General features: G+C 50.1%; 12 protein-coding genes and 16 non-coding genes across 46 annotated transcripts; 17 read left to right on the top strand and 11 right to left on the bottom strand.

Annotated features, from left to right (window-relative positions):
• Window positions 1–9,522: 9,522 nt before the first annotated feature.
• ADARB1 (adenosine deaminase RNA specific B1) lies at window positions 9,523–99,962 on the top strand. Its single transcript, XM_063340446.1, has 11 exons — window positions 9,523–9,678; window positions 33,881–33,921; window positions 48,802–48,876; window positions 56,023–56,954; window positions 69,593–69,707; window positions 71,791–71,959; window positions 72,469–72,617; window positions 73,205–73,373; window positions 83,119–83,300; window positions 92,770–92,948; window positions 93,684–99,962. The coding sequence occupies exons 3-11, from the start codon at window positions 48,849–48,851 to the stop codon at window positions 93,858–93,860; spliced, it is 2,100 nt and encodes a 699-aa protein (XP_063196516.1). The 5' UTR covers window positions 9,523–9,678; window positions 33,881–33,921; window positions 48,802–48,848; the 3' UTR covers window positions 93,861–99,962.
• A 6,455-nt stretch (window positions 99,963–106,417) lies between these two features.
• Window positions 106,418–121,918, bottom strand: POFUT2 (protein O-fucosyltransferase 2). Of its 2 annotated transcripts, XM_063342547.1 has the most exons (9): window positions 121,719–121,918; window positions 119,619–119,869; window positions 118,443–118,587; window positions 117,992–118,102; window positions 113,011–113,077; window positions 109,916–110,041; window positions 109,174–109,354; window positions 108,233–108,356; window positions 106,418–107,899 (listed from the first exon to the last, which is right to left on the bottom strand). In XM_063342547.1, exons 1-9 carry the CDS (start codon window positions 121,916–121,918, stop codon window positions 107,746–107,748), a joined length of 1,359 nt encoding a protein of 452 aa, XP_063198617.1. In that variant the 3' UTR covers window positions 106,418–107,745. The 2 variants fall into 2 exon arrangements, with proteins under 2 accessions (XP_063198617.1, XP_063198616.1); XM_063342546.1 differs by lacking the exon at window positions 117,992–118,102.
• A 9-nt stretch (window positions 121,919–121,927) lies between these two features.
• Window positions 121,928–123,226, bottom strand: YBEY (ybeY metalloendoribonuclease). Its single transcript, XM_063342548.1, has 3 exons — window positions 122,832–123,226; window positions 122,324–122,392; window positions 121,928–122,064 (listed from the first exon to the last, which is right to left on the bottom strand). Exons 1-3 carry the CDS (start codon window positions 123,168–123,170, stop codon window positions 121,978–121,980), a joined length of 495 nt encoding a protein of 164 aa, XP_063198618.1. The 5' UTR covers window positions 123,171–123,226; the 3' UTR covers window positions 121,928–121,977.
• A 25-nt stretch (window positions 123,227–123,251) lies between these two features.
• On the top strand, window positions 123,252–149,543 carry MCM3AP (minichromosome maintenance complex component 3 associated protein). The gene is made up of 28 exons (XM_063342544.1): window positions 123,252–124,097; window positions 124,184–124,407; window positions 125,078–125,156; window positions 127,179–127,326; window positions 127,793–127,989; window positions 128,931–129,070; window positions 129,590–129,787; window positions 130,012–130,280; window positions 130,947–131,109; window positions 131,865–132,025; window positions 133,234–133,478; window positions 134,168–134,358; window positions 135,331–135,431; window positions 136,375–136,506; window positions 137,125–137,238; window positions 137,752–137,904; window positions 139,006–139,203; window positions 139,519–139,587; window positions 140,277–140,411; window positions 140,786–140,939; window positions 141,383–141,641; window positions 142,002–142,099; window positions 143,812–144,202; window positions 144,349–144,606; window positions 145,315–145,444; window positions 146,460–146,666; window positions 147,298–147,448; window positions 147,936–149,543. Exons 1-28 carry the CDS (start codon window positions 123,305–123,307, stop codon window positions 148,092–148,094), a joined length of 5,517 nt encoding a protein of 1,838 aa, XP_063198614.1. The 5' UTR covers window positions 123,252–123,304; the 3' UTR covers window positions 148,095–149,543.
• Window positions 149,544–149,761: 218 nt separating this feature from the next.
• TRNAS-GCU (transfer RNA serine (anticodon GCU)) lies at window positions 149,762–149,843 on the bottom strand. The gene has a single exon. It is a non-coding gene; the product is annotated as a tRNA-Ser (tRNA).
• A 406-nt stretch (window positions 149,844–150,249) lies between these two features.
• TRNAM-CAU (transfer RNA methionine (anticodon CAU)) lies at window positions 150,250–150,322 on the bottom strand. Its single transcript has one exon. It is a non-coding gene; the product is annotated as a tRNA-Met (tRNA).
• A 203-nt stretch (window positions 150,323–150,525) lies between these two features.
• On the top strand, window positions 150,526–150,607 carry TRNAS-GCU (transfer RNA serine (anticodon GCU)). The gene has a single exon. It is a non-coding gene; the product is annotated as a tRNA-Ser (tRNA).
• Window positions 150,608–153,580: 2,973 nt separating this feature from the next.
• TRNAS-CGA (transfer RNA serine (anticodon CGA)) lies at window positions 153,581–153,662 on the top strand. The gene has a single exon. It is a non-coding gene; the product is annotated as a tRNA-Ser (tRNA).
• Window positions 153,663–155,801: 2,139 nt separating this feature from the next.
• Window positions 155,802–155,873, top strand: TRNAA-UGC (transfer RNA alanine (anticodon UGC)). The gene has a single exon. It is a non-coding gene; the product is annotated as a tRNA-Ala (tRNA).
• Window positions 155,874–156,171: 298 nt separating this feature from the next.
• On the top strand, window positions 156,172–156,253 carry TRNAS-UGA (transfer RNA serine (anticodon UGA)). Its single transcript has one exon. It is a non-coding gene; the product is annotated as a tRNA-Ser (tRNA).
• Window positions 156,254–156,725: 472 nt separating this feature from the next.
• TRNAA-CGC (transfer RNA alanine (anticodon CGC)) lies at window positions 156,726–156,797 on the bottom strand. Its single transcript has one exon. It is a non-coding gene; the product is annotated as a tRNA-Ala (tRNA).
• Window positions 156,798–157,967: 1,170 nt separating this feature from the next.
• Window positions 157,968–158,039, bottom strand: TRNAP-AGG (transfer RNA proline (anticodon AGG)). The gene has a single exon. It is a non-coding gene; the product is annotated as a tRNA-Pro (tRNA).
• A 1,527-nt stretch (window positions 158,040–159,566) lies between these two features.
• On the bottom strand, window positions 159,567–159,638 carry TRNAP-AGG (transfer RNA proline (anticodon AGG)). Its single transcript has one exon. It is a non-coding gene; the product is annotated as a tRNA-Pro (tRNA).
• An 8,652-nt stretch (window positions 159,639–168,290) lies between these two features.
• Window positions 168,291–168,587, top strand: LOC134518580 (beta-keratin-related protein-like). The gene has a single exon (XM_063341533.1). It carries the CDS (start codon window positions 168,291–168,293, stop codon window positions 168,585–168,587), a length of 297 nt encoding a protein of 98 aa, XP_063197603.1.
• A 5,531-nt stretch (window positions 168,588–174,118) lies between these two features.
• Window positions 174,119–174,190, top strand: TRNAP-CGG (transfer RNA proline (anticodon CGG)). The gene has a single exon. It is a non-coding gene; the product is annotated as a tRNA-Pro (tRNA).
• Window positions 174,191–174,864: 674 nt separating this feature from the next.
• Window positions 174,865–174,936, top strand: TRNAA-UGC (transfer RNA alanine (anticodon UGC)). Its single transcript has one exon. It is a non-coding gene; the product is annotated as a tRNA-Ala (tRNA).
• Window positions 174,937–175,820: 884 nt separating this feature from the next.
• TRNAP-AGG (transfer RNA proline (anticodon AGG)) lies at window positions 175,821–175,892 on the top strand. The gene has a single exon. It is a non-coding gene; the product is annotated as a tRNA-Pro (tRNA).
• A 2,351-nt stretch (window positions 175,893–178,243) lies between these two features.
• TRNAP-AGG (transfer RNA proline (anticodon AGG)) lies at window positions 178,244–178,315 on the top strand. Its single transcript has one exon. It is a non-coding gene; the product is annotated as a tRNA-Pro (tRNA).
• A 1,534-nt stretch (window positions 178,316–179,849) lies between these two features.
• Window positions 179,850–179,921, top strand: TRNAP-AGG (transfer RNA proline (anticodon AGG)). Its single transcript has one exon. It is a non-coding gene; the product is annotated as a tRNA-Pro (tRNA).
• A 1,046-nt stretch (window positions 179,922–180,967) lies between these two features.
• On the top strand, window positions 180,968–181,039 carry TRNAA-UGC (transfer RNA alanine (anticodon UGC)). The gene has a single exon. It is a non-coding gene; the product is annotated as a tRNA-Ala (tRNA).
• A 615-nt stretch (window positions 181,040–181,654) lies between these two features.
• On the top strand, window positions 181,655–181,736 carry TRNAS-CGA (transfer RNA serine (anticodon CGA)). The gene has a single exon. It is a non-coding gene; the product is annotated as a tRNA-Ser (tRNA).
• Window positions 181,737–182,087: 351 nt separating this feature from the next.
• On the top strand, window positions 182,088–188,337 carry FTCD (formimidoyltransferase cyclodeaminase). Of its 2 annotated transcripts, XM_063340887.1 has the most exons (14): window positions 182,088–182,261; window positions 183,030–183,213; window positions 183,556–183,684; window positions 183,882–183,970; window positions 184,223–184,402; window positions 184,491–184,628; window positions 184,946–185,077; window positions 185,741–185,802; window positions 186,559–186,688; window positions 186,827–186,988; window positions 187,247–187,290; window positions 187,370–187,508; window positions 187,902–187,997; window positions 188,194–188,337. In XM_063340887.1, exons 1-14 carry the CDS (start codon window positions 182,208–182,210, stop codon window positions 188,278–188,280), a joined length of 1,626 nt encoding a protein of 541 aa, XP_063196957.1. In that variant the 5' UTR covers window positions 182,088–182,207; the 3' UTR covers window positions 188,281–188,337. The 2 variants fall into 2 exon arrangements, with proteins under 2 accessions (XP_063196957.1, XP_063196958.1); XM_063340888.1 differs by lacking the exons at window positions 187,902–187,997; window positions 188,194–188,337 and adding an exon at window positions 187,657–187,884.
• A 483-nt stretch (window positions 188,338–188,820) lies between these two features.
• Window positions 188,821–193,394, top strand: LOC134518293 (proline-rich protein 13-like). 2 transcript variants are annotated; one of them, XM_063340889.1, is made up of 4 exons: window positions 188,821–189,442; window positions 189,920–189,955; window positions 190,205–190,551; window positions 191,715–193,394. In XM_063340889.1, exons 1-4 carry the CDS (start codon window positions 189,235–189,237, stop codon window positions 191,760–191,762), a joined length of 639 nt encoding a protein of 212 aa, XP_063196959.1. In that variant the 5' UTR covers window positions 188,821–189,234; the 3' UTR covers window positions 191,763–193,394. The 2 variants fall into 2 exon arrangements, with proteins under 2 accessions (XP_063196959.1, XP_063196960.1); XM_063340890.1 differs by lacking the exon at window positions 189,920–189,955.
• Window positions 193,395–193,409: 15 nt separating this feature from the next.
• Window positions 193,410–222,557, bottom strand: COL6A2 (collagen type VI alpha 2 chain). Of its 2 annotated transcripts, none has more exons than XM_063340884.1 (28): window positions 222,355–222,557; window positions 217,619–217,753; window positions 216,096–216,694; window positions 215,488–215,508; window positions 214,704–214,769; window positions 214,075–214,128; window positions 213,919–213,963; window positions 213,720–213,746; window positions 213,422–213,448; window positions 213,277–213,321; window positions 211,957–212,010; window positions 211,498–211,560; window positions 211,170–211,232; window positions 210,165–210,254; window positions 209,237–209,299; window positions 208,777–208,839; window positions 208,572–208,634; window positions 207,965–208,027; window positions 207,505–207,555; window positions 207,092–207,127; window positions 206,660–206,722; window positions 206,352–206,414; window positions 206,031–206,066; window positions 205,731–205,776; window positions 205,040–205,192; window positions 204,329–204,781; window positions 203,961–203,999; window positions 193,410–194,982 (listed from the first exon to the last, which is right to left on the bottom strand). In XM_063340884.1, the coding sequence occupies exons 2-28, from the start codon at window positions 217,722–217,724 to the stop codon at window positions 194,375–194,377; spliced, it is 3,060 nt and encodes a 1,019-aa protein (XP_063196954.1). In that variant the 5' UTR covers window positions 217,725–217,753; window positions 222,355–222,557; the 3' UTR covers window positions 193,410–194,374. The 2 variants fall into 2 exon arrangements, with proteins under 2 accessions (XP_063196954.1, XP_063196956.1); XM_063340886.1 differs by lacking the exon at window positions 193,410–194,982 and adding an exon at window positions 195,021–201,011.
• Window positions 222,558–245,699: 23,142 nt separating this feature from the next.
• COL6A1 (collagen type VI alpha 1 chain) lies at window positions 245,700–271,026 on the bottom strand. The gene is made up of 35 exons (XM_063341819.1): window positions 270,764–271,026; window positions 269,825–269,954; window positions 267,762–267,962; window positions 267,280–267,439; window positions 266,961–267,083; window positions 266,849–266,869; window positions 266,613–266,633; window positions 266,468–266,512; window positions 266,138–266,191; window positions 265,309–265,353; window positions 265,179–265,205; window positions 264,853–264,879; window positions 264,708–264,752; window positions 264,409–264,462; window positions 263,568–263,630; window positions 263,070–263,132; window positions 262,843–262,896; window positions 262,719–262,754; window positions 262,481–262,543; window positions 260,294–260,356; window positions 256,343–256,405; window positions 255,796–255,858; window positions 255,275–255,325; window positions 255,155–255,190; window positions 254,618–254,680; window positions 254,066–254,131; window positions 253,314–253,349; window positions 252,939–252,975; window positions 252,047–252,055; window positions 251,084–251,217; window positions 249,900–250,009; window positions 249,409–249,592; window positions 249,012–249,186; window positions 248,548–248,577; window positions 245,700–247,781 (listed from the first exon to the last, which is right to left on the bottom strand). The coding sequence occupies exons 1-35, from the start codon at window positions 270,870–270,872 to the stop codon at window positions 247,171–247,173; spliced, it is 3,072 nt and encodes a 1,023-aa protein (XP_063197889.1). The 5' UTR covers window positions 270,873–271,026; the 3' UTR covers window positions 245,700–247,170.
• Window positions 271,027–279,602: 8,576 nt separating this feature from the next.
• On the bottom strand, window positions 279,603–338,434 carry PCBP3 (poly(rC) binding protein 3). 14 transcript variants are annotated; one of them, XM_063341211.1, is made up of 15 exons: window positions 338,416–338,434; window positions 329,840–329,948; window positions 310,968–311,117; window positions 310,638–310,661; window positions 309,646–309,678; window positions 308,869–308,985; window positions 308,319–308,450; window positions 307,718–307,846; window positions 304,803–304,946; window positions 301,746–301,787; window positions 297,506–297,584; window positions 296,688–296,747; window positions 292,997–293,049; window positions 289,824–289,993; window positions 279,603–279,801 (listed from the first exon to the last, which is right to left on the bottom strand). In XM_063341211.1, exons 3-15 carry the CDS (start codon window positions 311,034–311,036, stop codon window positions 279,756–279,758), a joined length of 1,098 nt encoding a protein of 365 aa, XP_063197281.1. In that variant the 5' UTR covers window positions 311,037–311,117; window positions 329,840–329,948; window positions 338,416–338,434; the 3' UTR covers window positions 279,603–279,755. The 14 variants fall into 14 exon arrangements, with proteins under 14 accessions (XP_063197281.1, XP_063197283.1, XP_063197288.1 ...); XM_063341213.1 differs by having other exon boundaries at window positions 297,506–297,581; XM_063341218.1 differs by having other exon boundaries at window positions 304,872–304,946.
• A 6,915-nt stretch (window positions 338,435–345,349) lies between these two features.
• SLC19A1 (solute carrier family 19 member 1) lies at window positions 345,350–351,241 on the top strand. Its single transcript, XM_063341159.1, has 6 exons — window positions 345,350–345,474; window positions 348,055–348,365; window positions 349,083–349,830; window positions 350,036–350,228; window positions 350,312–350,453; window positions 350,551–351,241. Exons 2-6 carry the CDS (start codon window positions 348,189–348,191, stop codon window positions 350,737–350,739), a joined length of 1,449 nt encoding a protein of 482 aa, XP_063197229.1. The 5' UTR covers window positions 345,350–345,474; window positions 348,055–348,188; the 3' UTR covers window positions 350,740–351,241.
• A 144-nt stretch (window positions 351,242–351,385) lies between these two features.
• On the bottom strand, window positions 351,386–392,751 carry COL18A1 (collagen type XVIII alpha 1 chain). 2 transcript variants are annotated; one of them, XM_063341158.1, is made up of 43 exons: window positions 392,699–392,751; window positions 392,129–392,196; window positions 364,861–365,405; window positions 361,872–361,955; window positions 361,720–361,779; window positions 361,399–361,537; window positions 361,176–361,279; window positions 361,066–361,092; window positions 360,799–360,969; window positions 360,670–360,696; window positions 360,526–360,588; window positions 360,333–360,419; window positions 360,124–360,177; window positions 359,908–360,048; window positions 359,696–359,758; window positions 359,476–359,520; window positions 358,210–358,350; window positions 358,053–358,124; window positions 357,911–357,937; window positions 357,734–357,778; window positions 357,526–357,588; window positions 357,076–357,111; window positions 356,915–357,004; window positions 356,716–356,745; window positions 356,579–356,605; window positions 356,322–356,384; window positions 356,095–356,169; window positions 355,966–356,001; window positions 355,790–355,843; window positions 355,445–355,519; window positions 355,163–355,234; window positions 354,918–354,960; window positions 354,718–354,780; window positions 354,585–354,628; window positions 354,355–354,477; window positions 354,116–354,260; window positions 353,933–354,006; window positions 353,725–353,853; window positions 353,493–353,528; window positions 353,026–353,298; window positions 352,746–352,943; window positions 352,437–352,552; window positions 351,386–352,340 (listed from the first exon to the last, which is right to left on the bottom strand). In XM_063341158.1, the coding sequence occupies exons 1-43, from the start codon at window positions 392,707–392,709 to the stop codon at window positions 352,127–352,129; spliced, it is 4,053 nt and encodes a 1,350-aa protein (XP_063197228.1). In that variant the 5' UTR covers window positions 392,710–392,751; the 3' UTR covers window positions 351,386–352,126. The 2 variants fall into 2 exon arrangements, with proteins under 2 accessions (XP_063197228.1, XP_063197227.1); XM_063341157.1 differs by lacking the exon at window positions 392,699–392,751 and adding an exon at window positions 369,189–370,459.
• Between the last annotated feature and the right edge of the window lie 12,188 nt (window positions 392,752–404,939).

The following is a 404,939-nucleotide window of genomic DNA, read 5'->3' as shown; positions in this document are numbered from 1 at the left end:
TCTGGTAGGGGGACTCTGGCTGTGTGAGTAGCTTGCACTTAGATCCCTAAAACTGCCAGTCATCCTTTGGGACGTCTTGTGCCAACTGCTGTCTGGGAGCAGAGGCACTGCCATGGGCTCCTTGAGATGACTTCCAGGTTCTCCTTTCCACCACCTGGCATCAGTCCCTGGGTCATGCCCTGGTCTGGTGCATGTCCAGCCCTCAGCTGTGCTCCTCATGCAGGACTTCGTGTGTCAGTGGCAGATGGTGAAGAGCAGTGGGAATGTCAGGAGTGTTGGGTCTCTGCTGCAGGATGATTGTTCTTCTCTGCTCCCTGGCCAGGGCATGCCTGGGGCTGGCTACCTTCCTGTGCGTGTCTTCACCGCAGCCACTGGTCAGTCTGTCCCCAGGAGCACATCAAGCCTTGAACCTCTGTAGAGTCAGCTGGCAGTGTGTCTCTAGGTTTGCTATCTGGGGATGAGGATGTGTCTCCCAGCTCACAAAGAAGATCTGAACTCCTCACCTCACTAACCTTGTGTATCGTCAGGATAGGCTGTGAGCAGGAGCAGCTGCATCAAGAGCTCTGTGACGCAGCCCAGCTCCTGGTCTCCTTCTTGTGACCTGGACCGCCCGTCCGGCTCCGCCATGTACGGGTCGGCTTCCCAGGGAGCATGGTGGCTCATGGAAACAAGAAAGACAGATTTTTCCTTTGAATAGAAAGTAGCACTGAACTTCCTTCCTCCATCCTTGCCCCTGCGTTCTCTGCCCAGAGAAGCTTGCCAGGGAGGTGGCTGTGGTGCTCAGTTTGTGGACCAGGCAACAGGCTCCCTCCATCAACAGTCCCATTGCAGGGAGCATGGCTGGCCTAGTGCTCAGGGAGCTCCAAAAGGGTTCAAGCTACGGTGACTCTTGCTCCTTCTAACCCAGAAGAGACAGGGGCAGAACTGAACATGGCTGTCAGAGCAGAGACCCAGCACTTGCAACCTTCTGCCACTCCTCCCTCTTGCACACTCCAGCAAGTGCAGCGAGCCCTTTTCCTGTGTGGGGTTATTTCTTCACCCAGATGCCCTCTTCCCTGGATGATCCTTGCATTTCCCCCACTTTGTGAAGCTGCTTGCACACTTGTACCTGTTCTTTTCCCCATTATCTACAGCATGGCTACATTTGAAACTAACTCAAGATGGTTTCCTGCAGATGTAGCAGAAGCAGCTGCAGGGAACATGAGGAAATACAACCACATGCAAATTTGAGCCAGTTGATGGTTTTGGAAGCTGATAAGATTGGCAACTCCTCCTTTCATCTGTATGTTGCACTAGGGAGCGATGAAGTGAATCACCTGATTAAGCTTTTGACGCTGAGCACAAAGCCATGTGTCCCTGCCCTGAAGCACGGATTTCACCATAGCCTTTTTGCGGCAGCCTTTGTTGCTTTCACTGTCCTCGGTGGCCTACCTGCCATGATGCGTCATTTCCTTGTTGTGTCCCGGCCTTTTCCAGGTCGCTCAGGGAGGTGCAGGATGGGTCAGACCTTAGGGGCTCCACCCGTGCCCTCCCTTGAGAGATGCAGTCCTGCTCCTGCCCCTCACTTCCTGACCTCTAACCAGTTACTGATCTCAGGAGGTCTCTACCTCCCGTAGCAGCTCAGTTGCTTTAACAGCTTTTGGGCATTCTTTAAGTACTTAAGAGCATTGCCACATGCCATTTGGAAATCCATGTAAAGCCTGGTTAATTGGATCACCCTTATCTCCATACGTAGTTTTCTTGCGAGGGAAAATCATGCCCTGCAATGCTAACTCTTCCGCAATGTGATGTAATTATCTGGGCGCCTGCTGATTCTGCTCTGAACTGTGGCTTACTTCAGTGTGAGGCGTTAAACTTGGCTTTGTGTTTTCATTTTGATGAGCTATTTAATCCTGTTCGGCCATTTTCTCTGCAAAAGGCAGCGTTGTCTCCCAGGAGCTGTGGAAGCAGCACCGAGTCCAGGTGGCACCTGGGGACCTGGCCTGGCACATCGGCAGCTGGGCCACAGGGCAGAGGCGGGTGCCTGACATGCAAATCCCAGCTTCTCCGGTTTCTTGAAGCTGCTGTTGTCTTGAAGCTGCTGCTTCCCTGCCTTGCACCCTGTGCTGAAGAGAGGTCACGTGAACAGTGCCGGGCAGGCCACCAATTCTGCCGTGTATTGGTCGTCAGAGGTGGGCTTCTCACTCAAAGTGCGTGAAAAAGCATTGCCTCCCTCCACACACAGAAAAAAAAAAAAAAAGTGTTGAAATAGGTTACAGTTCCTAAGCACAAATTTATGTAACAAAGTTAGACTTGTGGCAAAAAACCTAAATATTTGAGGGTGATAAGATAGGATGCGAGAAAAATGCATTATACGCAAAAGGAAGTGTTTCCAAAACCATGCAAATATAAATAGCTGCCTTCAGTTCCCCGAGGCTGCTGCGTTCCTGGCGCCTAAGCAGCCGGAGTTGCAGCGTGCAGCTTTGTGGTTTCTCCTCACCCAGTCCAGATGCCTCCCTGGGTGCGGGAGCTCCGGCCATACAAACTGGGACCAGCATCAAGAGCAACGTCGCTGATGGAGCTCTACTGGCTGAACAAGGGTGAGGATTTTTGTGGTGGCTTTTTTCCTTAACCAAGTCAATTGTTGCCTTATGAAGAAGCTGTTAAATAGCGCAAACAAAACACAGAGCCTTGCCAGAAGCGTCCTTAAGATTTAGACCTTTGCATCTGAATGCTCTGGGATTTTCCAGATCACTTGGTTTCGAGTAGGACACATAAAAATATAATCTAAGGGTTTCTCTCTGCTTTAAAGATCGGTCTTTCGTGCCAGATGGGGTGTGTTGGTGACCTTGTTTGAACTTGCTGTGATTTGTACATGAACTGCTCCCATTACCATACGGGTCTGTATCTACTTGGTGTGGGTCATTATCCCTGCGCAGGCAGGGACCTGCGGTTGTCCCCCACGGTACCGAAGCGATGGCTGCGCTGCCCTGGAGTGATGAGGGTGGGTGGCTGCAGCGGTGGGACCCAGACCCCATGCTCGGCATTCACAATGTGAAGGATTTCTGTGGTTTAATCTGGTGCAGGTTCTCTTTGTGACTGGGTGAGCCGTGGCCCATGAGGCAGGGAGCAAGATGTCAGCATGGCTGGTGGGAACCACAGCCATGTGGTGGGGTTTCTGGTGGTGTTGAGGCTGCCGTAACAGGTTTGCTGCCCGGCGTGGTGATCTAGCAGGTCTGCTCAACGAGCGCATGGCATGCAGTTTGCCATGGAGGATGTCAGCACAAAACATGGCGTGCTACACCTCATTCACTTGATGCTCCTGGAACAGCTGCCTTGGTTTCAGCGGCACACTTAGGACAGGAAGCCGAGACAAAGAAATATCCCAAACAGGAAGCTGCTGGGAAGGGAACAAATGTCAGGCCTGGGTAGGTGAAGGCAGAGGATGCCAGGATATCCTCCCAGGGGAAGGAGGTGGGGGAAGGTGTAACTGCCCTGGCGCACTCATCCCTTTGTTGCACGCTCAGCCGTCCCGGGAGGACGGACAGACAGATGGCAGAAGGGGCCATGAGGACAGACTGTTCTCACAGCTGAAAACTTGATTTTTATTTAAACGCGTACTTTACCAGGCACCGTTTGAGGTATTGAGGGGTAGACAGCAACATGTGTGAGGGGGGAGGCAAGAAGGAGAGATGCTTCCTTGGGGGATGCTGCTGCTCCCAGCCATCTGCTCTCCACAGGCTCTGCCGACTTGGCAGCGAGGAGGGGGCTGCTCAGGCCCCCACACCAGGACAGGGCCAGAGGGCGAACTGGTGCCTCCGGCAGCTTGTGAGGGCTGCAGGCCCGACCGCTCTTTGATGGGTTTATGAGTGCATCAGTGGTGCCACGGCCTGGAGACGTGCCTGGTGGCTCCTTGCTGGAAGCAGCGTTCGTGCGCCAGGCCAAGGGTATGTGACTGTGTTTACAGCTATTTTGGATACGTTTAATCTAAGTGTGTTTACAGCTGCCTTGGATACATTTAATCACTGCTCACCGATGCAAAGGTTAATCTAAACACCTTCCATTTCACTCGGTAAAACAACTGCCGCCTGTCTCATGAACCCATTTGCTGGTGGCTTGGGAGCAGGAAGGTATTATTATAGGAAGAACACGTAACTCATACAAAGCTGTTGGTGTTCCACCACCTGCCTTTCGGTCCTCTGTGTAACAGTAGAGCTTGTGCTCCTTTTGGGGGTCCCCTGCCTGCAATGCCTGACGTTGGTTGTGGGCTCCAAGTGAACACTCGGGGTACTCTGCGTTGCTTAGTGTGCCGTGCAGGCTTCTTCAGCCAAGTGGAGGATGCAGCAGGGACCTGGGTGAGCCCCAGATGCTGTTGCTGATGGTGGTCAGCCTAAGGTAAGTTGCAAACCAGTTCAAGCAATACTTTTTCACACATTTTTCCAACCTCCGTCAGTCCATGTGTTGGAATTTTTGAGCCAGAGATGTTTTCTTGTACCTAATAACCCTTGCTGGATCTTGCTTCCAATTTTTCCTCCCCCTAATTCACAACATTAACCTTGCTTTTTTTATTTTGTTGACCTCTCCTTGGTACAGCTACACAACAGGTCAGCTCAGTCTGTGAGCCAGTGCCAAGGCCTCGCGGCTGAACAGTAATGGCCAGCCCAGCAAAGACCTTTCCCCTTATCCCACTGCACCCTGGCATCCTTAGACCTGCTGGTGGTTAACCCTGGTGACTGCCTGTAGACATCCAAGCAACCGCTGTCAGCTGATCTCCCTCACCTGCATGTACAGGCTTCCAGGAGCTGTGTCCCCAATGTCTCTCGGCTTCCCATGTGTTGTGTTTATCCATGCATCCGCTGTTTCTGCTCTTTAGGGTGGTTTGTGCAGATCTGCCTGGTGCAGGCATTGGGCTTAGACCAGGACTTCCCTAGATCTTCATGATTTAAAAACTGACCTTGTGTTGGTCACTGCTGACACTGCCCCCAAGGGAGTCCTGCACTTTAGCTTCTGATCCTGCCTGCCCACTGTGACCCACAGGGGACACTTTGCCACAGATCACACCACACAGCCGCATGCCCACAGCTGCTCAGCGCGGGGATGTGAGGTCAGGCAGAGGGGAGAGGGAGCTAGAGCCTTCCTCCCTTCCTCCACGCTGGCGCCAGGAAGGGTCACTGCTGTTGGGGCGAGGAGACAGGAGCGTTGCTGCTGGTGTGAAGTTGTGCTGGCCCAACGTCACTCTTCCTCCAACCCCAAAGGATGGAGATCCCCATCCCTGGGACCTGCCCCCAACCTGGTGCAGGAGGCCCTCAGTCTTGGGCCATCCTGCTGCCAGCTCTTCCCTTGGACAACAGCAGGCAGGGCACCCTGCTTGGGCTGGCGGCCAGCACCCAATTTGGGTGCTCATGGGCATGTGCCAGTCTGGCATCACCACCGGGCCTGCAGACGCAGCGCAGAGCATCGTGTAGGCAACAGGCATGTGTCTTGCTGTCATTCAAGGGTCTGTACAAGCAGGTTTCTGCAAGCGGTGCTGCCAAACTGTGTTGGATCATGCGCTGGCCTCAGAAATTCATGTTACAGACCATCTACAAAGCACCTGTATCATGTACTGGCATCAGCACACGCATAAAATCAATAACTTATAAACAGAAGGAATACAGGCACACGCATGTTACGAAGTAGGAGCTGGGTCTTGGCCAATTATACAACAAACAATTTGATATCTCAACTGCCTGGAAACATGCCCAAGTGAGCTTGGGCAGTGGGGCGAGTGTGCTGAATAACTGAGGCAGTGATGATTTTTAATAGCGAGTTAAATGACATGCTCTATAGTGATCTCTGCTCAGAAATATGCAATTAATGCCTGCGAGCCCAGTGTGGGGCGAGGGTCAGCACCGTGGTGGTGTGGTAGCATGGCAGGCTCTGCACAAGCAGACAGACAGGTAAATAGGTGAGTGCTTTGCAGGGTGCCCGGGGCCCCAGGCAGGAGGGGTGGGACGTGGTGGGGTTGCAGGGAGCTGGCCTACATGCCTGGGGTGCTCCACTGGGGAGCTGCACACCGCAGTGTTTCCCCCAGCCCTGTCTCCTTCCTAAGAAGTATTGCTGTCAGCGAGCAGCTAAATTGTGGAAGAGGCAACTGTGCGTCCCAAGTGTCCTCTGGCAGGCAGCCACTGCCCCAGTGAGGAATATCCCCCCTCCTTCTTTTTGCAGCATCACTTTGGAAGCAGGTGTTCCCCCGGCTTGGCTGCTGCGCCACCGAGGATCATATGCTAACAGCAAGGGGAAACTACCAAGCTTGGATCTGCTGCTAGGGCTTTCTGGGGGTGCAATATCTGTTGGGCTGGTGGCACGGGATGGAGGAGATGACAAGTCCGCCAGTGTATCCACCATGTCCCTTAGGTGAGGACAAGGACTCTAAAAGCAGGTCTGGATGAGCCAGCACACCGTGTGCAAGATGTGGCTCCAGTGTGGTGGGTGTGGGATGGTAACTGCATTGGAAGAATGATACACCACGATGGCAGGACCAGCACGCAGGGCTGCATTCAGCACCTGCCCCGAAAGCTGTTGGGATGATGAAACACGGGTCCTTCACTTTGGACTCTGCTCACTCGGTCAGAGCTTGTGGGCAAGTCGCCTGCAGAAGATGCCAGTGCAGGATGTGGAGGGCACATGCACATACAGACAGAGTCATTAAAAAGCAGCAGGAGGTTTCAGCTGGTGGTCAGACATGGCAGCTAGGCAAGATTTCAAGACAAAATTCCCTGAAATCACAGGCAACACTTCTGGGAAGAGCTGGTAATTTCTGAAATCTGTGGCTCTGGTAAGCCCACAGTCATTTCAGCTCTTGAAATCCCACGTCCTGCAGGGACCTCCAATGCTGCACAAGCCTCACTGCTGACACTGGTCTGCAAATTAACCATGGCTGGGGAACGCTGTGGGTGCATCAGCCCATGCAGAAGCCTTATGCCAGGCACTGCCCTGCTCCCACTGGTGCTAAGTGAGCCCCAAGACTTGTCCTGGGCTGTGGGGACCCCAAGGAGTGAGACCAGCTTGCAAATCAAGCTGCCCCGGGGTGGAAAACCATTTCAGACCGTGGAACCTGTAAAGCTGCTTTTAGCTTGTGGCATTTAAAAAAGCTATGCTCAGTTTTACAAGCAACAGGCTAATATTTCCATTTTCCCAGGTCTTTGATGAAAAAGCCATTGTTAAAAAGCCATTCATTATTAAAGTAAGTTTACAGAAAACAAAACAAGCAAAAAAACCCCCAAGATTTGATGAAAATCAGGAAGAAAAAGAGCAAATGATTTGGAAGGCAAGGTCCCACATCGCTTCACAGCACTGTGGTTTCAGCATTGGCTGTTGCAGTTCTGGCTATTCCTATCCTCTGTGCAAAGGTCAGTGTTCCTGGGTTCTGCTTGTGTCTTGGTGTCAACAGCAGCTGGGCCTTTGAGCTCCATCCATGGTCAGACTTTGTGTTGGGTGGGGAAACCCGGCTCCGCTTCAGCGGGGAGGCAGGCTGAGGGAAGTGCTCCGGCTCCCCTCAGTACCTCTGGTACTCTCTGTATCTCTGCTCTGCTGTCCCCCCTTTACGTATGGTGGATGACTGCTTTATCACTTGGCTCTGGAAACTGTGCTCCAGGCAAAAAGGCTGCAGTATATAATGTTGAATGTGGCTTCTTAGATGGAAAAATATTACCCAAAGGCAAATTAAATAAGATGATGTCTTAATTAATAGCTTTTTGCGTTCATTCGGTAACCTCAAAGGGACGGAAAGCTGGGAAAGTAAGATTTCTGCTCCACCAGTTGATGTCTCTGGTCAGCTATAGCCAGGAATGAGATTCTGGGACATGATGAAGTGCTCTGAAGGAGCAGAGGAGAGGAGCGATACTGGGCTGCAAGCCTGAGACGCCACGAAAGCCAGGAAGAGCGAGGCCAGCACTGTGTACTGCCATGTCCTGTAGCATCCCACAGGCTGAGCTTGTTTTGAGACCTACAGATGTCAAGAGCAAAACACAAGTCATCATTGCTCAGAAACCTACTCCCCAAAGTGACCGTGTGTTCACTCTAAGCCGCACAGGCAGACTGTGTGAGAGGCAGGTTTTAGACTAATTATTTAAACCTTTACAGATCCCCTGTTCTGCGAGAGGTTGAAGCCGTAATTTACATAATGAGCCATGAGATACACACGGTAGAAGCACTGATAAACTTTGCTGCTGGTGTTTGAGTGGAGATCACTCACTGTTTGCTGGAAAACACTGTTTGGCCTTCTCATCTTGGGCTGGTGGGAGGCACTCAGACACGGCTATCACATCCGAGATGATTTTGGAAATGCAGAGGCTCAGTCCTTGGGCCCTGTTGGCTCCAAGGCCAGTTGCAAGTTCTCGGGGTTAAGCACAGAGGACATGAGGACTTGTTCTTTTTTTTTTTCCTCCTCTTTTGAACCAACATTGACATTTCTGAGCCTCTTGATGAAAAGTGACTTTGTTGAAAAACAAAATGAAGGTGTTTGGGTCCAAAAGGCAAACGAAGTCAAAGGGAGAGAAGCTCCTCGGCATCTTACATGGTCCTGGCAGTGATGAACATCTTGGTGGGTCTCCAAGTGGCATCTGGCATCCTCAACCACAGGTGCTGCTGCGAGCTGGGCATCTCGTGCGTGTTACATAGGGTCCCTTTCGGACTGTTTTAACACCAGAAAGTCCTTTTCCACGTGCTAAAGGCACTTTAATGACTTAAGCCATATTTCGTTTTCTGCTTTCCTTAAAGTATTTGTTGTAGGCATCTCACTCGCAGCTGTCCCCATGCACTTGGTGGAAGTCCGTTTCATCCCTGTAGGCTGCCCAGGCCATGAAGGGAACGCTGAGTGGCCCCGGCCCGGCCGAGGAGCCGTCCCCAGCGTCGACCCCTGTGGAGGCTGGTCCCGGCACCCATCACGCTGCACGGAACGCAGAGCACGCGCAGCCAGCCAGGTCCCCCCGCTGTCACCCGCCTGCTGAGGCCTGGCACAGGGCTTGGTTGGGGAGCCGCGGGCCTAGCTTAGCCCAGCTGGCCTGGCCCGCAGCCGCCCGCCGCCTGGGGAACGGCGGGGCGTGGGTAGCGCCAGTGAAGGCGGCGGCGCGCTCGGTGTCCGGCAGAGCCACACAAGGCGAAAGCGCGCACGACCCTGCCCCGGGCGCAGGCTCCGGTGCAGGCCCCGGCCCACCCCCCCTGCCCCTTGCGCCGGCCCCGCCCCCAGCCCGGCGCGGGCCCCGCCCCTCGCTCCCGCCCCGCCCCTGCCCACTCCGCGCCGCAGCACCCCCCGCCCCTCGCGCCGCCGCCTGCCCCGCCCCGCCGCGCTCGCCCAATCAGCGCCGTCTCCCCAGGCAGACGGACCTGCCTCGCTCCCGTTGTAGTCCCCGGGGCGCGCGCGCGGGCGCGCGCCGGCTCCCCGCTCGCGCCCCCGCCCCGCCTGGGGCTCGCCAATGGGAATGACGGCCCCGCCCCCCGGCCCCGCCCCGCGCGCGGGGCTCGCGCCGCTGGCGGGCCAGGCGCGGCCTGCACGTCGGCGGGGGCGCGCGCGGCCGGTCTTCCCGGTCGCGCGCAGGCGCGCACGGGAGCCGGTGTCGGCGGCGGCGGCGGCGCAGCGGGGGCCGCCGCTCGGCTCGACTGGGGCTGCGGATGGCGGAGCGGCGGCGGGGCCCGGACAGCGGCACGGCGCCGGGAGAGGTGAGGTTTGGGTGCGGCGGCGGCGGCGGCGGCAGCGCCAGCGCCCCGCGGGACCTGTCCAGGTCCTGACGCGGCGGCAGGTGCCGGCAGCAGCGGGCCCGGCTGCCCCCTGCCCCGCACCTGTTGAGCGCGGTGGGGCGGGTCGTGGCAGGGCTGCCGGCCGCCGGCGTGGCGGGGTGCATGCGGAGCGGGGCCCGGCCGTCCCCGGCGGCGGGGCGGGGGCGGGCTCCCGGGCGGCTTTACCCGGCCAGGGGCCGCGGCGGCGAAGCCATTTTGAGGGGGTGGCGTCGCGGCGGGAAGTTTGTTCCCGGTCGCCTGCCCTGGGGGAGCCACCCGGCGGGGGTGGCCGCCGAGCCCCGTTTCTTTTCCTGCCTCCCGGGGACGCAGCAGCCGCAGGGACCGGGGTGCCTGCTCTGCTCGGCGCTCCACCGCCCGGGAGCCCGTTGCTGGAGGGGAAGGTGAGCTCGGCGGTCCCGGTGGCCTGATTGCCCTTCTCCTGGCTGCCGCCCGGCCACCCGGGGCCGACGTGCTACCTCCGGGGGAGCCGGGGCTGGCCGCCTCCCCCCGGCACCCGCTCCCCGCCCTCTGCAGCGGGGAAGGCGGGCGCGTCCTTGCGAGAGGAGCTCGGGCGTGAAATGCGGTGTCTCTTTCCTGGCTGGTTAAAATGCCTTAGAAGCCCTTTTTTGCAGCGTGCCATCTGTTGCTTTGGCCCCTGGTGGGTTTGGGTTTTGTAGTTCCTCCTGGGTCTTGTTGGATTTATGCTGTGCTGGAACAAAACTGTGGTTGCAATGTCTGTTATTGTGCAAAAAAGTCTGGTTTGCTTAAAACATGTTCATGCATGTTTATAGATATTAGGGTCCATTGGGTTCCCCGGAAGGATGCCTGGCTGGCCTGTAGCCGAGGGGCGGCTGCTGGCCTGGTCCAGCCCTGCTTTCTGCCCGTGTATCTCTCGAAACTCAGGCTGAGGGAGCGTTGGTGGCACTTGGCTGGAGAGGAGGCTGCAAAGCAGTTGGGACTCCGGGCTCAGGCTGGTGAAACCACAACAAAGATCGATGAGTGAGTGATGTAGCCAACAACAGCCAGGCTGGTCCTTAGAAACATGCTTGGCCTGGGCTTTTATTTAGTTCTTTGGGCAGATACATCTGCGTTCAGGAGCCTAATCTTGTCCCACCCACCCCCACCCCCCCCGCAGTAGGGGTTCTTTCTGCAGCGTGTTCTTTCTGCAGTAGGTTCTTTCAGGCAGCAGCAAACTGCAGTTGATGTTTCTATGTTGCGCCGTATTGGGTTTGAGTCCTGGGGCTCTGAACGTGGTGGTGCTGCTGCTCAAGGGCGTTTGCCACTGTTTGTAGCACGTTTATTCCTCAGGGAATCTTTTTTGGTGATAAATTAAAACTTCCTGTTTTTTGTAGCATAAACAAGATCGTGGTCTCTCCTTTTTTTTTTTTTTTTTTTTTTTGGCGTGCAGGAGCGGTGATGAGTTCACCCCGTCTGTTGTACTCGTATGGACATGCTGCTTGCTCTGTGAGTTATCTGTCACCGCTGTTTGAGCGTCGCGCGAGTGAAGTCGTAGCATCGTTCTCTGAGCTGTTATGCTGGAGAGTGGCAGCAGGCCAACCTGCAGAGCGCAGAAGATGTTTAGAATAATTAGTGATGGAATACCCTTTTAAAAAAATTGTTTGGGTTTATCTAGCACTCAATTGTAGTGATATCTACCTCTAAAAATAGGCGGGCCTCCTGTGTAATGAGTCTCCTAGTATAAACAGTCATGTCTTGAATGACCGTTGTTACTTTTAGGATGTCTAAGATAGATGTTTTTGGGGGTTTTGCCAAATCTTCTGTCTGTTTGACTTTTTCTCTGCAGCGAATAATGTGGTTCTTGGCCTTTACGGCATGTAGCCGTGCCATGACCAGAGGAAAAGCTTGGTAACCCTTGACGCTCAGGACTGGCACAGCAGGACGGAAAGCTTTCCGCCACTCTTCTGGCAACCCAAGGTCGAGCAGTCCTGTCTCTTCCACAAAATTCTTTCCCTGAATGCTGCCACATTTGCGGAAATGCGTAGAGCAGTTAGCTTTGGCAGGTGACTGTGCATCACTTTTGCTTTGAGGCACTGTCCTCAGTTAATTAAGCGTAGTGCTCCATCGGCTAGAGTTTCTCTGTGCTGGTAAATCCACGGTTTTCATGTGAAGAGGACAGAGCAGCTCAGGCGTGATCAAGGTTGCGCTCCTTGTGCCAGTGCGCTAACCTCAGCTTCGTAAGGCTGGCCTCCTGGGATGCCTTCTCCAAGTTTGCCGAGGCATAGCTGCATAAACGTGCAATTCTTGCTTTCAGTAATCAAGAAAAAGGAGCGTGTGAGGAATTTTCTTGCGTTTTGCCATACAGTTTATCAGAGCGTAACAAGATGAGCTGTGGCCCTAACTCCTCATGCACACATGCTTTATAAAGTTTCTTTTCAGCAGCCAGAATGCTGGCTGAGGCTTCTCCGGTGTGGCTTGTGTGCAAAAGCACTGGCTCCTCATCTCACAGGAGAGCAGCCCAGCTTTTTCAGCAGGGGGAGAGTCTGCTTTATGAAGACTTGTTTTCTAAGAAGGTGCTGTAGGTGACATTGTGCATAGTGAGTGTTTGAAGTGGGATGTGTCTCATAGTTCTGCTCATGCTGCGCTCACAGACCTCAGGCCATTTTTATATTTGCCTCCAGCTTACTCAGGTTTAACTGATGAAAGTTTAGTGCCCTTTCATGGTCTGTATGTCATTCAGGAATGGAAATGCGGTACTGTAGGCCTTCAGCGGCAGGCCTCTTTCTTGCTATGAGCTTGTAAGACTTCTAGAGTACTTTTATCTTGTTTATTATACCATATGTGACTTTTCTCACTTTTAAAAGCCAACCGTGTTTTGACTTGGGTGACTAAAACCTTCTAAAAGGCTGTGCTTTTTAGCTCAAACAGAGCATCATTGCTGTTTGGGACTGCAGCGAGGTCAGGCTCTGCTGCCCTCCACCAAACTCATCACTGCGCTCAACGTTCTGATGCCTTCGGTTGTTTGCAGTCATCTAGTCAGAGATCTTGCGTGGGAATGAAGGGTTCCCGTTAAGCAGGGTGATGGCAAACACTCATGTTGGAGAGCCATGGGACAGACCAGAAATATAACATGCTTTCTAAGCAACTTGGCATCAATGTTTTTGGGATGTCATAGAATCACAGAATGGTTTGGGTTTAAAGGAACCTTAAAGATCATTTGGTTCCAACCCCCTGCCATGGGCAGGGACACCTCCCACTAGACCGGGTTACTCAAAGTCTCATCCAGCCTGGCCTTGAACACTTCCAAGGATGGGGCATCCACAGCTTCTCTGGGCAACCTGTTCCGGTGTCTCACCACCCTCACAGTAAAGAATTTCTTCCTAATATCTAATCTAAATCTCCCCTCTTTCAGTTTAAAACCATTACCCCTCACTACACTCCCTGTAGTCATCTGTGATGATGGTTGTCTGTGACTTGAGGAACTTTTGGGGATGGCAGTGGTGGGTGTTGAACCAGCTGCAGGGGCTGCACCACGTTAGTGCTTCTCTGTGTGAGGACAGTCTTAGGCAAGGCTGAAATGGGCTGTCTCCAAGTGCTAGCCGTGAGTGTGGCCTCTTGCATTTGAAGTCAGTTCAGTGGGTGCAGGACCCTGACACGTTAGGTGCGGATCTTTGTTTGAACATCGAAGGACATGGCCTGATGAAGAGAGACACATAGCACTTGCTGTTTCTGCAACTTCTGAAACCAGTAAGTGCCCGGCACCTTTGAAACTCAGGCCATCCAGCTGCCGTACTATGGATTTCAGTTTAAGTTTAAGTACCAAAGATTAAAACTGTGGTTTTGGTCTCTATTTAACAGTAGAAGCTGTTATTTATGTACTTTGGTTTTAAAGGAAATACCTTTATAGGATAAATGTTGCATGACTGAAAAAAAAAAAAAAAAAAAAAGCTTGGCGAATTGATTATGTAAGCAAATGAAATGACATTTTAAAGCAAGTTACTTTCCTGTTTGCATACAATGTGGCTGGTTTTTTTCTCTTTCCTGCCATTTAACAACAGAGTGCATTTTTTCAATCCTTTTAGTGAATGTTGTTTATATGGTAGGTATGAGAAATATTTGTTTTCATAATTTGAATCCTTGAAGAGGCCGCCAGCAGGCTCTGGGAGCTGTCAGGAGCCAGCTGTGAGTATCGGGGTCTGTAGCTGACCAAAGCAGCGGCATATTTGTGCATTTAAAAAATAATTATAAAAAAAAAAAAAAAAGAAGAAACCCATGTAACTGATATTAATCTGGGAGCTGAGCTTGTCTCGGAGTGATGCTCTGGAGAGCCATTCTCTTAAGGACATCTGGTTGCAAGGGGAATTTGGATCATTTTTACATTCTCTGCCTCTGGGTCAGCTGTGGTGTTTGTCCATCCCTGCACAAAGGGAATTCATTGCATCCACAAAAGCTGCATGGAGGCACCTTGAGCCTCCTTTGCTGGCGGTGAGCGCGGGGCTGAGTCAGTGCTGGCTGCCGAGGGCTGTGACTCAGTGCTGTCCCCTTGGATGCATGTCCAGCCAGCTGCCAACAGAGCCAGGGAGTAACCTGATTACAGAAGTGTCCTCTGTGAGTCTCTGCTGGTTAGAGGGATCTGGGAATGTTCTGCCTGCTTTGGTAATTATGTGTGTGTTGGTGGAAGCTGGTCATTACCGAGCTTTTATATGTGATACCGAGCATCTGTGGAAGTTCCAGGGAGCTCAGAGGCCAGAAGCTTCTTTCCTTTGTACTTGACAGCATGGTGTTATGGTTTTACGTCTTTGTGGGTTGTGTTGGTGTGTTAATTTTATTTAATTTTATTTCATTTCTAATTTTTATTTATTTATGTGCTTGAAGAGGAATGGTGCTTTGTTTTCCCTGAGGAGAGATTTCTTCCCCGATGCTGTAGGGTTAGGTTCCTTTGTGTTTCTGTCTCTTAAACTGAGGATGCTCTTCATGCTTTTAAAAGAGGATTGCCCTGTGAACAAACATTTTTATTGGGAACTCCTGCTACCCTTATATGTTTCTGAGCTTGATTTCCCATTGCATAAGCGTCACACTGTCAGTGTCCCTGAATGAAATTGGTCAACATAATGAAAAGTTCATCACATTTGACAAGAGGGTAGAGATGTCAAAGGTAAGTGCCAAGAAGTTGTGTGAGGACAAGAATCTGCATGGAGGAAATTCTCAGATTGGTGCTCTGCTGGAAGAAAAGCTGTTGGCTGAGTGCAAATAGATTATTAGACATCAGAGGATCTTTGAGGTAGGAAGACAAACAGGAAATTGAGTTTCATAAGTATTTCCAGTAGATGCTGAGTATCTTTATTTTCCTTTGGGAAAGTGGTGAGGAGTGATCTGATGAGCAATCTTGCATTGTCCTAAGTGATAAAACAAAAGATTTTGGGCACTGTCCTTCACCCTGCCCCTTGGGGCTGAAGGGGAAGGGAGATGAGTGAAGATTTTAAATTTCACTGTAAAGGCTTTTGCAGTTTTCCGTGAAAATGTCCTTTTATAGGTGTCATGTAACCACTTGGGTCATGATTTTTCTGCACAGAGTGCTTTTGGCAGAGATGCAAAGGGAAGGTCTGCTTGGGGGATTGAAGAGTATCGCCTTTTTCCTGTTTGCACCAGTACAAATTTAATATATTTATACTGATGTTCTTTTCCATTTTGGTTTCTGAGGCTTTTCCTTTGTGAGGCATAAGCAGGAAATATTTTTATTTATTTATTAGTTTAAAGAGATTCTAACAGAATGGAGCTCTTGGACCCATATCTTGTGTCTTGCAGGTAAGATGTTGAGTATCCGGAGTCCTGTCATTTAGAGAAAACATGGGAGAAATTTACCATATTTTGAATTTAAAGGAAAGTAGGAATCTTCCTCATTTGGTGATGAGTCTGGCGCTGCATGGAAGGGAGTACTCTCTGATTATCTTGTTCTCTGTTGCTTTCGTTACTATAATACTTTAAGTTACATAAACATTTTGTGATGGGCCTTTGGTAATATTAGGCTTGAGGACTATACTGATGGCAATTTATCATTGTTCCAAACTCCACATGTGCTAGCACTCTTAATTTCCCAATGGTTCTCCCTCCTCCTTTCTGCTACTAGTTCTGTCATATCAGCTCTGGGAAGAGATGAACTGTTTAAAATTTGATCAAAAAGAGAACAAGCAAGTATGGAAAACATTAGTTTCTTTCATTTGTGAGATGTAGCATGTGAAAATGAAGTTTTTACGTAGGGATTGTGAGGTAGCCTCAACGAGAAGTATTTTTTTCCCATTTAATCTTAACTTAAACAGTTACTTAAACAGTTTTGAGATTTGCAGAGATAATTAGTACCTGCCTCTTCCATTCTGAAGGGCTTCTGGTTGAAGCATTCAGTGTGTCTAAAATGAGGTTGATTTTTATTTAGGTTGATTTACTCAGCTCCTCATCTTTATTAGCAAATGAATCTTTAAGTTTAAACTATCACTGCATTTTTCCTTGCTTAATTATACTCTAATATTTGGGCACAGCTTGCTGGGAAACTATTAGAGGGGAAAAAGTATCTTTGACTTCTTTCTTTAGATGCAGATTTTTTAAAACTTTGTTGACAAAATGAGTTTTTATTTTTTACCTCTAATATTGAGCACAGGTATTGAGTACTTAATAATAATAAAAGACTTTGTATGACTCCCAGTAAGATCATAGTAGGATCTTTAATTCAAAAGCCCTATATTTTTATTAATAAATTTTGCACATGCATGCAGATTAGCTGGAAAATAAATGTGGGCAACCCCAGCAGAAGATTCCGGCTACGGATAATATAAACAAGGTACGGACCATAAATCAGGAAGTTTGTGCAGCAGAAATTACCATGGATCTGGGAGAGTATTGAAGTAAACTATCTCAACAGACTTGCTGCGTTCTTGCAGCAGCTGCCAAGGGAAAAGTATAGCCCTCAGGATGATGGAGCCTTGGTGGTGCGGTCCATCATGGATGCTATTAGGAGGATAGTAAGGGAAAACTGATCAAAACCAGACTAAGATAACACATTTCAAGGCTTCTTTTGTCCTTAGACTTACCATGCTTTTCATATCTAAAGACAGAAGATCAGTACTGGTATATTTAAGTCTCCGAAAAATTAGAAGAATGAAGATAAGCCAATGGCTTAACTGTGCTTTGTTTGAGAGAAGCTTGTAATAAAGCTAGCTCCATGGGGGAACCAGGTTTATATCCTTCCTCCGCTGCCCAAGTTTTAAAGCTTGCTCTTGACACACACACGTAGCTCACATTGGGAGGTGGTAATTTCTGTTTTGTCAGGTGCTTATGCACTTTTTAATCCTGCTAGCCTTTGGGCAAGCTTACACCCTGGAAAGAACTTTGTAGCAGGCATCTTTTGTGTGTTTCCCACACTACAGAAATTAGCAAGGGGTTTTATGTAGGGAGAGATCTCCTTCGTGATAGCTGCTTAACATCTGCTTAACCTGTATGAGAAATAGCATTGTTTTCTCACTTAAATTTTGGTAGTTTTGGTAGCCAAAACTTTTAATTGTGTTGAATATCCCCTTTTGGACACTGACTCCATGTTGCCTGTGGAGTCTGCACAAAGTCTGGGTGCTGTTTCGAAGGTGTGGAGACACAGGCAACTGTGAGTTACAGTCATATTCCATGCTAAAACTGGAGTAATTTTCTCCAGCTAGGCTAAAACGTGTTCCCATTTTTTTTCTCCTTATGCTTTTCGGAACAGCCATGTGGCATTACACTTCCATTTTCTCAGCAGTGTTGGCTTTGATGTCTTCTCTGGAGCTGGAGCCCCTGTCTTGGTTAGAAGCACTCTTACAGCCAGCGAAGTCATCATTCGTGTGCTGAGAGCAGATGGGCTTTCCTGGGATTTAATGTGTATTATACAGACATTCTTGTAGTTGTATTTTTACAGATGCTTTTTATCTCCTGCCACTTACCAGGACCAAGCGGTATTCTGCAGTTTGATGTAGTGTGATACTGTGTTTTGATAACAAAGTGAAGCTGGAAATCAATGTTTAACTCAGACCAGTGATCCTGGAAGTTGTGTGTTGGGTGTGTATGCTGGCATTTTAATTTGCATTGGGAAAGTGCTTTTGACAGTCTCCTGCTTGTCTGCACCTCTGTGCTTCAGCTCGCACGGAAGACCGAGGTGGAAGTGCATGCCCAGGCTCCCTTCGGAGGATGGTGAGCGTAGAGGTGAGCTCTAGGGGTATGTCTGCCTCCTGTAAGTTTGTGATTGGATTGTGCCTCAATTGTTAATGACTGTTCAGCCTTTGATTAATCAGAAGCTAAATTCGGACCCTTTGCTGAGTTAGCAGCTCTTGAGAACATGAAACAGAAAAAGTACAGCTGACTCGAGCAAAACCATGGAGGTATGGTTGGGAATGCGTGTGCCTGTGCTTTTGACAAAGTACAGGCAAAGGGGTAAAGTCTCTAGACCAAAGAGCTTTCAAGAAAGTGCAAAAAATAATCCTCTCTTAACTTCACAACCTGTCTTACGTGCTCCGACTGTGGGGGCTTGAGCCTGGTAGCCTCTCCTCTATTTCATGAGGACTTCAGGTCTTTCCATTGTAGTAAAGTCTGTGAAGACTGATTTTTTTTTTTTTTTTTTTTTCTCTCCCCCCCCCCAATGTCTCTAAACCTCTGCAAAAATCTGGGAAGTTACATTAAACCCAGCTCTGCTGTTTTCCATGATAATGAGTTGGAAATACTTCCCGTTTGTGCAAAGGGAGCATTAGTCTGAAAGCTTTTGGGTAGTTTATCTCCACTGATGCTTTTATATCAAGGTTGATTTCCATGGACCTCAGCACTGATGAATGCAGATAATGAGGGATAGCGAGTACTACTGTAGCCATGTCTGTCTTTTTCTGGTGCAGCCTAGTTTCTCTTCTCTTATCCCCTGAAAGCTATTCTTAGTAAGTGGTTGCTTTTTTTTTGAATTGAGTGAGTGAATAATCAGTATTTCATTCACTGTCCTTACATATGCTTAAATATAGTATTAACGTAATCTTCTTATATGCTTTTCTTCCTGCTGCTCCTGAGTTCATAAAGGAACCAGGTTCACTATTAATAAAGATCTATGAATGAAGTTGCCTGGAAGTAAAATAGTTCTTTCAGGCTTTAGCTCGTATTTATTGCCAAGATGATAATTTATTTATATTTTTGGGAGATAACATCATTCTTCATGCATATAACTTCTTGTACTGTGCCGTCCCCATTTATTGTCTCTGGTGCTGTCTAGAGTAATTTTTCTTTGTACAAATTCCGTAGATAGTCTGTGAAACTTTCCCCCCCCACACCCCCCGGCTTTGAAAGTAAAATGACTATCTTGTGGCAAACTTTCTATTTTCCATTTTAGGAGGGCTGATCGACCTGAAAAGACCAAGGTGGTGACTGGCATCTGTCTGTCTCTCGTGCGGGAGCTTGGCGGGCCTCCCCTCGCGTCTGCAGCCGCGCCGAGTGGCGGCGGGGTCCGGGGGCGCGGCGGGAGGGTTGTCCCGCAGCTCCGCGGGCGCTGCCGCGGCCGGGACGGGGTGGGCGGCTTCGGGTCCCTCCTCGGGAGCTCTCCGTGGTGCCGAGCGGGGCCGCCCCGTCCCTCCGCCGAAGGGCGGGCGGGCTGTGGTAGGGAACCCTGTCGCCTGCTTCACTCCGCCCTGCTGATTTCGGTGTATTCCAGTGTTGGATCTGTCGCATCTGGGAGCAGATCTGGTGCTTTGCTCTGGACGTAGGGTGCTCACCCCGGTTTGCCAAAGGTATAAAGTTTGGGTGGTCGCTGTATTCAGCAGATCTGCTCCTTGCCCTGTTGAGAGCTTCAGCACGCTTGCAATATAAACTTTGAACGCTGAGCCAGGGTGGCGTTTCCTAGAGACTGAGTGCATGTTCTTCTTAAAGAAATATAGCTAGTGTTCCTGTAACTTGATAAGTTTTTGTCAGCCCCCACTTCTTCCATCACTGCATTTCAGGTCATGATGGCTACTTTTTTTGTAGTCCAGATAATACTCAGCAGCATTAGACAATATTCCCAACTCTGCTGTTCCATTTCCCTTGGCCTCCTCACGCCTTTTTTTCTTGGGCAAAACTGCCTGCTTTTCATGTTGGGTTCAGTCTGGTTTAATGGCCATCAGGTCAGATCTCGGTTGAAAGTGACCAGGATACTTCTGAGGCTGGTTTTGCCAGCCCTGTTATGCTATGAACGTATGCAGCTTCTCTCAGCACCAGTGTCCTTGCTGGCTCTTTCAGCATAAGCATACTTTGGTTTCAGAGTTGTCCTTTGTTCTGCTTTCAATCTGTTCTTTCCTCAGTAACTCATTCAAGAGATTTACTTTAAAAGAAAGTTGGCTTTCCAGTCTTAAGCAAACTTCCCTGATAGCTTTGAGGACATTTGATAAATAGCTGCTCTTGATTGCTTTAAGTGAATGTGGAAGAGACTAGAAATACAACATTTGATTTTTGCAATAAAAGCTCTGTTGAGGAATATATTCTCTTGCCAGAGTATTGCCTGATCTATAGGTTAGCTTGGATGAAACAGGCTGCTTCAAATCCTAAAGAAAAAAAAGCCAATATTTTGAAGGTCATAGCTTTTATAGTGCAGTGGTAGGAAGTAGGGAAAGGAATTGTTCTCCTTGTATCTTTCAGTGTAACATAGATCCTCAACATTAGCTAGACTTTTGGCTTTGGTATTCATGCTGCTCCCTGGCTTGCGTACCTTCCTTGCCTTCTTCTAGTGGTTTCTTGCCAAGGTTCAGTACATTGCTGTAGTCCAAATGGGACATAAAGTGTAAAACAAGCATATTAAGCAGGACAGTATAGTACCTTTGCCTGGGAAGAGGTAAGAAGCACTACCACTGTCCTTTTAGCTGCAGCCCTACTCTGATTGGGAGACCCAGTAGAACAACTAGACAGCAGACTGTCCTGAAAAAATGTGAGTGAATCATTTAAAATGGAATACTGCATTCCCACTGTAAAGTATTTGCTGCTCTTGCTGTTGAGCTGTTACCATCATCTTGTGTAAGTCTTAACTATACCCATAACCAGCTCTTTGCTTGCAGAGTATTGGAGCAGGTTGATGATGATTGTTCTGAGACCTGTGTAGGTCCCTCTGTTATGGAGGTATGGCGGTTGTCCTGTGAAACATGGGAACAGTACTCACCCCCACCCCCACCCCCCCGGCCCCAATGTGCAGAAGTCTGTGAAAGTGAGTATAAATGTATATTTTTACATCCACTGGTATGTAAAATGCATACAAACTCCCCTTGCTCCAGCAGTTTGCTGGACTTCAGGTGTACATTGTCCTGGCAGCATTGGTAATGAATACTACTTTAATGTGTGTGTGGTGGGATAGTTTTGAATAAGTGGCTTTTGGATCTGCTTTAGAAGGCTGCTCGCGTTCTTACTGGAAGTTTTCACCTCTCAGAGGTTACAGTGTTGGTTTCTTGCTCGATGCATGTTTAGGTTATCCTTCAGAGAACAGCTAACTCCCTATATTTCTGAATCAATAGCTGCTTCTTTACTACATAGAAAATGTGTGCAGTATATGCATATATATGAAATACATGCATATTTTTTTATGTTCAGTACTTTGTCCAGAATAACAATTTCAGTCTAAAAATAATTTAGGTACAGTAGAAGGTCACTAAAGTAGGTGCATAATCTAAATTCTGCTCAATAACGTGGTTTCTTCACATATGAACTGATATACTCTTTGCTTCGGTGGCTGAGATCGCTTAGGTAGTCTTGATTGCATTACATGGCTCTTTCACTACAACTTCACTACAGAGTGAACCTGAAGCAAATTTTATGTGTTGAGTTATTTGCTCCCCTGTATCAGTGTGCCAGGGGAATTGGGAATTTCCACCCTGTTGCAGGAGCAGATGCAGCATAGTCTGTGCAGAAGCGGAGCTCATCCCTCTGTTAATCTCTTACTCTTTTTAAATTCATGGGGACCTATGATGGGTTAATCTTTAGACCTTATGTGTGTATTGGTACATGTGTGGGAAGTGACAGAGATGGAGGAGGGATGTGGCAGTGGTACAGGTATGTACGTGCCCCGTGAGGTGGGGAGGATGGCAGTAGCGTCTTGTACCGCAGCAGGCAGCTTGGATGGCGCCTCAGTGCTGTGGTTTTGGCTGGAGTGGAAATGCAACCCAGTGGGAGGGTAAAAGAGACAACGGCTGTCTGGTTTGCAGCAAAATCATGGGGAAGTGCTCCTTGTGCTCCAGGTGAAGGCTGGCTTCCCTCAGCTTTTCCATCCTTCCTTCCGTGGGTGGCTGTAGACGGGTCTTGGGGCTGGCCCTGGTTTGGTGCCGCTCAGCTGCTGCCCTCCCGCGGCACGTATGGGATGTTGGCAGTTCTCCTCCTCCTCCTGGGGCCACCTGGAAATGTTTTCTAAAAGGCTGTAGAAAAATGAAGGCTCTCCTGGCTAATCCGGTGTAGTCCTTGCTCCGCTGTCATCTGCGGCATGTATCAATTCAGCCTGAAAAGCATCAATTATTTCTTGCCTTCACAGAAAAAGCCTCCTTTGGTTCTGTACAGCACCCCCTTCCAGGACAGATAATTGCTTCCCTTTTTTCTTCTCACCCCTCTATTTGGCACAGTCATACTCTGATTTGTTCTTTTAGACTGAACAGCTCTTGGGAGACTTCCCTTGAATTCCCTGTGCCACATATCACCCTGTAGTCCTTCCTTATTTGCCTTCTGCTTTGAAATGATATCAGTTTGCAAGAGATGGCAAAGACGGGCAGGGTCCTGTGTGAATTTTGCTATGCCTCCTGCAATGACAAATTCCTTAAATAATTACCTTGTATTGGTAAATTTTCCCCAACAAAATGTCCCCTCTGGCAGGACTCTCCTCTCTCTTTTTAAGACCTCTCATTCTGGAAGTTGCCATCATCTCTGCAGAACTAGTTAATTATTATGGTGTTCTATCAAATACTGTATTGATTTATTTTTATTGATCTGAGTGGTATTAACTCCAACTCTGTCACTTCCCCATCTGACTGATGATGGTGACTATTATGAAAGATGTGCAGTTTCTTGATAGCAAAAGCCATTTGAAGATCTAGGTGAGGGCAGCACGCCTGCTTCTAACCCATGCTTCACTCATGCACTCGAGATTTTTAGTAAATGATAATGCACAGTTTGACCGCTGGGCTCCTTGGGGTTTGTGGTCCTCTCTGAAGCTTCTGCTGTTGCTCAGCTTCTTGGCCAGTCTTACTCAACATTTAGTTCAACTAATAAATAGAGGGATTAAGTCCCATTCAAAGTGTTGGTTTTTTTTTTCCCTTCTAAAAATAATTTTTGCATCTTCTACCATAAATTTTCTCCAGCGTTCCCAGCTATCACAGTTATAAGGCTGCATTGCTTATGAATCAGTCAAACACTTTTGTGGGTTCAAAATTAAGTCCCATCACAGCAAAGGACAGTAGCCAGCAGTATAGACTTTACAATACCTAGGGAATACAGATATTGACAGCAGCATAGGTGAAAATAAGCACGGAAGTAGTGAAGTTGAGGAGCTGATGCGGGAACAACAAAAAAACCCAAGATGTTGTAATTACTCTAAATTATATTAAAACTAGTATCTGAAGCTCAATATGTGTAACAGAAATACCATTTCTCTCACCCATTATCAAGACTTAGCTTTGATTAACTCATGGGGGTAAAATACCATGTGTCTTATTTTTTTGTCCCTTTTTTCAAGACTGAAATTTCTTCACCCCTCTTTTCTAACATGACTGCTAATAGCTGTTAGTACCATAGTACAGTTTTGTGAGCATCCACCATTTAAGTAACACTAACTCCCTGCTTTTAAGGAAAACTAATGAATTCGAAAAGAACTCTTGTCTATAAATGCACAAAGGGTGGAGAAACCACCTCCCCAAAAAAATAAGTGGAAGGGGGCAGCTTTTGGCATAAGAACCAAGATATTAGCTATCGAGGAACTAATGGAAAATGGCATTTGCTGTGACCTGGGGTAGTTAAGTCAGAGAAGTGGTATTTTCTTTGCTAATCGAGGGGAGAGACAACTCCGAAGTTCCCATGATGTCATAAGAGACAGGTACTTTGGAGAGGCAAATCACGCAGCCTTTGTTGAGAAATACTTATCTTCATGCCTTGCCATTTCATTGTTTTGATTTTTGGGATCATCTGGATCCTGAATTCAGGGTGTTTTGCTGAACACTGTAGACAGAAAATGTGCTAGCCATGAATCGTAACTTCAACTTCAGCATGTGTTTAGCTCTGTATTCAATCTTAAACGCTGTATTTCATGTTTCCCTTTGTTTTTGTTGGATTGGCTTGGATATTGGTAGTTTGAAATACAAGCCAGCCTTCGTTCCACTGGGAAGGGAAAAGCACAGCCTGATGTTTAAGGGCACTATGTCGCCACATCTGCCAACACCCGCTGGGTGCCAGCCCGGCTGTGGCTGCGCTGAGAGCTGCAGCATCTGGAGGCGTGGTGAAGCTGCTGGTGCGTAGTTATAGCAGGCGTTGCAGCCGAGTAAAGCTGAGCTGGTTGGGATGCTCCTGGAAAAAACCACAAGCAGTATGGGAATCCTCATGCTCTAGGAAACCATGCAGCACCAGACATCAGCTCAACAACCCACAAACAGGGCAAGGTGAGGTTTTGGGGTGTAAGTTGGGAGAAGCATTTTGTATTTCATATGCACCAGTGAAGTGAATTTTTTCAGCTCACTACATTCTGAACATCTGTATTTCTATTCAAGATTACAGTCCTTTAACCAAATTTTTCATCCCTATTATATAATTTTTTTTTAAATGGAACCTTTCAAACACACAAAAGTGAAGAAAAAATTTGCTTTGTGTCTAGAACTTTCATCACTGACTGATTACTTCTCCCCCTCTTAAAAATATGTGTAGTTTCAGATTTGTCTTGCTACAAGGTTCTTTGGGACCACTTTGTATAATTTAGTTAGTAGATAAAGTAGGCATAAGTATTTCTGCTCTCATTAGGCTCACTGCCTTTGGTTATCAGAACAACTTTTAAGACTCAGCAAAAGAGTATGTTATCTGAGAATGTATTTGTCAAACTCTATCTGAACTCAAAAAGATTTCTGAAGATGAGCGTGTGAGTTACCTACTGACAACTCAGCCTGTGGGGGTAATACATCAAAATTGTCTTCTGTTGTTTTGAGTCTCCATCTTGATACACTCGCAAGTTTTGGTCCAGTTGCCCTCAGCTGTGGTTTCTGCTTGAGAATCACAACATACAAGGCTTTTCAAACCTTTTTCTGTATGCAAGTAATGCAATCCAAGGGTCTGTTCCGGACATGCCATCCTGACCTGTGCCTGGGTCATGCCAGCATCCTCCCTCTCTCTTACTCTCCTCCTGCCCTACCCTTACCCTACCTGGTGTTTCCCGTGCTTCCCTTGCTGGTCTTGTCAAACTCGAGAATATATCACAATTTCTTGAGTAAGAAGGTGGTAAGTACCATTTCTGCACAACGTGGCTGTAAAATGTCTAATGTTCTGTGATGGCAAACACTCTGCCCACACACCAGAGTGGTGACGGAAGTCAGATTTTGCACCATAAGTGTGGTTGGTGGGTGGTTTTTTTTTTTTTTAACATACAGATATTTAATATTGAATAACACAAGAAGCTACTCTGGAAGGGACAGTTTGAGTCAGTCTTGTGGTAGTGAGATCCCGGATAGCCAGCTGCAACTGCCAGGTCCTGAGGAGCGCTTCCAGAAACTCAAGAAGACTGACTGAATTGAGCCCTCTCAAAAGTTAGCCTTAAATTCTTCACATATACTCATATTTGTAGTGGGGGGAAAAGCAAAAATGTGATTTTTAGAACTGAAAGCTAATGCTTTCATATTCTTAAAAGTCCAGCAGCTGGTTCTTCCAGAAATATTGCAGTGATGAGATGCATACACAAAAATCCTGGAAACCTCCACCACGGAAACGCAGACCGTCGGCAAGACTTGAGTTACAAACACGGGGTGCTTTGAGTTTGGCTTGCTGAGACTGCTGCTGTGCGCTCTCCCTGCATGCTGTGATGGCCTGAAAGCAGGCCTCTGCGTGGAAGAAAACCCAATTTCAGGTACAGGCACTGTTGGGTTTTGGGTTTTTTTTTTTTTTGTCTCCCTGCTGTGTTGAGGCAATTTGCATGATCCCCCTTTCCTTGCCTTGTGCGGCAGGGCAGGGGCCACTGAGTGCGCGCAGGTAGGTCAGACTCCTTGCTCATGGTCCAGCTCCAAGGCTCGGCTGTGCAAACAGCTGCATCCAGACAGGAATGGTGGGGGAGAGCAGTGTTCACCGGTACGTGAGTGATCCTGTGTGCAAGGGAAGGGCAAAAGTTACAGCTCTGTGCAGCCATTGGCAACTCTTCCTCTTCCCAGCTCCCTTGGAGCCGAGCCCCTCTCCTGTCCCTGCATCGCTTTCCTGCAGTCCCCAGCTCTGCCCAGAGCACAACATGGGTGTATAAACATAAACAGGGAAGCAGAGAGAAAACAGCTGACCTGGAAACGTGACTTCCAGCTTATCACACCCCAGTCCTTTGTTCAGGAAAACAGTGTGATTTGGGTTTCTTCCACAGTCTTTTAATTTCCCTGCGTATGGAGTTCCCGTAATGTGCAAGTTAAAGCCAAAGGATTAAAGAGCTCTGAAATCCTTAACATCTATTTGATAAATAAATAAATAAAAACATGCACCAGCAGTGACAAAAACCTGTCTGCTTGAGAAGGGCAGCTGCTGTGACAGCAGAGTACTCACTTCTGCTGTTGGGTGCCCTGGCTTTTGGTACGTGCGTGCAATCCACGATTTTTGTTTCCTCAGTTTAGTTTGTACTTCCTGGCTTTTTGTGCACAGTGGATACAGTTTCATGCTGTTTCTCCTGGTGGGGGAAGCTGTTGGTGAGCTGCAGGCTGATGGAGAATGCTTAGCATCATGATTCATATCAAAGGCTAAGCCTGAAATGTGCACTAACAATATCTGTGTTAAGCCCTGGTATACACTTTTTACTGAAGTGCAGTACCCTTTTTCTGCTGTTTTATCTTTATATAGGCTCTATAAACTGCAATCAAATTGCCTTCTAATCTGCTTAGTGATAAAATTAATGAAATTCTTTGGCTGGGCTGCAGAAGATAGTTTTTCCTGCAGTCATTTGTATGCGTAGGTGTGCCCGTGCCCCTTGAATCTTGTCAACAGGAGGGGTTTTTAATCTCTCTCGTGTCACTTGTTCTCTGTCAGGTGCAGATAGGTAACCCTAGTCTCACTCAGTGCCCTGCTTTTAAATCCAGCAATAAATAGTACTGGTTCTTCAGGCTGCAGAAGTGGTTTGGGAGCTTCCAGCGAGATGTGTCTTGTTAGCAGGCGCTGCTTCGTGTGGGCACACTTCACCCTGCCTTTGCTAATCGCTGGTCTGCCTCCCAGCTTCGTCAGCAGCCGCTTCTTACACCGAGTGGCTGAAAGCAGCTGATGGCAGCGGTTTGCTTTTCTGCCTGGCAGTGGCTGAGCCATGCTGTCCCGTGTTTAAAAGGAGAAGCCTGTGAATAAGATGTGTTGGTTTGGCAGTCCTGAAGCAGTAAACTTTAAGGTCTGTGGAGAGTGACTTCCCATGGTAAAGGCTAGAGAATATATTCATAAGTCCTTAATGCAGGATGTAATCTCATGGTTTTGAACACTGTTAAACGGATGATAAGTATTTTGCATCTTTTTGGTAAACGTTGATTTCAGAGGCACTTTTCTGAAGTCTAATGTTAAGGTACAAAATGCTCATGTGGATTTTATCTTTGCCCTAGGGAGGAAGTAAGAACGAAAATAGTCAGCCTGCCTTGTTCTGAAGCCTTAAAAATATCACTGTTCAAATTTGCACTCTTCTAGTATGTGCTGAACATATGTAAAACAAGTATGCAGGACATTTTACGGGTATTTTGTCCGGGATGTGTTAACCAGAGACTCCCGGTTCCTCACCATAGCAGAGATGACAGCTTTCTTGGTCAGTGCAGGAACGTCGGCATCTTAGTGGAGCATCTTCCAGTGCCGGAATTGGTTGGTGTGGCTGGGACGGGTGAGTTGTCCTGTCCCCATCGGTCCTCTAGCCTAAATTCTCATCCACAGTCTGTCTGTAGTCCAGACTTATCTTTTTCTTGTAGCTGTTGTCTAAAAAGTACTAATATGGTGCAGAGAAATTACTTTCAATTGGTTTCTTAAATTCCTTTGTATTTCAAAAGTTGCTGCTTAGTCTTGAGATTGCACTATTGTACTATTTCAGTTTGACTAATGTTTAAAACAGATAAATGAGTAATGTAACAGTTTAAACATTAGCTATAGTGAAATCACGAAAAAGAAGATTAAAGCCTAGATTACCCTGAAAACATTTATTGTTATTTTGCTCAAGTGAATAATTTCTTTGGCTTCAGTCACATTCTCTTCTAAGGTGACTGGTGTTATACATGGGATGTCGTCATCCTGTAGAAAGGAAGAGCGGCATTAAAATCTTTGATTTTGAAATAATGCTGTTTCAGTATTGAAATTTTATATTGAGGTTTTAGGCTGTCATAAATAACCAGTATGTCAACACATTGTTAATATGCTTTTCCAAATATAGGGGATCACAAAATTAAAAATCAGAAATTAAAAGTTCCTTCCTGATATTATGTGAATATGTGAAAACATTTTTCATGAGAGAATGTTTGAAAAAATAATTTACACCTGTATTTGTTCCTGATGAACACATTTGAATCTTTGAGTGTATAGATGTAATCTTATTTGATACCTCCAGCAAAAGCAGTAATCGCTTGGATATTACTTCATGGAGTAGCACTTTTTTTTTTCCCTGTGGATACTAACCTAATTCCTGTTGCTTAGCAGCTGCTGAATTTTCATAGTTTTTGAAGTGTAAGTGAACTTGGTTTCAGTGTCTTAGAAACAGATACTTTCTATACATAAATTCAAAAAAAGTTTGTTTTATGCCAGGTGAAGAAGGCACATTTGACAGCTTTGTATTGTGTATAAACTGCACTTACTGCTTTTTCCAATTGCAGCATATATGTCCTTTCTGCCTCAAACTATTTTTTTCATTATGATAATCAGTTGCTAGTCTTTCCTAATTTATTTTGGAATTTTAAATGAGCAATTCAAAGGGCTTATAGGGTTCATGGTTTGGATTTGGGCTATTATTAATTCAGTCTGATAAGGCATATATCATCATAGATGTCAAGTTGTTTCTTCATATTTAGATGGAAAAACTATTTCCAGAGGAGAACTCCGTTCTGTAGTTGAACTGAGTTTATAGTTTATGGCAGTGACTTGTCCCCTTTGTGTATGAAAAGATGTGTCATGTCTTCTATTGCAGGCTAATGCTATATTTTTCTGGGGTCAGGACGAAAATCTTCCATAAAGGCGTCTCTTCCCTGTGTTCCCTGTGAGAATAGAAGAGGAAGAGTGAGACCAATGCCCTGATAGCCTGGAGGTACCCTTCTCTTTGAAAACTGGTGGTGGCATTTTGAAGTGGGAAAGATTCCTAGTTAAAGGCGAAGAATCATAGAATCATTTAGATTGGAAAAGACCTTTAAGATAATTGAGTCCAACTGTAAACCTAACATGACTGAGTCTACCACTTGAAGATGGTATAGAAAAATACCTGGAAGGACAAATTCTAGAAATTAAATACAACCAACTGAAAATCACAATCAGCTGCATTTACTTTGCAGCCAGAGTGTGTTGGCACTCGTGTCCCAGCAGAGGACTAGGCAGATAGTTCAGGCTGGAGTAAAGGTTTCTTCCAGCTGCTTGCCTTAATCTGGCGTTGAGAGGCTGAAGCAAGTCCATTTTAATTAATAAAAAACTTGGCTCCTCTGGTGCCTAGGGAGGGTGTAAATCACTTAGCAAAAACCATGTCTGTATCTGCATGAAAAATACACCATCTTTTGAGTTTGTTATTTGACCTCTCTGTGAAATGTCTTGACTCAATCTGCATCAGGACGTGAACTGTGCAAAAATGAACTGTGCAAAAATGAACTGAGCAATGCAACTGGCTTTCTACCTCTAAGCAATGCTATTTCCTGACCCAGCATTAAAATTGGAAGGGCAGAGGATGCTGGATTTAATATGCCTGTGGTTTTTGTCATGTGGATGTGTGCAGCTGAGATGCCTCAGCAGCTTACTTGTGTTTTTCAACACCAGAAAAGTAAAATAAATAGGAAAGTTAATATGTAAAGATTGGAGGTGTTATTTTTTTGTCCTGTCCACATGGCTGGTGATGAGCGCCTCCGGGTAGTTGCCTTGCCAACTTTGGGTGGTTCTTGCAGGTTTCTGTCTTGAGGTGGTACCTCCTGTCCCTTGTGGGTGGGTGTTTTGGAGGTCTCTAATTGGCCATCCTTTTTTACCCCCCACAGTCTTACAGAACTGAATCTATGCTTCTAGCATCTTGCAAATTTAAAATACGTTGGAAAATCACTGTAAGTTACCGTAAGGGAACATGGAAGCATTTGCGTGTGTGCCCAACGTGAGGGTGCCTGATCCCCTTGAATGGGGGTCCCTGGCTGGTGTCACGCCTGGGACCTGGGGCTTTGGCTCCCCGTGGAGGAGCCCATGTCGGGGCATTGCATCGTCTGACCCCTTAACATGGGTCTCTGCCTGGCAGTGTGCCTTTTCTCCTCCGGGCTGGAGGAGATGGGCATGGGATGGGCTGATGGAGCAGGGTGTTGTTTGGCCAAGGTGACCAAAGTGGCAGTGATAGCTATAGAGTTGGAGTCGCAGGACCCCACCACTTGCTCAGCCAAGGCGGCCTTCATTGCCTTCAAGGAAGATTTTCATTGTTTAAGGAGAGCCCTGCAATCTTTCTCCTTTCTCAAAGATTTTTGGATTGTTTGTTGACCAATGAAGACCTCAAAATTTTAGCTGGATGCACTTCTCAGTGCCTTTTTCCTAAGGAAGCTTTCAAAGGGCCAGCAGATTACCTCTGAGAAACTAAAGATGCTGCTTTGTACATGTGAGATGAGTCTATGTAATGAAGTTAGTTATCAGATCTCTGATTCGATTCTTATTGCTTTGAAACGTTTTCAGTTGAGCTTTAAAAAGTTAGTGTTTTCAGAAAGTCCTAAATGTCCAGCATGACATGTTCTTCAAATGGGTTTCAGGTATCTTTTGCTGCCCTGCCATGTTGGGGGTGTTTCTGAACTCTTACTGGTAAATAAACTCACTATTCATTTTTAGAAATTAAGCTGTTCAGAAGTCACTTTATTTCCATTTGTTTTGATTTTTTAATTGTTATTCTAGCCATGTGGTGAAAAAGAACTCTTCTCAGGCTTGCTTTTGAACTCTTTTATTTTACTCCTGTTTGTGGCAGGAGGATAAACCTGTATTAAAATGATAATTGTAGTTTCATGAGGGAAGCAAATGCCAACAAGGCAACGTGCATATCTCCTTTGGGGGCTGTTTCCTGACATTTGTAAGGGACTAAGAATTGGTTTACTGATTGCTGGGAAGTAACGATGTGGAGATGCTGTGGGGAGGTGCTGAGCTCCTAGAGGAGCCCCTTCTGGCAAGCAAAGTGTTTGGTCTCTGCAAAAGGTGGTGAGGACGCATGTTGGGACTTGAGCAATCCCTGAATTATCCATCTGCCACCAGGCAAAGCCACGTAGAACATGCTGGAAATGAGGGGTTTGTTCCTGGTTTTTGTAACATTGTGGTATTTCCCTTTCTTTCCCATTTAGCATCTTTACTCATTTAAGGTGTTACAAGTCTCATTTTTATCTCTGCCAGTTTTTACTGCCCATGGTCCTTCAGCAGTGAAGCTGGCTTCACCAGCCCATGCTTGCCGGTGGAGTGGGTTAGTGCTGGACCGTGCGTTCTGGGCTGGAGGCTGGCTCACAGGGGTCTCTTCTTCTGCTGACGTTGGTGTGGGAGCCACAAAACCTGAAGGCAGAGCGATCCTCTGCTGAGCAAATGTCCTCAGAGCCCCGAGCAGGTGTCTCCATACATCTGCCTGCTGCGAAGATCCAGTGCAAACAGCGTGGCGTGCCCACTTTGTATGAGATTAAAATATAATTGGATTTTTAAAACAAAAAAAAATTTAAAAGGCATTTTTCCCTGGTGTTGAGCAGGTGAGTGTAATGTCTTTGGAGTGGGCAAAGGCACTCCGGTGCCAGTGTGGCCATACTCTGCAGAAGCAGCACCCAGCCCTGTCTGGGCTCTGCCAGCTGCCACCCGCCTCCCTCAATCCAGATTTGGACTGCTGTGGTTTGCCAGCTAGAAAACTAAAAGTTAGAAAATAAATGTTTTGATTTTTCACTGTAGATGTATTTTTAAGTAGTACTGTAAAACTGTTTCATATGCGTCGTGCCTATGGGCTGGTTGTTACCCTGTAAAACTTTCTGCAGCTGTCAACATATAATGATTTTTTGCACTTAGTGGTGAAGCTTATTTTAAGTCCCAAGTCTCATGAATTGTGTTTCTTTAGCTTGAAACTCAGCGAATTACCAACTGGCGTAATATTGCATATAAGGAATACAATCTGTAAAACAACTCAAGGTTATACTAATATAAAAACTTAGTTAGAAATTACTAGCAGTGTGTTGTTTTAGGATTAATTATAACTTTAAAGCAATGCTCATGTAGAATGAGAATTAGCAAAAACTCATTTTTAAGAAAAAATAACTTTTTTTGTGGTGGATGTTGCCAGAAATACTGGAATTTCACATCACACATAGTTGATAGCTCATATTCCAAGGGTTTGTAAGAGTTTTTTGTTGTGGATGTGGGGCTACTAGGTTGCGCAAATATTGAAGAAAATGGTAAATCATCATGCTGTAAGTACTATCTCCCCATTTGGTGGTCTTGAGTATAGTCCATTGCAGCACGGGAAGCTGACTTCAGTTGACATTGCGTTGAGCTTTCTAGGCATTTTTATGACTTCACGCTAAGACCAGTATAACATTGGCATATTTTTCTGGATTATTGGAAAATACCACCATGAAGTGTTGGGAAATGTCTCTGAAAAAACCCAAGATTTAATTAATGCAATCTTCCAGTATATGGATGTTAAATATTGTGTCAGATACCTTCTTGTCTAACTTGACCCAAACAGTTTAAGATATGATTTATGCATCCATCAGTTTGTATTGTCCATAGCTGTGCTGTGCGTGCTGTATAACTAAAAATTTAGTGAAAGTTTTTGTAGGGTGCCAGCACCCTCTTGTGGGCAGTGTAACAGCAGAGAATTTTTTTCATTTCAATGTGCAAATATCAAAATCCTTTAGAGGTACAGGTGGTGTCCCCATTCTGATCAACTGCTGGACTTTTTGCAGAACGTAGCCACTTGACTGAAATACTCTGTTGCTTTGGAAATAGGTTCTGTGATTTGCTGAACCATTTTAGAATCGCGTATGCTCACATTGATTAAGTCCCATAAATATTTTTTTATAACTAGGAGGTTATCTGCAAAAATAAAACCATCTGTTCCTGGTTGAACAGACATGCAGTTTATATGTATTTCTGGAAAGAAAAGAAAATTTCTTGCAGCATCAGTCCTTCCCTCTATCCTGTATCCTTCTTACCTTACATCTGCCACTTCTTTCCTACCCCGCTGCTGGTAGTTGAGGGGTTTTCCAGTTTTGCAGGCACTTCAGGAGAAAGCAAGATGATGCCAGTATTATCAGGAAACCGGTGTTTGAAAAGGGGATTTGTAGTGTGAGATGTTGATTATATGGATTAAAATCAACAAATAAAAATAAGACCTACATTAAAAAAAATAATCTAACAAGACAACCATTTCAGATTTGCTTGCAGGATGAATTGGCTGCAATAACATGGAAGTTGATTTTAGTTTTAAGCCATTATTGGCCAGATTTTTTGCTGACTCTTTCTGGTTGAAGGTGCGGAGATTGCAGATTAGGTTCTGCTAAATGATTGCTTGTACTGCTGGGATGTTTCTCTTGGCCTCAAGTACTAAACAGCTTCAGTCTTGACTTTTTTTTATTATTTTTTTTTTCCCCAACCAGGAACGTCCAGAATTGTTTCTCCCCCTCCCTTTGCTGGAGTTACAAGGGAATTGGCTCTGTGACTGCGTATATGCAGTATGTACTATTTATTCTTACAGAATCAGAAATTTGTCCCTTTCAAGGTCAGGAATTGCCATTTGTAATAGACCTATATTTGTAAAAGAAAAAAATACTAACTGTGTTTCCTCTTTTTGCAGGTTGCAGAATCTTCATGTGTCTGTGACTGATAGTTAAAAAGGTAAGCAGACTACATTGGCAAATACATAGTGAGATTCTTTGTCTTCTGATTGATGTGTTCAGATCATAACTTGGAGGAGAGAATTCATCTTAATACATTTAAAGAGTTATTTAAAACTTTCTTATTTTATATATAACTTTTATTTATGTTTGTACACTAACCCCCTTCAAAGATATTAGATCAGTGCAGTTTGAAAATAGAGAAGATGTTGTTAAGAAATATCTAACTGTATCAGGTCGATGTACAATTTACAAAAAATTACCCTTCTGACTGCAAATTTTATCAAATCCATATTAATAAAATAAATATGCAAAGCTGGCACGTAGGAATTGAGTTTGCTGAGTGTTTGAGCCAAGCTTTATGACTGATTGTGGTGGGAAAGGAAGAAATATGTCCAATTTATAAGTCTGTCTCCTAACACTAAACATCACTCCACCTTGCGTGACTTTTTTTTTTCTTTTTATAAAGTACCTTCAAGATCTTTGAGACTCCTTTAACCTCCTTTAAAACTATTTCAGATTTTTCTTACAGTTAGCTATTATTTTCCTTAGCACCACTGTGTAGCTGCATCTGTTATTTTTTTAAATGATGCTGAAAGTACTGGTGTCACTTATTGGGAGATCAAGGCTGCTCAGTTTTCTCCTCTGAATCGTTACTACTTTTTCCTTGGAAGCATATCTTAAATACATTTCTGACAGTCATGAGTATTTGATGAGGCCTTCAGAAATAACGTATGTTAAAAATTAAATGCTCTGTCCTCAAAGTAAGCCAGTAATAAGGATAGGTAGTGGTACCTAAAACAGAACTTTGTAATAAATATAGGTTATAAAATAGTTTACTGTAGAATATATCTGCAAATATTTTAAGTTATTTCTAATTTGGAGATGGGCTTTAGATTTCCTTGGTCAAGGGAGCAAGTGATGTAAAATCATTTATTTCTGTAGTGTAACAGTAGATGGTGCTGTTGGAGGGGATTTACTCACCTGAGGAGTTGAACTGCAAGCTGAGGCACATGGTACCAGAGCTCTTGGGGTTCTTGGTGTGCACCCAGCAGCTTTGTGCTTTGAGATTTGCTGTGCCGAGCAAATGCTCAGGCTGTAATTAGCCTATACAGATTCTAGTGGTTGCTGCTAATTTACATTCATTCTTGCTGCAGTACACGAGACTTGAAGGAAAACTTCTTGTTGGCCTGTAGTGCCATCCTTGTGCTTCAGAAGTATGTGAATTGCACGTTGGGAAAAAAATAATCCCTAAGAGTGATTACAAAATCACTGTGCGACTGTTTCTTCAAAGAGTGTATAAAGTAAGCAGATAATAGTGGCCAAATCTGTAAGTAAATGAGATTCATATGGGTGTTCTTGGTGCGTAGAGATTTTCATGCAATGTATTAATGCATTAAAAACAAAAAAAAGAAAAAAGTAATAGTGAGAATCTTTTGTGTTCCGTGATCAAACTCTTTTTGTCCTCTTTCTCCTTTGCCCAGCAGCTTTCCAACTTAGCTGATTTGGACTGAGTCTGGTGGGTACCTAAAGATATGGTAGATTATTCTTATGAGTTTTGTGAAGAGTGCCAGGTAGCTAAAAGTGCTCCGTCTGGCAGAAGAGCTGCAGCTTAGCCTTGAGCCTCCTGGTACTAGGCAACCTAGATGGGAAGGGACTGTAGATCCAGCTTCTGTAGGGTCTCCAGGTGGAACTCACAAATACTTAGCCACAAAACCATGTCTATCACAAGCCATAAATCCACAGAAACTTTGACTTTATTCCAGTGATCTAGGTGATAGAGGAGAGAACTGAGATGCTACCAAACGTTTCCATCAGTCTCTGGGGTTTTGGTGGAGGACACCCTAGTTGTTTAGTGTTTCTGCGTTCCTAATTCAGTGATGTGCGTGAGATGGAAGCGTTCAAGATACGTAGGTATGTAACCTAATTCTCCCTGGGAATTGCTTTTTCTTTGGAGAGGAGGAGTCCAGTTTCTCCTTGATGCCTTTGCAGGCTTTGAATCTGTGAAACAGATGATGTTACAGGATTTACTGCTTCCAAGGTATACATTAAAACTGAATGCTGCGTTTTGGTTCTGGTGTGTCACCTCTGCCTCCTTACATTCAGCTTTTAACCTGCTTTGTTCTAATCATGCAGACTTTGCAACATATTTTTGGATATTGAATATCGAATCTCATGCATATTACATATTGCATATTTTTTATTTCCTAAAACTGTTGTTAATGTGCCAACTGCAAACGAATGCAGTGGGTCACTAAGTTTCTCTCCCAAGTGCATTGTTTATATTCCTTTGTCAGCAGTCAGCTTTTAGAGACTTTATTTCTCTATTGAAAGCTGTCATTCTTCAAACTAAAATTATCTCAGGTCTTCCCGATTCTCATACCCGAGAGGCACTTTGCTTTGGGCAGCAGTGGTCAGTAGAGTAGGAGCTGCTTTGGAGAGGAGAGCTACAGGGATGAGCTGGAGGAGTCTTTTTTTCAGTCTTTACACCAAGTCCTGTGAACTAAATCTCTGGCAGGTTAGGGCAAATAAGTTAATTGTTGAAGGCAAAATCACTTTTGGACTTTCAATACCTAATGCAGCAACTCTTCTCTGAAAGAGAAGGAGAAATACATGTTGTTATGTACATCTTTCTCCCCTGTGGTGAGAACAAGGTGGTGAAAGTTTCAACAGCTGGAAGAATTACGGTAAAGAGCTCAGTGCTTTCACAGGCTGCTATTTTGCTTTTTACAAAGTATGCTATTTGCTCAAAGGAACAAAATGGATTTTCATTCCCCTAAGGAGTGTTTTTTTTCCTTTCTCTTTCTGTGTATCAATGGTGCTTTTCCTTCAAGGACGTGTAGATTCAGGTACCTCACCCTCCTTGTCCTTCCCCATCACACACAGCTTAATGTGGATTAAATGTCAGACTTGGCCTGAAACTGTTAATTAGTGAGGCACAGAACCGCTAACTTCAGTCTTAAATTAGGTCTGGTCAGACGGGAAAGTGGTCTGCCCACACACAGCTAGTGCCTGTGCTGACACGAACTGTGGGCTTCACTGGGGTTTCCTTGGTCACAGAATGGCAGGGGTTGGAAGGGACCTCTGGAGATCATCTAGTCCAACCCCCTGCCAGAGCAGGGTCACCCAGAGCAGGTTGCACAGGAACGTGTCCAGGTGGGTTTTGAATATCTCCAGAGATGGAGACACCACCACCTCTCTGGGCAGCCTGTTCCAGTACTCTGCCACCCTCAGAGTAAAGAAGTTTCTCCTCATGTTGAGATGGAACTTCCTATGCTCAAGTTTGTGCCCATTACCTGTTGTCCTGTCACTGGGCACCACTGAAAAGAGCCTGGCCCCATCCTCCTGACACCCACCCTTTAAGTATTTATAAGCGTTGATAAGATCCCCCCTCAGTCGTCTTTTTTCCAGACTACAAAGACCCAAATCCTTCAGCCTTTCTTCGTAAGAGAGATGTTCCAGTCCCCTAATCATCTTCGTAGCCCTCCATCTGCCTTAATCTTGCCATGACTGTGTAGACCCATCAGGATGTAGCATTGCAGGCCCTAATGCTAGACTATCGTCACTTTTAAATGAGGCTATTTCTTGTTTCCATGAAGGGAGAAACGTTGCTATGTTAATCCAGAGCATGCCTCTGGTCTGTGAGCCCAAGTGGGCAGTGTTTAGTAAAGAAAGGAGAGATGCTAGAAGCATAAGAAAATGCCTGACATTCTGTATGCTGCAAAGGAATATCGTATCTTGTCGCCCCAGGGAAGACTGGTTTGGGGACTTAGTCTTAGATGGTGATGGGGCTCATTTCCTCCTGGGCTCCTTGATGGTAGCGAACACGTGGTAGCGTGACTATGGCATTGGTAGCTTGTTCCATCATGGCAAGTTCTTCTTTTTAAATTGTGTAAACTGAGCATGAATGGTCCTGTTGATATTTCTTTATCTTCAGTGAAGCAGTGTCCATTAACATAGATGCTGAAGTAGAACTTCAACTCCTCTGAAGTAAGCAGGGAATTTGCAGCCCTTAGCACTTAGGTGTCCTGCAGAAATCATTTCAGTCAACAAGTTAACTCAGTCTCAGAAGTTTTCCCTCACAGACTGGAGATGGAAAACCATCACAGACCTAGGATCTGGAGAACAAGTGCCAGCAGAGGGAGCAGGAGGTGGAGAGGTAGTGCTCCTTGTTTGCAGGTCAACCCAGTCCCAGTGGAGAGCTTGAGTGTGTTGCTTTTAGTTAGTGAAGTGCTGCTGATTTAAAATGCCAGATCCAATCGTGTGCTGTCTTCCAAAGAGCCAAGGCCTAATATACTGAGAGCAGGTGGAGGCGACTTGTCAGAGAAGTCTCCTCACGCTGGTAACACACTGAAGAAACCTGGGGAGCTTGCACCTGCAAACGTTCCCTGACGGATGATATTTTTTGCCCTGAAAGTTCTAATTTGCAGGCAGGATTAAAGGACAGCAGCAACCCCCAGTCTGTGCTGCTGATCCACAGGATCCACAGGACAAATGTGTTCAGTTGGTTGCTCAAAGTGGGGAAACAGAATAATATCACGTTATCCCATAATGTCACATGTTGCTTTTTTGTTTATAAAAAAGGTGGAAAATGCTACAGTTAATATTGACACTGTGAAGTCTCCTGGTAAGACCCGGCATTCAAACCCTCATATGGGAAATATACAACTAAAACATTGCTCTTTGAGTTTTGCATATTTGTGTATTCCCGCTGGTCACAAATATATTTTGTGCATTTCTAGGCAATGTATGAAACACATAAATAAGAACATGAGAAACTATTACAAAGGATGCTGAAGGCATCTTGGATTTATGCATTAGGATGTATAGACATTTCCTTGCTATGTCTGTCATTGTTTCTGAGATATGCGTAAGGCTGAAGCCACACCAAAGAGTTGCCCTCCTTTTTTTAATAACAAAACAAAAACAAATTTGCCTTTCCACACTCAGTAGTGAGGATGACTTTGATATCGTCTTTTTAAGAAAACTCCCTTGCCTCTCTCACCTACTGAAGGGTTTATTGTCACAAGTGCCTCTTGTGGCAGGTACGGATGAGCTGCAGTGTTTGTTCCTCTTTGCTCACCAGACTGTGCATTGGTGCCTCCTGCGGTTCAAGGAACTGGCCTCCGCTGGGCGAAGGCAGCGCAAGGAAACACAGGGGTGACCCCCTTTTCAGGAATACATTGCTGCGTCTTTGGAGGGGACTAGGGTTGCAGCAGGCTGGCGAGCCGGGCTGGCCGTGGTGGACTGTAGGTGTGCGCATGGCGTCTCTTCTAGCCACAGCTCTTGGCATGGGGACCAGCTTCAGCGTGGTCTGGCGGCGCTGTAAACGGAGGCAGAAGAAATGATCAGAGCAGAAAGGTAGTGTTTTAAGTGCTGTACAGCTGAAATAAAGTACTGGGGGGGGACTTAAATGTAGAATTTTTCAGGTGAGGTTTGAACCTTTGTTGCTAAGTGCAGCTTCAGTGTTTTCTGCTTGGATTTATAGAGTAAAAGAAATATTTTGAATAAAATCCTTCAACATCTCCCACCATTTTATTTCACTTAGCTTTCGAAACTTGGAAGAGTACTTCTTAACAAGTATGAAACTTCTCTAAAGCTTGTAGCTTTCTGACTTCTACTTCCTTCTAATAATAGTTTTGTTTCATCTATCAGGTTATTTTTTTTGCGTATATGCCATTCTCTGTTAACATAAAACATTGGGTAGCTGCGAAATTGTCCTTTCAAGGTATATCTAGTTTTTTTCCCCAAGATGAGGATAAACTAGCTGTTAAAATGATCCTTCACAACTTGTTTTGTGTGCAGTATACACAGCATATTCAAACAAAAGAAATGCAAATTATATCTCTCTTTGTACTCATGTAGTGTGTACACTACACTATAGCTAAGATTTAGTTAAAAATCTTTCAAGTGGTCTTGTGGGGAAATAAAAGCAAATAGTGTTGTGTTGGCTAGTACATTTTGAAGTACTTCTGGTGTTCTATCTTTCAAATACTGTATGGGAAATAGAGACTCAAAACAAGGAGAGAGTTAAAAGTGTAAATATACTGTACTTTTCTGTGACTCCACTTAAATTAGACATTTGGATGTCATTTTCCTGTTTGACATGGCTGGCATGTAATGTATTTAGGAAAGGAAAGCTTTTAGCAGTACTTGTAGTCTAAATATTGCAGGGTGTGCTGCTGCGCAGAATCACTTGCCTTCAGAGAATGTATTTAGCTAACAGCTGGACTTTGGTTTGTTGCTCCATGTTAAAAGCAAAAATCCCCTCCACTACTACACCAGCACAGTACAGCTGAGACCTGAGTTTATTTTAGCAGTATACCCGAGAAAAAACAGTTCATGTAGCCAAGGAGCAGGCTTTCTCCACAGCCCTATTGCACATATAAAATGCTGTATATGTACTGACCCAAATCAGTTAACTAATATTTATGTCAATTATTCTTTATTGTTATTTTTGAAAGCTCTGTAAACCTCTGAGCAGACATTAGGCTTTCTCCTTTATTCTTACCTTTTTTTTCCAGAATTAAAGGTTTTCCAGTGGTCTCAGAGTATTGCTTCAGTTGTGTCACTTACCCCAGAGCAGGTTTTAGGAACAAAATTTGAGAGTTTACTCACACCTGCTGTCTGACACGAATATATGCCTTCAGTGGAGTCCTTTTAGAAGCTGTCCTTGCCTTGCTCGGATTACACCGACAGTTACCAAACCTTGATGCTGAAGCAATGATGTGGAGACTTTGTGCCTGTAGAACCTGAAAGGTTCTGGACATCTGTTGCTAAATGGATTATTTACAGGTAGTGAATGAGTTTATTATTGCAGTTTTGCTACATTATGAAAGCTGCTTGAATAAAAGTTTGGAGGTCAAAGAAGTCAAAAACGCTGTTCATTCTTCAAAATGAAATGATAACTGAATTATTAATGATTTCAGAAGTAATCAAGCATGCTTTGGCAAGAGAGAAAGCTCTTTTCTGTAGTGAGCAGCCTGAGTTCAGAGTCCTTTTTCTGAAAAAATCTACCCCCGATTTCTGAAAGCATACATGGGCCCTATTTTGTATGGAAGGGCTTCTATCTTTTTTTTAGTTTCCTAATCCTGTACCTCCAGAAGCCAGGGGAAAAATAAAAAAGTAAAAATCCATACACTACAGTGGGACCAAGTTTGGAAGATTAGTCTCCTAATTAATAAGTGTACAAGAAGTGCTGAGAAGTTCATTCCCTCTGCCACAGCTAAATACTGTCTACTACATGTTATACATACTGCTCGAATGTTATTTGCTAGGAAAAGTAGGTGTTATTTGGACTTCAATAATAAGTACATCTAATTCATTCTCTTCAAAGTATTTTTGACTTTAAGGGGGTGGTTGTTAGAAGTTAGAAGTAATGGAAATCAGTGATGTGTTACCTCTATAAGATGCACGCTCTGTTCTTGCTGTAACGATGTGCTTGGGGAGTTGTAATGAAAAATACACAGCTTCCCAGCATAACCTCCCACCTCTGGTGCTCTAAAAGAGACTTCAAGTGCACTTCTTGCTTTAGACATCAAAGTAAAATCTTAGCCTTGGTAAGACAGTTTTAGTGTAGGGCCAAGTAGGGTCTGTCTAGATCAGTCGCAGTTGTTTGCCAAGTGAGGGATGCTTCTGGAGTACATGATCCAAGAATCTGTATCTGTTAGTATACTAAAATATTATCTATATGTTAGTAGTTCTTTTTCTGGCTCTTCCCTGCCTGGGAAGATGGTGCGCGCACAGCTTTGCATGCAGTAGGACTATGCGTTGTTGAGTTGAAATGTAGTGATAGGGTCATGTAGGTGGCACAATCCAACCCAATATGCTGTCCTGAACCCTTTTCACACCATGCAGAGGGAGTTTTGGTGCCTGTAGCATGATATTTGGGGAATCAAAAGCATGAGAAAGCACAGGGCAGAGACACAACTGGCGTTCCTGTTTACTTATGCATTTAGCAGACAGAGCTTGCTTTTCCTCTCCTTTGGGCTGGAGGAACAGGATGTTCAGCTGTGGGCGTGTGGTGCTGAGCCCAGACCTATAATCCGGCTCCTCAGGAGGGCTTATCCCTGGTATGTCAGCATGAGGCAGCTATACAGCGTTTCTCACTTCTGGCTTGGCTCAGGTAGCTCACTGATCACTTCTGTAATAATTCAAAAGTGAATTGTACAAAAGTCTTTTGTCCTTGAGTGCACCGTGGTGCTGCAGGAGTGACTGATGTGCTAAATAAGGTGACAATTATTTACAAGTTGTGTTGATTACAGTCAGCTAATTTCCTCTTGTTACCCTGGAGTTGTGCTGATGCTATAGAATGCAAACGTGGCAGTACAGAAAAATATGTCATTAGCAGCTGTAGTACTTCAGTAAAAACATCGGTTATTTATTGGTTTTTTTTTCCTGGAAGGGGAAAAAAGTCTCTTTAATACCATGCTTCCAAAATAGTCACCAAGGCTAAAACTAATGGAAAAATTAAGCCAGATCTGAGCCTACCTAGCAAAGCACCAAGACTTGTGTTTAGAATCCACAGGCATATAAAGGCTTATTTTAATAAATACTTAAGCTTTAAGTAACATCTGAGAAACAGCACAGACCAAGGCGCATGCTTGGCTTGTTTTCCTACCCTCTCTCCAAGTTTGGGCAGCAGCAAATATGGGTTTTGAAAAGCGGGCTAGGCAGTGGTGACAGTCTGTCTGGGCTGTGAGGAATGAACAGTGCTGGGCATCACAGTTCTGAGGGTGATAAATCAAAAGGAGAGCTAACTTCCTCCTATTTTTTTTCTAATTCAGGCTTGGACCTGATAATTGCATCAGCTCTCACTCCCCCAAAATCTCTCTGGCCTGACACAGTAATAATTGCACTTGATTCTGGTCACAGATAAGAAATTCCCAGTCACCTGCTCAAGCTTTAGATCTCTATTCAATTAGGTGTATGTGGTGGGGGTATGGACTTCTTAAAGTTGATATTGAAGCTATGTGTGGTCTTTAGGAATAGCCTGACTGCCTAAAGCCTTGAAAGTGTTTTATTGTCCTGGGAGTATTTTATTTTACTGTTTCATACACATTGAAATAAATAATTCTGAAAAGAACCTTTACTCAAAAGGAAAATTAATTTTTCAACAACCTTCCAGGTCCTTTCTCTAATAATTAACTAATTTATTTTCAAGGAAAATTTGTCCTGAACTGATACTCACAAGCTTGGAAAACGTAACATTTTTCGGAACTTCTTGAAGCACCTCAGCTTCTTTCAAACATATTTCAAATGCTTGCTTTTTAAACAATAAATATGCAATGGTTTCAATTAATAGTTAAAAAAAATTATCTATCCCTTTGTTTTTGTTGTCTTTGCTGATCAGTTCAAGGGAAAGTGTATTAAGTCTTCACAGTTGCTTCAGTTGTATGTTTTAAAACCCTAAATGTGGTTAGTAGGCACATGTAGTTTACATGGCGTACTGTATACACATGTACAATATACAGTACTGGCAGGGGCAATTTGAAAACAAGCGAGTATCCCTTTGCCGAATTCAGCACAGCATCCAACATGCCAGTAACACTTTGGAGATGTTGGAGTCTGGTTCTGATTCCAAAATACCTCATTGGTCCATGCCTGGTTGTCATGAAATATGCATCATGATAAATTGAAGTACCGGTGCTTTCATGATAATGCATTAACATTGTTTGGTTTTTATAGCCCACAAAAAAATGTCTTCTTTCATAGACGCAATTTTTATACTTTTCCGGCATAACTGGATTTTTAAATATGTGTTGACTGTGGTACGTGAGCTGTCTTTCTACACAGAACAAGTGTTGCTGCTTCTGTTGCTGTAGAGAAATGCTTCCTCTTAACTGCTATACGTAACTGTGCATAATACTGTCTATAATATACATAACAGATAACCTGGTTGATGGTAATATTAGTATGCCAAGAGTTACAGCCTTTTTGATAGTACAGAGTTATTAGGATTAGAATCAGGCTTTCCCTATGGTAATAGGAAAGCAAATTTAGGCAACTTTTATAGAGCAAATAAAGTAACTCGTTTAGCAAAAGTTCTGCTTGAATTTCTAATCTCTTTAATGGCAAGAGCCTTATGTGATTTGCATGACCCTCTTCCCTCTCTCTGTCCATCTGCTTTAGTGAGGACAGTGACCAAGTGTGAGAGAGATGCCCAAGCTGGTGCTGCTGCAGCAGAAGCGTGGCACATTTTGGTCTTGAAAACTGATGAGTCAGGCATTTCCAGGTCTTACAGGGACCTGGATCAGACAGGGGTGAGATCCTGCCTGCCTGAGGGTGGCCTGCCTTGAGCTGTTGTGTTGCAGGGAGTCTGACGGGTGGCAGAGGTCTCTTGAATGTGTTGTGCTCGTGTTGAAAGTACGCTCTAGGACAACATCTCAGATTTTTCTGAAGCGGTGTTTTCTTTCCAAAGTTGCTTCCCAGCTGGGACTGGGGAAATGTCAACAGCTTGGTGTCTGTGGCTCTTCATTTGTGTAGCACTCCAACAAAAAGCAAAGTAAGGTGCCTGGGCATCCTGTCCTCCTTTCCTCCTGCTGCACCCTTGGTCATGCACGTCCTATGTGAAAGTAGTTGTCTCCAAGCTCTAGGCATTTCTTTTGACTTTTGCTGGAAAATAACTGTTTTCCCTTCCCGGTTCTTTCACTCATCCCTTCTTCGTCAGTAAGTATTTCTGTTATTCGTAAGTTATTGCTGGCACTTCCGTGCTTGGCATTGATGCAAGCGTCTCTGCCCCAGCCCCCATTGATCATGGGTCTAGGGAAAGGCGGTGCTGCAAGAAAAGCAATAAAACACATACTTACCAACATTAAACAACACACACATTTGCACATTCTTGTTTAGCATAACACACTAGCATAGCAGCACGATCATCTGTAGTGAAACGACTGGTAATTGTCTCTGTATGAAGCAGTAGAGGCAGCTCTGCTGCCCTGTTCAGCACAGTGGGGCATATTTTGGAGTATGGATGAAATCCAGAGGCTGTTGAAGCCAGAAAGAAAGGGAACTCTGACCAGCTCCCACTTGTATGTTTGAAAGGCTTTTATGCCTCCTAAACTCTATCTAAATGAAGAGTGATTGAGGTGATTTCTTTGTTTTACTCAAGTTCGTAAAACATGCCGTCAACTTTATGGCAACTTCAGCTACTGGTTTGGTTTTTCCCCCGTTATTGCACTGCGACAGATGCTGTCACAAGACGGGGACTTTGCTAGCCAGCCTGCAGCGATTGTGGCTGCTATAGCCTGAGCTGGGATAAAACATGATGGGAAGCTCTGCATCCCCCTCAGGTCATCATGAGTATTTTAGCTCAGATGAGGAATAGCCCACCTAAAGTATGTCAGTGGTCCACTGACGCTAAAGGGATTTGCGTTGAGGTTGGAGCTGGTTTGTCCTGTGTCAGATGAGGCACGAGTATCTTAGGGGGTGAAGCCTCTCAGCTTTAGTGGTGTGGGAGGAAACATAAATGGTAGGTTAATTGGTGTTGCAAGGTCAGCAATGTGACATGGGCTCACAGACCTGCTCCTGGGTAGCAGTTTCTAGGACCATTGCTCATTGCAATCGAGTGAGAGCTTTGGGTAGGATTTGGGAAGGTGATGTTACAGCTTTCTGGGCGCTTACAGGGAGGTTATTTCTGGTGTGATTGTGCTCACGCTAAAGCTTGGTGGGACAGTCACAGCTGACATCTGTGTGGCATGAAGTTCAAATTGGTCTCACAGCTGTATGAGAGTGACGATGGAGCTGGGCTGGGCATGAAGCGCTGCACAAGTTTTCTGCAAAGTGAAAGGGGTGGAGGAAGAAGAGGATAAGCGCATGTGTGTGTACCCAGGCTGGAAGCAATGGTCTAAGAAGCTCTTTGAGTATGCACACATTACCTGGAAAACAGGATTTGTTATGGACCAGCAGAGAGGTTGTAGTACACAAGGTTAATGATGACAGGGGTTTAGGAGAGAGACTGCCACTCTGAAACTCACAGTTTACCTAAAGCTATGATGCATTTAAGATGAGTTTACAGAGTGATTTTGCGCATATTCTTTGGATTTAAAAAAAAGAAAAAAAGTTGGGGAAATTCTGTAATTTGTTTTAGGTGCTCCTGGGAGTCTCAGGAGAAGTAGTATGTGTGAGTCAAGTGTTTTAGCTTTGTGACCTTGAAATTCCACAATGCTGGTGACAAAATTAGTGGGGAGTTTTACTGCTTGTCTCTCTTGTCAGATTTTTATGACCTGCTTGAGTTTATGCTGTCTGTCTAGTCAGGAATCCGAACAGCTTCATTGTGCTCAGAAGTGTGTTTTTGTGTTCTTGCATCTTTTGTCACTGCCTCTTCTCCCAGTTTGTGCACGATCTTCTTAGTTACTTAAATCGGTGTCTTCTTGAGACGGGGTTGGGGACTGAAAAGGAATCATCTTGCCTCAGCAAAGACACTTGTTCAGGTCACAAACTGGGATGATCATAAATGTTTTATGGTGGTGGTAGGGAACTCAGGGTATGTACAGGCGTGTGGGCTGTGTTCTTGAAAGTGTGGAACGGTCACAAACATGGTGATCTATTTCTTTGTCATTCAACTGTTAGAGACATAGCATTAATTAGTGTAAGGATTGCTAAAGATACCTTTTACATTTTCAGTAAGGGCTGCTTAGCTCCTGCTGTCAAAAGTAAGCTGTAAAGACTACAAATAGTGTGCTGAGGATCTGTTTAGTTGAGGATAAACAGATTTAATTGTTTTAAATTACTGAATAACAATATTTAGCATGGATGTTAAAGTTGCAAACTTACGCTTCTGTATGTATATTTTAACATCATTCTTCATTTCTCAGTATCTGGTATTTCTGGACTACAAGTTTCTTGATGTTTCTGATATACACATTTACATTTTAATCACCTATGTGCCAGTGGTTGCAATTTTACAAAGACCTGTTTTTGAAGTGACGGTTTCACTGTGCAAGTCATGCAGTTATCCTGTCCCGAAGTCATCACCTGGCAGATCAGCAATGAAGTCTCAGTGTGTTGATGAATAGCTCCGTGGCTCAGCCAGCCGTTTGGACTACGGGGCGGTTAGTGCTGCTTTTGTAGCTGTGGTGCTGGAGGAGGACCGCATGGAGGAGGAGCGGTATAACTCCCTGTGGGTTACACCGCTGTCGAGCAGTTAGCTGCATCATTTGTTTCTTTATATCATATCCCTACAGATCTTTCATTCTTGGATGGAATTTTTTGTGGGTTTGTTCTTTTTTTCATACGTTAGCAAAGATAAAACCCAATTGACTTTAAAAAGAACAAAATGAAACAATGATGTAGTTCATTATGTTTGGTGTTTAGACCTGGACTCTGGTTTTTCACCACGCTTTGCATGAAGTGTCTACTACAATAATAAATAGGGGCAGAATGGCTAGTTTCTTATTGCAAAACTTGGTTATTACATATTATGCACTCGGATTAGTATAGTACGCAATCTGTGCATTAAGAAGAACATCAATGCAAAGTTCTACCTTCTGTTTTAATGTAGAGTGGCATTACAGCTAGATTTTCCCACAAGCAGTGGGAAGAGGGATGGAACGAATTCGTTGTTACGAACCAGGCCTGTGGCTATCTTTGTTGTTGGTTGTTGATTTTATTGTCAACCTTATCAAGTGATTGTGTTGGTTTAGATTATCACAGGATGATTTTGTATTTGTACTGGACTTTATTCTCTTCAGGTATTTTCCAAACATCTAATTGTGGTGAGGAATCAGCAGAAAATTAATTATATTAAAAAAATAAAATTGCAATACAGAACGTAGAAAGCACAACGCTTAGTTGTAATGCTTCAGAAAAGCTAAGAGGCAGATGTATAAAGTTCAACAGATTGGCGAGTACAACACAAATTTCCATGGTTTGATCCACTCCAGTGTAAGAATGTGAAGCCTGTTATTAATGCTCCGTTACTTTTTTCTCACTGTAATAATGGATATCTTGTTAAAAGTATAAGTCCCTGTGTGGTTTTGGGGTTCAGTGCTCTCTGTTGGAGCACTCGTGACATTATAAGATTGGAGCAATTACCCAGAAAGCAACAGATATTATGTTGTATTTCATTAGTCAGGAAAAACCAAACTGGAATAATTACAAAAACCAAAACTAAACCACAAAACCCATCACCCTTAAATTCGTGGTTTTGATTTGAGTAATCGTTGCCTTCTTTTAAACCAAATGCTGGGTAGGTTACATATTTTGCGTGTCAGATGCTGATATTCACCTTTAGATCGGTCTCTCTTGATGTAATGAAAGTCCCTGTGGTTAATAAAATCTATTTCCCCTCAGCCAGATAACCTACGTAATAGCGTCTGGATGTTTCAGTTAATAAGAAAATCCACATGTAGGAAGAGGGGCTTACATTAGCCACTCTGTTCTTCGCCTGATACAGGGCTACATCTTTCAGTTGTTGATGATCATCTCAGTTTTACAAGGCATTTTAGTCAAGTTTTAACTAAACCAAACAGAAATTCATCAGGTTAGTGCTGGGTAAAAAACTGCATCTTCTGTGTTTTGACTGCTTAAGTTGTCTGTGTGGTAACCTGCAGAGTAGACTTGATGTTATTTTTGAGTTTAAAAAACAAAACAAAAAAAGGCAGTGAGATAAAGTAGTTTACATGCTCCTTCAGATGAAAAATATTGTAGTTCATCATACAAAACCCCAAATTCTTGCAAACTTTGTCGAATTTGCAATTCTTCATAGTGCACCTCAGGTACAGAAATAGGCACTTTGGGGGAAATACTATGTGAAAAATGTCCAACTGTGGACAACCCAAAGCAAAACCGATGTCCAGGCTGCTGCTTTTAAAGGAGATTTAATGCTTTGTCTTGTATGTTGGTACCTTAAAGCTTAAATATCCTACTCTCTGTTTTCCAGACAGAAGCAGTCTTTGCCAGCCAAGAAACCAGCAAAAATATTTCACAATGGATGTAGACGATGAAGAAAACATGAGTAAGATGTACTTATTTACACAATAATAAACTATGTAATTATTTCTGAAGGTGACTTTTTCTCATGAGATCAGGGACGACTGTGAAGAAACTTCGGAAGCGTAAATTAAAATTATTTCTTTGTAGGTTTTAAAATAAGGTATAGAAGAGTGAATCGGAACTTTTGCATTAAGTGTTTTAAATACACATAGTTACATGCTAGTCTAGTTATACTTTGTGTCTCATATTTTTTTCCAACAACTGACTAATTAAACAAAATATTTTCCTGTTTTGAACCAGCAATGAAGAAGAGAGGGACAATATTGGTAGTGCCAGTGCTGAGGGTTAGAGACCAGTCAGAAGGGAGGGGTGAGACAAAGGAGATGGAGTTAAGTGTATAAAATAAATGAGAGAAAGCAGAAGTGGAAGAAGGAAAAGTGAAAGGAGGAGCTAGAAGATCTCTTGCAGGTCTTGCATGGCTGATTATTCTCATTAGATGCTGATTGTTCCAACCCTGAGCTACTGAATTACTAAAGTGCATTTAAACACAAAAATAATCCAAAACAGTAATCATCTTGATGCACACACTGGCGAATTGCTGCGAGGTTTCTAACTCTATGGTGTAATTAAGATCTGATAACCTGTGGAGAAAAGTGTTCTCATTAAAACATTATAAAAATATTTTTACTGTTATTGGTCTTTCAACTGTCTTTTTTTTTTGTGAGTGAGAGAAATGTTGCTACTATGCTGATGTGCTATGCCTGACTGTAAATAATTGTATATGCTATAATAACAAATGTGCTTATTTTTCCCCTGAGTGATAATGGCTAAACGGTGCATCTCTGACAGAGCCCATCGGTGTAGCAGGCTTTAGAGCAGAAGAGTTGTAGTTCAGTCTGAAAGAGTTACAGAACATTTTTATTGGGAGATAAAGAAGATAGATCATTGGGTTAAACAAAAAAAAACCCAACAAACCCAAAACAACCTAACAAGCAAACAAACAAACAAAACTCAAAAAAACAACCCCCAAAATATTAACTGGACTATTACCAAATATTAACTGGACTAGAATGTATCTTTTTTTTCTTTGACAGAAACAGTGAAATCAACTGGAATATGCTTGCTAACACTTTCTTTTCCTTGGTATAAAAGAAGTTACTTCACATGGGTGCTTTAGCTATTTCTGAGGGTGATATCCCTGAGGAAGACTTCAAAAAGTCTGTAATTGGATAATTCACATAAGATGATTTTTTGGGTAAAACATCTCCTTATCTCAATAAGGAGTATATCTGAGCACGAATAAAAGGTGCCTTCCTGAGCTGGAGAAAATATCATCTTTCTACAGGGGCATTCTGTAGGTGTCCTTAAGCAAAACATTCAATTTTTCTCCACTTTTGGGATTTTTTTGTGTGTGTGTTAGTGTATCAATATGGGAAACCATTCACTGGACTTTTTGTCTTGTCAGAAGACTGGCTCCTTGGGACTGTTACAGATTTGGGGCATGCATTTGTATAACCGTAGTTGTCTCCCGGAAGTATGTCTTCAGATGTCATCTCTATCATGTTTATGAAAGGAAGCTGCAGATAACATGTCTACTTGGATGAGCCCAGTTAATAGAAGGTGCAAGAAGACCTTCCTGCGTCTGTATGCCCACGCAAACATCATGAATTTAAAACATTAAATCATCGCATTGGGGGGAGAGAAATTAAAGTTCAAATTCTTAAGTTCTTCCTCTTTGTTCATGCAAAGATTTTTTTGAAACTTCTTTATCTTTCTGTATTTTTATATCTCTTAAGATTGCAAGTGCAATATCAGAAGTTGCCTATTAATTTTTTAATTATCTTATGTAACTCCTTTTTTGAGAATTACCTTACAGGAAAGGAAGGAGGGCATATGCAATATTTGTAGATTGCAGTTGTATAACTAGAATTGCTCTGCAGAAGCCAGAATTAAAATTGTATTGGTTTGGCTGAAATGTAAGACAGTAAATGAGAGCAGCAGTATAAGAGGTAGCTAGAAACATCTTTCAGTTCAGCTAAGAGTCATCTAACTGTAATTAAGTGTGCTCCAGATCAGACAGAGAAGGGAGAGTGTTGTCTGTCAGCAAGCAGGTAATGGAAGTTCCCCAACTGATAAAGCATCTTAGTTGCAGACACTTTTTAATTACAGGGAATAAAACCAAAAATAAACTCACTCAGACAGAAGATTTCTTTCTTTACTAGCACGAGAATTTCCTATGCTTCTTTCCTTCTTTGAGTGCTCTTGGGTTTGTAAGCCTCTCAAAAAAGATTTCAAGGGCAGGACTTCTTCCGCTGAAGTTGTTGACATGTGATACTGCCAGCTATGATTTTTACCAGGGCAGCTTCTACAGATGTCAGTGAAATCACAGAATGATAGGGGTTGGAAGGGACCTCTGGAGATCATCCAGTCCAACCCCCTGCCGGAGCAGGGTCACCCAGAGCAGGTGGCACAGGAACGCGTCCAGGGGGGTTTGGAATGTCTCCAGAGACGGAGACTCCACCACCTCTCTGGGCAGCCTGTGCCAGTGCTCTGCCACCCTCAGAGTAAAGAAGTTCCTCCTCATGTTTAGGTGGGCACCACTGTCACTGGGCACCACTGAAAAGAGCCTGGCCCCATCCTCCTGACACCCACCCTTTAAGTATTTATAAGTGTTGATAAGATCCCCGCTCAGTTGTCTTTTTTCCAGATGAAAAAGACCCAGATCCTTCAGCCTTTCATCATAAGAGAGGTGTTCCAGTCCCCTAATCATCTTGGTAGCCCTTTGCTGTCCCCCATCCTCCCCAGGTGCAGCACACTACACTTGCCCTGGTTGAATTTCATAAGGTTTCTCTCCACCCAACTCTCCAGCCTGTCCAGGTCTCTCTGTATGGTGGCACAGCCTTCTGGTGTGTCAGCCACCCCTCCCAGCTTTGTGTCACCAGCAAACTTGCTGAGGGTGCACTCTGTCCCTTCATCCATGTCATTGATGAGTACATTGAGCAGGACTGGGATTTCTAGTGAAAGCTGCCAGCTATTTTTAGTGACTAGAAAATAAAGAAGTCTTCTGAAAAATGTCTTATTCTTAAATCACGGGTAGTATTAATGTTTAAGAAAACAGGATCCCATTATCAAGTGTTTGTATCTGTATTAATGCTACTTTAAAGTGTTGAATGCACAGCAGCTGTGATGGACCTCACAGGGCTCTCTAAAGCATTCTTCCCTTGAAAGCTTATTCAAAGACTGGAAAATGCATAGACCTGAAAGTGTATTTAAAATTTAGGATTAAGCTGGTTTTAAATGTCTTGATTTTGGGGTATGTTAGGAGATCGACCAAGACACTGTAACCTTTCTGAGGCAAGACATATGACATTAACATATAGAAGTTTAGTAAACTGAATAAAGGACAATGAAGAGCATCCATTCATTACTGAATGTAGAGATTTATTTTTTTATAATTCAGATGGTAAATTTTTTCTCCTGCCAGCTTTCTCCTATGCGTTGTACTTTCTAATAGCGTTTTAACACTCTCAGTGCTCATTTTCCTGCCTTATTGTAGCTGTGATGCTGGCAGCACAAGGCTTAATACTGGTTTCCAAACCAGACCAATAGACTTTGAAATTGTCTAAGCTGTGTTTTCGAACATGCATGGAGTGGTGGTTGACGCCTGCCATGACCTCAGTGTAAGATCAACAAAGTTTTTCTCCGTTTGAGTACTGATGCTCCCAGCTTGAGCTATGATGGGATCCTGAATCAGCCAGAGCTTTTGTGGGGGGTGTTTGTGTGTGAAGATGCCATCCCTCATTCTCTTTGGAATGAGAAGCTCCCCAAAGTCTTAGAGTCTCTAAAACAACATATTACCAGAATGAAAAAGACTGCAGAGTAGAGCAAGAAACACGAGTACACAATGCATCCAGCTGTAGGTCCGCTGCTGTGAGAAGAAGGGGATGACCTCAGGACAAGGGACAGTTAGAGCTCTGTGGTGTAGAGGAGGGATGATGAGGTTGAAATACTAGAGATATCTGTAAAATCATAGCACAGGGTGTTTAATATTGGAATCATCAAATTGGAAAAAAAAAAAGCAAATAAAAAACAATAGGTGCCTTAAGTGTGACCAGCAGACGGGGGTTCAAAGCAAGCAATGGGAGATGTTTTCATGCAATGTGTAATGAAACTGTGAAATGTATTGATTGGGACATCGTGGATACCAAGGGCTTATGGGGTCTTGAAAAGCAGTTAGAAAAATTCCTGGGGGGTGGAAAAAAACATTGGTGGCTCCCTGCCAGATTCCCTGGGACAGCCCAGAGCTACAGCTCCCTCCAGGCTGAGAGGTTGCTTTGGGGAAGTGCTGCTGTGTCCTTGCTCTGGCTTTATACCCCCTCTAGGGGTCTGCTGGTGGTCCTGTCATAGGTGGGGAGCTGGGCAAGGTGAGGAAGAGGTAGTAAGGCCATTCTTAACTTCTCTAACGAGGCGAGATACCTGGAAAAGGGACAGCTGTTTCTGAACAGCGGGGAGAGGCTGGGCTGGAGGAGTTACTCCATGTCTGAATATGACAAAGTTAAATGGGATGGCTTCTCTGACTTTAACAGGTGGTGATAACTAATCTTACTTTTTGACTAACCTATCAGCTCTTCTCCAGCTCTAAGATAATTAGGGGACCTCACCACTGTTGGGCAGGACAGGCTAAAGAAAAGGATCAAAAGCACATCTTCACCCTCAGCCTGAGAAGCAGTTGCTCTTTCTTGCAGGCCAGTAACTCTGTGGGTTGAAACTGGTTTTGCATGGAAAGTCTTTTTCTTTCCATCACATGCAAGGCTTAGATTTGGATCACCTCCACAATGTAGAAGCTTGCCTACTTTCATGATCTCCAAGTTTGACTCAGGCGGTAGCTCCCTGCTTGCTTTCTCTCCTTACACCCTGCAGGGTCTCCAAAGCTAATAAGCCTAGTAGCTCTCAGGCAAGGAATAGTTTTCTTCCATTCCTTCTTATCGAGACAAGGTAAGCATGCAATTTCTTTCCTGCTTCCTACAAGTAGCACCTCTCGGTCAGGGCATCATTTCCCTTGCATGTGTAATGGGATGGATTAAGGAGTTTCTCCAGCTGCCATACTTACATGTACGTAAGTATATGTAAAAGAACACACTTATGTTCTTTTTTTGTATTCAGCTGGAGTCTATTCAACTTGTGTTTTCCTTCTGTGGTTTCCACAGGCACTGGTAGTAGTCTTCACATAAAAAGAAGGGTAAAGCCAGAGGCCGTTAATTAGCGTCAACTAAATGATTTCTGTTTAGCCTGAAAGTCATATTGATTGATAACAAATTCGTGGTACAACTAGTAAGAGCAATGTTCCAGAAATGGTGTTTTAGATGAGATGTAATTTTTGGCGATTACCCTTTCAGGTAAGAAACTTACTGTAAGGAAAGTTTTAAAAATTAACTCTATTGTTCTTAGATTCCTTCATTCTGTGTGTGTGTGTGTATATATATATATATAAAAAGAATATATATACATGAACACTGTTCATTGAGAGTTGTGGCCCTATAGCACACATTCTGCAGGCAATATAATTTGTGGCTGAATGTTGTAAGAGATACTTCATTAAATTTAGCAGATTTCTAGCAATGAAATGCTTCAGAAGTGATTCGTTCTTGACTCAATTTAATTGGATGGAATTTAGGATTCGGTACTGTACAATTCTTTGATGTGCTACTGTGATTTAATAAAATGTGTTCCTACTTTGGTTCTTTCTTTTGATCTTTTTTTTTTCTTCTTTTTTTCTCTTTGAGCACCGAAAGGAGTAACCTATCGAGCTTTTGCTGGAGGATGTTATAAATGAAAATTTAGTAACCATTCCATCAGCTTTGTAAAGTGGCGAAGTGATGTGTGCATGGTAGGGGATTCTTAGGGGAGACTTAAAATGTGGTTGAAATTTGTCACTGTGAAAGAGAGCTTCCATCTTTGTTTGCTCTCATTCCAATTAATATTTATCACCTAGTATCTGTGTAGATGTAATATAGGTATTTTGAAGTTTTGGAACAGAAGTGTTAGAAATACTTGACCTACTAAATTTACCTTTTCATTCACAAATGCCAATATAAAGCACAAATAATTAATTTTCTTATTTTCTTTATCAGGACAAAACCGAGGTCTTTACAGTTATAGCAAATACAGTTATTTAAATATACGTCTGACATATCATTACCCCAACTTTCTACTTTAGGAAATAAATAATTAAATTAATATTACAATGCTTTTTTTTTCCCCATTACAATGTCATCATTGTGATTGTGCAGCTTTTGTCACACTTGTTTTTTTCAGACTTAAGAGAGGATCTTTATCATGATTTTTGGGTTTGTAACTCTGTGACAGCAGTTTTCTTACTTTGCAAGCAATTACAAAATAGCTTGTAAATGAGAAATACAAGGTTTCTTAATAGAAGGCTGTATGGAAATATATAAAGTAGTCTTGTGGTCATGGTGGCACAGTGGGCAGCTGTAGTTCCTGAGTGATTTGGGGTGAAATGAAAGTCTAGAAAAAGCGCAAAAAATACTTGCATTTGGACAATACTGAATAGCTAAAGAGAAACAAAAGCATTCAAACACTCATCAGTCAAGGTGGCTACCAAAGAACTGCCTAATTTTTCAGGGCTTGGGTTTTATTTATTTATTAAAAATAGTGAGAAAAATAATGTAACATAAATAAGAATAAAATAGCGTTAAATATCCATCTTCTAGTACTGGTCTTAAGCATCCATTTTTATTTTACTAATGGTAGTGTGGTAGTTCTTTGTTTTATAAGTGTATGCTACTATAACTTATATTTCTGGTTTAAAGCATTTTTCAGGCCTAACATAACTTAGGAGTAAAAGTTTTGTTCCAGCATGATTTCAATGAAAAAAAAACCAACAAAAAAACCCCCAAACCTGTAGTGTTTTATTGCTATATGATTGTATCAAATGCCTAGTTTGAAAATCATTCTTGGATATGTTACTTCTTCAATTATTGAGAGGTTGTATTGCATTATTATTATCTCTGATCCTATTGCAAAACTTTTAAGCTGTGAGCACACATCACTTAACCAGTTACAAAGAGAGATAAAGGAATCTATAAATTTTGCATTTACAAGATCCTGCAACGAAGGCATTGTAAGTTACTCTTTCTGGGCACCACAGGTTCGAGCAGCACCGATGTTAAAGAAAACCGCAATGTGGACAACGTTCCCCCCAAGGACAGCGGTGGGCAAGGTGCCGGGGAGGGGACACAGCTCTCCAATGGTGGTGGCAGCAGCAGCAGAAAGCGTCCTTTGGAGGAGGGCAACAATGGCCACTCCAAATTTCGCCCAAAGAAGAGGAAGAAAACACCCGGCCCTGTTCTGCCAAAGAATGCCCTGATGCAACTTAATGAGATTAAACCTGGATTACAGTACAAACTCCTGTCCCAGACGGGGCCGGTCCATGCCCCCATGTTCGTGATGGCAGTCGAAGTCAATGGGCAGGTATTTGAGGGGTCTGGCCCGACAAAAAAGAAAGCCAAGCTTCATGCCGCTGAGAAGGCTCTACGATCTTTCGTCCAGTTTCCCAATGCCTCGGAAGCCCACCTGGCAATGGGGAGGACTCTGTCAGTCAACACGGACTTCACCTCTGACCAAGCGGACTTCCCTGACACCCTTTTCAATGGTTTTGAAACGCCGGTCCCTTCCGATGCTTCTTTTTACCTGGGGTCCAATGGGGACGGGTCCTTTAGCTCTAGCGGGGACTACAGTTTGCCATCATCTGCTGTAGCTAGCAGCCTTTCCCAGTCACCTCTCCCTGCACCATCGCCCTATCCCTCCGCCAGCGGGAAGAACCCCGTCATGATCCTCAATGAGCTACGGCCAGGGCTGAAGTACGAGTTTCTCTCGGAGAGCGGGGAGAGCCACGCCAAAAACTTTGTCATGGCCGTGGCAGTGGACGGTCAGACTTTTGAAGGCTCAGGAAGGAATAAAAAGCTGGCAAAAGCTCGGGCTGCTCAGTCAGCCCTGGCATCCTTGTTTAACATGCAGTTGGACCAGACCCCATCTCGACAGCCCATTCCCAGTGAGGGGCTCCAGTTACACTTGCCACAGGTGAGAAGCCCTTTGGGTTTTGTTGATGTCTTTGGGTAATGACCAAGAGTATCCAAGTCATGCGTATTAAGTTAGCTCAGACAGCATTTCTGCTGTTTCTTCTGCTTTTGTAGATGTGTGTATGCATGTAAATATATACATATGTGTGTATGTATATATGTATTAGGTGATTTATCCACTTACGGTTTCTGACAATTGCACGAACTCTTTGTATTCTGTTGGACAGAGGGAGGCTTTGTTGCTGATGCTTTCAGCCTTGATCATGTCATGTAAGAGAGCACCAAGCCCAGTGCAGTGCCAGCTTGGATTATGGTTTGTGCTGAGGAAAGGTTGAACTGCATCTTGCTCATCTTAGGCAGCAAGACTTAGATGGAGTTCAAGTCAGAATTACTGCTTTAAATAATATTATTACTTGATACAACAGTTTTTAGCAGAGAAGAAAATCGTTCTCTTTTGCAAACTGAAATTATTGGCAATAACAGAGCTGAATAATGTAAGTCAAGGACAGATTAAATGAGGCTGAGGCAGTTGCCATGAATTTCCAGGGTCTAAATAAAGAACACATTCGCAGTGCACCTATCCAAGACCTGTCTGTCCAAATCGCTGTCATCTAAAGCATTGTGCTCTGATCAAATTAGTTAAGAAGTATATGTAAGTTACTTAGGCAAGTAAATCTGGATGAGGAATAGTTTGAATCAAATAATTAATGAACTAGGGAAAGTATCAAACATACCAGACATAGACCAGAAATTTAAAGTATCTAGAATGGAGTAATTTTAAAGTTTTTTAGTGAAGAAAAATTCTCCCTTATTTGCTTGCTTGTATTTCGCACCAGTCAAACTACGGTAATGATTGTTCAACTAGCCTCTTTCTACTATGTCTCTTGGGTCTTTTTAATGATATTACATGCCTATCTATATTTAAATACTGACTTGTGATGTTTTTGCAACTTTCTATTTGTTTATTATGAGAATTTCAAGGCTTTGACCTTTTCTATCTCAAAAATATTGGTTTAGATTTCATTAAAATTATAAGATACTGGTCTGATTGGTTAATGTGGGGTTTAAGAGTATAAGTAGATGTTGTGACTGTTTTAAGTATTTTTTCTCAAAAATGCATGGACAATATGCATCTCTTAGAAATTCCTATATGCTTTCTTTTTTAATGTCGCACAATTATTGCATTATTGATGACTGTTTCCTTCATTTTCAAATCTAGGCTCATGCTATTTCAGGTAGTCATCACTTCTTCAGTAGATTCAGTAATTGCAGACTGCATTCTCTACTGTGCTTTTAAAAGTAGACTTGGCCCCCGACACCAAAAAAATTTCACTGCCAGTAATTTATGTGCTATTAGTTCTTGAATCAGCAAAATGGTGAAAATTCGAACTGGAATAGGGAAGTGGGAGAGAGCATGTGGTGAGACATGAAAGAGGTGTCATTCTAAGAGGATAAAGTTGTTTCTCCGTCCAGCAGCCCAGTGTATAACAGCTTACACGGTCTCTTTTCTTCACAAGACTTTGATGGACTGCTGGGCAGCGTTGTATTTTTCTGAGCTCCTTGCCTTTGTCAGGTTTTCACCCAGGTAGCTATCGCAGAGCTGCTGGGATGATCAGGGCATTCAAGCCCAGGGTACGGTGTTAAAAAAAAAACAACAAAAAAGCAACCCACGCAAACGCTATTTTTAATTTTTTGCAGTGCTCCTGCACTGACCTTGATACCCATATTGTGTACAACAAAGCATGGCCCCGGGCTAGCTTGCGTTTCACCTGTCTTGTAGGTGTGCACTGAAAAAGGCTGACGCGGTGTGGAGGAGGGTCCGGTGAGCTTTAGGAGTAATGCCGAATACACTGGGTGGGAGGGGGGAGGTTGCTGTTACTGCCTCATGTAGGCCTGATTCAAAGTCGGTTATTTATTCAGAGGCTTTTGATCAGCTTGTCATCAGGACATCGTGGTCCTTTTGCACTTCGCCGTGTTGTATTACTCTGCTTTTAATTATAATTAGCTGACAAGTTCGTGGAATTTTATCAGGTCTGTTACATAGAAGTGATTTTAGTCTGGTATCTATTAATGATTAATAAGGGATTTAAGCATTTGTGATGTTTTCAGGTCCTGCTTTATCATCATCTTTTTTTTTTTTAACTCTGTGAGTTGTTTTATGTTTTACAGAGTGTTTACTCAGGATGTGTAAAGATGTTAAATTTGGAGATAACCTTGAAGGGGGTAAAGTCACAAACGTTGGAGAGTACAGGAATGATGTAAATGGAGATAGGATTTGTTATAAATCATAGACCAAATAAAATGCTGATTGGACTGGAAAAAAACGGAAGCTAGAAACATGCAATGGCAGGAAAAATCCAAATACCAAGTGCTCAGTGGAAATAATAAAAGTACAGTGCGGTTGTGCTGATGAAGATGTTGGAATTGACTGCCTGAGTGGCAGGTTCAAAGCCTGTCAGTAGCTGCTGTGTTAAATTGTGGTGAGTGGTGAGGAAAAGCGATATAGCGGAAAGAATCGAGAAGAGATGATCCCTGCTCTGGAGGTGGTGGTGAATATCGTCTGAAATGCATATCCATGATCCCACACCTCCTGGTAGCTGCAGGTGCTCCGTAGGAATTTAAATGCAGAAATACAAGCGTAAGCTATCAAATGGTACAGAAGGGCAGTTGACATCAGAAATCAGCTTCTAAAATGGATGTAGGTATAATTTTATGGTCTGTAGAGTGGGTTATCGAGGTGTGATCCGGGGGTTTAATACATTTAAAACCAGTCTCTGTGAAGCAAGCTTACCTGCTTGCTTACAGCTGGACCTTTTGTGAGGGACAAATCCCTTTGCTGGGAAAGGGAGTTAAAGCCAGTAAGTCACTCGACATGTGCCTCAGAGTGGGTGAAAATGCCCTGCTGAAAAAATCAGCGCTCATGCATTTATTATCTTGGCAGCAAGTGTGTTAAAATAGAAGAGGTTGTCAGTCTTGCGTTATAGGGAGTTCCCTCTCCAAAACAAAGAAAATATTTTTATGGTTAGCTACACTTTGTAAATTGATAGCCACCCTCACTTTACTTCCCACCCCTCGACGCAAGGGGGTGACCTGTAGTCTGCAATAAGTCACAGATGTACCAAAGGCTCTAAAATGTGTGTCCTTCAAGTTTTATTCTTTTTCGTGGAAGAAAGCTGCATTTTTCAGCATACTTAGATTAATATAATTAAAAACCTTAAGTGCATGGCTTGTCATAGGTCTGCAGATTTGGTAGGTGATGAGAACTGGAGAAGACAGCGAAATGTGAACAGTCTTTTAAATGACTTCTAAAAACAAAGGTGTTACGCGTTTATAGATGAAGCGTGGAAGTCGACATGACCAGGTTTTTAAAAAACTGTTAGTGCAAAGCCCAAATCTGATTTCTGGCAAAAAGAGTATTGTTGGGCACTTGACCACAGCAAGAGTCATGCTGGGCCAGGCAAAAGCTCCTTCTCGCACATCATCCTGCCCTCAGTGCCACGTCCCTGCCAGCAGCCCCAGCACTGGGAAGCGAGGGGTTTGCAAGGGGTGCGGGTGCTGGCTGAGGCCATCTCCACCGATGGCATGAGTCCGGCCACTGAGCAACACCTTGTGCATCTCAGGACATGAGACAAGGACGTCCTTGGACATCTCAGGAGCAGCAGATGCTCTATTTGGACTTCCCTATTTCTTCTCTTTACCACCCAGAGAGAAGTCTCCCAGAGATAGCTTGTTTTCTCTCCTTTTTTTCTTTCCCCTTAGATGCTCCCTGTTTCCCAAGGAAGGCCATGAGGAGTCTCGCGTCTCTGTCAAAGGTGGGATGGTGCTGTCTCTAAAAGCAGTACTCAGGCCAGTACCAAAAGCCTGAAAAAAACTGAGAAAAGGGCATATTGGTAGCAGTACTTCCCTAGTAAGTGCTTCTAACCTTCAGCAGTCTGTGTCTCAAGGGTTTTCTCAGACAGAAATGGTCTCTTTCTATCTGAAAGTCCTTGATGGATTATTGTTTCCCCCATGAAATTCAACCCTTTGCTAAACTTCCGTAACCTTTTAGCTTCCACCGCACCTTGTAGCAATAAGTTCCACTGTTTAAGTATGTATTGTGGGAAGAAGAGTCTCATCTTGTTTTGAACGTGCGGCATGCATCCTGGTGTGCCCTAAGGCACTTGGTGGCTTTCAGTAAAGTTTGCTGGTCCAGGCTGCCGGCATTACTGTTGGAAACTGTTTCTGTCAGACGGTAGGAACCTGCTGGTGGAGGTATCCTCTTTAGGTCACTGATGGCCTCTGTTAGGAAAACCTCCCTATGAGCTTTATAATGATTTTTCCCAGATTTCCTCAAGCTGTTTACTTAAAGAGACAGCTAATTAGTCAGGATACAAAGAGGTGGAAATCACAGTATTGGAATTGTAAATATTGACACTTAAAAGTAGTTAGATTAGTGAAAGCTGGACTATTGTGACAGAAAGCAGCTTGCACTAGACAAATAAGCAGTGTAGCTGCAGATAAAATTAATTTTAAAAAATCCACTAGAGAGAATACTTTTAATCGTTCACCTAATTGTGTTGCAAATTCAATTTAGCCTGTGGACAGGCGTTGAAACAAAACATAAAGCAGAAGGAATGGTGAACTTGGTGAAGCAGGCTTTAAACTGAAGGACTTGGGGGGTGGGGTCCAGGGTGGCAATGCTCACGCCAATTTAGCTGACTGGAATAAGCCAGGCCAACCAGAGCCGTGACAAATGTTCCTTAGCTGACTCCCAAGATGAGATCCAGAAGGCCAGCCAGCTCAATGGTGTGAATGGCTCTGGTGGGTCCTCTTGCTCCCCTCCAGGGAAACCCACATGCTCAGCTGCCTCTCTGAAATGCCTGTGCACCAACACACACAGCACAGGGAATGAACAGGAAGAACTAGACATCTGTGGGCGGCCATGGGGCCATGATCTCATTGCAATTACGGAGACATGGTGGGATAGCTCACATGACTGGAATGCAGTCATGGGTAGCTATGTACTTTTTAGGAAAGACAGGCCAGCGAGGCATGGTGGTGGAGTTCCGCTCTGTGTGAGAGAACAACTGGAATGTAGTCAGCTCTGCCTAGAGGTGGATGAAGAGGGTGTTGAGAACTTATGGGTAAGAATTAAGGGGCAAACTAATATAGGAGACGCTGTTGTGGGTGTTTACTGCAGACCACTGGAGCAGGAAGAGGAAGTCAATGAGGCCTTCTACAGATAGCTGGAAATAGCCTCATGATCACAGGTCCTGGTTTTCATGGGGGACTTCAACTACCCTGACATTTGCTGGAAAGGCAACATGGCCAGGCATGTACAGTCCTGAAGATTTCTGCAGAGCATTGACGATAACTTCTTGACACAGGTGGTGGAGGAACCAACGAGGAGAGGTGCTCTGATGGAGCTTGTGCTGACAAACAAAGAAGGACTGGTTGGGGATGTGAAGGTCTGGGGTAGCCTTGACTGCAGTGCCCATGCGATGGTGGAGTTCAGGATCCTGCCTGGAAGAAGCAGGGCAAAAAATAGAATTACAACCCTGAACTTCAGGAGAGCTGACGTTGGCCTCTTCAAAGACATACTTTGAGGAATCCTATGGGCTAAGGCTCTAGAAGGAAGGAGGGTGCAAGAGAGCTGGTTAATATTTAAGCACCACTTCCTCCAAGCTCAAGATAAGTGCATCCCTAGGACCAAGAAATCAGGCAAAGCAGGCAGGAAACCTGCATGGATGAGCAGGGAGCTTCTGGAAAAACTCAGATGGAAGAACAAAGTTTACAGAATCTGGAAAAAGGGACTGGCCACTTGGGAGAAGTATAGGAGCGCTGTCAGAATATGCAGGAATGCAATGAGGAACGCTAAGGCCCGCTTGGAATTAAACCTGGCAAGGGATGTCAAGGACAATAAGAAGGGCTTCTTCGGGTGCATCAGGAGTAAAAGGAAGACCAGGGAAAATGTGGGCCTGCTGCTGAATGAGATAAGTGCCCTGGTGACGGAGAATGCAGAGAAGGCAGAGTTACTGAATGCCTTCTTTGCTTTAGTCTTTACTGGTAAGGCTGGCCCTCAGGAACCCCAGACCCTGGAGGTAGGAGAATGGAGCCTGGAGTAAGGAATACTCTCCCTTGATTGAGGAGGATTGGGTTAGGGATCATTTAGGCAAACTTGACTCCCAGAAATCCATGGAGCCTGATGGGACCCACGAGTGCTGGGGGAGCTAGCAGATGTTATTGTGAAGCTGCTCTCCATCATCTTCGAAAGGTCATGGAGAACAGGAAAGGTGCCTGAGGACTGGAGGAATGGTAATGTCACACCAGTCTTCAAAAAGGGCAAGAAAGAGGACCCAGTAAACTGCAGGCCCGTCAGCCTTACCTCCTTCCCTGGAAATGTGTTGGAACAGCTCATCCTGGATGTCATCTCTAAGCATGTAGAAGAAAAGAAGGTCATCAGGAGTGGCCCGCATGGGTTCACCAAGGGGGAATCATGGTTGCCCAATCTGATAGCCTTCTACAATGGAATGACTGGCTGGGTAGATGAGGGGGGAGCAGTGGATGTTGCCTACCTTGACTTCAGCAAGGCTTTTGACACTGTCTCCTGTAACATCCTCATGGGTAAGCTTAGGAAGTGTGGGTTAGGTGAGTGGACAGTGAGGTGAATTGAGAACTGGCTGAATGGCAGAGCTCAGAGGCCAGTTGGAGGCCTGTAACTAGTGGTGTTCCCCAGGGGCTGGTATTGGTCTGGTCTTGTTCAATATATTCAATGACCTGGATGAGGGGATAGAGTGCACCCTCAGCAAGTTTGCTGATGATACAAAGCTGGGAGGAGTGGGTGACACACCAGAAGGCTGTGCCGCCATACAGAGAGACCTGGACAGGCTAGAGAGTTGGGTGGAGGGGAACCTAATGAAATTCAACCAGGGCAAGTGTAGTGTGCTGCACCTGGGGAGGAATAACCCCCTGCACCAGGACAGGTTGGGGGCTGACCTGCTGGAGAGCAGCTCTGTAGAGAGAGACCTGGGAGTCCTGATGGACAGCAAGTTGACCATGAGCCAGCAATGTGTTCTTGTGGCCAAGAAGGCCAATGGTCTCCTGGGCTGCATCAAGAAGAGCATGGCCAGCAGGTCGAGGGAGGTCATCCTCCCCCTCTGCTCTGCCCTGGTGAGGCCGCATCTGCAGTACTGTGTCCAGTTCTGGGCTCCCCAGTTCAAGAAGGACAGGGAACTACTGGAGAGCATCCAGCGAACGGCTACAAAGATGATCAAGGGACTGGAGCATCTCTCTTATGAGGAAAGGCTGAGGACCTGGGTCTGTTCAGCCTGGAGAAGACTGAGAGGGGATCTTATCAGTGCTTATAAATAGCTAAAGGGCGCGTGTCTGGAGGATGGGGCCAGGCGCTTTTCAATGGTGCCCAGTGACAGGACAAGGGGCAACAGACACAAGCTAGTACACAGAAAATTCCGTCTCAACGTGAGGAAAAACTTATTTCCTTTGAGGGTAACAGAGCACTGGAACAGGTTGCCCAGAGAGGTTGTGGAGTCTCTGTCCCTGGAGATATTCAAAACCCACCTGGATGAGTTCCTGTCCAGCCTGCTCTAGGTGAACCTGCTCTGGCAGGGGGGTTGGACTAAATGATCTCTGAAGGTCCCTTCCAACCCGTGCAATTCTGTGATTCTGTGAATGGAGTGAGAATCAGTACTGCAATGGCTACTTTCACTTGAAGTGCTGTGTTAATCCCGGTTCAACCTAAGGCAGGAGAAAACTATAAAAGAAGTATTCAAATATAGGAAAGATACAAAATAATGATGAAAATGATCATAGATCTGGGAAAGCTGCTTCTGCAGAGGTGCTAAAGAGCTTTAGGCAGTTTATTGCAGTAGACTGCTTAGTGTACATAGGAGAATGAGAATGTAACGGTTTCAAACCTAGCAAAAAGATAATATTGGATGTGTTTGTGGGAATTAATGAATACCATGTTGGAATAATTGCTATGGAATTGGCAGAAATGTAAAAGATACATTTGCATAAGCAGGGAGTGAATCTACTGCCAGGTAGCAGTTCCTTTAAATAAATACAGGAAACTTTGGAGCGCTAGAAAATAATTACCCTGTTTTATTAGCACAGATATGTTTGTACCTCCTCTGAACCGTATGTGCTGGTCACTGTCAGAGGAGAGATAATAGACCTTGATTTTTTTGGGCACTGCCGCTGCTCATCAGCTTGTGAAAGTTCACGCAAGCCCTGTGAAGGTAAGAAGAAATAAAGTTGAGGGAGAATATTTGTGCTTGAGAAGGATCACTGGAGATCCAAGGAGAGCACAAAAGATTGGGAGGTGTTGGGTCAGGTCCCCAGTGAGAGATGGGTGTTGTCAGCTCATGCAGTGCCCCTGCTCCTGCTGCCTTTGGTTCTACCATGCAGGTCCTCATCAGCATTCATCTGGGGTCGTCTCTATGGCTTGCCAAGGTCCTCCTTCAGATCCAGATAGACCTGAACCTCATCAGCTTCAGAATATTTTAAAACATGGATGGTCAGGGGAGTTCCGCTACAACATTGCTGCAAGAACTATATTAACCAAAATCAGTCTGTATGTGTAGGAAAGAAGGGAATTCACTGTCACTTCAACAGAGAAAGGAACAACGCACCCAAAATAGCTTTGAGCTCACATGCCTTAACGAGCAAGCTGTCAGCTATTTTAGGTCTTTCCTTTTTTGAATTACCCACCTTTGAATAATGATTTAATGCAGGAGCGGCGGTAGAGAAACTGTGTGTCAGATGCTAGGGCATTCACTGGGAAAGTGAGACACAAGTTCAGTTTCTGTTCCAATTAATATTTATTTATGTGAAAGGGAGTAGTGTCAGGAAAGATCCCTACCCAGGCCAGTCAGTGGCCTGGGTTTGATGTGGACACGGCTTCAAGTCCTTGGTTTTGAGGTGGGGACAGCAAGGACATAATTTTAGGCCATTAAGTCTTGTTCCCGGCACTGCAGTGGTTTGCCTTATTCCCATCTCTTCCATATTCTTAGTGACTATGTTAATGTAATAGACCACCTGGGAGAAAAGGGTGATTCTTCTAATTTATTGGGTGAGTATTCTTATAAAAGATGAAAACCGTAGTAACTGAATCTGTAGACATCTAATAGTGTTTATTCCTCACCACCCACCTGTTGTAATGCAACTTGGATATCAAATAGAATAAAACAATCTTAAATATAATTGCCTGTTTCCTGGCAGTTATTTTTCCCCCCTCCCCTACAGTTCCTCCTGTATTGTTCACATCTCTAGCAGTTGTTTTGCCTCACTTGAGTTCTGCATCGTCCTTCGTATCAGCCCTCTCCAGTGTCTGGCTTCATGTTCATTCAAGCGTTTTTAGGTTTCCTTACCAGCAGCCTAGCTCCATGCTGTTTGAGGGGCAGCCCCATCCCATCCTTCTGTGCCAGCTTACACCTTCCCAGAGGGACTCACTATGTTCTAGCTTGAGGGTAGTGAGACCCTGGAACAGGTTGCCCAGGGAAGCTGTGGATGCCCCATCCCTGGAGGTGTTCAAGGCCAGGCTGAATGGGGCTTTGAGTAACCTGGTCTAGTGGGAGGTGTCCCTGCCCATGGCAGGGGGGTTGGAAGTAGATGATCTTTAAGGTCCCTTCCAACCCAAACCATTCTGTGTTTCTGTGATTGTATACCAACACCACAGTTTCCTCTGCTTAGTTTATTATGTGAAAAGAATAATATTTTTTGAAAAAGCTAATGTATCCACACTGTATACAAGCATCATACCAATTACTGTTCAAGTAGCCTTTTTGTCAGCAATATTGGCAAGTAAGTTGACCATGGGTTTCTTCCCAGAAACGCCTGGCAGTTTCAGTTCCCACCTCTTGATGAGAACTTCCTCAAGCCAGCCCTGGTTCATACAGGGAATGGACGATTGCGTGCCTCTGTAGATCAGTGTCCATTTGGCTAGACAGGTTGAGGATCTGTAGTTTGGTGTTACAGGAAGAAGGGTTCCTCTGTGTTCACCTTTGGCAACTGATCAGTTTTGCTTCGGCATTTTGGAATCACCATTTCTGGTATGTATTGAACTTTGGTTTTTTGTGTAGCTCAGCGTAGGAGAAGTGTCCTCCAGTTACCAGTGATCACGCTCACTTTTCTTCAGCACTGGTTCAGCACAGTTTTACATTGCCTGGTAGCTTGTCAGCTGCCAGCCATGTTCTCCTGTCCAGCATGTCATAATGTAAGGTAGAGCAGAAAAATATGTGTATTACAGAAACGAGAGTATAAAACTTGCCGCTAGAAAGCAGGATCCATAATCATGCAGTGAGCCTGTGGATAAAACACTGGAATAGAGACTCTATTTCTTGTCCCTGCAGTGATCTGCCGACATGGCTACAGGGAGGTTAGTTATTTAAGCCTTTGGTTTATTAATTTCCCATTTCTAAACCCAAGGTGATAATAAAACTGTTGCTCATTATTTTTCCTTTGTGTATTTACCTTAAAGCTCAGCTTTCTGCATTAGATGAGTACTAGCACAATTACATGCAGAGTGTGTGCTTTGTGGTCATGGTGCTGTCGGATCACAAATTGTAACACAATTTTGGGTCCAGCAGCAAAAATACCTTAGTTGAAAATCAGTGCCTGACCAGACATGTTTGTAGCCTCTGACCAAAATGGCGTTCCTGAAAAATTTCTCAATCTGTTGATAAAATTTTCTGAGTTGCAGTCCATGCAAATGCATCAAGAAAATTTGTATTTGCAACGTTGAGAGTCTTCTGACTCTACATGTTGTGTAATTGCAAAATATTGACCAATGCTTGGTGCAGATGTGACCTCAGTCACCACTGACTGCTGGTTGCACTCTCCAGTCAGGTTCTAGAAAAAGCTGTTGAGCTCTAAAATCATGACACATGAGCTTTAATTATTGCTTCCTTGGCTGCTAACGCTTTTCCAGAAGGAAGTTAACATTAAGAGCTCCTCCACGTTATTTCTAGGCTGTCGGTTCTCATGAGCATTGTTAAGAAAATGGCGGTGAATCAGGCTGGCAGTCTTCAAACCCGCTTTTCTTTTTTCCTTTCTTTTCTTTTGACCCTGGCAGTTTTTTTTAGAACTGACTGTGTTCAACAGTTTGAACGGTTTTAAGTGGGTGCCCCCAAGCTCTGTATACTGCTGCCCATCAACCATGTTGATTTGCCTCGGGCCCTCTGAAGTCGTGAGAATGGTGACCTTCTTCCATTAGTGAGAGCCCCAAGACAGTTTGTAAGCAGAAGACTCAGCCACAAGCATCCTTTTGGGCTTGATGTAGTTGCTTACCATATTGGATGCTCTTGGGTATCTAAGACAACTGCATGGCACTGTGTCCTTCTGGTGTGTCAACCAGTGGGCCAGGTGATTGCTCCAGAACATCTCAGGTACTGCTGGGTGCCAGTACCCAGACAACTGGATCAAACTCTTTATGCCTGGTGCTTCGAGACAGGGACCTGAGCTCCCTCCTGGGATTGTCCACTCCTCCTCTCTGGCTGCTGGTCCCGGTGCTGGTGGAAGGTGAGTGGGGGCAGGCTGCCCTGTCTCTCCTGCCAGCCTGGGGATCACTCTAACATGTAGATGGCTCTGACATGCCATCTAACATGTAGCTTGTCTTTCTCGGCCACTCCTTTGGGAACTGGTTGCTCTGCTAGCAATGCTGTTGCATGGATTGCCCTGGTTTTCAGTTTCTTTTCAGGTGAAAATTCAAGAACTCGATCCTGACTCATCTCCTCTATCTGTTACAGTTCCAGCTCCCTTAAAAACAGCAGGTGACATTAGCTGCAGTGTTGAGCTGAACCATCGTTCAACAAGAGCAGGACTGGTATACTGAAGCTTTAAAATTAGAATTTAGCCCCCCTTACAGTATGGCTGATGTTGCTTGCTAACCTTGCTGGCAAGATAGGAGGTTGTGACTGTTATTGTTCAAGTTTTCCTGAAGGTGAAAGAGATAAACCTTTCCTAATTTTGAAATAGTTTAATTTAGGTTATACATTGACATTTTCTATTCCTAAATTTGTATATGTCTTGTAAAAATAAGAAATATAAAGTGTTTAACCAGTGTTTAAAACGGATGTGTTCTTATCTGTGTAATAGCTAGATAATGAATTTGATTGTTATAAAAGGTTTACATGTTGATTTGAGGAGCCTAGTTTTTGCACTTCAATCTTATTGTCAGGTCCAATAGTGAGCATACTGAAATGATGTGTTTTGAGGTTTGAGCATGAAAGCATAAACTTATCTGTCTATCCAGTTGTTCTCCTAAGCCTCAAATGTTCATAACGATCATGAGCATTAGGTATTTTGATGCTTGGCTTAGGGCTATCTAACCCTGTTTTAATAGATGTGGAGCACACAGAGCTCTGCTTCCACTTATAAAGAGCTGTGAGTGTTCAACGTGCCTGAAAACCAGACCTAGCTGTCTCCTTGACATACTGCTGATGCCTCAGTGTCCACTCATTTAATTTATTGTATCAAATCATTTAAAAGTGCAAATCTTTGTAATGTAATGCTGCTGTAATTTTTAAATTACTTGCTTTGGCAGGAGGGTTGGACTAGATGATCTCCAGAGGTCCCTTCCAACCCCTATCATTCTGTGATTCTGTTTAATTTTCTAATGGGCATTTCTCTGTGATCCTACAGGTTTTAGCTGATGCTGTTGCACGCTTGGTTGTAGATAAATTCAGTGATTTGACAGAAAATTTCACATCTCCACATGCGCGTAGAAAAGTCCTTGCTGGAATTGTCATGACAACAGGTAAAGGAAAAAAAAAAGTATTATTTTAACTGCTTGAATACGAGTCCTCTGTTTTCATTCTGGGAAACTATTTTTTTTCAGTCAACCAGTATTGAAATATATTTATACTATTTAATCTTCAAAGAAGTGCACTAAATATAGCAATTAAATCTTGGCTAAAGATAATTATAGAAAAATGACCTGCAAATACCTCTGTTTCCACAGAGTTCCTGTCTTCTGCCTGATTGAAACATCTGTGATAACTCATGGTCTACAAAATACATGTACCTTTTAAAATAATTATGCAATTTTTTGGAAGTAAATCTAAAATAAATTTCACCACATTGGTCACACAGATGGTATTCTTGGCTTTTGGCATATTATATAAGAAATTCTGCTTGCTTTCCAAGTTTTTAAGGTTTTGCACTTTGCTAACTTATTCTTACTGTACTTTATTCTTAGTGCTTTGTCATTTTAGTAAAAGAGTAGCTTTGTTTTGGCAGCTGACACGGGTATGCATGTAGTTACGGATGGTTATGGAGTTACGTGGTTATGCATGGTTATGGATATCCCTTGGTCACTGTGGCTCAGCAGTCCCAGCTGTGTCCCCTCCCAGTCTCTTGCCCACCCCCAGCACGCCGACCTTTGGGAGGTTTGGAGAGAAAGCCTTGACGCTCCTCAAGCACTGCTCAGTGACAGCCAAAACATTGGTGTGGTACCAACACCGTTCTAGCCCCAAATGCAAAGCACTGTGAAGAACATCCTGTAGTTTTATTTAATATATTTTGTGTTTTGAACAAGTTTTAATTGTAATTACAGTCCTGTGTGCACAATTCCCAGAAGGGCTACATGACCGAAGAATTAAGACTTAATTAACGTGGGAATACATTGTGATTAACCGAAAAAATAGCTTTACACAGAATTAGAAACCGTCTTTACATGGATACGTGTGTGGGGAAGCCCTGGAGTCAGATGACCCCATTGTGCAGCCTTGTGTTGCAGCTCGTTGCTTCTCCTCCAGCCCCATGGGCAGGAGGGGGCAGCTAGCTGCAGGTTCATTTTTTTTTTTAAAGGGCATATATTTCATCAGGAGTGAGAGCTCAAAGAGCCCACGTCACAATTACCGTTTTAATTACTCAGTTACCAATTCCCTCGCTACACCCCTTATATCAGCACTGCCATCAAGCATCCAGGTGGTTATGGGAGGATCCTCCGCTCTAGGTGCTTAGGGTGTGGCGAAAGGGGTTTTTCCTGCTTCGTCATACTGCAGTAACTATTCTGTGGGAGGGAGACAGCAGAAGGCATTTGGCAGGGCTTGGCCTCTTTCTGCCTCTGCCTCTTGGCCTCAAGAGCTTCAGCGGAATTAGCGTGGCTTGTTGGGGCTCTTTTCTTCTGAGTGTTTTGCTAGAGGGATGCGACATTTTGACCTGTCTTTCTGAATTCTTCACGCCGCCGCTGACCTTTTTTTTTGTGTGCGATAAAGGCATTTCTCTGTGTAGAAAATACACGAAATATTTCTTTAATTCTATTATATGGAACCATTTAATACCAAGAACTACACTTCTAGAAGCACTATACTGCGGATAAGCTTTACAGTGGTTTAAGCATTTCAACTACTTCATTCCCTAGTCTTACCTTTCCTGTTGTTCCCTTAATACCCTTCCGTAACGTGTTGCTGTTTTAATAAATCAGTGCCTTTCAGATTTCTAAAGTTGCTGTGACAATCTGCATAGGCGGCCAGAGGGTACATGCTGGAAGCTGGCTGGCTGCCTGGGGCTCAGGACAAAAACACTGTATTTGCAGCTCAGGCTTTAATAGCTCTTCCTGAAGCAGCAATTTTTCTCTGCAGGTTTTCAATTTCTAACTCATCTGAACTCCACCATGAAGAACTCACAAGAACCATAGGCCATACTGGTACGGGAAGGGTATGGCTGAGTGAATCTTTTGCTTTAAAGAAAATATCAGAAGAAAAAAGATATATTTTTTTTTCAAAAGAAGCAAGCACAAAAAAACCAGGAGCATTGTTTGGGTTCTGCAGGAAAGATCACTTGCTAGGTTTTTTGTGATTTTGATTTCATCTTCCTCCTGAAATTTTGTTTTGCAGGTACAGATGTGAAAGATGCACTAGTAATAAGTGTTTCTACAGGAACAAAATGCATCAATGGTGAATACATGAGTGATCGTGGTCTTGCATTGAATGATTGTCATGCGGAAATTGTATCTCGTCGGTGCCTGCTTAAATTTCTATATACACAACTTGAGCTTTATCTAAGGTAAGCTGGAGGAAAAAGGAAAATGAGCTGATCACAGGGAGCTGAAAAGGTGTCTGTGTAAAACAGCTGTCTTAATTATTTCAATGTGAAACACTTGTCCTGTTGCATTAGGATGTTTAATTGAAAACCCAGGCCCTTTGCCTTAAAGTTTGACTTTAACAAAACCTGTATTCAGTTAGGTGCCAATCATGAGAGGGGAGGACAGAAAAAAGTAGTTGTGAATCATTTTGTAAACTGTAAATATGTAAATCAAAATAATCTCAAGTGTGCTAAAGGGTGGTGATGTTTCATTTGCTCGTAAGTGCCTGAAAGTTCTTGACATGTGGGGATGTCAAGGGCTTTCTACTTTTTGTCTCGATGGTCTTTTGTTATTTTGAATAACTGTTAGATTTATACTATAAAATTTCCAGACATCCTGTGTTTGTTTTTAATGCCTATTAAGACTGCCCATCTTATGGTAATTTATGTGTTAATGTCAGTTTTGACTCTAGCTTTATTCTCTGTTTCAGCAATAAAGAAGATCAACAAAAATCCATTTTTATCAAATCGGAGCGAGGCGGGTTTAAGCTGAAGGAGAATGTGCAGTTTCATCTCTATATCAGCACATCTCCTTGTGGCGATGCTAGGATTTTCTCACCACACGAAGCAGCACAAGAGGGTATGACAGCAGCCCTACTCAAGCAAGGCAGTTTAAAGTATTCTTTGAGCACGTACAAGGCACAGTTAAAATTTAGGTGTCTTCTTTCCCTTTAGTGTAGATGTCTGTTAGACAAAGATCTCTCCAAAAAAAAAACCTGAGCTGTATGGTAGAAGTTAAGTATAGACTGCTGCACCATGTGGTCTTGAAGAGGCTGAATGCTAGCCAAGATAAGCCAGTGAGTCTGCAAGTATTTGTGCAGAACTAACGTTATTTCCATCTTTTAACTGTGGTTGTCTGCCTGCCCCTTTCTTGATCTGTCCATTAACTTTATTCTAACGCTGTAACGCACAGAACAGAATTGAAGAGCTATCTGCTGCGTATTACTCATTCATGGAAAGCTTGGTTTAATTGCAAGTGTGTTTTAGAAGACAGTAATTGTGAGAAACACCTGATGCTGTAGCTAATTTGCAAGGAGCAATAGAAATTTTTATGCAAGCCAGCCGTTATGCAGACAAATAGCTTTAATCAACTCTTCTTGTTAATGCTATCTGTAAAACACCTTGAGGCTATTTCTCAGCTGATGGTAAGTGATTTTTGTCATTTAGATCAAGGGGACAGGCATCCAAACCGCAAAGCGAGAGGACAGCTACGGACAAAAATAGAATCTGGGGAAGGGACCATCCCTGTGCGCTCTACTACCACTATCCAGACGTGGGATGGTGTATTGCAAGGAGAAAGGCTGCTTACCATGTCCTGCAGTGACAAGATAGCAAGGTGAGATATCGAATGGTTGGTTTCTCTGCTATTGCTTTTTATTGCATGAAAGGAGGGTTGCATGATACCCGTAGTGAACATGCAGGTTATTGATTGGCTTTTTTCATTGCTTAGATGTAGTGTGGGGGTGGCTGTAATTCCAGTGATAAACCTCCGATTCTTCCCCTGCGATTGGTGTCAGGCCGTCTGCTGGCTTCAGAGGCAAGGTGAAATCATCTGTCATTCCAGCCACTTTAAGTCATGACAGCTTTGTTTTGTCTTTATATCACTGGGAAATAGCAGAGGAATGCTTTTTTATTTTTTTTTTCCTAAAGTAGCATAGCAATAACAAGACAGTGCAATAAATATATTGCGTTAGTTACATTTGGATAACTTGCTCTGATGATATACATCCTTGCCCCGTTACTGGAAGTGTTCAAAGTCAGGTTGGATGGGGCTTTGAACAACGTCGTCCTAGTGAAAGGTGTCCCTGACTATGGCAGGGAGGTTGGACTAGGTAATCTTTAAAGGTCCCTTCCAACCCAAACCAGTCTGTGATTCTGTGATATCAAAGATACATACAAGTTCCATGGAGAGATTTAGATACGTATTATTTTATACAGGGAAAAAGCATTCCAGTTAAAAAAATCTTAATTGATGGGCACTTTTATTTTTTAACTTTAAAATTATTTTTATTTTAGTTTAAAAATTTTTACCGCAGTTAAGTATTTTGTTTCCAGTACTAGTGCTTTTATTTATATTTGATCCAATTCGTTCTTTCCTGTACTTTTTGACAAAGGTTAAAAGATTTATTTTTTTTTGTTCAAAGTTGTAAACGGACAAATGATTACCCCCCCAAAAAAATAGCAGCACTATTCTTTAACAAGTGTCAGAAGTATGGGAGTGTTGCAACATAATTTTTTGAAAAGACTGTGTGTTTGCAACGTCTGTGTTCTTGCAAAATAGACGAGAAATGCCAAGGTTTTCAGATTACGATATTTTAATTATTTTTTAATTAAAATAGCTCTGCTGTTTCATCAAGTCATAATTAGTCTGATGAAAAATTTATAAAGTGTATTAAGTTGGAACTATTCTTGTGAACTGTGTATGCCAAATCAAACATACAGGAGGAAGGTTATGTATTGTTCGTCCGGTCTTGTCTCAAGTAGTCAGCATCTCTATTGAAGGAAGACGTTTTACTTTCCTTTAAATCCCCTTAATGTAAATGGATAGGACCTTTCAGAAGCTAGGACAGTGGGATGCTGAAAGGTAATTATACAAAATTGACATTTCCACTTCTTTTATAATATTTTCAATAACATTCACCAAATAAATTTCCCAGCTTCATGCCAGGGACTTCTCCCAACCACCCAACATGGTAATCGTGTAACGTTCATTTGACTTCTTCTATCACGTCATCATTGCTGTTAGTGCAAATAAAAAAAAATGAAGACAGTTGTTGAGCTAGAACACATTTGACTATTTTGTTGATTTTGTGTGATGCAGAACAGAATCCATCTCTCGCTTGCGTAGCTAGCTGTCACCTCTCCTTGGGGCTAATGGGAATAATTTTGTTTGTGCCAGTGAAGGAAGCAAATAGAACCCTTTGACACAGAACAAAGACTGTATGACGGGTAAGGAGGCCCAAATTTTCATATTCTTTTTTTTTCTTTTCTTTTTTTTTTTTTTACATTTCCCTGACACTTATGACCGTGTTTTGTCCATTTACATTTGAAAGAATGCATTGCTCTGTAGTGTCCAGCAGTCAGTCCTCCAGTATGCCTAAGCCCTGTGAATTTCCACTGAGCTTTCCCAAAGGTTCACAGTCCCAGCCTGGAAAAGACGTGCTTAAATTCAGGGCGCAGGATTGCACAGGCAGGAAAACTCCTGGTATCTGAACAGGCTCATCTGTGTGGATTATATGTATAATCCAAGGTGTTATTTCCAGCCTCTCAGTGCTTTGTTGCAGTGTGCTGTCGAGCACCCTCCTGAGCCTGGTAGGAACATCCAAGAAAAATTGTGAGGAATGTGGAAAGGCCATGAGTGTGATACCATTTGGGTCAGAAGCATTAGACCAGGATTATTATTACCCTCTGTCTTAGTCCCTGGTGGCACCGCAGTATGGTGTTAGGGTGGTTCCTGTGAGCAGAGTAACTGTTTTGGGACATTAATATACGTGCATTTTTTTTAACTGTATCCTTACCTTGTTCCATGATACTTTATTATTTTTGTCATTCTCCCTTTGATATATTTTTCTGCACACATTAGTTTTAAATTTTTTGGCCTCAAATAATTACTTAACTTCTCACGAAAACATTCCAGTTGTGGGTAATGTCTTGCTGAGAAGAGGAAATTTTTTTTCATCCTGTTTCATTGCTAGGAAGGCTACAGGAATTGAGAAGTGCTTTAACATTAGGTTGAATTCTCAAAGGGGAAGTCATTGGTGCTCTTCTACTCTAAAGAAGGGAAAAATTATTTCTGATAATCTTTTGTGTGAGAGAACATCATGTCCCATGCACTGGCCTCATTTTGTCTTATTCAGAGTGGGAAATCCAAATGGATGTTTGTAACTCAGTCTTTCTCATTATTTCCCCAATGTCTTCGTCGTCTTGACCCTACCAACTAGTTTTCTGGGACTGGTGAAGTTGCATAAACACTTCTTAAAATCCTAGGCATGCTCACTGAAGGTCGCATGTTCTGCAGCTATGTCCATGCCCATCCATCTGTCTTTGAGTTTGAGAGTTATTTTTAAGTGGCAAACTCCATGGTGGAGCCAGGAGCCAGGTGATGAGAGTAAAGCCCCACTGGATGGGTGTCCACAGCAAGCAGATCATGACCTGCCCAGTGCTCGTCTATAAAACCTCAGGTGAGCACACTGCACAGAGAGTATCCTCTGTAAACAGTCACACGATTCGTGTGCGCAGATCTACAAAGGCCATTATTGGGGTATAGTCTGTAAAGGTGGTGAGATGTAGTGATTTGAAAGAGCATTTCTCTGGAAGCTTGGGCACAAGATTACTTCATAGACAAGGTAGGGAACATGGCAAAATCTTGGTGACAAGGAAAATCTGGTCTTTTGGAGCTAAGCTAAACTGTGAACTGTAGAACAAAGTGGGGATACAAGGCATCTCAAGCTATACCCCAGGGAGACATCTCAGCAGCGTTTCTGCATTGAAGTAGTTTTTGGTTCACAACTAAAATTTTTCAGATGGCTGAATTTTTCATGCTTAACAAAATATACTCAACGGAAAGCAGGGTTTTTGTATAAGAAAAAGACTTCATCAAAAAAAGGTGGTCTGCAGGTACAACTTTGGTGGAAATTTCTCAAAAAATAGTAAACCTCATCAAATAAGAGAACTGTATGTAATTATGCATTATTTCTTCCTCATAGCAAACAGTGAATATATGAGTATGTGAAATAAATCAGGAGTTTAGAGAGGAATCAGCGTAAAAGGGAAGAGCTGCGGATATCATGTATCTGGACTTCTGCAAGGCCTTTGACATGGTCCCCCACAACATCCTTCTCTCTAACTTGGAGAGATACGGATTTGATGGGTGGACTGTTCGGTGGATAAAGAAGTGGCTGGAATGTTGCATCCAGAGGGTAGTGGTCAATGGCTCGATGTCCAGATGGAGAGGGGTGACAAGTGGTGTCCCTCAGGGATCCGTACTGGGACCGGTGCTGTTCAGTATCTTCATCAATGACACCGACAGTGGGATCAAGTGCACCCTCAGCAAGTTTGCCAACAACACTAAGCTGAGTGGTGCGGTCGATGTGCCTGAGGGACAGGATGCCATCCAGAGGGACCTGGACAAGCTGGAGAGGTGGACCCGAGCAAACCTTATGAAGTTCAACAAGGCCAAGTGCAAGGTCCTACACTTGGGTTGGGACAATCCTCGTTATCAATACAGGCTGGGGATGATGTGATAGAGAGCAGCCCTGCGGAAAAGGACTTGGCAAGGGTATGTAGCAATAGGACAAGGGGCACTGGTTTTAAACTAGAGCAGGGTAGGTTTAGATTAGATGTTAGGAAGAAGTTCTTTACAGTGAGGGTGGTGAGACACTGGCACAGGTTGCCCAGAGAGGTGGTGAAGGCCCCATCCCTGGAGACGTTCAAGGCCAGGCTTGATGAGGCTCTGAGCAACCTGATGTAGTTGAAGATGTCCCTGCCTTACTGCAGGGGGCTTGGACTAGATGGCCTTTAAAGGTCCCTTCCAACCGAACAGATTCTATGATTCTGTGAATAATATGAGGTTACTAAAAGGATACATGTTATATGTCAGTCTGACCAGATGTAATTTGTTGCTTCTCACAGTTTGCTCCATCTTGCATCATTTTGCTCAGCAACGTGGCCCCACTGAAATCAATAAGATTCTCTGCAGGAAAAAGCATCCAGTGCCTACTTACTTTCTAAAAGCAAGCTAGCTTTCAGCGGTGTGCTTTCAGTAGTGTATTCTCTGATGGAGAAAGTGTTTTAGGAGACTCCCAGCACCCATGCCCAGGTGCTGCATCCCTCCTGCACACTGCATCTCCCTGCCTCTCGGCAGTGGTCCTGCAGTTGTTTGTGATGCTATGCTGTAAACCACAGTCGAGAAACTGCCATTTCAAAAGACAAGGCCAGGGTTTTGTCTTTAAAAACTTGACTCGTTTCACTGATGTGACTTTATGGAGAACTGTACAAGCAATAAACTTAGCAGGCTGAGGAGGATCAAGGTGGCGATAGGCAGAGTCCTCTTCAGTCAGGCTTGGCGCTGGGGGGATGATAGGGTGCAACTTCACGCTTCATAGCAACAGCAGATTTACAGCAGCCTTTGACTGTCATCCTCCTTATGGTTTTTTAACTGTTTGGAGCTGCTTAGCGGCCAGATAAAATTAGAATTTCTTTTTCCTCGTCCCAGAAAAGCAGCAGTAGCTCACACGTGTAGTGATGGGAGCACTGAACCTCCGAATCCAGGTGCTAGTAAGGGCCATTGCAGTGTATCGGCTGGCTGGCTGTGGAAAAAAGAGCTGTAGTTTTGATTTGCAGCTTTTGTTTCCCTTCCCGTGCTTAAATACTTTTGTAACTATTGCTAGAAAACCTTTAGAAATTTTGTTGCCTTATCAAACATAGTAGGGCTTACATATCAGCTCAATGAGCCGGTGGTAGAGAGTGAACTGAAGTGCTTGGTGACTCTGAATGGTCATCTGTCTCGCAAACAGGAGCTCCGAAGCAAAGCACCAGTTCGGGATGAGTAAATACGCCTTTGTTAGAACTTTCTGGCTTTATGTCGGGTTGCCTTTCCTTGCTCTGTGTATCGCTTGCAGAACTGCAGAGTTGAAGCTGAACAGAGTATTGCAGGCTACTGAACGCGTGGCTGGCATTTGGCTGCAGGTTTACCCATCCGCAGCAGTGCCCCAGTTTCCCTGGCATTAGACGGCCAATTTGTTGATGGAGAGCTGTTCAGCCCAACAGCCGTGGTCTTACTCAGCAGCTGATTAAATCTCCATTAACTGTAATGAGATCTAGACCCCCAGCTCAAATCAAGGCACTTGTATGTAAGTGCTGGCAGTCTGGACCTAAATCCTGTGGCTCATGCTTTATATCAATATAAAAGCTTGTATTTTAAATGTCATTTTTATTTTGAAGTTTTATAAAGGTTGTGAAAGAAAATTCTTGTAGTAACTTAAAACTAGAACACTCAGAATATATAAAATACTGTCACAAGAGGCATTGGTTTTACGCTCAGCTAAGGCAAGTCTCTCAGATTTTTCCAGTGAGAAATTTTACGTTGGGGGGTGTCTCCCTGCCTGCTGAGGTGTTCTTCCCCTTCGGCAAAACTCTCATCTACGCACTGTACTTTAGGCATTTCAGCATCGCCATTGGCGTGCTGCAGCACTCCTATGTTCTGCTTATGCTGATTCTTTAGTGCTTTTCTCTGTTCAAACTGTTCTAGCAATAGCTGCAACTCGGTTGCAATGTGCTTTAGAGCTTTTCTCTGTTGCCATTTTCCTGTTTTAATGGTGAGAAAAGATACTGCATGAGTCCAGTCTGCTCTGTGATCTGCCCAGTAAGACTGGACCCAAGATCAGGTAGTTTTACATGGGAGCACTGCATTTTTGCCCATGGCCGGTGCAGGTGAGATTTAAACTGCTGAATTAGTGCTTGGGACAGTTATCTTCTGTTGTCACTTTCTTGAGCCATCAAATGCTCTTAAACGAGGACTGAGCTGCAGGCAGGGTCTATGTCTGCTCTACTGCAGTGTGGAAAGGTTCATTTCTGTGTTATAAAGTACATCTGAGCCTTGGAAGGTTTGAGTTTGTAAGCTAGATTTACGTCACTTCAGTTACTTAACCCTTTTCTGATACTATTTTTAATGTGAAGAAAAAATCCTTTGCTTAATTGTTTCACTGGAAAGGCAACACTGACTTTAATGAAGTTTTCTGTAATAACTTTTTCTCTTTCTGCTCTGCACCTCACAATTTATAGTGAAATACAGAATGCGGCCCATTAACTTCAAAAGAAGTTGTGGTTTCAGTAAGCTTTAGTACTAGATTGACAGCATTTGTTGGCATGCATACTGACTATTTGAGCTCATAAACTGGAAAGACGAGGCAGTTTTACCATTTCAGGAGGCAATGCCTGTGGCCTTTTGAAAACTGTTGTATGGTATTGGTGTAGCTTCTTCTCAGTTTATATCTGTAATGGTTGTTTTTAGTGTACATGCTAATGGAAGTGAGAACTTAACTGTTTGACAGGAAGAAGCACAGAATAAAAAAGGAACAAGAAGAAAGTCACTGTGCAGTCCTTCCTTTTGAATCTGTTACAATCTGCAGAACTTCATTTGGGTTTCGTGTTTATCTCCGTGCTACTACCAGTTTCTGATATATCTTTCTATAGACAAGTATATGAATTGGAATTTAAAGCTAGTTTTATAAACCTAACCACTTTCCAACCCTGACTAATCAATAGTAAGAGCTTGAGGCTTTGGTTGTATGAATGGTTTCTGCAAACCTTGTCCTTGCAGCAAGCCAGCTGCTCCGAATCCAGTGCTCGTGAGCATATACCGCAGCGGTAGACATGACGCAGCACACCCCAGCAAAACAGCAGGCGTGTGAGCAGTCACAGAGTAGCTCTTGTAATACTAGTTCGTACAGCTCACCTTGCAGAAGCTTGTTCAGGTATCCGTGCTCCTCTTATTTTAATCAAAAGAAGTTGAGCAAGACAAACTTCAGCTTTTGTTTTCTGTGCCAGAGAGGGTCGCCAAATGTGGGAGGAAGCAGCAAAATATAAGCTCTGAAAATACTGCAGGCTGAAGGAGAGAAAAAGGTTTGGAAAAGGTCTTATTTAGGGAGCTAGGGCTTGCCAGAGGAATGCTTTGGCCTTTTTCTAAAATGTCCATCCGTCACTCAAGTACTATTCATGAAATGTAAAATGTGATGTGCCTCACTGAAGGGAGCTCAGACTGTGTGTCTGCATGTTTCAGATACAATTGTAAGACCCCAGTTCACAATGCTTAGTCTGGAATTCTTTCCAGATGTTTCTTCCATAATATTATCGGCATCTGTAGCAGTCCATATGCTTCTCTATGCTTAATGTAGGCAATACTGCAAATAATAAGAAAATACTCTTGTGATTAATTCAGTACTTGAAATATCCTCTGCTTACGAAATTCTAGTCATGGTAAGGTCCTTAGAAAGGCGTCTAGGCCCTGGGAAACAATAATTTCCACTTTATATCTTTATCTGTCATTGGGGTACAAAATACACCTTTATTCAATGTAAAATATGCCTTATTTTTTATTAGCACAGTATTTTTACTCATTCATCAGGGCCAGCTTTTTTAATGACAGGTGAGTAAGCTAATGCACATCGCCTCCATTTTCATCCTCAGTAAAAATATGCAAAGAAATTGTTTCCTTGGATTGCAATTTTTGTTTTACCCTTTTAAAAACATTTTGGAAGTCTTGTAGCCAGCACATGTAGTTCAGTTTTTGCAGTAGTGAAGGAGTTGTGCTATATAGTTTCTAGCCTGAACTGACGATGATGTGTAGCCATGCCATCCCAGCACAAGCTGCAAGAAACACTGTTAGCAACATCAGAGTTCCCTGTTTTCCTAGGGGAACCTTGCCACTCAGTTTAGAATGGTGTTACGGTTTGAGAAACCACAACAATTTCTTGTTGTTTAGACAATTATTCTATCACCTGATGACCCCTCCCCGTTTGGTAAGGGGAATCAGGGAAAAAACCAAGGAAACCCGAGGGTTTAAATAGAAACAGATTTAATACAATAGGACTACATAATTAACATTAATAACACCAAAGAACCAACATTGATCCCAATACCAATATAAAACATACAAGGCTGGTACTCAGCCAATTCTATCAGCAGGGAGCTGTGCATTCCCAGCAGGGGACAGCAAACGTGGGACACTGCGGCTTTGGGAAGAAGGGAAGGACTCAGGACTCCGGCACCAGGGCAAGAAGTTCTCACGATCGCAGTCATCAAGAAAAAAGAGGGCTTCTCAGCAAACTTTCTAATTTATATTGAATGTGATGTTCATGGTATGAAATAATCCTGTTGGCCAGATTGGGTCAAGTGCCCGGGTCTTGCTCCTTCTCATCCCTGCACCTGGCGAACTGGAAAGCACTGAGACCTTGAAAACCAAATACCATAGCTAGCTATAAAGTGAATATTTTCACAAATTTAGACACTAGAGTCTTCTAAAAGTGCCGTTTTCCCAAGCATTAGAAGGGAAATTAGTCCTGTGTCACTCAAACCAGGACAGATGGGCCTTTCAATGAGGACAACCATTCTATATGAGCGCGAGAGCTTCCATTTGCTCATCTGTTCAAGCACCAAAAGAAACTTTCCTGCTGCTTGTGTCTTGGTGTTGAGTTGTACTCAAGTACGCTACTTTAATAGTGCTAAGCTGTTTGCAAGGACAGTAAAAATACTCTGCAGGGGATTTTGACATTTTAAAATGTAATTTGTATGACTGTTGCATACAGATTAAGAGTCAAAGCTTGATCAAATGAACACAGCTACAAAAAAACCTTCAGTATTTTGCTCCAATGCATGCTATATCCCTGACACTGGACCTGATCCAGCGTAGGTCGTGGTGGTGCAGATGGATTTATGGTTGGAGTCAATGAATCAGCTAAAGTCAGCAAAGAGTATACTCTGTCTTTGCATATTTTCAGTTTTCAGATTCATTTTTTTCCCTGCCCATGAATATTGCAAGCAACTGCTTAGGTCCTTTCTGGCAGCAGGATGTGGACAGTTTGGCCAGGGTGTCAAGGACAAGATTTTCTTTATGGTGCTGATGTGCTGAGGTCTTGCAGACACAATCCTTCTTGCATTCTTGCCAGGTGTCTTTTGGAGGCGTCAGCTACTGTTTCTGACTGAGGATCTCAGAGTTTGTCTTTCTCCAGTTGAATGATCCTGTCCATCTCTGGAATTAGAGAATTAGAGATGTTGGAAAATGCATCACTAGACATGTTAGCGGGGAAGTAAAGTTACGGAGTCCGCTCCTGAAGTGGATACTGACAGTAGACCTGTCAGATAGGTCATCTTACTCAGGATTTCGTTGAGCGTCCCATAAGCTGATCTATGAAATTCTGGCAGGTGTCACAGCTACGCTACCATGGTCATGTGCTAGTCAAGAGGAAGGGTTGAAAGTCTGGTCCGTTGTGATTGACTGCTATTATATCTGGCAGATGTTACTTGTTCCATTAAAAAGAAAGTGTTTTTTTTGTTTTTTTGTTTTGTTTTTCCCTCCCTCTTAGGTGGAACGTATTGGGTATTCAAGGAGCCTTACTTAGCCTCTTTGTGGAGCCAATTTACTTCTCTAGCATCATCTTGGGGAGTTTATATCATGGGGATCATCTATCCAGAGCCGTATACCAGAGGATAGCAGAGATAGAAGATCTACCACCTCTTTATACACTCAACAGACCTTTACTTAGTGGCAAGTATCTAATGGAGAAGGCCGTGCCGGTAACTAAGTCTGTTCTAGCAGCAATGTGATTTTGCAGTTCTCAGAACTTTGCAAATTATGTACTGTGAGTAAACTGCTTTCTGGTTACAACAGAGAAGTTATGGTCTAAACCTAATATAGATACTCAGTCAGGAATACCATAGCAAGGACCCTTCGTGAGTTAAAAGATGGAAAGAACTGGGGTATGAACCTTTCAATGCAGTTTCACATAATTGCCCTAGCAATATGTGAGGCAAGTTGAAGGCCCCAGCATAGTGAAACCTCTTCCCAGCCATGAAACAGTGTGTTAGCTCTCACTGTCACTTCTCTTGCCATTGCAGATGTTTGTTGAACGGCCACGTCATTAATCAGTATGCCAAGATAGACACATTTGGTTCACAATTTCTAGATCACTAACCAACTAAAAATGGATGGAGAGAACATCTCAGCTGCCACTGGTTGTATTTTCTTCTTGTCATCAATCTCTGTTGGATGCAGCATTGGCTTTAATTAGCATGGCACCCAACTTGTTTGCATGACCCGATAATCATAATATTTTAATTTCCACTTTGTAGGTTAATGCACAAATGCTGCATTCAGAGCCTGGTGGCACATTCTTTGGGAATATTTTTAATAGAGAATTAAATATATCCGACAGACCGCAATATGGCAAGCCCCAGCTGGTGTAGTCAGCAGTTGTCTTTTGCAGTTGCTGTTTAACATTTAAGTACTGTTCTTTGGCTTTGCGCTGATCCTAGCTTCTAGTGGGGCTAAGAGGAATGGCAGTATTTGAATTAACAGGTCATAACTTCTAATTGAGCCGTGACTTTCAAAGGAAGGTTCTGAACTGTCTTAAATTATAAAACTGCTAGTTACAGTAATGCTACGAAAGCTTTAAAACTGAAATCTCTTATCCTCCCTCTCATTGTGTGCATTGCTTTGTTCTGTAGAGCTTGGCTTTTCGCATGTGTCTGTTTATTTTCCAGGAAAAAAAAAAAGCTCAGTGTTTTAAAGCATGTTAAAAGCTTGACATGAATTTTAAAAATAGGTTTAGGGAGGGTGTGGGGAAAAGAGCCTATTTAGCAACCAGTGTTTAAGATAAGAAAGGTAGTTAATAAGGATTCCCTGAACTAGGACATATTAAAATGTTAACTAACATATTTTTCCTTACATTAACAAATAAGTAGCAGTTACAACACTCACAGTACCAAATACTAAACTGTTGTATGGGCACAGTAGCTGACTGTTTGTACCTGATTTGGGGGAATTTTTATCAATTCTTCAAAACAGCAGGTTTGGGGTGGGGTGGGAGGAGTTTTTGTTATCCTTTTCACACCGTATAACAGTACCGGGTCTTCTTAAAAGTCATCTTTCTGCAATACTGATATCACCTATTTGCCATGAAATAGCACCATCTATTTAAACAGTTCAGCTGGGTCTTACTGAGCAGTAGAGAGATTTCAGAAATGTTCTCAGCTCTTGAGTTTTCATGAAAATACATATCTCGGAAATATACGGGAAACGTGTTTGGGAGGTTGGGCAGAGAATTTTGTTGATTGATTTTCTTCTACTTGTTCAGTCTTGAAAGCTAATCTTCTGACCTATGCTGTTGGATTCAGCTGGGGCATTCATGTAGCTACCCATCTGCTCTTTGATTCACACATTTTACGGTGTGTTCTTACCTGGAATAAGCACTGCAGAAACACCTGTCCCCAGTCTTATGTTCCTCCTGGTACCACACACAAAACTGCGTGACGGTGACTACCGGAGGGATGAACTAAAAGAGAAATAGCTGTCTTTCCCCACTGTCTTACCTGTTTAGCTGAGAAAGTGCTGTAAAAACTGGGGGTTTTCCTCTCATAAAAAAGTTTTATCTCTGCAGGGACAATTGCATAAAGTCAAAGTCAGACTGAGTTATTGTTATCTACTGATAAAAATTCTTTTCCATCATCTTTTTTTCTCATATATTTTCTACTTATACCTCCTTTTGCCAACAAGTTAAATGTGAACGTGCATATCAGAGTAGCTAGTTTTTAAGATAGGGCATGCAGGAAACCCATATGTTGGTAGAAAACTCCCTCCCCGTGATGACTTGTGGAAGCCTTGGTTGCAGGACCCAGCCTTTCAGGATGCCTTTAGCACCGCAGCACTGAGGGCACATGAGCGCTCTCTGAGAACTGGCCAGCTGACGTGAAGAGAGGACAGGTTTGAATCTCGTGACTTTCTAGAATAATCTGAAAAGGGATCGATTTCTCGATCAAATAGAATGAGGATGATTGTATAACTCAGCCAATAACAAAGTGCCAGTTTGCAAGGTAATCTGCACAGACTGGTTTTGGAGCCATTGTGGGAGGCGGGCACAAAGGTGTTACCCGCTGGGGTGGAAGTAGAGTGGCAGAGCTCAGCAAATCAGAGAATCAGCCCTTGAAAATCCTTGGGGGCAGAAGTCATTAAATATAAGAGAGCCTGTTACATATAAACGACACGCTCTTCATCACTGGAGGCAACTAGTGTGAACCAAATTTCATCACAAGCTCTTCTTCACTGGAGGCAACTAGTGCAAAGGAAATTTCATCAGGCATCTAGTCCTTAGGGTTCCCGTTGCTGGTAGGTGTGCTCAGATGCCCTGGCCCCGAGGACCTGGGCTAATGGTATCCACTGGATCTATGACCACAAAGCAGACAGCAGGCTCTCCTGTCCATGACGGCTGCTCAACCATCTCCAGACCCTGCAGTAGTGTATGTTTTTGTGGACAATGCCTTTTTTCTTAGCTGTGATTATAATATTAAACAGACAAGTTTTCCCTGTTTTGATGTCCAGTCAGTTGATAGCTTCTTATGATTTAGTTTCTCTAGATCTTCCCATCTTTTACCAGAGTATTGTCAGAAATTACATTGTTTGTGGTTTTGACCTGTTCCTTGTGGTGCTGTTGAGAGGTATTTCTTATTTCAGTTCTTGGATGAAACATCCTGGAGCAGTGTCACATCTGCTGATTATCTTGTCACCAGCGTAAGAACTATCTTAGGTTAAGACCAAGATCTTAAGGTAGGATCCATCTAGCCCAGTACTCTTTCCTACAGGTAGTTAGGCAGTGAAAAGTAGAAGGAAGCAGTAATTGCATGGAGACCCTTCCACGTTAAGGATCATCCCTTCCATTTTACAATCATGTTTTTGAGCTAGTGAGCACCTGATACTCAAGATAAGGCAGCAGTACTGATTTATGTGGTGGCATCATGATATTCTGTTCAGTTCCATGATCCTTCAATAAAAATTCCAAACATTCACTTTGCTTCCTTTGATTGCTGTTGATCATTGACATGACCTTTTGGTAGAACTGAATATTAGAAACTGAAGTCTCATTCCTGATGCTAATATCCAGCTCCAAGTCCAGAACTCCTTATGCAAAATTGCTTTGTTTTTTCCTCATATGTATTATCTAATATTTATCTGTGAGGAATTTCATCTGCCTTTTTATTGCCCAGTTACCCAATGCTGTGAGCTTTTTTTCTGCTACTTTGAAATTGCATCTCTTATTTACCTTCTTAAATAATTTAGTATCATCAACAATCTTATTCACCTCATTTTTTTCACTACAAACACGCTTTCCAGGTCTGCACAGAGCTTGGGGCTCTCCAGCTGTGTTGGCTCTTTCCAACAGACCATCTTCATCAAGGTTTCCTTAAGTCTGTTTTTAAGGTAGACATTGAGCATACAGGCCTTCTACTCCATGGGCTCTCAAAGCATTAGTTTCACACTGGCCATCTCCGGTCTTCAGTTATTAAGGCAGTTTTTTGTCGAGTCATTCCCAATATTGCTGTATTTACACCTATGCCCAGTAATGCAGTATTGTAGCTAGAATTATGGAATCATCCAAGTTCGAAGGGACCTTTAAGATCTTCAGTTCCAACCATTAACGTAACACTGCCAAAAACAGCCCTAAACCATGTCCCTAAGCACCACATATAAACATCTTTTAAATACCTCCCAGGATGGTGATTCAACAACTTCCCTGGGCAGCCTGGTCCAATGCGTGACAACCCTTTCAGTGAAGAAATTTTTCCTAATATCCAATATCCTAATAACCACCCCTAGCACAACTTGAGACTGTTTCCTCTTATCTTATCACTTGTTACTTGGGAGAAGAGACTGACCCCCACCTCGCTACACCCTCCTTTCAGGTAGTTAGAAAGAGCGATGTCGTCTCCCCTCAGCCTCAGTGCTCCAGACCCTTCACCAGCTTCGTGGCCCTTCTCTGCCCTTGCTCCAGCATCTCAATGTCTTTCTTGTAGTGAGGGGCCCAAAACTGAACACAGTACTCAAGATGGGGCCTCACCAGTGACTACAGGGGGACAATCACTTCCATAGTCCTGCTCACCATACTGTTCCTGACACAGGCCAGGATGCTATTGGCCTTCTTGACCACCTGGGCACACTGCTGACTCATATTCAGCCTGCAGCCTTCCTGGTGCAGATGTCATGTTTATTGACTGGTAAATAAACATGGCACACCCTGGCATACCTCTGAACATCTTAAAAATTGGAGTCGCATTGGCCACCTTTCATCCTGAAGAACTTGCGTGGTTTCTGATGAGAGGTTAGGTGCTATGACTGGTGTTCCTGCTGCCTCGTCTTTAGTTTCCTCAAATGTGGTTGAATATTGTCTGGGTCCCATAGCTGGTGTTTGCTTACTTCATACACATATCCTAAACTATTTTACTGGCACTTCGATTTGAGATGGCTCCTCTGGCGTGTTGCCTGTGAAGAGGGGCTCTAGGCTGGGAACCCACATACTCTTTTTGCAAAACGTTAGTTTGTTTTTTGTACATAAGACGACTTCAACCACGATGGCAAGAGAGGCTATTTTAAATGTTCGTGCCTCAGCACTCCTCTGACTGCTGTCTACATTTGCATTTATTTTTTTAACAAAAATAAATCCTTCATCAGAATCTTTGGTGATTTTTTTGGCTGTTTCCTTGGTACCTTTTATCCTTCTATTCACATTGGTGTTTTTCAGCTCCCTTTTTAATGAAGCTTTTTTTGAGCTCTGTTCTTGAAGAACTTTCAAGCTTTATTATTTATATAAGCACTGGCACAAAGAGCTGTGACCTTTGCTTTTGTTTATTATAGCCCATTATAATAATTTTCAACAGTAAGTTCTGAGCCGTGTTCTCTAAATAGCTTAGTTATATCAGTTTTCAAAGGAGAATAACGTATTTTACTTTCTCTCCTAGCTTTCTCTCCCATTACTAGTTTCAGCTTATTGTGCTGTGTTCATGTCTAGATTTTGAGGGGGAAGATATGATCCATCTGAAGTGTTATCAGATGCTTTGCTTTTGAGATGACCTTTATTCCCTGTCTGGGCTACCCATGATCCACCTTCAGGGACTCCTTTTCCATCTCTCCAGGGTTCACGTAGATAATTAAGCAGCTGAATATATGGTGTTGTTATTTAAGTCTATTTGAAATTCTGAGTCTAGGGGTTTTTATTTGTTTAATTCATCAAAATAACCTAAGAAATGTGACTGTATGATTGCCATGGAAATGCGGTGCGTACTGGATCTTCAGTTTGCTCATCTTTATTTGATTTGCTTGTGTGGGTGCTTGTCATGTCACAGGTGTTTGGGCAGGAGCAGGCTCAAGGAGCAAATGGTGTTTTGCAGTACTCGATGAACTATATCTGATCACTGTACTTGTTCAGTAGTGTATGGAACAAAAGCAAAGGTAATAGTATAGACATTGTTAAATTAAAGAAAAAACGTGACTGACCCTTTTGTCATGTGGTGGCAATTTCTTAGCCCTCTTGCCTCAGTAGTTTTGGTAAAACCAATTTTTGATTAAGAGGTTTGTCTGCATTGGTCTGTTTCACATAAGCTTCGCAAAAGCAGCCTGAATTTATACGCTTTTGGAGACTCAGTTGAGATTCGTTTTGTGTGCACCCAAAATTTACAATTTACTAGTTTAGGTGCAAGCCTTACGTTGTGTGACTTACGGAGCAGCAGTATTTGCTCTGCAATGTTTGGTCTTCAGTGACACGCAGGACATGCACAGGCATTGTGCATGATCAGCTCCAGTTTTCAGAAGGTGTGATGCATATGTTCATTGCCAACTGCTCCGAAGGACGGGCAGAAGTTGCGATGAGGACTTCTCAACTCTCGTCGTAAAGCCCCCTTCCTGGTGGGTCTTCCTCAAGTATTGCTTACAGGATATCCTTGACGGTACCTGCTCAGCAGGGACCTCTGTCCACCCTCCCAAGTTGGTCAGTGTGTGGATCCCACACCCCTGCTCACCCATTTACAGACCGGTGGGTGTAGTTTGGTGGCATCCTGCGGATGGTGTAGGTACCTCTATTGTATTTCATCTCCTGAATGCACCTTTCCTAAATCTCCTGAAAGAGCTCTTCAGGAAACTTTTATTCTAAGTCTCAATTTTTTCCGATTATTTCAAGAAAATGGAAAATGGTAGGGTTATTTTTATTATTTACTTATTCACTTAATTACTGGTTATCAGCCATGGTGACCAGGCTGACATAAACCAAGCGTAAAAATACAACAGCTTCAGAAAGTTCAATATGATTGATATTTCAAAATGTTTGTTTATTTATTAAATGAGGAATTGATTATAGTAAGCAAACTGAATTTTGCTGTGTCATTCAGACCTCACACGTCTCACGCTCTTAGTGCTGGGCCCAGAGGTGCCATGAGACTTGGGCCAAGCGAGCCAGTCCTGCGCTCGGGCACCTGAGGTTGCCTTAGCTTTGTTTATTAGATTGTGTTTCAAGCACAGCAAGAAATGCATCTTGCTGCAATGCTTTTGTTCAATTTATACAAATTCATTAGATTTTATAAAGCGTGGGACCTAGCTTGACCTCAGAGTAGATTTGAAATAGGCTCTGAGAGTTACGTTAAAGTAAAAATGGGATCTTTACTTATTAGAAAGAAGAAAATCCCCTGTTCGTTTGTTCTCTCCTGGTGAGACAACTGAGACATCTTAAAGGTAGAGTTTTGCCACCCCTGTAATGTCTGCAGGATTAAAAGCGATGTGCTCCTTAACTTTTCCATGGCACGCACAACCCAGACCCGTGGCCCCGGCTGCTGCTCACGAGCACCCAGCACTGTCTTGCTGCACGTGCAGAGGAGGAGTTGCACATGGGTGGCAGCAGTTGCCATGATCTGCAAGCATGGTACTGCAGTCGTTATATACAGTGCATCTCTGCAGCGTTGGGGAATAAATCCTGCCCTAGGCAGCCCTGGCAGACAGCTGGTCTTGCTTCACACTTGGGTTAGACTTTTGGTGGCTTTGCTTCTACATCAGTAGAGATGAAGCCTTATTTCAGAGGTGTCACACAATTGAACATCTGAGCAAAATGGTCCACATCCTCTCTTGAGCCACGCAGTTTGCCGTTTCTGGGCACTGTAAGTAGCAATGGGCATGTGAAGTGGGGAGGCAGCTGCAGCCCAGACGAATTTATGCTGAAAGACTGCCAGTTTTGGCTTTCTGTGGAGGATGAGGAGGAGCGGGCTGACTTTGTCTAGCTCGGATGCCCACAGCATCAGTGCCGCTGCCTGTGCTAGTCACGCTGCGCCTGGTGTAGTCTGTAAGAAAGAGGAAATAGATTGGTAGCTTTTAATGAAACACGCTCGACAGCTACTGAAATGTAGGGAAGGCATCCTGCCATCTCATACCACTGCTCTGACCTAACTCCATTTTTATGAGGGAAAGTGCAAAAGCACACTGTAGGCACTTCTAAATGAGCACAACCTCTCTGAATAAGGCTGCAGTCCAAAATTGTTAGCTGAATTCTAACTGTGTGCTGAAAGATGACCACAGTTCATAGTTTCACACCTGTTTTGAAATGATATAAGCAACACGCACCTCAATTTTTACAACAGCGGAGTGAAAGGGAATTCATTGGAGAGTTACAACTGGCAAAACCTCGCAGTATCTGCTCTTTCCTACACTCGGCTTGTCCTGCTACTGAGTGGGCTCTGAGAGCAGCAGATTCTTGTGGAGGAGGAGAGCAACTTTTTTTTCCATTTCATAATTATTTGCAGGTTACTAATTAGTTCATTGGTTTGTCCTGTAAGCAAGACCAGGTCTTTCTGAGGTGGATGTGGTAAGGCGCTCATGTTACTGTCCCCACCGACCCTGGCCACAGACCCCTCTGTGATCCCCTCTGCTGGGGAGGCTGGTTTCCCGCAGCCCCAGTATGCACACTTGCCCTGCTAGGAAGGACAGAAGGAGAGAACACTTTAGCCAGGATGAACATGAGGTGTTGTGGTGCTGCCTTGAGCCACTCAGTGCTTGGCGTGATTCCCCCCCAGCCTGGGCCACGCAGCAACCTAACATAAGTCAGGCATGAATTGCGAAGGGCAATGGACCAGAACATTATGGCAACCCCTTAGTGCAGCTGGCTCCCACATCCCCTGTCGCTTGGAAATGGAAATGATAATCGATCACCCCCTGATGGTACGTGTATCTTGGCCCAAAGGGCATGATACCGGAACGTCAAGATCTAGCGAGTTCTGGGCCTGCGCAACTGGTGGAAAGTACCGGATGGAAAAATACCTGATGAAAGTCAGTTATCTCAGACCCTATAAATAACAACTCTACTGAGACCCTTCGAACTCTCCTGGATCGCAGCAGGCCGTGATGCCCCTCAGGCTTAAAGGGCCAGGGTGAGCCAACCTTCTCAAGGCTCCGTTATCACCCACTGAGTAATGCTGATGCATCGTGAGTATTTACTTTAAACTCAAGAAGGGGGAAATTTTAACTATAGGTTAGTCTTTCTCTTCTACCTCTCTACCTATCTATGCGTCTGAATATACGCATTAGCATTCACGAGTGTGGGTGTATGTATAGTTTACTGGACCCTAATGTTTCTCTGTGTGTGTAGTCGAAAAAGGCACCCGTCAGCTCACTGGAGTCGCCCGCTGCAAAGGGACTTTGGTCCTAGCAGTTGAAGACTCGGGTGGTGCGTGTGCGGCTCCTTCAATGGTGTGTGTTTGTATGTTTTGTGTTTACAAATACGTACACACATATGTTTTGATTTAGGATGCTCTCTAGTAAGTTAGTGTGAATCTTGTCATTCTCAAATCTGTAAATAAGTCGCTGTTTTAGTTATAACGTATTACACCAAATCACCTTGTTAATCCCTAAATTGGTTAATGATTAAGTCCTGCTAAAATTCCACCTTTTGATCTATCTCCAACCATTAGTAAGTCTTAAATTGTTGCTAAATCATAACCGTGTGAAATATTTTAATCTGCATCAGATGCGCATGGCGACGTCTCTGTGACTTGCTGAAAAATCTGCAGGAGAATGTCCTCAGAATAAAAAATGCACTTGTAAGACTGCTTAGCAATGTGATTTCAGTAGCTCTACCGTATCGCTTACTCTCCAGTAAAAACAAAAATCAAGAGTTAGTATTTACTGTTGTCATCAAACATTGCTTTCCTTTCAGGTATCAGCAATGCAGAAGCCCGTCAACCAGGGAAAGCACCAAACTTCAGCGTGAACTGGACAGTAGGAGACACTGGTCTTGAAGTTATTAATGCTACAACTGGCAAAGATGAAATGGGTCGTGCATCTCGCCTTTGTAAGCATGCTTTTTACAGCCGCTGGATGCGTATTCATGCAAAGGTATATCTTCCAGAGTGCTAGCTTTTCCACTTCTTAATTCTCAATGAAATATCTGTGTGTGCTGCTTTCTTTATTCAGAAGCCCCTTTCTGAGCCTGTTTTAAGCTGAGCCTGACGTTAGCTACTGCTCCATGTAGTAACGGAAAAGCTACGCGTTTGTTTAGCTTATTCTTTAATTTGATGATGACTGATCCAAAATGCATGCCAGGATCTAAGAATCCTTGGTTTATAGCTAATTAAACAAAGGGTGCTATCTTTTTTGAGCTTGCCTTCTCATTTTAATTTATTTGGAAGGATAATTTGGAAGGATAAATTCCAGTTTCACTGCAATTGAACCTACTGAGGTTTCACTCTGTCCTCTCAGAAAGAAAAGCTGCAAGAAAGTTTGTCAGTGTCTAGATTTGTCCCACTGAGGGAAGCTGATGATCCAGACGAAGCAAAAGGCAGGCTGGGGGGGGTGAGACTAGTCCCGGGAGCGCCTCTGCCGGGATGGGGCCTGGCGCTGCCGAAGGGCTGGCTTTGCAAGGGGAACCATGGCAGTTGGGAGTGGTGAGGCTGGGCACACGGCTGCGGTGGCTAGAAGGAGCAGTACTGTGTGCTCATCTGCCTTTGCCTGAACATTTGGTTCAGTAGTTAATTACCTTGTTTTAAGAATCGTTGTTTTGATAACTCAGTCACTTTCAAACTGTTCGGCTTAATAGTTTCTTGTCTCTCTTCTCATCTTTAATCCACACAGCTTTCTTCCAGCTTGCGCTCAAAGATCCTCAAGCCTAACCTGTACCACGAAACCAAGCAAGGAGCCACTGAGTATCAAACTGCCAAAGAGTGTTTGTTTAAAGCATTCCTGAAGGCAGGACTTGGAGCCTGGGTGGAGAAGCCAATAGAACAGGATCAGTTTTCTCTCACCGTCTAATTCACAGAATACACATCACTTTGGAAAGGGGGTTGTTCTGGAAATTCCTGGTGTCCAGCATTGCTTTCTGGCATCTCCACGGCTGTCAAAGCATCTTTTTACTGTTTGGAGTTGGGTTTTTTCCTCTATTTTTTTGAAACGTCACAGTCACTGTTTCTGTTCTGTCTAAGTATTGAACCTCAATGATGATCTGACTCATAATTGTATATTTTGTTATGGGAAAGTAATTTCTGGTGTATTTCTAGAAATACTTTTACTGTAGAAAACTTGCAGTAAGGCTATCCTTACAGTATACGACGACTCATTTTTTCTGGGTTAAAATAATTCCTTTTTTTATTTCAATGTCATCAAGTGCATGAAGAAATTCAAGTTTCTCTAGGTTTTACACCACACTTTTAGGAAGTAGCTTAATATTTTTAAAAGAAAATAGGTGACAAAGCTGATTCTACTCCTCTGTTAACTTGTTTTTGAACTGCAGATATTTCTAGCATACAGACCACAGAGCCAGAATGGAGTCTGGACAGCTAGTTTTTCCCCACTTCCTTGCTCTTTAAAACCAGCTGCTGAAAAATTCCTGTCTTTGATGTATGTATTTATTAGTCTGTGACCCAGTTTTTAACATGCAGCTTTTTATTCTGTTTTTAAAAATACATTTACCTCCCATTTACACACATTGTGAAGTCTTTGGTTTTTTTACCATTGTAAACTGGAAACGGCAAAATAATTATTTGTAAGTTAAGAAATTTAGTCTATAACATGCAGGAACCTGTTTAGAAGTAGGTGATTTGTATATCCCAAGAACTCATCACACTACAATTGTAACCGTAACAGTAATATGACAACTGCAAAAAAAAAAATTGCTCGTTTTAAGGGCACTAAGCCTGAATTGCTAAAAACAGTCACTTGTTGGGTGTTAGTTGCTCTCCTCTCGAGGAAATGAAAAGCTCTTGTACAGACAAAAAGTTGTAAAACTTCTTCCCTTGGAGTTATATCTGCTCTCACCCAAGTTGTTTTGTGTCTGAGATTTCATTGCCTTTTTGGTTTTACATGTCCGATGGTCTTCATGCAGCTAATTCGGTAAGTTGCTCTCAAACATGCTTTCATGTGCTTTGACGATTATTTAGAAAGGTGGTTTTCCTAAAGGTGTAGATACTTCTGCTTTATGTAAAAATGTAAGATAGAAGGGAAGTATTGTGAGATCAGTTTGATTAACTGGTGTATAGAAGGCACTTTTAAAAACACTTTTTAGTACCTAACGTTTAGGAGCAGATGAGACAACGTCCAGTATCACTTCTCTGCTCACATGGCATGTGTCCAAACACATCCCTCGGCTCTTGTCCATCCAGTATCACTTGTGCTTTCCAAAGAGCATCTCAGAGATCCTCTGTGTTCCCTTTGCAAATGATGAAGGTGATGTTTTGTGACATGGGAGTTTTCCTGACAAATACAAATTGGTGCACCACCGTTCCAGCTGTTGGTTCCTGTCCCTCTGCTCCACTGCCCCTCACCTGTGCCATACAGAACATCAGGTCAGCAGGCTGGTCCATGCTTTGAAGTCAAGTCAAGGGTTACTTTTAGCCCCGCATTGAGTCAGAGATCTAGTTTACAGTTGTGCCAGTGCATCTGTGGAGGCAGTGGAGTGGAGCATGAAGTCCCTTCAGCCAGCTTCACGGCTGAAGCTGTAACTGGAGTTACCATACCTCAGCACCAGGATCTTTGGCGGGGGTTAGCAAACATCGGGGGTGTCGGAAACTTTGGTGTAAAACCACTTCTGGCCAATGGTGAATACCAAGGAGAGGTGCTGCTTCATTATTGCTCAAGTAGGAACCTGTTTTCAACTTCAAAAAATGATCAAGCCTGAAAATCACTTGTGCATTAGTTGAAACGTCTGGGTTAGTGTCTTGGAAGTAGTGCATTGAGGTGCAAACAATGCATTTTTGGCAGTATTTTGCATAATAGCGAGTACTGCTGTGAGAAGCTGAGGCCTAGTGATCCCCTCGGAAAAGACTGTGATGCTTCCAGAGGTTACTGCCTTTTCAAGACGCCAGAGGAACAAACATTGCAAGCTGCAATAGAGAGGCTGTGTTAATTCAGCTTTGGTGACTTACACCATCCTGTCCGCTTCTCATTAAAACCGAGAGTGCTCCTGTGACCTTTACCGGCCCAACATGGCTTTTGTGGTCGTCATCTGACTGAGGCTTAGACTGACCTATTCTAAAACTAAAAGGAATTTAATTGTATGTGTTCAGATCTGTCTTTGAGATCAACCGTGTCTTGTTCACCTTGCAGAAGTTCTGCCGTGGCTGTAGTTGAGTACGTGTGTACCTTTCTGCAGGATCAAGGGAAAGCTGGTCGCACCGTGTGCGTTTTCTTGAGGTCATTACTGCTATTAGATGAAATACACATTTTTAAGGGGCTCAGTCTACTGATAAATGAAGTCTGTTGAGAATTTACAGCAAGTTATTTTTACACATCTTTCTGAAGTGCTCATTCAAAAGTTGGTGTCTCTCTGGATTTTTTTGACAACTAGGAAAGTGTTAGCTCAAACTATTTTTTTTATGGTCACAAATACGAGCAATATATTTAATTATTATTATAGACATAGTTTTTTAAGCTGTTCAAATGAACGATTAAAATTAAACTGTAAAGGAAATATGTTCGATGCCAAAACCTTTTGATGAAGGAATGGTGTCAGGTTATTTATGAGGAATACGTTTTGTTGTTTCTAATACTGGGATTTTAAAAAGTAAGGAGTTTTCCAGGGTTTTATACAATCCATATCTGTCCTCTGGGAGTCAATAAAATACTGCTTGGCTTCCTTCACTGGCTTGTTCCTTTTAGTGCAGTTAATACACGGAAAGAAGTTGGGAGGCAGAGTTGTGGTTGCTGATGCTCCCATATTCCTCACAATCCACTGTCACCGAGCAAGAATGGATAGTGACGTATGTAATTTTGAGCGATTGCAAAAGATAAGACAGCTCAGCTTCCAGGAGCTGCGGAATGTTGTGGCTGACCTTTCAGCTGGGAGCCGCGCGTCTCCCGGCAGGTTGGGGGGCTGACAGACCTGTCCGAAAAGTGTGGGCTGGGCGGATGGGAGCTGGCCTGCGCGGGGACTTGCAATGCTGCTCTGGGAACTGCTTTCGTTCTTTTAATTATTTTTTTTCCCGTATTTCTGATTGAATATGAGTGTTTGTCTCAGGATCTTCAAAGGACTTAAAATAAAGAGTAACAACTTTAATGCTGATGAATACTTGAAATCTAATTTAAGGTGTTTTTCTCCAGATGAGAGTCTGACTTGAATAAAGTTTGTAGGTTAGTAACGTAGATCATTTTAAATACAGATGTTTGAAATACGTATGTTCTGCAGGATCGTTTTAAGAAAATTTGGGCCTAAAGGTTAACACTTGAAATACCGGTTATGGCTGTACTCAGGAACTGGTAATAACTATAGATTATTTCTTACTGTTTGTGTGTGAAGTGTACTGTGTGTAGGAATTTGTTAGCAACTGTTCTCCCCCGATGTCATGGATGTCCACGTAGCTCTCACACTTGCAGCCCCTGCTTCCCTTCTCTACCTGGTGATGGTAATCGTGAGGCTGCGTACTTAGCAGTGTACAGCAGCGGGGCTTCTGTACGGTTGGCGATTTTGATCTCATCTTAGAGAAATCTTTCCACGACTGGCTACTGCATAGGAAACTCAGGAGTAGATTTTTGTGTGCTACTACTCTGTACCTCCTCTAAATCTAAAATAACTGGCAGCTGAAAGTCTAAGGATCTCAGAGCCAGTGGTGCGTTTCATCAGTCCAGTTCTGTGATGTCCAAGAGTGCCGTCGACACAAGGGGAAAAAACACATTTCATCCTGCTCTCTCAGTGAAAACATGCATGAAATAAAGCTGTTGGTTCAGAGTGCTCGGTAGCATGACGCAGAGCGTGTGTCTCATGGAAGAGTAATGCTGCCTTTTGAAACCAAGCTCTGTTTTAAAAAAAAAAAAAACAAAACCAAAAAATGACCAGGAATTGAGAATCTATTTTAAGAATTGCTTGGTCGTGGTCACCACATAATTGACATTTCTTTTGAAAAATATCAATGGTTTTCTAAATAGCTAAAACTGTTATTGCCATTCCTTAAATTAAGCTTTAATGCTTGTAAGAGTCACGCTTGCAGAGAAGCTGGGCTTTGAATTCTTTGCATTTTTATCATCATAAACTGTCCACTGTGAAAATTATCCCAAAGTTTACTGAAAAGGAAGAAGAGCTGCAATTCAGGTATACAGTCAGAACAAAAATATCTACTGTTATTTAAAACCTAAAACCCCACAGAAATAAAATGTATAAAATATAATTACCCTGTCTCAGACTCGCCATGTGGTTTTTGTTATATTTTTTTTTCTAATACGAAGTGATTTCAGTTGAGTTTAAAAGATTACATCTTCACTTGGCGTGCTCCTATTTGGAGAGGAGTTGGCATTTATCCCAGGGTTACCTAGAGCTGACAGAGGCACAGGTTTTGCCAGGGACATGAGGTGGATTTTGGAACGGACACCAGAGTCGGTGCTATGGGACCGGGAGGGGGCTGGTGCAGGGGGAGGTCCCCGCTGCACCCCCGTGCGGTGGCCTGGGTTTGGTCCCTGTCCTGCTGGTGGCTCAGCGGAGGCCACCGCTGGCTCAGTCTGATGTGCCACGGCTGTGCTACAGCGTCTGACTGAAGCAGCAGGAGGGAGACAGAAATTGAAATTGCTGCTTTCGCTAGTTCCTAAGGCAGAAATGATGGCATGGGAAGGGATTTCTGCTCCCTCCTGCTCTCCCCTGGAGAGGCCCTGGGGAAGGAGATGGAGAGCATGGGCCAAATTGTCTACCTGGCAGCAGGAGCTTCCCAACCACCACCTATCCTAGACGTGTCTCAGCACAAGAGGGCCCCAGCTGTGTGTAAATCTGAGGCTTTTAGGGTGCATGGGCCTTGCTGCCGTTCCTTTATGGAAACAACTGGTCCAGAGCATTTGCAACAATTTTGGATTGACCTCCAAAGAAGAAGGTTGGTGGGTCTCTGAAGCAGGCAGGTTGGATGTTTACAGCCACAGCATGTGTGGTGTTTCATTCCTAGGCAGATGTTTCTCCCCAAAACACACCCAGGTGGATAAAGCTAAGGTCCAGTTTTCCCTAAGTACATCTGCTAGCATCAAGCGCCCTAAGCTATCACAGTGCTGCTGGTAAAACTTCTTTCATTGTTTCTCTTGAGCCGGTTGTGGTAGGAACAATGCAAAGTGATGGGGGGGGGGCTGCAAAAAAATGAGCTGTGACTGAAATCCTGACCGTCAGAGCTGGTGAGGAGCAGATAGAACCTGACTTTCTCCTTGGATCATGTCAACATATGGCGTTTTTCAGAACCTTTGAAGCCAAAGGTCTGTCCTGTTGCCTGCTAAAAAAACGGGCTGTTAATTGTGCCAACATCATTTGCATGTGCAGGAATGAGTTTTATGGGTAGCTGTGTTTTGTTTTCTTCAGTCATTCCAGAAAAGAGGAATTAAGAGCTGTATTTTCTGTCAGTACTGAGGGCAGCCGGCCTCAGCAGGTATAATAATTTAAAGAATTTATGCTCTTTGGTGGGAAAGATCCACAGTCAAGGCCACTGCAGTGTTTTTTATGTTTTTAATATCTTCATCGTTATCATACCAATATCTTTTTTTGTTGTAGTTCGGCTGAGGTGTCTTTTAACAAATTTAAGATCAAATGTGCGTGTGAATATATATTTATACATATATATATATTGCTGTATATTATTTGCATTAAGCAGTTATTCTTCCCCAGTCTTTCTGTGTGATAGTATGAATACACTAGCTTTTACCTACCTGGTGTAAGGATATTAAAGAACGCTCTCAGATACTGTCCTCAGCACTTATTTTCTCCATTCATAATCACAACTTTGAAGACGAAACCTCGCTTTACCTCTGGTTTGTCGCTTTCCTTACAGCACACTTGTTCCTGTCCTGCTGAAGCACAACCCATTGGTCAGTTATTCTAAGTAATGACTGTTTTGCATACTACCTTGCTTTGTTTAATTAATGTTTGTACAGAGATTTGAAAATATAAAGAGCTATATCATTGCTAAGTTTCATCATTGTTTTTGTATATTGATACCACTAGTGGCACCAAAAAAAAAATACCTGAAATGTCACAAAATACTGTGCAGGCCCTTAAAATTTCGGTTTTGATTTTGATTCGATTTTGCTAGCCCTGAAGGGCTAGCAAGGAAACCAGCTGAGGGTATATTTCTGAAGGTGCCAACTTGATCTCTGAGATCACAGTTTTTGCAAAGAGAAAGGGAGGGAGGGATCACACGCTTAGGAATGCACGCGCTGCCGCACAGAGGACGTGGGAGTGCCCAGGGCGTGTGGATTCCTGTAGCTGGAAATAGGGAACTCTGGAGGTGGGAGCTGCCCTCCTCGCCTGTGGGACGCCAGCCCGCTGCCTGGGGGCGGTGGCGTGGGTGATGCGCGGTGGTGCTGCTGGCCGGAGCGTGGGAGAGGGGAGGGCGAGAAAATATGTGACGGGTCTGCAGCTCCAGTGTTAGACACACGGCCTGCGACTGGGTGCGGGGAGGGCTGTATGACTGCTGCTGCTTTTGGAAAATGGTGTTTTGCAGTCATTTCCTCAAGTGGATGCGTCCCTAACTTCTAGGGATGGCGGTCGCCAGGTTTTTCATCAGACTGTGCATACTCCATTGGGTTTGGATCCTGCAGGTGGTCACAGCTTCGAGCCCAGCTGCTGGCTGAGCCCATGGAGTGCCAGCACTGCCACCACCTGGGGTGGGACAGCAAAAGCCCAACTGCCTGGTGCTCACCCTTAGTCAGCACCTGTCCTGGCAAAGCAGGAGAGCACAGTTCTAAATGCTGCTTTTGCATTCTGCTCAAGGGACATCTCTGCAGCAGCATCCAGAAACTGCCAGCAGAGCCCTAGGACATTTCCTTAGCTAACGTGCCCCAGTAGAGGAGTGGAAGATCCTGGCATCCACTCAGTTGACCAGACACATAAATGTCCTCCTAGATCTGTGGCTGCAGTGATGGCTGAGGCAGGACAGGGACATCCTAACTCCTCTGCATGCAGCTTGGCCTCCAGAAGCAGATGCAGAGCTCATGAGCCACTGAGATGTTCCTCTCAAGGCAGGCTTGAGAGGTGGGCCCATGCAAACCTCATGAAGTACAACCAGGCCAAGTGCAAGGTCCTACACCTGGGCTGCGGCAATCCCAGGCACAAATACAGGCTAGGTGGAGAATGGATTGACAGCAACCCTGAGGAGAAGGGCTTGGGGGTGTTGGTTGATGAAAAGCTCAACATGAGCCAGCAATGTGCACTTGCAGCCCAGAAAGCCAACCACATCCTGGGCTGCATCAAAAGAAGCCTGGCCAGCAGGTGGAGGGAGGTGATTCTGCCCCTCTGCTCCGCTCTCATGAGACCCCACCTGGAGTACTGCATCCAGCTCTGGAGCCCCCAATATAAGAAGGATATGGACCTGTTGGAGAGGGTCCAGAGGAGGGCCCTGAAGATGATCAGAGGGCTGGAGCACCTCTCCTATGAAGACAGACTGAGAGAACTGAGGTTGTTCAGCCTGGAGAAGAGAAGGCTCTGGGGAGACCTTATAACAGCTTTCCAGTGCTTAAAGTAGGGCTACAAGAAAGCTGGAGAAGGACTTTGTACAAGGGCATGTAGTGATAGGATGAGAAGTAATGGCTTCAAACTGGAAAAGCGTAGATTTAGATTAGATATCAGGAAGAAGTTTTTCACTGTGAGGGTGGTGAGGCACTGGAACAGGTTGCCCAGAGAAGCTGTGGCTGCCCCATCCCTGGAAGTGTTCAATGCCAGGTGGGATGGGGCTTTGAGCACTCTGTACTAAAGGGAGGTGTCCCTGCCCATGGCAGGTAGTTGGAACTGGGTGATCTTTAAGGTCCCTTCCAACCTAAACCATCCTATGGTTCTCCCTGCATACCTCTCCATGCACTAACCAGCACAAGCTTTGACACCAGAGCCAACTGCCATCTGGGCACTGTTCATCTGACCCTGCATGGAGGAAATTCATTCTTAAAAGGAGACAGGTCCATGTCAGTTCATCTCTACAATCAGTTTGTTGTGGAACTGATATGGATGGTGGCCTTCAGGCTATTTGTTCTCACCTGGCTTGTCAGCTCAGCTCCTGGCTGGGAAAAGGAACAAAATGGGAGATCCCTGCATTGCTGATGCATCATTTTTGGAAAGACCCCTTGTAAGCTCCGTGATCTTCCTTATGAACAACAGGGAAAGCAAAGACCAGGCACATGAAAAGAAAACGCAATCAGCATGAAAATGGTTTCTGAGATGATGGCTTGATGGGTACTGTTGCCAACCGCGTACTATCATCCCCAGCACAACCACAAATTGGATTATGTTGGATTAGTGGGAACTGCTTGGAGGGGGAAACAATGGGGCTGGCAGAGGCACAGCACAACCCATCCACTCTGCTCCTAGCAGTTTGCTCCAAGGCACGGCTTGTTTCTGTTTCACCAAGAAAGGCCATAGCTTTGTGGATGAAGGACATGAATTTTGAGCACCTTTGCCTATTTTCGTGAGCACAAGTGAGCTAGCTGTCTCCAGCATCTGAGCTGCTGTGTAACAAGAGGGCCACATCCCTGCAGCGGATGAGGCCAGTGAGCAGAGAGTGATTCCTCCTGCTAGCATCTGCTTCTGTCCCCTCCACCCTTCCTGCTCAGCCAGCTGCACCATGTCAAGAGGCGCCAGACCCAAGAGCAGCTCCTGGCTAAGACATGTGCCCTGTAGCCTGGCGACACTGGGTGACATTGTCACCTGCTGGGACCACCTTGGCTCAGGGACCTATTGCACCAGACTCAGCAGTAAGTACTTAGAGGAGGGCAGCAGTCTTCTCTGGAGGTGTCTCCTTGTGCAACGAAAGCACAATGGTGGTGGCTGGAGGCAGGAGGCGGAGAAGCCATTCCCTCTGAAGGTGAAGCTAAGTTTACTTGGCTTCCTTGACTTGGAAGTTGCTGCCTTGTGGCAAATCCCTTCGTGAGGCACATATGGGAAGGTTATGGGACAGATGAGTCAGTAGCTTTTTAACTCCATCCCAGCCAAACCCAGTACAATCTCCACCTCTTATTCCATACTATTTGCATCATGCTCATATCCTACAGTATTCAATGCATTTTCATCAACCACCACTGCCCACTTCCCCATCCTTTGTCATATACACAGTTATCATTTCCTTAGCCATAGAAGGCCATACCTTAGCCCATGACTTGAGCTTCATCTGTTGCAATGGCCATTCAGAAGAGTGTATTGTGTTGCATTGTTGGGTGCTGAAACCGGCTCAGGTTGGATCACTGCTGCTTTTGCCTTGTTCCTTACGAGGTTCAGCCTCTATTGGTTCAGGTGACTCCTGCTGTAGTACGTTTAACATATAGCAATGGCATCATATGACTGTGGCATCATACAACTCAAATAGTAATCAGCACATTCTTGCTCTGGAGACAGGTCAAAGGTGAAGAGGGTACATCCATGGGCAAACTCCTCCCTGTCAGCCAACAGGCTGCATGATCTTTCATACAGCTGCTGATCATCTGAAGGAGCTGGGTGTATTCTCTCACATGGCAGCCATTCTCAAAATCAGGCTGTAGTGATTTTGCTTGTTTCTTCACCACCCACTTACAAGGCCACAAATTTATATAATAATGTTTGAAGTTCATAGAATTGTAGGATATCCTGAGTTGGAAGGGACACACAAAGCTCATCAAGTCCAACTCCTGACTCCACAGAGGGCAACCTGAAAGTTAAACCAGATATCTAAGAGTATCGTTCAAACATTTCTTGAACACCAACAGGCCATGACCACTTCCCTGGGGAGTGTGTTCCAGTGCTCGACCATCCTCTCAGTGAAGAATTTTTCCCTAATATCCAGTCTGAACTTCCCCCAATGCACCTTTAAGCCATTCCCTTGTGTCCTATCACTGGACACTGGAGAAAAGAGAACAGCACTCTCATTCAATTTCGTTCCCCACTATACAAAAAAGATGTGGACAGGCTGGAGAAGGTCCAGAGAAGGGCCACAGAGATGACCAAAGGCCTGGGAAGCCTGCCATGTAAGGAAAGGCTGAGAGAATTGGGTATGTTCAGACATGAAAATAGAAGGCTTAGGAGAGACCTTAACATCATGTTCCAGTATTCAAAGGGTCCCACAAAGAAGATGGAGACTCCCTTTTTACAAGGAGTCACATGGAAAAGATGAAGGGTAATGGGTACAAGTTACTCCTGGGGAGGAGGAAAGACGCTGGTCAGGGAGCTGCATTTCCCGCCCCGGCTGGGGAGGGCTTTGCTCCCTGCACAGATGAGGGGTGGCGTGGGCAGAGCAGAGAGATATCTCGGGGGCCCAGGGTCTTTCCTCCTCCCCGCCAGTCCCTGCTGACACCCTGTTGACCTCACTCACCCTCGCAGATGACCTGGAGCTTCCCCTGCTGTCCCCTCATGTGTTGCCCAGCAAGACCTACGTTGGAAAAGACCTTTAAGATCATCAAGTCCAACCATTAACCTAAGCGCTGCCAAGTCCACCACTAAACCATGTCCCTAAGCACCACATATACACATCATTTAAATAACTTCAGGGATGGTGACTCAATCACTTCCCTGGGCAGCCTGGTCCAATGCTTGACAACCCATTCAGTGAAGAATTTTTCCGAATACCCAGTCTAAACCGCCGCTGGCATAACTTGAGACTGTTTCCTCTTATCCTATTTTATCCTATTGCTTGTTACTTGGGAGAAGAGACCGACCCCCACCTCTCTACACCCTCCTGTCAGGTAGTTGTAGAGAGCGAGAAGGTCTCCCCTCAGCCTCCTTTTCTCCAGGCTAAATAATCCCAGTTCCCTCAGCTGCTCCTTATAAGACTTGTGCTCCAGACCCCCCACCAGCTTCGTTGCCCTTTTTTGGACCTACTCCAGCACCTCAATGTCTTTCTCGTAGGGAGGGGCCCAAAACTGGGCACAGTACTCGAGGTGTGGCCTCACCAGTGCCAAGTACAGGGGGACGATCACTTCCCTGGTCCTGCTCGCCACACTATTTCTGGAGATCTGGCTCTGGAGCTGATCACAGACTGGTCTACTCTCTTTACGTTGTGACAGAAAGGCTATGCTGGCAGCCAGGGAGCTCAATGGCCAAGAAAGGACATACCGAATAAAAAAAACCAAGACAGCAGGCTCCTATGATGGCTGTGCAAAGGGCACCATCACAGCTGTGCTTTGGGTTTTGCTCCCTCTTTAAAACTTCCTCTGCAGAAAGGATTTAGAGCAGGCACAAAACATGTGACACTTGTCCTAGGTGGTGGAAAGAAAACCCATCAAAATACTCTCTGTGGGTATTCTTGCATCTCAGAGAACTTTTGCTCTTCTTATTTCCACATTGATGAATGTCTCTTCTTCCACTGTAAGCTGAGACAGACAGAACTGATCCTGCAAGTCCATCTACTCTAGAAATAGAATGTAATAACATTACTGCCAAGGATACAAGTCTTCTAAGCTTTCCTGTGCCATAGGATAATGAGGTCTACACTGTTCAATTCCTTGTTCTACAACCCAGAAAGCAGCAGTGGTAGCATACCAGCAAATACAGAATTACAGGCCAATACATGTTTTGGCAGAGATTGCTAGATGAAAAGCACTGTGGTCATGTACACGTGCATCATTGTGCATGTATTTTCATACATACGTATGGTTGTAAATATATATCACTGTAAACAGAAGGGAGAATCATGTCTCAAGATCTTATGGACTTAAGAAACAAGAAGGAAATCCCACTCTTTCATCCACTGCCGTTTCCTTTCCAGCTTTTTATTGTGGTGACAAGAATTCAAGAGGGAGGGGATGTTGTTGGAAACCCTTGACCATGGCAGCTGTCACCCTGCTCTCATTTCTCTAATCCACGTTTTCTATTTGAGCCAGAAAGGTGGAAGTTACTTCTCTGCCTACTTGCGTGTGGGCTTGTTCTCTGCTGCCTTTGACTCTTTCAGTGAGGCTGAAACAGCACAGCCAAAAGACGCACTGCTCCTCTCCAGGCCTTGTCCCAGGGAGAAGCTCCCCTGTGGCAGGTTGTGCCTGTAGCTTCCTGCCTTCCCTGTGACCCCTTTTATGTAGGTGTCCTGGTTTGAGGCGGTGAAAGACAACAGTTAGATCTCTCACCTTCTCCAGGCTGAAAAAGCCCAGCTCTCTCCTCCTGTCCTCATATGCCATGTACTCCAGCTGCCAATGGTTCTATCAGCCTTCCTCTGGACTCTCTCCTGTTTGTCTACGTCCCTCTTGCAGTGGGAGGTACCAAGATTTACCAGATGCCTTCTCCCTGTGCCAAGACAGGTAATGCTGGCTACACTTGCTAATGCAAGGTCCTCATGGGAGAGACAATAAAAAACATCTTACCAGGGCATGCAGGTTTCATTCAAGTTTTTCCTACACTGAAGTCCAATGCTAGGGAGCCAGGAGAGAGCAAAATGCATGGTCAGAAAGAAGAAGCACGCACACGTCACATAAAATGCTACAAAGCTTTGTATTTTTCTTAATGAGGTATACATTACATGTAAAATACCACCATCGCTTTAGGAGAACATTTGACTTGGTGGGAAAAGGCAATGCTTTGAAACGCTGGGCTCCCCACTTTATCGCCAGAGAGGCTCAGTTGCTGCACGGAGATATAGTAAACAGCTGGTAAGAACAGGACAGCCTTACTACCGTCCGAGAAGTCTTCACAGCTTCCACTGCAGTTGCACAGGAGGTAACAACCTCATTGTCTGGGAGCATCTGTGAAATGGCCACTGCAGAGTGCAGGAGAGTTATATATACTCCTACTCAAGCCAAGAGGAAAGATCAAGTGAAGGGTCTGCTAACAGCAAGGTAACCTGGTAAAAATGACTTTAAGGAAAAATGTCTGCTTCACCTTTTTAAATCTGTCTCCTAGTCCACTTTTGAAAAAGGCTTCTGCTGCTTAACAGACATGTAGGCTTGCAGGGCAAAAGACCCACCTGAAGCACAGAATGCTTCCCAGCACCCAATGCTACACAGCAGGAAACTGCAAGAGCTAGAATTGGTATTCATACAAAACCCTTCTCAAAGAGGAGCTGCACTTTCCCTCTGGCTGGTGGTGTAGCACAGGGCTCTTCCCCCGTACCACCAGCCAGCCGTCTCCATCAGAACACGACCTCACCTGCAAGGTTCCCGACTGCTAGGCTTATACACATCATCCCGCGGCCCAATGACCTTTGCTGTCTGTGATTTTCCACAGTTTGCTCCCTTGCATAAACTGAAAGCAGAAACGCAGGAAATTAATTTGCTGAATTACTGCGACAATCCATTTAACTGACATGGAAACTTGAAAGGCCTTTTAGCGTACTCCTTAGCAAAGCATCAGCAACGCTGAATTGAGTGACTGGGTGATCCCAAAAGGGTCCAACTGAACAGGCCTTTGGGAGGACAATGGGAAAAAAAAAGTTTCCTTTGTGTAGGTAAAATATAAGAAGAAACATAACCTTTCTCTTACCACCCTACAAGCCCCATCTTTGTGCCTCTCTCAGCACAGACCCACTGAGACTGCTCTTAGAAACAGCTGGTGTTGCAGTGCCTGGTACTGTCCTTGAATCCTAGCTATGCTGAGAACTGGATCCCAGGCTGAATTCATTTTTCTCGCTCCCATCGATGCCTGACTAAGAAGATGAATATTGCTTGTACTTCAAAATCCAAACGTCAAGTAAACACTGAGAAGAGGGTAGAGGACTGAGTTGTAGTTTGGTCAAAGGGAGGTATTTCCCCGTGGGTTTTCCTTATTCTTTTGAGCTCATTGGTATTGAAGTCCAGATTTCTCTGTATTTTAGTATACAATTTTCCAGTGAGTTGGCTGATCACAGTTTTTCTCTTTTTCACCACAAAATCTGTTGTAAGTTGTTTTTGGATCAAATCCCAAGATCTCCCTTTCCTCATGGATCCGGAAGGAAAATGTTGAAACTGAGGTGCCTATAAAATACCTGTGAAAAAAATCAGAACAGATTTGTGAAGGGGGTCAGTTTTTAAAATGCAAGTAATTAATTTCAGTCCAATGAACTTTAATGTTCATTTAAATGATATGATAATGAAATTACCATATATATATACACACAATATAATATACTATTATATATGCAATATATATATTATACATGTATACATATACACAATATACTATTATACATGTACTATATGTATCAATTATATAATAACATGGCATATACGGTTTGTAAACAACTATATCTGGGTCAAAAACAATATTCAGTTTTGTGACAGTAAGATTTGGCTCCTCAAAGAAAAGTCAAATTCTCTACCTTGCATGTGCACAGATCCACTGGTCAATCACAGCCAAGCCCCCATCTTTGTAGAGTTCCAGCTCCTCCCAAGAAGGTTCAAACCTCAACATCTCAGGCAGTAGTTTCTTGAGCAATTCGATCTCTGAAAAAGGGAAAGATGCAAATTTATGCTTACATTATAAAGGGCAACTCGCTGCTGTCATAAAATGTAAGTGTTTAAGGAAACCCTGCATGAACAGTTACAACACGTTTGCCAAATGTTAAGAGTACTGTAGGCAGGGAGGGAGCCAGTGCCGAGGGGAGCAATTCTCAGGGGGCAGGGAAGCCTGCAAGAAGTAGAACGGACGCTAACACTAGCCTCGCTGTCTAATCCTACAGCGTAGGTGTACCAAGAGGCCTTTCTTGACAGCAAACTTAGATTAGTTATTGCAGATGCCATGCCCCACAGTGTTATTCTAACATCACGCGTTGAAACAGATCTCTAGATATTAGTGGGAGGGAAGTGCAGTCCTGGGATAAGGCCTGGGGGAAGCGGGGGAACACCACCCTTGGGGGTTTCTAAGCCTTGGCCACTCACAGACAGGTCCACCCCAGTCTGCTGTTAGGGGCAGCCAAAGGGAAGGCTGGGTGGGAGACTTCAGAGACCCTTCCCACCAGCATGTCTGAGACTCTCTGAAATGCTAAGAAAGAAGGTGCGATGGAAGAAAAAGGAGGAGGAACTGGCAAATTCAGTTACCAATTTGCTATTGTAAAGACCATCAAACCTCCTATGGGAAATACCAAATGAATGGTTTGATAACGACTATTCAAGCTGGAAGCAAACAGCTGCCCAATCCTGTTCAATTCACCATTCAATGACGGAGGCATGTGAACTTCCAGTCATTTATAAAAACAAAGTGGTAATTAACTGCACTCATTGTCAAACGTTATCAATACTAAACTGACTATAATCTGCCTACCCTCCTCGACAGCATCAGTGGCTACAAAAACTTTTTCAAGTTTATGCATCTCCAAGAGGCTGCGGATTTTCTTTACTGCTCCTTGTAGGGAAGGCACGTCTTCTCTGTGACCCCAAATGAAGTCTCTCCTTCTGAGATGAACCCCAAGGTACGGACCACCTAGAGCTGTGCCCATCTTAACCTAAGAGAGAAAGATCAATAAACTTTAAAACTTGAGGGCACCACTATTCATTCACATTGGAAAGGCCTGAATGCACAACCTCTGGATAAGGCACTGAATTACTCTAGCTGCAGAAAGTAATTTTAAGGTATGCATTGGAAGTATTTTGGGACACTTATTGCAGTGTTTTGACCTTGGGTGGCCTGCATCATACGAGTGCAAAATCTTTGTAAGCAAAAATTGCTCTCCTTGACCAAATCCACAACTGGTAGTTTGCAGCTGAACTTCATACCCACAGATGATGCTGAATACAAGAAGACAGACAAGTTTCCTTTAGCGAAACGAGGGTAATAAAAATCTGGCACCCAGAACCAGTCAGCGACATCTCAACAGACTCTGTTAACTCATGTGACACAGGGAGAAGAAGGTACAGTAGGAACACGCACGTCCACCTTGATGTGAGCAGGGAGAGCTAGATTCACATGTATCTTCCAATATTCCCTGCAGTGTACATCCAGGAGTTCACAAATAAAAAAAAATATTATTACATTTGTTATGGGAAACAGACTGTTAAGATTTTACCTTCATCTGTGTCCAGTCCTCCTTGTAATGAGTCCTGTCTGCCTCATCTGTGGATTGAAGATACTTGTTTCTAAACTCATCTCCTACTACACGGAGGTGTTTAGCAAACACCATGCTCCGACGGGTCTGTTGGAATGAGAGCAGATGCCAAGTCAGAAAAAGGGAAAGCTAAAAATGACTAAATGGAGACAGTTTCACATACACACAGCTTTCAGGATGACACATGCATGCAGCAATACAAGCAACAATTTCTAACCTTTCACCTGAGCCTTAACTGTTTAATCCTGATCATAACCATATTTATAACCAGCATACTCGTCTGACCCTGCAATACATGGGTGTATGGAGTAGACTGTAGTTTTTTACACAACGGAACACATAATACACCGAATTAAACACTCTAGCAATATACCTCACCTTTGGAAACAAAAGCTGGGCAAAAAGCTTAGCTTGCAAAACACCTGTAAGAATAAATCCTGCTTAAAAAAAATCATGCATCTAGCCACAAACACTCCTAGAATCTGCCAGCCTTTTTTCATCTTTCTCCGTGTGCCAAACTCACTGTGGCTGAACTGGTTCCTTCTCCATATCATTCAATAAGACACAGAATAATTTAATCTTCTGTAAGATCCATCATGCTGGTATCTGGAAATCCATACCCCTCTAAATATTTAATGGCAGTACAAAGCCTGCTCTTCTAGCATCTTTAAAGAGATCACCACTGGCTTTCTAATCCTATCCCAAATCCTCCAGCAAAACATTTTTATCAAGGGAAGAGGTACACACTGTCTGCTGCAGAATGCTCACACTGCAGTTGAGAGACAGACATTTTCCCTCCTCTTTGTATTATGTCAACACAATGCAATCCTGTTGAATCACGTCATTGGGTACCTTACACAAGATATGATGAACATGGTATGCCCAAGAGGCAGCAAGCATGTAAGCAACCCATGGCATTGCAGTGTGCTGAGGAGGCCAATAAACATCTTTCAATGCTATGCTTTGCTTGTGTCAAACACCTCTAACCTTCATCCAGACAGACTGCACGACTACCATGACATGTTTGGCACCCACGCAGTATGATGTGCCAAGTTCTTCCTGGGCTCAAAGCACTCCTCTGACAGCAGCTGTTCTGGATGAACAGTTATTTTGCAACAGCATATGTAAAAGAGAAAACAAGTGAATGTGTGAACCTCCACTGATATACTTTCTAAAGTGAATACTCTCTGTATCTGGTTATCTTCTTACTTAATGTATGTTAAATCTGCACATGCAATATTGTCACCCTTTCCAGCTACCTCCCAGTTTTGCTGCATCTCCCTTTTTGTCTACAAAGAAACCACAGAGAAGAGAGAGACACTTCTCAGAGGTGCATGGAAAAAGACAGGAAGCCATGGGCCCAAGCTTCAGCAAGGCAACTCCTGCTTGGCTATCAGGCAAAACCTCTTGCCCACAAGAGTGGCACAGCCATGGGACAAGCCCCAGAGAAGCGGTGGATCTCCATCTCTGGGGACTTTCCACCTTCAGCTGAACACAGCCCCAGACCACCAGATCAAGTTCTGGAGTGCAAACCTCTAGGCAGGGTAGGGCTGAGACACCTAAATCTAAATTTTTATGTGATTTAAGTTTGGGACGAAAACAAACAAACAAAATCAGTGTTGGTTATGGTCCCTTTTGTGCATATGAATCAAATTAATGGTACAGATCCTCTAGTTCTTTTTGATCGTCCCCCAAAAGTGGTGAAACTAAATGCAAAACTGCTGGCTTTTCTAGAGTTGTCCTTAGAGAACTTTCTGCTTCCATATACATGGTAAAACACCCATGTTGTCTACATGCTATACTGATGCTTTTCAAAGGATTCAACAGTTGCTTCTAAACCATTTTGGGAGGTCTTTCCCGCACCACGGTCATTCAACCATTAAGAATCCCAAAAGAACACCTTTCAGCTTGCAGTGGTAGAGAAGCCTAGACAAAAATGGTGACAACAGTGAGAGCAATAGGGGTCAATATTAAATTCAAATATTTTTGTACACCAAAGATGTAGGTTGGTTGCAAAGGGAAGCTGGCTTGTTACAATTTAAAAACTTCTTTGAGACAAGAGGGCATCTGCTAGCAAGATTTATAAAGAACTCCAGATGTTATCCAGAGAGTTATTAAGAAAAAAACAACAACCAAAAATCATGCAGGTAGTTAAAATTGAAATAAAAGAAAGACTAATAGTTTCCAGAAGGTTTAGTTTGAAGTAACTTTGAGACAAGTTTAAATTATTAAGATAACGTTTAAAGTGCCACTGTTAAGATACGCGTGTCCTGAATCCGTATAGATTTCATGTCTGCTTTTACAGGACTACAAGTCAGACTCCGAAATGATACACGGGTTGCATTTCTCTGTGTGAAAAGTCACTCTCAATGAAAAGTTCGCGGTTAGCAAAATACCATTTGGTCTGTTTCTAAAAAATATGCCATATACTAAGTGAATAGCCAGATGCTTATATCTCAAAAGACTGAGGTCTATGTAACTTGTTTCATAATATCATGATAGTCGCTTTCTCTTAGCAATTTTAATTACATCAAGCACTCCATATCGTGTTCTGTTTTCCTGTGGCTGAGTCCTTAACTTTGTCTTAAAACTGTTCCTCTAGGAATTATTTTACCATAGACCCTTGGCACGGGGTCTCCCAAAGTGTTACCTTGAGACCAATGGGAATTTTGCCATCAAAGCCAATGGGGAGACAGAAAGGACAATACTGAGCACTTTCGGGAATTCTTTTGAAAAGTCTAATCTTGAGGCTGACTAGACAAGAAACTGCACAAAGGCAGTTCCCTTCTGATTGCAGATGTGTTGCACAGGGGAGGTCCTGCTAAATGCCACGCTCTGCAGCACTGAGTCTTTGGGGAAAAGACCCCAGGACAAATTCCTGCATTACATTAATCCACAGCAGCCTGAAGACCATTTTTAGCAAGCACTGGTGAAACATAAGACACAAGTTACTTTCAAGAAAAAAAACACGAGGCAAAACTGAAGCACATATCGGTTATTGAATTTTTATCAGAACCAAGCAGAAAGTCTAGAGAAGCTAACTGGAAAATACTCACATTCCAATAATCTTTCCCTCCGTAGTGGTCATGAAGTAGGTTTTCAGCTCTGTCTAACATCACTGACCTATTAAAAATTGCAAAACTGAGTGTAGTTCCCTTAGGAATAGAATTTACATTATGACGTTTCTTTATACAGTTGCTAGGATAAAGCACAGACCGTGATCTGTTTGTAAAGAGAGCACGGGGCATGAGGGATAGGCTACCAATCTGTTCTGTGCAAAGCAAACTGTGACCCATGGCCAGCTGGGGAAAGAAGGGGACCATGCCACTGTGTGTTCCTGCTTTGTTCCTTAATAAATGGTACTCTTAATTCTGACAGTTAAACACAAACAAGCATTAACAATCCCTTACATAGTTCTCACAGTAGTTGCTGATGGAGAAATAAGGTTCCTAACAGGAAGAGCGATCCAAAGGGCAGAAGCGACCTATGAGATGATGCTCAGCCCCGAAGCATGTGAGAGCCTCTTGGAAGAAGCAGGAGCCACGATCACAAAAGCAAAACCAGAGGAGGTGTTTTCCATGTGTGGAATAAAATGTCCTACAGTAAAACAACAGATCAAAGAACACACAGACACTACACAAATGTGTGCTAGCAACTAAGCACAAATTTTAAAATGCAATTTTTTCAGTAACATGAAAACAGTCTGTGCTTTTCATAAATACACACAAGTCAGGACTGTATGCTGGAAACACGACTGCACTATCCGAGTTCGAAGCTAGGGGAAATATGGGAGATCAGTAAGGCCACTGGAGACTTCGACTATCCCTATGAGGGCTGGGCACATGTCATAGCAGGATGCGACTCAGCAACTGCAGCTTGAGACACTGTCAAGGACAGTTCCATGAATGAACAGGACAGGGAGTAGCTCCTGACACTGTCTTGAGCAGCAGCAAGACACGGACCAAAAATCTCACAGTGGAAGCGCTACTCTGGGACAGTGGCCATAAATGTACTCATCTTCAACATCCTCCTGCATCAACAATGGCCAAAGGGAAGTTACTGCAGTTGCATTCAGTTTCAAAAAGCAGACTATGTAAAAATGCTGAAGTAGCGTCCAAGTGAAGAAAACAGAAAGGCTCATAAACTCCATAAAGTTAAACAGAAAAAGACAATAAAGAAGGTCAAAAAAGAATCTGAGCAACAAGGAATAAAGGCCTTCAATCTAATGACAAATCTTCCTTCCAGTACAAAGTAAAAGGAAATTAAAGGGTTAACAAACACTTAAGAAACAGTAATGTCATGACTGCATCAGCTAATACACTTTTTTGTACCTGTGCGCTAGGTGGAGGAGCTGAGAAGATTCACATGCCAGAAGTACTTTTTACAGGGGAACTCATCACAGGACATGTCTCAAACCAAAGTGTTCATAGGAAGTGTCCAGTGATGGAACAGCTAGACAAAGGGAACCAACAAATGGCTGGTATTCACCCAACAGTTGCCAAGGAACTCAAGGATGAAGCAGCTGCGCCACTAGTTCTGGTATGCAACTTCTCACTTAAAACTGCAACACAGCAAATGTGATGTCCATTTTCTAAAAACACACTTGGGAAGTCTGGGATGTAATACAGTGTTAAACCTAACGTCAGTACTGATAACTTAATAGCAACTATTATAAAATACGGAATTAATGGATACCTAAAGTAAATTGGAGAAGTATCAACAAGGAGCTCTGAACAATCGGAGTAGTCTGAAGACATAAGCATACATGCAAATAGGGAAAAATCTCATTGACATTGTCAGAATTTCCTGACAGCCTCTGTTAAAGGCTTTTAAGAAAACTTAACAGCAATGGCACAGAAAGGAAGGTTCTTGCATGGATCAAAAAAAAGTTTAAAGACAGGGATAAATGTCCAGCTCTCATTGTAGAGGGAGGTCACAAGTGGAAGGTATCTGCTTTTCACTATATTCCTAAACAACCTATAAAAGAGCGTGAACGTCAGGGTCACAGATTACCAATCATTTTAAATTGCTCAGAGCAGCAAAGTCAAAGGCCAGTTGTAAAGAATTAGAGAAGTCTGGTCAGCCAATAAAGTGGCAGATGAAATCTAATGCAGGAGTGCATATAGTAAAAAAAAAATAAAATACTGACTTCACCTGATAACTAACGGGCTTGATGCTCAGGAATGAGGACAGTTGGATGAAAACACCAAGGCAACACTCATCAGAGGACAAAAAAGGAACCTGTATGTTAGGAATTAACCAGAAACAAAAGAGAGCACTAAACAGAGCGTGTCATTTTACCACTATGAAATGGGTTTACCCATGCTCAGTGTGCAGGATCCAGCTGAATTGTAAAGCTTCAGAAAATGTCAGCGAGGATGACCAAAGGCATGGAATGGCTTTCACACAAAGAACAGAGAAAGCTGATAATATACTCCTCCAGCGTAAGACCATGCTTTATTACTTTGCTGAGTGAGTTGCCAACAGTATTACTGGCACAGAAGTATGGTTTTCAAAAGGAAAGCTGAGTTGATAAAATAGATAAATTATTTTCCTTCTTATTCTCTCACCTGCTGGAACAGTGGGAGAATTTTTGAACCAAAATTGTTGTCATTTTTACTTCTATTTGTAAAAAGTGTCTTTTAAATCTTTTTATTTGGGTGGTAAAAAAAAAAAAAGAGTAAATCCCTCTGCGCATTCAGAAGCCCAGCCTAATTTTTTTCCAAGAATCATCAAAACACCATTGTTACATTCCTCAAGTCTCCTTTAAAATAATTGATTAGACAATAAGCATAAAAAGTACATTAATTATAACGCAAGAAAAATTTTACCTCAGTCTCCGACTTGACGTTTTTCCTCCACAAAAGCTGCTAAACTGCTATCAAACAATTTGATACTGCTTGTAATAAATTTCTAAACCTAAGCTGTGTAGATATAAATTGACAAATTTAACTGCATTTATATTAAAGCAATTTTCTGCCCATCAGAGAGATGAGAAAATTAATATGTAAAACATTAACTTATAGTCAGAAACACTGCACACTGCAACTGCAATAAGGATTTTTTTGATGTTATCACTTATATTTTCCTGCTTTCTCAAAAGGAAAACGCTTACCAAAAATTATAATCACTGCATTTAAAGGAGGCTCATTAAAAGAATATATACCTTGAGGAAAATCATCCATGAATTATGGGGGTAGTCGTGTTTACAAACCCTTAATCTTTCTTTTTATTTTAATTTGTTTCACTAGCCTGCAAGCAGCTCAGTGCATTTCCAGTGCAGCAGTCAGCCAACACCAGTACACTGTGTAGTATTAATGCTTTGTCCTGACCCTTTCTGTTGACCGAAATAAAGCTGACTTGGAGAAATTAAAAATATTATTTTAGAAGCCTCATCGTTCATCCTTTCTGCATAAAAAGCAGGTTTGTTCCTTCTCTTTGCCAACCCTCCCTCACCTTTCATCCCTTCACATACTCTTCACACTACAGAGCAGACAACTCAGGGTGGAATATGTGAGAGAAATGTAAAATCGTGCACGATGTGGACGTGAATATGGAAGAGCTGTTTGTTCGTTGTCTCTTCCACTACATGAACTAGGAGACATTAGATGAAACTTGCAGGTAGGAGTTACAAGAGGAGGTGGATTTTCAAAGGATGCACGGTTAAGGTGCAAAACCTTCAGGTCTCGTCCCAAGATTTTGTGGATGCCAACAGTGTGGATGGGGGTTCAAAGGGAAGCTTGCACAGATCCATGGACTCATCGAAGGATATAAAAGACAGGAAGATCACTTTTGGTTCAGAAGGTCTCTACAACCACAAATCTGAAGGGTGTGACAGGACCAAAGGGGGACTTTACACACACTTGCCTAGTTCTTGTACATTTCCCCAGACACATGATTTCAGCCACTCTTGGATTTCACACACCAAACTAGACAGACTGTAACATGAACCACTGGAGCTGCCCTTACATTGTTGTTATGTTGATACTTCTTCCTACTTGTGCCTGACTGAGAAACGTGGTTTTGTGGACAAGGTACCTTCTCTGCATGTTAGGAATACTTGGGCACCACTCCTAATTTTTTCCTTGACCTTCCTCATTGTGAGACCTTTGACAGCACTAAACACAGAGACCTCTACGACTTATTTTATCCAGTTTTCTGCTGACACTGGCAAAGATTATGGTTCAACTCCTAAAAATAGAACAAAGTTCCTATTAAAAAAAACAGGACTTTGCTGCCTCCGCTCCCAGCGGGAGGTACTACAGATCCCCACTGCTCTGCTTGGGGGAACCTTCATCTCATTTCCAATTAAATCATCTTGATGTAAAGTTTTTGGATGTTTTTACTCTCCTGGAAAAAACACACTTCAGCTTACATGGTTTGTGTTTCTTCTATGGATTTATTCCCCTATTCATAGCCAGTAATTATTTCCTCTTCCTGTTCTCCCCTGTACCCCAGTAGATTTTGTTTTGCTGCCCTGTCTTCAGTTGTTACAGGATCACAGCTGACCAGAAATACTTTGCTACTGGGATAACATAAGTGTGCTCTATCTCTCATATAAGAGCTTTCTTTTCCTCTGATCACCCTTGTGGCATCTCAGAGCAGAAAGACAAAACAAGCTGCTTGCTTTCTCTAAACCCAGCTCACACTATTGAGGATGGATGTCACGGGAGACCAGGCACCGCACCTTGTGATCCGACACCGATTCCACTCTGTTCGTTCCCTCTTGAGCCAGCATCAAAAGGTAAAGGAAGGAAACGGTAAACACAAGGACATTTAGCTACCCAAGAGAGACTATGAAGGAGCTGAAGGCTATTTTGTCTTAGGTTTTAGCACTGCAGCATTTAACCTAACTTACAGTTAGGTGTTTCTTACAGTCTAAATTCCCTTTGTAATGATTTTAATGGATTACAGTAACTCAGTGATGAAGCACCACAGTAGTGGAACATAGCCTGCAGGTTCCCCTTGCTCTTCCCACCTGGCAATGGGTTTGTGGGCATGCAATACAACGATATATAGTAATACAAGACAACTCACTGTGCTGAAGTGTTCTTTAAAAGGATAGGAGCCAGAATAGAGGCAGATCCTTGGACAGACAAACAAGAGACATTTAGGCCCCGTGTTTCCTCATAACCCCAGAACCATCCCCTGAAAGGGAACACAAAATATTGGTTCACAGGCTTGTATTTTAAATTAACGTCACATATAATGAAACAAATAAACAGTACATCCTAGAAAGATGATATATAATGTAAATAAATCAGCCAACTCCTTTATACTGTATGTGTGTGGAACAACAACCTTCTAAAACTAGATCTTCTAGTACCAATATAACATTTCGATGGCGTTTTAAAAACAAAGTGAACCCCAAGCACCCAGAGATTCACAGACTACACTATAATAACTGCACAAGTCTGTTCTGTTAGAGTAGGGAAATGTCTCATTGAATGCAGCTAAAAAGAAGACTGAAAGGACTGCTAGACATTACCTGTAGTAGTCATGTTTGTCTTTGGAATACATAAGCTGATCAATGCATGGCCTTTCATCTATTTTTTCTTCCCATGTTCCTTCTTTCCATCCTTCTGCATAGCCTTGTAGGACATAAATCTGTTCAATAAAGGGCCCACCTGACTCTGAGCAGAGGGCAAAGCAAAGCATTTGTAAGCATGAAAAACCACATGATGAAGGTTGAAAATCTGCTAGAAATGCTAATGTTCTCTCTTTTCCCTGTTTTCCTCATAAAAAAGGAAAGGAAGTTCTGCGTGACTCGGAAAAGCTAAAAGGGTTAGGAAACGTGACAACCTGCTACTCCCGCCCAGCTATGTGTGATTTAATGTGCCGAACACAACTGAACCACCATAGAAATGTAAATTTAAAAGCTGGGTAAAACACACTGTGAAGCAGAGGTTTTCAATGCTGCTATGGGAAGAGTGCCTCCAAGAAAATGTTAAGTACAAGCCCTTCTTCCCCTAAATTTTAGGGTTTCCAAATGCTTTTTCCTGAAAGGTAGGGGACAACAATCCCTTCAGAGCTCTTTGCAGAGCTGTGACACTTGGTGGCCTTTATTGCCTTTGCTGAAAGTCTGTGACAGTGCTGCAGATTTTGGTATTTGGTGGTTAGCTCAACATGGCATTAAATCCTAAAGGAAACAACTTCACAGTTTCCACATTCTTAGGAAAAGCCTTTCTCTTATATACCATTGTGTACACAAAACGCAGGGGGTAAGTGTTTTGAGTATGTGCAGCATCGATGCTGAAAAAGAAAGTTCACCAAAGAACCCGCTGTACAGCTTTTCCCGTCCAACCTCCAGAAAAAAGGTGGCTTGTCTGTATTTCAATTGAGAGCTGCAGGCTGCCTCTTTCTCCTTACAGGGTTGGGCAAAATTATGAGAAAGTATCTTTTGGTTTTAACCAGAACTATTAACTGTCTTTCTCTGGGGTCCCCAGGAAGTCGAGGGACCAACAGTGCTACATCAAACAAGGTGGCAAATAACTGGGTTATCTCATCCTAGTGGTTTGTTACTCAGCACAATTCTTTCCCATCCCTCCTCCTGCCACCTTTTTTTATTTCACGTATAAGGATAAAAGCACATATATAGATACACCTGTGAAGAAACCACTTCAAATGCTTAGTCAATTGTATATTGTATGATTCCATACTCTACCTGCAAGGAACTGCTCATATTCAATGACAGGGATGTTCCTGTTGAGGCTTGGAATATCGAAGAACTCGGACCAAGGGATCCGGACCTGAAGGATGTCAGGGCTTTGCCAGTGATAAAGACGTCCCCAGGGAGGCAGAACTAACACCCAGTTTTCACTTTTCAGCAATGTCTTTAGAAGGGAAGCAATGCGAATGTAGACATCTCTGCGAAGGTTGAACCCTTCAGGAGGATTTACATCATACAAAAGGTATCTGGGGAGAACAAAGCAATATAATTACTTTGGGCAGTTTAAAACTTTTACACTTTTTTTCTTTTTTTTACCCCACAATCATGTGGCACAACTCTATTGGGATGGAAACTGTTCGTCTTTCACGAGTCTGCGGTACTCAAAAGATGGAAGGGGATGAAGTAGGGGAAGGCAGAGCAATGCATGCTGCAGGGGCTGGGGGAGCCACCGGGGTCTCCTCCTGGGACATCATCAAGGTGGCCTATAGAATTGTAGAATGGATAGAGTTGGAAGGGCCCTTAAAGATCATCTAGTTACAAACCCCCCGCCATGGGCAGGGACACCTCCCACTAGTACAGGTTGCTCAAAGCCCCATTCAGCCTGGCCTTGAACACCTCCAGGGATGGGGCAGCCACAGCTTCCCTGGGCAACCTGTTCCAGTGCCTCGCCACCTTCACAGTAAAGGATTTCTTCACAATATCTAACCTAAATCTAACCTCTTCTAGTTTAAAACCATTACCCCTCATCCTATCACTATACATAAGAATCCTTATAAAGAGTCCTTCCCCGTTTTTCCTGTGAGCCCCCTTTAAGTACTGGAAGGCCACTACAAGGTCTCCTTGCAGCCTTCTCTTCTCCAGGCTGAACAATCTCAATTCTCTCAGCCTGTCTTCATAGGAGAGGTGCTCCAGCCCTCTGATCATCTTCAGGGCCCTCCTCTGGACCCTCTCCAACAGGTCCATATCCTTCTTATATTGGGGGCTCCAGAGCTGGATGCAGTACTCCAGGTGGGGTCTCATGAGAGCGGAGCAGAGGGGCAGAATCACCTCCCTCGACCTGCTGGCCAGGCTTCTTTTGATGCAGCCCAGGATGTGGTTGGCTTTCTGGGCTGCAAGTGCGCATTGCTGGCTCATGTTGAGCTTTTCATCAACCAACACCCCCAAGTCCTTCTCCTCAGGGTTGCTGTCAATCCATTCTCCGCCTATTTGTGCCTGGGATTGCTGCAGCCCAGGTGTAGGACCTTGCACTTGGCCTGGTTGTACTTCATGAGGTTTGCATGGGCCCAGTTCTCAAGCCTATCAAGGTCCCTTTGGATGGCATCCCTTCCCTCCAGTGTGTTGGCCACACCACACAGCTTGGTATCATCAACAAACTTGATGAGGGTGTACTCAGTCCCACTGTTCATGTTGCCAAGGAAGATATTAAACAGCACTGGTCCCAGTACTGACCCGAGGAACACCACTCGACACTGATCACCACTTAGACATCGAGCCATTGACCCCAACTCTTTAAGTATGGACATACCACAAGCCTTTCCTGGTGGGGCAGGATGTGGGGGGCCAAGGAGTGAAACCTTCGGATGTCGTGCACTTCCTGAGGGTAATGTGGTGTGTGGTGAGAATAACGAAACCACCAGCACATCACTCAGGCTAAGTCCTGTGAGCCAAATATGAAGGTGGGAGGACACGTTCAAGAGGGACGGGGAAAATGGGTGCACATCACCTGCCGCAGGGCAGATGAGTGGGGGTCCCCCATGCCACAGGCACAGCAGAAAAGCCCACAGGCAGCTGCAGTGTCGGCATCTTCAAGAAATGACCCAAACACCAGCAGGTGAAGAAGGACCTTTACGCGCCCACCAGCCAATGGCTCAGAGACGCGGCAGGTTGCTGGTGCGGGGGACCCACCGTTTCCCCTCAGGACACCACACAGGAGGCTGCGATGAGGGGAGGGTCCCAGGGGCAGCAGGGTCTGACGATGGCAGGCAGGACTGGCCTGGGGCAAGTGGGCCCATGCTGGGGTAGGGGGGGGAGTGGGGCTGCTGCCCAGGCATGGCCCTGCTGGGCCAATGGTGGCTAGGAGACACCACCCCTCACCTGGTGTGTGGCGCGGCAGCAACGGCAGGCAGCGAGGAGGTGGTGTGGCCAGCACGGAGGGCAGCAGGTGGTGGCTGGGCAGCAGCAAACGGTGGGAGGGTGAGCACAGCCAGGCCCAGCAGCAGCGGTATCAGGCGGCAGCCGGAGCCTTTCGGCACCATCCCCACACTGCACCACGTCCAGGGCGGCCCTGGCAGCATCCCAGCCCCTCGGTGCACGGTCGTGAAGTGGTGGCCACAGGGTCCCCGGCGCAGCTCCCTCAGAAGAGACCCGCTGTCAGGGGCCGGAGGCTGGCACCTGTGAGCCGGTTCAGGTACTCCAGGATCTCCACCTCCTTCTGGTACATCTGCGGGAGGAGGGCACAGGAGAGAAGTCACAGTCAGTGCCGCTAGCACTGTGCTCCATGGCTGGTCTAGCGGGGTCTCAGCACCTGCCGATACCGGCATCAACACCAGCCATAGCCCTGCTGAGCCATCCACCCGGCTGGCCGTACCCGCGGGCTCCCTGCCACAGGGGTGCGAGACAGGGAGATGCTTTCCACCCAGGTACAACCTGACACAGGCTGGACACTGCACACCTTCCCCAGCTTCAGGTCACTGCCGTACCTGTTGCCATTCGTGTTTTGTGTTGTGCTGGTAGCCAAGCAAATGGCACAACCCGTGGGCTGCTGTCACCTGTATGAAGAGGCAAGAGCAAAGGACATATATTACAAACTTAACCCAAACATCAGCAGCTCGCCTTCGCAGACAGCCCTGGCACCAGTGCCACAGTCCGCCTGACACGAACCTGGGGACAGGGGTGACCAGGGCTAACACCCTACCAGATCATTTGCCATTATGCTAGAACCCGTGGGGAAAAGCCAGTTACTCTGTATGCGAAACGACAAAGTTCAGGTAGTGTCCGAACTCACCAGTTAAATAAGTTTTAAAATGCAGATTTAACCTTTCAGGGTAAGTTGTGAGATCATCGCCTCCTTGTTCAGCCCGGCAGGGCTAGGAAAGTGGCAGCCATTACCCTGTCCTTGCGGGATACCCTACGGCTGTCCTTCCCTGCACCCTAGGCCCAGGGGGACAGCTGACCGCAGAGGGCCGGGCAGCCCGCGGCGGGACTCACCGCCAGGACGCTGTCGAAGTCCTCCCCGGTGGCGCGGCACTGCTGATGGATGTACTCCACCCCCAGGAAGATGTCCCCCAAGTTGTACTCGTCGCGGCAGCGCGGCCGCGGCAGCTCCCCCGCCGCCACCTGGTGGAAGGGGAAGGAGAGGACGTCGGTGGGCTCCGAGCGCTGCCGGTAAGCGCCGTTCAGACGCCGCATCAGCCCATTGCCAGCGCAGACCAGTCCCACGTCGAACCGAGAGGCGCCCAGGGCGGCCCGTAGGACGCACACGGCGCGGCGGAGCGGGGCCCGACGCACCGGCACGGCCCGCTGGGCGTTCCGTAGCGCCACGCTCATGATAATAATGATGGCGCCGGGACCCCGCCCCGACTCCCCGCCTCGCCTGCGCGGCCCCGCCTCGCCTTCCAGGTCCGCCCCGCCGGCGGGACCGGGCTCCCGCCCCCGCCGGCCGAGGAAAGGCGGCGGCCGCCATGAACAGTGGGGGACCTTTCCGCGGCCCGTCTGCCTTCCCGCCGCCGTTGCGCTTCGGGCAGGCCGCCGTGTTTGGACAGGGTGGTGCCGCCGCCGGCCTTCCCTTCACTCCCGGACCCGCCGCCGCCGCCTTCGGGCCGCTCTACGGCCTAGGCCAGGCGCCGGGCTTCGCGGCGGCGGCCAGCAGCGGGGCCCCGGCGGGCAACGCGGGGTTTAGCTTCAAGCCGCCCACCAACCTGGGCAGCTTCCCGGGGTCAGGTGAGGTGCCGGGCGGCGGCGGGGCCTTCGCGGCGCCCGAGTTCCGCTTCAAGGCGCCCGAGAGCGCCGCCGCCTTCAAACCGCTGGCGAGCGGCGACGCGGAGAAGGGCCCGGCCGCCTCCGTCGCCTTCACCTTCTCGCCGCCCTTCGGCTTCGGGCCCGAGGCGGGCCCGGAGGCGGCGGGGCCGTTCTTCTCGCGTCCCACCGCCGCCCTGGGCCGGCCGGAGGAGAAGGGCCCACGACCGCTGTTCGAGGAGCCGGGAGAGCCGACGCCCAAGGGCCTGAAGCGGAAGGAGGAGCGGGAGCGCTCGCCGCGGCGGGCGGCAGCGGGCGGGCGGACGGCGGTGGCCCCGCCGGAGAAGCGGGCGGTGCTGCTGAGCCGCCCCCGCGGCGGCGCCCTGTTCGGCCGCACGCTGCAGGAGGTGCTGCGCAGCCAGGGCCGCGGGCACCGCGACCGCGGAGACGCCGCCGAGGCCGAGCGGGGACCCGCCGAGGAGCCGCCGCCGGCCGAGCCCCGGGAGCCCCCCCGGGAAGGTAGGCTGGGGCGGGGAAGCCCCGTGGCACCGCGCCAGCTGCGTGTCACCCTGCTTTCTGAGGTGGCTACCTCTCTGTCTTTACAGATGCCACCCCCGTGACACCCGCCCGCCGGGCTCAGGGCAGTGAGAGCACGGAGGGGCTGGGGGGCCTGTCGCCCGGTGAGCTGACGGCCATCCAGTGCAAGAACGTTCCTGATTACCTCAATGACAGGACGGTGCTGGAGAAGCACTTCGGCCAGTTTGTAAAAGTTCGACGGATCATGACCAGGCGCAATAAAAAAATGGCTATTCTCCACTTTTTTGATCACGTGAGTGTCAGAAGCAGTTAGCATTTGTGCAGGCTTAAACCTGAGTGCTTGGGATAGGGCCGGCTCTAGTGAGAACCATATCCCTGTTTGGTAACACGCTGTAGTTTTCTTCTGGGGGAGAACTTTTTATTGTGAGCATGTATTACAGAGAGTGACAGAAGTATACTGAGCTGCACCTAAAATGTAGCTGCCGGAGCACTGCCTGGCATTACCTGATAGTATCCAGCCCAAACACCAAATGGATCTTCCCTGTTTGTTGTCTCATGTCACCAAAGCCTGAACTACATATGCTGCTGCATTCTTACTTAAGCGTGGCAGTACCAAAGGCACGGTGAGCTTTGCCATCTTTGTAGGGTGACCAGCTTGCTGGAAATACTGCCGTTATGTCAGTGCTGAGGTGTGTTGAGGAGCCACTTTGGAGACTGCACGTTCTGTTTCTGCTTTGTGCTTAAAAACACACCTTTGGTCTCTAAGCTGGCTGTAGCAAAAAGCAGCGATTTTTTATGGAAACCTGCCCAGTCCTGCTGGTTCCATGTGGGTCTTAAGTGAGAGCTTAAAATGCAGTAACCAGAATTTTATGGAAATTGGTAAATGTTTCTCTGGCAAAAACTGCACTGTGTGTTTTGGTGATGCTAACAGGTTTTCATACTCTGCTTTTGTTTTCTTTCAGGCCTCTGCAGCTCTTGCCAGAAAAAAAGCGAAATTGTTGCACAAGGACATAGTAACGTTTTGGCAAAAGAAGAAAACAAGTAAGTCTCTGTTTCCAGATGTGACTACTGCATGATACATAAATGGCTTGGCATCTGCTCTCTTCTTGTTTTCTGATATACTGAGATGGATAGAAAGGTGATCTCCACAGCAGGAATGTTACAGTTCCAGAAGTATGATGGTTTTCTTTGACTTTTGATAATCAGACTGTGCTCTTTGCACAGAGATTGTGGGAGCATTGAAGTTTATTCTTTACAGAAGCACAAAAATAGTTCTGTGTTCTATGTGACATCCTGGCTAACTCTGTCTGACAAAGCCTAATAGAGAATATGCAGAGGAGGGGGAAAAGAACAGGATGAAGCGTGTAATCGCTTCTAGAATAATTTCTCAGACTTAACAGCCTGTAACTTGGGAGCCCTGGAAGCCAGAAGGGGTGTCTTAGCCCTTGGAGAATTTTTCTCTTGTGAAGTTAGCGAATTGCTCTTGTAAGCTGTGTAAACTTCCACCGTCCACAGTACTGTCCTCTGGTATTGAGGAAGTTTTAAGTAAGCGACTGCAAATCACAGTTGGAAATTGCACTATTTCTTTCTTAAATTTCTGTTGTCTAAAACTTTTTGCTTCATCTGAGCCAAAATGCTGTTTCAGCTGTATGAAAGCGCTGAAGACATTGGAAATGCCAGTGTAGTTTTACAAGAGACTTTAGAAACCATTCATGCAGCTACAGTGATGTTAATTTTGTGCTCCTATGTAGAGTTAGGATGTTCTTTGGGGATGTAAGAAAACCCAGTTTCAAATGTCTCACTGCCTGCTTCAGAGCATGGGCTGAGATGTGGGCTTCCAGCTTTCAGGAAAGTGTCCTGAGAAGTTAAGGAGTACCCTGGAGTGAGTGTCTGTGTTGCTGTTCTGTGTATCTGTACTTCCCTTTCTTTAGCTTTATGAACGTTACTTGTGTATCTCTCAGATCCTAGCCTGGGGATACACTTCAGCTGTCAGCAAATGAATGGTTCGTCACAGCTTTGACCAACCACAAATTTGCCTTCCAGAAAATGAACAGTTCCAGAGTTGTCTTCCTGAGAATTGACATCTTGAAGCAGCAACTATAGGGGTGCCTGTTCACCTTTGCCATTTTATTGTGGTGGCAGCTCTATAGAAACGTGAATAGTAGTACTCTAAAATAACTAATCTGAGAGAATTTAAGAAATCCTCCACCATCCTTGGAGGATGGTGCCAGACTCTTTTCAATGGTTCCCAGTGACAGGACGAGGGGCAATGGGCACAAGTTGGAACATAGGAAGTTCCGTTCAAATACACGCAAAACTTCTTTACAGTGAGGGTGACAGAGCACTGGAACAGGCTGCCCAGGGAGGTTGTGGAGTCCCCTTCTCTGGAGATTTTCAAGACCCTCCTGGATGCAGTCCTGAGTAATGTGCTCTAGGCAATCCTGCTCTAGCAGGGGAGTTGGACTAGATGATCTCTAGAGGTCCCTTCCAACTCTGAAGATTCTGTGATTCTGTGAAATCCAACTGGTTGAAAACTTATTCCTGGGAGAAGAAATTCTCCCTTCCTGCAAGATGTGGATGAGAAGGCATGCCAACCTTAGTCTAAGCTTGGGTGTGTGAAATAAGTAATTGAAATGCTTCATCAGGAGCACTGGAAATTGTGGTTTACATAGATGAAGTGGATTTCATTTCCCGTAGAGAGGTATGACTTGTGGATTATATCCCAAACCTGAGAGAACTTAAATTTGGATGATGATCAGACTTCATTTACTAACTATCTGCTGACCAGTTATAGTTTTTGCGAAGTGGTATTTTATTGAAAAATACTTATTCTTTATAGAACAGTGAAGCTGACTAGCAATTGGTAGACTTAATTCGGTACAGCTTCTAGTGCAAGTTGTCCTGGAAGTTCTGCATTCATGTACAAAACTGTGACTCTTAGTTTTATTTCCTAATAGTATATTTTTTAAAAAGAACTGCTTGCCACCACCCCCATGGAGAAAAAAGAGTTGTTGCTTAACCTATTTGGCAAGTACCTGGCTTCATATTTATATGCAACTTCAGGTCCAGCAAAAAGAGAATTTTCATCCAAAGAGAAGAAAGCAGGTGAAGACGAAGGAAGGCAAAGCAGTGAAGAGCAAAACTATCAGCATTCCCCTCTTCGAAAACCTTTAATAAGATCCTCTGCCAGCAGTGTCATGCCTGGTAAAAGGTACGTCTGCTCCTCTGGGAATCCATCTGGCAGGAAACAGGGTGCATGGGGAAAAAAGCGTGTGCCAAATAGTCAGCGTGTGCCAAATAGTCACATTCTTATCGGGGAGTGTGCTTCCCTCGTCTGTTCTGGTTTGTCTGAATTACAAGCTCATGGATCTCACACTTTGTCAGAAAGATACTTCTAACTGCTTATTAAGACCTTTTGCTTTGGTCTGTGTATTTCTTTTGAATATTTTGTTCATAACAACATGAGTAACAACACCTGCAATAGTGAGGCATTAACTCCCAGTGATAGATTTAGCTCATAACACCCTTAGCATGTCGATACTTACTTTGTTTATTTGATAAGTTGCCTTGCGAACAAAATATTCTAAACAGAGACATTGACGACCTAAAGGGCAGTGAACTGATTAAGGCTGGGGTATGCATTAGTTTATCATTGATAAAAAATCTTCTATTTTCAGTTCTCCAGCAAAGAAGCCTGGTCTCCGAAAGACACTGCAGTTTGAAGCAGATCTGTTTGATTCTAGTTCTGAAGGGCAGAGCTCGGAGGCCTTGGGAGCTTCATTGTCGTCTCTTGGTAATCTGGTAGGATTAGTGGCCGAGACATCTGAAGAAAGATACCGTCTTTTGGACCAAAGGGACAAAATCATGAGACAAGGTTATTACACGAATTAACAAGCGTAACATCTGCTTCTCTGCTGGAAAGAAATAAGTGTTTGGTGTCTGTTGCAAAGCTGTTGTGATATTATGAAAGTGCCTTTAAAGAGAGAGTTTAACATCAACCAGTCTGTAAAATACTCTTCTATTGTACATATATACATTAATTTCTTGCAGAACATGCAAGAATCTGTTTTACTTACTACACATGCATATTTCGTGTGGAAAGTGAATAGCAGACTGTCATCTTCTGTGAAGGAGGCCATGTAGGGAGATTTGCATCCCTGCAGGCTCTTTGAAGAAAGCTACCCAAAGCATAGTGTTTCACTAAATTCAAAATGCTACACAGCTGGTAATTATTTCAAGAAATGGCCCTTTGTTTCACAGTGCTGGGTTGTAAAGCTTTCCATCCTGTTCTTGGCATTTCAGAGCTCACCCTACTTTTAATTTAAGATCTTAAGTTTACTGTCAGCAAACAGATTTCTCATCCACTTGATGTGGAATTCTGAAGTTGCCAGTGCTTAGTTAGGACACAAAACATTGGGTGTCTTCTAGAGTTTTCAATCTTTTCAGCAAAACTCTGAATATCCAGGTAGGACGGTAGGAGAAACTTCCCCAAAGCAGTGGTGCAACCCTGGGACAGGTCCCAGAATGGGGGAACCCCATTCTTGTGCATTTCTGACCACGCCAAGGTGTGGCTACAGCTTTGCTCTGAGTAGATATATGATGGGAACCTCTGGGGACCTTTTTCCACCAGCTTTTTTGTGAACTGTTGCCCTAGCAATGTACTTCTTGACATCCATCCATTGACCAACATACAGACTCCAGCTGAGGCATTTGGCATGTTTAGGGCTGTGTTGGCACATCAGGGTAATAGCTTGTCATGAAAACAAACCCAAAAGATCCTTAGTGTTTGTTCAATTTTACTTATTTTTTTTTTAGCTCGAATAAAAAGGACTGATCTTGGCAAAGCAAAAACTGTTGTTGGCACTTGCCCAGACATGTGTCCTGAAAAGGAGCGCTACATGAGGGAGACAAGAAACCAGCTCAGTATCTTTGAATTGCTTCTAGGATCTGACAAGGTATGTGCCCTTTGTATGCAGGGGTTTATTATATTATATATATGCAGGGACATGTTTGCTTGCTGCTTATATATAAAGCTGTCAGTGTTGTTTAGTTGATTACAGGGTTAATTCTGCTGGAAAAGTTCTGGAGGCCATTTCATTAATGTCTTTCACTTCCCTGTTGTAAAACAAGAAGGCTAGATAATTGCTTTTTCACTCTAAGTCATGTCTTTTATTTAGCTACAGACAGGCTTTTAGAACTATAGTTCTAAAACTGTAGGGCAGCAGTGTATATATTGTCTTGAATGTTACGAGTTTGAGGCTTAAGTCAACACTTAGGATCCTATCATAAAAGAAAATACAATACACTTGCTATTGTAGCGGAATGGATGTGGGTTGTTAGTGTGAACAGTGGAGAAACTCCTTTAATAGTCTGCCACTTGCTAAAGTAAAGGCATGGATGGGATGAAATCCTCTCTACTCCTGAAAAGTTGAACGTACTCCTTAGACTTTGATTCTTTTCTGTACATCTTGCAGGTAGATCATGCAGCAGCGATCAAGGAATATAGCAGGTCTTCAGCAGATCAGGAGGAACCTTTGCCCCATGAATTGAGACCCTCTGAGGTGTTGAGCATGACCATGGACTATTTAGTGACAAACATTATGGATCAAGGAGAAGGAAACTACCGAGAATGGTATGACTTTGTTTGGAACAGAACTCGTGGAATAAGAAAGGTAAGCGCTAACAGAGGAAATGTTTGATGATAGAAAGGAAAAGATCACATAATGCCGTAAAAAGTGAAGCAAAAAGCAGTACTAATTCAAATGTTTTGAATTGCAAAGTGACTCAAAGCACAGTTGAAATGAGTTTTCCAAAGGTAGTGCCAGATGACTATGCTCTTCAACTGTAGTTAAAAAATACATGCAATGCTTTTTTTTTTTTTTATCATTCTGGTTAGGATATAACCCAGCAACATCTCTGCAACCCGCTGATGGTGTCTCTGATTGAGAAGTGCACTCGCTTTCACATCCATTGTGCTCACCACCTGTGTGAAGAGCCCATGTCCTCCTTTGATGCCAAAATCAACAATGAGAACATGACTAAATGCCTGCAAAGCTTGAAGGAGATGTATCAGGACTTGGCTAACAAGGGGATTTACTGCAAGAGTGAAGCAGAGTTCAGAGGTTATAATGTCTTGCTGAATCTCAACAAGGGTGATATTCTCAGGTGGGAACAACAGATATCACTTGTTTTTTCTCTTTACCTGTGGGAAGAACTGAGATTAGGATTTAAGTCCGGACAAATTGTAACGCCAGCGAAGAGCTTAGTTGCAAACTTTTTTGTCAGTGTACTGTAGTAATGTTTTATTTGAATTTTTCAATAGGTCATTTTAAAAAGTGTATTTTTTAAGAAAAGAAAAAAAAAAAGCTTTGTTTTATCTCCTCGGGTAACTCTGCAGGTAGTAAAAAAAACCAAACAAACTAACCAAACAAAAAGGAAATCACATCTTCACTGTTCTCAATCAAGGAAAATTTTTACTCTTCACAGAGCGGTGACCAAGCTTCACTGCTCTGTCTGCAGTAGGACCAAGCGAAAACCATTTTATAGACAGAGTCATACTTAGCTTTTCTGGTCAATCTCTTAACTGCCTTCTTCCCATAGGTGTTGGAGTGATGTACCTAAATAATAACATGCTGATTATGCAAGCATCATCAGAAGGTTAATTATCAGTAAATAATGCCACTAATTTAATTAATAGCTGTTTGGTTTGGATAGGAGTTGCATGTCTTGCTTAAAGCTCCTAATTTTAATTCTGTTTTGTTACAGATTGGTATTGAATTGTGATTGTTAATATTGAAGCAAAAGGGTCATCTCTGTCGTTTGTCTCCACAGAGAAGTACAGCAGTTTCATCCAGAGGTTAGAAACTCTCCTGAAGTTAGATTTGCAGTTCAAGCTTTTGCTGCATTAAACAGCAACAACTTTGTGAGGTTTTTCAAGTTAGTGCAAGCAGCTTCATATCTGAATGCCTGTCTCTTACATTGTTATTTCAACCAGGTAAGGAAAAAGCAGATGGGTATTTTTTAAAGTGTTAATCAGTAAAACAGTCTGGGACTTCTGGGAGGAAGTCTTCTTAGCAGAAAACTTGGTAGATATTTAGCCTTAAAAATAATCTTATTCTTGCTTTTTCAGAAGCATTTAAAATCTATGAAGAATTTTCTGCTGTGTTATAAAAGGCAAATACTAAAATGCTCTTCTCAGCTTCTTTTTCCCATAACTGTGTACAAATACATATTATTTCCCCTGAAAATGATTGGGAAGCCGAGGAGGAGGCATGAAACTTTTGCAAAGGAAATATCAACCTGTACCTTCAGAAGCGCTTGCAAGCTTTTTCTTCTGCATAAGAGCTGCAAAGGGATATGCTCAAAATGAGCAGCATCGAAGAGTAGCAGAAATTGGAAGCAAGTGCATACAATTTAAAAATTAAGTTAAATCTGAATAGTTGTTTGTGGATATTTGACAACAAAGTACTGATTTCTTTTAAATGCGGTTTTCACGTGGTGGTGAGGCACTGGAACAGGTTGCCCAGGGAAGCTGTGGATGCCCCATCCCTGGAAGTGTTCAAGGCCAGGCTGGATGGGGCTTTGAGCAACCTGTACTAAAGGGAGGTGTCCCTGCCCATGGCTGGTGGGTTGGAACTAACTAGAAGATCTTTAAGGTCCCTTCCAACCTAAACCATTCTATGATTCAAGTTTATAGTACATTTTGGTGTCTTTAACTTCGTACTTGGTTTTTGTTTTATTTCACCCCAGATTCGTAAAGATGCTCTCAAATCTCTCAATATCGCCTACACTGTGAGCACCCAAAGATGTACAGTGTTTCCCTTGGATCACCTGGTCCGCATGCTACTGTTCAAAGATTGTGAGGAAGCAACCGATTTTATCAGTTACTATGGCCTGAGTGTATCTGATGGGTAAGTGTGAGGAAAAGGGTGTCTGTGCCTTAAGATGCCTGGTGGGGTTAGACCAATGTTAGGCGAAGTGTTAATGTGGATCAGCTGCTCTTGCAGTGTGCAACGAGAAAAAGAACAGGTAAAGGCTAGGGGCTGGGCTCTGTAAGCGGAGCACTAAGGTAGCACATTTTAATAATACGTTCTATTTTTATTGGTGTTATTATGATAAGTTAATTTTGCATCTTTCCCTAAAGAAATGGGGCTTATATCCCTGTAACTGCCGTGACTTCCCACAGTAGCTTTTTTTGGACTTGTACGTCTTTTCTTTTTTTTTAACTTGGTTTGATAAAGTACAAGGGATTTCAAGGTACAGTGTTCTTTCAGCCTTCTGTAAGGTGGTGAAAACAAGAGAAACATTTTCCCTCAAAGGAGAGACTGCGTATTTAGCTTGGTCTCCATTGGACTCCATGGACTTCCTCTGTAGAAAGAGATGTTGTGGATAACCCGAGGGGGGGGGGGAAATTCTTTTAGGTTCTTATCTTGCAGTTGAATTGTAGTAAATTGCAGCTCTGCAGGGAATGAGGATACAGTTCTGCTTCTCAGGAAACTGGCATTATGGTGATGCACGTAGGGCGGGATGAAGTTGAACAATGCAAACCAGTTTTTAAAGGATGCTGAAGGGCAGCGGTTTGCACACAAGTGTCTGCCATGGAAATACGTACATTCTAAGCTGTGCTTATACACACTTACAATCTCAAGGGACTGGAGAAGGCAAAAAACTTGAGCATGACAGTTAGTGCTCCATTTCTTATTAACATTATGTTTTGCAGTAATAAATTAGCCAGGCTACAGGTGCCAAGATTGGAAGAAGACTGCAGCTTTTAAAATTACTTCTGTAGATAGCCCTGCCATCTGTCATGTGGGATGTAGTCCAGGTAAAATGTGCATGGATAATATACCCAGTGGATAAAGGTTAAAAGGAGAAAGAGACAGAATAGTCCACGAGGGTGCCCAGAAATGTTAACGCAGCTTGTACTCTGTCTTGGGAGGATAACTGTGGGTACAGCACTCCGTGCCTTCCCTGCTCTGATTCCAGCCAAAGATCAGGATCCAGGCTACAGGCTGAGTGCCCAGTGCCTGTCTCGTTTTGCCCTGCTAAGCTGTCCAGCTGAAAACCTATAGGTTACTGGAGCTTTGAGGACGTACTCCTGTGTTTTATTTTTCCCCAGTGCTTATGTGGAGCTCAATCGCTCAGCTTTCTTGGAGCCAGATGGATTACCTAAACCACGTAAATCGATCTTTGTCAGCCAGAAGCTAACCGTCTCAGTTGGGGAAGTTGTAAATGGTGGGCCGTTGCCCGCAGTGCCTCAGCATATGCCTGTGTCCAGCTTCAATGGACAGAACAAGTATACTGGTGGAAGCACCTCTGTGGATCAAGCTAGTAATAGCCAAAAATCGAGCATGGAAACAACAGGTAAGAGCAAACAAACATTTTAGATACTGCTCAGGAACATACTGCTGGGTCAGCTCCGTGTGTAGCTTTATTTTACAAAGCAGAAACTTTTCTTAGCTCATAGGGGTTGAAGTTGCATGGATTTGGAAAGCATGTTTTGATTTAAATGTACTCATGTATCTGTAAAAGCTAAGAAACAACCCGATTAATACACTTCCCAATATTATGCATTAAAGGAAATGAGCATAATTTTGCCAACATAGGTCAAATAACTAGATGTTTGGCTACATCAGACAGCCAGCTTCCATCTTCAGTTTGCAGATTTTGTATTGCAACTGTTTTTTCCCCACAGTGGAAAAGTAAGCTGAACATAGGCTTTTTTTGTCCTTGTTGAAAGTACAGATATTTTGCATTTATTCAAGAGGGATGTGTAGGTGCTAGGTGTACTTGACTTAAAACAGTTGTTTTATTGGAAATGGTGTTGGAGGCAATGTGCAATGAAATTTTTGAAATTTTGTATAAAATACTCATAAATTAGTTTCTATGATATAATTATACTTTTTAAGCTTTAAGGCGGCAAGCTTCTGTTGTGGACTTGTTCTATGACCTGATAAGATTTGTCAGATAAACAGCTTTTGAAGATAAGAATGGTTTTGCATCTCTTTGTGACTGATGTGATTTCCTTAATTTTTCTCTTCCCCTCTCCCAAGAAGGAAGAGTGGAAAGCAAAGGTGTAGATTTAGATGCCGCAGGAGTAAGAGTCCAGCCCTCAGCTCATCTTCTGCCCTCACTGGTACCTCGTCAGCTTGTGTCGGTGCTGCCTCCTGCACAGGCAGCCTCCCAACCTGCTGGACAACCCGAGCCTCTCTCTTCAAAGCCTCAGCCTGTCTACACAGATACAGTAAGGAAATTTAACCCATCATGAAGTGTTTGGGAAAGATTGTGAAACCTAATAAAGGTAACTGAGTTCTTAGGTTGTTTCAGTTTTCCAGAATCCACATGTGTTATGTGGCGTCAAAAAGAGACACTCCCTGCTTCATAGCTTTGGATGCTTTGAGAAGTTGTTTCCTTGGACCGTTCTGAAAAGAGAAAGTCTTAAGTGATTTCAGATGCAAGCCTGAAATGTCAGTGCTTGCTCTGACTCCTTCATGGGATAAACAGTCCTGTCTATTTAGCATTTATTTGAGAAACATCTAAGGAGACAGTCAGAAAGTGATAGTAGAACGTTAGTATGTTTGACTTAGTCGGTAAACTTTGCTTTAGTGAATAGTATTGAACTGTTTCTTGATGACACGTATTTCAAATGAGACATGACAAAATTTCTTCTTGTGGGTATATGACTATTAATGTTGGGTCTTGAATGGGTACCCTGTATATCTGCACTGTTCCCCTTCTTCTCCCTCCCACACAAGTTTAGACATGTACGAATGCTGAACCCATCTGGGAGTGTCTCATTGCTTTGTAAAGTACCGCTGCCATGTTTTACCTAAATGTGGCTATATATCAGTGAAGATTAGACCTGGTCATTTGATATTAAATGAGTTAGAATGAGAGAAACTCTAAACTAAGAAAATAGGAATCCCTCTCAATATCCACTTTTCTGAGCTATTATTTCTTAACTTGACTTGCCAATATTTAATACAGGAAGCTACTTCTGTTTCTGGGCTGTTATTAATCTTTTAGGTAGTCTAAAATTTCCAGACTGTTGTGTTTGACTAAGTTAGCTTAGTTTGTAAGTAGAAATACAGATGATGTTGCCAATTACAGTCAGTTAAACAAGGCTGAAAAGCCTTACTCCCAATTCACATGTGTGCCCAGGCCATCTTGAGCAGGACTGCATCTTGCTTCAGCTTCTTCCTCTGTTGCGTTGTAGGACATCGCCGAAGTGGTGGACAGGCTTGTGCACGACGTCCTTAAAGGAGAGTGCAGCGAAGTCGGCAGAGCAGGAGTGGCTTATGTGACTGCTGCCATCTGGTAAAGAGCATTTATTGCTGGGTACTCCTGGAGTCTGTCGTCAAAGCTGCAATTTGCCGTAGCAGCACCATGTGTGAAGATCATAAAACTAAGCAAGGCAAGGTCTGTAGTGGAGATAGTCTTACTGAGGCAGTTGAGGGAAAAGCAGACCTTTCTTCAGGTGTCTCACCTCTTTGTTGCATACCAGCTATCCTAATGGAAGGCTAACCTCTGTAAACCTTGCCTTGCATGACACTCACACCTCTGCCATGAGAAATGTGTGTTGTGGAAGGGGGACAAGAGGAGTAAGTCCAGATTTGGCTGCTTCTCTGCTTCAAATAACACTTCCTCTCCAAGGCAGTTGGTAGAGTCGTAGATGTGGGTTTGTGACCAAAGCAGTGTTATTAATGCACCAATGTTTTGGTTATTGCTGAACAGCATGGGGTCAAGGTCTTCCTTGTTTCCCAGTCTGCATCCCTGTGAGTATGCTGGGGGTGTACCAGTGGCTGGGAAGGGACACAGCCAGGACAGCTGACCCAGACTGACCAAAGTTCCATACCACGTGATGTCATGGTCAGCAATAAAACTGGGTTAGAGGAAGAAGGTAGGGTTTTCTGGCTTCCAGGGTGGCCATTGATTGGAGACTGCCTGGGCATTGATCTGCTTGTGGGAGGTGGTGTCTGACTGCCTTTGCTTTCCTTGGTAGAGGTGTGGTTTTGTGTTTTTTTTTTCTTTCACCAGTGTCTTTATCTCTAGCCACGAGTCTTCTTGCCTTTGTTCTTCCTATTTTCTCCACTGTCCTCATGTGGGGAGGGGAGTGAACCAGTAGCAGTGGGGGGTGCTTGGCTGGTGGCTGGAGTCAGCCCACCACAATGGAGCAAAGGTGTGCTTGAGAAAAGTACAGACATAGGGCTTTGAATGAAAACTTTCTGCCTTTGAAAAGAGAATTGCTATTTCTGCACAGCACCTCAGAGGCCACCGTGGAGGAAGTCGTGACTGAAGTGATAGGGGAGATCCTCCAACAAGTGGCTGGAAGCGTACTTAGTGCGGAAACGGAGCGTGTCAAAGAGGAAAGGCGCAGAGTAGAGGAAGAGAGGTGAGTCACTGCTTTTGCTCAGGGGCAGGGTGGGCTGTATACACCCTTAGGCAACGTAACAACAGCTGGTACCAACCTGAGTCCTTGCACATCTGCTCGGACCCTGTGTCTTCCTGTCACGCTGACACCATTCAGTTTGTCTCACCTTGAGCTGTCCCGGGATCATGCAGACAGGCTGTTGCTTCCGTGTTCTCAGGTGGTCTGCTAGTTATATTGTAGTGACCTCACAGAGCCACTACAAAAATGAGGCAGGGGGTGTGGAATTTGGAACTTATATTCGCCCAGAGTTTCTAGAGAGGGAGATACATCCCAGTCCCACTTTATGTGGGAACTTTACCTTCTGAGTGAGCTGCTTGTCTGTAGTTTACTGGGGTAAGAATAAAATAACCTCATTGTTATCTGTATTTTTGAAGGAAACCAGGCTCTATGCAAAGCTCTTTATCTTTAGAGAGAGAAACCAGCTAGTGGAAACTTAATTTTAAGCAAATTAACTCTCTGACACTGTGTGTAGGGCTTGTGTAACTAAGTGGCAAGTTTGCCATTGTAAATATTTTCACTTGTGTAAATCTTGCCACTGTTATCTTGCCACTTGTGTAAATCTCTTCTCTGTCCTTCCAGGCAAAAGCAAGAAAGAGAACAGTTAATAAAGCAGTTGAGCCAGTTGGTGGGTATGGAGTTAATGGAAGAAGTAATAAAGGAGAGCGTTCAAGAAGCTTCAACCAACGAGTTAAAGTACGTACAATGTACTGCATGCTGCACTTTGCTGTAAGATGCTTTCCTAAGGGTAAGAATTTGTTAGGGAGTGGTGGATTCTTGCTTGGCCTTCTCCAAGTTCGTCTTCAATAAGCTACTTTAAAGCGAGGGTAAGTGTACTTGATTGTACAGCCGGCTGCCAGTTTGCAGTCGCACTGTGCCAGGCAGCAGCAGTCCTCCAGGGTGGAGGGAAAAGAGGCTTTGTCTAGCACAGGGCTGCTCTGTGGGCTTATTTTTGTTCTGACTCCCTTACCGATCAGCTGTGGGCTTTCTTGTAGACCCTTCTTTGGAAGCCTGTGATCAGGGTAAAACTTGAATGACTTCTGATTGATTACAGGCCTTATTTAGAAGAGTCATAGAGTAGAAGTGTGGAAAATGCCTCCCCTTTGCTAAATGTGATGGTCTTCCCTGTTTGCGCCTCAGCTAATTGTATTGGCATTTGCTGCAGTCTCCACCTCACTAGACATCTCGGTTTGTTTCATTTTGAACTAGATGTGCCTTAGAAAGAGACCGGCAAGCCCGTATTGTCCGGTGTTCAGAAGTTGTCTGTGGTCATGTCATGGACCTCTTTCTAGAGGATGAGATTTTCCAGATTGCTAAGGAAACCCTTCAGGAGCTCCAGTGTTTCTGCAAGTACTTGCAACGGTGAGTTGCCACCCTGTGACACAAGTGCTTTTCTTGGGAGCATTGGCACGGAGTGGTTAATAGAGTTTGAAGTACAGCTGTCTAATTGTGTTCTTCTTGCTGTTGTCGTGTCTCCAGTCTGAGGGTAGACTTACAGTCATCAGCCTCTAATAAGTTACTCAGCTATATGTGGGAGGGGAGCACACCTCATTAGAGTTCACGAAATGACCTTGGTAGGAGATTTCAGCTTCATTCTATCTAGAAACTTGTAGTAATTTCTCCCTTTATTCTTTCTGCTGGATGCTTGTTTTTCTGGATGGGTGCTAAATGTTCAGTGGCTGTTGCGGTGCTCCAAGTCAGAGATTCATTTCTCCCTGTGCTGCGCTGCCACAGTGCGGTCAGGCTGAGGGGCATTTCAGGTGGTGTTTCTCACTACTGAAGAGAACGTAGCAGTCCACTCTCTTTACTGTGGAGCACCTTCCCTTTCAGATTTCTCTCTGTCCTAAAACCGAGTTCATGTGTGTCTTCAGGGCATGCGTAAATCGCCTTCAGTGGGCCTTCTTACCGCAATAGATGTTGCAAAAGTATTTTCAGCAAGTGATCGAGATATCAGAGAAGATAATGGATCATTGTAAAATCCTGTATGTGCTAGGAATAAACATGCTGAAAACTGTGAAGGAAAACTATGCTTGAACTTTTGCCTGGGCAGCATAGCTAGGACAGCTGAAGAAAGGATGAGATGGAAGAGCAGCAATCCCGTTACCCTCCTGTGGTCTCTCTGGCCACTGCGAGCAAGTGCAGCTTGCTAAGCACAAAGTTGCTCCCTTTTGTCTGCATTGGTCTTTTGAATGGGGCAGAAGGCTGCCTCTTGGACACTGCATGCGTACAGCTGGCAGGTCTCATCCTGTGCATCCTCTGAGCTCTGACTTTGCAGCTGTGTGCAGAAAAACAGCCTGAGCCCGCTGCAGCACCCACGTGTACCATCTCACACTCGCCCTGGGCAGACTGTGACTTATGGGGTGTTTGAGAGCCCAATCCAGTCTGAAGAGCAAAGATGAGAAAACCTATTTGGTCTGCAGAAGAGTTTATTAATGTGACCTATTTATCTATTCTCTTCCAAAGGTGGAGGGAGGCAGTGGCAGCTCGAACAAAGTTGAAACGTCAAATGAGGGCATTTCCAGCTGCTCCCAGTTGTGCAGATCCAAAAAATAAACTGAAAGCACTGTCCCCTAGTGCTGAGTGGCCTATAGCCATGGAGAATTTGTGCAAGAGAATTGTAAACCTGGGGAATGGAGGAAAGCTGGGGATCTCTTGCACGAGGTAAGGATGCTTACGGTGGCAGCAGTTGGCAATCTGTTTGATTTTTGGAAGGTAAGTTACAAAATAGCCCTCTTTGAACCTTCATTGTGAACATCAATGGTTTTGCAAAACTGCTTGTTCTCAATTACTGCCAAAAAGACCCTCTCTACGCAAATGCCATGACAAAGACTGCAAACCTAAAGAAACCCTTTTTCTATTAATGGCAACTTTCAAAAGTGCCTGCAGTACTTCTCAGGTCTTAGTAAGTGTTTTTTAAATTTGGTTAAAGTACCTGTTCTATAGCAAAATTTACAACCAAGACTCTTTTGTTTCCAGATTGAATTGGCTGAGAAACAAGACTATGCATGAAATTAAAGTTCAACACTTCTACCAGCAATTGTTAAGGTACATTAACGTTTAATCGTTTTCTTTCTAAGAAAACTGTAACAGAAATGCCAGGTCTCAAAAATGTCAGTAAGGAATGGCAAATCATACTCTAGTGTCCACTTGCAGCCTTGCTGCTCAGAGTATTTTCCAGATAAGGGAAACCACAAGATAAATTCATGAAAGCGTTAGGCCATCTGATCCTATTGCTGTAGGTGTAACTTTAAGGATCTGGTGGATATTACGGGGTTTTTTTTTGTATCTGGATGGGGTGGTGCCTGGCATGGGATAGAGGGGGAGAGGAGTAAATGAGCTGTTAACAGCCAGGTTTGTGGCACAAAGGGATTGATCTAGATGTGTAAAGTGCAGTAAGAGGTCTACCTTCTCATGGCTTGACCTGCACTCTGGTGGCCTGTATGTTTATTGGAGGAGCATATTGAAGCAGAGTAGAAGTGAAGCAATGCGCATAAGGTCCCACAATCCTCGAAGTAAGGCGCATGTAACAGATTTAGCAGCTGCAGTTCTTGAAGGTATCTGGTCTGTGATGAAATAGATGGGCAACATATCTAAAGAATTAGCTCTAATTTTGGGCTGTTTGAACGGGACGGTAGCTACTTACAGAGTTGTAATTAGTTCAAAGGAAGAAAAGCATTCCCCAGGTGGGAACGAGCACTAGGGGGCGTCTTTTCACCAGTCTTTGTCTCTTTAAGTGATTTAGCTTGGACTCCTCTGGATCTTGTCTCATTAATCACTGAACATATTCCAGTTCAACAAGAACTGGTTTTTTGGAAGGTGCTATTGGTTTTGCCAAATGATGATGAATATGCAGAGGATGATCCCATCACGTAAGTAAAAGAGTTGATTGCTGGGTCCCTTTCTCAAATAGGGCAGTCAAATAAAGAAGACTAGTAGTATACAGTCCTTGATGTATTTTTTTTTTTCCCCTGTACCATGTCAACCTTTCAGTTTGTTTTCACTTGACATTTTTCACTGAATTCCTTTTTCTCATACTGAAAACAGAAAACCTTGAGATATGTAGCAGAGTGGATAATTTCAGGACATTTAATAGCTATTTAACAAAATCCAAGTAATATGTAGGTTGGGGTTATGATAGATTGTGGTGTCTTAGAGAGATTGGTGCTAGAACCCTAAAATCCCATTTTTAAAAAAAAAAAAAACAAACCCCAAACACAGGAGCCTACTCTTTTGTGTTTGCTAGGGTACTGATGGATTGGTTGAAAGCCAAATTTATGGGAGACAAAAGCTGGAAGAAAAACACTTCACATACAGAAGGCAGAATTCAAACACTGACGTTATTTAATTCTCCTGGCACGCAAGGGAGCAGAAGCATCAAAGTCAGTGTGTGTGTAAAGGTAGGTGAGAACAATTTCATGATACCTAACAAACCATGAAAGTAGGGTGTGCTCTTTTCCAGTGGATGTTGTGTGGAAGCTTTTCACACTGTGTCCTGTCAGATGGAGGGAGATGACTGGGAGGGATGGGGTGGTTGAAAAGGTCTGAAAAAAGATGGATTTTTTTTTTTCTTTGTTTCCAGTCAGTTGAGTAAATACCTGCCTATATATAGTGCAATATTTAGAATCTTAGTAATCTCTGAAGTGCAATTTTGTGCTCATCTGTATCTATTGGACACATCCATGTTTGTCTGTCTGACAGCTTGTTGTCCTAAGATTTGTAGAGCTCCTCGTAACAAATGTCAAAGCTGAAAGCTAATGATCGTAAACTGCAGATTTCAGTATGAAAATAGATTTGTTTAGCTTTAGCTGTATTACTGTTGTCATCTTTGTTACTTGTATAGGTGGCACATGGTGCACTCTCTGACTCTGAGCTTGATACAGCTGAGATGCAAAAAGACTTGCTTGGAACCAGTGGTCTCATTCTTCTCCTGCCTCCTCGAGTTAGGAGTGAAGATGTTGCAGAAGATGATGTTTATTGGCTTTCAGCTTTGCTGCAGTTGAAACAGTTGCTTCAGGCCAAACCTTTCCACCCGATAGTTCCCCTGGTGGTTCTAGTCCCCAGTCAGGAAGAAGAGACCACAGAGAAAGAAGTAGAAGAGGGTATGTAATTATTTCTGTGCCTTGAAAAAACAATGTGAATGTTTAGGGTGGTCCCAAGTAGAACTGTTGTAGCTAGTCAGTCTCTCAAATCTATTGTCTAATAGAGGGAGAGACTGAAGTAAAATACTTCTCAAAGACTTCCTAGAAATCCTGAGGCCTTAAGAACTGATCAATATGGAAAGGGATGAACTTTCTTTGGGCTTCCAGTTTTCTTTTGCACACTGTATTTGATCCTGAGAGTCTGTGGGCAAGGTTGGAGGAGGGAAGCGATGCTGTGAATGTATGCAGAGAGTGTGGTCAGAGTAGGAGATACGCATTCGTTGTTCCTCTGTGTATATCGCAGGTTTTCTTATTTTTAAGGTTTGATGCTGCAGGACTTGATTTCAGCACAGCTTATTTCAGACTACACCATTGTTGAGCTCCCAGGTTCTATCAATGACTTACAAGGCACCAGAAGGGTAAGAACACCAACTCACATGAAGAGATACTTCACTGATTTATCATTAACCTCTCAATTACTAATGTCTTATAAGGAATGATTATGTTCTCAGTAGTTTAAATGGCAACCGAGTCTTGTGTAATGAGATATTTTTTTCAATTGCAGTCTCTGTAACGTAGTTTTTGTTCCAAAAATCTCTTTGACGTTTTTTCACACACATGAATTTGCTGGAGTCGGGTGCTCGCTTGTTAATAGCGATTCCACCATCAGCCAGAACTATCCTGAAATGAAATATTTTTGCTACTTTTTCGTTATTTGTGACTGTTCTGTTTTATCTGGCTAGAGATCAGTGGTGTTTGCTACATAAAAGATAGTTTCATCTGTGTGATACTGCAAACTAAATACCAAAATAAGTGGATTACGTAAATCCATTCTTGTCTGTCCTGCCTGCATGGGACTAGCAGGGATATAGTGGGTAAGCCTTTATACCCTTAAGCTCCCAGTCCTAAAATGCAAAGGACCTTTTGTAGGACTCTTGTGGGATCACCCAGTATTATTCCGTCGTGATGGACGGGTCTGAGGGATGCCTCTATCCTCTCACATATGCAAAGCAGGACTGTACAAATCTGTCCTTGACAGCCTCTTGCGGTTTAATCCCAGCCAGCAACTGGGACCATGCAGCTGTTCGCTCGCTTCCTGCCCCACCCAGTAGGATTGGAGAAGATGGTTGAGATAAAGATAGTTTAATAGAACAGTAATGGAAGAGAAAAATAATAATAATAATGGTAAAAGAATATACAAAAGGAGTCATGCCACCTGATGATCAGTTGACCTGCCTGTCTCGAGCAGCAATCTTGAATTCTCGCCCCCTGGCCAGCCCCCATTTATATACCGAGCACGACATCTATGGGAAGCTGAAAAAGTCCTTGACTTAATATAAGCATTACTTAGCAACAACTAAACTAATATGTGGTATCAATATTATTCTCATACTAAATCCAAAACACAGCAGGTACTAGGAAGACAATTCACTCTGTCCCAGCTGAAACAGGTACACCAGCTTCTCCCCTTGTCCTTCAGTTTGCTGTGTGCTTGGCAATAGTGGCCTGGAGGTGACTCAAAAACCCATGGTGGAAAATGATACTAAGAAGTCTAAAATAACTTTTTGCGTGTGAGTCACAGCAGGGTGGTTTGGAGAGGTGGGTGAGTGTAATGTCCAAGAGCAGCTAAGTTGACTTAGACCAAAAGCAGCTTCAGCCCTGTATTCCCTTCTCAGGGTGTCTGAAGAAGGTGCCTAAGAAGGAAGGTGAGAACAAGACAAGCCCAGAGCGATGCTCCCCCGCAAACCCTCATAGCTTGCTCCTCTCTGCAGTTCAAGGACTGCCAGGATCAGACGTGGCTTCTGTGGATATAGTCACCCTGGTCTAATTTCTGTGAATCTTTCCAATTTCTCCTGTTAAGTTTTTGGCATCCCCAGTGTCCTGCAGCAGGGAATTCCACTGTGTGACTGTATCTGGTGTGAACAGCCTCTTTCTGTCTGTTCCTGAGCCTGCTGCATGTGAATTCAGTTTGTGGCCACCTGGTTGGAGAATTACTGTTGCAAATATCAGGAGGATGATAGTTGATTTGTTTGTATTTTGCTGCATAGTATCTTGAATAGTGTCACATCAAACTTAGGGTTGCAGGATTGAATCCTTTGTGTCCTAACCACCCATGTTTTTTGTGTTGTAGATCTCTGCGGCTGTGGCCTGGCTGGTTTCCCAGTGCCCTGACTCCCTTGAGCTCTGTAGTCAGACCCTTCGGGAGTACATCGAGGATGGCATTGATGGTGAATTTGGTAAGCGCTTCTACCATGACTGGAAGGAGAGGCGTTTAGCTGGCCTGCCATCTCAGGAGCCTGGGGTCATCATAGAGCTATACAACAGCACTCTGCAGTTTCTTTCGGATGTGGCATCTTCAGAGCACCTTTGTGACTTGTCTTGGCCTGTTACTGAGTTTTCAGAGCCTGGGGGTAACAAGCTCTTGCCCCACCTGCAGTGGAATATGCCTGGTCACCTGGCCTGGCTGAAGAAAGCTGTGCTGTCCTTCCAGATCCCATACCTAGATCTGCCTCCATTAGGTGGTACGTACGTCACACTGCAGTATCCAGTTGGCAGCTTCTTATTCTGTCAGATGTGCCTGTGCTGTGTTGAACTATCAGCCTGTAAGGTGGGTGGTTCAGCTCCGTCACAAATTCTTGTAATTTACTTTGTTGGCTTTTTTCCATAGCTCCTTGGCATCCTGTTTGCCGCATGATTTTTCAGTATGTGTCTCAGATTGCTAGTTCTTCCCATACTCAACCACTGATCCAGTCTCAAGTGAAGAATCTGCTGAGCAAAACTTACCAGAAGTGGAAAAACAGGACATCTGCGAACTCTGACGAAGATGGACCTTCTGTTGAGGAGATCCCTTGGGATGATATCTTGGCGGTCTGCATCGATCATAAACTGAGAGACTGGAAACCACCCAAACTGCCTATTGCTCCAGGTATTGTGTGTCCTTCTGCAACATGGATGATACCTCTTGCAGAACTGCGTTTAATAACTTGACAGTGATGCCTTTATGCGTGGCAGCAAGTGATGTGGAGTAGGGAGGGAACTATGGTCTTGCTGTACTGACTGCACATCTGTCTTCTCTTTGGAGTGTGTATTTAGTGTTGATTATGACTTGACTTGAGCTTGTGATGAAAAAATTTTGTCTCTGTGTGGTCAGTCTTTCAGCCTTGCTCTCCCAGTAGGAGAGGGTTTACATTCAACTGAACGCCAAGAATTGGTCGCTCAGGTCAGCTGAGATGGCAGGCTGCCACTGTTAATGAGCACTTCCATGGATTAATGAAGTTTGTCTCGGATTCTGTTTGCTTTCAATTTCAAGTGTGTGGGGCTTTTTTGGTGCCCTGTTTGGCTTAACTCTAGGGAGTCTCTTTTAATGAAATGACTACTTAACCCACTGACTTGGATGCACTAAAATTATTAAAATGAAGATAAAGCAGCATTTTCTAGTCTTTCCCAGTACTCTGGTATCTGTTGAACAGTAGACCAGTTCAAGACGACACCTTTTTCCATGCAGATTACAGCTTAAAGCTCCTTGAAAGTGAATGTGCCATTTTTTTTCAGATTGGCTTTTCAATACTGAGCTTTTCTTTTAAAGGGGAAAGTCTGTTCTAATATTAAAAGTTGGGTTTGGGTTTATTCACAGAAGCAGTAAGTGAAGATGGTCAGATTCGTGTGTACTTCTTCAAGGAGCATTTAAAGAACTTCACTCTCCCTTTTTCATGGGAACAAGCCAGACTACGCACGCAGGAGGAGATCCGGCAAGGGCACGAGAGGTGAGGCAGCCGCTTGTGGGAGGAGCATTCATCTGTCCATTGTGCCATCAGAGTTGCTTGGTGAACTCCACAGAGGCTGCTCGGGGCCTCTATGATGAACATACAGTGCTGTCATGATGCTGAAAACCAGCATAGGGCATCCTCCCAGAACATGCTTGTGTACATCTCCTTGAAATGATGTACAAGGTGTGCTGAAACCACGTAGTAAGTAGATTTTATTTCTGCAGGGTTACTCAACTCTCAAAGAAGTGGATTGCTTGGGGGGTGCTTAGACCATTATATATGGAGAAATTAACTTCTGCCAAAGAAAATACTGCTGAGGCTTTGGAATTAGACTTGTACTCTAGGTATAAAAAGCATGGTGGAAAAACAGGGTGAGGCTGGGGAAGAGCATAGGGATAAATCGTGAGCGTGCCCCTTATTTAATAGTGCCCCCTTCCTTACATTCACCTTCAGTTGCAGTCTGCACCTGACGGATTAATTGTATGTTAGATGGTTTGTAGATTTACTCTTTGGTAATTATATGTTAATTTTGCAGCATTTTGAGTTCAAAAGGATGCTTTGTCCCCAGCTTATGGGGAGACATCAGGGAAGTCCCACGGCTGAAAGAAAATACTACAGGTTGAGGGGGGAGGGTGGCTTAGAGCTGTGTGGCATTAAGGTATTTGAGATCTCAAGAGTCTAGCTCACTTCCCTAGCCTTGTTCAGAGTGAAGCCAGTCTCTCTTCCCGCTTGGAAGCTTAGCTGCTGCTCTGCTGTGTAGCAGGAGATGTTGGGTAGATACCTTTCTTTGGGGTGAATCCCAGCCCCCTGTCAGATTAGTTCCTGTCAAATCTCACACACAGGTGGTGGTATGTTGGACCCTGGCACAAGGGAATTATGTCTCTAAATGATAAATTCTTACTCCCTGCTATTTCCAATCTTCAAGCAGTAGGGAAAAATCAACACACTCATACCAATTTCTGTGCTTTTGTTTGTTGTTTTTTTTTGTGTTGTTTTTTCCCTCCCCCCTCAGGTCAAGGGTTAAATCTCTCAACTCCTTTAAGAAACCCTATAGTGTCTCCATGATGCCAGGTCAATATAGTTCTGGCATGAGCATGCTGTCAGGTCAAGAAAAGAGCATTCCCAGTGCAGATGAATTCACAGACACAGCCTCAGCCGAGGAGCTTCTCTCGGAGCGTCTGTTGGCACAGTTGCAACTGGAGAAAATAGAAAGCAGGAGGTAAGTTCCCGGAGCAACATCCTTTCCTTGCAGCTCTGGCCCAGGGTCGTAAATGATTCTAACTTGTATGTAATGGGAAGCCGAAGTCCAACAGTGCTAGAAAACAGCCTAGACTATCTCCAGTTTAATCTAATTTAATCAAGCACATCAGAACATTCCAGTTCCCTGCTAGCTCCTACTTGCGTCACAGGAATAGTCCAGGACGGTAGAAATACTTGGAGCTTTGAGGAACAGTTGTAAACTGTCAGTGGTCCACCAAATCCACCAAAATTAAAGCAGTACAGTGTGTCCTGCAGTATCACAAATATCTATGAGTCCACTTGGGGATGTCAGTTTGGTGCCTGTAGCAATGCAGATCACAAAGATGAAGAACTAAGGGTTTTGAGGTTGGCCCAAGGGTTTCTTGTCTCTGCCGCTTTTCCCTTCAGTCTGTGTCTCTCTGTTCTGTAGCACAACCTTCTATGACGGATTTTCATCACAGCAATGGGATATGTCAGACCGTGTTGAAAATGACTGAACATCAATATCCTTCTTGCAGACACTTCTGAACCCAAAACTCTTGGTTAACCCACTGGTTACAAGAACAAAGCCAGGCTGTAGTCTGACTGGTGTTCTTGATCTGTCTGTCCAGGTTTGAAGAACAGTTGCATCAATGCCTAGCTGAGGACATTGAGCCCCTTGGTGATTTTGTAGGTCTTCCCCTCTACCTCCCTCAGTCTCTGGTTTCCACCCCATCTGTCACCTATCCGTTGATGAAGTCCCCTGTATCATCTGCTCAAGAGGTAAGAAAGGGTGGAACTGCGAATTAGCTGTATCTCTGAGGAGTGCAGGTGCCAAATATGCTGTAGTTGCAAAATCTTTAGTGGGAATTACCTTGGTGTGCAGTGTTGGGTAGACTTGGGAAATAATTGAAAAGCTATGCCTTGGAAATAACTTTTTTCCAGGAAGGGGAATGCTTTCTGCAGCTCTGGAATAAGAGTTCTTCACAGGCACTAATGCTTTCTGCTGCTGGCAGTCATAACGGTATCCCTCGTGGTGCTGCACTTTAACTTAGGGAATTGCTATTGTGGGTCAGCTTTCCCAAGTTAAAGGAAGGCAGGGGACAGAAATAGAAGAATGTGTTATTTTTGCCCTGCCTCCTCAGGGGTGGGGGTTGCTGACCTCCATGGTTGTTCTCAGCTCACTAGCTGTTCCCCCACTTTTGAGGAGTTCCTTGTTGGTACTGGGTAATGCTTCCTTCTCAGTCTCATCTCTTTTCCTTCTGCCCAGGCTGGGAGTCAAGAGGGATGCAAGCTTTTGATGGAGGAGGCAAGCCCTACACTGTCGGACAGACTGAAACACTTGCAACGGCTCCTCAGAGCAAACAAGGATGGTGAAGCTGCCTCTGAGCTCCACCTGTCTGCTCTGGTGGACATGGTGGATATCTGAGCAGAGCTGAGATACGTGTGCAGATGTAGAGACTTGGTAAAGAAATCCAGGTCGGAGTGATTGAACAGATAAGCTCTTGGGGCAAGTTCCAGAAAAAACAGGTGTCCTCTCAGGAGAACACAGAGCAGATCTGGGGCCTGGTCCCTTCTCGCATAGCTGCACAGTGATGGCAGTTTGTGGGTCAGCGTGTCCCTTTGCCTCACAGCTGAGTGTCGGCTGCGCTGGGACTCCCTCCTTTTCTGCTTCACAGGCACAGAGACGAGTCAAATGCTTTTCTTGGAAGGCCTTAAATTGACACTTAGTGGTGATTTTTCTTTCTGCCTGTTATCTATCATGGTGGGTAAACATAGCTCCTGCCAGGAGGAAACTGTAAGGTAGCAGGGGTGCCTGGGAATATCAGAGCAATTGCTCTCCATAGACACAGTTCCTGAGATGTCCCAGCCCTGTTCTTGCTTGCTTCATGCAGAAGGTACCTTGCAGCAGCACTGTGGTTTGATTTTCCTGTTTTGTTGCCCAGGAATGTCAATACTGTCATTTTCAAGTCAGTGCAACACTTGTCCGTATTTTGTATTTGATGATGCTCAATGCAAATTTGGAAGGATTTTTGTGCTGCTGGGCCCAGGTTTTACTGTATTGAATATTTACAGCATTAAAACCAGATGAGTTGCTTATTCTACAGATTAATTGTCATGCTGGAAAGCAGGACGCTTTCTTCAGTAAACAGCTATGAAGAAATTATTTTCCTTTTTTTGGAAGAGCAAATTACCTGCATTCTCCAGTATTTAAAAAGCTGTGGATTTGGAAGTGGAAGACCTTTGGTTTTGGTTTAATATTGATTCCCAGTAAATAGAATGAAGATGTACTTCATGTCTGCAGTACTCCTGTACAAGTACTCCTTTTTTTTTTTTTTTTTTTAAATTATAATGTCAGCAATTTTTTCTCACAGAAGAAACTTCTGCCTGGTGAAATACAAATTACTGCAGCTTTGGCAGTGAATTCTGATTATCTTGCCTGCCAGAGACCAGTTGTCTGACTTGCTTCTACTTTCAAATGAAATTCTCAGTAGTCCAAAACTGGCAGCTCCCTTCCAAAAAAGTAATTTTATAGTTGGGTTTGGTTTTTTTTTTAATAGTATTTGTATTATTTCTCTTAAACCTAGACTAGCAATGGTAGTTTATTATTAAGTTGAAATAAGAAGTTTAAACTGAAGAAATTATGCTTTGGGGTGATGTTCATACTTTTGTTGGGCTGTGGTGTGTTAACTTCCGTTGGTCACGTGCAAAGCGCAGCCTGCGCCATACCCTCAGACATGCTTTAACCCAGTGCTGCTGTTGATGTTCTCAGTTTACCTGGAATTCAGCTGTAAAAACCCAGAAGTGTCCTGGGACGTCGTTCACGCCATCTGATGTAAATGTGTTTTGTACCTAATAAATTTTTAGTGGCTTGGAATATGCTGTTGTTTCGTCGTTGCGCGAAAGTTCCCGGTACAGGGCAACTCGGTTGGCTAGTGTGAAATACTCAAGTTCGCCAGACTGCGGGGGCGTGGCAGTGCTGTAGAGGCTGGCCCCGCTTCCTGACACCCCCCCATGTCGTCCTGCCCCAGGACTTCACGGCTCCGCTGTGGCTCCGGGGCGCGGTGGGAGAACCCGGGGTGGCAGCAAAAGTCCCGACGAGGGTGGGATTCGAACCCACGCGTGCAGAGCACAATGGATTAGCAGTCCATCGCCTTCACCACTCGGCCACCTCGTCCTGCTCCGCAGCGCGCACGGCCCCGCCCCTTCGCGCCGCCAACCAGCCTCACCTTTGCCCGCGCCGCCGGTAGCTGACGTCGGGCGACTGAGAGTACGGCCCGGGCAAGGCCCGGCGCCGCGCTAGGTGCGAGGGTCCCAACCTCGAGCCTCGGAGAGGGCAGTGCTTTTTGCCGTCCCTCCTGGCTGGGAGTCGGGGGCGGGCCGCCATTTTGCTGCCTCGGACAGCCCCGCGGCTGCGTGAGGGGACTCTGGGGTGGCCCAGCCCCGTCCCCGCCGTAGCCCACGCCTCCAGGCCTGCTCCTCGCCGCCGCCGCGAGGCGGCCCTGCAAAAAGGCCTGCCTCCTGTCCACTTCGCTGCCTCGCACTGGAGGGCTCCCCGCGCCAGGCGGGGCGGCAAAAAGCGCTGCCCTCTCTGAGGCTCGAACTCAGGACCTTCAGATTATGAGACTGACGCGCTGCCTACTGCGCTAAGAGGGCAACCACGAGCTACTAACCTGCCGAGCCTCCAGCCAAAGATCCCGGTGAGGGCCGCGGGCCCGTCCCTCAGTGCGGCAGGCAGCCCCATGGCGCGCCGGGCGGGCCGTGACGTGCCCAGCGGGGCAGCGGGGGCCCGCCGTCAGGCTGGCAGCGGGGCCCCGCGCCGGCTAGCGAGGGGCGGGGCCGGAGGCGGCGCGGGGCAGGACGAGGTGGCCGAGTGGTGAAGGCGATGGACTGCTAATCCATTGTGCTCTGCACGCGTGGGTTCGAATCCCACCCTCGTCGGGACTTTTGCCGCCGCGAGGGTGGAGCTGGGGACCGCCCGGGCTGGCGTGTCCTGCGGGCGAGGCTGGCTCAAGCTCCTGCCTGGCACAGGGTGACTGCGGGCTTGACTCCCAGCGGGGCCTGAGCCCCGGGGGGGGGAATCTAGCAGCAAGTGCCTGGTCCACTGCATCCTCCCAAAGGGAAGAGGTCACCGGTGTCCCCACTGTAGCGTTTGACTTTGGCAAGAGGAAATGGAGAAGCCCAGAGGGAAGAAATTGAAGAAGCCATCTAAACGGGCAGCCAGGACCTGGCATGGAGGTGGCTGGAAGTCTCTTATTGGAGACTCATGGAAAAAAAAAAAACCACTCAGAAATCCTTACAAGGGCTATTACTGCAGAAAACAGCTGTTAAGCAGTTAAGATAACCCTCTGAAAGAGGAGGGTGCAACCGGAAAGCTAAGTGGGACACGTGAATGGATCCCACATAATCCACATAATGGACACCTTGGGGAGTGAGGGCAGAGAAGATGGAAGGGATTTCCATCAGAGGTGTTGGTGAACGTGCCTATTCATCTAACTGCAAAAAAAAAGAAAGAGAGCAAAAGGCAGAGTGCAAATCCCATCTTGCACACAGTAGGAGCCCAGAGGGGGAGAGGAAAGTGCCCCATGCCGCCCCGAGCTCTGGTTGGCACTGGGATGCCCAGTGGCTCTGGACGACCTGCCTGGAGAGGGACCCGGCAGAGGCATTAGCCCTCTCCTGCAGCTAATCCTGGCCATGTGACGAGCCCTGGCACTCTGGGAGGGTAACTGAGATGCTGCCAGGTCCCTCCTGCCAGCCCTGCTAAGTGTGAGAGCCCAATGGGCTGGCTGCAGGCATTGCAGCCGTGCCAGGGGGACAGGTCCTGCTGCTGCTCGTGGGGTTTGGAGGTGCTGCAGAGCAGGGGCAGGAGCAGGACCTGGGTGGGAGGGAAGCCTTGGTCATCACTGTATCCAGCGGGGGACCCTGGGGAGCCTGGGCCTGGCTGGAGATGTGCCCCAAGGGCTCCTACGCCAGCAGCGTCAGATTCAAGGTGCAGCCTCTGCACCACTGCCCACAGCTGGTCCAGGGACCCCTCTCCCATGGGGAGATAACCCCCCACTTCTGTTCCCTTGCAGGTAGAGCCGCCCTAGGGGGTGATGGAGGATGATGTGGCATTCAATGGGATTCAGCTGCACTGCGCCCATGTGTGGGACCCCAGTGGTGGCCACACAGCTGAGTCCCCAGAGTGGTAGGAGAGCCCCCAGCCTACCTGTCCCCTCCTCATGGCTGGAGAACCTCCTTCACAGCTCTCCCAGCTCTGAAGGGCTTGCATTCTCCTTCTCCCATATTCCCCAGCCTCAGCACTGACCTCCTTCTCTCTCCTGTATCTAGGTGAGGCTGCTGTTTGGAAGCCTGCTGGTGTCCCCACTGAGGATGCCTGGTGGGCTTCGCGCTGCAGGTCAGGTAACCCAGCGTGGGCTCCTGAGCAATGAAGTGGCCACCACTAGCACCCTTCACCTGCTCCGATGGGCATATCCTGGAGGGGTCGCAGTCCACCTGGGGCCAGCGGGGCAGCTGGAGCCCCCAGTGCCCCAAGGCAGTGTGCGGCATCCAGACATGGCAGGATCCTGCATGGGGGCTGAAGAGGGATGACACAACCCTGAATGATCTATGTCTCTTCTGCTGCCCATAACGAGCTCTGGAAACCCACTGCAGGACACCCGATTCCATGACCCAGCTTCACAGAAGCCTGTGCCCAGGGTCCCCTCTCCCAGGACCCTATGTCCACTGAGGTACCACCTTAGCCCTGGTACGCTCAGGGGGCACCTTCCCCTTGTCTCCATGGGCTCCATCATTGCACAAGTGCAAGTTCCCCAACACCTATTCTGCTTCCCAGAGACGCTCCCAAGTCCTTTCTGCCCCCACCCAGACTTCCAGATATTCCCCAGCATCTCTAGGACTGTCCCTGTCCTACCCTGAAATGAGTTCTCAGTAAAAGCATGCACCCAGACTGCGCCAGGGAATTTCTGTCATTGGGAGGGGACAAACCAGGGCAGAGAAGTGGGGAGCCATGGCCAGCCCTACCAGGACACAGGGATGCACAACCCATTGAAGGGGATGACTGAGAATTTATATCTGCATTGTCCTCAAAGGGCAAAAGGATGGGAGGCTGTGGGTACACAGGAAAATCTGTGTACCCACATCCTGAAAATCCTGATGGGGCAGATGGGTGCATGAGGGACTACTGGAGACCCCTACTTGAGGCACAGATGCCCAGCTTGGGGCAGGGAGGAAGGCACCTCTAGGAGTTGAACCCAGGATCTCCTGTTTACTAGGCAGGCACTTTAGCCAGCTGAGCCATGGAGCCCACCTGCCCTCAGCTGTGAGGAGCTGTGGGCTGCCCCACAGCCACAGGGGGTACTATGGCCACAGCCCCTGCCCATCTGCTGCCGCCCCACCACCAGGGTCACCCTGCAGAACCAATGGGCCTGGGCACAGGGTTGGGACCCTGGGGACAGGGAACATTCCTGTGTGTCATGCTAAGCTCAAAGCCCCAGTGACTGCGGGGTGTCCCTGGGAAATAAAAGTCAACGGCTGGGTCCGAAATGAGCTCTGTGCTGCCTGGGTGGTAGTGGCCAGTGGTGGGTGCCCAAAAGGAGGGCTAGTCCAGGAGCCGAACCCGAGACCTCTCACACCCTTAGTGAGAATCACGCCCCTGGATCAATGAGCCCCTGTGTGCAACTGCCTTGTCACCCCCAGAACGTGCTGGCCACCAGGGTGCTGGGGGGCCCAGGTGCCACTTTTCAGGGATGGGCCCTGCCGTCAGGCCCTGGGGAGTACAGCAGGGCTGAGCGTGTGTGCAGGGATGCACTAGCCACCCTGGAGACTTTCCCACTTCCCAAGAAGACAGGGGGCACCCAGGGAATGATGGTCTGGGCACAGGCCAGGTGTACCTGCTGGGTATCAAGGGTGGGGGCTGTGATGGCCGAGGGGTGAAGGCGTTGGATTCGAAATCCAATAGGGTTTCCCTGCGCAGGTTCGAATCCTGCTCACAGCGAGAGATTGTTTTACCCACTGCTGTGTGAGCTAGGGGCCTGGGCCTGGGGCAGCGGGGGACAGGGGCAGGAGAAGACTGGAGTCCGCAGCAGCCCCAGCTGTCCACCTCGCTACCGCGCCAGCAAGCCTGCTCCCAGGCAGAGTGAAGTAATGAAGGGCAAGAGCTGTGGACCACTTACCCCGGGGCCAGGTGAAATCCTCCCTTGTGAGGTGGGACCACCCAGGGTGGTGGGTGGGGCTGGGGACCCACAGCAAAGCCATGGGGTATCAGTTGTGTGTTTATCTGCAGTTGCTTTTACCAGTGTGCTGTGGGCCAGGTGGGACCCGCACCAAACACAGGGCTGAGAGGCCAAGGGGAAAAGCTGGGGAGCCCTGTGCAGGCTTGGGGTATGGTCCCACCTTCAGGTGTGGGAGGACCTGGGTCCAACTCCCAGAGGAGTCCTCCCTTTGGGCAAAGCCTGCCCTGCTTTTGCGTGGGGAGTACACAGTTCATCTGGGGTCAGCTGTTGTCTTTCATCCCCTTGTTCCCTCTGACAGTCACTTCAGGGTTTGGCTGGGCAGGGCGAGTAGGGCAGCTCCCTCTCTAGGGTGCCCTGGCATGGAGTGTGGGCACCCACTATGTCCACCATGCACCACTGCTGTCCCCCCAGTCCTGGGACAGCCATGCCCATAGGCAGCCCCAGGGCCTTTCTGTGGGGCCTGGGGGCCAACCTGCCAGCCCTGCAGCAAGCAGCGAGGGGGCTTTGGGGAGGCAAAAGTACATGGAGATGCTGGGGGTTGAACCTAGGGCCTCTTATACACAAAGCATGCACTCTCCCACAGAGCTACATCCCCTCTGTGGGCAATGGTGTGCCCAGGGGTCTCCACTGACCCCCATGGACCAGCTGTCCCCATGGCCACTGGGGCCAGGGCAATTATGTGCTGTGGCCACCTCTAAACGCTGGCCCCACATCCTGGGGGGGGTCTTCCCTGCTCCAGGCTGTGCCAGGGTCAAAAGGCAGTATCAGCCACCCTCACCAACCCCAAAGATTGTGTGGGAGAAATGGTGGGAGTGGACTGTGGTGCACCCCACTTGTTGGTCCAGTGGTACCTGGTGCAGAAGGGTCGGTGCCATGCCCTGGCTGGGCACATCCCTGTGAGCAGGATGGACCCCCAAGATCCATCAGTGCATGACCCAAGGTTCTGTTTTTGGGGTCAGGGTCCTTGGGGCAGAGTAGGATGGGCAGTGGGACAGGGGTGGGGCAGGAAGGGGACTTGCTGTCTTGTTAAGAGTGTAAGTCTGATATGTGGCTGAGGGAAGTCCTCCCATTGAGTCAGGAGGTTCAGAAAGGACCCCCTTGCTTTCTAAACTCCTTCTCAGAGGGGAGTCTAGGTGTGGCTATGTCCAGTCTTACTCCCAGACTTGGTCAATGGTTTATGTCTAAAGGACGTAAGTACATTAGCCACTTAGTCAGAGTCAACATTTGCCTGTTTCAGAGCCCTGTCAAGGACTTTCACTGAGACAGTTTTGGAAGTTGGAAAGTTGGAAAGATAAATGATTTATTAAGGCAGCAGATATAACAAATTTGGAATTGCCGTTGATAAATACACTTACTGCAGAAATCAAGCTTGAGTTAATAGTTCAGTGCTTTTGTTAATGATATTTTGGTGGGTAACATCTGGTGTAGTCAGAGGCACAAGTCTTCCCAAAGAGGTGTCCCTGCTTGGGGAAGGGAGAGGTCTAGGCCCATTCCAGTAGTTGGAACTCTCACCTTCAAACTGGAGGATTCTAAATGCCAGATTTATACTTTTAGCGAGGTGGGACTAAGTCATTTATTGCGTGCCAACTAACTCTTAACAAGACTTGTGTTCGGTACAGAGGCACGGTTGCTCTCCCACTGTTTTTGAAATAACATCGGGCTGTGATGCCTCTGCCTCACACCAGGTGTCACTCAGCTGATCTGAGCCATCTGTCCTGGTGGTCTTGGCAAGATAAGGAGGGTATGCAGCTCTCGCTCGGTCCCTGGTGCTTATCGGTGCTTACCAGTGCAAGATAAGCATGTAGCTTAACTTTTCTCAAGTCAGATTCACAACGGCTCCATATTGACACAGACAAACCTGGTAGCTCACCACACTTGGCCAAGCATCATCCTCACAGCCAGGGGATGTAGCTCAGCGGGAGAGCGCTTGCTTTGCATGTAAGAGGCCCTGGGTTCAACCCCCAGCATCTCCATGTTCTTTTTTCCCCCCAAACCCATTGTTTTCCAGGGCTTCATTGGAGCGTGCTTCCCTTTGGTGCCTGCCCTGTGGCTAGGCTCTCTGCTCTGCTGCACCTGGATTTTTTCCCAGCCATGGGTGAATACCCCAGGATGTCCCCTTTTTGCAACCCTTGCATGTGTGGATACTGGGGCTGCCAGGAGGAGCTGGGGCTGTGCAGGTGGTCCTGCACCAGGCTGGGAAGTATTTTTTTCCCCAGAGACAGAGCCCAGAGCAAAGGTGGGGTGCCCCCACCCAAGGGTGGAAAATGTGGGGCTGTGATGGCCGAGGGGTGAAGGCGTTGGACTTGAAATCCAATAGGGGTTCCCTGCGCAGGTTCGAATCCTGCTCACAGCGACTGATTTTATCCATAGCAGGGATGAGGTGGGGGCCAGGGTAGTCTCTCCCTACGGGAACCCATAGCTGGAGAGCAGTGTTCCAGCCAGGCCCTTCTCCTGTGGTGGCCCGGTGGGGCCATACCCTTGGTTCAATTCCTGGCACAGCTGGGATTTTGGGCACAGATGGGGTGGCACTGCCTGGGACAGGCAGCATAAACAGCTCAGCCATAGTCTCCTCTGCGGGGAAGGTTCCACCCCTCCAGGGAGCGAGATGGGGCTAAAACATGGCTCAGCCATGGGCACAGCTGTCTCTCAGGGATGACCAAGCAACGCGCTGCTGCCACCTCTTCCCTGGTGGGCGGCTCTGCCTGAGGACCACAGTGCAGGCTTGCAGGCACACACAGTCTTTTGAGAAGATGCCTTCCAGAGGCAGAAGTAGAGTTTATCACTACTGTCCCTTGGAAGGGGTGGGCTTAAGGAGGCAAAAAGCTTGGAGATGCTGGGGATTGAACCCAGGACCTCTTACATGCGAAGCAAGCGCTCTTCCACTGAGCTACATCCCCCACCTGCTAAAAACACTCCAAGGGGGTCCTCTTGACTGTCCTATCACTCTTGACTCTATGGCTTTTGGAGCTAGAGCACTTACAGCCTATGGCCGTGTCCAGGTGCCAGCCCTGCAGCCAGGGCAGAGCAAGGGGCACCTGTGAAGATCCATTAGGGATAAAAAGAGCTTTCTAAGGTCCCATCCCAGCCCATCCAGTTCTCTAAGTACTGTAGGCCAAGAAGGGGGTACCTGCCCCTTGCAGTGTTCTTCCTCATTGGTCTAGGGATATGATTCTCGCCTCAGGTGAGAGAGGCACCGGGTTCAACTCCTGTACAAGTTCTCCGTTTGGACACCAGCCTTGCTCAGCTGGTGGCATCAGCCCAGTGGGACCAGGGCCAGGGTGGCAGGAGGACACCAGTGCCTGGTGCAGTGGGGACGGACAAAGTGTTTAGCATGGGCACGTCCCCACAGCCAGGATCTCTATCCTGCAACAATGGGGATAGTGGCGTGCAGCCACTGGTGGCCTGGTTTTGGGACAGAGCAGGGTGAGCAGTGGGCCACTGGGGCAGTGGCGGGAGGTGAGGGGAGATGGCCAGGCCCCCACCCTTCCCCATGCATAGGGGATGTAGCTCGGTGGGAGAGCACTTCCTTTGTGTATAAGAGGCCCTGGGTTAAGCCCACAGCTTTTGCCTCCCCAGACCCCCTCCCTGACAGCTGTGGGGCTGGCAGAGCAGAGCTCCCCAGACCTCACAGAAAAGCTCTGGGACTGCCTGCGGGCACACCTGGCGTGAGGATCCTACCTGGCACCTGTGGGCAGCAAGGAAACGCCCACAGCCCTTTACCTTCCCTCTCTGTGAGGTGTGAGGGTACCTTCTGCCCATTCCCAAGGGGCTCTGGGATGAACGTTGATGTTTGCAGGAGTTGCCGTCCTCACCTCGTCCCTGCAGGGGCTGTGCCTAGCAGTGCACAAACTTGAACACAGGAAGTTCCATCTAAACACAAGGAGGAACTTTGAGGCTATAAGGGCACTGGCACAGGCTGCCCAGAGAGGCGGTGGAGTCTCTGGGATCTACGTAGGGCATATGGGCACGTTTTCCCTTCCCGAGGGGGCTGAGGGTCTTTCTTGGGGTGAACGCCAGTGGAGGGGGGAGCAGCTGGGCAGGGGGAGGGCGGTGGGTGCCCAAAAGGAGGGCTCGTCCGGGAGTTGAACCCGGGACCTCTCGCACCCTAAGCGAGAATCATACCCCTAGACCAACGAGCCATGGTGCACCCTTTGCACCTGACCCACCTGCTGTCCCAGAGAGACCCACAGCCCCGCACACTGCACGGGCCAACCTCATGCACAGTACAGGTGGTGGCTACCCCACACTGCTGCCCTCTGGCCATCACCTACCCCAGGTCTCCTGGGGACGTGCCACAGGGTCATCAACGGCTGTCGCTCACCAACTCAGCAACATGCTACACGCCCCCACACACCGCTCACATCAACGCCTGCTTCCTCACCTCTCCTGGCTCTGCAAAACCTGGAAAACTACAGGGGACACTCTCACCCTCCTGCCCTGCGGCCATCACAAGCCCTGCCTGAGGCATTGCTGGGGGTCACTCAGACGGGGAGCAGAGCACGGTCCCTCGTGCAGGAGCCAGGCACAAGCTGCAGGGATGCAATTCCCCTGACTCCCACCTCAGCTCCCTTGCCTGGGCACCCACCAGGCCACCAGGGAAAATCTCTCCCTGTGAGCAAATCTGCACACGTTATGCCTATTGGATTTCAAGGCCAACACCTTCACTCCTCGGACACCACAGCCCCAGCCCTTGACAACTGGGAGGGACACCTGCCCCCCGCCCAGGGCACCCCCTGCTCCCCTCTGGGCACCCTGCTCTCCAGGGAAGCGGGAAAGTCTCCAGGGTGGCCGGTGCCTCCCTGCACACACCCTCAGCCCTACTGTGCTCCTCAGGGCTTGGCAGCAGGGACCATCCCTGAAAAGGGGCTCCTGGGGCCCCCCAGCGCCCCAGTGCCTGGCACAGGCTGGCAGTGCCCAGGCACCTGCGCATCACGGCCTAGGGGTCCCGGGCTCTACCCCTGGACAAGCCCTGCTGTGGGCCACTCACCGCTGGGCACAGCCCCTGCAGGGATGGGGCACACTGTCCAGCCACAACTCGGCCGCCTGTCCCCTCTGCTGGCAGTGGCCAAAAGCAAGGCTTGTCCAGAAGTCCTGGGCTGCGTCAAGAAGAGTGTGGCCAGCAGGTCAAGGGAGGTCATCCTCCCCCTCTGCTCTGCCCTGGTGAGACCACATCTGCAGTACTGGGTCCAGTTCTGGGCTCCCCAGTTCAAGAGGGACAGGGAACTGCTGGAGAGGGAACAGCAAAGGGCTACCAAGATGATTAGGGGACTGGAACCCCTCTCTTATGAAGAAAGGCTGAGGGATTTGGGTCTTTTTAGTCTGGAAAGAAGACGACTGAGGGGGGATCTTAGCAACACTTATAAATACTTCAAGGGTGGGTGTCAGGAGGATGGGGCCAGGCTCTTTTCAGTGGTGCCCAGCGAGAGGACAAGAGGTAACAGGCACAAACTTGAACATAGGAAGTTCCATCTAAACGCGAGGAGGAACTTCGAGGCTGTAAGGGCACTGGCACAGGCTGCCCAGAGAGGTGGTGGAGTCTCTGGGATCTACGTAGGGCATATGGGCACGTTTTCCCTTCCGAAGGGGGCTCAGGGTCTTTCTTGGGGTGAACGCCAGTGGAGGGGGGAGCAGCTGGGCAGGGGGAGGGCGGTGGGTGCCCAAAAGGAGGGCTCGTCCGGGAGTTGAACCCGGGACCTCTCGCACCCTAAGCGAGAATCATACCCCTAGACCAACGAGCCATGGTGCACCCTTTGCACCTGACCCACCTGCTGTCCCAGAGAGACCCACAGCCCCGCACACTGCACGGGCCAACCTCATGCGCTCTGCATGCAGGGGCTGCCCCACGATGATGCCCTCTCCCTCCCCTCTGCTCTCCACCCGTCACCTCCCTCACCCCACACACGCAGAAGGAAAACGGACATCTGGGGGACTCCACTCACCATCCTCAGAAAATTACACTGCCCCACCTACCTCAGCCATACAAACTCCGGAAAATATCACCCTCACGCCTGGGACCCTCCTACCTTCTCCACCCCTCCCTCACCTTCTCCTTCCTACACCCTTGTCCTGAAAACTGACAAAGTCTCCACCCTTCACAGGGCATCGCCCAGACCCACTCTGCTCCACACGGCCTGATGGCAGGGCCCGTCCACAAAAAGCGGCACCCGGCCTTCCGGGACTGTACTGCTCCCCCCAACAGTACCTGCCACAGCCTGCACTTTGGCGTCTCTGGGCCCAGGGGTATGGCTGGCGCTTAGGCTACGCAAGGTCCCGCGCTCTACTCCTGGACAAGACCTGCTTTGGGCCACTCACCGCTGGGCACGGCCCCTGCAGGGATGGGGCACACTATCCAGACACAACTCGGCCGCCTGTCCCCTCTGCTGGGACGGTCCCGCTGCTGCCGGGAGCGAGGTGCTGCCCCATGGGGCAAAGAGACACGGCTCAGCCATGGTCAGGCTCGGCCCCTCCTGGGTGGGGAAGGGGCAGCAGGGCACAGCAGAGCAGGACGGTGCTGCCACCTTGTCCCTGGTGGGCAGCTCTGCCTGTGGGCTGAGTGCAGAAAAACATGTTGCGAGTCTGCCCACAGCTGTCCTCCCAGTCCCAGTCCCCTTGCCGGCCTGCCGCCACCTAAGGGACACCCGGTGTCTGCAAACTCCTGAAGCCCAATGTCAGCAGCTCTGCAGGGCTGGGGAAGGAAACAGCAACTGGGATTTTCTGGAGAAATGAGAAAGCCAGGTAGAAGGGCGACATTGGTTCTGGGGGATGCCCCATGGAAGGCAGAAATGATGCTGCAAAGCACTGGCCATTTTAACCACTGCAATGGCCAGGGACGTGGTTTTGAGGATGAAAACCACCGGAGACAGTGGGAATTGGAGATGCGGGGTACTAACACCCTGAATTCACCTCCAGCTTCTGGCTCCATGAACCAGGGATGGCAAGAGGGACCTCCTTGCTCCTAGAGTGTGCCAAGAGCTGTGTGGGCACCAGAGACTGGGGATGTAATCAATTGCAGCATACCAGCACATTGGTCTAGGGGTATGATTCTCCCTCTGGATGTGAGAGGTCCTGGGTTCAACTCTTGGACAAGCCATCCTTTTGGGGGCAGCCACCTTCCCCAGCGGCACAAGGGACCATGGCGTAACCAGGGCACAGCAAGGGCGGAGGTATGCAGAACAGTGGGTTCGATCCCATGTCCTAACCGGCATGTCCCTGTGGGCAGGATGGACCCCTAAGAGCCATCAGCGAGATGCTGCTGGGTGTTTGGGCAGGGAAGCAGATGGAGGAAGGGGTGGGAAAGGGCAGTTGGAAGCAGCACTGGGCATGGTATAGCAGAGTGGGTACTGCGAGCAGCGTGTGCCCTGAGGGTCTGTTTCTGGGGTCAGGGTGCTGCACGTAGAGCAGGGTGACCACTGTGCAGAGAGGCAGCAGTGGGGTGTGAGGGGAGTTGGCCAGGCCCATAGTCTTGCCCATGCTTAGTGGGAGAGCGCTTGCTTTGCATGTAGGAGGCCCTGGGTTCAACCCCCAGCATCTTTATGTCCTTTTGCATCCCCAAATAAAACAGAGCAGGGCAGTGGGTGTCTAAAAGGAAGGCTTGTCCAGGAGTTGAACCTGGGACCTCACACACCCCTAAGCAAAAAATCATAGCCCTAGACCAACAAGCCAGGATGTGGGACTGTGCCCCAGGAGAGCTCCTGTCCCCCACAGCCCCATAGGGTCCCTGCCCCAGCCCTGCCTGTGTGCCAGCACAAGTACAAGGGAGAGCAAGGAGTTCCCTGTGCCCAGGAGCTGCTGATACCAGGGGTTGGGGACCTCCTCCCCAGTGGAGGTCCACCTTTGGCAGCTGGCATGGCTGGAGGGTGCTACGGAGCTGTGTTTGATCCTTGGCGTTTTAGCCTCCCTGCTGGGTGGCAATGACTGAGCAGGGGTTGGTCCCCTACCCAGTTCCCCTTCCCAGCGCTGGGGTTGAGCCAGGCCAGGAGGAGATAAATGGAGTGGGGTGAGCACTGGATGTCACCGGCACTTGCTGCACCAGGGCGTTGCTCCTGGCCACTCTGTCCCTCAGTGTGTATCATGCACCTCTCAAAAAACTGAAGACTTTGGGGGTGCCTGAGCCCTCAGAAGCTGCACTGAGATTGTTTGGGTTGGTCTTGTGCACTCATGGGTGAGCCGGGCAGGCAGGTGATGTCACGGGGACCCTCAGGGTGCTGGTGTTAGCAGTCAGACAGAGAGCCGAGACAGATGCAGTCACCTCGGGGCAGTGCGGGGACGGAGGGCAGCTGGCAGGGCTCTGCCGGGGAAAGGGGAAGGGGGCAGCATGTGCCTGCAGGGGCTGGGGCCTCAAAACCCAGCTGGTGCTGGTAGGGAAGGTGTTGGGCTCTCTGTGCCAGGGGCCTGGGTCGGTCAACTATGAGGGTGCTCCCAGTGGCAGATAGAGAAGTATTTGGGGGCTGGAGTACGCCAGACCTGGGGCAGCGGTGTGGGGCATGGGAGGAGAGGGTAGGCAGAGGGTCAGATGTGTTGGGGGGCACCCCACAGCTGAGGGCAGGGGGGCACCATGGCTCAGCTGGTTAAAGTGTCTGTCTAATAAACAGTTGAAAGAGTGGTGCCTGGGCCTGCAGGCTGTTTTTCCTCCCTGCCTCAAGCAGGGGGCTCTGCTGGCAGTTTCTGCCCTGTTGGAGCCTCCCCAACCCCTCAGTCCCACCAGCCCCACTTGGTCGAAGGATTTTCCTTCTGACCCCTTTCCCTGGGCAGCTCACACTGGAGACGTGACCCAAACTATCTCCAGACCCCAAGGGATTTGGGAAATAAAGAGGTATGCTGGCTAGACCCCCACCATCTTCCACATTAATTTGCACAACTGCTGCTGAATCCAGCAGGAAAACCCTCTGGACATATGTTGAGGGAGGGTGGATGGGTGATGGTGACGTGATGGAGACGTGCAACAAAGCCTGGGAGACACAGAATTTTATGTCAAAAACAAATGCCACCTTGCCCTTTGCCATCCTCTGAATACAGGGACTGAAGGGAGCATGGAGAGGGGCAAATGAATCGCAAACACCTGCTTGCTGCCCTGCACCAGGCTGATGGGTAGCTGGCTGCCATGGCCAGGCAGATGGGCTGCCAAGGCTCTGCCTGCCCAGCCTGGCTCCCCAGAGGACACCTGAAAGGACCAGTCACAGCTCTGCAGCCTTTGGTCAAAAAGGGGAAAAACATTCCCCAAAACAATGGGAACTGAGGGGGCTGAGGGGGGAAGGTGATAGACTTCTAATATGTTGTGGTCTGCATGTGTGGGTTCAGATCCCACCATTGTTGCGACTCTGGGTTTTCCCCAAGCAGTGTGAGCCTTTCAGCCCCCAGTATGGCCAGCTTCCTTTTGCCTCTCTCTGTTTTGATTGTGCATGTTAAATACACGTCTGCCTCTGGATCGCTGTTCCCACCTGACAAACCTGCTCCCTGTTGCTCAGGGACCTGTGTTGCCCTTCTGCGCAATGTGCTGGGCTCCATGCTCCTGTGCAGGAGCAGGGTACTGTGCCCCATTCCCTGAGCCCTCCTGCCAGCCAACTGTGTGCTCTCCAGGAGGCAAAGCACCAAACCATGGGCACGGAAGGTCAGCAATGTGCTGGCCAGGCAGCAATGTGGGCACACCCTGAGCCTGGGCACTGCTTTTTTCCCCTTCTGCTCTGTCAACCAGTTTATTCCTTTCTGCATCTCATACACAAGCCCTGGGCATCCCTGTCACGCCAGTGGAAGCCAAAAGCCAACCTGGACAAAGCTGTGCCTTGCTGAGACATCGCCATGTCCTAGAGGTGCTTTCTCGAGGATGGCATAGCTGCTGTGTATTGGAAGTTCCCTCCTGTGTCTGCAGCAGTGCTTGCAGTGGAGGTTCCCATGGCAGGGGGGTTGGAACAAGGTGATCTTTAATTGTCCCTTCCAACGCAAACCATTCTCCAATTCTATGATTCCTGGGGAGAGGAGAGGGTGAACTACTGCAAGATGAAGAGGAAAGAGGCAAAAAGACCCGCCTGCTGGGAGGTTTTTGATTGCTGAAATCGTGATCTTGCAGAGAGGGAAGCCTTGCATTTCTCAGAGCATGTCTGTGCTTTGATGCAGCTGGGGAAACACGTTGTGCCAGCCTTGCAGGTGTCTTCCCTGCTCCTGCTCCTTTGTTCCGTGGATGAGGATGTGGCCAAGCAATGCTGTGGCTTGGAGGCAAGGCAAGGACGCTCAGGCTTAGCTGCCCACGCTGAAAGCCCTGCACTGGCTTTTTGACCTTCCCTGGGGCCGCATTTCCTTCCTGCACCTTGGGGAGATGCCCCTGGGAACAAGCTGGGAGCTGCTTCCCTCTCCTGAGCCAGAAATGGTGATCGGGCTGCAGGGAAACACCAGCCCTGTCCCTTCCTGCTGCCATGGGGCACTGTGGTGCTTGGCCAGCTCTGCTGCCCTGGGAAAGGGGGATATCTGCGCCTGAACAGCCAGGCACCCTGCAAGAAGGATGCAGGGGATTTCTTGTGGAAAAGGCATGGGTTTTGGTGTACAGGGGTTAGAGCCCTGGAGGAACACCAGCTTGCAGATGGAGACTGTGTCCATGCCAGCACATGCCTGCCTCTGCCCTGGTGTGTGGTGACAAGGCCTCCTGGGGGGGATGTGCCAGCCTTGGTGACGCCATGGAGCATCAGCCCACCCAGGGACCTGACAATTATAGGGGACATGTGGCGGCATGAAACTGGATCATCTGCAGCCCCAGGGCGGCACATGGCAGCCGGAGCCTGGCTCTCCCCAGCGGCACTGGCCGGGCTCTGCTCCCAGGGCTGCACACAGTGGCCCTGAAGCACCCCCGAGTCTGCCCCGGCAAGCGCACAGGCAGCCAAGGATGCTCTGCGGCTGCAGTGGAGGGGCAGCTGCCCGGGTGGGTCTGTCTGCCTCAGGATGCTGCCTCCTGGCACTGGGGTGTCCCGCTTGCCCATCAGCTGCCTGGGAGTGGTCCCTGCATGTCATACTGCTGGCAGGTCAGGTGTGGGCCTGGGGCGAGCCCTGGGTGAGAGCGCTGGATGCAGGTGTTCCTTGGAGATGGGATGCAGTGGGTCTGTTGCTGCTGCAAAATGTGCCTTTGCCTTTGGCTTTCAGAAGAAATTTTGGGGCCAGGGCAAGCTTCCACCCTCCAACTGGTCTCAGAGGCATCTGGCCCCTGGGTTGTTGGAAATAAAAATGCAGAACAGTGCAACTGGAGTTGCAAAGTGCTGCTGGGGCTGGTGATGCAAAGGGAAACACAGTAAGTGTTGGTCCAGGGCCATGTTTCTCCTTGTGCCCTTATCTGCAGGAAGAACCAAAGCTTAGATGGCCCCACGTCTTGGATCCAGGATGTGCAGAAGTTAAAAAAATGGGTCTCACATGTTTGTTTTGGTGAGATTTCCTCGGATTTGTTGTTCCTTCAGAGAAAGCCATGTCTTAAGTAGAAAGTGCTCATTCCCCAAAATGAATATAGGTTGGAAAATCCAGTCTTTGTCTTTCTCCCAAATACCTGCATTTGCAGGAAGAGCTCTTTCCCATATGGTTTTTCTTTGTTTCAATCTCATTTATTACACAAATCTGATTATTTTAAATTCCTGACACATGCCTTTTGTTTCTCTTGTCCCCTTCTCCAGGCAAAGGACTTGTTTCAGTACACAGATCCACTCACATTCAGTGACATGCTGTCTCTAATTGCTCCTGTGCATCCATGGATATTATTCTGGGATGCAATGCTTCAATGTGAGCAGAACCTCAAGCACTTAAACTGGGTAGCAAAACTGAAACACACAGTGAGGCTGCAAATCAGAAGATCCTCGCCTGTGTCTGTAAACCTGGAAGAGAGTCCCTCAGGAAGGGCTGTTTTCCCCAGGATCACGTGAGAGCACAGAGGCACAAAAAAAAGATAGAAGATGATTGGTGAAGGGGAAGAAACCCTGACTGACAGAAGAAGAGTTTCTTAGGCTGTGGGTCCAAGGTGCACCTGTGGCATCATTTTGTTCTCCAAGAGCGGTGCAAGAAACAGAAAGGTAAAGCTTAAAACAAAGCCTCATCTTTTCCTGCTCACCAAATTGCCACTTAGGAGGTTGTGATGAACCCACAGCCTCCTACCTTACTCCAGCAGGCTGGAAGGTTGCTTCTGGCTGAAGCATGTGTCCTCTGCTGCACCTTGGAAAAGCTGATTTCCTCTTTCTCCTTCCAGAATTATGTTAAAAATAGCTGGGCTTGATCCCAGCCCTTCTGAAAGGCTTTTTTTCTCTTGCAGGCAGGGCAGGAAGGAGTCACTAGGGACAGTTCAGCGCTATCAACAGTGCCTCTACAAGGCCAAGTCACCCTAGGAACTAAAATAACCCCAGAAATCCTACAAAGCATATCTTTAACAGTAATGCTGACAACCCACAGCCCCACACATGCATAGTACATGTGCCCTGGTACTACCACGGTTTATTCCAGGGCAGAAGATATTTGTGCCTTCATCTGGGCTCTGCTGGCATGAAATGAGAAGTCTTCTTCAAATTTTCTTTGCCCCTAGAGCCTGATGGCTCATTCCCCTGCTTGGGACCATGTCAGCAACTCCGTCTCCCCAATGTGCAGGTGATTCATGTTTAAGTGCAGGTCGGTAGTTTTGCGACTCCCTGGCTGTTTAGCAGCTAACAGGCTTTCAGCAGAGCAATCTGGTGTCATGCCGCAGCCTGTAATTAAAAATGTCTTGACGATGTCACTCCATCACAAGGAAGAACAGCTGTGAACTTCTGTCTCACTGCTGTTAGCATATCCAAAGAGCAGGATGGAAAGGCTTTTGGACTCGGAAGTCAGCTCACTGTGCAAAATTAGTAAGTTTTAGTGTGTGTCACCTTCAAGGAGTGGACTCCAGAGCCCATGGTTACTTTGCTTTTAAAATTTGATGTGCCGTCCAAGCAGAATTCATACCCCAGACATGAGGAATAAAATCAAAAAAAGGCAAAATCCTCTAAGCGGATCCAAAAGCATAATGATTTGGTCATGCTGGGCTAGCTCAAGTCCCTGCGTCTGCGTCTTTAGCACCTGGGCAGATGGGGCAGCAGAAATGTCCCTCTGGCATTTTTCTCCCAGCTGTGCATGGTCCCCCAGCGCCCTCACCCCTGCAGCCCCCCTTGGTTTTCCCGCCATCAATGAGACCGCCGTCACAGGGTTTACCTTCAGATGTGTGTTTCTCATGTTCAGCCTAAACCCCTGAGCTCACCTCAGGTGCACTGGGGAGCTGAATCGGTTGTGCTTGGAGGAAGGTGGGGAGTGATGTGCCTGCCCTAAATTCTGCTGAAACACTCTCCTGCCTCATGGCGTAAGACCTAAAATGTACTATGGCCTTAGGAAGCATGGTAATTAATGCCTGTAGCCTGAATCATTTCAATCTTACTCAATATTAAATGGAAGCAAAACATGACAGATGAAAGAGGGAACTGTTTAATCAGCCGGGGGAGCTTTCCAGGAGAAAACTGCTGGTTGTTGGGGATTTTCAGGTGGAAGGTATGCACCTGCTCCCCCAGGGGCCGGAGCACCCTATAAAATCCTGACGGGCCACCTGGCCCCACCACCTGCTCTTAGCCACTGCTGCTGCCTCCACTGCCTGGGTAAGTTGAGACAGGCTCTGTCTCCGTCTCCCCATTGAGCTTTCACCAGTGCCTTGTGCCTGGTCCTACACAAGAGTACAAGGTTAGTTACCTGACTCCCTCCTGCATGTGGAGGATGTTGGGGAAGGGTTTATTTCTGCCGCAAAATGAGGAGTCGAGGTTCAAAGTGCGAGGGGTTGCGGGATGCAGGGCTTGCAAGGTCCATAACTGCATAGCTGGGTGCATCCTGCACAGTTTTACTTGCCGAAGAAAAAGAAAAGAATAGCATGTTCACGGGTTGCAGGGAACGATGTGTTCCTGTTTGCAGAAGGGCAGCTGAGGTCCGTTGTATTTTGGGATGGGATAGCTCAGCTTACATTAAGTCTAGCTTGCTCATGTTGTATTGATTTTAGTGGGTTTTGCTGCAACTAGTTGTGTCTCGGTGAGTGTTTCGCTTGCTGAAGGCTTGCCATTAGCTCGAGGGCAGGCAGCATTCAGAAGTGGGTCTGCTCTTGGTGTTTTCAGTATTTCATGCCTCCAGCTTTCCCAGACATGCAGCTCAAACCAAACTTTCTCCTGAGTGGCTTATGGGGTGAGGGAAGGGGGAAGCCAATTCCTGCCCATTTGGAAAGCCTTCCTTCAGGGTTTCTAAACCACCCAAACTCACCCTCTAGCTATCTCTCCCACGCCTCTTATTATGGAAGCTGCTAAATGAGAGCTCAGCAGGAATGGACCAGGCTCTGCCTTGCATTTACAACCTGGCTCTGGCTTTCAGGTGTACGTCCTCGTGGAGCGATGTCCTGCTACGACCTGTGTCTGCCCTCCTCCTGCAGTCCCCGGCCACTGGCCACCAGCTGCAACCAGCCCTGCTTCCGCCGCTGCGGGGACTCCACTGCCGTCATCCAGCCCCCCACCGTTGTGGTCACCCTGCCTGGGCCCATCCTCAGCTCCTACCCGCAAAACACGACGGTGGGGTCCACAGCGTCGGCGGCGGTCGGGAGCTACCTCCGGTGCTGTGGGGTCCCTGTGGCCTCCAGTGGTTCCCGGGGGCTGGGGAAGGTGGGACTGCTGTGCTTGGGTAGCAGGCTGTAGGGGTGGCCCCAGTGGTCACCTCCTCCAGCTGATGCCAGCAGAGCATCTGCGTTGGGAAGGAAAAACAAAGCGCAGGACCAAGACTGGGGAAGAGGACTAAGGAAATGCCCATGGGTTTCCCAGCTGTGGGGGGTACCTGCAGCTCTCCCAGGAGTAAGGGAACCATGCGAGCTTGTCATTCAAGACCATGCCTCTGTATACCTTTTCCTTGCTAAGCCTTACTTTATATTTCCACATAGGTGTCACACCGTGTGGTTCTACACAGCATTTGCTACTGGCTGGGTGAAAATGCTTATAGTGGGTTGTAGACAGAAGATGATAGTTGTGGCAGAGGAAAACCTTGTAGGGATCAGCTTGTCCTGGAGTGGGGTTTATCCATTTCTTTACTGAGCGCTGGAAATGCACTTCTCATACTCTGAACTGGTTTATTCTCCTTCTCCTCATTAAAGTTATGCTACATCATAGCCTGAGTCTTCTGGTGTTCCTTGTGCCTCTGGTCTGGAGGCAACTTGGTTTTTTGTCTGAAATGGGAGTTTCTCCTGTTCAGCTCCTTGCTGAGCTGAAGTGTGTGTTTTGCTGTGACCAGCCCAAAGGCAACTTTCTCAGCCTGCAAACATCTCCTTCTGCCCCATAGCAAGCACCTGCTTAGGGAGAACTTTCCACAGGAGGAGATTTGTTGCCTGTTTCCTTGAGGAGATGGGAACATGAAGGTTTGACATTTCAAAATGGCATTTACCCTGTGTTTTTCAGCAATTTTGGGGGTGAACTAAGGAGGATATGTGTGGGGTCAGGGAAGAAAGTCGGAAGTAGGCTTCTTGGGAGATGGTCCTTTGGATGGTCATCCTACACCCAACTCACCCAATGTTTTATGGGTGACGATGAAGAGTAAAAAATTCCTAAGATATACCAGGGCAAAACCAGACCTCAAGCATTAGGCTGTTCATTCTTGCTTTTTATAACAGCATGTGGAAAAAGAGGCCTTATACAAATAAGTGGGTGGTGATTCAAACTCAGATAGCCCAGATGACAGTGAAGTGTCTGCATCTAGCTGTATCTCTTAATGAAGCAGCAGAAATGTTTTGCTCTGTGCTGCTGCATGCATGTGCACAGGCGCCACTGCAACATTTGCTTCAAGTGAGCCCTGTGAATAACACGACCTGAATATACCTGTGTCCTGGTGCTAGTATGAGAGCTCAGGGGATGGCGTCCCACCCCAATACGACTGCACCTTTTCCAGCAGCCTATGCCCATAGTACCATCCCCAGCCCCGTCAGAGACAGAGGGGTGCCTGCAATGTGAAACACAGTGCAGCATTACCCAGCCTTCCTCTAGACACACAGACATTCAGGTGCCCAAATTTGCTGAGACCTGTAACCGAGTGCTGATTGATCAGAGGTGTCATGGGGAGAGGCATCCTAACGTTTGTAAGAGATGCCAAGCATGATGGCCACTCAGAGCTGTGGTAATGCCGTCAGGAATGATACATAAACAGAATAATAAAGATAGGAAGAAGAAACTATAATTTCCCTATGCGCTGCAGACAGAGGTGAGAGCAACAGCTGGTCTGGCACCCAGCAGGGAACGTAGCTCTGCTGCTGAGTGGAAACACCTGCAGGTCCCATGCCTGTGAGCTGGTCGGTTAGAGGAGGACAAAGATAACCCCATCCCTGGCCCCAGCCACATCACAATGAGCTCCATACTGAGCTTTTCCCAAAGACTGAGCCCAAGATTTTAGTTGAACGCATCAGCACATAGGAGAATAATTGTTTTACAGGGAGGCCGTGCAGGTGTCTCTGGGAAAAGATGCCAGGCATTGAATAAAGCATCTTTTTAAGGTTACATATATCGTCAAGCAGAACCTTTTCAGCTGATGGAAGGAGGAATAACAGCGCAACTAAGTCCTCCATGGATATTGTTTAAATCTTCTTTCATACCTTAAGCATTTTGGTAGCATGGCAATTTGCATAATACTTATTAGTGTTTATAATGAGGGATTATGCTGAGCTTGAAAGCATGTTGGTCTTCAAAAGTCTTTAACCAAGCTCAACTGGTTTTATTGCTCAGGAGATCTTCACAGAGGCACTCCTAATTTGGAGAAAATTTATGTGGCAATTGCCAGCAGTCAGAAAACTGGGAGAAGAGACATGTGGTTTCACATCCCTCATCCAAGGACTGCTCAGATATTTTTATCCCAGCCCCAGAAATTGTCTGCAGTGATGGGATGCAAAATTCTCCTGAACGCTGCAATGAGGAAATGCACTGGGTCTCCAGCAAAAGCTTTGTTAGAAAGCTGGAGGCATATGGGACTTGCGCAACTGTCTTCCACCAGTCTGCCACATAGGACAGTCCAAGATGGAGCAGGGGGACAGAATAATGACATTCTTATGTGGCTTTTAACTGAATGACTCCACCGGTGAGATTGTACAGGTATTTTTTCTGAAAAGCTGGTGTCTCAAAGGAGACTAAAATCCACACAGATCCTTGATTTGACTTGAAAATTGTGACACCTTAGTGTAGACAGAATCGGGGAAGTGAGGCCTGTGGTGCCCTGCAGGGATCCCTGTCCCAGGGGACCTGGCACGCTGTCTCCCACAGGCACTGTGACTCCCAGCTGGGAGCCGTGCTGTCTTGGCTCCCAGCTCAAGAGCTGCCCTGAATTCATGCTGCCACATATTCCCCCCAGCCAGCGCTTGCCCAGGGCAGGACCCCACAGACCTGCTGATCAGGCCCTAAAAGACAGGTTTCTGTAAAGACAGTGCAGCCAAAGGCCCTAGTGAGAAACAGGGAACTACACACCAAGACTGAGATGAAAAATAATGATTGTGGGTGGAAGAATACACGTGGAGGGAAAGAGCTGGGTCCTGGGTTTTGGTCCCAGCATTGCCTACTTACGGCTTTCAACAGCAGCAGCAGCAGAAGCACTTCTAATAAAATCCTGGAGCTTAGCCCAAAGGTAACCCATTGGCCATGCCTGCATCTATTGAGTTTCATGTCTTCTCCTCACCTCCTGTCTTCCCTCATCTGCTCACGTTCTTGGAGGAAGCCTTCTCCCTGCTGTCACTCAGCATCCTCCTCTGGCAGCTTCCTGGACACCCCTATTTCCCTTCATTTTCTTTCTTTGGTGAACCCAGCTGCACCAGCAAAAATTACAGTGCATTAATTACAGTGGGATATACCAGCTCAACAGGGAGCAGCTGAAACACACTGGGTAAGGTGATTGTGTTAGCTCCCCATTGCAGGGTCGCATCCATGGGAGTATTGATCTCCTCTTTGGCATGCGTGTAACTATGGGGACACCCCGGCCTGCACCACCACATGTGGCAAATGGGCTTTCTCAGGTTTCTTTGCATTTATGTACTTGAGGAAGCCAACAGAAGCACGCAGTTGGCACCTCTGATGGTGTGTATCTTATCACACCAGGGATGGATGAGGTGGGGAGGAGGGTGCAGTCATGGTTTGAGTTGGAACAAGTGGAGAAGCGTAGAGAGTTGCCATGGAAAATGGAAGACTGGTGTGAATAGCAAGTGGGTGTGACTGTCAGGAGCGGATGCCCTGGGCAGCATGGGGCTGGTGATTGGGGTGGAGGGGACTGGTAGTGGCTGGATGATTGCTGGGTTAGCAAGAAACCAGCACATTGATCTGTGCTCTCTCTGCACATCCAGATGAGAAGACAAAAATCCTGGTGAATCACAGCAGTGGGATAGGATGAAGAGAGAGATCCACCACCAGAGCCTTTGCTGGGTTGCAAAAGGCATATCTCACCCCAGAACTTGCGTGCCAAGTTGAGGGCAATGCCAGGAGGGCAAGCTGGCCTCAACAGGCAGCATCCCATGTCTTCCTCACCAGAGCAAGGACTCCTGTCCAGAGCGCTTGGCAACACACATACTGGAGACAGCCAGGTGGAGAGACAGAGGCCCCGGAGCTGGAGCCTGCAGGCATGGCAGACTGAGATGGCACTTGTTTGCCAATAAAAATCTCCTTCCTCACCCACCAAATCCTTACAACGCGATTTCCCATGAAAGCGGAGTGGGCACTTGTGATTAGGCTTTAGGAAGGAGAGAGAAAGTGGTTGCACAGCTGAGATAAGAGGAAAGAGAAGGCACCACCAAGAGAACATCCCACCCCAGGCACCCATGGACTGACTGCAGGGCAGGGACTCACCATGTTTTCTCGGTGTGCCCGCCCTGCCACATAAAGGGCACTGCTCCAGCCTGGGGAGCCAGACAGGTGATGGCTCCAGCAAGGGCTACGGTTCTCCCCCAGGGCTGAAAATCCTATAAAGCAGGAAAATAACAAGCCACCCGTGCATGTGAGTCACCGAGGAAGAAGCATGCAAATCAAAAAGCACCGGCATCCTGGTCTAGCCCTCCTGGTACTACCCGTGGGAGTGGGGTTCACAAGGCTTGCACCCTGGTGAGCCTGCAGCCCTGTTGGCTCCACCAGCACCATGCCTCAACCTGAGCCCAAATCATCACCAGACACTGCTCCGGGCTGTCCTGTACCTCTTTCTCCTCTGAGCTTCTCCCCATGGGGAAGACAGTTCTGGGGGAGAGACAGGAATGAGCACAATGAAAGCGGAGCCCAAATCCCAATGATTTACAAGGTGAAAATGGGAGTGAAATACTTGGGGATTTGAGTTTCAAACTCAAGAATTGTTGAATTAAATATTCCAGGGCTGTTAATTCTTGTTTACTGAGAGTTAGGTGTCTGCACATTTCCCAAAGAGGAGAAAGATGATCTGATTATTGCTGCATAAGGTGGCTGTTAGCACTGGATGTGTGGGGATGAAGGAGCGGGGCAGCTGTGGGGGGGTTATGTGACCTGGAAATAACAGGGGTGCGGCACTCCCCCTGCCTGCTCCTCCCCACACCTCCGTGATTTGCAGGGCAGGGGAGAGGAGCAAGGCTTGCCTGCACTGCCTGTGGCTGATCCTTCCTCCTGATTCCCCCCTGGTCAGCTCATGGGGTTTGGATGTGCCCCAGGGAGCGAAGCCTTGCTCTGACACAGCCTGCAATGTGGTATAATTAGCATCAGAGGCTTAATCCGAGTGGGCTGTCTGAAGATCAGCGCTTGCCCCTGTTACCCCTACAGTTGTCCTGCATGGATCCCCGCCAGCGGGAGCTCTGGCAGCAGCTCAGCTTCCCACCTTGGCACAGCTACAGGTAGCCCTGCCCTTGGGACTGCATCCTTGGTCTGCCCCAGAGCCATCCTCCCAGTCCTGTCCCCCATGGCACCTGTGGGAGCCCCAGCACCAGCACCTGCACCCTGCTGACCCCCAAGGTTGGCAGCTCCTGGGGGCTGGGAAAAGGGAATGGCTGGGTGCATTTCCCAGTAACCTGGCACTCGCAGCTCCTGTCCCTTGTCCCAAAGCCACACTGGCACCTGTGGGGCAGCGGAGAGGGAGATCATGTGAAATGGGTCTCTGAGGGGCAGTGATGGGAGATGGGAGCACCTCAAAGCCACCATCCTGTGCCCAGTACAATGGGTGGCTGAGGAACAGGAGCTGAGGGCAAGACACACAGCCTTGTCATGGCTCGTTGGTCTAGGGGTATGATTCTCGCTTCGGGTGCGAGAGGTCCCGGGTTCAACTCCCGGACGAGCCCTCCTTTTGGGCACCCAGCTTCCATGGCAGCAGCACGTGTGACCAGGGCAGCAGTACCCAGCATAGCTGGGGCAGTGCCATGTCCTGGCTTAGCTTGTCCCCGTGGGCAGGATGGACCCCCAATAACAGACTGAGTTCCAAGTGGTGCATGGGGATATAGCTTACCAGGAGAGGGGTTGCTTTGCGTGTAAGAGGTCCTGGATTCAACTCACAGCATCTCCAACTTTTGCCTACCCAGATGCCTTCTTGATGTCTGCAGGACTGGCAGAGCCCCCCAGAAGCTTGGGCAGCCTGTGGGCACAGCTGGCTTGGGGATGCTTCCCGGCACCACAACCCCAAAATGTGGGGGGCAGAGGGGCTGGGGGTGCAAAAGGGGTGCAAGCACTGTGGCTCGTTGGTTTAGGGGTATGATCCTAGCTTTGGGTGTGAGAGGCCTCTCCTTCAACTCCCAGACAAGCCCTCCTTTTGGCATAATGCCTCCTTTGGGGGACTGCATTCCTGCTGCTCTTCAGACCCAGTGGAAGAGGGTAAGCCCTGGCATCCCCCAGCTGCCTGCAAATGGCACAATGTAGCGTGACCATAGGGTTTCTCTTTCAGATAACACTGGTTTTAAGTGTCTTGGACACTGTCACTGTGGTGTCAAAGACAATAGACTCTACCTGGACTATTTTCTAGGGGGATGTAGCTCAGCGGGAGAGCGCTTGCTTTGCATGTAAGAGGCCCTGGGTTCAACCCCCAGCATCTCCAGTTTTTTCCTTGCTCCCTGAAAATACCCCCTTTCTTGCTGCATGGGACATCCCCAAAGCTAACCTCCCTCTAGCACAGGGGTCAGGCAGGGCTGATCACTGTGGATGTGGTGTTAGCAGAGCTACGCTACCCTGACAGCCCCTTCCCCACCCAGGAGGGGCCGAGCCCTGGCCATGGCTGAGCCGTGTCTCTTTGCCCCATGGGGCAGCACCTCGCTCCCGGCAGCAGCGGGACCGTCCCAGCAGAGGGGACAGGCGGCCGAGTTGTGTCTGGATAGTGTGCCCCATCCCTGCAGGGGCCGTGCCCAGCGGTGAGTGGCCCAAAGCAGGTCTTGTCCAGGAGTAGAGCGCGGGACCTTGCGTAGCCTAAGCGCCAGCCATACCCCTGGGCCCAGAGACGCCAAAGTGCAGGCTGTGGCAGGTACTGTTGGGGGGAGCAGTACAGTCCCGGAAGGCCGGGTGCCGCTTTTTGTGGACGGGCCCTGGCATCAGGCCGTGTGGAGCAGAGTGGGTCCGGGCGATGCCCTGTGAAGGGTGGAGACTTTGTCAGTTTTCAGGACAAGGGTGTAGGAAGGAGAAGGTGAGGGAGGGGTGGAGAAGGTAGGAGGGTCCCAGGCGTGAGGGTGATATTTTCCGGAGTTTGTATGGCTGAGGTAGGTGGGGCAGTGTAATTTTCTGAGGATGGTGAGTGGAGTCCCCCAGCCGTCCGTTTTCCTTCTGCGTGTGTGAGGTGAGGGGGGTGACGGGTGGAGAGCAGAGGGGAGGGAGAGGGCATCATCGTGGGGCAGCCCCTGCGTGCACAGCGCATGAGGTTGGCCCGTGCAGTGTGCGGGGCTGTGGGGCTGTCTGGGACAGCAGGTGGGTCAGGTGCAAAGGGTGCACCATGGCTCGTTGGTCTAGGGGTATGATTCTTGCTTAGGGTGCGAGAGGTCCCGGGTTCAACTCCCGGACGAGCCCTCCTTTTGGGCACCCACCGCCCTCCCCCTGCCCAGCTGCTCCCCCCTCCACTGGCGTTCACCCCAAGAAAGACCCTGAGCCCCCTCGGGAAGGGAAAACGTGCCCATATGCCCTACGTAGATCCCAGAGACTCCACCGCCTCTCTGGGCAGCCTGTGCCAGTGCTCTTATAGCCTCAAAGTTCCTCCTCGTGTTTAGATGGAACTTCCTATGTTTAAGTTTGTGCCTGTTACCTCTTGTCCTCTCGCTGGGCACCACTGAAAAAAGACTGGCCCCGTCCTCCTGACACCCACCCTTGAAGTATTTATAAGTGTTGCTAAGATGGGTTATAAGTGTTGCTAAGTTGGGTTAGATGAATGGACAGTGGGGTGGATAAAAAACTGGTTGAAAGATAGAGCTCAGAGGGTTGTGATTAGGGGCACAGAGTCTAGTTGGAGACCAGTGACGAGTGGTGTTCCCCAGGGGTCAGTACTGGGTCCAGTCGTGTTCAACATATTCATCAATGACCTGGATGAGGGGATAGAGTGCACCCTCAGCAAGTTTGCTGATGACACCAAGCTGGGTGGGGTGGCTGACACACCAGAAGGCTGTGCCGCCATACAGAGAGACCTGGACAGGTTGGAGATCTGGGCAGAGAGAAACCTTATGAAGTTCAACAAGGGCAAGTGTAGGGTGCTGCACCTGGGGAGGAACAACCCCATGCACCAGTACAGGTTGGGTGCTGACCTGCTGGAGAGCAGCTCTGTGGAAAGAGACCTGGGAGTCCTGGTGGACAACAGGATGACCATGAGCCAGCAATGTGCCCTTGTGGCCAAGAAGGCCAATGGCATCCTGGGGTGCATCAAGAGGAGCGTGGCCAGCAGGTCAAGGGAGGTCATCCTCCCCCTCTACTCTGCCTTGGTGAGGCCGCACCTGGAGTACTGTGTCCAGTTCTGGGCTCCCCGGTTCAAGAGGGACAGGGAACTGCTGGAAAGGGTGCAGCGGAGGGCTACGAGGATGATTAGGGGACTGGAACACCTCTCTTATGAGGAAAGGCTGAGGGATTTGGGTCTCTTCAGTCTGGAAAAAAGACGTCTGAGGGGTGACCTTATCAACGCTTATAAATACTTAAAGGGTGGGTGTCAGGACGATGGGGCGAGGCTCTTTTCAGTGGTGCCCGGGGACAGGACAAGAGGCAATGGGCACAAACTGGAACATAGGAAATTCCACCTAAACATGAGGAGGAACTTCTTTACCCTGAGGGTGGCAGAGCACTGGAACAGGCTGCCCAGAGAGGTGGTGGAGTCTCCATCTCTGGAGACATTCAAAACCCACCTGGACGTGTTCCTGTGTAACCTGCTCTAGGTGACCCTGCTCTGGCAGGGGGGTTGGACTAGATGATCTCCAGAGGTCCCTTCCAACCCTATGATTCTATGATTCTATGATTCTATGATCCCCCCTCAGTCATCTTTTTTCCAGACTAAGAAGACCCAAATCCCTCAGCCTGTCTTCATAAGAGAGGTGTTCCAGTCCCCTAATCATCTTGGTGGCCCTTTGCTGTTCCCTCTCCAGCAGTTCCCTGTCCTTCTTGAATTGGGGAGCCCAGAACTGGACCCAGTACTGCAGATGTGGCCTCACCAGGGCAGAGCAGAGGGGGAGGATGACCTCCCTCGACCTCTTCTTGACGCAGCCCAGGACTTCTGGACAAGCCTTGCTTTTGGCCACTGCCAGCAGAGGGGACAGGCGGCCGAGTTGTGTCTGGATAGTGTGCCCCATCCCTGCAGGGGCCGTGCCCAGCAGTGAGTGGCCCAAAGCAGGTCTTGTCCAGGAGTAGAGCGCGGGACCTTGCGTAGCCTAAGCGCCAGCCATACCCCTGGGCCCAGAAACGCCAAAGTGCAGGCTGTGGCAGGTACTGTTGGGGGGAGCAGTACAGTCCCGGAAGGCCGGGTGCCGCTTTTTGTGGACGGGCCCTGCCATCAGGCCGTGTGGAGCAGAGTGGGTCTGGGCGATGCCCTGTGAAGGGTGGAGACTTTGTCAGTTTTCAGGACAAGGGTGTAGGAAGGAGAAGGTGAGGGAGGGGTGGAGAAGGTAGGAGGGTCCCAGGCGTGAGGGTGATATTTTCCAGAGTTTGTATGGCTGAGGTAGGTGGGGCAGTGTAATTTTCTGAGGATGGTGAGTGGAGTCCCCCAGATGTCCGTTTTCCTTCTGCGTGTGTGGGGTGAGGGAGGTGACGGGTGGAGAGCAGAGGGGAGGGAGAGGGCATCATCGTGGGGCAGCCCCTGCATGCACAGCGCATGAGGTTGGCCCGTGCAGTGTGCGGGGCTGTGGGTCTCTCTGGGACAGCAGGTGGGTCAGGTGCAAAGGGTGCACCATGGCTCGTTGGTCTAGGGGTATGATTCTCGCTTAGGGTGCGAGAGGTCCCGGGTTCAACTCCCGGACGAGCCCTCCTTTTGGGCACCCACCGCCCTCCTCCTGCCCAGCTGCTCCCCCCTCCACTGGCATTCACCCCAAGAAAGACCCTGAGCCCCCTCGGGAAGGGAAAACGTGCCCATATGCCCTACGTAGATCCCAGAGACTCCACCACCTCTCTGGGCAGCCTGTGCCAGTGCTCTTATAGCCTCGAAGTTCCTCCTCGTGTTTAGATGGAACTTCCTATGTTCAAGTTTGTGCCTGTTACCTCTTGTCCTCTCGCTGGGCACCACTGAAAAGAGCCTGGCCCCATCCTCCTGACACCCACCCTTGAAGTACTTATAAGTGTTGCTAAGATCCCCCCTCAGTCATCTTTTTTCCAGACTAAGAAGACCCAAATCCCTCAGCCTGTCTTCATAAGAGAGATGTTCCAGTCCCCTAATCATCTTGGTAGCCCTTTGCTGTTCCCTCTCCAGCAGTTCCCTGTCCTTCTTGAACTGGGGAGCCCAGAACTGGACCCAGTACTGCAGATGTGGTCTCACCAAGGCAGAGCAGAGGGGGAGGATGACCTCCCTTGACCTGTTGGCCACACTCTTCTTGACGCAGCCCAGGACTTCTGGAGAAGCCTTGCTTTTGGCCACTGCCAGCAGAGGGGACAGGCGGCCGAGTTGTGGCTGGATAGTGTGCCCCATCCCTGCAGGGGCTGTGCCCAGCGGTGAGTGGCCCACAGCAGGTCTTGTCCAGGAGTAGAGCCCGGGACCCCTAGGCCGTGATGCGCAGGTGCCTGGGCACTGCCAGCCTGTGCCAGGCACTGGGGCGCTGGGGGGCCCCAGGAGCCCCTTTTCAGGGATGGTCCCTGCTGCCAAGCCCTGAGGAGCACAGTAGGGCTGAGGGTGTGTGCAGGGAGGCACCGGCCACCCTGGAGACTTTCCCGCTTCCCTGGAGAGCAGGGTGCCCAGAGGGGAGCAGGGGGTGCCCTGGGCGGGGGGCAGATGTCCCTCCCAGTTGTCAAGGGCTGGGGCTGTGGTGGCCGAGGAGTGAAGGTGTTGGCCCTGAAATCCAATAGGCATAACGTGTGCAGATTTGCTCGTAGCGAGAGATTTTCCCTGGTGGCCTGGTGGGTGCCCAGGCAAGGGAGCTGAGGTGGGAGTCAGGGGAATTGCATCCCTGCAGCTTGTGCCTGGCTCCTGCACGAGGGACCGTGCTCTGCTCCCCGTCTGAGTGACCCCCAGCAATGCCTCAGGCAGGGCTTGTGGCTTGTGATGGCCGCAGGGCAGGAGGGTGAGAGTGTCCCCTGTAGTTTTCCAGGTTTTGCAGAGCCAGGAGAGGTGAGGAAGCAGGCATTGATGTGAGCGGTGTGTGGGGGCGTGTAGCATGTTGCTGAGTTGGTGAGCGACAGCCGTTGATGACCCTGCGGCACGTCCCCAGGAGACCTGGGGTAGGTGATGGCCAGAGGGCAGCAGTGTGGGGTAGCCACCACCTGTACTGTGCATGAGGTTGGCCCGTGCAGTGTGCGGGGCTGTGGGTCTCTCTGGGACAGCAGGTGGGTCAGGTGCAAAGGGTGCACCATGGCTCGTTGGTCTAGGGGTATGATTCTCGCTTAGGGTGCGAGAGGTCCCGGGTTCAACTCCCGGACGAGCCCTCCTTTTGGGCACCCACCGCCCTCCCCCTGCCCAGCTGCTCCCCCCTCCACTGGCATTCACCCCAAGAAAGACCCTGAGCCCCCTCGGGAAGGGAAAACGTGCCCATATGCCCTATGTAGATCCCAGAGACTCCACCACCTCTCTGGGCAGCCTGTGCCAGTGCTCTTATAGCCTCAAAGTTCCTCCTCGCGTTTAGATGGAACTTCCTATGTTCAAGTTTGTGCCTGTTACCTCTTGTCCTCTCGCTGGGCACCACTGAAAAGAGCCTGGCCCCATCCTCCTGACACCCACCCTTGAAGTATTTATAAGTGTTGCTAAGATCCCCCCTCAGTCATCTTTTTTCCAGACTAAAAAGACCCAAGACCCCTAGACCAATGAGCCAGGACCAATGGCAGGACATATCCCTGAAGAGCAGCTCCTGGAGCCCCAAGGTCCCTTGGACAGCAGCTCCCAGCGCCCCAGTGCCTGGCACAGGCTGGGGGTGCCCAGGCAGCTGCGCATCATGGCTCGTTGACCTAGGGGTATGACTGTCGCTTAGGCTACGCAAGGTCCCGCGCTCTACTCCTGCACAAGCCCTGCTTTTGGCCACTCCCAGCAGAGGGGAAAACCCCTGCAGGGACAGGGTGACAGTATGCAGCACAGGGGGGACAGACAGCCTCAACAGCTCGGCCGTGTCCCCTCTGCTGGGACGGTCCCGCTGCTGCCGGGAGCGAGGTGCTGCCCCATGGGGCAAAGAGACACTGCTCAGCCATGGCCAGGGCTCGGCCCCTCCTGGTTGTCGAAGGGGCAGCAGGGCACAGCAGAGCAGGACGGTGCTGCCACCTTGTCCCTGGTGGGCAGCTCTGCCTGTGGGCTGAGTGCAGAAAAACATGTTGCGAGTCTGCCCACAGCTGTCCTCCCAGTCCCAGTCCCCTTGCCGGCCTGCCGCCACCTAAGGGACACCCGGTGTCTGCAAACCCCTGAAGCCCAATGTCAGCAGCTCTGCAGGGCTGGGGAAGGAAACAGCAACTGGATAAAGCCAGGTTTTTCAGGAAGGTTGTTTCAGGGGGATGTAGCTCAGTGGGAGAGCGCTTGCTTTGCATGTAAGAGGCCCTGGGTTCAACCCCCAGCATCTCCAGCTTTTGCCTCCTTAGACCCTCTCGCTGACAGCTGTGGGGCTGGCAGAGCCCACAAAACCCCTTAGAAAAGCTCTGGGACTACTTGTGGGCATGGCTGTCCTGGGGATGCTGCCTAGCACCTGCAATGCACAGGGCCCTTTCCCTCTCCTGCCCAGGTGCTGCAGGGCATGGAGGCACCTTGTGTCCCTTCCCCACGGGGTTCAGGGTCTCTAATATGGTGAATTTGAGCAGAGGGGTGGGAGGAGGGTGGTGGGTATCCAAAAGGAGGGCTCATCCGGTAGTTGGACGCTGGATCTCTTGCACCCAAATCGAGACTCATACCCCTAGACCAACAACCCGGGGTGCCCAGCTCTCTGGGTACCCCCATCATGTGGTGGCCACTGGAGTTTCTGGGGGGGCAGTCCTGTCCAAAGACCCCAGGGCCCCAGGTGCTGCTTTTTGAGGATGGGCCCTTCTGGCAGCCCCCGGGGAGCACAGCACGGCTGAGCGTGTGTGCAGGGATGCACTGGCCACCTCTGAGACTTTCCCACTTTCCAGGAAAGCAGGGTGCCAGGATGAAACATGGGGTGCCCTGTGTGGGCGGCAGCTGTGCCCCCTGGGTACACAGGGGTGGGGCTGTGATGGCCGAGGGGTGAAGGCGTTGGACTCGAAATCCAATAGGGTTTCCCTGCGCAGGTTCGAATCCTGCTCACAGCGAGAGATTTTACCTGCTGCCCCGGAGCCCACGCTGGGGCCCTTGCCAGCAGCTTCCCCCCAGCATGGCGAAGTGCTGGTGGGCCTGTTATTGTGCCCTGAGCAGGACCAGGCTGTCCCATCTAGTAGCCATGGCATGGTGCTGGGCACAACAGATGCTTTTCTTCATTGGCGCCACCTTCTCCTAGCAATTAATTGGCACCTGTGGGTAATTAGTGTTATAGGCTGATCCTGGTGAGCTCGCAGTGTCCTTGTGCCGACGTGGAAGGGTCAGTAGCACATTGTTTATTCAAGACCTGTTCTGTCTCCTGGATGCAGATCGATGCAGTTAATGAGAAACCCCGCATGGGGAAGAGGCAGTGGGTTGGGTGCTGGGAGGCTTTTTCTCCGCAGTGGGACAGGAAAGGGCAGGAAAACCCACAGAGCACAAGGAGCCGAGCGCCGGGCCGTGGCGTGCACGCAGACCCTGGGACCATGGCCAAGCTGGTGGAATGTGTCCCCAACTTCTCGGAGGGGAATAACAAGGAGGTGAGGGAAAGCGAGGAGGGGCTGACGGGTGGGCAATGCTGGGGTGCAGACGGCTGGGCTGCCCCGGCGGAGAGGCCATGCAGGCAGCACCTGCTGCCAGACTCTGCCCTGCCTTCTTTGAAGTGCTGCGCAGCTTTCCCTGCCTGACTAATGCCAAAAATGCCCAAAGGCAGCCCCAGCTCCCTTGGTGAGAAGTGGGGCCTCAGAATCCCTCCTCCCCAGTGCCTGCAGGTTGCTGTAGCACCAGGGCTTGGGGCAGTCATACCCCCTTAGAGAAATATCGCTTGCAGTTGTTGTGCCAAAACACACTGTCCAGGTTAATGGGCATCAGCCCTAGACAGGATTTTGGCCCTGCTGGGGGAGTTCAGCAAACTTAAAATTGCAATAAAACCAGTGCTTCCCCCAGGGAACAGGCTTTATAGAGACAAATCTGTTTTGAATCTGGCAGGGGACAATATCCTCAGGAATAGCAATTTGTGATGGTGCTCTCTGACGTGCAGCAGCAGCCAGGCAGCTCTCCAACACCATGGCGGGTTTGGGGCTTGCTGGGAGTCAGGAGTGTCCCAGACTTCCTGGGTAGGAGTGGGATGCTCATGCCTCTGGATCCTGCATTCTTTGCTGCACAGGGCTGCATCCCCACTGATCCCCGACCCCAGTGCCGGTGGGAAGCGGGAGAGCTGAGAAAAGGCATCCCCCACCTTGCGAAGCCAGGGCTGTGATGGGGGTCTTGCTGGCTCAGCTGCCTTGCCACCTTCCACTGTCCGGCAGGTGATTGATGCGCTGGGGCAAGCCATCTCCCGGACACCCGGCTGTGTGCTGCTGGACGTGGATGCCGGCGCCTCCACCAACCGCACCGTCTACACCTTTGTGGGGTCTCCTGAGGCCGTTGTCGAAGGGGCGCTGAGTGCGGCCCGCACAGCTGGGCAGCTCATTGACATGAGCCGGCACACGGGTGAGCTCGGGGTGGTGCAGCAGCCAACCTGGTGCAGAGCACCCCTTGGCTGTGGTGCATGGTTGGCTCCAGGTGCACCTTGAACGGCTGGAGCTAAAATCAGCTGCTGACAGCCAAGCACCTACAGCAAGCAGCGCTGCTGGGACAGATGGTGGTGGGACCATGCAAAGCTCTTGCTCATCCTCCCAATCCAGAGAGGCTGGAGTAGACATTACTGCCACAAAAACATCTTTTCTCCCAGTGGCAGTGCTCAGTTTGCAAAAGAGGCTGGGAAAGGGCTGTCCTCCCTCTTCGTCTGCTTGCTCGTCCCAGCTCCCATCTTCATATCTGTCCCATCCCCAGGTGAACACCCTCGCATGGGGGCCCTGGATGTCTGCCCTTTTGTACCGGTGATGAACGTCAGCATGGAGGAGTGTGTCACCTGCGCCCAGGTCTTCGGGCAGCGCTTGGCAGCAGAGCTGGGGGTGCCTGGTGAGTGAGAGCCAGGAACCTCTGCCCATTCCATCCCACCCCACGTGCTTCCAGCTGCGGAGAAACTGCACACTTTTTGCAAAAGATTAACCAAGGAGAAAATGAGGTTTGCTCCCAAATGGGCAAAACCAGACCCCACTAGGATAAGTACCGCCAGCCCCTGGCTGGCAGCGCTCACCCTTGGCTCTGTCTTGCAGTTTACCTGTATGGAGAGGCGGCACGGCAGGAGAGCAGGAAAGCCTTGCCCACCATCCGTGCTGGGGAGTATGAGGGGCTGCCCGAGAAGGTGAGTCTGGCAGCACACGGCTGGGCAGCACGGACCGGGCAGAGATAAGCCGCATCTCCCCGGCTTTGGGGAGGGTGCTGGGGGCTGGCATAGTCCCTTCATACTAAGAGAAGCTGATGAAACACTTTGGGTGCTGCTGAATATGGAGGTGGCCGTGGCAGATGCCAGCTGGGGAGGGAAATGCTGTCCCTGGGAGGGTGGTTCATGCTGCTCGGCAGTGCCAGCCCATGTGCTCTCCTCCCTCCTCCCCAGCTTGCAAAACCAGAGTGGGCTCCTGATTTTGGGCCCCCAACTTTTGTCCCCCGGTGGGGGGCCACAGTGACAGGTGCCCGGACGTTCCTTATCGCGTACAACATCAACCTGCTGTGCACTAAGGAGCTGGCTCACCGCATCGCCCTCAACATCCGCGAGCAGGGTCGCGGCACCGACCAGGTAGTCCCATGACAGTGGCACATTGGGAGCAGACCTGCTTGCCCCCATGCCTCCTGGGCCATGCCTTGACTGCAGAAGTTCTTGACAGCCTGGGCGCTTGAAGAGGGTGCAGGGCATCGGCTGGTATTTGGAGGAAGAGAATATAGCCCAGGTTTCGACTAACCTGCTGGACTTTGAGACCACGCCGCTCTATGCTGTCTACGAGGAGGTCTGCCAAGATGCGAAGGTGGGTGGCACGGGACAGCACATCATGCTTGTTTCAGTGGGGGCTTCACAGAGAATGTCTCCCTCCAAGTTTTTCTCCCCATCCCCAGGGCAGGGTCTGCTTGATCTCATGCTCAGTTCAGCTAAGCTAGGCAGAGCAATGAATAGCACAAAACTCCCAAAAGCTCAGCAACTTGCTGCTAGCTCCCAGCTCCTCCACTGAAGTATTTTCCATGAGCTTCCCAGGTCCTGGGAAGGGATGAGGACAACAAGGCTTGGGTGGTAGCAGCAGCAGAGCAGATGGCTCTGGGGACAGCATATTTCTGATGTCCTTCGCAGGCACTGAATCTCCCTGTGGTGGGGTCCCAGCTGGTGGGGCTTGTCCCCAAGAAGGCCATGCTGGACACGGCCGAGTTTTACATGAAGAAGGAAAAACTCTTCATCCTGGAAGAGGAACAGAAGATCAGGCTGGTAATGTGGTTCCTCCTAGTACCAAGACAAAGGTGGGATCATGAGAGAGACACCCTCCCACTCCCCCAGCCTCCCAAAGCGGCACTGGGCAGACATTTGGGACCACAACAGCCCCCAGGCATGACACTTGTGTCCAAGGATGGTGCCTGGAAAGCTGTGAGGGCACAGTGAATGGGACAAGTTGTTTTATTGTCGTGAGGACGCTGAGATGCTCAAGGAGCAGAGAGCCCATTCTGTGAGGACAGAGTGTGGGCAGAAGCTGCCCAGCTTGCCTGCATGGAGGCCAGGAGTGGAAGGAGACCTCCCCAGAGCTCAAGGACAGTGTGTGGCATTATGGGGAACTGCTCCAGGACCAGTGTAAACTGGCAATGAGGAGACAAGCTCTGTTTTTCAGCTGCAGGAGGGAGGGACTTTTCCACCCTATGGGGAACGTGCTAGATAAGGGCAAGCTAATTATTTATCGGTGGAGTTTCCAGTCATTTGCAGGCAGCTGCACACCGCCCCCAAGTCTGGGATGGGACGGGCTGGTGACGCTGGCTGTCCTCTGCCTGGGTGGTGGCCTGAGCAACGCTGTCCTAGGGCTGGATCACCCACGGTTAATTAACAGCAAGGAATGAGGATGCAACAGGACTTATTGTGACATGGGTGTGCTGCTCCTTGCAGGTGGTCAGCCGGCTGGGCCTGGACTCCCTGTCTCCGTTTCACCCCCAGGAGCGCATCATCGAGTAGGGACCCCCATCCTGCTTCTCATCATGGTGCCCAACCCTGCCTGGATGGGGGGATCCTGCTGCCTGCCTCTTGCATTCAGCTTGTTTGGGGAGTGGTACCAACTCCTCTTCGCACCCAGCGGACACCTCTGCCGGGTGTTGTGCAGGCATGGGGTGGTCCCTGCTCCCAAATGCTGATGGTTGTGAATGTGGGGTGACTCAGGCAGGCAGTGGGAGCAGGATCCATGGCCAAACTTGAGCATATACACATTAAATCCTCCACCCTATCCCCAGCCCAAACTTCAATGCCTCTGGCTCACATGCTGCCTTCCAAGGAGAGACACCATGGTGCAGCGCCTGGTGTAAAATGCATGTCTGTGGGGGTAGAGGAAGGGAAATCCACCTGCGACAAGGTGAAATCAGGACTTGCGCTTCAAGTCCTTGTTGTCCCTGCCTGGGGACATGGCTGCAGGTGTGTTTCTGTCCCACCAAACGCTGTTTGCACAAGCCCACACTTTCTAATGCAGAGCAACCCCCCACACCACCAGGACATGCGCTCCCCAGCTGGCTGGCTGTCCCCATGGGGCTCTGTGTCCTCTCCCTGACTTTCCCACTCGTTTTTTTTGGCCTAGTCCCCTTCTCGGCCACCCGCAGAGCCAAGGGGTGGATGAAAACCTGTTGGAGAGGGCAGTGCCGGGTGAGAAGGGACCAGGTGGCGGTGGTGGGTGTCCCTGCACCTAGAGGGCTCTGACCCACAGGGCCTCTGTGCCACAGGTATCTGGTGCAGGCAGGAGAGGCGGACAGAGGGCTGGTGGCCAAGCCACTGGGCACCTTCGTGCGAGCAGTTGGTGGGAGGTCCGCGGCGCCAGGAGGAGGCTCTGTGTCTGCAGCCGCAGCCGCCTTGGTATGTGCCCCACACCAGGAGGGGGTCCCTGCCTGCCTGGAGGGTCCTCTGGGTGTGCCAAGCCTTTGAGGGGAGCCAACATGGCAGTAGCAGTGGGCGCTGTTTCCTGCTGGAGGACTTCCCCCTGTGCTTTTGCAGGGAGCGGCACTGGGCTGCATGGTGGGGCTGATGAGCTATGGGAAGCGGCAGTTTGAGGAGCTGGACCCCATCATGAGGAAGCTGATCCCCCCCTTCCACCAGGCCATGGACGAGCTGGTGGCGATGGTGGATGCCGACTCCCGTGCCTTCAGCAGCTACATGGTGAGGTGCCACCAGCGGCAGATGTCCCATGGGGAAGTGGGGCACTTTCCAGCTGGGAGGGGCCCGGCATCACGTTTCGCTAGTGTCCTTAGGAGCAGGGCAGTGAGCTTGGCCCAAGTGAGGGCCAGGGGAAGGGACATCATCGCCGATGGAGGTTTGCAAGAGCATGGGAGCTATCAAGTCTGCCCTGGCCCCTGATGCAAGACGTGCGAGGTCTTGGAGCAAACAGCAGCAAGATCTGCTTTTCTTTGCCTGCAGGAAGCTATGAAGCTGCCAAAAAACACCCCTGAAGAGCGGGAGAGGTGAGCTGGGATGGTGGGGACTTGCAGACCGGGGGAGTATGGCCACCCAGCGCTCAACCTGGGGCTGTCCCCCTCCCAGACGCATGGTTGCCATGCAACAGGGGCTGAAGACAGCCGTGAGGGTGCCCTGTGCCCTGGCAGAGAAGGTGAGTGGGCTCTGGCCTGCTCTGAAGGAGCTAGCACGTCACTGCAACCTGGCCTGCAAATCTGACATCCAGGTATGGCCCTGGGCTGGGGCTTTGGAGGCTGACGGGCTCACCACTTTTCCCTGCATGGTGTCCCATCCTGTCCTGACCTCTGGGTTGCACCTCTCCAGCTGTGCTTCCCAAACTGGCCAGTGGTTTCCACCCACTAACTTCTTTGCAGTTTGCAACCCTTGTAGGAGAGCTGATCTGCACCAGCCCTTGCCTGAGTTTTCCCACCTGTGTGGCAAGGCCATGAATGGTTCCCAATGCTGGAGCCACATCCTGAAAATACCGTGTTGGAAAGCGTTGTGTGCCACTGTGTCACAGAGGGTGGGAGTCCTGCAGCATAAGGGCCTGCCCTGCTGCAGGACTGTATGCGAGTGCTCTGGTTCAGCAGGAGAGATTCTCGCAAGCCCCTTTTCCTAGGTGGGAGCCAAAATGTTGGAAGCGGCTGTGTTCGGAGCTTACTTCAACGTCATGATCAACCTCAAAGACATAACGGATGAGAAGTTCAAGCTTGCGGTAAGCCTGGGCTGTGCATCTGCCTCAACCCTGGTCGGGGGGGTGAGGTGGGACAGAGATCGAGGTGAAGCCCCTGGGACCCCTCATGCCCAGGTACCCCCTCCCTTGGCCGCCAACAGAATGCATGGGGTGGGTGGTGGACAGCTCTTCTGTCTTGTCAAGCGGCAAATGATGCACCTTCTCCCTCCCCGTGCAGATGTCGCAGAAGGTCTCCGGGATGCTGGAGGAGGCGAAGCAAGGCTCTGCACTTGTGCTGTCACTGCTGGAGAAGCGAGCACCCTGAGAGGGTCTCAGGGATGGACTGGGGTCTCTGGAGTGGCAAATACAGCTGGGAAACATGCTCATCCCTCCTGGGCTCCTTTGCTATCTGCCTCGGGAGACCTGCTCCACTCAGGCAGATCCCAGAGTCATGTCCCCTCCTAGCCTTTCCCTGGCCAAGGGTGATTTTAGCTGTCTGGGGTTCAGACCCCAGTCTTCATCTCCCCATCCCCGGGGCAGAAGGAGGCAGCTGGGCTGACAGTGCCTGGGGCCACAAGGGGATGACAACAGGGATCCTACGGCACTGCCCGGGAGGAGATGCCTGCGCACGTGCACCTCCTGACCCCACAACCCCTGTGTGTTTCTGCGCCTGGAACCCCAACTGAGACAGTCCCCTGTCTGCAGGGTTGGTACAAGATCTGGTGCAGTCCCTTTCTGCAAGGTGTCTTTTTGATGGTACATCATGAGGCTGGCCTGTCGCATTGCTCGCTGGCCTGGGAAGAGTGCTGTCAAATGCAGGGCAGCATCAGGGGTGTTAGCGGGGAGATGGGGATGGGATGGGATGGGAGGGGCTCTGCCCCCTCCTCATAGACCCCCTGAGAGGAAGACCTGACCATTGGCACGTCCAGTCCTGCCTCCTGTCTCTGTTGACTGTGTCTGACAGCAGATATCACCTCCTCCACCCACACACCATGGCAGCACCCTGAACAGTGTCACATTAGCTGGACCCTGAGCTCCACTGTCCCACAGCGGTGCCTGCAGGCAGGTGACCCCCTCCCTGTCGTTCCTCCCCTCCACCCCGGGACACTGTGCCCGTGCTGGGAGCACTGAGCCAGGGTTCATGGTGGGGACGCCTGACTCACCTCATCACCTGACGCTGGGAGGTGAAACCACCACCCTCCAGCCGCTGTTTTTATCAGCCCCGTGGGACCTTTGTGCCAGCTAGGAGCGGTGGTGTGTTGACGTTTCCTGCGTGCCCATGGTGACGGTCATGGTGCAGGGAGTGGTGTGGTGTCAACCCCTGCCCACCACACCCCTCCTCGTTTGGGCAGAGCCCTGGTATTTAGCAGGTGCCTGCCACCCCAGGAGAGACGTGCTGAGGACAGCGATCAGGGGTGCTGCTGGCAGCAGTGCTTTCAGAGAGTGCTGCCAGCATCTCCTCTGCTGGGAGCTTTTTTGCAGGTCTGGTGAGTGAAAGCGTCTTCCCCAGGCAGCAGTGACTGGTGGGGTGCAGGGGAGCCGGGAAACACAGGGGCAGTGGGAGCATAGGCACGCACGGGTCAGGGGGCACTGTCCCCATGGCTGGCCCTGCACCAAGACATGGTGTCCCCACTCCTCGTGGTCCACAAGGACATGGGCTGGGAATCCAGCCTCAGCCCGAGTTGGGTTATTATTTCCATTAATAATGGAAACCACATTCCTGGGCTTTGGGTGTGCACAGAGCTGGGGACAGTCACTCTCGGGATTGGCACTGTCACTCAAAGAGATGGGGCATCTGTTGGGGTCTGCGGGGGACGGCGCTCCCTGGGAAGCGAGCATGGTCTCTGCCTGGGGCAGACATGTGGGGCAGAGGAGCTGGGTCCCGGCTGCTGGAAGGGCGATGACCTGCCCATGACAGGAGGTGTCGTGAGGGAGCACTGATGGTGCCTGTCCTTCCCTTGCAGCTTGGCTGCCGCGAAGAATGTGGAACCCAAATCCAGGTGAGGGGCCATGGGGCTGGGCAGGGGTGCTGGTACCACACAGCCATCGGGGCTCGGAGAGGAGCTCAGTGCAATTGCCACAGGCACCCTGGTGGATTACCTGCATACCAAAGGGGAGTGGGGCATCATTTGTGAGGAGAGGGGTAGACTGGGAGGGGTCCTTTGGGTGCAAGTGTACACCAGTTCCTTGCAATGCCTGTCTGGGGAGAACCTGCCTCTGCTTGCTAACAGCCACCCTCTTCTTCCTAGGCATGCCCGGAGGGGTTCCACCACCACAACTGCAAATTTGCCCACCTGCCCCTCCAGGATACCCTGGTCCGGGCACCCCAGCAGGTCCCTACCCTGGCTACCCTGCAGTGCCACCTGGTGCTCCTGGAACCTATCCCCCAGCACCCCCAGGCGGCTATCCCTGTGGCCCCCCTCCACCTGGCCCCTACCCACAGGGGCAGCACCCCCATGGGCACCCCCCACAGGGTCATCATGCCCATGGGCACCCCTATCCAGGACCACCGGGAATGCCAGGGTGCCCCCCTGGCCACCATCAGAAGCACCATAAGAAGCACAAGAAGAAGCACTCCAAGCACCATGGAGGGAAGGTAAGAGTAAGGGGGCAGTGGACCTTTTGGAATCTCTGCTGTGGTCCTTTGGACCCCCTCATGCATACCAGAGCGTCCAGCCTGGGCAGCTGGAGCTCCCCTCTTCCACCCTGCGGTGGCTGGAGCAGGCTGCAGACACCTCAGTGGCTTTTTTTAGACATGGAGACTCCTGTTTGGTTAATAAATAGGCAAGCATGAGTCATTTCAAGCAACTCTTTTGAAATGTGATCCATGAAATTCCTTGAAGCCATTTGAAACAGTGACACAGCTCAGGGTGGACCACACAGTGTATTAAATCCCAGGACTTTGTCCTGCTCACCAGAAAGCAAGTCGTGCCTCTGTAAGGGACATTTGCTCAGTGTCCTGCAGCAGACGAGCAGTTCAGTTCCCTCTTAAAAAACAAAACCAACCCCAAACAAACAAATAAAAAAGCAATTCTCTGTGCCAGAGTAGTTGCTGCAGAAAATGCTATTGCAGGGAGTAGGTCTGAGTGAGGGACTGCTAAACAAAACCCCAATTCCACCATTTAAATGCTCCCAGTAGAAGCATTTTCCAAACAAAGCAAACCATCAGCTCCTCTCAGTGTGTAACAGCTCTGAAAGTGATCTGTCTTGATGTTTGGCCTTGCTGGCAGAAGGCAGAACCCTTCTGGAGTTTGCTTAATTGGCCTGAACAACTTTGCAAAATAATAATAAAAAAACCAGCCCTCCCACAATATGTCCATAATTGTATTCTCTAAGCAGAAAAATAATGGCTCCAAACTGTAAGACGTAGGTTATAACAGCATTGCAATAAACATTGTGCTGATGTTATTAGTAGCCATTTTGTCTTCAAGTCCAGGTATCCTGGCTGGGGTTTGCTGTCTGAGGCCCTGGTGCTGTGCTGACTTCCACGCAGGCTCACCCTCCGCGTGGCCCCAGGGCCTTGACATTAACTAATGACCTTGCAATCCAGCCAGCGCGCAAACCTGAGGGCACCCTTTTTGCTAGCATGCAAAGACACCTGGGGAGAGGTGGGTCTGCAACCACCACTGCTGCAGGCTCAACCTGGACCCAGCTGGGCACCAGGAACTGGCACCCACCACAGGATCGCTAAGACCTATCAGAAATGGTGTGAAAGAAGGTTGTTTCCACGCTACCCTAAAGTTGTTTTCTCTCCTCCAGCACTCCGGCAGCTCAAGCAGCTCAAGCAGCAGTTCTGACTCTGACTGAAGAGGACATCTCCCACTTGCACGGTGGTGAAGAGAAGAAACATGAAGCTGAACGCCCCATGGGAACCACCTGCATGTTGCTCTGCTCCTTTCCTCTTTCTCTCAGAGTGGCGTTTTGCCTACTGAGTGATTTTCTTGTTTTTAGCTTGTAAATTCTTTGACCTGGAATTGCTTTGAGATGATGGGCAGCAGCTCCACCCTCTGTATTTCGGGAGAGTCCACTGCAAGTCACCCCTGGGGCTGCAGGTAGCAGCGCGGGTAGTATCATATGCTGGTTTGCAGTCTGCCGGTGTCCGAGTGTTTTTTCCTTTGCAATGATGTCAGCTGTGAACGTGGATCTCAAGGCCCATAGAAGTCCTTACATTTTGCATGACCTTTCCCAGCTGTAGCAGAATGGCTGGCCAAGGAATGCCGTAACTTTCCCCTTGCTGAGCTGTATGGGTTGCCATCTTCCACACCAGGGTAATAATTAATACGAAAAAGTAGTGAGCTCTCTTTCTGAAGCCTCTGAGCCATGGCCATGGGACTGTGGCATGCTCACTAAGAAAGGTTAAAAGCCTGGCAGTGCTTTCACCACAACAATTTTAACACAGGGCTGCTTTTGCTGCCCTTTTATTTTTGTTTTGCCCATTGTAATGGCTCAAGAGGATCCTTCCCAGCCCCATTATCAAGAAGGCTTGGCCACCAGCTAGCGTAACTGGCTGCTGGACCCAGTGGCATACACACAAGAAGCCTACTGTGGCAGAAGGAATCTCCAAATGAGGTGGGGCAGCCCATCTCAGCCAGATTCACTGCCAGTGCAGCCTTGTTCGTCCCTGTTGCACTGCTGGCTGGGGGTGCGTGCGTGCTGGGGCAGTGGTAGTTCACTCCTGCGGCTCCTCTCTGGATGCAGTCGTGTTTCATCCTGTGGCCCTCGAAGCTCCCTGACAGCTCTCCTTTCCAAACAAGGGAAAACATGGCAGTGACACTGCGTGGGCACAGCTGCCCACTGCCATGCCCTTCCCTGCACCCGTGCTGCTGGCTCCTCTGCACCCTGTCCCTGGAGTCCCCTACGGACAACCCAAGCTCTGTCCAGCACCTCCTCCACATCCCACTTCCACCGCCATGGATGTAACCTTACCCCTGTCCTTGGAAGGTTCCCCTGCCCCGCTATCCAGCCTTGAGACAAACAACTTTTGGATGGAAGAGGGGCTGAAGAAAGTGTGGGTAAAGGCTGACTCAGGTGCAATGCCACCTTCAGGGTGGGGAAGGGCACAGCCCTCCTCAAAGAGGTGCACCTGTGGACCTCTGCTCTCCTCACCCATGAACAGGTGAGGAAAACGAAGCAGGTGAGGAGTGAAGATAGGGTCTTTGTCGTGCTGAGACACCACAGTTTGATGGGCACTGGGGGGGTGTGGGGACAGAGGAACAGGTCTGCAAGGGGACTGCTGTAAGCAGCAGGAAGAACTGGAGGAACCCCACTAGCATCCTGTGGTCCTTCAGGTCCTCAGCGGTGCCCTGTGACCCCTGTGTTGCAGGGACCCCAGCCTTGTGCTCCAGCATTTGCAAGGAGAGGCAGAATGCAAAGTTATCTGGACTTAACAGCTTAGCACCAGGAAAATAAACTGCTCGTTACAAATAATAAAAAAAAGACACACTACAGAATAAAGACAGTGAAAAGAGTTTATTTCTTTATTTTTGCAGACAGCGCAATTCAAGTTCAAATCTGGACATTGCTCAGCAGATACTGGTGGGAAAAAGGCACCGTGGTTGCTTTGAGCAGGGGGGAGGCAGCTCTGGTGGCTGCCCAGTATTCTGTGAGATGCTTTGGGGCATGCTACCCCTCTCAGCCAGGATTTTGGGTGCAGTAATAAATGAACCGGTTCTGACAAAGGTCAGAATGGCAGAAGGAAGAAAGGGAGATATGGCTCACAGGAAAATGAAGATCTTAAAGATAATCTGTGAAATTTAGGATAGATAGAGACCCGAAGGAGACCCAAAAGGAGCATCTGCAGACAACTGTAGAAGGCAGCACCACCTCTCATCATCCCGTTGCTCCCAAGAAAGAAGAGCAAGCCACCAAGGGCCATGCAAAAGGAAAGCAAGTTGATGACCATTTCAAGCAGGATGTGATAAACTCACTTGGTTTTCAGGACAGAAGTACTGAGAGAACAAAAAAGGTGAGATAATCTGGAAAAAGGCTTGCTAAAGAATGCAGGATGTCACAACGGTAAAGCTCCTCACAGGATGCTGAAGGATATTGAGTTTTTGAAAATTAGAGATGATCATTTGTCCTACCACACTGGAAAGGTTTCTCACTTCTCTGACAAGCCCTCCTAGGATTACAATATGTATGCAAGGTTTAGTGTGTGTAAAGCTTTACAGAAGTATGTCATATGGCTCTGTATCCTGCTTTGATCTTCATTTTAATTAGCACCATAAGTGTAAGACACACAACTTTTCATCATGAGAATCAAAAAAGAGCTCTGGATTTTGGCTAGAAAGGAGGACCCAGAGGGCAGCTGTTCTGGGCCAGCTCAGAGTTGCTAGCAACCATATAGAGGGAAGAAAATGAAACAGATAATATCAGGGGTGTGTATACTGGTGAGAGGAGGACATGTGTGCTCCCTTCATTTAACATATCCACCTAATGAACCTGTCGAAAAAGCTGGGTTGGGAGAGGCTGTCATAGTCCTTCTCCCGGAAGATGGCTGCCCGGTCCCCGAGGCCAAGCTTCAGCAGGACGTCCATGTCTACGTCACTCCCAAGAGCCACTACTGTGGGCATGACATCTTGCTTCTTCATGGAGTTGATGGCCTCCTCAAGGTTCTTGCTTCCTGTGATGCCATCAGTGATGAAGACAAAGGAGAGCTCAGCATTGCGCCGGGCGAGTCGCTGCCCATTTCCCGGGCTGAGCACGATATTGTTGATGGCATGTATGATGGCTGACCCAATGTTGGAGGATGAGTCCAAGTACTTGATCTGCGCCAGGGCGTTGGAGATTTCCGTCAGGTTGTAGGTCAGTGGGAAGACCACATCCTGGTCTCTCTCACTGCCGTACTGCAGCAGCGCAATCCGGGCATTCATGTTGTCACTGTTGCTCCTGGCCAGCGTGAGCTGTCGGGCCACCTCCTCCACAAAGTGGTGGGCCCTGTGGAAATTCTGCTCTCCGATCCTTTCAGAGCCATCGAGCAAGAAGACGACATCAACAGGGCGCTGTGTGCACTGGGCCACTGCAAGCTCTGCAGGAGAAAGAAGACAACAAGGGTTGGAAGTGTAAGAAAGCCTACACGATAAGGTTGGAGCTTGCCCTGGGCAGTTTGGGCTGGAGTCACCTCCGTGCATCTTTGTCCAAAGAAGGACCAGCCCCACGCTGCTGCCAAAGCCTGCCTTTGCAGCTGGTAATGTAGGAGCTTTGCTTCTGATTCCCTCACCTCCTGGGCACTATGTCTTAAAGAATGTTAATTCTGAGGCCTATGACAGACCTCCACAAGCACCCATGAGATTAGACAGGTTTGTACATTTCAGACCCAGAATTACATTCACCTTTTTACAGCAATGTCCAGCTCTTATCTGTAACAGGAATATTCAGAGATCGATGTCAGTCAGTGTCTGCAAACCTCTCAGTTGCTTCTAGAGAGTGGTTTACTTTCAGAGTTACTCTTCACACATAGGTTTGTAGGACAAAAGCCATATTCATAGCTTTCACCCGGATTAGTTTAATCAGCAATCACTAATTCCTGAAGAGTTTATCAAGGTTAGGTCATATGGTTGGAAAACAAGACTATCCTTGCTGATGAACCTGTACTTAAAGCAGCTTTTGTAATATATAACAGACCAATATTCAAGTGAAACACAGTGGGACATTGTTCTTCAGTCAGTCAGAACAGCACTTGTCCACAAAGTGGGCATGTTGGCATATAAATATAGACAGTGAATGAATTCAGAAAAAAAAGGGAGAAGAAAATAGCAATCTTTGGAAACAGCTGTTAGTTAGGGACCATTATTTTGTTCCTTTGCAGTAGTTATACATATTGCCTTTGGTGTTCCTCTGCATGCAATGCTACTCCAAGAAACACTTACATTACAGTACTATTGAATTTTCTTCTTCTTTGAGTTTCTTTTTCTGCTGAAAGCACTAGCCAGGAATATGATTGCAACAGCAGTATTGACTTGTAATGTACGTGCCGTGGCTTGCCACCCCCTGAGTGGGCAGGGCAATGGCCACATCACTGTCAAGCAATTCTTTGGCTCTAAGACTGAATCTCAAAAGGGTGAAGTACTGGAGCCAATGTCATGTTGTGTAGCATGACTTGGCAAGGAATAGGAGATTCTGGAGTGGCCCAGCTTGAGCGACCATTTCTGGCAATGAGGGGTAACTTTTGGGATAGGAGTACCACAGTAGGTTGAATTTCCGTACTGTGAGCAAATCCAACTTGACAAAGTGCTCCCTCAGTGCCGAATGCTGTTACACCCGGATTCAACATGGCAGGGTGCTGATCCGGCGTAACTCCTTGTATGAGCTGAGCAACAAACAGATCACTGTTTAGTACATTAGTGCTGTGTGTATAGTCAACATTCGGCAAACAGTGAAGTTATATTTTAAGCAAAATAGACCCATGCACTCTTGAGACTACAGAGACAGTATCCAACAGCACAAGATAGCGTAGCAGGAGCTCTGATCGTTGAATTTGCAGACTATTTGGCATCACTTCCATCCATGATAAAACAGTCAAACCTGATATAGGAACTTCTGCTGGTACTTGTGGTTTAACCTAGCTCATTGGACATCGCAAAAGTCTGTGGTTGGTTCTGTATCATGTTCCCATACCTTGTAGATTAGCATTTCTCCTTAGCCCACACTGTAAAACATATCTACAACAATAGCATGCCTTGAACTTCTGGAGAGGGGACAGCAAAGGGCTATGAAGATGATTAGGGGACTGGAACATCTCTCTTATGAAGAAAGGCTGCGAGATTTGGGTCTCTTCAGTCTGGAAAAAAGATGACTGAGGGGGGATCTTATCAATGCTTATAAATACTGAAAGGGTGGGTGTCAGGAGGATGGGGCCAGGCTCTTTTCAGTGGTGTCCAGTGACAGGACAACAGGTAATGGGCACAAACTTGAACATAGGAAGTTCCACCTAAACATGAGGAGGAACTTCTTTTCTTTGTGGGTGGCAGAGCACTGGAACAAGATGCCCAGAGAGGTGGTGGAGTCTCCATCTCTGGAGACATTCAAACCCCACCTGGACACGTTCCTGTGCAACCTGCTCTAAGGTGACCCTGCTCTGGCAGGGCGTTGGACTAGATGATCTCCAGAGGTCCCTTCCAGCCCTGCCGTTCTGTGATTCTGTGAATGGTGCTTACTGTATATTATCTTACTATGAACAACAGGCTTCTGCAATGCCAGTTCTGACTGCAGTAGAAACCAATCTCCAAGCGATGCTTTTTTCCCCCATGAGCTTTTTGAATATCACATTTCAAAATTCAACTGTGAAACTCCACTCCTTTACAGCAATAAAGGTAAATACTCACCTCTGCCCAACCTTCCTTGAGAAATGTTGTCTAAAGGTACGCTGGTGCTGCAGTTCCTGGTATGCAGGTACTGCTGCCACAAGGATACTTTGCCTTGACAGTACCTGCACTCCCCGTCCTCACCTGCGCTGTGCAGTCATAGAGAGGAAAAGGAAGGCAGGCATGCCCCTTGCAACCACACAGTCTGAAATCTATGCAGGGTCTGCAAAAGCAGGTGGAAACAAGCGGGTGGGAGTGAGGGCTGCATATCGTGTTGGAGAAGTGTTACCAGTCTGTCTCCCCCAATGCTTGTCTACATGTAGTCATGTTGCTTGAAACAACAGGCAAGATCCACCCGCCTCCCGCATGACCTGAAGCAAACCTTAAGAGCTCCTAGTTAAGCAGACCGGGGCTGAGTAGCATCACTCCATGGAGCTTCAGTGAGAGCATAACACACGTCTGGCTCTCGAGGCAGCCTCAACTGCAGGAGCACTCCCCAGAGACACTCTGATTGCCGCTCAGCCCTCACAGCTGGAGAGTCTTGCCTTCAAAATGTGTGATAAGACGCCTTTACATATAAGTTATCCCATGAGAACATAACATATGCGAGGCAGCGCAGCAAAACCTTGGGTTTGTCCTGTTCAGTGTCACGCTTCAGTTGTGGCTTGTTCCTGTTTCTGGGAGGCTGAGGACCTGAGCGCCCTTTGCTGCATCAAGGAACAAGATTCTCATCCTTAACTGGGAGATAAGCTCTCAGAGGCACCACCACGAATCAGGCCAGCTGAAATCTTCACATCATGCTTTTATAATTGGAACACCAGTCCTTCTCGTTTAGCTTACAGCAAGGCACGAACGCCTGCAGCTCACTGTACTGCATACCATGCACTAGGACACAGCTGAGGACATCTAACAGAGATAGCACAAAAAGCAGAAATACCATCAATTTTCCTGCCATTAGCAACCCATACAGTTACGGGCATGTCAAAGTAACCCCACACATTCACATCATGTTCCGGCTTCTTCTAAAACCTGGGTAACTTGTGTTTCCCCTATTGTTTCACAGCATTGACAGTGGAGATCGGGACTGATCTCCCAGCACTTTCTGGGGGTACCCCTTTCACACCACACCCACACAGCCCCCCTCTCCATAGCTCTGAGGGTGTGGGACTGTCCCTTCACCACCCCCTGATCTGTGTCCTTCCTTTACCCAAGAGCTTTGCTGAAGGAGCTGCTGCAACGATGAAATCTATCTGGTTTTGTCAGAGGGATTACCCAGGATTATGTTAGCAAAACACCACTACACCCACTTACCTCTCTTTTACAAGGGCCAATGCAAATACTGCTCAGGCAAAGAGACATTTTCTCTCTCTTTTTTTTTTTTCCCATAATGAGCTGAAGGTTTTTGAGAGGTAAAAACTTTGTTTCCAATGTTGTAAGTCTTTGCCAGGAAATATTTCCGAAGGAAATGAAATAAACAGCCCCTGTGATGAGGTCTAACCCCCCTTTGCTGAAGTCTTGCTGAATTCTTGTCTTGTTCAGCAAGACGTCCCCGCCCTGAGATGTTCTCTTCAGATCAGTGTTTCTTTGGTGCTTTTCCTCTAGCATCATGGCTGGAGCGGCTTAACTACTCTGACTTCAGTCTTCTTACTTGCATCCCAGCAGGCTGATCACACACTACTTTTGGGGTAAAAACCAAAACAGAGTAGGGAGTTGGCTTTGCACAGACTACCTAGAATATGTAGATTGTGACAAGACGCTAGCATGTGGACTCAGACACAGGCAAATCCTCATCCTCTTGCCTTTCCCTGAAACTCTAAGTACACCATTTAAAGTCCTCTGAACAATTTTCCCTCCATTATACACCAACGGTGGAGTTCTCTGAGCCCCCTGTCCCTATAGACTGGGAACAAAAACTGCTGAAACCTTGGGAGAAAGACTATTTTTGTGCAGCTCGTCTGACCCGCTCATGTGCTGGGTGACACAAATACCTCTCCTGCATGCCCATCACCGGACGGCTTCTAGCCTAGACTGGCAAGCCCCAGATGTTGAAAACACTGCAAGAAGTTCCAAGTGGGCAAGTTCCTCATTCCAATTCCCGTGTCTGAGCTTCGCAACTGGCTCCACTTTGCACGCCTGGAAACATTATAGCCCAATCACATTTTTGAAGGTACATCTCCCTTCTGCCCATTAAATATGACATTTGCTCAGTATACTTTATTGCAATAATACCATGTCAGTTTGAGAGGCTGCAAAATTCACTTGCCGGCAGTAAACACTTCTACTCTTGTGTCTGCACATGAAATGCCGTTTTCTTTTCTTACAGCTTGAAAGGGTAGTAGTTATTCTGGAGGCAGGAATGACAATCACCTGCCTGACTTTTTGTGAAAATCAGGGTCAGCTGAGCTCATGGAAATATCACTCCTCATCTAAACGCACGTACCCATAGAGCAAGTGGTGGGTCTCTAGTCTTTCTGAACCAAACTAGCACTGGGTATGGATTGAATGGTTTATACTACAAGTTTAAATACTTGCTTTTGAATAGTCCACGTAATGTATCACAGAGGTTTTACTGTGCAGTCATGGATTTTTGCTTTAGACTGCCCGGTCCTATATAACGTCTGCCTCTTGGATATAAACAGGCATGTGTTGCTAATTAAGACAGAAGAAACACAAATGTAGAAGCAGAGAAAAAGACAGAGAAAGCTCATACAGATTCTGAGAGAAGCACTCCCCAGGTTTTGGTGCTCTCGATGGAAAGTCAGGGTTGACCCCTCTCCTGTACTGTTTGCTCTTTCCCCTCAATATTCCCAGCTGTCTATTTATTAGTTGTACAGAGACACGCACGGCGGTGAGAGGAGATGCCCCTTGCTTTGCCAGTCTTGCCACACAAATGGTTTGCAGAACCCGAAGAGACCCCTCACGGTAACCCAGCAAGAAGACACAGAAAATGCTTTAGAAGTGGTCAGCAAATACATACGTAGGAAGGCAGGGGAAAAGCACATCGTTAGGCTCTCTGCAAACGAGGGGTTCACTCTGGCCCTCAGCCACATGGGCGCTGGCAGTATCCAGGGTGGAGCCTGGTGCTCGTGCGTGGCTGAGGGCTGGGACACGCTAGCCTCCTGGAGCAGGGCGGGAGTACAGGAGGGCTGGAGGGGAGAAGTGTGGCTGGCTCAGAGACTGAGGCAGTGCAGTTCTTCTGCAGAAAAGCAGTGGGCAAAACAAGAGCATCTCTTGCCATTGCTGGAGAAAGTCGCCATGCTCATCAGCCAGCCAAGCCAGATAGGACTGCCCCTTGTGTCACAGCCCCGAATGAGCGCTACCAAGCTGCTTCACTGCCTGTGTTTCTCCTAAACTAAAAGCATCTACGAATGTACCTGTCCCCTCTGTCAAACAGGCACACAAGGAAAGATGATTACCACCTCCACTCAATCTCTGCCTCCACCATCTCTAATGACATGTCAGCAAAGCCCTAGCACGGTTTCTGGGTCCCCCACGATCTCACTGTGCACCATTTTGAAGGTGTCAATGAACAAGTCCATCCACTCCTGCCGCTCATTTCCAGTGGCAAACTTGGCTTTTTCGGCGGTAAAGGCCAAAGTGGCCACCAGCTGGGTGTACACGCTGGGGTCCTGGGTTTCCCGCGTGGAGTTTAGGAACTGGGCGATCGAATGTATGGTGCTGGGGAAATCTATGTTGACTCCCTCTTCCATGGGGCGGAAAATAAGTGGGTTTACGTTCCCAGGGTTCCTGTCATCTGCAAGTGAGCGTTAAAAGAATATTTTCAGGGCTTGCTAGCAATGGCTGCGTCTCTGAATGCTACCTGGCTTTCCTATGTGCACTGCACTAGAGAAGAACAGAGCTAACAAGGGACAGAAAAGTAAAGACCAAAAACTGATTTTAAATCTTACTGCCACTTTTATGTGTGAGGAACCATGGGATTCATGCCAAAACCAATCACACATCAACCGAGCGACTTCAGAAAATGACACGAAATCTTAACTGCCCTGTTCCTTCCCACTCATCCAGCATAGGCACAACGGAGAAAGAGCAGCACTCAGGAAGAGGGCCACAAGGTCCAGCTTCTTTCTTCGTGTGGGATTCAGCCATCACATAGCTTTGAACTGTGCTATGTGCAAACTGTACACATGGCGCTGTACAGCCAGAAAGACATCTAAGGGACATCATTATGTGAACTCCTTGCCTAGCACACAGCCCACTGCGCTTTGGCTACAGTTACTGCCCTGAGGTGTGCAATGCTCCTGTGCAGTGTCCAGGCTAGTCAGGACCTCAAGAGTCTCCACCTCCACCTGGCTGTGCTGAACTTAAATTCAAATAAGATCCCAAAGCTCAAAGCAAAGCCTTTCGAATGGGTTAGAAAGAGCATCACAGAGCACCATGCAGTTTCTATTGAAGCAAGCGGTCAGTTCAGATTGCTCAGCATTTAACACTCTAGCATCCTGTTAGTACCGCAGTAATTGATGGGCGGTTACAGGGAGACAAGGGTCTGCCCTGAAAACAGGAAAACCTGGATTTCCTTAGGCAAAGCCCTTCGGCAGCACACTTTCAGCTGCATACGTGAGACTGAAGAGCTGACATGCCTGGCTCTGCAAGGCAGCAGGGAGGAAGCCAGGGCGTATGTAATACCTGTCCCTCTCTGTGCTCTGTTGACAATACCCAGGCTGGAACAGGGGTACCTGGCATGAGCAATTGATTTGCTCCTTCAAGTGCCAGGACTGCACCTCTGACAGTCTTGGGGCCAAGAACAGGGCTGGCTCCCTGACCTGAACCTGTCTGGCCTGTCTACAACTGGACATGCAGTGCATGTGCACGAAGCTCACTCACAGACCCTGCGAAGGGTACCATCTTCATCCAAAGAGTTTGCATGTAAATTTGCACCAATTCTTGAGATGTTCTCAGAGAACCAAAAGAAGCTGAGCACTGAGCAGAGAAGATACAGGCTCTGTCACATGCCTTATGTCACATCCCATCCAACACATTCCCTTGCCATGAGCCAAGTGTGATCCTTGCAAACTGATGACAGCAATGTATCATGGACCATCCAGTGCGGCGGGTGGAAGGTGCTTTGCCCAAAGGGCCCTGAATCACTGGGTATCACTTAAAACTTGATCTAGCGGGCCTAGCACAGACCCTTGCCACACCAGGACAACTTTTGCCCCTACTGAAATAGGTGTACTAGCACTTTTGCAGGAGGCCCACGTCTACCCAGCCACGTCACTCCACCTCCCAGATCCTTTTGCGTGCAGGTAGTAGGTCTGCCCTTGACCTGGCCTGCCTACGGCATGGCTTGATGGATTCGTCCAAGAGGGAACCCCCTCAAATGCCTCCTCAAGCCTCTTCTGGTCCTCAGGACTGTCAGGTACCAGAGAACTGTTCTCACCTTGCATCAGGAACAGAAACACCCAAGTGCACAACCGGCAAAGGACCACCAGCTTCGCTTTGCATTGGAAGGCTTTGATGGCCCAAGCCTAGGAGAACATGAGTGCGCCACTGCTTGGGTCGGTCTCTCTCCTGCAGTGTTGCTCAGAAACAGGGAGGCTGCAAAGACCAAAATCTTTGAAGACACCTGAGCAGTAACCAGTGTGGCATGGGGAAGCCACCTCCTTGTGCATGGATCCGCAGGACAAAGCTCCTCAGAGGACACTGCAGAGGAGCCTATGTGGATAGCTCAGCATCACAGTTGGACATCGTGCTCTCTGCATGGCCAGGTGCAAATACTCAAAATACTAGCAAGAGATTTTAGACAGGAATAATTATAGCTTTTCTGTGTTCCAATTTCTGAGCATCCTGGGATCAGTTTTCTTTTGCTTTGTATGGAAATAAAGGGACTTTGAAAATTGAATTTCAGATTCTGTATAATACTGAGCTGAAGCTGGGAACTTTCACAAAAACACTTACGGCAAGAGTAAAGATAAAAATTGCAAGAACTGGCAAAACTGTGTCCCCTATAAGCTTTGTGTATATCAACAAAAAGTGTATCTATTGTATTAAAATAGGCACAGAGACTCAGACAGACAGGATCTCTATGAATTCAGGTTGCAGAACTGCCCCTTAACAAGCAAAATGTGATCAAGTAAAGCTACCTGCAGTGAGCAGCAGCCGTCTCCTTTATACCAGAGGATCCTTACAGACTTTTTCCTTTAACCCAACACCCTGAGTTAATTGTTAATTAAATACAGCCAGTGTTAGAGAAGCCAAAGCTTTGGGTCCACTACAGTGTCATTTTCCAAACGGTCCCTTATCACTCCCAAGGAGCATCCTGCCCATGGCCGCAGCTTGGGCTTTGCATTTCAAAGGTTACGCGGGTGGGAGAGTTTAGCAAGGGGGTTTTGATTTGATGTATAATAGAGACATGGAACAAGTGAGAAATTAATTGCCAAGTTTGGAGGTCAAAACCTGGTGTCTTCCAGGAACTGGGACGGAGAAATATCAGGGCTGAGCCATGCTGATTCACTAACACGGTGCACTCATACCTACCTGTGCAGAGTACTCAAAGAGACAGGAAAAGAGCAGGAGATGAAACCCGGGAGCCTCTCCTCATGTAAAGTAACACTATTTCCCGAACTCCTGCCATTCAAAGGGAATGAACAGGGTTGCACACCCTCTTCCCACTCCTGAGCCTTGTGCACTCTTCCCCAGACCTACCACTTTGTGCAGATGGCATAAAGCTATTTGTAATGTTTACCTGTCTGACAGGGCAGCTCAGGGCAGACGATCTGTGGATCTGGAAGGAAAAGAAACAAGGAAAACTGAGTCATGTGCTGACATCCCCCTTCATGGCTTGCACAGACAGGGTGGCAGGGCAAGGTCTCTTACAAGGGGAAAGGACTCCAAAGGTCTGCCCCAAAAGGCTGGCCCATATCTAAGGAAGAACTGCTTATCCAGGGCTACATAAAGCTATCACCATGAATGACCCAGCTTATGGACTGCTGGCAAACCTGCTGGGACACAGAGTCTCTGCAATCGTTGCAACGAACCATATATCCCCCCATTCCAAACCCTGGGGGTGAAAATGCCAGTTCCAGTAAGAACTGTGCAAGGACAGGTACAGACCTGGGCAGAGCACGTCCTCCATCTTGTCAATGAATTCCTCTGCCACCAGGTCTGAGAAGAGTCTCATCTTCTGGACTCGCTGGGGTTCATTGCAGGCGATGGAGACCAGAGTCTCGCTCTGTTCTGGCTGATCAAACATGTCTCCAATGCCAATGGTGTTGACGACCACATCTCTACCGCAAAGAGCCCCTAAATTCTTGTCATCATCCCGGGGGTCGTAGCGCCCATCTGTGATCACCACAGCAAACACTTGGGCTTTCTCTCGCCTGCTTTCCTTGATGAGCTTGTTGTAGGCAAACTGAAGGGCAGATGGTGTCCAGGTGCCTCCAGCAATCCACTCCAGGCGCTTCACTGCTTCCTTGAAGCTTGACAGTGAATCAATGCGCTCATCATCAAGCTTGATGGCTTCGAAGGTCCCCTCGTGACTGTACTGCACCACCCCAACACGGGCACCTGCCAATGAAGCATCACATTACTTGGCTTTGCATCCTCAGTGAAAAGTGGAGAAAGTCAGAAAACTTTCATATCAGCAAAGAGCTGCCCGATTGGCCTACAAAGCTGGGAAGGGAAGAGGGAAGAGCAGAAACTGCTGTGAAAATGCTGGGCAGTTGAACTGCAGCCCAGGGCAGCTACAGACAAACATGGAAGATGGAGGGATCCAAGACCCTTTTCTTTTCCCCGTGTCCCATTCTGTCCCCACAGAGTCCAGACCTGTCTGTGACTTGGGATCTTTGGCAATAGAGCCCAGCCGACTGACCACGTTGACAACAAAATTTTTCTCCAGTGTGAAGTTGGTGTAGCCAATACTCTCCGAGCTGTCTATGACAAACATGATATCCAGGGCACCGCAGCGCTTCTCACAGTCTGGGGAGAGGGACGGGAGGAGGAAAACACATAGGTCAATCATGGGGGGACAGAGACGGTCAGCCATCACACAAAGCATCTACAGGGTTTGTGGTGCTGTCTGCCGCTGTCAGCATAGGGAGGATTTTGCAAGCATCTTTCTGTCTATGTATATCAAAATAAATCTTTTTAATCTTGCTGTGTAATACTCTCTATCCTTTCATCTGGACCATGCAGCTCTATATTACAGCTCACTGCTCCTGCAGAGCTAAATTTTGGGAGGTAAGCGAGGCTGCCCCTGCAGTGCCACTGCACTCAGTGGTGGGCTGGGACTGGGGTGAGCAGAGAAGGGCTTCCCACGGTTTTTCCTCTGCAGGGCGCAGCACTGTGCAGAGTGGCAAAGAGCCCGCCGTGCCAGTAGCTCAGTGCAAAGGGCAGTTCACGGGGCAGAGCTCCCTCAAGGGAGCTCCTGAAGAAGGAGGCAGCCTCTAGAGACCCCCTTTCCCCATCCCTTGAGTAGTTGTTTCCCTGCCCTGGGGAGAGGTGATGGTCTGCTCACCACAGCATCCGCACGTCTCTCGCACATAGGTCATCACGTCACAGTCCTGCCAGGAAAAGGGTGCAGGGTGAATGCCTCCCTCCCCTTAAGCAGCATCTGTCCCCTTTAAGGGAAAGGCTTCCCTTTCCCTTCCCACCCAGCTGGCCCCTCTTTCCTTGGCTCCTGTGGGAAGCCACAGGCCACCTCTGCTGGGCAGCAGAAAGACCTGTGATGCCCTGTTTCATTCTCAGGCTGTGCACGGCAAAGCCACGGTTGCCTCAGGAGGAAGAGCACCGGGGGCTGCAGAGCAGAGCTACTTACAGTCAGGCCAGGATCTCCTGGTGGGCCAGGGGTCCCCTGTAAGAAGAGCACAGGGATTTCATGCAGTTTTGCCTTGAGTTCCCTTTTTGGGAACTAGATGTCAGAGACATTAAAAACATGGCTTTTTGCAGAAGTCTGCCACGGGAAGGGTAGGAAAGCCTTGCTAGGAGCCAGCAGACATGTCTGGCAGTTGGTGTCCCTTCTAGCAAGCCCTGCTGCAGGGAGACTCGCTGGGCTCCTCTGGGCTTTAGAGCATCAAGAAGTAGGGGGGAGAGGAGGGAGCTGCAGCATCTGCTCAGACATGATGGCATGGTACTGTACCTCGGGGCCTGCTTCACCAGTTGGACCACGGGGTCCGGGCTCACCTCCTGGGCCAGGATCACCCTAGGAAAGAAGCAAAGAATGGTCAAATATTTCCCCAGCAAGGCTAACAATGCAGCCACTGGTGTTCAGTGCTCCTCCTGACCTCCTTGTCAGACACAGCCCTGCTAAGCGTGGTCACCAGCCTGCCACAACTGAGTTGGGGACACAGGGCATGCAGGAGAGCAGGCAGTACTGTCCCCAGCACACCTGGCAGAGGTGTGGGAAGGGGACACCGACCCTGCAGGCAGTATAGGAAGTCTGCTTACCGGTTCCCCCTTCTCTCCTTTGGTTCCTTGCACTCCTTTTGGTCCAAGCTCACCTCTTCCTCCCTGCTCGAAGGAAGGAGAAACAGATCTGCCATGGAGCGCATCTGGATGTGCTCAGGCAGAGGCACTACTGCTATGAGCTCATCAAAAACACGTGCCTGCCTGGCCCAGGAGAGCACCCTCTAAACCAGAAGCTCAACGCAGAGCAAATAAACAGTGTTTACATAGGCATTAACTAAGAATAAAGAAGTTTTGCAAAGCACATTTCAGATGGTTTCAGAAGAAGATGGGCTTGGAAGATACACTGCAGGGAACAGCCAAGGTGGCTACTGGAAGAGCAGGCTGCTTGGCCATGTACCCAGAGGGTCAGGTGACAACCGCTCAGAATTTTAGTCTGTACAAAAAACAGGCGACTGAGACAAACACACTTACCTTGGGCCCCGGTTGCCCCTTCTCACCCTTGTCACCCTGTGAAGGGAGAGGAGGGAGAGGTCAGCAGCCGACCAGTACTGGTCCCCCACTGTGCACGCATACATCCAAAGTTTGCAGTGAGGGTCACAAAGCTGAACAGCACATACAGCTTCAAACTGATGGTTGGGGGGGCGGGTGCTGCCACCTCCCCATCACCGCTGTTGAGGCTGGGGTCCCCAGCACCTCTGCGACAAGGCTGATGGAGCTGCATCCAGGGTCAGTCCCAATGTTCAACCCCCTCACCCCCATTGCGGACCCTGACCATTTTGCTTCGTCCTTCCCTCTTCTCCCAGGTTGCTCAGCTCCAACAGTAACCTCCACTGAAACCGGCTTCCTCGAGGCACATACATCTGCTCTGGATGAGGCACACATACCTGCGGTCCTCTGGGTCCAGGGTAGCTAAAGCCAGGTCTGCCTCTATCACCCTTTGGTAGAAAAAAAAAAGACCCATCAGAAATCAAATGCGGCCTTTCTGACCTGCAATGCCACTGATAGTCAGAGCTGTTTTCAGCTTCTTTTGGGGTGAGACACCACCAGGAGCCATGACTTCTACAGTTGGCCCTGAAATGTTAGAAACAGCTGTGTGGAGTAAGGCTTTGCAGGGTCTTGGAGACCTCTCATGCCAGGGACACCCCTGAATCTGTGCAGGGTGAGGGATGTAATCAGAGCTGCCTTGGCCAGACCATCTCTGCCTCAAATGGAGGCTCAGGTTTGAGCCATTCTGTTTCTGAGGCACAGAAGTTTCTGCACTGGAAAATGCCTTTTTTAAAAATAATTAAGAAAAAGCACAGCAAAATACCCTTTCAAATGCAGAGTTGCATTCAAGTACTTTACCTTTGGTCCTGGTGGTCCAGCGTCACCTCTTGGGCCCAAGTCACCAGGGTCCCCACGTGATCCCTGTAGGATAGTGTTGGGAAGAGTGGAGGAAGCATGTGAGGATGTTCCCTGTGGCTCCCTGGCCGCACAGGGGACTGTGCTGGAGAAACCAGCTCTTGAGATGATGCTGTGACACCATCTCCCCTCCTGATGAGGTTACTGTGATCTTGACTGATTTAGCACTTGAGTTCCCACATCCTGTGGACCCACATGGATGTCACGGCACTACTGCCACAGTGGGGTGATGGACTAACAACGAACTCAGGACAAATGGGTGGCCAGAGAGCCCCATCTTTCCTTGCCCCATGACCCATTCACCAGCTCTGAAGTGGTCCCTTCCATGTTGTCATGGGAACACCTGGGACGGGGAGTGGTGGAGAAGCAAGGACTCCTGTGTCCCACAATTTCTCCTTGTCAGTGGCCTCTGGGCTAATTTTTGAGCCTCCCTGAGAAAATGGCAGGCAGGCTCCCCTCGGGAGGGACAGTGCAGACATCTTATGTCAGTAGGGCAAGCTCTCACTGCAGAGGGAGGACACGATCCCACAGATGCCTCAGGATGACTTACGGTCTTGCCTGGCTCTCCCACACCACCTGAAGGGCCTCGGGGTCCTGGCAGTCCTTGGTCTCCCTGTAAAGCAAAGCAAGATGCAAGAATTTGCAGAGGCAGGTACTGGCAGGTGTGCATGAGGAGGAAGCTAGGTGAGCTGCCCCAAACAGCAGCAGCGCTCTCCCTGCTTCCTGGTTGTCACCAACCCCTGCTCCGTGCTTACCCTTGCTCCTTTGCTTCCAACCTCACCAGGCAGGCCACGAGGACCCTCTGGACCAGGATCTCCCTGTGAAGAAGGTAAAGATATTCCCGGTTAGGGATGTCTCCAATGCTGTTTGTGTGCATGGCAGCGATCCTTGGAGCGAGGAGGCAAAATGCTGTTCTCAAATCTGGTGTTTCTTGGCTTGAAACACAGTGTCAGGGCAGTGTGCACTCTGCACATGCCTCTCAGCCTTGGGGTTTGCTGCCCTTCATCCCCGCTCTGGATCATGCCGTGGAAGGGGTGGCTGTACCTGCTGCCACCAGAACAGGCAGCAGGCACAGTGGGAGCAGCGTACACATGCAGAGCCCACTGGGATCTGCAATTCCCAGCTCTGGTGTGGGACACTTCATGGCTGAGATACTGCACATCGCACACACATCTTGGGCTCATTTGCAATGATCTGGGCAGTTGCTTTACTTACCCTTTCTCCTTTGGCCCCAGGAGTGCCTTTGCTGCCTTTCGTCCCTGGATCTCCACGTCGACCCTTGGCAGACACAGAAAGTCACATAAATGGGATTTGAAGATGGATGCTACCTGAACAGTGATGTGTGACTGCCTTGCCTTCTCACTCCTGGTCCAAGAGACATCTCCTTGTCCCCTTAGCAAGCATGTGCCTGGCAGCAGGGGAGCAGGGATGCCCATGTTGGCTCTGCTTGGGGGATCTTGCCTTTGGCTTTTCGGAAGTCACAGTTCTTTCAGGAGGGTGGTCACCACAGTGACAACAAACACTCATCGTTCATTCCCTCAGGGTTAAAGGCTGCTTTACTTCCAGCTCATCCCGTGTTTCTTTCCCCACCAGATCTCGCATAAGGACACGTGCCAGCTGGGATCTAGCTTCTTGGTGCTGGTGGAGCTGTGCTGCTGTATTCTGCCAGGGAACATCATCTACAAACCACTCCCCAAATTTTACATTGCCCCATCACATTAGCTTGGGTCTGTATGGCACCGTTGATGTCATGACATGGCTGTGATTTGAGGCTGCCCTCTTAAGAGAGCTATACTGTAACAACCACCAGATCTCATCTCTTTGAGCTTTTATGAGAAGACAGAAGTTTGGGGAACTTCCTAGAGTACAGCCAAAGGGTCCCTGGGCATCCACAGAGGCATTTGTTGTTATGTGGGAATATAGGATGCTTCTCTAAGGTGAGATGGTTAACATCAGGTTTAGGATTATGGAAATATTGCTCTTTGAAGATGAGGGACACAAGGAGATCAGCATCTGCACATCTTTTGGGAGGCAGAAGGCAGGGCAGGCAGGCTAAATGGGGCAGTTTCTCAGAGCTTATCAATGAAGTTGTATGAGGCTCCCATGGCATGCCCACTGTCCAGAGTGCTATTCAGACACTTACAGGCTCTCCTTTGGGTCCAGGAGATCCTGTTTCACCTTTTCTTCCCTTAATTCCAGCAGGCCCTTGAGCTCCAGGGTTGCCTGGAAGTCCCTTGTAGAAGAAAAAGAAATATAATTTGTCAGAAGGGAGGTAAAGGTGCACACACACATACCTCTTGTCCTGTGTCAAGCAGTCCACCATTGAGCAGATGTGTGTTAAGAGCACACAACTTACGCTTCCACACACCCACCATGCCTACACGTCAAAGCTACATGCACAGTCTCCAGCCTTGGAGCAGCGTGATGCTGTGTCACTTTTTCTCCATCAATCAGTGCAAAGGCTTGTCAGCTCTCCCTTACAGCATTTGTCCAGCCTTGCCTAAAGCCGGAGGGCTATTTCAGCCGCCTCCACTATGTCTGAAGTAACTGGCTACTAGCATAGCAAGCCCTTTGGCTATAAGGTCAAGTGCAGTGGGTAAAGCCTGCATTAGATTTCTGAGCTAAAGTTTACTCACATGAATAAAAATAGCCTGCAAACACTGGCACTGCCTCACACACTGAGGAATTCATGAGACTGTGCCAGGGGAAACCACAGCCAAACAGGGCCTTTCTACTCAGGAGAAGATGGGAAGAAAAGGAAAGATGCAGTGCAATAGATCAGCTAGAAAGGCAAATCCTCCTAAGTCTACATTGCCTGTTTTTCTCTTCTCTGGACAAACACTCGAGATCTATTCTCATTTTGCTCTGGGCACCTGCAGGGATGTTGCATAGTCCCCTCTCCTGTTGCCCACATGACATTTTCCACTGTACCAGTGGGGACACACATGGTGGGAGAGTTCACTCGACCACCCAGGGGCTTGTGCTTTCTCCATGCTGCTAATTTGCAGAATCACAAGGATGCCTTGGCAAGCAGTCATCTTCGTGCTGTGGCTACCCCACGACCAGCAGTTGGTATCACTCCGGCTCAATGCCACATGGAGCAGATCCTAGTGATTGCTGGAAACATCTACATACTGCATGGACTTACCGGGCTTCCTTTTTCTCCTGGAGGTCCTAGGGGTCCGCTACGACCAGGCCGGCCAGGATCTCCCTGAAACAGCCAGAGAGCAATGGTCATTGCCTGCATCATCAGCACATTGCTGTGCACCACTGATGTGCACCATGAAAAGCCCAAGGAGCAGGGCCAGCAAGGCTTTTCCCTTGGCTCCTGTGTCTGGTGATGGGATCCAGATCCCAGACAGCCAGAGCCTATGGGCTCCATGAGTAGTGAAGGATTTAAGAGCAAGTACAGGCAACGAAGTTTAGCTGTCCCCACTGGTGGCCTCTGCCCACACTCTGCTTGCTGTTCAGGGTACCTTTATGCCTTCATCTCCTCTTTCACCTTGGTCTCCTGCATCTCCTGGGTAGCCATCAGGGCCCTAGGGAGCGAAAGGACAAAGAACCATACATTTTAAAGTGGCAACATGATGCACTTTCCCTGCAGAACAAATCAACTGGCTTAGAAAGTTACTCCAGAGACTAAAATAGTTTTTGTTTGTTGCTAGCATTGATAAAAGAGCAGCTCCTCCTCTCTATGTGAAGGGGAGGGACACTGGGGGATCCCAGCTTACTTGCCCATGGAAAGGAGGCACAAAAAATTCAGGCCGTGCTCCCCATTCTGGGGATCCCAGGCCTGGTATCAGGTCATGCAATTGGTTGCAAAATAGGCCAGTAACCTCTCATTGGCCATATCTCTCTGCATGTGTAACTCATTCAGCGGCTAAAGTTGGGGCGATACATCTGATGTGCCTAGTCAAACAGTAAAGCATTCCTACCTTGTCACCGGGGTCTCCCTTGCAGCCTGGTGGTCCAATTCTCCCCAGCTTGCCCTAGAGAGGTAGCGTTCAAAAGAAGACAACAGAGAAGCTGTAGGTGTCTGAACGGAAAATACAGCTTTTCCTGCTAACAGTTACTAATTTTTAACATCATCTGCTGACTGTACCTGTGATCAGTTAAAGAATAAATAGCAAGTGTATTCCTTAAACAGGAGTGTGGTGTGCAGAGACAAATGCAGGAGGAGAAAGTAGTCGAAAAACCCCGAGTGGCAGCACGGATTGGTGAGAATTCAAGCATGCTCACCCCGCACATATGCCCTGGGTGATGGACACGTCCCTCAAGGCTGGATTTGGTGGTCACTTATGTCCACGGTCGTGCTGGTCCTCCATTGTGCACCTCGCATCAGAGCGGCTCAGGTTCACAGGAGCCACACTGCCTGATGGACGCCGTGAGAGCAGTGACTGCCTTACTCTGCACCCTGCTTTACCAGCAGTGCTTAGGCAACTCACACCAGCTAGAGAGCAGTGGTGATCGAAGGACTTCTGTGTCTTAGAGCTTCAGCAGGCATTTTAGGAGTGGGAAGAAGAACTGGCATTATCTCACAGATGTACTTGGCTGGGTATATGAGAAAGTGCAGGGCAAAACCTGGCCTAGTGGAAGGTGTCCCTGCCCATGGCAGAGGGTTTGGAACTAGATGATCTTTAAGGTCTCTTCCAAACCAAACCATTCTATGATTCTATGAAAACCGATGTGTGCTGGCCAGTGGACAAAGCCAGTTTGAAATCATCTCAGATTAGGCTATCCCGCTGAGGTACATCTGCAGAACCATAGAGGCGACAGAGGATTTCAGGGACTTTTTTTTTACAAGGTACTTGAACCTGGCTTTAGGGCTTTAATATTAAGAACAAGCAGTAGCTTAGAGATGAAATTTCAGATTCTGTGACAAACTGCCTTGAAACTCAAATTTCCACAAAACTTTCTGTGTACATGTCCTGTAGGGGTCACTAACACTCATGATGAGATATCTGCACCCAGATACTCAGGATGTATCACCTCCTGCAGCAGGAGCACAGCCCAGGTTCCACATATAGTTCCTGCAGAGAGCTTGCTGATGAAGGGATAGCACTTCTGTGACCTGAATTAAATCATCTCCAGCTAGCTCACCTATTTCTACAGGACATGCAGAATAATGTGCAAATAAGTTCACAGAAACCTCAGTCAGAGGGTATGGGAGAAACGAAACAACCTTTGGAGACAAGGGTGGGTAAAGAAATGAAACAGCAGCAGTGACATTACAGGGTGCTCCCATGTGGCGTTACCTTCTGTCCATCTGTGCCGTTCCTGCCTGCCAAACCAGCAGCACCCTGGGATCAATGGGAAAAAAAAGAGGGATCAGTGATCTGTTAACACACACTGAAGGACTGGTAGCTGGAACAACAGACGAGTTAGAATGTCCTTTCTTACCCTCCGTCCATCGGATCCAATCTCTCCCTGGGGGAAGAAAAGGACAGGAGTCAGCCAGTCTGCCTACATTGCCTCCCACTCATTTGCAATGTACAAACATCACCACTTCACACCAGGTAAGCAATGCCTGAAGGAGGAGACAGGCTTTGGAATGCCCCTGGAAATCGCTCCCCATGTCCGCTACATATTAATAGGGTTGCTATTCTCCCCATTACAGCTAAACTCTCCCTCTTTGCAACAGAATGGTGTCCCTCCCATCCCAGTGCCCAGACATGCCATTTGGTCTCTTCTTTCTCACCTTCTCTCCTTTCAGCCCTGGAACACCCTAGACAAAAAGAAAAGAAGAAAACCCCTGTGTTAGTGCCTGGGGATCAGCAGGAGCAGAAGCAGCAGAGCTCTGGGGGTCTTGTGTGGGAAACGGGCAGGTGAGAGCTCCCCCTGCTTTACCAAAAATCAATGAATGTAAACAGCTCAGTCACCGGCTATGGGATTCTTACCTTGGGACCAGGGTATCCGATCGGACCTTCAATACCTGGGTCTCCCTTAAGGGAAGAAGACACTGAGAGTTAGCTCGAGAGAAGCAGAGATGTGGTCCCAGCTAATGCAGGGACAGCACTTCTGGCTGTGGTGGTGGGGGACTTTCCACAACTCACCTGGCGTCCCTTCAGCCCAGGGGAGCCTGGCTCACCCATGTTTCCCTTTGCACCCTAAAGAAAGAAAAAACCCAGCATAAGTCCTGGCTTAGTGCTGACTGTGAGAAAATGGCAATTTCTAGGAGCATCAGGCTCACTTCAGCAGTTCCTACAGAGCTTGGGGCAGCACGCTGGTGAAGCAGGACCTGCTTTATTCTGGGGAAGCGAGGGAAAAGCTGTATGGGGAGGGAAGTACACAGAGCTGGGGGCAGGAGAGTGAGACACCCTGCACACGTGAGAGCTCTGCTATTGAGGATGGGAGAATTGGAGACAACTGCTGCCTCACTCCTTTCGTCATCGGGTGCTGCAGATGCCAGCTGTGGCTAGCACAGCTGATGCTCAGGTGCTTCTCTGCGCTGCTGTCAATGCATCAGCCTTGCACGGACAGAAGGAGACACTGGTGCTGGCTGTGTGATCCATTCACTGCAGCAGGGCAATCTCCCGGGGCCAAATCAGATGCTGGGGAGTTACTTCCCACCTGGGTGCTACGCCTGTGAAGGCTGCTGCAGTGGAGGTGAGATCTAGGGCATCCTGCAGAGTCTTTGGCAGGCACGGGCGTTATTGTCTTCCCACGGGTGAGGGCGACTTACCTTCTGTCCTCGGTATCCCTTGGGACCAGGTGGACCTGCAATCTCCAGACAGCTCATCTTGTAGCACTGAAATACAAATTAAACAGATGTAACTGCTGTGCTGCAGCGTGCCGGCTGCTTCACGTGCTGAGCCAGCACACACCTGAAGTTCAGCCCTGCGCCATAGCTCTCCACACACCTCTCGCTGTGACTGCAGTGCTGAAAACTACTATGGCTCCAGCTGGGTTAGAGTTGGGGCAGCAACAAGCATGCTGAAAAATGCTGCCCGTAAATTAAAAGCAGGAAGTTGCCATAAGCACTTTCTTTATGGCTTGGCTCTGGGCCCAAACTGAAAGAACAGGACCGCTAAGTGTCAGGCAAGGTGGTGTACGCCCGGTCTCCGGGCCCATCAGGGGATTCGCATGCCCTTTGGAGCACTGCTCTGCGCACTCCTCCCTGTGTATGCCAAACCCTGTCCGTGTGATACCAGCAGGGCAAGAGCTTCAGCTTGCAGAGCACCTACAAAACATGCCTCCAAAGTGATAAAATGAGTCTACTCAATAGATCTGAATACATTGCAGGGGAGGGGGAGGCAGAAAGCAAAGAGTCTAGTAAGCCTTTTTAAATACTGGGTAAAGGGATGGATTCCCAGGGTCTGTGCTGACCCACGGGTGGGCTGACACCTATCCCGTGCAGCTCGCTGCAAAATCTGGCCTGCTACTTTGGGGTACAAGCTGGTCTTCTCTAAATGAGGGAACTTAAGCCTGCGTTGTGTGGCAACAGCATAAAGATCCTGCTCACTCACCTCTCCGTAGGCTTCGTGTTTCTGCAAAGGAGAAAACAAGATGGACAGAATCAGTTAAGGTGGAGACCCCCAAAGGAAAAGCAGCATCACACCTCGGAGGTGTGTGTGACAGCAAGGGAGAGGAGGTGGTAAAGGTCCCATGGCTTTAAAGACGTTCTCAGTAGAGCCCTCAATCAAGAGTGCCTCACAGGTGGGTCTCAAAGACCATGCTGATGGTCAGCATGTCTCGGTGCTGCACACTCTTCCATGAGCCCCTGGATGGGAAGCAGGCTGGGGTATGGGTCTGGCCTTGAGCAAGAGCCAGGACTAGGGTGGTGGTCTGCCCAGACATGCAGATATGCCGGGCAACAGAGACGCAAACCAAGGAGTCCTGGTTAAGCACCACACCAGAGAAATCAGAGATGCTCAAGACTCCATTTGGCCCGTAAGTGCTGAAAGGACATAGAAAAGGAAAAGAAACAAACCATAGGCTTTTCCCTGCAAGAGGTGCTCTCTAGAGCCCTCCCAAAACCCAATGCGGGGCTGCTCAGAAAGCATCCCCCCCATCCATGTGCTGCTTCTCTTGTCCCCGCCCTTATACTCCCTGCACCTCAGCTGGCACTCCGTACCATAACTTGGATTATCCTCTCGATGGTGTTCACATCAATGTTCAGAGTGTCTTTCTGCGTGATGGCGTAGTTGTTGCGGTACAGCTCATGTGGCAGGTTGGCGATCTCCCGCAGTCCCTGCTCATAGACGTTCTTGCTGGGGGCCACTGCGAAGAGCTTGATCCCCATGTCTCGCGCCCTCTCAGCCTGCATCTTCATCCCCCCGCAGGGGCTGCCAGTGACGTGGCCATCAGTGATGACTACCGCAAAATTCACACCTGAGGCCATCTGGGTCTGGATCTGCTCTGTCATGTTGGAGATAGCGCAGTCCGTGAAGGTGCCCCGGCCAAGGTAGTTAATAGCAGACAGCCTGGGGAGGTATATGTCTTTGCTGCTCGTTAAAGGGCTGTAAATTTCCACCACATCCGAGTAATGAAGGCCACCAAATTGCCAAGTGATGTAGACCTGGTTCTGGTAGAGTTCATTCTCCAGTTTATTGATGAACTCAGGGATGAACTGCTTTATTTGATCCACGAGGCTCTGGATAGGCACAGTCTGCAGAGCAACACTCTCCGAGGTGTCAATGATGAAGTACACGTTGATGGGGCAGTTCCTCTTTTCTGCATGGAAAAAATTATTCAGACCATGTCGAGAGCACTTCATGCACCACTACACTCCCTCCACCGTCTCCCTGAAACCTGGACCAAGATGTGTATATAGACAGCACATAAAGGACAGCATATAGAGATGTGAAGAGAGCAAACCACAGCATGAGGTTCGAGATTCAGCTTCCTGCAAGGGTGTTACAGCTCTTACTAATCAGGACTTATTTCCTCCTGGGTTGGAGGAAATGAGGAAATTGAGGACTAAGAACCAGGTTTGAATAACTCTTGCTGTCCTGCACTAAATGAATGCCTGGCCTGACAGGCTGCTGGTTGCTCTCTGATTTATACACATTTTCAAAAAGATCATGCCCAAGTGTGATACTGGAAAAAGCACAAGTCCCATTAGCTCTCATTAACATCTGTGTTTTGAGTCAGAAGACTCTCCAGTGCTCAGGAATTCAAAATGCTAAGATCTGCTCACTGTTGAATCAATCTTGAAAGTCTTGCTATTTTTTGTAAAAGTCAGGCTGGACATGTAAATCACCTGCTCCACATTGCAACTGAAAAGCGCTGAAATTGGCAAATTCAAAATGGACTATTCTCTGACATCAGATACAGAGCTGAACGCTGGAGATTGATTGGCTGGTATTTATTACTGCATCAGCTGGGAGAAGGCACCACTGACAGAGCCTGGCTCTTCAGTCTCTACCTCTCTGCACTTCAATGCAAACCCAGAAACGGGAGTTTTGGTGGAGGACGGTGCTCCCTATAGATGGATTGCTACCCCAGGGCACTGCCCAGGAGTGCAAAGGGGCAGGAGAGGTGTAACGTGCCACTGTCAGTTCCGTGTGAGCAGGCTCTACAACTGAGCATGGCCATTGCTTTTGGTGAAATTGCTGCCTACAAAGGATAGAGACACACAAATTATCTGGTTAATACCTGTACAGGAGGTAGGAGTGACATCTCCAGGATCACCATCAAACTGAGCATGGAGAGGAACTAGAGCCACACAAAAGAGTGTGGAAAAAAAGGCTTCTCGGAACATCTCAGCAGTTCCTCTGGATATTTAGATGCCTGTGGAAAAACATAAGTTACATGTTAAGCACACTATACAACCTCCTAGCTCTGCTGAGAAGATACAAAGCCAGCCAATGCTCCTCGAAAACCCTGTGTGTGAAAAACACCTGTCCATCACCATAATGCATTACTGGGCCGCTAATGTAGATTTTTATATTGACTTGAAAGCTAAGCAATTAAAATATTTCCTTTGTTGGAGTATGGGCAAATTATTCAAAAGTGCTTTAGCTTCTTGGTCAGTCTGAAGGGAGGGATCAGGTCTGATTTCATGGTTTCTCTCCAGGTGTGTGTCTGTCCACTCCATGACCATGTTGACTCCATCAACGTAATTGACACCACCATGTAAGCATCCATGCTCATTTCTTCGTCTGCTTAGCCTTGTCACCAGTGAAGGTGTGCAGCAGGTCCTTTCCACCTCCAACTTGCCATGTTGCTGTGGTGATACCTGCGTATATCGAAAATGTACAAAAGCCTGCTGCTTTGTAGGCTGCACGACCCATGGAGTGAAGGGATGAATAAACAAGCACTTGAAGAAATGCACATCTTTAGCATTCAACCCATCACTAGGCCTCCAAGGTCCAGCTGCACCTGGGAGTATATTTTGTGTAGGGTTATAACTTAAGCAGCAGATAAGTTAGAGATTTAGTCTGAAAAGCTCTTAGGAATGTATATATAAGTGTTCAGAAGCCCAGGCTTTGAAAGGGTATTCATGGACAAATCCAAGTGACACTTATCAACAGCAAAGAATATGGAGGAAGGGGTGATGCTTGTCTTTATGTCTGGAGGACAATCGCACTAACCAGCATGGGCCCTTGAAAGCACACAGACCGAGTAGTAGCATAGACACTTTTCTGCTTGGTGGTCAACGCAACACAAAACAAAAAGGGGCGTATGTGACCTCTGTTAGGAAAAGAAGGCCTGAGTCCAGTCCAGAAAGAGAGCTTCTTCCTTAAATGGCTTTTCTGGGTAGCTCTTGGAAGAACCCAAGGCTTGAACGGACACTGAGAGTGTATTCAGTTGCAATGGCAGTGCAGGGGGAGGGGAAGTTAGTAACGCAGCTGAACTGCTGCCTTAGTTGCATGAGAAACTGCATCACATGAAGAATACAGGCAGCTCAGCTCCACCTGCGTCTCTCTAGAGACGTCTCTCCATGTGGTGACCAGCTATTCCCTGGTGGGACACATCCCATTCCAGTTTACACTGCAAGCTGCAGCGCATCACAGGGTTCTGCAAACTGGTTTATGATGGAAAGGCTGGTCCTATTGGTGCTGCCAATATCCTTACAACAGTGACAGCTGTTCTCCTTACTAAGGCTTGTGCATATACTAACAAGCCTGTGAGAGCCAGTGCTCAGGCCAGATTTTAGGTAGGGGAAGGAGAAACCCTCCTGCTGTTTGGAGATTTCCTGGGAGAAGGGGACAAGGTGTACAGAGATCCAAAAGCTTCAGGAACACCAACTTGAGGTGCTTCACAGACACGGCTCAGCAGAGCCCTCTGACATTGAGGGCCTCTCACGCGCCTCCAGCTCAGCACCCAAGTGTCCCTACCAAGTAGTTCATGGGTCCTTTCCCCCCTGCCCCAGCTCAGAGAGGCTGCACAGCTGTTTGCAGAGAGACATGATGGTCATGAAGTTCCTGCATAGATAAGTGTGGCTCAGCTTTCATTGCGCTGCAGAGAACAGGATCATAAGGATAAAATACTTACTTTAATGCTAAAGGGGCATTTTAGTTAAGATCAAGACTTCCTCCCTCTAATCTTATTATAGGCTTCCCTTGTCTTGCTTGCCCTCCACAGAGCCACAGGAGAACCTGCTCTCCTGTAGGACACAACAGCTTTGTGCCTTCAGTAGGGCCAGTCTTATGTGATGTCTGAGGAAGCTGGAGAGATCAGCTTTTGGAGAGGCTGAGAGCACTGGAGGCTCTGGCCAAGTGTCTGACTCACAGATCACAGCGTCCTGAGTTTAACCACCTCCCTCCTTCCGTTCTGCCATGTGTGCGTGTGTGCAGAAGAATGCTCTCCAGGCAGAGAGCGGTGAGGAGCAGTTAAATTGCACAGGCAACCAGGGCCAGGTCTGGCACAGGACTGCCCCTACCCGCAGCCATCGAGCCTTTGGGCTGGATCAATGAGGCACCATGGCCTTGGCCTCTACAGGGGCAGAGAGGCGAGGCAGAAAAGTGACAGCTGAAAACACCAGGCACACTCGACTTCTTTGTAGTTCTGTTGCAAACAATCTGCTTTACCACACTCTGTCACAGGCACTGTCTCCCTCGGACGGGGTCTCTGTGCTTCGAGCCACGTTAGCCTTCTGTCCATCCACTGTTAATGACTGGTATAGCAGATAGGGAGGAGACCCCTCTCCCCACCTAAGGGGTCTCCAAGGCTGGGGTGGGTGACAGTGCCTATTTTGTTATCCTCAGAGTACTATCAGCTGTTGTGATTCTCTCACAAATTTCGTAACATTTGATATTTTCCTTAAAGCTCCACTCCCGCTGTGAAACGCTCAAATGGAAATCTCAGATTTCACCAGCAAAAGGGTATATTTCAGACGAAGGCATTTTCTGAATGTTGAAGACAATTTTTGAACACTGACAGTCCAGAAAACTAATGGAAAGGGCAAATTGGGAGATAACACATTACATTTGAATACTTGGGTCTGCCCATCCTGTTCTTCCTTGGCCTTTCTTTCTCTGCAAGAGCAGAGCCATCATACTGTAGGAGCAGGGCCTTACCAAGGATTTCTCTTGAAATTTCCTTCTCTCTGTATTGTTGAGTGATGTATCTCTTTCCCCATGAGACGCACACAAAGCAAAAAACAACACGGCATCTTGAGCAGGGGTTTTGGGTCCTCTGAACAGATTTTGAGGGCACTGCTTTGCACCATCCTCCCTGCACTGAGGTCTATGCTCCTACGTAATGCCTTAGGTGCTCAGCAGAAAAATGTGTGGTCTTCTCTGCTGCTCCCACCCTCAGATCCCAAGTGACCTGACTGTTACCGACATAATTGCAAAAGTGTATGGAGTTATCTACACAGAGCCCTGCAAAAATGGTGGTCTTGCAGGAGGACCTGGGTTCTCTGTTTGTAAGTACCTCTTTCCACCCTGAGCAACTGAACAAAATGTAATATTATGGCAAACGAACACCTTGCAATGACTCTTTCAAATGTGCAAATTACAGTTGGCCTATTTGCGCTCTCACATATGATTGTCAGATAGATCAGATTTTAATGGACTAGAAGGGTCACGTCATGTGCCTGGGCAGGCAGAGCCACGGTCTGTCTTATCCCACACATTGATATTTCTGAAGTTCCTCCTGGTGCACTGTGTATTTCTCCTTCAATACTACAACACCTATTATAGCTGAGCAAATGGTTTCCAAATTCACAAATTCACAGGTGCTCTGCTCTCTAAGATAACTCTCCCTGCAAGGAGCTTATTTAAGGCCACAAAAAATGCATTACTCTCAAGAAAGGAGAATTATGCTCGCTATGCCATATGCAGAATAAAGTTTGAAACTGCACTCCTGCTCTGACATAGACCCACTCCCAACTTTTTTCATGGCCATGCCCAGTGGGCAGTGCCTGTGGTGCCATCCACTTCTGCAGGCAGCCTTTTACTCCACTCAAATATTTGCTAAATAAAATAAAATCAGGGAAAAAACCGTGACCCATTTGGAACAAAAGCTCTTATAAATGCACCTCCCCTTCCTTGTTTGCGTGCCCATCGTTTGCACATTGCATGCGTAGGGAATTGCAGTGTTTCTTGCAGTCACTACCCAAACACACCCTGTAGTTTGAGTCCCTGGGCACACCACTCAGGGGCAAGGTTTCCCCACAGCTGCAGGGAGCCCTCCAGCTCTCCTGGTCCAACTGTCCCTGAACTTCAGCCAGGGGAAGCCCATGCTGCACCCAGTGCTCTGGCCGCAGGATCGCGCCTGCCCCCTCCGGAGCTTCGGCACTGAAAGCCAGAACCCTCCATTTACAGCACTCATGCAGACCCCTGCCACCCAAAAGAATAGCTGACCCAAGGAGGCAAGTGCAAGATGCTCACAGGCATTTCCAAACCTGCTCTTACCCCTCAAAATAGAGGAGCTGATGAAACTCAGCATAACAAGGAAAGACGAATCACAGGTTAGTCTAATCCCTGTCTTCTGAAATTCCAAAAATCATAGAGGAATTGTGCAACAGAACAGTTGCTCTGCTGCACAGCAACAGCGGAGTACCATGCTGCTACTGCTGCCATCACTTCTGTGTAGCTGGTGAACTCAACTCAGTTGCCCCAGGGAAGAATTTAGTTCAACAAGTTCCTTTGGAGGGATTTTCTAGACCTCCGGCCCTGGTGGATGAGAGTGTGGCTCGCGCTACCCGCACCCGGGAAAAACTCTTGGGAAAACGCCCAAACTAGCCAAAAGCTGAAAGCAACGGAAAAATACCTAATCTTTTACAGCAGGTATTGTCTAAACACGATGTTCCTGAAATGAGCGGCAAGAGCTGTGCAGTTCGCAGGGGAACAGGCTGGGATTTCAGAGGCTGGCTCTTCTATTCCTAGCTGGAGAACCGTCAGGAAATAGCCGCTATACGAGGAGAGGAAAACTCTGCCTACCTGGAAAACGAGGTCATCAAAATTTCCTCCAAAAAGCCTCCGAAACGTCAGGAAAAGGACTTTGTGGAGTCACTGGTGTCAGGAAGGCTCCTGCATCCCCGGCTGGGAGTGTGAGCTCCCAGGCTCCGGGGTGTGCGGGGAGGAGCGGCCGGGAGCAGCAGGGGCGTCTCCAGCCCACTCCCTCTGCTCCCTCGCAGGATGGAACTGCCCTCCGTATTCCTCCTCCTCCTCCAAAATCAGGCAGAGCCTCATTTGTAGTAGCTGCGGACATCCACGGAGAGCCGCTGTGGGTCCACCGAGACCTCGGGCGGCGTCCTCCCACCCGCCCCTCTCCCAGGGCGGGTGCTGGGCTGCGGCGGGGTTGTCATCTTTGGAGCTGAAGGCATTTTTGTTTTAAACAAACTGGAAAAAGTCTAATTTTTCCATTATGAGAGGCTGCTTTTCGTAGTTGGCATTGCTGCCCTACATATTTATACCATCAAATAGTATTCCTCTTCCTTCCCCCCACCCCGTCCTCCTCCTCTTTCCATCCTAGTAACATGTCCTGAGTGGAACAAATAAAACAAGAACATTTCAAAAAAAGAGCAACTTGCACCTTAGCCTTTGCAAATATCCCAGTCTTGCTCAGAGTCATCCAAGTCTGAGTGTTACCTCTTTCTATTGATTCATTTCTTTGTTTCGGTTTTTGTGGTGTTGTGTTGCAGTGGGTTTGGGTTTTTTTGTTTTGTTTTGCTTTGTTTTTTAAAAATTTTTAATTTCACAGGCAACTTCTAGCTCTGCTAAATGAAAAATAGGGGCAAAAGTCCCAACAAAATATAGACAACAGCAATGACTTTCATTGCTGCTATCCCTTGAGCCATGACTTTCTGTCTCCAAACTTTTGCGTAAATGGACAGTGTGAAGGGAACAGAATCAGGGCACAGCTGCCAGACAAGGTAATCACAATGGGGAAACCCAATGCAATTTTAATTTCACTCTACTGACTCCCCAGTAGTTACAAAAGCAAAGGATTTGTCTCAAGAGTAATTAGAGTAAGCTGCTAACCCACCAGTCTTGACGTACAGGAACATATTGCTTAGGCTGTTTGTGTTTGCAAAAAACATCTGAACTGCCAGGTGAAAACAATAAACCCAAATCTGTGTAGCTGCTAGTGCTTAAAAAGGTACATTTCTGGAGTATCTTCTGTATCAGCAGCTTCACCAGGAGTACTCTGGTAGACTTGGCAGTGTTAGGTTTATAGTTGGACTCAATGATCTTAAAGTTCTTTTCCAACATAAACGATTTTACGATTCTATGATACACAAGCAGCACCTATAGGGACCTTAGCCATAAGCTAGAGTTCTACATGCCAGTTTCCCCATTCATCTCAAAGCTCTGTGACAGAAGCAGGATGAAGGTGCAGCTTCTGATGACAGTGATTTACTGAACAGTACGAGATGTCTAAGTAACGCATTCACCTTCCAGAAACCCAGCAAATACACCACATACCAGGCCATTTCTTTTGCCTACTTCACTGCTCTGTGCAAGGAAGGAAGAAGAAAACTACTTGATTTTGTGCTCTCCTCTATGACTCTGTATAGAGTTTCAAGTAAGAGAGTCAATCAGGCATGGATGGCTTATCATGGTTGTATCATTTACATCCCCTTGTAGACTTAAATGTGATTTATGGTGTGTTTAGTTGTTACTTTGTAAACTGTGTATCTGCTCCTTTTTTTTTTTTTTAACATCTGAGTTGTTGCCCCCAATAAAATGCAAGCTCCTAGTTTCAAATCACATACATACATCTGAAACAGCTTTGTGGGACTGCTGCGGTTCTCTGGAAAACAGCTACTGTAGTTTCTTTGTGTCTGCAATTGCATCCACCCTTCATGCGATTCCGAGATTACGCAGTGGCCTCCAAGGGTCTTGTTTTCTAAATATGTGAAAAGAACCAAAACTGAGGCCAAGATTGTTAAGTGCTTAGTGAAACTAATGAATTCTGGTCTTCAAATAATTGTAAGTATGCGGTTGATAATTGTAGCATTTTCAGTGACAACAAACAGAAGGATGGATTTTACGCTCTTTTGTATTTGCCATTTTCTGAAATTCTTGCTTCCTAACTCAATTCATACAAGGCATTTGTGTTCCTCCCCTGCAACAGGTAAATGCCTGCTCCTCTGAGGTTCAGGGTTGTAATTCTGCTGTTTGTCTTGCTGACTTCTCTCATCACCCTAAGTGCCACAGTCTGGTAGTCCCTGCAGACAAGGCTGCCTCCAGCCTTCTCATTTTCATCCAGTTCTTCCCCGTATTTAAGTAGAGGGTCCAAAAGAGCATCTCCCCTAGTTGGTTCATTCATCACCTCCATCATGAAATTGCCTTCAAACCATTCCAGAAGCCTTTTGTGGTGGTCATGCCCAGCCTCAATGCTCTCCTAGCAGATAGTGTGGTGGTTAAATCCACTCATGAGTAGCCAGACCTGTGGCTGTAAGGATTCCTCCAAGTGCCTAAAGAAAACTTCATCCACCTCCTGTTCTTCATCAGGTGGGCTGCAGCGGACACCTACTACAACACCACCTGTGCTGGTCCACACTTCCATCCTCACCATCCTATGTGTGGACACTGGGTGCAGGCATGGCTGGCTCTGAGACGTTCCCGTCAGGGCTTGCCTAGCCTCACCAGTACCCAGGAGAAGGCATCTGTTAAAGAAACAAAAGAAGAAAAACCATTTATTTTTCTCGATTAACCCAGGTGATGTACGTAAGTAACAGCCCCCCCTGTTTTGACATTCTTCAGTTGTGGTAAAATGAGACACAAAGGGGAATCTTTCTGAAGGAAAAAGCAAATGTTCATTTGATACCATATTTTAGCAATATTTCCTGTGATTTAGGCCATTAAGGCCAACTGCTCCAGGATGTTTAGAGATTCATGACAAATACTCAAGTGCAATCTGAGGCTTTGCATACTTTTTCCTATGTTAACTTTTAAGTCCCCTATGCTATTGCAGTTCTTATTTACTTACTTCCCTGCTTTTATATACAGCATTGGTGTGCTCATAAGTTGTTGTTTGCTAACACATAAGGAAGTACCCTTTGGAGTTTCTAGAATATTATTTTAAAGAGCTCCAAGGATTTCCCAACCTACAGCACTATTGAAGCCTTGCCAGATGCAGGCCCGTATCTGTGACCTTGTGTTTTTTTCCTAGAGCTCAAGATCCTTAGAGAATGATGATATCCCAGAGACACTACGTTGTTTAGATACAGTGGTGGGAAAAGGAGCGGTCAGAAATTGAGGTGGCAGTCCTCTATCTTCCAGCTGGTCCCAACCTGCACAGACTCCAGAGGAGCTTACAGGAGCCACCCTTAATGCTGCTAGGAGGGTATTAGCATGGTGCAGCATGCTTTTGTTGGTGGGCTGAGGGCCAGTTTTGGCTCTGCTCTGCATAGCAGAGGTTTTGTAGAGAGAGACCACCCAAGGGAACAGCATGCTCGTGACTCTCTGTCTCAGCCGCAGGTTACTCCTTGCCAAGGCTTTGCTCCTGCAGCCAGCTGTGAGCCTGCTTCTCCCCCATTTCTAATAATCCTCCCGAAGCATTTGTTCAGAACTCACTAGTGCAGAGACCCTTGCTCCAAGTTTTATTTCCCCTCTGCTCAAGACCTCCCTTCCCAGGACCAGTTTGAGTATGCAGGCTTGAAGAAACAGCAGGAATGTTCCGGGGGTCCTGTGCCAAGCTGCTCTTGCTGCACAATTTCTTAGGGTACAAAAGTTTGCCCTTTTGTAATTGAGGCCGTACTTATGAACTTGTTAATATTTTACCTTCAGTCGCTCAGTCCAGACTTATTGTCTAGAGTCAGCTTTTCTATAGTGCCCTGACGGCTCACCACTCCCGGAGCTGCTCCCTCCCAACAGGGTGAAAGCCCAGGGCTTCCAGCTGACCATTTCTGGTGTCTCCTTGCCACCGTGCAGTGGGTGGAAGAGCCACCTCGGGAGTTTCAATATGAGGGGAAGTGAGGGTGCCTGGGACTCACCCAGAGCTGCCAGGTAGCAGCAACACAAGATTGTAAGTGAACCCAGCAAGCAAAATATGGGTGGACAGAAAGCAGAGTGAGTGGGGAAAGGATGGACTGAAACCCTTTCTCCCAGCATACTTCCCCTTTTGCCAATTTCACAATCCTTGCTTTTTCTTTCTTTCATCTCTTACAGCACATTTTTTTCCACACAGCCAGTCAAGATGGTTGAGTCCCAAACCTCGTTGACTCATTGGGAAGAGCCTTTGCATAGTGAAGCAATTGCGTTCCAGCTCCCTGGCAAGGCAGGGCCTCAGAGAGGCAGCTGATGCCTCCGTGGTCTGCAGTACATGCTGGATAATCCCGAGCTATCTTTGCGGAGATTTCAAACCATCTTTAGTTTGGTAGCCCAGGGTAGGGAAAGAGTTAAAACACACAGTTTATGTCTTTGGAGCTTCGTGATGAAATACAGCAAGAGCAGAATGACCCAGCTGCATTTGTTTTATTTTCTTGTCACCAGAGAAACGAAAAGGAAAAACTTGCAGTGGTGTTTCCATGAAATTAAGAGAAAAAACCCGCATAGTTTATAGAGGAAACCTCATTCCTCTCCCCAGCCTTTTACCAGTGATGGTTCAAAAAAATGTACATTTTTAAACTTAGTCACATCCCGCCCCACCCACAGTCCTTAACACTATGTACAGACCTAAGAAAGACATTACAGTTTAATTCTTCTGCTGATGAACTTCTATCTAAACATTTGTTTTTTCACTGCTGGAGCCTGGAGGTACTGCCTCCCCATGAAATGACTACTCTGGCTAAGGTTACAAAAAAAAAATAGACTTTCTCTGTTAGATTTCAACTAACTGTATGAATAATATTCCCTTAAGACATACTCATTATATTGAACCATAAATCTACCGGGGGACAGTTTTGCAATGACTAATGGGTATAAATAGAAAGGAAAGGAATTAATTAGTGCCTTATCCTGGGAAAAGAGGGGGCTGAAAGGGATCAGATAGGGAAAAAAAGTCTTTCCTCTGAATGTGGAGGTACAGCATTGTGGGCTGCTGGGGAGGGAGGAGGCTGGCCCTGGTTGGAGTGACTTCCCTCAGGAGTCTGGTAGCCTGGCAAGGACACATTAAGGCTCAGCAATTGAGCTAATTTATTTGAAATTATAATCCTGTTTTTAATCCCAGCTTTGTCTCTCTGTAACCACACAGTTCTCCTGCTCCTGGTTCTTAAACAAATGTTTCCAACATCAACCCTTGTATGGAGCTGAATCCTTGGGACCAATTATGTGTAATTCTCATTTCCATGGGACCAGTAAAAAGGAATTAGAAAGAAAATATGAAAAAAAAAAAAACCCCAAACCTTGAAGCCAATGAAAGGCTTTTTACTGGCTTTAGGGACCCGTGATTCAGGTCCTAAATGACAATCTGTGACTTCAAGGCTGCAACTTGTAACCAAAGATGTTCACCAAGAGAAAGCATTAAGCTTAGTTTCTTGAAAAGCAGTAATCCTCACAAACCCCCAGGACATGGTGGGGGGGTCGCACTGAGAAATGAGCTTGGGATGCTTTAGCACATGGGTACAACAGTGTAGCAGTCAAATATGAGCCCAGGTCAATACTGAAGGCAGCAGGTAATATCTGCCAGCATAGCACCATCCTGGTACACTGGTAGCAGTATTTCCGAAACCACCTGAAAGAGGCTTGCCTTACCTTCCAGGAGCACAAAGCCGCTGAAAAGCCTTCCCTTGAGTCTTTTTCTGGCAACACAGTAAGCTTTTAATTTTTATCTTATAGAAGTTAAGGGAAAATATAATCCCTCCCTTTCTAAACCACAGGACCTTTTGGATGTAGGCAGCAAGGAGGCCAACAAGGGTCTAGAAGAGCATCTGATTGATGCTCGCATGAATCAAAGGATTGACAGTCAAGACACTGCATAGCTAAACAACAGCGAGTAAGAGTGAACAGTAGCATCTTCTGGATTTTCTGCAGTGGTAAGGAACTGTATCTAGCTACTCACTAACAACATTGCCCCCAAACTCTGTGGAAGACGAGTGCAGTCCAGGAGCGAGGGACTCATCGTGACCCCTTTCACGACCTGAATGCGGGGCCAAATTTGTCACAGGTTAAACTAACAATAATTTGCAAAAATTTTGCACAAATTTGCAATCACAATAATTTGCAAAATAATTTGCAAAACCAAAATTTTGCAGCTAATTCAAGTCTTGCTAACAGAGTATGCCACAGGCATACAGATGTGCTTCTGAACTGGAGACACAGAGACCTCTGAAGACTGCACCCACCTCAGCCACCGTGTCACAAGGCAAAAGCCCAGCATGTCTCCAGCCCTCCTTGGACTGACTTTATGTGCTGAGCCCTCCTGGGACTTGCTTTCCTCCACTGGAGTAGAGGCTGTGGGGTGCTGCCCTGCTCTCCAGACATCCCTGTGCCGGGGATCGTGGTGGGCAGCCACCCAGCTGCTGTTCCTCGGGTTGCAGAGTTTTTCCACTGCTCAATGGCTGTTGCTTTTCACATACTTGATATGAATCCAGGGAACCCTGTGCAGTTCTTCGGCCTGGGTCACGTACAGCAGAGCACTGCTTGTCTCCTTTTGGCGCTACACTTAACACCTCTTCTTCCCTTGTGCATGCTCAAATTTTTGCTCTAACACAAAATGTTAGCAGCCCTTGTTTCATTTGTAGCTATGAACTTGTAGCTATGTACACTCAAGAAATGCCTAATTCTGTGAGGAAGTTTCCTCCTGGCCAAATACAACATCGCAATAAAATTCCCCTCTACCATCAGGCGAACCTGCTACTACTGACAAGGAAAATGGTATTTGCACTGAGTGTAATAAAAATTTGAACAGGATTTTTATGCATGTAAGAAACGTAATATAATTAGATACATAATCAGTGTTAAGAAAAAGATTCTTATCTGAGTTGGTTTCAAAGGTCCTCCTACAAAATAAAACAGAAAAAAAACCCAAATCAGAAAATATGCTGCGTTATTAACTTGTATCCCTCTGAGATAAAACAAGCAAACACTCTGCAGAGCAAGATAGCATTACAGAGGTACAGGAGGAGGGAAATATTCCATCCTTTATTGGATCCTTTTTTATGATACCTTAAATCAGCCCAGTAGATCAGGGTCACAAGGAAGTTAAAATATTTTTGCCAGGGATGTGACATACTCTTTTACCAGGGTAACTGAACATCTGTGCTCTTCATTTGAGCATTGATGTGAGCCCAATCTCCAACATCAAATGAAATCATTTTGATCACATGCACACAATAAATAACATCTTATGTTTGTACTACTCATGCTTAAGACTGCCAGTGGAACTCGAATGCTTAGCTACAGTCAAAAGAGGCTTGAGATTTTCCAGCTTCAGTGTGTAATAAACAAAATTAACAGTGGGGAAATTAAAGTGCAGGCATGTACTCAGTCTTTTACATACAGTTCTTTGCCCTCCCTTCTGTCCCTCATCCACCTATACTTTGACAGCCTCCATCTACAAAGATAAAAATATAGAGAGAAGCAGAAATGAACAAGAAACTATGCATTATTTGTTTCTTTTATAATTACCTTCTTGGGCACAGAAATCAGATTTTCATTTTACATTGAGATTTTCCCTGCATTTCTCTGGCAGTCTAAACAGTCCTGAAATTGTTGACATTACCTACCCTGAGTGCCTTTTCACAGCACAGCATAACTAGTGTAACCACATTAAAAATGTGCGTTGCCATGAAGTGACAAAGGAAATTGTTTGTGCCTATCCTAAATTCACGGTAGCGATTGTGGCAGGCTCACCAGTCTGCTCACAGAAGAAGCTTCAATGCTTAACAGCTGAACCGTGTATGAGATCAGGCAAACGTGAGCATCCTTAAAAGCAGCCTGCTCATATTTGCACACCTTTCTGCCTTGCAAACGCAGAATTGGTGTCCTGTCTGCTCAGAACATCTCTGTCAGACATGAAAAAACCAGAAGATGCATCTGTGATCAAGATACAATCTAGCATAGCCCACCCTCAGGGAGGCACAAATACAAGCACAGTGAGAAAAAGCAAAGGGTGCTGGAAGAAGGAAATGGGTAAGGGAGGACTTACAGGATGTGCTGGAAATCCTGCGGTGAAATCAGTCACCCACATCCCTTCTGGAGAACCCACATAATTGAAGGCTGTAGGAGTGCTTGATAGAAAACCCCAGATCAGGGACAATTAAGTTCTCTGGGCCTCTCATCAAGAACACATGGATCCCATCAAGAGACCACGGCTTGGCCGGTGGTGAGCAGACATCTCCCTGGGAGAGGACTGGGGGCTGGCAGCGTCTGGCAACAGGAGACAGCAGGCAGCAGTTTGTTTTGGCAAGGCCTCCGTCATGTTTCATCTCTGTGAGCAAAAGCAAGCTTGTCTCTGGTCCAGGGTTCTGCTCTTGAAACCTTTGGGAAGAGGCAGGGGAGCATGGGAGGCGCCAGGTCTACTTTTACCCCTCTGCAGCCTTGATTGTAGATGCTGCAGCTGCCACAGAAACCTGTGTGGGCTCCCTGCCCACCATCAGTAAGAGCAGGGGCTGGTGCTGGCTGGTATGGAGCACACCAGAGAGCACCCGAACCAGAAACGCCAGTAAAGATTACAGCCTGGGTTTGCTACCTCTGAGCTACTGATATCTATGAGCAGCATCAGCCCCAGTTTCAATTGCATTAGGATGACTTAAGAGTCCTGCTTTCAGGGAAAGCATGTTTCCAGAACCGGGAGCTGCTTTCACGCAGCCTGAAGTCCACACTTCAGGGGAACACATATTTAAGGGATGTCGTTTGAATATACATTCATTACAAAGTCTTTTAACATCATCACAGCCTTAACATACACATGCTACAAGCTCTACCCTTCCTCCCAGACAATTCAGATGGACATGATAACGCTGTGTTCACGCACTCAGTAAACAACCCCCCTCAAAAGACCAAAATTAAGAAGGTTACAAGTGTAAACACATATACACGATAATCTCCACCCCTTGCCCCTGCGGAGCAGGGTACAAAGTTCACGCTGTAATAAACTCCATCCCTTGCCTGGGAACAGCCACCCCTGAAGATGACAGCAGCTTGAGTATTCATTCACCTATTGCAGACTTCACCTGCTGTCCCTGCACGGGGGTATCCCCTCTGCAGGAACAGCAGGATCGATCCGCTGCTCCACATATCCCTTCACTAGTCCCTCCCCTGCACAGGACACCACGGGCCCCAGCAGCCTGCTCTCATGAGACTTCAGCTGCATGCCACCAGCTCCAGTGTCCCAGCATCCACTGTAGCCACTGTAGGAGCACCTCCCCATTTCCCTGTCCCAAGTCTTGGGGTCCCCCTCTGGGGGGTCCCTCCCCCCCTCTCTGTCTGCTCCTGCAGCAGCTCTGGGGGAAGCCTCAGCACTGACTCCCAACCAGGATCCCCCACTAGTGCCCTTGTAGTGCTCATTGCATCCCCTAAGGCCATTGGTCAGACTCTCCAGTCCTGCCAAGAGGGAGCCAGCCCTGGACGCCCACACAGCAGAGCAGCACCCGTTTTCCCTGGGTCTGGCACTCGGCACAGCCCTGCTACGGCTCCTGGGCTCGTGCCTCTGGATCCTGCACATGGTGATGGTCCCAGCTCCGGGCCACTGGGGCAGAGGCTTGTAGCAGGACCCATCCCAGGTCTGTCTTCCCATCTGGGGAGAGTGCTACGGGGTGTGCCACTTCTCTGAGCTTCTTTCCTGTTCTTCTCTCTACCCAGGCGAAGAAAGGACTGGGTAGGACTCAAGCTTTTGAGGATGGGATAATGCACATGTTCTCTGTATCCTGAGACGCAGGTTGAGGGATGTTATGCCATGACTTGATGGTTTTAAATGGCTCCTGTCTTCTTCTCTTGAAGCTGTGTCATAACACAGGCCAGAAAACCAAGAGCTGTAGACAGGACTTCATCAACAGGGCCAGGCAATAACAACACATTTGTTCTTCCCACAGTGGCTCTCAGTTCATAGGAGCTGAATGCTTTGATTGTAAAGGAATCAGCTCTGCCAAAGATTAGGCTTTTTTGGTTGGAAAAATCGATGATCTGTTTTCAAAAGGCTTCTCCAGAAATCACATGTTTCTACAGAATATGCAGAACTGAGCCAAAGATTTGAAAGGAAACAATTCGGACATGGAGAAGTTATCCATAACCTGATGAAGAGGCAGCTGCCAGGTAAGTGCTCCGGTTTTTGCACCCTTTCTGCCTTGCTGAGGGGCAGGACTGGAGCCCCGCTCCACCTGCAGCCACCTCTGGCCTGGTTTTGCTGAGGGACATGCTTAATTTCCGCAAAAGTACTCCGAGTGGGAGTAAAAAAGCACGGGTTTTTCAGTGCCTGGCTGAAATCTGGCCTTAAATTAAAGATTAGTTATGTTTCCGATCTAGTGCCCTGGTTAAGGAAAATGATTTTTTTTTTTTTTTTCTCAGGGAATGGATCAGGGAATGGGGAACCAGTAAGCAAGATGAGGTGTGAGAGCAAGATGGGGGTGCCACATCCTAATGCTGTTCCACCAGAAGCTTCACCCCAGCCATCACAATAAGCTCACAGCAGGCACATGCCTTTTCCAGCTCAGGTCACGACTCTGTTTTATCTGCCCTAAAGCTCTTCATAAGCTGGGAATGCTTTTTTTCCATAGGCTTGCTGGAGCACACTGCAATGTAAACCTGCACGTCTGTAATGCATGGAGGAAACATGGATTCCACATGCTGTCTCTTTCTCTCTAACTGGATCCTCTCTTCCTGGAGGCCAACAAGGTGTATTCAGGAGCTATGGCTCTGGGAAGAGGATGGGCACGGCCCCGAGGGTCTCCAGCACAGCTTGCTCATGTGGTCGCCCCTTCTCCAATGTCCCTGGCAGGACCAGGCACAGCAACCAGCTGCTAGCAGGGACAACCTGGTCAAATGGCTGCAACTTTCTCCTTCACAGCATATCTGAGCCCTGGGCAAGGAAAATATTGACAACCACAGTGACATCAGTGCTCTTGCCACCAGACAGGCACAGCACCCACTTCTGGCCAAAATGATCCCTATTGAATCCCTTGAGCATCCTGGATGGTGTGCTTCTGTAAGAGATACTTGAAATGCAAGGTATAAATACACACAGCTGGTTTCTTCTGGTATAAACGTTTCTCCTGATTTAAAGGTTTACATCTCCCAATGCAAAGGTTTCTCCCCTTTTGCAGACTTCCCATCTGTGTGGCAATTGGAGGCAAAGGGAAATAAAAATCGCAGCCATAAATGGAAACATTTGCAAAGGAAAGGGGGTAAGACCAGCTGCCAAGCTACAGTTACTGAAGTATGACTAAGCAGCAAAATCAGCACAAGATACTGTACTTTCTGCAAGCTGCTGCCCTTTCACACAGACAAAACCCATGCACATCCCCCAGCCACTCCCCCACCGTCCCCAGCTAGAGTTTGGTAACCAGAAACACAAAGACGCTGGGAGCTAGTAAGCAACAGGGTGCTTGGCTCCTGAAGCTGGGCTCCGGGTGCTCTGCAGCAGGCATGGTTGCAAATCCAGCAAGATTACCTTGAAGTAAAAAGTCAGGAACCATTTCAGTTTATAAACCTTACCCCCCACTTTCTGAAGAGGGTAGAAGATCCCTCTTTAATTTTCCTCTGCCTCATGTAATGCCTTAGGATTGTGGAATGCTTTCCTCCGTAACCCTCATTAGCCCAGGGACCTGCAGGGAGGCAGAGCAGATGACTTTCTGTTGCCTCTGGTAAGAAGGGGACCAGCAGAATCACAGCTGAATGGTTGAGGCTGGCAGACACCTCTTCAGATCATCCAGTCCAGCCCCCCAGCTCAAGCAGAGTCAGCTGAAGTCAGCTGCCCAGGACAGTGTCCAGTTGGGTTTTGAGTATCTCCACAGATGGAGACTACACAACCTCTTTGGGCAACCGGTTCCAGCGTCTGACAACCCTCACAGTAAAAAAAACCTGTTTACTTGTGTTCAGGTGGAGTTTTGTGTGTTTCATTTTGTGCCTGTTGCCTCTTGTCCTGCCACTGGGCACCACTTCTTCATTACTTCCCATAAGGTGTTTATACACGTGGAAAACATCCTCCAGGTCTGAACAGTCCCAGCTCTCTCAGCCTCTCCCTTTTAGGAGAGATGTTCCAATCCCTTCATCATCTTGATGGCCCTTTGTTGGACCTTCTCCAGTACGCCCATCTTTCTCTTGTCCTGGGGAACCTGACACTGGACCCAGCTCTCCGGTACTGAGCCAGAGGTGAAGGATCACCTCCCTTGACCTGCCAGCAGCACTCCTCCTAAAGCAGCCCAAGATCCTGTTGGCCTTCTTGGCTGCAAGGGCACATTGCTGGCTCATGTTCAATTACAGAACTCATCACATCATGTTGGGCAACTTTAAAGTCAGAACTGGTATGAATTTCATGACATAGACCTAATTCTGCTAGAAACCATCCAGATTGGGAAAGAACATGAGCAAAAATATTCAGATAGAAAAATTATTTTGAATTCAGCAGTGAGCTCCTTACAACGTCCTACTAAAATCACTTGTTTACTAAATTTCTCTTAATGTACCAGTAAGAACTATCAGGCCCCTATTAACTGAATGATTATTTAACATATAGCACTACATTTCAAGAGTTTTAATGGAATTAAAGTGACTTATTGGACTGTTTTGATGAAAATTTCCTGGAAAAAATGTGCAAAGTAACAAATCTGTTTTTAGTAATGCAGCACATATGTCCTCTCCAGTGGCTAACAAGCACTTGTTTAAGTGCAATAAGAAAACAGTGTTTGTGGGTCAACTGAGTTCTTCAGTTCCAATTTCGCAACTGCGCAGTGAACACATGCCTCTAATTTGGCTATCAAAATCACTGGAGTGTAAAAAACCTGGAGACACAGTGATTGCAGGCTTGATTCAACTATCTGAGTTTATGAAAAATTACACAAAACCACATGATAACACCGTACAAGAGCTGAACGGCAGTGTCTACTCTTGGGATCGTAAGCAGCTGTGCATTTCTGAAACAGTCACCGTGGCCCCCTTCATAACCGGTGGAGGGAAATAGGACTTCTATGGACCAGTTTGTCACCCTCTGACCTGTCTGATAGGATTCTTGTTAATTTTACTTCAGACAGGCTTATTTCTTGTCCCTGCTATGAAGAGTCCTAAATGATTGGCTTAGACTAAGGTGTCTTCACCGAAGATAGATGAAGTTGTAGGAAATAAATACCTCCACAAAAGACCTATAAAAGAAGGCATCTGGCCTGGCAGTGAGGTACAGGATTCAGCCAGTATAGGCATCTCAGTAGGATGCTCCCATGCTTCATGCACAATGGGGAGAGAGCAGAAATTATTAAGCCAGAAGTATATCTGAACAGGAGCTTGACTTTTTTGTGTGTCACTGCCTTTGCCTTGTGTCCACTGTGCACTCAGGATGGTTTTCACAGAATCTCTTGCGCATGGAAATCAAGGGAGAGAGGTTCAGTTCCCATATCTCCTACAGTTTTTAGGTTGAGCAAACAATTCCTTTGTTTTGCAAGACCCCACCAACAAAAGAGCTCTCAAAATATTTTTCTAGCTCTTGTCTCTACCTATTAACCCACCAGACATCACAAGCAAAAAATACGCAAACAGCTTTGTTAACCACCTTGTTTAAAGTATCTTCTGGCATTACCTGTAAACCAGGCACAAGACAGTCAGAAACTGATCTTGTGATTTCAAAGCAGAAGTGTTTGAATTGTGCGATGCCTTCCTGATGCCATACAGATATGACATGGTCATATCTGTCTTTGCTATGCAGGCCAGACACTGCTGTTTTAGAGTTTCTCGCACTAAATTGCCTTCTCCTGAGAATTCCCTTCCCTACACCGAAGAGGATACAGAAAAGCTTCCCAGATAGATAGCACACTTTCTGCCTTCCATGCTTGAGTGGTGCCTGTCTAGCAGCCAGCCTGAGTCTACCAGAACACCCACACAGCAGCCTGTCATCAACTGGATGAGGCAGCCCCTGGGGTGCGGCAATGTCTATATTCTGCATAAAGAATGCCATGGTTGACTCCCCCTTCAGTCATGCAGCATCTACCAGCAGAGTATTTCTTGGCTATGTCTTGCCACATGCATGAGGGTCTTCCCAGGCCTTGCGCAGAACATACAACAATGTGAATCCAAGCGACCCTGAATTTACAGGAAATCCCAAATCCTCTTGTGACTATGAAGAGTGGAGCCACTCAATTTGGGTTTGATAGCAATAAATTCCCAGTACCCACCCACTTGCATAGAAAGGGGATAGTGTGGGCTAGATGATGAGACATCAACTGAAACTGGAAGCTGCGGGGACCCTGAGAACCTTGGCCAGATGGCACAAGCTTGAACCATGTGTGGCCTCAGAGCAATATTACCATCTTTGCAAGCAGCCCTCCTCCTGCACCATGGGAAGCATGTGGTCTTCCAAGACCTAGCATGGGTCTTCCCACGGGATGTGACCTGTGAGACCCAATGTCATGGTTTGGGCCAGACTGGCCACTGAGATGAAAGACGGGTGCTCTCCCCCACCTCTCCCTGAAGGGAGAGGATGAAGACAGAGAAAGAGACTTATGAGTTTAAAAGTAACCAAACTAATTAAATATTAATAAAATAATAAAAATAAAATAATTAAATATATACAATATATATAAAACCAGTATTGAGCTCCCAGGATGACAATCATGTCACCGACAGGCACAGGGAGAGTCCCAGACTGGACTCAGGGATGGATGGGAACTGGATTCTGTATCTGGATTGAGGAACACAGGGATCGGGATCAAGGGCAGACAGAGTCCTCCTTGGACTCCAGGCATTGAAGAAAAAGGGCTGGCCCTTTCATCTCTCAGCTTTTATACTGAGCATGATGCCGATGGGATGGTTTTGGTTTGGTCAGTTTTGGGTCGTCTGTCCTTGTCCACTCCTCTGCACAGGTGCAACCCCTCTACGTTTTTCCGCTTCTGACCCTCAAACGGGGCAAATTAAAATGGGACAAAGTTAGCTGACCTTGATTCCTATAGCAATAAGTAGGAGTCTCTCTGCATACCGTTCCTTGGAATAAATTATAAACAATCAGGTCTTACTGCTCTGGTAGCGAACAGTGCCTGAACAGTGTACTGCTGATTTCAGAGACTTCAGTTAGTTAGGAGGGGCTTAACTGAAAAGTAAAATTACTGAACAGAAAACTGGTTCTGTTTTATCTCAAACCAGGACGCCCAGGAATGTTGCAGAGGGAAATTTATGCAAGGCTAGTCTGCTCCTGCCTTGCTTTGCAAGGTAGTAAATGACACTTTCAGCAAGACCCCATTGTGCCCTGGGGGCAGCGTTCAGGTCACACCCCAGGCTGCTGTTGGGATGGCTGTTTTCAAGTGTAGTAATCTGCCGCATGTTCTCATTTCACCCACACGCCAGACCCCTTTTGACACACTTTTCAAAGGAGCTGCGGAGCTCCAGATGGAACTCATCCAGCTGCCCTCGGCTGTGTCTTGTTAAGTACGTGCCCAGCACTTCCACATTAGGCTCTCGGAGCCAGAATAAACTGCAGTCTGCTGCTTGCGGACCGAGCTTTATCCGGGACAGGCTTGCCCTAGAAAAGCAACATGCTGGTTTTACAAGCTGCCTTTGAAAAATCTCTAGTACTTCAGGTCCTGTGGAAAATACGGTATGTGACTGTGTTTAGTTCTCACATTAACCAAGACATAATTTTATATGCAGGGATGATTTTATCACCAGAGGTACTATCAGAGATCCAGAGCCCTCAGAAACACTCCGGGCTGAATTTCCCATTTACGTAGAAATAAGTACAACTCAGATGAAGGAGTGAATGCTTTGTGGCTCCTGAGGGTTTGGATTCTTTTAGGGCAAGAGAGGGATTTGCAGGGATTTCAGAAGCTATAGACCAGCACTTCGAGTTAATATCCGTGTTTATGAAGATTTGAACTTCTTTCTAGAACTGAGCCAGGAACAAAACACCAGCCAGGCTCTGACAGTTACGCCTTTCCCCCATGGTTTTGAAGCAGTGAAAAACTGCGGGATCTACGTGCTGGCCTTGCATGCTTATTCCTACACTGTTTGCTTTCCCTTAAGCCATGAAAAATACTAGTCGAGGGGTATGGGATTTGATTGTTGGGGCAGAAGAAAAGAGAGACAGAGCAAAACTTTAGAGGTAAACTTTGTATCATGTTTAGGATCTTTAGGATTACATTACACTAGATTTGTGCCATGTAGAAAAGCCTGCTTTCAAAATGAGGTGCGCCAGACCCACGTAGCCTGCAGCCTGCCCTTCCGCTGATGCTCCACATCAGAGTCTCAGGCCAGGACGAGGGCAGTAGCAGCACAGGCAAAGGGGGCTGCGGGCTGCAGGCAAGGACCTCCTGCTAGGGCTAGCCAGCGTCTGCGCTGGATGTGCCTTGAACGTGGTACAAGGTCATGCAATGTGGGGCTAGGTATCTGACACCTGATTTGGTTCAGTCTGACTGCAAGAGATGCATTTGTGACATTGCAGAAATCCCTTTCTGGCTTACATCAGCGTCTGAGGTTTAATACGCCAGTAGGAGTTAATCCCCCAGTCCTAACACGAGAAAAGCTTATTTCTGGAAAGCTGGAAGAACATCAAAGAGCCCGTACCCCCCATGCAAAGGGCAAGGAGGGATTAACAACAAACTAGTGATATTCAGCCTGGCAGCCAACAGGGAGCATCCTCAGTGAAAGTAAAAAATGCAGTAGCAGGGATAATCCTGAGATCATCCCAGGAAAGGATAGGCTCTTCCAGGGAGGGAGCTTGAAAGAAAAGGTTTGGTAAGATGAGGGTCTTTGTCCTCCCACCACAGATGCTGGATGAGGTCAGGGTAGGTAGCTGCCAGTGCCTGTCCCAGTCAGTCTATGAAACACATAAATCTGCTTTGATATTTCATTTTACATCTCCCTGAGGGGTCAGAGTACAAACTGGTATGCTTAGGAAGGACAAGTCCTGGTCAGTGCCTGAAATTACTGTGAGGCTTTGGGGGCTCTCACGTGCTGATGTAAAAACTGTTGTAGGCGCGTATATTTTGTTTCTTTTCATGCAGAGTTCGTCCTCTTTGCAGAGGCTTTTGGGGCCATTGGGAGCCATGCTCCATACTGTAGCAGCCTGTGGTCCTTCCCCCGTGGGACACAGCCCCAGCAGGAGACCATGCCCTCGTGGCGGGGAGGGAGCACTGGGAGACATGGGTCATTGCAAAGCTGAAACATCAGGCTGGCTGTTTTGATACCAAGTGATTCAGGAAGCACAAAGTCCACTGATGGCTTTTGATCCTTGGCTTCTGGGCTCCACCATCCCTGCGCGCTGCTGCAGCAGCCAGGTTCACCTGCACATCGCAGTGCGCATCTGAGGGATGTGGGTACCGCAAGGTATGGCAGGCTGTCTCTCCTCCTTAGTTTGTTTCTGTGGAAGGATGCCATTTGTTTTCCTTTGTCAAGCATCTCCAGGCCGCACCTCTGTGACTGGGAGCTCTCTGAGGCCCATATTTTCCAGGATAACAGGTCAGATTTCAAATTTCAGCTGCAGTAATGATTTGCTGCTGGCTGGCATAAGCTTGTTGATGAAGATGGCTAACTCTGAGCATGTTCTACGGATCCATATGTAAACCAGAGGTTACCTTCCACAAAGGTTGTTTCAAAGGTGCCTGTATACAACAATTTGTGCCTTAATCCCTTCCTAGTCTCGAGGACAGCTGTGCAAAACAAATGTCTCGAGGTTCTCTTGTCAGAACTCTAGTTTGGGTTATTAATTGGCTCTGTGGGGGCTCAGAAAGGTTTTGCCCTGTCCCTCCAATACCTTAATGATGGGTAGAAGTCTCAAAATTAAGTAATCATTGTGTAACTAACCTGTGGGCCAAATGGCAAAGAAAGGTCATCCATGCTGGGTGTTTGACAACATTTGAAAACAACCTCAAATAGACCCAGGAGTAAGGGGACCCCCACTGCCATCAGACCCCTTACCAGTTTGGAGAAGTTTTTCCAGATTGCTGTTGTGATGACCATGCCTGCTACGAGGACCTTATCCATAGGTGCCATGGCTGGGAACAAGCCTCTGGACTTTTTGCCATAGCCTTACCTTCGAGTGCTCCCACAGGCTTCTGGCGCAGCGACCAAGAATCGTGTGTTCAGGTCATGAGAGAAAGAAGAAAATACAAATAAGAGATCTCAGCTGCTAAATGAATCTGTAAGGGAGGGAGGAACATGATCTCTGTGGAGACGACAAGGAGTAACAGGTTTAACAGCAGCAGGGGGTACTTAGGCTGGACACTAGGACACGTTCTCTAGAAGTTGCACCAGCTCCATTATTTGCAGCACTGTAAGTAGCAGCAGTGATTTGCACTAGAACAGACTGTCTGCAGACATAGCAAAGCCTCTATGTTCAGAGCAATTTAGGGCTGGACAAACACCCATCTGACAGGGGAACAAATATGCAGCCTGTGGGCTAAAACATACCTTTAAGGTAAAAAACGGGCTTAATGACCTCTTCATGCCTTATTTCTCAGTGCTTCAGTGTCTAAAGAAACCTAAGTTTGATGATGCAGCATCTTTTATTTGGCCAGCAGATTATGGAAAAAAAAAATAATCTGTTTTTTAGACAGGCTTAAGTTCATGGCTATGCCAGGACTGCTACAGCGTACACTCTGTGCAGTAAAATCAGATGATGTTGTAAAAATAGATGTCCCCCAAAGTTTCTTGCATAGTTTTTCCCCACTAGAAAACTCACCTCATTTCAAGAAACAGTTTATCTCCCAAGACCTTTGAAGTCACTGAGAACAAAGTGCCATAAACAAAAGTGAAGAAAAAAGAACAAAAAATTTTCTCCAGAAGCACGACAGGTAGGATGGTGTAGGATGCGCCTGCATTGCCTCCAGCTTCTTTTATTTCATTCTATTTTCCCGTTTGATATATTACCATCAAGAAGAGATACCCCAGCTGTGTTTTCATTTGGTTCAGCAGCTTGGGTGTTAAACTCTAGCATTTTCACAGAGATGACAAAGCCGAGAAGTGTTTCTTGTGGGTGTCTGCAACAACGTATGGGACCAGGAACGCTGCCCTGCTGAGATGGTGGGCAGGTGGAAGGGCTGCAGCGATATTTCATGGGGACGAGTCTCTCCACACATTCCCAGTCCTCTCTGGAAATGCCATGTCATTGTCTCAGGGTTCTCCTGTGAGCACCTCTGTAGTTTCTATGTCTGACAGGGATGACCTCATGTGTAAGAAGCTATTTAAATGAAACAAGAAAAACAAAAAAAATAGAAATTAGCATCGATTGCTCAGTTCAGAAGTATATCAACAGTCCTCTCAACTTCTTGGTGAGGCAACTGCTGGGCCACCTGCCTGCAGCTTTCCTCCTGCTACACATCCTCCAGAGCTCTCTGCTGCCAGAGGTCCCAGGAGCTCTGCCACAGCATGCCGGGGGCAACCCAGGAACTGGGCTGATGCAACATAAGCTTTCTGCAGAAAAGCATGGAAAGCAGACACTCTGGACCCAGCTATATCCCCTGACAGACAGTGAAGAGAAATTTTGAGGGGGAAGGCCCTGGAAGAGCATGCTTGTTGCATGTGGGCTTAGATAAGGGCAACCAAAGAAGACACTGTTAAGTGTAGATCTAAAAATTCATTGTTTGTCTAATTAACATCTTAGCCTAACTAGAATACAAGAGCTGATTTAGTCTGGTTATTTTATAGGTACCTATACTCTAAATGACTTAACTATTGATAGGAATTAGCAAAACCTAAAATTGTTATATACATATCTCCCAGAGATACGGTATGCAGCGTGCTTTGGTGATGCTCCCCTATATGGAGCATCTATTGGACAACACTACTGGAGGCCATCAGCTTCTCAAATCCTTTACTTGGAGAAGTGTGATGATGACTGTGGGAAAGTAATGGAAGATCAGCGAGGAGGACTGTAAACACGCTCACGTAACTTACACCTGGGGTGCTGGGAAACACATATTCACACTAATTGTTGTTCAGTCTTATGTGCTTGCAAGCAGAACACCTGCACTTAGATAACATAAGTCTGCTAAGGACTCAAGGACACCTTATCTGCCGCTTGAGAATCCTGCCCTCTTGTTGAAGAAGATCAAAGCACAGTGGGAAAACTATGCCTGCTCCAACCCTTGAGATACTGGCAAGAACAGGGAGTCTGAGCGCGCTCTCACTCTCTTGCTAACAAGGGCTCTTTGCCTTTCATCCGTGGTTTTGTGGTTGTTCCTGCATCCTGCCTGCACCAGTTCACACAATGACAGTGCGTGTTCAGGGGGAGGGGATCGTCTTCCTCCATGGTCTTGAGTTTGCTCAGAATTATTTCTGTGTGTCAACCTTGTCTTTCTTAATGGATTACAGTCTTTCCTCTGCAGTTTGCCCACAAGCTGACGTACACCATGATTCTTTCTTCTTATACAATATGATTTCTTTTAAGGGGGAGATCCATGCAATCGGACAAAATAATGCAAATCTTAAACTGAGACACATTTGGGAATAATAGAGTTAAAACAAACCACAAATGCCAGGATAGCAAGAGGCATTTGAACATTCAGTTATTCTGCTGTTACAGCTAGGAGAGGCTAGACAATGGACCTCTGCTCCTTGAGAAAACAGTAGGCACAGGAAAGGCTCTTAAATAATTTTGAAAATGGAGTTCAAAATCATCCTAGAGCAGCTATTTATTGTTACACAGCTTGAGGTCTAGCACTAACATCGTCAACAGCAATTTGGCTGGGTTACAGGGCTGTAAGCTGGGGGAAGAGTTGCCCTGGCAGTCCTGTGGTCTCCAGGAGTCCTGTGCTGTCCAGGGCAGTGCCTCTGGGGAATGGAGCTGCCCAGGGGTGTGGAAATAGTGGTCATGATGCTACCATGCCTTCCCATCGGTGGTGGGAGCAGGCACTGACAACAGTGCAGGGAAATGACGTGGACCTCAGGGCTGTAAAGGTACACCACAGGGTGCCAGGCAGGGCCTCACGCCATACTTGATGCCCATGGAGAAACAATAACCAGGGCAATCAACTAATCTGCAGACCTGCTCCAGAGCTGCAGCCACAAAGCTGGATAGGTCTGGACAGATGATCGGTGCCAGTGGGCAGGTGTAGCTGAGCCTCTTGTTGCTTTGCAATCGCAAGCAGTCTTATGTTCTCATTTACAAGAGCTAACTGGGCAGGGTATTCATCTCTCACTTATCAGTTCACCTCTCTTTTATCGCATTTTGCTCTGTCCTCTAGGATTGCAGTCCCACAGTATTGTCCCAGCCTGTTGCATTGTTGAATTTTGCATTGCTTGTAAGGTCCGTGTTCTAGGACTCCTACCACATTGGTAAAGTGGCCTCAGTGATTGCCCCTTTCCCCAGCCACCACCTTCCCATGAAGGGCTGTGAATCAGCACTGCCTCAAATGAGGAGAATTTAGTCGGAGGAAAACAGAGAAATGTGGCCCAAATTCTGTTGTTGTTACATAAACCGCCTTGCTGAACATCTGGAGAACATCTGAAGTTTAACAAAGCAGGCCCGCAGGCAGAAGCATTTTTGACCTTCCCTGTAATGTAAGCATAAAAATTGAGACTGAAAAGAGGGGAGTAAATATAACCAGAAATGGAAGACAAAATGGGTCCAGCATATCAGGGCCCACTTTGGCCCAAACACCCGACAAGGGCTCCGGCGATCCTGCCTGGACAGGGCAGCAGTGTGGGGAGAGACAAGGCAGCACGCCTAAGCACAAGGCATTGCGCATTGCTGAAAAATACCTGCTGGTCTGTGTCTTCTGGGGAAGACAGCTCTTCACCGGACTCTGTTTAAAACTGTGTCTCTTCTGGGCAAACTGGAATTTAAAGGGAATGTTTAGATTTTTCTCCTGGGCAAAACTGACAGACACTCCAGAACTGAGGCTTGGAAACTGACAATTTCTGCTGGTCTGGGATTTTCTTCCCCTTTCAGTAAGGGGAAAAAGCAAGGGCATGGTTGGGGTGGGGCTGAGGGTGGGTGGCTGTAGGGCAGAGGAGGGGAGAGAGCACACAGAAGCAGGAAAAATCCCTCCTGCCATCTGCTTTTTTAGCAAAAAGTTATAAACCAGCCCAAAGACAGAGAGAGCTTTCTCCAGGTGTCTTTTGCATCCCTGCATTTGACATGTCCCAGCTGGGGTGTGAGGAGGGCATACCACCAGGAGGGTGCAGGACCTGTGTGGGAGGGGGCAGCCCCTTTTCCCACCCCCTCCCTTACTGGCAGCGCTGCATCCTGCCAGCTGGGCAGCCGTAGCAGTAGGTGTGTAACCCAGGGGCTTGTCTGTGTCATGTTCCCTTCCTTCATGGATGATTCACGATGAGGATTGAAGTGGGCCGTTAAGAAATATTTCTCTGGCTGCAACAATTACTGCCTTTATTAGGGCAGACGTGAAGGCATTTTTTCCTAACTTTCTGTGGAGAGGAGAGTGGGACATCTGATACAAACTGCAGCCACCGGCGGAGCCTCCCCAGAGGTGCTCCTCAGACTTTCCAGCTGTGAGTGAGGTGTCCCTGGCACTGCGGGACAGCCAGGGAGCTCAACAAGCATCTCAACTGAAATGCTTGGCCAGGAGAGAGCATGACTAAGAGGAGAACATGAGATAAGGGTGAAGCAAGGCAGTGCCCATTACAGAAATGGGACATGAATGTGGTCCACTGTCTGAGGAGAAAGTGACTGTGCATGCATCCACAGTGAAAGGCTGCAACAAGCCCCTGGGACGTACCTGTATGGCCTGGAACCTTCCCCAAAGACAGGCACCTTTTAGAGCTGTCTTAGGCTGTAAAACAAACTTTTGGGCAGCACTGAGCTTGGCAAAGCTGGATGAGATGTTTGAGGTCTCCACCACTAGCCCTGTCTGCAGATCAGCTCCCCCACATGCCCAGAAAATGAGGTACTAAGGAGGGATGCTGAACATAAGCAGAAAGCAAATGCAGCTTACCTCTTCACCGCATGATCACCATCCCTCTTCTGGAAACAACAGTACTCACCTGTGTACACTTGGTTTTATTGTTTGTCTGTTTGGGTTTGTTGTTTTGTTTTTTTTTTCTTTGAGAGCTTGGTGCTTTTCTCATAAATTTTTTATGCATTATTTAATAGCTGAAGAGATTTCATGGTATTTCTCAAATCCATGGCATCCAATAATAGCCAGATTTTCAATGCAAAAGCAGTAGATCTCTTTTCTTCTATTCCTTACAGTTTTATGTGAGAAGTTCTGCTGGAGTCCTCCCAGATCCCAGCAACCTCTATTTTACCAAGTGACTTTTTGAACATCCGTACCCCTTGAAACTCAAGCCAGAGAAATTTCCAATGAGACTGTGGAAAACAATTTATTTGATAAAATTCTGAAGTGGAGAATTTCAGTAAAACACAGGCATAAAATAAAACTAACTTGTACACTGGGTTTTTGGATACAAAGTAAAGAGTTTGGGATGCCGATACCTGGCAATCACTGTTGCTTTCTCAGAAGCGCACGAATTCATAGCAAGAGCACCAATGGAAGCACTGAAACAAAATTTCACCCAGCCAAACCACATCTTCAGTGTGGTCCTGGAAACAACTGTGTAAACATCAAGGGCCCACAACACCCACGTAGTGATAGCACCTTTGTCAGTATATCTATAGAGTGTGAGTCAAAGACCCTGGCAGATAACGGCAGCCTTTCCCTTGACTTTGCCGGGCTGTGGATGAGGCCCTAATTCAATATATAGAACAGTTAGTGGGTTTCCCTAGGGCCCAGGTGCCTAACTCCTAGATGGTGCTATAGAAAACAGTACTCCCAGAGAGCTCACTCGGAATTAGACAGCTTGGCACTTTTGGAAAAAAAAAAAAATATTAAAAAAATCCCACTATCTGGGCTCAGAGAGATTTTCCAGAATGGAGCTTGGACCGTAACACAAGCCATCAGGTTATTCGTGAGGTTCCTGGTTTCACTGTAGGACCATGAGATCAATTAGGGAAGGAGTGCAGTTATGTAGCTTCTTCTAGGGTTTCCCCCCTCCCCGGTGGCTGCTGTCCATCTTCCGTTCGGTCGGTGCTCAGCCTCCCTGCCCTGAACGGGAGTGTCAGCACTGAGGGACGCTCCACCACCGACCTCCACCCCAGCCCTGGGAAGTCAGTATCCCATCCCATGGCACTGGGGGCCAGACATGCTTCCACCTAGCTTAGGTAATGCAGTCCAGCTATTCTCCCCCCACCCGCCCCAAGCACGGGAGATAGGAAACAAACTTGCCAGCCACGACAATGATCCCCTCTCAACGCCTGCTGAAGTGTTGAATATTTCACTTGAAGCACAGCATTGGGTCAGGACCATTGTGAGCTCAGCAAGTGTTCAGCTGATGTATGAAAGAAAAAAGCAAATTAATAAAAACCCCTGTATCTGAAAAGAGCATAATCAGCCTTATGAGACCAGGCTAGTCCTTAGTGGTACAAAATTCCTCATCCTGATTCTTTCTTGGCAAAAAACAGCGGGATGAGGTTGCTATTGGTTTTCTGGCGGCTTATTGCTAGGTGTGCTTGTCTTTGCCTGCTGTGGAAAGGGAGAGGCAGTCATAGGCAGGGAGGGAAGTTTGAGGCTAACAGAGTAGAGATGCAGATGATGAAGCAGGAGGAGAAGGAAGGGGACTATGCGCAGCCAGGCTGTGGCACTATGGCTATCTGCATAGATGCAAATTCCTCTGGTTGGTCAAGAATACTGTTAATTTTTTTGGTCTGGTTTGTTGGTTTTCATTTTTAGGTGAGACAGAAGCAGGCATGGCCTTGGCAGAAACCCACCTAGACACTCAGTCAACAGCTATCTTCCTGGAGACGGTTTGGTAGAATACACCACGCAGCAGAGAGGTATAGTCAGGCACACGGAAGAGGTGGCGCTCCCCGTAGACCACGTCATAATCTGCGCTCTTCCCCGTGACCAGGACACGGATGTTGGGCTCGTTGGCTTGGCTGCCCACTGCCAGCACGTAGATCTCGATGCCAGCCTGCTGAGCTTCCTGCACAGCCCTCTCAATGGCCCTCGCGGTAATCCCTTGAGAGTTGCCATCAGAAAACACCAGCACCCTCTTCTTTGCCCCAGCACGGGAGGATCGCTGATACAGCCCTGTGACATAGCGCAGAGCGGCGTTCACGTCTGTGGCGTCATTAATGAACTCCATGTTGTCAATGGCTTTGGCAATGACTGTGTAGTTGTACTGGAACTGAGCTTCCACTTTCTGCTGGTTCCTGCCACTGTACTGGACCACTGAGACACGCACAGAATCATCCGCAGGCTTGCCGGCCTCCAGGAACCGCTCTGCCAGCCGTTTCACGAACTTCTTGGTAGTCTCGAAGTTCTTGCTCCCCACGCTGGTGGAGCTGTCCACCAGCAGCGTGATGTCTGCCAGCCCAGCAAAGGTGACTGCAAGGGGAAAGGCCCAGGGCTCATTATGCTGTGTTTCTCCTCCTGCCTCTTCCACGGAAAGCCAGTGAAGTCACTGGCTGTCTCACAGGCTTCCTGCCTTGTCAGAAATGGGAAATCCCCACTCTCTGCTAGCTTGGTTTCCCCTACCCCGGTGCCATCCTACACTTCTCCTTTTACCCTTTCATTCCTTCTTTTATTTAGTTTATGACAGGCTGCATTCTCAGGTTCTTATCTGGCTTAGATAATCTAGTGACTCTTGTTGCTTAAATACAGTGCTGTCCTTGCATGTCTGGGGAACCACTTCATCTCCCAAGGCTGGCTTCTTTCCATGATGAGTCTGAGGTTTGTATACAGTTCTGACTTGGACATGTACCCCACTAAATTCCTCCCTGTACTCACTTTTCAAGTACTTTTCTCAAATATCCCTGCCACGCTGCTGATTTTAACTTGTGCTCCCACCACCACATCATGATTGATCTCATTACTTGCCTCAACTAAAGCTGGTGAGGGCTAAAATCTGGCACAGCCTCCTCTCTAGGTTTGGGGTACCAGAACAGCGACTGCCTAGGCTTTTCCCCCAGGTGCCTTGGGCTGGCGTGTGTATAAGAGACCCTGAGAATTACTGACAAGGCTTACTCACTTCTCCAGCCCAGGAGCATCCCTGTTGCGAGAGGTCTCCAAGTCACGCATTCCCACAAACTCTCAGTTCCCCCACCACAGCACCCACAACCACCTTTGTGTGGCACGAGGAGTCAATACTCACTTGGGCAGGTGTAGTCCGGACATTTCTTCTCTGTTAAGAAAATTAGAAAGAGTAACGTCACCAGCTTACTCAGGAAAACCACTTCTCCTATAGCTTCCCATGGAGCCAGAGAAGGGACCAAGGGAAGCCAAGAAGCTTACTTCGGTCACAACCACATTGTGCAAGGCACTGTGACAAGGTTACAAATGTGCACCAGAAAGAGCAGAGGTGCACGCTTGAAAAATTCTGTGGACAGAGATGTCCTGCAGCAGGAGACGACCTGGACCCAGCTGCAAAGTGTTCTGAGACATGAGACGTCCTTGTCCCTTATTTAGCTAAACCTTGAATGCCATTCTCTACTCTCAATGCCTGCTTAACAACATGACTGGGGGAAGGCAAGGGAGGGCAGCCTGCATTCCTCACCCTTTGGCTGAGGCAATCCTCACTGCCTTCCTTATTGCCTTCAGCCACAAACTTTCACCCACCTTGACAGACATACGAGGTGATGTTCTGCAAGAAGGTGTCATCTAGGAGCTCGGCGTAGTTGTCCCTTTGAATGGACAGTCCTGGCCTGGTTGGTCTGCTTAAACAGGCGATGTCATTCAGGTGATCTGGATTTGGAGGGTTCCGGAAAATGTCACCTATCCCAAGGGAAACCACCTGCAGGGAAGTTAGGGTCCATCACCAGATGCATTCATCATCTAATGCATAATAAACTTCAACGCCTGTCACTCTGTGAGAGTGCTTCTAGTGGCATGTGTTCCCCCTGCCCTAGCCTTGGGTAGCAAAGACATGGAGTCCCTCAGAAAGCCTGCACTACTCTGAAGCACAGCTGCCGTGTGGCAGTTCCCTGCAGGCAGGGTGCTTCCCGCGTGCCCTTACCGGGGTGACATCGCACAGAGAGTTGAGCGGCGTAGGGTCCCGCAATGTGTCAGAGCGTCCGTCTGTGATGACAATGGCGACGCGCTTGTCAGAGGTGAATCTCCGCAGCAGGTTGTCCTTGGTGAACTGCAGGGCTTCTCCAGTGTACGTGCCCCCAGCTATCCATTTCAGGTTCTTGACTGCCCTGCAAGAACAGACGCCAGTGAGCCTGCAAGCCCTGCCCCATGGATACTGAAGGAGACCCTGGGAACACATATCTCTGACACACTTGTGAGGGAGGGCAACATCCCTGCATGGGGCTTTGGGTGGAAAACTGGCAAGATCCTTGGCATCAGCGCCACCTACAATGCCACCAACTACTACTTTCCACTAAAGAACATTTAGCATCCTTGTAGTTGCAGGACCTGCTGGCCTGGAGATGGAGGATTGGAGGTCAGTAGGTGTCCCTGGGTCGGGTCTCTGCATGATGCACCAAGACCACACAGACTCACTGTTTGAGTGCCCCTATGTTGTCTATGTTGGCATCCCCCATGGCCACCAGCTCCTGTGTGTTGTCATGGCTGTACTGCACAACGCCCACGCGGGACTCGCCAGCTTCAAACTGTTGGAAAAAAACAAAAGCCAGTTAGATTCAGATAACTTAGGGGGCACTGAAGAGTTCAGAAATCCTGCTGGTGGTTTGTACCAAATGCCTTCACGGCAGGCCCTGCCACCTCTCCTCTACAGAAGGCACAGGTAGAAGGAACCCCAACAGGGGTGGATGCACATGGGGACGAATTTCGTGAGCCAGCCAGTGAAACAAGACCCAAACCCAGGTTTCCCTGCTCAGTTACGTCAACACAAGCCTTTGGCCATGGTGGGTGGCTAGGAATAGATCTTTTTTCAAAACTTTTTTTTCTTCCAACACAGTGGTTTTGCTGCTCAGCTCTAGCCTTTCTGCTTGTTACTGGCCCATGCATGTCCACACAAGTGTCCAACGGCAGGTCATTGTGGCTTTACAGCCTGTGTGTTCCAGATGTGTCTGGTTATACCTTAAGGAAAGACTGGATCCCAAACATCCCTTCCAAATCATAGAGGTAAACGAAATTTCCCATACAGAGCGGGTTACCAGAGAAGAGTTAGGAGAGTAAGCGTTCATGTCCCTCTTCAGACAGAAAGACTCACTACTGGGACAATGTTTCTGGTTTGGGCTGCAAAGGTCCTTTTTGGTAGTGTGCTTAACTGGTAACCTAAACCCAAGCTTGGGGCAGACAAGAGTGCATGGGGGGCTGGCCATCAGGGAGCTAGGGGAAGTTGCAACACACCTCATGTGTTGTCTACTCCAGCCACCTCAAACGCTCATCAGGACAAGGAATAGACTGAGAGACTGACTGATCAGGCAAACGCTTTATGAGCCATCTGCTCTGGGACATGAAGGAAGAGTTCACATCCATAGCAGGTAGAGCCCATTTGCCCAGAAAGAGTGAAATGTCTATATTTTGGGACAACGAACTGCTGTCTCATCTCCATCACATTATGGATCTGGGAGGAATCACGAACCACCCCAGTTACACACTTGAAGCTAAGCCTTGCAGAGGCTCTTTGGAGCGGGGGCATCTCCCCATTTTTCTGCCTGCAGTGAAAAATAAGTGAGTGCACAAAAGCACTGTATCCTGGCACTCCGTGGAAATCTCACCTTCACACGCTCATCCTTGCTCAGGCGGTCGATGACTTTGATGATGAAGTCCTTGGCAATCTGGAAGTTCTGCAGGCCGATGCTCTCCGAGCTGTCCAGCACAAAGAGGAGGTCGACAGGACCGCAGGTGCACTCTACAGCAAGGCACAGGAGCAGAGGGGCTCGTGTTTCCTATCTGAACAGCTCGCTCAGAGCAGTGTGCTTTGCAGGGAGGCATACCAAAGGAAGCAGTTGATGTCTGCTGTTGGTCCTGACCAGGTGGGTGCCTGTGCCCTATCTACCCACACAGCATGGTGTAAAATAAAGTGGTAAAATAGCTGCATAGGAAACTCGAGAATCAGTTCACAACTTTTTCCATTTGCATTTTGCTCAGCACCACTTATAAGACACGTAGCATTTCCAAGCTGTGAGTACCCTGAAAACACCCAGTAATTAATCCAAACCCCATTTCCTCATAGTTTTCTCACTTCTTCCATTCACCCAGCCCAGGAGGACAGAGGTGGGCTGGAGGAGGCTGACTCAGCTTGTTCCCCTCTTTCCCATGGTTGAAGGACATCATGTGCCGTTGCTTCCTTCAAACTTTTGGACTACAAACCCAACCCATTGGGAGAGTATCAGAGAAAAAAAGCCAGTACATTTCTCTGCAGACCAGCACAGGGTTTGGAAGGAGGACGACAGAGCTGGATCCACAGCATTCCCTGAACTGACATCCCTTTCAACTGCAAAAAGGGTAGAGAAAATCCACCTGCAGGTTGCTGGCACAGGGAACCTCGACAACACTTTTCAACCTTGACAACACAGCAGCTTCTGAATCCACGCAGCCCTCCCCTCATGCTCAGTCCTCCCTTCAAGGCTCTCACCACGTTTCCGTAGCAGAAGGCAAGGAGCAGGGAAAGGGAGGGATGCAAGCAAGGGGAAGGGCTAGTAAATCGTTGCAGAGCGACTTTGCCAAGGAACACTCACCGCAGCAAGCTAGAGGAGAAGGGAGAGAAAGAGAGAGCGTTAAAACGCTTGACACAAGGGTTTTTCACACGCTAGTGCAGACTGCAGGTTTGTGTTTCTGCAAACCCAAAGACACCTTGTCTGGACAATTGAGGTCATGGAGGTTTCCCTCCCCTTTGAAATATCCAGATCTTGCTCCTGTTCTAGACTGTGTTGCCCCAACCCATAGCACGGCATGCAGCAGAGCTCCGTTTCTGCGCGCACTGATGCACTCTTATTTAAATAAAAATAAAAGTTAATCCTGGAGGGATTAAGTAAATCACCAGAGTATGAAGCTCAAATTCAGTTCCCTAAGGACCCTGTGTCCTTCCAGCATTTCATTACTGCCTGTGGGCCAGAAACCCTTTGCAGCACATGTGTACTGCTGCTTCCCATGCAGGACACCCCAGAACAGACCTCCCTTTCCCACGGGGGAAAGTCAGGCCCTGCTATTTAAGAGGAAAACATTGTAAAATGCTCCACACAAAGATTTTACAAAACTTTGCTTGTATTTTCTCTGAAGGATAATTGTGTATGTACTGAGGCACAGACAAAGCAAACCAGTCTGCAGTGTGCTCAAGTGAAACGCAGTTGCACGACCTACTCTAGAGATCATGCTGGAAGTCCCTGGGTCAAGAGAAAGGACAGCAATGTTGCCTCTTTTGGGTTGCTGTTCCAGCTGCAGGGAGGACTTCTCACCTCTCCCCCAGCTCATTAACTTAATTGTGACTCGTGGAAGGGGAGTGATGCCCATGGCATCCCTCTGCATGCTGCCTGGGGATGGCCCTGCTCACCGTGGGCCAGAGAAAAAGCAGCTACTTCCCGCTCAGCAAGAAGTTGCTCAGGGTGGGAGGAGCGGTATAGGGATACTCACAGCACATCTTCATGATGATGTCCAAGATTTCACATTCCTGAAAACAGAGGTAAAGAAATGGTTGAATAACAGTGAAGGCAGCTTCCTGGCTCCCACCTTCCTGCTGCCCACCACCCCTGCTGCTGCTTTGTACCCTCAAAGCAGGTCCTGATCTGGAAATGAGTGACGTGCAAGTGGGGCACACTACAGAGGGGACTGGCTGGTGGCAGGAACGAAATCTGGCCAGTGAGACTTTCTGGAACAGTAATGGCGGTAAGCAACCACCCAGCCCAGGAGCACAAGGCTCCCCCAGCAGTAACCCCCTCCCAGGAGCCATCCTGTGGGGCAGGGAAAGCACAGACCAAGCAAGCAGCGCCCTGATCCTGTCCCACTCACATCTGGTCCTGGAGGCCCCACAGGTCCTTGTGGTCCCTGTCAAACAGAAGCATGGAGAGAGCAGTTAGAAGAGCAGCCAGTCCTATCTGCAGCATACTCTGCTGATACCTTGCTAAGCAATGCAGAGCCTGGAAAAGTCTCTTGGCTTCCCAGTTGCTGTCCCCTGCACTGGGCTTTAGGCAGGTGTATCTGCTTGCTTGCACAATGCCCTGGGGCCGCGTGGGGCTGGGGGGAAGGACACCCACTTCCACATGTGCTGTGCACACTGAGGTGGGAAGGCAAGTTCTTGCTGCAGGCAGCGAGCACACATACCACGTGAGACATGGCTTGGCATTGCCCCCACAGCACCCAAGGGATGGATGGATGAATGCTATTTGCTTGGAAGATGCCTCTCCTGTAGCCTCCAGGCCAACGTGAGGCAACGCAAGCAAGTGGCAACTCAACACAAACTGAAACACTTTCATGTTCAGGGTGGCCACTCGAAAAGGCTGCTTGCCCTTGCTGAACCTGATCATATGAGAATGCTTTGCTCATGAAAAAGCACAAATGCCTGCATTTTCTACCCTGATTTGGGATAAACATGATTTCAGAGACCCGTGTACCAGGCTGCAGCAGTGGGTTTTCAAACTGCCTTGTTCCTGCTGTGAGGAAGGCCAAGCACAGGAGGTCTGAGGAGACCCCTGCTGCTGGGAGCTCCGTCAGCCCAGCACACTGCTCTCGTCGGTGCAAACCCTGCCAGGGTCCTTGCTTACCGGGCGGCCTTCAGGTCCCCTGTGGCCCTTCGCTCCTTTGATGCCCCTGGGGCCAGGGGTTAGGTTCTGGAATGAAAACAAAACCAAAATCCACTAATCTGCGGGTGTCAGTGTGCAGCACCTTCCCCTCCAGATGTCTGCTGAGCCCTGCTTAACCACAAAAATGTTCTCTGAGATTTCTGTACCCAACCAAATGAGTCAGGACTTGGGAGGGTCAGGATGGACACTGGGAAAATCTCCCTCCACAGGACAACGTTGCAGCATAGGTGCAACCATTGGTGCTATCTGAAAGCACACAAAACCTTGCAGAGATGATACCTACCTCAACCTAACAGATCTGGAGATCTGTCAGTCATAAACTATAGAACACAAAATGAACATCTGGAAGGATCTCCCCTTGCCATCAGACACTGCTCAGCAGCAAAGGTGCTTGCAGACTTACAAAGTCTGATGGGCTCTGATCTACAGGCAAGGTAGTGTCAGAGATCCAGCCCAAAGCTCCTGCACCATGTTCATAGAGAAAGACGATTCAGCCCTATAGAGATTACTCACATCATTGCCAGGGTCTCCAGCTTCTCCTTCATCACCTTTAGGACCAACATAGCCTTTCGTTCCCTGAAAAATAGTACAGAAGAGTCTCCTGCATGGACAGCTGTTGATAGTGTGGTGAAGTTGGTCCTGGCGTGCAGTGACCATGTGAGAGCTGGTTGGGAGGGGGGTGGGTGTGAAGAGCAGTGTATAGGCTCCCTAGCACCAAATTGCAGCGCTATTGAGGGTGGCTTTCACTGTTATAGCACCATCCGATTTCTCCTGGGTGGCACTCCCAACCCCAACCTCTGGCTCCAGGGCATCAGAGAGCACCCAGCCCAGGCTGCAGCCCTTGGGTGTTACTACTAGTGCACCAAGGCAGAACAATTCCACTAGAAGCATCCACTGCAGGGAAAGGTGGGCAGAAAGAAAAGAGGGCTTTGGAGGAGCAAGGCTGCTTCAGGGAGTCCATTTCACCATGCAGTTGATGGAGAGGCTCTAGGTGCCAAACCACTGGCTAGGGCAACTTCTGTTGGGCTTATGCGAAAGCAGCACACTTACATTAATGCCAGGGTCACCTCTGTCTCCAGGCTGCCCCTGGGGATAAAGGAAAGGAAGCATATTAGGTTGGACAAGCAGAAATAATGGTCTTAGAGTTTCAAAGCAGCACAAACAACTTACCGGGGCACCTGTGAATCCAATTGTGCCATTCCCAGGAGGGCCATCCTCCCCCTGGAAAGCAAGGGAGAAATATATGAGATAATGAAAAGTAGAGCCCCTAGATTGCACGGCAGCAGGATCTTCCCCTCCTTGGACAGTTTATCTCTACAGCAAAATGTCTGTGCAAAAAATATAGGACTGGTGGTTTGGACAGTGGTGCAGGCAGGTAAAAAGACCACCTTGCTTGTGTGTGACCTGCACAACCACTGTCCCTCTCAGAGAGTGGGGATATGGCCGCAGGCTGGGAACAGACTGGGAAGTATCAGGTCTCTGTTGCTGGAAAGTACATCTCAAAATACAGCTCTTTGAGCCTACAGATACGGTGCATATTCAAAAGCAAGCTGCTTGCAAATTTTCCCAGCGTCTCAGCTGTGTGTGAATGTAATCTCTTTTCTCTCTGAGCTGGATCATACTGTGTGGAACCAGCCTGCTCTACATTCTTTCCACATGGTGTGCAAACCCCCCAGACAAATACCACTTACCCTTTCTCCCATCAGGCCAGGGTCTCCAGGCAGCCCAGGTGCTCCAGGCAATCCCTTTGGGCCCTGAAAAGAGCAGAAGCAGCAGTCAAGCACAGCACACTATTCTTTAAGCTGGGAAGACAATACCTTATGAGGCAACCAGATGCCATCATGAGTCCATCACGGGAGGTGTTTTGCAATGCAAAGCTCATGGCTGAGTTGGGGATTCAGCTTGCTCCCTGCCCTGGGCATCAAATCTGCTGGCAGATTCAAGTGGTTGCCCTTGGAGAGCGTCTCCCCAGCTTCTGGGGTTGGGAAGCCACGTGGCTTGTGGTGTGGCTATACCCTCTCCATGACATGGTCTCTCAGAGGTGGGGGAAAAGGCAGCCATGGCCTTAAGGACCCATCAAAAATGCCTCAATATGTCTGCCAGGAAACTAGCACCTGAGTTTGTACATACAAGTTTCTAAAAATCCAAGGGATTTGGTGACAGCCCTGTCAGGCAGCATGTCCTGGACTTCCCTTCATTCCCTCCCCCCAGAAGATGCTGTGATGAAGCAGTGCTGACCTCATTGCCGCGGGGGCCGTCGTCTCCCCTGTAGCCTTTGGGTCCTGGAGGTCCAGCCTCGCCCTATGGAAACACAAAGAGCTCTCACAACAGGGATTTTCTCTTGATGCTGCTCCTACCCTGAAGGGCTGGTCCCTTCATTTTGTGATGTATCGGGTCGGGGCATCTGCCTCATGCCTCACACCCATCAGTGAGTTGCCTCTGCCAGCCTCACAAGAAAGGACCTGTTGACAGGGGTAATGCAGGTGGGGAGGAGCAAGAGCTGTGCCTGGCTCCCCCTGTGCTCCCCTGCCTTCCCACCTGCACAGGCTGCAACTCCCCACGCTTCCTTACGCCCGGCTTTCTCTGCAAAGCCCTGTAAGAGGCAGCCCTGGCCAGATCCCTGCTGAGTGTGAGCAAAAACTAGAAGCTTTCTGGGACAAGGCGTGACTCTGCAGGCGTAGGTTGAACATTATATGCTTTCAGTGGCAGCTGGGCTGGGGGAGAGAGTAACCTCTGAGCAGAGCCTCCAAGGCCCTAAAAGCCATCCCTCTCCTCCACACCTCAGTCCTGTAACAGAGGACCTGGTTTGGAAGAGGACAAGGGAGACAGGGGTGATGCTTCTAGCAGCAAAGCACAGCTGTGTTGCACAGTGACAACTCATCAGCTGTGACAGAGGTGCCCCAGGGGCACCTTGGTAGAGCACGTCACCCTGAAGGTGACACAGGCCTCCCTCCACAGACGCCCTCTCCATGCCTCAGGGCTTGGTGATGTCTGGGTCACAGACGGGCTGGCAGAAGTCCTTTTGTGGCTCTAGGGAGTTTCTGTCCTCAGGAGGCTGCAGAGCCCTGGCAGTGTGTGCTGGAACAGACCAAAGCTGTCAGTCTGCCATATCCCATCTAGGCAGCAGCCACTCACTCCATCAGCTGCGGGGCTGGCCAGAGACGAGAGAGGAGGTGGAAGGAGGTTTTTTTCTCCGAGGGCTCCAATAGATGTACAAGGGAACCCCTCCAATTCTGCTTGGTGCCAACAGCCCTTCACGGGGTTTACTTGCCTTTACAAGATTGGTAATGATGCTGGGTAAAAATCAGGTAATGACACTTTTGCCCACAGTTTCAAATGCTTGAGCAAGGTAGCCAGGTGTGCAGCTGGTCCCCAGGTGGTGGAGATGGCAGAGGTGGGCAGAGGAAAGGCAGAGAGCAAGCTGTGGTGGGAGCGAGTGATGGCTTGGCAATTGGCCCCTACAGCATCATTGCTGCAGGCATTGGTCATGCCAGTTCAAGACTCTTGGCCTCTGAAATATTTCCTGTGACGAGCCACATGACTACAGTCTCCTGACAGGCAGAAGTCAGCAATCGCTCAATCGTACTTGGGCTTCAGCATTGCAGTGGCATGTGCCCAAGAGCTTCCTCCATATTTTCAGTGCATCATCAGCACCTCCGAGCTTTTGTGGAACTGCCTCAGTGTGGGGGCTCAGCCTAGGCTCAGCCAGACTTTGCAGATGCTCTCTTGCCACCCGAGAGCTGAGGAATCCCTTCCAGCTGTCATCTCTGCTCCTCTTCGCACGGCAGCAGCTGGGAGAAACTGGTGCCAAACATCCATGCATGCCACACACACACTTCTTCCAAGGAAAGGTGTGCAGGTAGGGGCAGAGGACTTAAAATTACACAGTGCAGTGCAGAGCACTAAACTGCCCAAAGGCATGTGATCTTATTTCTGCAGAAAAGCCCAGAAGACAGAAAGCTGGGAATGAGGGACAGGAACTCGTGATCGTTCAACATCAGCCAAAGCTGGATCCACGACACCCTTGGCTTGTGCTAGCCATACGCAGCCTCACTGTAGCACACAGCACAAATCCCTCACAGCCCTCGAGGAGTTCATGAAGATCCAATATTTCAGATTGGGAAATCTTTAGCAGCTCCCTGCCTACTACCTTTCTGAGTGCAACAAGAACTGCAAGAGGAATGGGCACCAAGGCCAGGAAGAGAGAGGCACCACCAAAGCTGCCTGTGAGGATCAGGGAAAGAGCGTGCTGACCTTTAGCTTCTCTCGGATAGAAAGAGGATGAAAGGGAGTCACAGGTTAGCAGGAGCCCATTCCCCTTGCCAAGAGAAATAAGCTCCAAGAGCCAGAGGTTGCAGATAACACGGCTTGAAAAACACTTGTTTGCCAAAGTCCTTCCCCTGCCCAAGCCCAATTATACATTTATTTTCAATTTGGCCAAGAAAAAGCATTCTTCCACAGCTTACGGAAAAGAAGTCCTCCGTTTGCAACTGCGAAATCTCCCTAGAGCAGTGGAGGTGCTGGGGCAGTCTCTGGTCTGGGGAGGCATTGGAGCTGCTTCTGTGATGCTTCCCTCTCTGGCAGGGGTTTCACTCAAGTTCAGTGCTCCCCAGGAGGGAAAACTGGTGTCCCACGGGCTGAGTGACAGCAGGGAGACTTCCTTCTCCTTTCTACTCCTCCTCCCCACCAGTGAAGGCTGGCTGGAGGCAAGATCTATCCCAGCCTGCCTCCCCACCATACCTGCACAGCTTTGGCTCCTGGGCTTGCATCAAATCCCCACCTTAACCCTGTCCTCTTTTGCATAGTCCTTCTCTTGCCTTGAACCTGGAATGAGCCTCTACCACACAGAGCGCAGATCCAGTCCTTCCTCCTTCACTGATGTCAGCCTGCAGCTCCAGTCCATTACATATACACCCCCAAAAGAGCTGCCAGGGCCATCTCCTGAAATGTCATCTCTCACCACAGCAGTGCCCAGCAAGCTGGATGCTGCCAGACTCCCTTTTGTTGTGGCAGGAGCTCAGTTCAGCTACAGACAGTAGGATGTGGACAATTTGGTGCTCTTCACTAGCATGAGACAAGCTTGAGGAAAGCCCAACTCTGGGCAAGCACAACCATGACACAAGCATGTCCTCTGCGGCATGGTGCAGGTCTGCCATAAGGGTCACTCATGCTGGGGATAATGTGAACGCAACAGCTGTCCTGCATTCCAGATCTTCAAGGCTCTTCAACACTTGGTTGACCATAAAGGAGTTCAGAAGCTGTCTCATCTTTGTCTGCATGCTGCTTTCCATGTTTAATCCCTTGGGGAAGTCCTGTTCCACCAGTGTGGGAATGTTTATCTCAATACTTCCCTGTATCTTGGGCTCTGTCAAAACTCTGATGGTATGGGTGGGAGGGGAGTTTTCTCATAGAGCCCCGTCCAAGGGTGATGTCAAAGCATGCTTGCTTGGGTGGAAAGACCCTGTTGGCCATTGCAATTAGTGCTGTTGCCATGATGGATTAACCCAGCAAAACTTCCAGACCCAGAGTTATCCACTGGAAGCTGGGTATGTCTTTGGGAAGAAAAAGCTTTTAGTTGTGCAGAGGACAGAAGTCTTCCTCAGGCTGGAGGTACCTAGCTTTGCTTTCCAGAAAGCCCATGGGGTCTGAGATCTGTTCCTTGAGGCACATGAGGACAAGCAGAAGCTTGCAGTGAGAAGAATTGCAGTGAGAAGACTTGAGAAACACTGGCTTTGGGACACACCATATCTGCAGATGTCAAGGGTGTCAGGGGCACCACTGGGTCCCCATCAGGCTATCCTCACTGACACAAGATGTATCATTGACTCCCTTGACTGAAGTGACCAGCATCTGGCCCCAGGCCTGAACATTTTGTGTGTTGCTGCAGCTCGCACTTGCCAGTTTCCAAATCTCTCAGACGTGTTGACGTCTGTTTCCATGGGATTGGGAAATGGCATGGAAGTTTCTCTGTCTCCAGCCCAGCAGCCAAGTCTCCATTTTTTTAGCCTTGTTCATATCCTGGCTTCTCCTAGAAATCCCTGCCCCTCTTCAACAGCTTTGCTACCCGGTCCGGAAGATGCTGAGAACTTGCCCCAGGAAGCTGCGGCATCAGTTAAGCCCCCTACCCCACTGTTCCCACTGCCCCAGCCACTTCCATCTAGGATGCAGAAAGTTAAACCAAGCTCTTACCTGGTCGCCAGGGGGTCCGAGAGGTCCTTCCCGCCCTTGGTCACCAGGTGGTCCAGGCTCTCCCTGAAAATACACACAGAGGGAGTGAGAAACTCAAAGAGGGGCAGGTGTAGAGTGCAAAGGACCCTGCATGCAATGGGGAGTAGTGGTGCAGCACCAATAGCACATGCTGGATAGGAACACAGTAATCCAGACAGCGAGGTTTTGGAGGCAGATTCAGGTCTTGGGTAGGAAACTATCAGAGTGTGGCCACCTTAAAGCCAAAAGGAAGACCTTCTGAAGGATGGGAGTACGAGTGACATGTTTCAGCCTATTTTGTGCCAGAAAAGCAAATGCTTGGAGAGATCCATCTCGCGATGCTTCTACAGATTCATAGATCTGGCCCCGGCCCCAAAACCATGTAGCGGCTTCTCCCAGCCACACTCTGCAACCATGGCTGCTTTTCTAGAGCATCTCCTGCCCTGGGCAGTCTGCTTGGAGAGGAATTGCTGTCTCCATGCACGGGCAGAGACTCTAAGCTTGCAGCCTTCTTCCTCAACGCCCTTTTCCTGCAGCCTGCCAGCCCTGTGGAGCTAAGGGGATTTCCAAGGGAATGAGCCAGCAGACGAGGAGGGATTTCCTGACATCTCACTGTTGATACTCTCCCCTCTCCTTTGCTAACACTCAGCACCCTGAGCCGGGTTAGGGCTGTTTGCAGAGAACTGACAGCACAGGAGAGCCTGAAAAACCTGAGTCTGGGTGTTTTTGCACCCCAACAGCCGCAACAGAAGGAAGTGACTGAGGGCTGGACACAGATTAGTTCCGCTTTCATTTAACCAGTCTGGACAGGATCAGCCTTCTACCAGTCCAGCAGAGCTGTGTCCCAACAGAGCAGCATGTCTGCCAGACCCAGGCTGGCTCCGGGTCACCCTCCTCATCTAGACCCATGGCCAGGAGCAAGCAAGCTGGTGAAGCAAAAGGAGAGCCAGGAGGCATGACACGTCATCCCTGCAGCCCAAGGGCTTACTGCAAGTTCCTGGCAATTCAGAAGAAAGCTTCCCCCCCGAAAACTGGACTGTTATCCCTTGCAGAGCTGAATGACAGTTAAGCACAAAGCTTCGCACCTTAAAGCCAAGCCACCCCTAAGATCAGCCAGCGCCATGCGCTGCAAGACAAGCATCTTTGCACAAGGTGCTACTCTGCCTGCAGCCCTGGGACACGGGGTGAGGCAGCTCCCAGCCTGCAGGGAAGGGAGGCATTCAGAAACTTCCTACGACTGTCACACCTGACTTAAAACTTTGAGGAAAGTGGTTGAAAGCTTGGCGACCTAAAGCCATTTTTTGCAAGCTCAAAGCTTCCAGATGACTAAGCCAAACAGTAAATATGAAACGCAACTTCCAAAGAGCCCTGAGCACCAGTGAAGACGTTTCTGGCGAGGTTATGCAGCCTCGTGCTTGGACTAAAACTTGGAAGGAAGCAGACCATGATCTGCTGAACAATTTAACTCCAGGACATTGGCGTGCCTTCATCTCCTGCACACATCTGCCCCGCACACCACGTGTGGTAGTGCTGCCGCTCCCCAAGCAGTAAACAGGAAAGGGGGAGGCTACCAGCAGCCTCCCGCCAGAGCTGCCCCTCCCCAGAGTGGACTTTTGCCTGTCCCATATGAGCTGGTGGTAGGTACTGGCTGTCCTCGCACCAGAGACAGGGGAAGAGCAGCGTGGTGGCAGCTGCCCATCAGTGCCAGGACACGGCTGGTCACCCACCAGGATGCTGCTGCTGGGAAGGGTGTTCCCCCTCCCATCCGCACCCACGCACGCTGCCCTGCCGCTAACGGCACCGGTGCCCTCCTTCCCAAGTCACCAGTACATCACGCAGCCCCCCAGCATCTGGAGGAGGACGTCTTGCCTCTTTGCTCTCCATCAACTGGTTTTGCAGCCACGAGGCAGTGGCTGACCCTGCTCTTGGCTCGCTGGGTGCGCTCTCCTCTGGCTTTTGTCTGTTTGGTGATCAGCTGCCAGCATAAAGGCGCAATTGCTGGTGGACGATGGCACACCCCCCCGAGGCTGACAGGTAAAGGCACTGAGCTTGCCTGTTGGACCACAGGCTGGTGGAGTTAGACACTGGGCACCTATTTGCAGCCCCTGGCTGCCAAGCATGACCCCATTTGCAAGCAGATGCTGAAAGTCGCCCTGCAAATGCAGTTACCAGCTCTCCTCTTGGCCCGCGGTCACCTGGTGAGCCCGGAGGGCCTCTTTCTCCATTGCTGCCCTGCAAGGAGATGGTGGGAACACAAAATCAGGACCTGCTCACAGCAGGAGCAAAGTTCTCCCTCACTGCCCGCCTCTGAGCAGGCTCACTCCCAGCCCCCCTCCTCCTCTGCAGGATACCAGGCACTGGCCCATTCCGTGCTGGCGCAGTGCCCAGCATCGGTGCCCTCAATTACCCGTTCTCCTGGAGGACCATCTGCGCCTGGAGGGCCCTGCAGAGAAACAACAGGAGTGGTCAGATGGTGGGGATGGTGGGCAAGCAAGCATGGGGAGCGTCATAGGCATGGGCAGAGGACTTACCTCGTCGCCCGTCTCTCCTGCTGGTCCAGGCTCACCCCGGTTTCCAGGCGCACCCTGTGTGAGCAAGCCACAGGGGTGCAAATTGAGAAAAGTCAGCAGGTTTCAGAGCAAAGACCTGTGTGCTGGCAGAGCCTTGGGCAAGCTCTGCTTCAAAGCCAAGGTTGGAGCAGGGGACCTGTTCCTCTCACAGAGGGCAGAGGATGCTCGTGCACAGGTGTTTCACCCACCTTTTCTCCAGGGCTGCCGGGAATCCCCTGTCGGCCAGGTTTTCCATCGTCCCCAGGCTCCCCCTTCACAAGGACACAAGGCACTGTCAAGACTGTGTGCCCAGTGGTGAACTTCAGGTCCCACAGCACAGAGGCTGTCAGGATCCTGGTGCACCCCAAGCCCCTTTCTTGGCTGTGGTCTCTCCCCAGGGAGCTCCCCATCCCCAGCAGATTCCCCCTGCAACTCCATGTGCCCAGTGCAAGCCACCTTTTCACAGCAGCCCCCTGCAATATCTCAGGGATGCTTGTGCCGGGCTTGCGGGCACCTGTTAACCTTGGGCACGCTGAAAGTCACACCAGCCAGATCTTATTGTGGGTGATTGTCAGTGTCCTCTAGCAAAGTCTTGCCCCCTAGCAGTCCAAGGAAGCCAGCAATGGGTCGGTTGCCACCCTCTCCCTCTTGTAATAGAGGGATCCCAGCATCCCTCCTTCCACATGAGGCTGGGCAGAGTGGCTCACCTTTCCTCCCTTGGGTCCATAAGCACCGGGATCTCCCTTTGGTCCAGGCGGGCCTTGAGCTCCCTGTTGAAAATAAAGGCAGCATCACTGAAAACCAAGACAGTATCACTATCTGCAGGAAACTGGGCATGGGCCGAGCATGTCAGCAGCCTGGCCCACAGCTCCCCAGCGGGACAGACAGGAGGGACATGTACTCAGGAGCAATGCAAGGGATGGCATGGTACTCTTGCACCATGGAGCCATGCAAACAATGCAGTGGCCACGTTGCTGAAACACTGCAAAACTGAGTGTGCTTCTGCAGCTCAGAGGAAAATAGCAGAAAAGGTGGTTGTTGGGCTGCTGTGGCTGGACCACAGTGATACTCGTGCCATTATGGATGTGTCATCCTGGGAGCACAGAAATAACCAGGGAAACTGGAGAAATGCAATGTCAGAATAGTGTTTTCCAGAGTCCTCCAAAACCTCCAACATTTTCTGGGTGGCTGGTCACAGCAGGCTGAAATGGGTTAATCCTGGGCTTGCCTGTCTGAAAATGAGCAGTTCTTTGCCAAGTTCACTGTGCTGAACAGCCTCCAGCCAAATGCTCCCTCACCATGCAGATTCCCAGGCAGCCCCAGGCAATGGGGGACAGCTTCCAGGCAAGGACAAGGCAGACTGCCCTGGGTGTACCCCCAAGGTACTATGCCCAGGATGAGCATTGCACACCTAGAGGCCTATTTCCAAGCGCAGCAACTCCCTCCCACAGCTCGCCTTCTTGGGGGGCTCCCCGTTTCCATGCGCCATCATGGCAGACCTGCTGCACTGGTTCCTTCACATCCAAGGAGCACCCACAGGGTACGTACATCGAATCCGGGTGAGCCTTTGCAGCCAGGTAAACCAGGGTATCCAGCTTCCCCCTGTCAGACAGACAAAGCAGGGGTCTCCATGAGCGGTGCCCGTGGGAAGACCCCATCCATCATCCCAGAGCCCTTAAAGGAACATTCGAGCCCTGTCCCTGACTGGCAGATCGACATCCCCCCAGGGAAGGAGCACCACTGCTCCACGCAGGACACTAGCTTCATTCCCAGACCCCAAAATGCTTTTGGAGGGGCGAATGTCAGGGTTCTCAGGCTAAGCAAAGTGCCTCAGAGAGGAGATTTACCTTCATGCCATCGATGCCATCAATTCCACGCCTGCCTTTCTCACCCTGAAACAGAGAATAGGCACCATGAATAAGTAATTTCCAAAGACTCTTCTTCCCCGGGCCTCAACCAGAGAGAATAAACGGTGCAAAAATAGAGTCTGACCTTGGCTCCTTTGGCTCCTCTTGAGCCCTGCAAAGGGAAGGAGAGGTGTTAGGTCCCCATGCAGAGCAGATTCATCCCCCTGCCATGCTGTGATCCCCATGCCAGCTGAGTCTGAGGGTGCAGGCATTCACCATGCCCCTGCACACTGCCAATCTCTCCCATTCTGCCTGGCTGTGCCCACTGCATGGTACTTGTCTGATCCCCAAGGCTGCATCAGCTGCGAACTGTCTGATCCCATCAGATCCCTGCTCCTCGCATGGGCAGTGCCCAGAGTAACCAAGCAGGGGGACACAGAGATCTCCCTCCAACATCCGTGCTCTCCTCACCTTTTCTCCTCGACTTCCTTTGTCACCCTAGAGATAAAGGAGAGAGGAAAACGGGAAAATGAAAACTCTTGCAACACAAAGCCTGTGCCCCGCTTAGGTACCATGCCTATGACCCTGCAGCCCTACATACCTTCATTCCTTGGTAGCCAACAGGTCCCATGTCTCCTGGTCTGCCCTAGAGGACAGAAATGTGGTGTTACGGAGGCAGATACTTTTACCATCATTGCCATGGGGCAATTTCCCCCAGGCTCTCGATGTGGGGCTCAGGCCCCAGCTGCCATACCCTCCTGCAGGAGGCTCTCCCATAACTCCTCTCCTCATTTGCCTGGTCTGGGAACACAGAATCATTGTGGAGGACAGAAGGGACCTTGCCTTCACCTCCACCATCTCCATCCCTTCCTGGGGGCAAGGGAAACTGGGCACTTGGGGACATCATTGGGGATGAAAGGCAAGGGCAGAAAACCCTTGGGAAGGAAAAATGCATGGCATGGGGTTTCCAAATTGGGAATGCACAAGATGAGTAACTGCACACTCATATGCGCGGGAGAAATGCACCTCCCAAAAATAAGTGTACCCAGTAAAAAAAAGGGAGGAGAAGGGAAATAGTTTCCTCATGCTATTAGCTTATTATTTACTGAAGGTTTCCCTGTAACACTGCTGTACTTGTCATGTCAGAGGACACAGGAGGGAGCCCAGAGTCCACCCCTGGGCTGGCATACATGAGTCAGAGATGTGTCCTTCAGGAGGAACGGCTATTTTGGGTAAGGAACAAGGAAGCCTTGTAGCAGCAGAGGTGGGGACTACCCCGCTGCTCAGCAGGGTGGCTGTTGAGGGCGTCAGCTGGCCGTGATCCCACTGACTACCCATGGAAACAGGGTGATGGAGGGGCAAGTGCTGGTGAGGATGCACCTGAGAGGTCTGGCCCTGCGCAGAATTACCAGGGCTTGTCCTTTACTTACTGGGTCTCCAGCCTCTCCTTTCTGGCCAGGAAGACCGGGCTTGCCTCTTTCTCCCTGCAATACAGGACAGAAACAAAGTTAGCTCATTATCCCGAGGAACAGAACAATGACCTGTTGAAAGGAGAGCAGGGAGGATGGTAGCAACAATGCTCCATGGATGCGGGGAGCAGATGATGTCAGCTGCATGGGAGCATGGTGTAGGTCCTCATCCACCTCTCCGTGGGGCAGTGGTGGGATGCTGAGGGCCTGTGCTCCACCAGTCTCTGAGCGTGCCCGGTGAACCCGTCCCACCACCCCAGTCCCACAGCATGGCCACGGCCAGTCCCTCACCTCATTGCCCGGGTCACCGGGAGGTCCAAGGAGTCCTCGGGGAGGCTGCAGGAGAGAGGTATGGGTTAGACCAGCCACCGAGGCACAGCCTGGGGCCATGGGGATGTGAGGGAAGGGCACAAGGGGTCTCAAAAGCCCAACTCACCTGGCACTCAAAGGAGCAGCACTGCCCAGAGAGGAGAAAACAGCATTAGAGGCAGCAGGCAGCACCAGGGCCAGGATGCACCCTGTTTGAAGGGAGCTCCCCAGGCTGGCAGGAGCCAGGTAGGGGCTCCCTGCAGGACAGGACTGTGCTACTGAGCCCCTCCTTGGCTCAGTGACCCGCAGAGGACGGGCTCAGGCACAGGATCAGGGGGGAGCGGGGCTCTGGGGGACACTCACCGATTGCTCTGTGTTAACTTTCTGCAAGACAAGAAAGAAAAGAAAGGGGGTTTGAGAGGGGTGGGTGAGCCTGGGGAGGGGGTGGGCTGGGGAGGAGGCAGGTAGTGCTCACAATCATGTCGATGATGGTGTTGATGGTATCCTCCACGTCAAGCTCACGGGTTGGCTTCAGGCTGGTGGCAGTGAAGTTGCGGCGGTATGCATGGTCCGTGGCAATGATGTTGAGCCGCTGGTCCTACGGTTGGGGGATGAGGACGGCAGAGTGAGACCTGCAGGCACCTGTGCAGGGCCCATTCCCAGGGGCCACCCTGGGGACCCACATCCTCCCTCCAGGGAGGGGCTCTGAAGGGCACACAGAGCCAAGCTGAGGGTCCTGTGTGCCCACTTGGGACAGCATCCTACAGGGAGCACCCCCACTATGTGGTCCCTACCAGGTGGTTGGGGGAGATGGCAACAGAGAACACTTTGATCCCTAAATGTTTGGCTTCATTGGCGGCATCATCCAGGCCTCCGCAGGGCTCCTTGTACCCTTCCAAGGGGTGTCCATCCGTCACCACGATCAGGTATTTATTTTCTTTGTGATGGGAGCCACTGCAAGGGTTTAAGCACAGGATTTAACATTGCAAGGATTTAACAGATTTAGCTGGAGAGGGGTGGTTTGGGCACCTCTGGACACTCACCCCAGCCAGTGCCCCAAGCTATGGTCAGGGGATGCTTCTTCTCAGCAAAGCCAGAGCACTAGCAACCTGCCAACCCTATGCCTATTTTATGCCTAGGTGACCTCCTCTCCCACCCTGGGGACAGCTCTGTACAATGCACAGGGATGTCTTAACCCAGAAGCTCCCAGTCTCCATCCACCAGGGCCATACCACCAGCATCACCCTCTCTGCCTGCCCCAGCCCCGTTACCTTACCCGATGAGCAGCTCCTCGATGCCCCGCTTTATGGCACAGTCAGTGTAGGTGCCCTTCCCAATGTAGTTCACAGCTGAGACACGGTTCTTCAGCTCATTCCGGCCACTAGGCATCGAGGTGAGGCTCTTGATGAGCACAACTTCATCGCTGTAGTGCAGTGCCCCAGCATTCCACACCAGGTTGCGGTCGCAGCGGTAGTACCTGTGCAGACACACCAGAACATGTGGTTTCAGCACAGCTCCCACCTTTGCCTCACTTGCACTGGCCTCCATGCAAAATGCAAATCCTCTGACAAACACTATGGGGCTTTGCAAGGGCTTCCTGCTTTCTCGCAGGGCTGGGACTTGCTTCACATGCAGATCCCAGCCATGGGAGCAGGGCAGTTTGTCCAGCAGGTGGAATGGCAAAGGAGTGTAGCTGGTGGGCATCCGCGAGGGTCAGACAGTTTGGCAGAGAGGCTTTCTGAAGAGGTACCGGGCTGGAACTGAGCAGGAGATGCTGAGCCAGAGAGTCAGGTGCATGTGTGCAAGGCAGGTAACCACTGAAACACCCCACGCAGGACTGCAGTGAGTTTTCCGCTGCCTGATGTGTTAAAATCTGAGGGATGTCTCCCTCTGAAGGATGCTCTGACTCAGAGATGGATGAGTGTGTGTATTGAAGCCCTGTCCTATGCGCTGACACAGCCTGCACCTGTCACTCCCTGGGACAGAGGCATCACGACTACCTGTGCTTTGGCCAGTGCCCCAAAAAGGGTCTTTTCAGCATGCTGGGGCCAATCCCAGAGGGATGGGGTTGCACAGCTTCCTCACTTCCCCAAGCTCATTTTCTCTCTGCCCAGCAGGATGTCTCCCAAAGCCACCAAACGTTACCCACTGCTGTCCCCTCCACCCGACCGCTGCCAGTTGCCTCGTCATCACCTGTGCTGATCACACTGTGCACACCTCAGGTGCCTGGCAGCATGGGGTGCATCGTGGTGGCTTGCAGAGCCAGAGCAAGTAGAGAGCAGCAGAGTGGGAAACAGGGGCGTTTGGGGTGGACTCGGGAGGTTCCTCTGTCCATCTGCATGCAGCAGGGACTCTGGACAAAGCCCAGAGCCTTGCTTAGGAGAGAACCATGTTGCGTTGATGGAGGCCTGGCAGGTTGCTCCCAAACACAAGGCTTCTGGTCACTCAATGCCTTGTAAGGTAGCGCTCCTGCCTAGGCAATGGGCAGGTGAGCTGCTAACGACCCCCCACCTGTCTTAAGGTGTGGGTGAGCTCTTGCAACAGTGGGACATCCCTGTGGTGACCAGCACTCATCTCCTGCTGTCCTGAGGGGCTCAGCAAGACCCACGTGCCTCCAGGACTTGTGGTGCTCCTGTGCATCCCTGGGTCTCCTGCCAGCAGGCGAGTCATGGCCTTTGCCTGCAGCCCTTCCCAGCATCACCCCCCTCCGAGATCTGAGAGCTTTCATGCTCCTGGGCACCCCTGGTTGACCTCAGCCTGGGAAAGCCAGGGTGAGACCTGGATTGGTGGCTGCAAGGGTGGGTGAAGAAGAGGCAGATGAAGATTTGAGCAGTGGGGTGGATAAGGGGCACCCAAAGCTGGGTTCAATGCTGCAGGGTGTCCTGGGATACGCCAGTTGCAAGGGAGGGTTTTCTCTGTGGGGTGCCCATGAGTGCTGGGTTTAACATCAGAGGTGCCCTGCTGTGACCCAAGCACCTGGGTTGTTCGGGGCCTGAGCAGCTGGTGGCACAGGGATCTGCATTGCTTTGGCACTACAGAATGACCACTGGGCCAGCCAGATGTGGTGAGGCTGAGGTGCTGTATCTGCCACTCCAGGAAGCCCTTGCTTTCCTGAGGGGGGGCGCGGGCAGCCCTGCTAAAGGCACGCTGCTGCCCTCAGCGTGGATGGGGTGAAAATGGGGCGGCCGTGGAGTGGGAGAGGGAGGAGACGCTCCCACCCTTCTCCCCGCATCACTGATTTCTTCCTCTCCCTCCATGGATGGGCGTGCAGGGTGATCTCAGCATCCCCACCCAGCACCCACTCCTAAAGCCACCTGGACAAAACCCCAGGAGATGTACCTGTTTGTCAGCTTATCAATGAACCGGTTGGTGAAATCTTTCACTTGGGCAACCAGGTCCCCAAAGGGCTTCACCCTCAGGGCGACACTCTCTGAGGTGTCCAGGACAAAGAACAGGTCCACAGGGCAGTCTGGGAAGAAGCAGAGAGGCAGGAGTTGGTGGGCGGCCCTGCTGCACCGCCTCCCCGGCCCGGCTTCCCGCACCGCCGCCACCCACAGTTGCAGCCCAGCTCGCTTCCTAGCAGGCTCCCAGGGTCTGTGCTCAGGCGACCGCTTTCACGTCCTCACCCCATGCGAAACATGCAAGCACACAGGCACGGGTGAGGTTGCTCATTTCTGTTTTGGCACCAAGGGTAAGCTGTATCGAGCACATATTCAGAAACCATCCGTTTCTGGCATTTAACAGCCTCCAATGCTTTTTCTCCCATTTGCATTAAAAGACTACCTTTGCAAGACCAATACTATTTTATATAATAATAAAAAATAACATGGAGCTGCAGCAACCACTTAGAAGGATAAAACCAAGACATGATAGCAGTTAACACAATGAAGAACTAATGATTTTCTGACACACCCTGGCACAAATGTCATTGCAGAAGAAAGCAAAGGCACCTTAAAAGCCAGTGCCAAAACAGAATCTTTCAGAAAGCTAAACTGGTATCAGCTGTTATCCCCCCCCCACTGCATCCTATTGCTACTAGTAACACCTGATAAGAGCCAAGGAGAAAGACCCAAAAAAAGCATTAAAAGTGGGTACGTTTTGCAGATCGTCTCTACTCCTACATTGCTTTCCTCAGTAAACACAACTCTTCCCCCAAACGTCCCAACAAAGCTGTGTCAGTGGAGGCAGCGGGGGCATCCACCCGGGAGGGAAACAGCAGCCAGACTTCTCTGCTGATCCCGGGGAAGAAAAACACTCTGGGAAGCAGCCTGGGCTTACCTTCTGCATTTGCGATCCGAGTGGTGATTTCTGGGCGCTGAGCCCATGAGGCCCCCCCCAGGAAGACAACCGGGAGCAGCAAAGTGAGTAGAAAGCCTCGCAACCTCATTTTGCTTGGTTCAGATCACCATCGAGCTGGATTGAAAATAGAAGCAGGGAAGGAGAACCCGGCAGCGGAGAGAGGCCGCCGTCTGGAGGCAGGAGTCACTGAAGATATTTTTTGCCGCTTTCCCCTTGGTTTCCGTGGGAGGAAGAGCAGGCAGGAGGGTAAGGGTGAGGAGGAGACTTCTCTAGCCCGAGGACAGAGGGAGGGATCAGGGGCTGTCAGCTGTGAGTCAGAAATGAATGAGGCATTTCTCCTTACCCTTTTTCTGTACCTTTGATGGCACCCTGGCCACTGGTGCCTGGGAACTCCACAAGCCTCACACAGGGACCTCTGGTGTGGCCATTGCCCAGAATCAGCCCCCGCCTTGGGGGACAGACTGCTCTGTGGAGTGGGGCATTTGGGGCAGTTGCCAGACTGCTTCCTCCTGGTTCCTGGGCTGAGAAAGCTAGGGCAGAAGGACAGGCATTCCCATCACATCCTCACCTGCATGAGAGCTTGCCTGTCTTGTCCTGCTAGCTAGGAGAGTCACCACCACAAGGCAGAGGTGGAGCTGTCCCACAGCCACCCAGGGATGGGGGCCACCATGGAGGCACCTCACCTTCCTCCCTGACTTTCAGGGCATTCTACTCAACCCAGTCAGACCCCTCAGGGACCCCCACAGACTGGGAACAGCCCCCTGAGCCACACTCAGGGCAGGTAGTGGGGATGGGATCAAAGCTATCAAGCCCAGAAGGTAGCAGCAGGAGCCCACACCATTAGGGGTGCCTGGAGATGACCATCTTCCCACCCCGTAGGATGGCAGGAGAGCCTGAGGACCTGCAGCAGGGGGGAGATGGACCCCCACAGCAAGGCCCCCCAAGTTGTTGTAAACTATCTGCTCTCCATGACCGGCACTGGAGACAAGTCCCATGCTGCTGAACTTGGACCCAGAAGCAGGTACTGCCAAACCCCTCATCACAGTGGGAGCATTACTTGCTATGGGGGAGAGAGGTGAAATGCCTGAAGGCTGATCCTGCTACAGCACAGCTGTAACCTGCTCCGATAAGTACGGGAGGGAACTAAAGGCTGTCATTAAATAGCAAATTGATGGGTTGTCCAGGCCAAGGAGGCACCTTGCCTTTGAAAGCTGAAATGATACCCAGAGAAAGGCTTGGTCTGGGCCAGGCAGAGCATCCTGTGGAAGCCCAGAGGACCAGGACAGCTCCAAGGGGCACAGAGATGACAGCGCAAACCCAGCCAGTACAAATGGTTCGCACACAAGTTGGTTGCATGAAGGCAGCAGGACACCTGATGTGCTGCTTCTTGGGGCCACACAGGACTGGCTGCTACCTCCATCACCTTGCCTTTCACGCACCACTACTCTGCCAGCATCTTTGTATGAATGATCTGGAGAAAACATTGTAGGCTTGGCTGTAGGAAGTTGTCTCAAGTTGAGACAACTGGAAAAAAAAAAAAAAGCTGTAGCTCCACTCACTACGTTACATCAGTGGAGGAGCCTGTCCATACCATTGAGGCAGATGCATTAAATAATGACTCTGGATAAACAACATCCAAACTCAGTGGCAAAAAAACCCAGACAGTGCTGAACTGAAACCTTGTAAACAGAACAGCATAACAGACACTGTTTTTCATACCAACAGAAATTTAGGTGCATCTGTGGAAGCTGATGTTAAAACAAAGGAATGAGGAGAAACTGGTGGTCTCAAGGAGGGGCAGGACTGCTGCTGGGCATCCCTGCACGCTGTCCCTGCAGCTCCTCCAGGCCTTCGGGTGCCATAGGCTTTGGCTGAAGGGTAACCCAACCAGCAGGCCTCCTTCTTGGAGGCAGGCTGGGCCGCATTGGAGGTGACAAAAAAATGTGAAACAAAACTCTGTGTACGTTGTGGGTGGAAAGAGATACCACAGCCCCAAAAGAGCCAGGTGTTTGTTGTGCTGAAGAAAACATTCCTTTTCCCCCCTGCTGAAAAACTTTAATACCAGCATGAACCTGGCTGGTGTAAATAACCACCCAGCACAGAGACGGGTGGGCTTTGAAGAGCTGTGCTGGTGACACCAGGAGATGAGGACAGTGAAAGGCAAATTTTCAAGGCATCTTAAACCTACCGAAAATGCTCTCCAAGAGAACAAGTGTGTCCAGGGACAAATCCTGATGCATGACAATTCACGGAGGGTCAGACCTGATTTGCCTCTCCAGCACACCTCCTCGGGGCTCCCACAAGGGACCTTACCTGGGGTTTTGAGAAACAGACAGAGGGTCCCAGGAAGGGGGTGCTGGGAAGGGACCTGTCTTCATGCATCAGCTCAGCAGAGGCATCCTGTGAATCTGCACACCAGAGATATTTCCTCTTTGCTTTATCTCTTCCTTTCACCCCTTCCCTCCCAGACAATTACCCCCAGCAGCAGAAGAGCTGATATCCCCGCTCCTTACAGGAAGGGAAAAGCACATCCATATCAGGAACAGCCCAGCCACTCCACAGAGCCTCGCAAGCTGGAGGACAGTCAGCCGCGCCAGCAAAGACTTAATGATAATGGTATGGCTTGTGCAAGGCGCCTGCTGACCGTATATGGCTTCACGCAGCTGCAGTCTGTCAGACCCTGTGCACCCTGGCACGGGGAGCCGGCGAGGCAGGGCTCCCCCCACCCCACCAGGGACCCTGCTCCCTGCCCAGCACCCACACGCCAGCCCCAGGGGCTGTTATGAGGTGTGATGTCCCAGGTGCATCCTCACTGCCATCCAACCAGACCGTGGGCTTGGATCCACGTCCAGCCTCAAAAGCATTTTAAAGCATCGCCTTTTCCAGGTCTGTGGTGCTAAACCAGGGCCAGCAGCCAGCAGTGTCCCCAGGGCATTGAACGGCTGTTTCCTTGGAAAAGTATGGACTAGTTTTGCAAAAATCCAGCTGATAGTTCAGCAGCAGTTTGCAGGCTGACCCCAGAAGTGTTGCAATCATTGGGCCTAGCGGCATGCCATCGTGTCCCGAAATCTAGGAACACATGACTGTGAAGCATGTCCCCTTTCCCTTCTTCAAATGAGGCCAGGGAAACTGATCCCTAGGGCTCTGCCACACCAAGTCCTCCAGGAGTGGGGGACCCCCTCCATCTACCTGTGTGGAGCTGGCATCCCTACAGAGAGCCATGCAGATGGCAAGGGTGCCCTGCCATGGTGTCTGTATGCCGCATGGGACGAGCGTTCCCCATCCCAAGTCCCAGCCCACAGCACTGCATTGCACAGTGAGCAATAAACTTTTAGTCCAATTGTAGACCAAACTGGGGTGCAGGGAAAAAAAGTGTACTTGGGACAGAATTTTTGCTTTTTCTCCTCCCCGAGATTGAGAAAAGAATGAGTTTGCTCCATTTTTCTGCTGTTAACTCTTTTGTGCAACCTTTCCTTCCCTTCCCTTCAATCAAGTCCACTTAAAAATGGAAAATGCTCCTTCCGTAGGAAATATGGAAATGAGCCGAAATGAATTCCCCTGGGAAAAACCAGGATTGAATCTGCCAGCACAGTCATAATGAAAGGGTGCTTTGGAAAGCAGGGAAGGACCAAATGCCAAGTTTCCAGCTCCATCTTCTGCGCCTGGGACTATTTTGTCCTCTCACACAGTCCTGGGAGATGCCGCAATTAACGAGCACCGAAATTTCCCTGGTTGCAACCAGATGAAGCACATCAGCATCCTGCCAGCTGGCTGCGTCATCTTTCCCCCACTCCTCAGGACATGAGCACCCAAGTGGTCGTCCAAGTTTGGGATGGTGAAGGCATTTGCTAGGATGGGTTTCTGTGTGCTCTGGTTAACACATGCTGCACCTCCCCAGGCTGGCTGTAGGATCCCGGCCCCACAAAGTGCATGACCCATCTTGCCCATGGCTCAGCTGTATCTCCACTGACTGCCCCATCCTCCATGCTCAGACCTGCACAAAGGGAGCAGCCATGGTCCAAGCCGAGCACTGTGCCAACCACAAACCCTGCTGGAGAATGTAGCTGATGGTGTTTCTGCACATGACCATTTAGCTTCCCACAGCAGATCTCTGCAGGAGGAGGCAGCAGAGAAAGCCCCTCTGAGCAGGACACCATCACCTCTCCCAGCACAGCAGCAGCTGCTCCCCCAGCACAGGCAGGTGGTGCCTTGCGAGCGTCCTGCCATGGGCATAGAGCAGGCTCAGCAGTACCAGAGGAGCGTCTCACACTCATCCCCCCACCTGCAAAAAGACCCAGTGTAAGAGCTGACCCATGCCATGCGGCATCTTCCAAATCCCTTAACATCCCTATTCCAAGTGGCACCTTGGCACCTTTTATTTGTGTGGCACTCGTATCGACCCTGCAAGAAGCAGGACAACCAGGACGTGGCGCTTATCCTCCGCTTGAATCACTGGCTCATCTGACCTGGTATGAACTTCCCTGTCGTGAGGTTTGCCAGCTGGGCTTTGCTCCTACCAGTTTGAGCTGGCTTGGGGGGGACCTTTCCCTCCCTTCCAGCACCGTTTAGGGGCATGCTCTTCCCTTCCCCATCAAAGCCTTCCGAAGCCAGTGCACATGGGATGCAAATTCCCCCCACCCCACGCCCCCGCCACCTTCTGCAGACCCCTTGTGTGCTGGTGTAGCCAGGACATGGCACAGCTCCATGAGCAAAGCCACAACCCCACACCCAGGCCGGTGCAGGGTGGGTTAATATTTTTCCCGTTACCTCACGCTGGCCTCTGGTCCTATGGAAAATACAAACCATCTGGTAATAATATTTCTCTAATAGCTGTCTGGTTCTGTGGGAAAGCTTGGCTCAGCTTCTTAGGAAAGAAGAACGAGTCGAGTGAGAGGGGAGGCTGTCGATGTGTCGTGGGAGCTGAAGGAGAGGAAACAAACGTCCTTTTTCTGCCCCCCCCACCCCCCCACCCCAGCTCCCGCAGGGGTTCTTTCCTCTTGGGGGTGCCGTGGGATGCCGGGATGTCACATGTTCGGGGTACTGGGAAGGGCCTCCCTGGATGCTCCTGGGGACGAGAGCCTCAACATGGAGGCTTCAAGGTGAACAAAGCAAAACTCACTTTCAAGGTTCTTTTTCCTTTCCTGTAGGGAAAACATACACTTTTCAGCAACACCTGCAGTGTCCTCCTCTTCTTGGAGTAAACAAAACCATGAAAGGGTGGTCTGGTTTTCTGACAAATCTAGAGAAGAAACAATGGGAGGGATTGATGCTTGAGAGTCGTTGCCTGCTAGCTCCTGGCCAAGCCCTTGGTGGGCAACTGTGCTTGCCCCAGCCAGCCCGCGCGGTGTCAGCAGCACCCCAGGACACACCACCTTTACTCCTGTGGACACTGCTGTCAGGGCAGGGGACAGAGCACCCACCTCTCCCACACAGCCCCTCATGGGGCACGTCCATCAGGCACAGCATGAAAACTGGGTGGAAAAACACGCGCTAAGCCCTCCGGCAGTTGGGTGGAGAATATTTTCCATTTCTCTGCAATAAAACGTGTCGCTTGGGCAATTCCAAGGGAGCAGAGCGTGCTTGCTGGGCTGGGCAGGGCACATCTTCACAGGGAAGGGAGGCACTGGGTGCTTGAGGAACAGCCAAGCAGCCGCCAGACCCAGCCCTGGCTCCAGCTGGGGGGACTAGAAGCGCTGACTCCTGCCCATCCCCACATCATGGGATAGCACAGTGCACCCCTGCCCTGTGGTTTGCAGAAGCCAAGCCAGCCTGCATCACCGAACTGCAAAGAGATGAGCTACCCAGGCAGAAAACCTGGTTTTCCCCTGCAGTGGATTACAGCACCACTTCTAAGGCCCCTTCTCCACATCCGTGCAGATGCTTGGCAGCTCATTGGTGTACAACAGCACCCAGGACTGGTCCCAGCAAGCCCCGGGTGGAAGCGGTGGCACAAGGTTGGCAGCGCTCCCTGTCCCCTGCTGAAACCACACAGCAAAACCCCTGATGCCCACACGGTGCCGTGCTTCTCCTTTCCTCCCTCACCCATTTTCCACCAGCTTGTCTTGTCTTTCAAGCTGCAGTGGTGCTCATCTCTTTTCCCGCGGAGCCAAAAGGCCACCCTTAATTGCTTTTCATTTCATTTCTGCCTGCTCTCGAGTGCCCTCCACTCCCCTAAACACACTTTCATTTTCCTTCCATGCTGGCAGCAATCCCCAAAGTCCTAGGAAGCACAGAGGTCTATCTTTCTTGTTGGATACCCTCCAGATAATGTACCTCAGCTAGCTTCATGGCACGGCGCAGTGCAGGGCCAGCCCAACCCTTTTCCACGCTTTTCGGAGGGATGATCCACCCCTACCCAGCAGCTTGCATGTGTCTGGCAGACTCTCCAAGGTCCCAGTTAGCCCATGCCCAGACTGTTTCTGCTCCCAGTTTTTTCAATATGCACTGTTTATACTCATTATTTTTGTCACTTCAGCAGCCATCACAGCTTCTGGGGTGGCTGTGCCCTTTGAGAGCAGTCCTAGCAAACAAGGCTTGCAGCTGAGCTCTCTTTACACCAGAGCCAGACCCAGCCTCCAGCCTTTTCCTAGAAGTATAAAACAAGTCAGCTACTCTTCCTGGCAAGGACACCTTCCCTGCCAAGCATCCTCCTCAGATCTTTTGCAAACAATGAAAAGCAAATGTAAAATATCCATCCATTTTGCTGTCCGCAAGCCTATTTCCCCTTCTCTGTGCTTAGCCATGGATGAAACTGCATCAACAATGCTGAGTTGGAGGAGAAGCAGGGAGGACAGCTGTCCCTCAGGGGCACCACTGAGGAGGAGCAGCAGAACTCTTTGACTGGGGGACGGTCCTGTGGACAGGCACCCCACCAGGGATGTCTCTGGCACAACCCCCCTGCAAAGGGAGAGGAGCAGCCACGTTTTAAAAGATACCAGGCCACAAAGCAGGCCAGAGGGCTGGAGCACAGCACACAAGGAGAGGCTGAGCTGCTCCATCCTGGAGCAGAAGCAGAACTTGGAGAATGTTACAGAGAAGATGGCAGACCAGAGGCCCTCAGCACAAGCTGCAGCAAGGGAAATCCCATCAGGTCATAAAGATAAGCATCTCTTCTTCACTGCTTTATTTTTTAGAGGAACAGCCAAAGGTAAACAGACTGTTTCAAATCTCCAAACATCCTCTCAGGAGGAAGCCACCGAGCCCTGCAACCAGCCGCCTTGCAGCGGCAGGCTGGATGCAATGAAAAGGAGCATGGGGCATCTACATCCCTTGATGCCTTCACAGGGACACAGATGCTTTGTGTTTCAGCCGATGCATCCTGCAGAGGAAAAGCCAGTGCATGCAGGTGAAGGACCTGTGCAGTTAACTTCACATCCCACCTCTCCAGCCTGGGCAGGGATTCAAGCCCTTTGGGTGGGCAGCCACAGGTATTTGTACTCACAGCTCCATCAGCTCCTTCCCTGGGGAATACAGATTTGGGGCTGGTGCTCCCTCGGGAGCAGCACTGAAAAGCAGCCTCTGGCAGAAACGCTTGAACTTGGCCAGCTGCAGAAACCCAGAGGGGCTGCCTGCCTGCCCACAGCCCCTTTGCAGGGCCAAACTGCAGCAGGGGTGATGTGCACTGTGAAAAATAAAACTCCAAATGGAGAAAAAGGTCGAAATAGGAATTTTTGCCTTTGGTTCCACACAGGGCAGAGGTCCGGTCAGGCAGTACTGTCTTCTCCTGGCTGCCTGGCGGCATTTCAGCCCTGGGGCTGGACCAGCTGGGGATGGAGAGCTTCATTGGGGTAATAGGCAGAACATGGGGCTTAACTGGCAGCTCCGTTTCTGGTCATCATGGGGTGATACGCCCTGCGCAGGGACAGCTTTACCCAAGGGAGTGGGCACGGGTGGGCACGGAGAGGCACTGTCGGGGATGGTTGTGTGGCAGGGGGACGCATCACTGGCATCACTTCTCAAGTGAGAAATGAAGCATCCTGGAGAAAACACATGCTCTGATGCAGCCCAAAATAGCACTGGGTCTGCTCCAGGGTCCAGGGCTGGCACATGGAGGCCTGGGGGGGGGGGGCTAGCTTGAGAGCTGCCATTATGTGGGGCTGGATGGGCAGCCTGTACCCCGTCCTAATTGCTGGCAGCCCCTGCTGTGGGCTGCTCCCATCCGGGGGGCCCGGCAGTGACTCACGCTTGCTATAAACATGTCTCCCGACGGATAATGAATCCCGTCTGTCACCGCCTTCGGGGAAAGCTCTGGATTTTCTTTGCAGTGCTCCCCATATCCCATTCCCCCTCCCCTCCTGGCAGCCCTGCTCCCGCGTGGGATTGTTTCCTGATGCAGAGCAGAGCCAGGGCTCTGAGGCCCTTTTTCCAGCTGGTTGTGGTTTGCTTCATGGGCTGCGTGGGCTGAGTTTCTCCATTAACCCTTCCGGGGTGACAGAGGCTTCTGCACTGCTGGGCTGCCCCACAGCATCCCACCACCCTCCCTGTGGATGCCGCGCTGCCCAAAGCCACAGCTGTGCCAGCTGAGCAGCATGTGCACCCACTGGGGACCCCGTTTGTGCTCTCACCCCAACCTCCTCCTGCTTACCACGGAGGGTATCTCAAGCAACAAAAGCTTTATTGCAATTACACAAATAAGCCACAAAATACATTGCAAAGCGGCAGGGGAGTGAGGGGTGATAAAGAAGCGCAGAGAGGGGCAATGGGGAAATACTTGCTTGCAGAAGCAGGTACTGCTGCACGCTGGCTACAAGCTGCTGTCCCCCTGCAAGCTGCTGCTCAAGCGCCCCGGTCCCACTGCTGCCCCATACCACAGCTGAGGGAGGAGGTTCTGTGCAGCCATGGGCAGGGGGCTTCAGGCAGCTGGCCCAAAGGATGCCACGGAGGAGAAGGAGAAGCTCACAGGAAGCTGGCAACGTCTTTGGGGGGAACTCAAGCGTCAGCCACTGGCACCACGTCTGCTGCGATGCTCCGGTCAAGCGGTGAAGGTGTTCCTCCCATGGGGATCAGGGTCTGGAGAGCTAGGGGTCAATCAAGGGAGATGGTCAGGTCTCAGCCAAGGCTCCAACACCAGTGCTTCCCCCACCCAGCCCCAACCATGCCTTGGGCTACGCGGACATGTGGCCCCGCACAACGCCTGGAGCAACTCTCCAGCATGATGCTGAAATCATTTGCACCCTGAAGGCCAAGCCTGGGCAAGCTGTGCCCAGGCTGAGCTCTGCTACACCAACACAAACATCCCTTTGCCACTGGAGCTCACACATCCTACACGAGCACCCTGTGCTGCCAGGTGAGCCGAGGAGGTTGCCCGGCGGTGCTGCAGGTTTGCCTTGTAGGTTCCCACTGGGTGCTCAGAGGAGCTCCAGAGGAGCCATCTGAACGTATCGAGACCACAGACTTTGTGCAGGAAAAATGTCTCGACCCCCCCAGGCTGTCCCTGGGCTGAGCATTGCCCCAGCCAGCCAGCCGGTCTCTCTCTGCCGGCCTCTCTCTGTCCTGCAATCGTGGCTGCCAGGATGGTGACTGAGGAGAGCTGGTGCTGCTGGCCCCCATCAGCCCAGGCAGCAAGGTTTGGGGGTGATGGGCAAGGGTGAGTGCATCAAGGGGCTGGGGTTGATGGGGAGGAGCCAGGAGCTGGGACAGGAGCACTGGGGAAGGGTGCACACCCCTGTCCTACTTCTGGCTGTGAACAGCATAAGGCCTGTGAGTAGGTTTTGTGCTTGGTGTTGCACTAAGGGGAAAAAAGCACACCCTGCACATGTTCTGGCTGACAAGGAGCCAGGGTCACGCAGCCCCAGGCTGCCCCAGCACAGTGGGGACAAGCATCACAGGGTCAATCTTGCATCCCAGGTACACGACCGCATGCATGTGAGCAAATGCTTTTTTCAGTTCAAGAAACCCCCTCTGAGCATTGCTGCATTTAATGATGTGCTACACCATCCTGTGCACCCTGAAATCATTGCGTCTCAGCCTGAAATATTTGGAGGGGAAATCTACTAGAGGCAAGAAAAGAAATACTACTATGCAACTGAAAATTTGTTTTAAACACAGAGATGGCGGTTTGTCTGGGGTGTCAGGTTTGCATCTTCAACTGGCTTTTTATAAGGCAGTGAGAAGCAGCACACCGTTCCTCTGCAGCACTCCTATAAGAGATTTGGGAGCACACAACAACATCCCTTAGGAAAACCACAGCACCGGCTACAGCAGTAACCTCCAGTTACATCATTGCAATGTCTGAGTGGGAGCTCTTCCCTGAAGGACCCCACCAAAAAAACCCCCACAATAGTAAATAAGAGCTTTTGGGTGAGTGTGTCACGAATCTGCCTTGCTCTCCTTTGCACTGGGAAATCCTGTTGGATTTCCATTGCAGTTTGACCCCATGCCATGCATGGAACCCTGAATTCAGGAGTAATGCTGCTCCATCCCTCCAGACCACTGTCCCTGAGCTCCTTGTGCTTGGCCATGCTGCCAGCTGGCTGGTAGCCCACCACCACTGCGCCACTGTGCCCGCGCTTCCCTGAAGCATCCCACACCCCAGAGTCTCCTCTGGAGTATCAAAACCCAGAGAGGCTCCAGAGCCAGGCGTTGCTCATTCCCTTTTTGGTCCAGATGCAAATGCTCTTAGACACAGCCTTTCCTCCAGGAATAAATAATACCACTAAGATGCTGCCCACAGGGAACCAGAATACAGTGCTTCAGAAGTGCTTCAATTACTCGAGTCCTCATGCACATCCTGGCTTTCCCTTTCGGGATCAAAGCAGTTCCTTCTAGAAACAGCACGCATGTTTTAAATCAGCAACAGGCCACAGTTCAGCATGGGGCTTAGAAATGAAGCCTCCTCCTTCCACTCCATTTTTATCTCGCTCATCTCCTAGCTGGTTTTGTGCAGAGCCATGTGCAGAGCCGGCGCGAGCACCATTTCTGAGAAAAGACATCCCTGCAGTTAAACTGCCTAAACAGGGATGTGGGAATCCAGAGTCAGTGGTTTTGCACTTGGCTAGATTTAGTCGATGCTTTCTGAGCACTGATCTGGTGTCTCTTGCTCCCCTTTGCAGGACAACTCTGCTGAGGTGGTGCGGTAGGGGGGCTGCACATCTGGAGTCGAAAGAGTTGCACATCTGGTACATTCAGTACTTCCTACAAGACACTGCCACGTTACCCTTTGGATGGAGGCCTGGGGCTCAATGCATAGCAGAGTGGATTAAGATCCGCAGCTGCATTTTTTTTTTTGAAGGGAAAGCAAAAATAACTCTCTCAGCAGAGCCCCAGCTCCCTGTGATATCCAACATGGGAGAAGGGGAATTGCACCGAGACCGTGACCTTTCTGCAAGTCATTCCACCCCAAGCTCTGCACTCACACCAGCTGCAGACGCTCCTGCCTGCGCACGCCGACCTCCCTGGGGGCAGAGAGGACTGGAGACCCTGGGAACCTCTCCAGCAAAACCTTGTCCTTCTGTTGTGAAATGCCAGGCCAGTGAGACGGAATGAGCTTGAGCCAGCATAAGGTGGGGGCTTATGTCACCAATCTCGTCCCTTGGTGCAACTGGTATAACCGGAGAGTGCGGGGACATCCATGGCCAAGGGATCTGATAGCCATGAGCACTTGCCCAGGTAGGCTAGGGTGTCTCCATGAAGGTCCCAGCACTGATGGGACCGTTCCTGCAGTGGGACACAGTGCCAGCTGCCTCCTAGGTGGATGTGACCGCTGGTCACTGGTGAGGGGGACACAAATACCCACTCCCTTCTCACGTCCAGCAGCATGGCATGTCTTCTGCAAACGGAGCAGAGGCTGGGAGCACCCGAAATCCAAATGCTGCCCACGCCCCGGCTGGAGCAGGCTGCGAGCAAAAAGCTGGTCAAGGGGGACACCTAGTGACAAGCCTGAGGGGGCTCAGGGCCGAGGACTGGGGTACCTCTTCGGGACTGGTGGCTAGAGCCAGGCAAGGTTCGGGGCGATGGGCTGCTGGGCTCTCATCTTCTGCAAACGGCATGAGAAAGGTGTCAGAAAGGGTTTGCGCTAAGCAAAAGGAGAAAATGAAATTAAGAATTCATCCCTCCCACAGCACAGAGCGATCCCCCAGAAACCCTACCTCTGCCAGCACTGGAGCGGTGAAATTACCCTTGCTAATGGACAATAAGCTTGAAATTAGCATAATTAAAAGTGACTAGCACGAATACATTAAAAAACCCGAATTACAACTAAAACAGAGTATTAAATTTAAAGACTCTCCCTGAAGAAAGTCACTTTCCCTTAGGGGAAACATTCTATTTTTTTTCAACCCCATTACATACTAGACTTGCAAATACAGACTAGGAAAAAAAGGCACATAACAATACCCCAAACACTTAATTTTGGGAGCATGACCTGGGAAGGATATGAGGGGGAGTGGAAACCTTCAGCTGAAGCCCAAGGGCTAAAGCTCAGACCTCAGCCGGTCCCTCTCTGCTGGAAAGCCACACTGCTCCGAGGGCAGGGGGAAGCCTTGGACCAATACTTTCCCGCCAAAGTAACAATTTCCCACAAAATAACGCATTCCCAAAGAGTCTGACTGAGTAATACTGAGTCATTTACTTCCAGAAATGTTGAATCATTCTGTCTGGATAAAATGCATTGCTTTGAGAGACAAAAGGAATGCATTAAAGCTATCCTGTTGATTAACTGAGACTTTCACCTTGTATTGAATATTCTCTCCAATATTACATATGTGCATATATTTTTTTCCCAGTGGCATGGCTATGGATGCACTACTGGAGCATTTTAAGTTCATATAAAATGCAAACCCAAGACATAGCACAAGTAAAAGCAAGACATTGAGGCTCCTTCCAAAGAAAACAGCAAATCTCCTTTTAAGCCATACCAAAGAAATCAAAGATGAGTTTGATACATTCCTTGCGATTTTGTTGTTATCCTTGTTGTCGTCAGCATGTTCCCAGGAGATATTGCAGTTGTTTAAACACCTCTTTCTCTGGGCCTTGATCAAGCCCAGATCATGATGGATAAGCTCCTTAGATTCCCACATAATACTGGAGTTTCATTATGGTCTGGTTTTGTTGTTTTTTTTTAATTTGCAAAATAACCTGAGAAATGTGACCCCAAAAAGGAGCCACAAAGTCAAAGGTAATGTCAGAAGTAAGGATGCCTCGTCCATGCCAGTGCAATTGCATCCTTCACTACGTCCTCTCCTGCAGGATCCCACACGGTGCTTTCCACAGGCTCCCCTCTCTCCAGCCCTACAGCGAAGGGCTCAACTCCTTCCCACTCCCACTAAAATCTAAATGCACAGGGGGAAGAGGCAGCAGGTCGGTCTGTATCTCTTCCTCCACTAGGGAGGGGATTCCTGAGCAATGAGAGGTGAAAAAACATTTGCTTTTTAGGGGCCCAGCACAGATTTATCGTTTTTTGCATGCCAAGGTTGAGAAACCCCCAGTGTCACTTGCAGGAGGGCTGGCATTTCCCAGCTAGAGTTGCTCAAGTGTCTTTTTCTACTAGAAAGGGTCTCCAGATAGCTAAAACATAAAAGCACCCTTTATCAGAGCAAAAAGCAGAATTGTGATCGGTTTCGTACATCGAGATTCCTTTGCCTGCTCACGTCCCTTGGACATACCTCAAGCAACAGGATATCATTTGGATAAAGCGAGCTGAAATGCCACAGGGAAAAAGCAGAACCCAGTCTCATGGTCTGACCTCCAGGAGGACACATTTCAGCAACAGTCCTTAAGAAACACATCCCAAGCAGCGCTGCTTTTTATTTAGGCACTGGAAAACTTGTGAGAGCCTCCTGCTGCTCCACGCAGAGACAAGGCTGCAAGGATGCAGTGTTGCTGTAAGGTGGCCGCTACCACTGGGATGGTCCATGGCCCTCCTGTGGCCCCATGCATGGAGTGCTCCCACGAGTCCAGGTCCTTGCTGCAGCATGTGGCTTGACAGGTAGCTTGGATACCCGCCTGATGTTAGAGCAATGCTCATATCTGACCTCCCCTCCTTCACCCTCAAATTCCTGCAGTGGCTTTACTGGCAGGCACGGTCTCGCTGGGTGACAGATGTATTGCAGCAGACTGGGATGGGGATGGTACCCAGAGGAGGATGTTAACTGCGGGTTCAGTGGCACGGAGATGGGTGGAGAGGTATTGCTGCAGTCTGCTCCTCCTCTCTAGCAGCCTCTAGCCTCTGAGCTCAGTTGCATCTGGCGGACCCAATCTGGCATTTGCTATTTTGGGCAGCGCAATCTCAGTGGAGGTGGGGAATAGCACGGGGAGCACAGCACACACACAGCAAAGAAATTCAGGGCAGCCGCGATCTGCAGAAACTGCAGGTCCCCGTGCAAAGCCATTTCCACATTCATTGCAATTAGCACACTATTAAGGTCCCCTGCCTTCCTCAGGGCAGAAGCCCCTGACAGATATACGAACCCCACGAACACATTGGCTTGTGAGGGATTTCTCAGTCTTGGTCAAAATGATGCTGCTGATGATTTATGACTGCGCCCTGTGTGCCAGAACTTTAAAGTGCTCCCGCATGCCGAGAGAGCAGCACAAGAAGAGGCAGGCTGCTCCTGCCATGCACCTTGGTTGCTTTCCATGTGCCTCCATCAACTGCAAGATCTCCTCATGCTCCAGCTCGTCCATAGGAGAGCTGAGCCATGGCTAGATGGGCTGGCTCCCTCTGTGCATCATCCCTCTCCCAGGGGGGCATCACCACAGGCCACTGGCTGCCATCGCTTTGCTTCGAGGGTGGTGGCAGTGGGATACGGAGCTTTTGCTGGCTGGCACGTGCCCTGGGCTCACCACCCAGGCCACTGGGGTGGCTTTGGTAGGCTGATGGGTGGTTATTTTCATGCTGGGTCTCACACACAGATATTTTGTTCTTTCAACAGGAAAAATACTTGTGCTAGACCAGAGTGAGGAAGAGGAGAGACGAGGAGTGACAGTTGCCCACAACTGACTCATCACCTTGGCAGGTGGCTCTGTGCTTGCTCTGGCCAGTCAGCAACTTGGGGGAGACAATGTTTAGTGCCTGGGCTCCCTCCCTCCTGCAGCAACAGCAGGAATACAAGGAGAGGTCGCTGCCAGGGGAGGGCACTGCCTCCACCTGAGCCCCCATAGGACTGCCCAAAGCACCTGCGCTCCCCTCATCAGGAATAAGGGGACGTGCTTGAGCATGTTTGGCTACTGCACCGCTTGAAAGGCACAGCTGATCCAAACTGCCAGGAAGAGCAGAGCAAGGGGTTGGGAATGGGCAGCAAAGCATCTTAATGAAGGAGCTGGAAGCACCTTTAATGCAGAGGCTTGAAATGCTCCAGAGAGCTGACCACGCATAGGTTTTACAACACTTAGGCTGAGCGACTCGTTTATGCTCAGCAGCAGGGGATGGCAGCCACCTCCATCTTTCTGGAGCTTTGCCAGCAATGGACTCCTGGGCTGGGTGAATGGACCTCTAAGGGGTCGTGATGATGCTGCCTGATACACGCAGATAGCAGGCACGGGCTGTCTTGCTCAAGCAAACTCACTCCTTTTGCCTTCTCTGAGCCATGCTGTCATCCCTGCCAGCCACTAGCCTCTACGCTGGGGCTGGAGACCATAACCCCCTGCCCAACCCTGGCTCCACTGATGCGGTGGCATCACCCAGGGCCCCCACCACCGTGCTTTGCGAGTGCTGAGCAGTCTGCTCTGGCAACAGGAGGAGAAGCGGTCCAGCATCCCGGCAGGAGAAGGGAGGAGAAGGGAAGCACGAAGTCTTGGGGCTCACCTGGAAAAACAATATATTTCCCATGCGGTACAGTGCAAAAATGTATCACGTGGCTGCTTTAGCTGCTTGGGGACATAGTATATCATGATCCCCTCATTTGCAATACAGGAAAAACATGTACCATAAGGAAAGTAATAGATGGAAAATATATTTGTTTTCCCATTTGAGAGGTAGGAGAGAGAAGTAAAGCCTGGAAGCAGAAGACAGGGCTGGGCATAGAGGGTCTTGGGGAAGGGTGTGGGACGTAGACATGGCAGATCTGTCCAGACAAGGGGACAGTGAAAGATGTTTGTTGTCATACCATAACTTGTAAATTAATCTTAGGTAAAACCAAAACATTATGCAGGCCAAGTACCCTTCCTTTGAAAAAAAGAAAGCTTAGAATCATTCAGGAAGTGCATCGCTCACTGGGACCTTCTCTAACTAAAATAAAGATGATGACGATGATGCTGCTAATAATAATAATGATGATGATGATGATGATGACAATGAAGTTTTGTATACAACCCCCACCTTTCCTCCAAGCAGCCAAAAAGGTGCAGAAGGATGCAGAGGGAAGGATGGGGCTGGAGATGGTGGGGCGACCCAGGAGAAGAACAGTCAGAGCCCATTGGTAGCAGCGCTGCACAGACATTTATTGAACACAAACAACGACAAACACAGCTGGCTCACAGAGCTTCCTGAGCTATCGTCCAAAGGTTTTGCTCATGGGGATTGTTAAAAGAGTGCTTTCAAAGGCCCCTGGGGGTGTGAATCCCATACGGCTGAATTCTTCCCACTTCCAGTTGCTCATTAGTTAAAAAAGAGGACCATTTGTGTTTATGTGTGTATGTGTGATTCCCTTTGTTTAGCATGAAAAATGGCTTGTCTGGACCCTGCCATGTTGCAAAAGGAGAAGTCTGCAGGTGAACCCGTGCGTGCGCGTTAGCTTGGCTCACGCACGTTCTGCTTCCCAAATAACACGGAGTGAAAACTATGCCTTACCCTGAGGGCAGGGATGCAAGGTCGCAAAGGTGAGCCAGGACAAGCAAAGTGAAAAAAGAGGGAGCATCAAAGGAAGAAGGGTGAGAAAAGTAAGTACTCTGAAGCACACACAGCTCTGGGTGGTGTCACACATCCATAGGCTACAGCAAGTACCGCCAACGTCAACTCAAACATGTAAGTAGCTACACTAGACTGACACTAGAGACCCCGTCATCTTCTGAAGTCTCGCCAGTGGAAAAAAACCAACCCCCCTCCCCAACCCCCAAAAAGCAGATGAAGTAATAACACCATACGCTGAAAACAAGGACCATAACCAAAGAGTTTAGGAGCAGCCTCAGGAGCACAGTAAGGAGCTCATAAAGAAACGTTCCAGTGTGTGTATATGCGTGAGTATTTATATATATATATATGTTAGTAAAGAAAAGAGTATCTGTGGAGGCAAAGGGAAGACGGTAAATGTACAGGCAGTACAGGCTGGGTGGAGTGCCGGTGGCTGGAGAGGGTTGGGTGGTGCGGAGTGGAGGATGGTGGGTGGAAATTAGAGTGCGCCCATTCCAGTGACCTCAGACGTCAGCCTAGAATAGACAGGGGCAGAGAGAGGGGTGGGGGGGAGACAAAAACAAGCTCTTAATAACCGGAGCAGAAAAGAAAAGGAAGACCCTGCATGGCAGCGTTCCTCCTCTTACTTACTCCCTGCTCAGACCGGGGGCAGAGCATCCCCGAGTGGCTTAAGCACATGGGGCTTGGGCATCCCCCTGGAGGGCCGGAGCACAGAGCTAGCTCAATGGCCGGCTGCCTTCCCCTCTCCTTGCTGCTGCTGGGTAATGCCCGTCCCTGGCACCGCATCGTGGCAGAGGTGCCACCCACCAGGTGTGCTGGCAGGAGACATCCCAGCACACGGCTTCACTTCTACGAGCATCCCTCCCACGGAGGACAGGGACAGCTCCCCTGGCTTCTTCGTTTTGGTCTGGTTTTCAAAACCACAGGAAAGGCTGAGCTATGCCCTATCCTGCCCGCTGCCAGGTCATCTCTGCCTCTGCCACAGCGCAGGCTGCAGCTCAACCAGCCCTTCCCAGTAACGAAGAGCTGCTCGTTTTTCTTTTCTTTCTCTTTCTTGTCTCAAGAGGTGGGGGGGGTTGGCAAGGAGCTGCAGGGAAAGCCGCTTGGCCATGCCCTCAGGTGCGGGGCTGGCCCTGTCCCTCTCCTGAGCGGCTGGAGAGGCGCCATGGGTGTGGGCAGAGGGGCAGTGGGGCAGGATGGGATGGTGGAGGTCTGTTGCAGGTTGGGGCTGAGGTGGGTTGGGTGCAAGGAGGAGAAAGCACATACAGACCTCACCGGTGCTCCCAGCCCACACGCCAACAAACGTCGGAGTCGCCAACAGTCCCCTGTCCTCAGGACCCTGCCGGCAGCCATTGGTGCAGCACCAACTCTGCCCGCCGCAGAGGGCACAGATGGGTGGATGGCCTCAGCTTGCACGGCTGTGCCGGGCGGGCACAAAGCCAGCAAGAGGCCCTGTCTCCCCTTAAGCTCCCCGTCCACGAGTCCATAGGCGCAGGCAAACAGATCTGTGTGAGTACCCCGGATATGGCTCACTGCTGGCACGGAGCTGGTCCCCAACCCCTCTCCAGCTACACCTCCCCTGTACGCTCCCCTTGCAGTCCCACGCCGGACCCCCGGTCCCCCGCAGCACAGGCAGCATCGCCCTCTGGCGAGAGGCGGCGTTGGGAGCGCTCGGCCCTTGCAAAGTCCTGCCGTGCCAAGCTTTTTAGCATGAAAAGGAAGCAATCAGGTCATTCCCATGTCTTGCATTTATTGGACCGATTATTTTCATTGGATGGAAGAAAGCCTTTGGGAGGCCTGGAAGCACATGGAAGAGGCTCTGAGGTGGCAGTAAGCGATGCTGGGATCCCAGCAAGCAGGTCCCGAGTGATGCCTTCCCACCACTGGCTCAGCTCCGTCCCTGTTCCCGTCCCCTGCCTCATCCACAGGGAAAGACATTTGCGATTTTGCCCACCCACGAGCAAAATCCTTGAGTGAGGATGGTGGGTGGGCAGGCGACCGGCGCAAGCCACGACCACTCCGCCGGCAGCGAAGCAGCTCCCAGTTTCTAGTCAAAGTGCCAGCTGCGGGGAAGGGTCCTGCTGGTGACGTCTGGTCCCCGCTCAGAGGTCTCAGCAAGCCACCATCTGTCCCAGACAGCCTCAGGAAGCCCCTCCTAGCCCGCAGTGCCGGGAGCGAGTGCTGCTCCCACCACGCTGGCAGGATGGGTTTGACCGTGGCGGGAGGCAGCGGAGGTCAGTGTGGGGGTCTCACCTGGCGTTGATGAGGTACTGAGCGAGGCTGATGTTTGCAGGGGTTCCTGTGATGGTAATTTGGCGCTCCGATGACCCTTCCGTGGCGCTGGCAATTTTGATCTGCGCTCCTGACATCTGCCGAATTTCATTGATTTTGGTCCCTTGGCGTCCGATTATGCAGCCTATTAGCTAGAAAAAAAGCATGGAGGGAATGTCTGAGAAGCGACAGCCCTGGCAGTCACTGGCGGGACATGAGCACAACTGCACAGCTCCAGCCAGAAGCCTTCCTCCCTCTGACCTGGAACATGAGTGACCTTAATGCTCATGAAAACAGGAGAGGGACAGCCCAGGGGTGAATCCCACCTGCACGTGAGCACGGTCCTCCCAGGACACGTCCAGCAGCCTGCACTGCCCTGCCCTGCTCCTCAGGGGGCAAATTTCAACTATCCGCACACGATGCCCAGCATCTCAGAGGGCTTCAAGAAGGGCGAGGTGTTATACCAGGATCATTTTGGTAATAATAATTTTCATGGTCTAATAACTGGTCAATGTTCTACAAGGATGTGAATAAGTCATGTTTCAGACTGTGCTCTGCACTTATCCCCTTGCCAATCACAGCAAACATGAAGGTGGTTATACAGGACGCGTTACCAGAAGAAAACAAGCCCACCACCTTTCCCAGGGACAGTCCAACCCCAAGAGCCCCCTCATCAGCTGGTGCAGCCACACACCATTGATAGCTTCACATTGCTCACCCCATCCCACACTTCTAGCCTGCTGGGACACCCTCACTGCCTCTGTTACCCCCTTCAGCTCTTTTGGTGCAACGTAAGGGCTCGCTGGCATGCACATCATTGACAGGAGAGCACCATATGGCTGTGGCACCAGCAGAAGAGGAGAATCCTACTTAAAAACATGTCTTTCACACTCTTGTGAAAACATTAGAGCCAGCTGGAGGCTTGAATCTCCTCAATTGCCTACCCCTTGAATTTCCTCAATGATCCTCAATGGCTTGAATTTCCTCAATGGTCTTCATCTTTGCTGTCGCTCATTTGTGCATTGAACTATGGTTCCCTCAAGCACCTCTGCAGCTTCATAACACACACCGAGACGTCCAGCTTTACCAACAGAGGCATGAGGTGTTTCTGCATGCCTTTCTTGGCCATCAGCATTTAAGCTCCTTTCCAAGGTTGCACCTGGTAATTTTATATATGGGACGTTCATCTTGGCAGCTGGATTTCTGTCACTGCAGAAGTGGCGACAACTACGCTTCCAAATGTTCACTGGTGCTGTTGTCAGACCATGCAGTTTGTCCCATATGGACCTGAATATACACCTCACTGCAGCACCGGAAGGGTATCAACTATGTCAGGGGCTGCAGTGGGATGTTCAGCCCAACAGCTGCCTATCCTGGTCTTCATGGTGCAGAAATAACTCAGAGATGCTTCGGCAAATGAAAATCCCTTACAGCCAGGAAGCTGCTGGAGAGATCCAAGGAGAGAAAGCTATTCGGAGAGATGTGCAGCAACATCCAAGCATCTCTGCAGAGCATTCAAGTTTCTCCTGACAGTCAGAGGAGTGACAAGATGGCTACCATCATATTTCCTTGAAGTGCAGTGCAACCACAAGGTGACCTACACCACTAAAACACACCTGTAGACCCTTTGCTTTAAGCAATTCAAACCTGTCCTCCACTTCCAGGCAAGGTGGCAGTAAGTGTTTAAGAGCCTTCAAACAACAGGAAGCAGAGCTAAGGAGGCATTTTTCAGCAGGCAGAAAGATGCAGGTGACGACATTTAGTGTCGCGCAGGTCTGATGAGAGCTGGGTTTTTAGCGAGAGAATGCTCTGAGTGCTCCCAGGTCCCGTGGCAGATCCCTCAACATGTTAAAGGGGAGGAAAGGCTCCTTTGCAAGGGGTCACTTGAAATTCCTGAAGATCTTCTCATTGCTACCAGAGCCATGGCCACCCACACTTGACAGATGCGGCTGTTGCAACCTCAGGAGCACTTGCAGGGGTCCCTGCAGCCTCCCGGAGGGGGCTCCTTGCTGGACAGACAGAAGGAGACACACGCTCAGCCCTGCTGCTGTATCCCATGGGCTCCTCTGCAGAGCCCTCCCGTGGTGGGTGGTTGGCCCTGGGGTGAAGCATCTTCAAGGGTTTCAGCCGGCAGATGCTCAGAAGCTGTTTCACTGCTGTGTCTCTTGGGTGAAAGGAGGCCTGGGCATGCATCCTGGTGGAGCAGCGGTGCCCAGCAGCTGCAACCAGGCTTGCTGCCTTTCCCTTGCACTGCTGTGTGTTAGTGAACAGCAGGAAGAAGTGGCAACAGCTGCCAGACCTAGTCCAGAAACTCCTGATGAGGATGGGATGAAGGTGCTTCTAGGTGATAGCGACGGGGACAGAGACTGGAAGTCATGCGACCACTTGCCCTGATCATGATTTAAGCACAGCGCCAGTGCTTAAATCAACCCATGCAACCGGTGGGCCAGTCCAGAAGCAAGTGAGACCTTTGGATCCAGGTGCCGGCTGTGTTGGGCTCTCCATCCCTCCTCCTCCCACCTGAGCATCCCCTTGCACCGCTTGGTGCCCAGCATGACTCCAGCCTCCTCCCAGCAAATATCCCAGTCCAACATCCAATTTACCACAATGCCTCCATCTATAAGACCCAAAGGCTGCCTGCCACCCGTACTAAGATGAGACGCACCATCCTTCAGATGCTTGCGTGGCACTTTGTGGCATCAGAAACACTATTTACTTACCTCCTCTTCAACACTCCCCCCCTCACCCCACCCCTTCCAGTAGCTACACTTGAGCTGAAACATCATCTCAGATTTGCCGGTGCTAGGCTAAGGAAGTACAGTTTGATCAGGGCTGGCTCAGGAGCTCTCTCCCCTTCCCAGTGCTGTCAACTGGGCATGTTTCATGAGCACTGAGTTCACTTGGAAAGGGAAAGGAGCATTAAGGAAGATTGTACCTAGGAAAGCTACCAACGGGGTAAAGTGCTTTATGCTGCAGGCTGATCTCCAACAGACTGCACATGGCATGAATGAACCTGGTGAAGGGGTATCTCTAAACATATTTAACAAAGTCATATGCCTGAAGCTTATATATATATTTATACACACACACACACACACACACATATATGTGTGTGCACACATGCCCACGCCAAAGAATCATTAGGATTTACTTACATCATTGGGAATGGTGAGTTCATGAGTACTGGCCGGGGGACTGGCATCCAAACCTGGGCATATGCAAGGGAAAATGGTTATAGCTTGCAGAGGCAGCGCGGTGGAGTTCCGCTGCTTTCCCGCAACAGTCAACACTGCAAAGGCTGCAACCTGCTCCGGGGACGGGAGGGGAAGGGGATCACACACTCTGGTACAAGGAGGAGGAAGATGGTTGCTACCTGACTCTGCTGGAGCTTGGTGACAACTTCCCCTGCATCCCTCACGCTGACCTCGCAGGTGCTGCCCCATGAGTGCCTCACTTTCCACCCTCCATCCTTCCACTGGGAATGGCTTCAGAGGAGGGTGCATTACAGTGCAACGTTTCAGCATCGCTGGGGAGCATCTGACAGAGGTGGGAAAAGCACCGTCCCTCCTTCACACAGCAGCAGCCAGCCTGCTGGCTGAGAAACCCAACCCTAGAGGCAGATGCCTGCCGGCGCCAGGGCTGTCCACGCACCCTCCAGCCCTCTCTGGGTACAGCAGCACAAAGCCACTTGGTTACGACAGCAGCTTGGTGCCCCACGACTGGTTTCCCTGGGGGATCCAGCAGTGCTAGCACAGAGCAGCCTGCAAAGTACTTTGTAAGTTAAAGCCCCACAGACTCGCAAGCTGAATTTAAGCCAGACTGCTGAAATATGCATGCTATCTGGGCCCAGGACTGATGGTCCCTTTTACTCCCAAGGGAAAGCACAGCAAACAGGATGGAGATTTAGAGCCTGCTCCCCTACGAAATTACATGGCAAGGACTGAAGGCAACAATATGCTTCTTCCCAGCCTCTCCTGCACCAGTGCGGGCACTCTCCTCCATGGTGGGAAAGGTTGGAGCCAGCAGGCTACCCTGTGTGTGCAGCTCCAGAGGTAAGAGGACACCATGCCATAATGCTCCTGGGCCAGGCTGAAGCCCGCCGCTCCCATGGGTTCCCATATTAAATCACCTCAATCCTGAAGCAGGGATGTCCTATTGCAAATCTGCAAGACATCTGTCTTGCAGATGTCTGCAGTCTGGAGACAGGAATTTGCAGTAATCACAAAAAAAACCCTTATCCATATGATATGAACTGCCGAGGAAGGCTTTTAAAAATAGTGTGTGCGAGAGTCCAAGACACTTGAGCAGAATAAGGGGGTGCAGAGAAAAGAAGTACAAGTACACCGTAAGCGCTGGGCTGCTACAACACAAGACTGCAGCAGCACCAAATTCCTAGTCACCCAATCCAGCAGGGCTTCCTCACACTGCATGCCAGTATGCCACTGCCTCAGCCATGCTGAACAACAAGTTTGGCTGGTCTGCATTTCCATCGAGACCCTCTGCACTGCGGAAGAGGAGCTCACATCCAACAGCCACCTAGGTTGTAAAACCCAGCAGGTCTGAACTGATGTCTGTCCGGATTCTGGCACTGTCACAGAATCACAGAATCACAGAATCTTCAGAGTTGGAAGGGACCTCTAGAGATCATCTAGTCCAACTCCCCTGCTAGAGCAGGATTGCCTAGAGCACATTACTCAGGACTGCATCCAGGCGGGTCTTGAAAATCTCCAGAGAAGGGGACTCCACAACCTCCCTGGGCAGCCTGTTCCAGTGCTCTGTCACCCTCACCGTAAAGAAGTTTCTCCGTGTATTTGAACGGAACTTCCTATGTTCTAGCTTGTGCCCATTGCCCCTCGTCCTGTCACTGTGAACCATTGAAAAGAGTCTGGCAGCATCCTCCTTCAACCCACCCTTTAGATACTTGTATGCCATAATAAGGTCTCCTCTCAGCCTTCTCTTCTCCAGGCTAAAGAGTCCCAGCTCTTTCAGCCTTTCCTCATAAGGGAGATGCTCCAGTCCCATAATCATCTTCGTTGCCCTTCACTGGACTCGCTCCAGCAGTTCCCTGTCCCTCTTGAACTGGGGAGCCCAAAACTGGACGCGGTATTCCAGTTGTGGCCTCACCAGTGCAGAGTAGAGGGGGAGAATGACCTCCTTCGACCTACTGGCCACACTCTTCCCTATGCAGCCCAGGATTCCATTGGCCTTTTTGGCAACAAGGGCACATTGTTGGCTCATGGATAATTTACTGTCTACCAGGACCCCCAGATCCTTCTCCTCAGAACTACTTCCCAGCAGGTCCACCCCTAACCTATACTGGTGCTTAGCATTCTTCCTTCCCAGGTGCAGGACCTTGCACTTGCTTTTGTTGAACCTCATTATGTTCTTCTCTGCCCAGCTCTCCAGCCTGTCCAGGTCACGCTGGATGGCAGCAAGATTTCTAAAATGCTAAAGTGAAGCTTTATGTTGCAATTCCATTTCAGCGTCACCACTAGAAAGAAGAGTATCGGGTATCTCCAATGTGCTTTTGCATGATTCCTGTGCTTTCCCAAATGCAGCTTCCCAGTTGCACCATCCTTACAGAGACAGAACGCCTGGGTCCATCATGCAAGCATCTGCTTTCAGGAGGTCTCTCTTACCACATTTTTCACTTGGAAGTGCACAGAGGAGGGGAAATGCATCGGATGGGGATGCAAATCCTCCACTCAGCAGCCCTATGCCCTCCTTCACCTCTGATGGTTGTACTAATGCCAAAAGCCTTCACAAAACAGCTCCTGTCCAGGTTTTACACAGTGGGCAATGCTTAATGCTGACTGTACAGTACACTGCACTGGAAGAGACATTTCAACCGCCCTGGACCGTCTTTCATGATGAGCCTTCTAGAAGTCTAGGGACAGATGGACTGCACCTAACACAAAGACATGTCCCCCAGGGCGCGGGTGTCCCTGCCTCTCTGCTGATGAAAGCTGTGGCACTGCATCACCCCTTGCATCATGATGGCCATACAGGAATGGCCACATCCTTCTCCATTACCTGGAGATTGTTTATTTTAACATACAAGCTCTTCCCCCTTTGATATGCACATGCAGTGCCCATGTGTTCGGGGGCATGCAGAAAACAAGGCTGTGCAGGTTGGTATCATGAAATCTATTCTTGCTATAGTCTTGTGGGGTCTATTTACTTGGGCTACATTTCCTTTCATAGTGAGGCGATGTCCCCAGACTCCTTTGAGGCATGAATGTGATGTGCCCTGGTTGGCCGCAGAGCACACATGTGCCCAGAGGAGGTCTGGCTCACATTGCCTGTGAGCCACCATGTCTCAGAATAACTCCTTTAAGCAGCAGTAGGTTATAAAATATAAGCACGTTTGGCACATGTGGATGAATGTGTAGGATATTTGACATCAAAATTTCTCCAAGATTACAGCCGTGCTTTGGCTCCTCAGGGTCCCATCCCACTAAAAATGCAGTTCACCCTGAATGGCTTAGAGATGGCTAAAATTGTGTCTTGTTTCTGTTCCCACAGGCATTTTTCTCCTGTTTCTGAGCAAAGTTTATGCAAAACTAAATGAAAGAATAAGGATGATGTCTTTTCATTGCACGGATGGCTGTTATTCACAAACATCAAAAAACTAGGCAATAAACTCCAGGCACTTTTCTTTTGACATGCTCTACAAAGGAGAATGGCAGGCACGGTGCTGCCTCGTCTCTCCCTGCCCACCAAGAAAACCTGCTGTCTTCTCCACAAATACCACAGTTTATCTAGGAGCACAACAATGGCACAGTCCTACTTAAGAAATATATTTCAACAGAAGCCTGCTTATTTCCCTGTAGCTTTGTATTTTACCTGATGATTGGCCCATCAGATTTTGAGCTTCTTCGGAGGAATGTAAGGGCAGCTTTTCTCCTGAAGAGCAAAGAAGAAACAGGTTTAATGCTTTTGCCTTCAAGGAGATAAGCAATGTCACTTCATCTAGGAAGCTCAAAATATGATGAACATACTGTCAGAAATGGCATTTCCAACCGGCACTTCCACCACCGAGCAAACAATGGTACTTTAAGTATTTCCATCCCCTGTACTCTATCTGCTTCCCAGGTCACCGTGAAAACACCAGCCTTTGGGATGAGGCTGCTGAGCCACACCATGTCTGGCTGTCCTCCCATCAACACGGCTCCCTGCAGCCACAGCTCCTTCCCATCACTCTCCCCATGCTCCCAGGTAGCATCCTGCCCAGCTCAGCACTGCTCCTTGCAGACACTGGGGCAGCATTCCCGGCTGGTGCCAAGGTGTTCCCCCAGGGAAAGTGGGGATGTCCCACCGGGGTCCGGATCAGCACGAGGCAGGGGATGCTGCTTCCTCTGGCAGGGAAGAATGGGACTGGTGCTCATCGCTTCTGGTGGGAAAGCCAGCAGAGCTGGGAGCAAGGTAAGAGTGGCTTCGCAGGAGCCGTCCAGGCGTGCATGGTTAACAGCTGAGAGCTCGCCTGTGAGGACCGTAACCCCCAAACAACTGTCCTGTCTCCCTGTTAGCCTTTCCCCATGGACATTGCAACTTCAGTTTTCCTTGCCCTGCTTGTTTCCACTAAATAGCATGAGTTTAGAAAGAGAGAGAAACTCTACAGGTAAGAAGAGAAGGATATCTAGAAAGGGCATGTGGGTACGTACCAGGGAAAGCGGGGGTGGTCTGTCCAAGGGGAGTAAAGGGGGTTTGCTGCATAGCCAACTGGTGGAGCTTGGTCAACTGCTGAGGGGTAGGAGGGACATTAGAGCTAAGAAGGTTATTTTCATAGAGTACAACAAGTCACACCAAAAATCAAGAACAAAATTATAACGGAAGGAAAAAAAGAAAGCAAACCAAAAAAAAAAACCAAACCAGGAAGCCATGGTGAGACATGGCAAAAACATTAGCACAAGGACTTGGCCTGGGTAAAATGCAATAAAGCCCAAATCTTTTGCAGAAGTGCTTGGTCAGGGTCTGAAGTACGATACCAGCAAGAAGCCCATTCTTAGTTTCTTCCCCTCGTCAAATGGTTCAGCTCCTTCACTGTGAGCGAGCGGCCGCCTCGGCACACGGCCGGCTGCTGCCGATGGCACTTCCAGATGCTGCCCTCCCCTCTGGGGCTTTGCAACCTGCAACCAGAAGCTGCTGCTCACTTTGTGGTAGCTTTAGAGCAGAGGAGTGATCTCAAAGGCACTGTCAGGCTGGTGGCCATCACATGCCAGCAGCCAGAAGACCCTCTTTGTGCTCCTGGATCTGCATCATGACCGCTTGCCCCTGCAGCAAATGCTCTTGTGCTGCACTTCTGATGGGAAATGCCTCTGGGAGATGGACAAACTGCATCTCTTAGCATCAGCTCATTATGAGCACAAGCCCCTTAGCAGTATGGGGAAATATGGGCTTCAGCCATGACCAGTAGGTATTTCAGATCCTTCTATCCCTTCTTGTACCGGGTAGGTTTTCATGCCCCGTCAAGAAGCAGTCGCATAGAGAGGAGTTTGTTTGGAATACATTTTGTGCTCTGTTTTCCTGCTCCAAAGTAAAAAAAAAAAACCAAAAAAAAACAAAAACCAAAAGAAAACAAACCAAAACAAAACAAACTGGGCTGAAGTCAAGCAGTGAGCAGGAGTGAGGTTCTTTATCACCTCCCACTGGTCAATTTGATGGGTGCTCAGGGGGTTGCCAGGATCCATCATCCCCCAAACACAAACCACTCCATGCACCCAACCCCTCCCCAGTGAGGGAGAGGCAGGAGTTACTGTTTCCACATTTTGGGGGAAACAATACTCAAAAACCTCCTTGCTCCTGAGGCATGGCTGGGGAGAGAGCACGGGGAGGTCCGGCTGGAGACAGCGAAGGGGAAGCGCTGGAGAGAGCAGACCCAGGGGCTGAGCACAGCGGGAGAGAGACCGGAGGATGGCGGCGGGGAGGGGAAATGCCTGCAAGGCCCCAGAGAGGTACCCGAGGGAGCCCTGCCCTGCCAGAGGCATGAGGACTTCCAGCCTCCACCGGCCTGGGGGAGAGGTCTCACCACCCCACGAGAAGAGGCACATGCACATCTCTCCCTGTGCAGCACGGGAAATCAGCAGAAGTCATGCTTACGACGGGGTCCTGCCGAAACACAACCAGGTCTGGATAGGGCCGGGCATGCCACTGCTCCTGCAAGTAGCAGGGACACAGCATCCACTACTTTTTAATTTAAGAACTTTCATGTTTTCTACCAAATTAAACCCAGGCGCACCCTGTTTGTGGAGCTCCTCGTTACAACTTGTCCCACCAGCAGGACTCCAGATGAAACCTCCTGCCTCTTTGCACGCACTGCCAAGCCCCCGGGCAGGGGTCCCGCTTTCACCCAATGGGGAAAACAAAACCCTTTCTAATTCTGATCTAGCATATTTTTAAGACACAGTTTGGATAATGGTATTTAGCAAACACCCATATATAGCAGCAATGAAAAAAGCCTGGAAGAGGAGAGGATGGCTACGCCTAGGCATTAAAGTGAAAGCTGCTACGTGAATGCTTGCAGTGCACGAAATGCCTCCTCTCCCATTTCCTGGACCATTTCTTCAAACTCTGGTTTTCCTCGCAGACCAGAGGGGAGCTCCCCCACCAGCACTGTTCGGAGGGGCAGGGCAGGACGGGACTGGGACCAACGTACAGCCATGACGAGCATCACTAGATACCCACAGCAATGCCCGGTGACATCTTATCGGCTGCCAGCCTGATGCATACCCAGGAGCAATGCCCTGGTTTGGGAGCATTCCTGTGCTTGACATTTATTTCACAGCCCTGCACTCCCAGTTGGCATGGCCATCCTTTCATCTCCCATCACAAATTTTGTGGAGGCAGGTAGCTACACATCACTTCCAAAATGGCTTACGAGTACCTGGGCAATGATGAAGCCTTTTGCGAGCCAAAACTCTCGCTACCTGGGGGGCTTTTCCCAGGGGATAAAATCAAGGCAGCAGCTCACATTCTAGCTTTGGCATTCAAAATTCTGCCCACTCTGCAGCCACCGGTCTGTAAAAGGCATCCACTAAACGCAGACACCTGCGAGAGCAAGGGCAATGGTCTAAAACCATGTTCAAGACTGGTTTCTGCACTGAGCGGTGTTTAAAATGACTGATCCTAGTGAGAGGGCTAAGACAGTAAGGATTGAGCGCATGGCCGCTGGATGAACGACTTTTTCCAGGTCTCAGCAAATCTGTTGGGAGTAGGGCAGAGTGCAGACAGCAAATGTATTAAATACATTTAATTCCTGACAATCAGAAGAGTATAATAACAAGGAAAACACTAAGCTGTTGCCACCACTTGCAAAGGAAAACTGGGACAAAGAATATACTGATCTACCCTCACTAATTACGCAGGCGTATTTATTTATATTCCGCTTAGGGAGCAAAAATGAAGCACGCACACAATTAAGAATATTTCCGAGCAACGATCACAGCAGGCTATTCAAAGTACATGCACAGTGGTGTCGCATGGAAAGCCAAAGCCTGGCCTCCACTAAATTGGGTGAAATCACTGGTCCTAAGATCAAAATCCAGCCTACAGCTCCTAACCGTTCCCACGGGGAGTTTGCATTCGCGGTGTTGAACAGCCTTGTCCCGTTCTCAATCATGAAAAAGGCGATCCCATGATTTAATACCCAACGCATCCATCAGAAAGAGGAACACTGAACTGCATCATACTCTTCCCATGAGTGTGACAGCTGGAGAAGGCTTTCTACCCAGACCACACCAGTGCTGCATCCCCAGAGCGGCACTTTGTGCTCAGCCCCACTGTGGACCCCTGACTCACAGGTGTGCCAGCAAGAAGAGGCTGCTGCAGTGGGACTTGTTGCGTGCTTTGTTCCCTCTGAAACACATTTAGAAAATCCCAGCTTTTTCCAAGAGCTCCCTGGCATGTGTCAGCCACGATGACCCCAGAAGCCGAGCTGTCTACTGCCAGCAAGGAGCTGCTGGCATTTTGCAGTGCTTCGCTGCTGCTTTTCATAGAGAAATCCTTTAAAATCGACTCGTTTTCTATTGCTGTTGGTACGTTTACACGCAGACGTGCCAACAATTGTTCCCTACATGTCCCCCTGCAAATGTGCTGTGGGTTCCTGACCCTCCTGGCGTGAGCAGGGGCGTCCAAGCATCAGCAAAACTCATCTGTGCTGCAAGTCTACGTGGCACCTGTCTCCACACCAAGGAGCGTGAGACGAAACAGGGACCGTGCCCGTGATGCCTCCCCAGGGCGACAGAGAGCCAAACCCAGTGAGAAAGCCGTCAAACCCAGGGTGACCACTTCAGTCTGGGGTCCAGCTCCCCTGGGGAGGCGCAGAGCCCTCGGTAAGGCGAGATCCAGCAGTGTGAAGGGTGGCCATCCTCTCCATCTCTCCAGGGGATGCAGGTGGCATTTTGCCCAGCCTCAGCACCTGCTTCCGAGTCTCTCAGAGGAGGACCCCCAATAAGGCACGTCCCCCTGCCCAGGCTTCAAGCAAGAAAGCACGCACTGCTGGAGCTCTGTCTTCTCCCCACCCCAACAAAGCACTCAGCACCTAAATAAGCCTTTGGCTTACCAACATTTTAAGGACAAGGGGGGATATTGAGGGGAAAGTCTTGTCTTTTTTCCTTTTTTTGCTTGTTTTGATCATTTTGAGGCACAAAATGCATAGAATATAGTTTCTCTCAGAACAAAGGGATAGCACTGAACAAACAATTTAGCATCAGGCCAAGTCCTCAGAATTAATAAAGTTTAGTGCCAAGAGGTTAAAAGGCTATTCAAGGTATTACAGAAACAGCACATGGCCAGTTACTTTGAAAATATGCTATTAATATTATTGTCTAATATTAATATTATGTGAATTAACAGTAGCATGCAGGTGACATAAAAGGTTATAAGAAAAATTAGGGTAAAACTCACATCCGGGTGTGGAATAGCGTATTGTCCCTGAATTGTATAGGCCTGCAAAAGAGAAAAAACACGTTATTAGGGCTGGCAGGAGGTGGCGGCAAAACCTCATGCCTCTCCACAGGGACTGCTGTCCCCGGGGTTTGCTCCTTTCTGCCTGACGTGGCATAAGCGTTGTTAATGCAGGGGCTAAAGAGGAGCTCAGCCCCCACCCTGCTCTGCCCAGGGCCACACGCTACCCCAAACAACCACGCACGGGGAGCTGAGCCACCGGCACACCTCGCCTTGTGCTCCGCTGCTGGTGAAAGCAGGGTGTAGGATCTTGAATTTTGACTGAACCGGCTTCATTTTGAGGTTGCAGGGGATGAGGGAAGCACTTTTTATGCAACGAGCAGTTACCCTGCGTGCTCCCCTGGCAAGCCCAGGGGAAAAGCCACCCTGTGCTGCATTAAATGCACTGGGGCAGTGAGTCCTTGGAGTGGGAGGGAGACAAACCCCTCCAATCAAAGCCGGAGCACACTGAGCCACCTAACTTGAAGGGCTTGGTCTCAGTTTGGCTTTTCCAAATGGAAGGAAACAGCTCTTTAAAGATGACAGAATTGCATGGAGCAGGAAGCCTGGGCTTCGTTGTACAAAAGCTATTCATCAAACCAGAATTACGTGTAGCAGATCCACGGCAACATCACCGCTGCCCTATCTAAATGTGCATCTAAATGCATGTAATGTGATCCCAGGAGGCAAGCCAGTGCAATGAGTCTCTCCGTATTTTCAAGTGCACAGCTCTTAACATGCTTTACGCTACCCAGTATATTGCAGTGCTCTGCTGGGGTAAGAGGCATTGCCGCGCGGAAAGCCCGCTGGGCAGCGTGGGGCTGGTATCCCCCCAAGTGGGGAGAGGGCTCAGGGACAGGCTGCCTCCACCGCAATGCCTTTCACGCGCTATCACTGACACATCCATGCAGATGTCTGCCAGGCAAATTATTTAGTGTTTTAAACATCGTTTCTAGCAATCCTTTCTCTTTTGTAAATAACCCGAAAACAAGCACCGCTGTGGGTAAAGACCCAGACACTAGAGAGCCCAATATTTGGGACTTAACCAGCTAGCAAAACGTATCTCACTGGCTGACACATTATTCAAATGATTCTGAAAGAAATGGCAAAAAGAGATGGATAACACTTTAAAAAGGGAGAGTAAAGATAGACGAGAAAAAGGGGAAAAAACCTCTGAACCTCCTGCAAATTTGCCACATCATTTGCAAACAGCAAAGTGCTTTGCGTGAGGAAACCCCCCAAAATCCTGGAGGAGGAAGGAGGCAAAGCCCCGCACACAGAAATGGCAGTCCCAGTGCCTGCCGGCGTCCTGGCACTGGTGTGCCTGTGAGGACATGGCAGAGGCTGCTCTAAAACGTTCACTCTTTCGTGGCAGTTTAATTTGGGCATTGTTTTTTGATTAGAACAATTGATTAGAAAAAGCTAATTAAAGGCAGGAAGGTGTCTTGGACAGATGCAACCTGACTCTGACAGCACCCGCCTATGTGACCCCTGGCTTTCCGCAGAGGCTGACATTGCACGGGCAGCAGGGCTGATCCTTTTGGCAGTTGCCACTGGCCACTGCGTCCCTCAGCCTGCTGAGCTCCTGCAGGTTCAACCCACCCCAAAGCACCTCACAGCACCACTGACTGTCACCTGCTGTCCCCTACCCACGCGCCTCGTGTCACTCCTCGGGCAGAGCCAAGGGGCTCGCCAGCGCTCCCTCGGGGGCAGCAGGGAAGAGCTCTCCTTTGAGATGGTCGCTTCTTCCCACGACGTCACTTCTGTGCAAGACACCAACCATTCGCCAGCAGGAGAAAGGATACCTCAATCTTACTCTCCCTTTTGAGAAGATAAGTTCACCAAGAAGCTGGACTCAAAGCTCTTTTCCAAGATGGCTGCTCAGACCAAGCGTAACGCTCCTCCTGATGCTGCCATGACTAACAGATGCAAATTGAGCGCACCACCTGAAATAGCCTGTGCTCTGGGCTTTGCTCCCAGCCTTAGTTTGCCCTTCTGCTATTTATTATGGTTGGGGAGAAACTAAATAACTTGTGTGGTGCCGCTCTGGATGGCATTAGCTGCAGTTTTGTGGTGCTGACTCTACCCAGCTGCTGGAGCTCCCGGGAAAGGACCTCTCCTGCTAGATACCAGTGCGCCACAACATGATGGCATCTGCAGGCAGGTCCTCGGTCACCCGGTGAGGTGAGTAGATGAGATGGAAAAAGCAAGGGTTCAAGTCCCCTCTTTAAAAGCAGCCACCTGCTCAGCTGCTCTTCTTTCATAAATTACATGCCACAGGAGCTGGTTTTTGTTTGCAGAACAGCCACACGTGTGCAATGGTTATCCTGCAAAGAAAAAACCTGCCATTGCTTCCCATGGGTCGCTAGAAATATCACATCGTGACTGCACGCCTGCAGACCAAGCGCTGTGCAATGTCACTGAAGGCAAGGCAATGCAGGCTCTCCTGCGGGCAGAGCTGAGACCTAGCTTTGCAGCAGAGGTTATAGCCTTTTTTGGGGAAGCGGCACCCAAATCAGCTGAGCACCAGTGGTGTGGATGACCCTTTCACAGAGGCTGCCCTGAAGAGAGGCTCTGCACAGTCCTGGAGTGACTAGGATGAGCCCTTCCTATCTCAGATCAATTACAACTATGTAAAGTTATTTTTAATTGGACTTGAGATGACAGAAAATAAACCCTTGCAGCCACTGTGAGAGCATGGTCACAGCCTCTTGTTCAATGAGGCTTTTCTCATTTTCTCCTTCAGCAGTGGTAACTGTTGGCAAATACTGAATTTGGGTCTAATGAAGCAAACTCCGGCCTCTTCTCGGTGCACGAGTGCCTGGCAGAGCTAACACCCTGTCTCCCTGGGCTGGCCCTTCCCTTATCCTCCAGCAGCCATCACAGGAGCTAAGATGTCTGCCCGGGCTTGCAAACTGCCAGTGGTTCTGCAAAGAGCTTTCAGTCCACCTGCCGTGGCACGCAATGGATGGGATGACACCATGCAAGTCAGAAGGCAAGAAACCTGAGTGCACTAACGGGCAGCGGCTGGTGCTGCAGTAAAAGGCTGAGGTTGGCAGTGGAGGCTGCAAGCGGGTCGGCTCTTACCTGACCACCTGCAAAAATGACAGGGGTGGAGGCGGGCTTTGGGCGGTAGGGAATGGTGGCACCTTTTGGTGGGGACTAGGAAAAGGGACAAGGAGAGGGAGAGAGAACATTAGAACAGCTTTCCTGAAACGGCGGCAAAAAGAGCGTTAGAAAGCACCCGACGAAGCACGGCCCCCGGGGCCGCTGCCAGCAACACCCGCACCAGGCAAACCGCGTTTCTGGACAGGAGAACATGGGGGAAATTGGTGTTTAATGGACAACAAGGACAACCTGGGGTACAGGAGATCCCCTGAAAAGGCATAAGCCCCTAAATTGCTTCTCTCTGCTGCCTTTCTTGCCTTCGTTCTGCTCTCCACAAACTGCATTGCTGCCTGGTCTAGACTCAAGCTTGACACTGGAATGCAGCACCCTCCTCAAAACACCCCCAAGGAGACCCTCAAGGTGCAGCGAGATGGGAAGGTACACCCACAGACCAGGCTTTTCATTCCTGGATGCCATGCGGTGGCTTTCTTTGCAGCCTGAGAGCTCTTGCATGTCGACAGCCCACCCCAGAGTCGTACCAGCCCTGCTAAGCAGCAGGAACTGTGGCATGGCATCGTGAGCCACAGCAACAGAAGGAGTGAGCGGCCCGTCTGAGTGACCCAGCATGATGCTTAAGCTCTTTGACCCCTTTCATCTTCCTCACTGCTGGAAGAGGGTCACCATCAGGACTTGGTTTGGTCTATCACCATCCAAGCTGAGACATGGATGGCTGTGCAGTGGATGCTGCTAGGCACCATCATTGTGGTCAAGACCTCGTATGCCCTCGTGGGTCAAATGGCAGTGATCACCTTGGCTGGGGTGTTGAGCTCTGGAAGAGCCAGAGGCTGGAAATCCCTCTCAGATGGCAATACCAGCATTTTCAGAGATCTTACACTAGAGCTGCATGGTGTGAGCTAGCTGCATGCTAGAGCAGTCCATGTGAGCAGCCAGACAGGCACCAGCAGCAGAGGCACCAACCCGTATGCACTCCCAGCCCTCCTCCTGTGGCAGCGTGACCTGGGGCAGCCCCACTCCAGCTGGTCAGGACATCCCGCTTCTCCCTGCTGTGGCCTGACCGGTACCTGGGTAGGTCTGAGCAGAAGCTGTAGTGATGCACATCAAGCTGTAGTGATGCATCCTGCTGCATGGTGCACCGGATCTTCTTACCCAAGTCATCTCTGTTGGTCTTCCCATGAACATAACTAACAGGCCATAGAAGAGATTTTGGAGGTTTCTAGGGATCAGAAGAGATTTCAGATAAAAGCCTTCTGGTTCTACCTGAAGTGAAATGACCCACTTACTGCGATGTAAAGATAGGCAACCTAAATTACACTATCTCATGGAAAAGTCTTCATTTTTTCTGTACATTCTTCTTGATGTCCACTTGCACCTAAGTGGCATATTCAAATCTTCCTGCTAAGCACAGGTCTGCAAGAAAGCTGTAGGATCAAAGCACAGCCTCTATAATCACAAACTTGCTTTTTCTTTTATTGCTTTACAAATCTTGGAGAGGGTGAGCAAGGATTTCTGCAGTAAGATAACTTAAGACTGGAAGGTTATAAGGAGCATCTCTGTTAAAGACAGGGAACTTCCCAGATTTCAGACTGCAAGAAAACTCACGGGTTTTCTTCTTTTCCATTGCTCAGCCATACAGAGGAGCAGCAACCCTTGCTTTTGCCTGTGAGAACAGCAGCCACTGAAGACTTTATAACATACCTGCAAGCATCACCTGGGGCCCACCTCTGCCGCAGTCCAGAGCATAACCTGGAGTCACCATGTGGCTAAAATCGCACTCCTCTGGCAGCAGAGTGAGCATCACTATCAGCAGCGGTGGGTAATGTGTCTTGTGGTGACTCCTCCTTAGCCATGCTGATGCTGAACTGAAGTTGCTTATGTTTCGTTTCGCTTCACCTCCGCCAAGCCTTGGCATGCTCATCTGAAGCTCTTGCAGTGGCAAATGCACTCCTCCCTGCCGTGAAAGGGCAGCGGTGTGCAGGCTGTGCAGCAAGGCAGAGGGGCCTGACATGGCTCTATGCCTGTCCACCTCTGGGAGCCAGCAAAGTGTGTCACCGTCCTGTGTCCGAGGGGTTTCCTCCTGGTGCTTCTCCCCTTCGAAGTGGCAGGCATGGACATGGGGCACGTGCCTGCAGTCATCCCTGGCAATAAGCCATTGGTGCAGCAGCATCTCTCCAGAGATCTTCAAACTCTGCTCGTCAGCATTTCTCCCAGAAAAAGCCCACTCTGGATACACATCCATGCACCCTATGGGCCCTTCTCTCCACCATTCTTCCTCACTACCTTTCCCACTGTGCCTTGCTGGAGCCTGGCTTTGCACTCCCAGACTTTGTGCTCCCACCTGACTCCCCCAGCACAGGTGATGCAATGGCCTCCTCCTCCCAGCCGTGGTCCTTGGGGGGCACCATGAGACCCACGCAGAGGAGGCCAGGTGCTTGGTGGAGTGGTTGCAGCCCCCATCCCCTTCCGACGGCACCCTTAGCACTGCTGGGACACCAGGCTATGGCTGTCTCAGCCCACCTGGCCTCCTCTGGCACCCCTCTCTCCTGACGCCACCCTGTGCTATGACACAAACCATCTCCTTTGGGGCACCCGACCAGACAGGTTTCCAGTGTGGGACTCTCGAAACAATGCACAAAGATGGTGGGGAAAACACACTGGGTGGGTTTCAAACGGAGGTACCAGGAAATGAGTGGTCCCACAACGTGTGGTGAAGGGTACGAGAGACACGCTCCACAGCTCCCAGTGCTGTTGTGGTGCCAGCTGGGTTTTTTTCCTATGTACTTTACCCCCTTTGTCACAGACTGTACCTCCAGCATCACCACACAGATCTGTTTGACACACTGGATAATTGCGTCAGGTGTCCCCGAGATTGTCACCGCCCGCTCCGTGGAGTTGGGCAGCATGTCCCCTGCCACTTGAACCTGAGCACCTGTTGACTGGAGACAGAAAGAGAGAGGAGGAGAAATCCCACAGCTGACTGCCTTTCCTTGCATCCAGCTCCAACTCTGACACCACGCGCCTCCCAGGAGCTGCACCGCCCCACGGGAGCTCAGACACAGCTCCCTGCCTGCATCCGCAGGAGCACACCGGCAAGGTCCCATGGAATGCTGGTCCTATGTCAGCAGGACCATCCTGGGAAGCAACATGGTGCATGATGCTAGCAGCGTAAGGATAGAATCATAGGATCATAGAATTGTTAGGTTTGGAAGGGACCTTAAAGATCATCTAGTTCCAACCCCCCTGCCATGGGCAGGGACACCTCCCACTAGACCAGGTTGCTCAGAGCCCCATCCAGCCTGGCCTTAAAAACTTCCAGGGATCCCCCTTTCCAAGTCAGCTCCCCCTTGTTCACAGATCAGCTCCAAGGAGCTGTGATTACACACAATAATGAAATCAAGTCTGACTTACCTCCCTGATTTCCTTGATCTTGGAGCCTCCTTTGCCAATCAGTGAGCCACACTGACTAGCCGGCACGACCAGTCTCAGTGTCACTGGAGGTTTGCTGGTAGCAGTGCTGTTGCTCATTGAGTTGGTTATGTCCTTGGGAAGGAAGAGTGCAATGCATCAGCCTTTGGTACCTGACCAGGCGCCTGCCATCCAGGCCAACCCAAATGCCCTGGGCCAGAGAAGAGGGGTCATGTTCCCTGGACTGTGGCTGGTCTCTCTCTGCAGCTGCATCACTGAGCATCCCTGCAGTTAATTAACTGTGAGACCTCTGAAGCTCACTGAAGCTCAGTTCTTGCCTAGTTAGAGATGACTGGAAGGTTTTGTGCGGAGGTCGTGTACCAGTTAAGCGAGTGCAGCCAGGCACGCATGGATTGGAGGTACCCAGGCCCATCTGCACTGTTGGCCTCAGCAGTGGGCATGCCAGAGCTCTGCTTGGCTGGTGGGCCACCCAAGGGTCTGGATACAGACCCTTTTACTCTGCCCTCCTGGGGAAAGGGCTCACGTTGCTCACCTCCTCAAATTTGTAGGCGATCATGGCAAAAGCCTTGAAGATGGCATCAGTGGGGCCAGTGATGGTCACGATCCGCTCGGGGCAGTTTCCCTCTGAGATGTTGATCCTTGCCCCGCTCTAGAAAGAGAAGGGCAGCCCTGGAATAACCACAGCCAGGCAACCCACAAGGATGCACTGGAGGTGCAGCCCTTCCTCTGAGTCAGGTCCTGTCCCAGCCTGGTCCTTCGTCATCCTATGTGCCGGCCTCTTGACATATCTCATCTAACCTTAAAAACTCACAACCCTGCCCCCCTGTAGTGCACTGCCTTACCCTGACCCTCAGAGCGAGTTTCCAAGCATCCACTTTGGGTCTTTTACTGCAACACAAACCCACACGATCAAGGCAAGAGCAGCCCGTGGGATCATTGCTTGTAAAAAGAAGAGTGTTGCTCACTGATCTGATAACTCCTTGATAGCTGCAGGCACAAAGACCTTGGACAAACTCAATCATCTTACAAGTGACTTAGTTGCAATGTTTCATTAAGAACAAATTCTTGGCTCTGGAAAATTCCCATTAAATGTTATAGGAGTTTGGGTACAGAGTGAGAAAATTGGACCAAAGAGCTCTGGGCATATCCAGCTTGCGTATCCTGACCCTGGGAGTGACCGCGTGGATCACACGGGGCGATGTGCAGCTCTGGCCACTGTGCTGCATGCTGCTGGGCAGGACAGCCTGACTGCCCTTCCCACTCCTCTCCCCTCCTTCTGCAGATCCTTCTACAGAGCAGGGTGGCTTACCTCCTCACGCATCTTCTTCACAGTCTCTCCTTTCTGAAATAAGAAGAAACACAAAAATTCAAGACTTCCATCTTCAAAACAACCCAAACAGCACACATCTCTCTAATACATGGTAACACACAGCCAAAACATTTGGGCAGCTCTGTGACGCCTGGCCCTCCATCCCCACGCAATGGTCAGCTGAAGAGCTGAGGGTGTAAGCCATCGTAGCTCTGCTCCCTACGTCTGTACTACATGACAGACAAAACAGCTACTAATGCATAACTGCAGCCTCCACCTCCCTTTCTACATTTCCCATTTGGAGGAAAACTGCAGAAAAAAACCTCAGAAACTGGTCCAATGCTGAGAAAAGCTGGCATTTCAGAGTGGCTTCAAAGAGCAGTTTCTGATATAGTATCTACAGAAGTATCTACAGAGTACCTCCAGATATAAAGCAGGTACAGCTGTGAATCTTTCTAGGGCTGGACAGGCTGATGGAAAAATAAAGCACAAGCATATAGAAGAAAGACGTTCATGCTTGAAATCTTTGCCACCAAAAACCTGCCTTTTAAAAACAGCAAAAAAACAATCCTGTATAGCCAGGACTTTCCAAACCACCGTGGCAAGCACCAGGGAGCAGAGCATCCTGGGGAGCTTTTCTGCACAAGCTAAATGGTGTCCTGTGGCTTCAGAGACAAGTGCTGCAGAATTTAAACGGGTCTGCATGACATTTTAAAATCACTCTTAATGAACCCATTTGATTAAAATGTCAGGGCAACATGATCATAAACACCTATTCCTCGCCCCAGTGAAGCAGCTGGAAATGGTGCTAGGTAAGTTTGGTGGTTGTTTTTTTTTTTAAGGGTAATGGGTTTTGGACCCTCTGTGGGTGTCTCATAATTTCTGTCTCACAAATGCAGCAACAAGTTCACGCACACCAAACATTTAAGGATATCACAGGGAAGAGGTGATTGGTGTCTACCACACCACAGGCAGCAAAAAGATGTCCTTACCTTTCCAATGATGCTTCCAACTTCCTACAAAAAAGAAGCCAAACACAAAGGAATTGATATTACAAAACGTGAGGACAATCCAGACCAACCCTATAATAAAACAAAGACCTGGTGCACACTGTCCCCAGCAGAAGGACAGGGTGGGGGGCAGGCATGAGAGGGGCCAGGAGCATCATGCCACCACGCCACCCTTCCCATCAGCAGGCGGAGGACACTGGCTACCAGCAGCCTGGGGCTGGGCAGGCGGCACATGGGGCTGGACTCAGGCACAGCCAGAGGGGAGGCAGGAGAGGGAGCTGTGAGGAAACCCCCTCACTGGAAGCCCCTTACCTTGCCATGCATCAGCAGCCGGATGGTGAGGGTGACGTTCAGACCACCTTCAGAGACCTTTGACTCCATTTCCTACCGGGGGATGGGAGACGTGTGTTAACTGGGAGGGCAGCCCTGGCGCAGGAGGAGACAACACCACGGCCGTATCACCTGTGGACAGAGAGGGGAAAGGTTTTCTCTCAGAAGAGGCAGGTTCCTCGATGTGGGATGGGCCCTGCAGAGCAGCAGGGCATGGGAAAGCCATGGCTGGAGGAGCTGTGAGGAGATGTCATGGGCTGAGCCCCTTCATGGGTGCAGACCGGGCTGGCCGCTTGCTGCAAGGACCGTGCTGGGCGCAAGCCTGGGAACAGCCCACAGCTCTGCTGCGCCTTTGCCACCAGCTTCACACAAAAGCCATTGTGGGAGCAAAGACTCGCGTACCAGAGGTGGCACAGCCAGATGGCCAGCCCACACCTGCGTGAGCCGAAAAGCAGCTGCACTCAGCCGAGCGCATGGATGCAGGAGCAGGGAGTCGGTGGAGCAGCCAACCAAAATTCACCATTCCAAGTGTGAATGGGCACTCAGGAAATCAAAAGCCAGTTTTTCAACAACCAGGAAATACCTATCTGACCCCAGGAGCACAGACTGGGAAAGATGGAGCTGGTGTCCCAATTGCAACGCATTTGCGTTTTCATCCCAACCTGTGAGCACCCTAGCTGGGCACTGCATCTCAGGACCGCACCATTTACAGATATTCATGTTCTGCACGGATCTAAGGAAACCTTTGCGAGTTTTCCCAGTCCTATCATGTTCCTTTCCCTTCCCATTCTCTTTCTTTCCTCCTCTGCCCTCTAGAGGGAAAAACACCACTGATGTTTTGAAGACAGGGGAAAAAACCACAGAACAGCAACAAATGCTTCCTGTTCTTTCCTGACGCCTCCTTAGTAGCATCTCTGTGCAAGGACTGGGCATTTGAAATGCTTCTGCAGCCCACTGGTAGGGAGACCAGTCCTGTCTCAGAGGGAGGTGCCAGCATCCTTCTACGTGCAATGCTGTGAGATTTGCAGCAATTTTCCCCCACCTTATTTAATCCCTCAGTATATATCAGATGGAGATTTTTATCCTGGTCATGAGAATCTGGCATTTTCTTTTGCTCAGACAGGGACTTACGTGACCAAAAAATGGTGGATAAACCAGTTCTCAAGTATTACTTTAATGCAATGAGGCAGCTGTGATGAATAAACATGCAGCAATGCACAAGTCATGGCTGGGAGATGGGTTTGATGTAAAACCTCTTCCAAGAAGATATTAGGAAACTCAAAATGGATAAAACCCATGTGGTTAGCAAGGAGACGGTGTTCCCACGAAGCTAACAGGAGACCAGCTCACTGGTAATGAAGCTGCTTATAACCTACTTGCAGATGCTAATCTTGAGGCCACTGGATGTTACAACTGAAAAAAAGTAAAATCTCACGCGAAGGATAAGAAATGAAATGTGTTGAAGATGTCAAGCCACAAAGCACTGTTAAGGGTGGGGAGGAGGAGAATATTTCAGAGGAAGAAGGTGACAACGTTGGGGACCAGAGTAATGGAATGGGCTGACAAACGATGGCACAATGTGCAAGATCAGGAACTTTCTCTTTCAAGACCAAGCCCACCGCAGGCAAAACAAGTAACTGGTTTTAGTGGTTAACGCTGTGCTGATTTCTGTGCATGGGAAGCAACGCTAAAAAGGATGAACATGCTGATTTGTGGAGGTCAGCATTGCTGGTGCTCCTGATGTGCCAGGAGTTAAAGTGCCCTCATGGAAGAGCTGCCCCCGCTGCACCCCAGGGATGTCCTGTCCCAGGAGAAATCTAGCCCTGCCGCGGGGAAAGAAACAAAGGTGTGACGCCACTGCAGCCACCCATGAGACTGGTGCATGCCAACGCAGAGGTGCAGCTCCCATTCCCAGCCGATGAGTGTCCTCTAACAAAAGAGCCGGAGGAAGGTAGAGGCTGTTCACAGCTGCTGGTCAAGATGCATGCTCAGGCAGCCGCTTTTGTGACTTGCAGAGGCAGAATTTGAAAGCCGTCCTGCCCCACACACCACCCCGTGGGCTTTCTTTTGCAAGCTGCCCAACTGCAGTGGCCCGGGCAGCTACAGCCCAGGCTGCCAGCCCCACTGGCAGGCGGGGGTGGTACCCTGGAGCAGTCTGGGCTTTACACCCAGGGTGATGGACCCCAAAGCCCAGTTGAGTGGCTGAGGTGTTTTAAACCCAGGCACATCCTCGCAGCAGGAGGAGAGCCGGCAGTCTCAGTAAGGTGGGTCACAGCTTGCCCACTAAGGACCAGCCAAATTTGCTGTTTTGCTTTCACCAAATGCCCTACATGGTGTCTGCCATCCCCTTCTCCACGTCCCTCACAAGTGGAACCCTGCATCAGGCCGTTATGTAAATGTTTCCAATTGATTGAAAAAGTGGGTCATGTGTTAGCCAAATGCTCCTGGCTTTAAGATTTATCAGCATTATTAAATTAAACACGCTTCATGCTCCAGTGAGCGGGAAAGCTACATTGGCCTTTTCTTAATCATACTAGTGAAAGGTAAGTCTTTTATACGGGGGTTCATAAGCTCAATGGAAATGATGGGAACAATAGAGCTGAGGCATTTACCCTGGGCGCGTGCCTCCCTCCACAGCCCTCATTCTTCACGGACAAAGGGCTGGGGAAAATTATCCTCCAAACACCATTTTGAGCACTTTGGAGCATGCCCTGCCTGAAGAGAGACCCATCTCAGACCCTTCCCTTTCACCGTTGTACGCTGCCTAGTTCACAGCAGCTTTGAAATGGCTTCTTTGTCCATCTACTTGAAAGCCCTGAGGACAGCATTACATCCAGTCTGACGGATAGAGTAGATACAGACCCCAACTCCAACACAGTGCAAAGCTGGTGCAGCCCCACAGATTTAAAAGGTGCAGCATTAGTAGACAGAAGTGTTGATTCTGGCCCTGAAATGGAAGTTGCACAGCAAGTCAAGCGAGACTCTGATGGGCATCATGCCTGGGCAGGCAGGGGGTGGGAGCAGCATCCTCCCACACGCGGCCATAGCAGCGAGTAGCCAGATGTCTTTGCATCGCAGTGTGGGGAGTTCTGCAGGGTGGGGAGTAAGGTGCCCGCCCGCCCCAAGTGCTGCTGATCTGCCCCCAAATAGCCAGGCAATGTCTTTCCAAAGGATGATCCTGTAAATAGACCTTTTAAACACAACTGCCTTCTGGGACCGTGCTTGGAGGAGGCCTCCTTGGTACTCAGAGCAATTCGGTTCTACCCTCTCCCTTGGTTTTGAGATTAAATACGTTAAATTCTGGGAAATTTCCTTAATCTATCAGGAATGCCCTGTGTCTGAAAAAGCAGCTCAGGCACCAGTGACCGAGGAGAAGGAGAAGAGGAAGGAAAATGGAAAATCAGAACAGCAGAAAGACTCCTGTTCCCCATACGCAAACTTACACGCTCTGAGTTTGTTCCCTTCCAGTTTTCCAGAGGCTGGAGTAGTTGCCTAAACTGGTGCTCTTGCCTTTATGCTTGCTGATACCTTACAAATACTGACCCTCTCCTAAAATTTTCTAATTAAGGGAATTCTGAACATCATGTATTAAATTAATTTAATGATCACCTCCCAGGCGAGAGGTTGCACATGAAGCAAAATAGGGGGAAGGGAGACCGAGCTCTAGGCTGGACTTTGTTCTCCAGCCCGGTTTCCAAACGGGAGCTGGAAAAGTGGATGCTGGGATCCCTGCAGCCCCCTCCAGACAGGTGATAGCAGGGGCTCAGCTGAGATCGGGCAGAGCCGGTGTCCCTGCAGGGGCCAGGAGACATTGCTAGCTCCACGTTTGCTGATGCCAGCCCTCCTCCTCCTCCTTTTCCTCCTCCCATGCATCCACTTGGCCTCCCCAGGCATGTTAGCCACGCGCGAATGAGTCCTGTGGTGCAGCTCCAGAAAACGCTGCCTACGCCTCCTCTGCAAATGCCCAGTGGAGAGCCAAGGCATCTGCTGACATACTGGGGGCAGCTGCCCTGAGACAGCCCCTGCCACCCTGGGATGCGGCAGCAGCAGCAGCCTGTGTTTTGGAGAAGGTGGTCGAGGCACTCATATACAAGCTCCATCACAAAACTGTTCCTCTTGCTTTGGTGCTAGCATGACTACTGCCTGCAGACCCCAACTCCAGGGGGAGGGTCTCTTATCTGCACTAAAGTCACCCTGGTGTCTCTGGGACAGATGGTCCTGCCAGTAGATAGATGCACAAGGCAGAGTTTCTTTTGTAGCTCTTGTCATGGAATATCCTCATCAGCATTGTGGATATCAAATTTCATGGCTTTACCTAGGCATTTGTTTTGGGGGACGGCAATGTTTTGTTCAATCTGTCCGAAAACAAACAGAGAGGACAACTCAGTGCAAAAACATCCCACAACCCGCCCGCTCCCTGAAAGGTTTAGATGGAAAGTTCACAGGCACTGTCAAACAAACTCAAAGAAGAAAGCGTCCATCACCTCCCTCACCCATCACACAGCTTCCAGAAAATGACACATTCTTGACAGGTTTGGTCAGTGCATGCTGATAAACTCCAACACCTTGGAGCCCTGTTGACCAACAGTTCTTGCCGACCTGTGCAGGTAAACAGCAGGGTGGCCTGGGCACCAGTCTGTATGGGGATGCTGTGCCATCTGCCTAGAGGACCACCCCTGAGACGCTGGAGCATCTTGGTGGTTGCTCAATGGCAATGCCACCCTGAAAAACATCCAACATGCTTTCCAGGCTCTTTGGTATTTCAGGAGCCCCATCAGCAGAAAGCCAGGTGTTAAAGAAGACCACAAAGCTTCAGTGTCCTTCAGCACACCATAATACATTATGGCACAGCCCAGATTTCTAATGTGGTTGGCAGACTTTCATGTTGGGGATTAACATTTTGGCCAGAAAGTCCATCACTCAAGACATCACGTTCCACTGCAAGGGAGGAGATGTTTAAACACCTCTGACCTTTCAATATCCCCTTCACAAAACTCAGGCCAGCGTTTTCTGACCCTTGGAAACTGAAAGATGTTCTAAATGTAGAGAAAAGCAGGGGAAGCCAGGAAAGAAGATGCTTTTCTGACATTTTACGCTTTCTAGCTTGCTTTCCCAAGGAGCTCTGCCTGTCCACCTGCGTAAGCAGGAGCTTTCTCCCCACTCTTCTCCCAGCAGCTTGATCCTGCCATTAAGACCTAATCCGGCGATTTTCAGCATTGCGTTTTAGCAGCTGGGAAGCACCACGATGCAGCCAGCTCAGGATTATGACGACAATGCAGTCTGGCCGGGTCAGGATGGGGGTGAATAAGCGAGGAGAAAAAAACAAAGTCAAGCATTCCCTTAAAACCCAGGCTCCAAATGGAAATGCATCAGCCACTGGCAGGCTTCAGCTGTCAGAAGATGAAGCTGTGAGAAGACAGTTAGCACCATTTACATGAGTGACACAAAATGCTGTTTTGCAATAAAGCTGCATTTCCAGCTGCTGCCATTTTCCACAAACTGCAGTCAGTTCAGCTGACCTTTCCTCTGCTCACTCTCCTGCTCCAGTGGAAATTTTTTAGAAATCTTGAACCAAAAAAGAAAGACAAAAAGATGCCTCTGTGCTACCCTGGTATATCAGCCAGCAGTATATCCCTGGTTCGTGCCTGCCCTTGATCTTTCCAAGAGCCATGGGAGACAAACATCCCTGCTCTTGCCCTTACATCAGGCATCTCTGGAGACTTCATTCTTGGTCACCTGCTCCTATTTCCCTGCTCTCATCTGGGTGAGATGTCTCCATTCATGGCCTAGGATGTCACTCACTGGCTGCTGGCGACCAATTATAACCTGCCTTCACCTCCATGCCGGTGTGCACTAGAGGGCTCTTCCAGTCTCACTCACCTCTATGCCAGTTACCCCAATTACTATTGCAGGGGTGCAAATGTGCCTTCCTCTGGACTCTCTGCTCCCTCCCTTGCCCTCTATGCTCTGCAGGCTCATCTGCCCACAAATTCAACACCAGGACCACCAGAGCAACCTCTCCTGCTGCCTCATTTGCTACCTCCGTGCTTCAGGTGGTCTTCTAACTCCTGCTTCTCCCATCAACCTTTTTGCTGACTGCAGCTCTTGTGAGCTCTTCTCTATTTCTAAACAATTATTTCCTACCACCTTCACGTCAGCATGGCTTTCTGCCCAAATCCTTTGTCCTCTAGAGAGCAGGGTTGGTTTTTTACAGTGTGTGGCCCTCCAGGGAGAGATATTGGCCCTAGATATTGGTATTAGACAGAGTTCAGGAGCATCGGGTACGATGGCCCATAGCTCCTGCCCTGTCACACCATGGTGGGCTCAGCCACATCCCAGCCAAATGCACACTTCTGGTCTCAGACCAGCCCAAAGCTGTGCTGAGCCTGCCCTCCCCTCCAGGAGACTCCCTGCTGCTTTCCTATGTTTCTACTTCATCTGGTGCACCCACAAGCTGATACCAGGCTGTGCATCCTGCTTTGGGTGTGGACTGTACCAGCCCCATTTGCCTCTGCTGAACCCACCTTACATTTGTAGGTTTTCAGTGGGGTTTCATGCATGTCAGAGTGGTTTCTGACCTGATTGATAAACCAAGAGGAATAGAAATGCAGCATCACATACCTCCAGCACAGACCTGTCCCAGAGGGCAAGGAAAGCTGCCAAGTGCCTACAACGAGGAGTAGAACAAACCTCTGGTTCCAGCCCACGGACACTGTAAACCCAGGGAGGGATGTCCACTAAGAGTGTAAGAGTCCCTGCTCGTCCGCTGAGCACCATGTGGTTCATCGCAGCCTACTGCACCTCAACAGTTAACTAAGACCACTATCAGCTGCCCACCGAGGTGGCATGGCTGGTGCATGGATATGCAATCACGTGTGAAATCAGAATCGGGCCCCACATGTCAGATGGTGTTACTCTCTACCATCTCTAAGGCAAGCCTGGTCTGAGGAGAATGACTGGTTTTGTTGCAATGGCGGTGTCGTTATTGCGATCTTTTGCGCAAAGGCTAGCGAGGAAAGCTGCGGCGTTTCCCCGCCGATCACCCCCGGATGAAGGTCTTGCACGCAGTAACTTCATCCCATGCGACAGGCCAGCAGGACGATAGCACCTGCCTCTTGCCCTGATACATCTGCAGAAGACAGAAAACTTGGAGGCTCATGCTAATTACCAGATTTAGGGGAAATTTAGGAAGCTGTACCTGAGATATGTATCTGCAGAGATCTAGACGATTCAGAATTTCCATTCGTTCACATGAGCCACTGCTGTGTTGAAAGCAGAGGCTGGACACACAACAGTGAGAGAAATTTAATTTAGCAGGAGCAGGCTATTAGATGCCCTTGTGCAACCCAGAAAACCCTGTGTGGGCTGGTTTCAGGGCTCATTGATTGTGGGATGCTGATCAAAATCATGAGTTGAATGTGTTAAACCACCATCTCGACAAGCTGAGATAACCCTGCTTGAAATAATAATGGGTCTTCATGGTATTTCTTTAATTTTGTAGTGAATTAAAGCTGCTTTTGGAAGGTTGGGGTGAGCGGGTGGGTGGGAACAATGCACTTTAATTCACCCACTTCCAATTCACCCTGTTAGTTACTTTTTGGAACAATTTGACAATAAAAATAGTATTTTCAGTGAATGCCAAACTGCTTGAGTACCTCATAAATTTTGCCCCATGACGTGATGAGAGCCAACGTTCTTTGCACTACTCGGGTCCATTACAAGTCAGTGACCAAGAGCATCCTCAGGTGTCTGTGACCCTTTAGTAAGTGCTGGGTGGACTTAGACACTGTGCGCTGAGAAAATAACATTTCCAAGGATAAGGAAGGTCACTCAGCCTCCTCAATCACAGCTTTTTTCTCTGTCAGCAGATTAAAGAACAGATAAAAATGATCCAGTGAGGTTTTTTCCTGAAATACTGTCTGTCCCTCCATGCCCGATCCATCTTTTTGGAGCAGCTGGGAGCAAGGGCTCCAGAGGAGCTGCTGATGGACCAGCAAGGACCAAACGTTGACTTGATCTCTGCTCAGCACGGGTGCCCTAAGGTTGCCTCAGGAAGGCAGAGACAGCAGCACTGCATTGCAGCCCCAGCCTGGACCCTGCCACAGGGCTCAGCACTGCAGAGCGGGGCAGATTCTGCTGCAACAACCAAGAGACAGGAAAAAAAAACCCCAAAGCTTTCACAAATTAGCTGAAATGGCACTGCCTTGCGCTGCAGTGGCCGGGTGCCGTACTTTAGTGCCATGCTCCACATCTGCACCCCTGAATGTGCAGTGAGACACAAGAAACACCACTAGCAGTGCCGCAGAGGGCAGCTGGACCGAGCTGCCGGAGAACAGAGAAATCTGCTTGACGTGAAGGGAGCCAGGGCAGCTCATCCAGCATTTCTGCAAACACCAGCAATAAACAACCCCTGGGATGAACCTTCACAGAGCAGGGAAATGCCCTAACTGGTAGTAGAGTAGGGGCAGTAAAGAGGTTGTTCATACTGTCCTATGTGGCATTGTCCTGAAAGAGCCAAGGAAGCCTGGGGCAGATGAAACAATTTTAAGGTGCTGGCAAACACTCTAACCCCCCTCAAACGTTTATCAGTGGCACTCCTGTTAAACTACCCCAGTGGGGGAAACCAATATACTGGAGAGCAGAGCAAGAAGGCAAAACAAGCATGGCAAAGGGGAGAAAACAAGACACTGTTCAGCAAGGCAAAGTACTGCTTGGCTGTGTGCAATTAAGCACACGGAGGAAGAGCTCCCCATCCACCCTAAAAGGGCTGGGAGAGACAACTCAACCTACAGGTTCATGATCTGCAAAAGGAAACCAAGAATTACAAGGTGGGTCCAGAGATCCAGGCAGCAGAGAGCAACCCCAGATCCCTGGGGCCAGCAAACATGGCCCGCAGGGAAGGGCTGGAGGAACCAAAGCTCTGCAGAACAGGGGCTTTGGGGCTGACAGGGCAATGGTCTTGAGTGCGGGGCTTAAACCGCAATGAATAAGATCCAGGTCAGGCACAGGAAAAGAGCTTCCCCACAGCCATGTACTGTCAGTGACAATGTCATTCTGCCAGTCATTACTGTTTAAATCTTACGAACATTTGCGTATTTGCAAACAAAGCTCGTATCTGTTGGATAACTGCACTTACAACACTGACATTGTGCTATGTCAAGGGTCGGTCATGCTTCAGGGATGCATCCAATTTAGCCTTTTTTTCCCTAGCCAGAGGCTAAGGAACAGGACTCAGGAGATGCCGCCTCGCACGAGGAGATGCCTCAATAGATGCCTCAGGGATGCTCTGCCAGGGCTGCGCATCAGCTCCCAAGGACCTTTGTCTTGCCCAAAGGACAGCAGCACAGCCAGCATTGGAAACGCACACCTCCAGAGACAGAGGGTAGAGACAATCAGATAGTAGTCCCCTGGGTGCCAGTTTTCACATGTCATTTTTTCAGAAGGCCAAAGGACACCCAAAAAAGGATGCTCATGGCCACAGGTCGAAGCCAGCTGCTCATAAAGGAGGAGAGACCATGGGGAGCTGTGTGGACCTTGGAGGACAAGCGGTTTGTCCTTCATCAGCCTGGAAACAAGAAGGCACAGCTCTGCAAAGAGCTCCAGGCACACTCTTGGCATCCTTTAACTGGGGGAGCAGCTGAGAGGAGAGCACCTCTGGGGCCTCAGGAAAGCAGAAAGCAATGGGCACGTTTATCCCACTGCCACGCCAGAGACTGCACAGCCTTAAACATAACCTCGAGGGGGTAACTCGGTCCTCACCTAAAAAAGCTGAATGGACTTAAACCAGCACAAGACTTTTGCCTGTGCTGTTTCTGTGCCGCTGATGCACATACGTATGCGTAGCCACAACACCTGCAGAGCAGGCACCAAATCCCACCACCATTATTTTTTCTTGATCCAGCTGCCAGGGACATGGCCTCCTGTCCCCTAATCACTCTCTCCACCTTGGCCCATCATGCTGCACACCTTTTCAGGCACCACAGAGAGCTGGGGCTGGGGGGCATCTGCTTCCTGTGCGTCCTCCGAAACTGATAAGGATGCAGCCAGGAGCATCTCCCCACAGCTCAGAGCAGCAGGCACCCTGCGATCCCCTCCATCCGCACCCCCCCTCATTCCTCTCCACCAGAGCCTGCAGGCTGCCCTGGCTTTAATCCTGCAGGCAGCATCATCCCAATAATTTCCCTCCATTTTCAATCTACTGATCTGGGGGCAGTCCACAAATCCCTTCATCCTGAGAGCGAAGCAATCTACTGCCTCATCTCATCCCATCTCCATTTCTCTCTCTAATCCCTAGAAACAGGGACAAGGATTGCAGCTCATGGGCTGCCCTGGAGGGGTCTGTCCAGGCGCAGGTGGACAGACAGACGGACCGACCTGGAGCAAACAGGAGCAAACAGGAGGTGCCAGGTCAAAAGGGGTAAGGAGCATGTTATTTTGACCGTGCTCAGTCTCTAGAAAAAACAACTGATTTAGGTGATGATTTATTTTATTAAAAAAAAAAGTAGATGGCAGCCCAATGCCAGGCTGTGCAGGCTGAAAGATGAGGTGTTTGGGGCTGCTCTCATGAATGCTACTGAATTCTTCAAAGCACCTGGGGCAGGTCCTAGCCTCTTCTGGTCCAGGGGTGGGGGAACAGGCAGGTCTTCCCATTTACCCCCAGGGCTGAGGACATAAGGGACAGACTAGGTACAGCATCATTCTGCTGCTCCCCTCCACATTTAGGAAAATGCGTGGGGACTAAGTGAGACCGACGGGGGAGCCATGACCAGCCTGGCCCCATAAATCCCAGCTCCTCCAGGCGCAGGGCTGGATCCAGGGCTCTGCTTATGCCATTTCTCCACAAGCCTAAACCTGTGACTTTCACTCCAGCCAGACATGCTCTTTGGGCATGGGAGACTAATGGGAGACATGGGAAGAGGGACCCAGCATCGTTGGGTCAGGACAGAGTGGATGGGTTGGGATGCAGCATTAATGCCATCCTTCCTTTCTGAAGCATTGATTTGCACACGGCTGGAGAAGGCGGGGGTGAGTCCAAGCTCAGCGGCCAGCACAAGGCCGTGTCCTGCCTGACGCTGCCCCCAGCTGAAAGCACCGCGAGGAAGGAGGATGCAGGGACAGCGTGTGACAAAGCCATCCGGCGGCTGTGCCCACGGTGGAGCCGGGCTGCACGGCCCCCATCCCACGCTCAGCGGTGGCAGCTCTCCCTGGCTTCGGCCAGCAAGGAGGAGGACGAGGGCCCTCGGCAGCTGGGGGTGGATCGCTGCCGCGCCGTGCTCAGACCCTGACAGCAGGCTCCAAAACTGTCACTCCCGATCTGTTTTCACTTCAGCTAAACCTCAACCCCGATTAAAATCAAGGAGAGCCGCCTTCTCCTCTCTCCTTCTCCCCGTGGTAGGTCCTCTGTAACCTCAGGTCTAAACACTGAGCAAAATGCACCGGCGAGGGAATTGGTGAATTTGCTTGGCTGGGAATCAGGGCTGTTGGGGAAGGAAGGGGCCAGGACCACCCCTGTCCCCAAACCTGTCCCTGGCTGCGAGGGCACGGCCATTGCAGTGGTCCCATCCCTGCAGGGCTGCGGGTCCCTGTTGAAATACAGGGTGGGATGAGCCACCGACACCCGAAGCTGCCTCTGCCATGGGTGGGCGATACCCCGGCAGCTCTGGAAGACAGGGGGGTGCTCTGTGCTGGCACCCGCTGCCCACTGCCAGCTCATTTAGCAAAGCCCGAACAAAATAAAGAAATTAAACCAGATATATGTGTGTGCACAATTGCAGCACCAGGAGGGATGCATTCAGCAAGAAGCTGAAAAATGCTCACTACAGGGATGGAGATAGCCCTCACCCACTGGGGAAGCATTTAAATTCACTTTCCATTTCAGCTGGCCAAAACGCAGCTGCAGAGGCCTGGCAAACTCAAGCCACGCAGGCTGCCACCCACCCTTGTGCTGCAGGAATGGGGGCTCCGTGCCAGAGGTGCCACTACGCACAGCATGTCCCAGGGCTGGGAAAGCATCCTCTGCTTCACCAAAAGCAGACACGTCACTTCGTTACAGATTGGAGCTGAGGCTGCAAGCACTCCGCTGCAGGTGGGATCGAGCTCGTCCCTGCGTGCTGGACAGGAGACCCCCACTGCAGGGGGACACGCTGGCCACCACCGTGTCGCCAGCAAGGTGCCCACTCCCCTTGCTGCACAGACAATGCCCATTTCCCAAGCGGCTGTGTGACTTGGAGGAAAAAAATTCTTATCGCCTAAGAAAAGCGGTCCTGGAACCACAGAGAAGAGCATCCTGCAAGGTCCTGAGCATCCCTCCGTGCAGGCAACCAGGATCCCTCTGCTTCCACCTCAGATCGGTGCTGGCCAACGCAGAGGTCCATTCTGCACAACCCATGCCACCGATTCTGACAGCGTTCCTATTTTCTGATCCTTTGCACTAAAATCCCACCGCATCTTTAATGCATTTTGAAGGCAGAATTTGCACCTATTGCAACATGAACACTAAAATAATGTTGAAAGCACTTAAAGAGGGGTTTTTTTATCCCTTGTTCTTCATCAGTAGCCTTTTCTTCCCCACGCCAAAATGATCAGTTTTCTTCAGAAAGAAATGATCTCTTAATTCAGCAAGATGAAAAGAACATTTACAGTTATTTCTCAGGAAGAAAGAATTTCAGATTTGCTTTTTTATCAGAGAATACTCAATATGTTTAGATAAATTAATCCATAAAAGAGGGGTAAAGTTTGAGATCAAGAGCTTCAGAAATTTTATTGAATTATTTTGGAATTCTGTATTAAAATCAAACCCCCAGATACCAGGGAAAACTGCCATTTTTCAGGGTTTGGTTTCTGTATCAAAATGCAGACTAGCATCTGTCTTTGCATCTGTCAAAACAAAGGTCAATCATTTTATGGAAACTTAAACACAATGCCCTTGATCCACTGTTTCTGGTTTATTTTTAAGTCGGATGTGACTTCCGACTAATAAAATAAGATTTCTAATATGCTTCACATTAAAATTACATTATCCCAGAAAACTCAAATTACACGAAAAATACACCTGAGAACATTTTCCCTTTATAATAAGGAGATGATATTTTGGCATTGATTTCGACAGCATTTAAGTCCTCCATAACTTTTGCATCTAAAATTTCACTTTTCTGCTTTTATAGCAATGGTGCAACCAAAGAAAACGCAACAGTATCAGAAAGAATTTATCCACCCTGAGTAAAATGGGTATCTGAAGGCAAAATGAAAATAAAACGGTGACCCTCATAATAAGAGGTATTCCTCTCTCCAAATCAAATTTCCCCAGCGCAAGGAATAAAAAATTAATGGATATAGAACCAAAAAGTTTAAAATTAAATCAAATAGGTTTGGGAGTTTTATTATGTTGCCAGACCAACACACGATTAACATCTATGTTATTTTGGTATCAATTTCTTTAAGGCAATTTGAGTTGTGCTATTCCCACCCCAAGCACATACATAAATGACACCGTCCAAAGCCTGCGCTGTAAATCACAAAAATTAGGAATGGATGAATATTCTGGTTAATGCAGAGATGGACGCTTCCCTACCCAGGGATATGTTCTTTAGCATTAGCCGCAAGACACAGGTAAAATTGAATTTTAGTAAAATAAAGCACACATTATAACAAAGAACAATAATCTTGCTAAACAATTTTACAAAAGTATTTTGCAAAGCAATTTTGCAAAAATATTTTCGCAAATATTTTATGAGAGACTTGAGGAGCAGCCGTTAACTCAAGGTAACCCCCTTGCTCATGCACCTATTTCTCCCATAACCTCACCTCCCTCCAACACAGACTTAAATTTTCTCTACAAGAGATTCACTTAAGACAGTGAATCTTAAGGATTCAAACCTCTTTTAACCCATACTGGAGCCCCAGACCCGACTCGTTTCGTGATTTTTCCCTGATTTTCATCCATAGGAAAAGTTGCACGCGGCAGGTGGTCTTCCACCAACACAACCTTTTAAATCTTCTTACCTTCCCCAAAGAGCCGCTTTAGTGACGATTTCGTGTGAGAAGGGTCCGGACAGATGGCCAGTCTTTTCACGTTTGGAAAGGATGAAAAATGCTATGGGGGGAAAAAAATCCCAGTGATTTTTTTTTGCTGTACGGCGCACAGGGCTCTGAACCTCATTGGCCCTGGGAGAGCCACCACGTGGCACGGGATGAAGAGCACATGACCCATTTTCTCCCAAATCCCTCTGTTTGCTGGAAAGGGGGATGCACCCACCGCTGATGTTCTTGTTATTTCAGTGGGCTTTGATTATTTTTTTTATTTTTTTAAAGGCCACTGAGCAAATCAGGTTGCCTCAAGGCAATGAGGGCGAACCAGCCAGCACTTTTAACATGAAGGAGAAAGGAGCTCGGGTACGAGACAACCACCGTATGTGCTGTCCGGATGCACAGGGAAATTTGGAGATGCTTTACCAGGGTACTGGCAGAGAGGTGCCTGCCCACCCGCTCTGAGGACAGAGCCTCCAGGAGGGAGAGGAGGGCGTGCAGCAACACACATTTGGCTGCTGGTGATGGGCTGTGCTAAACCATCCATCAGCAGCAGCGGAGGGAAGGTCCAGGCTGAAGCCCTGACTGCAGACCCCAGAGCTCAGCCGGCTCCCTGAGCCTTGGAGGGAGGGGATGTGTTACAACTGCTCCATCACTAAAAAAAGATTATCTCATGCCCTCACCACCACCCCCCACCTCCCGGCTGATGCTGTCCTCCATTGCCCGCCCAGCTAATGCACAGTGGTTGCACAAACCAACTGCTCCAAGAGACAAAAAGTCTCCTGCTTTGGAGACCGAGGGTCAGCTTTCTTGGAAGAAAGACCAAGTGCAGTGGAGGGAGCATGGCTCCAGGTGGGCATTGCCTGCTCCCACCACTGCATGGCCACACCAGGCTCAAAGGGCATTTCAAAGTGCCCCCCCCAAGACATTCGCCAAACCTAAAATGCAGCACAATTCTGGGGATGTTCTATTCCATAAGGGTCCTTGAGGCCCTGTGGAGCAAGGCAAGACAAGCCACAGCTCCCAGCATCTGACTGATGCTGGGGGTCCCTCCTTGCCCCAGCTCTGTATTTCCTAGGGGACAGCAGCTCTGAGCCACCACATCCCAGGCAGCCGTGGTCCACAGGCCAAGCAGCTCCTGGCCTTCCCTCAGTAACCGCAGTACCTAGCCCACCAGTGTCAGGACACTCAGCCTGGGGAATGGAAAAGGAGGTTTTGGAGCCAAAGACATCCTTTTGTTTTTCCCATCAAAGCCCATAGGTCATGCCAGTCAGAAGCCGCGTTCTTCTGGCAACCTGAATCTCCACTTGGCAAATCCCTCAGCTGTCCCATCTTGTCATGCCAGCGATATGCCTGTCCGTCACCCTTGCCAATGGAAAGCGCCAGGTGAATCTACATCTATCTGCCCTTGAATTTCAGTGATGTTACTTCTGCAGAGCAGCTGTCCCCAGCCATCCTATCATCAAAGGGCTTGAGCCATTCTTCTCTAAGGGTAACACCCAAGGCTCCTCAAAGACCCAGCTGAGCTTGCGCTTTGTTGAGAAAGCACAGCTCTGGCCACCTCCATGCCTCCTTGGCATCACCACCACATCCCGACCTGGCACTCACCCTGGCTGGTGGTTCTCCATCACGGCTGTTCTCCAGCACAAAACTCTGCACGGGGACAGGAGGCATCAGGAGCACGGTCCCTATTTCCAGCTCCTTACTGAGGCCAGACTGCCTCACCATGCTGTTATCAAAGACAGAAGTACAGCCATAAATTGCCCGAAACCATGTAGAAAAGTGCAGGGTTTCACCTGAAATCCTCTCTGGCTCGGAGGGTCACAGTTCTCCAGCCACCAGCCAGACGATGGGGCATTTTATTCCAACAAATACAAGGTGAGGGAGAAACTTGCCATCCTCAAATACATATACATACATACGGCTACAGCCAAATGTGTTCAAGTCGCTGCCTTCCCCTCCCACATTTTGCAATGGCCAACGTGCAAAGGAAGAGAAGAAAGCCCCCCACCTTCCAGCCCCACAGCTCCCCATTCAGAGCCCCCTCGTCCTTCCCCAGCGACACCCAGCTAAATCTGGCCCCCAAGTAATCTTCTGAATAATTATATAATAGAGAGGGAGGCAGAGAAATAATTTTAGGCTGCTGTCGATAGAAAGCAAGCTGGATTAAAAGATCAGAACAAGCAATACTTAGATTAAAATGGTTTGTTATTTTCAGCTGCAGAAAGTCAGTGGCTAAAGCATGGAAGATGTCGAGGAAAGGTGTGTCATCTTTCTTTCCCCCAAAAAGAGCTTTCTACGTATTAGCCAAGGCAAGTTCTCAGTTTCCAACCTATTCTCAGGTTTTGTTTCCCAGCGGGTCAAAGAAATACAATTTGCCAGTTTGTATGGCATTTTATCTGAAGACTTACGAGCAGCGCAGAGATGCTTCAAGTTACATTTTGCTCTGCAAGTCGAGTCCAAATTAAACACCACCAACACACTGCTGCTTGTTAAGACATCAGTCCCTTTGAGCCAGGGGAATTGGCATGTGGCTCAGCAGACAACTTCATCACCTACGAGAAACGGGCCTCCTGGCACACAGCATGGGTTTTATCAGTGCCAATGCCACGCTGACGGCAGGCAGATGCCAGGCCTACTGGAGGCGGAGAGGCAGCCGTGCCCGGGAGAAGCCCATCAGACAGCAGGGCAGCTCTCTGCAGGCGCCTCCAGTGTCCCCCTGGCCCCCAGCAAGGTCGGCAGCACAGGGTGCCATGCCAGGCCCCACTCTGACTGATCGCTTTGGAAAGGCGTGAAGGGGAGGGAGGAAAAAAATGGTGAGAAAGGGACCCAACGCTGAGGGCCAAGCTCTCCGCAGGGCACAGCGCTCATCAGCCGCATACCGGATCGATGCCACTAGCTTTGCTCGTTCACCTTCAAGTTCAGATTAAGCAGAAGGGTCAAACTGTGAAATCATTTGCCACTGGCAGACACCCCCCCCTCACCACCCTGCAGCCTCGTGTCGCACTGTGGCCAGCTTTTCCCCTTGCCGGCATGGACACTTCCCACCCCAGCACCTTGCTTGCCCCACAGCATCTCCAGGCTCCAGCATCAGCAGTGACCATTTGTCACATCGCCTAGATGCGAGATGGAGCAGCAGCAGTTTTCCAGTGCCAAGTGGTCTCCAAAACCAGAGTCCTCTTCCAGATGTCACTTTCACCTGTAGTTTTTCTATAAAATAGTCATGGTACTACGCACACAGGATCAGCTCTGAGTTCAAAGGATGAAATCCCCTCTTGCCTGAAGTCCAGGACACAGCCTTGAAGGGGATTTAGCATTTAAAAAGAAAACCACACCTTGCTTTGCATTTTGAGCCAGAAGCTGCCAGCTTGCACAGAGCTGGGCACCAGGGTCCTCTCCTGCCTGCAGATGTGGGAGGGGGGCCAGGGCACAGGCCTGGGAAAAGGGATGGGATGTTGGACATGGAGCATGGGAAGGCAGAAAAGATGAGGTCAGAGACCTTCCTGGAGGGAGGTGGGAGCTGTGGGATGTTGTGATGTTCATCCAAATGGTGCTTTAATAACCACTTATTGCAGAAAACTGTCTTCACTAATGCCAGAGAATGAAATGCATTTGCTGGACAGACTGGGGTTACGAGCGCTTGTGGGAAGACAGTTTGGGGACTTAGTCCCAGGCTAGATGCTCAGTCCCCCCAGCAAGGTCATGGCCCGGTTTTCCTGGAGTTGGCTATGGGGAGCTCTTCCCCAAGACCTGCCATGCTCAGGGGAATGCCAGCAAGCTGGGAAGAAGCAGAGCTCTCCCAGGATGATCTCTCAACTGCATTCTTCCTTCAGCTTGTGGCCTCCAAGCTACGAGCAGGAAAGCCAAAGCCGCCGTCCACCTCCCCAAAAACCCCTCTATAGATGGATGTGTTTGTAAGAGGCTGCCCGTAGCACACAGGAGCTGCAGATGGTGACAGCAGAGACCTCAGATGATGCATACTCAAAACAAGGCACGACCAGTACCCACCGCATCACCAGTGACCTTGGACAAGCCTCCTCGCAGGTCTTTGAGCGAGTTCTATCCTTTGTGCTCTTTACTGGGTCATCTGCAGCTCCTCAGAGAAACCCTCCACCCCCTTATCCAAAATACACCATCTTGCAGGTATAGGACATTGCTCTGGCTGGTCTCTCCCAGGGCTTTAGGTGCAGAAAACAAGGATTAGTGACACTTTATAAAGGAACGGGGGAGAAGAGAGGTGGGTTTGTCTGTTGCTACAACATTTCTGCTTTATGGAGCTATCTTCTCACTCAGAGACGCGTGTCCTCTTTGCTAATGGAAAATGTTGCCCCGCCATCCATTTGCGATAGTCAATGCCTGGGACAACACGATGGCCCCGGGCCAAAGCAGATCTATTTTAGTAACAAAAGCAGAGTGGCTGATGAAAATGACCCCGTCTATGCACTTCCCAGCTTAGCTCTTTAGCTGGTTTTAATGGACCCATGTGACCAATGTGGCAGAAAGCAGGTGGCCAAGTGCAAGGAGAGCAGATGTGGCAGGACAGGAGACCTGCACGGATGCAGGACCGCACCAGCCCCTTTGCAGAAAGAGGCCCCAGCAGCAAAACACGCGTTTCATAGAAGCCCTGTTAGCAGGATTGCACTGTGCAGGGAGCAAAACGTTCTTCCCTTTTTTTGCCCCCACCGCAGCATTGCCCCTCACGCGGAGTCGGGTCCCCGCAGTGCAGAGCCCAACCACGTCCTCCCTGCAGGTGTTTTATAGCCTAAGGGAGATGCCGGTGCAGCTGCAAAGACCCCTCAGGATCTGGAAAGTGACTGAGCTCGCCTTACCTTACCGTGCAGGCTGGCCTTGAGCTCCAGAGTGATTCCTCGGAGGGTCCAGTCGCACCAGAAAAGGGCATGCTGAGCACGGGACGGAAACCGTGTCCGCGGCACGAGCCTGCAGACCAGGACATGACAGAGGTTAGGCACAGATGCTTGCCGGCTGCTTACCATCCAGGAAAAGTGAATTTCAGAGAGAAATAAAACATGGTTTGGGTTGGGAGGAACAAAACAATCAGGAGCATCACCTCCAGGTTGTTCATGAGGTAAACAGCAAAGCCCTACCTATACATTCAGAGCAAGTTTGGGCAGGTCCTGCCCCAGTATCTACTGACCAAGGAAAGTCATCTGAAGAGCCGGGCTGTGGAGGAGGGGGTCCCCGGGACACGACCACAACAAGACCCCCCAGGTGACCACAGCTCAGCAGTCCGGCTGCAGGAACTGCCCCCACAGGGGGAGCGCGAACCAGGGGTCTCCTTCATCCAGAATCATACCACCACAGCAGTGGAAATAATCCAGCACGTTTCCGTGACATGGGTACAGGGTTATTTTTATTGCTTTATTTTTGCTGCTGCTCCCAATAAGTTAACTGGGGCATGCACTACCCGTCAATAAAATCAATCGAGCAGCCTGAGCAGTTAATAAGCTGAGTGCCAGAGGGCAGAAAAACCTCTCCATCACCCAAAATATTCTTTGGGCAGTGGGATGGGTGAGCTGAAGGCCCCACCCATCGCTTGGACTTGGTGCTGCTCTTGACACGCCAGGGCAGCTTGTGTGTTATAAGGGGAAACCTTCCTCTTCCCAGTGACCCAGCAGCCACCGTGCCCGTCCCCAGTGACCTGGGCAAAAGGGGCTCATGCTGCTGTGATGGGAAGGAGCCTGTTGGTGGGAGGGGAGCCCATGGGACCCCCGAGGTCAGGCTTCAGTTCTGACTGCTGCTCACAGCAGCATCAGCGCTAAGATCACACCAGGTTGCCCAGGGCTTTATCCCTTTAAGGCTTGAAAACCTTCCAGGATGGAAACTGCACAGCTTCTCTCAGCGACCAACTGTCCTCAGAATTAATATTTTTTTCCTCACAATATCTTGTATGTCTCTCTGAACAGCAGCCATGTCTTCCAAGGTAGCAACTGCATCCCTAGCTGGTGTCACCAGCAAGCTAGACAGGTCCCAGATTGCCAAAAAACATTGGAAAGGATGGAAAACCCAAACTGCAACTCACGGCTGGAGGAGCAGTAGGGGCAGGTTGGGGAGGCCGTGGGGCAGAGGGCTGGGTCTCAGTAGTGGAGGCAGCAGGGGAGGACCTGAAAGGCAGTACAACATCTCAACATCATGGGGTGCCCGACCAGCCCCCCGACAGGAGAACCCGCAAGAGCATCCTTCTGGCATCACCACCAAGGCTGAGGGCAACCCAGGGGATGGGGAAACGCATGGGTAAAACAGCCCTGAGCAGAGGAATCCTTGCTAAATTTTTTATGTTGATTAGCACAAACTTCTGGTCACTGATTCCGGTATTGAGAACAAGAAGGAAAACCCCTGACCACAGCACAAGTTTCATCAAAATATGTGTGAAAGAAGGGGCTCAGACAAGGATTCAGGATGCTGGAAGGACAAGGCGTTGCAAGGAAACTCCTGCTCCCCAGGGCTGGCACAAGCCCCTCCGTCCCAGCCTCATGGGCTCCTGACCTCCCCGCTGCCCTCGCAAGTGCAGAACAGTGACCCACAGCAACGCAGCCCGTCAATTCACAAGGAAATAACTTCTATTTGTCTTTGAGGTCATAGGTTTGAGTTTATCCCAAGACAAGGCTTAGCATTCAGGAAATGCGTCATTAAAGAATTTTTCAGCAATTTTCTTAATCAAATATTGGTCCATCTCCCAGCAGCTCTGCTTCTTGTTATGTTACAACCCTTCTGCCCTTACACTAACATGCTGCACAGTAAGATCCCAACCACGACCCCGTAGCCTTGCACTGTGCACCGTGTGCATATCCATGCACAGAAACTCCTGCTTCCAGCACAGCTTTTCCCTTTTCAGCCCCCTGAGATGCGCAGAGCAGGTCAGTGAAATCATACGCTTGTTGAGCCACCTAACTTGTGTTTTCTGCAATTAAGGTATATGTCACCTCCAGGTACGGACATGCCTGCATTTCCCAGAGGACGGGTGCCGTGCTGGGGACAAACCCCAGTTCCAGCATGGGTACAAGTGCACCTCAAGTAATCCAAAAGCTGCCTCCAAGCAGAAACCTCATCACTGCAAATCACATCTTGAACACGGCTGCTTGAAGCATATCCCAGCACCTCCTGTGGGGCTGCTTCCAGAAGACCTCTGCCAGGCATAGCTACCCAGCAGCACCACCTTGGCCAAAGAGGCACTGGCTGTGGCAGCTGCCTGTGTCCCCACATTACACAACAGTGGGGTCTTGCTCATCAGTGACCAATGTAAGGCAGTCAGGAGTTCTCTTAAAAGGGAGCATCACGATCTTATGGACAAGCAACTTTTTGGTCTGCTGGTAGGCTATCATGCTCACCATCATCTCCCAAATCCTCTCGCCAGCACAGCACTTTGTGTCTGCTCTGCCAAGCAGACGAGCCAATTTTTATTTTTCCTGGTTGTTTCTCGCCAGTGAAACATGCACTGGTGTCATGAGAAAGACACCAGCAAGTTTATCACGCCAAAAGCTTTCTATCTTCTGATCCATGGCAGTGGAAAGCATGGCCAGCTTGCCGCTAGCCATTAGCAAATTTCATCAGCAATGTTCATGAGGGGTTACCCAGGATGCTGAAGGAGTCATCTGTGAAGAGCAGAGCCAGCAGAGGTGTCCAGATCCCAGCAAAATCACACCTATTAATGCCAGACAAAAGCACCTGAGGATGCAATGAATTCCAACACACTGATGTGGCCAGTCCCCCACAAAACCAGCCTTTGTAGACTATGACATTTCAACATCCTTAACTCATCCCAGAGAGGTACCAAGCACCCTGAGCAGTATGGACCCCAAGCAGGACAGCAACCCCCAGGGGCTCAGCAGCACCCTCAGCTTGATGCCGTCTGCGCACACTGGAAGACTCAGCTACCTAGTTCCAAAGGGCTCAAAATTTCACGATATTTGGTCTTGAGTGGGTAAGGAGGAATCACGGAGATGTGGCCAAATATTGTCTGAAGAGGGCATCAATAGGATACAAAGATGAACGAACTGTGTGTGGCTCCTCACTCTTGCCCAGCCTCAGAGGTGAGCTGCTAGGTACTTCCACATGTGAGCAGGTCCTGTGACTGGTCCCATGGGCCTGTGACAACTCCCCCACTGTTGCTCAGGCTGAGCAAGCTGGTAAGCACTGCTCTTGAGGACATCTGTGGGCATTCAAAGCAGCACCTAGGCATGGGGGCCGTCCCTGGCACTGCCTCGGTGGGTATCCAGAACACCCCAGCTCACATGCTGCCCTGCTGCCCAGCCCAACCCAGCAGATCATGCTGGGAATCATTTTTAAGGGTCCCACACAGCAAAGCTTGCTCAGGCAAAACCAGATTTCCAGCAGCCCTGCACAGTCTCCCCATCTCTGCACCTACTGTGGGCTGGTAATGCAGAAGTAGCCCCCGCAGGACCCTGGCATGCTGCCCTATCCCACCGTCTCAAACACCAGCGGGTCTTCCCATATCCTATACAATATACGACCACCACCCCAAAAAAAAAAAAAAAATTACAACACCCAGCCTGCCTCTCCTGTAAACTCAGCGAGCCAAGCTGGACTTCAGCTTCCCCTCACCTGCAAGTATTTGGCTCTTTGTGCCCAGAGGGCATCTTGCTCGGCCCTGTGTTTGGGATTGTGGGGCACCCGTATGAGGTCCAAGGTCTGCAGAGGGCATGGAGAGCTTGCAGACATCCTCTTGCTTTGCTGCAACCTCCCAGGGAAAGCTCAAGCTCTTTGGGAAAATGGGCTGTGTGGCCGGTGAGGGATGCACCACATGGGATGGGATGGGGTGGGGATGGAGATGGAGATGAGGATGGGGATGTTCTCCCACTGTATCACCAAATCCCTGAGCTATAATACACCTTATAGTTGGGAACCTTAGCAAGATGGCTCTGTCTGCGTTGCCCCTCCAGGCTGCTGGCTCCCTTCATGTCAGAGGGGACCCCGCTTACATCCAGTCAGGGTGCAGCAGCCCCTGCACTTCTGGAATCCACTTTGTTCTGCTGCTTGGGGTTTTCAGTGCTGCCGCTCATCACGCTGGGGAGCGAACAATCCTCCCCTGACCTGCGTTCCCATCATCCGCCTTACTGTGTGTTTTACGCAGACAGAGGCAATGATTTTAATGTCCCAGTGAACAAGCTGTCGGGACGCATCAGCCTCAAAGGGCAGGCTTCAGCGATGGCTTCTCCTCCCAGGCGCTGCCCAGGCAAGGAAAACCAATTCCAGCTCTACACACACACATACACACACACATGCCATGCATATACCACCAGGGCCCATTATTTTCCAGCCTTTTAACAAAACATCCTTCAAAACCACACTCCTCAAGAGGGGGAAGTGATGAACCCAAGGTGGGGGGCCACAGGTGAGCTGCCACTGGGATGGCACGGCCGCTGGGCTTGCAGAGCGGGCAGCCCCACAGGCAGGAGCCGGTGTGACGTGATGGGACCTGAGCGCTCTGAAGCCGTCAAGAGTCTCGGCAGAGATGAGCCGAGAAAAGCCATGAGCAGAGCTGACATCTGCCCCCTGGGCGGGTACCTAATGAGCGGAGACATTGTCCATTTGGGGAGATGAGGTAAAGTTAAAAGATTTCCGAGCTGACACCTGGCAGCCTCCATTGGTATTCCTGGCGAAACAGCAAGGGAAGGAGAATGGAGACAGGGGGCCAAAACCACCCCCCCCGCAGGCCCTGTAGCTGTGGGTGAGCAGGATGGGGATGGTGCTGGCATCTCATCTCTGCTGCCTGGAGCTCCCCTCTATGTGATTTTCTGCCACATTAGAAGAGAAGCCGGTGCTTTCTGAGAGCTGCCCTACCGGCAGCATCCCCAGGGGGGGTCCGTTGTGGTCCCACGCAGCCCCACACCTGCCAAAAAGGCAGTAGCATAGGGAGAGCACATTCATGGGTCCAGCAGCATGCCAGACCTGTTCTTGCCTGAGGTCTGGGCATAGGCAAAGGCTCCCCTGTCCCACGGTCTGCACAGCCTGGGAGCAGGATGGCACTTGGCAAAGTTCCGGCCCCCAGCATCACCCAGCAGCACCACCCCCCATGCCGCTTCCACAAACCTAGTTCAGTCAGTCCCTATAAACCCAGTGTCTGTAAGCCCACTTGTCATCAGCTTTTCCCTGACTTACCTCAAGCCTCTTTCTTACCCACCACCTTTAAACAGCGCCTGGTGATGAGACGGGAGCGACGGAGCGGGAGACGGGAGAGCTCTGTATCACCCCTATCGCCTCCTGGATTTCCCCTCCAGAAAACCTGGCTCTAAAAGTGCTTGTGAGCTGGCAAACCTCCTCCCACTTACCCCCAAAGCACTGGCAGGCACATTGTGGGTTCACCTGGGAAAGCCCGCACCAAGATTCTTTCCTCTCCACCTGCCCACCTGCTTTCCCAAAGGCCAAGGGGGTTTTACAGGGCAATCATCTTCCTGGGATCATCCTGGGGATAGTGGAAGTGGAGGTCCTCGAGCATCCTCAAGGCTTTCTACCAGCCAAAAACAGCTTTAAAAACTTGCCATTGCTCCACATAATTTTCATCAGCTCCATTGACAAACACCCTCAGGTCTAAACCACATCGCAAGTGGGATTTTCACCCATGTAGCTCCAGGGGGTTTTACTCCTTTCCGACAGATATAGCCAGAAATGCCCAATCCAGGGTGCAAACTCAAGGGTGGCTTTACCTGGGATGCCCGGGAGCAGGGACAGCAGCTGGGCTCTGGCCGCTCCTCCCCAGCACCCACTGACCTGCTGGGCTCGAGCAGATGGAGAGGCTGCAAATCCCCCCATAAGCCAGGGAATAGGACTAATCTCCTAGAGGACAAATCGGTTGGCGAGGAGGGTAAACTCAGCGTTTTGCCTTTTCCTCCCTCTTGTGGCAAACGCCAGCAGCATCCAGCATGCCCAGAGGGACCCCAGCATTCCCTAGGGCAGAGGAGAGAGAGTCAGAGGGTTGGGTACCTGGTGGAGACCTGGTTTGGGGACAAGCAGACATTCCATTTAGGTCACGGCAAGCTAAGTCATAAGTACCCTACCCAGGGAGACATAGCGGCTGGTGTCTCCTTGGGAAAAAAAACACATCTGGTGCACTTCTAAAACTTTCAGAGTGCTCCCCAACCATGAAGGGCTGAGGCTTCACTGCACATGAGAAGTCCTTGGTGGTCTTAGGACGCCCTAGGAACAGCCACTGGGATGAAACACACCATCCACAGTGGAATCCCTGGTCCTTCCTCGCCTCTGAGAAGGACGGGGATTAGTCAATTGGAGTGGGCTAGTTTAGGTCCTCAGGATGGGAGGTGGAGAGCCAAACAAGTTCAGGTCCTCAGGATGGGATCTGGAGAGCCAAACTTGCTCTCTCCAAAACCTAGACATCACTAAAAGGATTAGAAATGATGTAATGTGCCGATGTCAAAGCACTTAAGCCAGAGCCAAGCCCCAGCAGCAGATGCCACCAGCAGCTCCCCAGGACATCGCCCATTGCTAAGTTCACCCAATGCCTTTCAGAAGCATCTTTCCACCCAGAAGACCTCAGAGCAGAAGTCAGCACAAGGAGACCCTGGGGTCTGCACAGCCCGGTCCTGCTCCTGGGGCTGTTTGCAAAGAGCCGACACCTCCTCTCCACCCCCCCCCAGTTCATTTTCCTTCTGCTCCAGAAGCACCGAAAAGCAAGGAGGTCAGTAAATTTGGTGCCATCCTCTGTTCTCATGGGTTGGTTTTTTCCTTCCATCCTTTCTTTATCGTATCCCCTCTCCCCTTGTTTAAGGGCTGGCAAAACTACTCCTGCGTGCTTGCAAGGGAGAAATGTCTCACCAGATATTGTCAGCTCTACTCACAAAACTCTGGGGTATTTTCTAGCCATGGCAGGGAGAGCCGTCGATGACAGGCATGTTAGCTCTCATAAACACTTGAAATGAAGAACCTGCAACCTAGAGCAAGGACAGAGACTATACAGGCTGGGATGCGTGGCATCTGGGCATGGTTTGCACCCTGGTCCCCTGATGGAGGAGCATGGACGGCTGGCAGAGCCCGGTGAAGCCCCAGCCAAGGTGCAACACACATCATCACAGCACAGCATCATTTCTGTCACTTGCATGGGGAGCCAGACCCCCGGCACAGAGCCCATGTACAACGAAATGTCCCAGGAGAGAGAGGGTGAGCTATCTCCACCTGTCCCAGGACCACGGTCACCCAAGCTGTGCAGTAAAACAGGCAACTTCAGGTCCCTCATTCGTCCATCCCCTGCCATGCGCTGGTGTCCAAAATCCCCCAGAGGGGTAACACGTTTTTCAGGTGGAGAAACTGAGGCACAGACCAGTGAGGTGTCTGAAGAGGTCTCCCCAGGTGGACTTTTCAGCAGACATCGAAACCCCAACAGCGTTATGCAAGCCTCCCAGAAAAAAACCTCAAACCAGCCCTAAGGAGAGGTGAGGGTCTTGCCAGGCCCATCTGGTCAGCTGTCTGGTCGCTGAACAGCAGAACATCCCGACCACATCCTCAGCAGTGGGGTCCCCTTGCCCAAGCACAGCAGTCACCGACCCTGGGCGTTCCCAAGGCGTCCTCCTTCCCTGACACAAAGCATCCAACATAGCCAGATCGGGAGAATCTCCATCAAAGCTATGAGATGTGAGAAACATATGGATTTTGCCCATTGGCTTTGGGCTTTGCAGCTTCCCAAGATTCCCGAGGTGTGTTTCATGGAGTGGCTGTGGGCAACCACAGCACAATGGAGAGGCTCGCCTGCCCTGCGGAGCTGCCTCCTCACAGGGAAGGGCTTCGTTTCAGACACCCTGGGGTCTCCTCTCTACAGCTCCCCAAAACATTGCCTTCATGTTATCAGTCAAATAAAAGCCTTTAAATAGGGAATTATTTCCATATTTGAAGGAAGGCCAGAGACACAGAGCAAATCAGGCTGTGAGCATCTCTGGAGGTCTTTGGTCCAGCTCCTGTCCCAAGCAGGGTAACTCCAGAGCCAGATTAGGCTGCCTGGCACGAAATAACTTCACGCTGAAACCTCAAAACTTCTTCCGTGCCCTCTGTTTTCCGTCTGCACACCAGGAGGGGCTCTCCTGCGGGCTTTCCCGAAACATACAAAAGGGAGGAGAGGTTCACTTCAGGCACTGGAAACCTGGTGCCCTCATCCACTGCCATTGCCAAAGGTCCTCATTTTTATAATTTCAGCAGCAAAACGAGCAGTGGGGACCTCACCATAGATCATCCAGCTTCCTAACAACACCTGGGTAAGAGGGGATGGAGCAGCCACACACCACCCCTTGGCAGCACAGAGCTGGTCTGGCCTGGCCTTGCAACCAGCAGGCGTGACCTGTGCCAGGGAGGGACAAAATAGCGTCATGCCTGGAGTCCCCTTGGCAGCTCTGGACCTATAGAGGGGCCGTTTCTGCCTCCTTACCCCTGGGGCCGATCCCCCGTGCAGCGCGACTCGGAGACACATCTGGCAGCACACTGGGCGTCTCTCGCCCTGCGGACAAAAGGGACAAGAGTCAGGCTGTGCCGGGGCGAAAGCATCCTCCAAACAACATGCCCTGAGGCAATGCAGGGCACGTGGGTGCCCAGCAGCAACCCCCCCCCCGCAAATCCTCACAAGGGTGATGGAGCAAAGATGTCGTAAAAGGAAGCGTGCAACCCAACCGTGATGTGAGGGGACCTGGGGGGCAGAGTCCACATCGTGGTGTGTTTGTACAGGGGAAAAGGTTTCAGGGTTTCAAGGCAGAGATCCCCAGAAGCACCCCCAGCCCCACACCAGCTGTGGGTCAGTGTGCCCATGTGTCCTGTGTCCATGCAATGTTCACTACAAACACTTCGGGGGGACCTCCAAACCACACACAGAGCAAAGCTGCACCTCGTGGATGAAAAACCCCTCCATGAGCAGCAACTCAGACGCTAACATCGGGAATAAGCAGAGCATTTGCTACCTCCACTTGCAGCAGCACATCGCTTATGTTTCCAAATGCATTGCTTAAGTTGTTATCGTTTAGTGGCTTTTAAGAAAAGACCCTACTCCCCTCCCACCTCGAGCTGAGTGCCGGCAGGCTGTGCTGCTGCTGGTCACTCATCCTGCGCCCGCCACAACAGGTCCCCATCCCGGGGACACCCGCACAGGCGCTTCAGCATCACGCAGCACCCATGCCAGAGATACCATTGCCCCAATTCCCTAAGGACAAGATGACCCTAGCAGTGCTGGGAAGCAGCTAAACCTGGAGCCAGCAGACCGGGGCTCTCCAGGGCACTTGAATTTTCAGGAAACCATCACCCTGGGCTGTGAAAGTTTTCACAAGAAGGTTTACTCCTTGGTGGCAGGGATGCATGAGTCATCCTCCAGCCAATTCCCCTGAAACCAGCCAAAAAAGCTTTTACTCAAAGCAGCCAGCAATAGGATACTAGATCTGGAGCTCCAGAATTAACCCCTTCCTGGGACAGTTCAGCTGGTTGCCCTTGCATATGGACCCTCTTTCTCCTCCTCCAGTTGATGGCTGGATTTCCCCACCATGTGCACGCACCAAACTTTGCAGGCATTGCAACAATGCTCCCCTGACAAGGCCAGGGGGAGGACACGCCGCGAGACCCTGATGATGGGCTGCTGCTGGACCAACGGGGAGGCTGGAAACACATCCTCCCCAGCTGGGCAATGGCATTTTGCTTCTTTGGATCCCATCGCAAAGCCTGCCCAGCAAACAGGCCAGAATTTGGGGTTCAACAAAGGGAAGAAGCAACCAAAGGCGGAAAATTTGAAGTGCTTTGTTTCACAATTTCAGAGGAAAGCTTTTTGATTTTTGCACTCCTGAGTGCTAGCCTCATTTAGGAAATCACCGACTATCCCTCGTTCCTGTAAAGGGCTCCCCATCAATCGGGTGTGCTGAGTCTCGATGGACTTTCTGGGAACCTGCCTGCTGGAAAATCCCATATTCCCTCCTCAACAGAAAACAGCCCCTTGGGGACTCTCAAAGGAGGGACTTACTGTGTTAGAAAGAGCTTTTCTTCTTTCTGGTTTCCCCACAGGCAGCCAGAGAGGTGCTAGCACCCAGCTTGCCTGCCATCCTGATGAAAAGTGGACCTATTTCCACATCACTGGATGGGGGAAGATGAATATGCCCCCATCCCTGCCCCAGGTGTCACTGCCCCAGGACTGGGAGCAAAGGGTCCACCATGGGGACACGAACACTGTCCCCAGCCTGGCATTCATCTCTGGCATGTCCGCAGCCTCCGTGCAGGGAAGGACAGCTGGGGAGTGCTGCATGGGATGCCAGCCACATCTTAACGCCATTAATTCACCTCCCCAGTGAGCAGGGCGAAGAAGCAGAGATTCCAGCAGAGTGCCGAGGCCCGGGGGAAGTGCTGCCGGCAGCTGCCTGAACCGTGCTCCCTTCCCACAGGGACAGAGCAGGGCACTGTTGTCAGCCCTGCGGCAGCCAGGGACGGTGGTCTTGGGACATTTGTTCCCCCGCTCCAGACTCTGCCCTGTGGGAGGGACACCACATATGGTGGAGTGGCTGCAGCACCCCAGCCTCACCATGCAGCCATGCCAACCAGCTGGGTGGGGACCCTGCTCCAGCCCCAAAACAACCCCACACTCTCCTGGGGCCACTGCAAAGAGAAGGGAGAGAAGCCAAGGGTTATACGAGGGCTCTCCCTCAGCCAAGGAGAGCCAGGCTCCTGAACTGGAGCTTCCCACCACAGCCCCATGGACCTGGGGCTCAGGCAGCACAGTAATGGGCGATGCTCAGCCCACCCCAGCAGTGTCTGGCAGCAGTTTTGGCACCTGCATGGGCCTGCCCTGAATTTCATGGCAGAGCTGCACCTCCTTGGCCATCACTTAAAACAAGCTCAGACAGGGGTTTCCCTCTCACATCCTCCCAGATGTGTGGAAATGCTCTTAGAAAGCATGGAATAAGTCACGGAGATTTTGGGTGCCACCTTCACCTTCCATGGGGCTCTGCATCCCCAGGCTCCTTGCTTACAGCCGGAGCTGGTCTGCTCTAAGTGCAATTATCCAAACCCTCCATCCTCGGAGACCATCTCCCAGCCCCACCAAGACCCTGGCACACAGCAGCGTCCAGTGCACCTCCCACCAGGACCACCCGCTCCCTTGCTACCGCATCCCTTCATGTGTGCAGGCGCTGTCTCCGCTTGCAAGGATGCAAGCATGCACGTTCTGCGGCTGCAGGCCAGGAAAGCCTGGGACACCTGCACCGCCCCCCATGGCCACAGCACCCGACTTCGCCCCACACCCTCAGGACCATGGGAGCCCCTGGGGCATCATGGCCCCGAGCTGCCCCACCTGCCCTGGGCTTGCCGTGCTGCATGAAGGGGCAGGACAGCCTGCGGCACGGGGCTCTGCGCCATTCCCGGGCGGCCATGCAGCATCCACACAGGGGTGGGGATGCTCTGCAGCTCAGCGGCCGCCAGAGGATGCTGCACAGGGCTGGGCTGCTGCGAGGAGGGTGGCATGGGCCTCCCTCTCCCCAGAACAGGTCAGCAACACCTCCCCCAGACCCTGGGGAACTTGCTGGGAGGAGCTGGGCAATAAATGCTTCCTGCTGCCCTGGAGTCGATACCCAAATAAATCTAGCCCTCTTGACCCAGCTCCGTGTGATGGAGGCTAATGGCTCCAGTGGGGAAAGAGGAGCAACTCCAGGGCACAGCACCCTGTGCTCCCTCGGGGGCATGTGCTGATGAACCAGCCCAATTTTGGAGGAAGGACTGAAAGGGCCGGGCTGGGGAAACGGGCTCCCAGGAGATGATTTGCCCAACTGCAGTGGAAGCTTAAAGACGTGTGCTCGAGAAACAAGGCCTGGGGCCCCTTCATCCCCCTGGCACTGATGCTGGGGCTGCACCGGCCCCGGCTGGGTGCATTGATCCGCTGTTTGGTGGGTGCTTAGAGACCAGCACGTCTGGAGCTAGGGCTCAGAAACAACCACTAGACTGACAGCAGCAGGACCCCACAGGATGCTCGAACCCGAAAGCCACCACCTGAAAGCCAGCAGCTAGGACTCACCCGCACAGGATCCCTGCCATGACCCATCCCCACATATGCTTCTCCTTGCAGCAGCTGACGGGGGGCTTGGCAAGCCACCTCCCTTGGGGACCCCCATTTGTGGTCCAGGGTCACAGGGACAGCACTTTGGGACTTGTTTCAGCAGAGGCTGGCCCTTGTCGAGCCAAGCGGCATAACGGGCTGAGAGTCAGGGACGGAAAAGTCCCAGCAGCCTTGCAGAGATGCACACCTCGGGAGGTGGAAACGCATGGGGGGAGCCCCTCGGAGCGGGGTCAGGGGGAACCCGCTGCTCTGCAGAGCCACCCCGGGTTTGGAGGGTGCTCGCCTCCCGCTCCCGCGCTGGTTCCCGGAGTGATGCCACACCGGGAGCCGCCTCCTCGTCGCAGGGGCTGCGTCCTCCTGCCCGCCACCATTCCCCCCGCACCCCGCCCGAGTCCCCGCGCGGGCGACTCGCCTCCCTCCGCCCCAAGGGTGGACCCGGCCGGAGCAGGGCGAGCGCAGCGCGCGGCCGTCCGGTGCGGGGCAGTCCCTCCGGCACCGGCAACCGGCACCACCGGCTCCGTCCCGGGTCTCCCCCCCGAGCCCGCCCCCGCCCACAAAACAACGCCCGAGGGAAGGCAAACCCCTACCTGCCCCCGGACGGACGGACGGACGGACGGAGAGACGGAGGGAGGGACGGGCGGTGCAGAGCGGGGAGGGGTCGGGCAGGGGCTGGGCAGGAGGAGAGGAGCGGCGGGGCTGGGGGCCGGGAGGGGCGGTGGGGCTCGCTCCGGGGGAGGCGCAGCCGGAGCCGAGCGGGTGCGCCCTGCCCGGCCCCCCGGCTCTGCCCGCCCCCTGCCTGCCCCACCCGCGCCCTGCCCCTGCCCCGGTTTGTGCCCCAGCCCCTCCCGCCCCTGCCCAAGCCCCAGTTCTCGCCTCTACCCCTAAGCCTACCCCAGCCGCTCTCCTACCCCGGCCATTGCCCCTGCCAGGTCCCAGTTACTGCCCCAGCTCCTGCTCCTGCCCCAGCCCATACCCCTGCCCCAGCCCAGCCCCTACCCCTACCCCTGCCCCTGCCCCTTTCCCAGCCCCAGACCTTCCCCTGTCCCTGCCCTTCTCTGCCCCAGCCACTGCCCGCTTCCCAGCCCGGGTCCCTGCCCTGCCCAGCTCCTGCCCCACCCAACCCTAGCTCCTGCCCTGGCCCCTTCCCTGCTCCAGCCTCAGCCCCTGCCCCTGCTCAAGACCATGCCCGTGTCCCAGACCCTGCTCCTGTTCCTGCCGCTTCTCCAGCGCCAGACCTTATCACTGGCCCTGCCTCAGATCCTGCCCCTAAACCTTCTCTGCCCTTGCCCCATCCTCTGCCTCAGCTCCTGCCCTTGCCTCTACCCAGCCCCTGCCCTGCCCCTGCTACAACCCCTGTTCCTGTTCTTGCCCCTGCCCCTACAGCTGTTCTGCTGCTACCCAGCCCCTGCCCCTGCCCCAACCTTTCTGCTGAAGCCAAGTCCCAGCCTCAAGCCCCAGCAGCTGAGCACCAGGGGATGCCTGCCCTCAGGCCTGGGGGGGTTCCCCTTCCTCGTGAGCCATCAGACAGGAGGCTGCGGTGCCCTTTGCACAAATGCATCTGCCAGCCCAGCCCTTGCACCCCTGGGTACTATCCCAGGCTGGGGGGAATCCAGCCAATCACTGGGGCTGGATAGCAGAGGTGTGACTTTGCCAAGGGATGCACGCTGGCTGGCTCGGGGCCGCAAGTGGCGCTGCTCATGGTGACACTGCTCAGGGTCATTAAGGCACACCAGTGCCCCCAGGGTGTTGGCATTGCCTCAGAGCACAGCATCACACCAGACCCATACCCTCGGGTGCTCCTGTACCCAGGTCCTGCTGCACACAAGGAAGAGACCCAGCCCTGCCATCGTCCTGGCAATCAGGATGGAGAGACAGGTCCTACCAAGGGCTGTGCCCCTGCCCGGGGGAGGCACATGGTGGGCACAGGGAGCCTGTGGACATGTCTGCTGTGGTCTTACAGCCCTCCTCAGGACCAACGCCTGCCTGGAAGGGGACAGGAGCCAGCTCCTTCTGCAGCACCAAAGCTGTCCTGGTGTCCTCGTTTCCTCCCCAGGGAGGAAACTGCTTCAGGGAGTAAACGTGCCATCATTAAAGTAAGGACCTGGGATATCCCTCGCCTAAATAACACACCCTGGCTCTATCTGTTTGGCTGAGAAAAGGAGAAGAAAACCCCAAGTGAAATAAATGCTGGTCCAGCCCCCCACCGTGGTGATTTGGCAGTGAGCATCTTCACGTGGGTGTTGGGAGGCTCAACGGGATAGGAGGCCTCTGGGTAGGAAGACCCCAGGCTGGGGTGCAGCTGCCTGGACCCCTCACAGCCCTGCGTGGGGGGGCGTGACAATCCCCGGGCATCTGGAATCCCACTGCCGCACTTTCAGGCAGGAACATATAAATATTTCAGCGGATTAGCTGAGCACTGTCAGGTTGCATTTGCTTCTGGCAGGGTAAGTGCCAGGAGAGGCGGAGAAAAGGGGGAAGATGCTCTCAGAAGATGCGTCATCTCCCAGGAGATGGGGACAGAAGCTGCAGGGCCCGATCCTCGAGGGTCTCCACTTCCATTTAGTTTCCCTCTATGGATGCTCTTGCCTCTGGGACCAGTGCAGGGCTGTGATTCAGCCCCTGTGGTTTCACCCCATAAGCATGTATCAGGGGGCTACTGCCAGGCTGTGCTGGGGGGAAGAAGGGCTTCAGCAAATTTGTTGAGCCCAGCGGGCAGCTGCACATCCAGAACCCTCTGGGTTGCAGCACAGCCCGGGCTGTAATAAATTCCACCCCACGCTTGCAAAAAACGGGGGCTAGACATAAATCCAAGCAGCTCCGGGCAGCGGGTAGGGGAGGCGTTAAATCACTGGGAGGGGAGCGAAGGTGGTGGGCAGCGTCTCCTCGGGGGTGCTGCCGAGGCAGCCTGGCGGGACGCGGGACCCCGCAGCCCAGAGGCCACGGCAGACTGACGGGGCGCTGAGCCCGGCGGGGAGGAGCCGAAGGGTGCCGTGTCGGGACGGGAGCTGGGCGGGCAGGATGCGGAGGCGGTGTTTTCGGCGGGACTTTCCCCCCGCCTCGGACACAGTCACGGGGTGCCGCCAGCGCTCTGCCCCCGCGGCAGCCAAACTGCTGCTGCTGCTGCTGCTGCTGCTGCTGCTGCTGCTGCTGCTGCTGCTGCTGCTGCTGCTGCTGCTGCTCCTCCTGCTGCTGCTCCTCCTCTTCCTCCCGCCTGCTGCACTATGGGACTTGTAGTGCCCCCGCCGCCCCGCACACGGGGCACGACTACATTTCCCGAGGGCCCCTCCTCCTTCCCCGCCTCCTTCTCCTGGCCTTGCTCCGGCTCCGGCGCCGGCGGCGCCGCGGTAGCCCCGGGACCTCCACACTGCGCTCGGGCTGGTGCGGCCCTTCGCCCCCATGCCCGCGGCCCCCCAGGTAAGGCCCGGACTGCGGGGGCAGGGGCTGCTGGGGTTTCTGGGGTGCTGGGGGTCGCAGGGTGCCGGCGTGCCGGGGGCACCTGAGGTACCGGGGATGTGGGGTGTCCCCGGGGTGCTGAGTCGCCCGGGCTACCTGGGGTGCCGGGGGTGTGGGTGTCCCCAGGGTAACGCAGGGTGCCCTGTCTCAGGGTGAGCTGGTGCCGCGCAACTCCGCTCCCCCCAACACCCTCCTCTACCACGTGCACCCCAAACCACCCCGCGGCACCCGAAGAAGCCACCCATCCCTTGGGTGCTGGCGGGGGGGATGCGGAGAGGTGCCGGCACAGTGGGCAAGGGTGTGTTTTGAGGAGCTTCCCCTGCCTTGTTTTGGGAAGGTGCCTCAGGGACTCGCGCACCCTCATCCCTTGCCCGCTGGGCAGCTCCCCACAGAACGCATCCTGCTTCAGCGGCGTCGCTTCTGTGCCACCAACATGCGGCTGCGGGGGGAGCATCCCCACTGAGGCTGTCCCCCCTGGACTGTGGTGGCTGTGGCTCCACTGGTAGCTGTGCCTGAGCTCGGCTTCCTGCATTGCCCATGGCCCTGGGTTGACAACCACATAGCTTCACAGCAGTCCGTTGTCAAAGTCACGCCGCAATAACCTGGCAATAAACAGGTTCATATGGTGATAACCACCCACACTCTGCTCCCTCTCCTCTGCTTGGCTTGCCCCAGGGCAGAGGGATGACAGCACCGTGCTGGGAGCTTCCCTTGGGACTTGTGCCCGCTCACCTCACGCGGCAGCAGCTCAGTGGATGGTCTGGAGAGGTGGAGCTGGGTCCAGCCAGATAGGCTCAGAGTTGGGGCCCTGAATATGTGGGGATGCATATGCTGGCAGTTAGGAGCTGCTGCGCCTGGAGGCAGTGGCATCGAGGCGGCGGCACGGGGCTGCATCCTGGGTTTAATGCAGGTGGCTTCCTTTGGGCCAGCGACGAGCACACATATCCATCCTGGATGGACGGGAAAGGAAATGGGGAGCATCTGCTTCCAAAAGAGGTTGGAAAACAGCCCATCGGGGTCCCAGAGCATGCGTCAGGGGGCTGCCCCGCAGAGAGCAGCTGCTGGAGGTGACGATTGCTCACATCTTCAGCCCAGCTCAGGGACGAGCAGGCAATGGGGCATAGTCCAGGCAGTCACGCTGGCAGGGGCCCCAGGTGGGCATGGCACAGCATGGGGCTGGGGAGGTGTTTTGTGGGGGTTTAGCCCCTGCTCCTTCCCACTTGCCCTTCCTGGCACTGCGGGGGGACTGCAGTGCTCCATCCGCTCCATCCGGTGCCCAAGCTGGTGCTGGCTCTGGGCAATAGTTGGCTGGCAGTAAGTGAGCACCAAATCCCTGCCCTGCTCCCCAGGGACCTATTTAAGCGGTAGGGACTGTTTGTCCAGATGTGAGCTCCAGGACATGCATGTTTTGGTGTTGCTTAAGCACCAGTGCTGAAATTCCATGGGAGTGTCACTGGACCGGTGAGTCATCACTCGGGCAAATAGGCACCCCACTTCTTGCTGCAACTTCTGGTTTTGATCACCATCTGCTTTCCCATGCCATCCCCAGTGCCGGCACCAGCTCATTTCCCTGTTAGCCATGTCTATGATCCAGTGGGGTTCTTGCAAGGTGAGCCCCCCAGTCTCGCCATGCAGGGTGGCAGTGGAGGGCATGGAGTGGGACTATGGACTTAGTTTTTAATGACTGTGATTAGTTGTTCTGCAATTAGCAGGGTAATTGGGTTTCTAGACCGTGCTCCTGCGGCGTGGATTGGCACATGTGGATTTTTATGGCTCAGAAAGCGCTGTTGGTGACCTGTCATGGGAGTGGGGAGTGCTGGGAGCATGCCCAGGACAGGCCTTTTCCCTTCCCTGCCTTCATCCCGTGACTGCTAATTGGGCTTCCCCAGCACTGCCAGCTTTCCTGTGGCCAAACCTCAGGATTTGAGCGTTTAATCCCCCTCTGGGCTGTGAACCTCGTGGCATTTTGCATTCTCCCCAGGCAGAGCAATGCCGCCCTGTGGGATTGTGTCCCGTTGGGGCGGAGGAGAGCCGAGGGGCAGTCGCTTGCCTGCAGGAGCTGAAGTCCCACTGACTGCCCAGCTAATGTGTAACACGGGCAGCCCTGTGCCCGGTGTGCACATTAACTCGCTTTCACAACCGGTGCAGTCCCCATGGCCGCTGCCGTCTCTCTCCCGAGCATCCACAGCGCAGGGTGCCTGCATCCCCCTGCCTCCAGGTCTGCAGTGGAGCAAGCTGGCTCAGAGAAAACCTTCATTTCAGGAAGGGAGTAAAACCCCACTGACTCTTAATAGGGAGAAAAACAAGTTGATGGGAGCCAAGGACACCCCACTGCAGAGCCAGGCGCTTCATGCATCCAGGTTCTTTTATACAAGATTTACAAATGCTGCCCGAAATAGCCCTCCCCCACTTTTTTCACAGCGAGACGTGCAGCTGCTTTTCTTCTTGCAAGAACATCTCCTGTGGAGAAGGTAGCGGTATTTATTTGCCTTGCGATTATGGAGGAATTTGAACCCATGCCAAACGTTGCTTTCTCCCCAGACACTGCAGCGACGTGGCTTTCGATGCGTTGGAGAGTGCCTGTGGCCAGAGACGCGCTGCCTGGCCCGGCAAAGCCTGTCTAGCTCACGGTCTCCGGGACAACACTGCTGTCCCGCTGCAGAGCCAGTGGAGCCATGCCCAAGAAGGATGATGATGCCAAAAAGCCGGCATCGGAGGCAGCACTGGACCAGCGCTGGAAACTACAAGTCTTCTACCTCTGCTTCTACGGCTTCATGACACAGATCCGACCCGGGGAGAGCTTCATCACCCCGTATCTCCTGGGGGCCGACAAGAACTTCACACGGACAGAGGTGAGCCACGGGCAGCCTGTCCTCCACTGGTTGTCCCCCTTCCAGCCACAATCACCACCCTGGGGCTGGCCGGAGCATCCTCTCGCTGCCCTGGGCCATGGAGGTGTTGCTTGGTGGGTGGTACGTGGTGGTGCTTTCTGGGTGGGGGGAGAAGGCAGAGGGCGAAGGCAGCCTGTGTCCATCTGGCAGCATGTCCCTGACCCACTGGGATACAAGGTCACCCTGTACCCTCAGTCCCAGGCTCCTTGTGCTCAGGCTGGAAACCACTTTTGGGGGGTGATGCTTGATCCCGGCCTGCCTGGGCAGCCGGTGGGATGGCAGGGGGGTGCTGGGCTGGGAGAAGCCCCATCCCATTTCACTGGGGAGACCCTCCCATGCTGGCATGGTGCACAGTGGGGGGCACAGGGCTGGGCACCACTGGGCTGCTGGCAACGAGGGGGTTAGATGAGGAGGGGCAACATGTTGTTGTCCCCAAACCAAGGGACGCTGGCCCCAGTCCCAGCAGGCTGTGTTCGTGGGAATGCTGCATTCCCGGCACGGGAGGGAGCTGGGGCTCAGCCAGGCCTCCAGCAGTGCACGCCATGGGCCACATTCCTCCCCCAGGAGGTGCTGCCATGGGGGTCAGCAGCTGGTGCCCACCCAAACTGCACTCCTCTGGGCCAGGGCCATCTCCCAGGGATGTGTCCAGTGCTCAGTCCCTCCTTGCACACACGGCAGGTGACCAATGTGATCACACCGGTGCTGACCTACTCCTACATGGCCGTGCTGGTGCCCATCTTCCTGCTGACGGACTACCTGCGCTACAAGCCAGTGCTGGTGCTGCAGAGCCTGAGCCACATCTCCATCTGGCTGCTGCTGGTGTTGGGCACCTCTGTCCTGGCCATGCAGCTGATGGAGTTCTTCTACAGCATCACCATGGCTGCCCGCATTGCCTACTCCTCCTACATCTTCTCCCTCGTTGCCCCGTCTCGCTACCAGCGTATGGCCAGCTACTCCCGCTCTGCTGTCCTCCTGGGTGTGTTCACCAGCTCAGTGCTAGGCCAGCTCTGTGTCACCTTGGGTGGCGTCTCCTTCCTCACCCTCAACTACATCTCGTTGGGCTTCGTCAGCTTCGGCCTCATCCTCACCCTCTTTCTCAAGTGGCCGCGGCGCAGCCTCTTCTTCAACCGTCCTAAGGGGGCTGGTGATGAGGCTGCGGCTGCTGAGCTGGACAAGATGGCTGGGGGAGACAGCGGTGGGGGCACAGGGGGCTGGCGGGAGGCAGTGCTGTGCCGTATGCTGCGGGAGTTGGGAGCATTGGCCAGGCAACCCCAGCTCCGGCTATGGTCCTTGTGGTGGGTCTTCAACTCAGCCGGTTACTACCTGATGCTGTACTATGTGCATATCCTCTGGAGTGAGATCTACCCCACCACAGACAACAGCCGGGTGTACAACGGAGGAGTGGACGCCGCCTCCACACTGCTAGGTACGCTGCCCCGGGCTGGGGACACGGGTGATGCAGGAGGACAACCCCATCCCACTGCGTCCCCAGGATTGGCAGTCCTTCTGGCGTTTTGGGGGATGCAGGGGGTGGTATGGCAGTGCTGATGAGATGAGCATGACAAGGCTGGGGGACGCGAGGTGGTCCCATGCTGGTGAGGTGTTCACAGTATCCTTCATCCACTCCCCAGGGGCTGGTGCCTCTTTCATCGCTGGCTACGTGAAGATCCGGTGGACACTGTGGTCGGAGCTGGTGATTGGGGTGGTGACAGCTTTCCAGGCAGGGCTGCTCTTGCTCATGAACACCACCAGGAACATCTGGCTGTGCTATGCCGCCTATGTCTTCTTCCGCGGCTCCTACCAGTTCCTGGTGCCCATTGCCACGTGCGTGGTACCCTTGAGGACCCTCTCCTATCTCAGCAGCTGGGCTGGCACCAGGGGCTCACTAGTTCCCCCATTTTCCCCAGTTTCCAGATTGCTACCTCCCTCTCCAAAGAACTCTGTGCACTGGTCTTCGGGGTCAATACCTTCTTCGCCACTGTGCTGAAGACCATCATCACGATCATCGTGGCTGACAAGAGGGTCTTGGGCTTGTCTGTGCATCCCCAGGTAGGGATGAGTGGCACCTAGGATGGTGATCCCCTAATGGTGTGGGATGAAGTGGGGTGGGGCTGCAAGCATTGCTCTCTCCCCCTCTCTTTTTCAGTTTTATGTGTATTTCGGCTACTTCACACTGCTGGCAGTGGTCTACCTGCTGGCAGCTGTCAGCGTGGGCATCAAGCATAGCTGCAGAAAGCAGCCAGCGGAGCTGGCTCTTGCCAAGGAGCCATGCCAGCTCGCTGCCGAGGTGCTGGTACAGGACAAGAGCCTGGAGACAGGTGTCGTGCAAGCCTAAGCACCCGCACCGTGACCACCGTGGACAGACCTCTGCTCCATAAACAAGCATCACCTTCACTGTGTGCTTTGTCTCCTGTCCTGCTAGCAGTCCTTGGCGCCAGCCCGTTGAGGACATACCCCTTGGGACCCTTTTTCTGCTCCGTGGGGGCAGGGGCTGTGCTCCCGCCCCCCAGACACAAACACAACCAGAGCAGGTGAAGGATGCCCACGACTGCCACCACCACCAGGTACCATGCAGGGATATGGATGGAGTCCAGGTGGTCTCCTAGCCACCAGCTCCCCATCATCGTGCGGAGCCAGGCTACAAGAGGGTAACCTTTTTTTATTCAGTGCCTTTAGAAAATGGTTTATAAGACACAACCGACAAAAAAAAATATAAAGATCCACAGGCTTGAAATTGCATTAATTACACAAAATACAGTAGACTGTAAGAAATAGACTGTGTGACTCGCACAGCTTTTATGGTAATAATTTCCATACAATAAAAATAGCTAGTTACAGATTTGTCTTTTTTTCTTTCTTTTTTTTTTTTTTAGCACCTTGGATTTGTCCACACCAATTCAACCCAGCTTTGCTGTGCCTTGGCCCTTAGAGCGCAGCAAAGGGGCGGGGGGGTGAAGGCGGTGTGTGCCCTCGGTACCACATGTGCTCAACACACACACAACACACGTAAACACAGGCCAAGGGCATGCCTGTCCCCATGTTGGGGCCACCCCATCACATCAGTCCCCATGCTGGCCTGGCTGTGGCTGTGCCCAGAGGGATGGAGGTGAGGATGATGATGGGGGGGGCTGGGTGCAATGGTCCTTACCTTGGGAGGACGGAGACCATCTAGGGAGAGCCCTGGCACCGCCATGGGACGGTCCCTTGCTTGGGTGGGATGGTGGACTTTCGGCTGAAGAGCCCATGGCCCCAGCAGCGTGGATTTGGGTTTGGCCCCAAGCTCCTGGCAAGGACAGCGCGGGGCTGGGAGGTGGGGGTCAGAGAAACCCCTGCAGGCTTTCCAGGAGGGCAAACCACATGGCAGTGCTGAAATCTCCCTGCTGAGCATCCTCCTGCCCAGCCACCCTGAAAAGAGCATCTGAGCGGGTGGTGGACACAAGATGAAGTGGTTAGATATTAGGGGTTAGAAGAGAAGTGGAGCAAAAGGAGGAGGAGGAAGGCAGCCAGCCCACGGCTGCCCTGCCCCGGGTGGGACGTGAGCCCCTGCCAACCCAAGGCAGGGGCAATAGCGATACTCTTTGGCTTCAGGTCTGCGGGAAGAGAAAATCCTGTGGGGCGAGGGCAGGAGATGGAGGGGCTGAGGACCATGGGGGTGCTGGGGTGCAGGCTGGCCCGACCCTCCCCAGGGAGGCGTGGGGTACCCAGGGGATGAGGGGGAGGTGTCACTTTTTGGCAGCGGTCATGAAGCTGTTCTCAATGCAGAGGACAATGAAGGCATGCTGGCAGCTGCTGGCCACCTGCTCCAGCAGCTTGCCGGAGGCCAGCGAGGAAGCTTGGCCGGTGGCAGAACGCTCCTCTGTCCGCCACGTCTCACAGTAGCTCTCGGGCAAGCGCCGGCCCTTGGCATCTGAGCCATGCCAAATGCTCTTCTGCGGCCTGGAAAGGAGAAAGGTGGGGGGCTGCTGCTGCCCCCACCACAGTCCAGACCCCCCCCATCTCCCCTCCTTCCCCATCACATAATCCCACACTCACCATCCTGCATCCTGCAGGATATCCCGGCCGTCAAAGGAGAGGATGCGAGTGCCGGCTTGCAGTGGGGCCCCGCTGCCCGTGAAAAGGGCTTCCCAGTTACTGAAGAGCACTTCGTCCTGGTGTGGGGGTGGAAAAAGAGCGGGGAGGGGGTTAGCCCTGCCTGCACCTCAAGAGTATCACAGGAGCTCCAAGCCCTGGCAGCCCCCAGGGAGGGCAGCTCCACAGTCACTGCCATGCAGATGGATGGGGGCTCTGAGATGCTCTGCATCCTTTGGAGCTTGCTGGGTGTTGGGAAGGGGACACATATACCCGGAGGTTGACGATAGGCACAGTGGCGCGGTCGGCCCTGCGTACAATGCTGTAGAGGTCCTGCAGGCGGGAGGAGAGGAAGGCGCGGAAGGTGCCAGCCAGCCCAACCTGACGGGCTTGCTGGAAGCACTGGAAGTCAGCACCCCGGATGCCGCGCATGCCACCACTCAGTGGGGCATTCAGGGCCACCAGGTGAAGCTGCCAAGAGAGACAACAGAGCTTGACGTACACGGCTTTAGCCACCATCACCACCTTCCCTCAGCTGGCACATGGCACTCACAGCAGGCTGGAAGTCCTGGTGCACGTGGGCGGCCACGGGGGCTGGATCTGGCCGGCGGTGGATGTAGTAGCTGTTGAGGAGCTCATGCTGGTGGTGGAGCAGCGGTTGCTCGGGCAGGCGGTGCTGGTTGGCCACTACCTCATCCCCACGCCAGGGGCGGGCGGTGGGCAGTGGGCTGTGGTTGTGAAGGGGATGCAGAGGTCCACGGGGCTGGAGGGGGGGCTGGGGGCCAGCATAGTGAATGCTGGGGGGCTTGTCATACACCTCGTTGTCCTGGGGAGGGAGGGAGGGAGAGACAGATTGAGGGTTGGTGCTGCGCCAGGCAGGCATGGAGCTGGTTGGGGATGAGGATGGGCAATCTAATGGGGAGGGATGGATGGCAATGGGATGGATGGGTGGAGATGGGGAGGTATGGATGGAGATGGGAATGGATGGGTGGAGATAGGGATGGGAGACAGGGGACTCACCAGAGCCGAGCTGGGGATCAGGGTGTGCTCCTCCAGCTGCAAATACATGGCACATCAGATCCCAGTCACCCCCCTCTCCTTTTCCTTGTGCAAGGATGCGAGGGATGCCTGAGCATCCACAAAGGATGCCACTGAAACCCCAGCATGATGTCACCTGCAACCCTTCAGAGCTGGGCAGTGCAACCCAAGACAGTGTGCTGCCTCTGCTCCCCTCCGCCCACCCCCAACTCACCAGCACGCGGCGGAAGCCCCCACGCAGGCGGACATAGAGCTCTTGCCGGTCAGTCAGGAAGATGAGGCCACCCTCGGGCAGCTCGTGTGCAGCGCTCAGCATCGCCTGGTAGGTTGGCAGGGTGCGCAGCTGCAGGCAGAGCCCAGCGGGCGGCTCAGGGCTCGTCTGGCCAGCCCACAGGCAACACCCCTCCAGAGCCCCAACTCACCCCAAAGGACATCCCGCTGGTGCCTGGTGGTCCGGGAGGCCCCGGTGGTCCAGGGGGCCCAGGGATGCTGATAGCTGGGGCAAGAAGAAGGGTGAGATGGAGAGGTCTGCAGCATGGGTCATAGGGAGGGATGCAGGGGTTGTAGAGAGGGATGCGGGGGGTGCAGGAGGCACAGGAACTCACCTTGTCTGTGGGGGCCTGGGAAGGAGGGTTGACCGGGGGGACCGGGAGGGCCAGGGGGGCCTTGCCGCCCCTCATATCCAATACCAGGGGGGCCCTGAGGTCCAGGAGGCCCTGGCGGCCCAACGATACTGTCCCCCTTGGGACCCTAGGCAGTGTGAGAGAGCATCCCTGGAGCAAAGCACCTGGGGATGCTGCCACCACCATTGCCCCCCTCACCCCCTGTGCCGTGGGGTACTCACTGGCAGCCCAGGGTAGCCCTGGGGCCCTGGAGGCCCTGGCAGCCCGGAGACGCTGGGACCATAGAGTGGGGTGTTGCCTGGCTCGCCCTTCTCGCCCTTGGGACCTGGCTCCCCCTTGTCACCCTGCAGGATGGAATGGTTTTAGGGTGAGCAGCCAGGGCGCACCCCAGTACCTCAAATCATGCCAGGTGCCAGCCCTGCAAGCTGCAGCCGGTGGGTGAAGGACTTACCTGCAGGTTGGCACCAAAGTGACTCAGGTCATAGGAGAAGTGGCCTGTGGAGAGAGAAAGGATGGGAGAGGAAAGCCAGGATGGGCACGAGCCACTCCTTGCTTGCCTCTGCCTGTGGGGACCAGTCGCTCACCTGGGGGTCCTGGGGCTCCGGCATCGCCCTTCTCTCCCTTTTGTCCTGGAAACTGGTGGAAACCTGTGGGGAGCAGCAGAGAGATGCCACAGTGCTGCAGCATCTCAGCTCCAGCTCTAACAGAGGGGGTTTCTCCCACGCCGCCTTGCTGGGGGTCCCTGAGCCACCCCGAGGGGGCTGGGAAAGGGACACCCCCTTACCAGGGAAAGCTGGCAGCACAGGATGGCCAGAGTCGCTGAAGGCCTGCAGAGATGCAAAGGAAGCAGCTGCAGAGACAGCAGCATCCTCAGGGAAACCCCCCTTAATGTCATGCTGATGCCAGCCTGACGTGCCAGCCTTGGCAAGGATGCCTCTGGAGCACCCTCCATCCCCTCCATCCTGGCAGAGGGAAAGGGGGGACCCTATCACCCTCAGCACACCTATCACAGTGACTGTTGTTACTCACATTGCTGCTGTCATAGGCTATGCTTCCAGGTGGTCCAGGGGGCCCTGGAGGCCCTGGGGGTCCCGGGGGACCCTGCAGGGGAAGAGAAGGTGTGTCAGGGTCCTGCAAGTGGACAGTCCCTGTGGGGCGACACTGGAGCCGTGCCCTGTCCCAGAGGGGCAACCAGTCCCTGAGAGAGTATGTGCCCTTTCCCAAAGGGATTCAGGTCCCCAGGGAGACACTTTGTGTGCGTCCCCTACTCTGATGGACCAGCAGCCCGGGTGGGCTGCCATCAGTGCTCACCTGCAAGCCCAGCACGCTACTGACATCCACGGGGTCACCCTTCTCGCCCTTCAGCCCATTCATGCCAGGACGTCCCTGTGGATAAGCAGCATAGATGAGCCTCGTCCCTGTCCCCCTGCCAACCCCGAGGTGACACCCCAGTGTCACTTCTGATGCCCCGTGTCACCTCTGATGCCCCAGAGTCACTTCCGACACCCAGAATTGCCTCCAACACCCCTTTATTACCCCACCCCTCAGGGACACGATTGGGTTTGGGGGTTCAGTGGGTGCAAGATGTGCAAATGGGGTGGGGAGACGTGGTGGAGGAGGTGATGGCTGAGGGGACAAACTGGGAGCAGGTCTTACGGGTCTGCCTGGAAAGCCGATCTCTCCCTTCATCCCTGCTCGTCCCTGCGGACCCTGGAGGGAAGAGAAGATGAGGATGAGGGTGCTCAGAGCAGGGGCAACCTCCATCCCTCTCTGCCTTGGATCAGCCCTGTCCCTCCCCATGGGATACAAGGAGGATGGTGATACTAACTTACCGATGGTCCCATCGGTCCCCGCAGCCCTGGCTCCCCCTGCAGACAGCGGAGAGGGAAACGGTGTCACCAACGGGACTACCTGGCACCCATCGCATGGGGACATGCCTCCCGTTCCCACAGCACACCCACCTTTTCTCCTTTCACCTGCGCAGTGACCACGGTCCCATCGGGGCTGATGATGACGCCGGGCTCCCCCTTCTCCCCCTGCAAGAGAGGAGGAGGCACGAGAGGAGATGGAGGGACCAGGCTCCCTCCCATAGCGGGGCTGGCGTCACCACCGGGACCCCGTGGCCAGGCAGGATGAGGGACCAGGAGTGTGACCACCCCACGCGTCAGAGGCGGCCCGAAGCAGTTACCTTCAACCCTGGGGAGCCCTGGGGACCGGACGATCCCCGGTCTCCTTTCGGTCCCACCGGGCCCTGCAGGCAGGAGCACAGAGCCCGCGTCAGCCCCAACGCACCAAAGGCAGACCCCAAACGCCCCCTCCATCACCACCACCCTAGCACCAATGTGGCAAAGTGCAGCAGGACTGGCCACCAGAGATTTCCCAAAAGCATGCCCGGAACTTTCACCAGGGCCATCCCTGCAGTCCCCAGCCCTGCCACCAACTCACCGGGAAGCCAGCGTGACCCTGTCTGCCCTGTAGGAAGAAGCAGAGATGCTTGTAAGAGTAACTTCCCCCTTTCCAAGAAACCAGGTGCCCACCCGGCACTGCTGAGGTTTGGGTGTGGGTTGTAGCTGGGCACCTACCTCTGGACCAGGCAAAGCCACCGAAGACTTCTGGATAAAGAGACAAAACGGGGTTTTCACCCTGGTCTTTGCTCTGAAGAGGTCAGAGCTCCCAGAGAGGTCCCCTTTGATCCCCCTGCACGATGGGTCCTGGGCAGGCCCCTTCCCCCCTCAATTTTAGCTCCCCTCAGCTGCATTGAAGCCAGGAGCCATCACTTACATCTTTGCCTGAGACAGCGATGACCTGTCCGGGGGGACCAGGTGGACCAGGGGGGCCAGGCAGCCCCACACCGTCTTGGCCTCGCTCACCCTGGAAGATATAAGCCATCAGCCCCAGGGCCACCACTACCTGGTCCCTGTCCCCAGCCCGCTGGCACCTACCTTCTCGCCGGGACTGCCTCTGTCACCTTTGGGTCCCTGGAAGGAGGAGCAGGCAGGGGTGAGCTTCCCGCTTGGCAGCACGTGCGGCTGGATCCTGGTTCACAAGCGGAGACCCCCTCCTGCCTGTGGCTCAGCAAAACCTTTCAGACCACCCCCCCGTCCCCCCCCACCTGCAGGGTCCAGGCAGTGAGACAGGGTGCGATGCTTTTGGGTGAAGGTGATGACCAGCAGGGTGGTAAGCTGATGGGGATGGTGTCCCAAGCAGCGTGGGCACCCTTGGCACATGGTGAGCCTGGTCCCAATGCAGGGGAACAGCCTAAGGCACTGGGGGAGGAGGATTTTGGCTGCTGGGGGCAGATTTTGGTTGCTGGGCCTGGATTTTGGCTGCTGTAAGCGGCCCTGCAGCGAGCAAGGGAGGAGCTTCTGGAAAGCAGGGGCTGATGCTCCTACCTGTGGTCCGGGGAAGCCCTCCAGGCCAGGGCGGCCGTCCACGCCAGGCACACCAGTATCTCCCTGCAATGAGGTGCGGGAAAGGGCAAGATGCAGTACAGAGCATCCTCCCAACAGCCCCAGGTTGAGAAGCACAAGGGTCCTCCCCAGCACTCCACCAACTCCAGAGGCTCACGCACATCCCAACCTGACCTCTTGGCATTCCTACCTTTGGTCCTGGCAAGCCAGGCTGCCCGGGGCTGCCGACCTCCCCCTGCAAGGAAAGAGGTGTCAGAGCAGGTGATGCATCACCACAGGCTGCCCATGGGCACCCTTCAAGGATGGAGCCAGGCTCCTGCAGCTGGCTTCGGCAAAGGGCAAGAAAGGCATTTGAAAGGCTCCTCACCTTCACCCCCGGCAGTCCTGGCACCCCCTGCAAGCAACAAGAAGGGGGCCATGAGCATGGGGTGATGTCAGGAGACACAATAATGGGGGATGCCCTGAGGAGACCAGGATGGAGGGGAGGGAAGGTGCAAGAGCGGAGCTACCTGTGGTCCTTCGGGTCCAGGTGGTCCAGGGGAGCTGGCAGCAAATGGCAGCCCCGAGCCCTCCATGTCACCCTAGGAAGCAGGGGAGAAGGGGCTGAGCCACATCTGCCCCTGCTCCAATTTATCCCACTCCCCCATCACAGCGGTGATCACTTACAAATCCAGCCTCGTAGCCCAGCCCTGGTGGCCCTGGGGGACCGGGGGGCCCTGGCTGCCCTCGGGGTCCAATGGGCCCAGGAAGGCCAGCTAACCCCATTTCTCCTGGGGCTCCTGCTGGTCCTGTTTCTCCCTTGCTGCCCTGCAAAGGAGATAAGAATCATAGAATCATAGAATAGTTTGGGTTCGAAGGCACCTTTAAAGGTCATCTAGTCCAACCCCCCCTGCCCCCTGAAATGAGCAGAGACATTTCCAACTAGATCAGGTTGCTCAGAGCCCCATCCAAGCTGACCTTGAAAGTTTCCAGGGGACAAAAAACACGACAGATGGGACAAGGTGGGAACTGTCCCTGCCTTGAGTCTGCAAGTGGGAGGCAGCACATGCCCTCCTGCATCCCCAAACCACCCCTTGGGGCAGGGCATGGACGCTCCTGTCTGGAGGGCAGAGGGGCTTTGTGGGACAAGTCATCATCTGGCTATGGAATCCCTTGTCCCAGCTGTCCTCGTATGGCCCAGCTCCCCATGTAATGTGCATGGTGGCCACCAGAGGCTCGTCTAAAATAATGAATGCGATTTTTTTTTTGCATGCATTGCCAGCTCCAATGTGGCAGCAGAGCTCAGTGCAGAGGCGGGGATGCTTGCAGGCACCCTTGCGCTTTGCAAGGTCTCCGAGAGGCCAGATCAGTCTTTATGCCCGCTGCCACCCCATCTACCCTCTCAATGTTGGCAGCATTGAGAAAACTTAACTCTTGAGGCTCTTGCCCCTAGCTCAGGCTGGGGTGGATGGGTGATCCTATGGGGTACCATGGCCCCCAAGGGAGGGGAGGATAATTGTGCACGTTGCAGCAAACTTTTATTACCACACTTGGGAATGCGGGGCAGAAAGAAGCTCGAGCAGGCTAGCAGGAGAGCGATGTGCAGAAGATGGGGTGTTTTCCAGTGGGGTGTGGGCACCCAAAACACCCAGGAAAACCCTCTTCTGTGCCTCGAAACACCCTGCTCATCTTTCCTGCCTGTTTCCCAAGGTGGCAGTGCCTGAAGAAAAGCCAAGTGAGGGTGGCAGGAGCCTGGCAAGCATCCCAGGGGTGGTCGGTGGCTCCACGCGCCCTCAAGGTGCGGCACTGCTCTGCTCTGGGAGGAACCCAAATACCAGCATCCCCCTCCCCACTCCAGTGCAAGGTGGCCTGCCAAGCAGCATCCCTGCCTCCAGGCTGCATTGCAAATGGGATTTCTTCTCCCCTGCAAGAAACCCGCCACAGGCATGGTACCTTGGGTCCTGGTGCGCCAGGGAGGCCAAGGTCACCCACATCACCCTAGGGAGGAGGAGGAAGGAGAAGACGGTGTGAAGAAGCTGCCCTGCTCTAGGAACAGGTTGATGCTCCCCAGCCCAGGGATAGAGGGAGCTGGGACCTCCCAGAGATGTGCAAATGGTGCCAGCTGCTCTCTGGCAGAGCTGTAACATGGTCCTGGGGGACATGGGACACTCACCTGCTCTCCTTTGGGCCCTGGCTGCCCAGCTGCCCCGTCTCTTCCAGGAGGACCCTGAGGACCCTGCAAGATGACCAGGAGCTGGCTCCAGCATAGGTAAACCCCATGGGGCTGGTGGGCACCAAGACCCCCACCACCACCGGGGGTGGTTGCAACTCCAGCACCACAGGGTGGCCCTGAGATAGGTCCTCTTGGCCGCCCCATACACCTACCGGAGACCCAGGGGTCCCATCCCTGCCCGGCAGCCCTGGCGGTCCCTGCAGGTCTGTGTGGTTCATCCCAAACCGTCCCGGCTCACCCGGCAAACCGGGCACTCCGGGTGGCCCTGGGGGACCAGGTGGCCCTCGCGGACCCTAGAAGAGAAAGAAGTGACGATGGCTGACCATGTTCCCCCTGCTCCCTGCCAACAGGAAGGGACCCACACTCACCCGCAGGCTCTCCAGGTCACCGCCAAAGCCAGAGCCCTCCATGTCGATGAAAGTCTGGGGGAGAAGCACAAGGGTGATGTCAGGAACCTATGGGCAGGGTTGGTGTGCCCAGTAGTGCAGGGAAGCTGCCTGGGGGCTAGCAGTAGCATCCCGCTCCTCTGTGACCCCATACCCCGCACCCAAATCCCTGTATTCCAGGGGGCACCCACCAGCTTGTCATGCTTGGATGATGGTCCTGGGGGTCCTGGGGGACCAGGTGGTCCAGGGGGTCCCCTCGGCCCTATGCCTGGCTCACCCTGGCACAGAGGAGAGAGCGCAGTTTGTGAGTGTAGCCCAGCCACCAGCAAAAGGAAGAGGGGGCAGTGGCGTGTGCCATCCCCCCACACTGACACCAGCACTCACCTTCTCCCCCTTCAGACCAGGCTCCCCTGGCATCCCGGGGAACCCCTGGGGCCCCATATCACCCTGCAAAGGGGAACGGTGGGGGGTCAGCAGGTGGCAAGGCAAGGGGGTGACCAGCACCCATCACCCCCACACCCCACTTACGGGTTTGCCATCCTCGCCAGGATCACCCTAGGGATGGCAGAGAGGGGAGAGGTCAGTGTGCAGGCAGGCAGGAAAAAAGGTAGAGGTGGGGGGAGAGGGGATACCCGAGGGGTGGGAGGTTCGACTCACGGGCTCGCCATCCCTGCCGGGGGCTCCATCCTTCCCTGGTGGACCCGGGGGACCAGTGACCTGCTCCACCACCAAGCCATCAGAATGCCGCGAGAGGGTCCCGGGGGGGCCAGGGTCACCCGGCTCCCCTTTCTGGCCCTTGGAGCCAGGGTAGCCAAATCCAGCACTGCCCTGGGGAGGGGAGGGAAACAGGGAGGGGTGGCACATCCCCAGTGGTGGCAGCTCAGGCTGGCATGTCTTTGCCCCCAGTCCCTCAGTGATGCTCACCTTAATGCCTAGTTCTCCTTTCTCCCCCTGCAGGACAGAAATGGAGTGGGTGTCAAACACGGACATGTCAGTGGCATCCACAAGCCCCTGGGATCCCCTCTCTCACCCACCTTTTCACCCTTGACACTGCCCGTCCCCACGATGCTGCCAGTCCCTGAGTCCCCTTTCAGTCCACGCTCGCCCTTCTCCCCCTTTTCACCTTTGGGGCCAGTGCCTGCAGGAAGGGAAAAGGGACCCAGTTGTGCTCAGGGAGGGTCACCCCGCCACGTCCCTGCCGGTGCGCCTCCGAGCCAGTCAGCACGGCAGGGAAGGGGATGCTGCTGCCGGCATTACCTCCCGTGGAGACTTGCAGTGTGTCCTCTGCTCTGGTCCTCTCAGCTTGCTGTGGGGAGCCTCCACCTCTCCTCGGCCCGCCACCCGCTGCCACAGGGGGAGAGGTGACTGGGACAGCATCCACCAGCCCCGGGACACCCTGTGCCAACAGTAAGGGGACACTGTAGTGCCGTTCACCTCTTGGGGTCCTCTCAAAAGGGGCAGGAGCTGGGATCACATCGGGCATCCCAGGACCTTGACCATGGAGGGCACCCAGACCTTCTCATCCCTAAAATCTTAGGGTTCTGCCGCCGAGTGCAACACCTGCAGGCACCAACTCACCCTGTCTTTCCCCGAGGGTTGGTGTCCACCTTCTGCCCCGCTGCCAAAATCACCAGAGACCTGCATTTGCCCGGGGAGAAGGGGCAAAGGGTGAGCCAGGAGCACAGGGCAGCTGCCCCCCAGCCTGCCCCAGTGGGGCTGTCAGCACTCACCTCCTCAGTGTCATCTTCCTCTTCCTCGCACTGCCGCTCGGCCGCCCGCGGGTCCCCTTGCAGCTTCAAATCAGCAATCACCCCCTGGAAGAAAACCACGCAAGGAGGGTTGCCACAGATGGATGGGTGCCACGGACAGACGTGATGAAAGCCACCCTGCAGCACGATGTGACCTGCCGTATCACTCAGCCACCCCAAGTGCCCCACGGACATCAGGCTCTTTCACCTGGTGCAGAGAGTGCTCTCCACCTGAGCATCTATCCATAACCCAGCACAGAGAAGTTTCAACCTTGCAGCCCCAGTGCCCAGCACCACCGGCATGGCTTCACAAGCCATGGAAAAAAGCCATGCGCCAGGTGGGCTGAGTGGAGGTAGTAGTCAGGATCCAGACAGACAGACAGGCAGCAAAGCTTTTACAGGGACCGTTTTTGGCTGTGCTCCTTGTTTCCCTTCTCCCGAGGGCTCCGCAGCTGCAGACAGCCTCTCTGCCCCAAGCAAGGGCTGCGGCAGGTCCCAGTCCGCTGCAACCCAGGTTTTGTATTTCTTAGGCTAATCCACACTTTCTTACCATTTATTTGGGTTTTGCAAGCATGGTGCACATCCAAACCACTTGTTTATACAAGAAACCACCAAAAATTCCTTCCTAAGGATCTTGCCTCCAGACAAACCCCCGTAGCCCAGCTACCTGCACTGCCTGGGAGGGCAGCATCCCCATATTGACTGGGGAGGTGTGTGGGTACCAGCCTGAACCTTACGGCTCCCATGGCGAGCGGGGTGTCACCCGGCACGTCTCAGAGCCCAGCCCAGGTCATTGCTGGGATGGCACTTGGAGATGCTGCCAGGATGGGATGCTGCTGGGATGGGATGCTGCCCATCCCTGTGGTCCCAGCGGGAAGGTGCTGGGGACCACACTGGAAAGCAAGTTTGGAGAGGGCAGATACCTCCCACTCAGTGTCTCTTCTTTGGGCAAGACACCTAAAATAATATTTGGGCTCGCTTGAAAGCACAGCGCACCACATCCAGGAAAGAGATCTGCGCTCAGGAAACACGATGGGTTTAAGAAAACAAGACTCAGGGGCAGTTGCAGTTCAGCCAGGCTGGCTATGACATTACAATATTATAAATATTATATGATATAAATATTATAAATATATTGTATTATAGCTATATAGTTAATTCAATATATTATAAATGTATTAAATTTCATATATATATATATATATAAAAATCCCTCTCAGAAGCAAATGCCCCCAGGTGGGTTGTGACCTCCTCCAGCTGCTTGCCCTTGTGACAGCCAGCTCTAACACATCCCTCTCCTCCCCACTGAGCACCAGCAGCAAGCCAAAGCTTTGATAAATGCAACACTCCAGCCTAGCCTTCCTGGTCCTGGGGCTTGCCAGAAGCATCGGAAATAATTTGGTTTCAGCCCCGAACAAAGGCACCCTCATGAAGGATGGTTATAAGGGCCCTTTGCAGCCCATTTGCCCCAATAGAGTGGGCAGCAGCATCATAGGTCTTATCATGCATCCAGCTCTGATCAAATCCTCCTGCCAGACCCTGTATAAGACCCTATTTACAGTAACCCCCTGGATATCTGCTGTCCCAGGGGCTTCTGCATTACCTGCAGGCTTTGCCACTCAGGTATCACCCTGTTGACACAAAGGCAACTCAGGAAGAAGCATAGATCCTGGATGAGACCCCACCAGCAGCCCTCCAGCTGCCTGCGAGCAGCTCATCTTGGGGCTTGACCGAGGGCCAGGTTTTAATCAGCTTGACGCCCCATTAGTTCCAGATAACGCAAGTTAGGGCTGGTCAGCGATGGAAATACCACGAGGCAGTCAGATGCCAAGGAAACATCCAAGCCCGCGCTCTCCGCTCCCCTCACAGCCAGCTGAGGCAGTCAGTCTCCATCTCGATGGCCAGCTATTCCCCGCGGGAAAACCGGGGGCGGGCGGCGGGAGCCGGTGTTTGGCAAGCTCAGGAACATCACCTGCTAGAAAGGCGCAAGTGCTTTGCTCTGCTCCTAGCTGTTGCTTTGCCTTCCAAATTGTGCCAAACCCTCTCCAGCTGGGGAGAGGAGTTCCTCCACGGCCATGACCTGGCCCTGACGGCATGTTCAAGTGCAAAAAGTTGCTCTCAAAACCTCAAGGGACCAATCCAAATCCCAGTGCAAACCGTTCTCTAGACCATCAATCATTAACCCATTTTTCCTGAGGGAGCTTTCCCTGCCTAAAGCCATTTAACTGGGGCTGCAGTAGCGCTGCTCATTAGTCAAGACGATGTTTAAGATCAGAAACGTGCTTTGCAAAGCTCCCCAGGAAAAACATTGCTCCACTCGGCAGAGCCTATGTTGCTGGGCAAACCATGGTCAACCCAGGAAAAAAACTGGCAGTGCAATCCTGAACTTTCCTCTCCTCAAGCACCATGGGGGATTTCCATGTCAGCTGGGCATTTTTCCCACACTTTCCATAAACCTTATCTAGAACATAAGTCATGTTCAAATCAAGGGCTGAGCTATCAGCTTCTCTCCTTGCTCTCCAAAGTCTTCCTGCAGATACCACCCAATATCAGCCAACAAAGATATGCTCCACCCCAAGCATTTTTTCCAGCTAAGAGAGACATTTTACCAGCCAAACCAGCTCCTCCACCAAAGGAGTTGGGTATTTTTAGCAATGGGGACATTCAAAGAGGCTCTGTGCATTTGTTGGTAAAGGTATGGGCAATGGTGGCTGCTGTAGCTCAATCCCACTGCCTCCTGCCAGCCCACCTTGAGAGCTTTGCTTTTGTGAGACCCAATACAATAAAGTTGGTGGCATCTCAGGCCAGCTTTCTCCCCATCTCAAGTGTCTCCTTCTCCAGGGACACACATGGATCATGGCCACTGGTTTGCCTCCTGGGCAAACAGGTTGGTTCAACATGCACAGGCTGGTGTCACGTCCTTCCAGCCTCACCCAGACTTCTTGGAGATGCTTCTTGGGGTGACCCTTACCTGATATTTATCTGGGTCAGCCCCTCCAGCCTGAGCAACAAAGAGCCCGGAGCCATCTTCCAGCTCCATCTCATCTGGAGAGCGCTCGAAGCGGACCCGCTCGTGCTCCTCGCAGTCCAGGTAGAGAACAACTTCGTCCTCCTCCACGCTGATGGCAAAGCGCGTCCACTGGTTGAGCATGGTGGGCACGGTGAAGGTGGCTGCTGCATATGAGCTTGGTGAGCCTGGCTCTGTGTAGTAGAAGATGATCTGCTGCTTGCCTGCCCGCAGCTCTGAGAGCTTGATGCCCACATAGATGATGCTCTGTGAGGAGTCCGTGACAGCAAAGAGCACACCGGCCCGGGGCGTAGTAGGCTGGATGTGGAACAGGAGGGAAAAGTCCCGGTAGAAAGGGCTCGGCAGGTGGTACCGGGCCACCTGGCCTGTGTTGGCATTGGGGCCGAAGACATAGCCTGGGTTGTTGTCGGGGCCATAAATTTTGAGGATCTCCTCTGGCGGGGGATCTCCGATCAGCTCCAGGAGGCTGACCTCAGTGCTCAGGTTCTCTGCAAGAGAAAGGGAAAGGGGATGGTCACAACCAGCCTGGTGAGGATGGTCAACCTCAGCAAGATGCCTTGCGGGGACACCACTGTCCATGCCTCCCCCAAACAGCACTTTTCAGCAGCTCCCTCTGCTCGCCCTCCCCAGGGTCTGGAATTTTCCTTCAGACTGCAGGTTGGCCAAGGCAGCAACGCTCCTTGAGTTGCTCCCACCGCACAGTTGGGATCCAGCTCACAAAATACCACCCATTCCCTGTTACTGACCCTCTGACCGTGGCCAGGACATCCCCAAGATGCGATAAAACCAAAGGGATCTTGCCCATGGTAGCAACATGCCCGTGCAGGCAGCAGGGGATGTTGCTGGAGTACTGGGATGCCGAACAATCACAGAGCCGCAAGGAAGTGTGTTGCATCCGCGGTCACGGTGATCCCCCATTTCATCCTAGGACAAGCTAATGGGGTCACCCCGGCTGGGAATAAATCAGAGCCATTCCCTTGCAACACCCTGGGAATGGGGCTCGAGCCAGCACACCCCGTCAGCTTCCCAGATGATCTCGCCTCCGTTCCCAACTCCTTTTTCTCAAGGCATTTGGGGAAGTTCTGCTCAGGACAGTCTCTCCTACCCAACACAGCTGAACATCTGGCTGGGGCGAGCCGGCCCTCTGTACGCCAGCTCCCGTTGTTTTGGCAGCAGGCACATCCTCATCGCCCACACACCGGGCGCGCTGGATTCCTCCTCTGCTATGTCAACTGCTCGGGGCGGGTGCCAACTCAATGGGATTGAGCATGCCTGGTGTTATTTAACTCCGTGTTTCCCAGGAGCAAGGAAAGCCAATCACCTTGGCTCCAAAACAGCTGAGGCCTCTGCACTGGAACGGATGCTTGGTGCCAATTTCTACCCCATTCCAAGCCAGAAGCAAGAGTTGAGACAATTCGATGTCCCCAACTCGATCCCTGGTGTTTCACGTGAGCAATGGGGGGTTATCAGAGGTGTGTGATCCAGGGAGGACCAGCCAAGAACCTCCACCCTGCTCTGGAGCAAGACATTGTCCTCCAGAGCTCTTAAAAAAAAAAAAAATGGGAAAAAAAAGAAAGAAGAAAGAAGAAGAAATCAGCCCAGCCTTGCCCAGCCTGGAAGGAAAACACATCTCTTGGGATGGTGGGAGGAGATGAAAACCTGGGTGCCTCTTCCAAAGACTGGAGGTACCTGTGCATGCAGAGCATCCCCAGCCTCCCCCCACGGCTGAGCTTCAATGCCAGCACCAGTCCCGTGACAGGGACCCAGGCAGTGGGGATGTTAGAAATGCCACTGATTAGAGGTGGGGGGCAAGTTTTCTCTCTGTCAGACCCCAGACCCACTGATCCTCTCCTGAGCCTGCTGCTCTGAAACTACTCTGTGCCCACCCTGCTCCACAAGCCCCCAGCCCCTCACAAGCTTGGCACTCCAAAACTGAGCACCTGAGGGAGGAAACCTCCCTCCCGGTCTTACACCAGCCATAACCCCCCCTTCATCTGCCCTGCACCAGGGTTGAGCTTCCCCATAGTGCATCCCCAGCCTACTTGGAGGGGAAGAACTCAGTCTCTGCCTTGCCAGCCACGAGAACCTCTGGATCCTGGAGCCCAGCATCCTTTCGAGCCCAGCATCTTTTCGTGCCCAAATGTGCACAGCCCTAAACCAAACATAATGGGGTGAATGAGTGAGCAGGGCTCGCTCGGACTTGCAATGAGCCCCAGTCTGGCACCCACCCGTGAGGCACCCCATATGAGCATGGCACCCCACAAGCCTGCTCCCACTGCCCCATCCCCAGCTGCACCATCCCCAGCCCTGCCAGCCACCCTGGAGCAGGTGGCTTCGGACCAGAAACACCAGGACGCAGGGATGGAGCTTATCTTGGGCTGGAGGAAGCCAAATTCACAGCAGCTTTAAGGGAAGAGGAAACCAGAGCTTCCTCCCGGGGGTCCACACGGGTGTAAGAGCTGGTGCTGCAATTTCTGCAACCAGACGAGCCATTGTCTGCCCCTGGGGCTCAGGATGACGAGGACAGGCTGAAAGAGGCTTTTGTTAGCAACACCAACCACACTCTTTGGTGTTTCAGCCTGTTCTGGGATCCTCCCTCCTCTCCAAACACGCCACTCGCCCCCGAGCCCAGGGTGGGAGCTGGGTGCTGCCGCTTCCCAAAGCAAACGGGGACACGTCTTTACCCTGCGCAACACGCAAAGCGGGCAGAGGCCAGGGCTACGAGGCTGGATGGGGCCTGGGGAGTCCCTGGGGAGCAGGAGGGGTAAGGGGAGACCCCTTCAAATGGCTGCTCCCCTGCAAAAGCCCCTTACCAACCCCAAACCTTTCAGGCTGTGCCTGCTTTTTCCAAAGGGCACCCAGAACACAAAATCACACACACCCCTCCCTGTGGCAAACCGGCAGCACCCACTGTGGAGCATGGAGAGCCAGAGACGGCTGACACTGCAGCGGTTTTGGGATGAGTGCTGGCACAGGATGGCTGCGGGGATGCCTCTGGCCAGAGAGACCCAGCCATTTGTTCCTGTTGCCATTGGAAAGGCCCCAGAGATGCTCCAAGCCACCTTCCCGCTCTGCCATGACCTTCCTGGCTGGCCTGACCCGGGGCTGCCATCATGGCCCTGTGTATCCCATTCCAGCTAGGATGCGGGGGACCCCCAGCATGCAGCAGCTTTTCAAGTCACTCCATGGGGTGCACCACAGTGCCCATGTCCCCCACCCATTCCCGACACTGCCCATCTGGGAGTGTGCGTCTCCCTCCAAGCATCCCCATGATCCCGCCACACACCCCCGGGGTCCACCAGCAAACAGAGCTGCTTTCACACTGAGGGGACCATGTGTGTGACCCTTGTCTGCTGCCCCCCCACTAAATTGCCCCTCTGACGACAGCCAGTGTCTCGCTGCTGCTGGTCGGCAGCCCCAGTCCATCACCCGAGGGTGCGAGGGGCCGGCGTGGGAACACAGCTTCATTCAGAGAGCTTGGCATGGGGAGCAGCAAGCACCCGCTCCTGCTTTCATCCCAAACTGTGTTCTTGCTCTTACACCCCCACGTGCATTTCTCCAAGCATCAGTCTCCCTGCAGCTCTCTTCCTTTCACTCCCCCTGCCAAAGAAGCACATCTCAGTCCCCAGCTGACATACAGAAGGGTCACAACCATCTAATGACGAAGCCAGAGGCAAAGTAACCTCTCCTGCCTGCCAAGCAGGGGGGGATCAAACATTAGCCATTGGGTAAATTATTAACCCTAAGACAAAGGGCCTCTCTAGGAGAGGGGAGCATGTGGGCATGGTCGTGGGTCACCTTGAAGCCTCCACACTGCCATGGCCACAGATGCAGCTGCGGTTGGGTGGCTGTGGGGTCCTTGTCCTTCTCCTGTCCCCACGGGGAGTTGCCAGCTTTGCAAATGCCCCGCTCCCAGGATGGACACCCCAAAGCCCTTTCCTGTGCACTGTAGCACCTGCAAACTGGCCCTGAATGCCAGCACGATGAACTCGGTGACTATCTCTTGTCCTGGCCACCAGGAAGTTTTCTTTTAACCTGGCCACCATGTTTCACATTTTGAGGAGGGGATGGTGATGCTCAGCCTTGAAGAGGGAGTCAAAACCTGCTGGCAGTCCCTGTTTGAAGAAGCCAAGGCTGGATGGAAAGCGATTTTGGACTCAGCAGCCTCCCATGGGGACAAGGCAGAAGTGCCCCTCAGCGCCTAAAAACCTGGGGGAGTCTGGGGAGGGAAGACACACAGAAACACAGGGACATTCACCCAGCCACATTACCTGCAGAAGCATTAATAAAGACACAAGAATACCCTTCGTCCTCCTCAGGGAGAGCATCACAAGGCAGAGGCAGGCGTCCGCCAGCCAAGTGCATCCAACACAGGTCTCTGACGGCCTCGCAGAAGCCCTGGCACGGCGGGGGGGTTACAGGGACCAAGGCGCTACACCCAGGGAGCAGGAGCAAGCAGACAAACCACTTCACGTAGCGATGGCACTGCGATTCAAGCAGCCCCTCCCACTCATGCAAAGCTGCCCGAATTTCCGCCTCACTGCCGTGGCGGAGGTAATTCGGTAATCTGAAATGGTTGGTGCCCAGAATGCTGCAGAAGGGCAGGTGGGTTGGGACGGGCAGGCAACGGCCGGCTGGCGGCAGCAGTCCAGGTAAGGATACGAGCTCTGTGCTGCTACTACTGTAGAGTCGTGTAGCAGCGGTTAGTAAATCAAACTCAAGAGGACCGGAGGTATTGACAAGAGGAGGATCCACACTGTTAGCTGCCCTCCCGTTAGGCAAAGGAGGGCTCCGGCTCCCATTCATGCCAGCCAGCACCAGCCCCCAGTGGCCAGTGCCGAGCGGTGAGGCGGGCGATGCTCCGTGGTGGTGTCGGGGCAGTTGCACCGTGGGGTCCCGGGGTGGCACCGCCTGCTTACGGTTAGTGTCACCTGGTGAGAAAGGAAAAGGGGCACTACCTGGCCGAAGACCCGCTGGTCTCTGCAAGGACACCTGTGTCCCTGTTGCTGCGGGGGTCCCTGTCCCCAGGAGCTGCCGATCCTCGGTGTTCCCCATCCCCAGGACCTGTGGGTCCTTGGTGGTCCCTGTCCCCAGGAGCTGCAGGTCCTTGGTGGAGCTTCTGGCCGCACCCTGGCCATGGGCAGGTGATGTGCTGTGGGGAGGAGCGATGCTTGGCCGTGCTGTGCTCTCCACCAGCCCCGTGGCATTCCTGTCCCACTGCTTGGTGTTTTCAGACACAGTCCCCTCGCCGGCAGGTGCTGCTGTGCTGGGATCCATCTCCTGGCGCTGTGGGGTGGTGATGTCCCCCACCACCTGGACACCCCATGTCCCTGGGGACGTGCTGGGGGTGGGAGTAGTGGCAAGAGGCTCCGGCGGTGCGGTTCCCACACCGGGTGCTGCTGGGCTTCCCGTGGTGTTTGTGCTGCCCCAAATCCAGTCCAGGAGCTGAGTATCGGAGGAGGAGAAGCAGCAAGCCAGGAGGAGCAGAAACTCCAAGCGAGGCGGAGCCGGGGCCATTAGGAAGGAAAAATGAGCCTTGTTGCTTCAGAGAGTAAAACGGAGAGGCCGGAGGAAGGAAAGCAGGAAAGAGGCAGGAGTTTTGCCCAGATCAGACTCCCGGAGCACTCACATCGCACTCTCTTCCCTGTCTCCGGCACACGACCCTTCAAACCGGAGTGGAGTGGGAGGAGTGGCCGCGCTGCCGGCCCTGCCAAACCCTCCGCTCTCGAGCGCCAGCCTCCCTGCACCCGGCACGGCCCCCTGGGGACCCTGCCACCCTGCTGGGGACCCACCTGAGCCCCCCAAAACCTCTGGGAGCTGAGCCAGCCCTCTGACAAACCCTGTTCCCTGTCCCAGCTGCTGCTGCCTGCATTTTAACTCCTTACTGCCCAGAAAACCCTAAATCCTCTCTCCTTGCTTGGTGGCTCTGGTTAAATTGCCAGCACTGGGAGCCATACATGGGGGTCGTGCATGGATACGATTGCCACAGATGCCTATCTTTGGTGGGACACAGAGGTGTCCTCCCCTACAGGTCTCAGGAAAGGTTATAACCTCTGAGCAAAACTGAATGAGGAAGAAAAAAAATCCCAGAAAACATTTCCAAGATTTCCACTGGCCGGAAACACAACAAGTCCCAAAAGTCAAGTGCTTTAGAGCAGCTTTCCCAGCTTAGTTACAGGGCCAGGACCCCCCAGACGCTGTTGCAAGAAAGACGGTGAGGGGAGCATTTGTGATCCTCCCACCACCACCACAAGCATCTCATACCAGCAATGTGTGTAAGCCAGGAGGTCTGAGCAATCGTAACCTCAAGTACTTGAGTTTTACTGAAGCCTGGGACGAAAATCTCCCCTGAGCAGCACTGGCACTCTCCCATGCCCCAAAAATTTCAGTCACTCTATGCCCCAGCTTAAAAAAATCACCCAAAATCCACTTATTTAGCCCATTTCCCAACCTCAAAGGTGCCCAGCTCTGGAGATGACGAGCCCTCATCCCCGGGGACCACCAAGTCCCTAGCCCCCTGCTGGGATGCAGCACACCTGTGGACCACACCACCACACTGCCCTTGCCATGACACGGGGCAAGTCAACTTTGTGGCTCAAAACGTGTCCCCAAGAAGGGACGTTGATGGGTAGATGACAATTTTGGCTCCCCCTTGCCAGGATGCTGCGTGGCCAGGAAAGCCACTGTCTGTGGTAATGTGGTCCTGCAATGTGGAATGGGAAGGGATGCAACTCTCCTCATGCTCCAGTTTAAAAACATTCAGGAAAAACACTGAAACAAATGCTCAGATGTCTATTTTGCTTTACACAACATTTCCCACACTACTTTTTAAGTGAAATGGGTGAGTTTTTCCCTTAAAACAGCAGCTGGCACAGCAAGGATGCTACTGCTAACAGGCTTGCCCCACAACTGATGCTGTTATAGGAGCATATTGTGGAACAGCCCATGACAAATCGAACGCAGGACGTGTTTTTGTCCATATGTCAGAGTTTCCATATGCTTCCCTCGAAGTTCTTGTGCTGCAATCAACCTGATGAAAGGAGCCAGCCTGACAACCCGCCCCAGCGTGTTCGGACGGGACCCTGCTGTGCCTGGCTCTGCTCCCCTGGGGAGAGGGTGCGGCGCCCCAGTGACCCTCCCTGTGTCCTCAGCACGTCTGAGAGGAACGCTGGTGGCTGCTGCTCTTCTCCCAGCGGTGGGGAGGACAGATGGAAAAGCTCAGTGTTCCCATGGCCTCTCCCTTAAACTGGGTGGGAGATAAGTGGGGTGGGTGCCAGCCTGCAGTGGGGTGCAATCCAAGACCCATGGAGCCATCCCCAAGGCAGCTCCCAGAGCCAGGGGGGAGGATCACGAGCCCCGATGAGCCTCCTTGTCTCAGTCAGGAGGTTTTCAGGAGTGGCACCATGCTAGGGTATCCCAAGTGTGTACAGACACAATGCCCAGCCAGAAAAAATACCATTTCTCCCTTTTGCTGGGATTAGGCAGCTCATGAGAGCAGAGCAAAGCAGCAATCCCCTAGGACCTCCCTGCGTGCAGGGCTGCCGCCGCCAGCCCTCATTAAATCAATGATCTTCATTTCACTGCACACCTCTGCGGTGGCAGCTCCCAGGGAAGGTGCTAGGGCTGGGGCATCTCAAAATAAGGGACCCGGCACTTCCAACATAAGCGCTTGGAGGGTGTCCCAGTGGCACAGGTGGCACTAGAGTATCCCAATCCAGAGTGCCCAGCTCTGCCACCAACCAAGTGGCAAGGCAGGGACAGGGAACATACCAGATGGTGACATATTTTGGAGAAATATTTCCCCAAAGAGAAGCCACAGCAGCTGGCTTGCTGGCAGAGCAGGGGAAACTCCTTGTTTTACTGTCCTCTAGGCTAAAGGCTCCAAAAAGCACTTTGCATGCTCCAGTGAATGCTGCCGGAAGCTCATATTGACTTTTTCCTTCTTTAAAAGCAAAATTGGACCATTGACCTGGTCCTAATTCCCTCTTGAACAGGCTGGCTGTGTCTTCCCACTGCTGTCCAGCATCTGCTGGTCCCACTGGAAAAGGGGGATGAGGCTGCCCTGTTCACTGTGAACAGTGAGTCCTGTCTCAGAAGAAGAGAGAGGCGGGAAAAGAGAGGAGGGAAAATGGGGGGAGGGGGAGAGGAGGAAAAGGAGCAGAGAAAAAAGAGACAAAAAAAAAAAGAGGGGGGGGGGAAAAAAGAGAGGGAGGGGGAAGGGGTGGGGAGAGAGAAAGGAGAGAGCGTGAGAAAGGGAGAGAGGAAAAGAGAAAAAAGAAAAGACAAAAAAGAGAAAATAGAAGAGAGGGAAGAGAGAGAGGACAGAGAGAGGAAGAGAGGGAAGAAAAAAGAGGGGAAAAAAGTGGAAAAAAGAGGAAAGAGAGGGAAAAAAAAGGAAAAGAGAGAGGGAAAAAAGAAAACAAAAAAAAAGAGGAAAAGAGAGAGGAAAAAAGATTAAAAGAGGAAATAAAAAAAAAGCCTGTCACCCAGGTTTCAGACCTGCAGCATCCCATCGGTGGTTAAAGAATAATGCTGTTCTGCAGGCATCAAAGTGGGGCCTAGCAAGCAGATTTCAAGCAACTGGGCCATGTGTGTCCCTGTGCCATGGGAGCAGCCCACGCTGGTGGCCGGAGACAGCAAACCTGGCCATGAACGTGCCAGGCCCTTGCAGCGTGCTTCGCGTCCCCACTCCCGCTTCCTGAGCTCCCGCGGTGGCAGCTCCGCATCGCCGTCCCCGCTGCGTTCTGAGAGGGGACGGGGACCCTGCCCAAGCCCAGCTCGGCAAACCCCCTCGACAGTCCAAGGCCAAACCCTCAGCAAGAGCCGACCAGGCGGAGACAGATGGACAGACGGCAGAGGGAGCCTCAGGCCAAGCAGAGCGTGGAGACATCCTCAGGAGACTCATTTTGCTGCACCCACCCCAGTTACACCAGCGATCCTTCCTATCCCAGTCACCCCGGCCACAGGCCGAGGTCACCGAGGTCTGGGCAGGGAGCGGCAGCAGTTTTTGTGGGATGCAGCCGGACAGAGTGCAGGCAGGCAGATGCCATCTCCCATCACCTGCAGCTTCCATCTTCCCCCTGCTCACATCTCAAGGGAAGGTCTCCACAAGCCAGTGCAGAACCCCGGGTATGAAATGTCCTAGGTGAGAAGACTTGAGCCAAAAAAAATTAAGGACAGCTGCAGAAAGTGCTTTAATGCCAACATTGGATTCTGCTGATGAGAGATTGAGCCACAGAGGGAAAGACAGGGAGGGACAGAGCTCACAGCATCCCCATGGCACAGCTCCCAAGGAGCCTCCCTTAGCAATCAGTAGTTAAATTAACAAATTTAATTTGTTTAATTAACGACTTCACCTATTACCAGGCTATTTTTATCCATTTTCTGTTTGCTGAGTCCAGCTCCGACTTCCCCCAGCCCACAGGCAGGATGGCTGCAAATCACTTGGCCACCGCTAAAAATGTCCCCAGTTCCTTCGGAGCAGCCATGCCAACCTACACACAGGGTTGTGTTGCGGGGTACTCCATGAAATGGCCTCCTGGGACAAGCAGGATGTCTGGGGTCGGCCCTGGGATGCAAACACGCCGCAGCCCCACAACCTTTCCAGAGCCCACCGGCACTTCAGCTGCTTGCCTAAAGCTTGCTGGTTACCACCAGTGATGGCAACATTGCCGTAGGGTGCTTGAGAAAGCATCCACCTCCAAAGGGCACAAAACAGCAGCAGAGCAGGCGCTTGAGACCACCGCTGATGCCCCATCTGTACATCTCCCCTTCCATGGATACTGCTGGGTAGGAAAGGAAACTTTGACACCAGCACAGCCAAAATGCTGGAGGCAGGAGCACTCATGCACCGAGCAGAAAAATTCAGTGACTGTCAGCGGCAGATGGTATCTATAAATCCTACTGATGTTTGGGATTTTAATCCGGTCTTCATCTGAAAGCCCAAACAACAGTTAAAAGGCCCTCATCAAGACGCACGCCGAGGATATTGCCACATCCCAAGCCACTGACCTCCCATGTGGAGACAGCCCTGCAGGGACAGGAGGTGAGACCCAGTCTCCAGACGGGTACCTAGCCAGGGAGACAGGAAGGCAGGGGCTGCAGATGAGGATGGGGATGCAGGGGGGCTGAGCTGGCGTGAGCGACAGCACCCATCAATGGCTCCAAACACCACACCAGTGATGCAGGTGCCAGTTTGCCAGGACCTGCCTCCGGGCCAGCATTTCCCTCGCCTCTGGCTACACAACACCATCGAGCCCCTGGGACTGCAGCGTTCCTGAACATTTACTCATGGAGAGCCAGAAACATCCTCTCAGCAAATTCCTCGATAAGATAAACCATGAAAATATCACGACTGCCTTGGGGAGCCATCAAGTAACCCCAGGGGGAAGAAGAGTGGCTGCGCCCAGACCCCCACCATTACCTGCATCCTCCTCCTGCTCCTGAACTGAGTGGAGATGGAGGCACCCACTGCTCTGGGGTATCCATCCTACTCATCTAAGGAGTATTTTTAATTTGTCATCCCTCATAGGAAATTATGTGGGCAACAGCAGCAGGCAAAGCACAAAGCAAACAGCCTTCCTTCCAAGTGTGGCTAAAAATACCCACGGGGGTCGAGCCCCTGCGGAACAACGCGCCAAGAAGCCAGTCTCACCGAAGGCATCTTGAGTTTCCCTTGTAACTCGTTACCCTCCGGCAAAGACCATGAGCCTCAAGCTGGAGAAGGGACAGTCAAGACATGCTCGTGTCCCCCTTTTTCCCATCCATATGGGCAGGAGAACAAGGCAGCGCCTGGTTTATCTGTCAGCCAGGGCAGGGAATTTGGGGCTGCAGTGACTTTGGCCACCCCATGAGGTGGCCTGGCTGCTGCAGGGGAGGGATGGTGGAGGGGAGCTGTCAACCTCTGGGCACAGCCAAACCCAAGGGAGGTCTTTAAAAATGCAAGGAGGTCTTTAAAATGCAAAGTGAGCTTGGTGTGACCTGTAGCCTCTAGCCCCATCACCAGTTCCCCCCGCCTCGACGGGGGCCACCAGCTCTGCTTCCCATCACTTGTCTCCCTCCAGGGCCGACCAACAGCCTGGAGATAAGGCAAGGGGAGGCAAGGGAAGGAATGCGACCCCCTCGCTCACCCTCCGCTGCATTAATAAATCACCTTGCAGACTAATTGCTCCTTGGAGGGGGAAGACTCACCCCCCTCCTCACACCCTCCCAAGGTCTCAGCTCAGCCTGGGAGCCACGCTCCTGGGAAGCCCCAGATTTCAATTGCGTTCCTGGCATTCCTGCCCCAGCACGCAGCCAAGGGGGCTCCGCCAGGGCCCGCAGCCACCTGGGAAGGCACGGGGGTCTATCCCAGTTATCAGAGAGGGGGGTCAGTTCCCATCTCTGGAAGCGACTGAGCAGGTCCGTGGCTGGGGAGCGCATCCCTATTCCCAGGCGCCTATTTATAGCTAGAAATACAGGGAGACCAATGCACCCAGCATCCCAGCTCATAGATGTTATCCCAGCTGTGCCACAGGATGGATGCTGTGCTGCGGGATGAGGTGAGATCAGGGCTGGGATGGGGGGGTTATGAGCCGACTCAATGCCATTGCAATCTGCTCATTTTCACAAAGCAAAGCTGAGGAGGACAAGGTACCTGGGTGGGGTATGCTTCCCCAGAGCTCAAATGAAGTCTTCCAGCATCATGCAGTAGAGAAGCCAATGAAGCCCAAAACGTTAGGACACAATTCCCATGAACATATTCCCAGCCATGGAGAGGGCTGGGTAACAAGAGGGACTTGGAAAAGACCTGTGGGACAACATGCCCACCCCTCAGCTGTGCTTGTGTGCTGCACCATGCCAGGATGTTAAGCCACCAACATCAAGGAGCACTGTCAGAGGGTAACCTTGCATGAGCTTTGAAGGCTGCACAACAAATGCTGGAAGATGCCCATTCCCAGCTGTTTTTCAGGACTTGAGAGCAGAGAAAAATACCAACACAGCTAAAATAAACCCAAATTCACCATACAAAACACAGAAGATCTGTCAAACGAAGTAGTACCTGAAGCTACGATGGAGTGGTACAGCATCCATCCTGCATCTGCCACAAGCCAGGGATGCCGGGTGCCGGCTGGTCCTTGCTGCTGCAAGAGGAAACTGCCACAGCTTGTGGATGCTTTACAGAGCCTCTCCACAGCTATACAGCGAAACTCACCCAGCAGTTCATTAACCTCATCCGCAGTCCGACTTGCGGCAAACAAAATCCAAGCTCACCAGGTTGCTGCCAGGCCAAGTGGCGAGAAACACTATTTTGCTAGGGAATGGAAAGGAAAATAGGGATCCAGAAGGGCGGGTTTTTTTTTTTTTGGACTTCAGCTGCAATCTTCTGCTCATCCAACCAGCCTTAATCTTGTCAGCGCTGCCCCCCCTGCAGTGTAGGGGACTTTGTTTAGCTTGGAGCCTCCTGAAGCCCCCGGCTGTGCTTGTAATAAGACTCCGTGTCTGCTCCATGGTCCTTCCACCTCTCTGCACTCCTCAGACAATAGTTCGCCTGTGCTGCTGACTTTGGCATCATTTCCCTGCTCTTTCCAAAGTTTCCTCTGCACCAGGCAGCTGAGCTTGGCCATCCTGCTTTGGCATCACATCGTATCCCATCACATCCCATCCCAGGGCTGTCTGCTGGGCACCGTGTTTCTGTGGACAGACCTCACCATAGCTTTCGGTCCCCCAAGATGGGGGGATACAAGGGGCTGTACCCTTTTGAGGATGGATGCTGGGGTCAAAGCTATTTAATGCCTTTGTCAGCAGCTTGGACGAGGGGCCACTTAAACAGGGAAAGTGTTGTCTGGTCCTTGAACCTACCTGGCTGCACACATCCCAATGCTAAATAAAAAATGAATCAGTTGAAGGCCATGAAATTAAGTTGAGCAATGACAAGCTGATGTCAGCCAAGGCTGAATTCCTCTCTCCCTACCAGGACAACAGTCTATGTCTCCACTGGCATGGAAATTATTTAAGCAGCAAAATGTAGATCTTTGAGAGAGTCCAAGCACCACTGGAGACGGACATTAAAGGGGTCAAACAGGTCAGTGTTGTTGGTGGCTACTTTGCTGCTCCATGCAAGTGAAGAGAAGCTTCTTTACCTTCCTTCAGCACTGGGGAAACCACCCAAGACATGGATGAGGCCAGAAAACACATCTTCCCTCTCCAACAACAACCGAACACGCCAGGCGAGAGATCTACTAGTCCTCAGCACAAGCAGGAGGTGGGGACCAAAAGCCACCGTTTGACCAATTATTCCCTTCTTCAAAAAATCACTTGATTTTAAAGGCAAAATATGATGTCAATAAATAGCTTTAATGCACTGGAGTTGACCATATATAACATGACAGATGTCAAGAACAAGGATGGGTGTAAATTGTGTTCCTGCTCGCATGCAGATAGAAATTCAGGAGCAGGTTTGCCCTTTCCTGAGCACAGGGACAATGCCACAGTTGGGCACTCTCCCTTGGCATCGGCATCCCAAAGTGAAGCTGGCCAGCCCATGGGCATGCCACAACCGGACAAGGACAGCCAGGCAGCACAGTGCCACAGAGATGGTTCCCCACAAGCTGTTTTCTGGGACGATAAGGGTTAAAAAAAACCCCAACCCAAACCACACAAAAAAACCCAGAAGGCATGCCTGAAGAGGAGGATTAGAGAGAATAGGGCCATTTCTCAGCAAAGACTATGGAAACGTAAATAGAAAAGTAACATTACGCTCAAGACAGGGGCCCTTTCGCTTTGCTCCTGCCCTACAATGCCACTATTGTTTTGCTGACAACTGGTAATTATCCCAAGCTGCACACACTGGTATTCCCACCCTTTAACCGGGAGGGATTTTGCTGCATTTTGCTGCCGCCGACCCTCTGACACCAGCAAAAATTCACATACCACAGGGTTCAAAGGGGGGGCGGGCTGGAAAGGCTGGGCGAGTCTGATGCGGTACGTCATTCGGGGGACCTCCATTTAGTCATCCCTAAAATACAAAGCTATTCGGGACGTTTTGCTACAGATGACCATGCTTGGGGTTCAAGGTGCCCCAAATAGCAGGGGGTGTTTTCCCCCATCCCGAGTAAGCAGTACCTACCATCACCCCAGATGAAAAAATGTTCACCTCCCAAATATTCAAGTCTAGGTGGCATGTCCTTTCTCAGCCTGGCAGCAAAGAAGCAACTGAAAAAAAAAAAAAAAAATCCTACGAAGGCACAGTTTTTCTTCCCTCCTAAAAAGCTCAGGCATCCCTGGGGACCCTGAACCCCTGGGACGAGCCCCTGCAGGCAGCCACTGGTCTGCTGCCCGCTGCGAGGGGACTGTAATGGGGCTGAGTTGGATCCATCACTTCTCATTTATGGGATGGAGGAGTCATGGTCCCAATCTCCCCATCCCACTAGGAGTTCAGCCTGGTGCCGGCACCAGCTCAGATAAGGTGATAAAAAATACTGGAAACTGCCTCAAGGTGGATTAAAACACTCCCATGGTCAAAATGTAGATGTATTTTTTTTTTGCTGGTGCTGGCTGGTGCACGAGCCAGAAAGACCAGAAAAAGGACAAAAAAAATGCATTTTGATGTCTGCCACAGGCTGCAGGCAGCACAGTCAAGGACAGACCAAGGCAGGGGACACACGCAGCCGCCAAAGGATCCGGCTACAAGCACCACAACTAGCTGCTCTGGGATTTATTTTTTTTTTCTTCTGCATTTTAATTACACGATCGCAGAAGTTTCTTCCTAATGGGAAAGCTGGAAACCAGTTTTTCCTGCAGCAAGGCCAATTCCACAAATGCTAGCAGTGACCTGTAAAGATAAAAAAAGCCCCATAAATCAGCAGAGCAACATCTTTCCTTCCTTGCAGCGTCACTGGCCTGTTTCGCTGGGGTGGCTTTTTATTTGTTGTTGTTTTAAGCACCCAAGAGAAAAGAAACCACTCCTAAAACCCCACTTAACCCATCCCAGCTGCAGAAAAAAAAACCCACGTAGGCAGAAGGAGCTATGCTACGGGACTCCGGGCAAGCTCCAGCCTGTCCCTGCAGCGCCTGATCGAGCTTTGTAGGGAATGAACCCCCCTTCTCCCAACCCTGGAGCCCTGCCAGCTCCCCGCCTAATTCAAGCGTGTGGCCGCTTGCAGGGCGGAAAGTCAGCAGCTGGAGCATGGAGGCTCCAGCGCCTCAAGGGATGAACCCCACCACTGCACCAGCACCCCACTTTTAAGGATGCTGAAAACTGGAGGAGCTCCCGAGTCTGTGTTGGTACCTGGCTCCTGTCCATCACTTCGTCGGTCAGAGCAGCAACACAGCTGCAGGGCAAAGATTAAATTCAGATTTTGCTCTTTAAACTGCTTTTGGCTGAAGGAGTTTGCTTTGCACCCACCTTTTCAGGGCTATAGGCACGCCACAGGATGGGGGGAGTAGCAAGGAAGGGACGAAGGCTTGCACAGCTTGTGGGGGAAATGCTCACCAGCCCCTCTGCAAGGAAGAGAGGGCAGGAGAACGCTCAGAAGGGGCCATAGGGAAAGCAGAGGAAGGGCTTAAAAGATTAAAATGGGACAATGTTATCAGCAGGCAGCTGCCCCATGCCTCCGCACTGCGTGTGTGCGGGGCCTCTGACTGCCGGCCGGGCGGCGCCCACCAAAACTCTGCGGTACTCACTGGGGTACCACCCATTGGATGTTCAGGTGCCAAATGCTGGCACTGGCTGCACCCCTGAACCCCAGCACAGGTGGCGAAGCATCGCCAGCAACACTCAGAAGAAAACTGGGGTAATCAAAAGATTGAACAGCAACAGTGTGATAAAAAGATTAAACAGTAAAATGAAAGAAATGGGAAACAATTTTACTCCCTGCCCAAGCAAAGTGTTTTTGACTGGTGTTCATGCAACTGCAGCTTATCAGTCCAAAGCACATCAGCAACACCCTGAGGCCAGAGAGATACCAGTAGCTTAACAGCAACAGGCTATTCGCACAGCCAGAGCACTGGGGACATACTGGGAGACCAGTTTCCACCATGAGAGTCAGAGTTACAGTGACACAGGCTGTCCCAAGGTCCCGGTGTGGTTGTGGCCAAGCTGGTGTGATCAGGTGGGCTGTACATGGCCATGGAGCATCCCCCCAGTGCACTCCCGAAATCAGGCGTGATGTCAGTAGGGGAGGCAGAGATGCTTCACCAATGACCCACCCATCCCTGGATGGACGCTCGCTAGTTAGCCAAAACATCCATGAGCTTGTTTTATCACCCGTTCCCCAAATTTCTGTGCCACTGGACCAAAGCCAACCACCGGGGGTTGCCAGCAGAGCTGCAGGCAGGCGCAGGGAGTGGGGCCAGGACTGTCCCCGGAGCCCAGCCCACCTCTTCCCCCTGCCCGGCCAGGCAGAGCGGCACGCATCCGGACCACCGGCCCAGGATGAAGAGGGACCCAGCCAATGTCCGCCTTACACCGCTGCATTAATCCTGTTGCTAGGACACCCACGGGCAAAGAAATACAACACTTGACGGATTAGCGTCTAGACTGGCTGACCTTTCCCTCCGCTTGCGAGGTGGAACCGGGGCGAAAAATCAGGCGCCGTTGGCTAAAAGGAGGAGGTGAGGTTTTTTTGTAGATGGGAGCCAGGGAGGGAGGAACATTGCTGTCGCTGAAAGAGCCATTTCACTACCTGCTGCTGGAGAGGGATGTGCAGGAGACAGACCCGGGTCTTGCAACCTGCTGCCAAGCCCGGGCTTTGCCCAGCAACCCAGCCAACAAAAGAGCCTTTCATGAGAGGGGACGATGTCAACTCCGCAATTAGCAGGGGAAAAGAAAAAAGAGCCGAAAGAAGATTATTACCTCCAGCAGTTGCCTCAGGGGGCCCCTCTCAAATGGTTTCATTAACTCTTTCGGCTGAGCCCAAGGAGGAGAAAGTGGGGAAGGAGCCACCAGTGTCAGCGGCGGCCGTTGCTGGCTGGACCCAGGGCAGCATTCCAGCCTTGCAGGATGCCATGAGGAGACCAGTCTCCTTGGGCATTGTTGCTGCAGTCTAGCAGGGAGCAATGTCTCTGCCCCTGAGCTCCAACACTGGATTGGACCCTGCAGGGACCACCACCCTTCCACATGGTGGCTGGGAGAGTACCGCATTACAGGTAATTACAGGTATCACAATCTCCTGCCCAGCCCTGGACAGTCCCTGTGAGATCAAACGCTGATCTCGGGAAGCAGCGTCCTTGTTCAAGCCATCAGGTGGCCACAGCATATGCCACACACTGAACTTCTTCCACCTCCTGCCTTGCTGAGTGATGGAGAGCCCATACCAGCCCACTGGGTACTACACACGGGGGTGATGCTGTGAGTCCCCCACATCCTCCACCTTCATGGCCTGATGTCTGAATCTCCCCACCAAAAAGACGCAATGGCTTGTTAAATAAAATCCACATTTTTATCAGATGATGCCCTGGTTACCTGGTGGGAAGAGGTTAGAAACCTCCCTCCAGGCTTTTTCTCTTCCTGATGCCAAAACCTAAAACCCACAGCTTTCCCTTTTGCCACTCACCCCAAGGAAATCCAGGATTGGTCACCCAGTCGACAGCGGCTTGCTCTGACAGTGCCACTGTCCCCTACACCAGGGGCATCACTCGATGCAAGTTGTCCCTGCAAAAAGCTATCCGGAGACTAAACCCCTGGCCTGGCCTCCAGCCCTCCCAAGCCTTTGGCAGCCTGAGCGCGGTCACAGGATGGGGATGCATGGGGACAACTCAGCCTTCTGCCAGGAGTGGCCTTGTGATCGTCACGACCGTTGCTTTCCAGGCTCACCACAGGGCTGTGGCACTCACTCCTGAGGAGCCAGCCCCGGCTTCCCTGTGCCCCAAGGATGCCCTTAGGGGCTGGAGCACAGGGCTCATCCCCACACAGAGATATAACAGCAAGGCCCAGGTGCAGGTATCCCCAAAGCAGTTGCAGAAATAACAACTGCTTAATCAAGTCCTACACTAAAAGTCAAAAAACATGCACGTGCTGTGCTACACACCTTCCTCCACCCACAATGCGCGGGGCTGGGACTTTCTCCCACTCACCAATATTCAAGGGGATTTAGTACCAGCTGAAATCATTGCAGATCTCTTCCACACCACCTCCCACCCATCAGTGCCTCCTCTGAGCACCGGTTCTCAACAAGATGAGGCAGATCTTCCCAAAGGGCAGCTGCACTGCCACCACACGCACGCTGGTACCCAGGGGATGGAGAGTGTGGCTGGAGGACAGGACAACTGGTGAGAGCACCCCACAGACAGAAGAGAACAGATGGAGCTGTGGGGTGAAGCAGAGCCCAGCACCGGCCTCCCATCCATCACAGAAGATGCTGTCTTCAGGCTGCATGTGGAGAGATGAGCAGGACACTCTCTGAAAGGGTTCACCTCCCTCAATAAGGCTGTGGGGAGCTGAGCGATTGGGTCCGTGCCTGTGCCAGATCAGGCCTCACAGGCAGGCTCGCTAGTGCCTGCATCTCCCAGGAGGGCAATGCCATGCTGTGCATGCTGTGCACTCCGTGCTGGGCTCTGGGGAGGGAATCCCCGCTTGTGATGCAGCAGGTGGTAATCTTCTTACAACACACTGGGCCTCCTGGCTCTGAGAGCGCCTGTCCTCTCCCCAGGGCAAACGACCCAGTGCTCAATAGCAGAGCACTAATTCATCTCGTAAGTGAGGCAAGTGGTTATTAATCACAAGCAGGCGCTAATGAATGCTGGATTGAAGGCTCACAGTCCTGGCACGTGGGAGAGTAGCCACTACTAGCCCTTCTCCTGTTTCAGGACCCAGCTGGGGAGATGCTGACATCAGCAAGAGGGTAACGCAAGGTGTCCCAGGGCTCTGTGTCACCCACGGGTCCTGGGTCTAGGCAAGCCTGTCCCCTTGGCACAGTACAGCCCCCTGCCCAAACAGAAGGAGGGACAGCAGCTACAGATAACCCATCCCTGGCGTTGATGCTGAGAGCGGGCACGTGTCCTAGATGAACTCCCCAGGAGGGAGAGGGGAGATAACCCCGTGCTGGGGTTTGGGGAGGGACCTCAGGAGTGGCTGCCATCGCCCATGCTGGCTGTGCGAGCACTCACCACCAAGGCTGAACCCAGGGACTCCATCTGCACCCAGTCCCATGCTGAGGTTTCCCCCAGGTGAGGGTCCTGGCCCCTCTGGAGAGCAGTTCAGGGTCAGAGGGGAAGGATCAAGCCAAAATGTTGCCTTTTCATGCTGGGGAGCTGGTTTAGAGCAAGACAAGATGTTATTTCACCTTCACCATAACACACTGGTGGGTTCCTTGCTACCCTGACTTGCATACATCACCCCTACAACCTGGACCATATGTGCTTAGAAGAGGGGTCCACATCATGCCTTCCCTGGGGACCCTGCTAATCCCACTGCTAGCAGGCACAGCAGAACATGCAACACCCCAGCACCATCCATCTCATTGGAGGTACAGGTCCCACATTGGCACCAGGGAGATCCCCTGGCTTTTGACGATTTTACATCATCACCCATTTAATTAATTACAGCCTATTGTAAACCAGAACAAACACAGAGCCCCTGATTTGTGAGCAGCAGCCTGGGACACACCATCAGGAGTGATGGCCGAAGCCTGTAGCACCCATCAAACATGGTCCTTCTTGATCTGCCTCCCTGGGAGATGCATGCTGGTGCGGCACTGCCTCAACTGGGAACACCGCCGTGCTGGAAGGAAAGTGGATGGGACCCAGGCCACCATCCACCACACGGGCGCAGCCAGCAAGCACTGCCAGCTTATCTGGGGTTATCAAAAAGGTGCTGTTTATCCAAAAGTCAACAATCCCTGACTCAATTAAGTTACAGACTAACGAAGAGGGTGGAAAAAAAAAAAAAGAAATTGTTTGACTACAGCATTTACTAGAGGGGAGGCAGGTGGCTTACTTACGAATTAAAAAATCAGAGATAGCTTCAAGAGCTGCCAGGCTGATGGAGATTTATGCTAGCAGTGATGGTGGAAAGAGCATGGAGATGGTGATGCTGGGCTGGCAAGCTGCAGAATCCAGGTGCCCTGGCTGCTATTCCTGCCCCAGGCTGTTTGAACAGACTCCCACAACCTGGGGACAGGGTCAGAGGAACAGCCAGATCTTCCAGTCCCCCAGGAGGAGGAAACCAGCAGATTGAGCTTGGGAATCAAATAAAAATACAATAAAATCCACTAATAACCAATTTCCATCTTAGAAAATGGTTGGGAGGCGATGCCAAAAAAAGCAATAAAAATTCCACAAAAGCAACCTTTTAAACTGAAAACGAGCAGACACGGGATGTTCCGGACCAGATGTTGCTCGCTGAAAAAGCCCCCAGCGCTGAGGATGCTCCTGCCAAACAGCATGCCGGTCAGAGCCGGGAGGACAGTAAGTCTCCAGAGCCTTGACCCCAAAGCAGCCCCATCCCACAGCCCTGGGGCAGGGAGGTTCCTGCTCCCTCCTAGCTCCCAGCACTTGCTGGGAGGCCATAGCCACTCCACCTTTGGCTTGCAGGAACCATCCCTTCACGCCCAAAGGGGTTATTAACTGTTCTCATGCCTCAAGGCCATGGAGGTTTTTTAGCCCACCATGCCAGTGGGGAAGGAAATTGAGCTGAGAAACAGAGAACACGCTGAAAGATGTGCATTTACATGGGCAGAGCTGGCAAACGTGCCCAGCACTGCTGAGGCAACCCATCAGCTGTTCTGCAGAGCCGCCACTCACCCCACAGGCAACCCTGCTCCTGGTGACAGGGAGGGATGCAGGACATCAGGCTGCAACATTGCAACAAGATACCCAATGGCTTTCTCTTTAATGAAGGCTTCTCACTTGTTAATAGCAGAGCCAAGCTTTCCAAACCCAGAAGAGAGCCTCACAAGCATCTAAGCAACTCTGCATTAACCCAAATCTGGACAAACAGAGTGTACTAGCCACAAGTTTCACAGGTTCTGTTGTTTTTTCCCCCACTGCATCCTTCCCTCTCCACTCTCACCCAACATGACCCATTTTTGCCCTCAAGCCCTCTGCAGCTCTCCCCATGCCCGCAGTCTCCACTCTCATGTTTCTCCCAGTGGCTCCAAATCCACATTAAGGCAACGCTGGAAGCCCCCATTAGCTGTACACATGTCCAAACCGTTTTCTAATCCCGTTCAGCTCCTTGCTTCAATTATATCTTTGGCAAAAAGCTCTCTACGCTAATCAAATCCCACATTAAAAGCCAAAAGCCACACATGTGCTGCTACCACATACTTTCCTCCATACACAAAGTCAGGGACTTTCTCCCACTCCCCGATATCCAAGGCAATGTAGCATTAGCCAACACTGTTGCAGGTTTCTTCTCCACCACCTCCCACCCATCAGTGTCTCCTCTGAGCACCTGCTCTCAGCAAGACACGGCACATCTTCCCAGAGGGCAGCAGCACTGCTGCTCCACACACATTGGTACTGAAGGTATGAGGAATGTGGCTGGAGGACAGGACAGCCAGTGAGAGCACCCCACTGATGGCACAGAAAAGATGGAGTGATGGGGTGAGGTGGAGCCCAGCACTGGTCCTCCCATCAGTCACAGAAGATGCTGCCTCCAGGCTGCATACACAGCCAGAGATGCACAGGATGCTCTTGGAAAGGATTAATCGCCAACGCTTTCTCAAATGTCATCAGATACGCTAGAGGATCGTTAAAATGCTTTATTAATCCCATACCTCTGGGCTGCTGATATACATCCGATACTTAATCCCAGACGTCTCCTTCAGCACTTTGAACTCTCTACTGAAATGCCAGAATTAATTCTTTTCTTGGTAAACTATCAGAGTTTGGATGAGACAGAGTGCACTCACTGGGATTGTTATTTCAGGGCTTAGACCATCATCCCTAACAGTTGCTGCAGACCAGAGAAGCCAGCACCACGCACATCTGACAACAGCAAAAGCCGCAAGATGCAGGCAAACCCTCACCAGCAAAGCTGTGCAGCAGCCCTTGCCAGCCCCACCTGAGCAGTTCACATGGCTCCAAGCCTCCTCCTTCTTCTCCAGCTCCCTCTCTCCATGCATGCTCTCAGAGACATCACCCTCTGCAAAGCAGCCCCAAGCTCAGAGCATGTCCTGAGACAGGGAATCATTAGCTAGAAAAACATGGGACGGTTGCCTGTGGACGGAGGATCTTCTCCCTCTGCTCTCCAGACACAGGGCAAGTACCTCTCCTTGATCCCACCTCCCTGGTACAACTTTCCTGGCTAAACAGGGACCTTGTGGAACTGGAGGGTTGCTTGGGCCCTACTGAGCTGGTTATGGTGGATGCCTGTCTATCACAGCCACAGGAGACCAGTGAGGCCCAAGGCACTGGGAGGGATCCCAGGTGAGAAACATGAGGACTCCAAGGAAGGATACCCTGTTGAATTGTACACCAGCATGGACCACAGGGCTTCCCAGGTGGCTGGTCAATGGGAACTCCAGATCTCCATTCTCCAGGCAGCGCTCAGAAGGAAGGGGGTATGTCCATGGCTGAGTAACATAAACCAAGACCACAAAACAGAGCGGGAGCAGGTAGAAAGCATGGCCTGCAGGACAAGGGAGGTCATTCTCCCCCTCTACTCTGCTCTTGTGAGACCCCACCTGGAGCACCGTACTCCTCAGCACAAGAAGGACATGGACCTGTTGGAGCGGGTCCAAAGGAGGGCCACAAAAATGATTCAAGAACTGGAACACCTCTCCTGTGAGGAAAGGCTGAGAGAGTTAGGGTTGTTCAGCCTGGAGAAGAGAAGGCTCTAGGGAGACCTTATTGTGGCCTTTCAACACATAAAGGGAGCTTATAAGAAAGACCTTTTAGCAAGGCCTGTGGTACATGGGGCAATGGTTTTAAACAAAGATGGTAGGTTTAAACTGGACATAATGAAAAAAAATTTTTTTATGGTAAGGGTGGCGAGACACGGGAACAGGTTGCCTAGAGAAGCTGTGGATGCCCCATCACTGAAAGTGTTCATGATCAGGTTGGACGGGACTTTGAGCAACCTGATCTAGTGCAAGATGTCCCCGCCCATGGCAGGGGGGGTTGAACAAGGTGATCTTCAGAGGTCCCTTCCAACCCAAACCATTTTGTTATTCTATGATAAAGCAAGAGTGGACAAATTAGTAAGATTTCAGACACACGGGGGTGACTCGCCTTGGTTTTGCGTAGAAAAGCAGGTTGCTGCATGTGCCTGGGAGCTTCCTCCCAGAGCCACTGCCACAAGCCCCAGATGTGCCGGTGGATGCAACAGTGGCATCCCATGGCACAACCTGGGGTGAGAACAGCCCTCCCATCCTGAAGGGCTGAGGACAGACCACAGCTCCTCCAGACAACCCTCGGGCTGCCCAGGAGACCGATTTGCAAACAATGGCGGCCATGTCGCCCATGTGCCCAGGTCGTCAGCATCCTCTGCAGGCTCCACACTCATGGGAGGATGCAGCTTCAGATCAGTCCTCACCCTCCATGCTCGGTCCCTGCTCCACACACTCCTGCCTCCTAAAAAAGAAGTGGTGACACCCTCCAACTAGAGAAAAAACTGTTTCCCAGCAGAACAGTTATCTGCTTGGGTATTTTTTTTAAACCATGCAATAAAGCTTGAAATGGGATTACAAAATGTGTTTCTCTGTCTTATCCACGTGCTCAGGTTTGCTATTTAACAGCACCCAAATCGTATTGACATAAACACTGTAAGAAGAGGTTATTCCAGATGCAGGCCAAAATAAATAAGAAGCGGTGTCACAAAGAGGCTGCTATTCAGAGCAGAAACCCCAGTTCTCCAGGATCTGGTAGTATGTGTCAGGGATCATCCAGGTGCCACAGGGAAAATGAGCTCGGCGCTCTCTCTTCCTGGAGATGCACACCAGTGAGGAGCTCCCAGGCACCCACGGCTGCCTCGGGCCAGGGGAGACATGGGCTGAGCTCCTTTTCCCCGCATGGAAACTCAAAATCACGTTGGAGCTCTGGGCGAAGGATGCTGGGAACAGACTGAATCCAAGCATGGAGCTGCAAAACCACTGAGAAAATTAGGAGCAGGGCTTGAAAAGGTTACTTGCATCAAGGGAAGTGAAGAAAAATCCCGCCTGCCACGCAGGACTACTCAGTCTTTTATTAAACTGAGTTTCCAACCCCAAAGTGCCATCTGAGTGGGGCCACTTCATCTCTGCTGCCTCCTCCTTGGGATGGGATAGGATCCATCTGCCAGAAGATGAACCAGGAGCCCTGGGAGCATCCAGCAGTGCTGCAGAGAGATATCCACAGGCTTGGCCTCTTCCAGCTGCCAGCAGCCCGGGGCAACTCTCCCTCCCCACCAGCTCCCACAGGAGAGAGCAGCAGCCCAGATAAGGTTTTGCAAACAGAAGTCCTGCCAGTTGATAAGGAGATGAAGAGCCCGCAGGGCCTCCCAAGCACAGCATCCTCCTCAGTTGCTCCAGCCCATCCCAGGGCCAGTTCTCCACAGCCCTTCTCCTAGTCTTTAGGAGAAATTCTTAAAATAATATTTGCAAAAGCTCTGATCCACCTGTCAAAAATCCCCAGGCACTGATGCCAAAGCAGTTATGTCACAGGCTGTAAATCGCTTTGCACGGCACCTGTTTCATCTTTAAAGGCACGTGCTTGCAAGGAATCCCAGCCATTGAGACCGACAAGCCATTGAAGATGGAAATAAAATCAAGCACAAGCCTCTACACCAGCAGCAAGCAGCTCTGGCACCTGCTATATTTAACAGCAGAAGGAGGTTGCTTGGCTTCCCAGGTGCTGCCTGCATCCTCCTCATCATCACCAGCCAAGACCTTGATGTACCAGCCCATCCCAGCCCCAAACTGAGGCAGAGAAACTCAGCATGAGAGAAGATGAATGAAGTCAGGCTGTCTCCACCATCAGATTGGGGCAACCCTGGCCAGCTTTGTAAACCCCTAGTGGTGGGCATCTCCCATCTCCAGTGACCTGTCCCAAGGTTGTCCACCCTCCTGGGAGTGGGGATTTCCCCAGCGTTCAGCACAGCCTGGGCTGCTGCCCTGTGCATAGGGGACACCCATATACCCACATGTGCCCCAGTTCCCCCACACTCTCAAAACCAGTCCCACAGCAGCACCCTCATTCCCTTTCCCTGTACAGCCACATGCCCTTGCTGAGGAATCCCAGAGATCTGGAGGATAAGAGGTAAGACCAGCTCCAGTCAGCTAAGCCCCCAAATTTTTAAGGCAGGCAGATAAACAGAAAGGTTATCTCCATGCCAGGACAGCCTTCAGAGCAAACATTCCCCAGGAGCCATCACAAAGCAGCGCTGGCAGAACAGGCCCTGCAGTCCTTGGACATTGAACCAAGGGAAGGGGGGGGGAAAAAAAAAAAAAGAAAAAAAGAAAGAAAAAAAAGCCACACCAACCCTCCTGCAAATTCTTTTAAAACCCGATTCACAGCCTGCCTTTGGGAGACAGCCAAGTCGGCTGGGTGAAACGGGCACCTCCCTGCCACAGGTGACCAGCGCCGGCGGTGCTCCCCCAACATTTAACCCCTATGTGTGTCACGTGAAACCTCCTTGGGTTACCTGGCATGGCTACTCAAAGGTGGAGAGGATCCAGCTTCAGCTCGACAAAGGGTCCCAGCCAGCCCTGTGCGCCCAATGCCATTCCGGGAGCTGAGATGCCAGTGGAGAGGGGGGTGGGAAGGGCACGAATAGCTCTGAATAACCACTGTTAAACCAGCTCCTGGCCCTCCAGCTCAGTTCGGCTGTGCTGGACAGTCTCCAGGGACCTAAAATAGTCAATTCAGGATTTCACATAGGAATGACGTTCCCATCTCTGAAAACCTCCAAGGGGAACTTTGTTCCCAAGGTCCCTGGGGAGGCACCCACGCCACAGAAAGTGGCGTCACAAACCCAGCCTGGGGCACTTTGAGAGCTTCTCCAAGTGTTCCCAGACATGCTCTGGGAGTGCTGGGCAGCCCCACTGCCCAGACCGCTCTCTTCCCCTCCACGACATGACCCAGCCTTTGCACAGCTGAACCCGAGCTGTTCCTAGATGACATGAAGCCTTGCTCCAGTAAATAATCCACCGATTTCACAGCCCAGCACCTGTCTGACTCCCAGCTCACTTGTACGTGGGGCAGCCACTTACCAATACGTCTTGCCCAGCCTAGGAGGATGGAGGGGCATGAGCCACACCTTATAACACGCTGGCGAGCTGACAACACTCAGCGCAAGCAGAAGACAACCAGAACATCACCCTGGAGAACAGTCACCCTCATCCGGTTTTGGATCACCACTTGCAGCTCAGCTGCTTTGGCAAACAGGGTTCCTGGGCTGCAAGCAGGGTTGGGGGCTCCCTGTGTCAGCCACGGCTCTCTCTGCTGCCTCACACCGGGCACACATCCAAAAACCAGGGGGAGGAGGGCTTTCAACTGGCCTGGCAGCCAGGAGGAAGCTTCCCCGGCGGGGAGGTAAAGTTCACCAGGAAAACAGGCAGCTAGTGCACTCAGGCAGTGGGAGAACTGGCTCACGTGCCCCATGGGGAAAGAAGCGCTGGAAAGCTGAGTCAGCACCAAATTCCCCTCTCCTGGGGCACAAGCTGCTTGAGAGCCAGAGGAGTGGATTGTTTCACAGAAATCCGAAGGCAGGGGAAAGCCAGTGAGTGGCGTGGGAGGTGTTGTATCCCTGGGGCACATGCTCGAGGCTTCCTACTGCTCAAAATGCTTCCAAGGATGCGCAGGCACTGGGAGGACTTCTGCAGGCATGGCAGAAACCGCTAACACATGGAGCACGGCCACTTTGGGATAACGCCATCCTGTCTGTCTCACAATCAGAGCAATCCAGACAAACCACTCTCATCCCAGTAAAGCCACCAAGCGCACTGCAGCCAGGTATCTCTCTCAAGGATTGCCCAGCACAGTGCTCCCCCAGCATCCTCCCCCAGTGCCCTGTTGACGAGATGGGGCCCATACGACCCCAACCCTGCCACCCTCAGCAGCCACAAAGGACATAGCCATTGAAAGGGTGCATGGGGGGAAAATCCCCCCATCACCCTTCTCTTTGGGGAACACGGACTGGGCGCAGCATTTGGCGTGAGGGAAGGCACAACTCCTTGCCTGCTGGGGAGCAGGACTGCATCCACATTGCATCCCAGGGGACAAGGGCCTTCAGGACAGGGAGGGGGTGCAGGACCCCAGGCACGGCGGCAGGGACACCCCCCACCCCCCCTTAGCATCCCACGCACGTTACCCGGCTCCTGGGAAGCGGTGGGGACCAGCAGGACAAAGAGCCCAAGCAGCAGCCGCCGCGGGGGACACCTGCGGGAAGAGAGAGCAAGAGGTTACCCACCCTCCCGCCGGCTCCGGCGTGTCGTGTCCCCCGGTCGGCAGCCTCCGGCCGGGCCAGTGTGGCCCCAGGGCGCCCGGGCAGCTCGGGGGTCCCCACCGTATACCGGGGCTCCCCAGCTTCAGCGACACCGTTGCACCGGAGTCTCGGTGAACCCCAAACCCGTTGGCTCCGGGGTCCCCGCGGTACCAGTGCCGGTGCCTCTGGGGTTTCCACGGCACAGCGGTGCGCCCTAGCCCGGCCAGCTTCAGTGTCCCCACGGTACCCCTGCCCCCGGAGTCCCCCCCCGCACAGTACACCGCTGCCCCCCAGCTCTGGCGGCGTCAGTGCTCCCGCGGTATCGGTGCCCGGCAAGCCCTGGCGGCTACGGGGTCCCGGTGCACGCCAGCCCCCGCTGCTCCGGGGCCCTCGTGCTACCGGTGCCCCGGTGCGCCCCAGCCCTGGCGCCCGCAACCCCCCGGCCCCGCGGCTCACCCTGGGCTCATGGTGCCCTCTCGATGCCGGCAGTGCGGCTCGGCTCGGCTCGGCACGGCCTGGGAGGCGGGGAGGGGAGGGGAGGGACGGGGAGGGGAGGGGCGGCCCGCCCCAGGCTGGCGGCAGAGCGGGCGCGCCGGGGCCGCAGCTCAGCCCGCCCCCAGCCCCAGGTCCCGGGGCTTGCACCGCCTCTGGACTCCTGCAGCCGGGAGGGGATCGGGGACAACCCCGGGGTGTACGGGCCCTGCGCCAGCCCCCGGTGTGCGGAGGGCACAGCGCGGTTCCCCAAGGAGCATCCTCTCTCCGAGAAGCATCTTCTCCCTGGGGTGCTGGGGAGCACCCTCACCCCCAAGGGGCACTGGCAGCCCGCACCTGCCCTGGCATCGCCTGCTCCACCAAGCGCATGGGTTTTGACTCACAGGCCAGGCCTGGTCTTGAGGCAGGGAGTGAATCAGTGAGCTGAGCTTATTCCCTCTCCTCACCCCTGTCCAAGCCCTGGGTGCACCAAGCAGGGAAGGGTGCTTCCATCCGGGCACCCCATGTCCTCCTCTCCTGGGCCCTTCTCTACCCCAGAGGCCCCTTGCTCTCCCCAGCTGCATGTGGGGGGCTTGGGAACCCCACAAGCCTCCCTTGCCACTCTGGCTGTTCGTGCAATGAACCTGGCCCAGCCTGGCAGGATGAAGGGCCTTGGGGACCCTGGGCACGCTCCCAGGACAGCCCTTGCCAGGGGGCTGGAGTGCCAGATCCCGGGCACCAGCACACCTCACCTCACCTCTCCTGTGCAGCTGGCACTGCTGCCCACTTTCACCTCCCCCCCTCACCCCAGCTTTCATCTCCCTCCAGCCCCAGCCCCCTCCGCCCCTTACCCCAGCTTTCATCTCCCTCCAGCCCCAGCCCAGTGGAGGGCAGGATAATCCCCACAAAACCTGCCACACCTTGCTTTGTCTTCTGCAGCATTTTAGTGCCCTGCGGCAGCAAGCTTCTGAAATCCAAGCCCTGGAAACTTCCAGGGGATCTAGAAGTGATTCACTGATGGCAGAGTCAGTGTTTAGTCTAAGCCACAGTTTGGATCTAGCAGAATAAACCATGACATCCAGCTGCTCGGCTGCATGCTTGCAGAGGTGCACGCTATCACTATCCGTCTTTTAGCTATAAATCTTTTAACCGCGCCTTGCACCAAGGAGCCAAAGGCAGGCATCCCCTCGGCACGACCCCAGTCTGGGGGCAATGAATAGACACCAAAGCTGCCTTTTGTTTGGGTGCAGAATGATTTCATGCAGTCACGACTGTTAAATTTACACTTTCCCAGCTGGATGCTGACTGATTTACCGCCCCTTTCTTCTCTCGCAGCTGGATTCCTTTCCTCCAGGTAGACGCTGATGTGTGTTGCCGGAGTACCTGAGCTGCACAAAAGACAACACGTGGCAGCCCTGAGTCACCGGGCTGCCATTTCGTGCAGGGTTTTCAGAGGGGTGGACGGGCTGCAGGAGGAGTCACAACAGCACTGGGCCTGGAGACCGTGTAGCAAGTGTGAGGAGAGTCCTGGGGCAAGGACAGTGCTTGGAAAAATCTCCTTGAAAACAGAAAATGATCCTCCCTGATAGTGGCGGTAACTTCAAAGCAAGCTGACTTTTAATGGGCTTGATGAGAGCGGGTGGGTAAATGCTCCCAAAGGGTGGGAGAAGCCATGGGCAGCTCTGGCCGCCTGCTCAGGGCATTGCTTTAGCTCAGCAGGGAAACATGGTGCTGGCCCTTCCTACTTTTATCTGTGCCACACAGGCCAGGAGGTGCAAACCTGGTCGGAGCTCCCCTGACTGCCTGCCCAGACCTTCCCACACACTGACACAGCTGGTGCTTCACTGAGAGCAGAGATGTTACCACTGGGCGCTGTGAGTGCCAAGGCGCAGGTGAACATGGAGCTGCTTTACAGCCCTGACTTCCTCCTCTCTGCACCTCTGGGCTCCACCTGGCCTGGCCATGCTCCCCCAGCTCCTGCTGGGCTTGATTGCCTGGGAGAGACATAGCACATCACCCTTTGCCCATGCTCCTGCCTTTCCTGTGCCTGCCAGCAGGTCTCTACCCCAGTGCCGCCCCACCACTGCAGAGCCGTCTCCCTCCAGCAGACCTCCGTGCAAAGTGCCTGGCTGACACCAGGGCAATTTCCCATCGTAAAATTTCTTCCCGCTGTGCTTTAAAGTTCGAGAGCCACGAAGGACAGCTAATGAGGATCATCTTTTCCCAAGCAAACAGACACTGCCCACCGCGGGGGGGACATGCTGCCGGGGAGGCAGCTCTTTCGAAAACCGACCAAATGGAAACCAGCAGTGCTCTGATGGTGGCTCAGCCGCTCACAGCCATGACTTCCCAAAGCCCAGCCAAAAAAGGCCCTCCTGCCCCCCAGGCTTCAAGTTCCAGCAAAGCTTTGGCATTTTTCATCTCTGCACGGCTCCTCCAGGGTCCCGCTGTCCTCCACCCCTGTGTCTGGCTCCCACCCGCTCCCTTCCGGCTGCATCCTGTGGCTGCTTGTCCCATGCTGCCGAGTGGCCCTGGGCAGGGGCACCTCAGTGTGGGGACAGAGGGGCTGCCCCAACTCCCAGCACACAGCCCCTGGCAGCTCAGCAGCTGGGACAGTGCAGAGGCCAAAAAAAGGTCATCCTGGCAATCCTACAGGATGACTGGCCTGTTTTTCCCTCCTTTGGGCAGAGGGGAGGGGTTGGAAATGCTGGCCTTGTGGCCCAGGCACATCTCTGTCAGTGGCTCCAGGGCTGGAACGCATGGCCTGCATCTACATCCCCCTCCCAAAGTGGCTTCGCCGTGATGGCTGTCCATGTTCTGTGAAGGGCAGTGTGTCTCCAGGATGCTGGGTGGCCTGAGGAGATGTGACCCATGTGCTGTGGGAGCAGTGGGGGTACCAGCAGACACCATGAACTGTTGCCACTGCTGAAAAACAGTTGCTTATGCACGGTTGCCTTGCAATGCTCCTGGGACTTGTAGGTGGGATGCGGGCAGGGGGCTTAGTCCTTCTGCCACCATGCTTTTCCACAGGGGGCTTAGTGAGGAGGCTGGGGAGCAGCAGGAGCCATAGGACAGGGGCCAAGGGGGCAATAAGGGACAAGAAGGCAAAGGACAATATTTGGCAAGTGTCTGTGCAGAAAAACAAAGGCTGCAGCAAGGGAGGGAGCAGAAAACCACCGTCAGGCAGGGCTATCCTAACTGTGACAATCCCCAACTGGTGACTGTCGCCAGTCCTGCCACTTTGATGTGCCATTTGTTTGTGTTAAAGCTACCTTCTCCCAGCTTCAGCCCCTGGGTGTGAGTGCTCAGGACCCCTAGCACCAGCCGGTTTTGCATCTCTCTGCCACATTCATTGGTCTGGCTCAGAAGCCCGTGTCCACTGATGGCCTCAACCCGCCAGGGCAGCAGTGGATGAGGTGATCCAGGAGGGATGTCCGCTGCAAAGGACAGAACCATGCCCTCCCTTCAGTGAGGATATGGCAAGGGATGATGCAACAGTATCTTGGTCTGTGAAAGGCATCCCTCCTTTCCGGAGGTGAAGCACACACAGGCCATGAAGGTGGGCGTTTGGGAAGGACCCAAGGAACACAGGCAAGGAGTGGGAATAATTGGAAATCCAGATATTCCCCCAACAAGGAAAGCTGGCAAGCACAAGAGCTGGGCCGAGTGGGGAGCACGTTACCCGCCCATATAGGCAAGCGATTAGCTAAGCCAGGATGGGGTGCTGGGAGGTTGGGAGCGTATGAGCATTGCGCCTGGCCCCAGCAGCCAGGTCTGGCAAACGCATTAGCAAGGGGCTGCAGAGGGCAGAAGGAGGTGTTATGGGGGCGGCCGGGAGCCTAGCCAGTAGCAGAAATCCTCTAGGATCTGGAGCTCACCTGCATCCCTCCCACAGAGGCAAGGAAGATGGGACACTGCAGATTGCTGTGGCTCAGCAGGGAGGTGAGCCATGCCATCACCTCAGCAGGGACAGAACAGACTCCTGTCTGCAGGCCCCCACATCGCGTGTCACAGTCCCCCCACCACCGCAGAGACCAGAGCCCCTCACACAGAGCTGCCTGGGCAGGAGACCCCAGCCATGGCCACATCCCAGAGCCACTGCCTCTCTCCCTGGGCCATGTGCTGTGGAGAGCTCTCGTCTGTTAGAGATGCAATGTAATGGAGATGGCCTGGCCCATCCCCAAGCTGGATATCGGCAATAAAATAGCCGAGCAACACACGAGAGAGAAGCGCAAGCAAGAATATTTGCTCTGGAGCTGGCAGATACACAGCCGCTAATTCAGCAGAGATACCACTGATACGCACAGTAACCTCCACCTAGGGGAACGAGGCGGGGGACCAGAGGAGGGATCCCCCTTCCTATCCTAGGGCTGGGGAGCCCCATGCAGTGTCAGCAGGGAAAGAGCTAGTCCCAGACCCCCAGACCACGTGCATCCTTCCTGCTCTCTCCCTGCACCCCTGGGCAGTGTTTGCTCTCTCCTGTGCAGCCTCCTCACCAGACACAAGCACCTGGGGTGTCCCGGCAGCCTCTCCTCCCTCCCAGCTTCTCCATGACTCATTCACTCCAGGGGAAAATGAATACTTCAGCACACATTAGACGAAGGACCACGCAAAGCATTTCATGGGAAAGGGGACAAGGCGGATGCTTCTCGCATGCCTCATTCCGATGGCTCACCCTTGGGTCTCTGCCTCTTGGCTGGCTGTGGGAAATGGCACTTGTTTCCCTTCTCACTGCGCAGTCATGCTCATACACAGCAAGAGGAAGATAAGAAGGGTAGAGCTCTGGAGCTGTGTGAAACCTTGATGCATCCATATGCCAGGTACAAGGTGCAGATCTGGTCCCCTATAGCTTAAGAGGGACCTGGTGGAGCTGGTGTGAGGAACATCTGCAATGATGAAGGGGATGATGGAGCAGCTGCCTGAGAGGGCAAGACCACCCGGCAGGGGCTCTGGGAGGGGAGGAGGGGGTGGAAAGGGGGGATGATGGAGGGCTACACAGTCATAGAGCTGGTGGGCAAGCTGGTTGCTGAGCTGCTAGTCATCGCAGCCTGCAACACCAGATTTGGGGGCACTCTCTGAGGCTCAGCAGAGAGAGGCTTAGAGCAGATCCCAGCAGGTGTTTCTGTCCCCAGCCACGGTGCTTGCTGCCAGGGTAGGATGGGGAGGTCGATAGGACCAGCTAGAAATGGAGGAGAGAAATTTGTAGTCATAAGCAGGTCCTAAAGACCCTTGAAGACCCTGCCAATATCCCTGATGCAATGACTACAAGCACCATGAGAGTACCAGGGGACCAGCCCACAGAGAGTGGCCAGGCTCATGGCATTCCTCAGCAGCACCTCTTCTCACTGCCTGTGGAGTTGTGTGCCAGCCTGTGCTCCCATCGCCCACCCAGGGGAGGACACCATGTCCCCCTCTGTCCCTTCCCACTGTGAGCCCTGCCCAAAGCCCCCATCCCTCTGCAGGGCTGGAGCTCACTGGGAGCTTTGGCTGACTGCAGCTCTGCCAAATCCAGCAAGGCTGGGAGAGTTCCCAAAGCCTTCCCTCAAACGCCCTGATCGGCTGTGATGCCTGAATTGCTCATGCAAGGGAGGAGTCCTCCCACACTGGGACACCCTGGTTGCCAGCTCCAGCCCCTCCATGTCCCTTCTGCAGCTGGTGAGGGCCACCCGCAGCCTCCAGCTTCTGGCTGAGATGGGTTCCCTGGGCTCTCCCTCCTCTTGCCCATGGGCATGGTGCCCCAGCATGTTCTGCTCACACACCCACTTCCACATTTTCCCCAGAAAGTGCAGTTCAGTTCAAATCAACGTCCGCTTGCCCTGCTCAGTGTGACCCAGGGCCAGCAGCCCAGAACAAGCAAACTCATCTGGATTCCTGCTTCTCTTCCCTAGCCCTTTCAGAGAGACCTCTTGAAAAGTACTTTATTTTTAACATGAGAAAAAGAGCATGTTCCTCCTCCTTCCTGTATTGACAGACAGGTGCTTGCTCAAGGGAGAGCCTTGAAATTGGGCCAGGCAAGACCAGGTCTCCAGGAGAGCACCAGATCTGGCACAGTAATGGGTCTGAACCAATGCTGCCATTTTGGGGAGAGCCCTGTAAGCATCACGATCGGCTTGCCAGGCACAATGCTGACAGGCTGTTAAGTCATGGCTCTCTGTGGCTCAGGCATGGGGAGTGGGATGCAGGCAGGAGGATACAGGTCACAGTACCGGGTGGTGGCTCAAGGAGGGAACAGCGGGGCCCTGGGGATGCTGTGTTGGTGGTGAAGCATGCCTGCATTTTCCCTGCGTGGAGGTAACGCCGCAAAAACTGAAGGTCCTGCCATGTGGCAGTGCTGCTTCCTTGGGGAATTTCCCAGCAGCCCTGAGGCTGTCACCTCCTCTCTCCCTGATTCCACTCAGCATCTCCCCTGGAGAGGAACAGTCAACTTTGACTCAGTTGGAAAAAAAAAGAAAACAAAAGGAATCAAAGTCCTTTGCTCCAGCAAGACTCAAAATAGGAGTTTTTTCCTCCCTGAGAAGAGGAAATTCCCAGCTCCCCACAGAGGAGCTTGTGCTGGCTGGCTCTGCGGGGGACCAGACCGTCCCAGGCTGCTCAGCAGCCGCATGCCCTGAGGTTCTGTCTCAGTTCCCCATGCCGGAATGCACTGAGCAGCCTGGGAGAGGGTCTGGCCACCAGTAAGGATTGCTCCTGTGAGGATCCCCATGCTCGAGGATCCTCGAGCCACTTGCAGAGGGTAGCACTAGGACCTGACCATGAGCCTGCTGACAGTAAATGTCCCCTATCCCTTTCTGGCCAGCTGGTGCTGGCCACCCCTGGGCTGCCCAGGAGTGACTGACATTTAGCTTGTCTCTCCAGGATGACTCCACCAGGATTTCTATTCCAACTTTTGAGCCCCTTCTGCCTGTCTGGGAAAAAAAATGAGCTGGGATGAGTGGGGGTGGAAATACCCTCAGGGCAAAGACCCATCCACTGTGGCTGTCCAGTCCCTGTGCACCCTGCTCACCTCCTGGTTCCTGCAGTAGATGTGCTGAGCTGTTCACCACTGGTTTGAGCACATTTGGCAGGACAGTCCTCGAGCCTGCTCCTAGCCCTCTTGCTTCCCCATTTGTATCTGACTTGCTGCATTTTTTCAGCTTTCCTGTTCTTTCGTCAGACCTGTTCTTCAGCATCAACCTTTTTCCTGTGGCCCCAGCTCTTTCCTATCAGCTGTGCAGGGGTTGTACAGGATTGCCCTATTTGCTGTTTGTTCCATGTTTTACTGAGGCTCTTAATAAGGTGTTTTTCTGCAGCCTCCAGGCAGCTGGGAGGCTTCTGGCTTTCTGGATCACACTGTTGAGAGGTTTGGGATTGGCCTGTTTTTTTCTTTTTTGACACATTTCCTCATTTTTACATGGTCTCTTGTCTTGACATCAAATAATCATGTGCTGGACTTATTCAGCTTGTTCTTCCTTACCCTAAAAATAAAACCAAGTGGTACCACAGCGGGACTAGACCCTACCAAGCTCAGCCCCATGTGCTTTGCAAGAGCAGATCCCGAAAAGCATCTTCTCCTGGTGGTTCTCAGACTGCTTCTGAGGGGATGACACCATGTACCGCATTCAAAGGTTTTATCCTTACATCTTGTCCCTTGACACTTTGATTCAGTCCACAAATGGGTAGTTGAAGTGTCCCTTTATTACAGCCTCCCCTAATATCCCTAAGTATCTGGCTTTAGGTATCTGGTGTTGGTGTGGGGGCACTTGTAGGTTTGCCCTTGCCCTGTTGCCAGATGTGCTGGGTGTTCTCCAGGCACTCCAGAGGATCTGATTTGCCTTCCCTATTTATTGCAGTTATGCTATTTATTTTCCTGCTGGCATTTTCAGAAGCGTATTGAACATTAGCTGTGTTCCCCATGTTAGTCCCATCAGGCCAGACCAAGTGCTCTCCCCCAGTCACCTGCTTCTGGTTTAAATACTCTTTGGCACTGCAGTTACCAGTGCCAGCGGCCTGCTTCTGTTACAATGAAGGAACAGTATCTCAGTCCTTCGTGTTTCCCTAGCATCCCAAGAGGCACTCCAAGTCCTACCATAGCTAAATGCCCCTCTCTGACCCACGTGTCATCTCCACCCTGAGACTCCAGCTCTCTGCATCTCACCCCTGGGACTGGCAGGGTTTCAGAGAGCACCACAGGCAGGTCCTGGGCACCAGTGTCTGGCCAAGCTGCCTGGATGTAGCTGCCAGCTCGCCCTCCAATACCCACCTACCACACAGCATGGCACCATCAGCTTCTCTGCTGTAGTCAGAGCATCTCCCTAGCAGTGTGTGAAGGCAGCAAGCATGGGGGCATCCTGGTGGAGTTACTTAGAGCATACAAAGTGCCACCAGGCACCACTTTCCCCAAAAAGCCTGACCTGCTGTCTAACCCCAATGATGAGAAAATGGGCCATTTCCTCCCAGCACTTAGGAGCTGCCTTTGGCTCGTCTTCACTTGCTCAGCAAACACCCCCGAACAGGTCAGCACTTTCTTCACAGCAAAGCTATGTGAGGAATTTCTCCTAAGGCAGCTGGACCCTTTCCAAAGAGGGTGAGCTGCCAAATTCCCACCCCCCACCAAGCCCCCAGCAGAGAAACATGGTGCAAGCTTGGACCCTGAAGACTTGATGTGCACTTCCACTTCTGCCCTTCTGTCTGCTAGAGCTGGGGAAGAAGGGGTCCTCTCCACTCCCCTCCCATGCCTGGCTTAGCTGCATCAGGGAAAGAACTGATCCTGCTCTGTCTTTTCCAGAGAAACCTTTAGGTGTCACAGCTCCCCCAAAATGGAGCAGACAGAGACACAACTGTGGGTTTGCATCTTTCTGTGCTCCTCTTTCTACTCTCAAGAGGGGTCTGGCACTGCTGGGCTGTGGGTAGTGGGCAAGAGGAGGCTTCTCATGTGCAGGCTGCATGGGGCTGGGGGATCTCAAATTGCTTCTCAAAGCTCCAGCTGTTGGGCTCACGTGCTCAGGCGAGACACTAGGCTTTCCCATAAAAGCCCATTCCCAGGCCTCCTGGCATGTAGAGACACTTGCAGATGTGCCCCCACAGGCATGCTTTCCACTTGCTCCTGCTCGGTGCGTCCTGCAGAGTTTTTGCCAGCAAGGCACAGAGCCCTGCAAAGCACAGCGAGTGCCCTGGCCAGGCAGAGGATAGACACACTTGGCAAGCTGGAGAAGAAGCACACCCTCCAGGCATGGATACCAAACCACCCCCTGCATCTGGCAAAACCAACTGCAGTTGAAATTGCTTATCCGGATATCTGAAACTTCCTGCTATTTATGAGCATGGCTGCTTGCTGCAGAAGGAAGGCTGCTTATCTGTGTTGTACTGTGGGTTCACAACTTCTCTGCCTTCCCCAAGGCCCCTGGAGAAGGTGCAGCCTTCCCTGCCTGGCCCCCAGCCCCTGAAATTGGCTTTTTGGCACATCACTCTGGTGGCACAACTGGACACTCAACTGCTTCATTTCTCTGGCTACACTTCACGAGTAGGAAAGTTGGCTTTTTTCTCCTGCTTGTCTGCTGGGAAGGTGAAGAAGCATCTCTAGGGGATGTGATCCCCCTCTGTGCATTCACTAGGAGAGTGACAAGGACCCTTGAAAGCCAAGCACCTAGGAGAGCAAATGAGCAAGTCAGCCTTGGTGGCCCATTGATGTTTTCCAAAGCTTTGTGATGCAGATACACCTAGGATTTCACAGAAGCAAAGATACCAAGTGTTGGAGCTACTCTGGGCTCTGATGAATCACCTCTACAAACATGATACCCGGCTCTTCCTCCATCCCTGAACCAGCAGATCACTCCCAGAAAACATCCACAACTCCACTTTTGGAAGAGAGGTGCAAGGAAACAGGTTACAGGTAGTTGATCACAACCACACACAGGGGATGGCCACTGTCACCATGCAGCTCCCATTAACTCCCATCTTGAAGAGTAGCCCCAAGCAGAGCTGAACCCTTGAGGCATAGGGCTGACCCATGCCTTGTGGTTGCTCTAAGTGTTGGGCCCCTGAGTACTCTAATGGGTCTTAATGACCCTGAACAGCCTCACCTGGGACCCCCCACCCACACATCCTCCAGCCATGGGCCCTGTGCTCACTTCAGCTCAGCCCTGAGCACCTAGTCCTGGCCTGAGCTATGGGAGGGTGTGTTTATTGATGTCTCTGTGTCCAGGTGGACCTTGGAACTGTGTAACAGGTAGCTTAACTCATGTGCTGTTTCCTGTGTGGACCTCATACTTGTGTGGTCTACAGCTTGTGTTCAGCTCATCGGCTGGATGGCCCCCAGACGCTGCAGGTAGCTGGTCTTTGTGTCTGGCCCCATCTCCTGGATGGAGCTCTCAGGTACACACTGCGGCCTTGCTCCCGGTATTGCCTCCAGCCCCCTCTCCTGTTGCTCCTGTCTGGACCTCAGCCCTGATCCATCCTCTTGCTGTGGCTGCTGACAGACCCTGATACTCACACATAGCACAGCAGAGAGTAAGTTCCTGCAAAGCAGGTCAGGGCTGGAGCACGAGAGACACTGGCTCTCCTGCACTCATTCTGGGGAGCCTGTGCAACGGGCCGGACCAGCTGCCAGAGCAGGGCTGTGCTGCCTGCCTCAGACCCAGGGTGGGCTTGTTTCCTGTCCCCCAAAGGATGCAGGTTTTAAACTGAGAGTATGATCTCTGTCACCTCCGAGAGCAACAATTTCGTTGGCACCCAGCCTATTTTCAGGCAGGGACCCTGCCCAGCTGGCTGTACCCTTCGCGGGGAGGAGGTCCGCTGCGCAGCCTGGCCTTCTTTTCATCGCAACCGCCATCTATGGCGCTGTAGTGGGATGCCCTGGCTCTTGGGAATTGCCCTCAGTCACTCTTTAGTGGGATTGCCCTGCCCTCTGCCGATCTTTGCAGCAGCAAGCCGGGAGCTGAGGAACGGGCCGTCAGCCAGCAGCCTAGCTGGGCTCCCAGACAATGAATGCAGGGATGAAAACCTCTACAGATGCGTGGGGGTAAATATTCTGGGAGAAAGCAAGCAAGATGCACTCTCAGCTGCTCACGTGTCATGCACATGCTCTACAGGGTAAAAGCAGGCCTCTGCAGCAAGGGATCCCTTTTTCCTGGGTGCTTGCTGCCTTGCTGGAAGCCAGCTCAGGGAAGCAAACAGCAACAGACCGTGACCAGCAACAGAGATGCTTAACCTGCTACTCCAGTGAGATGGGTTGCTGCTGTTGTAGCTGGGCTGGGAATGACTGCCTCGGGGTGCACCTCCTGCCTCACAAGGAGGTGCAGGAGGCTTTGGGGGTGACCTGGATGGGAGCCGTTACCTCTCCCAGCAGCACCGCACAGGCTGCAGGGCAGCAAGGCTGGGTCCTGCCAGCTTCGAAGTATGGTGAGGCGTTTTCTCAAGACCTCCTGGGACAAAATGGCTCCACAGGGCAATTACCCGCTGGGTGAGCAGTGAGGCTGTGGGCCCCTGCAGTGCTTCGGGAGTCACTCAGGCCAGCTGTCTAGGATAGGAGAGGCCAGCTGGGAAATCCGTACTCTGAGAGCCAACATCCCAATGTGAAGACACGCGCCCCACTCTGCTACACAAACATAAGGGCCTGAGGCTGTGCATAATGTCTCTGATACGGCGCCTGCCTAATGAGGGCTGAGGTCCTCCATCTGCCCTGGCACAGGGGTCCAGAAAGGATGGACAAGGAGCTATGCTCCCCTTACTGGCGTCACCTTCTCCTTCTAGCACTGCCTGCTCCAGCCCTGCTGCTGGGGATGCTTCACTATCCTGGCTTGCCATCCGTGTGTGGAAGAGGCACATGCTGCCCCTTCTCTGGGGAAAGCAGTCTCATGAGGAATGCATCAGCCATGAATGGACATGGCAAGTGATAACTTGTGGAGGTCAGAGGAGCTTTGATCTCATAGGGTGCTGGGGCTCAAAGGGCTGGCACATGACTCCCTGCAGCTGCCCCATGGGCACTGGGAGGTATGCTCAGGAGTCAGGCAGGCATGGCGATGAAGCAGCATGGAGGGAGCATGAGCATGCAGGGAGGGAAGTAGGGGGATAAATGTTCCCATGGCGCGGACCAGAGCTGCTCTGATCCTGCAAGGTGGGAAAAGACTTGCACTGAGGGTGCTCAAAGGATAATGAAGCTAACCTGAGGTTCATTCTCCTAAATTCTGCCACCTCTGCAGTGTTGAGACCCAGGCCAGATGGAGAAAGATCCTCTTGGGTAGTCAAAGGT

This window comes from Chroicocephalus ridibundus, chromosome 7, assembly GCF_963924245.1.
Source record: "Chroicocephalus ridibundus chromosome 7, bChrRid1.1, whole genome shotgun sequence".
In the NCBI taxonomy this organism is placed as follows: Eukaryota; Metazoa; Chordata; class Aves; order Charadriiformes; family Laridae; genus Chroicocephalus; species Chroicocephalus ridibundus.
This window is presented reverse-complemented; position numbering and strand designations above follow the sequence as displayed.

What these genes read in the sequence shown, in the direction of transcription:
- LOC134518293 (XM_063340889.1), top strand. Translation starts at nt 189,235, where the DNA reads ATGGTGACGGTCATGGTGCAGGGAGTGGTGTGGTGTCAACCCCTGCCC. An exon ending in GGAGCTTTTTTGCAGGTCTG is followed by an intron (nt 189,443 to 189,919) that starts GTGAGTGAAAGC and finishes CTTCCCTTGCAG; the next exon opens with CTTGGCTGCCGCGAAGAATG. An exon ending in CCAAGCACCATGGAGGGAAG is followed by an intron (nt 190,552 to 191,714) that starts GTAAGAGTAAGG and finishes TCTCTCCTCCAG; the next exon opens with CACTCCGGCAGCTCAAGCAG.
- PCBP3 (XM_063341211.1), bottom strand. Translation starts at nt 311,036, where the DNA reads ATGGAGTCAAAGGTCTCTGAAGGTGGTCTGAACGTCACCCTCACCATC. An exon ending in TCGCCTACAAATTTGAGGAG is followed by an intron (nt 308,451 to 308,868) that starts GTGAGCAACGTG and finishes TTCCTTCCCAAG; the next exon opens with GACATAACCAACTCAATGAG. An exon ending in ACGCTATTCCACACCCGGAT is followed by an intron (nt 297,585 to 301,745) that starts GTGAGTTTTACC and finishes CCTACCCCTCAG; the next exon opens with CAGTTGACCAAGCTCCACCA.
- ADARB1 (XM_063340446.1), top strand. Translation starts at nt 48,849, where the DNA reads ATGGATGTAGACGATGAAGAAAACATGA. An exon ending in CAACTTGAGCTTTATCTAAG is followed by an intron (nt 71,960 to 72,468) that starts GTAAGCTGGAGG and finishes TCTCTGTTTCAG; the next exon opens with CAATAAAGAAGATCAACAAA. An exon ending in CAACAGACCTTTACTTAGTG is followed by an intron (nt 83,301 to 92,769) that starts GCAAGTATCTAA and finishes CTTTCCTTTCAG; the next exon opens with GTATCAGCAATGCAGAAGCC.
- COL6A1 (XM_063341819.1), bottom strand. Translation starts at nt 270,872, where the DNA reads ATGAGGTTGCGAGGCTTTCTACTCACTTTGCTGCTCCCGGTTGTCTTC. An exon ending in TTGGCTACCAAGGAATGAAG is followed by an intron (nt 265,206 to 265,308) that starts GTATGTAGGGCT and finishes CTTTATCTCTAG; the next exon opens with GGTGACAAAGGAAGTCGAGG. An exon ending in GCGGGCCAAGAGGAGAGCTG is followed by an intron (nt 260,357 to 262,480) that starts GTAACTGCATTT and finishes GTGTATTTTCAG; the next exon opens with GGAGAGCCTGGACCACCTGG.
- YBEY (XM_063342548.1), bottom strand. Translation starts at nt 123,170, where the DNA reads ATGAGCGTGGCGCTACGGAACGCCCAGCGGGCCGTGCCGGTGCGTCGG. An exon ending in ACTTCGACAGCGTCCTGGCG is followed by an intron (nt 122,393 to 122,831) that starts GTGAGTCCCGCC and finishes CTCTTCATACAG; the next exon opens with GTGACAGCAGCCCACGGGTT. An exon ending in CAAAACACGAATGGCAACAG is followed by an intron (nt 122,065 to 122,323) that starts GTACGGCAGTGA and finishes CTCCTCCCGCAG; the next exon opens with ATGTACCAGAAGGAGGTGGA.
- FTCD (XM_063340887.1), top strand. Translation starts at nt 182,208, where the DNA reads ATGGCCAAGCTGGTGGAATGTGTCCCCAACTTCTCGGAGGGGAATAAC. An exon ending in TGACATGAGCCGGCACACGG is followed by an intron (nt 183,214 to 183,555) that starts GTGAGCTCGGGG and finishes TCCCATCCCCAG; the next exon opens with GTGAACACCCTCGCATGGGG. An exon ending in ATGAGGGGCTGCCCGAGAAG is followed by an intron (nt 183,971 to 184,222) that starts GTGAGTCTGGCA and finishes CCTCCTCCCCAG; the next exon opens with CTTGCAAAACCAGAGTGGGC.
- MCM3AP (XM_063342544.1), top strand. Translation starts at nt 123,305, where the DNA reads ATGAACAGTGGGGGACCTTTCCGCGGCCCGTCTGCCTTCCCGCCGCCG. An exon ending in CTGGGGATCTCTTGCACGAG is followed by an intron (nt 139,204 to 139,518) that starts GTAAGGATGCTT and finishes TTTTGTTTCCAG; the next exon opens with ATTGAATTGGCTGAGAAACA. An exon ending in CTGTATCATCTGCTCAAGAG is followed by an intron (nt 147,449 to 147,935) that starts GTAAGAAAGGGT and finishes CCTTCTGCCCAG; the next exon opens with GCTGGGAGTCAAGAGGGATG.
- COL6A2 (XM_063340884.1), bottom strand. Translation starts at nt 217,724, where the DNA reads ATGTTCCGAGAAGCCTTTTTTTCCACACTCTTTTGTGTGGCTCTAGTT. An exon ending in CAGGAGAAAAAGGAAGCCCG is followed by an intron (nt 210,255 to 211,169) that starts GTAAGTCCATGC and finishes TTCTTCTACAAG; the next exon opens with GGACTTCCAGGCAACCCTGG. An exon ending in CTGGTGAAGCAGGCCCCGAG is followed by an intron (nt 206,067 to 206,351) that starts GTACAGTACCAT and finishes CTCTTCTTACAG; the next exon opens with GGGACCCCTGGCCCACCAGG.
- SLC19A1 (XM_063341159.1), top strand. Translation starts at nt 348,189, where the DNA reads ATGCCCAAGAAGGATGATGATGCCAAAAAGCCGGCATCGGAGGCAGCA. An exon ending in AGAACTTCACACGGACAGAG is followed by an intron (nt 348,366 to 349,082) that starts GTGAGCCACGGG and finishes CACACACGGCAG; the next exon opens with GTGACCAATGTGATCACACC. An exon ending in CGCCGCCTCCACACTGCTAG is followed by an intron (nt 349,831 to 350,035) that starts GTACGCTGCCCC and finishes TCCACTCCCCAG; the next exon opens with GGGCTGGTGCCTCTTTCATC.
- LOC134518580 (XM_063341533.1), top strand. Translation starts at nt 168,291, where the DNA reads ATGTCCTGCTACGACCTGTGTCTGCCCTCCTCCTGCAGTCCCCGGCCA.
- POFUT2 (XM_063342547.1), bottom strand. Translation starts at nt 121,918, where the DNA reads ATGCTGCCAGGGCCGCCCTGGACGTGGTGCAGTGTGGGGATGGTGCCG. An exon ending in GCTGCCGCGCCACACACCAG is followed by an intron (nt 119,870 to 121,718) that starts GTGAGGGGTGGT and finishes TGTTCTCCCCAG; the next exon opens with ATACCTTTTGTATGATGTAA. An exon ending in GAGGGAAAGATTATTGGAAT is followed by an intron (nt 110,042 to 113,010) that starts GTGAGTATTTTC and finishes TCATTCCAACAG; the next exon opens with ACCCGTCGGAGCATGGTGTT.
- COL18A1 (XM_063341157.1), bottom strand. Translation starts at nt 370,434, where the DNA reads ATGGCCCCGGCTCCGCCTCGCTTGGAGTTTCTGCTCCTCCTGGCTTGC. An exon ending in AGGAAGATGACACTGAGGAG is followed by an intron (nt 361,780 to 361,871) that starts GTGAGTGCTGAC and finishes GGGCAAATGCAG; the next exon opens with GTCTCTGGTGATTTTGGCAG. An exon ending in CTGGCGAGGATGGCAAACCC is followed by an intron (nt 360,589 to 360,669) that starts GTAAGTGGGGTG and finishes TCCCCTTTGCAG; the next exon opens with GGTGATATGGGGCCCCAGGG.